Source organism: Sphaerodactylus townsendi, linkage group LG02 (assembly GCF_021028975.2).
Source record: "Sphaerodactylus townsendi isolate TG3544 linkage group LG02, MPM_Stown_v2.3, whole genome shotgun sequence".
Lineage (NCBI taxonomy): Eukaryota > Metazoa > Chordata > Lepidosauria > Squamata > Sphaerodactylidae > Sphaerodactylus > Sphaerodactylus townsendi.
The window spans coordinates 72,892,409-73,420,497 of NC_059426.1; the positions used below are offsets into that span (position 1 = coordinate 72,892,409).

The 528,089-nt window shown below is 43.9% G+C and overlaps 3 protein-coding genes across 14 annotated transcripts in view; 2 read left to right on the top strand and 1 right to left on the bottom strand.

The window, feature by feature from the left end:
- The window catches only part of PPP1R32 (protein phosphatase 1 regulatory subunit 32), a 32,233-nt gene extending 14,646 nt beyond the window's left edge, over window positions 1–17,587 (top strand). For both annotated transcript variants that reach the window (XM_048485694.1, XM_048485693.1), the window contains 9 exons: window positions 675–738; window positions 10,298–10,392; window positions 13,405–13,464; window positions 13,646–13,726; window positions 14,115–14,231; window positions 14,343–14,437; window positions 15,919–16,083; window positions 16,235–16,322; window positions 17,346–17,587. In XM_048485694.1, coding sequence (XP_048341651.1) covers window positions 675–738; window positions 10,298–10,392; window positions 13,405–13,464; window positions 13,646–13,726; window positions 14,115–14,231; window positions 14,343–14,437; window positions 15,919–16,083; window positions 16,235–16,322 — 765 coding nt within the window. In that variant the 3' untranslated portion in view covers window positions 17,346–17,587. The remainder of the gene's footprint in view (window positions 1–674; window positions 739–10,297; window positions 10,393–13,404; window positions 13,465–13,645; window positions 13,727–14,114; window positions 14,232–14,342; window positions 14,438–15,918; window positions 16,084–16,234; window positions 16,323–17,345) is intronic.
- Window positions 17,588–22,916: 5,329 nt separating this feature from the next.
- LRRC10B (leucine rich repeat containing 10B) lies at window positions 22,917–25,282 on the top strand. The gene has a single exon (XM_048485618.1). It carries the CDS (start codon window positions 23,233–23,235, stop codon window positions 24,118–24,120), a length of 888 nt encoding a protein of 295 aa, XP_048341575.1. The 5' UTR covers window positions 22,917–23,232; the 3' UTR covers window positions 24,121–25,282.
- A 19,814-nt stretch (window positions 25,283–45,096) lies between these two features.
- On the bottom strand, window positions 45,097–332,242 carry SYT7 (synaptotagmin 7). 11 transcript variants are annotated; one of them, XM_048484268.1, is made up of 13 exons: window positions 331,813–332,242; window positions 179,555–179,658; window positions 133,253–133,332; window positions 128,453–128,584; window positions 127,164–127,379; window positions 120,624–120,989; window positions 102,765–102,887; window positions 91,728–91,863; window positions 63,108–63,378; window positions 60,337–60,506; window positions 59,682–59,796; window positions 57,194–57,393; window positions 45,097–45,792 (listed from the first exon to the last, which is right to left on the bottom strand). In XM_048484268.1, exons 1-13 carry the CDS (start codon window positions 331,838–331,840, stop codon window positions 45,688–45,690), a joined length of 2,046 nt encoding a protein of 681 aa, XP_048340225.1. In that variant the 5' UTR covers window positions 331,841–332,242; the 3' UTR covers window positions 45,097–45,687. The 11 variants fall into 11 exon arrangements, with proteins under 11 accessions (XP_048340225.1, XP_048340227.1, XP_048340228.1 ...); XM_048484270.1 differs by lacking the exon at window positions 128,453–128,584 and adding an exon at window positions 128,861–128,869; XM_048484271.1 differs by lacking the exon at window positions 128,453–128,584.
- Between the last annotated feature and the right edge of the window lie 195,847 nt (window positions 332,243–528,089).

A 528,089-nucleotide genomic window follows, 5' to 3' on the forward strand; every position in this document is an offset into this window, starting at 1 on the left:
TGAACAAGGGATTCATTTTTTCCCAGACTGCTTTGTGGCATCTACTTTTTTTGTTTTTTTAACTTGCTCCTCCATCTTTATCTAGTTGCCTTTTCCATTTACATGCAACCCAGCCAGGAATTATACCTCAACAAAAGCCAATAAAACTCCTCCAAACAATTTTTTTATGGCCTCCCTCCCTTTCACCATTGCTTATTTCCTAATAATCTGTTTTTTAAAAAGGACAAAAATTGTGCACAGGGGCCTACGGCACTGGTGCAACCAAGTGTAGCTTAGACCACATTCTACCATTTGCAGGTTAATTTTGAAACCCACCCTGCCTCCCACGGTAGAGGTGATCTCTTTGATCTTCAGCCTTCTATTTTCTGAGATGTTGTAAGGGCCTAAATGAGGTATTTGGATAGAGGAAAGTACTGGTTTCCTAAGATTGCAAAAAAAAGTATTGCTCAAAATAGGACCCAACATATTATGGTCAATACTTACCCCCAATACTCCTGATATACAAGCAGATCTCATCCTAAGAGATTGGGATGGAACAGATATGCGAAGTATCGAAGCATAGCATATTCTCTTAGGAATAACTGACCTGCCCCTATGCAGAGAACTGGGTGAGATGTGGGGTGGTGGTAGGCTGCTTCTACCACAATTGGTCTAACTCTCTGTCATATTTACAGGGACCTCGCTACATGTCCACAGAGTGCAACTCTAAGTTCCTCTTCAACATTCCCAGACAGCCAGGTATAACTCTTTCCCCTTGTCTAATACAGTTTTTAATTTTTTATCCCCTGGCATGATACTGATTCACTAGTCATAAAAAGGACCCCCCTCCCCTTCTCTGTTTATGTTTCTTGGAGGTGTTTGGAATTTCTGTTCACAGGACAATGTATTATGCATAATAGAGTTTATTGTGGCTTATATCATCTTCTGCTATGCATAGTAGATTTTAGTGATTATTTTTATTTTAAGTCACTCTGAATTATCGAATTGTGGGGTAGATGTACACATCCACACATATCTCAGCAAAAGAACACCTCCCGCAATGGACAAAGTGTGCTCTACTCCACAAGAAAAACCAGCTCTTGGCAGGTGTGTACTCTTACTTGCTTCATCTGTCTATATCCTATAGAGAAATCTTTGGGTAGTCAGTTATGCCCTGTACTTATTGGATAGAAAACAATACTTTGAGGTTGCTTCTTTTTTCAGGTATGTGTTGATTCTGATTATTCCTACCTGCCTCTCAGCACAAATATAGTCTGATGACCAAATATATGATTGGTTCCTGATGGGCTGGTGAACTGTAAAGCTTCTCAGGAGTTAGTTTGGAAACTACTTGTATCTATTATTCATTCACGTTTGGTGTTTAATGATCTAAATAATTATAACTTGCCTTTCTATTAAAACCTCTAAGGTGGTTTACATCCATCAAACAAATAATACACTATCACAAAAATGGAAAATCCTGGCTATGTTCTGAACTGCTGTGTTCTGAACAAACTGGAATTTCCAAATAGTCTTCAAAGGCAGCCCTGGGTTGAGTGCATTGCAGTCATCTAACCTGGATGTTATGAGAACATTGACAACTGTGGCAAGGCTATGTTAGAAAATGGTATAATTGGGGTCCCAAATGAAACTTGTGAGAAGTGTTTTGTGCCTTGGATGTAAGGGCTTGATCTAGTAATACCCCCATCTAAACATAACCTTTAAGTTACAATACACATAAACAGATGAAAGACCACCTCCTTGGTAGGATTGTCTACAGATCTAGAGGAAAAAGTCCTGTCCCTTTAATAGCGAGCCAGCCAAGCTAAGCTGTGGGAAAGATTTTCAGAAAATCCCGAAAGTGAGTAAAAGACTCTTTTATCACCTCAGTTTTTCCAGCTTTAAAATAAACATGCAGGTCAATTCATGTCTTTTAAAGCATGTTTTGGATTACATTTGAATGGGGCACTGCTAAAAATTGGCATTGCTGAAAAATTGACCAAAGATTATATTCTTCTTGTTCTTATACTGTGTTTATGTAATGCTGCAGTATTCCATTATTTCCCTTCTGAATCTCATCCTCTGTTTTCCCCTGCTAAATTTAAAGTTTTCTTAAACCCATATTGAGAAAACTAAAGTGGCAGTATGGACCAAATGTAGATCACAAGTAACTTCTGGCTGAATTCATTTTAAAAATCCATTTTTATCAGTGTTGCTTCCTACAAGCATTCAAAAATAATGAAATGCTTTTAGAAATCTTGAGATGAAAATATAAATTGGAATTTGTGTTCTATTTTTCGATGGGGTTTTTCTAGGTGGATTTTTAGTTTTTTAATATTAACTTTTAATTGTTTGTAGATAGAAATTAACAGAATAGAAAAAGAAAATAGGATCTAATCATAGTTATAGTTAGTTTTACAGACTAAGAGAGGAAACAAAATTGTACATGTAATATTATATAAAAAAACAAACAAAACCAATTTCCAATAATAGTCTAATAATCCAAAAAAGTAAAATGATGAATGATTACTGTTATAAATTAATAGAATTTTTCTCACAGAATAAAAGTTATATTGGCATATTATTGTCATATTTTATGATATCTTTAATCTTTTGTCTATATTCCTTTAAGCCCCTGGGGTCATGATATTTAAACCTTCCTTTATGACTTGCAGGGGCGAACCTAGGCAAACTGGAGCCCGGGGACAAAACCTGAGTTTGGTGCCGCCCCCCCCCCCCGGCGAATGGGCGGCCACCCTCCCCCACCATGAACAAACAATGATTTTTTGCACCAGCTCACAAAACACCTCCCACTCCCAGCATAACATACATGGCTCACTCCCCACCAACTCTTTTCCTAATTTCCTAATCACAACAACCCTATGAGGTAGGTTGTTAGCCTGAGAAACAACTCCAAGCCAGTGCAAGTGGGTATTAAGCATGTAAACCTCTCACAAACCACCCCCCAGCAAAACATTTACCAAACAAATGTCAGCATCATCTCTCACAAAACACCTCCAGTGGAATCCACCCCCAAACAGCATCACTTTCAATGGTGCTTAAACTAGGGAGCTCAGATTCTTCTTTTAAATCCACCTTAAAGGGAGAATCTGGGGTCTCCGGTTAAAACAAAATTGAAAGTGATGCTGTTTGGGGGTGGATTCTCCCCCACCCTGAAACAACATCACTTTTGAGGGTTGGATATTTAGATGAAACAAATACCAGATTCAGCCAGAATCTGGGCAAAATTTAGGCACATTTGGACAAAAGTGTCCAATTATGTCCTGCCCAAATATGAACAAATGTGAATGCAAGGTATTTGGGCTTTTTTTGGGGGGGGTATTTTGGGGGTTTTCAGCCTGCAGGGAGGGCCTTTTGAAAGCTAACAGCACCATGTTTTAAGGGCATCATCCAGAGACTGCCCTGATGGTACCACCCAAGTTTGGTGATGTTTGGTTCAGGGGAAGCAAAGTTATGGATGCCCAAATGGAATGCCCCCATCCCCATTGTTTTCAATGGGAGCTAACAGTAGATGGGGGCTACCCATTTGAGGGACCATAACTTTGCTCCCGCTGAACCTAACTTCACCAAACTTGGGTGGCATCATAAGAATAGTTACCAGATGATACCGTGAAATTTTGGTGTCACTAGCTTTAAAAATACACCCCTTACAGGCACCCCAAGAAAGTTGCCCAAGATTCTTTGTTTTGCAGTGACTTTGCTCCATTGTAGCCAATGGGGAATTTCTGAGGCAGGCTGCACATTTCTGAAGATAGAGGCACCAGACTTTCAAGGTGGCTCAGGAGGCCCTCCTGGTAAAAGCATCCAGGCATAGAGACCTTTGCTTCTGAGGGTTCAATTTTATGGGCCCCCAAAAGGCTTATTTTGTTTCCCTGCCCCTGCCCATGAAGCCTGCGGGCTGAGTTCTCTCAGAACTCTCTCAACTCACCCCACCCCCCACTCCAGAAGCAAAGCTCACCAAGCTTGGATGCTATTACCCAAGGCCTCTTGGAGCCACCTTGAAAGTCTGGCACCTCTATCTTAAAAAATGTGTGGTCAGTGCTTACACACTCAGAAATTCCCCAGAATCTTCCAGGCTCTTCAGCAAGTTCTATGGTGGGAAACATTATTTTTCCCACCATAGACTTCAATGGGGCTTTCTGTTATGCCCAGCTGGCACTGTGGTAGAGGTTTCAACAGAAGGCAATGTGGTAGTGGTCTTGCTCTGGGTGGGGGCACTAAAGTTTGCCTGGGATGGCCGAATGCTGTGGGCATCAGGTTCACCTTCAACTTGGTGCCCACAGCATTTTAGCAAATTTGGTTGGTTCCTTTCAGGAGACTCACACCAGCAGCCCTGCAGGAAATGCCCCCACCCAGAGCAAGACCCCTACCACAGTGCCTCTCATTGAAACCTCTTCCACAGAGCCATCTGGAGCATGGAAACAAAATAAGCCTTTTGGGGGCCCATAAAATTGAACCCCCAGAAGCAAAGGTCTCTATGCCTGGATGCTATTACCAGGAGGGCCTCCTGAGCCACCTTGAAAGTCTGGTGCCTCTGTCTTCAAAAATGTGCAGCCTGCTTACACACTCAGAAATTCCCCATTGGCTACAATAGAGCAAAGTCACTGCAAAACAAAGAATCTTGGGCAACTTTCTTGGGGTGCCTGTAAGGGGTGTATTTTTAAAGCTAGTGACACCAAAATTTCACGGTATCATCTGGTAACTATTCTTATGATACCACCCAAGTTTGGTGAAGTTAGGTTCAGCGGGAGCAAAGTTATGGTCCCTCAAATGGCTAACCCCAATCTCCTGTTAGCTCCCATTGAAAACAATGGGGATGGGGGCACCCTCTTTGGGGGTCCATAACTTTGCTTCCCCTGAACCAAACATCACCAAACTTGAGTGGTATCATCAGGACAGTCTCTGGATGGTACCCTGAAAATTTGGTGTTGCTAGCCTTAGAAATGCGCCACCTGCAGGCCAAAACGTAAAAAACACTAAAAAAATTTAAACATCACACGAAAGATCCTGAAATAGTGGCGCCCCCCCACGTGACCAAATGGGGGGCGCCCGGGGACATAGGGTACCCCCTGTCCCTAGGCAGAAACGCCACTGATGACTTGGAAGGTTATTTATTTAATGTATAGGCCACCCTCCACCGAAGGGCTCAGGTATAGAAGTATTTTATAGTAGAAACTGATTTTCTCATCTAACTTGGAGCTGGAGTATAAAATAATCTAAAGAAGTGCAGCATTTTTATAACATTGCAACAGTTGTTAACTACTGTGAAAGTTCTCTCTTTGCTTGGATGTCTTGCGACAGCCTGTCACATTAATTCTTACAGCTCTGGATGCACAAGTCATTCTTCTATCAGAAAATCTGTGGACATTTAAAGTGACAGTGTAAATCCACACATCGTTCTCAACAATGACATTTGTAAATCCTGGAATCGTGCAGTTCCCCAACCTACTTTCCAAGCCAGTTGGATGGATTTATCATTCTCACATTATAGTTGTATGCGTTTTATGGAAGTGGGCAGTGAAAATGTATCTGTGTTTTTCATTTCTGCCGTCCTTGGGTGGTCTGCTGTCCTCACAAATTATAATGTTTTGTTCAGAATGTGTTTGGCCATTCTCAAGACGTTTTTCAGGCTTCACACCGCAAGAATTCTGCCGGGCGTAGCGGAGGCAGTTCGGCGACGAGCAAGGCGGGTGGCCTCAGGAGAGGCCGGCAGACGACAGGCGGCTCCGCATGGAGCCGCCTCTGCCCCCTCTTACCTTGTCCCGTCAGCAGTTCACTGGCCTCGCTGACGCGCCCTCCTCACCTCCAGGCCGGAGGACAGTGAGGAGGGCTTCGAGGCCAGCAGGCCGATGACGCGGGACAAGGTGAAGTGGAAAGGGAAGCGGAAACAGCGTACCCCGTGGTGCCACCGCGACCGGCTGAAGGCATTGTTCCTCAAAACAACCCTTTAAAGGTTGTTTTTAGGGCGCCTGACGCCATTCTTGAGGGAGGGCAGGCCAGGTCGGCGCTGTTGCTGCTTTTCAGCAAGCGCCGCCTGTCTAACGTGACCTGGGGGGCGGCGTTTTTACCGCCCCCAGGCCGCCGTTTTTGGCCCATGTGGAAACGGCCTTAGAGTTTTACTGAGAGGGATATGCAATGGCTCCCAGGCAAAAAGCCAGGAAGGGATGTAGATTAACTCAGTGGGGCAGCCCACTCTTAGACTGATTATTCACTGTTGCTCAGTCCACAGAGAGGGTAAGTTTCCTCCAGGGCAGATATTGCATTACTGAAGTGATCCCACTTGCGGCGCTGAAGATCTCGGAAGCCCCATGGTTTGTGTGAGTGGAGAAACCCTGATGTTTCCCTCTTGCTTCTGGGTTTCACTTCTTCTGGGTTTCTCCCCTGTCCAATGCAAGAGTGAAGATTGCTGGCTTTTTTTTGGAGCCCTTTAAATATAATATCAATATTCCAGGTGTTCTCTAATCTGGAGGAACCAGGTTTGATTCCCCGCTCTGCCGCCTGAGCTGTGGAGGCTTATCTGGGGAATTCAGATTAACCTGTGCACTCCCACAAACACCAGCTGGGTGATCTTGGGCTAGTCACAGTTCTTATGAGCTCTCTCAGCCCCACCTACCTCACAGGGTGTTTGTTGTGAGGGGGGAAGGGAAGCCCCCTATAGGAGAGAAAGGGGGATATAAATCCAACCCTCCTCCTCCTCCTCCTCCTCCTCCTCCTCCTCCTCCTCTTCCTCCTCCTCCTCCTCCTTCTTCTTCTTCTTCTTCTTCTTCCTCTTCTTCTTCCTCCTCGTCCTCCTCCTCCTCCTCCTCCTTGTATTGATATTGTGTGGGCTGCTATCATTGTTTTAATTTTTTACGGAAATGCCAGTCATCAAGGGGGGGGGACTGTATCCCCTCCCACTCCTTGAAGGGATTGATGGCTGGCATTTCCCTAAAAAAACAAAAACAGTGATAACAGCCCATACAATATCAATATCAGGAATATCAATATTACATTTAAAGGACTAAACAAAAGCCGGCAATCTTCTTTCTTGCATTGGAAAGGGAAGCAACTTGGAAGTGGGGGCAGGCAAGCCCCACAAGTCACGTAGCGCCTAGCAGGCAGTGGGACACCGTCTCATGTGTGAACAAGGGAATGCAAAGGAGACCCCACTGTGAAGGCATTTCAGGGTGAGGAGTGTCGCAGGAAGCATTCCATGCATAATGGGCCTTATAGTGTATGAGAAGTTGCAAACTCAATCTCTGATGATGGTTCCCCAGGAGAACAAGAAAGTGCCCATCAACTATCCAGGATAAAAGCAGAGATAATATTTATGATGAAACAGACATACTTACATCTTTTGTTGTGGACTGTTTCCCTGTTTTGGGGCTTCCTAGAGATAGCTGGTTAGCTATTGTGTGAAAAGAAGGCTAGACTTGATGGACTTTTGACCTGATCCATCATGACTCTTCCTATGCATCATCTTATAAAAAGTATCATAGCATCAAGAGCAACTTTTTTTGCCCTTAGTTTTGTGTGACAATAAAAGTGCTATCTCTTTAGCCAAGGTATATTTACATTTATCTGTCATATGCTTGTGGAATCAGGAGTCCTGTGGGTAATGGGCTGGAAAAGTCCAACATAGAAACAGTTGGCTCCACACTTGACATTGCTGCTGTGCAGGTCTCATAATCTGCATGGCACTGGATAGGAAAAAATGTTTTGTTTCTGTGAACTGTTGTCAGTAGAGAGACAAGAGAACCATGGGTAAACTGATGTGTGATGGACTGCGGATGCAACACATATTACTTATGTTTGCTGACTGGAAATTAACACAAGGTGCCATCAGCTATGCATTTTTGTTTCGCTTTGCATTCCTCAGGCAGTTTCCCAGCTCTCTCAGTTGTGGTAGTTCCTCTGCTATCTACGGCTACCTGGATGAGGGAGTGTGTGTGTGTGTGTGTGTGTGTGTGTGTGTGAGGATAATAGCATTAAGATAATACTCATAATTCATTCTAAGGAGGTTCACTGGAACTTTGTTTTATCCATTATTGATATCTTGATTCTGATGTTTTATTATTTAAATGATATTTATTTGCAAATTGGAGGAAACACTTAAACCCAAGGTAAGTAAACATCAAAACCAAATTAGAAAATACGATTGGAACAGAAGATCAAAAAACTAAGATCAGATGCCAGTAACCTGAAAAATAGGAATGAAGATTAAAGAATGGCAAAATCTTGAAATAAGTAATTGGAAGGTACTGGCTAGACATTAGAACATTTGAAAGTGCTGAAGATCACCAAATAACAGCCACAGCAAGGAAAACTGAAAGATATGAAGCAAAAAACATCCAGTACAGACAAAACCAGCAATTTTGATCAGACTAAAGGTGTTTTTACCAAAGCCTCAACACAAAGATCAATGTTGAAAGTAAAAAACCAGAGAAAAATGCAACACTTAAGTTTTGGAAAGATCTGTGGGAAAACGAGAAGGATTACAACAAGAAGGCACAGTGGATAAAAGAATTTGAGGAAAGTAACAAAAAACAAATGTAAGAGCTGGAAATAATAAATGATATGATAAAACATCGAATCAAGAAAGTGAAAAACTGGATGGCACCAGTTTTTCCTCATGGACATGATCAACTGCATGGCTTCTGGCTCAAATACCTAACCATTTTGCACCTGACAATGGCCAAGCAGTTCAGTGAAACCATGCAAAATGGTGAAATCGATGAATGGCTAACAACTGGGAAGACCTACTTGATTCAGAAAGATCCAGTCAAAGGAACAACACCTGGAAACTACAGGTCAACAACACATTTGCCAACAATGGTCAAACTGCTCACTGGCATAATAGCAGATAATGTCATGAACTACTTGGAAGCGAATAACATCCTGCCAGTGGAGCAAAAAAGGAACAAAAAGAGGAGCTGGGGTACAAAAGATCAACTTCCGGTAGACAAAATGATAACGGAGATCTGTAAGAATAGAAGAATGAATTAGTATATGGTCCGGATCGATTATAAGAAGACATTTGACTCACTGCCCCATAGCAGGATCATGAAATGCTTGGAAACAATTGGTGTCAGCGAAATTCAAGTATTCACTGAAAAAGTGATGAGACAGTAAAAAACTGAACTGACAGAAATGAAAACTATGGAACAGTCAACATCAATTGAGGAATTTTCCAAAGTGACTCACTATTGCCCTTCCTGTTTACCATCGTCATGATCCCACTAACAGTAATTTTAAAGAAAACAAAGTTTGGATATCAACTGACCAAAGAGTTGGAAAAAATCTCACTTTGCTGTACATGGATGATTTGATGCTCAACAGAAAATCAGACACAGAAATCCAGTTACTAGTGACCACCATCCAAATATTCAGCACAGACATTTCAATGGAATTTGGCCTGGAAAAGTGCGCCATTGTGGTGATAAAGAGATGCAAGATCACTGAGAGTGATGACATAGAAATGCCTGACGGCCAACTAATCAAATGCAACCAAAAGGAAGCCTGTAAATACCTTGACATTTTGCAGCTGGTTAACATCAAGCACAGGCAAGTGAAAACTGTGCTCAGCAGAGAATACAGCCAGAGGGACAGGAAAATATTGAAATCTAAATTAAATGGTGGTAATACCACCAAGGTCAAAAATACCTGGGCCATATCCGTCATCAGGTACCCTGCCGGAATCATAAACTGGTCACAGGCTCATTTTGATGCATTGGATAGAAAAACTCAGAAGCTTATGACAATGCACTGCACCTTACACCAGTGTTTCCCAGCCTTTTCGATGTCACGGCACCCTTGACCTCGCTCTTCATATCTCAGGGCACCCTTGAGGAAAACACCTATTTTTAAAATTGATTTACTTTAATTAATTTGTTTAATTATTAGAGAGACACAATAGTTTATTTCCATTAAGCGTCTGTTTATTAATTAATGATGTGAAAATGAACGTAATTTAAACTGATCAAATTAAGACAATAAGATGAGCAGCAATCCTATCACTACCTCCACTTTTCAAAGCTTGCCTTTTTACAACTCCTGTAACTTTACATGCTTAAAGCTTGAATACTGAAATAAAGAAAACACCGTGAATACTTTGCCTTATGTACCAGTGCCCGGGGCATTCCTTAACAGCAGCTAAGGGGATGACAACTGTGCAGCAAGCCACCAAATCATTGGCTGACCAGGCTGGCTTGTTCTTGTACTGTGCTATTTAGCTGATGGCCTTAATGGAAATCTGATTTCTTTTCTGTGTGTGTCCTTTCAGTTTTCATGTTCTGTCATCATTTCTCTGCCTTTTCAGATCTCCTGCAGAAGAAAACTATTGGAGCCAAGGAAGAGACTGGATTCACTGAAGGCTGTCTCAGTAACCCAGTTATTGACAAATCACTTTCTCAGGTGTCTATGCTGAATAATTTAGATAGTTTATCACACATTCACTTATCATATGACTGGAACAGAAAGAGCAGTTGACAAACATTTTTTGTGTATGTGTGCTGTCAAGACAGCCAAGATGACACCGTAGGGTTTTCAAGGCAGGAGATGTTCAGAGGTGGTTTGCTGTTGCCTGCCTCTGCATTGCAATCCTGTAGGAAACTCAAAGGAGCTTACAATCTCCTTGCCCTTCCCCTCACAACAAACACCCTGTGAGGTGGATGGGACTGAGAGAGCTCCGAAAAAGACTATCCCAAGGTCACCCAGCTGGCATGTGTGGGAGTGCACAGGCTAATCTGAATTCCCCAGATAAGCCTCCACAGCTCAAGTGGCAGAGTGGGGAATCAAACCCGGTTCCTCCAGATTAGAATGCACCTGCTCTTAACCAATATGCCACTGCTGCTCCTGGAATTAGAGACTGGAATTCCAGGCTCTCAGAGGCTATCAAGGTGATTGCTCTCTGGTGCCCTCTGTGGCCCTGTTCATGATTGGCCCCTTGGTATACTGAGGAGCTACGCCGTATGGAAAGGGAACTCAGATGGCTAGAGTGAGTGTGGAGGAAGTCTCGTGACGAAGCTACGTGATAATCTTATAGGAGGTTTATGAAGGCCTATGAGATGGCGACGAAGGGGGTGAAAAGAGATTACTTTTCATCCTGTCTCGCGTCCATAAGCTCTCGCCGATCACAATTGTTTCAGATTTTTCGGTCTTTGTCCTCATTGCCTGAGGTTTCTAAAAATTCCCAATTGGTTCATAGCTGTGAGGCTTTTATGAGCTTTTTTGCGGATAAAGTCAGGTCACTCCGCCACAACCTTCCTGCTACCTTTGAGACAATTAGCAAACTGGAGGCGCTGTTGCTGTCTTCAGGTCTTGTATTAGACCAGTTTTCCCTGCTTGCCGAGTCTGATGTGGACAGGTCCTAGCTGCTGTTAGACCTACTATATGTCCTCTGGATCTGTGCCCCTCCTGGCTTATTAAAGCTTGCCAAAGGGGACTATGGTCCCAACTGTTGAATATCATCAATCACTCCCTTGAGAAAGTGGTTTTCCAGATTGGCTGAAGGAAGCAGTGGTCTGCCCACTCTTTAAATGACCATTGTTAGATCTGGCCAATTACTGACCCATTTCGAACTAATCGTTCTTAGGGAAGGTAATTGAAAGAGTGCTGTTGGAGCAGCTTCAGGGCTTTCTGAATAACACATCAGTATTCGATCCCTTCTAGTCCGGCTTCCATGCTGGGCATGGGACTGTCCTTACCGCCATAACAGATACATGTCCAGCTCAACTGAGGCAAATTGGCACTATTGGTATTATTAGATCTTACTGCAGCGTTTGATATGGTTGATCACGATCTTTTGACCCACTGCCTGGCTGCCTCAGGTGTTCACCTCGTTTCTCAGGGGTTGGAGTCAGCAAGTGAGGTGTAGGGACAGGGTCTCCCAGCGCTGCCTGCTTCAATGCAGTGTGCTGCAGGGGGCTCTCCTGTCCCCAGTGTTATTTTAAATCTACATGTGACCCCTTCCTCAGCTGGTGTGGAGTTTTGGGCTGATTTGTCATTAGTATGCGGATGACACTCAGCTAATTCTGTTGATGTAGGGCGGGCTGGCCTCTTCCCCTGCGGCTCTCCAGCACTGTTTGGAGATAGTAGCTGGTTGGTTGACGCTAAGCAGGTTAAAATAAAATCTATCGAAGACGGAGGTCCTTTGGATGGGTCGCGAAGGGGGAGCTGCGGGATTTCAGGCGCCGTCGCTGGAGGGCGTCTCCCTTTCAGTGACCTCCTCTGTTCAAACCCTGGGGGGGGGGGGTGTCTACCTAGATTCATCTCTATCTATGGAGACCCAGGTGGCCCACACGGCTCGGGTGGCATTTTACCATCTATGCCAAGCATGGCGACTGGCCCCTTATCTCTCTCAGACTGACCTAGCTTCAGTGATCCATGCCATGGTCACCTCCATACTAGACTGATCTGGAAATTGAAATTGGACCAGCATGTGGCAGCATGGCTACTTGTGGGGGGCTCTATGCGGGACCATATATCCCCCCTTCTGCGCCATTTGCACTGGCTCCCAATTGAATACCGGGTCACCTTAAGGCTCTCTGCGGACCAGGGCCTTCATACCTCAAGGACCATCTTTTCCCCTATGTCCCCACACGGCCTCTGTGTTCTGAAGAGGCCAATTTACTGGTGGTCCCTGGCCCCTCTATGATTCGACTGGCCTCCCCCCAGCCCAGGGCCTTTAGTGCCTTGACCCCAGCCTGGTGGAACATTCTGTCCTCTACCATCAGGGCTGTGCAGGTAACTTGGGCAGTTCTGCAGGGCCTGTAAAACAAAGTTGTTCCACTGGGCCTTTGGGGAAGACAGCCGCTGATGTGTGTGTGTCATTCCCTATATGAAGGTAGAATGAGGCCGCCCCCGGGAAGTCCAAGTAGAGCTCGTCATCTGATTTGTTTTAGCTTTCAGATCTGTGTTGCTTTTAAAGTTTTATGCTGAATTGTACACCGCTCAGAGCCCTCTGGGGGTGGGTGGTTTATTAAATCTAATATATAAATAAATATAAAATAAATAAATTGGTGCAAAATTTTCCACATTTGCCCAGAAATGCCTCTCTATATGGATCTTCATAGGTTTGCATACTCTGCCATATAACTTTGTTCAGGCTACTTTGTTTTTATTTCTAAACGGCGTCAAAGTGAAGAGCCAAGTTCTAGTCTTTTTTTGTGGATTTAGCCATCCATTTCAAAACATAGCACATGAAGTTGTGCAGCTTTCCCATAGCAGTGATGGGATTCGATAGGATTCAGGACCACATACTGCCAGTTGCTTAGTAAGACCAGTGAGTACAACTTGCCTGGTGCCATAGGTTTGGCTCTCTGTCTCTTGCTTTTCTCCCGCACCCTTCCATAACTTTTCAGCAGAAGCTCTAATGTTGCCTCTGTGCATCTCTCTCACTCTCAGTATTTGTTTTCTGCTTTTCAGAACAGTAGTCCAGGAGTCAGCATTATGAAAACAGATTATCAGCCATCTTCCTTTCCACACGTAAGAAGGGCTCACAAGTCAGGAGATTGTTTGTGATGGTTTGATTGTGGGCATTGGAAGAACTGATGAAGGGGTGTGCATTGCCTCACCTGGATCATTCTTCCTTTTTGGCATTCCCTACCTGAAACTGTTTGTGCACACTGTACCCCACCTGTATTATGTTGTGATATTCTCCTGACAGGGTGATGAATTCCTGCCAGTTCTTTCCAAAGGCTCTGAGCGGGGGTCTGGATTCAGTCGGCAGAAGGGTCTTTTCCTTCCAGTAAGTGGCACTCCCCCACCAGTAGAACGCTTCTGCCCTGTTTCCCTCAGTGCATTCCTACTGCTTTTCTTACACCAGCTTCACTTGCTGCAGCAGCTCCCTTTCTTCTGTGTCTCCTTTTCCAAGTCTCTCTGCTGCTGTGACCTGCTTTTTCCATCCTGTTCTCTTACACCTGTCTCCAAGACATGCTTTACCCAAGTGAATAGAATTTGCAGACAAAAGCTTTCCTTGTCTCTGCTCCTCTTCCTAATATCCATTTACTTTAATCCCTCCCCTTTTCCTAACCCTCGCCCATTTCTCCCCACCTTCCTCACTGCATTTCTGCCTTCTGTTTTTTGCTGTTTCCCAAAATTGCTTGCTTGCTCATCAGCCCCTTTATTTTTCACAGCCCCAAGAACATCCACCTGGTGGAGAGGGACCTCTGAGCCATACTCAGTTTCAAGGGCTTCAACGGCTACCTCAGACACAGAACAATCTTTTAGGAAGGGAAAATGTGGGCAATAAGGTAAGCCTGAAGTACAACCTGGTTGCTTTATCTATTCTTAATCCATGGGGCTATATGTGCTGCTCCTGTGATGCTAGGTTCATAGCTGTTTCCTTGACTCTTTTCATACAGGAGCTATCAGGATTCAGCATCAATAACCCCAGTCATGTGACACCTCCCTATGATCCAGAATTGCCCAACAGGTTCCTGACCAGCTATAATTCCAAGTGAGTTTGGTACTAATAACCATCATATTAGATAAGTATGTTTCTATCAGGCCTTGTCTTGTTAAGGCATCTGTCTCCTATCCACCCGGGAAAGTGTGTTTCCCTTATCTGTGTGGGCTAAACTGTTCCATGCAGGTTCTTCAAAGGGTGTAGGTAGTGAGAACACTGAGGCAGCAACACCTAGCTGTGAGCCTATGAAGTGTGAGTAGTATATATAGCAAAGGATGTGCACATTTTATTGTAAACAACAAAACTGTAGTGTCTTCATGATTTTGGGTATATAGTAATTGGTAGGAACTATATACACCTGATTCATGGGAGAGTGGTCAGGCTCACTCCGGTTCACTCCGCATAAGCCAATAAACACAGGTTTAGAATGGGAAAAACCCATCGGGGGGGGGGCACTTTGCACAGATCCCGCCCCTAAAGAGAGTCTGATTCATGTTATTTTCCCCAACCAGTTTTTGTAAGAATTGCACTAATTGCGAGTCTTTTGAAAAATCCAGGGTTGCAGCCGCTTGCAAGCGAATGGCCAGGCAGGAGGTGGTTTATTCCAGTGGCGTAGCTGGCCCATTCGAAGCCCAGGGCAAATTCCGAATTTTCCACACACACCCACAGCCCGCCACCCTCTGCGGCCTGCCTCCCCACGGCCTGACCCCCTGTTGCCCCAGATGGCCCGCCCCCAGTGCCATGCCCCCTGTGCGCCCCACTTACCTAGGAGCTGGCCGACAGGTGCAGGCCTCCCTTGTCTCAGGCTTGGCTTCAGCGGGATATGCGCACGTCATACCAAGGCCCAGCCACTTCTGGGAAGGAGAAGGGGCATGGCTGGGCCTTGGCACAATGTGCACGCACCGCCCCTGCACCCATTGGCCAGTCTCCAGCCATGGCTGTCCTCTCCTGGCTGATGGGCACAGGCCTCATTCCAGGCTGGGCCTCAGTGCGATGCACGCACGTCATGCTGAGGCCCAGCCACTTCTGGGAAAGAGCAGGGGCATGACTGGGTCTTGGCACGACATGCACACATCATACCAAGGCCCAGCCATGCCCCTCCTCTTTTTTCCGGGGGGGGGACATGTCTCCCATGGGGGCACCCGGCGTGTTTGTCCCCAGATGTCCTCATGGCAGCTACACCACTGCTTTATTTGCCTCCCTTTTCCTTAAAAAAAATTTTTTTGCATAGCCACACAGGTGCAGATGGTTGTATCATGGTATTGTGAGACGTCAGCTTGGCTGTGGGGATTCATTTGTGCATGCCTATATAGCTATGCATCAGTGGGAAGTAAATAAAAAAATTATAGACATGCGTCCATGTGAAGACAGCAACCCACATTGTTTCGGTGGGCTCCAACTGCAGCCTGCATGGTTGCATGTGAATGGGAAAACGGAAAAACAGATTACTTTATCCTGACTGCAACCCGTTATACATTTGCTGTGCGGAGTGTGTCTCAGGCATCCCATAATATTTCCTTTCCCTCTTTCAGGTTTTATGAGAATGTTCCAAAAGGAATAGACAGGGAAGGCTGGACACGAGGAGGAATTCAACCTCAGCAAGCAGGTGGCTTTACTACCAACAACCACGCCACAGACTTAGGCACTGATCCCAATGCTACAGAAACGTTGAGGAGTGTTCATCCTCATGTCGGAAGGTAAGGCTCTCTGGTAGGGTTGTACCATAGGTGTTCTTCTCTGTCCTTCACGTTCTCTGCCCCTATGGGCATCAGGGGCTCATCCTTCACTTTTCACATCTCTCCAGCTGCCGCTGCTCTCTTTGTAATGCTTTCCTCTCTTCCACTGCAGAACAATCACAACAGTTGATCCATTCTACTGTGACTCTCCCCATGACCGTCGCTTCACTGCTCTCCACCAGACGACTGTCCCCAATTAAGTAAGCGGCCTGGCCCACTGCAACTTAATCTGGAAGGGTGGCAGTTCTCAACTTGTCCATGGAACGGTCTGAGAGAGATAATGCAGAAAAGGGGTGGGGTGCTTTTGAGTTATGCTGTCTTTGGCCATTGCTTGAGTGGTGAGATCTGGAACTAAGTAAGAGATCCTATTCCTAGGCAGACAGTTCCTGTGCTTTTCTTCTTTTTTTGGCCTGTGAAACAAAACGTCACAAACCCTTTACAGATCTAGGGCACAGCATCATTTGGAAAACTGTCCAGTTCTGGTCCTGGCACCTCAAAAAGAATATTGTAGGGAAAGAGAAAGGCAGAAGGGGTGACCAAAATGATTGTGGGAAGAAAGGTGAAGATTGTTCAGTTTGGAAAAAAGAGATGACTAAGAGAAGGTGTGACAGAGGTTTATACAAGTATGCAGGGGTGGAGAAAGTGGATAGAGAGATTTTATTTCTCCCTCTCTCATAACACTAGAACTCAGAGGCACCTAATGAAGTTGATGGACAATAGATTAATGAGTAATTAAATTGTGAACTTCACTGCCAGTAGACAAAGTGATGGGCAACTACACATAAAAGAAAATTTAAAAGGGATTAGTTAGCTTAATGGAGAATGGATTCATCAGCGGCTACTCGTTAGGGTGACTAAAGGGAAGAATCTCCTTATACAGAGGCCGTAAACCTCTGAACACAAGTACTATGAGGCAACATCAGGCAATGGCTTAACCTCTATATTCTGTTTGGGGCAACTGGTTGGCCACTGTGTGAAACAGAATGCTGGACTAGATCGATCACTGGTTAGTACATGAAGGGTCTTATATTCTTACGTTCTCCCAAAACCCTTCCTTACCTCAGGAAGAGTTCTGGGAATCAGCCTTTTGCCATTTTAGGATAAGGGAAGTCACAGGCCATTGAGAAAGACCTTTTTCACCCCTTCTCACTGACTTTCAGAAGTCAAACAGCTGTTCCTTTTCTAATGCTGCTCCCTGATTGACTCTCTCTGGCTCTTTGCAGTCTCTTCTCTGAACAGGATACTGCTGTGATGTCTTCAGGCTTCAGGTCCACATTCCCCTGTTAAGGAAAGATGACCAATGCAAGTGTTGCTACCAATCATACTTGATTTCAAAAGCTGTAGAGTTTTAAAGGGTATACATCCAAACTCTTGTTCTTCTCTTCTAAAAAAACTGAATAGTAGTTCTTGCTGATGTGTATACTAGCTTAAACCAATAAACCTGGAAAGATTTCTGTGGAAGAAAGATGATGGCTTCTATGAAGCATCCAGGGAAACTTAAAAGATACCCAGAAATAGAAGTAGGAGGGGTGGGATAGAGTGATTGAAAGGGGGCCTGTTGTGACCATCTGGCTGGCACTGTCTACAGAGCTTGGCAAGGCAGGACCTAGCCTGGGCCAAGGGCTGTATTTGCTCCCCACTCTTATCCTGTCTTGCCTGATATCACCAAATAAGGCCACTATCTAAGATAAATATCCTATTTCTCTATGCCTGTGATCTGGCCATATGATAAGCAGGTTGCAGAATCCTCATATTTGTTCCGCATCCTTTCAGGACACTGCCACTTCCTGTCTGCCACGGATGTACTCAGCTCCTAATAACTGTAAAAATTGCTTGATACTGTATCAGCCTTTGGTGGAGAGTGAGAGCACACTCATTGAGTGTCAGACCTGGGACAATGTCCCCTTCTCGTTATTATGTCATAATTTTTCTTCTCAACTACTAGTATTTGCCTTGTGGTAGCAGTGACAAATTCTTTCCTTGACCTCAGCATGAATGAAAATGCACAACACAGAGACAGTAGGATCCCTTGTATCCCCACTGGGTATGATAAAACATCATTCAGCAAGGGTTCCACATGGTTCTTTGTGCTTTGATACACAAATCCACCCACCTACGCTGTCAGTAGGATGCTGCTGCTTTCTTGCTTTGTGTGCTAAACCTTCACACATTTGGAGGTATCGTGTGTGGTAGGAAGTGGTAGGTGCGTGCAGAATTGGCATTCCCAGTGTCCTTTCATGATGTAACACATTTGAAAACAGATTTCCACTGTAACCTCAAATAGTCCAGGCCTATTCATGTACATGTTACCCTCCTCACCGTCATGTGAGATGATTCATGGATTTTTTCAGCACCCCTGTATCTTTTCTCCTGCAGGCATAATGCACACCATCCAGCTCTTGTTCTCTGACCAGCCACAATAGGTGCCACAGTTATACAGCCTTCTGTTTTCCATTTCTCACATTTCTCTCGGTGGATAAGTTTTCATTCCTAGTGAATATTTCATGATCAGGCTGCTTTGATACTAAAAGATGCTTGCATAAAAACTTCTCCATATCACACAAAGCAGCTTCAATTCTAGTGTAATGCAATCTGGCATGCGATCAGCTTTCCACTGAGCTAAGAGTGTGATAATGTACTTGATGCCTTACTGAAATTGTGAAGAGAAGGATGACTTGAGAGGAGCCTGCCCACCAAGTCCCCTTGTCATTGTCCTAGAACAGTGGTTCTCAACCTTCCTAATGCTGCGACCCTTTAATACAGTTCCTCATGTTGTGGTGACTCCCAACCCTAACATTTATCCATTTTACAGATGGCGAACACTGATGCAGAGAGTCTTAGGCGACTCCTGTGAAAGGGTCATTCGACCCCCAAAGGGGTCGCAACCCACAGGTTGAGAACCACTGTCCTAGAACTTCTCTTGATCATAGCTGTTGCGTGGAATGCATGTTTGAGCTGGCACTGAAAGATGGGCATAAGCAGTAAGTGGTGGGCACTGGGCAAATTGCTGGTTTTTTCCTTATGTGTATATGTGGATTAAAAGAATTAGCTTGACTGAAAACTGCAACACAACTTTTTTTTTAAAGAAAGGGAAAAAGAAGCACTTTGAGGTGCCATCTAATATCCTTTCCTCCATTCAAGGTACTGTTTGGCTATCTCTGCAGCCTCAAAGTATGATTTTAATATGACAGGAAAGTCCTTTCATTATCTTAGTGGGTGGATACCACAGAAATGCTCCCTTATTACCAATGCTTTGCTTTACTTCTTTCTTTTGCTCCCTCCAAAGATTTTCCCCACATTTCTGAGATTTTCAAATCGCTATTAAGATGTATTGTCGAAGGCTTTCACAGCCAGATCCAACTGGTTTTGGTGGGTTTTCCGGGCTGTGTGGCCGTGGTCTGGTAGATCTTGTTCCTAACATTTTGCCTGCATCTGTGGCTGGCATCTTCTGAGGTGTATCACAGAGAAAAGTCAGTTACAGTTATTAAGATGATGCCATCTCTGTCCTTTCTCAGAGAAACAGTGAAGCTTCTCATCCTTCTGAGTTTCACCTTGTAAGCCATTTCCTCCTATCATTGGACTGATCCTTGGCTCTTGAGATCTTCTTGTGTGCACCTGATGACCTATTTGAAGCAGGCTCTTCCATAATCCTGACATTTCCATCTTTGCATACACCCTGCAGAATCACATTCTCTGCCATCCTGTTCTCTTACATATCTAATTTGCTGTCTGAGTCTTTCTCTCTGCCTTCTCCCTCCCACTGAATATCTGTGTTTGTATTTCCCCAGATGGATTAGCTGCATTTTCTGATCAGAAGCATTCCATGCTGTTACCGGGGGTGTGGGGTGTGTGTGTGTGTGTGTGTGTGGGGGGGGGGGTGTATTCCAAAATGGGTTTCTTGCTATACACTTGTGAGTGGAGATGGAGGGTTGTTCTTTTTTTTTGCAAGTTTGCAAAAATTGAGGGTTTTTTGCAAGCTTTTTGCAAGTTTGTATATATTGGCTAACAGATATGGTTCCTGAGCAACTGATCCTTGTTTCATGGTTATCTGTCCCAGAGGAAGTGCTAGAGTTTGGAAAGAACACCTGGCTATGGATCAGATCTAAAGCATCAGCTGGTGACTGACTTCATGCAAAACAGAAAAACCAACATCTCATTCTGGAAGAAGAATCCCCATCAACCTTTACAACCATCTGCAGTGAAACTAATTCAGAGCGAGTGTCACTCATGATGCTATATATATATGGGGGGGACTGAGGGGGAGTTGGTACCAAAATAACTAGGCTCCCAGTGGGGCTACATTGAGAGAGTTACACAAGATCAGGAAAGTGCAGAGCTGATATTGGCTCACTATATATCTGTGGAAGATCAGATTTACTTACTGGGGAAGCCAGTGCAGAGACAATTTTTCATCCCCACAAAGCTAGCTGAAGAAGCATTTGCCTGATTTAGAGACTTCACATAACCATAAATGTTAATTTATATACCACGTATGTTAGGTAGGTACAGGAGCTCTTTTATTTATTGTTTTCCTGTAACTGAAAGGATACTTTTTATGTCACAAAGGTCCTCTGGCCAAGAAGCATTTCTGGCATATCTGATTTTTGTTTGCAGTAAGAGGATGGGAGATAGGAATTTGATGTAAACCTGTTTCCTCATCTGCTATGGTCATCCTCAATATGATGTCCACACACCTGCCATTGTGTTTCCAGGTGCTCACTTGCTTCTTCCTCAAAGGAAAGAACCAGTCCTGACCTTCCTCCACCTCACTGGAGCAGGTGGCGTTTCAGAAGAGCCCAGGAGGCATCACCATTGCATCTGCAGGGAGTGCCTATTTGGAACCAGTTGCCTCCATCACAGGCAGATGCTTGGCTTACAGTCTCATGCTTTGTTGAACTTCCAACATTGTGTGACTGGACCCAGTCCCTGTAGCAGCCATTTTGTGGCAGGACCCCCTGATCGACTGTGTAAGAGTGTCTTTAATTAGCATTACTGATACAGCATGTCATGCCACTCATATGGCAGTTCTGGATGTGAAGGCAGCTTCAATGCTGCATATCCCACCAGTTCACATCCTCTTCAGCCTAATGTCAGATGATATCCCTTGGGTTACTTGTGCTGAAACAGTGCATGTGACGCCAGTCCTTGCAGCATTCTTAAGATGGCTCTGGCTTTAATGTACTCACCTCTGCACATGACATTGCTGTTGGATGTCAGGGCAGGCAAGTGGCGTCAACCTCATAAGCAGTTATGAGAAAGGCCCATAGTTCCCCTGGTGCAAAACAGAGAATGATCCCTATTTACTGTTGCTGCAGGGCTTCAGTACTCAAGGAACACCACACAGGTCTGAATGAGCAATTCTTTCCAGGCTTCTAGCTGTTTTCTGTCTGCTAACAATACTGGACATTTGGGATTCTCATAATTAGCCAGGATCGGAATCTTACAGCTCAATCCTTTGTATTTATTCAGAAATAACACCCACTAATACAGATTACTCTCATGTAATTGGATATAGAATTGGGTGTCTTGGGAGTAAGGGCCACTCAGATGCCTACAGACTCTGTAGCACAAGTAACAGCAGCACAGATTGCTCTTATCCTGCCCCGAATGGAATGATGCAGTTTTCACTACAACTGTAGACTCTTCGTCTTCTCCAGTGTGGAGACTCAAATGTACAAGCACAGTAGTGGCAGCATCAAATTGGCCCTTTCTGCACATGCATAATAATACACTTTCAATCCACTTTCACAACTGTTTGCAAGTGGATTTTGCTATTCCGCACACCTGCAAAGTGGATTGAAAGTGCATTATTCTGCATGTGTGGAAGGGGCCAAAGTAAAGCATGTACTGGACTATATACAAGTGCAGTATACTGAATGTTTTCCCCACAATGGTGTAGTTGCCTGCTCACAGAGAATTAGCATGCATGAGGCTTTCTGCCCAACCGTACTTTTGACCTCCTGTTTTTCTATGTGTCTGCGCTGGGAGCATGTGGGATATGTTGCGTCCCTCTGGCTCTTTCTTGATCTTATTACAACCATCTTCCACCCCTCACAGCTTACCACTTTCTTGACTTTAACTCAGGCAATTCCCCCCCCCCACCACCACACACACACACACCTTGTCGCTGTTTCTCCATGCTAAGGGGAAAGCTATACCTGTTGAAGTGCTTCCTGTTAACACAACTGTTAAGGCACAAGAACCACGCGTGTGAGTAGAAGAGGCTGCTCTCTGCCTTTTGCCCGGAAAAAGCAGCCCGAAATTCAGATGGACGGAGCGTCAGCGGTACCGGCCGCGTGGGCTCTGTGGCAAAGGGGCATGTGGGCGTGGCTAAGAGGAACGGAGGGCGACTCCCTCGCTTCTTCTTTGCGGGTCGAGCGACGGGCTGGGCTCGCTCCCTTTCCGTGAGGGGGGCGTGTCCAAGGGGGGCGTGGGAAGCACGCGCGGGCACAGGGAGAAGTCCGAACGAAGGAACGCGTCGCCCCGCCCGTGCCCACCCCGTCCGAATCCATTCGCCTCTGCTATAGGCGGGTCGTCCCGCGTGGGGGTTGCCATGGAAACGAGTCGCTAGGCTGCGGGCGCGCGTGTGGGAGCCGAGCTCAGATCCAGGCAGGAGCCCCGGAGCAAAAGCCGGGAGGAGACTGAGTAGTGCAGCGCCGGAGCCCCCGAGACTGCGCGGGGGCCACCAGAGGGGGGTCCTGCTGGGGAAGGGGGTGGCGGCAGCAGCAGCAGCCTGCAGCACCCAGTCGAGGAGAAGAAGGTGGGTGGGGTGAGAAGCAGGCGGGCGGCACCAGTCCTGGGGATCGGGAGCGTCCCCTGCTGCCGAGGAGCTCCGGGCCACCGGGGACCAGGGAGCACCTGTCCCGTCCATTCGACTCGAGGTTGCTCCCGGGCGAGGACTGCTCTGAGGGCACGGGGCCCCCAGCCAGGGAGGCTAGTCGAGGTAAGAAGAGGAGGCATCAGCTCCAGCCCTGGCAGGGGAAATCTTCGTCCTGGTCCTAACCCCACGAGGCCGGTCGGTTGGGCAGGGGCCTAGGTGGTTGCCATGTCTCCCCCGAGCCCGCCAGGCAGAGGTGGTGGCCTTCGTCCTGCCAGCCGCCTTCCTTGGCTATGAGCATGGGCAGTGGGGGGTCGTCAGGCAGGGAGGAGCGACTGCCGTCGGTTTTGGAGGAGCAGCTGAGCGGTGGCGACCGGATGCTGGAGCTGACTGGACGTCACTTGAAACACCTGCCAGGACCAGTGTGTGCCCTCAGCAGCCTCCAGAAGCTCTACATCAGTGGCACAGGGATAAAGGAGTTGCCTGAAGAGATAGAGGGGCTCCAGGAGCTGCGCATCCTGGCCCTGGACTTCAACAAACTCGAGGAGATACCTGAGGCACTGTGCCGCCTGCCCCATCTGACCCGCCTCTACTTGGGCAGCAATCGCCTCTTTGGCCTCCCAGCAGAGTTCTCGCAGCTCCAGACTCTTCGCTGCTTGTGGATCGAGAGCAACTACCTGTACCACTTCCCCCGGGCTCTGCTCCAGATGCCTTGGCTGCAGTCTCTGCAGATGGGGGACAACCGACTCAAAACCCTGCCCAACAGCCTACCACGCATGAGGGGACTGCGGGGGCTCTGGCTCTATGGGAACCGCTTTGATGAATTTCCTGAGCCTTTGCTTCGCATGACCCAACTGCACATCCTTGACCTTGACCGCAACAAGCTTACTGAATTCCCAGACTTGACTCACCTGCGGAGGCTTCGAGTCTTCTCCTATGACCACAACCCAGTGCAAGCCCCGCCCAGCGTGGCTGACACAGTCATGGTGGTGGGGGAAGGGGCCCAGGAGTTTCTGGAGGCCAGGGAGGAACGTCTCCAGAAACTTCGCGACCAGGAAGCGGAAGAGCAGGAGGAGAATGAGTCTGAAGCTCTGCAGGCCAATATGAAAAATGACTCTTCTGTCCTGGATGATGGTGAGGGCAGGTACTCTGCCCTGGAATGCTCGCCAGAAGAGACATGAAATGGAGATGATGGTGGTGATGATGATGATGATATGGTTGCTGCTCAAAAGATTGGGGGATCTTAGTTGGCTGAATCGGTTTCTGCCCCACTGGCAGTTGGGAGCTAGGCACATGCTGTCATTGATCTAAAGAACCATGGGCAACTATTCACCATGGCAGTTACCAGCCTTTTGTAAAGGACACAGGACAGCTACTCATTAGAAGGTTTGCTGTCGTTTTTCTGGAATTGTGGGCAGTCCCAGCTAACAGAATTGCTGTGTATCAGTAAGAACCCTGGGTAATCTTTATGTTTTGCACACCTTCTACCTAATCCCAGGGGATGGGGGTGGGGTCGGCTAAATAATGAATAATTCCATTGTGCCCACACACTGAAATGATTGTCCTTTGTCCTCAAGGCATGGATAATAGTCGCATCATGGTGAAAGCCAAGTATCACATAGACCTTAATGTGATGCGGTGACAGTGTTGTACCTGTGGGTGATCTCCATCCTGATTGTCTGGCATGCTACAATCAAATGCAAGAAAAAGGCAGGATAAAGCCATCTTGTTTATTTATTTTCTCCCTTGAACTCTGAGCCCTGGAGAGCTGCAGAGTTGTGAGTGTGAATGTAAAACCTTAAAAAAAAAAAACAACCCAGGAATTTTTATCCTACCACTGGAATTAGACACGGGGAGAAGCCTTCCTTGGGCTGTTCCCTCCAGCTGTCAGGTTTGAAAAGAAGCTCCTGTGAAAACCTTGTTTGTGTAGATCTATCCGTCCCGGAAAGAGCTTTGCTGCCGCTCTTTGTATGGTGGGAAAGGAGCTTTGTGCATTACCCTGCTGCTTTCCTGGACTTTTTATTCCCTTAAAAGGACACAGAAGGAAAAGCTGGTATGACCTGGGCCACTGCAGGCATGTGTGGATCTAGGTTAGAGGGGTGGCAGCTACAGGAACTGTTCCTGTCTGCAGGGGTGGCAGGTTCATTCTTGTGGGGACTCTTGGGCTAGATTTGTACTAAATCTAAGCAATAAAAGCACATCAAGGGAATGTAAAGAGTTGCGTGAGGGACACACATTCTCAGGGAGATTGCTCACAAAGCAGGAGACCAAAGCTATTGGGCAGACTGGAGGCTATTTTTAAAGAGTGCTGTAAACTAAATTATAACACCTGGAGAAAGGAAACAAGTTTCTCAGGTATTAGTGTTATTTATTTATTTTGTTATTCTTCCTTTCCTCTCCCTGACCAGAGCTTTGTTGTCTTCCTTGCCTTTCTCTTAGGTCTCTTCTCACCTCCCCCCTTCCACTGCTTTTCTTCCTCTCGTCCAGTGCACACCTTTTTGTCAGCTGTGTTCAGTCTCCCACTGGACTGATTCCACAGCATTCAGTCTGAGCCTCAGCAGCGATATTGGCATGCTTGCTGCCTCAGCACTGCCAAAGTTAACACACTTGATCAAGTGTCTTTCTCTCGGATGCTTTCAGAGCATAATGGACTTTGATGTTATGTATTCCCATTTTTATTACAGTTTATTTATGGTTTACTGGCTAGTTGCCATTATAAGTGAAACCATTTCTTTTCTTTCTCTGTGTACAGCGTCCCCCCTCCCTCCCTCCCTCCCCCCGCCCTACACCCACATCAGCTATACAGTTTCTGAGTGTGTGAGGAAGCATCTCGCTTCTTATGAAAGTCATGCAACAGAATGTGAAGTATCAGCTTCACTCATCCCTCTTGGACTGGTTACAAAAGGCTGATTCATACAAAATGTTTTCTCACTCTTATTTAGTCCAGCCATATGATCCCCATGATTTTGAGAAGTCTGTTATCATAGATCTGGGCTCACACACCTCTCTATGCTGTGTGCAGCCTCTACCTGGTAATCACATGGTGCTATACACAACTGAACACTACTGAACTACTGACACCTTTTTCAGCACCATTGATTTTACTGCAGCAGGTGATGCTAATTTTATGCACAAGTCCATCGATTCTCCACAGGCAGCTGCTGGGACTTTTGACATAGCTGGCTCTAAGCTTAGCAACAGCCAGGCTGAGATTTATATATCCCAGGGGTAGGGAACCTGCGGCTCTCCAGATGTTCAGGAACTACAATTCCCATCAGCCCCTACCAGCGTGGCCAATTGGCCATGCTGACAGAGGCTGATGGGAATTGTAGTTCCTGAACATCTGGAGAGCCGCAGGTTCCCTACCCCTGATATATCCCGTCCCCACAAGGTCAGTGTTTACTCAAGTTTTTTTCCCATTTAGAATTCACCAGTGGAGTTCCTTTATGTTGGGTGGCCACCACTGGTTCCAGTGTCTGACCTGGAAGTGAATTCTCACAACCCCCTGTTCTGCACTGTCCCCAGCATTGACAGTGTGAAGAGTCTGGAAACTGCCAGGCATCTCCCACAGCATACCAGTCGGTCCCATTTCAACTTGTGGGAGGCATTGAGAATGAAAAGCCTTGTTGGTAACTTGATTTTAATCTTTTACAAAGCCTATCTTTTCAGGATCTGACATAGATTCTAAAGAATTTAGAAACAGTTCTGTCTATATAAGAGAGACATATCTCACAATATTTTATACTGGCTCATATATTTGCTATTTGTTAAGAGGAATGGGCAAGTCAGAATTGGAAAATTCAATGGAAAACACTTTTAACAAGGAAAGCCATTGAGGGATAGCCATTACAATGGAAAATGACTGAATACATGAGGGGGGTGAAATGTGATAGCAAGGGAAAAGGAAACTCCTGCCAACAACTGTAAAATCAGCACATTTTAAACTGTCCTTCTCCTGAATACCACTGGGTTTTATTTATTTGATTATGCTCCGCCTTGTCCCAAAGACCCATTATTTTATTTGTGGTATTTATAGTCAGCCTTTCTCATGGGGACTTAAGGTGAATTATATATAGTGAGTCAGTACAGTCAACAAAATGGGACATTCAGTAAACAATAGGATTTTAGAGGTCTGGAATCAACCAGAAAGAACCAAGCATAGCATAAGTATTAATATGACTAGTTAAGCTGTGCAAAATTTACATAATAGAATCCTACTTAAAATAAGATATGTCCAGCAGCATAGATCACAGTCCCTGATCATTTAACCATTACAGAATTTCTTTTAATTTTGCCCTGAATTTCTTTTAATTTTAATTTTTCCAAAAACAAGTGAAGTAAAAAGAAGTTGCTTTGCTTTTGGACCTGCTGTCAAAGCGCAGCCACCAAGAATGTGTCTGTGTGTGAACTTGTAATCCCAGCTTGATGCGTGAATAGCAGCCTTCAGAGAATCTTCTGTGAAAAACCGTGGAGGTCATGATTAAACAGAAGGATGGGTCAGTGAGTTACATTGCTCAGTTTGGGTCCTTACACATTTTAACTAACACTTTATGTTAAGCCTGGAAGGCATTAGGAAGCCATAACCAAGACTAAGGCACAAGTATCCTGTGTTTTTACTGGCCTGTCCCCATCAGAAGGTGGGTTATGTTTTTTTTATGCAGTGTGAACTTTCCAAACTGCCATCATGGGTGATACCACACTTTAGCATCCTCATCTGGAAATTAGAATGGGATGGTCACAAACTGAGCCAAGAGAAAATGCTAAAATGAAGTTGGTGGGAAGCATTGGTGGTCACTGTGACAACCTGAGTTCCAAGGATCAGAGACACGTTATGGGAGCCTGCATGTCCAGCAGGACCAGAACGTGGTCTGTGATAAGTGCTCCAGTCCCCGCCCCATGCCAGGTCACAAGGCCTGCTGACCTTCATCTTTCCCTCTTGTCAGGATTTAATTTCAGTCACTCTCATCAAGTACAAACAAGTACATGTGTTTGTACATGTTCCCTTTGTCATGTGACTAAAGCTTGTGTTCCATTTTTTCCAAGAAAGACTCTAGTCCAGGGACTGTGTGGTCACTGTTGAACCCCTTTAAGTTTCAGCAGTATTTTTATCTAGTGTTGTGAATGCAGGGATGAAATATTCTAGAATTTTCTATTCCTGAGAACATGTGTGGTGTTAGTGAGCTATAGCTCAGGAAATCCCTCCTTCAAATATCATCTGTACTGTGAACTCTTTGGCAGCCATAAACAAGCCATGTCAGCCTATCTATCTCCCCTGCACAATAGTGATAATAATGGCAGCCTTCTTTTCAAGGTTGCAGCAAAAGTTAGATAATGCATGTTAACAATTTTCAACATTTGACAATGTTATATGAATGCCAAGTCATATTATTACTTCAAGATGAAGGCCTTCAAGGAATTACTGGCTGATAAATGGTTGGGAAACTTCCCCTTGACCCAGCTCTCCCCTTTCAGGGTGCTAGAAGGGTTTGAGCCAGCCAACCTCCGTCTGTTCACTTCCTCCCCCCCCACCCCACATCTACTGCAACTGACAACTGCATTCTGTGCTTCCCAGAGGCCATCCTCATGGGGGATCTTTTTTTTCTTTTAGTGTTCAGAGTAATCTTTCCCTGCATATCAGGGAGGTCATCATAGTTAGCAGAATCCCTGCTGGCCCCCTTTTGCAGCTCTGCTATAGAGGGAACAATTCTCTCTCTGAGTTGATCCTTTCCCAACCTGCAGATCTGATCGTTCACCTAAGTACCTGTTGGCAATTCTAGTTCACAAGTAGGACATGCACAGTGGCATTGTTTGGTTGCAAACAAAACTGACAGGGATTGAAGTTCTGAGAAATAGTGTGTGAGAAGTTGCTGCTGCCAGGTGATACTTTAGAAATAAACAATGAGAAGTTTCTTCTGTTATTAAAGGTGCACATGTTGCTGGTTGGCAAAGCCTGCTCAAAGTATTCACCCAACAGATACTGGGGGGAGCTGAGCCCTAGTGGTGCTAGCAGGACCACAGGGATTTGGTTCTGACCTGGGCTGCGGCAGCACAGTGCTGAGAGGCAACAGTCCTGCCCTTGGTCCCCTGCCGATGTTGCTGCCAGCACATCTGGAGTTTTCTTTGATGCATGCAGCATTAGCACGGGAATGGCAGGCAACAATGGACTGGGATTCCTTTCTGTTTGTGGCACCACAAGCGGTTGCTTGTGTCTTGTAGGTGCTAAACTTGTCCTGTTGACAGGATGGGAAGCTTATCTGCAAGATACTTTTCTGGGCATGTTCATAGTGGCACTTATTGGACTCCAAAAATGTGGAGTTTCTGGATCCATGTGCATACCTCATCCTTTTTGCTGAATGTTGATGCTCATTCTTGATGCCTGATGCTCTGTGGCCATGGTAGCTGCCTTCATTCTATAGGAATCTGTGGAACTGCAGGATTTGCTGGGCCTTATTTGCTGTTAGAGATGTTAGTGTTAGTGTAGATGTCCTGATCACATGGACCCTCACTTTGCAGGGAGAGACAGCAGGCATGAACATGCTGGACCCACCCCCTGCCACCACACGGTCACTAAGTGGTCTGCATGGGGCAAATACGTAAAGGAAGTGGCTGCATAGAAACCACCTCCCCATGAGCTGCAATGCTGGTTTTGGAACATTGCTGATCCTGGTGAAAGTAGAGTGTGCTCATGGGCACTACCCCAGCATGTTCTTTTCATGCAAGCCACATGGTGATTAGGTAGAGGCAGGCAGTGGGGAGAGCACCCTTGTCCTTCCTGCAGGGTGAGTGCCCACTTGATCAGGATGTCTGTACAAAGCTTCTGTGTCTTGCTCTCAGGAGTATAACTCAGGTGTGGACCATTTAGACAGGTACTCATTTTAAGATGATTTTAAGATGTTAAAGAAGTGGGGACTGATAAAATAACAGGACCTGTTACAAGCCTTCAGATTTCCATTTTCAGTTTTTCCTGTTTTAAAGATGATTTCATGGTTGTTTCGTGGGGTGGTGGTACTTTCTTTCATAAACTGGCCACTGGTGCATTTGGAATTTAAAACAAATCTGGGAAGTTTATGATTGTAGTTGAAGTCAGCAGCAGCATCCCCCCCTTTTTTTTGGGGGGGGGTGTGTGTTTCTGTTTTGTGTCACTCTGGAGGGCTCTGATTATCCTCATATGTGTTTTCGCAGCATGGCATTTTGGTTGGCAGCAGAACTAGTCTTGTCTCATGAGATGTATGCACCATTGGAATCCAGAGTCAGGTACAGTCATGGCTAAGGACTGGTTCACACAGAGATAGGTATGGGTGCAAGCTCCAGAGGTGGCAAAATGCTCTGCACCGCTTCAGAGTGCCAGGACTGGGTTCCAGGGCTGTTCCATCTATGTGTTACAGAGATTGTTCTCAGATGAAGTCTGTTGTCTATCTAGGCAAATCCAAAGGAGGCAATTGTTATACTGCACCAGGGGTGCAATGTCTAGCTATGTGAGGATGTAGCCCTTTGAATGTTTCTTTGCATCAGAAAGCTCAATGGGAAGCTGAAAATCAGAACAGCAGGGAGAATGGCTGCACCTTTTCTCTTTGCTTATTGTGATGGTTTTCTATTTTTAGAGAGTTTTTTCACACAGGAGAACATTCCAAAATGTGATTTGCCATCATCCACCACCTGCGTTCTGTTGTGGGTTCTTTCCATTCCCTCAAGTCTCTCCACCCCATCATTCCCCTGCATGTGTGAACCCGGCCTCCTCAGAAGCTGATGCAGCAGGCCAATAAGCTAGAGTCTCAGAGTGGCAGCTCATTCCGGTGTGACTCATTTTTGCTCTCAACATATTTATCCTTTTCTCTATTTCTCTTTCCTTGAGCATTTGCTGTCCTTTTTTTTGTATCCTCTGTTTTGAGCCTCTTGCAAGGGAAGCCACCAATATGTGGGCCCTTGTCTCACATGCCAAGGAGTGCCTTGAAGCAGAGTCTGCCGAAATGACTGACCCTGCACTCTTCTCCACATGAAATCCTCCTACAGGTGCTTTTCCACTGAAAGCTGGGTGTTAGGGGGGGTGAGAGAAAGAATCATGGTAAACTTGAAAAACTTGTCCTGTTGCTTCACCAGGATTACTACTGTGCAAAGTACCTTCTCCAGCACGTTCTTTGTCTCAGTGCTGAGCCACCTAGCCACGAGACCATTTTATCTCTCATTTTCACATTCACTCTTCTGTCCCTATTCTGAGCTGTATCTCACTGAGGTGTGTGTGGTATGATAGTGGACTAGACTGGTGTAGGCCTGGGCTCAAATCCCTACTTCGCCATGACATTCACTGGGTGGCTTTTGGCCAGCCATGCTCTCCCAGCCTAACCTACTTCACTGGGTCCTCATGAGAATAAAAGGGAGGGGAGAGCCTTTTGTGGGACCTTGAGCTCTCTGGGAGGAAGGGCAGGATAACATGATGCAGGTTCTCCTTGTCTGGGCTGATGTACCTTCACAGGAGCTCAGACTCCCTAAGAAAGTCAGCATCTGTTAGCAGCGAGTCATAATTACTCAATACAGGTGCTCAGGCATCGTTGGGGCATTACATAGAAAACACAAAATCTAATGTTAAATATTTTAATATAACTTGTGAAACCCATAACCTTTTCACCTCCCCTTGATTAAAAATCAAGAGGAATTTCAGGTGCTCCATAACACTATTTTAGGAATCAAATCTGACTTGCAGGCTGTTCTGGGTGTCCTTGACCACTTATTCTGGGACAAAAGAATTCCTGATTTTGCCTGGAGATTGGTAATGCTCTTTCAACTTCTTTTTCATCAAGTTCTTTTGTACACACGCGTGCGCGCGCACATGCACACTAATAGGAAGCTGTATATCCTGTAAGGGATTGATTCCAGAATGAGTGATGGCGGTCACAAATCTTGAAAAAACTCTGCATCTCAGCTTGCTTGTTGCATTGGGACATCTGGGATGGGTCAACTTATCAACACCTTTCTTGCACAATTGAGCAGAAAAGTGAAACCTTTTTTGGCTGGAATACCTTATTGTAGTTGTACCACTTGCATTCCCATCTGCTATTTCTGATTGTGGTCCCAAGGCTGCCTAACAGAAAGGAAGCCTCTCTGTGAGAAAAGCATCATTTGGAAGGACTCTGTGTAAACATCTTTACCAGTGTGACTGAGAGAGAGGGGAAAAAATCACACCGTTTGTTACATCTCCTTTCAGGAGAATCCTTCAAAGCTGTACAATTTCTGTGAGAAGAAGGGAGAAAAGTCACTGGCAACATAAGGAGAGTTGAGTCATGCTGGCTATGTTCAGTGTGGTATATTGATATGAAATGACCATGGCAATTCTTTGTTGGGAAAGAATACAAACAGGAGTGTTTTTCATGTGGTATCAACTGGTGCAGCTCTGTTGGAAGTCAATGAACCATCTGCACCCAGTTTTCCGAGAAACGGAACATAAGCCTCGTACAGTTCTGCATTTCAAAGGCTAGATTTGATAATGGAACATGGAGGTTAAAAACAGAGGTGGCTTCCCCCTGCAGACGACCTTGGGCTAGAGTGTGTTGCTGTAGTGATCTGCGAATTTTTGGAAATAGCATAATGGATGGAGGCTGACATAACTGATGAGACTTGCATGTGAGTGTTTGAATGACTGCTGAGAATAGTGTACTTGTCCACCCACCCTCCCCTTAATTCCATTGTCATCTCTGGCTACCAAGGCCGTGGAAGGATTATCTCAAAAGGCTTACTTCCTCTGTAGAAAAGTCTGGTTCCTCTGTAGAGAAAGCAAGCGCTGCCTGCCCAAGAGCCTCAAAAGATGTGAGTAAATCAGCTGTTTGCCCCTCAGAGTCCATCAGTAAGTTGCTGAAGCATAAGCAAAGTCCTCCATTAGTCCTTTTTCATTCTCCCACAATAAGCCAAAGCCAAAGAGGTTAATTCTAAGTCAAATCCAATCTTGTATCTCCCCATATAGGCCCATGCGAGCTCATTTTCTTTGCAGACTTTATTCAGGAAATGGTGAGGTGGCTTCCCTGCTGGCACAGATTAAGTGCGGAAATTGAGCAAATCTTTATAAAATATGAGATTATTAAACAGGAAGCTCCTATTTTAGATAGTTGTTCATAGGTATGTCAGCTGTTACTACCTGGAGATATTTGAGGGAGCTTGTACAGCAAGAAGGGGAAAGTATTGGCTCCTCAGAAGCACAGTGGCAAGGACTACACTTCAAAGGGAGAGTGCTAAAATGTGTATAGATCCTAGGCTCACCAGAGTTATATGACTACATTTGTGGTTCTTCTAAGCCTTTATATGCCTCAATCTTGTTCCAGCAAACCATCTCTTCCACTGGTGCCAAAGAGTGGGTAAAGGAATCTGTTCTAGAGACTGCAGTCTGGATCAAGAGTAAATTGCGATGATTCCCTCAGAGGCTGGAGTGTTACTGTGGATCCATAGCAGACAGTGCGATAGAACTTATTTGAAGAATATTTTATGAGTCAGACTATGAGCCTAGCATTGTATGCTGTGGGGGTCAAGGTTCTTTTAGTTATTAGGCAGACGGTTGTCTCAGCTAGCTGTGCCACTCAAGAATATTTTAACTGGAAATGTCAAGGATTGGACCTGGCTGCTGAGAAAGCTTGAGTTGACCCACTGAATTACTATTCTTCTCCCAGGTAGTTGCTTGTATTAATCACTGGCTATTTCCACATGGCTAGGGTTCTCCACTTTCCTTTCATTGCCTCTGCAAATTCAGACACACATGTGTTGGCAGAAGATTTTCCTGGAGTTTTTTTTTTTTTTGCTCATTTTCCTATAACCCCCCCCCCCCTTTCCTTTATGTTATTAGAGGTGCAGATCTGCCAGTCCTTCTACGTGACAAATTAACGTGCTTGGGCTGCATCCATTCCTTTCCCTTACAAACTGGAGTGAAGCAGGTTTGGGAAAGCATTATTGAAGATGGGGGAAACTGGGAAAAGATGACTGGAGCATGGTGTTGTGCAGATGTTTTTTTTTTTTTAAAAGCCCACTCCAGTTGGGAAACCAAGGTGGAGAAAAACCATGTGGAAGCAGCCATATTCTGCTTTTGTTCTTTGCAACTAACATGCATAGCTAAATACTAACTTTAAAAAGGGCTTGGACAGATTTTTGGAGGAGAAGTCGATCTACGGCTACCAATCTGGATCCTCCTTGATCTGAGATTGCAAATGCCTTAGCAGACCAGGTGCTCGGGGGCAGCAGCAGCAGAAGGCCATTGCTTTCACCTCCAGCATGTGAGCTCCCAAAGGCACCTAGTGGGCCACTGCGAGTAGCAGAGTGCTGGACTAGATGGACTCTGGTCTGATCCAGCAGGCTAGTTCTTATGTTCTTAACTGTACAACCAAGGCAGGACCTGGCTGCTTCCAGTGAATATAAACGGGCCAGCAGCAAAAGCAGTGGCACTCATTCCGTCCCGTGTGTGTGTGTGTGTGTTTTGTGGGAAGCTCAGCTGGTTTTCTAGAAAGGAAAACTTGTGATGGCACTGAGAGACCCACATTTCTGCTGGGAATAATCAGGACTAAAACTTTAAAAGTCCCCCTTCTCTCTCTCTTTCTCCCTCCCCTCCCTCTCTGTGTGTATGTGTATATATATATATCCAGAAGCCACTGCAGACTAGAGGGATGTGGTTATTTTGTTATTGGGCTTAGGCTGTCAGATTCACACCCATTATCTTCTGTTTGTATCTACAAGGCTTCCTGAATTTAACATTTAAAAACAGAATGAAAATATCTAACCATTTGAAATCTGAGCTTAATAAGACCTCTGGAGAGACTGCGAACTGTCGGTCGCTTGTTCTTGAGCCTCCTTAATGTCAGTGCTAAATCCAAACTTGATGCCGTCAGGATGCTGTTTCCTGCCACTTTTAACCAGTTCTGCTCAGCCTTGCCTGTGGAGAGCATTCCTGAAGCTGCCTGCTTTCCACGCACTGGCCACTCTTACTGTTGATCTTTGCGCAGCTTCTGTGTCAATGAAGCTGCAACCCTTGCTGATGCCAGATCCTTTCCATATCTCCCAAATGAACCTTGCTGAGAGATACTGTCTCTTTATTATGTAGACAATGATTTGCCTCCCTTGGTTGCTGCCAGTTCTTATACCACAGGACAAGAATTCTGCTGCAAAATATTTTCAGATTCTGAAATCAGAAAAATCAAGATCCTGCATATAAAGATAAATTAGGAGTGGCATATTTGCATGAAGTAACTTACAATTACACAGTCCTACATATGTTTATTGAACCAAGTTCTGCTGAATTCAGTGGGACTTCTTGGAAAAAGTCTTATTTTACAAATAAACATATTTTTGTTTGCTTTTTTCTTCTGTCACCAATTGAGCACTTTGCAATGTCAGTAAAGGGGTCAGTGGACAGGGAGGCATTTCAAGGAAAGGAAATTCTGTTACATAGCAGATAATTTTCTTTGTACAACCCCCCCCCCCCCAAGATTTAACAAATCTTATGTTAATCTTAAAATTCCATAAAGGTATCCAGTTTGGCATTAGAATTTGTATTTTGAACCTGGAACTGTTATATCTATTTTTTCTTTGTTTCTTTTCACAACCTTCTAGCACTTGGACAACATGCAAGTGAATTCATATGGTCACTAATCCAGGGGCGGAGTGAGGGGAAACTGTGCCCGGGGCACGTGTGTGCCCTGCGCCCCTGGTGTGGCACTGCCCGCCCCACCCCCACCTGCTACACCCCCTCCACGCCTGGCCACCCCCGCCGCAGCTCCACCCTGGGTGTCACCCCCCCATCCCATTGGTGCTACGCTGCTGCATTAATCTATTGGCATAATTAATAAACCTTGGCCAACACGAACCAAGCTATCCTTTTTTCACTTTCATTTGCTGATGCTAGTCATTTTTCTGGATGTTTGGCAACTCCAGGGGTTTATCTAGGAGCACAGCTATACCCTTTGCTACTCTCTTCCCATAGCCCATGGAGGCACAGCAGGTGACAGTTTTCACTCACCTGCGCTTTGCTCTGAAGCCTCCTCTGATGTTTTACCACTTCTCGTGGAATCTGTCAGAGCAGATTAATTTTGGCTTCATGCCTACTTTGCAGATGTCACAATAAACCATAATTATCTTGTCATGCTCTTTGTGGCTTTTCATCTATCAACAATAGATGCACCTCTTTTCTTCTTAACATATTGTTCTATAAGTTCTATTTTTGTTATATAAGAAAGAAAGGGCCACATTTCTGAGTAGTTCACCAGATTTCCTGTCTCTTGCAGACATGGAAAACCACTGAGTCCCATCTCATTAAAGACAACAGGGAAATCAGCTGTTCTTGACACTGCATGACATATCCTGGTGTTTTGTAGTCATGATGCTGGACGGGGACATTGCTGTTTGGAACCTCCTATCATTTAAATCTGCCCTGCTCTTCCGGCCAGCAGCCTCTCCATTCCAATGAAAGTATGAAACCAGCAATGACCAAAAATGTGAGAGAGCAACGTGACCAATAACCTTTGAGATCTATGCTTGTGAGTGTATAAGGATCATAGGGTCGGCAGTTTAGGGTTCCCAGTTCTGCGTTGGGAAATTCCTGGAGATTTGGGAGTGGAGGCTGCAGAGGTTAGGGTTTGTGGAGGCAATCTGGAAGTGGGGCCTGGGGAGATCAGCATTTGGGGAACGGTAGACTTCAATGAGGTAAAATGCCATACAGTCCACCCTCCAAAGCAGCCTGGAGATCAGCTGTAATTATGTGAGATTCCAGGCCCCACTTGGAAGTTGACAACCCTGGTGGGAGTTGCATTATAAATGACCAAAAATTAACCCCCGCCCCCTGGAGAGTGAATGGGCAGTTTGGGCTCCTATTTCCCTTCTCCAATAGCTCTTCTCTTTTACAAGTAGAATTACTTTGCTTTTGTTCTACCACATTTTTTTCTGGAAACCTTGTGCTGCAGGAGCAGGTGACTCTTAATGCCACCTGCTGCCAAGGTGTTGTTTTAGGGCAACCATTATGAACGAGACCTGTGCTTGTAAATCTTCTGCTTGTAGCCATAACAGCGGTGAAGTTTAGATTTCTATAAACTAGACACAAGCTAAGAGATGTGAGAACCTAAATCAACACTGACTGGGTGTCTCAGAAGGCAATTAATCCCCACCTAAGATGAATCTAGTGAGGGACTGAATGTTGGTGTGAAGTGTTAGATTTCCCCCACACACATATCACGTAATTCCAGCTGACTAAAATACCTGCACTGGGATGTGTTAATGAAGGATCCCCCTCACCCACCCCAAACACGTTGGTGCGGAATATTTAAGAAAGATCTTCTGCTTGTGAATTTCAGATGTATTGACCCATTACCCAGAAAATGATTCCCATTAGTGTTTGAGCCATAGAAGTCATTCCAGGCACACAAACTCAGCACTCTACCCCACCTTTGGTAAGTTAATTCTACAGGAGCAGGAAATGCTTCACACAACTGCCACTCTGGCAAGGATGTTACTACAATTATACTGAAGTGAGAGTGAACAAGGACCACCCCTTCTCTCCTGGTAGCACTCACCCTCCATCTTAAATTTACTTTTGAGATAGGTCTCAGTTCTGATTATTTACAGAACCCTCCAAGTTACAGATGCCAAGGGAAGAACCAGGTCATTGATTGTTCTCTATATACCAAGGTGCATGCCATCTATGCAGATGCAGATCTTTAGTTCGCACCTGTGAGGAGTGACACAGGTCTTTGGGCATGTTTTGTAGCTTTTTAAGGGTTTTTCCTTCTTTCAAAACAAGATGCTCCTTGATGAATGTTCCAGCAGCAGCAGGGGAGGAAAGCAGAAGAGCATACAACCAGAGAAGATTTTTTAAAATGCAAAGGCAGTTGCATTTTAAATGGGGAAATTCGTGTTTCATTTGTTCCTAACGACTTTACTGAGAATTCCCCCTCCAAGGACATTCCTCTCTAGTGAGTGCAGGACCATAGAGTCTGCTTCTGCTTTCCTTGCCTTTCCGAAACTGCTGGGATGGCCAGTCCTTCTCCCGCTCTTTGTTGCCCCTCTGCTTTTGATGACACACAGAGAGACAGAGAGTCAAGTGTTGAGTTATTTTACTGTCCTTTATTATTTAGACTGGGGCCTCCTCTCCAAAACAAAAGGCCCGGTTCTCCAAAAATATGATTCTGCAAAGAAAACACCCCTATTGGTAGACATCAGTGCTGATCTCATCACACTGGGTAATAGTAACAGAAGTAGTCGAAGTAATGTTGTTTCCATCATTTTTTGTGTTTTATAAAGTTTTATTATAAAATATGGTTGCTCCATGAGTTTCAACATCTCCAAACACAATAGAAAGAAGGTGGCTGAGGAGTCTAGCTGGACTGCCACCTTCACTGCTAGTAAAGAAGTTGTCTACAGTGTAGTCATATTTTTCTGGTTTTTTGTCACCTTTTCAGTTTGTACACACTAAGTTAGATGGTTAGCATCACATGAAGAAGAGATACCTGAACAAGAAGCAACTAAGAGCTCTAGAGTTTAAAAATAAACATACAACTCTCAGTATTCCAGTTGTACAAAAGAAACCACTTCTGGTTTGTGGTGTGGTGGTGGTGGTGGTGGGTGAAGACAGTTCAAAGGAAAACTGGCTGGAGCAACTGCTCAGTTTGTCACCAGTAATAATAATACTTGGTATGTCAGTAGTAGCACCTTTCATCAAAGGATTTCCTAGCATTTTGGGATGTATTTGGAATACTTCTTACATAGAAAAAAGAACCTCCTGTCCCATGAAGCTCCACTGAGATGTCATATGTGTGCGCCTCTTGTGCATTGAGGTCTTGTTTAACTTAACGATCCTGATTATGAAAGCCTCATAATATCCCCTGAGAGATAGGGAAGCATTATTATCTCCATTGTATAGGTTGGCAAACTGAGACAACAAGAAATTCAAGGATCGGGCCCAAAAAAGTTACAGCAGAAACAGAAAGGACCCTGGTTCCCTGTCCAGTCTTTAGTAACCTCATGCTGCCTCCCACAAAGTCACGTGATTCCAATACCCTTCCAATGCCACCTACCAGGCCACCTTGTCGTTAGCCAGTCAGTGCTACGATTGTCATTTGCTGACAATGCGAAGGAGGTTCCATTCTGTTGCGTTTCCACTGCCAGGTTCTTATTTTAAAGTAAGACTGAAAATAAGAATAGATGTTTTATGATGAAGTTTGATTGAAAAGCTGGTTAATGTGGCAGGAAGATGTGGTAGCCTTGGTACAGCCTTTCTTGAGCGACAGTCTACCACATATTCCCGCCACATTAGCCAGCATGATCAGCCTCAAACTACACATGATTTGTGAGATGGGCAAGCCACTCAAAAAGGCTCCCCAGTGTCGAGTTCTTTATCTCTTCTGCAGGATCTCAGCTCACTTAACCCTGTGCTATGTCACTATGGACTGTTTCTATGCTGCCATTAGCCAAGGATGTGCAATGTCTGTGCAAGTGCTGGGAGAGGGGGGATGGGGTCAGATACACAACTTGCTGACATCACTGCATGGCAAAGAAGGGAAGAAATCAACAGAATGATGCCCTTTGTCACATGCAGTGACATCCAAATAGATGATGTATTGGGAATCAACCTTATAGATGATGTATCGGGAATGAGTGGTTGCCAGCATGGTTTCAAGGTTCTGGAGATATATAGATGTTGAATCAAAGGGCCTCCCACTGCTTCCTGATCATTGATGAAAAAGGAAAAAAGACCCTCATATATGGATATGATTGTTCCTGTTTTGGGCAGGAAGGCTTCTGAGCACACCGAGTCCTTCAGTGTAGGAAGGGTCCCCAGCATAGTCTCCATGGTAGTCAAAGGGTAGTCCAGAAGCAGAAAAGTTGCTTATCCAACCCATTATTTCAATATGAGTGGTAATTTTTGTGGAGCTGCTAGGGGGTATTACCTGGCACATTATGTGGCTTCTCCCTCCACTAAAGCTGTTACCTCCATAGTAGCTACAGTTCTTGAGTGATAATCACAACACAGCATCTGTAATATGGGCTAAGGAACTGAAACGTCCTGATGGGCTGCTGGATCATTATGCATGGGAGCTTATGGTGGCCTGAAAGTTCTCAGTTAGCCAGGACTTTTATAAGCCTGTAATTTGTGGCTACTTGAGCACCAGTCAAGTCTGCAGAAAAAGGTTTGCAACTTCCAAATGCATTTTGAGTGCTAATATAGTTTGTTTTGCAAATACACACCAAAATATAGGAAGGGTTTGTTTCCTAATAGAAAAAAATTAGCAATCAGTCAAGGAGGTGGAATCATGGCCCATGATTTGGATGACTTTTGCTCATGCTAAATAATATTTCAGGGACCACAAAAGATGCAGTTTTGTGAATCACCCAGTAGAGCTGTAGCAAAAAGAAGGATGCCAGGCAGCCTCCTAGTAGGCACAAGTCACTCTCCTTAGAAGAAGACAGTAATGAAGAATGAATGGTGTTCAAAACAAATCACATTGTTAGGATGTTATGAGTCTTTTAACTATGTGCTTAGGAAGCCACTAAGAAAAAGAACCACAGACTGTATAAAGTACTGAAAGTTGTGTATTTCCCTATTTGATTTGGCAAGACAGTTTACTGTTTTGATATACAACCTCACATGTTGCATCTGATTGGCTGACAGCTGTACAGGTAGGGCACAGGAATGAAAAGTGGTCCCCCCGATTTCATTACAATTTAGTTTTATTTCTCCAATAAGATATCAGCTATTAAAGAAGCATCTGTTGCTCAGTCGTGCCTTGCTGTCTCTGTTCTTTTCCAGCCTCCCCAACAATGGAGTAATAAAGAAGTGTATTAAAAAACACTTTTTTTAAAGCCTGTCCAGCTGAGGTGATACTTCAAAATGCCATGGGGGGGGGGGGCAAAATCCCATTCCATCTGTCCTTCAAGATCCCTGACGTCTGCCAAAAAATTGCCCAACTATTCTGCTAGTCCCAAAAGCTTCCCTTGTCTTTGTTATATATTGATATGTGTATAAAAATGTGCCTGTCAGAAAAATGATTTAGGTACCTGTACACTGTATAAAAATACTGTAAAACACTGACTAAATCAACAAGGAAAAACACTCTTACTCTCTCACTCCTAAAACTATTATACATGGCCTGCCAATCTCCCAGAGGACAGTTTGAGAAAACAGGCCAATGAGTTTGCTTGGAAGAAGAAACTAAATGCCCTGTATTAAGTGCTGAAAGTTGACCCCTAGTCCATGGGATTAAAAGTCCAGGACTGCCAGAAAGTATTGAATGCATGGAAAGCACGCAATAATTTCCTGTGTACAATGTCCTTGCTGGACTTCTGAAACAGTGGAGATTCCTTTGACAGGTAATTAGGACTACATTTATATTGTAAAGATCTGAAGAAAGAAGGAAATTGCATAATCCTGTTATGTGTAGCTGGAAGAATCCCTCCCATTCAACCCAAGCAGTACTCAGTGGCAATGTGCTGTTTAAAGAGATGGCTGCAAGAAAGGCCAGAACTTCAACCAAGGAGGGTATTTTAACTGTGAACTTAGTTATCTGGATGGCTTGCTCAGTCTATTGGAAAGAGCGACTGGATACTTGTGTGGTTGAAGACACTTGATCCTAGATTTGAGAAGGAAGCCAGAAGATGAAGGGATGGGATTTGCCAATCAAGTTTGAGGAATAGTGCACATAGAACTGTGTTCAAAGAGGGCTGGAAAACGACATTGTCAAGATGTGTGAGTGGGGGGGGGGGGGAAGGAGGGGAGCTGCAAGGAGACAGCAATAGGGTGACCAGGCAGCAGGTGGAATAAACTGTGCTCACGCTGGGACTGTTGAGGTGGACTTGGCTGGAAAGAAGTTGTCAAAGGGGACAGCTCCATTATCCCATGTTGCAAGAAAAAAAAATTGTGACCCAGCTACTAATGTCATGGCAGTCTGAATGCATCCACCATTAACCTTGCCCAACAACCCTCCTTTTTGGGTCTGGCTCCACCACCACCACTAACTCATAGATTTGAAGCTCCAAGAACCTTCCTATCTATTTATACAGATGCTTCAGCACTCTCTGCAGGTACACCTGCCTATATTAAATGACTTCATTATGTTCTCACTCTGCTACCATCCAATCATTCGTTCTCTTGGAAAATGCCTCATTTCCACACAGACAGGGAGTTCTGGCAAAATCTTTGTGTCAAACAGTCTTGCGCTCTGCTCGTCATTCCTAAATGATCCTATTCTTTTTGGAGAAAGGGGAATCTAAAAGTATGGCATTAACTATCAAACCCATGAGTAAACATCTCAGTATCAATTAGACCAGTGGTTCCCAACCTGAGGTACATGTACCCCCAAGGGTATGCACCAGGCTGTTTGGGGGGTATGCAAAAAAAATTATATAATGGAGGAAAATGATACATTAATGTCAACTGTGTAATATAACATACAAGACAAAAAGTTTGAAAATAATTCAATGTTATGACAAGTGGAGGTGCAGTGAAAAAAGACTAGGGAACCACTGAACTACATTGTCATATGCAGGGTGTTCAATACAATGGCTCAGCAATCCTGTGCCAATGGAACACTGCTGCCACCTAGCGGATATGTTGCATCTCTGCATCCTATTTTATTTATATCTTATCAGCAGCACCAAAGGCCTTACATTACAGATAATTATTCTTCCCTTTCCCTGTCACGGGTGCTCAGTCCATACACCTTGGAGTTCATCAGATAAGCAATTTCACAGGTAAAACAAATTCAGTCCTTCAGTGGGAACGAAGCTATTAGCTATGTTTTGAAGCAGGCCCCAAGAGACTCTTTACTTGAACCTGGGGCTTCATGGAGGCTGCAAGACCAATATTAAAATATGTTCTCTTTATCTCAATCACGTGTGGGACTCAAGCTTCAAGTCTGTACCAGGCCCAGAGGAACTAAGCCTGGGCACTGTGGAAGTAAAAGGTCTCGGGCATGGGCATTAGGAGCAGAAGACATGAAGAGAAAGTGATAAAAGGACCCTGGCTGGACCTGGCCTTCACAGTATAAAAGTAATTACAGTTGTGGGCCACTGTGATGTACCAAAGGTGCTTGAGACATTTTCATGCCAGAGGAAGAAAATTCAAGTGCTGTTTTCCACCATGGTGGAATAAAACACTTTTAATTAATAATAGACAGCTTGCAGACCTTTTAATGGCATTCCTCGCCCCCCCCCCCCACAACCCCACTGTACCCAGAGGCAGCCTGCCTTTCCCTACCTAATTGCTGAATGGCCTGCCTGTATGCCAGGACTACACATCTCAGGAGAAGCAGGGCAATGGAGCAGCCTTCAGGGAAATGAGGCAGCTGCCAGATAGGTGACTGGATGGCGTCATCTGGCAGTGAAGGAGGATGGAAGCTACCACAGCCTTCTTGAGCCAGGTAGACAGGGACTTGGAAGTAGCTGGGCTGCAGCTAATTGCAACCTAGGAATGCCACGTCAGGGCCGATTCAAAAAATGATGATGATGACAACATGAAGTAACGTGAAGGTTGTTGTCTAGATTGAGGAATGTTCCATACATGTAGCCACACACCATTTTTTTCACTCCAGAGTGTGCCATGAACATGGCCATGGAGTCTTTCCAAACATGCTATTGTCCACTACATGTTAGGAAAGCTTGCGACTTTGCACAACATTGAAGTGTATGCTCTTAAGTCAGATGATCCTCTTCAGTGATACAAGACAAGCTAAGGTGCTAGGAGTAGGGTGGGGTGGATACTGATAGTCACAGCCAGAGTGATCTTGTGGTATTGGCTCATAGGGGTACTATGTCGTGGCCTAACTCAGTTTGGATTTTTTTTTTTGCCAAAGAGATGGTAATCTGTGAACTGGACACTTGTCAAAATATTCACAAGACTTAACACCAGCATGCATCCCAAATAATTGACAAAATCAAGTCATGCAGATTTTAAAATATCACAAGTTGTATGGATTGATCTCTGTTCTCTGATTGCAGGAAAAATATGGTAAGGCTCCGTCAAAAGCCCAGAGCAGAACTGAACTCACATGGAACGATTTCTTTCTAGTCCTTGCTTTCACCACCCTGCCTGCCTATCAAGACTTGAGAGGTTTTTGGGTTTATGCCATGGGGAGTCAATGCCCTCTGATATTGTGGAAGACCACCAGGCAACGAGGAAGAAAAAGCAGGGGAAAGTTATAACATTCCACCGAGGGCCAAGAAGGGATTACTGAACAGACATCCTGCACCCAAAGACTGCACCCAAAGACAGCCATCTTGGCAATGCAAGACAAATGGCTCATTCCTGGGGAAGCTTTGGTTCCTTTGAACATTCAGGTCCTTGTTTATCACCTATGTTACTCTAGAGAGATCAACTCCCAGGCAATTCTGGGAATTAGCAATTATACAGGATAAATTCAGGGCTAGCAGAGAACAAGAGTATGAATTTAGAGCTTAGCTAGGTAAATGTCAGGGCTCAAATGGAAGAACAAATTAGTCTAGAAGAGAAAAAATCCCTCATTTTAAGTCAAGATGAGAGAAGAATCTAAAGTTGCCACCCCAAGAGACATATTGGATGTTAGGGAGTAGGTAATATATAATCGAGTCTTTTAGTTAGCAGAGTTAAAAAAATTAGAGGCCAGTTAGTTAAGGATGGTATGAAGTTGTTTGACACCATCTGTGACAAGGTTGTTGGTGTGCTGAGGAGGGTCAGTTTGAGTTGCTTACCCTAGCAAATTCAGGAGTGCCCCTCGTGTCTACTTCCCCTCTGCTAAGAAGCAAGAGAGAGAAAGGTTGGCACCCACCGACATTATGATCACACCCTTCTGTTTGTGATACACATTCCATGGTTGCCAGTTTTATATGCCACAGAGTGGCTAAGAGAAATTACTTCCTCACTGTTCCCTTCCCCTTCCAATCCAAAGCTCCAACACTCCTCCTTTTCCACATGGCATAAGCTCTCCACTGCTCCCTGCGGGGCTGTCAATCAAACCCTCTCAGGCAGGGAAACAACTCTAGGGCTGAGAGAAAGAGAACACAAGTGACACATGAATGTCCTGCACACATAGTTACAACACACACACACACACACATACACAACAAACACACAAGGAGCTGTAAGGAGCATCATGGCTCCTTTCCCTCCCTCCTAGCTGAGAGGCCTGACCATGACAACGGTCTAGCCAGCACTGTTGTTTATATTATTCTTATTACTCTTACCAGTTTTATTGAATTATAAAGAAACAACCTCATTGAAACAGCATGTGTGATCTCCTTGCCCTTCCCCCTCTTCGGGCTGGGCAGCCGCCAGTAGAGGCTGGCTTCCTCCTGGTGGAACAGGGTGTCACCCCAAAGGGTTTTTGGCTGGAAGAACTCATAGGAAGTCTTGTATGGCGGTAGTAGACCCCTCTCCTCACATCACGCCAGTGCCAGTGCCACACTGGGAGCCCAAAGAAAATCAGTGCTGGGGCCACTTTCAACTGGAGGGCTGGTCTCTCTCTCTCTCTCTCTCTTTCATTCTTTCTACAGAAGGAGTCTGAAGGAAACGCTAAAGCAGGAGGCTGGGTAATAACGATGCTCCTGATGGTGCTGTGTGCTGAACCGGCACACTGGGCACCAGCGCCACTTTCCCAGAGTTTGGTATATATATCAAGTTTACTCCCTTAGCCTCTGGTGATTCCCGAGCTTTTCCCCCTGGGGGAGACTTGGGTGCAGCTGTTGTGCATAAAGTAGTGAGAAGGTGGCCAATAAACGTTGACTGGGTGCACTGAAATTCAGAGCGACTTATTGGCCTCTGCCTCTCAGGCCTTCAGCTGGTGCCACTGTGCCACAGCCTGCCGGGGATGCGCAATCATATCCTTCCAGTGCTTCACCTCGCCCGGGCCGCTTTTCCATGATAGGTAGATCTGGCAGAGATGGGGGAAACAAATCACAAACAGGTCAGAATGCAGGAGGGTGTCTCCCCTGGTCTTCCATTTACAGACAGCCTCCCAGGAAGAGCCTCAGTTTCTCTCTCTTCCAACAATAAGAGCTCACTGTCCTGTCATGTATTCTCTCCCTGCTTTTCCCTTTAAAAGATTTCTTTATACAAACACCCACCCACCCCAATTTCTCTCTTTGGCTCCACAACCACTCTTGGTATGCCAAGTCTTTCTTCAGCACACACTTTATTCCAAGCTGCTCATCTCAGAAAATAGCTGGCCAGCCCCAACTCCTAGCAGGACAAGAATTAGATAGGACTTAAAGGCTACCCCATTGCGATGTTTATTCAAGGGTTTGCCCCATCTGTATTTAGCGCTTCCCCAGGTGCCCTCTTTACTATTATGCGTGACCACCCCCACCCCGGTCTGTCTTTATGCTGATATGCCAAATAAAGGTTGTCTTGATTTTTTTTTTTACAGCAGTAGGGATGTCTCAACTTCACCCATGGCTAGAGGGCTGGAGTACTGGCACAGAGGACACTTGCTTTAGGAATTAGAGGCAGGGAGAGATGGGCAAAATCCTAGAGTATTAGTAATGTCACTTTGGGGTTTAAGCTAGGAGTGCATTGATATATGGATGACCCCCCCCTTTTCCACCACTCAGTTGTGCACTGGCAGGGAATGGGGATGCTTCAGCAGAGATCTGCCTCCTGAAAGTGGGGAAATGGCACCCCAATTTAGGGCAATGGTCCAACCTTTCCACAACTAGGACCCACCTTTAACACCAAGGTGGCACCTTTAACACCAAGCATGGGAACTATTGAGTGACATGCACAGCACAGAAGATCACATGATAGGAAGAGGAGGATCTAGAGTTGTGACCTCACTGTTGTGGCAAACTCTACTGCACATGAGCACCGCATGAACAATTGCTGGGGGAGGGCTGGCTAGACCAGACTGGAGGAAAACAAAGAAGGCAAGGGGGAGCTTTTGTGGGGAGAGCCCTCTGATTCTGCCTGTGCTCCAAAGAATCCTGCCTGCTTCTGGGTCACTTCCCTGTGCTCTCCTCACTCTGGTCATCTCAGGGTTTGCGCAAGTAGAGGCAGGAGGTAGAACCACCGTGCTCTGTAGGCCTATCAGAATGTCCTTCCACAAAGCTGCAAAAATAGTTGAAGCTCTACACAGCAAGTCACAACACAGAGGGCAGGGTTCCATGACCCACCTGGGGTCTGACCCGGGGGTTAGGAGAAGCAGGTCTGCAGACAGAGTCACAGGGAACAGATAGGAAACAGGGAACCCCCACAGATAAAGAAAGAAAGATATCTATGAGGTTTGATGGTCTAATTAGATGTCCTGCAAGCACTAAACAGTAGTGACGTATTTCAGAGACAGCATAATCCATCTGACTACGTAGTTACGCAACAGAGGAGAAAGGCCTCGCACCAACATGTACACCCGATTTCTTGTGGAGAGACATCTTCAGCTACTGACTCTCACTAAACTGCCTTGGGCCTCACATTTGCCAGTGGAAAACTAATGATGTAGCCCTGTTTGATGGAGCTTTTCACCCACACCAGCTGCCACCCTTCATTCTTCTTCTGTTGAACAAATGTATTTGGAATTATCCAAAATTGAAAACTGCCTTGCTTGATACAAACCTGAGTTGTTAATCCTCCCTAATGCAGCTCTGGTTATTTTTATCTCCTGGCTTTCTCTATTGCAGCATAGCGGGTGCATGTGTCAGCTTCTCCCCCGCAATGACAGCCAAAACTTGTCTTCCAGATTAGCTAATGGAGCTTCATGACTCTCACAAAGACATATGACTTCATAATTTGATTGGAGGTTGCACAATAGTGGCAATTATGGAGTCACTCCTTTTTATCACGCTGCTGTGGCAGAGGTTAAGGAAGGGGAGCCATTCTAACCCTTGGGTTACAGTCTCTTGGAACTTTTCTTGCCAGTTCTCTTCCACTTGGCGCCTGAATCACTTGGTACTTTTACCCCTTTTGTGGACGTTGAACCAAACAGGCCATGTGAATGTGGAGAGAGACTTGGATTCTGCTGTACAGTTAATAGAATCTGAGCTAAGATCCTACATCCTCTCCTCTCTCCTGAAGAGCTATATTTGAAGACTTTTAAAAATGGGCAAAGGCTTGGAGCCTCCAAGAACCATTCAGGAGTCTTTGAAAGGAAGTATGTTGGGTATGCCATAGTGGCACAGAGAAGAAGAAGAGTTGGATTTATATCCCCCCTTTCTCTCACTTAAGGGAGGCTCAAAGGGAACAGAGCAGAAACTCCTTGCCCTTCCCACCTCACTTAAAATGCACCCTGTGAGGTGGGTGGGGCATTCAGAGAGCTGTGGCTAAGCTGACTTTCTGACTATCCATTAGAGGCAGGGGGTGGGGCATGCAGAGTTGTGGCCAGGCCGAGGAGGGGGCGGGGCACGCTGTAGCAGGGGAGCAATGCGCGCATGCGCCCCTGGTGAACTTTCTCCTCGCTCCGCCTCCGGACTAGCCCAAGGTCACCCAGGTGGCATGTGTGAGTACACAAGCTAATCTAATTCACCAGATAAGCCCCCACAACTCAAGTGGCAGAGCGGGGAATCAAACCCAGTTCTCCGGATTAGAGTGCACCTGCTCTTAACCACTACACCACATTGGCTCTCTTTGACGTTTTGTTTCTTTGGAGAATCAACATGACAATCTGAATAGAAGCCAGACTCAGTACATGAATAGCTTCCTAATTACTGTGGACAAAACTCCCAAAATATGAACTATTAAAAAATGAAGGAGCATCAAACATCTCTTGTGCAGTATATGCCTTAGCAGAGAGGCAATCATTTTCATTCCACTGGAAACAGAAGCACAGAGACCCTCTTCTGCAGTCACCTAGACTCCAATCAGAATGAGCAAGCCAGTGGCATAGCTGATCATTAGAGCGGAAGACCCTGAATTCCTAGCGCTGGGGCAAACCTTGGTTTTTATACGCAGTTTTACTGTGCTTTAAGTTCTCATCTTCTCAACACTGAATTCATTTTATGTTTATTTTAATTTTAATGTACATATTGCTTGTTTTAATACAATGCTACATTAGGGAATAACTGAATCTCTACAGTGCACAGCAATAATAACGAGTTTACCACACCAATTTTTCATCGTTACATTAATGGGAGTAGAATTATATATTTTTAGTGTAAATCAGATTTGAAGCTGATTACTTTCTCATAAAGCATTGCTTATAATCTTTCACTTTTAAACAACAGGCCAGGTCTCCAGCTGGTCTGAATTTGCATTCCTTAATCCCGACATTTAACTTTCCTTTAGTGCACGCTCTCCGTGGGTGCCTAGGGGAATGGGCCAGTGCTTGCCTAACAACATCTGATGAAGGAGAACAACAGGTTAGCCCCACAGCAGATCCTTAAACTTGGGCATCAAGCAGCCCAAATCCCTAATACAAAGCTCCTAAAATTAGCATGAGCCAATAATGGAGTTACAATCTAGGAGCACAGCAAAGGTATTATATGGGCTCTCTCCTAAGAGGAGAGACCATTCAATAACTTTGTTGTGCACCTAAATCAAAGTTCATTGGTAGAGCACACACTTTACATGTATAAGGTCCCAGGTTCTAATCTAGCACTGTCCTTTTTTAAAAAGTACAGACCTATAAAAATGATTCCCGAACACTACTGCTTGTCACAGTAGGAAGTACTGGATTAGAGAGACTGAGGGTCTTACAATCAGTGCAAACATGCCAGTGGAACAGTAATGTGGTCAGAATTGCCCCTCCCCTCCATTTTACTCTTTCATTCGAGAGTAGTTTTACTACAGCCTGGAAATTACAGTACACTGCAGTTATCCAGGAGTTTCATTTTATGCCATACTATAAATAGAATTTCATTAGATTCAATGTAATCCTAAGCAAGTTTCTGCCCTCCAGTGGGATGAAGGTTGCAGATGTGTTCAGGAGCAAAGAAAGATTGTATACATCATTCCAAACATGCTAATCCATCATAGGATTATAGGAACAAATGTATGAATACAACACATACACATGTCTTAAATGAGAAAAGGATGAACAATCCATTTCATTTATCCTAACACCTAAGAATGGCCAAGAGTACTAGAGTGCCAGATGTTTCTGGTTTCAGAGCCTGAAATGGAGCCTGATCAACAATTTTTTAAAAAGAAACAACAACATACACACAATGACTCATCAACAGGACTCTTTAAAGATCAGAAAGGGAGAAATATCATGACTGGTTTGCTAGTAGCTGTTAATTTAGGAATATTTCAGATCTTCTGGAATCTACAACTAGATGAGACTGATTCACTCAGGAACAACATACCTGTACAGAGTTGGCAGTACAAGAGTCAGAGAACATGCATATGATGGTTGCAGTGCATTTGACATGTTCATACTCTGAGATTTCACCGAGGGTCTAAGAATCTACATCATTGGTTCTCAACCTTCCTAATACCGCAACCCTTTAATACAGTTCCTCATGTTGTGGTGACCCCCAACCCTAACATTTATCCATTTTACAGATGGAGAACACTGATGCAGACAGTCTTAGGCGACCCCTGTGAAAGGATCGTTTGACTCCCAAAGGGTCCCGACCCCCAGGTTGAGAACCACTGATCTACATGATAGGATCAGGCTTCCTAATAAAGAATCAGGTGGGTGTTTACAAAAATGTCAGAATTGTATCTTGACTTTTTAATGAAACCAAGTTTCTAGATCTCCTTATCTTATATTCTAGTTGCCCAAATCTCCTTTATCTTATATTCTAGTTGCCCAAATCCAAATCTTTGGATACTGAAATCCAGTGTCTGCAGCTGTGAATGAGCAAGACAAATCTTTCTACAAACCTGAAAAGGCCCCAGATTTGCAGAAAAAACTGAAATCTTAAAGAAAAAAAGACAGAGGGTTTAAAAAATGAAACTAATAAAAAGATGCCTGCAGTTTTAAAAAACCACTTTCCCCCCAGGGGGCTGTTGCTAGACAATCAGACCATTCCAGTCTTCAGTTTCTGTGGCCAATCCTGGAAGTTGAGGCTGCGCTGGCATCCTGCTCGGGTGCCAGTGTGTAGGGGTGGGGCAGACTGAGGTGTTCCTGGGGTGGAGCTGACATTGGTTGGCTCCCTTCCAAGTACTGTACATAATTTCTATTCATACAATTGTGCTATTTGCTATAATTAAGGTATAATATTTTTGTGCCTACACAAACTTTCATGTATTGTTATGATTGTACCCCTTTGTCTTTATTATTATTTAAGAACATAAGAACAAGCCAGCTGGATCAGACCAGAGTCCATCTAGTCCAGCATTCTGCTACTCGCAGCGGCCCACCAGGTGCCTTTGGGAGCTCACATGCAGGATGTGAAAGCAATGGCCTTTTGCTGCTGCTGCTCCCCCCGAGCACCTGGCCTGCTAAGGCATTTGCAATCTGAGATCAAGGAGGATCAAGATCGACTTCTCCTCCATAAATCTGCCCAAGCCCCTCCTAAAGCTATCCAGGTTAGTGGCCATTACCACCTCCTGTGGCAGCATATTCCAAACACCAATCACATGTTGCGTGAAAGTTTCCTTTTATTAGTCCTAATATTTATTATTTTAAACGTGCCCTACAGGTCTAGGTGCTATACAACAACGTAAAAATAATACCCCCCCCCCCACGTGGCGGGATTCAGCAGGTTTGCACCACTTCGGCAGAACTGGTTGTTAAAATGGTGCTTGTAAATAACCAGTTGTTAAATTATTTGAATCTCACCACTGCCCCCCCGCCCTCCCCCCGCAAGTTATCTTTAATGCCAGTGAAGAAGCAGAAATGAAACCAGGTGGTGCTTCCACTGACTCGAAGGCCAGAATTCCTCACTGCACAGCTTTGCATTGCCCCCCTTGTGATTCTCAGTCATTACTTCATCCCATTGTTAAACGACTCCCTCACCCCTTCCACTTTACCATATTTTGACAAGGAAAAAATCCACCTAAAGCCCACAAAATTTGCCACCAGATTCAGCAGTGTAAGGTCAGAACATATATTATGATTTCCTCTATTCGCATAATTTCTCATGAACACAGCATCTGGTTCTGATTGAACAATCTACTGCGGACAGAGGAATTCAAACGCATATGAGGAGTTCCCCTGTCTAGGCAAGAAAACCCCCAAAGCACAATCTTCCCAAAATGTCAAAGACAAAGACTGATGCTAAATTTATGCTGGTGCTAAAACAAGCCCTTTATTCTGAAGCTATTGATGTTGATAAGAAAAGCCAAACAAATTCCTAAGTGAATCCTGATCAGAGTGTGTTCTTTTTTTTTCTAGTAGAGCTGTGTCTCACAGCTGCTTTCCTACAAAGGTGTGTTCTATAAACAGACCTCTGTCCAGAACTGTTTTCCCATTCATTCTAGCAGAAGGATCCAATCTACACACTCATTCATTTATGAAGTGCTGAATCTAGTAAAAAATGGTGCACCTTGCATGTGGAAGAAATTAGCATCTGAGTACTTATCAGGATCAATATCTGGGTCAAGGAACTTGAGTTTCTGTCCGATTTGAGGCTTGAGTACAGATCTTTAGATCCTGTTGTGCTTTATATTTAAGTATTTCTATATATTTATCTATTTCCTGAGGAAAATGATATTCTGAGGCTATACTCAGCTGAAATCTTTGACAAAAGGCAACTAGTTGAAAAATGAAATCCTAATGCAGCTCAAACAATGATGCTTACATCAGCCTAGAACAGTCAAGCTTTAATCTCAAACAAAAAAGATGCCTTCAACTAAAATAAAGCATCCTGAGGACATCTTAGGAAGAAAACTGTGCAGAGTGCCTTCCCAGGATGCCTTTTTAGCACCCCCAGGACATCTTATTTAGGTTGTGTGGATCGGATCTAAGAGGATAAAAATGCTCTTGAACTTGTTAATGGAGAAGGAGGTTGGTGAAATGTGCCTTTTCCGCTCTCATCTTTACTTGATCTGGCGACATTGACCTACTCTTCAATATCCATTAGAACAGGTCACAGTGAAAAATGCACTTTACATGGGCTGCCCTTAAAGACCACTTCAAGCTTCTATTCCTATAACACATGGCTGCTCCTTGGTTGATTGGGATCAGTTGGTGTATCTCTCTCATACCAATTCCAAAACATCTCCACTGGTTGCCTGGCTGTCCAGGTTCACTGGAAGGTGCTGCTTCTTATCTTTTAAATCCTGCACGGCCCACACTTCCGAAGGCCTGCTTCACCCTAGATGACGTTGTGCTTTAAGGGCATTTGGCCTGTGCAGCAGGTCATGTTTCTGTTCGGGCGGGCAGCAGTTGCATTGCCTGGTCCTCTGCCTTTTTGTTCACTGCTCCAATTGTGCAGAATGGGCTCCTGGAGGCAGAGAACAAAGAAAGCACTTTCTCTCCCAGCCTGCTAAAGGGCCACGAAGGCTGTATAATCTCAACAAAGCCTCCTCTTGAAATATCGGTGAACACCGCACCGCTTGCTGTCGCTAAGCGGTAAGTTAGCGACATTTAGTTGTTGTAGCCTGTGGCAATGTCGCTTGAGCGATGCCGTGTTTTTATTGTATTGGGGGTTCTGTTTTTGTATCTTAAGGTATCTAGATTTTAACAGGATTACGTAATAATCCTGGAAAGGCAGAGTAATTTTTTAAAACATACAAAAATTGCAACATGGGTCCCACATTTTAAGTTTATGATCTCAAAAGTTATTATCCCAAAGACTTTCTCCTCTCTATAGCATGGCTGGGATGTACAGAGAATTTTAGGATTATAACCGGAACCACCGTGGGTTGGCCGAAATACCCTGGAGATTTTACACGCAGTCGCTGACAACTCACTGACCCTCCTAGAAGAAGTAATAGCCACCAAAAAGCACACCTTTATTGATAAATAACTCAAAGGTTTGGTCGCCATTGGCTCAAATAGTTTATTCAGCAATGAGGGACAATGACCACTGAGGGACAATAGCCACCCTAGGGGGAATAAACCCGGGCCTTTCAGAAGTCGCTTTGACATCTTTCGTATGCAGCTCAGGAATTTCCTACTATACCCACTTATGAAATCCAGACAATGCGCATCCGAAGATGAACTCTGAGTGACGACACTGACAGCCGGAAATCAAGAACTATTGGCCGGGTGGAAGTCAATTACCGCTCCGGTACTTTGTAATATCCAAAGTAAAAAAAAGTTAGAAACTAACTACAAGATTTGGCAGCGTTATGTCAATGTCCTGTTAACTTTGGCTATCACAGGAAAAAAAAAATCTATGGGCATACAATCTCAAGTTCTCTGATGCAGCAAGCTCAGACTCCTCCACTACTTTCTCATCAAGCAAGATCTCATTGGTCAATTCCGACACCGCATTCAAAATCCATACACTACTCTCCCTATCTGAATCAATATGGCCATTGCTCCAGCAGGAAAGCTGACCCTATTTCTAAAGTGATGCCAGATCCATAAAAGTCGAGTCAGCATACGGATTCACAGCACCAGAACCAGAGAAGAAAACTTTTCAAAACTTGGATGAAAAGATGGCATGAACATCAACAAAATTCCAATGGAGTCTTTTGCCGAATTCCATCAGAATGATAAGAGGCCATTTGGCTACCGGATATGCTGGAACTGACTACTGCCGTCAAAGGCCCGTTGCTCCTCTGCTTGCTCTCACTTCCTCTGCGGGCTTCTGGAAGTTCTCCCGCAGGACTTTCAAGGGTCAATACCAATATTGCCCTTCGGTTGCCTTCTTTGATTTTTTCTTTTTACAGGGAGGCTCTGATACACTTCTCGGAACGGGTGATGAAGATGCATGATTCCTGAACCACGTTCTGAGGACTGGGCACTTCACTGGAACCAAACCATCACTGAAGATAACGCAGTATGATGACCCCGCGCTTTTTCTCTGATGAGGAATTATATTCAGACATAGGTGCGTCCACAGCCACGTTAGGGCTTTCTAACAAAGCTACCTTCAACTTTACCACTCTATCATGGTGAGTTTTCTGGGTGAACTGTTGGCATAATCGACAACCAGTCACATTATGACCTCCTCGAGGCAAACTACACAATGGGTACTTTAGACCCACACTCTTCACGTTTTTTAAGCAATGCCATTTTCAGCTCGCTTCTGAACAGCACACAAGTGAAGCAGAGGAGCCGACAAGTTTAATCAAGATGGAAATGATCCCAAACTCACAGATGGACAAGACTCCAACCTTGCAGGGCAAAAAGAGATGAAGGGAAGGTGCTCTGCCCTTAGGCATGTGACCATTGGGAGGGAAGGTCATGAGGAGGCCTAAAGGCAAGAGGATAGGAAGCTCGAGATCTTTCTGTGACTGGCTCTGCACATGTGCAGCCCCAATGTGGGTCTGCACAGAAGCCTTGATGATGAACAACTGTAACAGCAGGAGATCTCCAGGTTCCACATGGAGGTCAGCAACCTTAAAAGGATGAGATGCCTCCTCTGCTTTCAAGAGTGATGTAGAAGAGGATATTTTGGCACATGCAGCTTTTTTTAAACACTTGCCTCAATACCTATGAGCTATTCAAGGTATAGGAGCTTCCTCATACTTTGCATCTGTTCTCCTCCTGCCTTTTTAGCTTCCTTTAAAAAAAAAGAAATGATGGCAATACCACTCATGAATCCTGACTCACCTTTTAAATACCAATGATTGATTCACATCCAACTTCTCAAAAGTGAAAGCAACAAAACAGATTAGACAAACATCCAAGTTGGTCTTTTCTACAGAATAGATGCTCTTACATGCAAAGTAGCCATTGGTTTTCTAACTTTTTTTTAAAGTAAGGAGGAGGAAGCCCATGAAACCCTCTGGAGGCTACGGGACAAGATACCAAAGTGGAAGAAGGCGTAAGAAATGGGGTGATTAATGTTTTTCCTGATGGATCCTTTTCTGTTCAGAATTACCCCTTCCAAAACTGATTTTCCCATTGAGGAGATCTAGGTGCTATGGGAAACAAGGAAAGCTAATTTCAGCTAATTTCGGGCTCGAAAAATGGCCAGCAAAGAAGTGATCTAGAATGGTTTCCCACCGGCCCCTACTCCTCTCAAATTTGCAGCTACCTGTTTCTCCTGGGAAAAAAAACTTTGGCCTTCACAATGAGTTTCTGTTTCTCAACATACTTGGCTGGTATGAAATATCCAACATTTACTTCAAGGAACAAGAAGCATCCTTCTCTTCTTGCCCTCCACCCCATCATTACTATTCTTATTTCAGCTATGATCTTCTCTCTGCCAACTGTTCTGCCCTCAGCCTCAACCCAGAAACTCCCACCCAGAATGTAGTGCCTCCCTCCCTCCCTCCCCCCTTTTGAGGTACTAGTATTCCAAGAATCGTTTATATGTATCCCCTCGATCTCTCCGCATCCCTTCTCTCCTTTTGCTAATGTCCACAGTATGTATATGCGTAACTGTATTTAATTCGGCTATCTAATTAATAGTATTGCTAACAGAGCATGGTGGGTATTGTTGCACAAGAACAGAGAAGAACATTAAACCCAAGTCTAGATGCGCAAGCAGGTTTATTTTCCTCCTACTTTGTGTTGATCTCTCTAACCTTAAAAGCTTTACAAAATGGTATGAGAATATGTTAGATTTCCATGAAAAACTGCAGCAATTCCTGACAGGTTCCTCACAATGTGTGACAGGAGGAGGCAGTATTGGCTTCCTGTGAAGATGGCACTGAAGGAACAGAAGCAGATCCCTGCCACTCCTTCTTAACTAGGTCAGGAAGAGCCTGCTTGTGCAAACAACTGCACAAAATCCCCACTGAGGCCTCAGATATCTCCTCCCCTCCCCAATCCTTAATTCACTGTCCCTTTCATCTTGGGATCAAATCCCAGGATCAAACGACTCCACTTTTAAGAGTAATAAAATGCATCCTAGTTGACTGCAATATTTAATGTGCTCTTATTCTGCTGAATGGCATGTGTTTATTTTTGACAATTGCTTGGGGCAGCTCTGACCACCACTGTTGTTGTTGCTACCTGAGCGCCTGTTCAAACATCACAACTGAAATGGGGCAGCAGAAGTATTTTTACATACTTGGCTGTATTATATGCACCTGATAACTTGCTTCCCCCTGCACTGTCATGAATTCATCTCTGCTGACAGAGTTCACTCACCTTCTGCTCATTCACCTGCTGCAGTGATCAATTTAACCCAGGGGTGTCCAACTCTGGCGCTTCAGATGTTCATGGACTACAATTCCCATAATCCCCTGTTGGCATGACAAATTTGCCATGCTTGCAGGGGCTGATGGGAATTGTAGTCCATGAACATCTGAAGCGCCAGAGTTGGACACCTCTGATTTAACCTCTATGGCTTGGACAAGGTCATGCAAGCTCCTTGGATGGGATAACTCACCTTTCCAATGACATCATTCCGGCTGAGCTTGTCCTTATCCATGACAGTGATAATAATGGTTGTCTCCCTCAGCTTCTCTGTGGGGATGTCAAAGAGGAAGGACTCATTGAAAACAGGGTTCAGGCACCGCTTCATCACAACAGTCTTCTTCTTTTCTACCCTCTTGTCTTTGTACATCAGCCATACCTTCACATAGGGATCTGGAAAAGGAAAAGAGGAAATGAGTAACCGTGGGAGGGTTAAGAAGAGTGCTAGAAATTAATGCAGCTCCAGTATGCAGCTGTATTGAACTCACGAACTACAGGTAATTTGATTGCCTGAAAGATTGCCTGAAGATTGATCTCACTTTTTCCAGCCTAATACAGCCACAAAACTTTGGCTAGCAGTAAAAGTAAAAACATGACTCAACACTAACACAGAGTAATAAGCAGTAAACACTTCTCCCCAGCCACTGAGCAGTCCCTTTACATTGATGAGGATTTATATGAATTAAAAATTACAGTGAGGTTTGGTTTTATGTACATAGAAAGTTGAAGCTGTTGCCTTCCTTATGGAAAAATGGGGAGGTTTATTTTAGATTAATCTCATACTCCAATCTGGCCCACCTTGGGAGATCTGTCCCATTTCCAGAGATTCATCCTATCACAGTTTCTTTTAAAACTAAATACCTTTGCATAATTTACAAATAATTACCCCACTGCTTTTGTCAACACCCAATGATCAATTACTCAGTATGGATACAGGACAAGCTAAATGGTGCTGACTTTCAAATACACGTTTCTCTCAAAACATCATGCTACATTAGGGGTTGGATTTGTTTTGTGTTTTTGCTTTCACTTGAACCAGCTAGAGACAGGCTGACACAGCTAGCAGCTGAATGGCTAATAGCAACACTCCGGAGTTTGCTTGCTTGTTTCACCAGCAGCCCAAGCTGACCACTTCAAGGGAAGAAGGATTTTAACTCTTCTGATCTGCCCAGTTTTGAAAATCAAGCCTAACCCCCTGACCCCCCCCGCACTGTTACTTGTCCTAGAAAGGAAAATGTTCCTTGTCTTCTTTTCTGTCAGTTTCATAACCTGGCTGTGGGATGGAAGTCTTCTTTTGATTGGGAACCAAATGGATAGAAATGTTTCCTTTCTCAGCGCACTGTGGCTAATGAATCACAGTAACCTGGCAAGAGGGAAGATCCATGATTAGCCTTTAAACATTTGACAGATTTCCCAGCATCTTATCTATTTTGGGCCAAAGAACTTGTTCTTTAACCAGGGTTTCCAGCACTTTGGAACCATCATATTCCAAGGAGGAGCTGCTTAAGAGGTAGCATCCTACTAAAATCTTCCTAACCAACAGATTTACTCTTTCTCCTACAATAGACTTTTATAAGGAAGGTAGCTTACCTCTTCAGTAAATACTCCACAGATTTCATTTTACTTGATACAGAAGAGTGAGTGAGAGAAATATATGGCTATCTTCCTGCAAGCTGCATACATTATTTGATGTTATTGCCCTTTTAATACGGAGCAAGAAATGAGGGAAATTCCTCTCCTACAACTGAACAAAGAATCTTCTAAAATGTGTAGGTTTTGAATTTTATGATACTGAAGACTACTATTCAGTTTTGCCTAGAAACGTACTTAAAAAAATGAAATCCAATAACTTTTATGTTATTGTAATAGATTATTCTATTACAGTATTCTGTGAGGAAAAAGTGGCCAAAGCAAGGAAAATAGTACCAGTGTGGGAGGGACCTGCAAAAATTCAAATTTTTCTGTTCATAGTGTCCAAATGCACTTTGACTGCAATCTTTTCCAAATGATTGTATGAAATCAGATTTGGGAATGAATCATAGAATTGGAAGGGGCCATACAAGTCATCTAGTCCAGCTCCCTGCAAAGCAAAGGAAAACTTAGAAGAAATATGTACAGAGGATGATGTCATATGGATGCTTCTGAAAATAGTGCTGCTGCATATTACTCTTGGCCCATCTACACTGGATCCCAATGTGTTTCCGAGCACAATGCAAAGTACTGATATTGACCTTTAATGCCCTATAAGGCTTGGGATTAGCAAACTTGAAGGACCACCTACTCCCATACAAATGTATACAACTGCTACGGTCATCTTTGAAGTCCCTGCTTCAGGAGCCCCTGCCTTCTGTTTTTGCATGTATTTGAACATAGTTGTAATTGTTTTAATGATTTGTTTGGTTTGGTTTTAATGGTTTTTCAGATGTGTTTTTATTATGTACGTTTTTAGCTGCCTTGAGAGTCCCAATGAGCAGAAATGTTGTGAATAAACAAAACAAAACAAAACGTGGAATAAAATCCATGTGGGAACAATCCTAGTCACCACAGGGATAGTGCTTATGCACAGATCCTAGCCAAGTTTACTGGAAATTGATAAATGCCAGAAAGGATCAATTGTGGCTCACTTAGATGAGAGGCACAAATTGCCATTTTATAGAGAAGGCTGCCCTGATATGGAATACCTGATGTTCCCCCAATGTCCATGGCTTTAAGATTCCGAGCTTTTATAATATTCACTACAATAGAGTTAGCAGAAGGGTTGTAGCAAAGGGACAGAAGCAGCTCTCCTCGGCTTCCCTGTACGGAAAAAAGGAACAAAGATGAAGGAATTCCTAAGACCTTTAACATTGTGCACTACTAATACACATTGCAGTCAATGCAAATAACGTTTACAATATGGACTGAAATCATCTGAAAACAATTCAGGGCTAGTCTGCTTCCCTCATTCTACATCGAACTTTACTGCAAATACGTTTTCGCTGCGTGATCAGCTACTAAATTTGGGAGATAATTACCCAGCCCTAGTTGACATTTGGAGTTAAAACAGACTTGTCTTGACACTAACTTTTTGTGCCTGGGGGTAATCTATATTACAAGGCTTTTATGGACTGAAAACTCTCCTCATTCAAAATAGGTACTATTTCAGTCCATACCAGGACTGAAATAGTCCCCCTTTCTTTCCTGAAGACAGCTGTGGCAGAAGGCTTGGGATCTTCTGGCTAGACTAGACATAAACTAGTATTGTCACAGGATCATCCCGTAACACATGTACCATGCTAGGCTGGTCTTTGATGACCTGAGGAACAGCCCTCTGTTTTAAAAGAACATGTATCTTACACTTCCATCACTGCAGGGCTTTAGCTCTTTCCAGAAGGTCTGCATCTGGGTCAAGTCCAGCTTGTTGAGGGGAAGAGATACTTCCCCGATGGGATCATTACGACTGAATCGATCATAATCCAGGACCTGTAGATAGAGTACCCGCTGTACCACTTTCTCATAAGGGAAACCTGTAAAAACAAGGGAAACAAGGAAAAGCTGAGAACTACATGTCACTAACTGCAGTCTAGATGAATGTGTACCTCAAGCCTGAATTTAGTCCAGTTTAGATGAATGTGTACCTCAAGCCTGAATTTAGTCTGGTCTAGATGAATGTGTACCTCAAGCCTGAATTTAGTCCAGTTTAGATGAATATGTACCTCAAGCCTGAATTTAGTCAAGTCTAGATGAATGTGTACCTCAAGCCTGAATTTAGTCCGGTCTAGATGAATGTGTACCTCAAGCCTGAATTTAGTCCAGTTTGGATGTGTACCTCAAGCCTGAATTTAGTCCGGTCTAGATGAATGTGTACCTCAAGCCTGAATTTAGTCCAGTTTGGATGTGTACCTCAAGCCTGAATTTAGTCCAGTCTAGATGAATGTGTACCTCAAGCCTGAATTTAGTCCAGTTTGGATGTGTACCTCAAGCCTGAATTTAGTCCAGTCTAGATGAATGTGTACCTCAAGCCTGATTTTTAAAAAAATCTATTAGATATACTGATTAATTTCATCTCTGGATATAATATATTGCTTTATTCAGGCTGACAATGAAGAAGGGGCAATAATTGGTCTAGGCCACACATGTCTGGCCAACATGCTTCTGGGTAACCTTGAATAATATTTGTAGGTATTTCTTATGAATGAATAGTAATCTATTTCCATCTATCACACTTGATGCTTCAGAGAACTGGCTAGCTGCTTTGAGGCCCAGGAAGGAATCTTATACCCTATCCATCATTGCACTTAGATCACTGGTGAAGGCTTTTGGCCTTTCTCTGGTAGCATAAGACACTGGCCATTCATCTGAGTTTGAGCACTAAATGTGATGGACTTGTGGCATGATCTGATTTGACAGGAGGCAAGACAGGAAATAAAGTGAAGGGAAGATATGAATCACAAACAGTAAATGGTGAAGCTGAACTGTATGGAGAAAATATTTAGGATACTTCAGATTCCTCTTGTTTTTCTATGATTCAGAAAAGAGTGGAATGGGCGGTCATGGTCTGCATTTCATGATAGTGCTGGTTTTTCTAATGAGTGCTCCTCTTACTGGCCTCTGCACATGGAAGTGGACACCCCATTCAAGAGTCAAGGAACTTTTCATTATTAGCTTAAACTTTTTGCCAGGCTGTTGCCATCAGGCATGAATCCACCCTTCTTCCTTCACTATCAGTCTTTCTCTTTTTGTTAGTATTTCTCCACAATTAGCAAGCAGAAAGTATAGAAATAACCAGAGGTGGGATCCAACCAGTTCTCACCACTTCTCTAGAAGTGGTTACTAATTTTTTTCTGAGTGCTGAGAAGGGGTTACTAAAGCAACCTCCCTGCCCAATAGGGACTAGAGGTGCGTGTGCGTGGCGGCACCATTGTTTGAATCCCACCACCATCGGAACCTGTTATTAAATTTTTTGGATCCCACCACTGGAAATAACCCTATTTCTGCAGCCATTTATTCACAGGTGAATTCCCTTCTGATCATTTCTTTTGAAAGGGGTTGCCTATGACGTTCCACAATCTTGACCTCTTCCTCTCCCCATGGAGAAATCTTAAACTCTCCCTTCAACACATTTGCACCCTCCATCAACATTTGTGGTGTGTGGGTGGCTGCAGAGATGTACAATATCTTGAGAAGGAAAAAAGTATGGAAATATGGAAAATGCATTAAGATCAGATGCATATTTTTTGGGGGGACAGAGGGGGTCAATGCCCCACGTGCCACTTGAATGTGTCACATGGGGAGTAAGGAGCTGCACTGGGCTGCCTGCTGCCTCTTCCTCCTGCCACCTGGAGCTCTACCAGCCTCACCACCTGCCACCTTGAGCTGCTGCTGCCCATCTACTCTGCTGGTCACCCACTGGCAAAACTCTTTTCCAGGCTCAAAGGCATTTTATGCCCCTGCCTGGCTATGATCATCTGCAGCAACAGCAACAGCAACAGCAACAGCAACAGCAACAGCAGCAGCAGCAGCAGCAGCAGCAGCAGCAGCAGCAGCAGCAGCAGCAGCAGCAGCAGCAGCAGCAGCCCAGCTCATTGCTGTGCCCCACCCTCACTGAAACCGAGGGAGAATAAGCAGGCAAGCAGCAGAAGTCCAAGCGGAGGAAGGGATGGTGAATGGCAGGCTCAGCGGTACCCCTGGCCCAGCTGCGTGCATGCTGCTGTGCCCTGCTGCTGTCTGTGCACCGAGCCCCAAGCTCGACACTTCTAAGCTCGGGGAAGGGGCAGGTGGCACCAGTGCTTGGAGACAAAATCAAGATCTAAACTATGTCTATTTTGCTCTCTTTAATGGTCAAGCTAGCTTTGAATTTAATCACTATAGCTATGTTAACAGGTTTGGAAAATGCCTTCCTCAGCCATGAAGTGCACTGGGAGGCCTAGGATTAGTCTCTGTCTTTTGGTTTAGTGTGCCTCATAGGACTGTTGTAAAGGTAACGTGGAGAAGGGAACCATGTACACTGCCCTGAACTCCAAGTAGAGAACTGAAGCACAAAGCAGATATATTAAGTGACTTGTCTAAAGCCACAGTAAAGCCACAATCTACATAACCACTGTACTAAACCCTCTAGACCATCTTACCTTCAAAGAGAAAGGTCTCATTCCAGTGTGGGTTTAAGTTCTTCCTTTTCACTTTGGTCTCTAACTTATGTTTTTTATCTGGTAGGAGGTAAATTTTGACAAAAGGATCACTGGTGCCACTGAAATCCTTGGCTGGCAGCTCCTGAGCTTTCAATATTTTGACTGTCAGAGTAGATTCCTGGAAACTGTAACCAACGCTAAACTGGATTCGGCCGAGGTTCTCCCGGCTGGAGCTGTCATGTCCCTCATCATCCTCAGACCCTGGAGAGAGCTGTGGGTAAACAAAAAAAAGGAAAGGAAATAAGCATACACGAGAGTCTAAGGAGGAGGTTCATCTTCTGCAGGTAAGCATTTTCAAGCACCAACTATAACACAGTTGCCTACCTTGGTTTAAAGTGGAATAATCATATTTCTCATGGTTTATTACCTACTAATGCTTTATGTTCAATTACCCCAAGAGAACATTTTCCTTTACGATCCACTTCATCCTATCTAGTCAGTGACTCTGACAGTGAAAGAAACCCGTGGTTCTTCCTTCTAAGACCTGGGGCCTCTTCAAACTGTTTACTGTCCTTAGGTGACAAACAGTACTTTAAAAAACATTTTTTTTTGCCATGTAAGTAAGTACCTGAAGAGGAATGGGCTTTGGGAAATTGCTGCGGAGAGAGGATATGGTTAGCACAAAGTCTGTTTAATCAGAGGTCTAACTGGGTGTGAGCCTGAGGGACAGGAAATATGTATTCTACTGAGAACAGTATTTCTCTGCTGCTCATTACTGGAATGTGGAGCTGCTCATTTCATGAATGCTTTACCTCACTGTCATCACTCACTGCTCCAGCTTGCCAGTTTACTCTCTCTCTCATCAAGCTTCTACACAGTTCATGACTTCACAATAACTTCCAAAATGTTGGGTTAGAAAATGAGCTCCTTTGACTATGTGAGAGAAGCCTCTATAGTCTCCTGTGGTCTTCCACAGGCACTGTTGATATCCTTGAACTACTGCCTCTCATAAAACATGAATCACTATGTCTTGGTGGGTAGAAGAAAAAAGTAAGCATAAGCATAAGCATAAGCATTTTATTGTCATTGTGCACGCACAACGAAATTTACAGCAGCATTCCTCGATGCACACAATTTCAGACTCATACATCATCCTCACTTCCCCTTCCTCCACCCATCCCTACACAGCCCCAAATACATCAATATGAAGCAGCGGAGTTTAGCATAGCCACAGCTCTAGAGTAGAAGCTGTCTCTAAGCCTCTTTGTCCCTAGTTCTGAGAGAGCCCTGTATAGGTCTGCCGCGGATGGTAACAGTTTGAAGAGAGAGTGTGCTGGATGGAGGCTTGGGTCCCTCATAGAATATGTTTGGGCTTTATTTTGGAATTTCGGGAATTATAAGATTTCTTCCAAGGAGGGGAAGAGGGCAGCCGATAATCCCTTTGTGCAGTAGTGATCACTTGCCTTTGGAAGCGCCTTCCTATTAGCCACTGTGCAACTGGAGGGGAACCATACACAGATGCAGTAGGGTTAAGAATATTACTCCTCTACTAGCACAGCGGTAAAAGGACACCAGAAGTTTTCCATCTAGTTGTTGCTTCCTGTAAAGAGTCTCAGGAAAGTACAGTGCTTTTGCTGGGCTTTCTTAACCACTGTGACAGTCTATGCGCCCCAGGTCAAGTCCTCTTTAATCATAGCAGCCCAGAAATTTAAAACCTAGCCACCCGCTCCCACTTGATCTCCATTTCATAGTCAAAGGGGCTGAATTTCTGAGCTATTCGCTTCTATAGTCCACTATGAGCTCCTTTGTCTTGTTAGTGTTAAGAACCAGGTTATTTTCCCTGCACCATGAGAGCAATTCGGGTTCCCACTTCATTCCGATAAGAGCAGAACTCATCCCCTCCAGAGATTGAGGCCCCCACCACACCGTTGTTGTCATCAGCCAAATTTGATAATGAATTGTTACTATGATAAGACAGGAGTACAGTCATATGTATAAAGGATTGAACAGTAAAGGGACTCAACACACAGCCCTGTGAAGGCGTTCCCCATGTTATTTAGAGTAAGAACTGAGGAAACCCGATTTTCCCAGTCTAACCCTCTGGGAGCGTCCAGACAAAGAAGGAATCCCTAATCCACAAACCAGATTGAATGTGAGAGTCCAAGATCCACGGAAGTTTCGGTCCACCAGTCTTTGTGGCTGAAGATTGTATTAAATCGCGGAACTAAAGTCATAAAAAGCATTCGCACATAATTCCCCTGATGTTCCAGGAATGCGTCAAAGCAGTGTGGAGGCTAATGGCAATGCAAAGCGTCCTCCGTGAGATCTATTAGTCCGATATCGCGAGACTGATGTTTTGATCAAATGTATCTGGAAGGCAAGAACTAATATGCTGCCCTGGATGGACCAGTTTTTTCAAAAGCACTTCATGATGATGGGGGTGGAGAGTGCCACTGGTCTATAATCCCACCTGAAAGATTGTCAGCAAGGAAATCTCTTTGGTAGTGGAACAATGGTGGAAGCTTTCAAACAAAGATGGGGATGGTGTGGACTGGGATAGAGATCGATTAAAGATCCCGAAGTAAAAACACCAATAGCCAGTTGGTTAAGCGCGCATGTTCCTTTAACACCCGACCCGGGGAATACCATCGGATCCAGCAGCCTTTCAACGCTTGGATTCACAGCCCACTCAAAACTTGCCTCACCTCCATGTTCCTCCCACAGTGAGGTGTGAGCTGCAATCCACCTAGTGGCTGTGTGTCATCTCCTTCTGATAAACCTGTTTCAAAGCGGGCAAAAGTGATTTAGCTGCTCTGCCAGAGAGAAGAAGAATCCCCATCTACAGAGATGTCATTGGTTGGTTTATGATTGGTGATTTGTTTGAATCCCCTGCCACACCTGCCGCATGTTGTTATTATTAAGATAAGCCTCAATTTTTCTCTCATGACTCATCTTTGCTTGCCGAATACCTCGCTTGAGACTGGCTCGCGCCGCGCTGTATTTTGCCTCATCACCAGATCTGAAAGCAATATTCCTGTCATGCAAAAGTCGGCTGAACCTCCGTTGTCATCCAGGGTTTATGGTTGGAGTAAATCGGATCGCGCTTATCCCACAGTAAGAGTGTCTGTGCAGTAGGTGATATAACTCAAGAGACAGCAGTGGTATACTCTTCCAGATCTAGGTGGTAGAAAGCATCCCAATTTGTTGTCTACAAAACAATCTTGAAGTAGTTCGGAGGCATCCATCAGGCCAGGATTTCACAGTCTTTTATTACAGGCAACACCCGCCTCCCCAAAGTGGAATATATGCTGGTGCTAGAAACAGTGACAAATGGTCTGACTGACCCATTTAAAGTGTGTGTAATTATGTATATCACCTTGTAGGCATCCTTAATGTTGGTATACACTTTATCCAATGTATTGGATCACTCTAGCATTAGGGCACCTAACATGCTGAGGTAGAGTTTAGGGAGCACTGTTTTTTTAAATTAGTATGATTAAAGTCTCCTCCTGCATAATGAGCACAGCATCAGGATGCTTTTCTGCTGGTTGTCCAACAATGTTGTACAGAGAGCTCAAAGCCATGAGAGTAGCGATATTAGCATCAGGTGGAATGTCATATGCAATGATGATAACCACACTGAACTCCGTGGCAGATATATGGGTCTACATCCTAACAGTCATACTTTCCAAATCCTTTGAGCAGTGACCCCCCCATTGATGCTTGCATTAGTGCACCAGGCTTTTGTTCACATAGAGATTTAACCCCCCCCCCTTATCTCAGCTTGCCAGAATCTTTACTGCTTCTGTCCTGCGGAAAGAAGTGAAGCCAAGATATGGATTCAACTGCAGCATCAGGAATGTGTGATTGAAGCCAGGTTTCTGTAATTAATAAAACACAGCTGTTCTTGCCAAACCTGCTCTTCACAGTCTGTAGCCTTAGTTCATCCATTTTGTTGTTAAAGAGATCGTGCATTAGTAAGAAAAAATGCTTGGAAGTGCAGACTTGAGATTGACACTGCTTCCCAGCTTGAAAGAAAGTAAAAAACACACCAGCCCGGCACCCTCTCTTTCTCCTTCTGTCCCGCCTAGCCGTCTCAGCCTCCTACCAGGAATTGTAATCCAGAAAGGGTTCCCCAGGGTCCCTAGCTGCCTCTGCCGGTATATATTGTGAAGGCGTATGGAAATGCGTCTGTAATAGCCATTTCACATTTCAGCCCAATTTGCATTAAGACTTGCCGACCTATAAAAAACTCCCCTTGCTCCGCGTATAGCATGTTTAAAGAAGCAGGAAAACAGCAAGGCACACAAAAACATAAAATACAAAACATCCACACCACATCGAGGAAAAAGCAGCCAGCCGCAGCAGTTTTTTGCGCAGCCTTCCTTGCCTGGGGATGGGGAACCGGGAAGCTAAGCCCTAATCCTGCTTGGAGTTGAGAGTGTCGAGGTAGAAGCGTTGGTAAGTAGCCGTAGTTGGGGAGGGTTGAGGCCGTTACCCGAGCTTGCCGGCTCTTCAAAGTTTCAAAGCTCCGCGCGCCTCCTGGGCTGCGGCTCTCGCGATGACTCCGCGCAGACTTTGGCTGCAGCGCGCAGCCTTGGCCTTTCTCTACTAAGCTTGGAGAATGGAGAATGGAGAAGGCTCTCTCTCACCGTCTCTCTCTCTCACCGTCTCTGTCTCTCCCAAGCCCGCAGCCACCGTCTCTTCTAAGCCCGCGAACTTGAACTTAGAAGCCCTCCAATTTTGAGCCCAGTTTCGAGGAATTGAAAGGAAATTGAAAGTAGCGTTGTCTGTTCCATTTGCTTAGACTGTCACCAGAATTAAACTGGTGCAAATTAATAGAGATGTTGGCTCAAAGGAGTCTTCCATCATTTCTTCACTGCAAAGGAGGCAACTTCATGAATCAAGAGATATCCAGGATACAAATGTGGATGTATCCATAATTTGCTCTAGAGTAAGCTTAAGTCCTAGTGAAAAATACACTACTAGTTCCTTTATCCAAAAGATAAAACACAGACATTTACAGTTTTCATAATGAAGAAATATACTCACAATGAAGGTATTTTATTTACACCGGGATACCCAGAATGTGAGCTTGCGCACCACTGCAACTTTTATGTCCATCCTAAGTGCACTGACCGAGGCCTAGATTCTTAAATAATCTTATGCCAAATAGTTGTAAACAGGAACAAGTAAGTTTGGACAAATAATGTGATTCTTCCCTATTGCAGAGCTATCAGCCCCCCCCCCCCCCCCCCAGCCACTGCGAAAACATGGAGAATTATGTGGGGAGAAACTACCATCACTATCTGACCCTCTGCATCATCTGTAAAGGCATTCTTCATGCAGCGTGGGAACAGACATTGTGTAAGTGGCTCCTATCACTACAATAATGGAACAAATCAGTGGGAAATCTGAAATCTCGGGGATTTAGCAATCCTAAGCAGGTCTGCTCAGAATCCTGAAACAGTCTGTTCAATGGAACTTACTCCCAGGGCAGTGTTGTTAGGATTGCAATGTAAACTTCAAAAAAAGTGTCTGGGATGGCAGTTTCTGTAGCATTCCTTTTTTAACAGATGGAATCAGTCACCATGCCTAGGGTTGCCGACTTACAGGTGGTGGCTGGAGATCTCCTGGAATTACATCTGATCTCCAGGCTACAGAGATTAGTGCCTGTGGAGAAAGGGTGGACTCTGGTATTATAACCAGCTGAGGTTCCTCTCCCTTGGCTCCATGCTCACATCTCCAGGAATTTCCCAACCCAGAGCTGGCAAACCTGTGTTATGCTAGAGGTAGGTTACAGTTTCAAACTATCTCTAAGGGCAAGTGGACTTACAGGCAAATGCATTGGATACATTTTGTTCCTACTAGAGTGCAAACAGTGTATTTATGAAAGCCAATGGTAGCTACTACTAATAGTAACCTTCTATTAGTAATGTGTAACCTACTACTACTAGTGTCACGTCATGTTGTCGAGGAAGCAAGCTTGGTTTCTGCTGCTCCAGAGACTAGGACCAGGAGTAAAGGGTTCGAGGTGAAGAAAAGAGATTCCACCTAAACATCAGGGAAAACTTCCTGACAGTAAGGGCTGTTCAACAGTGGAATGCACTACCTCGGAGGGTGGTAGAGTCTCCTTTGGAGGTTTTTAAAGAGAGGCTGGATGGCCATCTAACAGGAGTGCTCCTGCATTGCAGGAGGTGTGTTCCTGCATTGCAAGGGGTTGGACTGGATGGCCTTTGGGGATCTCTTCCAACTCTATGATTCCATGATTGTAACCAATAGGAGGAGCTAGCAGGAGTGGAAGTTGGGAAACCTCTTGATAGCAGCAGCTGAATAGGATGTGTGCTGAGCTTGCGATGAAGGGCGAGATCCAGAAGTCTTTCCTTGCCTGCCTCAGTTCTTAGACTGTGGCTTTTTTGCAGCCTGAGACCTTGTAGTGAGCTTGGCCAGTGGGTCCAGAACCTGCCTAAGATTTGGAATATTCTCGTTTAGTTCTATTTGTTCATTTAAACTATATTCTATATGTTGCTTTAAGTCTTCATTGAAGATACCAGTTGGATAAAAGTACTTAAGTATATCAGAAGTATTTATCAAAAATAAGTATATCTGATTGACAAAGGGCACTGCAGTCTTGATTGCATCCCTCTCTACAGCAGCCCTATACAGTTGGCTCCTGTTTTGCAGATGAGGAAGCGACTGTCCCAGAAGACCAGACAGAAAGTCAGGATTGGCACCTCCTTGGCATTGCAACTGATATCCAGTCTACAGAAATCAGTTCCCCTCGAGAAAATGGTGGCTTTGGAGGGTGGGCTGTATGGCATTATATCTCCACTCTCCAAACATCGCTCTTCCCATCTGTCAAGAACGTGGACCTTGATACAATTTCTTGTTCTATCAAAGACTGGTTCAGGTTTTAGGCCTAGTAAAGAATGGGAAAGTTTCCAACTGAAAATATTCAGAGCTGTAATGTGAAACGCAGAAATCTGTGACCTTTAGAAACACAAATAACAACCCAGGTGCAAGGAGTGAAGTAGTCTCCTAGTTTCCTCAAAGCCCAGAGACACATTCCACCCAGTTAGCAGGATAAAATGATGGTGGGAACAGAAGGTAAGGCTTTGACTTAGCTGCAGATGGGTCTAATAGTCGTTCCATGAAAACTCCTGACCCACCTTGGTCACATTGATTAGTGGTCAATTGATACCATTGACCATGCATCTGATTGGTTAAAGAAAATCAGGCCAACTAAGACCCCTGGGGATATAGATCAGAGGTTTCATTTTAATTCTGATTCCTTTTTAATCTTTGAACCTGTCTTGTGGGCAAGGTTTGCTGACTGATCCTGGAGAGGAGTGGACTCTGAAAGCTGAAGTGCTTCAGCCTTTGTGGTAACATCTGGTATTTAAACTACTTCTATCATTGTGTAGTTAGCCTTTTAAATTCGAGTTTTTATGTTCTGTCCTCACTGTTTACCAGTACCGTAGGAAGGAAAAATGGCACCCGGGGCAAAATGGCACCTGCGCCTCCCCATACACCTCACTTACCTTTAAAAGCCTTAAACCTTTTAAAGAGCAGTCTGCTCTGGTCTGGGGGGCTGCTCTGGACTGCGGAGATGGCCTGAGGGGAGCGGTGGGGGAAGCGATTCTCCTCCCCCCGTGCCTGCACCCGGGGCATTTGTCCCCCTTCCCGTGGTAGCTCCACCTATGCTGTTTACTGCTCTTTTATTGGTGTTCCTTGCACAATTTTAATAAATCAAATTGATTATATTTTTGTTGGGTCTTTCACCTTAGGAGGCTTCAATTGAATTCCAGTATTTTGGCCTGGATTGGCTCTGGTTGCCAAATTAACTTTTCTTCTGGAACTCATTTCACAATTGGTCTACTTTGCAGGGGTGACTTTCTTAACTTTAATCCTAGGAAGGCTAGAAGCTAGTCTCTTGACTTCTGGTGTTTGGATAGTTCAAAGGGACTAGTGGCAGTTACCTAGTCTTAAACGTGGGAATTCACATCTCAGGAATTTGAAATTTGTTAACTGCCCATCCTGTGAACTCTCTTGGGCTAGGAGTTCTTGACACCAGGGTCCACCCCCAAATATCCAGACATTTCCAAATCTGGAGTTGGGAAGCCTGTAGTAAGTCCATGAGAAAAAAATGGACCTTGGAGATAAATTTATACCCAGTCCAAGTGTAGTCCTGCTTTATAGTTACATGATTGCCCAAGGCTGGTGACTTATCTTAAAGAACCACTTACCCTTTCTTGAGTACAGAATTTAATACATTATATGCTGTTATGCTTATGATACATTTTATTTACTCTATTTATTTATATTCTGCCTTTCACTCCAATGGGGACTCCAGGTGGCTTACATCTTCTCCTCTTCTCTGTTTTATCCTCACAACAACCCCGTGACGTGAGTCAGACTGAGAGCGTGTGACTGTCCCAAGGTCACCCAATAAACAAGTGGGGCTTCGAACCTGGATTTCCCAAATCCGACTGTGACACTTTAACTACTACACCATGCTGGCTCTCAAGAGAATGCTAGAGGCATTAGTTATTTCAGCTCAGCTCCACAGTGCCCCCATACAGCAGGCCTGGGATTCAACAGTTCATGATAAGAGATCGGAATAGGAGAGGTAGAGAAATTGATTCTCTGCTGATTCAATGCTGTCTGTTTGCCGAGCTTAACTAAGGGCACATTGAAAATTAAAGTGCCTAGTGGAGCTTGGAATCCATGGTACACAAGGAAACTAAATGTCTGTGTTGACTCCCACAATAAGGTCAACAATTTCCAATTTTTAAATCTCATCCTCCTTGGCAGCATGCCCTGAATCTTTTCTCATCTCTGAAAGACCTTAAGAAACCCTCAGCTGCTACTGTTTTTAAAGACACTTCAATAGATGTCTGCTATCCACATGCAAGCAAAATAGTTCAAGGAAATGGAGATAGTAGATCCTCAAAGTTGCGGGGTAAATTTTTCAATCGATGGTGAAACATCATAAAGGCATTTGAGGGTTATGGTGCAAGCATTGTAGACAGCTGGAAGCTACGATGTACAAATATTAGCACACTTGGGATCCGCACACTTGTGTTCTGTGCTTTATATCAATTTCCAAAAAGATGTGCTAGAAGATCAAAGGTTAGATCCTCCCTGCATTTTTTTAAAAATGTCAGTTCTAGTCACATAGGGCACCAGCTTCAGACTGGATCCTGAGAGTTGGAGAAGAAGAGGTTTAATTCTCCTGTCCTACACAGGTTCACATGTATTATTCTAAAAACAGATGTGGAAAAGAGAGATCGTTTTCTCTTTCATGGCAAATTCGGGATGGGGTCTCAAGTCTCAGTTGACAAGACAGGATGGGGGGGGGGATTAAATCCACACTTCCTACCACATACCCCAATTTGAGATGGGCCTTTGACAAATATTAACAAATGACCAATATTAACAATTTTAAAATGTTAAGAGGATCCAGTCATCTTGTTTAGTGTTAGCATTAAAAGAGCAAATGTGAATCTAAGCCCTGCCCAGACTTAACTGAGGCTGTGAATTGTGGCATGGGGCAAGCGGAGGACATGGAGAGAACTCTTTTTGGAGCTCAGGACGGCAGTAGGGAGTCTGGGAGTGGGACATCTTGAACAATGGGGGCTGATGACCTACCATACAGTGTTATTGGGAGGGCTCTTTGATAGATGCTTCCTACATGCAGAAAAATGTCTATTAAAAGAGAAGTGTTGTAATAAAAGAAGAGGGGCATGATCAAGGATTTGCATGGAAGGTGAGATCCCATTCTCCCTGGCACTTACTGCCCCCTGTGATCCTGGATCTAGGTTTTCTTCCCTCCCATCCTCCCTTTCTTATCAGTCCATTCCACCTTCCCTTTCCCTTCTTACTGTTTCCACTGGCCTCTTCATTCCTGCCAGGGCAGCAAATTGAAGGGCGGGGGGTGGGGGTGGAAGAGAGAGAGAGGAAGCAAGCTGCAGCTGGCTCAAACAAGCAAACCTAAATTTGTTTTTGTTCTTTCTAAGCAAGGCAAAAAGTGTTGTCTGGACTTTTAAAAGCTCAAATTTTGCTTCCCTAGAATTCTAACAACCCAGTATTTCACCAATTTCAGCAGTGTGATGTCTGCAGGCCCAGTACAAATATTTGTGGCTTTTTAATGTAAGGCTCTGAACCCTGGATTTTTATGTATTTTTGTTTTTTTGCTCTATTTAAATTGTAAGGCCACTTGAGTTCCATAAAGTAGACAGGTGTAAAGATGTTGCTTTTTCCTTTCCCAGCTCTTGCGACCTTGGCAACTCGAGCATTCCTCGAGTTGGGCTGTGTGCCCGGTGAGGCAAGCTAACCTTGCTACTCCTTATCTATGTGTGTGAAGCTAGTTTTGAGTCTTTCATGGGAACCTGTCTGGGGCTCGAAGGAAGGGGGATTCGGACTCGTAAAAGCAGTCTGTTTGTTTGGGAAAAGTCAGATTCAGCATCTCGTGTGTGTGTATCATGGAAGCTTAAGAATAAAGATCCTTCAATGGTTACTCTATTCTGGTCCTTTCTGGTTCTCTACATTATGCTGAATCTCATACAACTTTCCTCCCGCGTTGCTTGAACCCCTGATGTGGGCGATCCAACATGCAGAGGTTGGGGAATTTCGTGAATCACGAGGGAGGGCCGGTAACCCCCCCAAAGAGGGTTTTGGTTCCCCTCTCTCCAGTCTCCACTGAACCACGAGGAACCTGCGCGAGTCTATCTCCCTGGTCACCCTCTCCAAGCCTGCGGCTTAGCCCGTGAAGTATGGCCTTCTTACACCTCGAAGAGCAAGGTGACTCGCAAGGCTGCCCGGATGGCTAGGCGCCGCGGTGTCCGCCAAACACCTAGAGGTCGCAAAGGAATATTCACGGTGATCCAGGCGGAGGGGTGTCGAATGGATCGAGCCCCTCGTGAACAGCATGTCTGCACGCGCCAACATATGGATTACAAACCCGATCATGAAAGCAGCTTCCTGAGGAGATGGGATTGTCCACCATTCATGTGGGAGATACCCAAGAGTCCTTGGAGAAGTTCCTGGTGATACTATCTGGAGAGACCCACACCGCCCGACCCGAACACTGGCAAAAGAATTACGCAGCGCATCGAAGAGCCGCGGCCCCTGGCACCTCGAGACTTCGTGAGAGTGGCTCTACCGTCGGCGGAGAGTGTTTCGACAAGCCCGATACCTGCAGCGGCTCGAGTCCAACTGACCTTCCCAGATGACAGCCGAATCCAGGAACTAACAGAAGAGGATGAGGAACTCCACCGGGAGCTACTGCCTTACCGACCAGCAACCCAGTGCCAACCGCTGCCCAGAAAGAGCGCAACAATGGGAAGCCCAGATGGAAGGACTGAAGAGAACCCAACGTTGATTGCCAGAATTGGAAGCCTTGAAGAATTGGAGAAGGAACGGGAAGCCTTCCAGGAAGAGTCGCGACCAACAAGCGCCCGGTTGTGCCAGGCGGAGATGGACAAGGAACGAGAGACGCTTCGGCGGCAGTAGTTACAAGAGCTCACAGGCCATGAGAAAGTTATGGAACAATCCCGGATCGACCTTCAACATCAGCGTGAATGTGTGAAGGCGTTACAAACACAGAGCCGAAGCAACGGCAGCAGCACAACGGGCGCGGGAGGCGCCTCCAAAGGGGAACGAGATGCCCTAGAGCTGAGAAGGGTTACCATGGCGGCGTCGTGAGCAAGAGCTCCTTGAGCGAGCGAGCCCTCCAACTACAACGTGAGGCAGATAGGGCCGCGCTTGCCCAGCCCCCAGCCGCACCAGTGCCAGTAGTTCCTGCGGCTAGGGATCGTATTCCGGTCGCTCAACCACCACCAAGGAGAATTCAACAGTTGCCGCCACCGCTGCCCGCACAGGCCCCGATGCAAGCTCCTCAGCAACCCGTGCCGATAATTCAAGCTCCTCTGCCCGCACCGAGAGCGGCGCAGGCTCCAGCCTGAGGTTACCTTCGCCCGCCTATTCTGGCCCGTTACGACGGAACAGCATCGAAACTGCCTTACTTCATTTTGCAACTTGATGCTCATATGCTGGAATTTGATGACATGTATAGATCCGAGGCCGAAAAAGTACGTGATATCGGATCAGTCCTAGATGGTGAAGCGGCCCAATGGTTCGTAGAGCTATATGAAATTGGGGCAGATGAAACCCACTCTGTAACTGAGCTGCTGCAGGGTCTCCGTCTTCGCTTCCAGGATCTGGATGCGGAAAATAAAGCGATTCATACGGTCAAGACCATCAAACAGGGCAACCGACCCTTTGCTGAATTTGCCCGCGAATTCCGAGCAGCAGCCAGTAAACTCCCTGATTGGCCGGAACGTATGAAATCACGAGTATTTCTTTGGAGCTGTAAACGATTATATTCGAGAAAAGGCGGTGTTATATCGTGAGCCTCAAACAATCGCATAATGGATTACAGTCGGAACGTTGATTTCCACCCGTCTCACCCGTGCCAGATCCGGAAAACAACCCCTCCCAAAACCACCAGCGAAACAACCGGCCTCTGCGCTTGCCAAAAAGTCCGGCGGCACGACTCCTGCTGAGACTACATCGGAACGCCGTCGCCGGTTGGGTCTGTGTCTTTATTGCGGAGGTCCGGGTCACCTGGCTGCCAACTGCCCAAAGAAACAAAAAACTCCTACTCCAGCTCCTCGCACCCAAACTGCAAAGGCTCCACGTCGGTCCGGACCGAAAATACAGCAGGGCACTGCAAAAACAGCGTTTGAAGACGAGGAAGATGATGATTTCGTTGATCCTGATGGGGGGGGGGTGAGCCTATCGTCGGCCCCGACGGATGGAGACCTTGCGCCAGATGCGGTAAGTGACAGTGGTGCCCCCATCACTTTAATGACTTCTCTTGCCAACCCCGCAAAAAATACGCGTATTTTGGCTCGCGCCCTAGTTGACTCTGGTTGCTCTCATTGCTTGATGAGACCTCAGGTGGCAGAGCAACTTGGTCTGGAGCGCATAGCATTGGTCAAGCCCATTACCTTCACCCAAATGGATGGCAGTCCATTAGGGACTGAAGGGCCCGCTCGTTTTAGAACCCAACCGGTGCTTCTACGATGTGCAGAACATTGGGAGCGACGCAGTTTCATTTTGGCGCCAGTTGCCAAACACCCCATAGTTCTGGGAATGCCTTGGTTGTTATCTCATGAACCCACGATACTATGGAAGCAGCGCATTGTCCGGTTTACCGAACCCCCGTGTGGGGATCACATGCATGAAGGGGAACCACCTGAGAACCCCTCAGAAAATCCTACCGATTCTGAATCCATCGTAAACGAAGTGTCACCCGGTTCCGATTTAGCTGGAGTTCCCCAGGTTTATTGGGATCTTTCCAAAGTCTTTGAGGAACAGGAGTGTGACCAGCTACCCCCCCCATAGAGACACTGATTGCAAGATTCTCCTGGTACCTGGTGCGCAGCTTCCCAAGGGTAGGATTTATAGAATGAGCCCGGTAGAGGAACGGGAGCTACGAACCTTCTTGGATAAAAATTTAAAACGTGGATTCATCCGGTGGGCCACTAAAAGCACCCACGCCGCGCCGGTTCTTTTTGTTAAGAAGAAGGATGGCACACTTAGGTTGTGCACCGATTATAGAGGGCTCAATGCAGTTTTGATGTCAAATAAATATCCATTGCCCCTGATCAAGGATCTGCTTGATGCCCTCGGTAAAGGACGCATTTTTACTAAACTCGATCTACGTGAAGCATATTATCGAGTACGCATCGCCGAAGGCTATGAGCATTTGACAGCTTTTAATACCAAATTTGGCCAATATGAATATCTCGTAATGCCTTTCGGATTATCTGGAGCGCCCGGAGCCTTCATGTCTCTCATTAACGAAGTGCTACAGGATTTTTTGTATAAAGGGGTGGTGGTGTATTTAGACGACGTTCTGATATACTCGCAAAACCTAGAGGAACACGAACAGTTGGTCCGTTCAGTGTTGCAACGGCTCCTCGATCACTCCCTCTATGCAAAATTATCCAAATGTTGCTTCCATCAGTCATCCATAGATTATTTGGGTTATCGAATTTCACCCGAAGGTCTGGAAATGGATCCGGCTAAAGTTAGCGACGTGGTGGATTGGCCGCCCCAACGACCATAAGGAACTTCAGTCGTTTCTAGGGTTCACTAATTTTTATCGTGACTTTATTCCCCAGTTTGCTAAGCTTGCCCTACCTCTGACTGATTTATTACGCACCAAGGGTAAAGAGCCTTCGGCTGCAAAACCGGGGGCGCCCCTTCAATGGTCCTCTGCCTGTCAGGAATCATTTCACCTGCTTAAGACCATCGTTCACCACTGAACCTGTGCTGAAACACCCTGATCCGAATGTACCGTTTGTGGTGCATGTAGATGCCTCGGACAAAGCTTTAGGAGCCGCCCTCTTGCAGAAAAATAAAGATGACAAACTTGTGCCGTGTGCTTACTTATCGAAAAAATTTTCAGGTCCTGAACTCAATTGGACTGTGGGTGATAAAGAGACAGCGGCCATTAAAGAGGCGCTCAGCACCTGGCGCCACTGGTTGGAAGGGTCGAAAGCGCCCTTCCAAGTCTGGTCTGATCACAAGAACTTGGCAGCCCTCTCCACCCCCCTGAAAATGTCTGCCAAGCAATTGCGGTGGGCGGATTTCTTCTCCAGGTTCCAGTTTACAGTTCACTTTTTTCCGGGGAAAAACAACAAATTGGCCGATGCCTTGTCCCGCCTACCCAAGGGGACGGACTCTTCGCTACGAGCCATCCCTCGCACCATCCTTTCCCCTGTTCAGCTTGGGTTAGCGGTTACACGTTCTCAGGCTTCCAGTCAACAAACCCCTCCCTCTCCAGACATTCTGGACTTCGTTTCCCCTTTTCTTCATCAACTGATGGAGGCGGGTCGGGGAGACGTTCCCACGGCAGAATCCGACCCTCTCTTACGTTTGGAAGGGGGTGTATGGAGGAGAGCCGAGTGCTGGTACGTCCCGCCTTCTCTTCGTAAGTCAGTCCTCCTAGCTGGCCACGATGCCAGGCAAGCGGGACATTTCGGATTTTTAAAAACATTGCACCTGCTGCGCCGTCAGTTTTGGTGGCGCTCCATGCGTAAAGACATTGAATCTTACATTAAGGGGTGCCCAGTATGTGCAGAAGCCAAATCCATCCCAGGCAAACCCCACGGATTGTTGCACCCTATCCCGGCGGCTGCCCAACCCTGGCAGGTTATATCCATGGATTTTATTACGGATCTCCCGGAAAGTCACAGAAACACGGTGTTGTGGGTGGTGGTCGACCTTTTTTCCAAGCAGGCGCATTTTATACCATGCTCCACCATTCGTTCAGCTCCCAAACTGGCCAAATTGTTTATACAACATGTCTACCGTTTACATTCCTCTCCTGATAAGGTGATTTCAGACCGCGGGCCCCAATTCATTTCCAAATTTTGGAAGGCGTTTTTGGGGTTGCTGGGGACCACCTCAGCTGTCGCCGCCCCCTACCATGTGCAAAGCGACGGTCAGTCGGAACGGACCAACAGAACTTTGGAGCAGTACCTACGTTGCTACACTAATTATCACCAGGATAATTGGTGTGACCTACTACCATTTGCGGAATATGCTTACAATAATGCCTTTCATAGCAGTACCTCCAAAACCCCTTTTGAAGTGGTGTCGGGACGCTCCTTCCCTCCTCTGCCTCAACTCCCATCCCAGGCGTTGCAACCCCCTGAGTTTGATCAATGGATTCAATCCTTGGCAGAGGGATGGAAGTCGGTCTCAACTTCCCTCCAGCAAACCCAGGAGTCGCAGAAAACCCAGGCTGACAAGCATCGTTCAGAGTTTCCGTTACAAGTTGGGTCGTGGGTTTACTTATCTACAAAAAACCTCAGGGATGTGCACAAATACTCCAAGCTGGGCAAGAAATTCATAGGCCCATTTCGGATGACAAAAGTGATTAATGATGTGACTGCTCGTTTGGAACTTCCTAACTCCCTTAGTAACATTCATCCTGTTTTTCATTCCAGCTTACTCAAACGGGCTCCAGATTCCGATGCCTGGCACGACCCTCCGGAGACACCCCCGCCAGTGATTATTGACGGGCACAAGCATTATGAAATTGACGCCATTCTAGACTCCCGTTTCTTACGCAAACGCTTGCAGTATTTAGTTTCTTGGGTGGGCTATCCTTCCGGGCATAACCAATGGGTATATGTGGAGGATATTAATGCACCCCCGTTAATTTCTGCTTTTCATAAGTCCTTTCCCGACAAGCCTGGGGGAAGTGTGGGGGAGACATCTTAAGGGAGGCGGAGTGTAAAGATGTTGCTTTTTCCTTTCCCAGCTCTTGCGACCTTGGCAACTCGAGCATTCCTCGAGTTGGGCTGTGTGCCCGGTGAGGCAAGCTAACCTTGCTACTCCTTATCTATGTGTGTGAAGCTAGTTTTGAGTCTTTCATGGGAACCTGTCTGGGGCTCGAAGGAGGGGGGATTCGGACTCGTAAAAGCAGTCTGTTTGTTTGGGAAAAGTCAGATTCAGCATCTCGTGTGTGTGTATCATGGAAGCTTAAGAATAAAGATCCTTCAATGGTTACTCTATTCTGGTCCTTTCTGGTTCTCTACAACAGGTGACTAATAAATGTTTTAAGGACATAAATAAATAAACATTCAAAGCATCAATTTATATGACTATTTGGTACATGATAGTTTCAAGGGGATTTTAGAATGATGAAAATAGTGTTACAAAGTCTGTAGTATGCATAATGTGCCTAGACTTTGAAAAATAATCTGAGTAGTCAAGTTATGCTGTAAATGTGGAATGTGGTAGAGAGAGTTGATAGGAGCAGTCAGAGGTGTACCAGCCCAAAATGGCGCCCGGGGCATAATTGGGCCCCCCACACTCCACTTACGGCAGCTCGATGGCGGGCTCGGAAGTGGGTGGCTCAGGCAAGTGCTGCAGCTGCCAGATAGGGCAGGAACCAGCATCAGGTGCCCACCTGAGCCACTTGCTGCCTCCTGGCCAGGCTCAGCAGCAGGTGGCTCAGGTGGGCGCCGAGGCTGAAGAGGGCAGGAGCCGACGTCAGGTGCCTGCCTGAGTTGCTTGCTGCCTCTTAGCCCAGCTGGACTCTGCGTCAGGTGCCTCAGGTGGGTGCTGCGGCTGGCCTCCCTGCTAGCAGGGTGGCCGGAGAAGGCAGGAGCCAGCATCAGGCGCCCACCTGAGCCACTCACCTCCACCCAGCCAGGCAGCAGGCAGCTCAGGTGGGTGCCATGACCACAGCCAGCTGCCTGTCAGCAGGGAGGCCGGGGAGTGCAGGAGCTGGCCTGCAGCCACGACACCCACCTGAGCAACACAGAGGGAGCCGCTGGGCGCCAGACTGACTTGGTGGAATATATAAGCCTGGGCATGGAAGGCTGACTTAATGGAATCCTTACGAGAACTTCCTAGGCAGGTTGGGTGATCTGATGCACCAAACCCTGACTTCCAGTGGCAATTTGTAATCCTCTTCTAATTTTTTAAAATGTTCACCAGATACCTTCCAGTTTTGAATACTTTTCCTGCACATACGCTTTCAATTTTACATGGTCAATTTACAAACACATAGAATACAAATTGTTCTAATTCTAGCATGTGTTTTTTTAATAAATATGAGAAGTAGAGATATAACTTCAAGTCACAACCAGTTATTAATATAGGCCAGTTGTAAACATGGGTAGGTAATATATAAGCCTGCTTCTGGTATTCTGGTATCATGGTATCATTCACAATTTCTTTACATTCCCTCCACCAAATGAATGGAGCATTCTGAAATATCTGCATCACGGTACTTTCATGTGAATGGTGCCCCTCCTGGGCTGCTGAGACTTGTCACACCATGCTTTTCTTGGATGCTCCAGGGAGGAAAATCCTCCAAGCTGAGGATTCAGGGGTACTGTCAATTGTAACACTGTATGGACATGGAAACCAGATTAGTAAAGTCAGCTCCTTGAGAAAAATTACAAGCTTTGTTTAAAAAATGTGAAGCCTGCAAATGTAAGTAACATCACTATCTTCTCATCATGAAACCATTCACTGCCCAGTGATCTGGATATGCAGCGTATGGTGCTAGAAGAGGCCTGAAGAAGCCCAAAGGCTCCAGGATGAGCAGCATGTTAGGGTGAGATGGCCATGTGCGAGTGGGGAAAGAGTCATGTTATCATGTTAGCATTTTTCTACCTCCCATTCCACTTTATTAGATGTCACTTGTGGGGGAAACACTAATGTGCAATGATATTATGGAGCATTCTACCCCTCCCCCCCCCACCCTCCACTACCTTGACATGTTCTTTGGGCTACAGAGAAAGGGTGTGGTGAAGATGTGAGGCTATCCAACTCCAGTGCAAGTTTTCATGGAACTACATTACACATGAAGTAGACTACCTGTACTTGCAGCTTGCAGTGACCACTATTACTGGCCTCCATACCTTTCACACTTTTCCTAAGGCAATAGCTCTTTTATCCCTGGACTGGTCCCAACCAGAGGATAACTTGCACAATCACTTGTCACTCCGTTGGAGGTCTGAGTTTCTCAGAATTGTCCTCCTTTACTCTCCATTGATGCTCCTTTCTTCAATGCACTTCACCCTGTCTGAGCTATTCCATTCAAACCATTGTTTTCTCTATAGATAAGATTTCTTGGTGGGATAAAAGGAATAACTCTCTTAGTTTTGATGAACCCTTGAATTTCTTGCCTGTGGCTTTGGTAAAATTCAGGGAGCAGTCAGAACACTGTTTGGTGCTTCCTCAGATAGCTTCTGACTCCAATCGATGTGCTTGCTTCAACAGAGTTGGAAGGACCAAATAGATAAATACGGGGCCTTTCCCCACTTACCTTAAGCCCCGCGCTACTCTCCTCAAGTAGCGCGAGGTCCCGGGGCACTCCCCACAACAGGGGCGGCAACAGCGCAGCTGCCCCGACGCTGACACTGTCGCGCCCCCTCAGTGCGCAGCATCCCTGGCGCTCTTGTAAAGGCCGCCTTTTGATGACCCTGCGCAGAGGGTGGGGTCGTGGGGATACCCGGGCGCACGCCAGGGATGCCGCGCGCTGAGAGCAGCGTGCAGCATGGGGGGGATCAGGGTGAGTGGGGAAACGCCCACCGTCAGCCTACCTGCCATGTTACCAAAGCCAAATAGATAAATGCTGTCACACTACCTGCCATGTTACCAAAGCCATTTGGTAGCACAGACTTCCTCTCTCCAGCACAACATGTCTTAGGGTTGAGAGTATTTGCAACAGTCAAATAAGAGCATGGATGGGATTTGCAGAAGAATGGGGTTAAATCACTCAAAGCTTTCTAATGTTGGGACACAGTCTCAGAGTATATCAGGGAAAAGATGGAAGGTATTTAGCTGGATACGGAAAGCTTACAAATGAGACAGTAGGTGGGAAATGATAAACCAAAGGCATAATCGTGGAGGAGATGCTTCTTCTAGCCATTCCACCTTACCAATCAATTTAGTATGCACCACACAGAGTAAATAATTCAAGACCTGGACCTCTTTCTTATGAGTCATTCAGATTAACAAACTTCATCTGAAGGCCCTTGCTTAATGTTAATTTCATGCTGAAGAAAGGACACCTGATGTTTCAGAACGAATTAACTTTTGTAAACAGCCCCATCCTCTGTTTTTGATGTGCTGAACCATTTTCAAACAGGATGTCCTAGGGAAAAGATTCTGCTAAATTTATGCCTTCAGAAAGTCTTTATGCTCTGCTTCATAATGCAACTCCCCCCCCCAGCTGTTATTTCTCTTCCACCATCCCTATCACTTAAAATCAGATTGTCATGTCCCACCCCAGAGTAAAGACTGGTTATGAGGTACAGGAACCTTCCATCCCAGTGATTATCTGCTCCTCATCATGTGGAGAAAGACTAGCACTCAGGTTCTATAACAGGCAGGAAAGAGACAGAGACAGATATGGATGACTAAGTGGGTAATTTGAAGGGAGGTAGTTAAACTGCACAAAGTATTGTAGCTCTGGAACCACATTAGCAGGTATAAATTGGTTTGGGAAATGTTTTTAACCCCATGGTAATATTTAAAAAACCCTTCTTTCACTTTCCATTGCAATATACATTAATAAATATCTGTTCAGATGAATTTCCTTACGCAAGTAAGTAATACCTAATTAGCTAAACACTGCTTGCACTATGAGGCAACTTGGGGGCATGAGTTTCCATCTTAGTCTGGGATGGACTAGTGAGACGCATGGCCCTGGAAAAGGTCCTGCCCCCTCAAAGGAGGGAGTGAGGGAGCAAGAGTCTTTCCATGACAGACTTAATACGCAATCCTCCCCTGCTTCTGGCTGTAAAAAGAAAGAATACTGGTTCTTACAAGGTACTGGGTTGGGGCATCTCATTGGTTTTCTTGACTGGAACTTTCTGAAATCAGACTGTATTGTACTAAAGAACCTTCATGGCCTGCTATGTAGACCAAAGAATGTAGTTTGACTTATTCATTATACCCTCATGACATCCACCCTTCCTCATCTTCCTATTGTGTCCAAAATATTCTGGACTTAGTTGGTAGGGTCCTGTTTCAGTTTTTTTGTATGTTGTAGGATCCAAAACACGTTGCTGTTACACCACCAGAATCCCATTAGAAAACATAATTGCTAATGTTGAATCAGAACTTATCTCCCTGAGGAAGAAGCGGAGGAAGTAAGAGGGGAAACAGCAAGGATTCTGAGAAAGGCAAAACTTCCCTCCAGTAACACAACATATTGGATTTTAAATGGTATTTAAATGGATGGTATTCTGTAATTGATGGGTTTTGATTGTACGCCGCCCTGAGCCCTTTGGGGAATGGGTGGCCTAGAAATAAAATAAATAAATAACGAGGAAAGAAAGAAAACCCATCAAAGACCTCAATTCCGATTCAGAAATCATCATTCTCCCAGCAGATAAAAGTAATGCCACAGTAATCTTGAAAACAGAACAATACAAAGAAAAAACCAGACAACTTTTGGATCCAACAACATACAAAAAACTGAAACAGGACCCTACCAACAAAATCACCAGAAAAACCAACACTTTGATTAAGAACTCCTCAATTAATCCTAACATACGCCAACAAATAAACTGGGGAAAATAGTAAAGTTGAATGGGTTAAATAAGGACCTGCCCTCCTCCCAACCTTTACTATAGGAAGGAATTCCTGTAGACAAAGCTGTTACTTGTCCTGAAGTTAATTAAAGCAGATGGTGTGTGTTCTGCCCTTACTGACCCAGGAAATCTCTTGTTTGGACGCCACATGTTCTTAAATTGCTAAAGCAATGTTGTCATTTGAGATGCCTTTTAATATGTCTTCTTGGTGTGCACACATGGGCCCTGACAGTTACATACTGACCTATCCAAATGTTGCCATCTGAACTGCAGATGTTCTGCTAAACAGAAGGTGTTCTTAAACTTTTTTAAGGCATTTGTTTTTTTTTTAACGTGAAACCCTAGAAAGCTGAAAAGCAATGATAAATTTCAAAGCAAACCCAGCCTGTGACTTTCAGCTTCTTAACACAGGATAGATTATTTCAGTGTAAATAAATACACTGAGCTAGGATTTTCCTCAGTCTGGCTAAGCCTGTGGGCACTTTGAGAATATTGAGAAAGGATAGCAGGCACTGTCACAAAATGGCTGCTATGGAAGCATTTACAAAATCTTTAGAGATTTCAAGCTAACCTAGAGGTTTAGGCCCCTTCCGCACATGCAAAATAATGCGTTTTCAAACCACTTTTACATCTGTTTGCAAGTGGATTTTGCCATTCCGCACAGCTTTAAAGAGCACTGAAAGCAGTTTGAAAGTGCATTATTCTGCATGTGCGGAATAAGCCTTAGAGATTTCAAGATTTTCTATTCTACTGTTACACTGATTTCTATCAAGTTGTTTGAGAAATGCTGATGTTTTATGACCAAAAGTCACTTTGTGGAACGTGTGATAGAAATAAGTATTATTATGTATTATCCTCTCATCATGGGGGCAGCTGTTTCTGAATAGACACTCCCTGAAGACACCGATACACAATTACTTCTTACCAGTGGTGGGATCCAAAAATTTTAATAACAGGTTCCGATGGTGGTGGGATTCAAACAGTGGTGCCGCCGCACACACGCACCTCCAGTCTCTATTGGGCAGGGAGGTTGCTTTAGTAACCCCTTCTCGGCACTCAGAAAAAGATCAGTAACCACTTCTAGAGAAGTGGTGAGAACTGGTTGGATCCCACCTCTGCTTCTTACCATATATAGGGAAAGAACTTCCCAACTCATGGTGCAGGAGTGGAGTAGGTAGGAATATGGGGTAGGTAGGAACACTGAAATTTAGAAGAAGATTTGTGTGAAGGTCAGGATGTTTCAAGTTCACAGCAGTGCAGCTATTTTATATGTGAAAACTGGAGAGCAGGGGAAGAGACATCGACCAGAAGAAAGTGGTCAGTACTTCCCTTTCCCCAGGAACTGATTGTGAATACTTCGTATATGCAAACATTTATAATGTATTCAAGTTACCTGAAGATGAGCTCTCTGTTCACAGAATCTCTGGGCCAAAGTAGATACGATGACATCACTGGGTTGGCCTGGGGGCCACTGCCACTATTTTAAAGCCTAACTCAGGCGTTTTAAAAATCTTAAGGGACTGATCCAGATTGGGCGCCTGGTAAAGAATGGCTCATCTGGCCTTGGTGCATTGCAGGCCCGCTCTGGATTGGCATTTTTGAATAATCAATGTTAAGCTTTAAAATGGTAGAACTGGTCGCCCTGGCTATGATTTGGGGGATACTGTCACATTTAGTTTGCCTCTAGGAATCCATAGAGCAGAATTCTATTTTCTTCTGGGTAAATTATTGCTTCTGTCCTGGAGACAATACTGGGAACGTGTTAGTAGATGATCAAATGCATAGCATTCTTCCATGCCCTTACTACAGCTAAAAGATTTATATAACAACATGGGAAAGATAAAAGCTTACCTCCAGTAAATCAATGCATTGAGGACCTTAAAACTCTATCAGTATTAGAATACTTGGCATATTGATTCAATGAGCTTGTAGCAAAATGGAAATGAAGCAGCACAACAGTTTTTCCTGTTCATCTGCTGGTTTCTACCATCAGTTATGTTGTCGAGCTCAATAATATGTTTAGGGAGTAACACTGTGTGTATGACATATTGCAAAATTGTATTGCAATGTTTAGTGCAGGCACACTGGTCACACTACAGCCTGCGTAATTGCATTTTGTCACACAATAACAATCCCGCACGACACACAACTTCTCTTCTTCATGTTCCATTAACGTAATGCGGCCAGGGTATTACCACTGGCAAGGGCTTGGAAATTGTGAAGCACAAAGAAAGGAAAAAAGAAGCAGAGGGCACAGAGATGAGAATTATTTACTGGAACAGATTGTAGGATGCTATTCCCAAGGATAGGGTTGAAAACCTTACACACAAAGTCAGTTAAAACAAGAAGAGTCAAAGCTCCCAGAAGCAGGCTGACTCCAGAACTACACTTGGGAACCGAGTCCCTGAAAATGAGTATCAGAACATCTCTGCTGCAATGAAGTTTAAAGCTACATCAACAAGCTTTGTCACAGAAGAACCCCTGCTTTTGTGAAGGTACTTTGGAACTTTTAATGGGTCCAAAATGCAGCAGCACTGTTATTAACTGCTGTCAGCTAGAAGGACTATATTGTGGTACCACTAATGGAATTTTACTGACTGCCAATTTTCACTATGTAAAATAGAAGTTGCTGATGGAAGTCCTACATGGTTATTGTTCAGGTTATCTGAGACAGGTATCCAGTACACATGAACACATGAAGCTGCCTTATACTGAAATCAGGCCCTTGGTCCATCAAGGCCAATATTGTCTACTCAGACTGGCAGCTGCTCTCCAAAGTCTCAGGCAGAGGTCTTTCACATCCTGCTGCTTTTAATTGGAGAAGCTGGAGATGAACCTAAGCCTTCTGCATGCCAAACATATGCTTTACCACTGAGCAGTAGCCCCTGCCCAGTATGAACCTTCCGTATGAATCTTTCCATGCATTAATAGTTTCAATTAACTACTTTGCATGCATGAGATGATCCCACAACAGCTGTTCTTCAGATGTCTTACTTATTGGAAATGAGGTTAGCATTTCATTGAAAGCAGGTTTTTTTTGTCTTTTGGTAATGCCATTTCATCTGTGGAATGCTGTCCCCCTCGTAACACTTGTAGTGATAGTTTCCTTCTGGTCTTTATAGTCTGAGTTCAGACCTTATTATTTCATCAGGCTTAGGGGGGAGGGATTTATTTATTTAGGTAATTTCTATGCTGCTTCTATAGAGATGCTCAAAAAGGCTAAACAACTTCCTCTGTTTAAAAAATGGCTTGAATTAGCACTTAGATTTTCTATTATACTGTTACACTGATTTCTATCAAGTTGTTTGAGAAATGCTGATGTTTTATGACCAAAATGTTTTATGACAATATGGACCGTGTGATAGAAATAAGTATAAATTAAATTCCAAAGAGACTCCAGCAGTACAGTAAAGATCCTCTCTGCTATGTGCATACAACACCTGTCTAAATATATTTTATCCCACTCTTGCTCACCTTCTCACTCCCCAGACAGCCATTTCCTCCTAACAGTTCCCCTGCCTCTCCCCTTAATGGCTACAAGCTTCACTTTTGCCTAGCTGAGAACGGACTCTCGCACAGCAGTCTTCTTAAGACCAGCATCTCGACTAGTCTCTCAAAAGCTGCGATCTTTTCCACAGCAATATCACATTTCCCTGACTGCCAAGAAAGACTGCAGAAGATAGCAGTTGGTGCTGCACTGTTCCATAAGGACATTTGCTAGGCTTCAGGCTCTATATCTCGGAACAGCTTTTCTACTTACTTAAGATTATTTCAAAAATTAAAATTTCCACAGGGCAGGAAATTGCATAAATCTGGTTTGAAGGGCATCACATGTGATTATTCATATCATGTGCATATTAAACATGTTCATTTGGAGAAATCAAGCAAGAATATTAATATTCAGTTAAACATGACCAGGCCGCTCTTCCTGCTCTCCCCCTTCACATCAAGCCCACTTTGCTTCTGATGCTGCCTGTCCCAGTTCCACCACAAGAGGGAAGCACATGACACCCTATTGAGTCTAGTATGAACAGTGCCTGGTTTTTTTTCAGCCTGATTATAAATTTTCAGGATCAGAGAGGTGATAATGCTCTGGAACATGACAGCGTCACAAAAGCAAGCCCCAAGTGAGGTAAAAGTAGGATGCATGCAGGGAAAATGATAGCCTGTGACTGTGCATTGGAGACCAAGAGCTATTTAGAACTCTTGTGATCTTGGTTATTTCTCATGTGTGAGAATGTGTTGATTACTCAGCAGATGATTGAGAGCTGGATATGTGCTCAAATTTTATTGAAAAGCATTTCATAGAAGGAAATGTGAGACAACGTAACAGTTTTTTTCCACAGTGATTGATCTGTGATGTCACCACCTGATTCTGAAATCAAGAGATGAGTTATGACTTTTGAATCAGTCATGTCAGACACTAGCAGTAATAGAAATTGGCTGTCATACCAGTGTACATCCACACATACCATATATATGGATTCTGATCCACAGGTCATGCCTATTCACACAGCTTACTTCTCCCAGTAAAAAAGAATACATACAATTGTGATTCCTTCTATAGCAGGGGTCTGCAACCTGCGACTCTCCAGATGTTCATGGACTACAATTCTCATCAGCCCCTGCCAGAATGGCCAATCGGCCATGCTGGCATGAACTGATGGGAACTGTAGTCCATGAACATCTGGAGAGTCGCAGGTTGTAGATCCCTGTTCTATGGGAACGGCACAGAGAAGGGAATGGCATACCAATTTCTAAAGAAGTACTTAAGTTCTTATATTTGTACCAATTTTATAACATGGGATTTCCTTTGTGGGGTTGCATCTAGAATCTTCTACAGAATATATTTTAGTAGATGTTAACATTGGAGTGCAAATGAGAAAAGTTCATTTGAACAAAATTTCATACATGTACAGAACAGCCAAGTGTTAGAGCTTTTGGGCAGCATCTGAAAATTGCAAGATGTCTGGCTGTGAAATTTGTCAAGGGATTAAAACTTAGGGTTGGCTAATATAGTGAGATTATGTCTTAATGAGACAAAAGCTTCCTGACACAGCAACTAAGCTTGATTTAGTACAGGAGAACTTCACAAGTTAATTTTTGATGTGTATCATGGGACTCTCTATCAGAGTTCCTTCTGTCAGGTCCACCTAATTTCCAGATACGCCCACATTACAGGGATAAACTGTGTCTGTAGTTCAAAGGGTCCAGTAACCAGTTCTGCATTTGCTGTATTCTCTAGGACTGGCAGTGCAATTCTGAACAGAATTATACTTTTCTAAGCTCACTGACTTCAATGGAGTTAGACGGTATAATTCTGTTTAGGATGGCATTGTTTATCTCAACCAGCAAAAGAGAATAAGCTATTGAAAACATGATGAGGACAAGAAGGGGGGGGGTATCAGAAATTGGGAGGCCCATTATGGAGATGTGGAAAAGATAGTTTGTCTTATTGACACCCCATGTTTCCATCCTGTGGGGATCTAAAGTAGCTTACAATGTTATCACTGCATTGAAGAATGAGTATTATTTTCACTGGATTTTGATTATTATCTCACTGCATGGCTCTAGCAGAGATATCAAACAGTTTTCTTTCTCTTTCATTTAAGCAATCTGCAACCAGGAGTGTTCCATGACAGTTCAGTTGTCTTCCTCTCTGCATGCATGCTTCCCAATGAGCTATGGCATAGATGCTGTGGTGTCCTGACAATATATAAAACAATTTCATCCCAGTGTTTGTTCCAGAGATCCAGTTCATACAGTTTCACTCCTCTTAATAGCGTGCTCAAAGGGAGGCCAGAATCACTAAAATCCCTTTGATGGGCCCTTTCCGCACGTGCCAATAACGACGCCCTGGGGACGGCAAAAATGCCGTCCCCAGGGAGTCGTTCGCACAGGCGGCACTGCTAAATTGCAGCAGCGTCGACCTGGCTCCCTTCCTCCTCCCCCAGGGCGGCCTCAGGCCGCCTCCAAAAACCTCCCTCCTGGAGGGAGGCTTTTGGAATACAGCGCATTCCTGGCGGCGCGGTGCGAACGGCACTGCTGGGAATGCGCTGTTGTCCCTGTCCCTCTCCCACTCACCTCGTTGCCGTCGTCGCCCTGCTGGCCTCCGAAGGCCCTCCCTCGCTGTCCTCCGACCCCTGGAGGTCGGAGGGCAGCATGGGCGGGTCTACGGAGGCCAGCAGGGCGACGATGGCGACGAGGAGAGTGGGAGAGGGACGGGGAAGAGTCGAGTCAGCCGGGCGAAGGCGCCGCGGAGCGCCGTCGTCCCAGCCGTCGGATCGGTGTTCATTATGCCGACCCAAGCCCTTCCGCCTCCGTGCGGAAAGGGCCATAGTGAAACCAGGTGGACTTAGGATGGGAGTCAAAGGGAAATTCAAAATGTAACTGTAGCTTTCAGTTTATAACACACTTAAATGAAATTGAAAACATGGACTGGTTTATCATAGATGGTTGCTTCTTCTGTTAGGCAACCATCTATAAATGAAAAACAAGTTGTTTTTGACTCCTTAAAATCAATACGTGAACTGCCCTTCAACCCTTAGTATTTTTAAACCCCATGCTTAAGATCAATACTCAATGGTATTTAGTAACTTAAAATATACCGGTACTTTAGAATTTCAGTATTAATCCAGTGTGCACCGAGCTTGCAATTTTCAAAATAGATTTGAATTTAAATTTCTGCTTCACCACTTTTAACCAATTTGAAAACAGGGCTGTATGAATGTTGTATCAGCCTAGAAATACATCCTTCCCAATTCTCATTCTCAACAAGTTGATACAGACACAGTGGAGAGAGGAAGTTCTAATTGTGTTGCTCTGAACAGGGCAAATGTCAGAAGCTGCTAAGCTCTGTTAGCTTCTGTTGATGCAAAGTGGAGTGACTCCCAAGGCCTAGAGGCTGATGTTTCAGGTTCCTAGTCCTGAATCAAAACAGAACGGCTGGGGCTGGCATGATTTAATCACAGTGCTGGAAGATCCTGCTCACAGGTATGCATACATTTCAATAAGGTTTCCTCTTGCATGATTCATGGTTGACATTTATCCAATATAGTCTTGTGCAGCTGCGTACCAGGAGGAGGCCGGGAAATTTCCAGTTATGAAGTTCACCTTTCCTACTAACACAAATTACATAAAAAAACCTATATTCCATGAAACCTTTGAGAACCTAATGTTTAATCAATTTATTAATGAACAAGACAATGAAGGGATGGGTGGTTTAAGAAAATCTGTTTTTCACTTAATCTGAATCTGAAATAGTTATGGATGTAGAAAAACACCTTGGCCTCATTTACTGCCTTAGGATTGGAGACCAAACTTTTTGTTCTGAAACATGCAGCTTCGTTCTTTTTTTACTCAGTTCATACCAACCCTGCTTTTACCAGGAGAAGGAAACATGGGAAGTTCAGAGCAGAGTTCTCTCCAGCTAGTATAGGAACACATGACATGACAACTGGGCAAACCTGACTGCACTCACCATAAGCATCTCACTGGTCAGGGAGTTTACGAGGTCTGTGACGGATGAGCGAGGCTCTGTTTTGTGGTCAGTCTCCTCATGCTGCATCTGTCCTGGCACAGGTGCTGTGTTCACTGCCTTGCCACCAGAGGGCAACCTGGGGAAGAGAGGGAAAAGATACGCATTTGCACTGGGTATAACAGAGGCACAATGTTCAAGAAAGGGAAAAACACATACAAGGGAATAGAAGACCAGAATCCTAGTTCAAGACATGTTTATAAACAGCAACCTCCTTTGATAGCACATTTATGTGTTCATCTGCAACCAGTTCTTTTGAATGCAGGTTCCCTCCTAACATGGCTGATTCTTACCTCTTCAGCATTTGTTTTCTTTTGGATTTAGGAACCCTCCTTTCTTTGCTGCTTACAATTTAGACTGTAAACGTCTCAGAGGAGGAACTTATTTTCCCCTTGTAAAGTGCCATGCACATTGATTTCATTGCTGTATAGTAATAATTATAACTATCAATCCATGTCACTTCATTCTTGCTCAGCATCTCCCACTGTTCTGGTTTGAGATTATTATGTTCCTTTCCATCTGGATGGAGAGGCAAGTATCTGCTGGTTTTGACTCAAAATATATAGGAGATTTAGCGAGACAGGGACTGCCATGGGTTGGGTCTGTGCTGGTGCTTCCTGTAAACTCCCTTCCAGCTTCTCCAGTCCATTAACCTTCTCCAAAAACAAACATTTCCTCTCACAAAGAGGCAACTGCCTTTGTTTGCTTTCCCTGACAGGCAATTGCTGAGATGACGTATGGCCAGATGTTTTCTTTGCCAGCCTTGGTGTATGCAGAGCACCTGGGAAAATTGAGTGCAGGACACTAAAGCAATGCCTCATGGTATCCTAGCCAAAGGACTAGCATCAAATATGTGGGGCATGATTGTCTGCATCAGGTCTATAGTCCAAACCTGACACTTGTTGATTTTAGAGACTTGGGAGTGCTTTATCTTTCACCAGGTGGGCCTGGCAATGCTGTATTGGTTTACCACCAACTAATTATGCATCACCTCACTAATAATGTAAGGCAGACCTGCTTTCTGGGCTAACTCTGTTTACCCTGCAGAGGGAAATAGCCAGTACCTCAGGAAACCCCCTTCATTCACAGTCATTCTTTGTGCCCCCACAATAACATGGCTATGAATGGCCAATCCAATAAAGAAAGCAGAGTTCTTTCTCTTCATCAAAGGGCCTATCACCAGAGAACTCCATTCACATTCCCATGGCTACATCTCTCCTATATGTCAAACATACTTAATTTTAATAGGCCTCAAGTGAGCTCAGATCTGACTAGTCTATTCCTCTGCCAGCTACCAGATTATCCCAGCATGATATGAATTTATTTCAGAGCTCTATGTAATATATCAATGATATTGCTTTTGATAATGTTGGGAGAATTCATAACAATATGGAATTTCAATAGTTTTAACAAGTGTATTGCCTCATCTGGAAATAAGTTTGGAACTTTCAGGAAGTCAGGAGGAAGAAGGGAGTCAGGAGAAAGAGCTGGCAGGAAGCACAATGCCAGAAAGGCAATTACAGAAGTGACATAAACTTGTTCATTGCCAACGGAAATACAATGGCAATGGATTTACAAGGTGACAACTGGTCACAATTAGAAACAGACTGACATACAGGCATATAAAGATCAAGACACTAATATAAAATTGTAAGTAGGGGACCATAAGGACTTGTAGGGGGCATATCCTTTCCCCTCCCCCACCATTCCCCTTTCCCTTCCATGAAAGTCCCCACAGACTCTCCTTTTCCTGCTTCTGGTTCTCTTTCCAACCCACCGACAAGGTTACCTATATTTGCCCCCATCTTCAGTTTTTCTTCCTTCCCACCTCTGGTAGCTTCTGCCCAGGAAAACTAAGGCCCAATTGGGTGGTAGGGAACTGCGGAGGGTACTTCATTGCCCCTGAAGTCCCTTCCCCACATTATTTCCTCTTTCCCTCCATCTGACAACTCCCATATCTCCAACTTTTCATGCTTCCTTTTCTTCTCCCTTCCCACCAGAGGTATATCGGGGGGGCGGGGAGAGCGGCACCCGGGTGCAACACCTGCTCCAGGTGCCCCCCTCCCCGTGACCCACTAACCTTTGCAAGCCTGCAGGAAGGCCAGGGGGTGAGATGGGCTCAGGAGGGGGCGAACAGCTCAGCGGGTGCCTGATGCTGGCTCCTGCACTCCCCGGCCTCCCTGCTGACAGGCTGGTCTCCAATAGAGGTGGGGAAGCCGGCAGAAGTTGGCTCTGGGCAGGCAGCCTGCTGTGAACCTGCCAAAGGGCCCCTAGAGTCGAGGGGCACTGGTGGGCCCATGGCAGGCTTCAGTGTGTGGGGGGTGATTTTGTACCCCTTACATGACCTGATAGGCAGTGCCCAGCAGGTACATCCCTGCAGGTACACTCCTGCTTCCCACCCACCTACAACCTAACTTTTATTGCCCCCAATCTTCAGTTGTATTAATTATTTATTTACTTCATTTATACTCCATCTTTCTCTACAGTGTGGACTCAAAACAGTTCGCATCATTCTCCTCTCCTCCATTTTATCCTCATAACAATCCTGTGAGGTGTTAGGCTGAGAATGTGAAACTGGCTCAATGTCACCCAGTAAACTTCTACAGCCGAGGTAAGATTCGAATGTGGGTCCCCCAAATCCTAGTCTGAATATCTAACCACCACACTACACTGACTTTTGTGGAATGGCTGCTGCTGAATAGTAGTTAGGAGCCAGTCCTGACTGAGGTGGATTCTGCATGAGCCAAAATCACCAGCATCAGCCTGGGGGGGGACCTTGCATGGCTGCCACCTCCAAATTGAGGCAGCACCACTCTTTCCTCCCACAACCAGTGTTTACTTGACTCACTAAATGAGCAAGTCTTTTGGAAAACAGTGCCTTCCACCTAGTGCCGAGCGAATGGCACCGGGTGGAAGGTGCCGTTTTTCGGCGTGCTACTTTAAAAAAAAATCTATCTCATCTTCCTATGTAGCTCCATTGAGATGAGGGGAAACTCCTCCTGCCCTCCAACCCCAGGGCGTTGCCAGGGCCATGGAGGGGGGTGGGGGGTGGGATTGTCCTGACAGAGCTACGTAGGAAGAGGAGGTAGGATTTTTTAAAAAGCAGTGCACCTCGTGCAGAGGCTCCACCACGGGCTGCAGCAGCTTACACACATGTATGCAAAATATCTTGGGGCTGCACTGGTGTCATGTACACCTGTGCTCCACCGCTCCCTGGGCCTATGCAGAATCCACCTGAGTCATGCAAGTTAGGTGATACCAAGTTGGCTGGTTGTCGCTAGAAGTTTGGACCCAATGAATCTTCCTTCAAAGGCCAAAATAGCCCTAAAAAGGGCCCTGCCTTTCCCCTTGTCTTTTACTGACAGAAACTATGGCTTGAAAGCTGGCAATACTGTTGTGGTTGCCTAGCAAAGGCCACTCGGGGCATTGATTTGTAAAGCTCTGGTGCTACTTCTATTGGCTTTTAATTTTTTAAATTACATTTTTCAGCTTGCCTGGGACTATTTTAGTTTTACAGAAAGAGCTCACTTGTCTGTTCATGGCTCCTGCTTCCAATTTTAAATATCCTCAGATACTTGAACATTAAAGAATTATATAGATTGATACTCAGGGTCTACATATGACCTCTCTCAGGGTTCAAGAGAAATATGGACAAACTGATAAGCCAGTCCCACCTCCATGTTACATAGATTAGGGTACAAATATGACAAGCTAGAAACTGTGCTCCCTTTTAGTCCCAATCAAGTTCAATCTCAACTCAGATGCATGAATAAAATGTACTTTATTTTCAGTGTGAAATTCAGCAGAGGGGGTGGACAGCTTGTTTTGTTAGTGGGTTGCTTTTTTCAAATATCTGCAACCTGCTCTGTTAAGGCAGCTTCATAACTTGACGTAGTCCACCATCTTCTTACTAAAAAAGGTAGGCTGAACAAGGCTTGGGGGATAGTGAAAAGTGCAGCATGGGAGGAGGTGGAAACATCATTTCCCCAACTCCCAACAAGAACTATGTTAAGGACAGACCTCTGTTGCAGGTTGTTGGAGATGTATGTATACCATATCTATACTATACTGAGTATGAATCTGGAAGAATCAGGCTTTATGGTGCCCAAAAAACTCATTGGGTGGCCCTGGACCAATCACTGTCTAATCTATCTCACAGGTTATTGTAAAGATTGAATAGCAATTTGTATATTACCAAATGCTGTAGAGATAACAGGTAATAAAGACAGTACTGCCCACACAGGGATGGATTCACAGATAAACGTGGAGACACACACAAAAGTTTTCATACGTCCCCGGAGAAAACTCATCATTCTATGCTGAGGCTTGCCACTGGACTATCATTTTTAAATAGCCAGTGGTGGGCAGTGTCAAGCTTAGAATGAATTACCTGGACTTCACACTGAAGTTTTCTACAGGACGTATGGAAGAGAAATAAAATTGTTTAAAGGCCTGAAAATAATGCCAAAGAGATGCTGATCAAGGAAAAGAAAAACACATTGATCTGATACAGCTACCTCTTTGATGTTTCACAAAATGTCAGTGGTTGTGATAACTAGAAAGAGATGGACCAGCACACACCAGTGAACCTATCACAAGCACAGGGCAGGCACAGCACACTGTTATGCATATACACCATCCACATTGCTAAGCACACTGAAACAGATCCGGAAAAATGCTCATAGACACCAAGCAGCACACACAGAGATCAAGCACACCCTTAAGTGTGTGGGAAACAATGGACTCAAAGATTACAAAGTGAGGCAGGCAGACACATGCAGAGTTCCAGACATGGTGGTGTGCACTGGCATACAAAATGGCACATGCATGCACAGAAGGAGGGGACTGAAATAGCTATAGATGAAAAACCAGGTTATAAATACACACACACACACAGAGAGAGAGAGAGAGAGAGAGAGAGAGAGAGAGAGAGATTGACTGTCAGAAGGTATGACAAATTCAGAGTTATTTTTGCAACTCCAGAATACTGGATCAGCTGCAAAACTGTCTGGAGGTTGGTTAGTGCAGTCACAAGAGAGAGACACAGGCATACACACACAAAGAGAGAGAAAGAGAGAGGGAGAGGAATATCTTCTGCCTCATGGACTGCAGGCTGCCTCCTGATAGAAGAAAAAAGCGGTGGACAAAAAAAAGAAAGGAAGAAAGAAACACACACACATGTATTAGTAAGGTAGAAGCTGCCACCACGCATACAAAACAAGGCACTGGATTGGAGCTGCCAAGACTGACAATGGGAAAAGGCTGGGTGCAACAGTAGCAGCAGGGCTAGAAGGAAGAAGAGGAAAAAGTGCAAGGTGGTTGGAAGAGATATTACATTGGGGTACAAGACAGGAGAACACCAGGTGACTACTGCAAACAAGAGTGTTGGGAGGGCAGAGACTGAAGTAAGAGGGATTTGAATGCACCTGCCCCACAAGCTCCAGCTAATGACACCACCAGTCCCCTGGACAACCTCTTCACAACTATCAACATTCCATAGGCCAGGCAGGCAGGCAGGGAAGGCAGGGAAGTGTGTGGGAAGGAAGGAAGGATCTGAAAGGGACACAAAAAAGACAGAAGCGGCATAGTAGGTGAGTAGAGGAAGCAGAGAAGGTCACACACATGTGGAGTGCAAGCAGGTGAAGAAATGCTCCTGCTAGAAAGAAAAGAACGGAAATAGATTGAGAAAGTGGGGCTCTGTTCATATCTGACAGAGTTGGAAGTAGCTGCTAAAACCCCATGGGTTCCATCCAGGTTGCTTCACTAATCTACTAAACTCTGATCGTTTCGGGTTATGCTGATCACATTATTTCTTCCAATATCATAATGGCGGCTGGGTTAAAACTGATGTGGAAAGGAATGATGATATCAGTACAGTCACATGAGCAAAGTGAAATAATCATTCAGACAGGGAACAAAACCATGGGGTTTTTCTGCATCTACTAGGGCTCCTTAGGAATGTACAATATAGGGAAGCCAAAAAGCAGGAAGGCAAATGGCAACTGGGCTTTTCTGGTTCATTTAGCTTCTGGTGTCAAATGTAGGAGACACGGAGCTCATGGAGCAGTGAGGGAAGCTGGCCATCTGTGGCACTGACTGATGAATAGATCATATCTCCATGAATTATGCTGCACCAAGACTATCTGGTGTTTGCACAGCATTTTAGGTCAGGAGAACCTTGTTCTGTATGCCCAGGCGCATGGCATTAGAATTTCTCCTTTGAGTCATCTGCTTTTAATACTGTGTTTTTATGTTTTTAGCAGGACAGGAAGACATAACCCCATTTAAACTGATGTATCTGCTATTCTCTCCTATTCAAGTAGGGGATGCTAGGAGAAGGCTTCCTACCTGGCTTGTTCCTGGTGCTAAAAAAACAGGTCCATTGACATGACAAACAAACATGCAGAGCATTGACAGAGTTTGGTACATTCAGCATGTGTCCAGCCCTCAGCCTTCATTATAGTTCAGAGTTTTGCAACTTTGTGATCATGTGTTAAACATGATTTAGTAGAAATCTTAGTGCATGATAAAGAACCACCAGTACAGTTCACCATTTGTTCAAATCTAGCCAGATCCAACTCAACCCAAATACTGTAAGCTTAACAGCTGTTTAAAATTACAGTTGCTGTTAACATGCTATTCTGCTACCTGCAGCAAAGCAAACAGCCATCTGACTCAGGGGTGGATTCCACTTAAAAGCTTATCATGCACTAATTCCAGATTTATCCCTTTATTTTTCCAAATTTCTTAGTGACTTCAACCCGTTGGTGGTAGATGTGGAAGCTACTGATAGGCATCTCTTGTTTCCTAGAGTGTGAATCCTCGACCTAACAGTTTATGAAACAGGACAAACTTTGTTACTCTCTCCATGTGTTCACAGCAGAAGTTTTCAAGTGGCTATTACATTGCTCCTATGTCTGAATGCAGCCAAATGAAAGGGCAAAAAGGCACCAATATATTTGTGCCCTTATCAAATAAGCTGAATCACTTTCTACATTTCTGGAAATGGCGTTATGAAAGTTACTCAAATGGAGAGTTCAAGTGATGAAAAATCAAAGATATGCAGCCTAGACATTCTGAATGAATATTATGTTTTATGCAGTGATTTTTTTTGCATATATCTGAACAACTCATGCATATCAAAGCTTAACAAGCTCAAAAATATATTAATATGGCTATTAGAAAGACTCTTGACAAATTTATGAATATTGATGTAGAAAAATAACATTAAGAATAAGCCCCAAATTTCTGCTCTGTAAAGCTGCCTTCCCAAAGAAAACTGCATAATATGTTGCAAGATGCATTATACCTTCATATAGTATGTCCTAAGCATGCTGCATATCTAGGTACACAGTGAAGGCCAGAGCCATAGGCAGTGAAGTTCTGTGTCCCATACTTATCCTCACTGTTGCTTTACACAGATCTCTCTTTCCTTCCATACCTCTGATATGGTAAAACACGAGCGGGGTGGGGGTGGGGGGAGTTTTTAAAGAGGCAACAATATTAAAGAAGCCATCTTGGGATCCCAATGATCCACCCAATTACTGCACAGAATTAAATCTTTCATTCCTGGGTAAAGTAATTGAAAGGGTGGCAATGGACAAGCTTCAGGTATGCCTGGAGAACACATTGGCATTGGACCAATTTCAATCAGGCTTCTGGCCTGGCCATGAAATGAAGATGGCATTTGTCACCCTAACAGTCGATCTCTATAGACAGCTGATCAAAGTGGGTCAGCACTGCTGTTACTACTCGATCTGATGGAAATTTTGATATGGTTGATTGAGATTTATTGGCCCACCACCTTGCTGACATTGGTATCCGTGGAACAGCCTTGTTAGCTAATCTTATTTCTCCTATGTTGGGGACAGAGTGTAACACAAGGAGAGAGGATATCATCATGGCACCCTTTGGTGTGTGGCGTTTCTCTCCAATTATATTTAGTATTTATATGTGCCCCCTCACCCAGTTAGTCTGGAGTTTCAGGTTGGGCAGTCATCAGTACACAGATGACACCCAGCAATATTCATTGATGGCCGGCTGGCTGAATACCACCCTGAAGATACTGGCCTAATGTCTGGAGGCTGCGGTGAATTGATTGAGAAAGAGTCAACTGAAATTAAATCTAGTCTAGTCAGCCCAAAGCCCTGTAGAATTTGTTACAGTTCCTCAGGGCTTTTAAGGCCTTTGCCGCATGGACCAATAAACCCGGGACAACAATGGGTCAAACCTGGTGTGTGTATGGGAACTTCGCACATTTCCTGCCCCTCAAGTGACTCTGCCTTGTGTTTCCCTCCCAACACGGATTTTTCAAGAATCACGATTTTTGCTATTCTTTTGTTTTATGTGCCTCGCAGCTGCGGCCGAGCAAATGGCCACAGCTGCGAGGTGTGTTAAACAAGAAAATCGAAAAAATCGCAATTCTCGAAAAACCCTTCCCCAGCTCCCATGGAGCCATGCAGGAGAAATGAGCCATATCATGGCCTGAAGCAGGGGGTTAGCAGTGCTTCACAGGCAGGCAGGGAAGAAAAAAAAGATATGCCTTTGTGTGAAGGTGGGCACCTGACAGGACAGCCAGCTGTGTGAACGGGCCAGGACGAGTTCACATAACCTGCCTTTCCCCCACTTTTACTGGTCTGTGCGGAAAAAGCCTCAGTTGTTCTACCAGGCCTATGGTTGAGGCTAGCAACAATGTCCATCTCACTGGTCTCCCCCTCCCTCTTTCCCTTCCACCCTCCTTGTTTCCTTATCTAAGTATTATGAATTTAGTATATTTTCCCTTTCTTGTATTGAGTTCTGGTGTTTGTTCTCCCTTTGATATCCCCACTATGTAATATACTTGTCATCATTAGAGTTGTTAAAGTTTTGGTATTAAGCAATATTTAAGTTTTAATTGTAAATATGTAATCTTAATTAAGGTTTAAACCACCCTGAACTGACTTGGTCAGGAAAAGGTGGGCGACTCAGTCTTCTCAAATGCCTGTTAGACCCGCATTTCCTACTTGCCCACCTTCTTCTGTCCTTGAGTTGCTGAAATTATGCAAGGCACGACGTAAACACATTCAGGTTTTCTTATTATTGAAGTTGAGCCCATAATCTATGAGGGCTGCAATTAGGGAGACCAGATGTTGCAGAGGAATTTCTCAGATTGATAAGGTTGCCAACCTGCAGGTGGGACCTGGAGATGTCCTGCTATGACAACTGATCTCCAAATATTGCTGATCAGTTCTCAGGGAGAAAGTGGCTGCTTTCAAGGGTGGATTCTATGGCACTGTTCTCTGCTGAGGTCCCTCACCAAGTTTCACCCCCCCCCCTGTCAAATCTCCAGGCATTTCCCATCCCAGAGTTGACAACCCAAAGATTGACAGCACGTAGAATGGACATGTGCCAACATCATACCCCCACTGGTTTCAGCAGCCCGAAGGGTCTCTTCATCCACCCCCTATGACTTAAAACTGCAGTCTGAAAAGCAGAGGTGGAGTAGCTGGACAATCGAATGGCAAGTGCTAAGATAATGAAGAGGAGTATAGCCACAGCAAGTTAAAAAATAGTCAGCAAGTGAGAACGATGCTATTTAATTAATGCACTGATCATGTGAAATCTGCTCCTTCACACCTCCTCTCCTCTCAAGGTGGAATTGAACACACATGTGAAACTGTTTGAAGCCTCTGCCTTTACCCAGGAAGTTCCCCTCCCATTGCCTATATTCTGAATCACACAACATGACCCTGTTAGATCCTATTCGCTAAGTAAGGGAGGATACAGGATGGAGAAAGCTGCGAGTGAGACACTGTCATTGCTCCACAGAAAGCATTCTGCATTTAATGAAAATGTACTCTATGTATCTCACAATAGACAGAAATAGAATTGCTATTTGCATTTTCAGTAGAAGAATGTGCCATACACACTTGGCTTGAGACACCCATGATCTTTCTGTGATTATGCATAATTTTAATGCTAAATTCCAGACTATGGTGTAGGATCTTAGTTAGCATGGCATACTTCAGCACAGAGAAGATATTGATGGAAATGAGGTTAGGGTCAATGCTTGTTGGGCTTGCTAGTCCTGACACATTCAGAGTATACTTTCTTACTGCTCCATAGTTTATATTACCTGCCTCTGGGGCAATCTGGAAGTCCCCAGTTTCTATCATATCCATGTAAAAGACATGGTAAAGTGAGGCGTTCGTCTTAATAGAACTGCTGTGACGCTTTCTCCTCACCACAATGATTGAAAGTGCCCTGTTCCAGTGAAATTTAATCTCATTTGCAAGATCAGGAAATTCCAATCTGATATTGTATGTGTGACTATAAGAGACTATGTTTGCTAAAAGGCAACTAGAAAGACAATTCTTAGTTGAATTCATGCCCTTTTCCAGGACCATGGAGAGTGCCCAGAGATCAAAGTTGATGCTGATTGTATGGTACCTTATTTTGAAAAACCACCATGTATATTGACTCAGGTTTCCTGAAACATTGTAGAACATTTCCAAAGACCACAATATTGTCCTTTTTTGGATGTCCCATTTACTCCTTATAGATTGCATTGCCAATAGTGGATCAGGTCAGGGAGACCATCCTTAGGCCCCCAAATCGACCCCCCTCAGTCCCTACAGAAAATGCCTAAGGCATTCCCACTCCACATGCACCTATTATTGTGACTGGGAAGGCTCGTGGAACAGGATGGCTCTGAACAGAGATACAGAGGGAAGGATTTGTAGAAGCTCGTGTTCCCAGCATAGTAGGTACAGGTAAGAAACCCCAGCACCTCTCTCCAAGAGGGATCTGGCAGAGATGGAATGAGGTTCTAAGCAGGAGGGGAAAATGTCACTAGACCTGCTTAGATGTGTCACCAGGACCAAAGTGAGGCTTCTCTTGCACAAGCCTTCCATGCTTAAGGGCCATGATGTAAGCCTCCTGATGAGGCTTTCTTTCCTGTTGCTGTTTGCTGCCACTGAAACCCCGGTCTCCTACTCATACCTCTTGTCCCCCTGAGAGTTCTGGTTCTGCTGGTTGCCGGTAGCTTGTAGATCAGGTATATTGGCAAAGTCGTCCTGTTCTGAGAGCCCCAGTACAAGGGACAACACCACCATACGGCCTTCCCTGTCCATAGGTGATCCAACCAGGGGAGCGATGAGGCCCCAAATTCAGTGAGCAGGTTGCGGATAAAGAAGACAGACAGACAGGAAAGAGAAAGAAAACAAAGCTTAAGAAATGAAACTGGCAAGAAAACATACTGCACAGCTATAATGCACAGAGATTTGAATATATTATCAACCACACAAAACACACATTGAATGCTTAGGCTTCCTGGGCAAGATTTAGAGGCCAAGGAGAAAAAAGAATAGATAATTCAGTGTTGGAAAGCTGCATAAGAATAGATGATTTACAAGGATTCAGAGTTGGACAGCTGCAAAAGGCTATGCTCATGGAATGTTTAAACGGGCAACCGTCCTGCAGAAGAAATAAGATTGCCATTGTGAACTTTTTTAGTATGAGATAAAACCTGATCAGTCTCAAGAGGCAGCTGTTTCTCATGACCCACAGGTATCTGAAGTTCAAAACACACTATCATTATTGGCTAATTTAATCCTGACACTATGGATGTCTTACATGTATACCTCTTCTCACTAATTGGTGATATCAAGGACTACAGCCAACCAGTAATCCTAATACGCAAGGAACAAGGGTGGGCAAAGTTACTGCTGAACATAGAAGGTGCTGGATTGTTGGTTATTGACAACAACTGATTAGGAATAATTGATACTGACAAATGTGGCCCTAGAAAACAATGCAAAACAATACAAGCACTAGGGCAAGGGTCCCCAGCGTGGCACGCGTGAGAGCCATGATGCCCATCAATAGTTTTCCTGGCATCTGCCAAGTGTTTTTAGAAAGTGTGTGGGGACGGGCAGGGCTTTTGCCCAGCAAGCCTTCTGACTGGCCACTGGAGATCAGCAGTGCAGATTTTTAAGAAGCTGCCACCAAAGCACAAGGTTCTTCACTAGGGCTGCCAACTAATGGTGGTATCTGGAGATCTTTCACAATTACAATTGATCTCCAGATGACCCAGATCAGTTCCTCTGGACAAAATGGCAGCTTTGTATGGGGGAATCTACGTTCCTTCCCAAACTCTGCCCATTACAAGTTCCACCCCCAAAATCTCCAGGTATTTCCCAAATCAGAGCTGGCAACCCTAATCTTCACTGTGTGACTGAAGGTAAGTTCTGTATGTGCAATTTTTCTAAAAAATAATATGTTCATTTTCTTTCTGCCTGAAATGTTGAAGAGTTTCCATTAGAGTTATTCTATTAGAGTTTGACCGCACTCCCAGATCTTTCGTGGTTGGCTTCCATCTTCTCTGGCAGCCCTTTTGTGGCCACACCTGCCACTCTGAGTCAGAATTCAAAAGTGGGTTAGACTTGAGTATGGAAACTTGTACTATTGGTTTATTTATGAATCAGTTCAGAGCTCATTTGATAGATTTCAATATTGTCCTGTTAATTCTGATACCTAGTGGGCAAAATAAATGAAGCACTAGGATGAAGTTAATCAGTTATTCAGTAATATTATGGCACCGTGAAATCCAACCCATTAAGCACAGGTGGTCACTTTGAGGAGCCAGTTTTATAAACTTGTGTCAGCTCTTTCAAGGCTCACCTCTTCTGAGGACTCTAGTGCTTTTTAGTACTGAGTAAGAAAGTTTCGTGGCCTTTGCAAGCAGACAGCTGTGCTTCATGCCCCAGGCCGCTGAGTGTAGTGCAAAGGAGAAACAGTGCCGTGACCCCGGTTCAAGTGTGGTGCCTCTCCCAGTGAGATGTGATGTGCACACTCTCTGACATCCATGCACTGCTACTCATTGCACCTTGTAAAACCTCTTGCATCGTTGAATTTAGAATGGGTCAGTGCAGTCATTTGTCTGGAAAAGGTGTTTGAGAAGCTCTGCAATTAGATTTGAAGCTGTTGAGCTGGATATATGGGAGATCAGATAAGCACACAACTGTGAGGGAGCTAGAACTGACAAGAACTGAGGCAGTCCAAACAGCAGACTGCAACCAAATGGATCTGGCTAGGAATATTACTATCTACTCTTTTTTCTTCCCTTTGTGGGATTGAAGTAGGTCCAATAAATAGAACATAATACAACTTTGATCTCTATGGGGTAGGGAGCAATGACTTCATTATTAAAATACAAAACTAGCTAAAGCTTGTGGTGTTCTGGCTCAAAAGTTGCTGCTGGCTTACAATTTGACCTTAAACAAATAGTAAACTTATCTGTGACCCTCAGGGGCGTACCTAGGCAAACTGTAGCCCGGGGACAAAACTTGAGTTTGGCGCCCCCCCATGACCCCCCCCCATGACCAAACAATGATTCTTTTGCACCAGGTCATTTCTAATCACCATCACATTATAGAACATGCCTCAATGCAGCAATAGTCCATACCACTCAGCAGAAATCAAACCTTTAGCCAATTTTTTCAAAATGCTTTCAAAATGTTTTATCACTGCTGTGAAAACGTTTACGGTGTTCTATCCAGCACCCCCAATTGACCCCAGCATTGGAAACACAGCACAGTGCTGGGAGGGAGGGAGAGAGGGAGAGGACAGGGACAAATTTCAAGTCATGTTTTCCACAGTAGTTGCACACATTGAATTTTAATACTGACAAAGGCACTAACTGACATGAACTCAGTCTTCTGAAAATAACTTAACTTAGAAAACATAGTCTTAGAATAACCCTGAATAACTGCTTTTTCATCTGAAATATGTTTAAAGCCTATAAGGTAAGAAACTCATCTATGACACTAAGAAGGCACCCCAGATTATCTAAGAAGCCCAGTTCAGAACTATTCCATTGTAGAGATAGAACCAGCCAGCTTTGCTGAAGTTTGGATGTCTGGGCACTCATTCTGTGGGCAGCAGCTTCACCTTCAACTGGGTGCCCCATAGCATTTGCCCCCCAAAGCAAACTTCAGCAAAGTTGACTGGTTCCTGTCAGGACACTCAGCAGCAGCCCTGAGGTAAATTTGGTGCCCCTACCCAGAGCAAGACCCCAGCAGAGCACCGCCATTGAAATCTCTACCACAGGGACAGCTTGGCATAACAGCAAGCCTCACCCAATCCCACACCTCTCACTGCTTCAAATAGAGAATAGCAGCATTTTTCCCTCCAGAAGAACAGAGGCACACACACCCTTCCCTACTGCCTTCCACACACCTCCCTTTTAAAATGAAGCCACTCTACAACACCTAATGAACTATGGACATCAAGGGGGGGGGGCACATTTGCAAGCCCTGAATCTCCTACCAAATCCACACAGCACTACACGACAGCAGAAACACAAGCCCCCCCCCCCCAAAAAAAAAAAAAAAAAAAACTGAAGTGGGGAGACCCACAGGTTTGCCCAGGGCACAGCAAGAACTACAGGGAAAAAAACCACTTCTAAAGAAAAGGTTGTTTTCTTTTTTTAAAAAGCTAAGACAACAAACTTAAAAGTAGAACCAAAGCAAGTTAGCAAGTAACAGCCTAGCCACAAAGCAGGGGTGGGGGGACAAACTGGGAGAAATTTCAAACCCAAACTAACAGTAGAACAAGGTAAAATCATGAAATCACAATACTGGGCGCAGTGTGTAACACACTTCTCTCTCTGAAGATGCCAGCCACAGATGCTGGTGAAACGTTAGGAACAAGATCTACCAGACCACAGCCACACAGCCTGGAAACCCCACAACAACCAGTTGAATCCAGCCAGGAAGCCTTTGACAATACAAAAGAAATTTTGTATTGTAAAATAAGATGTCAATGGTAAATTTTCCTTGCAATAAGAAAAGTTCTGAAGTTATGTGAACACATCAGTTAAGAAATTAGTTTTAAGTCTACTTATACCTTGAAGCTAAGATTTTACATCCCTCTTTACACGGAATTTAGTTTTAAGAATAATTGAATAATATAAAGAGATCCCACCCCACCCCCGTTGGCCTTCGCTGCAAAGGCAGGAATGCCTCTTTTCCGTTCTCATATGCTTAAAAGGAACAAACCTCTCTGGAAAGATGCAATTTACCAAATCTCCCTGAATAAGAATGACTTTTTCCCTTTCACATTGCAGGAGTCTTGAAGCGCTTGGAATAAATCAACCTGAATCTTTCTCCAAAGAACTACATTATGTTTAGTTACTACATTATGTTTTAGTTACACTAAACTAGTGTTATCTAAACAGCAGTCCCCTCATGAGCATACATCTTATTTCAACAGCAAAGGATTAAATCCAGCAAGGTCTTGGAGCACTTATCTAGACTTTTTGTCTGACAGCCTTTAGTCTCAAATACAAGGATCTCAGGCAAGTTTATGCTGGACTTCAGCATCTATTCAAGGAACATGAACTATTTGGCAGATCCCTGACACACATACCCAAAATCAAATCCTGTACTCTGCCATCCTATAGCAATTCATACACCTGTTTCCAGTGGTGGTAGTGGAAAGTGCCACTAAGTCATGGCCAATTTATGGTGACACTGTTGGGTTTCAAAACAAGAGATGTTCAAAGGTGGTTTGCCATTGCCTGCCTCTGCCCAATGACCCTGGATTTCTTTAACAGAGTTCCATCCAAGTACCAATGAGAGCTAACCCTGCTTAGCTTCTGAGATCTAACTAGAGAGGACCAGTCTGAGCAATCTTGTTTCCAGACACAGTCATTCATGCAGATTAGAATCCACACTGACATGCCCAGAAAGTGGGGGGGGGGGGGGGGGCTTTCCCCTTTCCTTAACCATGGCATTGGCTACATCAGGGTGATGAATAGGGCAACTAATACAGAGGGAACAATCTTGAGTATCACAGGTGTACAGACAAAATGATGGTGTCTGCAGAACAGAGTAAGGGGTTCAGAATGAGCAAGGGGGAATGAAGCTATATGTGGTGTTGAAAAGCAGTAACATATCTACCACAAGCCCTGGGAACACTAAAAGAGGGGGCAGGGATATTTAGTCATTGTTAAAACACAGGACTGGGAGGTGGAAAAAAAAGTAGCTACGGAATAATGTGCACTCGAGGAGGAGTTGAGGGGATTGTGCCAGACTATTCAGGCGTGGGGAGAGGGAGGCCAGGGGATTTCTGCCTCGTGGGTTATAAGGGTGGGGGTGTCAGGACTGCTTGAGACGTGGGCAGGGCTGCAGGGGGGGGTAAGAAGGGAAGTGCTTTTACCTCTCCAGTTGGCTGCGTGTTAATTTGAATTGAGGCCGGGGGTGGGGGGGAAGTCCAGCAGAGGCTGAGGGGCTGGGGAGTTCCTCTTCCCGGGTGATGGGTGCTACTCAGGGAGAGGCAGCAAGCGGCACGCAAAGCCCTTCCGAGGAAACCTGAGAAGCAACGTTTCAAGATTGGGAGGGACAGTTTAGCTTCCCTGGCTCTAAAACGAGGGGATTTTCCTCCCTCTTTGCAAAGGCGAGCTGCAAACAGAAGCCTGGGGTTGGAGGAGCAAGCCGGTGTTCAAGCCCATCGTTCCCCCTCACGGCTTGCTCCTCCAACCCCAGGCTTCTGTTTGCAGCTCGCCTTTGCAAAGAGGGAGGAAAATCCCCTCGTTTTAGAGCCAGCAAAGCGAAACCGTCTCTCCCAATCTTGAAACGTTGCTTCTCAGGTTTCCTCGTTTTTTTTCCTGTGCACTCAGCTAAACTGCGTTTCTTGCTTACCTCGGACCTGGGAGGTGCTGGGAAATCTCACTCCGTGGTTGCCTCCGTTGCCCACAGCACCTCCCAGGTCCGAGGTAAGCAAGAAACGCAGTTTAGCTGAAGATGCCTGGAAAAAAAACGAGGGAAACCTGGAGAAGCAACGTTTCAAGATTGGGAGAGACGGTGGCTCCTAAAACGACGGGATTTTCTTCCCCCTTTGCAAAGGCGAGCTGCAAACTCTGCCCTTTCGTTTCGCCCACACTAGTCGACGGGAAGCGCCTCGGGCGCCCGTGGGCCACTTGCTGCCTGTTTCCTGCACACCTGGTGAGGCTGCCTCTCCTGCACGCCTCTTGCTGCCTCTCCATGAGTGCGCCCATGGCAGGCCAGCAGCGGAGGCGACCATAGAAAGGAACCGGGTGAAACCACTTGTTGGGGGGAGGGGGAACGATGGGCTGGGGAGGAAAACCAAATCCTCCTGGGCGGTGTGTGTGGGGGTGGGGGGGTAGTGATGGACTGGCAACAAACCTCTCTGTCCTCTGACGGGGCGCCATGGCTGCTGCGAGGGGGACGAGCTGTTAGTGGGCGTCAGGGGCAGGCAGAACTCAGAGCCAAAAGACAGGGCCCGCCTCTTTCCCCCTGTGCCCGTGCTACTGCTGCTTGCTTCCTCCCGGGCTGCGTTCCTTCCCTTCTGAGCAGGGGAGGAGGTTTGTTTGCATGACCACACCCTGAGAGGCAAGGCACGCTGGTTCCAAGGAGGGCGGAGCTCACTAATGCTAAATAGACTGAGGTGGAACTGGCCCAGTGGGGCCACCGTCCAGAGTGGGCGAGGCTAAGGCAGCCTGAGCTGCCTGATAGTAATGGCTGCTGTGTAAAGCAGGCTGCCGGTGCAATGATGATGGTGAAGTCTGTGGGGGGGAGGAAATTTTGCCTGGCGCCCCCACGTGACCAAAATTGTTGCGCCCGGGGACAAAGGGGACCCCTTGTCCCCTAGGTCGGTACGCCAGTGGTGACCCTTTGTGCCCTTACTGTTTGCAGCACAGGTGCAGTTCTCCCCACATTTCTTTGCTTACGCACAAGAAGGTGCGCAGCTGCTTCCCCCGAGCCTAGCCGCCATTTTGCCTGACCCCCTGCTTCCAGATGGGAAGGTTGGTTATCACCTTTTTTCTTTTTTTAAAAGTCATTTTCATGATCTATTGCTCCCACAATAGAGTAAAAGTAACAAAAACATTAATTCCCCAGAAATGCCAGTGCGAAAGTGGGAGGAACTGCTCTTGCTGGGCAGGGAAAGTGGGGGGAGGAGCAGAAAACTCAAAGGAAGAAAATGCACACTGGTCCGCTTTGCTTTCTCCGTGCAGCCATGGGGAAAAAAATTGCACGTTCCTTGCTCTCACAAACCACAGGGCTTCTCTGATCTATGATGCTGTGAATTCTGAAGAGGGAGGAAACATGTGCGTAACTGAAAATCAAACCCAAAGGGAACGCATGTGCCATGTAAAGGAGACCACAAGTTTGTAAATAGCCTGTGCCTCATTTGGTATGCCTAATCTGCAAGCAGAGGGATTCTGTGGGAGCTCCAATATTCAGAGCTTAATTCATGACTGTCATTTTTTAAAAGTTGGAAAACAGATGCTGTTCAGCTACTTAGGCTCAGATAGCTTGGATTGAAAGATTGAAGGAAGTGCAGGGGTGGGGTGGGTGTATCTTGTACCTGTAAATTTTACTTGCATGGTTCTTCTTGCTGGTTCGTTTCACATCATCTTATTTTTCTTTTCATTGCAATATTTGCATCCAGGTACAATTCAGTGTTGACCCTCATATTTAAGGCTCTAAAAGCTTGGATTCAAGGTCCTTGAAGGACTGCCTCCTCCAAAATTGCCCAGCCCACCAGTTAAGACCTTCTTTTCAAGCCCTGGTCTCTGTGCCCCAACCTGCAGAGGTAACGTGGGTGGCAACTAGAGTCAGGGCTTTTTCAGTGGTGTTTTTGTTGTAAACCATTTGAGCAGATCTCTGGAGAGATGGTATATGAACTTTCCAGATGAATGGATGAATGTTACTGTATTGTTCATTTACTTATGTATGGTACACTGTTTTATTGTACTGCATTTTTAATGTTAATTATATACAAGTGGGGACTCAAAAGAAACTTGCAAGACCAGCTATCTCATTCTCCACATCTTTGCTTCCTCACCTCTCCCCTACTTCTCTCAGCCTCTCACTCTTTCTCTCCCTGCTCAGTAAGGTAACGAGGGAGCCACACAAGGGGGCTGGAGCTCTGGATGCTTGTTGTGCAGGTTACATGGGGGGCACATTGCTGAGCCACTCCTCTCACAACTGTGCCCCCACCCAAACTCCATATGGAGTTTGGGGACAGGGGCGCAGTCTAGCACTGAGCTGGCCAGCACGGGTTTGCTCCACCTCGAACTCCATGTGGAATTTGGAATGGGGCAAAGCTGCTTGATGCTGGGCTTGGCTGGGTCTATCTTTAAGCTGCAAACTTCCAGCCTGCAGTTTAAAGCTTGACTGAGCCCAGCATCAAACCGAGCAGTTGGGCTGACTGGCTCCAGCTTTATACTGTTGGCTGTGTCCCCCAAGTTCTCTCATTCTTCCTTCTGCCCCCCCCCCCCCCCAATCACCATAACTAGCCTGCCCTCTTCTCCAGTCTGTTACTGGCATAACCAAGCCTGGAATCTGGGGTTGCGTAGCAAAGGTCACTGAAGAAATCTGTTGCTTAAAGCTACAAGTACTCCTTTTATCATTTTTGGAGTTTTAAAAACTGACCAATGTATTTTTTTATTTCTGTTTTCTCTGTAAGCCTAGGGCTTTTTTCAAGCTTGTAGAAAGATTTGTCTTATTCATTCACAGTTCCAGTCACTGGATCCACAGATTTGCTGACTTTGATATTGGAATATAAGATTTCTTCTTAGGGAAAAGCTGTTCAGCTGAGCCAGTGTGCTAAAGCAATACACATTTAGGCTTCTAACTATATATCTGTTATTATCATTCCCTTATCTCTTTTCTTTATTCTGTTTTCAAAACCAGCAATCAATAAACTGAAAAAAAATGGACAAACTAAATTAACATTCCACAATCCACAGGTTTATTTGGAAGCAAATGTTATGCATTTCATTGGGGCTTTCTTCCATATAAGAGCCCATAGGTAATAACATTTTATTGTTCAGATTAAGCTACTTGTTCATAAAACCATAGAAATAGGGCTATTAGTAGCACAGCACACATTATATGCTCTTTGGGGGTTGTTAACAAAACCCGTGCTCTTATGGCAAATTCTCTGTTAACTGTGTGGATCAGAACCCTCAACAGTATTTCTGTGGTAGTAGAAATTGGTGTGCTCAAGCTTTTAGAATAGGCTATTCTGAATTATTATGATCAATAACTGTCCACCAGGCACCAATTCTTAGCTGTGACTTGGTCTCACCTCCTCCTTATGATTAATATTCTGATTCAGTCTTCTTTCTTTACTCTGTAAAGATAGCTTTCTCATAAAGGCCATACCGATAGCAGTCATAAGAGAAGAAATCTTCTTCCTTCATATTTTCAACCCGATTCTTTTGCAGTTTATCCTAAGAACATTATTCTATGGGTAAGCCCCAAGGAATACAACTGAGCAGGATTTTGAATTGACCTACTTCGGATGGCGCTGTTGTAATGCTGCAAAACATATTTCTAACACCTCTGAATGATCTGTTAGGGCCCAGTATTGCATTGGGTTTTGCTATACTGAAAAACCAGGCCAAAATCCATGCTCAATCATGGAACTTATTGCATGCTGAGGATCACTCACTAATTCCAGAGATGTTGTATAGATAAAATGAAAATTTTGCCATGATGTGTTATGATGGAGGGAGGGTGACAGTAACACAAATATTACTATTCTCTATATTATTCTATTGTTTGTTAAAACAAGTACAATCCCCTGCATGGATTATGAACTGGGAACAGGATGAAACAGTCAAGAGTGTCCATTTGGTTTTTCAAATCATGACCAGGACAACGGAGTCAGTTTTTTCAACACCTAGCGTATTCCTTTGACATTTCCAGATAGATCAAGTACAACTATGCTACAGTAAGCAGGAAGGAGGTGAATATATGCAAATGAAACTCTTTGGATTACTTTAGCTTAGGTACAAAATTTGTCCTAATTTTTCAGACGGGCTGAGCATGCAGTTTCACACTGGGAATGGAAGTCTGCTACTCTCTTTCAAATGAACATGTGGCTTTAAAAAAGTTAATATGCTACAACCTGGTTTATAATCTTTGTGTTTCATGTATTGCAGTCTGAACAAAGCATTGTTGAAGTTCACAGGACCCTTTTCCAGTACAGGGCCTAGGCTAGGTTGTCCAATTGTAGTTGCAAATCATGATATGGCTACAGTGGCATAGCTATAATGGGGACATCCAGGGACAATTACCCTGGGTGCCCCCCATTGAGTCACGTGGGGGATGGAAAATCACGGGGCCCCAGTAGAGGCCTTCCTTCCCCTGACACCCCAAAATGCCTCCCCTGGGTCCATGTGGGTGCAACAGAAGCCTTCCCTCCTCCTGCCACCCCTTGCCACCCTCCCGCCATCCCTTGCCACCTTCCCCCACCCCCAGCCACCCCTTGCCACCCTCCCCCACCACTTGCCAAGGGCTTGGGCTATGATTTGATGCTGATTTGAGAAGGGGCACTTAGTACAAAAATCAGGAGGATCTGTGTTTTCCATGCAGGTTTTTGCACCACTGCAGCACACCAGACAGTGGGATGCGTAACTGTTGTGTTCAGACATGTGGCCAGGGGCTTCAGCTGTGATGTGCTGGTGATTTTGGGGTGACTCATGGGGTGACTTTGGGGTGATCCATGATGATCTGTGTGTGTTAACCACATTTTTGTGCCACTGTGGTACCATGGAGCATGGGATGCAGGATTATTGTGTTCAGACATGTGTCTACGGGTATGAGCTGTGATGTGACCAAGTGGGTGACCAAGTGGAAAATTTATGAGGATCCATGTTTTTCAAGCAGGATTTTGCTCCACTGCAGCACCACAATGCGTGGGTTGTGTGATTGTTGTATTCAGACATGTGACTAATGGCTGGAGTTGTGATGTGCTGCTGATGACTTAGTGCAAAAATAACGAGGATCTGTGTTTTTCAAGCAGATATTTGCACCGTAGTGGCACCACAGAGCGTGGGATGCATGACTGATTTGGTGCTGCCTGCAGACAAAGACAGATTTGTGAGTTGGGGCATGTTCTATAATGTGATGGTGACTTGGAAATGACAAGGTGCAAAAAAACCTGTGTTTGGTCATGGTGGGGGAGGGCGGCTGCCCATACAAAGGGTGGGGTAGGGGACTCAGATTTTGCCCCAGGCTCCGTTTTCTCTAGCTATGCCTCTGGATGGCTATCATGAATTGAGCCAACATATCTCTTGATTCAAAACTAGTTCTGTGGTGCACAAGGCTAATCAGCTTCCACATTAGTTATCATCATCCTCCCACATGTGTTCACCCAGGTAGATAGTTAAGTTAAAGAGAAGCACCTCCAATAAAGTATGTCCAAATAGGTTTCATGAATACTCCATTGCTGCAGAATAAGTGAAAACAGCCTTAAGAAAAAAAAGATGCTTCTCCTAGTGGCGAGGCTTTCCTGTTGATGCTTGGACCACTTTTACGTACTGTAAACTTCAACAGAATTCCCCCCCCAGAGTTTTACAAAATGCAGATCTGTAGTTTGTGAAGCCTGAAAGGGAATGCATAATGGAATGCATAATGGAATGCATAAGGATCAAAGTGAGGAGAGCATCAAAGTGAGGAGCACAATGGGATGCATAAGCATCAAAGTGAGGAGAACCTCAATAGATGTTCATTATGTTCAATTTCAGTTGAAATTGTTTTACAGCTATGTGTGATAACATTCTGCTTCCCAGCCTTTTTTTGTGCTGTCAAGTCACAGCTGACTTATGGAGACCCTGTAGGGTTTTCAAGACAAGAGATATTCAGAGGTGGTTTGCCTTTGCTTGCCTCTGTGTCATGACCCTGGTGTTCCTTGGAAATTGTCTATCCAAGTACTAACCAGGGCCGAGCCTGCTTAGCTTCTGAGATCTGGTGAGAACAGGCTAGCCTGAGGCTATCCAGGTTACGGGTTCAAAGCCATCACACATACACCGCAGCCAAGAGATCTCGTCTTGAATAAGTTCACATTTAGAAATACCACATGGATTTGAATCACTTCAGCTTGTGCGTGTGGGTTGTCTCATAGTGCAGTTCTCATGACAATGGGATGGGTGCGATGCATTCAAAACATTGGGCTTGAGCTGAACTGATCAGTGACCCACTTGCACAGAATAATACCAACATCTGCCCTACTCAGCCTCAATACATCTTCAGCGCAAGAACTATGACATTCAGAGACAAAGTAGACAGAATATGGGGAATTCATGTTGGAGCTAATTTCAGCTTCAGGGTGGTGGTGGTAAGATTTAAATTGGGGGAAGGATAAAGGAGTAGTTAAACACCTCATTCCTTAGAAAGGAACAAACAAGGAGAGAGAAAGAGGCAGTCCCCCCCTCACCCTCTGCATCATGTCTAGCTTGACCCTTGTGCTACTTGTTGTTTAAAAACGGATGGCCTGATGTTATTAAAAACCTCTAAACTGCATCACATCTCTGGTTATTTGCTGGAAAGAGTGCAGCCAAAAAAGTACATGCTTTTACATTTGGCCGTTACCTTTCCAGCTACTAATATTATTTTAGATTTGGGATAGTACAGGAGTTGAGGTACCACATGAACACAGAATAATTATATTAAGTTATTATAAAGGTTATATTATTTTGGTTTCTTCCAGTGGTCTTGTGTATTTTTTTATTCATTAGAATGAAGGCAAGCATTGCAACTTACTGGCAGGCTTAAGATACCAACATGGAATCCATTTGGTGTGAAAAAATCCTAAGAGTCCTCTTGTGAAACCAGAACCCTTTTTGGTTCTTGTCTGTGACATTTATGGATTCCAAAATATTCATATTTGTAAACCCATCAGGATCTGTTCCTACTCTTTACATAGAAAAAACTGATGGTTACATGTAATTGGTTTTGTAGCTGGCACACCACTTCTAGAACTGAAGTTGTATAATGGTTGCCAGCTCTGGGTTGGGAAATTCCTGGAGATTTGAGGGTGGAAGTATGGGGAGGGGAGTGACCACAGCAGGGCATAATGCTGTAGTGTCCACCCTCTAAAGCAGCTGTTTTCTTCAGGGAAACTGATCTCTGTAGTCTGGAAATTAACTGACATTCTGGAAGATTGGCAACCTTAAATAGATCCTACGAATTAGTTGTTTGCCTTTATTCCACATACCTCTCCCCTCTCTTTACTTTTTCTTGTAATGTTTAAAAGTTTTAAGTAAAGTGGGAGTATCTTCCTTGCCTCTGAGGGTGGATATTTTCTTCAGAGTTTTCTACCGTACACTAAAAGGATGACACAGCCTTGTTGCCATTTCCCACAAGCCCTGGGAGGCTAATAAATGCATTTGCATTAAAATGGAAGGAGAAGAGCTTGATGTAAACAAGATTTTAAAAATTCAAAGTTAATGGGATCTTTTTTTTTTGAGGTTGAGGGAGTGATGGTACTAAAAGGCAGTAACTTCTAAAAAAGGAAGAACAATTGAGCTGATCAGTTTGTTCTCTTTTTGTGGCTACTTTTTCAGCCAATTAAGGCAAGAACAAGCAAATGATGCTGTGCAAAAGGAGAGGCCCATAATACTCTAGAGATCAAACGAAATTAATCTATAAATCAGAAAATGTGCAAATGAAGAGAGAGGTCTATGAAGATAAACATGAACATCCTTCTGTTTTAGACCAGAGTGTATACTGTGGTGCTGATATAGCTGGACAGGAAGGAAGATGTGTGCTCAGAATAACAGAAAAGTAGTAGAACAGGATTTTTTTAATTCTGACCCAAACTGGAAAGAACTAAACAATCAGTTAGTCTAACACTTTACCGAAAAGGCAGCACTATCTATATATCAGTCTCTTCTCAGATCAACCCACATATTCCAGACCATGAAAGGCACACTCCATATTGGTGCAAATGAAGCAAAGAAGTCCAGATGACCTAAGCAAGTGATCTTGCCAGAGAGCATATGTTATCAAGATTGGGGAGTGGGGGGAGCACCTTCATTAACTAGCCTGGCTGAACATTTCTTTTTTGTCTCCAAATACAGTGATAAGTTGGAATCTGAAAATAAGCAAAAGCCACCCAGAGGGAAATTTTATTGCCGAGCCTGCAGCACAATTACAAGATCACCACATCACTGATAAATAATTGCCATTTGTATCTTTCGGCTAAAGATCTCAGAACACTTTGCAAAACCACACATTAATAAATTTTACAACCCATTTTTTGAAGCTCAATCAGCAATCAAAAGTAGACTTTCTATTTCCAGGTCAAGCTGGGAAGCAGGCCTGACTCTCAATCTTCTCCATTTACTATCCCCTGACACAAAGAAAAATCTGGCCTAGAAAGGAAAGGTAGGGAGGGAGAGAAACCTTCTAGGACCAACCTGTTCTCAAAAAGATGTTTTCTAGAGGCCAGAGACAGAGCTCACCCAGAGCATGGGCCACTGCCCAGGAAAAGGAAGGGAAAAAAATGTATCTGTTACACGACTGCACTGATGGATACGTTAGATGCAGTTATAGAGACCGAGTTGGAAAGGAATACCTCGGTCCTACTGTTCCCTAAAACCTTTATGAAGCAAAATTCTACAAGCTATTTAAACAGCTTGTGTTTTGTTATTCAGCTTCTGCTGCAACAGTTTCCACCAATATTTTTCATAGGTCTTTCCTACAACAAAGACTTAGCTGCTCTCTCTCTCACTTGCCTTTTCACTAGGATAAATACTTCTAGTGCTCCCAGCTTTTCCTTGTACGATATTCAAAATGCATACCGTCCTTACCACCCCAATTTTATTTTGAATTGTTTCTTCATTTTTACATCACACAGATGATGCTTTCCACTAGACAAGCTCATTCTGCTCATTTTGTACAAGTTGTAGAGCCACCTGCTATAAGGGAGTTGTCACAGATTTTCCTTCGTTCATTAAATTAATATTCTGATTTTATGCAGCTATGATTTTATGCAACTCAAAATGCATCTTTGCTTCATTGTCCTCAGTTTTAGCAGAGATAGTTGTTTTGGCTACATCATTAAGTCTCTTTGAGATATGGAGTTTTCTAATGTCAGCCATTAATGACAATGCATCTCATAAATCCTGCAATACTTTTTTCTTGGGTCAGGCAAACTTCTACTGACTCTTAAACAGTAACCCATTCATCTGATTTCCCATCATATAAAACCTCACAAGTCATGAGTAAGACTGTTGTAGCGGTTAACAGTGGCAGGCTCTAATCTGGAGAACTAGATTCGATTTCCCATTCCTCCACATGAAGTCTGCTGGGTGACCTTGGGCTAGTCACAGTTCTCTCAGAACTCTGTCAGCCTCACCTACCTCACAAGGTGCCTGTTTTGGGGAGATGAAGGAGTTTTTAAGCCACTTTGAGACTCCTTTCGGCAATGAAAAATTGGGTATAAAAACCAACTCTTCTTCTTTTACAACTGCAAAGGCACTTAGGTTTTGTTTCAGATGATAATTTGGGATTAAAGTCTTCCGTTGAAAGGTCATTAGAAAACATTAAAAAGGTCTGTCATTTATGCACTTAAGGGAGCGAGTTCAGATTTCTTTTTGCAGATTTGACTCTTTTAGCCAACCAAACGAGAGCCTAGTTTGGCACCAGGGAGTTCCTAGGGAGGTAGAATTTCTTTGCTCTTGTCTTATTTCTAATTTTTTCCCTTAGCTGCTTCTTGTATTTCAGCTGGATGCTCTATACTTGGTCATAATAAAGGACTCTTGAAACTACTATCTAAGCCTTTTACCTTTTTAAAAGTATATATGACCTTTAGGAAATTGAACTAATTATGCTGCCTTATACGGAGTCAGATAATTTGTTCATTCAGTCAGTTAGGGGTGAAAGTAAGCTGCTATGAATTGGTATAGAGTATTGATTTAAAAAATGGCCAAAGTTGTATTTCCCATTTTGAGCACCGTAACAGAGACTGCATGCCAGTAACAGAATCACAGAATCACAGAGTTGGAAGAGACCACAAGGGCCATCAAGTCCAACCCCCTGCAAATGTACTTTATGTCAACCCCTGAGCCGAGTACTGCTTACTCATATTAGCAACAGCTTCCCAGGGTCCCAGGTTGAGAAAAGAGTTTTACAACATCTGCTGAACTGGAGGTGATTTTGGGAACCTGGGACCTTCTATACACAGAGCACATGCAATAACTCTTGAGTCACAGTGGGTCTATGTTAGGTATGTATCATCTAGTTATGACCTTCATTTTAGCTGTGCTCATGCTCACATGAGTCATCACAAGAAAGTTACTACTTCTCTATGAAATAGTTTGTGACAGGAGCAGGATACAAATCTTGGATTAGTGCTGGTGGAATACCACTGATGGCAAAGTGTGTAACAGTAACATTTTTTTTAACATCCAGCCCGATGAAAAGTTATTGGGAATACCAGAGCTTGCCCACTATATTGTGTTGTTTTGGTTTATTTAATAAAAGGAATTACATAGTTTTACTTTGAATTTGGCTATTCAGCAATGTAGCTCCTAAATCTCTTATGTAATAAACAGATACACTTGAAGAAAAAACATTTACCACCCGTGCTATTCTTTTACCACTGAGCTAGGAATTTTCCTCTCTAACCCAATATTGAGTCCTATGGCAGATATCTAGCCCAGTAAAACTGTTCTTCCCAACTCTGAACATGGTCTCCCTCAGCATACTGGGGGGAAAATAGTATTTAAGGCAAAAGAAGGCATAGTGTGCCCCCTCCCATTGCAGAAAATAAGTAAAAGTGACATTCCTAGATAAGATGACAGCAAAGGCTTCAGATTAGCCCCTGGTGCTTGAAATTTAGAAGCTGTCACCAACAGGCAAAGTACTTAAGACAGATTAAAAATCATGCATTTCAAACAGCTCTGACAAAGCTGCCTTTCCAGATCACAGCAAGATGGATCTGAAGGGCTGATAGGCATGGATTTCATGGATAAGAAGACCAAACACCTGCTTGTGAAGGGGCATGGAAGAATCACCTCTTTCTAGGAGGGCTTGTCAGATTTGCAGTGATGTAAAGAAACCTCACTGTAAACCAAAAAGAAGGGAAGAGAAATCTTTCCCTAAATCCGTAGGCTGCTTTTTATGCCAAAGAGGCAAAATTAGGGCTTGACTGCTAGGTTAGAAGAAGGATTTGAATCAGGTGCAAATCCCTCCAAAGTTCTCACCCTTTCCAAAAAGCCATGGGTCTCTTATTTGCAGTTTCCACCAACATATAATTTTGATGTGATCTCACATTACCCGCTATTGCTTGTCTAATACAGAAGTCTATGCTCCTTAGCTACAAGAATCCACCCATATATCATGGCGAGTAAGAATAAATTGGAAGGTCAATATGTCCAGCCTTTAAATGGGAGATTGGATCTATCATAATCCAACCCTTCAAATAATACCATTTAGATTACAGTGTGCCCCAATTTAAGAGGGCAGGGTGCCAAGGTGGAACAGACCTTAAAATTAGGAGAAAGCATATGTTCAATAAAAGTTTTTTTAATAGGGTAACAAGGGGGGGGGTAAATACATGAGAAAACAAATCCTATATTTGGAGACTCTACTAAATGTTATTATGAAATAAAGACATGATCAGCATAATTCCAAGCAAGGAAGGAAAGAGAGCAAAAGTCCGATCAAAACAAAGACAGCAAGAGACTCCCCTCTTCTCCTCAAAACTGAAAGTTAGAAGAGTTGAGTATGGGTCTGAGACTAGCCATTTGTGGTGCCTAAGATCTCTTCCAGGCCAAGAAACATGGAGCATGTAGGCAAAATGCCGATTTTTAAGCTTAGTTGGGTCTTGTGCCATGAAAACCCTGTGGGGTCATCTTAAGTCAGCTTCAACTTGATGGCACAAAAAGAAGTTAGCTGTTCTGCAACAGGAGCTTACAACATTGCTACCTTTAGTGCCAACTACTGGGAATTCACCGGAACCAAATAAGGAGTAAGTGAATCATAAGCAAGTTTGAGACACACACAGAAAAAAAGAGAAAAGATCACAAAAACTTACAAGAAAGACTTCATATCCATGCCTCGGTTCCGTATCTGCCCCACCACATGGTCCCAGCTCCCGGGGTTGGAACGGCTGCGTCCACCAGCTGTCCTGTTCTTGGCACCAGCAGAGATCCCTTGCCGTGACTGCCCACTCCGACAGCCCCGAGGGTTGCCACCGGTGGAGGAGCCGGTGTGGGATTGCAGCTGACCCAGACTCTGGCTGGTGGTGGGTTGGCTGTGGTTAGGTTTCTGATGCTGGCTGAGTGGCTGCTGGAGACTCTGCTGGCGCATAAGGGTGTGCGGGCGCTGACATTTCGGGTCTCCTGCTGAGGTGGGGATATACTCAAGGGTAGTGGCTGTGGACATGGTAGAATCCTCAAAACTTAGGGAGGTAAAGGACGAGGGGAAGGAGAAAAAGGAGAAGAAGGTGAGGGGGCAAAATTGGAGGAAGGAAAAGCAGAGAATTAGAGAGAAGATGCCCCAGCACAGCACTCTCTCTGCCAGACACCTTGGGAAACAGCACATTGTCCTTTGTGGCCCCTCACCTACTTCTCTCGCAGAATAGGGCCCCTGCCCTGTAGCCATCTTGCTGGCCTTTCTTTTCCCAGAGATAAACTCCAAGCCTTGGAGATCAGTGTGTGATTGCCTGTGAAATGAATTCTTCTCTTTCTTGCCCTTAACTTGTAAGGATGTTCAGCACGATAGTCCTAATTTAAGAACTAATTAGGCTGCTTTACACAGAGAAATCCCTTGGTGCCTGTGCTGCTGCCAGTGACAAGCAGAATGTCCAACAAACACTTTCCTCATTGGCTGGTTCAACACACCTCCCAGAAGTGGTTGTGAGATTAGGGGCTCTTATGTGCCCAGGGAATGATTTCAGAGAGACCAATGGCCAAGATGAAGGCATGCTTCAGAGCTCAATTGGTTTTTCAGAACCTTCCTTCTTTCATTGGGAATTCAGGTAGCATTGTCCTTCAAAGGCACACAACTATTCCAAATATTTTTCCCCATATTAAGTGTCCTTTTAACAGCCAGACCACAACAGAAATGCTGCTGCATGCCAGTTGATGTATCTTCACCCTGCATGCATCCATTAAAGATGAAGAAACCTGCTCATAAAAGGGGACAATCACACTATTGAGGTCATTTAATAGATTATGGCAACAGTTTCTGGCCTGCAGATTGCTAGGGCAAAAAGGGATGGCTTCTCAATAAAATTCCCAGAAGCTGCCGTGGTTGTTATTCACACAAAGAAATCCTCAGTGGAAGTTCAACAAATACGGTGTGAAGATGGAAAATATGGCAGTTACTCCCAAAGATATGTAACTAAATGGTTAATTCCTCACACAAAAAAAAGTAGACAGAGTGGACGGGTGCTGATCCTCCACTCACTGCTTGCAACCGATCTCCCTGGGCCATTTTTCTCCTACCTGGGCTTAATTCCAGTCTTGGCTCACAACCAGAGCCTGCATACACACATCATTTGGTACTGTATCTTAATATACTATAGCAATCATTTGCATCTGGATTGCCTTGTCCACACAGTAAAATCTGGCTGCAGATGACTGCTACAGTGTAAAGAGAATGCAATATCCAAAGATGTGTTGGTGCAGCTTAGGAACTAGAGGCTGGGGAAAGGGTTCTCTGTGTACATGAAAGTGTGCATGTGAAATGTCAGGCAGAGGAGAGATTCCCCAACCACTCTTAGCATTCACATTTCTGCTTCAAATTATTTCTCTGCTCTCTCTACTTTATGACTGCTGTCACATCCAGTTCTGCGTGCTGCCATGACATCTAGTTCTGCTTTCAGAAACAGCATCACAGCCCATAAGAATAAGGAAAGGCTGGACTCAAGATGTCCTCCACCCTCCCAAGACGGATGGAATTTATAGAAGCTCTTGAGTCAAGATTTGATATTTTAGGTGTGCCTGAGTCTTAGTAGGTGGCATCCTCACCGTTTGCTACCACTGTCTCGAGGATTTCAAAGAGATGAAACTCTTTGTCGCTAACAAACTTATAAAACTAAATTCTTTGAGTCATTTCATACGTTACACAGAGAAATGTTTATCAACATCTTAGATGTATAACTAAAATTGTAAGGAAGTAACTAATACATGTGCCCCTACCTCAGTGTCGTTTGCTTTGTTCAGAAAAGCCACTTTGTAATGGCTCAGAAGTGACAAGGGAAGGGGAAGTTTCACAGGTATGGGGGAAAGACTTTTGAAAAGGCAATCTGGAGCAGGGAAATGGCAAACACCTGAACAGCTAAATACCCCTTTCTCCTGACACTGTTCTGTAGTCAGTCACTCCTTCTGAAGTGACTTTTCCAAAACAGAAAAGCTCCAAACCACCACCCAGTATTGGAGTTCTAGTATATGCATTTGAATATAGTGAGTAGGTAGCTTCTTGGCTGAATGTTGGGCGGGGGGAAGTAAGGTGACCACAAAGTCATACACATGAGAGACTTCCTTGTTAGGTAAGACCTGTCACCTGTGAATAAGTACAGGACAGGACATGTGCAGTGCAGAGATACGGAGAGCTGTCAAAAGACACGACAGAGCCCCATGGCTAACTATACAGAACAGATGGGTTAACACCCATTCAGAAAGACAATGCCAAACATGAAAAGCCATTCAGCCAAAGACATGAGAGGACCGGTCACGGCCATGAACACACATGGAAGCATGCAGGTAGTTCCGAAAAAGGTCCCCCATAGCCAGGCCGGTTCATCTTCTTCTAGTCAGCGCTTGTAAAACTCCAGGTGACGTGTGGCACAGGATTTAGATACCTGAAAATATCAGCCTTTATTCAGTTAGAAATGGGCAGTTAGCTCATATATTTGTGCAGTAATATTTAAAACCTCACAGGCATTACTAGCTACTGTCCCATGCACAGCCATCTGTTCCCCCTTATGATCTCCAGCTACCTTTCCATACCCCTCAAATCCTATTGCCTCTTACTGGTGTTATTCTCAATTCTTGTCCTAATTTTTTTTAATTTTGCAGAAACACAGGTGTCAGGTTTAAACTTTGAGTACAAATTTGCAGACTTTTATTGATTTGCATAACTTGTTTGGAGCACAGAATTTGTTTCTTCTATGCCATGGAATTTGGTTTCTTTCATCTTCCTCCCTTTATGAACAACCCAGCCTGCAGTTAAAGCTAAATTTAGGGAAGTAGGGGCCATGGTGGTAAATCCATGACAAAGCATATACTTTGTCATGGATAGATATATGAGAGGCACTGCAGTCATACAGTGATTGATATATACCCCTGAGGGACATGGTGGGGTATCACACAGAGATGGGCAATCACTGATTGGACAAATGGACATGTGACAGGACAGAGGTGCACAGTCAGGTCATCACCCGCAAGTCTTATTGTTCACCATCTCTGCTTGTATCCAAACTCCGCTGCTCTTTCAGGCTTGAGCTTTTGATAGCAGCAGTCACTCTAGAGCAGCCATATGGGGCTGGTAGTCACAAAATGCTCACAGGCAGTTCTGTCATCATTTTTTAAAAAAATAACCAGATCTGGTTACCCAACAGATCTAAGAAAGCATGGAAACAAGTAGCTCTTGACAGAAGATTCTAGCATCTCTCATTTGCTGCAGCTCTAAACTGAGTCAGAGTGAGCACCTGCCTCCACCAAAAGCAGCATAAAATATTGATGCCAGGGATGGAATGGCAAAGTTCTATCTTTGTATATTATGGTGAAAAAATTGGGAGGGGGGAGAGAGAGAGGAAGAAAAAGTGAAAGAGACAAGGACGATGAAAACCTGTGTAAGCAAAGAGATCCATCCCCTTTTCCTGCCTTAGAAAATTATTTTTGTACTTCTGTGTACATCTAAAATCAATGAGTCTGCTTAGATATGTACCGAGTTTCTAAGTGCAACCCTCTGGCTATCAGGCCTGAAACAGAAATGGGTCTTTCCCAGCCACTGCCTCCTCTACCTGAACTGACCTCATTTTAGTTTTCTATCAAATACTAAATTAGTCCAATTTTCAGCCTCTCAGTCACAGGAAACTAAAATTGGCTCCTGTAGGCCTGAAACCAGCAGAATTTAAAAATTTCTATCAAGGATAATTGCTGTGTGGGAAGTTGTCCCAGTGTTGAAAGGACTATACCAGCCACACCTGGCTGTCTGGGATCTGCAGTTCCCTTATTTTACCTGTAATTTCTATCACAATGGGATTGGGCAAACAAACAGAAGAGCTGTCTCAGACAGACAGACAAAGCAAAGTAGCTCTCCACAAAAGAAACACACATGCCAAATACAGGAACAACTACGTCACAATAATTTCCATTATGAGGGATGCATTACAGATCAATTTACTAAACACAAAGCTTTATTAAATCAGTAAATGCTTCAAAGTGTAGGGTTAGTCTAGGGTTGATTTCATAGCCAGAAATAATGTGGATATTCTTAACAGATGTTGTCACTCCCAACTGTCTTACACATTCTCTGGGATAATCATTTGTATATGCTTGATGAGAAAGCGGAGTGGCAGTGGTGGAAGATTTTAGACTGAATGTTAGCTAGGTCATTTTAGAGTTTGGGAGAAATCTCTGGTTAGCACCTGTTAGATGGCAAAACATAATGCTGTAATACACAAGTTACTCTAAAGAGTATATTTAAAGACATTGTGTTGGATCCCACAGAGGATTTCTGCTAACTGAATGGACGGCGGGGGTGCGGGTGGGGAGATATTTTTTGCAAACCTACCATTCCCATGGCTAACCTGTGCTCCCCAGAAGCAGCACTTCAGGGAACATTTGGGGTGCATCAGGAAGGAGGAGGTGAGGAAATTGAATTTCATGTATGTTTTCTTGTATCATAGCCACATTTTCTGTTATTTCACTTATGTTTTAAAAAGCCGTTGCTAGCTAAAAAATAGAACAATAATTATTATTCACTAACAAGATAATATAGCAGTTTGAAAGGATTAATGCACAAGTATATTGCTTTTAAAAATCCTTACAGAAAATTTTAGAAGTGGTGTTTTGAAAAGTTCGGTACTATGAGACTACAGATTAAAGGGATTTAATCTGTTTACCTGAGCTGCAAGTGTGCCACTTATGAGAGACTTATACAGGGCATGTGATCAATATTTTCCCCAAGGTTTGTATATGCCCAGGTCACAAGGACTCTATTTGTTCCTATTTTAGTTGCTAAAGGTGAGATTGTCATTAAACAGGGTTTTAAATGAGAGCCACATTGTAGGTCATCAGACTTTGGGCATATATCCAAAAATGTGACACAGGATGGCTTCCAGGCTTCAAGAAGAGGGCAAACAGTAGAAGGAAGACTATCATTTGCTAAATCCAGTGCCGTTTTTAAAAGCTACATTAGAATCCTTGCAGAGTCAAAAGTGAGAGTTGGACTCAAAATGGAGTTAGAAAGCCTAACGGGAGATGTCAATGAACAGCCATCCTAAAAAGCGATCATTGAATCATACTGCTCAGGACATTGCAAGCTGCTGCGACTACCAAAAAAGCAGGGCTGGGGGAATGGAATGAATCACATTCCAGACTCACACTTCTAAAGGAATCCAGCATCTCCCTGGAGCATGTGTACTCTGAAGCATGGTTACTCAGTATGTCTGCTGCGTAGCATCTACTTTTGTGTTCACTGCTGAAGATGGAATACTCAGTGGGGCATCCCAACTAGATCCAGTCCAGAGGCCGGCTCTGATGTGCCTATAAACAATGTACTTAAAAGTTACCAGAGAATCTGAGTCAGAACCTTTCTTCTCTGCTCTTTCTCTCTTTCCCCTTCTTTATGTGCTTATTTCCCCCAAATTTTTATACATTAAAATACAGGCAAGGCTTATTCTGTCTCAATTTCGTACATGTCTTATAACCAATAAATATTATTCTGCAGAAACAGTAGCAAAATGGCTTTTTGTTAGAAGCCGTTTACTATTTTATCATTATCATTATTATCAGTTGTCCTCCTTTTTTCGTTGCACAAATCCATAGCAGAAACAGAAGAATCACACCTAGCCCTCCCCTCAAAATATCTGGGATGCATAAACTTGGGACCAATCTTTGAGGAGGTTGTTTCTGTTACAACTCCGAAGGATATCACTGGGGGGGGGGGGGGGAAGTATTTTGCTGGGGAATATTTACTACTGCTGGCTGGGAAGAGGAGTGGAAAGGCTAGCCGAGCAGCCCCAGGAACATGGTCATTTGGAGACTAAGCCATGACACTGAATGAAGCTTTAACCTTTTACACTGAGGAATAATTTCAAATAGTGTAAACCTATTTTATTTATTTACTTGCACACTCTCAGGACTGTTCCCAGGAAAAATTATGGATGTGGTGGAACAGGAGTGGGAAATGCAGCTCTGTGTTTTTGCAGTTGCACAACTGAACTGTTCTTGTTGATCACAGCTGTCCTCTCCATGAGGGTGTCACATCCAGGGCCTTTGCATTCCTGCTTTTGTCTGACTCAGCACAAAGATCGTAGCAGGGCTATTATTTTTCTTACACACTCCTAGCTGCAATTCCGGGCCATGAGACAGGACCAGGCCCGTGATGTACTCTCACTCACTTGGATAGGCTGAGTTTCCCTGATGCTAGGTGGCTCTGCAACGTTTGCCATCGGCCTCTCCCCGCCTTCCCAATGCTGGGTTCGCTCTGGGCAGACACGCTGCTCTTCATGCCGTCCTCTCGGAGCTGCTGCCTCTCCCCATGTCGTCCTTCTCGCTCCCCTGCCAACCCTGACGTGGCTGAGGCAGCCAGCTTTGTACCTGATAGCAATGAGCCACTAGGGCATGGCAGAAAAGGAAGGTGGAGGCAGATTGCAGCGAGAAGGAGGTTGCACAAAGGGGAGGAAAAGAGAAGAAAGAGAGAAAGAGAGAGACGGACAGACAAGGGACAGACAGACAGACAGAGAGAAAGAGAGACATCAGCACTGCAAAAGAAAGGGCCATGGATAGCCTTTGTCCCAGGCAAAGATAGCAGGCAGCACTGGCTTGGTTGTGCAGTTATGATGGCAGCCAAAGTTATTTTATTCCATAGACAACACAGGGTTGAACAATGGATAAGACCGTTAGGAGAGGCACTGTGCAGATGAAGGGAGAAAAAAAAGCCATGTTAGTGAGAGAGCTTACCACCACCATCACCACACAGTACAGATGCAGAAAACACGCTGAGAGGGTGACCAAAACGGGCAACCCCATCCTGTGCTGCAGAAAAGGGGGTGAGGGGTAGGAGAGCCAAAAGGACCAAGGGAGAAAGGAGAAGGGTGCTGGCCTCTCTCAGTAAGCTGCTTAAGGCAGTGGTTCTCAACTTATTGGGAACATCACACAAGCCTAGCAGGTTGAAAGCTTGAGTCAAGGCCTCTCTGAGGAAAGAGCACTGCAGTGGCTTATGACATGCCTCCCGGTATTCCTCTTTCAGTTGGCTGAATACACCAGGTACTTACTGGGATCAACCCAACTATGCAAGGCAGCCATTTTGTTTTTGAGGCCTAGCCCAAAGCCTGAGCCACTACCAGTGAATCCACCTCAGAACACTCACTGTTTCCTTAGAAACAAGATTGTAGTCAAAAGGAGAAAGGGGGAGGGGAAGCCAGTCAGAAAAATCTTCATGTACCAGTACCAGAACACTGGCTGGTAGTTGGGAACCACTGAATTAAAAAGTGGGGAGGGAGGAAGGGAAGGCAGGAGGGGTTGCTCGTCTCCATGGCCATCTGTCCATGGGGGAAGTGGGGTGCGTGAGGAGGAGGTGGAATAGGGAGAAAGAGGAATGTGAAAGGGAGAGCAGGAGGAGGAAGGTGGGAGGCAGGATGCGCATATACTCACTATATATGATCAAATCAGGTAAAGAGAGACTCACTTGAGGGAAAGTCGTGGATCACCATATGGGGCGTAAGGTGATATGTTTAGTATAAACTCCTTGGGAGGGTAGGAGCTCCATTTCTGCTGTACTGTGTTGTCATTGTTATTCCAAAAGTCTCTGTCTAGATCACTAGATCAGCCGGTGATGAGGGGAGGAAAAAAAAGGGGGAAATACAAGAAAGAGAATCTAAATTCCTGCAAGGGGAGGAAGGAAAAAAAACTAACCCAAATGAGAGGCAGCGAGGTTAGAGCGGTGATTTCTTCTCCTGTGGAAGGTAAGCTCTGTGCCTCACATCCACATGCACACGCACGCACGCACGCACGCGCACACACACACACACGCATGCACACACAGAGGGACAGGTGAAAACAGGAGGTAGAGCTGGAGAAAGACAGGAGCAGGCACCTCCAGAAGCTGGCAGAGAGAGAGAGAGAAAGAGAGAGAGAGAGATGGAGTGCAGGTTAAAGATGTTTCTATCAAATGATGCTACACTTTGCTTTCTTGTGTCCAATTATCCTCTTGGGAAAGTTAACTGCGGTTTTGCAAGCACTATTCATTATTCACCTCCCTTCATTCCTGCCTTCTTCCCATGAAGAAGGGGTGTGCAACATCAACTGCAATGTTAGCACAGTTTCTAAAACAAATTGAAATCTTTGCCTGGGGTCTTCAACACTAGCTGGATCCACTACTTAGGGAAGTGGAATATCTTCAACATTCTCTGCAGATTATACTACAGAGTCATGCAAACAGAGCAATAGCAATATCCTAAGAAACAACCAAAAATATATATCCTGAGACAGTTCTTTTGAGACACTGGACACTGGTGTTACTCAGATTTTTCCCACCAAGCCTGCAAGGTACCAGAAATGGTGCTGAAGAACTTGTAAGAACTTTAGTATTAGCACTTGTAAAAAAAGCTCATGTTTTCTTATACTGAATCTAAATTTAAGAAAATCATTCTGAGACATATTGAATTGGAGCAAAATTTCACCAAGGTTCAGATTCTAAGCCATCATCCTATACCAGGGTGTTCATGCCTTAATGATAAAGAAAGCTCTTGCTGCTTGCTCAAAGGAAGACCAAGGGATGTGGCTTGTCCTTGTGTAGATCTTCTGCTCACTTATGCAAAAGGAGCTCGGGAGGATGATCTGCCTCTGGCAGGAGGCCATCCGCTGATGAGAAGCTCTAAGGAGCTCACAATGCCTCTTTGTGATCATCTACGGCCTCACTAAACCTACGCAGTGGCGTAGGAGGTTAAGAGCTCGTGTATCTAATCTGGAGGAACCGGGTTTGATTCCCTGCTCTGCCGCCTGAGCTGGGGAATTCAGATTAGCCTGTACACTCCCACACATGCCAGCTGGGTGACCTTGGGCTAGTCACAGCTTCTCAGAGCTCTCTCAGCCCCACCTACCTCACAGGGTGTTTGTTGTGAGGGGGGAAGGGCAAGGAGTTTGTAAGCCCCTTTGAGTCTCCTACAGGAGAGAAAGGGGGGATATAAATCCAAACTCTTCTTCTTCTTCCTTTTAGAGGGCTTCCAATGTCTCCTCAGTACTTGATTCACAGCTCATGAGATCTGACAACAGTGGCCTTTGAAGTCAAGTGGTTCTATGGCACATTTATTAGAGACATCAAAGGTTTTTTCCCAGGCTACGTCCACTCAGTCCCTTTTCTTCTAATTAACTATCCTTGGCCTTCTCCAGCTTGGGGATGAAATGCCTTCCCACCTGCCTCTTGAGACCTATAAAGAGGGGAGATGAAAAGCCTGGACTAAAGCGCTGCTACATTTCACCAGGGAGCAAAAACCTAATTCATAGAGGCTAGATAATGGACATGGGGAGGAAAATGTTGCAAGGAGGTAGAAAAGTAGAGAAGTAAAAGCAAGAGACAAAGACTCTTGCTTGTATATACTGCTGGTCTTTTTCCTGTTATGTCACCTGCCTTTGGCTCAGAGGCACTATAGAGCTCTCTCTCAATGTAATTAGGGGCACTGAGGACAGGAACATTTTTTAGATACAGTGAAGAGAAGAGGATTTCAGATTTTCCATACGCATGTTGGCTACAGTCTCAGTGCCTACCAACACTTCTTCATGAGAAGAAAGACCTCAAAGCTGTTGTTTTCTGGCGGTCTTGGCGGACACTTAGGCATTCTCATTCATGGTCTCTTCTGACAGCAGAGTATACATTACCTGCCTGGTCTGAAGGACAGCAGGGAGACAACAGTCAGCATTAAATACTTTTGATCAAAGAACATGACCTTTGAACTCTGCAGCCAATATTTTTGGCTCCCAAAAAGTTCAGCTAAGTGAAGGCAGGATTTCCAAGAGATTCAAATTAGTGATAGGCCCAGGTATTTAGAGACAATCATTGTATATATACACAAGCAATCATTTTTTCACACCTGCTCACATGCACATGTATACGTAGAAGTGCACATATGACAGTACACAAATATGTACACACTAGCACCCATTTGTACATTATGAACATATATAGGCAAATCACATAGATGCATGCACAAGCAAGCACACGCATGTTCACAGACATAAACAAATGTCACCAATCCATTAACTTAAGTATCACCACCACATGGGCTTCCTTGTACCCAGAAGGAGGAGATACACTTTTGAGTGAACTTCCCTTGTACCAGATTGCCACAGCTTCCTAGGGCAAACTCAGTGTCCCTCATTTCAAAATACCCTGAGCCTCAAGAATGGACTCCAATGAATTCCATGGAACAAATATCCACAGAGCCCTTTTTAAAAATTAGATATGGCAATGCATAGCCAGATGGCAGAGGGAACCAAATATGAGTTGTATGAGTATGAGGTTGGATTCAGCACAAGGACCTTGAGAGAATTGGGCAAGGCTGGCTAACTGTGCCTGCTTCCCCCTCTCTCCAGCAGCCGTTTCTGATCCTGGGAAAATTTATTCCTGGCTTTGTGGGAGACATGTGGAATAGCAATCGCACCAGTTAGAAAGCTGAAGTTGGGAGAGGGAAGGGTTAGAATTGCACCCTTCTCTTTTGGCAGAGCTCAACTCCCACAAGGGACAGGAAGTAGTGATTTCACCCCCTTTCCCTTACACCAGTACAGCCTCCCAAAGAAATATGACTACTACTGTATGTGGATTCTATGACCCCAGGAATAAACAGTCTCATGGTTGAGAATGATTGTGGGGAGATGGGGGGGATGGCAAGAGGTTTGGCAACCCACAGCATGTTCTGCTCGCAGTAAGCAAAACACCAGCTGTGAAACTGGTATTGAATTCTGGTTTTTGGAAGCAAGAATCATTCCTGAGGTTAAATTTCATTCATAAATGCAAGTTAATTTATAAAAAATGATAACCATGAAAGGACAATAGGAAAAAATATGTCATGTTGCCATATTCATATAGAAAGGGATCATATAATCTCACACTAAGAAATTAATGTAATAGGAAAGAAAGGATGAGACTGAATGAAGATTCATTTTCAACTCAAATCCTGGTCAGGCCAGTTCCATGGTCAAACAGGCAATTTAACTACAGGCAATTTAACTCCTGCTCTCTGCCCCGCCCCCCCCCCCCTCCCTTGATAAGGCCCAAGAGAAAGCTTTGAGTCTGTCACGGGACAACTAAGAGCGTTCTGTTACATGGAATACCATAATAGGCCTGGGCCCATACCCCTCAGGGAGAAAATAGGGTTTTACTAAAACCTTTTTTGTATGTATAATAGCAAAAGAACCTGGAATCATCCCACAGACTTGTCTCAACATGTGATTTCTTTTTTTAAAAATAGATCAAAAGTGGATGATGTGGCTGAACATTATGCCTGGAACAGACAAAACTGATTTTTCTTGAAGATGTACAAAGGCATGGTCTTGATTGTCAGGAATCTGAGTACCAGAGAAAAGCTGTGGGGTAGTTAATTAGGGTTTGCAATCACCTATAAATTGCCAGGAGAAAAAAATTGTTCCTGTTCAATCCAGGGGATTTACCATTTGCTCAGAGACAAGCAAAAGGTTGTGGCTTTGTTCTGACTAGAATTATGAAGTATGCATGGCTATACACAAGACAGCAGTGCAATTTTTGATCAATTTCTTGGGCAGTTGGTTTCTGTTGATGTCACGCTTGTTGGGATGGGAAGAGGTTCTGAAATGTTCTGAAGTTCAGGGATGGGCCCAAGGAGATGTCAATAGACAGATGTGTAGCAAGGTGGATGGGAGGAAGGGGGACAACAGAAATGTAACAAGGATAGAAATGTTTTTGAGGTATTGAATTTGTGGGTCTGTGACTTCATGGGAAACAATGATACACCTGAAGGGTCAACTGTGGGATACTGGGGGTGGGGATGTGGGAGAGGTATGAATAATAGGAATAATATTGTTTATGAAAGACAAAAATTTTATGATTATTTAGGATAGCAAAGAAAGCTGAATGTTGGAATAAGAAATATCAAGGCACCAGGAAGTGAGAACATTCTAGAAAATGTCCAGGTTGGAAATACCATGGCATGTCTAAGGTATATTTGAAGATATATGAAAGACTGCAAATAACTGCACTATTATGTGTTGAGATGCACAAGGTGGTATGGGAATGTGTGGCCCTTTAGGTATGACAGAGCAGAAAAATGTGACAGAAAGAGAAAGGAAGAGATAAGCATATGTGTTTCGGGCCACTCAGATAAACAGATGCAGAAGTTTTGTAGGCACAGAGTTGCTTGGAGGCACAATGACCAGTGCATTTCAGAGGTGTTTCTTCCAAGTGGTTATTGTGATCTGAGGCAGCACCTCCAGATCAGTTGCTCTTCCTGAGACTTACTTGATGGCTTTCTTTTCACTGCGGCCTCGGCTGGAATCTGGTGTCCCCACTGTCTCCAGGGAGTTTTTATAGCGTTTGCCCTATAATTAGAGAAAAAGAGAGAGAAAAAAGGATTACCCAAAAGGATGAAACATTTCCTCTGCAAAATGGGGCTGGCAAGAGATTCAGGTAGATCCTAATCCTTTTTTTTTCCATTATAGCAGTCACTGTTTGTAATAATTCAGCCCAGCTTTCTCCTGTGGACTATACCACAAGTAGAATATTTTCAGAAACAGATGATCTTGGTAATTTGTGGGGTGATCTCCATAGATCTTCTTAGAAAGAAAAAAACACACTCCCCTTTGCATATATGCTAATTACAGCTGAGTAATATGAGACACTCTTCCTTAGTGCTGTAATTCCACAGACATTCCTTCTGAAGATAAATCCTGCTAAGCAGTTGAGGAAGCATTTGCCAACTCAAAGCAAGAACAGCAAAATGATGAATCCAGAACTGGGTTGTGTAATTACCTGCAGTTCTTTGTGTTGTTTTCATATTTTTTGCAGCATTTATTGCTATGGTCTTGTTTAAATTCATTTAAAAATAATGACATTTGAATAGTTTTGATCAGACGCTTCCATAAATATCCACCAAGCTAGATTTAATTCTATGTCAACAAGAGAGACCAATGTGTGTAGCACACTATATCTGCTATTTCACTGCGTTCTATTAAAGTTTTCCATGAACACATAAGGCTAGTCCCTTACTTGTGCATTGAGCATCAAGACCACAATGGCAACAAGCATGCCTCTGTGGTTAGTTAATGTAAAATTTAAATCATATTGGAGGATCAAAGTTAGGAGGAGGCTGGATTTCAATGGAGATGACTAATCATGGTTCACAATAAAGTCAGTCAGAACTGCTGAGTGCCTTTGACTTCTGAAAATCAGGCTGGTACAGTTTAATTATCTGCCCCCAGAAAGAACATGTTCTCAGTAGTTTTTTATTATTGCAACTTCCTTCAAACTCTGTTGTGTTTTTCTAGTTATATACTTTGCTTGAACGTGGGATTCCTATAAAGTAATATTTATTAGCTAAGAAACATAATGCTTGTTAAAGAACACACTGTTCTTTTTAAACAGAGCTTTGCAAAACAAAACAAAAAAATACATAGATAACTCTAGTTGTTAGTTATTTGGAATCAACATATACAGCATTATTTGGAAAGCAATAGATCAGGGATAGTGAACCTTTTCGAGACTGAGTGCCCAAATTGCAACCCAAAACCCACTTATTTATCGCAAAGTGCCAACACCGCAATTTATTTTAGTTTTAGTTTAGAAAAAACGGTTGGCTCCGAGGCATGTGTTACTCGGGAGTAAGCTTGGTGGTAGTCAGTGGCTTTGCTTTGAAGCAACCATGCAACTCTTCCAACGGGTGAATCATAACCCTAGGAGGGTTTACTCAGAAGCAAACCCCATTGCCAGCAATTGAGCTTATTCCCAGGTAAAGGATCACGCTTTAGTTCTTCGCATGAAAATCAGTGAGTTTAATCAGTGGGTTCAATAGCGCTTAACAGGGTTACCTACACTGCTTCCCCAAAACCAGGTCTTAGGTTTAATGCTAATAATTGAGCCCAGCGGCCCAGGCCAGCCTAGATGTGTGGGGGTGGGGTGACACCCATGCCATAGGTTCGCCACCACTGCAATAGATGGTCATTAAGCAGTTGTGAACATTTTCCAAACACCAAAAAGTTGCTGATTTCTGGTAACTGAATTACAGGAATGGGAACAAACAAAATTTAATCACATGCTCTGTTTCCTATAGGGAGTCCAGGGCCAAGCTGAAACTTGAAGGCCTTAAGTCCTAGCTCTGCTTGATAAGTGATTTCCCATTTGCTAATTCCAGTTCAAGTTAATTAATCATACATATGTAATGATGAATATTGTGGATGACTAATTCTTCAACCAGCCAATATGCTATACATAGAAATATTTTATGCCAGTTATAGTGGGGCATTTACCTTTAGGAGAAAGGTCTAATTAATTGAACAGGGCAGCAGGAGCAGCTTCAGATTTGTACAAGCCTACAGTTCAACTGCTGAGTTATTAATTCCAAAATGTGCCTTTTCTCGTTTTAATTTAGTTATTTTGGCAGGATGGTTTATCTTTTTTCCTCCAGGTAAATCAGGAACTGATTCCTTTTATCTGTTTTAAGGTTTGCAGGGTTGCAAGCCAGAGATTTCCCTTGCATACTCAAATTAGTGGTTGACATAGGAGATGAAGTAGTGAACACTTCTTTCATCTATGCATCCTTATTCCTTTTATCTGCCCTGCCTCTCATAAGCAGGGAACAGGGATAGACTGGCCATTTAACATACAGGGAAATTTCCTGGTGGACTGTTGCCCTTATGGGTCATTGGTGGCCAGGAGCAAGATGAGTCAAGCCCCACTAACTTGCTAACATCTCAGGGTCTACTTTGCTCAGTGCCTTCAGAAGCAATGATAATCAGAGTCAGCTCACCAGTTGCCTCCTCCTGCACTACTGGCGGTTTGTGAAAGAAAGAAATGGGTGAGCCACTTTTGGTACTGCTAAGATGAGGGTCCTGCAGTACTAGCACAGCAAATGTCATGAGGCAGCCTCCAGGGAATGCTGAACCAGACACAGAGCCACCTTTGAATGTCACATGGGGGTGCATTCATTTGCCCCTTCCCCCCTGTGCCCCCACCCACCAGCCTCCGCCAGCTGCTTGCCTGCCCACTACTTGCCTGCCCACCACTCACTGCCTTGCTGCCTGTCTGCTCACCCCCCACCGAGGTAGGCAAGAGGTTAAGGACACCCTTTCCTTCTGCCCTCTCCAAGGATGAAATTTTGGGAGGAGGGTGCTGTTGGGGAGCACAATTTCAGTACTTGCCCCAGATGTCATGTTCTGCAGGTACGCCACTTGTTCTCAGCCTGCCTGCCTGTCTGAACTCCCAAACTGCTTTGACTTCTGGACTGCCTAACCATACCTTTGCCTGCCTCGACCTTGGACTGTCTGACCACACCTCTGCCTACTGTGCCCCCTGGATTGCCTGACCATGCTGCAGCTGACACTTGCCAGCAGCACAGCAAAGCCATTTCAACTTCCCAGTTTGCTCCTGGAAGGCAAGCTTGAAAGGATGCAAAGGAGGAAGGAAGAAACAAGAGGGAAAATCTACTGCTGTCTCATTTCCTAATTGTGTATTGGAGCTTATAAACAGTAAACTCTAGACGTTTATAATATTTTCCTTTTTTTCACATTTCCCAAAGACAGAGGCCACGAGGTCCAAAGACAGAGGCCGCAAAAATTCACTGGGCAGCATTCCCTCTGCTATGCCATCACAGCATAGATGTATTGAAATAGCAGGCCAACTTTATGCTCCATGCCTTCAAAATATTGGGATACACAAAACCCCTGCAAATCAGTGTAGAAGGCTTTTGTTGAATCCCCATCACAGCATGAGAGAAACAGGGCATTTTAGGATTATCTGAACTCTAATTAAGTTCACAGTAACAAAAAAAAAGTCACAAGATAATGAAGCATGCATTTTGTTCCTAATTGGGTCTTGATAATAAGGCCACTTGGTTGTGATTTCCAATGGCAGGTTTAATGTGCTTCATGATGCCAGGGCAGACAAGAGACAATTAATGTTAATTAGTGAACATTTAGCAGGTGAAGCACAGGTGTAAAGGAAAGTTTCTCATGGTTTATCACTCTTAGGGAAGTACACTAGAACACAGTGAACACCTCAGTAGAACCTGAAGTACTCAGGTATGTGCACAGGCCAGGAACTCCACCAAGGCCATCCGTCTTAGTTGGGCTGAGGATTAGATCAGAAATGCAGCAGGATCCCACAAGGATCAGTGTAGAGCCCAATGCTGTCTGATACGTTCATAAATGATTTGGGATTAGGGGTGATCAGTGCAGTAGACAAGTTTGCAGATAACACAAAACTGTTCAGGTTAGTGAAGACCAAGGATGACTGTGAAGATCTCCAGAAGGATTTCCAAAAATCATGTGAATGGGTGAAAATGTGGCAAATGCTTAGCGGAAGGGAAGAGAAACCTTCAAGAACATTTCAGATTCTGAGTGGGAGAGCCAAGAAAAAACATTTTCCACTTGTATTGTCATAATGTAGTAATAGTGCTATTGCCCTGACCCCCTCTACATTTTGTTGGTGTCAGGAACAACCTGAAGGCTGTGAAAATGCAGAGGAAATTGGCAAAGGAGAATTATCTTTAATTTAAACACAAGGTCTGCAGGCACAGCTCAACAGGTGCCCTGAGCAAGAGATACAGTACTAGAAAACATCTAGAGCAACTAGATACAAAACAGCAATCAAAAACAACCATATACAGTGAAACGAGTAGTAATCCAACCAGTACAGCAATGAAATATTCAATAAGAATATTTAAGTGGAAACAGCTTGAATGGGTTCAAAAGCAACTAATAATCCAACTGGTACAACAATTAAATATCCAGTAAGAACATTCAAGTAGAAACAGCTCAAATGAATACAAAAGGACAGGCTTTCTGGATAACAATAATTCCTGTTTCATATGGAAATAAAAACCCTTTTCTCCTTCAGCCAAGAAGCTGTATATATAATGTCCCTTTCAAGGAACTACTTAGCATTGTTTTTTTGCCCACAACTGCTGTCTCTGTTGAGTACCGCGCTGTCCAACAGGATGCTCCAAAGGAGTTGGGTTTCCATTCAACATTCTGCAATAATCCCCCCCCCCCCCCCAAAAAAAAAAAACTCTAGATAAACACTGGCAGGTCCCAAGTCACAGTGAATGCATTTTATTTCCTCCTTGTATCTGTCTTCCTCACATAATTTATTTTTCCTTTCCACTGGCAGTTCCTGCAGCCTCTTCTCTTTTCTTACTTCTTTCTCCCCCTGCCATCTTTTATCTTTTTCAGTTGTTCCCTTGACTGACAGAAACTAAACTTTGGTAGGCTTGATGTACAGCACCTGCCAAAATCATCACTGATGTCTCAGAATACAGTGGCATATTATCTCAATGAGTATTTCTCTCTTAAAGCTGCAGATGTTCCTTCTATTATTTGGGTTTTCATACCCCCAGTGTATTCTTTTATGACCTCCTAGGTTATGGAGCTGCGTGATCTGATTCCAGATTTTGCCCTGTCTCTCCTTGGCCCAATTGTGGGGATTTTTAAAATCCATATTCTATAGCCCAGTTCAGAATTAGGTACAATGATAAAGGAATTACAAGGGACATCCCTATTTAGGTTGGCTTTAAAAAAAGGAAGAACGACAGGGCGGGTGACTTGCCCGTTAATGAAGTTGGCAGGGTTTTGAACCAGTTTGCTATGCAAAACAGTTCTCAATATTAGCACATTTTGCTGGCCTAGCTCAAATATAACACACTGAATTATTGCTCATCTAAACATTACAATAGATGTTAGAAAAAAATGTCACAGAATCTTGACAAATGACTACTGAACACACAGCATGTTTGACCCATTCAGATGACCCAGAATGCATCATACGGACTCATCACAAAATGGTTTCCTGAATCTATGCACAGCATGGCAGAATTTATCAAAGCACAAGATCCATTTGAGGTTCTCAGAAGTCAGACATTCTGACAATAGACCTGAAGGCCTTCTTGTGCCAGTTTCATTAATATGATCTTGAGTGCATGAGCTAGCCATGCTCAGTAAGGCTTTATAGAATGACATACTGTGAAGCATTGTATGTATGCAAGCCCACAAACATACCACAGTCATTATGGCCAGCTGCACTTCAGATCATCTTGATCTGAGAAGGAATGATTTTTATTAAAGGTATATGAAATATAAGCTTCAGTAGGAAAAGAAAGACATGGTATAATGTGAATGAACAAATGAAATGTCCTTAGGTTAAAGAAAGTGCTGCTGGATATTAACATCCCTCAAACACCTACTGTGGCCAAGATGGTTGGATGCTTCAATTACACAATAAGTAAGTATATTTTTTTCTTTTTGTCCTGTTGTTCAACGTGGTTACATTGATAGAAGCAGCCATCATTGAGCACAGGAAGCCTATGGAGTACATACACTCTATTCTTTGGATCCATTGGCTCAGATACAACAAATATCAGATATCTCAGATGTTAGGCTACGGGATAAGTAGAAGAAAGACATCATCTGCAATAAATGCAGACATGTCAGAAAAGTCAGTGCTCTGTAACTTCAAACCAGAGTGCCACAAAGATTTTTGTAATATGGAAATTAAACCGGTGAGGAAACATAAGCAACTTTCACTATGGACTCCATTTACATTTTTATTTTTATTCATACAATGATGTGAGTGTGACCAGTGAGCATTCTTGCCTCCATCTGAAGAAAGCCCAATAATTCTAAGGGAAGGTAATGGCAGGAGATACAGACAAATTTAACAAAAGTATAAGTTCCAAAGTTTAAATAATCTTGGCATTAGCATCATCTTAAAAGGGGTGATCAAATGCATGACCATGAATAAAAGCAGTTAGTAAAAGAGGATGGAACAAGCAAATAGGAAGGGATATATGCATGGATGGTTACCTACAGGTAACACAAATATGAGTAAATTAAAAAAATGAATTTTAGATGCAGGACAAAAACTAGGAGAGGATAAGTCATAAAGCACATTGTAGAAGGTTGAAAAGAGGACAAGAAGAGTGAAGGTTAAAAAGATGACTTTTGCCACTGGGAGACATTTCATGGTAATGCAGTTGAAGAATAAGATTGGAGAAGATCAAAAGATGTAAGTGATTAAAAGCAAAAGAGGACCTCATTAGGAGTTGTCAAAGTTGAAAATAGAAGACCATTATGATGATGGAGGGAATCAAGAGTATTGATGTGGATGTAGCATACCTTGATTTCAGTAATGCCCCTTGATATTCTTGCAAACTAGTAAAATGTGGGGTAGACAATGCTGTTAAATGGATTTATAATGGTTGACTGACGGGTGCTCACCAGTGGCTCATCTTCATGCTGGAAAGAAGTAACTAGTGGGGTGCTACAGGGTTCTGTCCTGGGACAAGTGCTAATTAATATGTTTATCAGTGACTTGGATGATGGAATAGAGGGCATGCTAATCTAATTTGCAGTTGATACCAAATTAGGAGGGGTAGCTAATACTCCAGAGGACAGGGACAGAATTCAAAATGACCTGGACAGATTAGAGAGCTGAGGGAGAGGGAGTCCCACTCTGCTGACTATGAAGATGTCAAGTCAGTCCACTGCATGGCCTCACCCTTAACAGATGATCCCAGGGACTCCCTCTGCCCAGTGTCTACAAGACAACTGGTTTGGCCACCACAGCTCCTCTTGTGGAGGTCAGGGTGTGGAGGTGATCCATAACATCAGGTGCAAGTGTCAGGAGAAAGGGTTCCAGGGTGGGGGGACAGAGAATCAGCCCACATAGGTACAAGTTACATTCTGCTCAGGGGCCACCACCCAGCCTCACAGTTGCCTCACCTCTCTCCCCCCCCCACCTCAGCAGCATGGCTGAACTCCATCTCCTCTATCTCCTTCTGGCTCAGTACAAGGGGACTATGACCTCCTAGGTTATGGAGCTGCGTGATCTGAGATGAGCACCCCAACTAGGGAGATGGAGCAGTCACATTGGCAGTGGACCCCTCCTTTCTGGGCCCCATGGCTGGTTCCTGGCTGCCCTGAGGTGCTGGCCATTCAACCACCTCCCTTCTTGGAGTAACTCCATTGATGGTCCCATGACAGCATCCCGGCAAGGGATAGGGATTTGGGGGAAGCAGAGGGAGTGTCTTCCACAGGGATGGGGGGGATGATATTCACTGCATTTACTGCATACCTCGATGCTTCAGTCACCCACTACCACAAGGGGCTTGATTGCTAGTATGATGTCCTCAGCTTCAGGAAGGCCCTTCATCATTGCCCATTTCTAAGGACCACTCCTGGGCCATGAGGGCACACTTACATTTCCGAGCAGGGGCCAGAAGCATTGTTCCAGCACTTCAGGGTTGAGAACTCTACCCAGATGCATGTCCCATGACAGAGACTGATTCTGCTGCCAAGTTCCAGAAGGCATAGCAGTGTGCAGTGGCTGAGCTGGGCCTGGCAATCACTAGGGGAGTTCTCACATGTTCTACCACCAACCTATCCAGCAGCACCTTCTCAGCCTTGGTCTAGTTAGTCTGGCAGTGGCCATTGCACCTGCAAGATGTTGCAGAAGCCTTTTCATCCAAACACAGGAGAATGTGGAGGTGGTGCAAAACACTGTGAGAAGCCAAAGGACTCCTGGTCTCATCCTGCCTCTCCCTGTTTCCACAAGGGATGTCAAGCATCAAGAGCAGTATGCGGGGATATGGGGTAGGTAAATGGGGGAGACCATAAGAGAGGCTGGGTTGCAGGGGCCCCCAGTCCACCATGTTTAATATACCAGTAGGCCCCTCTCTCTGTAGGCCACAGTGAGGCAGCCCTGGAATGGTGCTTCCCTCTGCCTCCCCTGCCTCTGCCAGTGGTGGGACTCATCCACCTACTGTCAGTGCTACATGTTTGTGAAACTGAAGTGGTGGTGAAAGCAGCATGCTTAGAAATACCAGGCATACATCAGGATGCTCCAACTGATAGACAGCACCTGGATTGTCTCTGCATGGACAGGATGGCCATCCAAGCCCATTGTGAGAACTCCTACAAGCTCTCCAGGGCCAAGCTCCCATCTCCTGTGCCAGCCCTGCCTCTCATATTCTTGGCCACTGTCTCCTTTAAAGGGGTCATGGCTGAGAGCTGGAAGTGTCCCAGTCCTCAGTGAGCTTCCACAGTCTCTTGAATGCCATACTGAGCATCCGTATGTACACACACACACACCAGTATCCAGTTGAAAACTCTCAGTAGTCATATAATGAAGTGCAAAGAACCAAAAGAAAAAAATGGAATTGAAAGCTGGCTGGAATATGTGCTGATTCATATTACTACTACCCAGGCTAATCTGATCTTGTTAGAACTCAGAAGCTAATCAGGGTTGGTCCTTGGATGGGAGACCCTCAAGGAATACCTTGCAGAGGCAGGCAACAGCAAACCATCTGTGCCTTTTGCCTTGAAAACCCTACTGGGTCGCCATAAGGCCACTGTGGCTTGACAGCACTTCACACTCACTTCACACTCACTCACTCACTCACTCACTCACTCACTCACTCACTCACTCACTCACTCACTCACTCACTCACTCACTCACTCACTCACTCACTCACTCACTCACTCACTCACTCACTCACTCACTCACAGAGAATAGTGCTGAATTGATGTCATTGTGCATGACACAATAATACCAGTAATCTTGTATTTTCCTGTAGGCTGAGAATGCATTTGCTGAGGAAATGTGTGTTTCTGTTGTAGGCTACCTTCTTGCAATGTTCAGTCCCGTTGTCAGTGAGCACAGTACCTAAAGCCTTAGCCAGTCTCGATCAAGGGGAAATAGATACCAGTACAAAGAAGATTCAGTTTCTTTTTCTTCCTAAATTAGGCTACTAATTACATCCTCACTCCAACAGCCCCTATCTTCTTTTCCATGTCTTGCTGCCTGCTCTGTAGACATTAATCTATCCAGTCACAGAGAGAGTAAATTTTTCCAACTTTGTTCATTTGCTGTCCTCCTGTTATTCAACCACGTGACACTTCTGTTATTTCCAGGCCTGGGAGTCTTTATTTTGTTTCCCTTTCTTCCCTCCTCACCTTATTTGACTCCTTACTATTTCTTGAGTCATTTTGCTCCTCTCTTCTGGATTCTTCAAATTTGTTTCAGTTCAGCTTTGCCCCACTTTAAAATATTCAGCATCTTCTTCGCTTATTTCTGTGTTCAGTATGTTGAACATCCAAACTGGAAGATTACTGTGATGTGACATCATGGCTGCATTCTCCTATCAGTGGAAATTTTGTTACCATCAAATTATAGCAGTTGTTCTCAATTAGATTTCCCTGTGTGGACAAGCTGATCCATTTGTGAATGTCTGCATTTTAAACAATAGCACAACATATAATAATGTGTGGATGCAGTCCACGTAACATGTTACTCTCTTTGCACCCAGCACTAATACTGCACACGGCACCTCTCTAGAGGTGGGTACAACTGTCATGTAGATTTTGCTCATCTAAACATTTACACATGTTCTGACAGTCTATTACAAGTGTACTTTTGTATTCTCCCCTCCTTAAGTTCTAGTCTGTTGCTTATCATAGAGTCATAGAGTTGGAAAAGACCACAAGGTCCATTGAGTCCAACCCCCTGCCATGCAGGAATACACAATCAAAGCAATCCTGACAGATGGCCATCCAGCCTCTGTTAAAAAACATCCAAAGAAAGAGACTCTACCACCCTCTGAGGCAATGTATTCCACGGATGAACAGCCCTTACCATCAGGAAATTCTTCCTAATGTTTTGGTGGAATCTCTTTTCCTGTACCTTGAATCCATTACTCCTTGTCTGGAGCAGCAGAAAACAAGCTTGCTCCCTCTTCATCATGACATCCCTTCAAATTCTTTTCTCCAGACTAAACATACCTAGTTTCCTAATCTGGTCCTTGTAGGGCATGGATTCCAGATCTTTAACCATTTTGGTTGCCCTCCTCTGGACCCGTTCCAGTTTGTCAATATCCTTCTTGTCTGGAGCAACAGTGGTGTAATGGTTAAGAGCAGGTGCACTCTGATCTTGAGGAACCTGGTTTGATTCCCCGCTCTGCCGCCTGAGCTGTGGAGGCTTATCTGGGGAATTCAGATTAGCCTGTACACTCCAACACATGCCAGCTGGGTGACCTTGGGCTAGTCACAGTTCTTTTGAGCTCTCTCAGCCCCACCTACTTCACAGCGTGTTTGTTGTGATGGGGGAAGGGAAAGGAATTTGTAAGCCCCTTTGAGTCTCCTATAGGAGAGAAAGGGGGATATAAATCCAACTCTTCTTGTTGAATTGTGATGCCCAGAACTGGAGACAGTATTCCAGGTGAGGTCTGACTAATTCAGAATACAGTGGTGCTATTAGATCCCTAGATCTAGATGTTATACTCCTATTGATGCAGCCCAGAATCGCATTGGCTTTCTTGGCTGCTGCATCAAACTGCTGACTGTCAGGGGGATGCTATCTAGGTGACTGAGATACATTCCTAACTCAATGTAACTGCTTGCAACTATACATCAACACTGCTACAAGATATATGTAACCAGCCTGCTTTATGTTACCACTGCCATCTGGGGCATTCTTTCCTTTATCTTTACTTTATGGCTTCACATGCTCTGTAGATAACTAGGCTTCCCCCTGATACCTTGGTCTCATGAGATACAGTGTTGTTTCCATTGTGGCATGGGGGCAGGATGCCAGGTGGCTGTCTATCACTATCTTTTGCCAGCCTTGGGGCACCTCAGCTCCGCAGACTCTTCCTTTCAAACTCCTTGGGAAAACAGGAGGGGGACTAACAATGGGGATAAAAAGGATGGCAAAGACCAGATTTGCCAGAACTGACTTTGCCAAGCTTTGGTGCTCTCCGCTTATCAATAAACGCTGCTGATCAACAACACACAGTCCGTTTATTGGGTTAAGATTCAAGACCTAACACAGACTCATATTCAGCTTGTGGTCTACTAAGACTCCCAGATCCTTTTTGCATGAACTGTTGCTAAGCCAAGTGTCACCCATCTTATACCTATGCATTTCTTTTAAGTGTAGTCCCTTACATTTATCTGTGTTGAAATTCATTTTGTTAACTGGGCCTTAAGAACAGGGCCTGTGGCTAGCTCAGTCCACACCCCACCCCAAGTGGGAAGTGATCAAGTGGGGTCATCTGGAGACCTTCTGCAAGTGGCAGGATGTTTTCTCCAGGGGTCAACAATGCATGGAAGGGCTCGCAGTTTTTGTGATGGTGGCTGCCAGGCACCTGCAGGGGGTACTTTTTACCAAGAGGGATGTAGGGCAGGGGCAGGTACACATTGAAGGGCTGCTGGGGGACATGTTGGAGAGGCTTCAGGCCCCTGTACAATGCCTCACTCTGGTGGCCCCCCTCCTGTTCCATCACCAGCCAAGGTGGAGCAAGGATCGGCCTGGGGGTACCCCTGGCAGCATGGCTGGTTTGATGGGAGGTGCAACTGCTGGCAAATTGAGGACACCTGTGCCTGCACTGACTGCCCATGACATGCCCCTTTGGCGGTGAGGGCACCCATTGCTCCATGTGGGCTGGGTATCGGCTAGGGATGTCCGCGAGACAGGAATTGCAGGGGCCCTTCCCAACTCCGTCAGCTGCCCTACCACCTCACCACAACATCTGCATGGGATGCTATAGTGCAGTTGCTGGGGACACTGGCTCAGTTGCATCCACTGAAATCCAGCTAATAACTCTTTCCCCTGACAGATGCCGCCTAAACAAACCCTTTAGGGACAAAGCTAGCAGGGGCCACAGTTACACCAGCGGGTGGCTGCTGAAGCACAGGCAACTTTCAGGATTGCTCTGTAACTGAGGAAACCTAGAATCAAATCTATCCTCTGTCACAAAACTTATTGGGTGATCCTGAGCCAGTCAGCCTCTCTCAATTTAATCTACTTCTCAGAATCTTTAGAAGGGTAAAATTCAGCTGTCCAGAAGGGAATAGAATTTAAATGCACTCAGAAAGAAGTGCCGGTAAGTCTGCTAGTGGAACTATTCCTCCCCTGGATGTCCCAGTTGCTTTAGTAAGCGCAGGGGTGGGGGTGCTGACTCCAGGCAGCACCCTTTGATATTAATGACATTCAGTCATTCCCCATCAGCAAGCAAACCTGCAGCTTCCATCGCATGGCCGGGATATTACTAGGGAAGGACAGTGCCAATAAAATAAGTAAAGGACTTTATTCCTCCAAAAAAAAAAAAAGGATTTCATCTGGAAAGGCTCTGAAAAAGATTCCATGGGCTCATTATGCTGCCCTGCCCCTGAAGGGAAAATCACCCACTCAGGTGAGTCCATGGGAGGGCTGTTTCAGCATCCAATCACCTTCAAGAAGGGGAACAAAATGTGGGAGGGAATACAGGAGAAGGGAGAGAGCAGTGACTTCTCAGGTCTGGCTCAGGAAAGAGAGCAGATAGCTCTGCTTGGCAGTGTGGCACTTTAGCTCTTTCTCTCTCTGGGAGAGAAGAGAGTGTTTGATTGTTAGGTCTGTCTCTGGTGATGAGCAGACCTTGGACAATTTAGTCTGACTCTGGGAAATGGCAGGCTGGTGTGGGTGTAACCTTTTGTGTGAGAGAGGATCCAACCTAGTGGCTAGTAAAGTCTGTTTGCACCTGAAAACACTGTAAAAAAGACTGGCTACTCTCTAAAGTCATAACATGCTAAACTTTTGGTGCCTTAGCCAGGTTTCTACTTTGTCTATCAGAAGACCTGTTTGTTCCTTTAAAACCAACTTGTAAATAAATAAAATTTCTTAATTGTTTATATATTAATCCAGCCTCAGTTATCTCAATAATCTCCTTGTGTACCACCAAACTGATGGTACATCAGTTTGGTAAAGGATTCAATGGTGTTGATGGTCAGGGCAGCCGCCTGGCCTTGACTGAATTCCATAACCCGGGCGATGGGCCAGCATCTGCGGCGGAGACTCTGGCGGAGACCTTATCTCTGCGAGAGAGATGAGAACTCCGTTCCCATGGGAATCCGGGAGGAGGGATGGGATGGACAGAGTTATAACCTGTGCTTCTGGCGGGAGACTTTATTCCTGCCACGTCGTGTACGTGAGCTTTCTAGGATGTCTGAATAAACGGTCTTTTACACCAAAAAGCCTTTTATTTCTGCTTCTATGGAATTCCTTACACTTGTGTACCACCAAACTGATTTTGCAGTGATGAACCCAAAGTTATACACTCAATACCAGTAGAACACCTGGAAACTGAGTTCATAGTTCAAAATGAACCTAGATAACAAAAGTCTTTGGCGGCTGTGTGTGTCCCCTCAGTAGGAAAAAAACCAGCCTGTTACAATAAACATGCAGCCTCCTAAATAAAACCAAGACAGGGAAAAATAAAAATCAAGGGGAAAGCAGTTGGTAATGGCAGGGAAGCTAACTGAGTTATGAAGGGAGCACTCAAGAGGCTTGTATTACTAACGTGACTCCTGTCTCCACAGCAAAAAATGTGATAGCTGTGCCTGCTGGGGCAAATACAAGTGGTGTTTGCCAAGGTTTTCCTGAGTTTAGTGTCAACACTAACAAACAGTGATTTGCTCCCAAATGATGCAATGGCTGGAGGAACATTATTCTGGCCATTCTGTGATTGCTGTTTAGCTTCCCCAAGTAAGTCACAACATTTGGAAAGAAAATCCACATTCCCATCCCAGAGCTATTCCAGTCTCTGGCTTCATCACTAGGATGACTGCATGACACTTTTGTGAGTCTGCCTCGTCTTTCACTGGCACTCTTTGCTCCTAGGCTTTCTGCTGTGCTTTAGAGGTTACCTTGCAGAAACTGTGACAGAAGGCACTTGCCTGCCTCTTGTAATTCTCCAGCCTCAGAAGGGCATGTGGCACAGATGGTGAGAAATGAGAAGCAGGTGGGTGGCAGGGCGTGGCCAGGCATCACAAGCCCCATCCAGGAGGGCTGCAAAAGGAGAGGGTAATGTGCAAAGTAGACTGCTTTGACTCTCAGGCAGAGGGATTGACAGAGAAGCAGAACCCATTCAGCTGCTTCTGAAATTCCTCAGCTTCGTAGTAAATCCCGTTCTTTCAGCTATAATAAATTGGTTTTTACATATTTTGGCCAATCCAAAAGAGGATGTTAATTTATGCGTTGTGTGCAGCTGGGAGGAGCAGAAGCAGCATTCAGTCACGCCTGCTAGGCATCTCATCCACAGGACACATATTCCAGATTATTCATAAGGGTTCGTTCCCACACAGCATTTATTATTTATTCACACAATCACAGTAGACAGAACATTATTTCACTCTGTCCCTGTCAGTGCACAGCATGGTAATGCTAACCCACTAACATGATTCTGACTCAAAACCAGATGAGTGTAGTTTCCAGATTCACTGTTTGCAGCCAAAAAAAAGTGATTGTATGTATTCACAAATGTTTTTGTACATGCATGGATTTTCACCAGTGGCGGCATGGATGTACACTGGGCAGGGATTTAGGCAGAATTCAAAATGGTTTATTTCTTTAAAAAATACTAATAAATTCTGGCAGCACTGAAAAGCAGACTAAGAAATGTACACGTGCTTTTGATGATTTTTAGGGTAATCTTTCGGGGGGGGGGGATTGTTGTTCAAAAAGAAATATCCTTACTGTCAATTAACTGTTTACTCACAACTCTGTCAGCATAATGCTAATGTGGAGAAAGAAACATTCAGCAGGAAAAATGGTACTAAAGCAACTCCAGCGCTAGAATGGTGTAGTAATTAAAAGCAGGTGGACTCTAATCTGAAGAATTGTGTTTGATTCCCCACTCCTCTACATGAGATGCAGACTCTTATCTGGTGAAACAGATTTTCTTCCACATTCCTACATTCCTGCTGATGGCTTTGGGGTAGTCACAGTTCTCTCAGAACTCTCTCAGCCCTACAAACCTCACAAGGTACCTGTTGTGGGAAGAGGAAGGGAAAGGAGTTTGTAAGCCTCTCTGAGTCTCCTTATAGGAGAGAAAGGGGTGTATAAATCCAAACTCCACTTCTTCTTCAGAGAAGTGAAACAATGGTACCAAAATGGCTGGAAAAAGGTGAATATCCACCCATTTCAAGCACTTTGAGAACAATTTCTATCCTCCCCCCATAGCTAATTTCTGCTTGAAAAACAAAATGGGATATTTTTTGGTACAGCCTTATTTATTTTAATACCCCACATCCACTCTGGTATATATAAGCATGGCTTCTTTAAAATCGTAAGAAGCCATAGGCCTCTGAGAATATGGCTTAGGCAAAATTCTGTATATCCAGGAAAACAATGAGAAAAAGGGGGGGGGGTTCCCCTTGAGCAAATGTGAAAGTGGCTTTTCTCCTTAGACATACTTCACACTTTATATGACAGTTGAAATAAAGTAGGATTACACAAACTTTTTTGTTGCAGAAAACACGTGCTGGGTGAGGGAAATATGTGTATTTCAAAAAACCAGTTAACACATGAGAGAAAGTCTCCATAAACTGCAATACCTCAGGTCCACTCCTAAGTGTTTGAGGATGTTGTCTCTGCTTCACACTTCATATACACAGTTGGTATATCCTGTCTATCCTGTAAATTGTGAGAGTACTCTGTTCACATGAGTCACTATGAGGTGAGGGATTAAGAACGGAGACACTGGAAAGGCTAAAAAATAGCATGCTAGTGTAGCTGCAGCACTGTAATTTCCCAGTCTCCTGTTGATAGTACAAAACAGAATAACGAAAATTCTCTTTCTGAAGGAGAAATATCTGCCTAGTTACAGAGAGGACATGTAAAACCAGCCTAAGCATGCCTATTCAGAAGCAAGTCCCATGGCATTCATTGCAGGTGGATAGAACTGCACCCTTTTTCCGAGCAGAACAAACATTCTTCTGCCACTGAGAGTCATTATTAATTCATTCTGTCACTTGACTCCTGTTTTATTAAGAACACAAAAATGAGTGTCTTCTTGCTAACTAGAGGTAAAAATATGCAACTGTAAAACCATAAATCTAGTTTTATTACAATTATTTTCAAAGAACTCAATAAAATAAAAGCAAGATTAATGAAGTGGTTGTGAATGATGCAGTAGGACAGAATCTTATGGCAAAAATGGGATGAGCTATTTTATGCTACAGTGGTGCAGCAGAGAAATAACACATTCAGATTTTACATCACCACCACCAAACCACAATAAAATTATAGAATAGCAGTGACGGGCATCTTCCCCATCCCAGACTGTGACCACGACTGCCTCAAGGGTGTACAGGCTCATCTGACCCCAAAACTGGAGCCCCACACATGGTGACAACCTACTGAAGGGGGCAGGGAAGGAGGTCCTCACAACCAAAGTGGATCGTTCCGCCCATGCCTGCCACCACAAAGAAACAGTGAAAAACCCACCATTGCTCAATCCCTTGCACGAATGGGAAGATCGGAGGCATACAATGGCCCTTTGAGCATCCAGAGGACCGTGGCTGCAACACAAGAGCAGTCCCAGCTTCTGGGCAGGGACTCGGGCCAAATCCAACCCTTAAACACGGAGGCAGGCCAATCAACCGGGCGGGCCAATCAACCGGGCACTCAGTCAGTGGGCTGGGAGAACTCGATAGATGCCCCATGGCCAAATGGGAGATTGGAAGGCAGGGATGGGGGGCGGGGAAGGGGGGAGATAAGAAAGGAAGGGACCAGACAGAGAAGGAGAGGAGTTTGGAAGCAGGAGATTGGAGACTGAGAGGAAGCCTCAGTGAGAGAGAGAAAAATGAGGAGAGCGGAGGGCCCCAAGGTTGCAAATTGGGAGAAGACCAAGGCAGGGAAAGGGAAAGGGACATGCAGAAGAATGGGCAAGGAGGGACTCAGGGCCAGAGTTAGCTCTCTCCCCAGCGGCCAACCTGTGTCTGCTTCAGGCTGCTAGCTAGCCTTGACAGTATCCCCGCCCTAGTAGGAAGATGCTGATTCATCCTATGGCTTCGGAGGCTCTCCAATACGAGCCACTCCAAGCAAAGCAGGGGTGAGGACGAGAAGAACAGCAATCGTGGAAGGGTAGGAGGGATGGCACAAGCACCCCCTGGAGAGGGGGTGGAAGAGGCACAGTGCCGCAATAGCATAGCCAGAGAATAGTTGTGTGTGTTGGGTAATGGTAGTTAATTTTTCACTCTTCATGCAGTATCAAGTATGTGGCCGTAATGCAGTGAATCTGCAGTAGAAAGTACAGCACTGCAAATGTTGGGCAAATTTGCAACAGAAGTGCAACTTCAGAGAAAATTACCTAGACTATATGCAACAAATGAAAAAAAAAGTTGCACTTACAAAATGACTGCATTTAAACCTTTGTTAGGTAAGAAAAGAAAAGAAATACGATATGAGACAGGAAAAGGCAGGCAAGCTAAAGACCAGTGAAAGAAGTTTTGGTTAAGAGTTTCAAAAGCAAGTCACACTTTGCCTAATTAATAACAACGACATGCCTTCTGCAATCTAGTCAGCAACAAAAGAGGCCTTGGTGATTCTAGGAGGTGTCTTACATTTTTTTCTGATTGGATCAGTAACACAGCTAGGTGCAAGTTCTGGTGATATCAGGACACTATGAAGCAAGAATCAAGCAAGCACATCAGCTATCGCAGGCTATGCAGTTCCCTGATCAAACAAACCTATATTAGTCATGGACGTATATAGATAAGAACATAATCAACTGGGAACATTTCCAGCCTACAACTGTTTGAAACAAATGGGATATGCAAGAGTCCCCAGAGTGTGTGTATGAGAATCCCCTAATTTTAAACATGCTCTCCAGGAAGGACAGAAACTATATCTACTAGGACTAGGGTTATGGTCAGTTTCAGATTTCGGTTTAGTGATAGTGTCTCAATGTATAACGGGATGATTTTTTAAAAAACAAAGTTAGGGATAGGGTTAAGTCTAGGGCAGGGGAGCATATTCAGGTTAGGGTTACATTGCGTTCTAGGGAATGGACTAGGACTAGGGCTATGGTCCATGTCAGGTTTTGGGTCAAGTGTTACAGTTTGGGTGACAATATATGACTGAATATTTTTTCCCAAAAACATAAGGTAGGGCTAGGGTTAAGGGGAGGGCAGGAACGCGGATTCCTGTCCAGGTTAGGTTGAGCTCTGGGGCAAATACTAGGACTAGAGCTATGGTCAGTTTCAGATTTCTGTTTAGTGTTAGTGTCATAATTTATTGTGGAATGATTTTTTAAAAACAAAGTTAGGGTTAGGGTTCAGTCTAGGGCAGGGGAGTGGATTCAGGTTACAGTTACGTTGCATTCTAGGGGACGAACTAAAAGTAGGGCTATGGTCCATGTCAGGTTTTGGGTCAGGTGTTTTGGCTCAGATGACAATTTATGACTTAATATTTTTTTCCAAAAACAAAAGTTAGGGTTAGGGTTCAGGCTAGAGCAGGGAATCGGATTCAGGCAAGGGTTACATTACATTCTAGGGGACAAACTAGGACTAGGGCTATGGTCCGTGTCATGTTTTGGGTCAGGTATTACGGTTTGGGTGACAATTCATGACTGAATCTTTTTTTCCAAAAACATAAGTTAGGGTTAGGGTTCAGGCTAGGGCAGGGGATCAGATTCAGGTTAGGTTTACATTGTGTTCTAGGGGACGAACTAGGACTAGTTCTATGGTCCGTGTCAGGTTTTGGGTCAGGTGTTACGGTTTGGGTGACAATTTATGACTGAATATTTTTTCCCATACACATAAGTTAGGGTTAGCATTAAGGCTAGGGGAGGAACTTGGGTTCCGGTTCGGTTTAGGTTGAGCTCTGGGGCAAATACTAGGACTAGGGCTATGGTCAGTTTCAGATTTCAGTTTCGTTTTAGTGGCACAATTTATGATGGAATTATTTTTTAAAAATCAATGTTAGGGTTAGCATTTAGTCTAGGGCAGGGGGTTGGATTCAGGTTAGGGTTACATTGCGTTCTAGGGGACGAGTTAGGACTAAGCCCAAAAGACATCCAGCTAGCCTCAACGAGAGCCAGGTTTTTTCAGCCCTGGCTCGGGCTTGGTGGGACACTGTATCAGCTGGCAACAGGGCCCTGCAGGATCTCAGTTAGTTCCGCAAAGCCAGCAGGATGGTGATGTTCCACCAGGCCTTTGCTGTAGGCAGCTATGGTTCTCTTTCCAACTTGCTGGCCACTCAATCTGCCACTCTTCTCCTCCCCTAATTGTTTAAATTGTATTGTAATGGAGTATGAGAAAGAATATTAGGCTATATTGGGAACTGAAATAGTACCCTGAAATGAGGTAATTTGTTAACCCCCATTTTTAGAAACTGTATCAGTTCTTGGGTGCTGTGTGTAAGATTTAAACATTTTTAGTATTTATTCTTGTTATGTTTGATATTATGTGTGTTAGCCTCCGTGAGCCCAGTTTTGGCTGGGAAATGGTGGGATAGCTAGCACAATAAAATAAATAACTAAATAATCCCCAGGGCTTCCTAGGCTATCGTCCTTTTTTGGATTGACTGTGACCACCTTAGCCATCCTCACCATCACACAACACTCAGAAAGGTCTTGCATCTAACAGGAACTCCAAATGAATATTGGCAGCTCATAAGAATTACACCTGCCAGGCTTCTTTAGAAGCATTTGACGATGGGCATTGGCAAGCACTTCCTGAAAATCCAACTGTCTGCCAGATCACTGTGCTCAACATGTTTATTAACACATACAATATAAAGATATGGCAATATTCTTGGCTCTTATGGGTAGAGAAAGTGCAGCAGAGTGGTGCAACTTCAATCTATTTTATTTGCTTAAAAGAACATCCTACACTGTGTGTGTGTGTGCGCGCACAAGGGGGTGGGAACTTGTTATATGCTATTAGTTGCTGCTTCTTATTTTCCACCTCTAAACAGCAGAATGAGAAGAAATATTCATGCACAAAAAGCATTTCTTAAATGTCTCTGGTACATATGGCAAAGAATGTTGTGTTAAATAGGAGTACGAGTGATCTTAGGTCATGCCCTGTATTGAAACCTGATCTGTAAGGAAAGAGCCCTCAATCGTGCACCAAAAAAGCAGCACTGACTGCTCTGGCATAAAAACAGCAATAGATGGAAACATACTGTTGAAAGCTCAGGTTTCCTCTGATCCCAGCCTGCTTAGGAACTCTGTGATAGAGTAGGAGCAAGATGGAGGGTGACTGAGGCCAGGTTGCTCATGCCTCATCTACGTTTTGGTAGAAGGTGAGAGAGTTTCACCTTCTTGGTTTTGCTTCTAATTTTAGCTTGATAAAAGAACATCATCATTCATTAAAATTCTGTGCTGTCTGCACTCTATACTGCATGCATACCAATAAGCTATCGTGTCTGCAACCTTTCTTCTGGTTCAGCTGCTTTTCCTGACCATACCAAGAGGCTCCAAACAGGTGACCCTGCTCCTGGATGTAACTCTCTTATTCTCCATTGGACATCATGGGACTCTGTGTTTTTAAACAGATTTAATCTGGAACATGAAAAGGCAGGGAATAGGAATGTATGGATTGGAGGTAGGGGCTCATCTATACAAATATCTTGGGAATTCGCTAGCCAAAGTTAAATATCATTACACAACACACTTTTCAATGGCTCAGTTGTGCATCTGCTTAGATCTCTCTCCGTAAACTCAGTGGGATTTAGAACTGCTTTAGTTTGACCTGACTGTGCTGCTTATAAATTGTCAAGGCCACTCCTGCCTTTCAAATGGATAAAAATGGGCAACTGGGCCCTGGACAACATTTTTGAAGTAAGCATAGAAGACAAATTGGTCAAAAACACCTAGGCAATGAGACAACATATGCTGCAGCCAGTGTGGTGTAGTGGTTAAGAGCAGCAGACTCTAATCTGGAGAACTGGGTTTGATGAGACTTTTAATGAACTATAATGATCCATTATTCACACGATGATGTTAACACTAGAATAACTGCCACTTACAAACAGTAATACTTATGATAGTCGTATCTGCTTGGGCATGAATTGCAATTTATCAATTTGTGCTAATTATTTCTGCAATCCCCCCCCCCCCCCCCTCACCCTACTGGAAATACTAGCTGGAGCATCATCTGGGAAACTCCATGATGCCTATGCATTCCCCACATGGAAACTATAATATCTGGAAAGGCGTTCGAGATCACAGTTCTATGCTGTAGTGTTGCAGATACTATGCTTTCAGATGTATGAACTGGAAGCAGAGGCGTATTGGGGGAAATGGTGCCCAAGGGCAACACCTACTCCAGGCACCCCCACTGGCCCCTCCCCCGTGCCCCTCCCCCTCACACCCCATTTACCTTAGCCGGTGGCTGCTCTGGCAGCAGGAGCGGTCCTGGGCAGCCTGGCAGGGCTGGACCCGTGGGGTGCCCAGCGGCAGCCCAGCCAAATTGCTCCTTCAGCCAGTGGAGCCCCCCATGAGCCATTTCCTGGTGAGCTGCGGCCACAGGCCGGCTCCTGCCTGAGAGCTGGCGTTAGCCACAGCTCACAGCTGAGGCAGGCACCTGAGGCCGGCTCCTGCCTGAGAGCCAGCCTCCCTGCTGACAGGGAGGCTGGCTCTTGGGCAGGAGCTGGCCTGTGGCCGCGGCTCAACAGTGGGTGGCTCAGGCAATCGCCACAGCAGCAGTCGGCCTCCCTGTCAGCAGAGAGGCCAGGAAGTGCAAGAGTCAGCCTGCTGCTGCAGCACCCACCTGAACAGCATGGAGGGTCCCACAAGGACCCGCCTGGTGCCCATTGCCCCACCACATGATCAAATGGCATGCGCCCGGTACGCCATTAACGGTATGCCACTGATTGGAAGAATGTTGGAAAATACCAAAGACTTCAGGGATGGGGGAACTGCTTGGGTAGTCTTAAGATCTTGTTACCGCCAGGAAAATAAACAAAATATGTTCCTGAAGTCAGGTAGCCTGGCTACACTGGCTCCATGCCCAGACACAGAGACTTGTGTGGTTCAGAAGCCTCCATAAGGTTCACAGAGAACGCATATGTATGTTTGTGCCAATGCTATATGGTTTCCCTCTTGTTTATGCCTTTCTGGGATGTAATAAAAGCCCCTTTTAAGTTGAATTTATGATGTGCCTGCAGTTTAGGATGTTAGTTTAGTTAGGTTCTTCAGTTAGTTTAAGGTTTTGTTATTGTTAGATTTAAGAAAGCCATGCCAATAAGTATCTGTAAAGTCTTGCCCATAAGTATAAGTACATGTGTTTATCCTTTAAGGTTTCCCTAACGTTTAAGTTTAGAAATGATATTTTTGAAATTTGTATCTGATGGCCAAAGCAGTGGCCAGAAAGGTTGATATTAAGGGACAAGGAAGTTAGTCCTGGAATTCAGTTTGGACCAATACCCAGGTAATCCCATCTTCACCAACAAAAGGTCCTTTTGACTAACAAAGGATGGACTCAGCGTGTGGACTGGCTGTTGGAAGATGTCACCCTGTTTTGCTATTGGACTGTTTGAAGTTTTACTCTCAGGATCCAGAAGCTCATTGGACTGTTCATATCCTTACTTTCAGGATCCAAGAATTCATTGGATCATTTAAACTTGTCTCTGTCTAACACTCCCAAGGAACCACCTCAGGCAAGAAGGTGCAAGCTTTTCTTCTGGGATTTGATCTCATCAGCATGTGCAAAGGGATTTTTTTCTCCCTTTGGTGTTCTAGGATATTTTCTCTGTATTAGATGGAAGGAGACCACCCCCTTCCTGGTTTTTGCACTATGGGGGTGGGACTGCCCTACACTCCCTTTCTGGGTTACTGGGGAAATGTATAAAAGGGGCTTAATCACAGCCATGTAAGGGTCCTTTTTGCTGAGCTGTGTATATTAGTCTTCTGGAAAAGTGGGTATGGAAATGGTTTAGTTGGCAACTGCTTGCCTTGCCCATAGAATTGATCAGATCAGATCAAGCTTATTGCATTGGCCACTGACCTTCACAATCATTACACAAGACATTAAAACTATAACTCAATGGTTACACATACATAAAAAGAGGGATAAAGTAAAATTAGACTCTTATTGTGTTGCTTGGTCGCTGATCTGCCAGTGCAAATAGCACTACTCTTTCAGAAACATAGTGATCGGTATCAGACAACAACAACCCCAACAAAAATCAATTTAACATGATTAGACAAGTTTGGCCTGTTGGGCAACAATCTTTTGATGTATTTACTCCTTGGACAGATGTAAAGAGGGCAAACAAGCACATAGTGCAATAAATCTGTAGAAGTACAATGAAAGGTAATATAGGGCACCTGTCTGATGGTGGTTACAAACGCCAAGCATTGTTTGCTGCATTTATGTTGTCTACCTTCTGGATGAAGGTTATGGTAGCTGTGCTGGTGCTATTTATATTGGATCAATGGCCATTAAGTATTCTCTGCCACCTATACAAGGGTGATGGAGTACACCTTTCCAATCAGGATTATGGTATTTTCCTAGGTGATCTGCATTGGGGCCTAAGGGAGAGCAGGCAGGAACAAGCAATGAGCTTGATCCCACCCTGTGGTAAGAGAAGTGCTAGTAAGGTTGGTATGTATAAAGCAGAGATGAGCTTAGATGGGCACCCTAACACAAAAACGAAAAACTCAGACCAGAAACCTGAGGCTACAGTGCCTTCATGAAGCTGCTGCAGGAACCTCTTGAGAGGTTTCATTATCCTGAACCTGAAGACCATGGATCTTGGGGAAAAGGAGAAGGCACACCTCCCATGAGCACTACCTACCCATTCTTCCTCTTCCTTCTCCTCCTTTGAATGCATGTAAGAGGAAGAAAAAAGCCCACAAAGGACTTCTAGATACACCTTCTAATGGGGGCAGAGATTCAGCCAAGCAAATTCTTATACTTAAGCATGTGAACATACAGGCCTCACACAAACATTTGCCAACACTGATTTTCACAAGGAAATTCTTTTTATAGTATCACAAATCCTGCCCAACTACACCAAAAGCCTTCTCTAAGTCAAAAGATGGGAGTCATATGGTTATCCCCACAAATCAGCTACCAACTCACTCAGTATACCAAAATGTTAAAATTATATTAGAGAAGTAATGACAGGCAAAAGCTCTCTTTTAGTAAATATAAAAACATCAGAATGAATTCTGGGGGAAGATGGCTGCCTTACATCTCCCCTACCTGGCAGGCAAGTCATTCAGCCAGACAGCATCTATTTTTTCCACAGCTACTTATTGCTGTCTGCTCCATCTGGCGGTAAGCAAGGGAACAGGTTGTCTCCCCTGTCAGTGTGAGGATTGTTTGTTTGTTTATTTATCTGATGCCATTCAAATGGATGAAACTAAACTAGACAAAGCTCAAGTCCAGTTATCTCGGACCAATGCGATCTCCAATTCATCTCCTTGACTCCATGGCTGCCACATTTATTAATTTGGTCCCAGATGAGAGAGTCTTTACTTATTAATGTGACAACATTGCAGCTTAACTCATGGATGCATTCCACACACAAAATCCTCTCTTGTTTAAGTCGCCGGCAAACTGAATCCAGGAAGCTGAGCCTTGCATCTCCTGAAGGAGAAACAGTTGCCGGCTGTAACTGGCTGGCAGTCCTGATGTAGAATGAAGCCAGGGAAGCAAAGCTGCCGGTGCGCGTGGCGGGGCTCCAAGCAGGGCAGCTCCAATGCCTATCATCATTTGCTTCAAGATGGAAATAGTGTTGCAAATTAATGCCAGATTTTCGGAGGGGGTCTTTAATTATTACTGATGCTAGTTCAACGCGTCTCGTTCCTCTGCTCAGGGGAGATGAAGCCTTTTGAAAAGAGACACATTTTTATTTTTATCGATGTGTTTTCAGCGTTGATAAAGGGGAAAAAATATAGCTGCCTTTGCAGCACTTGACCCAGTTATGAATCCCTAGATGAGCCAAGTGAGGTTTCTTTTCGAGAGAAACAAGACACAGAATGATGCTATACGCCCAGGCATGTACAGCGCAAGGCAGAATGGGGGTGGTTGGAATAGCTGAAGTCCTTTCGGCCTGGATTTTATTCTTAGCATTACAATAGTTGTGTCAAATTTCTGCTCTGCTGCCAGTAGCTTGATAGCCAACCTTATGTCACGAACAGGATAGACCCGTTTTGTGTGTGAGGGGGGGTGGGGGGTGGGATAGCTTTGCTGTGAGAATTTCACATAGGAAAGGCAGCTGTGTGTTGGAGGGGAGGTACTCATAGCTTTCACAGATTCAATAAAAGAACTAAATAATTGATGAAATGGCGTAGCGTTGTACAGCAGAAGGGACTACAAAAAGAAGCAGTACAGTTCATGTAAGATTGCATGGTATCTGTGTTACCGTAATTATTTTATGATGTATGGCAATATGTGAAGCAGAGGATCACATGCAAAAAATGGATTTCATTAATCCCATTTAATACACATGTGAAATCTCTGGATGGAGATTGTTGAGGTACATGAGGATGGCACACAGGCAGATAAGCTGATTTTCCTAAAGATTAAAAGCAACCCCATTGACATATACAGTTCATTGAAATATATGCAGTTTCGGGTTGCTTATCACCTAACTTTGTTACTGGCAAATAAATGAACTAATTCCGGACAGCAAAAGAAAATAAAAGAATGGATACAGAATGAATTATAGAAGAATTTCTCCCCCCCCCCCCCCCCCATGAACAATTATATCCTTGTGTGTGTGTGTGCATGTGTGAAGGAGCTATAAAAGCAACTGGAACCATTGCACACAAAAAAGTTGAATAAAAGTGAAAACAAAAGAAATCTAGTGAATTACTTTTTCAAAAGGTGGTATTTTCTTTTGCTAAAATGTACCTTTAAAATTCATATATTATGTGTAACAAAAGGCATTTTAACTATATGAAAATGATTGAAAAGAGTAGCCAATACTATTAACAGCTGAAAAGCAGAAGGTATACAGTTGATGACAAAAGAAAATGGATGTAGAACATAAACAAAAAAGAAAAGGATAGAAGGAAAAATACATAAGCCATGGTTTCCCCCACACAGATTTCTACTTGTATACATATTATTTGAAAACTTTCCTTCAAGCTGCTCCAAAGCATTCAATTATAACATCTTCTAACAAGCTGAATAATAAAAGCTGCAATAACTGTGTCAAAGACATGTCAACGAGATTTTTTTCACCGGCTTCATATCTTCATTCACTGATAGGATTTCACATCAATACATTCTCACTCTACCACAAAACAAAGATCATCTTCTCCATCACAAATCTGGATCTTAGGATCTTCTTTTTGCCTCTGAACACAATCCCTATGTTACTCTCTAGGCTTCTATCTATAATCAAAACAATTCCACTTTATTACTTCTGTTCCTGTGTAGAGAAAAGTAATTATTTTGAAAATGCTGCAACGTGCAGTTAATAACAACAATAAAAGGAGTTTTACTCTCAGCATATCCAAGATGATTTGGAGTTGTCCTCTCAAGGCATGCAATAGGACCACCACATTTATTAAAAGCAGCTCTGATTTTTTTTGGGGGGGGGTAATTCTTGTTTTTTCCCCCCTTCTTCAGGGAGAAAAAGCTCTGAGATAGTTTCCAGGCAGGCATTGGCATTTAGGGGTCTTGGGTATGTATGTATATTTAATAGCAAGTAGCAAATTCTCTGTCCACATGTCAAAAACAAGGAATCCCAGACTGCACACAAACAGTATAGATTAGGAGACAAAACCATGGATATGAAAAAACACCCTTCAAGCCACTCTAGGCATTGTTCTGTAAGTACAACTTCTCTTGCTTCCAGTAGTGAACCAATGGCTGAACTAGATGTTCAGCAGCAGTCCCAAGGCTATAGGTTGGTTCTGAACTCTTGAACAGAAGCGGTGGATGATGGTAAGATTTTGAGAGGAGAAAAGCAGATAGAGGAAGGGGAATACTTTGCCCTTTCCCATCTCATTGCTTCCCTTCTATGCCCTCTCCCTCAGCCAGTGCTTCCAGATGCATGTTTACTGCAGTTGGAGGAAGGGGTGGAATGAAAAAGTATTGTGATGGGTTAATCACTCCCTGCCCTGCCCATAATTTCTCTCAGGCAAATGGTACCCTCCTAGCATCGTTCAGCAATTTGAACCCAGGTCTACATATGCTAAAACACAAATGAGCAGGAAAATTACCAATTTACACCTAAAACTTGATCTGTTATTATTTGGACAGGACAAGTGAGAGGCAACCTCTCACCCATACATTAATGTAACTGAGAAAGACATGGGTACAGTAAGGCTTTGGATGTCTCTGGACAGTCCATTTGAAGGTTAACTCAGCAAACATTCTACATTAAGTTTCAAATAAATTAAAGATACGGGAAAGAGAAGTGGGGATACCTGCAAGGCCATTCTTAAGCATGATTGAGTGGATGTAAGCTCCAAAGGGAAGTGTTGCATCTTTTTATAGCCCAGTTCCATGCAACTTACCTTGGAAGTAAGTCTCACTGAATAAATGGTTCCTACTTCCTGTTTCTCCGAAAATAAGACATTCCCTGAGAATAAGACGTAGTAGAGGTTTTGCTGAAGTGCTAAATGTAAAACATCACCCGAAAGTAAGACGTAGCAAAGTTTTTGTTTGGAAGCATGCCCGTCGAACAGAACACCAGAGCATGCAGCTGTGGAGTGGAAAAATAAGGCATTCCCTGAAAATAAGACATAGCACATCTTTGGGAGTAAAAATTAATATAAGACACTGTCTTATTTTTGGAGAAACTTGGTATATAAAATGGCCTCTCTAGATCGTCTCTGAATGATAGCCTCAATTTTGGCATCAACTGTAGCAACATCATACAAGGAGAAGCTGTACTTGTTGAAATTAGTTTCAGAAAGTAGTTGTGTTGGTCTGTAGTAGAACACCTAGATCTGAGTTTAAAGTCACAAGTCCCTTGCCTGTACGGAATCTGGCAGAACCTGGGCTCATAGTCACTTTTCTTCTTTCCCCTCATGGAGATAAAATTTAGGGCTTCTTAACATATTATGCAGTCATTCTAACTAGTTTCTTCAGTAAGTAGAAGATGCCTCATGTTTTACAGCTATGTTAACATAGTATTCATATTCAGATAAGCATAAAAGCTGCAATTCTTGGCTTAGTAGCATCGAAATATTTTCCACATAACTTTGCATCAATCAAAATTTTGTGGAACTAAATTACACCAATGCCCAGTATTATTAACACAAAAGTCATTCTGCAAAGGGTATTAATGCCACCACTGCTATTTAACATTTAAATAATGTCAGACATGCCAACAGAACAAGCTCATGATGGTTTTTTTTTTTTTATTCTGTGTGGCTGGCTGGCACGCTTTTTATATAGCATTTTATAGATACATTCCTAACAGTGAGGTTCCTTTTTTCACCTTTTGAAAGGAAGTGCCATTATATTTAGATATATGTTTCTTAAATGAAAATAATTAGACAGGAGGGCAAAGTAGATTTGACAGTGACTGATGTGAGTGACCAAAACTGAATTTGCCTTATTCAAGTAAAAAATGGGAAGTCTGATTTAAAGACCAAAGGGGATGTGAGGGAGGACAGCGGAACTCTCCCTGTACCACTGATCATCTGAGGTGCTTTTCCACAGTTCTACTCACCTCAAGTGCAGCCTACCTGTAAAAGTGGGTCCCAGGGCAGAGGTGGACGATGCCTTGGTGAAGCTAAGAATGTCTAGGTATGATCAGTGTCTGGATGGGTGCCTGCTGGGAACCCCATGCATACAGCCTTGTTCCATCACAAAAGAAAGGTAGGATTCAAGTGTTATAAATGACATCAGGATTGAGATAATAAACCAAGATGGAGGGAGAATTTTGAATCCTTCATCCAAACTTTCTTCTTGTTCTAAATCAGGCATACTCCAGTCTTAGTTTAAACACATGGAGTGCTGCCATCATATCTCTTTTAGCGAAGATCCAGAGCAATGAATTTGGCCACAGGATATATGTGTAAGTTATGTTGTTTCTCTGAGAATAAGCACATCTCTGCCACAACAATGGTAAGAAACTGCATTTGTAGTCCAGGGCTACATGCTCTCCACTATGTAATACCACAAATACTGACAAAATGCAAAAATAAATGCCTCATCCCTTAACATTAATTTAAACAAATGGAATTAAGGCTGAGGATAAACAAATAATAAAGAAAACAGCTTATCCCAGATCATGAAAATCATATACTCCTAATGTACTAGAATTTTAGTTAATTGCCTGGGTGTTGGGGAAACTTTGTATATTTTTAAAACTTTTATGTTATGACAATGTCGCCTTGGGCGAGGTCGCGCCCCCAGGTTTCGCGTGCCTCCACCGGTCATGAACCCGGGGCCGGGGGGGTGGGGTGGCAATGTTCATCCGTGATTCTATCCCCTTCAGGGCTGCCCCAATTCCGGAGATCTCTGGCATGGAATGTGATGGTTTTGAGTGGTTGGCCTTGGAGAGGTTGGCTGGTCTCCTGGTGTACTGGTCGCCTAGTGCTCCGGGAGACAGCCTGCCGCGGCTGCTGGAGGTGGTGGCAGACTGGGCATTGCGGTACCCTAGACCAGGGGTAGGGAACCTGCGGCTCTCCAGATGTTCAGGAACTACAATTCCCATCAGCCTCTGTCAGCATGGCCAATTGGCCATGCTGGTAGGGGCTGATGGGAATTGTAGTTCCTGAACATCTGGAGAGCCGCAGGTTCCCTACCCCTGCCCTAGACTTATTGTCTTGGGCGACTTCAATGTCCATGTCGACACCGCCTCGTGTGCGGCTGCTGCGGACCTAGTGTCATCCATGGCGACACTGGGCCTCTCCTTAGTAGATTCTGGCCCCACCCATAAAGCCAGTCACAGGCTAGATCTGGTCTTCGGGCTGGGGATTGACATGGTCGTATCCTCTGTTGACAGAGTGCCATGGTCCGACCATTACGCCCTGAGGGTTCGGGTGGACTTGCCACAACACTCCCGTCTAGGCGACGGGCTGATTTATGCCCGCCCGCGGAGACTTATGGATCCACTTGGTTTCCTGAATGCTCTGCGGGATCCTGCCCCTGCCGGCACACTCGATGAGCAGGTGGATGACTGGCACTCCCGGCTTTCCGATGCCATCGAGGTTGTTGCCCCCCGGCGCCCTCTGCGTCCCCGTGCTTGGCGGGCTCCGTGGTATACAGAGGAGCTCTGCCACATGAAACGGGCACTCAGACGGCTTGAGCGAGTGTGGAGGAAATCTCGTGACGGAGCCGCGCGAACATCTTAAAGGACGCTTATGAAAGCCTATGAGATGGCGACGAAGGAGGCGAAGAGAGCTTTCTTCTCCTCCTCTCTCGCATCTGCTAGCTCACGCCCAGCACAATTGTTCCGGATAATTCGGTCCCTGACCTCCTTATCAGAAGGTTCTGTAAATCATCAATTAGCTATTAGCTGTGAGGCATTTATGAGCTTTTTTGCAGACAAAATCTCGTCGCTCCGCCAGGATCTTCCCTCCACTTTGACTACAATGAGTGAACTGGAGGCTCCCTTGCCGTCTTCCGGCCCTTGTTTCGCCCAGTTCTCCCTGCTCTCTGAGGCCGCTGTTGACAGGGCCCTGGCTGCTGTTCGACCTACTACCTGTCCTCTGGATCCGTGCCCCTCCTGGCTTATTAAAACCTGCCGGGCGGAGCTACGACCCCATCTGTTGAACATCATCAATAGCTCCCTTGAGCAAGGAGTTTTTCCGGATGGGTTGAAGGAGGCAGTGGTCCACCCACTCTTGAAAAGACCATCGTTAGATCCAGGGGATCTGGCCACTTACCGCCCCATCTCGAATCTTTCGTTTCTGGGGAAGGTAATTGAGAGAGTGGTGTTGGAGCAGCTTCAGGGCTTCCTGGATGACGCATCGGCCTTTGACCCCTTCCAGTCCGGCTTCCGTGCTGGGCACGGGACAGAGACGGTTCTCGTCACCGTCACAGATACGCTCCGTATGCAGCTTGACCAAGGCGGATCGGCGCTGCTGGTTTTGTTAGATCTTACCGCAGCGTTTGATATGGTCGATCACGACCTTTTGACCCACCGCCTGGCCGTTTCCGGGATACAGGGCACTGTCCTCCAATGGATTGCCTCGTTTCTCCAGGACCGTTGCCAGCAAGTGTGGTGCAGGGATCAAGCCTCCCGGAGGTGCCCACTTCAATGTGGGGTACCCCAGGGAGCGCTGCTGTCCCCGCTATTATTTAACATCTATATGCGACCACTTGCTCAGCTGGTACGGAGCTTTGGTCTGATTTGTCACCAGTACGCTGATGACACTCAGCTCATTCTGTTGATGGAGGGGGGAGCTGTCACGGCCCCTGCAGCTCTACAGCATTGTTTGGAGGCGGTCGCTGGTTGGTTACAGCAGAGCAGGCTGAAACTGAATCCATCGAAGATGGAGATCCTTTGGCTTGGCCGCAGGGGAGAGGCGGGGGATTTCCAGCCGCCGGAGTGGGAGGGGACCATTTTGGCGCCGGCCCCCTCTGTCCGCAGTCTGGGGGTCCACCTGGATTCGTCTCTTTCAATGGAGACCCAGGTGGCCCTTGTAACCCGGACTGCGTTTTTCCATCTCGGGCAGGCCCGGCGGCTGGCCCCCTTCCTCTCTCAGGCAGACCTGGCCACTGTGATACATGCAACGGTCACCTCCAGGTTTGACTATTGTAACTCGCTCTACGCGGGCCTTCCCTTGCGCCTGATTCGGAAACTGAAACTGGTCCAACATGCAGCGGCGCGTCTGCTCACAGGGGGCGCCTTCTGTGATCATATTCAACCTGTGTTGCGCCAGCTGCATTGGCTCCCAGTGGAATTTCGAATCATCTTCAAGGTGTGGGTTTTAACCTTTAAGGCCTTACGCGGCCTGGGACCCTCGTATCTGAGAGACCGCATTACCCCGCATTACCCGCGATCAGCAGAGGCCAATTTGCTGGTGGTTCCTGGCCCCTCGATGATGCGGCTGGCCTCCACGCGGGCCAGGACCTTTACGGCCCTGGCCCCAGCCTGGTGGAACACTCTTCCTCCAGCTGTCCGGGCCCTGCGGGACCTTGGTGAATTCCGCAGGGCCTGTAAGACTGAGTTGTTCCGCCGGGCCTTTGGAGTGCCCAGTCGCTGAGTGGCGCCCCCTTCCCCTCCCCCTCTCCTTCCTCCCCTGCTTTTTTGCACATACCATCTGATGCACTTTACCACCTTATTATCCTCCCAGAGAGGAACCTGGCCCCTCCCTTTTCTTTTTACTGGGGTGATCTTAACTGAATTGGTGTTCCAATATAGGACACCTACTATGATATTAACCGCTGGTTTTTAAGTAGCTTTTAATGGATTTTAGTATTATATTGTTGTTATCTATTTAATCAATTGTATATGTGAATGTTGTACACCGCCCAGAGCCCCCAGGGGATAGGGCGGTTTATAAATCGAAACAATAAATAAAAAAATAAAAAAATAAATGTAGAGGCCACTGAAACAGACAGGCTAGCAAGACAAACTGAATCTGAACATTAAAGGGACCAGATTTGTATAACCTAAATAATAACAAGCCAAACCACTAGCTTTACTTCTCAGAAGCTAATATGACCTGTTGTGTGCTTTGTGAAGGGACAGGAATGGAGATCAGACTTGGATAAATATATGTGGCTGCTGTGAACTAGAGGGCACGTAGCCTCCAGTTGTGAAGGTATGCATGTATTACTTCTCTGGATTATTAGAACCAAAAATTATTCTGATCACTGTTAGGTCAGTTAAGCCAACAAATGAACTCAGAAGAATTGATCAGTAGCATTTATTGAGTAGGCATCAAAGCACCACACTGGTAAAGCCAGTTCGGGCACAGCTGGCATTCACAGTCCCTCTTTATCCCCGAGTGAGTCCCTCTCCCATTTTCCCAAGAATTTGTGAAAAAACAGCCTTTGGAGCTAAGGCGCCCCAAGCAGTTAGCAAGAGAAATCCACCTGGCTTCCTGCCCCATGAGATAAGGAAAGCAACATTGTTCCCATGGGACCAGAGGAAGCCTAATTGTCTATGCGTGTGAAGCCATAAAGAAAAGAAAGAATGTGCAGATGACAGTGGTTACATATAGCAGGCTGGATACATATATCTTAATAGCAGCAGCAATGTGTTATTTTAAGCAGGTACATGGTTCCGGAAATGCACCTCACTCAACTGCATCTCACTCAAATGCATTTCCTCTCATCCCACTGACATAGATAGCATCCCCCTGACAATCACAAGTATGGGCAAAGTTTTGAAAGCAGAAAAAATCTGGCTCTCAAAACACTGCAGGCCTCTCGTTTTGCATGGCTACAATCTTCCTTCTCCAACTTGCACATGCCGCAGTGACTCTAAAACTTGCATATATTTGATTCTTGCAAAGCACTGCGTGCATGTGGGAGTCTGGGCTTCTCTTTTCGTTGCTTATCTTGCCTACTGCTTTCCTGCCTTCGCTGGGGCTGATGTGGCTTTTCTGTCAGGCCTAAAGAGATGTCAAGCTGCTGCTAGAGATGGATTGTATTAAGTTCTCATTTAGGAGCTGAGTGAATGCTTGCCATAATTAGGGAGTCATTTTGGTGTAATGGACAAAGGGGTGAACGACTGAACAGGCCAGGGTTCATAGAGACATTCAGCCGTGAAGCTCATTAGGAGTCTTAACCTGCTTCCTGAATTATGTGTTGCCCTAAGCACTTGGGAGAAAAGACTTGATACAGATATGATGAGCGGACTACATTTTTGCACAAGTCCCCAGTAAAATGAAACAAAAAGGCAGCATATATACAAAGTGGACAGGTGGGGTTGCTGGAAATCCGAGGGCAGCACCCGGCAAGGGCACAGTTTGGGGTGGGAGCTCAGCAAGGATGTGATATCACTGTAGGACATTTTCTTCTATGGTATAACCCCCTCCCTTTAAAAAATCCCACTACCATTTTCTCCAGGGGAACTGATCTCTGTATTCTGGAAACAGATTAAGACCTTTAGAGGCCCTACATCCTGAAAAGATTATGATACCCCCACTCACTGTATATGTAACTAAAATAAAAACAACAGTAAACTGCAAATATACATATATATTGTAATGAATATTATCATTTGCATGAAACAAATTATTCCATGAAACTACTATTCCATTGCCTTGAAGATACATAGCATTTTAACTTACATGAATCAAAGATCCAAAATGTTTACTGTTGCTTCTTATAACTTTATTTATACTACAAAGAGTTTTCTCCTGCATTTTTTAATTGCAGAGTTTTTGATTCATATCCTCAAAATCAATCTGACATAACAAATCTTCAATACTTAGCAGAGATAAGGCATCCAGCCTGTCTTGTCGCATGTTTGTCTTGTGGGGATTTTTTAAAATACTTCAACCAATTTGTGACCATTAATATTAAAAATATATGGAAGCAAATGTCTAGTTTTGGAAAGGCATACTCAATATTGTCTTCTACAATTATTGTATAAAGTTCAGCATGACTGAATTTTGTTCATACAATTTTTGGTGTACTGAATTTATGGCACACATGTCTGACAATGGCCACATGGTCCACAGAGATACTCTTAAATTTCGTACACTCTGGGCATTTTAAAATATTAAACTGTGCGTATAAAAAAAGCTGCAACCGAATAACTGGGGGCAGCCATTGCTGCCGGGGTGAGCCAAGGAGCAAAAATAACGTGCATGCATGGCTTGGTGGCATTCTGCAAAGCGGGTGCAATGATTGGCTCCCAGCCGGTAAAGGCGGGAGGAGCTCAAGGTATATAAGAACGCCTCTCCCAGTCTGCGCCCTTCCCGGCGGCGAGACTCAGCAAGGCGTGGTGGTGTGGTCTGAGTCTTGCATAAGGCCAGGAGGGAGACTGGGCGCAGCCATTCTTCCACTTGCTTTTCACTTCTCTTCTTGTTATCACTTCACTTCTACACTTCTCTCGTTCTATCCTTTCTACCTTCCCTTCTTTTCTCTTGGTCGCCGGCCAGGTCTTGTCTTTGGCGATGGGGCCAAAGTGGGCGAAGAGCAGGGAGCTCCCCTCGGAGGGGTTGCCACCTTCGGGCAGAGCCCGAGCCCTCGTCAACAGGGTCCGGGCCCAGACCGGCCCCGGGGCGTCGGACGAGGGCCCCGTGGTTGGTCGGATTGGCGCGGCTGCGCAGGCGGCTGCCGCTGCGGCCTTGGGCTTATCCCCTATCGGCAGGGGCAGGCCAGTGGGCCCGGTGGAGCAGTCCTCCTTGGCTGGGGAGGCTCTCCTCACGGCACCTGCAGGCTCCGGGCCAGTTTCCGCCCGGCCCAGGCTTGCCAGCGATCCGGCTCCCGACCCCACCTTGGTTTGAAATTTGGCAGACACGCTGCTGCATCTCTCCCAGGCCCTCGGCGGAGCGTCTGTGGATTCCGGGACCCCCTGCAGTGCAGAAGGGTCCAAGCCCCCCGCGTCGGCGGCTGCCGGCGCGGTGCGGGCGGGCACGGCAGTCGGACCGGCGGAGGACATCCAGCTATCACCCCCGGTGAGCGCGTCCACGTCGGTGGACGCGTCCATTGGCCCTTCCGAGCGTGAGGGCAGGAGGAAGAAGCGGTCGTCGCGGCGTTCCAGTTCCTCCAGACGGTCTCCCAGCTCTTCGTCATCGGGTGAGTCCACCGAGGACGACGATATGCAGGCTAGCGGGGAGTTCTGGTTCCAGGGCGAGAAGGTGCCCGCCCTCCCCCCCTTGGCTCGCAAAGCGCAGGTGCCTTGGGGGTTCGGAGGCGCCACCTACTGGCTTGGCTTCCGACGACAATGGCAACCCTCCCGGGTCCCATCTCCCCAGGAAGCTCCGAGAGCGGGCGCTCGATGGGTATTATGTGGACATATTCAGATGTCTGAGGCGGGAGGGGGAACATGGCTTGTCCAGTGGGAGGGCTGACAAGAAACGGAAGGACCCTGTGGCGGCCGAGAGGACTTTTAATAACTGGTTGCTGGGTTTTACCGAATACCTGGCCCTCATTTCGGCCGCTTACCCCCTGCGGGCCTGGCACTTGGCGGCCCATATTGCGCATGTGCTGCGGGCCCTGGCCCTGGCTGGGGAACCCGCGGCCATAGGCCCACTGACGAGGCGAACCGATTCGCGAGGTAACGGCTTCCCACAAAGAGCCTCTTCCGCTGGGGATCTCATACCGACCAGAAGCGTGGGATGGTTGCTGGTCCAGCAGAGCCACGCAAAGCGGGCTCGCGGAACCCCCCTCCTCTCAGAGAGGCCCACCAGGACCTACTTCAAGGGCGGCCGGTGGCCAAAGCGGACCTGTTGGGACTTCAATAGAGGCGCTTTGCCAGCTGCCTAAGATGCAAGTAATGGTTACACATCTGCACTCCAACTGCTATGTGGAGACCACAGCAGAGTGGGGCTGCCCAAATCCAGCCGGCCGCGCCCCCTTCCTGCCGGCCCGCCCCCCTGGCCCCGGGTCCTCCCATAAGGAATGCTGGCAGCCAGGGCAGCGCTGCCGCCCTCGGAAGGCAATGAACCCCTTCCCAGCTGCAGTCCCTTGGCCCCCACTACCCGTCCAAGGTGGGGGGTGCTTGCTGGATATGGCTGCTAGCCAGCAGCGCCTGCTGGGAGATGGCTTCTCAACAGGTTTCAGAATTCCCTATCGAGGAGCCCCAGGAAGGCCTACCAGGCAAGCAACTTGCAATCAGTTCGCGATCACCCTGGCGTGGTGGCTGATAAAGCTAGAAAAGAAGTTAGAACCGGGTCGAATTGCTGGCCCTTACAGCCACTAAGCTCGCTTCTTTCCCAACCTCAGTGGTCTTCCCCATCCGGGTGTGTGGTGCCCAAGAAGACCCTGGGGAGTTCCGGTTAATACAACAACCTCTACACCCACCCCTGGGGGCGGCTCCAGTGAAGCGCATTTCATAGACCCTGAGCTTTGTAGCCCGCCAGTCCGGGTATGCCCACCCTGGGCCGAGGGGCCATCGAGTTTCATTAGGCAGGCCCAGCCCAGGTGCCCTCTCCTAGCAAAATGCGACATTCAGTCTGCCTTCCGGCTCTTGCCCATTTCCCTCGGGCTAGATTTCTCGAGGCTGCTGCAGGCATCCATTTTCAGGGCAGGGTGGTATGTGGACAAGCGAAACGCCAGCATGCACCAATGGAGTTTGCTCCATTGCCTGGCGCTGCCTTCCGGCGGGGCCCTGCAGCACCTTCCTTGAATGGGCCTTCAGGCAGAGAGTGCCCTCTCGGGCTGGAAGTGACCCACTACTTTCAGATGACTTCCTGTTCATTGGCAGGCAGGGCACCAGGGAATGTGAGGAGTCAGCTACTCTGCAGGCTTTCCAGACCCACTGGCTGCTGAGCTGGGGGGTTCCTCCTGGCTCCCAACAAGACGTGCGGAGGGCCCTACACCTGCGCCCTCCCAGCTACCTGGGCATCCACCTGGACATGGTCCGGAGCACGTCTTCACTCCCCAGAGACAAGCTTGTTGCTTGCCCGACCAACCTGCTCCAATCCGTTTTTCCCCTCACCGAAAATGCAGGAGTCTGCGCCCTAGATGCAGTCCTTACTGGGCCACCTCGGAATTTCCGGGCCTGCAGGCAGTGGTGCTTCACCAGGCAGGAATGGCCGTTCTGCTCCTCGGGCTGGCCGAGGTCATTGTCCGGCTTCAGGTCCCCTGAGCCACCACATCAGGGTCACCCGGGGCCTGGAAAGAACGCACCTTCCGCAGGTCTGCCGAAGCCTGTCCTTCCTCCAAGGCTTCAATGGCATCTCCTTGTGGCAGACATCTTTGGAACCTGTCCTGGAGCTGCAGGTGCACTCTGGCAGCCTCCGGGGCCTTTGGCTTTGGTGTGCCCACTTCCAGGGTCAGTGGGCGCAGGGCCTCTGGCCTCCAGCCTGGCTTGCGCCCGGGGGGTATCACCAGGGACCTCACTTTTCTGGAACTGTTTCCCGGCATCTTGGTGGCGGTGCATCATCTGCACGCGATTGCTGGCTTAACAAAAGGTGCTGCTGCTCTTTGGTCGCGAAGCAATCCAGGCCGTGGTGGCAGCGTGGTGAACAGGCGAAGTTGAGCAAATCCGCGACGGGTCATGTCGCGCGATTGGATTCGCAATCTTGTCCTTACCTGCCTTACCTATAACATTTCTTTTAAAGCTGCTTCGTTCCAGGTTTTACAAAATGAGAATCAGCCTGGACAGCCTTTATCCTCACCAGCAGGAATTGGATCGATTCCGGCGCCTGGCCCCCGGGGCGGAGCTGTTCCCGGAGACAGTGCGAAGCGTCCTGGAGACCTTGGCAGCGAACCGTCATCACAAGGTGTTTTGAATTACGTCATGGCACCCGACCCACGTGTAGGCGATGTCACGACAAGAGCCGCACTTACTGCGACTTCCTGAGCCCTACATGGCGACCGTTGGGGCGCTCTGTCCGCGGCGGAGGGTGGACACAGGCCTCCTACGGCCAGGTATTTTGGTTGCGACTCCATGGCCCGCGGGGGGATGCACCCACGCATACTCATGGGGGTGCAACTGGCGAGCATTGCATTTTTATTGTAGGATTTTGAACTCGGGCTTCCCGAACGTGGAACCAAAGTATTTGTAAGTTATTCGCCGGCTGGTGGCCGAGGGTTGGCGCGGCAGGTGGGCCCCAGGCAGAGGGACCTCAGGCCCCAGTCACCCAGGGGAGGGTGTTACAAAGGCAGTCACCCGGGGGGGAGCTGCGGCAGGTGATGGCGCTTCACGCCACGAGCGCTTCGCTTGCTCTTTGCAGCCGCGCCCTTCCACCTGGCTCCATCACGCGGGGCTTTCAGTGCCCGGGGAGCTAGTCGCCTGCACCAGGGACCCGGCCGCGTCCAGCACCTGCGCCACAAAAGAGCACCACCTTGTCCTGTCTGGGGACATGGTCTGCTGGCGTGGCATATTTGCCCATTCCAAAACCGACTCAGGAAGACCGCGGTGCCTGGGTCACTATGCTGGTCCTGCTGGGCGACGCCACCTGCCCCCTCGCTTCCCTCCCCACCTGGCTCCGGCGCAGGCCCAGGCAGGGCAGCATGCTCTTGGTGCATGAGGAGAGGTCCCCCTCACCAGGTTCCAGATGCTAAGGCGGTGTTCCAGGGGCATGCTTGGCCCGAGGCGGGAGTTGCTGAAGCGCACGAGTTCGGCCTTGCACTCAGAATATCAGGGGCTGCCACAACCGCTGGCACAGGGAAGGGCAGGGCCCAGGAGGACATCTGCACCTTAGGAGGAAGGTGGCCGGTCGGGTGCATTTCGGGCTTATATTCGCCCCTATTTGACTTGTTGATTCCCTTTCACAGTGCCTCCCTGGGACGCCGCAGACTGTTTCTCGACAGGTTGCTGGAGTGCGTGGGAGGCACAAAAGCGTTGTCAACAGAGACTAGGGAGGACTACGCCTGCTCATCCTGACCTGGGGTTGGCATCATCTCGGTTCGTGGCTCACGTGAGGATTACTTGGCTGGGGCAGGGGCACATGCTGGCATGAGCTGGAGGCCAAGCTCATCGGTGCGGTACTTTTTCCAATTGGCCACCCCGGATATTTTAGTTGTCCACCTGGGGTAGTGAGGATCTCGGCCAGGTTGGGCCTTGAACTTCGTTGGGCGGTGGCCACCAGCAGCTTCGGAGCCTGTAGCCAGGCACCGGCCCAGTATGACCTTGGTTTGGTCTGAGCTCCTGCAGCGGGTGCACTGGAGGGGAGCGGTGGACCCCACAGCCGTGGACAGGGCTTGCAGGAAAGTCAACAAGGTGGCTGCCAAGGTGGTGCTCTCTCTTGGGGGAAGCGGATGGCCCGGACCAACTTGCATAGAAATCACCTCGGGACAATGCAAGAACTGTTTGGAGCCGTGGATGCGGCGTCCGCCTGTCCCGGGTGGGGCATGGACCTGTGGTTGCAATCGGTCCTGGTACACCCTTCCTCCCGGTTTGGAGTACAGGACCAGACAGGCTCAGGCTTGAGAAGCTTGGGCGGGGAGCTGCAAAGGGAGGGGCAGCTTCGGTAGGCCCCGGGTTTGACAACGGAGTATCGCACATCTGGGGAGAAAGCGAGCCTTCCGGCGTACGGTTCTCCCAGCGCTTGTGCCCTAATGGAAGGGGCCGGGGGGGTGGGGTGGGCAGGCTACAGCGAGGCTACGGCAGGCCGGGCCGCTGCCTCGACACCCCAGGGAGTGGGGTTGGGCTAGATGGCCGATAGGGCTGGCCGAGGGCTTAGCAACCGGTGCCCGACACCCCAGCAAGCCGCCGCGGAGGAGTTGGCGGGCCGACAGGCTGACCCACGGAAGCTTAGCCGGTGCCCGTCCTCCTCAACGCATAGGCGGAAAGGGGTGGAAGCCGGTGATATCTCTGGGGCTTCCTTCCCGTCAGTCCCAATGGAGATTGGGATGGTGATGTGCGTCCCGTTTGCTGCCCAGCTTCAATTGTACATAGTTTAAGTTTATCATGTTATTGATAATATTTAATAAACTGGGCTGCGGCCCATTCCTTTTCCAGCCTGTCGTTGTTGTGTGTGTTTACATTGGAGGCGGAGAAGAAGGGTGCTCGACCATCTGCAGCAATTCATCTTTGATCCCAGAGCGTCATATTGTAAACAGAAACTGACACAGATTCTGGTATATCTTACTTTCAGGTAATCATTGGATTGAATGTTTATTTATTTAAAATAAACCACCCTAACTGTGTGCATCACGTACTGCATGTATTCGAGTGAATGTTAAATAACAGCTGACAAACATTTTGTTTATATCTGGCAAAGTGGTAGCAAAACACAGACAAGTGTGACACAAAATACGCTCCATTTTGCTGCTTGCTGGGAGATTCTGGCTGCTCAGATTTGGCTCAGTGAGAGCCCACCTTTATTTACAATGCTAGCACATGCACTGTGGCATGCTGAGCGATTGAGCACTGCTTGCCCCTACTTCACTCAGAAGCAATGTCATGCTTGACAAGTACTGTCGTCCTGAACATGTTCTAAACCAAGCTGAGGTTGCTCTGCCCCTGCCGACCATGTGGCAGTTGCTAGATTCCAATTTTGTTGTATTTCCAAGATTACAATATATTATTAACTTTTCAATACTATCATTTTATTAATATTAACATTTTTTCAGTTATTGTGGGATCCCCTTTTTATGGACCCTGGTTCTGCTGCAACAATGAACCATTGTAAATCTGGTGCTGGAAAAAAAACCCTATGGGTCCCTATTTACTTGAGGCCCTAAGCACATCCTTACTTTTGCTTAGTGGTTAACCAAGGGTGTCTAGAGATCAATGGGAATTCTGGGAGAACTCTGGGCCCCATCTTGAGGTTGATAAGTCTATGCATTGCAGAAGAAGAACCATCTTAATTGAGATCCTGCTGCTTCCCCTTCTTGCTTAATAATTAATTATGCCAGCGTGGTGTAGTGGTTCAGAGCAGGTGGCATCTAATCTGAAGAACTGGGCTTGATTTCCCACTCTACACATGAAGCCTGCTTGGTGTCCCTGGACTAGTAACAGTTCTCTCAGAACTCTCTCAGTCCCACCTACCTCACAAGGTGTGTGTTGTGGGGAGAAGAAGGGACTCAAAGGAGCTAACAAACTCCTTTCCCCACAACTGACACCTTGTGAGGTTGGTGGGGCTGAAAGAATTCTGAGACAACTGTGACTAGCCCAAGGACACCTAGCAGGCTTCATGTGGAGGAGTGGGAAATTGAACCTGATTCTCCATATTAGAGCCCACCGCTCTTAACCACTATATCATGCTCGTACTCACATTTCAAACATAGCTCAATTGTTATTGACAATGTTACACACATAAATTAATGAACATAAAATAAAATGAAAAGTTTATGAAATGTTGGAGCTAGCTAGGCAAGTACTTCCACACTATAGTGCAGTGGTTCTCAACCTGGGGGTCGAACAACCCCTTCACAGGGGTCGCCTAAGACTCTCTGCATCAGTGTTCTCCATCTGTAAAATTGATAAATGTTAGGGTTGGGGGTCACCACAACATGAGGAACTGTATTAAAGGGTCGCAGCATTAGGAAGGTTGAGAACCACTGCTATAGTGGGAAAGCCAGAAAAGGCTACAAAATGCATAAGCCTGGAGTGGCAGAAAATGTGTCCCTTTCCCCTCTCCATGTTATAGGAAGAAGCTTTCAGTTATAGTCTAGGTTAGTGCTTCATACTACAGCAGTTCAGCAAAGTAGTGTTTATTCGTTAAAATTGTACCACCCCCCACATAAAATTAATTAAAAGGCACAATATGTTAAAGGCATGAAGTGTGTCACCTGTCACTAATCATATCACAAGCAATATCCCATTAAGACACTTGTGCATTCCAAACAACATTTGCAATTGAAATCAGTGTGCCAGCTGAGAAGAAAATCACATTTTCTCAAGTATGAAATATGGTGTTTTGAGTACATGGAAACTGAAAAATGCACAGAAATGCAGCCTTGAGAGAATAATGCCTTGATTTCTTCCATGTTTGAATGCCACCACGCAAAAAGGTAATAAATGAAATAGCAGGAGAAGGCACTGACACAGCAGGATCCTTTGGTGGCATTAACACAAGCAAAATCCATTTTGGTTTTGACAGCTGTAAGTTTGAAATGAGAATACCACATATGCCTCCACCTAGCCAAGAATCTGAAACAACCTGGGAAGCAAACTCAGCAAGATAAGACAACCTGCCTCTCCCACCAAGACATGCCAGGCAATTATGTACTTGAGAAGAATCTTCCCCAGCTGAACCATTACTAATCCTGGATGGCAGCCAACAAAGGTACATCAGCTTCGCATGTTAGCTTTGTGTGTGCACAGTATAAACAGTACACAATTAATCAGATTTTTGGAAAAGATCCTACAGGTTGAAGCTCAGGTACTGGCTGTGCCAATTTCCCCTTGCATGTGAGAAAATCAGCTACCTGAATCAGAAGCAAGATCTCTGAAGACTACTGGCAAATCTGATGTTCATTTATGGAATTTAAAGTCACTTCTCAAGAGACCTGCTCAGTCTCAAATGATAACTACATGAAATGCTTCGCTTTAGTAATATCAAGAGTAAGAGGACTAATTAATATGTTTGGGTAGTGAGTTTGCTTTGTGTAATAATTTCAACATAAAGAACCAAGGATCCTGGATCTTCCTTATGTTGAATGCTCTGTCTGGCCCCAGTGCTTGCTGTCCCTCTCAGCCCCGGCTCTGGTTCTCTGTTCGCATCAGAGAACTGTATTTAAGTGCCGCTTGTGTCAAAACCATTATTGTCTGCACTGGTAAACATCGATCTTTGTAAAAAGATCATTTGTATTGCTCTGCATGGCTATTAGCCTTTTTGTAAAAGTGGCCTGCCATTTTGTTTGATACAAGTGGTACTTACAAGCGATTCTCTGACGCAAACAGAGAATCAGCACTATTTGCAGCAGAAGAAACACACTGCTCCACTTCCATCTAAGAACACAGGACTGCACTTCATTCTTTATGTTGAACGGAGTATATTAGCAAACTAATCAATCAACAATCTTCTGTCTACAGACAATTAGAAATCGGACTGGTGTGAATGTGAATTTGGTTGTGAAATACTGGATAAGGGATTGACCCTCATTCCAAAGTACTTAATTTTTTTTGCCTGAACAGCAACAGAAAGATATCTAGGTAGACTGCACAAAAACAGGTAGTTGGTGATGATGGTGGAAAGTGCCATCAAGTTGCGGCTGACTAATAGTGAAGCCAGAGGGTCTTCAAGACAGGAGACCAGCATAGATGGTTTCCTATCTCCTGCCGATGCTTAGCAAGCCTGGACTTCCTTGTAGTCTCCCATCCAAATTCTGACTAGGGCCAACCCTGCTTAGCTTCCAAGATCTGATCAGGCAAACCTGGGCAATCTAAGGTCAGGACAAGGTTAACTATTTGATTGCCTGGAAAACCCTTCATGTTGCAGAGATTCGACTCCCTGGAAAATCTTTATCAATAAATAACCATGACAAAATGGTGAAGAGCAGGGTCTTGATTCAATGCAGCTTTTCTATAATTATTCCAGAATACTTCCCGTATTATCATGATAGCAGATAAAACAGTCACTAGCTCCTCTGCAGAGAAATTACAAATACTGGTAGCACAGCTAACCACCCAGTTTGTCAGAATACATGAGCAGAATGCAAACAGATAGCTTCAGCAGTGGGATAAGCAAGATAAAAGTATTTCTGCTTTCATGGATCAGTGCAGAGGATGGGAGAGAGACGAGGCCTCAAAATGTAGTTCAGCAAAAAAGACCTTTTAACGCAGCATTTTGCAGGTGGTGCAAAACCTTACCTGCAGCAGTCCCCTCTGCAGAGTATGTGCATTTGGCAATGCTCTCATATCCCTGGGTGTGTGTCTATGCCAGTGCAGTCTGGTAATCAAATCATCATGCCTCAGAGCACAACTGATGGCTACATGGGCTACAAAACAACCTTCTTACTCCAATAAAGTCAGGCATGTATTCTGAGGAAAACTGCTTCCCTCGAAACACTTGGCTATAGCTGACATCAGGCTTTCACTATTTTTTCTCTGATTACTTGAATCAGGAGAGGGAAAGGTCAAGGAAATAGACAAATAATGGCTAGAAATCATGTTATACATTATACAGAAATGGCCTCTTCCCCTTCAATTATTTCAATTGCGGCAAAGCTTCCTTTCTCTCCATTTGCTTGTAGTGAGACAAGTGTGTAGAAAGCAAGCCAACTTTCTTTTCAAAGAACTGAAGGGAGAAAGAAAATGGCCTCAAGGAAGAACTCTATAATTAAAAATCTGTCAGTCTTTTAATAATAAAAGCAATTCATATAGCACCATTGAGCATAATTGTTTTGGTTTTAGCATAGGATTGGTGTAACCCCCTTACCTATGGATTATTCTCCAAGTCAGAATAAAAATGGTGTGGGGTTAGGCGTTTATTTGTAGGAAGCAACAGGGGAAGAAGCAGTTTAAAAAACCCTTCACCTGCTTAGCCCCACCCCACCCCATGCCATTCCTCCCCTGTGAAACTTACAGACCTAAAACCTCCACTCTGATCAGGCTCAAATTACACTGAATTCTGTGTTTCTTTCTCTGCATTAAAAAAAATGAGTATTAGCCTACATACCTGGAGAGTTTAAGTGAACAGAAAGGGAACAGACAAATAGGCTGCTTAATGATTTCCCCTACCATCCCTTACCAGCATGAAACCATCTCCCGCAAGCTACCTTCACAGCTTTTAGGTGTAGGGTGTGTGTGTGTGTGTGTGTGTGTGTGTGTGTCCTCCAAAACGTCCTATTGTTAACAGCCTTGTTCAGGTCTTGCAAACTGAGGGCCATGGCTTCCTTTATAGAGCTGGTTTAATATAAACCTTGTGTATTACGAAGAAATTTAATCTACCTTTTTCTTTAGGTAGATCTGAACGGCAGGTGAGCAGCTGTCGAGTTTCTGTGTTTATCTCCACCTGCTTTCCCCTCTCTCAGCCCTTTCCCTTTTCCAGTCCCTTCATCTGCTTGGTTTGGTCTCTTGCTTTATAACTCCTGATCCTTTAATTACTGTTGTTGGAATACAGCTATAGTCCCACTTTAATTGCTGGTGTTATGCCCCAAGCATTTAGAAGGGACTAGGGGGTACCATATAAACACCGTTATTATTATCAACCAGCATTGTAATTAAACTCCTGCCTGACTCGCCTCAGAAGCATGCTCCATTGCAGCCTATTCTGTTCTATTCCAACACAGAGGATTTAGACGTTTCCAAGTTTTTAAACAGCTAGTTTGCCCAGGAAAAGCTTTTTTCCCACTGGTTCTGAATTTCCCCTCTCAGCATTTCTGGCTTCACTCAGTTAAAACTTACCAACTTACGCTGGCACCATTGGCAGATCCCACACAGAACAATGGTGACACTAAGGCTGATGGTGATGATGGCTGAGACCAAAAGGACATCACGGGACGGCAACCCTGAGGAGAGAAAGTCACAAATTAGCTGTGTCAATGTCAGCAATAGCTCCTTAGCCCCACCTCAGAACACTAGTTAGCCTAAGGCCCCTTGAGCTTCTCTGCTTTCTATACTTCCTGTCTCTTAGTAGCCTCTATAAAAGAAAGCAGATACAGGCTACCAGCAGGCTGGTTAATGGATGGGATGAAGACAGAAGCCTGCTATTCATCTGAACAACACTTATTGATTAAAACCTTTAATTGCTCTGAATCCAAGATAAATAATTTCTGACACCTAGAAGCAATTAGAAAACATCTGACAGTTATTCTGGTCCTTCACTGTCTGTTTTAGTTTTTCAAGACAGTGTGAGGACCAGTGAAGGAAATAATAATTCAGGAGATGTCTGCCTGATAGGGATGTTGTCCACCCGAATAGTTAGCTGATCTTTTCACCAAACAGGGCCATTTTTCAACTGATTTTTTTGCACAGCATTGCATCTTCTGCCAGTCAGTTCCTAGCTTAATTGCCTCTGGAAGAGTTTTCTGATTCAGTGTTTGTATGGATATTGATGGCATGAGGTATTTTGTTCTTTGGGGGTGCACATACTGATTAACCTTGCAGTCTCGTTGAAGCATTTAGAGAAAGGAGCGAGTATTTGGGATGTGCTTTGGATTGCTTTAAATCACTCCTTATGGAACAAATTCAAATAGTTGCAGTTGCCGACCAGTTGCCATTAGAGTGAGATTTGTCTTGTAGGGATCCTCAGGATACAGCCATGCCCCACCTTCTGGCTCTATGTAAAACTCTTAGGAGAAATCATTCATAGCTTTGGAATTGGATGCCATCAATATGCTGAAGACACCCAACACTATCTCTATTTTCAGAGACATCTCAGTGATGCCACAGAGGTCTTGAACCACTGCCTGACTTTAAAATAAATTGAAACTGAACCCTGAGAAGATGAATGCTGGTTGGTAAGGCAGAGATTTTGAAGGACACTGTTTCCTATTTCTGATGGGATTAAGCTGATCCTTGCTGACACAATTTAAGGACCTGGAGATTATATTGGTTCACTGTATAGGAAGCAAGTTAATGCAGCTGTGAAATATGCTTTCTTCTGACTTAGTACACCATGGTAACATCAAGACTAGACTTGTTCTTCACAGTGTTCTTCACAAAGGCCTGCTCTTGAAGTCAACTCAAAGACTCTCTAGATCAGGGGTCTGCAACCTGCGGCTCTTCAGATGTTCATGGACTACAGTTCCCATGCTGGCAGCAGGGGCTGATGGGAATTGTAGTCCATGAACATCTGGAGAGCTGCAGGTTGCAGACCCCTGCTCTAGATGGTACAGAATGCCTCGATTTGACTACTATTGTGAACTAGCTGGAGCATGCATATTACACTCATTCTGCAGACACTCAATTTTCTACACATCAGTTACCAGCTTCAATTCAAGGAACTGCTATTACATACAAATTCTCTTCATGGCCTTGGGCCCTCATATCTACAAGATCAGCTCTCCTGCTATGATCTGGCACAATGGATTTGTTCACCTGAACAAAGACTTCTGCAGGTGCCACCCTACAAATGTGGAAGAACAGCAGTGGCCTGTACACATCCATTCTCCATCTTTATCGAATGACCTGCCTGGGAAGGTAAGGAAGGCTCTAACACTTTTGTCATTCCAGAGTAAAGCAGACTTGTTCCAGAGGGCCCTTGTATAAAGGTAATAGGGATATATTAGAAGAAAATAGTTCAGGAGGGCACTTTTATAAAAGGAATGGGGCCTGTAACTGTGTCACTGTGTGTAATATGTATTATCTGTTTGCTGTGTGCATTATCCTACTCTCACTGCTTTCTTTTTATATTTATACTATTTTCTCAATTATTTAACATTTTTCTCAATTATTTAACATTTTCTCAATTATTTAACATTATTTTCTCAATTATTTAACATTATTTTTCTCAATTATTTTCTCAATTATTTAACATTATTTAACATGCTGTGTGAATTCCACACAGCATAAATATAATGTCTATAGGACATTATGAAAAGATCTATTTTGGGATTCTGTGTTCCCACAGCATGGGAGAATGCAAGCATTGTCAGCCAAAACGGATCTTTTCTCCTGCCTGCCGCACAGAGCTGCTGTCAATTTCACGAAGTGCCCGCCATTGTGTGTGCAACAGGAGATTCTCCATGGAGATTCCCCACAGAGGTTTCCTCTGCTTTCAGCTCACCTGTTTGCTATTTCACTGTACAAAGTAAATGAATAAAGTTTGTTTAGCCTGGTGATCCCGAACACGTGTCATTTTTCCTTTTTTTTGTTTGGAGGGGACTGCCTGTGAAGCTACGGCAATGCAAATATGTGCATATTGCAGCTTCTCTAGTCATGTTGCTGTAGCTTCGCAATGTGTAACACACAGTGTTTAACACACTTCTCTGTATGATATACCTCTGAAGTTGCCAGCCGTAGATTCAGGTGAAACATTAGGAACACGGTCTACCAGACCACGGCTACACAGCCCGGAAAGCCCACAACAACCAGTTGAGTATGGCCATGAAAGTCTTTGACAATACAATACAAAGCATTTCCTGTTTGCTGGAGTTTGCTCAGCAGGCAGGAATTGTCCTCAACCTAGGTTGGGGAAAAAAGATTGCTGTTTTAGCAATCTTTGAAAAACCTGGGTTGAGAGAAGTATAATGGGCCTACGTTGTTTTGGAGGAGAGAGCTGTGTGAAGTTCTTCTCCAAAACTATATATAAAGCATCCTATATATAAAGCATCCTAGAGACGTTATATTTGTGCTGTGCACCACAGCATGTCTTTTGTATGTTATGGTTTCAGACTGCTGTAATTCTAGTTCTATTACACCACCTATTATGATTCTCATCCTGTTGATTTCATTGCACTACATTGTGTAATCCCCCTTAATTCTCAGTAAGAAAAGCAGACTATAAATAGAGATAGATACATGATAGATACCCTACAAGTATAAGGTGGGGAAGGCAAGGGTATGCTAGGATACATGTCGCCTCAATGCCTCCTTTTGATGGTCTCATGCTTAACCTTGTGAGGGAGGTGGGGCTGAGAGTGTTCTGAAAGAACTGTGACTAGCCCAAGGTCACCCAGCGGCTTCATGTGTAGCAGAGAGAAAACCAATCCAGATCACCAGATAAGAGTCCACTGCTTGTTTGAAGGAGCGGGTTCTCCAGATTAAAGTCCACCTGCTCTTAACCACTACACTATATTGGTTTAACCCAGGGGTAGGGAACCTGCGGCTCTCCAGATGTTCAGGAACTACAATTCCCATCAGCCCCTACCAGCATGGCCAATTGGCATCCTCTGTTCTATAAACTTTTAGTGGTATAGGAGGTCTCATTTGAACCTAAGTTACTATAGCTCATATCTGTTTCTGTCTAGGGTTGCCAACTGACCTGGAGAAAAAAGTCCTATTCCTTTTAGAGATTTAATTAAATGTTATTTATCATGCAGTGTTGTTTATCAGCATGCAATAAACAGATTCAACTGCCTGTTTCCAGACATTAAGTCTTTATTATTAAAGGGCAGGACCCCCCCCCCCCCTCCCCGGGCTGGTTGTCAATCCTGTGACTTACATTTCTGGTCTCAAGAGGCAAAAGGAATAGAAAACAAATTGCCAGAATGAATTAAATAAGACCCATTTGTGTCAATAGAAAACTGTTTTATGGCCACTTTCTAAGAATTTAGGGGAGTCACCCACACAAAAAGATGAGGTCTACCACTGAAAGTAGACAAAGAGTCAAGAAACCAGGATATTAAAACCATAAATAATAATAGAAAGGTTCTACTCTGCCGTACAGGTTCGAGCATGAGCATGGAATGAGGTAATATTTTTGATGCTTTGTTAGGGCCAGAGGGCAAAAAGACTGAAATGGCAAAAGTGGCAGGCGACATAGCACTTGTTTAGTTAACACACTAGTAGTACAGGCTGCTAAGGAAGATTTAAGACACTGAGTTAATGAAGCAGGGCTATGAAATCCCATAGATATAAATTAATATCCAGTGAAAGGAATGTTTGAACCACAGCAATGTGTTCTAAATTAACTGTAACCTATCATAGAAAAGGGTGAAACTTGGAATATGTAGTATACTTTAAAAAAATTAAAGCACAATGTAACAAGTAAATAGAAGAGCGAACAAAGAGCAACAATAAGTGTTACAGTGCTATAGTAAACATGCTTCTCACTCCAAATCCCATGTTTGCTTCTCTAAATTCAGTTTAATATTTTCTGCTAATCTGTAGAATATCTAAATATCCTGAGCTCGTGGCAAACTCTGTCAAGGAAAACAGTATCAAAGGTATTCATCAGACTGACAAAATGAACAATGATTTATCAGTTATTTCTAGTATGAATAAGTGAAATAGAAGCCTTGGCAATTCTGCTTTAACAATACACTTTTAAATTCATTTAAATATTAGATGGGAGGGGTTAGAGAAGGTGGTTCCCATAAGGTTTCATATAGGCTCAGATAATGTGGAACAGTGTGATTCAGTATTTCACTATGCTGTTTTCTGCTAAACTCCAACAGTCACCCTATAAAGTGGATAAAGTGATTGAAAAGGGAAAATATTTGAAATTTCTCAAATATGTATGTTTCAGATTGTGCTAAGAGAGCCTGCAATATTTTCTTGTCCTACATAATGTTGCCAACCTCCAGGTGGCAGCTGGAGGTTTCCCAGAATTACAACTGATCTCCAAATTACATAAATAACCTCATTCATTTGTTATTGAAAACATTTCTCCCACTTCTCCTGGAAAAAGGGCCTCTAATAAGAACATAAGAACAAGCCAGCTGGATCAGACTCTGGTCCATCTAGTCCAGCTCTCTGCTACTCGCAGTGGCCCACCAGGTGCCTTTGGGATCTCACATGCAAGATGTGAAAGCAACGGCCTTCTGCGTCTGTTGCTCCTGAGCACCTGGTCTGCTAAGGCATTTGCAATCTCAGATCAAGGAGGAACAAGATTGGTAGCCATAGATCGACTTCTCCTCCATAAATCTGTCCAAGCCCTTTTTAAAGCTATCCAGGTTAGTGGCCATCACCACCTCCTGTGGCAGCATATTCCAAACACCAATCACACGTTGCGTGAATAAGTGTTTCCTTTTATTAGTCCTGATTCTTCCTCCCAGCATTTTCAATGTATTCCCCCTGGTTCTAGTACTGTGAGAAAGACAGAAAAATTTTCTCTCTGTCAACATTTTCTACCGCATGAATAATTTTATAGACTTCAATTATATCCCCCCTCAGACGTCTCCTCTCCAAACTAAAGAGTCCCAAATGCTGCAGCCTCTCCTCATAAGGAAGGTGCTCCAATCCCTCAATCATCCTCATTGCCCTTCTCTGCACTTTTTCTATTTCTTCGATATCCTTTTTGAGATGTGGCGACCAGAACTGAACACAGTACTCCAAGTGTGGTCTCACCACTGCTTTATATAAGGGGATGACAATCTTTGCAGTTTTATTCTCAATTCCTTTCCTAATTATCCCCAGCATAGAGTTTGCCTTTTTCACAGCTGCCATGCATTGAGTTGACATTCCCATGGAACTATCAACTAAGACGCCCAAATTCCTTTCCTGGTCTGTGACTGATAGCACTGACCCCTGTAGCGTGTATGTGAAGTTTGGATTTTTTGCCCCTATGTGCATCACTTTACATTTTGCTACATTGAACTGCATTTGCCATTTCTTAGCCCACTCACCTAATTTATCAAGGTCTGCTTGGAGCTCTTCGCAATCCTTTGCGGTTCTCTCCCTATGTTTCCAGACTACATTATCTCAGCAACATATACAGCCTGAGATTTCAGGAGTAATTCTGACCTCGTTGCTACCTCCCGTAACACAGCTACTTTGCCACCACTCTGCTGATTCTGATATAGGAAATAATTACAACAATTCAGTGCAGAGGCATACCGGGTGAAAATGGCACCCGGGGCATGACCGGCTCCCTGTGTCCCCCTGCCTGGTTCCCCATGCCCCCCCCGAGTACCACACTTACAGCAGTCAGCAGGGAGGGCAGAGAGGTTGGGGCTTGGTGGCAGGTGGCTTGGACGGGCGGCTTGGGTAGGTGCTGCAGTGGCAGGCCAGCTCTTGCCCTCCGGGGGTCGGTCTGCTGCCGTGGTGCCCGCCTGGGCTGGCCACTGCCGGGCCGGAGCCGGTCTGCAGGGAGGCCAGGGGGCAGGACTCAGCAAGTTCAGGCAGGCACCATGGTAGCGGGCCAGCTCTTGCCTTTCCTGCCCTACCTGGGTGTAGGGAGGCAGCAGCCGGCCTGCTGGTGCAGTGACCAGCTCAGCTGTTGAGCGGCGGCCCAGCATGGGGGGGGTGTCACTGGGCGCTGGCTGGGTCACCAAGCTGCAAGAGAGGCGGGGTGTGGGGACCTGGCCAGCACCCGGCGTCCCTCCCCACATGATGAAGTGGCATGCGCCCGGGGACTTGGGATACCCGATGTCCCCTTGGGCAGTACACTCCTGATTCCGTGCCCATACATTTCTGTGTCAAGAGACTGCCATAGTGTCTATCACACTGATGTGGGTTGGGTTGCCTTTGTGCAAGTCTCTGCAGGTAAATACCACAGAGAAACAACATCAGACAAGGAAAAATATAGAGAGAAGTCCACCAGAAGCAACTAGATACTAATCCGTTTATACGAGCAGGAATTGAAGGATTGTGACTCTTTAGTTTAGAAAAAAAGATGAGTTAAAGGAACAGAACAGAATATTGTCGAAGACTTTCATGGCCAGATTCAACTGGTTCTGGTGAGTTTTCCAGGCTGTGTGGCCATGGTCTGGTGGATTTTGTTCCTAACATTTTGTTTTGTTCCTAACGCCCGGAAAACCCACCAGAACAGAACAGAGGTTTGAAAAATAATGAAAAGCACAGCCACAGAAAACTGAGCATTCCAACAGATTTTGCTGATACAAGTAAGAAGATGCCCAATTAAATATAACAGCAACAAATTTGCAACTAATGAGAGAAAATACTTTTCTCCTCATATGTCATTAACCTGTGCAGGAATGCTTGGTAATTAGAAAATACTGAAGATAGGGGTCCATGAACATCCAAACTAGCTTATACATTTACACAAATAATCCATCAAAATCTGCAAATAAAGCAATTATGAAACGAAGAGTCACAAAGATTATTTGTCACAAAGAGTCACAAAGTCATTTTTCAAATTTCTAACCTGTCTGTGTTCAATCCGTTGGCCACCTACTAGAGCATAGGTGTCAAACCCGCAGCCCTCCAGATGTTATGGACTACAGTTCCCATCATCCCCTGCCAGATGCTGGCAGGAGATGATGGGAACTATAGTCCATAACATCTGGAGGGCTGCGAGTTTGACACCTATCATCCCCAGTGTCATGGACTGGCATCCTGATTAGAACTGGTTCACTTATTCGATTACAAAAAATGTTTGTTTTCTGTTGAGTGTGGTATATTATGGAAGAATCTTACTTGCTGCATCTCTGCAAAAGTACCTTCACTATTGCCTCATTCTAAATGCAACTGAGTCAGAAATGTCATGTTACTTTTTCAGATACCACCCACACACTTTTAAAAACATTGTACATATTATAATCCCAATGCAGCACGCTTCTGGGTATCTCTGCAAAGGACTGCAGGAAAAATAATTTTCCTGTGGAGGAATAAGTGTTTCCTGCAAATTATGCAGGGGAAAATGGATGTTGTAGGGATGGAGAACCCTCACCTGGATGAGCTAGGCTAGCCAGGTCTCATCCAATCTGAGAAGCTAAGCGGGGTCAGCCCTGGTTAGTATTTGAATGGGAGACCACCAAGGAATACCAGGGTGGCTTTGTAGAGGAAGACAATGGCAAACCACCTCCAAACATCTTGTGCCTTGAAAATCCTACTGGGTTGCCATATGCCAACTCTATTTGACGGCACTTTACACACATGCACAGGGATGGAGGGACAAACCATGTGAGATATTTAAAAACTAAAAAAAGAGAGGAGGAAGCAGATCATAAAGTAACAGGCATGGGTACTAGGAGGAGACAGATATGCAGATGTTCCCTTTTTCCTTCTTTTTGTTTAAAAGGACTGCTAAATGTTAGCATGGTTGAATACAACAGCAGGGAAGCTCTTAGTATGTAAAGAATGGCAAAGCCTATATATAACAAAACAAGACACTTTAAAAGTTCCTCAATTGGTACAGGCCTGGGAGTTACGTCCTTGTCAATGACTTCATCGAACACTATCCAACTGTACTTACTAATGCAACTGATATAACAACAACTTGGGCAGAAGAGGAGACCCACATTTCCTAAGCAACAAAATAGTCTGGCTTTAACTTTGGGAAAATATGTCTTCCCCTCTCAGTCTCTGAAACTATTGTACATTTCTTGTACAACAAAACAACCATCTAGAGAGGCACTTGGATCCCCCTGTTTGAAGGCTTTTGGAATGAATCATCTTTGTTTACTCAAGAGCCTAGGTTTCCCAAAGGATTTTATTAGCTGGCAGACTGCACATCTTTAAAATTATCTGATATATTCAGCAAGCAATAGAAATGCAAAATAAAAGTGTTTACAGTCATTCAATTGTTCTTCAGATTAAAGCAATCACAATGTTAATACAATGCTATTTTGAACAAAGAATGGTTAGGTTAGCCACCATAAAAGATACTAAACCAATAGAAATTTGTTTGAAATAACAATGGCTGATAAAGCAACTGGGAGTAACAGTCTGGGTTGTTTTGAAAATTATATTTTTGGGAACATGATGAGAGTTAATGAGAGTTAATTTAGTTGTCAGGTGTACTGCTTGAGAAGTCAGCACAAAGACAATCTCCGTTTAGAGTAACTAAGGAGCACAGGATCTAGTTTGTAAGAAGAAAATGAGTGTTATATAGCCCTTCCTAATGGCAAGGGTACTCTCTCACACTTTCTCACAACCAGCTGGGTGCCACATTGTGAGAGAGGCAGGGTTATCAGCAGCTGTGAAACCAATAATAATAATAATAATAATAATAATAATAATAATAATAATAATAATAATAATAATAATAATAATAATAATAATAATAATAATAATAATAATAATAATACCATGCTTTACACCCATGCAGTGATACTGATAGATTATACCTTCCCTGGAGATCTGGTGGCAGAGGTTTACTGCAAGTACAGCAAACAGTGGAAGAAAAGAAGCATGCACTGGCCGATTATGTGAAGGAAAGTCAAGAACAGGCATTGATTGAAGTGATGAACAGACATTTGCTGAAGACCCAGAAAACCAAACAAGAATACAGAAAAAAATGTGATTAAAATGAGAACTGAAAGCTGGCACAACAAAGCACTGCATGGCCAATTTCTGGAGAAAATCAAGGACAAGGTGGACAACAAAAAGACCTGGCTGTGGTTAACAACTGGTACTCTAAAAAAGGAAACTGAATCCCTGATTTTAGCTGCTCAAGAGCAAGCCATTAGAACAAATTCGATCAAGGCCAAAATCGAAAAATCCTCACACGATGCAAAAAACACAATACACCAGACATCACCATGATCGAGGACAAGAAAGTGAGCATCATCGACATAGCAGTCCCCAGTGACAGCAGGGTGTAAGGAACCTCAAAGGACTCGAAACAAGTAACTTAGAATAGTTCTTTATTTCATAAACTTCAATGATCACACTACACGGAATGCAGATTCTGACCTTCCCGGGAATAGGCGGCCTCTTTTACGGACAATGGAGCTCCTCCCAGGCCTCCCCAACCCAATTCCCACGATGCAAGAAAAAGCAAGCTTCACACACATATATGATAAGCGCAAAAGCAAGGTTAACTTCGCAGCCACTCTGGGCACACAGCCCAGATCCTGGAATGTTCCAAGGCCAGAATGCCTGAACAGAAACACACATCAACCCCCTACCTTACACAGGGTCATTGAAAAAGAACACGAGAAGGTCACTAGATACCATGATTTGAAAATTGAGCTTCAGCGTCTATGGCACAAACCAGCTGAGGTCATCCCAGTGGTAATCGGCATGCTGGGTTCTGAAAACACTAGGGCAGCACTTGAAACATCTTCGAATTGACAAAATTAACATTGGTCAAATTCAGAAGGCAGCCCTGCTGGGATCTGCATGAATACTATGCCAATACATTACAATTTCCTAGGCCTCTGGGTGAGGCTCGAATTGTAATGAAGGCCAACAACCAGCTAAAGATATGGCAGCTGTGAAATCTACAACAACAACAACAACAACAACAACAACAACAACAAGCACTGCACAGCCAATTTCTGGAGAAAATCAGACAAGGTGGATAATGAAAAGACCTGGCTGTGGTTAACAACTGGAACTCTGAAAAAGGAAACTGAATCCCTGATTTTAGCCGCCCAAGAGCAAGCCATCAGAACAAATTCGATCGAGGCCAAAATTGAAAAATCCTCAGATGATGCAAAATGCAGATTGTGCAAAGAAGCTGATGAAACTGTAGATCATGTCCTCAGCTGCTGCAAAAAGATTGCCCAGACTGAGTACAGAGACACAACTCAGTGGCCAAGATGATCCACTTGAATTTATGCAAGAATTACAACATAAGAACAGCTAAGAACTGGTGCGAACATTATCTAGAGAAAGTAATGGAAAATGAGAAGGTCAAGATCCTGTGGGACTTTCGAATCCCAATGGACAAAGTGTTGAAACACAATACACCAGGCATCAGCAGGGTAGGGCAGCACTTGAAACATCTTCAAATTGACAAAATTAACATCTGTCAAATTCAGAAGGCAGCCCTCCTGGGATCCGCGCAAATACTACGCTGATACATTACAACTTCCTAGGCTTCTGGGTGAGGCTCGAATTGTAATGAAGGCCAACAACCAGCTATGATCTGGCAGCTGTGAAATCTACAACAACAACAACAACAACAACAACAACAACAACATTTAAATTTTGTTAAATACCACAGCTGCCAGTTCTTTAACTGGTTGTTGGCCTTTCATTACAATTCGAGCCTCACCCAGAGGCCTAGGAAGTTGTAATGTATCGGTGTAGTATTTGTGCAGATCCAGGCAAAGCTGCCTTTTGAATCTGACTGGTGTGTTGATTTTGTCGATTTGAAGATGTTTAAAGTGCTGCCCTAGCATTTTTGGAATGGCCTCCAGAGTGCCAATTACCACTGGGACAACCTCAGCTGGTTTGTGTCATAGTTGCTGAATCTCGATCTTCAAATCGTGGTATTTAGTGACCTTCTCATGTTCCTTTTAATCAACCCTGTTGTTACCAGGTATTGCTATGTTGTTGTTGTTGTTGTTGTCCTCCCCCTCCCCAGGGCATTTTCATCATAAAACAATTCAATAGAATAAAAACAATATCCAAAAATCTAACAAGTCTTTGCTGAAAATATAATCTTGATGGCTGAAAAATTCAAAATTAAGACATTAAAATCCCAATGGCCTACACAGAAAGGTAAGGAAAGAAAGAGATGGGAAGGAGGGAGGCCACTAGGTAGTAAAATCATTACTACCTTAACCATGTGCCTGGTGGAAAAGCTACGTCTTACAGGCCCTGTGGAATTGCACTAATTCCCACAGGGCCCAGGTCTCATTTGATGGCGTGTTCCACAAGGCTGGGGCCAGGGTTGAAAGCACCCTGGCCCTGATTGAGGCCAGCTGGGTAGCTTTAGGAATAAGGATAACCAGCTAGCTTTTATCTAATGAGCATAATGCTCTTCAGGAAACAGACTGGGAGAGGCAGTCCTGAAGATATTTCTTAGGGTGTTGGAATGTCAGCTTTTATTCTAAATCTCTAAGGAAGAAACATGTACATGCTAGAGCAGGGGTCTGCAACCTGCGGCTCTCCAGATGTTCATGGACTAAAATTCCCATCAGCCCCTGCCATGCTGGCAGGAGCTGATGGGAATTGTAGTCCATGAACATCTGGAGAGCTGCAGGTTGCAGACCCCTGTGCTAGAGAATGAGAGAAAGAGAGCATACACTGACAGATGCCATCCTAAAGTTCAGTAATATTCAGTTATGAGACTAGATAAATAACATTCAATATGCATGAATAATTAATCTTTGAAATAATCATATATTAATTATTAATATCTCCATATTTTACTCTGAGCTGTTATGTCCTCACCACAGCTTCATAACTTTATTGTGTAATTTTCCACTCACAACCATTTTACAAGAAGAGACGGTAGATTCCATTTAAAGCTATCAGTGGAATCAAGAATTGTCTAAAGGAGTCATGCCTTTAGCATTACAGAGACACTGAAGCTTGTGCTAAATGTTACTGGAATGGGTGGCTGTTACTAAAGGGAGAACTATATTTGCTATTCCAGTCTCTGTTAAAAACCTCCAAAGAAAAAGACTCAACCACACCCTCTGAAACAGCGTATTCCACTGGCAAAAAGGACTTACCGTCAGGAAGTTCTTCCCTTACTTCAGGAAATTCTTCCTAATGTTTAGTAGGAATATCTTTTCTTGTAGTTTGAATCCATTACTGCTTGTTCTAGTCTCTGGAGAAGCAGAAAACAAGCTTGCTCCCTCTTCAACATGACATCCCTTCAAATACTTAAACATGGCTATCATGACGAGAAGCAGAGTGAGGGGAAACTGCGCCCAGGGCGTGCATGCGCCCTGCACCCTTGCCACAGCACCACTCATCCCTGCTCCGCCCCACTCCCACCATGCCCTCTCCACAGCCAGGCCACATCTCCGCCACGGCTCCACCCAGGGCATTGTGCCCCCTGTCCCGTGGGCACTATGCCGCTGATCATGTCACTTCTTAATTTTCTCTTCTCCAGACTAAACATACCCAGCTCCCTAAGTCTCTCCTCATAGGGCATGGATTCCAGACCTTTTACCATTTTGGACATCCTTCTCTGATTGCCAGAACTGGACACAGTATTCCAGGTGAGGTCTGACCAGTGGCATAATGCCAACGGGGCGGAGGGGACACGGGTGCACACCAGTGCATGGGCATGGCAGGGGCATTCTGGTGTGTGGCGGAGGCATTCCAAGGCATTCCAGGGACGAGGGGGCGCACACACGCCCCAGGCGCCATTCACCCTTGCTCTGCCTTTGGGTCTGACCAATGCAGAATAGAGTGGTACTATTACTTATCTTAAATGAGACAATATACTCCTATTGACGCAGCCCAAAATTGCACTGGCTTTCTTAGTTGCCACATTACACTGTTGCCTAATGTACAGCTTGTGGTCTATTGAAACTAGATTCCTTTCACGTGTACTCTTGTCAAGCCTGGTGTCGACCATCTTATATCTGTGCATTTCATTTTTTCTGCCTAAATGTAATACCTTATATTTCTCCCTGTTGAAATTCATTTTGTTTGTTTCGGCCCAACTCTCTAATCTGTCCAGGTCATTTTGAATTCTAACCCTGTTCTCTGGAATATCAGCTACCCCTCCTAATTTGGTGTCATTTGCAGATTTGATTAGCATGCTCTCTATTTTATCATCCCAAATCACTGATCAAAATATTGAATAGCACTGGGCCCAGGGCAGAACCCTGTGGCACCCCACTAGTCATTTCTCTCCAGGATGAAGATGAGCCATTGGGGAGTACATTTGGGTTTTGTTGGTCAACCATTTACAAATCCATCTAACAGCTGCACTGTCTAGCCCACATTTTACTAGCTTGCTTGCAAGAATATCATGGGGCACCTTGTCAAAGGCCTTACTGAAATCAAGGTATGCTATATCAACAGTATTCCCTTCATCTACCACCTTGTCACTCTAACAAAAAGACTGATAAAATTAGTCTGGCATAATTTGTTTTTGAGAAACCCACGATGACTTTTAGTGATTATGGCATTTCCTTCTAAATACTTACAGACTGTTTAATGATCTACTCAAGCATCTTTCTTGGTATTGATGTCAGGCTGACTGGGTGGTAATTGTTTGGGATGGGACATATTACCCAGGGGGACATATGGGGTGAAATGTGGCACCCATTTAGTCAGGGGGGAGAAGCAGAAAATCTGTATATCTATTTACTGTATATCTATTTAGGATTGCTCTCAAAGCGTCTTTCCCAACGCATGCTTACACAGTGCATTCCTCAGAAGAGTCCCTCCAATGGGCTTAGACTGACACCCCTCTCCTTAGCTCTGCTGCCAAAGAAGCCCAAGTCTGCATCCTGCTGAGCCTGCAATCGTGCCAAAAACAGCCTGTGCAGTGCGGTTCAATACAATACAACAACCTTTATTAGGCATATTAAAATAGGCTCCAGAGCGTTACAGACATTCAGTGTGGCTCTTTTAAGAGTGGCCACTGCTCTCCCTTTCACCCTTCTCTGGCTAGAGGGTGGCGCTAATCGTAGAGAGTTCCGGCTCCCAATCGAAGCGTGACTGGAGCAGCACAGAACGTGGAGCTCAAATCCCGCATATAGCAGCCATCCAGGGAGCAACTGGATATGGCAATCTAGTCCACCTGCTGGGGCCTTCTCCTCCCTGACTGACAAGATGGCAGCAGTGATGGTGGTAGCAGGGGTCTTGGGCTTGAGTCTGATGGGTGCCCCCGAGAACTGTGTCTTGGCCTATGCCTTGTACCACTAGAGCAGCTTCTCCTCCACCTATCTGACCAAGTGAGTCCCTTCCCCACCGCCCATCACCCACCTCCACGCAGGCAGAAGGAGGTCCTGGGCCCACCTGCTGCCCCCTCCTCAAATGGCCTGGGGGTGGAGGAAGGGTGAGGGGCAGGTGGGGAGGCGCCCTCAGGAGCCCCCTCCACCTGCCAAGGAGCGGCTTCTCACCAGTTGTCTTGCCTCAGCCCAGCCTACCCTGCGGGGTTGTTGTGGTGGCATTGGGGGGGGGGAAGGGGGGACCCACAGAAACAGCCCCTAATTGTCATTTGGGTTTTCTTTTTCTTTTTTTATTTTTCATAAAGAATTACCAAAGAGGGAAAAGGATATTTGGGAGTTACAAAAGAAAGAGAAAAGGGGGACTGAGGGAAGCTAGAAAATATAAACTATAATAGGGTTTCGTGGATCTGCTTGACAAGTAATACACGGAAGGGAAATAATCAATGATCATATAATCTAATTAGGCTGTAACATTGTTGTAACTAATATTTTAATTATTATAATTAAAATTTCAATAAATATAATCAGTTATAACTAATCATTATAATTAACTATAACTAATATTTTAAACAATTATTATAAGTGTTGTTTTAAACACAGTTTGACAGAATACATGTAATTTTATATAGAGAAAGAAATTCTGCTGAATGCAGTCTGATTCTTCCTTCCCCACACGCCTGCACACCCCTCCTCCTTCCCCCCAGATCCATATACTGACTTCAAGACCAAATGTTGTTTGGTTATGGTGAGAGAGGGCAGCCGCCGAGAGCAGGGGTGGGGAGGGGAAGAAAACTCAGATTTTGCACCAGGCAACGTTTTTCCTAGATATGCCTTTGGTTTGGGACTTCTTTTTTCCCCTTTTTGAAGATGAGGACAATATTTGCCCTCCTTTAGTCTGCTGGTACTTATCCTGTTCTACAGGAATTCTCACATATTATTGCCAGTGGTTCTGAGATTACTTCTGCCAGTTCTTTTAATATCCTTGGATATAGTTCATCAGGCCCTGGAAACTGGAATTCATTTACAGCAATCAAGCATTGCACTACTACCTCTTTATTTATTCTATGCTGGATTTCTCATACTGAATCATCTGCTCCATTTCCTCCCAGGTGACCACTGTTTTTCTTTTGGGAGAAGATTGGAACAAAGAAGGAGTTGAGTAGTTCTGCCCTTTCTCTGTTCCCTCTTAGCATTTTGCCATCTTCTTCACAAAGTGATCCTACTATCTCCATGTTCTTCCTTTTGCTACGGACATAATTTTAAAAGCCCTTTTATTGTTTTCAACTTCTCTAGCAAGCCTGAGCTCATTCTGAGCTTGAGCTTTTCAGACTTTCTCCCTACACATACTGGCTATTTGTTGGAATTCCTCTTTAGTGATTCACCTCTTTTTTCCATTTCATGTACATATCCCTTTTAAATCCAGATCAGTTGAAAGTTCTTTAGACATCCATCCTCGTTTCTTTGGATGTTGCCCATTTTTTCTCCTAATTGGAACTGCTTGAAATTGTGCCTTCAATATCTCACTTTCAAGAAACTCCCATTCATCATGTGCTCCCTTCTCTTTTAGTGTTCTTAACCACAGAATCACACCCTGTAGTTCCCTAAGCTTACTAAAAATCAGCTTTCTTAAAGCCTAGAATACATGTCTGACTATGCTTGGCTTCCCCTTTCTACTGTATAACAAAGTCCAGGAGAGCATGGTCACTCCCACCTAAGGATCCCACCCCTTCCACCCATTAATCATGTTGTCAGCGTTGGTTAAATCAGATCTAAAATAGCTGATCCCCTTTTTGCCTCTTCCACTTTCAGGACAATTACATTGTCAGCAAGAGAAGTAATTTTTTGGACCTTATTCTCTTGTCAGATTTTGAATTCCAACCAATATCAGGATAATTGAAATATCACATTATGACTGCATCTTTCCTTTCTAAAAGTTTGGTCATCTGTTCCAGGACGGTATCAAGCATTGTGAGGAAGGAAAGAAAAAGAGTCCAGGGCAGCTGCTGAATGCAACAGGAACCAGCAGGAGGAGCATCTGGTGTGATCTTATGCCTCACTGGCTGTTTCTGCATAGTCAAAATATCCTAGGTTGTGCTTGAAAAATGTCCCCGTGCAGCCAAGAATTCCAAACAGTTCCCAGAGCTAAAGTGGGCCTGCTCCAGTGTTGCCCCATGATATTTCCCTTACCCCAGGATTTTCAAAAACTGCCAGTTTGGAGGTTCTTTTAAAAAATCCCAGTGTGACCCTGCTTGGTCCTGCTACCATACAAAAACCAATTGGGAGCAGGATCGGTTTATTTTTCCCGCTCAGCCACCATATCTCCCCACCTGAAGTTCATTCAAGCTGCTGCTCAAAAACAACAGCCAATCAGAATGCAGGACACTGGGCACACTCAGAGATGTTTGCAGCTGCCATTCAAAAAACAACAGCCAGTCAGAATGCTGGACACCAGAAATGCTCAGATATGCTTCCGAAGTAAATACAGAAATCCCAGGCTCGTGTGGAAGAAACTGAAGTACCCCCCCCGTTTTCAATGGATTCCTTCAAAAAGTGGTCAACTGTGAGGACAGACATCCTGGGATAAAATAGACCCAGGTGCGCAATTTTGCCATGTGGAAATGACCCAGGAAGGTTAATTATTCCCCATGCCCATGAATCCAGAGTGTATCCAAATTGTGGCTGGCTCAAATAGAGTGAATATAACTCATATGTTGAATGCAAAGTCTACTGTGTTGAATTTTAACCTTGGAACTGTTCTGTTTTTTTTTATTCAAGCATAAATAGCTTCGAGGGATAGTACACAATATGGCCATATTGCTGACAAGGATGACAAAGAACCAAGTACGCTTCCTCATGACTTCCACAAAGTGTAGCTACGCACTGTGGGGAAAGCTGGGCCTCAGAGAAGGGAGATTTTATTTCACTAGGCATGAATGCCTGTCAGGGGCTAGGTTCTTATACTTCTCTAAGATTTGTGCTCCTGTCCGTATAGTTGCCCTGCTTGTTGTTCCTACCTATGTCGGTAGGAAGTGCAAAGTGTGTTTGTCTCTATGTCACAAATTACAGGTTTTAGCTTAGAGAGGGAGTAGAATTAGTACCAATGCTGGAGATTGCTGTGTAATTTAACTGCCAGAAAGACAGTAGGGCTGGAAAGCCCTTGCTTATTACTCTCTGCAGGGATGGGGGGAAATGGGGAGTCACTTCCATCTCCCCAGGTTGAACTTAAGGCAGCAAAAAGCAACAAGAAACAACACTAGCGCACAACACTGCTCCTCTGTGTTATTAAATGTAATTTAGTTTATCTTAAACATGTACCTCTCTTTAACATCTTTTGGATTAGCAAGGATTTTAAAACAAAAAAATAAAACGGATACAGGAAAATGACTGTCCAGTTCAATGCCAGCATACTAAATCAGCCGAAGAGTGAGGACCATATGGATGCAACACTTAACATGCTATCATCATCATCCTTTACATGCCACAAATTCATGTGGCACAAAACAAACAGGCTTTGGGATCCTAATTTCACTGCGCAGGCATCTAGTCGCCTTGTCCTGTGTGTTTAAGAGTACATTCTCAGAGAACATCCATATGTTCAGGCTGCACAGGCTTATTTGCATGACTCTTCCACATGCTCCCTAGTTCTGGATGTGCTGTTTAAAGTCCATATTTCCTCCAAGGGCATGTGACAAACCTTTGTTCACATCTGTACTGTGCTACATCATTTCCAGCGAATTGTGTTATGAAAGCAGCTATTTTTGTTCTGCACTAACAAAAGCTAACCATTCGAATTAGTAGAAGGTAGCAAGGGGCACATGTACTATGGTCTTTGCAAATGATTAAAAATTGAATGATAAAATGACTATCTTTTTGGATATATCTATGACAAGTGGCAAGTCCAGCTGCTAATTTCTATGATGGGTTAGCTGCACTTTCACAGAAACTTATATTTCCATCAGAGATCTCCAAGCACTTCATTGATCAGCAAGCCTGGCACTAGAATTCTCCTGACAATACTTTGTCTTAAGATTACCTTAATCAAGGACACCTTCGCTTCACTATAAGCTGCACAGAGGGTTGCTTACCCAGCTTACTTTCCTCATTTCAGTCACTTTATTATACTCTACCCTCAGTGTAAGGCAGTAAGCAATTTCACAATGTATACAAACAAGCAATTGAGGAGATGGTTCCTCCAGAGAGAAAGAGGAAATAAAACACAGTGGCACATTTTATGCTGCTGTGACCAGTGTCATACACCCACCCGATTCTCCATTTCAAACCTCCCCTTTTCTAACCAAATTGGCTTGCTCAACATCGGCAACAGGAAGAAGAAATGGCATCTATTCTGGGTCAAACAAAACCACAACAGCTTCTGACAGAAAACAGTAATAGCTTGTTTGCCAGTTTCCCGGGCTACTCTTTTAGACTGTGTGACCTGATTTCATTCAAAGAAGCCAAATACCTGCTGCTCTTAATGCCTTCAGCTTGAGCATTCATAAAAAGCCAGCCATAACTAGCTTGCCTCCTGCTAAGTGGGAAGTTATAAATAAAAGTCAGGTCTGAATGATCTGAACCCAGCAAAATGATCTGTAGGAAAATGTGTCTCCTTTCCCCCTTCAGTTGCATGTTTTAAAAGAGCCAAAAGGAATTTTATCAAGCTGTGTGTACGTGCACACGAACACACATATTTCTAAAGTAGCTGCTGAACTCAGGGGGAAAAAACAGAAGAAGAAACTTCTGCCCAAACAGTCTCATTCTTCTTAGTGACCATGAAGGAAACTGCCTTCTCAGCCATAAGCTTGGTGTCCCTCATAAATCACCAAGCCAAATGGTATTTATTGCAGAGTTCAGAAGGCATTCATTCAAGAGCAAAGTAATGGGACCACCTACAAAAAGGTGTAATTCATCATTAAAAGCAGCAATTTTACCAGTGCACTGGAGCGTGGCCAGTGCCATGTTCCTTTTATAACAAAGATGCTGCGGGTGATGCTGGCAATTATAGATTGGAGATTTTTTCATCAGTGCTCGAAGAGACCAGAAAGAACCCATTACAGAGGGAGCTGGGACTAAATCTTAGTCTCACAGCAGATTATTTAGAGCAATGCTAGAAACAGAATTCTGACCTTCAAATGCCTGTTTTTAGGTATCAGAATTCCTTATTAAGGAACACATGTTGAAAGTGTTCCTTCTACACACATACACACACATACAAACAAATTTAAGTTATACTTTCATAAAGAAAGAATATGTAAAACGTTGGTAGTCCTCTCTTTCAGAGATAACGTTTACACTCTATGGCAAATCTTTGCAACCATCAGCTGGACAGAGTGCAAAGAACAATGCTCATTTTGCATAATCTCATCTCTAATAGACATAATAAAGCAGCCAAATGATCAAATGGTACATTATACATTGTTTAATTTCCTTCAGTATTCTGTTTGAATATAGCTGAATATAATTTTTAATTATTCAGGTAGGTACTGTGGTATAGGAGAATAGGCCTAAAAATTGTATTTGATATTTAAAATGTATAATGGATCTATACAGCCAATGTGACCAAAGATTCAGGAAGGTTTTTCTCTCTCTAGGCCAAGTGCTTAGCAGTTAGATGCTGGCAAAAGCTCATCACTAAAGAATGTGAGGGACAGCGTGGTACATGGTTCAGAGGTCAGAAGTCAAAGGAGACATAAAACTTGTAGGAACAGTGAAATTATATTTTTCTATATTTTAATGAACACTGAAATAATAGTGAGATATATGAAAGGTATGCATAGATGTAATCTAATACTATCACAAATTATAGATATTGTTATAATCATTTTTAACCTTTTAAATGAATAAGTTATATAATTGTTAAATCTTTTTACACTGGAGAAGCCTCCCTCTTGATATGCTCATCCCCCAGGAATTCAGGGGTGTGTCTTGAGAAAAGCCAGACACCCTTTAGCTCACTGCGAAGGGAGGGAGCTGTCTTTGTTCAAGGAAAGCAGACCAGTCATTTTGATTTTAGTTTACCTCATGAGGGCTGGATCTTGGAGAAATATAATACTGGGTATGTATGTATGTAAAGAGGAAGGATTTGAATTGTGATGTATATATTCTTTGTATCTGTAAAAGATAAAGGTCTTTGTCTAGCTGGGTGTGACTCTTTTACAGACACCCTGTGAATAATACATTAAAAATTAATTTTTCTTTCTTAAAGCCTGAGTCTTTGGTATTTTTACTTCATCAGTCTTTCAAAAGGTAACCGAGCGGGGCTAAATATAGAGTTTATTGCCCCAGAGTACCTCAAATGGACCAATTTCCTCCCACAACCTTCGCCAGTGACAATATTGTTAGTGTAGAGAGCAGTGACTGCAATGGCGGCGCCCGGGGCAAGCCGCCCCAGATGTCCCCATTGCAGCTAAGCCTCTGGTACAAAGTGTCCTCCCCCACCCCATCTTGGTGGATGGAGGTGAGCTCTGAATATATTTCATGTTCTTCCTACATTCAGAGTTGGGAATGCAGAGAGGAGAAGAAGGGATGTATAATGATTAAACAATCAATCCCTAGATCTAGATACTAAAGGAAGCATAATTCTGGTCAGCACCAAGTCAGAGAAATGTGCAGCCATACACACATCTGGAGTCAGATGGTATTTCCATCACGTCAGGGTCTCTGAACTCAATAACTTGAGTTGGAGCTTGCACGTAGAGGCTATTGCTCTCTAGGCCCCATAGAAATGGAAAGCTGGGTTCCTGGTATTTATATCAAGCCTGACCAATCTTGAGGCTTTGTCCTGCTTTATGATGTCATATATCATTATTCTTTTCTGTTTGGAAAGAACACAGAAGTTAAAGCACACAAATGGAAATTCCCAAGGCTAGATCCTAGCATCAGCTTGTTTCAAACTCCAGAATTCCAGAAAATTGTCTAGAACAAAATGCAGAGTCATATTCTTATTCCAGAAACAGTTCTTAATCTAACAAAGGAAGCAAGGTCTATCCAGTTGGAATATCAATATATAAAAGGTGAGAACAAACAAGAGTCCAGAACTTTGTCTTATTGTGCTGTGGATAAACCCAGAAAAACACAAGACTTTTCTGTGCTTAAACTATAAGCTACTTATTGAAAAAAAGCTCAAATTTAGAAAACAAACATATATTTACATTCATCTTGGTTTGGAGGTGGAGAAAGGGCCTAATTCCTCCTGAGTTCCTTCAGAATACTGAAGCAAACTGGCTAAATCTGAAAATAACCTATCTCTGCTGATTTGGAAAGAATGCACATATGATCCCTTCATAAATTCAGACAGTATATATAGGGGCAGTGGGATCAAGCATGCTGGCCTCACCCCCTACCTCTACATGATCACTGGGTCATAAGACCATATATATGTGTGTAGGTTCTCTTCCTTTGATTAGGAACACTTGGAAAGCAGCAACAATCACACATAAGTGAGGGGTAGAATCACCACACTTATACGTGTCTTGCCTGTATACAATAATTGATCACATAAGTATTGTAGATTCCAAGTACGGTCTCTGCTGGCCAAGTCAGGATTATCCAAAGATTATTTAAGGAGTTTTGATAATGTAGCTGCTAGATGCTTAAACAAAGATTATTGGACATAGCTAGACAAGCAGATAATGGGTTACTTAGTACCATGAGTTCAGCTACTCTTTATAAGCATCTTATTTCTGTCCCTATAGTTTGTGTGTCTTATCTTGATGACAGATTATAGAAAGGAATTTACTAGGGCTAGGATGGATAATCTACAATTAGCAGGAGTGAAGGGCCACTACAATAAGATCCCATTTGAGAATTGAATGTGCTCCTGTGATCACAAATCCTCTGAAGACTTGGCTCATATTACATTTCACTGTCAGAGATTTATCACTTTTCAGGAGAAGTTTCTTAGAAATATTTTACAGTGTTTGCCAGGAAGATCAGAGCAAAATAAGTTAGTTGTGTTATTGGCAGATAAAGACAGATGGATTACAATGCAAATATTAAACCTCGTAGCACCAGTCATTAAGACTCAGTTAAGATTACTGAAGTAAATTAATTTAATAAGATCTTAGATATGATTAATTAGATTTCATATGATTTTATAGATTTCATGAATTTAGATTTATTTTCAGGAGTGTGGTAATTTGTATTGTTCAAACTGGTCAAATTATGTAATAGTTTATGACAATACTGCTATTGTAATTTATTGTATTTTCTTTTGTGTTGTAGTGTTTGCTATGGCTATGCTGAAGCAATAAAGCTATTGATTGATTGACTGACTGAACGTGTGATGAGAACATGTGCACACGGCTATAGTGTTGCATCCTCTACAAAGCTTGTATGGAGAAAACTGCTGATGTGTGGTAAAATATATATGCCTGTGTTTTGCTTAAGAAATCTTCTGCAATCCCAAGCAGCCTGTTACTGCTAAAGTCTTGGGGCAGAAAGGATTGGGGTCACTCCCAGAGCCACTAGTGGCACTGGTTCAAGATCCAGTTTAGCTTCCAGGTTTCACAGTGGCTTCCAGAGGAGAAGGCTGGAATGGTTTTCTAACCATCCTGCTGCATCTAACTTTGTGAAATTCTTTGATGAAAAGGAGAGACATAGACAGACAGAAAGACAGGCAGACGTCTTTCCTTGACTTTCTAGCACAGAATGCTGCTTGGAATAATTCTGATGAAACATTCAAGAGTTTAACCTAGAAGAGGTTCAGAGATCTGTTAGTTTATGTGATGTACACCTTAGAATAAGGCAAATCTGTTTTGATTATTAAAAGCAGTGGTTCTCAACCTGGAATATGCATAGCCCCAGGGACACATGCCAGAGCACAAAAGGGTATGTGAAAAAAGTTACGTCATGGGTTTGCTAATATGGAGGTACAATTTCAGGGAAATGGGTTGCCAAGGGGTACACGAGTGAAGAAGACTAGGAACCACTGATCTAAAGAAAGTAAAAAAAACTGGTGTGATTAAAACACACTGGACTCTGAATAGTAAAAATGTTCTGGTTGGTAAAGGCTTGCCTGTTTATCAAAAATGGATACATGAAAAGTTTCCTCTAGAAAATAAAATTGGAGTAATTCATGTTAAAAACAATCCTTAAGCAACAAGGAAGATAAATAATAGATTAGACTCCTGAAGACAGCAGTGAGGTATTTATGTCAAGAGAAGATATGTTCCGAACACCCTCTAGTCAGTTAACCTTGATATGTTGATGATGAGAAAACTTTAAGCACATGTCCCAACATCCAGGCCCAGTTTCTTTGGTTTCCACCCACTGCCCCAAGTGTATTGCACAATAATCCTACACAGCCTTACACTAAACGCAGGGATATAGAGGGTATCCTTTGTTCAGGATAGTATCATTGGTTTTGCTCTGCACATTAAATTAGCAGGCTGTTCTAAAATGAGATCGGAATAGGTTGTACCCTGTTTCTGCACCTTGCCAAAAACACTTGGGATGATAAATTATTAACAAGAAGGCCAAGGGATGCAGACTTTTGTGAGAATCTATAGTTACTAATTCCACAGGCGTAGCTGTCTGTTACAAAAGAAATTGTCTGGTACTTCAAAAAGCAATAAGTTTTTAATACAGAATAAGCTTTCATGGACTAACATTTGCTTCATCAGATGAATGAGGTAGATCCTCATTTGATGAAGATCTGAATGCGGTTATGAAGAGAAAAAATGTCAACAGCAGAGTTAAAGGGTCATAAAATGCAAGAAGTCTACAGAGTGGTGTAATTATAAAAAGTTCAAATATAATCAAGCACAGAGAACATTCACAACAGCCATTACGAGTGGTCACAATCTCCCTAGCTTGTAGCAGGCTCAGCAGTGCTTGATTTCACTTGAGATCCTCCTAATATGAAAAATGAATAATACAGCAGGCCTCTCTTAGGACCAATTACATGGGGGTACTTGGCACTCTAACACTTAATCTTTGAAAAAAGTGAACATATGGGGCCCCAATTTGGATCAGGATTATGGTCTGTGGGGAGAAAAAGCTTAAGCCTTTCCCCTTGTGCAGTATTCCTTAGTCTTAGTCTGTTTCTCCACCCACCCACCCACCCCCACCCCCGGAAGAATGCTTGTATAATGTGACCTTTTATTATCTTGTTTTATATAATGTGACCCTTTATTGTTATTGAACAGGAGCAAGATTGATTTTCCTTGTTGGTTCCTAGTAGCTTCCTTCAAAGCTTATCAAGGGTTCTTCAATGAGAAGATTATTAATGTCTGTAGGAACTCCCTGAAATAAAGTGCCAGGTACCAGGTGGGCTCAAAAAAACACACACCTGTGGGCTTGTGTGCCAGTTGATTTACCTTTCTTTGGAGGATGTTACTAGACCACTCTACAAGCCACCACAACCCTCTCCTCACCTTAGCCAGCTGAGGAACCACACCTCCACTGGAGGGATTTGGTGAAAGCTACTGGAATCAGTTGACTGAGGGGTCAGCTGAACCCAGACATAATCTAGAAGTATAAAGCTGCTGCCTCAGTGCTAGGCTGTTCAATCTGAACAATTCACCTGTGGTAGGATTCTGTTAACTCTCGTGGTATTGACTTTTGACTGCTGCCTGCTTGACCTTGCTTTTGCACTGACTTGCAAATTCTGACTTCTTCTTGTATTTCTGCCACACTTCTGCCTAATCTTAGACTAGTTCTGTGGATTCTGATTTCCAGTCTGACTCTGACTTTGATTCCGCTGTGCCATAAACATTGATTGCCTATCTCTGACCTTTCAGCTATCTGACCCCTGGCTTGGCTTGGGATTCTTCTCTCTTGCCCTATGAGCTGCATGCTTCAGCATTTGAGAATCAGATTGTAATCCTCTTTTGACCTTTCTCTACAGTGTGCATCCAAATAAGAATGTTAGGTATGTCCAAGTCTCAGTTCAGGAGGGGCTCAGGAGGTTTGGTCCATGTTCCATTTGAACTGGGCACATCCCAGAACACACCCCAGAGTTCTTTGCAATGCAGAGCTGTGCAGTGGTTTCTCAGGGGTTGAAAAGTGTTTCATGAAGGTAAACTAAAAACCACTGAAGTGTTAGAATATGTCACAAATAATTATCTTATAAGTCAATATGTATGGAAATAGCTATCCATTCCTGTTCAGTAAAAGCAATAATCTATAGCATATATATAGCACATGGTTAGCACAGAATGCTTCTTTGTAACAACAATCAGAATACCCATCAGTTTGTATTGTGAGCTTTGAGTGTGCATATGCATGGCTTGCATAAAGCCAGAAGCAATGATGAAGATGTTTATTAATAGTCTAGGGGAGGAAAGAGCAATGAGGTGGCAAATGCTGCTACTGACCCAGTGATTCAGGTTAGCAGAAGCAAGAAAAAGATCGACAGAATGGACCTAAAATAGAACAAAATTGGAGAAGGCCAACCACAAGTGACACTTTGGACTGGCCAAAACAAAAAAGATACACACTGTTAAATACAGTTTAGATTACTCACATCCAAATAGGCTTTGAGATATCTCTAACCTTCCAAGGAATAATTGTAGGCATCACAGCAGACAGCTGAGGACTCTTGCGTAATGCCCCAAGGAGTTAACACAAATAAGCATTGGGTCTAGTGCACCATGGGCTAATGTAAAAATGATAAAAAGCAGTGACATGGAACTGTGGTCATATCTCTTAGCTATCTTTTAGGCTTCTGATTAGAGGGCAGGGACAGAGTATGGCAATGGCATCCTTATGTGAGACCTGAAAAGTTATGGATAAGAGAAGAGGAGGGAGGTTGTCAGTTTGAATCATAGCGGTGGTGTCCTTGGAAAGGCAGAGCACAAACTACCTCAATTTTTGCCTTGGTTTTTGTCTTACGTACAGCAAGGATGTCCAAAGTGATTAAGAATACAAAAGATGGCAAGAATGTCTGCTGGGGAGGGGCAATTCCTTTCCAAGTTCCTGTTTAACCCAGGAACAGCCAGCACTTCTTCAAGTCAGACCCTTTGCTTGATAAGTGAGGTCCAACCTGCACAAATTCCTCTTTCACTATTAAAGTGGCATCGAGGAAAGTGGTTTGTAAATAGGTTTGCCAGTGTCGAGTGTCACATCTGAAGTCAATCACCATGAAGTTCTGGGTATTGGCTCTTGGACTTTAATGAATGCTGAAACTAATCAATTGATTTGCCCAGCCTGTAACAAGCCACCCAACATGACCACCCTCCCTTGCAGACCCTGAGAACGACCACAGTATAAATATTAAATAAATGAGAGTTAATATTTAATTCACTCACAGACCTTCTTATGGAGACAAAACAGTTTAATGAAATTCATAGAAGGGTCAGACATTTATGTGACTCTGCACAACATTAGCAATGACAGCTGCTACCTCTGAATAAAAATTATTAGTTAAAGGCGAGGAATCTCCCAAAAGGATAGTATAGTTAATGGGCAAGCAATGCATTATAAAATTCCATGCACTTTTCCCTGGTCCTTACTGGACAAAACAGCAACAAATACACAAACCCTGCACATCATATGATTATAAAAATATGACCATTTATTTTTAAAGGATTCTGTGATTCCTGCCTGTCCTCACTTTTTAAAATGTAAGTCTTTGAACTCTGACTTCCTGTTTCTTCCCTCTGAAGTTAATTTACATACCAGCTTCCTTACATTAATGTCTAATCTACTGTTCCTGCCTCAGGAAACCGTGAATTCTGTAATTAGCAAAATGACAGGCTGACAGGTGGCCATTAAACAGCTTGTGGAATGTTCAGCCCTACCCCTTTGCTCATTATTTGTTCAGTACCTGGCTCAGGTGTTATCAACCAGTGTAGCAAGACAATAAAACCAGTGTAACTGAAAGCCAGGGGTGTGTGTGTGTGTGGGGGGGGGAGTGGACAATCTTACATTTTGGTAATAGTACTTGCATCAGACACAGTTGCCCTAGACTCATGTAACCATTTCCAGTGCCGATTTCTTTTACGCATTTATCCCACAGACTTAGCCTCTCTCCTGGAATACCAGAAACACCACTGTCAGAAATGTGAGCATAGGGAAATGGATGGCTGTTTAAATATTGTCCACAAAGGACAAAACCAGCATGGTATGAGCTTTCTGTTCTATGAGAAGCAAGCACAGCAGAATTTTCCCACACAGAGGAGGATCAAAGAGGGAAGTCTGGCATAAAATGGTTCAGTCTTAACCTGACTGATGCAAATGCAGGAATCTTTAAACTTAGCTGTCTATGACTGTTCCTATAGACCCCACTTTCCTATAAGCTTCTAATTAGAAACAGAGGGGACAGCTACTTCGACAGCACTTGAGTCTTGCTTCCAAGCTTGAGGTTCCCTGATCACTTTCCTCTTGCTCACATTTCTAAGAGCCCCTGCACTTGGCAGGCAAATGGTATACTGCCTTGTCTTGCTTGGGAATTTGGCTCTCTCTTTGCTGGCTGGATTATAACATTGGTATTGTCTCACCCCTTTGTGGAAGAGCCCATTCCAGCTCAGTTTGGGCTACACCTGTTGAATATTTGTCTGCCATGTTGCTGATTAAAAGCCCTTTTCAGAAAAAAATGATGACTCTTACAGCAGAAGGGGCCATGAAATAAAAGGGGGTTGGAAGGACTGTGCTGCTGACATGGTTGCATGGAAAGGGAAGTGGAGGGTACAGAAAGAGAAATGTGCTACTAGTCTGAAAGGAGGAAATGTCAACAGAAAACTCCTTTCCTCTCTGCTTTCCTCCATCTGCACCAAGATGTAAGTTCAAGGAAAAGCACAAGGAGAACTTGAAATATATTTAAAAGGACTCAGACAGGAAATAATCAACACTGAATAAAGATGCACCACTTGACCTCTGCTAAGGCTGTCAACAACAAATTAAAATACACAGATCAGACGCATACCTGCCAGAGGGACATATGGGGACAAATGTCCCCGAGCGCAGGCAATTTAATCATGTGGGGGGTGGAAAATTGCCCCCCAGCCCCTAGAGACACTGGCTGGGGTGTGATTCTTTGCACCCACACAATCTCTTTTGGGCTTTCCTGGCTCCTTTGCTGTAGTCGCCACTAAAAAAATAACTCCCAAGACAGGCAGCCTCCCACCCCCCACCCCTGCCAGCCTTCTGTCATTGCTGCTGGACAGCCTTTCGCTCCCCCCAGCACCGCTCTTCTGCACATACCCTCTGCCTGCCTAGCTCTGGCCTGCCTGGCCTTGCAAATGACCTGGGGGCAGCAGAGGGGGGAACTTGCTCTGGATCAGCTGGGCCCATGAGTGGGGAGGGCGGCGAGACACCCATTCTGGGGGAAAAGCCGCAGGGTGGGGCCTCCAGTGCCAAGTGTGGCCTGACAATCCCGGTAAGCGGGCCAGGGTGTGACGAGCTGCAAGTGAAGCCAAGGGGCTCCTGTCCAATCGGGCGCCTGTGCATGAACCTGTAGGCAACCCCTGCTTTGCTGTGAGCATCGACGGGGCCGAAAAGGTGCCTGACAGGACTGAAGTTGCCAGCAGCTCTCAGACCTGCCAGGGGGTGGCTGAGGGATTAGCAGATGCCGGTCTCCTTGCTGAATTAGTAGATGCCGGACTCCATTCTCCCTGGTTCCCATTGAGGAGGAGTCCAGCTGTGCCTGGTGGCCTCCACCCTCATCTTTGCAAGTGCCAGGAAGTTCTCCTGGGCAGCTGTGAGTACCTTCCACGGGGGAAGGGGAGGTGTCCCACCCAGTGCCCCCTTTCCTCCTCCCCCTGGCTGGGACTGGCCTTCTCACTGTGGCTGCAAATACCGGCCCACTGTCACAGCCCTGGACTGCCTGCAGCTGCAAAAACCATCGTGCCTCCAGAGGCCTATCTAGGGAAAATGGAGCAGGGGGCGCATGGAAAACTAAGATTTTTGCCCTGGGCTCCATTTTTTCTAAGTATGCCTCTGACACAAATGCTTGTAAATCTCAGCACTGCATGAGTCATGGCCATTCCAAAGAGCAACCCAGTGAAAGATAATCACTTGATCAGCAGGAATCCTCTATGAACTTACAGAAGTCCAATGAAATTTGCCTGATACTAGCTGACTGCATTTTACTTCTGCAACCTCCTTGATTAACTTGTTGGGAGCTTCACAGATCCCTTTCTAACCATTGTACTGCAATTGCACATGCACAGTCTGATCCCATGGAACTACCAGCTGCTCTAGTACAGGCACAATAGTTTATACTGGGAAATAAATTCCCAGACGAACCCATGTAAAGGGATTGAGTATTAACACTGACACACAGAATGAGTTGTTGTCCCATCAGGATAGCTTTTGAGATCTTACCTTAAATCCTATGCAGCATTTGTTAACTGCAGTAGCTCATAGGATTTAGCTGAGAATCAAGATTTAGCTATTGCAGGAAAATGAATGGGTTCATCTGTGTGAACCTGTGAATTTTCCCACAAGAACAATTGGCAGCTGCAAGGAGTCATTGTATAAATAATGGAAGAATCATGGGATGAAACTGTTAAACACATTCTCTCCCAGTGACTTCTTTATGATTCAGGCTCCGAGCAATCTTTCCTGAAAGGCCAAAATAGGCCTGGAAAGGGCTCTACCTTCTTACCTTGTCTTTCTACTTATAGAAATTTCAAATCTTGAAATGGTTGCCTAGGAACAGCCACTGAGAGAATCCATTGCTTAAAACTACTGGCTCTCCTTTTATCATTTTGGGGTATTTAAAACCCCCAATATATTGTCTTTAAGATATCACCCACCCCCACAAAAATGATGCCCTTTTCAGATTTGTAGAAAGATCTCTCCTGCACATTCACAGCTCCAGTCACTGGATTTAAGTATCCTTAGAATCGGCCTACTTAGCTCCTTGTGGAGGAGGGAGGAATCCCCCAATTGAGCATGGCACTCTGCAGTGGGGATGGCTGCAACTGCAGAGAGCTGTGCCCAGCCATCTCTGGAGTTGCTTGCTGCATCTCCCATAGTGGTGGCATGGCTGGTTCTGTCTCTTTGTGGCAACCATCCCCAGAGCGGCCCAAGTCATCTGCCTAATCAGTAGTGCAGCCCAGGAGCCACTCAGAGTGTACGGCTGCTTCCTAGCTTCTCAGCCAATGCCAGCTCTCAGTGGCAGCACAGACAATGCTCTTTCAAGAATGGGGGGGGGGGGCGGCAGGGGTTCAACCCATTAATTTTTAAAATTTCAGATTTTTATTCAGACCTAGGGTATTTTCTAAGTCTGCAGAAACACCTGCTGGGGGAGAACGTGCCCCCCCTATTTGTGGATTTAAATATCTGCAGACAATGCCGCACTTCGGAATTAGATATATAGATGTTGATGATGATATTATATATCACCAACTAAGTGAGGTTATTACTTTTATTGGGCTAAACCAAGTTCATAGCATTGCACTGGGAGCTATCTGTTGGGCTACTTAGAACTCAGCTCATTCTGTGTAGCCCAATAGCTGGCTCCTAGTACAATGTTCTGAACATGGCTTTGTTCAATAAAAGTAATGACCTCACTTGGTTGGTCTCACTTACAGGATTAACATAGCTTGTAGAAAGCAAGAGAAATCTGCAGTGCTGGATTTGTCTTGTAGTCACAAGTGAGCTCCCAGACCTTTCGAAATATAATACTGCATAGAGAAGGCATGCTTTGCTTCTGTTGTCCAATCCACTACAGAATAAAAATGTTCAGGTTGAAACCAGCTCATTTTGCTTCTAGGACAATTACATGGTTACAATTCCTAGCTAAAGAAGAAGTAACTGAATAAAAATGAACTTTTAATTTTTTTAATGCTAGGGCATTGCTAGAAAGGAGCTGCTAACCCATTAACGAAACAATCGGGCATCCTTCCATCTTGAAAGATGTCATGGTTTGCTCTGAAAATATTTTGCTGCTCAGAGCGGATTGTTACCTTCTGAACATTAGCTCATTCCAAAACCCTTCAGGGATATTTGGAGCAAAGGGGCTGACTGGCCATGACATATGGAGCGCTGTCCACAGCTGTTGGCCTCTTCCCCGGAGATTTTTTAGGCCCCATTCATCTTTAACATTAAATGATATGTCAACACGTCTCTGACCAGCGTCCTGAGGGATCAGGCCTCCAAGGGCCCTTTGAGTCACACTAATGAACTCAGCAGCCATGTTCCCCCAAACAGAGAAGAACTGTCTGGGCTGCAAATGCAGCAGCCTTTGACACTGGATTTCAAAGAAAAATAGATCTCCTCATTTTTGCATCACTTCTGCGTGACTCTTTCCTTTACTCTCTTGAAAAGAAACAGAAGATGCAAGTATCTATAATAGAAGTGTTGGAGAGAACCACTGCTTCTTAGCTATGGGGTTATAATAACCATACAGAAATCAAAGCTCACTCTAATTCTGCTCACATTTCTAATGATTTTAGAGGTTCGTTGGCAATATTTTTCTATTTATGTACTTCATGTATACTCTGCCTTTCTCCCCAGTGGGGAACCAAACCAGCTTATAACATTTTCCCTTTCTCCATTTTTTCCTCACAACAACCCCATGAGGTATGTTAGACTGAGAAAGAGTAACTGGCCCAAGGTAATCAAGGGAACTTTCAGTGGAGAGTGGGATCTCCTCCAGGTCTTAGTCTGACACTCTAATAACTGTATCACGCTGACTCTCTGTGAGCTCCCTCTCTGCCAGCCACCCTTGGTAAGCAACCTTGGCCTTGTAGTGGCTCAGATGCCCTCTTGGGTCGAATAAGACACGACTCTGCCTTCTATTCATAGGCTGTTAACAGCACTACTGCAAGCTTGAGCCCCTGCATCACACTAGCCAACCTCCCTCTTATCCTGCTTCCCTTTTATCTCTCTCAGGAGGTTCCTTCCCTCTTAGCGGCTGGCGAGCTGTCTGTCTTGCCCTGCCTGCTTGGTACTAGCTCTTCAGCCTTCCTGGCCCTCCTCCTTGATTTCAGCCTGGCTAGAGTTGTGCTGACCCTGCCATATTCTCTAAGGCTACTGTGGGCTGCTGGTTGTAACTTGGTCAGGGCTGTGTTGACTCTACCCTTTCCCCTGTAACTGATGAAACTTGAAAATGAGGCTCTCCTGTCATTTCTTGATGATGAGGCTCTCCTGTCATTTCTCTGCTATCTCTTCTGGCCCCTGGCTTCCTGGAGGGCATCTGCAACAAGGAGAGGTGTGAAACAGCCTGTTTGGTGGTGGGACCCAGCCCCATCTCTGGACGCTCTCAGAAAGATCTAGTCTTAATAGTATATACAAACTAATCTCATAAAGCCCTGAATTCAAGGGTGGAGTGAGGGGGAACTGCACCTGGGGCACGCATGTGCCCTGTGCCCCTGCCATGGTGCCACCTGCCTGCCCTGGAATGCCCCCGCCACTCCACAGTCATGCCCCTGCTACACCACACACTCAGGGCATCACACACCCCTTCCCATTGGTGCTACGCCACTGCCTGAATTAGATTCTTCTTGAGGAAATAAGACAGAAAATTATGGAAACCAGAGTCAAATCTTTTATAAACATCTGTGACCTGACTCTGTATTGTGCCATTGCTGTTCATTAGCACATATCCCACACTCTGTTAGTGTTCAACTGATTGTGCTGATTTCCATCATAGTGATCTTTGTGCTCAAGATTACATTGGCAGAAAAAAAGCATGTAGCTACCTGGTTGTCTAGGTAGGTGGGTGGTTGGGAGGAGGGAGAGGGAGAGAGAGTTCTCTTTGTCTTTGTGTGCAAATTGTTGGCATAGTGCATTTAGATTTCTGATTCTGTTTCCATCATATTTTATGTTTGCTTCTTAGGTATTGTTAGCCATTTTAAAAGTTTCCTCAGTTATCCATTGAGGATTTTCATTTCTTTTGGCTACAGGAATAGTCTTTGTGCAGTCTTCTTGGATGATATCTCTGGTTTCAATCCATAGTTCTTCTGGTTCATGTCCACCTGAACTTAGTAATGCAAATCTGTTCTTTACATTGTCTTTAAACTCTCCAGGAATGTTGCTTAGATTGTATTTTAGTACTATGAATGTTTCCCCTCCCCCAGCTTTATTCTAATTTTCAATATTAACAATTCATGATCTGTACCACAGACAGCTTCTGGTCTTGTCTAAGCAGACAGAATAGAGTTTCTCCATCTTCTGCTTCTGATTATGTAATTATTTGATTTCTCTATTGGTTGTCTGGTGATGTCCATGTATACTATTGTCTGTTAGGTTGGCTGAAACATGAGTTTGAATTGAACAAATTGTTGTCTTCTGTGAGTCGCTCTGCTGCTTCATTTCATGCTTCTAGCCTAAATCTTCTGACAGTAATTTCTGCTTGCGACACTATTTGATTCTGCTTTGTTTCCTACTTTTTCCTTCTAGTCACATATGGTTATCAGCAGATCTTATTTAAGTGTGTGATGAATTTCATCCTGGACACTTGCAGAAGAGCTTTCAATTTCTTCCTTATTAGCATCTGTAGTTGGGGTGTAAATCTGAATGATGTTTATATTGATAGACTTTCCCTGAAGTCTGTCAGATTTTGCATTATATATCCTGGCTACATTTTGCCTTGCTATTAGAGCAACTCCATTTCTTCTACGTTTGCCATTACTTGAGTAATATACTCTGTAATTTTATGACTGAAAATATCCTAATCAATCCACTTTAGTTCACTCACTATCCAGGACTGCAATGTTTAAATGTTCCAATTCTCATTTTGTTAGTTCAAGTTTACCTTGATTCATACTTCTCACTTTCCATGTACTTACTTTCCACACTACAATCTCCTATGGTTGCAGTGAGTATTTAAAACTATGCTGAATTTGATCCCTAGGATAGCATTTACGCTGGATTAATTTAAACAGGCGTGATAAACAATCGCCATAGGAAGGAGGACTTTTTTTTTTTGCATGGCTCAGTACATTTTATACATACCCACCTTAATTCTTCTGTTCTGAAGGGAAGTCAGTATTCTTCTCTGCTCCTCCTTAGGCTTGTGTATGTTTCAGATTCATATTCCTTACTGGTCAGTTTCTTGCTGAGCTATTTAGCCACAAGGCACAAAGATGCTCCTGGGCCGTGAAAGAGGAATGAGTCCTTGCCTCTGCTCCATGCATATGGAGAAGAAATACACATATTGCCTCATGGGATAAAGGAGAGGTAAAAGAGTTTCTTTGATACAAGGCTACAGAATTATAAAAAGTAATTTCACGATCTACATATTCCCCCAGAAGAGAATTTTAACTATGCATGTCAAAAAGGCTGCTAATAAAACCTCCCAGGGACTCCTCTGCCTTGCAGGCTTGATATCTCGGTATCCTGCAGAAGTGTGACCCCTACTGGCATCAGTGAAGCAACTGTATGTTTTTGACAGCATAAGCTTTTTCTGTCCAAGTCTCAGGTATCACTCCTGTTATAAGATACTAGAGATAATTTAAGTAAGAGCTAGGATGCTGTAATACACTTTGTATACTGACAGTTAGTGAAGAACAGTAATACAATGGAGGTTTTTTTTCAGTCTTTTGCACGTTTCAGTAAGGAACTGAATCCTTTTTTGTTATTCTGAGGCCCCTTCCGCACAGCAAATATTTAACGGGTTGCAGTCACGATAAAGGAATCCATTTTCCTGTTTTCCCATTCACATGCATTCTGTAAAGGCAGCGATTGGAGGCCATGGAAACAATCTGGGTTGCTGTTGTGCCTTCGCATGGAGATACTTTAAAAAAATAGTCCTATAACACATGTTTAGCTACTCAGACATGCTGAAATGAACCCCCACCATCATACCGATGTCCAATGATATGACCGGCTGCACCTGCATAGCTACGCAGCTGCAAGTCACAAAAGGAAAAAGGGCCTCCCTGCAACAGCCGGGCAATGGTGGGCGGCTTCTCCCTGACTGTGGAGGATGAGGTGGAAGGGAGGGAAATAAACCACCTCCTGCCTGGCTGTTCGCTCAGGAGCGGCTCCAACCCAGAATTTTTTCAAAAGGATTGTTTGTTTAGCAATTTTCAAAAAACCTGGGTTGGGGGAAATAAAATGGGGCAGACTTGTTTTGGGGGCATAACCTGTGTGAAGTCCCCCTGCCCGAACTGATTATATAGCCTCCAACATCTGTGTTTCTTGGCCTGTGCAGAATGGACCTGAACTGGAACTGGTGGTCACAGTTATTCCAGATTAATTTTTAGCCCCAAAATGTGTCATCCTGTGAGTGAAAGCTGTGTCACCAAGAGGACACTGACAAGATTAATCTATTCCACTTAGCAGGATTTAACCACTCTTATGCTTACATAGGCTTGGTGGTTAAAAAGTCAAGGAAAATCTCATTGTCATAAGTGGCACTAATATGTAGATTACTAGATACAGGATTTTTTTTCAAACTAAATTGTCCAAGGTTTGCTCATCAGCAGAGACAGGCCTAACAATCAAGCACTCTCTTCTCTCCCAAAGAGAGCCTGAGCCACTCTGTCATACTGTCAGGCAGAGATACCCTTCACTCTGTCTGGTCTTTTTCCTGAGCTAGGCCTGAGCTGTCACTGCTCTCTCATTAAGGCAGAACAAAACTTCTGGTTCTCCTGTGTTCCCTTTAACACCTCATCCCCCTTCTTGAAGGTGATTGGATGCTGGAGCAGCACTTCCATGGACTCTTCCTTCAAGGACTGGACAGCCCCCTGTCCATCACAGAGACCACCAAGGAATGTGCAAAGGAAGGCAATGGCAAATCAATTCTGCTAGTTTCTTGCCTTGAAAACCCTGTCAGGTTGCCATATATCAGCAGTGACTTGACAGCACTTACACAGTTCTGTTTTTAATGTACTTGGCACATTAGAGTAAGTTCTCTCAGAAATGTTTAAAAGTTGGAATGATGTCCCTAGTCTATATACCCAGATACAAGATGTCCAGATACAATACTATTTTTAAAAATAAGTATTAATGTAGGATTGTGATAACATTGTTAAAAAGGGACAAAAGCCGCTGTTTCACCATTCTGTTGTTTCACCATTGGCCTAAACTCATGTAGTCTCTGGACTGACAATAACTCTTGTAACATAACAAGGGTGGTGCTAGCTCTGATAAAGCATGACTTGCTTTATCATTTTATAAGCATTGTGGAGTAAGAGGAGCTATAGGGCACCTGGGTGGGTGATAGGCCTTGCTCTGTTTTTCCATTTCTGCGATTCTAATTGCAGCCATACAAGTTAATGGACTGGCGAAATGGACTACATCAGCTCAAATGTTATTTCTGATGTTCAGTCAGAAGGATGCTGTCAAACATAAAAGGACATGTTCTGGAATGTACTCTAAGGAGAGGGAGCACATGCTAATAAAAGAGAAATGGATTTTAACATATTGTTCATGAAAATGGCAGGTCATTGTGTGAGTGCAGGTAACCCAGCATTATTATTTTTTTCTGTTTATAGAGATTATACCTGATGTTGATAACTAGATATGCACACATCTTTCACTGTACAACAACAAAATGCACAGTCACTATTGAATGGCAAATATATTCTATGGTAAAAAATTTATGAACAGTAATATGTGTGCTGTTCATTATGGATTAATCCCAAATGATTTTCATAAAGATCCCACCAACAGGAAATATAAATGGTTTTCTGTTGTTTTTAAAGAGATATTTATGCTTCTAAAGCACATTGCTTGAAGAACTGCTGCTTTTGTACATTCCAGTTCCAACCACACAGAAAATACTTCCATTTTTTCCTCACTTTGGGATAGCCACACTGTCCAGAAACGTTATCTCATCACGTTTTGCAGAATCACCAGCAACCCCTCCTCATGTACAATCAGGTTTCCAGCGCCCTCTGCTGGCACCAACCTTGTTCTAGCTAGTTCGCTCTCTCACTTGCTCTCTTGATGCTAGGGCATGGAACAAAATTTTGTTTGGCTGCTATTTGGCTGCTATTAATGGATGTAATGGCTTGGGAATTCTGGAAATGGAACCTTCAGTCTAAGTGACAGATGTCAGAGCCTGCTCTTGCTCTTGTTCCATACTGCAGGAAGTAGAGCGAACAATGGCTGTACAAGCCAGTATTCTTTGCCGGGAGCAACTTTGGAGTGGGTTTGTGTGTACATGTGAGAAAGTGCTGTTCACCAAAAGCAAAGTGTTCCCAAATTGATTTTTAATTTTTTTGTGTGTTTCTGTTTCTAAGGGCAGGAGCAAAGGAAAGAAAAGAAAGTGAGAAAATGGCAAGCCTGTCTGACATGTTTGAAATACAGCTCAAATTATGGAAACCAAATGGAGACAATGACTCCCATCTGTTCCCCTGGTGCTGTTGGCTCCATCCCAGTGGCAGCCTCACTGCCGCTTCCCTACCTAATCTTTAGCACAAAGACCTTGCTGACAGTTTAAGAGATAAAAATTAAAAGGGGGTTGGGAAAGGGGAGAACTCAGAGATCTGTATTTGGGAAGCTGTGAGGGTTGTGGGTTTTTGGAGGAGCAGTCTGAAGCCAGTGCTTTCTGCAGTTCAGCACATTTATTTTTAAGAGGAAGGGATGTGCAGTTAATGGTAGCAAAAATGATTCAATACAATGAAAAGAGAATACCAAGCAGGAGGTATTAAGAAGACCATATGTCTCACCTGCTCTTGCCCCAATACTTTATGTTAGGAGAATGTGGTCCCATTCTTCTGGAACTGCTGTGTACAATTGGCCAAAGATTACAACAGCTAGGACTGATAAATGAGAAAGAAGTTCCCTGGACAATAGAACAACATTCATTCATTCATTCATTCATTCATTCATTCATTCATTCATTCATTCATTCATTCATTCATTCATTCATTCATTCATTCATTTATTTATTTATTTATGGAACTTTTATACCGCCCCATCCCCGAAGGGCTCTATTGTCAAAGGACAATAGAATTTGAAGCTAGTAGGGGAACTTACAGCTAGGCTTCTGTAGAGTCTGGTGACCTTTCTTACCATGCTGCAATTAACTGATATAATATCAGCAGAATAGTACACACACACACACACACACAGAGACAGAGAGAGAGAGACACACACACACAGGATTCAGATCTGGTTTCCCACCAGAAAAAGTGGGGAAATCCTTACAACATTGAATCTGTCCAGTTTTTGCCCTCAGTGAAAATATGAAAATGCTGAATGGTCTGTAGATGTGGGACAGCAAATAATTAGTTTGGCAGGAAGCAGAAAAATCTTAAAGGTTTTGGTGGAAATTCCATAGGTCTACTCAAATTTTGCTTCATTCTGTTTACTTTCCATTCCTTCAATATTGTAAATGGCTCATTTTAAATTAAAAATCACAAAATGTAATGTGTTACTTAGGTCTTCAGTATCATGGATGTTGTAAAGTAATGGTGGCATAAGAATCATCACACTATATGCATGACTAAGAACAAAGATGTGAAGATTGACAGTTGACTACTGGAAGATGAAATAAGGTAAAGTGGCAGGGCAGTATGTATAATACACAGCTGCTCTTAACCACTGCACCACCACAAACTGTGGACACTAGAGAAGAAAAGAAGAAGAGTTTGGATTTGTATCCCCCCTTTCTCCCCTGTAGGAGACTCAAAGAGGCTTACAATCTCCTTGCCCTACCCCCCTCACAACAAACACCCTGTGAGGTAGGTGGGGTTGAGAGAGCTCAGCAGAATGTGACTAGCCCAAGGTCACCCAGTTGGTGTGTGTTGGAATGCACAGGCTAATCTGAATTCCCCAGATAAGCCTCCACAGCTCAGGTGGCAGAGCGGGGAATCAAACCCGGTTCCCCCATATTAGGGTACACCTGCTCTTAACCACTACCCCACCACAATCCCCATCCAGTCAAATTCTATTCCTAGTAAGGCTGTGACAAATGCTCTCCTATTTTGATTTTCAGTTTCAATATACATTGTCCAAAAGCAGAAATATTTCATGAAAATTCTGTTACTTTTTCAGAATATTCATATTTGCCCATGTTTCCCTTTTCAACGTTAGCTTCAGTGTCATTTTACATTTAACAACCACTACTTGTCCCTGGATTAATCACATAATGATCCCTGTCAACTGAGGATACACAGTGAATAGGATTACACCATGATATTATATAGTCAATCTGGCATGGTTATAAGAAATCACTGAAGGAAAACAGAAGTCAGTTCACAGTGAGAGCAATGCTTCCTGAATTGGCAAAACCTATCAAAGCAGTCACCAAAAAGGGAGGAGTGCTCTTCAACACTGCCCAAAAATATTCATGAAAAACAGTGAGTACATTTGGCTCAGCTTTAAACAGATGTTTCCAACAGGCATCCCTTCCAAAACTTGTGGGCTAACAATATGTTCATTGAAAACGAAAAAGAAAATACACAGGGCCAGCCTAAGCAGGTCAACTCAGAAATCTATTTCAGTCAGTTCAAGGGAGCTTTGTGGGGCAGCCCCCACTTCAGGCCCACCTGCTGGCTTTCAGCCCTCCTGCTAACCAATGGCACAGGACACCCCTGGCCTCAGAATAGGAAGACAAGTGAGCTGCACCATCTGTTCCTCACTCTTCCCCCAAACTGGTGCTCTCCTAGACCTCAGAGCAAGGCCCTCTCATTCCTCCCTGTCCTGGTGTGGGCTTGGCTTTATATAGGTTGCTTGTGGTCCCACCTCATTTCTAATGCCCCGCCCTCTGGTGGTCTAAGTCTATCAGAGAAGGATAAGGTTCTCAAGTATCTGCTTATGGTGGGCAGCCTCCTAGCAATTTTGGCCTGAGCCAGCTGACATTCAGTGGTCAGTGAGCAAAAGCATGCCAGCCAACTATGTGTGTGTGTGGAGGGGGAGCATCACCCCCATATGTCATCACTTTCAGCAGAACTTGGAAGTGCCTTGATTACATAAGGGTGAAAATCTAGTTCTCATCCCAAAAAGGGGGCTTGGGGCAATTGCTAGAGAGTCACCCTGGTATCATGCTGGCACTTCCTGGTTGTGCTGGAAGTGACGCCATTGCAAGGGGATGATGATTATGCCTTAAGAACTACAGGGTGAGTCAGTGTCTTCCTGCCAGGGCTGGGAAGCTGACAAGGCTGGCTAGCAGCATAAAGTAGACACAGGTTGGCCACTGGGGAGACTAACCCTAGCCCTGGGTCCCTCCTCATCCATTCTTCTGCATATCCCTTGCCTCTGCCTTTCCCTGCCTTGGTCTCCTCCCCCTTTGGAGCCTCGTGCTCCTCCATTCTCTTTGTTTGTCTCTCTCTTACTGAGGCTCACTCTCCATCTCCATTCTCCTGCTTCCAAACTCCATCTGGTTTCTCCCCTTCTTACCTTCCTACCCTTCTCCTTCCCCGCCCCTCATCCCTGCCTTCCAATCTCTCATTTGGCCACGGGGCATCCATTGGGCTCCCCCAGCCTGCTGACTGGCTGCCCAACTGATTGGTCCATCTCTGTGTTAAAGGGTTGGGTGTGGCCTGAATCCCTGCCCAGAAGTTGGGCCTGCTCTCATGTCACGGCCATGGTCCTCTGCCCATTTGTGTGATGGACCTAGCAACGGTGGGGCTTCATCAGTTTCTTTGTGGCAGGAGGCATGGGAGGGACAATCCACTTTGATGGTGACTGTGAAGACCGTCTCCTCCTCCTCCCCGCCCCCTTCGGTAGGTTGTCGCCATGTGGTAGGAGGCTCCGGGTTTGGGAATGTGGGGGCCATACACTGTTGTTGGCTGCTGTTCGGGATAGGTAAGATGCCTGTCCCTGGACAATTATATATACGTACACTTCCACATGAATCAGAAATAGACGTCTTTGCAAAGCACAGTATCAGCACTTCACTTCTGAAAAGAGAGGCACCAGGGCTCCCTCCAGAAAGTGATTCATGCACTCTATCCTGGAAATGTTACCCTTAATCTACAATGCCTGCGAACTGGCACTGGTTACTCTGCAGAAAAGGCATTGCTTTCCAGGTTGAGACCTGAGCAGCAGGGGAGAAGAATTTGTCTTGCTAGAAAAGGACTCTGTGTAGGCTGATACTGAGGCACTTATGTTCAGCTGCCCTAGAATAAACTGGCCATGCTTTGTGCTCATTGGCAGGGCTTTATGAGTCACAAGCTGTAGGGTGCAGTGCTTTCATTATCAATCTTCTAATCTCCCACGTCACATTCATATTTCAAGGTTTCCAGAGTTCCAAGGCTCTTCTTTTAATTAGCATGTCCATAGAGCTATATTAGGCCATACTGATAATACCCCACACCCCTTTCTTCTCACTGTCACTTTCTCAAGGCGCACTTACTGATATCAGTCTCTAATCCCCACAGCTGCCTTTCTCCTGACTCTTTCAGCCTACATATCTCCCACAATTCATCTCCACATCACTACCTTCTCAATGGACAGGAAAATGATCACCTTTGTGAACCTGGCATAAATCAGAGGCAAAAACATACTGCATGTAATTGAAAAAGAAAAAGTATTTTAAAGGTACTAAATAGAGGCCATAAATGGATCTGTCAATTCCATCAGTGCTGGAAGGGAGACATGGAGAAAAAAAGAGTAATCACTAACAGAAAAGCAATATTAAGATTCATCTCTGGAGGGGAGCGGAAGCGATGTGCAACCCGCAACAAGCAGCAAAAGGCAGCAATCGTAGCAAGGGTCTGTCTTCCTGGCTGAAACCTAATTCTTTTTTTAGAGTACAAACAGCTGTGCAAGTCAAGTGCACACCTAACAGAAACCAACCCCAATGATTCCAAGGGGACAAGGCAAAATGTGAGAAGGATGCTAGGAAGAATCAGCCATGTTATTCCCATGCCTCTGTTCAGGAGAATGTCATAGGCTTGCAGAATGATGGGAGAATTAGTAATTGGAGTACAGTGTCATGTGTCAGGGTGGTGGTGGTGGTGGTGGGGGGAATACACGATTTGTCAGAAAGGATAATGATGCAGGGGAGAGAGGAGGCAGACAAATGCCTTATTATCAAACAGCCCAATGTCATTGTTGACGGGCTGAAAGATGAGTCTCAACAGATGTTTCAGCATTTTTTTAAAGTGATGGAAATAACAGCCTGACAAAAGGAACAAAGTGAACTACCCTTAGTAATAATTGTATCGTAGGCTGTTGTGATGACTGATGCCCAAGACTCAGGTATCACCCTTATATTTTCCAACGCCTCAGCAAACGGGGAGAAAAGAGCCACTTTAAAAAAATCTACCACAAAATCCTTGATTAGATCAGTGCAATGAGGCTTTGTATAAAAAACACTTAGCAACTGTTGCCTGGAGGGGAAGTGGGACCATCCCTTAATTTTAAACATTTATAACGTGAGAGCAGACAAGCCACTGTGAGGCTGTTCACTTAAGCCCTGCTTTCCTGTGCCTAACTAATGAAAACTCTGAGGAGAATGGCTAGTTCAGCTGTAGGAAAACTGCCTCCCCCCGCCCCCTCTCTCTGTGTTGGGCCATCAAATCACTTTTGACTCATGGTGACCCTATGAGCTAATGTCCTCCCAAATGTCCTATTGTTAACAGCCTTGCTTAGTTCTTGCAAAGTGAAGGGTGTGGCTTCCTTTGTAGGGTCAATCCATCTTCTGTTGGGTCTTCTTCTTTTCCTGCTGCCTTCAACTTTTCATAGCATTGTTGTCTTTTCCAGTGAATCTTGTCTTCTCATAACATGACCAAAAGTATAATCTCGACAAAATGACAACACAGGACTCTTCAATTTTTTCAGTGTTCAGGATTCTAAATAAGACCTACTGATCGAGGCAAGATGGGCTGCTTTGGCCCATCTTCTCTGCTTCTGGATTGCAGACAGACTTGGACCGCGAGGTTTTAAACAGTTCGACATACTAATTTAAGATACAGAAGCAGATGTATTTATTTTATTTTTGGTATTGGTCTTATACGCCACTCTACCCCATTAGGCTCAGAATGGCTCCCAACATTTTCATAATATATGAACAAAATCATTTAAAGCCTAACCAATATAAATACATTTTAAAACATTGAGATCAATTAAAACATTATAAAACATTCAACTTTATGGCACCAAGAATGTAGTATTGGGGAGGGGGAGGAGCAGGGAAGGGATGCCAGGCTGATAGAAAACCATAGTCACCTCAACCATATACCTGGTGGAATAGCTCTTATAGACCCTGTGGAACTGCATCAGGTCCTGAAGGGCCCTGGTTTCACTGTACAGAATGTTCTATCAGGTTGGAGCGAGAGCTCAAAAAGCTCTGGTTGAGGCTAGCCAGACATCTTTCAAGTCAGGGATCAGGAGGTTTTGTTTTGCAGAGCCTACTGCTCGTTGGGGAATGTATGGGGGGAGACCCCCCCCCTTCTAGCAGGTGCAATGTCAGAGGACAAAATACAGAACCTATCCTTACAACGATTCAGAAAGCCTCCTAAAGTCAGAATTGAGTAATAATAGGTAGAAAATGAAAATGCAGTCATGTCAACTGGGAAAGAAGTGCTAGATAGGAAGATCAGGTTGGATGATGCCCCTGTCAGGGATATATCACTGGGCTACCCTCTTCCTTCACATCTTTCAGTTCCTGCTGCCTGGGAGAATGGAACCAAACACCAAAGACACCACACATCTGCCAGAGTAGAAAGATTCTGCCACTTCTAAACATAAATTTTGTTCCAGTCTTGAGCATTTACCATATTTAAACTGGCTATGATTGGAGTCAGATCTTTATTAGCAAATTTCCAGTTGCACAACCTGAGTAAATGGCCCCAACTGCAGTAGGACTGATAGCCAGTAGACCTTTTACTCCTCCAGCCTTCAATATACTAGTTTGTGGTAGATCAGATTTTACACCGCAATTTTAGTTTATCTAACCTGATAAAATAAAATCTAAAATAGCATTTGCTTCAGTTATAATGCCAGGGCCATGCTATTTTTGAAACCAAAATTAGTTTTAATGCTTTGTTGAAGCATAGCAGTTTCTGGTATGTGTTTAAAAGGGAATGGATGTATTATTAGAGCTTCAAGAATCAAGGTGGATTTTTTTCAGTATATTTTTGGCAGTAGAGCAGGGGGAATCTCCTCTGGCTAGAGAGCAAGAAGTGGAAACGTCATCCTCGAGAATTAATTGTTTGGGAAACTTGTCAGTTAATAAGAGTAGGAAGCTTTAAAAGGAAGTGCAGTATCAGTCTACAGCTGTGAAGGTTTGTGGGGGGTTTTCCCCCCAAAAACCAATTAGCTAATAAAGGTGAAGTTGACTTGAGAGCATCAATCTCTTAAGTACATTTTGGCATATATGAGCGTTGAGTGAGAAAGACAGAAATAAATCTTTGCAAGATCCATTGACTGGTAAAAGGGTAGTCTAAGAAGGAAACCTATCCTTGCTTATGAGGAAAGTGTTCCAGAATTATAGCAAGCCAAAGGCCTTTACTTCCTAAATCACAAGGACTATAAGTCCATTTACCATAACTGTGGCTATATGATTGTTAATGAGCAGTTCCAACATGCCTGATATGATCATGTTTAAATGATCTAACCACTGGGTGGGAGGTCCACAGGGGAACTGCACTGAGGGAGTGTTCTAATTCCTTGCAAAAGACCAGTAGTCAGTCTTGATGCACATAGTTGGTTCATTCAAATGCTATCGTAGTTATGACATAACAAAAAGCCATCCCATCTTGTTTGAGCTCAGCATCTGTTAGACAGGTGTACTGACTCTGAATATAGAGGATCAATTTCTGTTCTCATGGCCAGTAGTCACAGGTGAATATTAATTTATTATTTATTTAAAGCATTTCCATGGTGCCTTTCCACCCAATTCAGGGCTGCCAAGATGTTGACTGTTAAAACATTAAAACATTTGAGACTTTCAAAAGCATTGTACATGCACACAATATTAGAATAATTAAATAAAACTTACTATAAACATATAAAAATGTAAACATAACACAAACCGTCTTACCCCATATGTCCTTGCATGACCTGTGTTCGGCAGAGGCCAATCTACTGGTGGTCCCCGGCCCCTCGATGATGCGGCTGGCCTCCACTTGGGCCAGGGCCTTTACGGCCCTGGCCCATGCCTGGTGGAACACTTTTCCTCCGTCTGTCCGGGCCCTGCGGGATCTTGGTGAGTTCCGCAGGGCCTGTAAGATTGAGGTATTCCACCGGGCCTTTGGAGGGACTGGCCGCTGATTGGTGCACCCCCTCCTTTTGTTCTCCCTTACATCTTGGGTCCCTTAAACATCAATGGGACCCAACGTTCCCCCCCTTTTGGGAGGGTTTTAATGATGGTTTTAATGTTGGACACTGATAATTCTGTATTGAATGCTGTATTTTAATGGGGTTTAGTATTTTATGGTTAATGGAGCCTATATTATTTATTTTATAATTTGCATTGGTTTATGTGCTCCATTTGTTCCATTGTTGTATCCTAAGTTGTGCACCACCCAGAGCCCTTCGAGGGAAGGGCAGTATATAAAATTAATAATAAATAATAATAATAAATAATAATAACTAAATAGCTAAATAACTAAATAAACACAAATAAGGAAGAAAGCAAGTAAGAAGTGAGAAAATGACAACGCAAACAAAAAAAAGTCTTCATCTGCTGGTGGAACACAACAATAGAGGGATCCAGATGGTTCTCCTTGGGGAAGGAGCTCCAAAGTTCCAGTATCATGACAAAGAAAATAATTTCTTGGGTTGCCATTCATTTAGACTCTGATGACAGGGGCATTTGAAGCAGGGCCTCCACATATGACCACTAACTATGAAAATAAATATGAATAGTTAATCCTGTTTAAGGCCATATTTAGTTGAGGTCTTGTGTACAAATTCATTCATTAATGATGCAACATCAAATGATTACTTAATGTGTATAAAGACATCACCACAATCAAGCAGCACATATAGAACTTTCATATCAACCCCCATCACCTAAAGCTATGTTTAAACCCGTACCCATCACATGCTATCAAGGAGTCTCTGCCGTATTGTCTTACTAGCTCCTGTTTTCTCTCCTTCATTGATCATTCCCATCATAGTTCATCATAGTGAAACTATTCAGAATTGAATTACAGCAGCCAGGAAATGCAAATCTGAGATTCCTTGTCAGGAAATGTATTTATATTTTTGTAGACATACCTACATCTTGTTTATTTCTTGGGGAGGTGCTACTGAGGATTGCTTCCATTGTCATAGTATATTCTGGGGATTTATGCTTATACAACTCATGAGATAGTGCGTGTAAATTCAAATAGAATGGACAAACCAAGTTATGACCTGTCATATGCTGAGAATCATTTCCAACTGCTCCCTCGTTGAGGAAGTATTAATGCTAAAGCCTCCAGTACAGGAAGAAAGAATCAAATGACTGGAGGCCCTATGAAAATATGCCCAAATGGGCATTGCTATGGAGAATGGTGATGCCAAAGATGCCGTTTTCCAAGGGCAACACAACTATAGTATCAAACCTCAACAGCAGCCCTTTGTTTAAGCAGCAGTGTTTCAACACAGGTTTAAGTGATATGCTCAAGGTGTCAACCTTCAAGTGCAGTATTATTATCCTGGGGGGAGCCAGATAATAGGCTTGTTTCCCACCCTGGGCTTCTTCATGACAATTTTTTTTCAGTGCTGGGATAGAATAATGATTTCCAAAGCAAAGGCAACTGTGCTGCTTGTGTCTGCTGCACTTCAACTCATGCTTAACACAGCAAGAAGGGTAATAAATGTGCATTCTTTTAACACGTTGTTCAAACAATTCAGGGCTTGATTTAAAAGGCAAATATTTTCATAAATGGTAAAGAACATCTTGGATGACAGAAATGCCACGCTTGATGCTTGAAATCTGAACTAGTTTATTTATAGGAATGAAGGGGGGGAGGGGAAGTCCCTCCCCCTCCTCCCATCGAATACTTGAGAAGAATTTGTTTTAATATCCAGGCTTGCCCCAAAAGCTTTCCTTAAAACAACCTACATTTATTCATCTGCAGGCAACATCGTGACATGAAGCTTTTCAGCTTCAAGGCGAACCATTCGGAAGAGCAATGGTTCTAATTCTGCGACCCTTACTGGCATGGATAATCCTTAGTCAGATAAGCAGCTCATCAGTTAATTGAGATGACATGCATAAATATTAGCCAGAACTCATCGGATCTAAATGTTAGGGTACTTCTGAAGTGGCCTGCATATTTATTTAGCACTCTGTGATCTGTCCCAATGTAAAGAGTCAAGAGTAGCAAAAGAACCTTTCCTTATGTTTTGGGGAGAACATTATAAACCTGGATGAAAACCTGAGTATTGTGTTAAGAAGCAAATGAGCAAAGGGGCATCAAGCATGTCAGCTTCAGGATGCAGCTAAACAGTCTTTGCAATTCAGTGCAGCATCCCCAAGTCAAACTCTCCTTTTGCGCCCTGTAATGGGTAAGATCACTTACCTAGAGTCATAATCCTATTGTCTTGCACATTCCTCTACATCTGCCCTCAGATGATACAGAATGGAGATGAGTGATAATGTGGTATTACATGTTATGCAGGAGAGTAGGAGACCATGACAATAAAGGATGCCATTTTCAGTAGCAGTCCTGTGTTATAACATATAATGAGGTCTGACTCACAAAAACTTATGCTTGCATAAACTTTGTTAATCTTTCAGGTGCTATTTTATTTCCATTTCACTTTAACCCCCTCAAATATATTTAGTTAAACATACATAATGATCACCTCCAGTAAATTGGGGCAAGTATCTACTGTTGCTAACCACTAGGGGGAGAAATGGGGATACACATACACGCTCTCTCACACTCCTTCTGATGAATATTCAAAGAATTATAGCAATTCAAATTTCTTACAGTGATGCACACAGCCAGACAAAGGGGACAAAAAAAGAATCGGACCCTCTAAAAATACCTGAATATAACTTGGGAGCAAAACAAAACAGAATACCCATACTGTATTAAAAACAACTCGTATAAAATACACATAAACACACATCATGATGCCTTATACTAAGTTAGACCATTGGTTTTTCAAGGTCATTATTGTCTACTGTGACTGGCACAGACTCTCCAGGGTCTCATTAGAGGTCATACATAACTGCAACCTATTTAACTGGAGATGTCCTGGACCGGACCTGGAATCTTCTGCATGCAAAGCAAATTCTCTACCACGAAGCCATGGCCCCTTCCCAGGAATAATAGTTTATATTAACACATATACATAATAATTGGAGTTATAAATGGAAACAGAAATAGTAACAGAATAATACTGAGAAATCATATGACAAAATGAAAAAGCCCCATCCAAGGCTTCAGGCAGCTGGCTGCAGTGCCACGGCCGTGCCACCCCACTGCTCCCAAAGGAGCTTCCCAGTGGCTTGGGGAGGCTTTGCAAGCATGAAAACCTCCCTAACACCAAGAACTGTTAAACTCACTGGGTTTAACAGACTTATGCCACCCCAAAGGGTTATGTATTCCTGGCCGCCAAGCATAATGCACCGAACGGCCAGTGGGAAGCTGGCAAATGTCAGTTACTTCCTCAGCCATCCCCCGGACCTGCCCCTGCTATGCTGGTGATGAGATGCTGGCATCATGTCTCAGTGTTTGGAGGGCAGCAGCATCTGCATGCCAACGATATTGCCCTTCCACTGGGGTAAGTGTCCCAGGGAGGGCAAATCCACTGGTGTTGGCCATGCACTGCTCTCACATGTGCATTCCCCACCCCCCTTAAATGGGTTTCAAAGTGCCTAAAATACATGGATATACACAATATCTGCAATGTCACAATTAAACAATGGAAAATCAGTCTACTGATCCATGGTAGATTGCCTTTATTCACAGGAAACACCCCAAATTGGATAAGCAGTATCTATTTGATCCAAATCATGATAGATGAATACAAACTATATATGTTGACTAAGTAAAAGGACTAGCATACTTCCTGTTACAGAAAGAAAGTTAAAAATGTACTGTTTTTACATTCTAATTAGTAAGTACCCTGTTGTTTCACAGTAGCCCACAAAGCTTCAGAAATCCGCAGATAGCAAAATCCTGATATAGCTTCTTTGCTGTGAGGAAAATCTATTCAGAATCCACGTGGACACCATGGGGTTCCTTTTAAAAATAGTAATCACATGGATTTGGCATGAGTTTAAATTACACATGCAACAACTGAATAAATAAAATTGGGGTACTCTGATTGCTCTTTTCAGAAGAATCACTAAGTTCAGCAAGCATAAACAGATTCATTAAGCCCATGGAACTCAGTGAAACTTGTTTCTGAATAAACTGTGAGCTTTGAGTCCAATGAGAATTTCAGGGCATAAGCTTTTGACAGTCAAAGCTCCCTTCCTCAGGCACAGCAAAACAGAAAAATGAGTTAAGCAGAAGCTGGAATGGGTTGCCTGCCGGACAGACAGTGCCCACACACAGACTGCACCAGCACCCCCTCGCCTGAAAAAGTCCTTTGGATTTCTTTCCCATTCCACAGCAGTATTCTTTGTCTAATGTGCGCTCTCCATGGTCCTGACAATTACTTGCACTAGGGTTTTATAAAGGGTGTTTAGAAATTTGCAACAGTGTTGGAATTTGAGCTTCCTGGCCTGAGCGATGCACAGCAAGCCAGCACATGCAAATCTGAACAATGTATTATAGGTGGTATCTAATAACACAAAGTATATGGCATTTCAATCTTGCCTGCTATTATGGTTGAGAAATAAAACACCAGGGGCCGCTACCCCAGTGTAAACTGGACAGCAAGGAGATGACTGAAGCACTTCATGGGCGGCGAGAACAAATACACTACCTACATCTGACGTGATAAAGTGGGGAGCAAAGCACATGTGAATAAAGGCTGCCTGACAGACTGGTGAGAGATGGCTCTGTAATATTTGCAACTCACAATACTGACTGAAGATCAGTGCAACCTGGATGAAAACCTGAGTATTGTGTTAAGAAGCAAATGAGCAAAGTGGTTTTTTCACACCTGTTCCTTGCTATCTTTGGAATGGAGCTCTCACAACATCACTTTCAAATGGGTTATTCTATCTCTACTGAAAATCTGGAATGGGATGAAGAGAGATTATTATGCCTTTTAAGAGAACCAGAATCAATCTGTAACAGGGGCCTCTGCATGGGGGAGGATAGTTGATTTAAAGTCACTTCTGAAAGCATACTCTCTCTTCAGGTGATGTCTAATGTTTAAGATCAGCAGGGAGGAATGCGTTTTCCAGGAAACAGAGGTTAGTACTTGCTAATATCAGGGCTTTAATGGCCAGTGGCTGGGACATCTGAGGCGATACTATATTTTTAGTCTCTTTCTCATTTTCTTTCAGCAGCACGTGGATGCCCAGTTTCCTCCATGCACACACATTCTCTCAAGCTCACATATATTGCACCCACACACAATCACTCATACTGTAAGAAATACAAACATATACTCCCACACCACAGATTTACAAGCAGTGGATGACATTCCCTGTGCCTGGCTCCACCCTCCTCCAGACACTTGAATGGAGAACATGTTCCTTGTGCTCCACTGTGTGTATGTGAGTTGTGGCAGGGAGGGTGATGATTTGTGTTAGGCTTGGACACTAGGCTTGATCTGTATAAGAAGTGTGACTCATGAAGCCCAACTCCGAAAGTTGGAAAAAGGGTAAGATGCTAAGGTATCTTGATGGCAAACAAGCAAGTTCAATAATGCTGCCCTCCAGTGCATTGTCAAACAGGTATTTGCCTCTAGCCACATTCTCCTTTGCATCATGTTCCTAGATGCCTTTGCAACTTCTGTCTTTCAATCCAGCTATGATTTCAGCGCAAAAGTGACATGTCATTTTCCTATTATACGATTTCTTTCTAATTGGTGTGGGCTTGGTTTATGCTGTGCTTCTAGGAGTATGCAGCTACACCACCCAAACTGCACCCTGAGTTACAGTTGGGTATTAATGGGGCCAAGGCCAGGATGTTCATTAGCAGGAAAATCAATTACATGGAACTACAAGGTTCTAATGCAGCCCCTGGCTAGAAGAAGAGGTGAAACAAAGAACAGAGGTCAGTGCAGACTGGAAAGAGTGGTGCCTAAGCCAGGTGGGAACACTGCATATTTTCCAGGCATCTGCTAAGTGAGATAGCAGTCTCTCTTTTCATTAAGAACTGCGTGGCATGTTACATGATGGTGGAGCCAGGTTTGACCCTAAGTATATTTTTGACAATGAGTCAGGGTCAATCAGAACTCAGTGACAAATATGGCCACAACTTGGGTTCCTTGCAGTAACTCACTAGTTGCAAGGAATGACTTAAAAAAACACAGAGAGTCCAAAGGAACTCAATGAACAGCTGAGGGGGGGAGGAGGGTTCCTGTCTACCCCTAAAGTTGTTTTTCTAGGCAGAAAGTGCTACTTCCCCATTTTTGCTGCTCCACATGGAATATTCTATGGCCATGCAGCAGCAAAAATGGGAAAATAATTTCCCAATGTTGTTTGGTATGGGGGGCACTTTTGGTATTGGGGGCAGGAGCCCTTACTCCCCATGTGGCAGCATTCCAAGCCAATTTGGACTCTTTTATATATTTAAAAAAGCCATTTCCCACAGCTGCTATGGGGCTGTGAGAATCCAAGTTGGGTCCTGAACCAACTCATTAAAAACATGAACATGCAATTTGGACCACAGAAAAGAGATTGAAAGAGAAAAAGATTACAAAAACGTAAAACTAAAGCATATTGCAATAATTTAATCTAGAGGTGACCAGAGCATGGGCAACTGTGACAAAGGGGTTTTTTTTCAGTGAAGTATCATAGCTGGTAAACCAGCCAAAGCTGGCTAAAGGCACAATTTCCTACAGATGAAAACTGAATAGTATTTAATAGCACCCATGCCTTTAGTGGAACTGTAGCCTTCTCCACAGTCTCAGCCTGGTGTGAGATATACATATAGTTTCTGAACAGTTGCATCTTTAAATGTTATATGTAAAGTGGCCCTAGAACACATATATTTGGGCATCTCCTATCTATTAGAGCAAGAATTTCTAGTTGTTATATACATGCTTGCTCCTAAATAAGAAGGCCACAGTAATTATATGCTACTGTTGGATTCTTGTTGCAGCTCCAAACTGGGGAAACCATAAGTCAAGATCCCCTGGCTGAAGTATTTGATGCTGCAATGTATATTAAGTCATATTAAGTGCTTTATCAACATCTGCTTATGAGGAAGGCAGATGGCAGGTTAGCTGGCAGAATTATGTGTCCCAGCTGGTTTAAATACTTTCAAGACTGCCTTGTACTGAATCACACCATTTGTCCAATAGCCTTCAAAGGTTTTAAAGCAGATGTATTTCCCAGCCTTTCTATTTTTACACTGGAGGTGTGGGATGGAATGTGAGATCTGCAACATGCCACACTTCTTGATCTGGTATTTTGGTGTTGATGTGTTATTTACTGTTTTAAATTTTTATTGTTTTAAAATCTGTTGTATGCCGCCACAAGTCTGAAAGGGGAGGGGCAGGATATCAAAACAAATAAATAATAACTACAACAACACCTTGTATTCACCCACTTTGCTATGAAACTTCTTAGAAAAGGAATTCTTCAAATTATACCTTAACCTGTTGACATCTAGGGACACTTTTACAATTCTCAACATGGTTAATGACTAAGTCCAATTAATATATGCAAAGGATGTGTTACAAGTTACTCAGCCTGCAAAAGCCCTTCAGAACAATTACTTGACACACAAAGAAACTGTTGTACTTACTACCATGCGCTCTTCCACTGCATTTATTGGATTGGATTACAATCTAAAAAAAGTGAAACTGTCTATACATGTGCATGAAGGTGAGGATGTAGTAGATTTTCACCCACTTTTATCCTGTATACTTCACACCATCTTGCCACCCCTTTTATGAAAAAGACAGAACCCAGCATCAAAAGAGGAGGACATAGAAAACCAACTTGCTTTTAGATCGCCTCATGCAAAAGCCCTTCCAGGACCACTGACTCTTCTGTTTCTGTATCCTTTACCCTAGCTAGTGTAAAACATCAAAATGCTTTCCTTAGGGGGAGAAAAACATTATCCAGTTGGTTGTGATAATACCTGCCCACAATATAATAGTGGAAAGGGCAGAATAAAAAAGAAAACAGAACACTATGACGTGAATAATTTAATATGGTGAAGACAAAGACCGTTTTCCTGTTTTTTACCCAAACAGACATGCGAGAGAGAATTGTGTCAGGAAAGCAAAGGCATTGAAGAACCGAAACCAGATCTTTTGGACCTGCTGATTATTTTGAACACAGAGATTTCCAACCATTTTTTGTTCTTTGATAGTCTAGAATGTTCCCTGCTCTACCATAAGATTCATGTTTGCTTAACCATTGCTCTTGGACACACCTTCCTCCAACTGTTCCCTTACCCATGGCAGAAGTTTATTATTCCCTTCATTCTCCTTTTTCTCTCATCTTGTTAATCCTTTGACACATCTACAATCCTCCCTCCCTCCCTTCTCCCGTCCATTACTGAGCAGTCTCAGCAGCAGGAAACAAGTAATGCAGTAGGACATCAGCCTCAAACAACTGACCGTATTATGGTAGTTTTCTCCCGGCTTTTGAGCACTGGACAAACATGCTTTTTTGAACCAACCTCCCAAGAAAAGCTATGAAGCACAGGTCTATAATAAAGCTGCTCCTGCATCATCCTATGACTGAGATAATCTGTATTATGTTCAAGGCTAACGTAACCTTTGCTGTTCATGGATAGATTTTTGAAATAGCCCCATTTTTGTTAAAATGTTGAAAAAATCAGTCATAAATAGTTAGGCATATAAACTTTCTGGAGATGGTCCCATAAATAGGAAGTTCAATTCTTGGAGGAACCTGTGCACATATTTCACTGCAATTCTAAGAACATTTCCTTGGGAGTAAGAACCACTGAATAGACATGAACAGGATCTGGAGCACAACTTCTTAGGATTTTGCTCTCAACTCTGAAAATTAACACAACTAGTCAATTCCATCTTAACTTTTACACAAATGGGTTCCCATAGGATCATTTCAAAAACACATCCAGGAGTACCTGCCATTACGTAGGAATCACCTCTGTGGTGCAGCAGTTAATGTTCTTGTCCCAGAGAGACCTTGGTAAGAGGAGCAGGCCAATTTAAAGTGTCAAAATATGCTAATCTTCCTTCCATACAAAATACTGTAGCTCTACAGAGTCTGTCCCCATTAGGTTTTGCCCTACTTTCTCACCTCAATAGGATTAAATAGCAGAACCATGTAGTAGTGAAGTCTTCACTCTCACCCTAAATTATTTTTTTCAAGTCAATTAGACTAGTTAATTAGGTGGAGAGGACATTGGTCCCCAGCATCTGTCACTGACCCCCATTTCAGTTCAGGAAGAAGCTAGGATCAAGATTTTTGTTCAGAAGTGCCCTGTTAGGTTGTTTTGTTGGGTCAAACATGTGATCTCATGTTCCACAGTATGAATCTGGTATGCAAAGATAAAAGTTTTGCGTAGTGGGCAGAGCCCACTAACAGCAACAGGGGATGCTGTCAGTGTGGCACTGAAGAGAGACTTTCAGTGAGGATGGCATACTGGCAACTTGGGAAATAAGTGTTTGTAACAGAGTGGGCATGCAAGTGCCAAAGCAGAGTGGATCACAGGGGAAGAGAGGGATGGGAAGAGAAAGGAAACCAGAAAATCATGCTTGCCAAAGGTCAGTGAAATGTAATAAAGAGAATATTGACACTGGACAAGGGATCTGAGTAGTTAATTTGAGCTGGACACTACTTTCTGTGCACTGTTTCTGTGAAGACAGTATACACTTTTTGTACAGTACAGAAAACCAGTACAGTGGGAGCCATTCTGCCTGATATGAACTCTGATGACAAAATTTACACTGGTTAGCCATCCTGTACCACTGAAACCAGGAAAAGATGTATATGAATGGAAAATATGCATATGAATGGAAAAGCCAGTGCTTCCACTGACAAAGGAAGCAGAGTAGATACTGGCTGGATACGCAGAACTTATTACCAGTTATGCACTCAGTGGGCTTCATGCTGTACCATTTTAAAGCAACAGGGGAGGTATGCATTCCCTATCCCCGACCACTGTGTAGCACACAAAGAAGAAGGCACCATCATGAGCTACATGTGCCATTTGGGAGCCTCTGTAGAGGTACAATGGGCAGAGGCCAGACTCTGACTTTTCTACCTTGCAACAGTGGATAGTGGATGCTCAGGCCTTTCCTCCTCCTCCTCCTCAGCTACTGTTTAGCAGAGTGGTGCTCCCCATTTCCAGAGTAGCAGTTCGCTGATATGTTAGTCTTATATACTAAGAAAGAAGATTTATATTACAGTGATTCTCCTTAAGAACCTCCTTAAGAAATCAACCATTTCAGCTGCCTTTAAGTATAATGAAGTATATTAAATCAAGGCAATTTAAATCACTGATTTTAATTAAGTTTTCCATGTTGAAATTCATATTTTTCCTAAACTGACTTGGATATTAACTGGTTGCTGTAACAATTAAAAAGCACAGTGGTTTGCAACTAAATAGTACCTATATGTAACATGGGCTGTAATCCTATGTATATTTACTTCTGAGTAAATCACATTGAATTTTGTAGAACCTGAATACACATGGGTAAGATTGGAGAGCACATAACACAATTTAATGCAACTCTTCGGTTGCATAGATGCTGTGTCTTTTGCACTGTAGACATATCTACTTAGAGGTAAGAGAAGGAATTTTTTTTGCATTTTTCTTCACACATACAAGGATATTAAGCAAGATAAGTAGCTTGGATCCACATTAGCATTTCCATGGGTGCAAGTCCTTGAACCTTTGCAGCATGATTTTCCTGCCTTCTCTTCTCACAGCAGCCTGAAAGGCCCCCAAATCCTATTCATATTCACTAGGAACAGGATTTTGGAGAATGTATCAGACTGCCAAAGGAGTGAATATCAGCAAAATAGCAGGCACGGACATGTATCCCTGGAAATGCCAGTGTGGATTCAAGCCAGTTTACTACTACACACATAATGCTACACATAATGTTTGAGGTCCATAATTAGAACTAAAGATACACAATTTGGCTTTAAAACAGCTGCAAAGAGTTACCAGTTTGGGGACAGAGTACTGGGGAAAGGGAGGTTAATTCTTTCCTCTACACTGTTTCCACGGGTAGACCTAAGTACAGGCATAGGCTGGTTCCACCTATTGTGCGTGCCTGCCTGCCTCCCCCGCCCCCCCAGGGGCTGAGAGATCAAAAGCAGCCTAGGGAGATCATTTCCAGTAGGGGACAATGATGTTTGTTATGTAGAGTGGGGAACAGTAAGTTCTTTCCCACAACTAAGCTCTGATCTAAACACTGATTTTAGGCAAAATTAAATGTCTAAAACTCCAATAACTAGAACAGTGTGATTGGAATTTCAAACATTTAATTTGGCCTGATAATTCAGGAAAATAGAAATTCTCCATGAGATTAAAAATAAACGTCCACACTGTTTGGCTCCTAGAGTCATAAATATTAATGTATTGAACACATTGCACAATCCTGATAGCCAAATGAGAGAATTAAATCATCCATATGAGCTTAGGTGATGATCCTGATGAAAAATAGGATGGCATTTCCTGAGTTGTGCATCTTTGATGAGTTGTTAGTTCCAGGGTCCATTTGCCAAGGGGAGCCTGTCTGGGGGGGGGGGGATCTGAGAAAGGAGAGCCCATTCACAACATTATGGGAGCCCCTCTCTCTCTTTCTCTCTCTCTGTTGGATCTGTAAGTTATCTTTTTAAAAATTGAATAATTAAGCTAAGTTTTTGCTATCTGTGGTAAACTGTGGGGGCCAACAGAGAGGAAAGGAAGGACGGGTTGGTTCCCTCAGTGGTCACCGTTAATCCACCAACAGTTTTCTAGGAGTCATTGTATTTGTTCATACAATGAGCTTTACTGCTAGTTTATAATATACAACCCCAAGAATTCAAGCATTTAAATAACTGACCCCCCCTCCCCACTTACTTAAAAGAAATAAATTCATTGTTTAAAATCATTGATTGCTATCCAGGCTGTTGCTCACTCTTGTTCTTAGTTGGAGAATGAGAAAAATCAAAGAAAAAGGGGACCTCCTGTAGTCCAATAAATATGTTCAGAACTGGGGTCAGAACCCCTGTCTGGAAAAAAAACCCTACAAGGTAATCCACAGAGTGAGGACACAAGGCCTCATTCTTTTATCCCTGGCAATAGTGCCAACTCTCTCATGAACGTGCCTTATATTAAATCAGACCATTGGTCCATCAAGGTCAGTATTGCCTACTCAGACTGGAAGTGACTGTCCATGGCAGAGGTCTTCCACATCACCTAGTATCTGATCCTTTTAACTGGAGATGTTGGGGATTGAAACTATGGCTTTCTGGGGTTCTACCATACAGTGGAAGAAGGTGGTCATTCATGTACTTTATGTACCCAAGTCATTCAGGGCTTTGAAGGGTAAAACCCATTGCATTTTAACTATGCGCCTAATATTTTTAAAGTTACATCTAAACATGTAAAGTGTGAGTGAGGGAAATACATATTTGCAGACATGCATACCAAATAATAACACATGCATGGGAGAGACTTACTTGGCTGTAACTGCCTGGTGAATATATACTTTGGTAAAACTGGGTTTGCTTTCATGTATGAACTGACTCTTAAGAGTTCCAGCAACCATAATATGTATTGTAACACATTACACCAGAAGGCATGTGAGAATCTGTGATTCCTACTCTAGCTGGTCTCCAGGTCCCAGTCCCTCTTTCCTTCCAGGGTGAATTCACAGGCATTCATAAGTTATTGCTTGCCACTTCAATTATTAGTATTTATACCACATATAGAATTTTCATAAACGTTGATGTTCCCTCAACCATAATTCTTCCCTCAACCATAATTCTTCCCAATGAAAGCAATTTGCATGACTAAACATATATAAGTCAGCTCTTATACAAGTTTTTGACCATTTAAGGTGTTTTTTTTGGACACCATAGACATGAGCATAAGTGTCCTGAACTATGTCTTGAACCACAGGGATGTCAGCCTATTATCTTGCTACGAGAATTGCTAATGATTTTTTTTCTGAGTATGCAATAATGTCTATGATCTCAGAAGCTAAACAAGGCTAGCTCTGGTTAGGAAGCTGGATGGGGACCACTAAGGAATCAAGGGTTGCTATCTATGCAGAGACAGGCATTGGCAAACCACCTCTATTTGTGTCTTGCCTTAAAATCCCTATGTGGTTATCATAAAATTGGCTGCGACTTGATAATACTTTTCACCACCACATGTCTTTTTAAACATACATATCCACTAACAGCAGCTGATTTTCTATTCTTGGAAGACACAAAGAACAACTAATGTGAAATCTTTTATTCAGTGAGCCATTGGTCATAAAAGTGAGCACATCTCTGAGTTACAGCTCTGATTTCTGTGAACACAGCAACAGCTCTTTATGCCAGACTTTCTTTCTTGGAATTGCTGGCAGCTATTCCAATCCTGATATATGAAAGCGCCAGTATGAATTACCATAACTAAAACTAAAGCACATCTATACGATAGAATAAAAAAAATTAGAAGTGTTCTCTACTGTCACGCTATCTCTAGAATATCATCGTGTTGAGGATTTGCACATTGTTGTTCTCAGCATTTCAAGAGCAAAGGGAGCCATAGCAGTTGCAACCCCCTAGATTTGTTGTGTAGATTGGGGCAAGTTTTTCAGTATGATTAAAAATAGCCATTCTCCCATATTGTCTAGCATATTGTCTACCTCACAAACTCTGCTCTCTGTGCCCCCAACTTCAGAGGTGATGCAGGTTGCAACCAGAGGCAGGGCTTTTATCTGTAAGTGACACCTTGTTCAAGGAATGCCCTTTTCCCTGAGGCTTGTCTGGCACCTATGTAGCTTTCTTTTGGGTTACCATTCATTTGTTGGTGACTCCCTAAAGCTGTAACGGCTGGACAGATCGCCCCCAAATTTTCACATGATGTCCCTTCCTGTTGCGGGCAGGTAATCAGACCTTCAAATCGCCAAAAGTCCCTACCTGAGCCAGGTAAAATGTCTTTTTCCTGGCGCACCAGGACTGTGCGTGTCAACCAGCCTCATGGACAGCGGGATTTGCACTCTGGACAGTTCCATTGTGGAATGGAAAGGGCTACCTTATACTAAAAACCAAGACAGCACCATATAATAATGTGAATTGAAAAGGGAAAGAGGGATTCCATTTGACCACCCCAAAAGAAGAAGAAGAAGAAGAAGAGGAAGAGGGAGAGGAAGAGGGAGAGGAAGAGGAAAAGGAGGAGGAGAGTTTGGATTTATATCCCCCCTTTCTCTCCTGTAGGAGACTCAAAGGGGCTTACAACCTCCTTGTCCTTCACCCCTCACAACAAACACCCTGTGAGGTGGGTGGGGCTGAGAGAGCTCCGAAAATCTGTGACTATCCCAAGGTCACACAGCTGGTGTGTGTGGGAGTGCATAGGCTAATCTGAATTCCCCAGATAAGCCTCCACAACTCAAGCTGCAGAGCTGGAAATCAAACCCAGTTCCTCCAGATCAGAGTGCACCTGCTCTTAGCCACTATGCCACTGCTGCTCCCAAAAGGCTATGCTGGGGATCATTGGACCTGCGTGGACATCTGTGTGGGTTGTGGACTGTGATGAGAAGGACAATTGCCACAGCAACACATGGCTGGGTCCCGCTAGTTGATACTATTTTAGTCTAGAAACTGTTATTTTAACCCTGTCAATGGTCTGTCTGCACAGTCTACGTTTTTATTTTGGTTTGGGTTTTTACTGCTGGATTTTAATTAACACCTTTTGATGTTTTGTTTTTATTATCTTTTATTTTGTAAGCCACCTTGGGCAGTTTGCTCGGAGGGTGGCTCACATTTTTTTCTAAATAATAACAGTCCACAAACTCTGGGATAAACAGAAAAGTTGGGGATTGAACGGAAGGATATCCTAGATCAGCATATAGCAGGTATGTAGGATAACTAACAGAATGGATAGCAGAGAAGGAGAACAGCATACCAGAAAGGAGGAAGTTATGTGATTCTCAAAAGTGTGGGCATGATTAGCAGCAGAAGCTAATTGGTAGAATCTTGCCATTTTCTTCACAGGACTTCTGAAATTCCAGCCCCAGTCTTCTTGGCCAGCAAATAATGTAGTTTGCAACACCATGCCATGATTCATTAACCAAGCCTATTTTCTCATCAGTTTGGGCTTTTCACCTTAGATGGTAATTGCTTCTGGCGGAAACACTGGGCACATTGAGAGAAGCGCACATGATAAATAAGGCGCTCGTTTATTCTCTCTTCCCTTCCTTCTCCAACTCTCTCAATAAATTTCGTTTATCTGCTGGAGCAGACAGAATCAGAGTGTGAGTGTGGGAGACAGCAGGCTGTGGGAGCCCTCAGAGGCCATCGTGTGCCTGGGCACCAGATTTAGTGGCAGTCTGGTGATATGATTTAGGTTAGTTGGCTGTGACACAGCCCCGCTCCAATTCAGTCAAGGAGAAATTAATCGTATTAACAGACCCTTAGCGGTTCCTCGGCTATCTGACAGATGAAAAGGCCTGGGTGGTGTTGTGGTGGGGGGGTGGGGGTGGGGGGGTGCACCCATTATCTCTTTGACACCATTATCCTTTAATGGGTGGCCCCCAAGCCCTCTTTTTCAAGTTTTCCTCCTTCTGAGGTTGCCAAATATTGAGCACAAAATGCCAACACCATGGCAGTGATCAGAGCCAACTATATGAAGGTCCAGTGCTGTGGGATCTAAAAGGTATGCAATTGATCCCCCTCCCATTTACAATGGTTAAAAATTAGATCCCTGACATACTTTGCTACATAATTTCCCAAGATTCCAAGGTACTTATGGGTCAGATCCTACTACAGCAGGATAAAAGCTGGATGTTACTTCTGGCCCTACATTCCTCACACAAAGCTTTTGAATCCTTTGCCATACACAGCATATCCCTGGTTCTGATTCATGGGCAGTGTCCTTGAGTGACCCAAATGGGTGCCATTTTCATCCAGAGATGCATAGAGAGTTGAATAGAGCTAAAGAGAAAATGAGTGAAAAGGCTGGAGGAGGAACTGGGAGGGGAGCAGCAGCGAAACTGAAAAGCATGAAGGCACAGCTATTCTTTTCCAGTAGCACTTTCATCAGCATTCAAAGCTATTTGATCTTTTAAAGGAATATAGTTCCATTTTTACTGCCTGTTATTGATGATTGGATTACCTGCTTCATTAGCTCTGCAAGAGCTTAGTGCTGGATTTGTTAGTCACTGCCACAATGCACAACTCACATTCAACTATCTGTCATTTCAAAGCAGCTTTTATTCTCTGATGCTTTTTAAAACAGTGTCCTACTTACCCGGATTCAGACGCACAAATCTTGAAAACAGGTGGCTGGGATGGTAGTGAGGAAGAAATGATAAAACTATTCATTTAAATCTGTGCTTTTGGGTTTTCCCAGACATATTAATTCTTGTGTTGCAGCATATGCAGTTACTTTGTGATAGGTATGACATGCATACAGAGTTACTCTTCAGGTACCAATGCTACCTCATATCTGGTATCCTCCCAATCAAAACTCTGCATCAGATTTTGTAGAAAGACAAACTGAATGTTATCACCTGTATAAATAAAATCAGTTAAGAAAATCTGCATGCTTTGCCTAATTTATTGTACATCTACTAGCTGTGGGATATGAAAAGCTCTTGACCAGTGTGTCCTTGCCACTCAAAATCTTATTCAGCTTCACTCTGGCTAATCTGGTTTCACCAAGCATAATCCACATGCTTTTATATTTTCAGAGATGTAACAGCTAAACACATATTTTTAAAGGGAATGCTCAGATTTTTAGGATGACGAGATTGATTCTAGTACCAAATTCTGCACTTTTGCTGCATCTGTGCTAAATCACAGTTTAGATCTGTGCAGCTAGTACTGGCAGATCATAGCTAGAGACTTGAAGGTGTGGGGGAAATGCCCCTACCAAGGGCTTTCTTCACTTTTCCAATGCAAAAATTCATGGCCAATTGGAAGGTTGTGTGACAATATGAAGGTACATTACTAAGTAAAATAACTACGAAAGCTGATTCTTCTGTTCTTTTAGTTGTAAAAGTGGCCTGAGCAGGCAAAAAAGTTAGCTGAACGATATAATATAACATTACATATTACATATAGCATTACATATTACATTACATATGAATGCATAAATGAACAATTTATGTGATATTTTCCTAATATCAAACCCCATTGTAGGTGGGTCCCATTAAACATTTTATCCTTTGCACCCTATCAGAATGAGAAGCACAGAAGTGGCTTGGATGAGTCCTAATGCACTAGCACAGCGGTCTGCAACCTGTGGCTCTCCAGATGTTCATGGACTACAATTCCCATCAGCCCCTGCCACAGGTTGCAGACCCCTGCTCTAGCAGATTACAGGGCCAATCCGGCAAACAGGTACATTTAGAAGTAAATCCTGCTTTATTCAATGGGACTCAGTCCAGGAAAGTGTTCATGGGACCGTAGCCTATCTTTTATTTAAATAGGGAGAACCAATGCAAAAGGAGCCATATTTTGTTTTACACACCCTTGCAAAGCTGTGTTGATTTAGTTTATTTAGTTTGCGTGACCCTTACCCTGCTTTGATCCTTCCCTTGCTTTGAGAATGATACACAGCTGCTGTGCAGCACAATAGCACGGTTGCGTATACAGGACTGCAAAAGAAACATTTCCAGTTGAAGGTGTGTCATTGCCACGCAAGCGTGGCTTTAATAATACTTCTGTTGTGTATGAGTAAGCTATATTCTCAAGCTCCCCTTGGTATCACATAGAAGAGCTCCAATATAGAAAAGTCATGCTATCTACCAAAATTATCAGATTAAAATGAAAACTTGCACCAATTCCCTTTGGCAAGCCTTCCTCCCCGGGGGAAGAAATACACCTTAACAACAGAGGCGGGTCAGATCTGAAGAGACATACAGATGAATACACCCCCACAAACTGACTCAAGAACTTCGCAACAACATGATTAAAGAAAAACAATTCCACTAGCGAAATAATTAAAACCCCCAGAGAATCCATATAATTACTGGGGCCTTCAGATACACATGAGGAAAACACAATGAGGTGAAGAGGAATGAGATAATGCATTCAATGTGAGTTGGACCCTTTTTTGCTATTTTGCAAACTGCTCCATCGTGATGCTTTCTGCTGGCCTGGTGAAAAGGAAGAATGTCCAGGTTATAGGAGCAGTCAAGACTGGAATCCTGCTCCGTTCACACTGTTATCCTTATGCCCTCACTTACCCCTTACTCTGCTTTACTTTTTATACCTGATGAGGTTTTATTTCTAATATTTATTTATTTCTATCAAACTTCTTCCCATGCAAAATCTCAATGAGATCCACAGTAGATGGCTGTGAACCCAAAAGTCCTGTCTGGTCGATGCACCTGCATTTTGTCTGAAACCTGGTTTAGATATGACACTTCATGATCTTATTTGAAACATTTTATACCACCTTTCCACCCAGCTGAGGTTCTACAAGGTGCCAAATAGTCAAAAGCATTAAGAGCGTTAATCTGAACATACTCAGCATCGTGTATAAACCAGATAGCTAGAAACCGCATGTGCAACATTAGTAGGCCAAAAAACTATAGCTCAGGAATAGCAGTGAGCCAATGCTATACCAGTGACTTGATTTCTGTGCAACATTTAAATGCCACTAAATCTGGGGAGACTGTTGTTCAAATCTTCACCCAGAGAAGTAGCCTTTTAGTCTGTTGTAATCAGAACAGCAAAGCATCTTCTAGTACTTCAAACATTGAACGTTGAATAAGGTTTCATGAGCCAGAGCTTACTTCATCAGGAGCAAGGTGAAAGGCATGTTCATTGCTCTGAACAATTTGGGGGAGAGGCAAGAGAGAACCCCCTCCCCCAATAAAAATTAAAAATGCCATTCTGTTGTATCAGATATCACGGCCTTAACGCATAAAACTGCCTGCATACTTGTAATGCCTGCATGCACCCAACATGAAAGTTGTACTTATGTATGAGAAAATTAGTTAGTATTCTGTGTATTTCAGATACAGTTCAGCTGCATTCTTGAACTGTATTCTTGCATTCTTTCGAATGTGCGGACAGGGTGATCAGCATCATGCCTACTGTCTCCACTCCCAGTTTTTCCACACGTTTAAGGCTTACACTACACAGTATGGTATATTCAAATGTTGTGATCCATTATCTAGGGGGAAAGGTCATAGTTGGATGCACAAGGAGCCACTGCATATTTCAAGGGACATTTGCAGTGGCGGGATTCAGCAGGTTCGCACCACTTTGGCAGAACTGGTTGTAAAAAATGGTGCTTGTAAACAACCAGTTGTTAAATTATTTGAATCCCACCCCCAGAACCGGTTGTTAAATTATTTGAATCCCACCACTGGCCATTTTTAGTCTGATCAAATACGACCCCTAAATTTATTGAAGGCAAGGCAACAGGACCATGACCTTGATTATCCCCACCTAGGGTTTTCAACTCTGGCCTGGGAAATTCCTGGAGATTTGGGAGTGGTCTCTGTGGAGAGGGAGATTTGGGGAGGGATTTCACTTAGAATATACCATAGAGTTTGCCCTCTGCCATTTTCTCCAAGGAAGCTGACCTCTGAAATATGGAGATTACTGGAAATTCTAGGAGAATTCCAGATCCCACTGGAAGCTGGCAATCCTATCCCCTCCTCCATGCGTTCAAAAGAATCAGGGACGTAGGTAAGGGGGTGGGTTCTTGGGTTCAAACCTCCCCCATTGCACGTCTGAAGCTCTGGCCCCCCGTTTGTGGGTTTTTGCATTTTAAAGTGGTTTTTTGTTTTTGACCTGCAGGGGGCGCAGTTTTAGGCTAATGGCACCAAAATTTCAGGCTATTGTCAGGTGACACTCCTGATGATACCAGCCAACTTTGGTGAAGTTTTGTTCAGGGGGTCCATAAGTTTGGGTGCCCCATCCCCCATTGTTTCCAATGGGAGATAATAGTAGATGGGGCTACCCATTTGAGGGTCCATATCTTTGGACCTCCTACATCAAACTTCACTAAACCTAGGTGATTTCATCAGGATAGTCTGCTGCTGATGCCACCCAGGTTTGGTGAAGGTTGGTTCAGGGGGTCCAAAGTTACAGACTCCCAAAGGGTGTGCCTCCATCCTCCATTGTTTCCAATGGGAGCTAATAGGAGATGGGGCTACACCTTTGAGAGTCCATAACTTTGGACCCCCTGAAACAAACTTCATCAACCTGGGTGGTATCATCAGGAGAGTCTCCTAAAGATACCCTGAAAGTTTGGTGCTGCTAGCTTAACAATTGTACCCCTGACAGCAGGCACCCCCCAAATTTCCCCAGATTCTCTTTTTAAATCCACCCCCTTCGGCATGGATTTAAAGTGAGAATCTGAGGTCCCCAGTTCAAACGTTGAAAGTGATGCTGTTTCAGGGTGGGGGAGAATCCACCCCAAAACACCATCACTTTCAATGTTATTTTTACTGGGGACCCCAGATTTTCCCTTTAAAATGGATTTAAAAGGAGAATCTGGGCTCCCTAATTTAAACACCATTGAAAATTATGCTGTTCGGGGGTGGATTCCAGGGTCACAGCAGCTGCCCATAGTGGTGTGTGTGTGTGTGTGTGTGTGTGTGTGTGTGTGTGTGTGTGTGTGTGTGTGTACAAACCTCAGATTTTGCACTGGGCAAGTCACAGGAGTCTGCCATCCCTTGCCTGGGAGAGCTGCTTTTTATAAACACTGAGGCCATGGGCGTGGCTTGGGGAGGCGTGGCCACACACCTCGCCCCCGAACCCCCCCATAAAAAATCTATACCTACGTCACTGAAAAGAATGCATGAATATCGACCTAGATTTTCTCTTTTAGGTTAATATTGCTGCTGTTTGGCAGTATTTTGAGCTTCCATGCTTAATAAATCAGCATGTTCCTGCTATAAGCAGTAAATAGTACAAGTATCTTTTAAAAAATCTTCAGTAAACTTTCAAATATACTGAGTGAAACTGACACTCAGAGAAGCTGAGGGAAATTACTCTGAAGGATTGTTAAGGATTTCAGTTTTGAACTATGTAATGCACCATTACGAACGCTGAATGTGAACATTAAACAGGAAGGGTTAAGAAGCACTTTGAAGATAATTATACCTACCACAAATATGAATGTGTGAACAAGCAATTCCTAGATTATTAGTCAAGATACTTGGTCAGAGCCTTCCAGCTGCAAATTCACATGGGACTGGGGGTGCAATAAGGAAAGGAATGGGTGGGATTAAGTAGAAAGCTGGCAGGATCCAATTCACAGTTTATGTGCAATACTCCAGGACAGCTTGGCGTTGATCTCAGATGTGCTCATATAATATGAAATAATATCTGTTGCTGAAAGGCACACATATTGCTGTTGTATCTGGCCAACCTGCAGCATTCACTCCAGGAAAGAATAATAGAGTTTCTGACCAATAATGGCATAACACACGAGAACCTAATTGGGTTCCTCTCTGAAGGATGAAATTCCTTGCACATGCTTGCTATACAAATGCTTATTAGCGAAATACACATGGGAAGAAATTTGTCTGTGCTTGAGAAACATTTGATACAAAATTGCCACAAGGTGGAATTAGTGGGCGAGGTTTGCCCTAGTTAAATATTACTGCAGCATTCTAGCATTTGAAAGATAAAAATAAAACACCCTGTCACAATTTAGTGGTGATCTTTACATCCACATTGCTTTCATTTTGTCCCAGTCTGCCCGGCAGTTAAATTTTTAGAAGACAGAGAATCAATATTACTCCCAGAGACAGAGGCCAAGTGACACAAGGAAGGAAATGCAGCCATTCGGTTCTCAAAAATGTGCATCGAGCCCTACCTACCCAAGAGGGGTAGTTTACACTACCTGCTACAGATACTTTGGAGCAATTTACACAGCATAAAGAGCAGTGGTGGGATTCAGCAGGTTCGCACCCCTTTGGCAGAACCAGTTGTTAAAATGGTGCTTGTAAACAACCAGTTGTTAAATTATTTGAATCCCACCACCAGAACCGGTTGTAAAACTATTTGAATCCTACCACTGATAAAGAGTTTCCCATTATGCATCCCAACACTTTCCAGGGTAGATTCAGCCAGAGGTCTTTAGTGTGTGAAGACAGGCTTCTGTGAATGTAGCCATCTTGTCCTCTTAGGAATGCTTTAGGTAAAGTGGCAGAAAAAAGTGTTGCCATAATTGTGGGATATGCCAGTGGGAAGCTTAGCTGTTTATCGTTGTTTTATTGCTGTATATGATGTGAGTTGTGCTGGGCAGGTCTGGGGACGGGGTGTATAATATTTCTGAATAAAGAAAGAAATATTCATGGATATTCACATACTAAGATTTTCCATTGGATCAATTATTTGGAAACCTTGTGCAACATGTACAAATTCCTTAAGCAGCATTTTCAGTTCCGCATGTATGATGTTCACACAGATTGGCTTCAGGGTATGAGCCACGGTGAATGTCCTTTGAGTTACACCACACTACATATTAGGACTTTGCTCCTGATATTTTTTTTTGGCTTCCAATTTAATCAATGCAAGGTCATTTGTGATGGATGAAGATTCACACATCAAAACAGGAACTTAGATGAACATCCTGTCTGTTGTGTGTTCTTTTCCAGCTCGTTAATATTTTTATAGAATTGTGCAATCCTCCAAGTTTGCAGGAAAATCTATAGGCAGCCCAATCCATTGGAAGTGGGCAGGGGGGGAGGTAGTTTCATGGCAGCCAGGGATGGTGTAGCCATGCCACCTCCAAAGAGGGATGGGGAGGCATAGCAAGGAAAGAGAAAACCAAAACCCTCAGCAAAGTTCTGAAACTCACCACTCCATTCCAATGAGCTATGCATGTGGTTTTGCTGGTGTGAATTGCCGGCAGCAAAAGGGGGTGTTCCTGGCCAGAAAGTTGTCTAAAGCTGGCTCAACCCCCAGGAACGCCCCCATTGGTGCCAGTGTGGGTTCCTGTGGTGGAGGAGTGCCAACACAGCAGAAGTCTTTGCAACTGAGCACCACAAAGCCGTGCAGTGCCCTCCACTGGCATCAGCATCCTTCTTGCCAGCATTAGTACTACTTGTGCCCTGTGGACTGGCACTGAAGCCAGTGGCAGGGTCACAGAACAGCCCTTTCCCATACACTGCCCCCCCCCCCCAAGCAGGTTGCACTGTTAGTGTCAGTGTGGCCCTGATTTGAAGATTTAGATATATGCAGATGGGGGGGGGGGCATATGTTGCTGCTAGATATGTAGATCTTTTGGTTTACCTTCTGAGAACTGATGAGGCTGGGCTAGCCTGGGCTATCCAGGTCAGGGCACTGTTCTATTTGAGGGCTGTTCTAAAATTGGTAGTTGCTGTAGGTATAGACTTTATAAATTACCAATTTTTAAGCCCTCAAAAACCCTCCTCTGGTGTGGTAGGGAATATGGCAGTTGTGAAGGACTGAAAGAAAGAAAATGGTGCTGATGTGGGAGGGACCTCAGAAAATGGGCACCTGTCTAGAAAACATGTGCCTGGACTGCACTCTTCCCAAAAGGATCATGGCTAAGCAGGTTTAGGGACAACTGGAGCACAATTAGAGCAAACAGTCATGTGGATGCTTTAAAAAAAATCACTCCTATTTTTGTTTGAATGCCAAAGTCAAGAAAAGCCTCTGTCTGGAAGCAGCCTTTAAAAGACCTTAGAAAAACTACAGTTATAATGGCAAGACAGAGAAATCTAAAAAGGGTCTTTATTTTTTTTGACTAAGCACTACATCTGGTTCCCTGCCTATAAAAAGGTTGTGTGCCTCCTTTGACATAAAGAGACAACTAGACGTAGTAGTGTGAACTACTTGGCAGGCACCAGTTAACCCCCAGAGGCAAAAGCTGGCTTCCAGTTTGCTGCTGTGAAAGCCAAAATCAGAGGGGAGACTCCAGATAATCATTTCTGCAAACAAGTATTAAGCAGACATAGGAAATATTTCTGCCAGAATCAGCTGCAGAGCTGAACTAGGGCAATTCTCACTGCTCATCTTTATGCTGCTGTCACACCAAAGAATCTGGACTCCCACCATCACAAAGCACTCAAAGACCAAACTCAGTGCTCTGGGAACAATATAACACATTCTGTTCCTTTGCTGCCTCAGAAGCCTTAGAATCATCACCATTATAGATTATCCAAGCCATAAAACAAAGTCAGAAAAATGGATGCAATTTGTACTGACCCATATCCTGGTGTCCACACAACTCAAAAGTTTCCACTACCACTCACGTAGGTTATAATGATTGAAAATCTATTGATTGCTTTAAAAATACTCAAGTCAAATGTGTATATGTTTTAACTGTCTATGTGGTTTAATTGCTGTTTTAATTTTTTTTATTGTCAGTTTTAAAAGCTTGTTTTAATGTTTTGGGTTGTGGACCACCTTGGGAGCCTAAGCTGGGTGGAAAGGTGGCATAAAGATGTTTAATTAATTAAAATACATACACACACATATATGTATGGCTCCAATAGCATAGAAAGAACAGCAGCAGCAATACTTTTGGTTTAAAACTGTTTTATTTCTATATGTAAAAACAGGGCAATGTAATCACCCTCTGTATGTTTTCCACAGAAAACTGCATACTTCTTTTATTTTTATTTTTTCCCTGAAAATAGTAATAAAGTAGGTTCAAAATAAATCATAAATGTGTAACTAACAAAAGAAGCAAAACGTACAATAAACATATAACTAAAGAATATAAAGATAGATAGATAGATAGATAGATAGATAGATAGATAGATAGATAGATAGATAGATAGATAGATAGATAGATAGATAGATAGATAGATAGATAGATAGATAGATAGATAGATAGATAGATAGATAGATAGATAGATAGATAGATAGATAGATAGATAGATAGATAGATAGATAGATAGATAGATAGATAGATAGATAGATAGATAGATAGATAGATAGATAGATAGATAGATAGATAGATAGATAGATGATAGATAGATAGATAGATAGATAGATAGATAGATAGATAGATAGATAGATAGATAGATAGATAGATAGATAGATAGATAGATAGCGATCAAGTTACCCAAAGCTCCTCAGCGACGCTAAGTGACCTTGTGCTCTAAAGCTAATTTCCCCAACCAAAGAGGGTCATTGTGTCCCACCATTTTGGGTAACAACCTGTGCAGTGTGTCTGCGCTGACTATGCTTTGACTACATTTCTTCTGTCACCAGCAACAAAGAAGGGTGATGCACCCCTAGAAATTGGCAATTATTCTGGTGCACCTTATAAAATGAGTGAAATATGCTCCCAGTGTAGGGTAGGTGGAGTGGGGTAGGAATTGGGTAGGTGGAGTAGGTGGGTAGGTAGGGTGGGTAGGTAGGTAGAGTAGGTAGGTAGGTGGGTGGGTAGGTAGGTAGGTAGGTAGGTAGGTAGGTAGGTAGGTAGGTAGGTAGGTAGGTAGGTAGGTAGGTAGATAGATAGATAGATAGATAGATAGATAGATAGATAGATAGATAGATAGATAGATAGATAGATAGATAGATAGATAGATAGATAGATATAGTAACAAAAAGGTACAAAAACTTTGCTATAACACTGTCTCCAAAACCTGTCTAAACAAAACAGTTTTTACAATCTGCCCCCAGTGTGTTATGAAAGGTCTTGTGCGCTCCCCACTTTAGAGATTTTCCCAGAAAGATGTCCCAAAAATGCACTGTGGGCACTACTGAGAAAACCCTACCTTAAAGAATAAGAACATAAGAACTAGCCTGCTGGATCAGACCAGAGCCCATCTAGTCCAGCACTCTGCTACTCGCAGTGGCCCACCAGGAGTGCAACTGCACAGGAGCTCCACATGCACAGAGATGTAGAAAGCAATGGCCTTCTGCTGCTGCTGCTCCTGGAGCTACCCTGGTCTGCTAAGGCATTTTGCAATCTCTCAGATCAAGAGAGGGATCAAGGTGATTGGTAGCCATGTAGAATCAACTTCTCCCTCCATATAAATCTGTCCAAGCCCTTTTTGGGAGGAGCTATCCAGGTTAGCTGTGCCATCACCACCTCCCTGCGGCAGCATATTTCCAAACACCAATCACACATTGCATTGAAGAAGTGTTTTTTCCTTTTATTGAGTCCTTAATTCTTCCTTCCAGCACATTTTCAATGGAGATGCCCCCTGGTTCTAGTATTGTGAGGAAAGAGAAAAAATTTCTCTCTGTCAACATTTTCTACCCCAATGCATAGATTTTATAGACTTCTAATCCCATTATCCCCCCCCTCAGACGTCTCCTCTCCAAACTAAAGAGTCCCAAACGCTGCAGCCTCTCCTCATAAGGAAGGTGCTCCAATCCCTCAATCATCCTCGTTGCCCTTCTCTGCACTTTTTCTATCTCTTCGATATCCTTTTTGAGATGTGGCAACCAGAACTGAACACTACTGTACTCCAAGTGCGGTCTCACCACTGCTTTATATAAGGGCATGACAATCTTTGCAGTTTTATTATCAATTCCTTTCCTAATTATCCCCAGCATAGAGTTTGCCTTTTTTACAGCTGCCATGCACTGAGTTGACATTCCCATGGAACTATCAATGAAGATCTAACTCCCTGAAAGACAGAACTATCTGAAGATCTTGGTATATCATATGGGAGAGACACACCAACATATATGCAGACCATCAGTGGCTGATTCTCATCACCTTTTGTAATAGCTCCCCAAGTCAGCTTCCTCCATGACAAACTGCTCATTTGTAGCCACCAGCCAGCTCCATGCATGAATCTTTCCTTTTGCATGCTGCTTGCAACTGACATACGAAAGGCCTGACCATGCCCCTGGCAGTATACACATATGCCTGGGCTCCAACAAACAGAAACAAAATGTACCCTACAAGTCTAGGAATCCTTTCCCCTTACTCACTCTACAAAGTGATAGGAAAGAGTCTCCCCTTCTTTTTCTCAGTCAGCTTTTTCCTACAAATCCAGCTTAGGGTGTTGACATTGACATAATCCTTGCTTTTACACCAGTGTAGTGTGAAGAATCTGCAGATTTAAGGGAAATTTTAAAGACCACTGCAAAAAAAACCCCCCAAGAAATTTGCAGGACTTGCAAAGAACACTTGCACAGAGCCACAAGGTTAACGTCCCAAATTTGCCAGGAGCTTCATTATTTAGTTTTATTTTAAGCAATGCTGATGTGTGATGGAAATATGATCTACTATGCAAAGAAACAGAAAAAGATGAGGAAAATGGTTAGTTACTTTTCCACGTATCTGCGATGACATGTCACTGCTTAAAAGAAGAAAACTATTTTCTACACAGTCCTTTTTAATTATTAAATTTATTATTTTAAATGAGGAGAATATAGTGCACATGGTCCCCTTGATATACATGATCATTATTTAGTCTAAAAGGGACAATTCACATTTTTTTTCAGCTAAGACTGAAAATATCTCTGAGGTTGAAAATATACATGTTGTCCCTTTCAGATAAAATCACTGTTCACATACCTGGAGGATCACATGTAGCATTCTCTCATTGCCAACATTCCAGTATATGGGAACATAATGACTAAAAAGGCTTGGGGCTAGTGAATATGTGCAAAGAAAGCTGGAAAGATTATATTGTTGGGGTTTTGGATACTGGATAAGTGCTGCTGTAAGTGTGACATGCTCTGTGAGCTCAGTTCTGCACCTTGTACTACAGTACATAATATACATTTGTAAATAATCAAATAGATTACAAAAATTCTGTAAGTCTTTACTGTTCCATTCTCCAAATAAAATTGGCACCTAAAGTTTGCCGTGAATTTCACATCATCTGGCAAATGGCAAGGAAAGTCTACATAGCTTAATCCAGCCTTAAATGGCAAGAATCCCATACTGAATCTAAGTACACAGAATGTTTGCAGGAAGTGGTTAAGAATGACTCTTGATGAAGGAGTGATCAAGAGTATCCACAAAAACTGCATTTAACATACTTCTTTTTTTTTACAATAGGTGCATTCAATAAAAACAAGTCAACATTGTGGTGAGACATCCAGGAAAGCCAATGCAATTCTGGGTTGCATCAATAGGAATACAGTGCTTAGATCAAGAGAAGTAATAGTACCATTCTGTGTTGGTCAGACCTCACCTGGAATATTGTGTCTAGTTCTGGGTACCACAGTTCAAGAAAGATATTGACATGCTGAAGTGTGTCCAGAGAAGGGCCATCAAAAATGGTAAAAGGTCTGGAACCCATGCCCTATGAGGAGAGACTTAGGCAGCTGGGTATGCTTAGTCTGGAGAAAAGAAGGTTAAGGAGTGTCATGACAGCCACGTTTAAATATTTGAAGGGATGTCATGTTGAAGAGGTAGCAAGCTTGTTTTCTGCTCCTCAAGAGACTAGGACAAGGAGTAATGGATGCAAAGTACAGGAAAAGAGATTCCACCTAAACATTAGGAAGAACTTCCTGATGGTTTGACAGTGGAATACTGCTTTGAAGGATAGTGGAGTCTCCTTCTTTGGAGGTTTTCACAGTGGCTGGATAGTCATCTGTTCGGAGAGCTTTAATTATGTGTTCCTGCATGGCGGGGAGTTGGACTGGATGGTCTCTTCCAACTCCATGATTCTAAGTCCTCAACAGTGACAGACTGAAGGGTGACAAACTAGGAAACAGAAACGGGGGAAGAGTCGAACATACAACTCAATGGAAACCAATTGAAGGACAGTTCTGTAATTTTTGTGACAGGGAAGAGATTAAACTCAGGGGCACTTTCCTCTCCACTTTTCAAAATGTCAAGAGATACAAGAATGATTATTGGACAAAGTGAGCAACCTTCCCTTAGGCAGGAAGGAAGAAGGAAGAAAAAAATTGACCTGAATTCTGGGAGAAGTAACAGAGATGTCACCAATAACCTGACAATATGCAACAACCTGCTGCTGGCTTAGAAACAGGCAATCTTAATAAATGCATCAGCACAGAAGCTTTGGACATCCTTAACCCATGCAAGGACTGCAACGGTTAAGGTCATGTTTTATTTTACAGCAATGATTGCTCTCACAAAGCCAACAAAGCTGATGCAACCCAACAAAAGTCCTCCTTTTACTTTACCCTTTTCAAGTTCCCTTTTTCTCTTCATCCTCCTTCATCCTTCTCATTTCTCTTGCTCTCTTGAGTATCTCTGTTCTTCACCCCATACCATGTTCTTCTTCTACCTAGGAATGTCAACTCTGTGTATGGCAGCAACAAAAAAAAGGCAAACTTCATACTGGAGATTATAGGGAAAGGATTGAAAATAGATCGGCCAATACTGCAATGCCCTCCTATATGGTATACTTTAATTTGAAACACCATGTACAGTTCAGGGCACTGTATCTCAGAAAGGATATTGCAGAGCTGGAAAAAGTACAGAAAAGGGCTGCAAATATGATTAAGGAGTTGCAGCTTCTTTCCTATGAGAAAAGGCTGAAGAGTCGGTGACTTTTCAGTCAAAAAATGCTATTTATTTATTTATTAAATGTGTAGGCCGCCTCATCCCCGAAGGGCTTGAGGCGGCTCCCAACACAGCTGTTCCCAACAGCAAATAATACAACATAAAAGTTAAACCATTAAAACTCAGCAGCAATCAATAAATACATTAAAAACATGCCGGAAGTTCTATGCCGGAAGTCCTAAACATGGTGCCGTTGGATACCATGGCATCCACAGATACCTTTACTGATGTTTGCCAAATGTTTTTAGAAAGTGGGAGGGTGCAGATGTGGGTTTTGCCCGGCAGGGCTTCTGACTGGCCATTAGAGATCAGATTGGCTGTACAGATGTTAAGGAACATTGTGGCACAAGGGTCACTTTATGACTGAAGGTAAGCTGTCTAAATACAAGAAAATATTTTAAAACTATGTATTCATTTTAAAAAGTCATCCTATTCAACAGAGCCTCTGCCTGAACTGCTGAAGAGTTACACATAACCTAACTCCCTGACCTTTTGCAGTTCAAGTTTCTATAAAAGTCATTTTGTGGCTATGCCCACCCCCTAGTGTGAGAATTTCAAAGCTGTATGCAGACTCAAAACGTTTGGGAAGCCCTGTTCTATGCTCACTGGTTGGCCCTGCTGGGCAACTACCCTGTTTCGCTGAATATAAGACATCTCCTGAAAATTAGACGTAGTAGAGGTTTCGCTGACATGCGAAATATAAGGCATCCCCTGAAAGTAAGACGTGGCAAAGTTTTTGTTTGGAAGCATGCCCGACGAACAGAACACAGAAAAATAAGACATCCGCTGAAAATAAGACATAGCGCATCTTTAGGAGCAAAAATTAATACAAGACACTGTCTTATTTTCGTGGAAACACGGTAGTAGGTCACTGTGTGAAACAAGATGCTGGACTACAGATAAGGTCCAGTAGGGCTGCTATGTCCTTATTGAATCTTGCTAATCATAGTTCCAATCCAGGAAAGACTTTTATAGAAATATTTTTATCACAAGTAAAACAAATAAATAATAATTTATCTGGTGATATTATTAAACCCTGAGTCATGCAGGTGAATTTGCACTCACAAAATGTCATTGTGAGGTATCTCGGACTAAAGCAGACATATTGGGGATTTCAAGTTAGGCGGAAGAAACAGAGGGAAAGAGTTGACTGGCTGCAGTGTACTGAAAGTATAGTGTCTTATTCCTCATACATTAGTAGCAATTACACAAATTGTGTATCTTGGCATAAATTGTATAATGCATCCAGGTCTCAGGATTATTAATTTTGTGCGCAGATTGGTACAGCTGTGACCAGAAGGTACATTATAATGGCAGGAGTAAACATAAGCCAGTGCAATCCAGCCACGAGTACCAGCAAGGAAGTTGATACAGTGGTAGCATGTCTTCTGCTTTTGCAGTCTCTTGTCCAGTCAATCAATGGTTCAGGCAGAAGTCTAAAAAATATCACGGAAGCTTCTCTTTCTTAGAACTAAGGGGCTTATTGCTTCAGAGTAAAATATGGGAGGCAGCACAGGTGCTGGTCAGACCATTAAGCATGGCAATTTCAGCACCAAAAAACCTGAGAGGACACATTCCCTCTCAGTAGCATAGAGACAAATTGGCCAGGGGAAGATGTTTGCTTAGTTGGATCTGAGGCAGCCGCTGAGTACCCATCTCATTAGGGCAACCCACCTGACTAGTTATCTGGTTAGCAACACAACTGATTGGTCAAGTTCAGTGGTGGGATTTAACATATAATTTAACAACCGGTTCTGGTGGTGGAATTCAAATAATTTAACAACCGGTTGTTTACAAGCACCATTTTAACAACCAGTTCTGTCGAAGTGGTGCGAACTTGCTGAATCCCATCACTGGCCAAGTTACATAATTGGCTACACATCTGATTGGTTGATAAGAATCATGCCAACACAGGCCATTAGCCATAAAGGAAGATTCTTCAATTTAATTTCTGAACTTTGTCTGGATTACATCCAGCTATGGGACACTTTTTGAATGAGCCACGCCAGCTGGAGTTCTTTTCTTGGACTTTGAAACCCTATGGCACGTAACATCCAGATCTTGACCCAATGCTTATAAATGTGCTCAGCTTAGATATTTAGCTAAACTATTTTATTTTCACTGCTTACTCTTTTATTGTATATGTCTGCACAATCTTTTAACAAGTTACTTTATGTTTTGTGGTGTTCTTCGGTTTGGGGGCTTCAATCTGAATCCAGTACTTTAGACAACTTTGGCTCCAGTTACCAGCATAACTGTTTTCTGGAACTCACCTTCTAACCATCCTTTTTTTTTTCAAGCATGCCTTTATTGGCATAGAGCCATCCTATCTTGCAGGGTTGACGTCTTCATCTTAGACCCTGGAGGGCTAGAGTCTCAGTCCCTGGTCTCTAGCTGATGGGATAGTCGATGGGAATGGAAGTTCCATACCCTAGGAAGTCACGCTCCAGCCTTTTGTGGTTTTACTTTTTCCCAACCTGCCCCCTTTAAAGAAGATTTTGGCTTTAAACTCTTTTGACATCACCCGAGAGAGACAATCCCAGAAAGAAATTTAAGTTACTTTCATCCTTTTATAATGCAAGTGCATATATTTTTTCATTATCTCGTGGGCCTGCTGGAGACAATGAAACTGTGCTGTATGTCATGCTGTTTTCAATGTGTCTTCAGTGAGCGTAATTGAACAAAATGCTGTCTTGGTACAGAAAGCAAAAATGAAGGGCCCATTTTTCAGCACTGACCTGAACTTAAAGCCTGTCTAAGAGCTACAAGTCTGGCTCTGGGCCTCTATTTCCCTCCCCCACATTTGCCCAGCATGTCCCAATAAATCTGTGTATTTTTAGACTGCAGCTGGCATGCTATGAATGTGCATCTTTCACACCTGTGCTAGCTCAGGAGCAACAAAGCACAGCAGCCAAACTCCTCTGTATAATGTGAAGCCAAACAATTTTTTTCCTTGGAGGCTTCTGACAGTACCAGAAAGCACTCAGAGTGGGGATACGAGCAAAGGAGAAGTTGTTGGGGGTAGGGGCTGGGGCAGAAATTGCTCAGCATCTGGAGTACTTGTCTGCACTTACTTATTTAGCGTACTTTCCACCTTTCACAAGAAATTCAAGGCGGGTTACAGTGATGAGCTAAAATGTATCTATGAGGCGTACATAATACAATAAACACCAACAATAACTGAACTACAAACACACAGTATTCTGCCACCTGTACATTTTCCAACACCTTCTGCCATCATCTGCCCGGGCACTTTCAAACAGATCAGGAGAGCTCACAAAAGCAGAGACGCTGCTTTCCCAAGGTATTCAAAAAGATCATTCCATAAAGTAGGGGTTACAACAGAATGGACCGTGGCTCCTTTTATTTGTTTGTAACATAAAATGACTAATAGCAGAGTTGCCCCATAACAGGGAAAGGGAAGTCCTGCAATGAAGACAAAACATCTCTTCTGCACTTGTGCTTATTTTATAAGCTATTTATCAACACACCTAAATAATTTAAAGCAATGCCTAGCTTTTGGTAAGAGCTCCTGCACCATTGCCATCTCAAGCAGCTATTCTCAGGGCTATGAGAAGGAGCTACAAGTCTCTGTATCCTGTGTAAGCGCTCCCTCCCCATCATCAACTGCTCTCATCACATAACTACTTTTTGCCTTTGGGTAAATGGAGGGAAGACAGCATTGTGTAGCCTGTTCTTATCAGATCTTGGAAGCTAAGCAGAGTCAGTGCTTAGAATGGAGGCCTCCAAGGAAGGCCCTGCAGAAGAAGGCAATGGCTCATTCCGCACATGCAGAATAATGCACTTTCAAACTGCTTTCAGTGCTCTTTGAAGCTGTGCGGAATAGCAAAATCCACTCGCAAACAGTTGTGAAAGTGGTTTGAAAATGCATTATTTTGCATGTGCGGAAGGGGCCAATGACAAACCACTTTTGCTTAATCACTTGCCTTGGAAATCCCTTATTGGGATTGTCATAAGTTGGCTGTTGCTTAAAAGCACTTTACACACACACAACTGGCTACATACCCCCAGAGGTATGTAATGGGGTGAGGGCTTAAACTGGAAACTAGTGAGGGACCATCAACCTTGGGTGGTAAAGAAACAGTTCTATTTGTGAAATATGTGCTAGAAAATAACTTATGTCTTTCTCGTAGTTTAACCTATGGTCATTATGTTACAACATGTTTGGCTTAGATGTGACAGATCTAGATTTGGGTTCTAGTTCTGAAGTTCATAGGATGACCCTGGTTAACTCCACTCAGTGTAGCTATTGGGATAAAATAATTATTAGCATCATTAGCTAGGTTCATAAGCAGAACAGACATTGATACATACTGACAGAACAGTCAGTTACACCTTTCCATGCTCAGTGAATTCAGTGGGTTTATAAGGGTTTAGCTGCTTAGGATTGCACGATGAGACATCTAAATAGCAAGTCTCAACTCAAAAATCTAATTAAGACCCAGAGTAGAGCTTTCTGCCAGGAAGAGAAGGCCATTAGGTATTAGGGCAACCTTGAGGCTAGCCCTACCAGCAAGATCTTCCATCCCATCAGTTCTCCCAGGTTCCCTTCAGAAAGGTTCTCTCCAGTGGAAGTGTTCTATACAACCTAAAATAATCATTGTTCTTATTAAAAGTGCAGTTTGTCTCTGAGGAAGGTTCTAACAAGTAATCTTTCAATTTTTGACATCTCTAGGCATTTGATAAAGGCAGGAAGCAATGAAAAAAGGGAGGAAACTTAGATGTTCCCTGCTCAGGTCCAAGTACTGACACAAGAGATCCATAATAAGATTTCCCACAATTTATCTTTTTCTTTATAATCAGACTTTGGAGGTTTTGAATTTAATAGAAGAAGCAAGGCTGGAGAAGGGGAGAGGTTTAATTCTTCCCCTGGCACCATTCCCAGATCTAAATTGTACCTTTGAATCTCCTGTTTGCCTCTCCATGGGGGAAAAATAGATACCTGCATATTTCAGTCTGAAACAGGGCTGCCAACTTCCAGGTGAGGACTGGAGTTCTCTTGGAATTACAGCTGAACTCCAGACTACAGAGATCAATTCCTGAGAGAAAATGGCTGCTTTGGAGGGTGGGGTCTATGGCATTATACCACTCTGAAGTCTCTGCCTTACCCAGGTTCCACCCCCAAAGCACCCCTATTCTAAAAAGCAGAAATACAGTTTATTTGATCTACTGGGTTTCCAAGTACCTTTGGGGACTGGAGGAGGATGCTAGTGATGGAGCCTATCAAAGTATCATAACATATGTAGTAAAAGGCCATGAGAGAGCATCACACAGGGAATCCACCCAGTCACACAAACTAAGGACTAGTTCCAAGCAAGGAAGGTAGCTACAGTCACTTGGCTCATTCATACACTTGTCTCCTCAACCATGCTGCAGTGGAATGAGGTTTGAAAACACAGAGTATTAAAAAGGTCATGACATGAACCCAGACAAACAACAGAGGACCAAGTCCCTCACCCTTTCCCTCCCTCTCATGTGAAAAAAACCCTGAAGGAGGCCACATATGACAGCCGCTCTTTTTTTCTTGGCTAATATGTTTTTTGCCAGAGGGATAATGAGAACAAATTCATTTGTGTTCTCTTTTCCATTGGGAACCAGAGGGCAGGTGGCTTCTACAGCAGTTAACTCTTTGGGCACACTAGTCTCTCTTTACTGTCCCTGCTCATCCAAATTGCCCATTCACTAGCAATGGTGTTTTCATCAGCCCCATTCCTTATTCTGTGCCACGGCATTCAGGCAGTTACATTCATTCTGTTCCTAATACCTTTGTTCATTCATATATACAGCTTTGTCACAGGACCAAGGTACACCAATCTCCCTGGGAGATTAGGAGTTACCCATTCTTAGTTATAGCATACCTAAGAAAAAAATCTCATCTGTATTTCTTACCTTCTCAGTTGTAAGTGGATATTTCCTTTCCTTACAATCCCATATAGAAAGCTTCCCTGCATTGTTTCTTATTTTCAGCCACTTCAAAATCTAATAGCTCCTCTTCCACTGTGAAAAAAGACCTTGTTCCATCCTAGTAGGTGCAAAGAAGTCTGTTGGTTACACTGGTAATCTCTGGTTTAATAGATTCTTTCTTCTACGCTTGCATTGGACACTAGATTCCAGTTTCCATCCCTATCGGGAGAACCTGTTGTCCAGAGATTTTGCTTAGTGCCTAAATCTTTCCATAGAAGTCAGAGTATCTTGGCCATAGCTATGGCGGTTAAGCTGTTAGGTAACTGGGCTTTCCTCTACCAGTACAGTACAGTTGCCAACCTCCAGGTGTTGGCTGGAGATCTTCTGCTATTACAACTGATCACCAGGCAACACACATCAGTTCACCTGGAGTAAATGGGCACTTTAGAAGGTGGCCTCTTTGATGTCATATCCCATAGAAGACCCTTCCCTCCTCAAGCCCTTCCCTCCTCAGGCTCTACCTCCAAAGTGTCTAGGTATTTCCCGACTCAGCCCCATGTACCTTACAAGGTGTCTGTTGTGGGGAGGGGAGGATGACTGTAAACCACTTTGAGACTGCTTAAAGGTAGAGAAAAGCAAGGTATAAAAACCAATTCTTCTGCTCGCAGAGTCAAGTTTCCACATTTGGGGAGCATTTGGGGCTTCCGTGAGAGGGGGAGATGAGAAAGTTTTACTCTGCTTGCAGAAATCATTGAGCCTCTGGAAAAATTAGTCTGGATCCCAGTCCTCAGCTATATAAGGGGAATCACAGTATCTTGCACCACAGGGCAAGACAAATTAAAAATACTTCATTTTTGCATATCATGAAGGGAGCTTTAACTCTCAAAAGCTTATACCCAGAATACCTTGTGGTCTTTAAAGTGGTACTGAAATTGAATCTAGCTATTTTATTATATGTATCTTTTACATATTTTGTGAGCTAGTGCTCTAAAAGAACATCATTTTTTTGCTTCTTGGTTTTTCTGCTCAGTAAATGACACCTGTATTATATTTATATGCCACCTTTCTGCCCTTACAAGGACTGCCAAGGCAGCTAACCACTTAAAGCATACATGATACAATTACATTATAATATGATTAAAATAACTCCCCTCCCATACCTCATTAAAACAACTTAGTAAAGAAATTTATAAATCCCTCCAACATTCCTCCATTTTCATACAAAGAATCCCGGGGTTACCTGAAATGGTGGGAATCTATTCCTTTTAGATTGGGGAAATTAGCAAAAGCAGACTCCTTGGCTTAGCACAAGATCGGGCAAGATTGAGATCTTTGTTGCCTAGGTATACCAAGGTCAGCTTTTGCAAGGAGAGCAAATAAAGTTTTTAAAAATCCTTTAGGGATAATAGGGGTACACAAGCACACAACAATCAAAGCAGCAGAACTCACATACAGCCCTACAATATAAGCAGTGTTTAGATGATAGGTTTGGAATGGATTTGGGGAATAAGGGTTATACTCACTTGATCAGAGCGGAAAGGTCTAATGAACAGTGCTGGGCGAACCGCACTTAACTCTGGTAGAAGAAAGAACAATGCATTTGGAACAATATCAATGGACAGAGAGCAGTCCAGAAATATGGAACACTGGCTACTGGAAGAGGGGGGCTTCTTATATGGAAAAAGGGACCCTCAGGGTTATGCAGAGTGGCACTTAACTTCCCAGGACAAAGGGGAATCCTGCCTTTCTGGGGAAAGACAAGAGGCAGACAACAGCCTTAAGTGTTGAGTAATTAAACTAGTGGCTTGAGTGCTTAGCCTGATAGGCTAAGATGGGAGTGTCTGAAAGTGGGCAGAGTGTTGGGTCACTCATAGTCATGAAACGATGGCAATGTACAATGCAAATAAGGTGTAAATAATGTAAATAAGGTGGTCAGAGAGAGATTAGTCAGAGGAAGAAGTATTGGGTTAATACAATACTGGCAAGAACACTTGGGGCAAATATATTACAAGTTCTTTGTCTTCGCAGGGCAGATAGTCCTAGGCTGGAGATGGGAACACTTTCCAACGCAGGGGCACCGCGTTCTCTTAATCTCTTTAGGAAGGGTGTGAGATAGGTACTTTGCAAGACAGATATGGGCGAGGGCCAGTCCAGAAAAGTCCTTGAGGGTACACTAGCCAAAGCAGAGAATGGACTCCCCATTTTGGCACAGCACTGCTAGGTACCCCAAAGGTTGGCAAGATGGGTAGAGACACTGTTGTACTAGTACAGTGCCTACCCCTCCCACTATGGGTTGGTCAGGTTTCATCTGAGTCCTCCATTCCTCAAACACAATCTCACAATGCTGAAGACTCCTCTCTACCTGCTGCATACCATATTTGATAACTCAGCACAGCCCACTTGCACTAATTTAAAAGCCAAGTGTGTGTTTATTTGTTCAGCTAAAGAAAATAGCAATTGTGCTACAATTAGAGTTACCCACTTCATGGTGGAGATCTTCTGCAATTACAGCTGATATCCAACCTACATTATTCAGTTGCCTTGGATAAAATGGCTGCTTTGGTAGGTAGACTGTATGGCATTGTATCTGCTGAAGTCCCTCCTCTCCCCAAACCCCACCCAGTTAACAACCCTACCTATATTCAACAGTCTATACTATACTCTGCAGTAGGAGTGAATAAGATAGCAGGCTTATGTACTACATAGATGGGGGCATAGTATTCATGCACATACATTTATCTATGTGTATGATAAATAAGAGACAAGGCCTTCTACTACATTACTTCAGGAGAAAAGTGAGCTAAATAAATAGATACATTTAACTTTTAAAGGCTTTAGAGAGAGAGCTGAACTCTTAAGAATAGCAACTCAAAACAACTCATGCTTACATTCTTTTCATTTAAAAAAATGGATCCCCAAAATCAAAAATAGATATGTGGGGGGAAAGGTGCGGTCTTGATAAACAGGGACATCTGCAGTTTAAAGAGATGCTGCTTTGTTACTTAACTGAGTGTCTGCAGAGTCAAGCTATTAGAATTCTACTGGCTAGTTTCTAAATTACAGTTTCTGCATATGACACTCAAAATATTTAGAAGGAAAAAACTTTCTGTCCTTCAGCCCTCTACACACCAGAAGCAGCCTTTCTCTTTTTTAGCACGACATAGCTCACTGCTACATAAACACAAGGTTCACCTCTAATTCTGTAAGTTAAAGAGAATGGATTGCAGATACAATGAAGGTGTACACCTGGCACAAATGAATATCATGCATATTTGTGCTGTGCTAGATTACAATGTAGGCAACATTTTAATTTCCTGCGGAGCACACTAAGTGCAATATAAATTGTCACATATACCTCTGCTTTTCCATTTACTTAGCTGCCAATGAGAGAAATCCTCATCTCAAACAAGCCCAGAACATTACAAACATGATTGGGAAGTATAATGCTGCCAACTTCATGCAGAGCATAGAAAAAACAGGCCCTTGTAACAATTTTCTAAGTGACTGGAAGCAAAAGAATGTGTAGTATCTGAGAATGTCAAAAGAACGTTGCATTGGCCAAGAAACCCACATAGTTCTCCTAGAGTCTGTAATGGAATCTACAGTGACCACAAGCATTCTCCTCATGTCTGTGTTCACTTCTGAAGGATGTGGTAACATCCTAAAGCACCTGCTCATGCAAAAGATAGCATGTTGATGGCATGGGACAGATGCTATTGGTTGAGCCACCAGTACTATTTCTTGAAGCACTCAAGATCTCCCTGGATCATCCATCCAAGTGCTGACTAGAATTAACCCTGTCTTGTAAATGAAAAATGACAAAATCGAGGCCTCCAAGTGACAAAGCTTCAGGCATGAGATAGTATCTGGCAAGCTGAAATGGAGGTCACACTTGAAACTCTTGGTTTCTGCTGGGCAGTTCTGCAAAATGGCTGACCCCTGCATTCTTCTGCCTAATAACTGCTATGCAAAATGAAAACAAAACAAAAACCCACAGCTAGGAGCAAGTTTTTAGCAACAATGCAGAATTTCAGTCCTGAAATCAGGGTTGAGGCATGTCTACTTGTAAAAAGCTATAGCAGATAAATATCAAAGTATATTACAATTAAGAGACAATTGGATTCATACAATTAAGAGACAATTCATCAGAAAGATCTCATTTTTTTGTTGAGTAACAACACAAGGATTTTGAACCAGATGTTCAATAGAACTTTTGTACCTGGCAGACTAGCATGTGTCCTTTTCTTCTTGCAAGAAGAATGCATATGCAGAAGCAGCTGCAGTCTTCCTTGCAATGCAACCTCCTCCTTAAACTTGCCAACCTCCAGGTTCTTTCAGAATTGCAACTAATATCTAGAGTACTTAGATCAATCCTCCAAAGAAAAAAATGGCTGCCTTTGAGGGTTTTTTATATGTGGAATTACACAACTGATGCCCCTTCCATCCTCAAACCCTACTTTCCTCAAATTTCACTCTCAAATCTCGAGGAATTTCCCAGCCCAGAGTTGGAAACCCTTCTGGTGGAGCTGCTATTGGTTCAATTTACAAAATCATGTTCCTTGCATGGAACAAATAATGGAGGAGACCAGGGGCAGCAGCCCCACCTCTACTGGTGTGATATCCAGAATTCCCTTGAGGAATCCATTTTCATTCATGTGTGAACACATCAAGGCTAACTTTATCATTTGGATGAGATATATAGGTCTTGATTGTTTCATACATGGATTCCTGCAGCACGTTTCACCTGCCTTTTGTGGACTCAGTGTTCGTTTATGCATCTTGTCTGTTTCTCTGGCCCTTTCCGCACAGGCCATGAACAGCACCCTGGGGACGGCAAAAACACCGTCCCCAGGGAGCTGTTCGCACGGGGGGTGCAGCTGTGGTGCGAAGCCGCCGTTTTCCGACCTCGCTTCCCCAGCGAGGTTTATGGAAAATGGTGGCTTCCAGCCGCTGCCGTGCGAATGGCAGCGGCTGGAAGGCGCCATCCCTCCCCCCTGTGACTGGTGGACCTACCCTCTCTGCGGCCATCCGGTGCATCACCGAGGCCTGGGGACATGCCCCCCTGCCCTGCAACACCAGAGTGGTCGCGCAGGGCAGGGGAGGCGTTTCCCCTGGCCTCAGAGACAGTAGGTCGACCGGGTGACGGTGCAGCGCGGCGCCATCGTCCCGGTAGTTTCTGGAACCATTCGTGCGAACGGTCCCAGAGGGGTTGGGTCGGCATCATGTACGCCGACCCAACCCCCAACGTGGCCATGCAGAAACGGCCCCTGTCTTGTTATGTATGATTTTATGTTTACTTTCTGTCACTATAGTCATTATAGTATATAGCACACACATTAAATTTACACCCCAAATTTAGTTGGTCCTAGTCTTGGTATTTTACCCATGTGCAGTAGGTTTTTTTCTAGCTTGGAGTTCACTGTTATGCTGTTCTTGTAGATACATGTTTTCAGGATAACAAGCCACCTAGTACCAGGTCTTTTGTGGCCACTCTACAACTTCCACACTTACTACAGAGGCTGGAATTGGTTTCCACACTTACTACAGGGCCCAGCAGCCCAGGCCCCAAAAGGATCAAATATATGCACCAGTGACACCTTGACATGGTCCTGCCTTACTCAGCCCAGGAGTAGATGGTCCATCCAAGCTGGTGGGATAGGGGGCCTCACCCTCCCTGGAGCCAATGCTGCCTAGAAGGCTAGCCTGTGAGACACAGGGAAAAGACAGGGGAAAGGGAGAGAAAACCCTGCCAACCTGCAGGATCCCATCCCATCCGGAAGGACATTAAGGGAGGCTGTGCCCTGGCCTGCCGGGCTCACAGGGAGTCAGGTTACAGCTGCTAGCAAAGACAGAGACAAGGCAAGAGAAGCTATCTTACATCATGTTCAATGGAGTAAGGTAAACAGGGCTGACTGAGGTTTAGTCAGCAAGAGTCAAGGCTGGGTCAAGTCAGGTACTCCGGTCCAAGTCTCAATCCTAATTTATCCATCTGCAGATGCAGCAGAAAGCTTTCAACAACGTTTCTCCTGCAACATCCTCTTTCCAGAGGATGTCTCTTATATACCTGTGCTGTTGCCTAGTCCTTATTCTGAGCAGACTCACAGTATTTCCTGGGGTGCCTTTGGGCCTCCAAGCACGCTCTGTGCCTTGCAGAGTGCAGTTCCTGCCAGGTATGGATTCTCAGCTGCCTAAGAAACTCAGATGAGCTGGGTGGATTGCTAATTTGAGCTTCAGTGGCAAGAGATGCCTCTGCAAGCACTCCGATGTCAAACTCTTGGCTTGGGCCAGGTCTGTCTGCAATCTGTGAGGCTTCTGGTTGTGCTTGAGGCCCAGTTGACTGGGGCTTCAACACAGCGGGGTTATCCTGCTAGTATTGCTCATTGGAGGATTCCTAGCCAGCTGACTCCGAGCCCAAGACAGGCTGGGTTAAGTCCACCCCCAGAAAGCCATTTATTAGATAAGCTAAGGAAGGGTAGCATCAGAACCCAGGGATTTGGAAGGCTACAGATGAGGAGCCAGATGGTGGCATGGTGGAGTCACAGGTTGAGACGTCCACTGTAGGGTCAGACCCAAGGCCACAACAGGAAACCAACACAGAGATTGTGGACTCAGACCCACAACCAGGGACCAGCTCAAAAGCTCCTCAGACTTCTGGCACCAGGCTAGCTGCAGGGAGCCCAGCTTGCTCTCCCCCTGCATTCCCCATGCCCCATATGCGATGAGGAAGAAAGCAGCACAGCAACCTGCAGGGCAGGAGACATGGTACGCGCTTACCGGCCCTGCACTACACTGCCCCAACCTCAATGGCAATAAGGAGGGTCTACAGGAGCAGGGCTAATGCAACAGCCTGGTGCAAGTCATCTCCATGTGTTCGGGCAGCAACTGGTAAATAGGAGGCTGTGTGGAAGCAATGAGTCTTCCTGCTACTGCCCGTGCTGTTTGGATTTGATGCTTGTGAGAGAGGACTATCTATGCTAACCATGGACTGGATTTCGTGTGTGTGTGTGTGTGTGTGTGTGTGTGTGTGTGTGTGTGTGTGTGTGTGTGTGTGTGTGTGTGTGTGTGTGTGTGTGTGTGTGTGTGTGTGTGTACACACAGGTTAAGGAAGAAGAATTAGGCATCTTGCACACACTGTCAGGGGAGAGGATGGTGGCTGGAGAGAGTGTCTGGGGGTGCTCATCTCCACACTCTGAAACCCGCACCAAATCCTGCTGAAGGAAGGGGTTCTGGAGAGGGTGTCAGGTCCAGACCCAAATCTGGGGGTGGAAGAACTATACGGGAGGAGGCACATTGTAACATGTAAACAGACCCTTATATGACAAAGGAATTACTGTAAAGTAAAGGAATCACTGATACACAGTAAAGAACCAAAACAATCGTTGAGTAAAGTTATAATTGCATATAAACAACTTGTTTTGAAAAAATGAGCGATAAGAATTGGTCCAAAAATTACTTCTACCGCTTATATGTTCAAATACATGAAATAAAGATGATATTCCTGGATAATAATATGATACTGGTTGTGGTGGGTTTTCATTCGACAATACAATAATATGATAGAATATATATTTAAACTACTCTGAAGTCATATTTTAAAAATACCTTGTGCCTCTAATTTTACCAACAACGTCAACAAAAACAGCTAACTTGAATGAATTAGAAAAATATGTTAACATTTTAAATTAATAAAACATCGTTATCATGATGGAGATTTCACTCAAAAATGATCCCATTAATGGGGAATTTAGGGAAAATATCTCAGTCCTTTTACAACTTCAAAGATCCAAACATCATGTTTGGATTCAAGTTATTTAACTGAATTGACTTCACATTGGAAAAGTCCTTGAAACAGATTGTATCATTATTAGAGACTCTGGAAAAGGTATTTTTGGATTGTTACAGTTTCCCTGATGTCAGAGCTGGCATAATGGAGAAACTCGGGTCAGGTGGATTATTTTTATCATCATTTCCTAATTTAGCAATAGATTTTTTAAAAAGTCTATTTTGTGCTCATCATGATTGCCAGTTTTTTAAAAAGAAGGCATAGGTAGCATTGCATTGCACTGATAAGGATGAAGGCCCAATTTCAGTTGGAAGGCTTTCAGTAAAAATATTTCATAGACTAAAAAACACCAATAGGTAGAAAAATGACTTTCGTACTGTTGGTATTACATTTTACAGCAGTGGCAAATTGCTTTTTAAAATAATCTGCAGAGATTATTTTTTGTAAAATAGTTTTTTTTTAAAGGAAAGAAATAATGAAGATCTGATGTCTGAAACTAAGATGGTTAGATAGATTCTTCAGACCCTTTTACTTCTGGGTCAATTTGGAGGTGACGTGCTAAGAGGCATAATATTGAGACTACAGACTGAATAGTTTGCTTGACCTCAACAGCACAGTATTCTGAGGTCACAATTTTGAAGGATAACAGAATTAGACACATCTGAGTCTGGATTTTGTGAACTTAACAACTCATCTTTGTTCTGCTTTGAAGACAAAATAACCAGGAAGACAAGTTAGCTTTACAGTTATAGGGCTGTCACTAAATTACCTATAAAGAACTGGTGTCTGGGAATTGAGGAGAATATTAACATCGTGATATATCCTTACCCTGATCCAGAAAGTGCCATATTCCTGCTAAAACTACTTAAAATCTGTTAATTTTTTTCTATTTACCAGCTCTTGGGAAAATGTCTCTAATTGGCTCATCAGTAAAAATGTTTCCAAAATACATCAGAATGCCAGAAGCATGAGAAAGGGGGTAAAATTGTTTTCAGTTTCACAGTCTTCAGCCAATGACAGCATCATCCTCTTTATGTTTAACTAAGGAACCATTTTATTTTCATTTTACAGAACAGGTGGTCCTTTACTTGGCCTGTTATAAAGTTTATTGGTGCTTGCAATTCTCAAGAGTGGTCACAGGACTTATCAGGGAATCAGTTTGAAATTCTTGGCATAAACGAAGATATGACACTGCCATGATGTTTAGAGGTTACAGCTATCTCCTGTTACAAATGACAAGATTACTAACCAGATTCTGTCATTTGAGCTATAACATCCACAGTGGGCTATTAAAAGAAAACTCCAGCAAGAGACACTTTAAATTCTATCAACGTAATAAGTAAAAAATAAAACAGATGGCTCCTAACAAGAAACTATGGATAATCAAAGAGAAAACAATAAGTAATTTATCAAAGCAACTCAGACAGTCCACTTGGGCATGGGACCACAAAAGCTAAGTTAACATACAGAAAGTTACTGTGAATTACTGTTGTTTGTTTGTGGCAATAGCTTCATTTTTTGCAACAGCAACATTTTTTGCAACAGCTAATCTTGTTTAAGGAAGGAGAAGATACAAAGATTCAAAATGTTGCTCTTCTCTTCAATATGATTTGGCTACTTATGGCGTAGACCATGAAAGGAGCAATGGCTACTGAAAGGGAATCTTAAATGGATGTTCTGAGGAAGTTTTCAGGCTACAGGAACAAATTTATTTGTTTTTATTGTGGGTTTCTTTGCCCAGTGAGTTGATTATCAGCATGGGGACTGATAGTTTTCAAAGGACAGAAAAGCATTCTTAATATCATTCTGGTCAACTGAAACTAGAATTGTTCTATTTTTTTCCCAATGAGATATAGATGGAATCACCAAACAATCATAAATCACTTGGGTGCTGTGTGGTTTCCGGGCTCGTAAGTGGTATCGTTCTAGCAGAGCAGTTCTCTCTCCTGATCGCTTTCGCTTCTCAGTATCTGTGGCTGGCATCTTCAGAGGATCTGATGTTGGGAAAGCAAGTGGAGTATATATCTGTTGGAGTGTCCAGGGTGGGTGGGGAAACCTTTGTCTGTGAGTAACAAAGGCGGCAATCCAGGTCAATAGGTTGAGGGGTATCTAGAATAGAAGTATGAGTAATCAATGAAAGACTGAAGTAGCCTGGGAGTAACTCCCAGATAGGCAAGGTCACTGAGTGGGGAAAGCATCTGGAATAGAAGTATCCTGGCCTTTGTTTCTTTGTAAACATATGGTCATCCTGTGTTTGTGTGGAGCTGGTTTGACACAGTCTCGACCCTAGTATTTTTCAACACTGGCAGCCAAGTTCTGTTCATTTTCAGTTTCTTCCTTCCTGTTAAAATTGTCCATGTGCTTATGGATTTCAATTGCTTCTCTGTGTAGTCTGATGTAGTGGCTTTCAGAGTGGTCCAGAATTTCTGTTTTTTCAAATAATATTCTATGTCCAGGTTGCTTTATCATGTGTTCTGCTATTGCTGATTTTTCTGGCTGAAATAGTCTGCAATAGGCACTGCAGACTATCAGGGGCGAATCTAGGCAAACTGGAGCCCGGGGACAAAATCTGAGTTTGGTGCCCCCCCACCCCCACCCCAGGTATGGACGACCACCCTCCCCCACAACGACCAAACAATGATTTTTTGCACCAGCTCACAAAACACCTCCCACCACCAGCAAAACATACATGGCTTTCTCCCCACCAACTCTCTTTCCTAATTGTGTCCTCACACCAACCCTAAGTGAGGTAGGTTGTTAGCCTGGAGAGAAACAGCTCCCAAGCCAGTGCAAGGGGAATTCAACTTTTAAGCACATGTAAATCTCTCACAAGTCACTCCCCCCCCATCTGGAAGGTTTACTAAGCAAACATCAGCATCATCTCTCACAAATCACCCTCCTACTCCCCCAGCAAACACATGCATGGCTCCCCCCCTCTCCCCACCACTTTCCTCTCTAATTGTAGTCCCTCACACCAACTCCTGTGAGGTAGGCTGCTAGCCTGAGAAACAGCTCCAAGCCAGTGCAAGGGGAATGGAATCTTGGCTGTAAATCTCTCACAAGTCACCCCCCATCTGGAAGGTTTACCAAACAAACATCAGCATCATCTCTCTACAAATCACCTCCTTCTACCCCAGCAAACAGGCATGGCTCCTCCCCACCACTTCCTGCACTGTGTCTCACACCACCCTGTGTGAGGTAGGCTGCTAGTCTGAGAAACCGGCCCAAGCCAGTGCAAGGAATTAACTTTAAGCATGTCAATCTCTCACAAGTCACCCCCCATCTGAAGGTTTACCAAACAAACATCAGCATCATCTCTCACAAATCACCTCCTACTCCCGGCAAAACAGGCATGGCTCCCTCTCCCCACCACTTTCCTAATTGTGTCCTCACACCAACCCTCAGTGAGGTAGCCTGCTAGCCTGAGAAAACCGCCTCCAAGCCAGTGCAAGGGGAATTAACTTTTACATGTAAATCTCACAAGTCAAATTTCTATCTAAAGGTTTACCATTTAAGCAAACGCCAGCATCATCTTCAGTTCTTGCTGCTGCTTCTGGGCTCCCCTGCTCAGCTTTGCCTTCTTTTCTTGTGCCTCACGGGCTACCGCTGCCAGGGAGAAGGCTTCTGAGTAATGCCACACTTAATTTAAGGCAAATAAGGCATGCTGGGTTAGAGGGAGGGGAGGCGGAGCTCCCCAGTCCTGCTCCTGGGAACCCAGTGGGACTTCTCCCCCACCCCCTGGACACTCCAGGCCACCGTACAGGGTAAGCGGGGCTACGACAGGCACTGGGAGCAGTGGGCTGCTTCAGTGCCTGCTTTCTAGGGCTTGCTCAATCCCTCCCTGTGTAGGAGGATGTTTTGGCGCCCCCCACGTGACCTCAATCGATGCACCCGGGGACAAGGGGTACCCCATGTCCCTAGGCAGGAACGCCAGTGCAGACTATTTCAGCCAGAAAAATCAGCAATAGCAGAACACATGATAAACCAACCTGGACATAGAATATTATTTGAAAAAACAGAAATTCTGGACCACTCTGAAAGCCACTACGTCAGACTACACAGAGAAGCAATTGAAATCCATAAGCACATGGACAATTTTAACAGGAAGGAAGAAACTATGAAAATGAACAGAACTTGGCTGCCAGTGTTGAAAAATACTAGGGTCAAGACTGTGTCAAACCAGCTCCACACAAACACAGGATGACCCATAGACAAAAGAAACAAAGGCCAGGATACTTCTATTCAGATGCTCCCACCAGTGACCTTGCTATCTACAGGGTTACTCCCAGGCTATAGTCTTCATTGTTACTCATACTTCTATTCAGATGCCCTCAACTATTGACCTGGTTGCCGCCTTTGTTACTCACAGACAAGGTTTCCCCACCCACCCTGGACACTCCAACAGATATATACTCCACTTGCTTTCCCAACATCAGATCCTCTGAAGATGCCAGCCACAGATACAGGCGAAACGTCAGGAGAGAATGCTGCTAGAACACGGCCATACAGCCCAGAAACCACACAGCACCCAAGTGATTCCGGCCGTGAAAGCCTTCGACAATCATAAATCACATATTATCACCACAGGTTCCTGTTCTTGTGCTTTAAAAATAACACCATGACTGGGTCTTCATTTGAGAAGCATTTTGACTCAAAACAGATAGCATCCTCTAGCCTCTGACGGATAACTTAGACATCATAACTTAAATGGGAATACTGGTAAATGATATTGTAAAGCAATGTTTTCCTCTGCTCTTTTGAACTAAAGAATCCTTTTGTACACATTCAGATCAGTCTAGACATTATGGTGTACATTTTCAGATCAGCCTGTATGTGACCCCTGGCACCACTAGTGCAGAGCTTTGGGCTAGGTTTCCATTAAGATGCGCATGACATTCAGCTTTGACTGTTGATGGAGCTGACCACCTCCCCTGATGTTCTGGCCCAGTGCTTGGAGACCGTGGCAAGATGGTTAGCCCAGAGCAGGCTGAAACTAAACCCAGTGGAGGTCCTGTGGCTAGGTTTGGGTGTGTCACAGCAGGAGTTCCAGCTACCAACCTTGGACAGTGAGGTTTTAACATCTGCTTCTTCTGCTAAAAGCCTGGGTGTGATCCTGGAGTCCTCCCTATCTATGGAGGCCCAGGTCACACATACTGCCAAATTGGCTTTTTTCCACCTTCGCCAGACTACGCAGTTGACTCCCATCTGTTCTGTGCCAACCTTCCTACAGTGATCCATGCAATGGTCACCTCCAGGCTAGATTACTGTTACTCGCTTTATGCTGGCCTACCCTTGAGACTGTTCCAGAAACTGCTACTGGTACAGAAAGCAGCAACAAAAGTACTCACTAAAACCGGTGGGGGAACTTATAAGACCTGTTATTTACCAACATCACTGGTTACTGGTTGAATTCCATATCATTTTCAAGATTTCGGAAGTGATCTTTAAGGACCATAGAATCTAAGGGACCACACACAATAACACGCGATAATAATACACGACGACGCTATCGCCATCTATCGACGCTACGTTATCAATAATAATGCACACATAATACACACACACACACATATTGCCCATGGAGGACCCTTCGGTTCTCTGGGAGTCATCTCCTAGTGATCCCTTGCCCCAAAAATATAGGGCTGGCTTCCACCAGAGCCAGGGCCTTTACAGTCCTGGTTCTATTTGGTGGAATGCAGTGCCCACAGATATCAGAGCACTGCAAGAGCTTAACAGCTTCTACAGAGCTTGTAAAACTAAATTATTCCATTTGGCAAATAACTGTGAAATCTGTTTGCCCCAGAACTATCTGTCTCCTCCTGTCGGTTCAAAAAGGTTACTGGGGGGAAAAAGGTTACTCAAAAAACCATAATCAATATAACAAGATAGCATTATGACATTACATAGCAGCAATATAACAACAATATAACAACATCAGCCCAGCAAATTCACAAAATACATGGCTACAATAAACATAATACCATAGCATCATAATCACAAAAACCATGAGTAGAAAATCATAACAGCACCATAACAGTATACAACAATATTAGCATAGCAAAAAAGACACATAACATTATAAACTTCAATGAACACATTATACGTAGCAAATTCACAATACAGCATCAACAACTCTAATCAAACTACATATGTCATTGATGATAAACATTAATGACCAAGATGGCAACTTCCTTCCAAATAGAATAACTACAAAAACACTATAGCCTAAAAACTAAGGCCCTTTCCGCACGGCCAGCTTGTGGGGGTGAAGCAGCATAATTTATGCCGCTGCACCCCCGTGGGACCATTTGCATGGACGGTCCCGCTGGGCGCGCCTCCTGCGGCGCAGCCTTTGCACAGGCTGCGCCGCTCCCAAATGCTGCTTACCTCCCATCTCCTTCCATCACATTGTGGAGGCCAGGGGACACGCCCCCCCTGGCCAGAGCGACAACCCTGGAGTTGGAGGCCAGGAGGCGTATCTCCTGGCCTCCACAATGCAATAGAAGGAGACCGGAGGTAAGCAGCATTTGGGAGGGCCGGGGGAGAAACGCTGGCTTCCACCAGTGCCGTTCGCATAGCCGGCATTTGCAAAAAAACCTTGCTCAGACCGGTAAAACACCGTTTTGGCGGGAACTGAGCGCCACTGCAGCGATTCGGTAGTGGCACCTGTGCGAAGGGTCCCTGCCAAAACGGTGTTTTACCGGCCCGACAGCATCACTTTTGGCCCGTGCGGAAAGGGTCTAAGGTTAACAATCCAAAACTGCGCTAGCATAAGAAGCTTAACCTAATGAATACTCTAAGACTCTAAAAATAGTAGAATACAATATCCTATCACCAGTTAAGCCTAACAATCTATCTAATCTAACACAACTCACTAAATTAGTAGTACCCTAGCTCACTACCTAAGACTGCCTAAAGCTAATAAATGCTCGGTATAGAAAGCTTACATATAGTCCAACATCATGTTAGATAGTCTATGCATGAGGTAGGCAGTCCAGGGGACAATAGATCTCCCTGTGATGTTCTGATTCACTCCCTCCATTATCCATGTGCTGTCTGTTCGCTGATGCATTCCAAATGTGGGCTGCCACTACCGCAGTGATCTTCCTAGGGCATGCCAGGACCTGGTCATCAAGGGAGGAAATTCCTCCATGCTCTCTGTTCTATTCGTGCCATCTGCAGTGTTTGTCTCCATGAGGACCTCTGCCACCTGTTCCCAATGCCATCCGGGAAACTTCAGCGACAAACAGGGGCACTCCTCTCTGGCTCTCCCACTGCCAGTGGTTGTTTAAGTCTCAGCTGTCTTCTCTGCCTCTTTGCTGCCGCCACCAGGGCTGTCTATGGGGAACCTTCCAGAACTCCGACTTCAGTCCTGGGCAGTCGATGGTTGACTGGAGGTCTCATGATGTCACATCATCACTCTGTGATTTTCTTGCCCCTCGTGCCTAATGATCTTAACTGGTTGTTGTAGGTTTTCTGGGCTGTGTGGCCGTGGTTTGGTAGATCTTGTTCCTAATGTTTTGCCTGCATCTGTGGCCAACATCTTCAGACATGTATCACAGAAAGAAGCGTGTTTCTACCTTTAGTCTCCAGTTCCTCCTTCAGCCTGTAAATTTTAGTTACTTGTAGCTGAGATTGGATGCGTGTTTTAATTATACATTTATTTTAACTATGTATGTTAGCCACCCTGAGCCAAGCTTTGGCTGGGGACAGCAGGACATTAAATCAAACCAAATTTAAAAAATAATAAAAAATGATAGGCAACAAAGTGGAGCTGCCAGGGTCAGAAGCAGCGCTAAGTAAACAGAATATACCCTGAGAAATAGCGTGCAACAGATGAGCATCACAACCAGAGGGCTCTAGTTGCAATTGATAAAGCACAATCAATCAGATGGTAGGAAGATGGAAAAAATTTTCTTCTGTCAACCATTTGTGAGTGGAAGCTAACATGATAGGACTGATACAGCTCCAGGCCTTTCCACCTGTAATCTTTAATCCACCTGAGCCAACAGCAGCAATTCAATTTCACTGACATGAATTTTATGCTGGTTTCAGAAGAGAGTCTTAACCCATGACAATAACATTCTGTTCATCCATGACTCTAAGAATGTAGTCCTGGCAGTACATATCTGGAGAACCAATTGAATGGTGCAGCTGCTACACACCCACTGTGGAACTTTCTGTCCTCTTAGCCTACAATCTATATCTATAAACGTGAAATACCACTGACTGACTGACTCACTGACTCATCAAAAGAACTCAAAAACCACCAAACCTACAAAGTTGAAATTTGGCACACCGGTTCATTACGTACTCCAGGTGCTCACTAAGAAAGGATTGTTCAAAATATTCAGTTTTACTCGAGTTATTACACATTTACTGTTTTCACTGCTCATCTCTGGCCATCTGCACAAACATTCTAAGGGCAAACCAACAACTCAGTCCACAGACGTGCTGCACGAACATTCTAAGGGTGACAGTTAAACACTGCCAGCTTCATGTCTTTCACCAAGGTGCGCCAAATGCACTCTAACACTGCCCTCCGCAATGCATGCGAACCTATCCCTTCTGCTGAAACTGCTACAGGGAGAAGAGGAATTAAACACAGAAAGTGCTTTACACACTGCATTATAAAAAGACAACTACAGGAAGCTGCTGCAAAATATGTGAAAACAAACCCATCAGTCCACAGACAGGCTGTGAGAAAATATGCTGCATGTCACCCCAAAGTTCATGAACAGGTTGTAAAGAAGTATGTTGAATGTCACCCCAAAATTCATAGAGATTTTCCATCTCGGTTGGGCCTGATTTTCGGATACCACCACAGGCCCTCCCGCTTCTCTCCCTTTCTTTTTAGCCTTTGGATCAGGCGTCGATTTTATGAAACTGCTTAAATTTTAAATGTTAAATTTAATTTCTGATTTTAAACTGCTAATAGGTTAAGGGCTATGTTATATGATTGCTGAATAACAGCCATGTTGTGAGCCGCCTCGAGCCCTTCGGGGATGAGTTGGCCTATAAATCAAATAATAATAAAAATAAATAAATAAATGTGCAGCGAAGCACAGGTGCCCTGCTAGTCAGTCATATATTTACCCCCTTGCACGCCTTCTCTCTCATCAGGAGTGCTCATCTATGCATGTGGGTGGTGGATTCCAGCCACTTTACATGAACCCTTTCCCTCCCAGATCACTTCCTGTGATTAGACAGTTCTTCTTTTGTAAATCTGCCACCAGTCAGGGTCCTAATCCTTCCCATAGCTGCCTGCCCATTGCCCTGATTCACTAGTTGGTACGACATGTATGTGGATGAAAATTAACCTCTTTCTGTAATTTTTCCTGAGTTATTCCTCTAGTTTGGTTGGATTTGGATATTTCTGAATGAATGAGAGTTCAGGTACATAGGTGAGAGTTAGAAGCACAGCAACAACCTTTAAGGAAAATGTCTTTAATAACTAAGCATAAATCTTACATAAACCAAAACATGGGAATTAATCAGAGCATAGCTATAGATGTTGTAGACAATGCCAGATTTAGATGAACAGAGGCCCTAGGATATTCCATTCATGAGGCCCCTCCCAACTCTCACCCTTATGACTAGACTCTGGAGGAAGATGGAAGAGTGTTTTATAGTGCAATCCAGAACAGAGTTACTCCAGTCTTAGCCCATTGAAGTGAACCGACTTAGACTGGAGCAACTCTGTTCTGGATTGCACTGTTAAAACAAAATTGAGTAAAGCCAAGGATGATGACAGAAGTTTAAAATTCTGCAATTCACAATTCCTTCTCGAAAGGAGATAAGATGTTATTGTTAAATATTATAGTAATTGAAGAAAAGGCATAAATGTTAAAATTAACACTGTGAAAACCTTTTGCCGTTACCAAACTTTGTAAGCATTTTGTGGAATAAGCAGTTTTACAGAAGTACTCTGAAATGGAGTGTAAGGAGAATTACTGAAGGATTGTTTAGAGACTACAGTGCATTATGAAAGCTTGTGTAAAAAAGGTCTATGATAGCAACAAAAATATTATATACATTGGCCAGAGGCCTCCTAGATTTTGAAACCCTAGGCTTCAGCCTGCTAAATTTACCAATAGATAAATTCGGCACTGGTTGTAGATGACTATATGGAAAGGAACCTAACAAAGGAAATTTGCTAATCCTAAACTGACTGGTGTTGACCTCGGCATTTGCCTCCTGCAAATGGGCCTAAGTGAAATAGAAACTGAATAAACTCTGTTCTCCATCCTTACCAAAGGCACACATTTCAAACTTTCTTCTTCCAGTTCCTCTTCCTTAAAAAGTTGCCAAACCAAGATGACCGTTTTATTGCTTCCCAGTTTGGGAGTGTCTTTGTGTACTCAAATGAAACTCTACAGTTTGGCTACAATATTCCTACCAAGATCCTACAGACCAATGACCTCCCCGGTCTGTTGTGATAAGGAATTGTTAAGATACCTGAGTTGGAAATTAAAAACCATCTATCTTGCAACATAGACATTCCTGACCAATGGGCAGTTTGGGGCTTCTTGGCTCACTCTGCATCTCAGCCCATCTGTCATCCTAAACCTGTCTTTCTGGAGTAACTTGAGAAAATACCTTAAATTGCCCCTCATCCCATTCAACAAGATAATATGATACTGCCAGGTATCATTGTTCTTATTCCTTTACTGATGTACCTTGAGTTCAGCCTGGGATCGAATTTTCTTTTCAGTGTAAATGCAGGTAACAAATGACTAATGAAATAAGGTTTCTGCACTTCCTAGATTTTTGCTAAGAGCCACTGTAGACTGTGTCACCATGGCAGTACTGCACACTGGACAAAAGAATAAGTGGAGGGCAAAAAATGGGATAAAGGGAACACCAATGGGGTCAGGTGCCCCTTACATATATCCTGTTTAATGTGTATCTTTGTGTCTATTATTGAAGCCTTGCACTTGCACAGTTGCTATGAACAGATTTCTTGTCTCACTTTTCTCTCTCTCTCTCTCTCTCTCTCTCTCTCACACACACACACACACACACACACACACACACACACACACACCTCTACAATCTCACCTGGGAAATAGAACCACTAGGCTCCGTGTTACTTGGTGTTGACTTTCAGAGACACCCAAAAATAAACACACTAATTGGAGCATGGTGTTTACCGAATGCTAGCAGGTTTGCAGCCAGGTGGGGTTTACTTACTGCAACCTCAAACACACACACCTAACATAACAATAGACACTGTGACACACCCAGTATGTACTATTGGCACATGCTAAATTGTGTACAATTCAATGCAAACTATACATTCTTGGGCCAAATTACATGCTAGATTTCAGTGTCGACTGTCATAATAATTTAATTTGTCTTCCTGCAATGATCTGTGCATTATATTAAACAAGCAGGAATCCACAAGGACTTGGCAGGGGACATATTCCCTTCACTATTTTCCCCTGCTCTTTCTTAAAAGTCAACCCACTTTTACTAGCACCCTGCCTTCAGCCCTTCCCCCAGCAGCCTCTAACTCTTAATAGCCAGCAGCCTCTATGGCACAGTTGAATGGTGTTAGCTATTGGGCCAGACCAGCTTTCACAGTAGGGAACTTTCAAGGATTAGTAGGGCGTATATCACTTTCCTTGTCTCTCACTCACCACATTAGTTCATCTTTCCCTCCTCTTGGGAACCTCCATATCCTCTCTGATTTCGTTGCCTCATTTTCTCTCTCTCTTAGCAATTCACCAACCTATCTTTTATCTGCCTTCCATCTTCAGCTACACTTATTAATTTTTTTACTTCATTTATACCCCACCTTTCTCCTTTTACCTACCCCACAATAGTAGCCAAATCAGCTTACACAATTCTCTTTTTATCTTCACAACAACCCTGTGGGGTAGGTTAGGCTGAAAGCATATGACCGGCTCACCTTCAACTAGTAAGATTCCCGGTCAAATTGGTGATTTAAACCTGGGTCTCCCAGACCCTACTCTGAAGCTCTAACCACTTCAAGAAAGCTACCCACTTTCACAGGGTAGCTACTGTTGATAAGCAGCAAGCAGCTAGCTAGTTGAGTCATGTAGATTGAGTTGCATCAATTTATCCAGTGGTTGCTGTGAGGTCCAGAATTTCCAACCTCTAGAGGCCACCTGGAGATCTGCAATTATCACTGATCTCCACACGATATAGACCTCTCCCCTTGGAGGGTGGCATTCTATCCAGTTGAGGACTGCGCCCTCCCCAACTCCTGCCCTCTCAGACTCCACACCAAAATCTCCAGGAACTTCCAAACCTGGAGTTGGCAACCCTAGCCAGTCTGTCCCCAATTATTATTCCATCAAAAACCAAAACAGGCTTGGAAAGGACTTTGTCTTTTAGTCAAAGAAACCTAATTTGGAAAGCTGTGGTTGCCTAGCAACAATTACTGAGGGAATCCACTTCTTAAAGCTACAGGTGCTTCTTTTATCATTTTTGGATTTTTACTCCCCTCTCCAATGTAGTTTTTTCGTAGATTTCACATTTTTCTGCAAATGTGGTGCATTTTCCAGGTTTGCAGACAGCTGTATCTTGCCCTTTTACAACTCCAATCACCAGATCCTCAGATATGGCCAGCTTCACTATTAAACCTGCAAGGACTTAATTTCCTTTGTCTTGCCTGAAAGTCCCCATAGCCCAAGGGGACCAAAGCAGCATACATTATTCTCCTCTCATTTTTATTCACACAACAACCATGCGAGGTTTGGCTGAAAAGATGTGACTTGTCCAAAACTCCCAGTGAGCTTCCACAGCAAGATGGGGATTCCAGCCTCCCAAACCCAATACAGAAGCTGTAATGAATGTATTACATTAATGCTCGTTTTCATAGGGTGGCTGCTGTTGGAGAATAAACTCTATGGCATTATATTCAGATGAGGCCTCTTTCTTCTCCAACCCCTGCCCTCCTTACACTCCAGGACAAAATCTCCAGGAATTTCCCAAGCTGGAGCTGGCAGCCCCAGACAGACCTGGCAACAATTAGTCCTCCCTCAAGCATCAAAATAGGCCTGGAAAGGGCCCTGCCTTTATCTGAGAGCACCAAGACTGGAGTGCTGTAGTTGCCTAGCAATGGCCACTAAAGGAATTTACTGCTTAAAGCTACTGATGCTCCTTTTATCATTTTGGGGTTTTTTTAAAAAAAATCCGCAATGTATTTCATATTATTCTGCAAACCTGGAGCTGTTTTCAGGTTTGTAGAAAGCTCTGTCTTGTCCGTTCACCGCTCCAGTCACTGGATTTAAGTGTCCTTAGATCTGGCCAACTTTGCCATTAGTATATAGGTGATGATATCTGCACATTGATTCCTATATCTAGGCACTGGTATAAAAGAAAGGCCTCACCCTAGGAATATATACTCATGCCTAAAACAAGCGTCCACACCTCTATATGCAATACACTTTTCACTAATGATTGCACACACAGAGAAAGAGAGAAAATACACAATTGTATAGACCAGCACAGGTAAAATTAACATTTTAAAAGAACACAAATACCTCTCTCTCATACACACACATACAACAAATAGTATATTCACTTTTTGCCATTTGATTTATGGCAGCTTCAGTGGGGTTTTCAAGACAGGATGTTCAGAGGTGGTTTGCCATTGCCTGACTCCATGAAACAGCCCTGGTATTCCTTGGAGGCCTCCTATCCAAATACTTGCCTGGGTCAACCTGGCTTAGTATCTGAAATCTGATGAGATCAGGCTAGCTTGTACTATCCAGGTCTGGGCACACTCATATACGTGTAAAGGTACTACAAGTGAAGTATGCCTGCTTTAAGGTTTGGATGTACAACCCGTGGTGAACAGTGTGATGAAGGAGCTAATTTCCAATCATTCCTCAAAGGAATGCTTTCTCTGAGATCTGTATGGTCACGCTTTCATCATAGCAGGGTATTCACACGTTGAACACTCCACCAGAAAAAATTGCTCCATCAACTACTACACATGCGAGAACTCTGGCTGTTCTACAGGACTGAAAAAATAACTTGTCCCAAACGACTGCAAATAAGGAACAAGCCCTGTCCAGTGGGCACTGGCACGGCCCCAGCCTCCTTTCTATGCAGTAGAGCCCTCATGCAGTGCTGTCCATTTGAATGTCTGTTTGAAGAGAAACACATTCAAGCCCCAGGGGACTCTGCCTGTTGAGCAAGCAACAGGATGACAAGGATGACTTCACAGAGAGCTCTTGCTTGTCCACTTGGGTCAGTTTCAAATACCTGTCACTAAAGTTCAGGCTATTTCAAACACATCTCCAAAGCTGAGGGGACATTCAAAAGAAAGAGCTTAGTTCTACTGCACTGAGAATCCCATATGTTTACAGAAGGGCATTGTTGTGAACGTTCTCTCAGTAATGCTGTAGGCCTCTAATAGGATCCTTGTTTATTTCCCATGCAGCTGAGACTTGGCTGTAGCAAATTCAGGGAGTGATCTCAGATTCAATATTAATTTGAGAAATATTAATTGAGTGTATACATTTAACAGTGGAATTAAACACCAATCATGCAGGCACCTAAGCAGGTAAGACTGAGGGAGGCAAATAATAGGACTGGCAAATGGCAGGTGCTAAAAAGATCCTTGACTGCACCAGTCTCCCCAGAAGAGGCACAAGATCTGAGGATAGAAAGGGAAACACATAGGAGCTTGAAGCTGCATTTATTTAATAATGAGAATTGAATTGCATTCTCAGAGAATGGAACGGAAGGCCATGGAACATCTGCAAATTTTAGGATTATATAAGTAACATAACCTGCATATCCTTTTCATGAGTGTAGCAGGTATAAAGTACATTTGATAGACATGCTACATTCATGCTGTAAAATTGATACTTATATGGTTTAAAAATTGCTGGCTGTTGTTTTCTGGCACTTAGCTGATTTTTAAAGCTTAAATCCAACATTAGTCAATAAGAAAATTTAACATTTATGTAAAACAGATGAATTGACATACGCAAATGAGGAAAGAAAAGGAATTCCTATTATTATCAACCTGCCTCCACCTTCTTCTAAATCCTAACTATACAAAGCTGAACTGTAATGCTCTTATTCTGAAATCTCAAAAATGGAAAATGTGAGTCAGCCCCTTAAAACTCTTGCAAAACTGATTAAAAATAATAAGAATTCACATAGCTCATGAACTTTTAACAGCAATAACAACAAACTTCCTTCTGATCTTTTAGCATTTTTCTATCACACCGGGGACAGGGATAAGGAATTTACCGATTTCCTGGTGGCCCATCCCTGAAAGGCCACTCGTGTGCAATTGTAACATCTCCCAGCAGGCCTGGACCTTCATTACTTCCCTGAGCCGACCTGACCTCTCTAGGCCTGTCTATTCCATCTCCTCACCAATAGCTTAAAATAAGCTGGATCCAAGTAGCAAAGCAGACCTTGTAAGAGGAGATCTTTGATGTCTGGTAGCCTCCAAAAGGGAGAATGGGATAGAGTTATCAAGTCACAGAACCACATACTCTTTGGCCAGAGCAATGCAATGAGAATCACCATCTCTTCATCACTGACTTTTCCTATCAGGGGAAGTGGGGAGAAGGCATAAAGAAGACCCCTTAGCCACCTCATCTTGAGTGCATCCTTCCCCCTCCACCGGGTCTTTGTGGAACCAGGGGGAAACTCTTATCACTTGTTGGTTCTTGGGTGCAGCGAATGGATCCATAAGTGGTTCTCTACTCACCTGATTAGGTTCTGAAACACAGTCCAATTGAGGGATCACTCCCTGGGGACCAGTTTTGACCAACTCAGTCAGTCCCCTTGAATCTTTTCCACTTCTTGAACGTGACTGGCCTGCACACTGACCACATTCCACTCCACCCAGCACATGATGAGGCACGCCTCCCTATCCAGAGGGATCGCCTGTGGGATGCCCTGATGGTTTTGTGTGCCTTGGTGGTGATACACTAAAACATGGCAACCTCTGATAAGGTCCATACAAGTCAGCAGGACCAGACAGATTGCCAGTTCCAGAAGGCTGATGCTGTGGGTCATCTGATCTTTGGATGAGCCTCCCATCCTGTGTTCGGCAGTCCCAAGGCCTCCATTTTGGGCTGGCCTGCCAGAGTCAGTCCACAAGAACCCCCACACTCCCTCCTTGGGTTTGCATACCTGGCAATGGAGGTGGTTAATATCCAACTGCCAAATCTTGCTGTGGCGGGGGGGGGGGGGGGGCAAGCTGCCCCAAAGCTGCTGCTTTCTTATCCAAGAAAGCAGCTTTTCGCAGCACCCAGAAGGTCTGCTGACACTCCCTGAAGGCCCTCGATTAAGTCATTGGAGCTAGGGGATCCAGAGCCTCTGGGTGCTCAGTTGTAGCCAGCTCTTGCTAGTTCCTTGAAGTTCCCTCCCCTGGATCCTTGAAGGGAGAGGATCTATCTTTATGGCTCTTTCTTCTTTTTTAGGCTCTGAGCTATTGAAGCCTTCTTTACAGACTCATCATCTTCCATCATAAAATGTAGGTAAATGTTTTGGAATTTTGCTCCTAATGGTTGTCTTTGGGAGCTAAGATAACAGCATGTGGCTGAACTGGCAGGGCTATCCAAACTGGAAAGGCCAGCTCTCTATCTTACAGGAGAGCCTGCAAAAATTTAGCCCTGCCTGAGATACTGGGGGCATGACCTAACCAACTTGGTTGATTGAAGCCCCGCTGAAGGAGAATGCTCTTTTTTCCCAGAATAGGTGGCCTGATTTTTCTCTCTTTGAAAACTTTGTCAAGTTTTTTTCTCCAGTACTTTAAGATCTGCCAACACATTAATTTACAGTCTGCACATAAAAAATACACAGGCATAAATAGGCACGTCCCCTTTCCCAAGTCTAATAAGGAGTCCATTTCAGACTAGCATTCCAATGGATCTTGTCTGTGAACTTTCTTTCTTGACTGGCTTCATGCCTAGACTTCCAGAGCTACACTGCTGCGCAGGGCAGAGAGAGTAACTGCACTAGCTATGGGCCATGTTCCTTTATTGCTTGAGGGCACAGAGAAAGGAAACTCATTAGAATTGAGAATATCTCGTATCTTGCATACATTACTGTCAGGAGGAGGCTTGACATCACAGTTACCAGCCTACACTGCAACTCCCTTAAGCGCACAAACAGGCAGGCCATCATTTTGTGGTGCCTTAAGAAAACTACAAAGAGGGTTTTCAAAGTGATGTTCAGGGTCAGGGATCACTGTGAAGCCTCTCATCAGTGATCTCACATGCTGACAAATGGCAAGGGGTGAAGGAGAAAAGGGAGTCTGGGATGAATCACAGACATAAGCCTGTTCTTCTTCACTTGGAGGCTCCAGCTGAGGCTTTGAAGTCACTATGGTCAACCATTCTGGGTTGGAACAGCCACAAATAGAACAGTACACAGCATTATTATCACAATCCTGGCCAGTCTATAACTGCACAGTGAACTCTTTTCCTCTAGTTGCTCCTGAGGAAGTAGCATACAGAGGAATCGTCCATATTCCTAGCATAGTACTTGCACCTTAATGCTGTCATTGCTTCCAAAGGACCACCTCAGTGAAATATCTCATCTTCAATCAAGATTCAGATTATTTTGGGGGGAAATCCAGAAACAAAAAAGAAAAAAAAACCCATATTAGTATCCTACAATAAACTCATAAGGTGAGCCAATTTTGTTACTGGGTAAATAAGAAATAGGACAAGGTTGCTAACCTTCAGATGAGGTTTGGAGATCTCATGGAATTACAGTTGATCCCCACACTATATAGAATGGTTCACAGGAGAAAATGGCAATTTCTATGGCATTATACTCTGCTTAGATCTGTTGCTTTCCAAACCTCGCCTTTCCCAGGCTCCACCCTCAGATCTCCTGGAATTTGGGGTTGACTATGGATGGCTGTGAACTTTGGGCATTTTAAAAGTGCATTCCCCTTTCTTTAAACAAAGCCATTTCCAGGTAAGGATCATACAGCGCTTACTAGACCCCACCTCAATAAAGTGGTTAGTGATTTCTTTTGTCTGCCACTGGCAAATCATGCAACATACCGTAATCCTTGTAGACATGCTAGACAAAGTTAGGATGTGGTCCAGCAATAAAATAACAGGTTTTGAGGGCTCAGATCTGTTTTGGACTTGGATTCCCAGGAAGAGGAAGAGGAGGACGGGCTTCTCATTTTAGTACCTGCGGTTTGTTAGAGCACAAGCGTTGGTGTATTACAGGGGATTAATGTATTGATTGTAAATTTATTTATGGTTTTAATTGCAATACTTGTATACTGTTAAGCATCCTGAGCTTGGCTTTAGTCAGGAAAGGTGGAATATAAATAAATAAATAATTTCTGATATGACTTAGAGGATAGAACTGAGAATTGGTTCCACAGGATCTTTGGGCTGATCACAACACAATTCATTTCCCTTTTCTACCTTAGGGACAAACTAGATGTGATGGCATCCTTATGTTCTTCACTGGGTGACAGAGAGAGCTTCCTTGTTGGGTGCTGCAGAACCACACAGAACTCAGCCACCCAGGTAAATTGCCCCTCTACCGGTGTATTTGTCCCTTGTGCTGACAGAATGGGCACTCAAGTCGGTGCAGGGGTACACCAGCACCAGAGGGGAATTTGCCCCCCTCCCAAATTGGGCTGAAAGCCTTTTAAGCAATAGGCAGGTCACAAATGTTTCTGTAAACAAATGGAATATACTTTTTGAACATCTTGTGGGAGTCTGTAGTAAGCGCTTGTCTGTTCCATTGATTTTAATGGAAATACAAATACATTTGCAAATATTGATTTATACATGAATGAAATTAAAATTGCTCTAGCAAAGTCAGTTGGCTGTTGTCTAGACTGCTGAAGGAGCACACGCATAAAAGCTGTGGCTTGGAGGAAAAGGCGTGACGTTGAGTTGAGAAAAAGACCCTAATCCTTTGCAAATGTTATAAAATAAGTTGAGTTGAGAAAAAGACCCTAATCCTTTGCAAATGTAGGTACACTGAATCACACTGAATCTACCCCTTACCTCTTAAGTGCTAAATTTCAAGAAGTTAAATGAATACAGGATTGTCTGGAGTTGAACACATTTGTACAAGGAACCAAGTGTGAGGAGGAAGAGGCAAGCAGTAAAAATGAAAGTGAAAGCAGAATCCCCCACAAATCTTGGGATCTTAGCTTGTAAAGCCTGAGGTTTATCATATTATCCTCTCCCTGGAATAGAAAATCTAGAATGGCAGCAGGCCATAAATGTCCCAGTTTGGGAATATTTTAATGTTTTAATTAAATATGTCAACCAGAGAAGCCTTGATTCAAAGATAGGGTTGCCAGGTCCACCCTGGTAATCTGCTGGAGGTTTATGTAGACAGGTTTGGGGGTCCTATGTGTTGATGTCATTTCCAGTTTATGTGGAAGTGCTGTCATTGCACTGGGGGGACGCTCTGGCATCCACAAAAAAACCCTCCATGGTTTCCAGAGTAACAAAGCTATGATCTGTTTTACAAAATCACCAGATTCATCTCTTGACAGAGTTCTGTTACAAGATCTTTTAACCCACCGATAGAAAATCTTTCCTATGCTTCTGTACAGATGTTAAAATATCTGACATGATACTTAAACACATACCTGAAGCTTTGAAGTTTCCCTATGTCTTACAGGACGGGGCCAAATGAGGGTTTGGCTCCATCTCCACCCTAGGTCTCTTGCTGGCACCTCTAGTAAGAAGTGTTGACTCCCTGTCCCTTTAGGTCTAAGACAAAATACAGCTGTCAGATATCAATTCAAAAAACATCCACCAAGTCATCAGTCATGCAGACATCCGGGTTTCTGCTCTTCCTCTCCCATGGCAAAGCTCTTTTTACACACACACACACACACACACACACACACACACACACACACACACACACACACACACACACACACACACACACACACACACACACACACACACTCTCTCTCTCTCTCTCTCTCTCTCTCTCTCTCTCTAGTAGAACCTTTATTAAAATCTGTCAAGAGCTATGTCATTGGATAGATTACAGTGTCACCAAGGGGCGTAATGATACAGACTCAGCACATTCGCACAAACAGCAGAGAATGCTGCAACCAAACTGAGCTTAGCTGACACACTAGCTCTCTCCCTTCCTCCTTTTCATTGTGCTATGTGCAATATGATGAAAAACATAAAATAAAGATCCCCCATTCCCCCCCCATTTCAGTAAAGAAGAAAAATCCACATATTTATAAGCAATATATGATGATTCAACACAGTGCTAAATCTGTCCTGAAGCAAGAACAGTGATGCATACACATGTTCAAGAATGGGCATTGGGCCAGAAGGGGAGGGAGAGACAGCCTTTCCTCATAAATTAATAAACAGGCCCTTGTTTGTCAGCTCTCGGTCTCCAAAGAGACTGCCCAAGAATTTATTTGGAGAAGAGCAGCATAAATGATAAAGTATTTGGAAATACAAACCATGATTCTAAGCAGGAAGAAGGAAAGAAGAAAAGAAAAAGAACCCATAAACAAGCAAACTAGGTTTATTTGGCAATAAAAGTGTGTGGAAGAGACCTGACAGCCATCTTCAAGTATATAAAAGAATATTGTAAATATGGGGAGGTGGGGGAGAGAGACAGCATGAATATGGATGAAGAAGCAATAGGCTGAAACATTTGAAAGTCAGACAGTAGTGATTACAAGAAAATGTTCAGCTCTAATAATACAGCTGCCAACCTCCGGAAGGCACCTAGATTTTCTGTTATTCCCCTGGCAGGGTCTGGCAATTCTATGTGCCCAACACATGAAGAGATTACACCTTGTGTTTAACCTTCTGCATGAAGCCTTTGAAGGAAGGTTTGGTTTTAGGGTTGGAGATTTGGGCAGAACTAATGTGGTCCTAACACCCCACAGGAAATGGGGCTGGTTAAAATGACCTACTCATGGAGGCCCATAAATCCTACTGGATTCAAGAGTAGGGGATTTCTGGATTCTAAATATATATTCTGTTGAGGTTGCTGTGGGAGCATATAATATGAATCTTCTTTAAGCTATCAATAAAATTGCCCCTTGTCAATCTCTTCTGACATTCAGCAAAAACTGGCTTTCTGGTTTACTACAGAGCTAGGTGATCTGAAGAGAGCTTGGAGATACCTAGAATAACACTGGTGGAAAACTTGTACTAAATCTGACACATCTTGCTATAGAGCCCATTGGAAGGCATATGAAATTGGGGGACAGAAGTAAAGAAACATTACTTCTGTGCTACCATTGCACTGTTCACAGCCACCAGGTCTGTGACAGAGATGGCTCTGATGGATTCAGTCGATATTTAAAGTAACTCAACATCTGCTTCCTTCTAAACCCAAGCCTTTGTTGTCTCAGGAACAAACAATCACTCACTCATGCAGGGCACCTTCCCCCAGCAGCTCAACAAGGCAGTTATGCCCCCATTACTTAAATAATCTCCACAGAAAAATGTGGCCAATTATCATCCAGGTTCCATTCTGCCCTTTATTGGCAAAGTGATTGAGAATATAGAAGGGGACTGATCAACTCTATGTCTTCTTGGTTCTTCATTTTCTCTGGAGCCTTTTCAGTCTTGTTTCAGACCAGGCTATGAAATGGAGATGGCTCTAGTGGATTTAGTTGTTCATCTGCCTAAAGGAAGACAAAGGCTATGCCTTTTTGTTTATCCTACTAGATTTGATGCAGTAGACCATGCCATTTTGTTGACACATTTACAGGAGGAGGTGGGCATTAGAGGATATGTGTTGGATTTGTTCAAATCATTCTTCACAGACAGGACTCAAAGCAGATTGCCAGCTCTGAGTTGGAAAAATTCCTGAAGATTTTGGGAGTGGAGCTTAAGGAGGGTGGAGTCTGGGAAGGGGAGGGATCCCAGTAGGGTATAACGCCCTAGAGTTGTTGTCTCTAAGGGAGCTGATTTCTGTCAACTGGAGATCAATTCTAATAGTGGGAGATATCAAGGTCCCACCTGGAGGCTGGCAATCCTAACTTAAAGGGTTGTTGTTTGTTTGTTGTTGTTAACCAGTTTTCATCAATGTGGGACCTATTCTGTGGGGTTCCCTTAGGAAAAAACATTCACAGCCTGGATGCTGGCTGTTATCAATATGACACCCAGATCTATATTTCCTTCTCCAAATATCCTAATGATATAGTAGTGGTCCTGAATCATTGCCTGTCTGCTGTAGTTAAGCGGCTAACCTAACAGTGAAAAATGTTGAAATTGAATCTGGATGAGATACAGCTAATGCTACTTGGGAAGGTGGAGATCTTGATGGACATTGTGCTTTGATGTGGTTAAGCTGAACCTTGGTGACTTGGTTAAGAACTTAGGAGTTATACTAAATCCCCCATTACTGCTGGAAATGCAAGTTAAAACAGCAGCAGCCAAAAAAGAAATGCCTCCCTTGAACTCAGTTTTATGAATTGTGATAAAACCATAGAGTTTCTAGTGATTCCTACAACAGGCTGATGTCACTTCTGGATTTTCCTCAGGAGTAGCATTGTGCTATTGCTGATGGGTATTTTTCACATTATTTTTCTCCTGCTGGCCACAGGAGCTGTACAAGGAAACAGGAGCTGGGGAGGAGGATCCCTCACCCCAGCAGGAAACTAAGGTCATTTCCCCACTTAAAAAAATAACGTGGAGCCAAACTGTGCTTCTTTGAATCAGTGCTTTTGAGCACGAGGTCTGACTCCCCACCACAGCTTGTCCCTGTTGTAAACCTCGCGGCAGCCGCGAGCTTCATGACATGCAGCATTCCCCACAACCGCGCGTTCAGTGGTCATCGGCAGGGCGCTTCTCTGTTCCGATTGGCTGGAGCACTGGCTTATGGGCGGAACTTGCTTAAAAAAAACCCTGAGCTCGTCGACGAAACGTCGACACGCACAGTCATCATCGCAAACTGAACCTTTTTTCCAATTAAAAAAAATGGTTTCTGATTGGCTGTCGTGCTGCTGCGCGAAAATTTGCGGAACAGAAACGCCCGCTTTCCTTTCTCCTCCATTTCATGAGATGAATGTTCTGAATGAATAATGAATGTTTTGAATGAACAATAAAAATAAGCTGTGTCCGCGTGCGCTCGAAGCGACGTGCAGACGAGTGATTTCATGGTAAAAAAAGGCGGAAGGAAATGCTGCGTGCGCATTACGCACACCCCGCAGAGCCCTGATTCATCCACATCACCATGTGCGGCGGGAAATTCAAACCCGCAGTGACCCCCGGCTTTCCCACTGCCTTGCTCTCCCCCATGGTCACTGCGGGGTTTTCAGAACTGTTGTTCGACCATCCAGGGGTAGAAATGCTGAGCGCTGAGGAGGACGGCGAATAGTAGAGTCGAGGTCGCTGCGTTGCTGCCGCTTATGTAGTGGGGAATGCACCATGCCCCTGGTTTATTTGCCGCAACTACCGCGCAACAAAAAGTGAGTGGGGAAAAGACCTAAGAACCCTAAGTCATGGATAGCATATGAGTACGTTCAGTCATGGAAACACTAATCAAGCAGTAATATCACTGCTACTAACTACTATCTTACTTGGTCATATAAAATATTCTTTATCAGCACTGATGAAATAAAATAACTCTACAGCTACAAATGGCACCCTCCTATATGGCGACTTTTTCTGATGATGTCTGAGATAGGAAATGAAGAATGTCTTTCTTTTGTTTGCAGCTACCCACAGTTCCTCTGTTTATCTCTGTTTATACTCTGAAAGGATTTTTTAGAGTCCATCTAAGACTCCAAAGGACATAAATAGAACTGAAGGCCTCAATGTGTCTCATTAGCTGTATGGCAGCAGTGAGTCCTGGCTGGGTCGCTGATATCCGAAGGAAATGTTACATCTAGACAACTGCTTATCTCTCCCTTGGAACTCTGCTGCTGCTGCTGCCTGGCAATCTCCTACAGACCCAAGGGCACTTACATCTTTCTCTGCCCACAGTATTCAGCCACTGCAGCAGCACCCATCACTAGTGCCATGGTGCTGTCAAGGGGTAGGAGAGGGACAAAGCTGAGGATATTTTTGCAATTCTGTATCAAATACATATTCTGGTCTTGAAACTAACCATGCCCTTAAAGCTAAAAATACAAGTTAATTTTAAACTGATGCTTTGCTCTGGTTGCCCTAGCTGGCCTTCTCTGCTAACCAACCATTCTTGCCACATTTTTATGCAGGCAAGCCATTGATCTCTAAGATTACATAGTTTTATCTATTTGTCATACAGATTATCTGCAAGTCAACATATTGGCCTAAGGAGTGTCTGTTATTGCATTCCTGTGGCAGAGAGCACGTCAGATTACTACCTCAGGTTACAGTGGTGATTGCCAACATAATATTTGAGAAGTAAAGTGGCCTGCCCAACTTATTCTGTGACACAGGCCATCCTTACTTTTCTGTAGTCCAGAAGATGTACATTGTTCACCCTCCCCACCAATTCCAACAATGAAGTAAAACAACATAATGGGCAGCTGACCTCCAGGTAGGGCCTGGAGTTCTCCTGGAGTTGTCCCTGGAGTTACAATTTATCTCCAGGCTTAGAGTTGCCAGGAGGCCTAGTATGGTAACCAGTGGAAGACTGGGGGTAGGAGGTGGGGAGCGGTTGTTGTTGATGGCATCGCATCACTTCCTGGAAAAACCTAAGAGTGGTATCATTCCACTCTCATAGTTACTGGAAACTCTGTAATTTTCCACAGAGTTTTCAGCACTTTCTAAAGAAGCATGATGCCACTTCTGTGTTTTTCCTAGGAATTATGTCATACTATCAACCCCATGGCCATTTTTCAATTTTTCTCCCACTGCCCCTCTAAAAGGCAAAAAGGAAACAAGAGGCAGGGAAGGGGATCTCTTTGCCCTTCACCAGCATACTGACAACCCTATCCAGACTACAAAGATCAGTTCACCTTGAAAAATTGACAGCTTTGGAGGAATAGAATCCCCACTGAGCTCCCCCCACCTTTAAAACTCTGACCTCTGCAACTGCCCCTCACAAATGGCCAGGAATTTCCCAAGCCAGAGCTGGCAACCCTAATTGATATTCTGGGTTCTGCAAAATAATCTCTGGCTAAAATTCCATGCACTGACTGTCCGCATGGTATATAGTTACAGTGCCATACTGGGGAGGCCTAGATTTAAATAATCAAACCACCATGAAATGAAGCCCAATGGGTGACCCTGGGCCAGTTCCTCAGCCCAACTTATCTCACAGAGTTGTTGCAAGGCTTAAATGGAAAGAACCATGGTTGCCCCCAGGCTCCTTGGAGAAGGCTCAAGCTGAAAATCTAATCAATAAGGCAAAAAGATTTTTGTTCATGTATATGTCGTTCATGTAAACATCAGTAAGTGTACACAAACAAATGCAACCGCAAATGCATGTGCACAGTATTTAAACTGGGGAAAAATCATGAGCATTAAGGTCTCTGCTGAAGCTGTTCCAAAACCTCTCCCATCTGTGTTCTGCTAAATTAATTTTCGTTGGACAAGGCCTTTGTCCTATTAAAACAATATTTTACTGGTCAAACTTGATGGCTTCCTTAGGAAAGACTCTAGCAAGACAGAAGAAGCAAAATATTTTGTCATTTCATGGCTACTGCTGTTGCCAGTATCATTTCATTTCTGATTCTAAAAAACAGTTCCTGCCACAGTGAGAGAAAAAAGGAGAGTTAACAGTTTCTTTTATGGCAGCATCTAAAGCTGCTACTTGTATTTGGGAACTTACTATACCTATGCTGCTCAAATATTGAATGAAAGTTTATCAGTGTTCCCTACAGAGCTGGCAGTCTGAAATAACAAAACAAAGCCTGGTATTGTCATGATGAGTTTTATTCATGCACATGTATTTACTTTTATTTATTTGTTTGCTTTAATTGTATCCTGTCTTGCTTCCCAGTGGGGACACAAAGCAGCTTATATGATTTTCCTCTCCTCTGTTTTTATCTTTACAACCACACTGTGAAGTACACTAGGCTGAGAATGTGTGACTGGCACAAGGTCACCCAGCAAGCTTCTGTGGATTCGAGATTTGAACCTGGGTCTCTCAGATCCTAGCCCAACATGTGCCATTCATATAACTTCTACAACTCAGCATGTTGCTTGAAACATCAGAATGAATACTTACTCTAAGTGCTTCTGTTATGCTCCAGATGAAATTGTGAAACAGCAGCATCAATTGTCTCACAGCCCTAGTCTTCACTTGCAGAAGAATAAAGTAGTTATGATTACTATCTATTACATTTTTATTCCACCTTTCTCAACTAAAGACAGGCTCAGGACAGCTAACAGCACAGGATTACAATTCAAATAATAAATATCATATAAAACATTAGATGATCAACATCTTGAAATCAGAGAACCAGTTGTATGACTTCAGTTGGTAGGAAGTTTTCACATTCCCCCAGAATCCAGCCACTCAAAATGTAATGCCATCCACAACCTCAGAAACAATCCTGAAGTCATAGTCAGACAATGACTAAGTAGTGGTTGTGAACAAGTCACATTACAAATAGGAGGCTGGAGGGAAATCCCATCACCACGTTCTACCAGTTGGGCTTCGTTGAACAGAACCATGAGGAATAATGCAGCCTGCTGAAAAAACTTCCCATATAGGTGCAGGAGAAAGTATACACAAACCTGAGGAACTGTGACTATTTCTTATTCAAAAAGAATTATCCTTTCCAACAAATCCTGGCACTGACTCTGTCCTCATATAGGGAATGACCTTCTGACCTTTATGTTGACCAAACTGAACTATCGCTACACAAGGGAGTAGACAAACAAAAATCAGACATTAAAAATGGGAACATGAGTAGCACTGTAGCATTTTAACTTCCACAGATAGTCATTAAAATGTTAAGAGTTACTGTACATTCGGCAGAAAGTTTCAAAGGGAAGTTCCAATAGAAGCCACAGAGTTGGAATTTATATGCAGATTTAACATTTTGTAGCTTGGCCTCAAAAAGAACCACAAGTGCCTAGCATACTGCATACAATGATTGCCTCTTTTCATGAATTTATATTCACTTTTAATCTTACTTTACCAGCTCATCAGTGATTGGGAATGGTTGGATAATTTACACTTTTGACTGGAATCTTATGTTCATCAGTGCTCTGCAATATTAATATTTTGGTATATTAAGCCTTCTGGCTTATGTGAGTACAACCTCCCTGCCACCTGGAAGTTGCTTGTTGCTGCCCTCCTGGGAGGGTGAAGGGGGAACCCCGAGGCACCTTGGCTGGCAGGGAGGCACCCTGGGAGGCAGAGGGAGCTCCTTATTTGGGCAGTGACATTAGGGGGGAGTCACTGCCCAAATAAGGAACTCCCTCTGCCTGCTGGCTGGGTTTGACAAAGCACAGCTAGCCAGGCAGAGGAAGCTCCTTATTTGGGCAGTGACTCCTCCTGATGTCACTGCCCAAATAAGGAGCTCCCTCTGACTGCTGGCTGGCTGGGTTTGACCAAGCCCAGCCAGCAGGCAGAGAGAGCTCCTTATTTGATCAGTGACATCAGAGGGAATCACTGCCCAAATAAGGAGCTCCCTCTGCCTCCCAGCTTCCCACCCTCGGCTTATACTCCAGTCAATAAGTTTTCCCAGATTTGGGCAGTAAAATTAGGTGCCTCAGCTTATACACGGGTCGGCTTATACACAAGTATATACGGTAGATGTATTACTTTGTGCATATGATGGTAAGCTCAGTTGCAACTGCAAAAAATGTGCCAGTCTTTAAGAAGATAAAAGACTCTTGCGGTTTTGGCTGTAATGGACTAAGATAACTTCCCCACCTAAAATAATCAGCCTCTAGTCTCCTGTTTCCTGTCTTCTTTCTTTTCTAGCTCCTATTATTTGCCTTCTGCCTGTCTTTTTGCCTTTGGTCCAATAAGTGTGGCTTAGCTGCAGCTGCCTCAACAAACTTCCCATTTCAGTACTGCTGAGACCAAAAGACAACTGGAAAATGATGCTTTCATTTGACCTTGCTGAAGCTTCTCATGGCTTATGGCTGCTGAGGTAGCGTGCAGCACATGCTTTGCCAGGGTTTTTTCATTGCAAGCATTAAAGACAGAAGCAGCCTCTTGTTATCATGACTGTTCTTTCCTTTTTCTCTGCATGTGACTTTGTTTGGTCTTTAAAAAGCTTCAACAACAACAGCTATTTCCTCAAAGTGACTCTGTGTTCCCAATAAGGGATTTTTAACACCCTCTAAAGAACTGTTGATTAACTTGAAATGGAAATAGAAAGTGGTACATTCAAACCTGATAAAAGAGAATACTTCTTCACACAACCTATAATTAGCTTCCAGAATTGATTGCTTTATTTCTGAAGCCAGAGATTAACAGGATTAAATAAAGGGATTAGACATTCACTTGGGCAAATTTGCCTCGCCAGAGCAGTAAACACCAAATAAATAAATAAATAATCCAGCATCAAAGTGGGAATATGAACCAGAGCCGATTCACACGTAACATTGACCCATGAATAATTCAGTTGGGAGATAGTATCCAAATGTATTTGACCTCTGAATGTTCACAGGTGTAAGTTTGAGCAGAATCTGTTATTTCAGATTTGAAATTTATTCCTTGCTGAAAGTAGCACTGTTCACTACTAAATTCCTGGAATTTGCTCCAAAGTGAACAGAAATATTGAGTGAATTTTATGAAACATATTGTTCAGGAAAAGAATTCTTCAGGGAAACTATCTTGTGTCAAAGTGGCCCATGATTGGGCCCAGAAACATCAATTAGAAGCCAAACATCGCCAGAAACTACACTATGACCTCAAAACACCCATAGCTGTCAGACTGCTTTCTAGATTTCAGTTAGGCTAACAGTTAGTTTCAAAGGAAGGGTCTCACTCCCAGGTACTGCCACAACCTGCCATAGGTAACTCAGGCAAGGGGCTGATTGTATCTGTTAAGTCATTTCTTTCATCCAGACCTCAAATTCCCTCTACTTCTCTTCCACTTTCCCCTTCTGTCTCAAGTTCTTCTACTCTTCTTCCTCTTTCTCTCTTGGCACACAGTCTTCTCATCTTTTTCTTCCGCTCTCTTTCCCATCTGGACATCTGCCTCCTTCTGTCTGCTCCTCCTTCTCCATCTTCCCCTCTTTCTCTTCCAGCCACACTGCCGCAGGATTCCCAGCTCCGAATGAGTTGGTCGAGGCTGGCTCTTCCTATTCTGGCCACTTGGGCATTCCCACTTTCCCTCACAGTGTTATTTTAGACAAAGGAAAACTCATCTTGGTTAAAGACATTTAGGTTTCTCCTCATTTCATATAAGGGATTTAGGATTTGCAAGAGCTATGAAATGGCATGAAGGGAAAGGTAGCCCAACACCATCAGATCTTGGAAGCTAAGCAGAGTCAGTATTTGGAAAGGAGACCAGCAGGGAAAACTCTGCAGAGGAAGGAAATGGCAAACCCCTCTCTGATAAATTACTTGCCTTGAGAACCCCTTGTTGCGGTTGCCATAAGTTGGCTATGACTTAATGGCATTTTAGAAACACACATGAAACTGCATACACCCATGACTAGTTAGTGGTTTTTTTTTTGGTGAGAGATCAGTGGTTTTCTTTCCTTCTTTACTGGGTCATTATTTGTATATTCATATCTACAGCATGTCCGATTTCAGCCACAGCTCATATATGCTAAAGATAGCAGGATTCTCTTGGTTAAAATAGAGCCATAATGGGTTCATTCAAATTTACCCTAGCACAGCCTCATTAAATTGCTCTAGAGAATCGCGTGCCCCCCCCCTTTAGCTATTTTTACCATATGGGGGACTACAGAGATAAGGACAGACTCACACAGACATGCTCTGACTTTTGTCTCTGCTGATTTCTGCCTCTCATCCAACTGACTAAGGAAGATGCAGCCGGGATTCCTTGCATCTTTAGTCAGACAGAAGATCCTGTCAGAGTGGGAAGGTTATAGGCAGATCCAAGTATTAAAAGTAGAAGGTCAGATCCCATGGAGGATTTCCACATACTGAATGGATTTCCATCCATGGAACATCACCTCCATCTCTTGCTGCAACCCAAAATGATTCCCTAACGCTGCTCTTGGGGGACAGGGGAATCAAATCATACCTCTTCCACTCACATAATTTTTGGTAGGATGCAACCCAAAGTGAATTAGCTAAACATGCATGTTTCTTCCTAAGATTTTGTAAGGTAATAACCATCAATTTTTTAAAAAAATCTTTCAAGTATAGAGTTACTGACCGTATATTCTGAATTTGGCGGTTCGGTAACATAACCGCCTGCCTTTCTCTACCAGAGGCAGAGCGAGGGGAAACTGTGCCCAGGGCGCACGCGTGCCCTGCGCCCCTGCTGCAGTGTCACCAGTCCCTGCCCCCCTGAAATGCCCTGCCATGCCCCCACCATGCCCCCTCAATGACCTGGCAATGCCTCCGCCGCTGCTCCACTCGGGGCATTGCACCCCCCGCCCTGTGGGCGCTATGCTACTGCTCTTTACAATCAACAGAACCTCAACTTTCTGTGCAGTAAATCAGGATGGGGAGGTCACTCAGGAGTAAGCTGAACAGTCACTTTCAAATCTATTTGACCCTCCTCCATTGCCACTGAAACTACTTCCTTGGCCATTCCTTGAAAGTTTCCACAGTAGTTTCTCTCATATTTCTCTTAACTGTGAAGGAGAAGGAAGCATACATGAACATGCACCTCTTGGATCTTATTGGAAATACGACAGCACCAGCACCCTTTCTACACCTCTCTCCTCGTCGTCATTTATGGGAACACACATTCACCCTTACTCTGGATGGGAAAGGAGCAGGCTATTAATTCTTTCCCCCCTCACCTAAGCTGCCATTTGCCACTTTCAGAAAAAGCAGAGCAGTAACTATATATATTTTCCCCTGCAAGGAATTGTGGTTTGCTTTGAAGAAACATTTCCCCTAGGGTTGTGCAACTGGACATTGCTGACCCAATAAAATACTTAATATTTCTGGCTCTGAATGTCTGATAGTCCCAAAGACTCCTCCAATATTTTCTGATTCTGATATTTCATTCCCAATAAATATCAGAATTGGAAATTGTGTCCAGAGGGCAGTAGCAGTAGCAAGGAAGGAGAGAATGCATCACAATTCGGCTGTGGTGCATCATCAGCCTTTTACATTTTCAATGAACAAGCTGTTGTTTTATGAGTGTACCTCCCAAGGCTCTTTTTACAGTAGTTCTCAAAATAAAGTTTGCCTTCCCCTGCAGAAAACAACAGGAGGAAAAAAGATTGACCATATAATAAATCAGATGGAAATGTTCCTAGGGGCCCACCAATGTTGAGGAAGAGAAGAACAGGGCAGGAAGAGCTGCTGGTCTGTCTTTCACTTGTTGCAGTGCAGTCTAGGCAGCTCATAATTGGTTTCGGCCTAGCAGCACTACAGGAAAGAGGCACCCATCCAACATTTCCTTCTAGAGTGACCAAAGCTGAAGGGTCAGCCCATCAGGGCAGAACAGAGGTGGTGGGGTGCTTCACTGAAACAGCCTGAGACCACTTGGCTTTTGTGTGCATGTGTTTTGCCTTCTAAAAGCTGAGACTATTGTTGGCCTTTATATACAGATATAAACCACTTGGGGAACTCTGGGGTTTAAACAGTAGAACTGTATGATCAAAGTGAGAACAGGCAGGGTTATCCTTCTCCCTTTATGTGCCTTTCCCACCCTTCAAGTTTAAAGTTAGCTCAGGTTAGCAAGCAACCCCCAAAAGCCTCGTTCCATTCCAACAGTGTTATCTACCCTGCAACAACAAATCCCAAGTAATTTTAGAAACAATGCATGGGAAGGGTGTAGTTTTAAGAAAAGACCAAAGAGGTTGGGGAAATGCCCAGCAAGTTATGGAGGATGCAACAACATTTCCATTCTAGGTAGGAAACTCTCCATGAACATAAAGATTGAGGAAATTCCTGGACTACCACCCTTGACACCATTTCCCTCCCACATTTTTCATACTCCTCAAATCATCAAGACTGGGGTATTGAGGGCAGGGGCGCGGGGAGGGATTCTGTCAGTCAGTGGGTAAATGGCAAGCCTTCACAACTCTATGACAATTTCCTACTTCTTTTGCACTTAATTGGGAGTCTCCTTTTTCTTCTTTGTTTCTCTGTCTGTTCCACCTTGGTGTTAAAATGTAGATACATTCCGACCCAATCTAGGAAGCTGAGGAACTGAAAAAAATCATTGTTGGTATTTGTTTGAAAATGGCACACGAGAGGCTGATATTAATTCACACATATAAACAGTTTTATTTTACTCTTATGGAGAAATTGTAAAGTTTTAGTTTTAAACTTGGCAGGTGAAAAGGCAACAGGAAGAGGAAAACTCTTACAACTACATTCAATAAATAGTTTGTCACAAGCATGTAGCTTTTTGTTCTACAGACTGGTGTTTATAATTTAGGATTGCCAACCTCCAAGTAGTAGCTGGAGATCTCCAGCTATTACAATTGATCTCAGGGCGACAGAGATCAACTCACCTGGATAAAATAGACACTTTGAAAGGTAGGCTCTATGGCACTATAACACACTGAAGTCGTCACCCCCCCTCCCCTCCCCCCGCTCCCAAAATTCCATCCTTCATAAGCTTCACCCCCAACATCTCCAGGTATTTCCCAAGAGAGAGCAGGCAACTCTAATGGCTTGTTAATAGAGACGAGCGGTTTGAAGCCTCGCCCAATTCTGACATGCATAAGCTTGTTTGACACAAAAATTCTAAAATCTGTAGAGGCAGGAACAAACACAGATTCCGATTTACCTTCTGCTATGCTTGATAGTTATTTCCCTTCCCTCCTTCAGGTTCCACCTTGATCTTCTCCTGTACTTCTTCCCTACTTCTCCCACCTTCCTTCCTCACTGCTACTCACAACTGTCCCACCCTCAGGTCAACAACAGAATTCCTTTTGAACTCCTTATCAATTAGGGTTCTAAGACCAGTATTAAACATCCAAAGTTAACTGTCTGTCACACTCTCCCTCCCCCTCAGATACAAGGTAGACTGCAAAGGTGGTACCTCTATTTACAGCCACTTTAGATGAACACAAGGTATCAAGACAGGCATTGACACTTGGGTTGCTAGCACTCCAGGAGGATCCAAGTGGAGCTTTAGAGAATGTACCTCTGCAGCTCACTTTAGACCACATACAGCAGCAGCCCTACCACACAAAGTAATGACAGTGTGTGTCACATCTTTTAACTCTTCCCTCATTGCTACCCCCTACCAGTAAGGCATCCCAAATAGCTGTCCGGGTGTTAAAGCAGCCCTTCATTGACTACTGTATGGAGGTGATACTGCCGTATCTCCCAAGGCTGCTCTAAGTACAAGTGACAATATACTAACTGAACACTTGGAATGTATAGTATATAAATGCCAAGTGTAATTATTCTTATTCCCATTCTTTTTCTTCAAGGAATGTTGGAAAACATTGATTAAACATTTGACTTGGTTACACAATCTACTGTCTGAAGTGTAGCCAATTTTATCAAAATTCAGGCAAGATGGAAATTTTATTTAATAACTGATGGCATTGAATATACAGAATGGATTGCGTTTGAGAACAGGAAATCCAATGTTACAGGTTTATACTATCCTTTTTTTCACATAAAGATTTAGTAGAATCTATATTTCTCTGCCATAGGAAAAAGCATGCCGGACCTTCATTGTTGTAGAATGCTCTGCCTGGGTCCTAGTGCCTACCTAGCCTGGGTCCTAGTGCCTACCTAGCCCTGCTCTCCCCATCAGTTTGAAAGTGAAAATACATATTGGCATAAATGTTCTTGCATCAAAGTACCATGTTCAATAATGCACAAAATAATAGTTTTGACAAAGGCAGTGTGTAAAAATGAATAATAAATTTCATATTTGTTTGGGATGATATTCTAATATGGAAGCATGCAATTTTCTCAATCACTGCATCTCAACTGACCAAACTAACATGTCTATATGAAACAGAGTATAGGACCAGAGATTATGTGCTTGGATCCTGAGTGCTTGGATTTATTATAACTGCTATGATTGTGATGCTCACACAGGCTGCCTTCCTTAGAGGCTAGCCGTGGGATGTGCCTTCCCAGGCACTTCCTGCCTATCTCAATGGATATTACACTAGTTAAGAATGAAGAGAACCTGGGTACTTAAAAACAGCTAACATAATCTATAGCACACAAGCAAGGAAAACAGAAAACAAAATGCTTGGACAGGATCTGGTACAGTGCCTTACAGTTCTGTGCTGTCCGGGTGTTAAAGCAGGTGTTACATTCTAGGCTCTTAATCTGGAGTGCATGGGCCTAGTCTGATTCTTGTTCCCCTAGACCAGGGGTCTGCAACCCGCAGCTCCAGAGTCACATGTGGCTCTTTCAGTTTTACACTGTGGCTCCGCATGGCCTGGAGGTCGGAGGGTAGCGTGGGCATGTCCCTCCAGGAAAGGTAAGTGGAGGGGCCAAACTCTCCGGCTCGGTAGATCTTCAGGGCCGTGGAATACTGGTCCAAATGGCTCTTTGGGTGGTAAAGGTTGCTGACCCCTGCCCTAGACCATTTTATCCTGCCATTCTGCTCCTGAATAATGGGGGCTGGGTTTTCCCATTTTCAGGATTAAGTTCCACTTCAAGGATGAAGATTCAGTTTCCTATGTGATGTAAATGGTCACATATCTGAATCGATAGTGAACAAATAGGAGACTCTACAGAAGCAACCTGGCCTTTTCACACAACAGCTGCCTGAATACTTAAAAGTGCTAACACAAATTTACATCCTCACTTAGTATATAACTCCATGATTATATGATATAAACATGTACTGAGGAATGGCAAAAGTTCCACATGACTGCACATGTGGAAAGATGTTTATTACCAGTCCACACTAAATGATCAGTGACCCTTAGTTCCACACACACACACAAGCAAGTTGTATGCAGAAATAAGTATAACATTAACCATTCAGATTGTTAGCACTGCATGCTCTATTTACTTACGTTCCATAAAAAATTATGAAGCTTGACGTAGTGTGTATGGAACATTTACATTTATGCAACTCTGAGTAAATGTCACTGTTTACATGAACAGAAGAAGCATCTTAAGTGCAAAAGAAGTAGCAAGTTTTAGTTCCTGCCTCCCTGAGAAAGGGTTGGGAAATCACCCATCCAAGATACCCTCAGTCGCCTCCAGGAGAACTCAGCTTCACAATGACCAAACTACATGTTACATCTACCATGTGATTGCCATGGGGGCTTGCAGCAGGAAGAAACAAGCTGCAAGTTCCCCATGAGGTCTTAATTTAGAAGTGCCACAGACTCAGCTATGGCACATGGGGAGAAAGGATTCCTGCCCTACCCCGTATTATTTCCCCAGTTCAGAACAGCTCTAGGGGAGCCTTATTTACCCCATTATATGGCTGAACAGGCAAGCAGCAATGCATACATACCCCCCCCCCCAATGGGGCAAATCCTATTCACTGGGGCTATTTCAGCCTAGAAAAATGGGACTGGGGGAGGCAGGAGCCCTGTCTCCCCCATCTGCCACAATCCCAATCTGAATAGGGCTATTGCAGAGTTTCTGAACTGAGTTTTGACTAGGAACTCCCTATCATATGGCTGCAAATTCCTTTGAAGAGCATGTGGTAGATGCATCATCTTGGGCTCACCCCAACAAGGTGTCAGGCCTCAGAACCACCTGCAATGACCTACTAGACTAGGTGCTGAAACTCACTCTTACATTTCTTCCTAGTCTGAGCTATGCAGAGGATGCCTAGGGGGGAAGAATTAGGACTAATAAAAGGAAACACTTCTTCATGCAACGTGTGATTGGTGTTTGGAATATGCTGCCACAGGAGGTGGTGATGGCCACTAACCTGGATAGCTTTAAAAGGGGCTTGGACAGATTTATGGAGGAGAAGTCGATCTCTAGCTACCACTCTTGATCCTTCTTGATCTGAGGTTGTAAATGCCTTAGCAGACCAGGTGCTCGGGAGCAACAGCCCAGAAGGCCATTGCTTTCACATCCTGCAGGTGAGCTCCCAAAGGCACCTGGTGGGCCACTGCGAGTAGCAGAGAGCTGGACTAGATGGACTCTGGTCTGATCCAGCTGGCTTGTTCTTACATTCTTATGATGTTCATTCAGCACAATTATGTGCAACAGACTGTCTATACGTGCCCCTGAATACTCTTTGATGATGGTGATGCAGGGGTAGTTCAAGGTTTTCAAGGGCCCAGGGCAAAGAGTGTTCAAGCCCCAAGTTCCTCTGCTACCACCAGGAGCTACACTCACCCCTCCCTTTCTGATCCCACTCACATAACCCACATCTGCCTCTACATCCTTCCACTGCCTGTTCACGATTTCTCACACCACCCACTCTAACAGCCATCTGTGTGCAGCTGAAAGTACTATTGCTGTGACCATAAGCATTGCTTGCATTACCCATACACTTCCTGGGCAGTGCTGGGCAGCCCAGGTAGCCAGGAGCACAAGAAGTACGATGCTTGCAAGAGAGTGGGTAAGGGAATTCAAGCAGGTGGCAGAGGTGTGTAGATAGGGTCAACTGTCAGTGGGTCCTGCCGAAAGTCGTGGGCTCTGACAGATGCACCTTCTCAAGGCATGATGCCCCCAACTCTGTTATAATGACATCTGCTGCAGGGCTCAACCAAAGTGTGTGTGTGTGTGGGGGGGGGACAGATTTGGCTTCACCCCTGATGGTCTGATTCTTACTAAAACATGCTAATCACAAAGGTTTTTTTCCCCACACGGGAACAAGCATTTGTCATTCCCACACTGCTGCTGTGGCTGCTGATGCAGTTCAGTGGCTTCTACAAGGTAAGTTTCTCCATAGTTTCCTACAACCATTCCTGCTGCCCCACTCTGGGTGCCCCCAAGGTTTTTTCAGTTTTTTAAAAAAGAAAATCAGCAATCAGATATTGTATTAGTCAATGTTAACAGGTTCTCTAAATTCCCATGTTCTAAATTCCCATCTTCTCATTTTTTAAGTCAGTCTATAGCCACTTTCATTGTGGGAATATACCTTTCCCTAAATCCATATTTGGGGGGGGGGGGAGGACACAGAGAGCCAATGCCCCAGGTGCCATTTGGGGGGTGCAAGGCAGCCCAGAGCCCCCATCTCACATCCCTCCCCAGTCTCTCCACCTGCCTGCCACAGCTCACTGCACCTGGCTGGGTGCAAGGCTGTGGTGGAGAAGAGGTGAAGGAGAAATCACAAAGGGCCTTTACGGCCCTGGCCCCGGCCTGGTGGAACACCCTCCCTCCGGCGGTTCGGGCCCTGCGGGACCTTAATGAGTTCCGCAGGGCCTGTAAAACGGAGTTGTTCCGCCGGGCCTTTGGAGGGACCAGCCGCTGAAATGGTGCCCCAGCCGGCCGGTCATCTAGGCTACCATCTGACATAGCTCGCCGCCTTCCCCCCCCCCTGCTTTCCCCTGGGAGAATTTTAATGAAAAATGGGGCTGGTCGGACGCCTTCCTATTACTACCATTGTTAGTATTGTGTTACCGCTGTTTTAAAGATTTTAATAACTTATTTATTGTGTTTTAAGTTGTTGTACACCGCCCAGAGCCCCTAGGGGATGGGGCGGTATAGAAGTGTGAACAATAAATAAATAAATATATAATAAATAAAAGCCCCACCACCACAGCCTTGCACAGAAAAGGTGCGTGCAGTTAGCTGCCCTCCCCTTGCAAAGCTCCTTTCCTGTCCTCGCTTGAGTGCCGGATAAGTGTGTTGGAGACGTCCCAGTCCCTGGGCAGAGGTTGGCTAGCTTGGGCAGAGGGGAGTGGGGCTGTGCCCAGTTGCCAGGCAGCCTCTCCTGTACTTCTACTGCTGCTCTGGTCAGGGATGACTCTGTCTGGCAAGGCAGGGGGCACCATCAGAGTTGCAGATGTGAGTACAGTTCGCAGACTGGGATCTTGCCTGGCCTTGCAGCCAACACCAGCCACGCCACCTTTTCCTCTTCCATCTGACTTATGGTGGCCCCAAAGGATCAAGCAGAGCAAGAGAGGTGCTTTGCCATTGTCTGTGTCCAGATCCAAAAGTTGGGGGGAGGAGGGAGAGGCAGATCCAATAAGAAGTTTGGGCGGGGGGTGGGTGGGATGAGAGGCAGAAGTGTGGGTGGGTGGGAGATCACACTGCAGGGAAAGGAGAGGCAGATTCAGAAGTTAAGGGTGTGAGAGGCAGATCAGTCAGAATCTAAGGGGTAAGAGGCAGATCCATCAGAAGTTGGGAGGGGGAGAGGTTAAACCACAGAAATTTTGACAAATCCTAGATCATTGCCCCCAATACCATGATATCACTTCTGGGTTTTGCCAAAAGGAATGCCGTATGCCAGGACAATGCTGCCCCAATACCATGATATCACTATTTGTTTCCACCCAGCCCCCACCTTAGCCTTTGAGGTGCTGGCAGATAACACTGGAGATTGCTGGGAGATCTCCAGCCACACCAGGAGAACTGACACTACTATTCCCCACCTATCCAAAGGCATCCAGACTCTGCTGTAACCTTTCCTCAAACTTCACAGCAAAGCAATTTTGGCAAAGATCAGAGAAAACCAGAGAATCTCCCTGGAGGTGCATGACTGCATCACAATGCTATAAGGAAGAAAGTCCCCCTCCCCCAAACAACTATCCAGCAGTATTGACCTTGGGATAAATAGCCCATGTGGAAACTGCTTAAATCACAGTTTAGTTACTCGTTACTCCAAGATAACAAGCAATACAATCTTAGGTAGAGTTGCTTCAGTCTGAACTCATGGATCTGAATAGGCTTAGACTGGAGTATTCTGCATACATTTGCACTGTACGTTCACTGGTCTCACCTGGTGCAAGGGGGAAATTAAGTTAATCCATAATTGCATGGAGAATGGTGTTGTACATAATGGTAGTGGCACAGCAGGAGCTGTTTCAAGCAGCTTTTGCTTGATAAAAATAACAAATCAATTATTCATACTTAGTCATAGTGAAAAAAATCCTTGAGTCTTGGGGCAGAGCCAGTAACCATTATTTCCACAGCAAGTATATCTCACCGTGAAGATGCATATGGAACTCTTATGGATATAATTGTTGGGCAGTGAGGGTGTATGTAAAACCGTATGGGCTAATACAGTGTGCTGGTAAGAAAGTGGCTGATGTGTTATTTCCCATCTTCTGTTTCAAACCATCTGAGGGAGATAGTGCTGGCAAGAAATTTAAGTTACTTTAACCTCTGGGTAAAAGCAACTATTGGCTGCTCAACTTATTTTTCAACCTGCCAGTAGCACCCTATGGGAGCAGATGAACACCATATCTTGAGACCATGGGGTCACAAATCCAGTCACTGTTTCCTTAAGACGGGTTCTTTATTCAGAAACACAAACCCCTGTAGATATGGTTCATCTCATCTACCTCAGGATTGCACTGTTAAATAGAAGAGCCATGTTGCAGCAACCTGCTTTCTTCTTCTCCTGCCAGAAGAAGAAGGAGAAGAAGAGTTGGATTTATATCCCCCTTTCTCTCCTGTAGGAGACTCAAAGGGGCTAACAAACGCCTTTCCCTTCCCCCCTCACAACAAACACCCTGTGAGGTAGGTGGGGCTGAGAGAGCTCCGAGAAGCTGTGACTAGCCCAAGGTCACCCAGCTGGCATGTGTTGGAGTGTACAGGCTAATATGAATTCCCCAGATAAGCCTCCACAGCTCAGGCGGCAGAGCAGGGAATCAAACCCAGTTCCTCCAGATTAGAGTACATCTGCTCTTAACCATTATGCCATTGCTGCTCCTCCTAATTTTCTTTCCTTCTCTTTTATAGCCCCAGCTTCACACCTTGAGTTAAGCCTTACCCTCTTCTCCTTTGTTCCTTGCTTTGTCTCAAAACACCTGGGCCCAGACTCAGAGAGAATTGTTCTTCAAGGCTTGCTTTGCCTGCCACACCTCAAACCCTGGGCTAGACAGGGGAGTAGCTTAAAAATGGTGCTGGGGCTAATCCTGGGCAACCCCCCCCCCCCAGCTCCATGTGGTGTTTGGGAATGGGGCCAGCTGGTTACCCTCACCCCCAATCTCCATGTGGAGATCATGGGGCTAATCCTGGGCACTGTCCCCCCCCCCGAGTTCCACATGGAGCTCCAGAGTGGCTCACCCCACCCCCAATCTCCATGTGGAGATCAGGGGCCGAGTGGGCCAGTTTGATGCTGGCCTCAGCTGGCCCAGCTTTCAGCCTGCAATTTAAAGCTCGATCCAAGCATTTCTGAGGCCAGAATGAAACTGAGCATCAGAGGTTGACCAACTCTAGCTTTATATTGTTGGCTCTGCCCCCACCAAGCTCAACTTCCAACCTGAAATGTGCTCTGAAAGAAGTGGTGCTTAGGGCTCCATCCCCCTCCCATGTCCCCTCACTATGCCACTGGGGCCGAATGGCAAAGGTTGCCCTTGATTCCAGCCTGCTCCTCCCAGGTGAGTCTTGCTGCTAGGCCCAAGGGCCTGTGCAGCCTTTTCAGGCAGTTTGTTTCTGAGTAACATGGACAGAATGGCCAAATACATGTATAGCCCATGCATAGTACTAGGTTCCAATATGGCTTCCTGCTCCAAAATACCATAGAAAGTCAGCTCATATTGATTGGGATGATAGAAATATGCTCTTTATTCTCTCTGTTGAAAGATGTTGGATACAACACTCAGATCTCTTCAACTTGGAGCTCAAAGTGCCATCGGGAAATGTTCACATATGTTGTGTGTTCTGGAAGTGCACCTTGATGCAGCATGGAGAGTTCTATCATCAAGATGGAGTGTCCCATAAAAAATGTTGGAACAAATCTTCAGCCCTGGAAATGACTAGAATGGCGGTGGTGACAGCAGACTCCATACTGTTGAAACCCCATGGCAGGTTTGTGTGCAGTTGGGTCAGCTTGCTTGCTTTGTGAATATTAATATTCATGTTTCCTGCTGGCCTTATGTGTTCATTCCTGGGGGGCGGGGGACGACTCTTGATGCTGCCATAGCGCGAGTTATGTGTAAAATCAGTGACCCATGAGGAGAGAACAGTTCCTCTGATTGTGTCTTTTCCAGCTTTGCTCAGCCAGGCCCTCATTAAACATTTAATGCAGTTCCCAAACCCTCTGTATGTCTCACAGCAGGAGGGGGGAAGCAAGCTACACCACTTCAACCGCTTCCTATATTAGCATCATCCTTTCAAGCAAATTCAGCTGAAATCCTTCCCCTTCTGCAACAACAATCCCCAAAATAGTTTCTGTGTCTTGGGCTGTGAGATAAGAAGTGCCTGAGACTGCCAGATGCCTTGGACCAGCTCTCACACCTCAGTGGCATTCAAAATCACTTTCCCACTCTGCTTCCAAGGGCTTTAATTATTTATAGACATTTAGGATGACACAGGAAAAGAAAGAATCACAAGCAGTAAGGTCCTTCCTGATTTAGAACCTGTTCTGAATGCATGGATCCATCTCTAGAACACACGGACCAATGGATGTGGAAAAAAAAATCTGGCAAAGTATGTGCAACTTCTCTTTAATTTGCTCTACTACAGTTTTGTTGGTTGTGCTATATTTTTAGAAATGTTACTGCTGCTGTTCCAATTATTTCACTGCTTCTTCTTTTGACCAGTTTTACTGATCAGGTGTTTTGAAGCATATCTTGACTTGCATAGCTACAGCAGGGAAGTGATCGAAATATGTAAAATAACTTATTTTTTATTTAATAAGCAAGATATCTCTGAGCGTATACCAACTGCATTTCTTTCATTCCTCAGCAGCTCCAATCAGTTCCCATAGATCCTGCATTAGAAGGCAAGGATTCTAAGCCAGAAATGGTTGAGGAACAACACACCCCCTTTTAAAAAAAATCAACAACTACAGGAAATTGGAATGAAGTTGAAAATGGGGTTGCAGGAAATTGAAATGAGAAAGTGTTCCCTGGTTCTCTGTTTCCAGTTTATCACTTCTGTCATCACCCTAGAATGACACAGTGATGCTAAAGGAAAGTAATGGACGAAAAAGTACTGGATATAAGAGAAGCACAGATTCCACTTAGTCACATAGTTGCTTTTTCCTCCATGCAATATATCCCCGGTAAGGCCATATAAACTAGTCTGTGCACATCTACACTCAAAGTGGCCATCAGTCATTTCTGTTATCATAGCACCCTAAATTCAGCAAATCATGCTTGAGGAAATGGCTGCTGGTCACTGTGAACTGAAGCTTTGTACAGCCTGCTTCATGTAAGTATTTCTCTACATAATTGCATACCAAGGGTAATATCTACACGGTGAAAGGGGGATTTTCTTCTTTTAAAAAGTGCTAAACTGGTTTCATTGCCTTGCTTGTCTCAGGAGATTCATCATAGGAGATTAACTAGGTGAGCACATGTGTTTCCTGGTCTCACTTCCTCTCTGCCTTGCTTGTTTTCCTGTACCATCACTTACTTCTGCTTTGCCACTTGGAATGAGAAGTGTTGTTAACTGCCAACATGGCTGGACTCTGCTCAAACAGTGACTGATGGTATGGCGACGAAAATATCCAGAGGAAACTGGCCAGCAAACAAATCTTCACTTTGTACGTGGCTTGTCTGACTGGAACTTCACATCCACCATGGTAAAGTACACATCCAGCAGATTCACCAATATACACAACAGAGACATAGTATCTTAGTCCAACAGTTTCAAAGGACAGATGGCCCCAGCCCAATTTACAAATTTTACTGATTTGAAACTCACTTTATGACCAAAAGAACAGCTTCATAGAGGCACTAAAGCCACCATATATATACAATACAGTTTGATAAAACACATCAAACTAATGTGACCAGACCTAAGGCATTCTTCAGTGGTCTCAGAAATGTATACATACGTACAAGCATAAATCTACAGTCATTTTTCAAGTGAGAGCAGGTTGCGTGTAAAACTTTATATTTTAATCGTAAGCATTCCAAAATAATTTTTTATCAGGCATGAGCTTGTCGAAGAGCCCCCAACCATCTATTCTGTAAGTGCCACAACTGCACTGCTCAAGGCTGTATCTTGCCCTTTTGCAAGGAGGTACTTGCAGAAGCCCCTTCTGAGATGAACAAAGTAGTCATAAGTGGAGAGGTGATGCTAAACAAATGAAAGTCCAGTGCCATGAGAAGCGTTGTATGCAGTGGTGGGATTCAGCAGGTTCGCACCACTTCGGCAGAACCAGTTGTTAAAATGGTGCTTGTATGCAACCACTTGTTAAATGATTTGAATCCCACCACCGGAACCGGTTGTTAAATGATTTGAATCCCACCACTGGTTGTATGTGCTAGCCAATACCTTGAATATAACTTGGTAACTGATGAGCAGCCAATGGAGTGACTGTAAAATGTGTATAATATGCTTGCTCTGCATAGTTCCCAATAATAACTGAGCAAAGCCTGACATTATGCACCTACTGGAGATTTGGAACTAATGGATTCAGGTGGTCAAACTGCATGAGCTAAGGTCATCTTCTGGACTAAGTTGGAAAAAAGTGGTTTTTAAAAAATGTGCTGCTGCTGCTGCATTAACTTGCTTCTCCAGTAATAAGAACATAAGAACAAGCCAGCTGGAGAATAATGCTAGGTCCAGCATAACACACAGACCCTTAACCAAATCATCTGAATCCTATCATGAATATGACTGAAAGAGAAGCAGTGGACCAAATCTTCTTGGAGAACTTATCTGCTCCAGACCCTTTTCACAGTCTGGTTTCAGACTGGACTCTAGGATAGAAACAGCCCTGGTGGCTTTAGATTATGACCTCTATCTGAAAGTAGAAAGGTCATGCTACTTTATTTTCAGCCTTTGATACAGTAGATCAGGGGTGGGCAATTATTTTTTCCGTGGGGCCGCATAAGAAACAGAAAATATTGTGGAGGGCCGGGCCAAAAGGCTGAACTCAATTCTGCATAATGAAATGAACTACCATATATTGTATTTTACATGCCAGGCAAAGTTTGCCATTGCCTGCCTCGGAGTAGCAATCCTTGAATTTTCTTCTACGGGAAGGCCTTCCGCTTCTGCATGCATAGATAGGTGTAATAAGGCTGGATTACTATCGGCTCGTTGGTCTAGGGCAGGGGTGGGCCAGTCAGGGTCATCTGGCAGGCTGGATGTGGCCCGCAGGCCGTATAATGCCCAGGTCTGCAGTCGATCATGCCATACTGTTGAGGTGCTGGAAAGCAGAAGTATGTATCAAGGGATGTGTCTTGGACCGGTTTAAATTACTTCTCACTGATCGGACTCTACGGGTTGCCATTTTTGTACATTTTTTAACATCTGTGTAAAAATGTATGGTGGGGTTCCACAGGGCACCATCTTATCCCCCATGTGATTAACCTTTATGTCAATCAATCAATCAAGTCTTTATTGGCATAAAAACCTTTATGTAAAGCCTTTAGGGGAAATCAATCCTAACTTTGGAACTGAATGTCATCAATATGCTGAAGACAACCAGCCCTACATCTCTCTATATCTTCTGGCAGTGTGGTAGAGGTCTCGAGACACTACCTTACTGCTGTGGTTAATTGGCTGAAAATAAAGAAATGGAAATTAAATCCAGGAGAGATGGAGGTAATGTTGGTTGGGAAGCCTGAGGTATCGAATGACATTATGCTTCCAAAGTTTCATTGTACTACTGCTCACCACTACAGACATTATGCCTATCCACAGACTGAGGTGTGATGGTACAGATAGTCAAACTGTGCATCTCGTAGACCCTGCACCAGTAAGACTGAGGAAGAGGAGGCTGTGAATTGTAGCCAGGCTCAGAAACCCCTAGAGTTTAATTCATTAAATGCAATCAATTCAGCATTTTCTACTCAGTCTGTGTCAAGAACTTGTGATATATGATCACAGTACCTCAGTCTATTGAGCTGAGAGCTTTCTGCAAGCTGCTGGGATCACTGCTAAAAGTTCTGTTGAAAAGAAGACTGAAGTAACCGAGGGCATGAATCAACTACAGCAAGGACACAGTTGGAACAAGTCAAGATATACACTTAAAGTGAATCCCCCCCCCCATTCTGTGGTAATGATTTTAATTTGTGCATGTTCATTTACATATTTTACATTAGTAGCCTATCACAGACCCAAAGGTTTAGGCTTATTTAATTAATGAAGGGTGCCGGGAAATACTGCAAAACTATTAACAATGTTGAAATTCAGTTCACAGAAATAAGATTAAAGGTAGTCCAATCCAATCCCACAATCAATACATCTTATCTGGTACCATTTCACAGAAAGACTTACTCTATTCTTCACACGTGTCCTCAGCAAAATCCTGAAATAATCTAGCCTCCAGCTCTCAAACTGCTGATCTTTACGTGCAGGGTTATCTGAGGCCATTCCCATATGACGCCAACACAAAGTTAAGGTTCTATGCTGTTCAGATACAGCATCAAGAGTACAACTTCAAAATTATCAAATACCTGTGACTATGGATCTCATCAAAGCTAAAAAATTTTTTAAATTTATAGCTTCTAGCACTGTATCACTGCAATATGCTTTACATGGAGCAGCAAAAGAACATAATAAGAACATAAGAACAAGCCAGCTGGTTCAGACCAAAGTCCATCTAGTCCAGCTCTCTGCTACCCGCAGTGGCCCACCAGGTGCCTTTGGGAGCTCACATGTAGGATGTGAACGCAATGGCCTTCTGCGGCTGTTGCTCCCGATCACCTGGTCTGTTAAGGCATTTGCAATCTCAGATCAAAGAGGATCAAGATTGCAGCCATAAATCGACTTCTCCTCCATAAATCTGTCCAAGCCCCTTTTAAAGCTATCCAGGTTAGTGGCCATCACCACCTCCTGTGGTAGCATATTCCTTAAACACCAATCACTAATGCTGCGTGAAGAAGTGTTTCCTTTTATTAGTCCTAATTCTTCCCCCCAGCATTTTCAATGAATGCCCCCTGGTTCTAGGTAGACAGTGAGAAAGAGAGAAAAATTTCTCTCTGTCAACATTTTCTACCCCATGCATAATTTTATAGACTTCAATCATATCCCCCCCCTCAGTCAGCCTCCTCTCCAAACTAAAGAGTCCCAAACGCTGCAGCCTCTCCTCATAGGGAAGGTGCTCCAGTCCCTCAATCATCCTTGTTGCCCTTCTCTGCACTTTTTCTATCTCCTCAATATCCTTTTTGAGATGCGGTGACCAGAACTGGACACAGTACTCCAACTGCGGTCGCACCACTGCTTTATATAAGGGCATGACAAAGGCTGTGGAGCAGCCTTTGAAGATTGTTCAGAAGTTCCAACTGGGGCAAAACTCCACAGCAAGATTGCTGATGGGTGTTACCTACAGGAAATACATCTCAAAAATAATTTAGTTTTCTGTGTCATTTAGCTTAGCACAGCAGCTTCCTTGCTTCACTCCAAAAGCAGAGATGAAGTTTGTGACAACTGCAGTATTGCTCTAAGACTTTTGCCCCAGGAGCAGAGGCGTCGCTCTGAGGGGGAAGGGAGGAGCACAACACACCGGGTGCACACCCTGTGGGGATGTGGCAAGGGTTTTCCTGGGGGTGGAGGACGCACCTGTGCACAGGGTGCTATCCCCCCTTGTTACGCCTCTGACCAGGAGTGACACTTCTTCTGGTTGCCCCTACACCAAAGTGGCTGAAGCTCCATGCCAACAGTTGGTAATATACTGTTGCGGGTGTACAGCATTGCTGTTCAGTGCCTCAAGCTGTGAGGTAAGCACAAGAGGTTTCCAAATGAATGCACGGTAACACTGTCGCTGTGAGAAGCAAAAGCCATCACTGCTGCTGCTCTCTCAAGGGGAAGCTACCAGGGACGTGGGTATAGATTTTTTATGGGGGGGTTCGGGGGGCCACACCCCCACCCGCCCCTAGGGCATGGCCACGCCTCCCCAAGCCCCACCCCTGGCCTAGCACTTATAAAAGCAACTCTCCGAGGTTGGGGCAGACTCCCCTGCCCTGCCCCTCCCCTCTGGGCAGAGGCATAGAGGAAAAATGGAGCCTAGTGCAAAATCTGGGTTTTGCAACCCTCCCCCCCCCGGCAGCCGCTGTGATGCTGGAATCCACCCCCAAACAGCATCACTTTCAATGGTGTTTAAACTAGAGAGCCTAAATTCTCCTTTTAAATCCACCTTGAAGGGAGAATCTGGGGTCCCTAGTTAAACAACATTGAAAGTGATGCTGTTTTGGGATGGATTATCCCCCACCATGAAACAGCATCACTTTCAATGTGGCGTAGTGGTTAAGAGCAGGTGCATTCTAATCTGGAGGAACCGGGTTTGATTCCCTGCTCTGCCACCTGAGCTGTGGAGGCTTATCTGGGGAATTCAGATTAGCCTGTGTACTCCCACACACACCAACTGGGTGACCTTGGGCTAGTCACAGCTTTTCGGAGCTCTCTCAGCCCCACCCACCTCACAGGGTGTTTCTTGTGAGGGAGCAAGGGCAAGGAGATTGTAAGCCCCTTTGAGTCTCCTACAAGAGAGAAAGGGGGGATATAAATCCAAACTCTTCTTCCTCTTCTAAACTGAGGACCTCAGATTCTCCCTTCAAATCCATGTCGAAGGGGGTGAATTTAAAAGGATAATCTGGGGAAATTTGGGGGGTGCCTGCTGTCAGGGGTGCAATGGTTAAGCTAGAAGCACCAAACTTTCAGGATATCTTTAGGAGTCTCTCCTAATGATACCACCCAGGTTTGGTGAAGTTTGGTTCAGGGGATCCAAAGTTATGGACCCTCAAAGGTATAGCCCCCATCTTCTATTAGCTCCCATTGGAAACAATGGAGGATGGGGGCACCCCCTTTGGGAGTCCATGGCTTTGGACTCCCTGGACCAAACTTCACAAAACCTGGGTGGTATCAATAAGAGACTCTCCTGATAGTACATCCCAGGTTTGGTGAAGTTTGGTTCGGGAGTCCGAAGTTATGGACCCTCAAAGGTGTAGCCCCCATCTTCTATTAGCTCCCATTGGAAACAATGGAGGATGGGGGAACCCCATTTGGGAGTCCATAACTTTGGACCCCCTGAACCAAACCTCACCAAACCCGGGTTGTATCATCAGGAGAGTCCCCCAAACAATCCCTGAAAGTTTGGCGCTGCTAGCCCAAACAATGTGCCCCCTGCAGGCCAATAACCAAAAATGGACTAAAAGGTTTAAAAAACCCACAAAAGGGTGGGCGGAGCTTCGGACATGAACCCCCCCTTACCTACGTCCATGGAAGCTACCCCTGTATTCAGTGGGGACTGGGGTCTCTGGGAGGCAGAATATCATACTTAAAGACAGCAGGATTCTGACAAATGTACTCTCCTGTACAAAAGCAACTGTTTAAAATTAGAATCTGGAGTCTACTAGTTCTCAGAGTTCCAGTCTAACTGTAATCATGCACCATTTCAGGAGCAGGAGTAGTTGCAATCCTAGAGGTGTGTCATATTGATACTTTACAGCTATCTTCTTTTAATCCCTTACTCCTGAGAAAAAAACAAAACTCAGATCTATGTACAATGCATGCTTAGTATCTGGCCTAGTACAACCTTTAGCTTTCGCTCCCGCATATTATCCTATTTGCTGGCATACCTAAAGCCTCAACAGTTTTTAAAAGTTACATCTGGCACTCATGCCAAAAAAGGTTTCCTACCTCTAACCTTCTTTCAAAAACATTGGTGAATACCGTTAAAGCACTAAATGGACCAAAGTACCACATGCCTCATGTGAGTGTCTATAATTTAAGATCTTCTACCAATGTTCTTCTGTGTGTTCCACCCTTCAGAGGTGAGGTAGGTGACTACCAGAAATAGGCTTTTGTTTTAGTAGCAGTGGATTGTGGAACACCCTCCCACCACTAGGCTTGGGCTTTAGTCTCCTGATTGTCAGATGCCAAGTTAAAAAATTTTTTTTTACTTTGGGCGTGTTCACTTCTTTATAGATTTGGTCTGATTTTAAGTGTTTGGTTATAAGGGGTTGTTTTTTTCTTTCTGAATTATCTTGATTCTGAATATAGTTTGTTGTTTAGACCAATGTTTTATTGATCTACAAGTTGTATTGGAAGATATTTTAATTGTGTGTTTTTAGCTTTTAAAACTACTGCAACAAACTTTTGAAAAAATTTTGGGCACTTTCCTCCAGTCTGGTTTTAACAATAAATTGATATAATTTTCATAATCTGATATCATTAATTCAAGGTGCCAGGAGAGATAGTCAAATCATTTATGCAAGAAGGAAGGCCAGATCTTCCCTTCATCTGTCTTTGTAAAGTCTAGTTCATGATAACAATCCCCACTACCAGTTTTAAAGAAAGATTTCTATTCTCTGGAAATCAGTAGTGTATCATATGCATCATAAAAATATGTGTGTTTATTGCTTGACATTAGGGTTATAATCAGTGGTGGGATTCAAATAATTTAACAACTGGTTGTTTACAAGCACCATTTTAACAACCAGTTCTGCCAAAGTGGTGCGAACCGGCTGAATCCCACCACTCGTTATAATCCTCCAGGTGTGGCATCTGTTCCTCTGGGGGGAATGGCTGCTTTGGAGAATGGTCTGTATAGCATTATATCATGTTGTCCCTTCCCAAACCCCACCTTCATCAGTCTCTACTCCAAATCACCAGGAATTTCCCATTCCAGAGATGGCAACTCTATATAACTTCTAAATGTATCTGACTGAAGACCCATATGGATGAAATATATATGACTCTCTGTGACTTGGAAGGAGCTGGGGTGGGCTGTTAAAACCTTTAGACTACAGCCCCCCACTCAGCACCATCCCATTCCACTAATTTTAATCGACAGTATGTACGGATATGTGAAGGGTGATAGCCTCACAGTTATTTTCTGCTTTTATGTGTGAACTAAAGAAGTTTAAAAATACATAACTAGCAGAATAACACCCATGATAATTAAACTCCATTAAACGTGTAAATATTTATTGCCACTGGAAAGTGAGCACCTTCCATTTCTTAAACACTCTTCCCATGCAACTGAGTCATTATTATAATCACTGCTGTTAACTGCTGTTGTGCTCAGTCATGTAAATAATTCTAACATATAGTAATAAAACCCATAATTCTTCAACACAGATATAGCTACTGTCAAAAAACAAAGTATCTAAAGCCTCAAATAACATCCTCATGTCTCTTCAGTATCTTCTCAGCCTCCTACAGTAGCCCTGCTTTATCTGCTCTCATGTGATTGGCCACTTGCAGCTCAGATTTAATTAACTTATCACAAGGTCACCTCTTTCTCCTGTCTGGCGTTCTTTTCTGCACTATCAGTGGAAATCTCACCTTGGTCCCCTTCTGTCCTGCTCCCTGCAAACCTAAAGAAGTGATCACACAAAGAACTCACAGGAAGGCATCGAATGAAAAAAGGAAGAATAAAAGGGCGGAGGGACAGGTGGAATGGGAAGGGAGGTGTTCAGACACCACCACAATATGTGGCAGCATAAGACTTTTCACCACCAAGGTTAAGATCGTAAATATTTAATGTTAGGACAATGCAACTGTTAAGAGAAAAGTGTAAGCAAAGTCATAACTGTACTGGATAGAGTGATAGACTTGAAGTGGACAGATGAAGCTCAGCAGTTAAGTTTACCATACAACCTTTGGCTAGTTCCTATCTCCCAGCTCAAACCACATCACAGGTTTGTTGTGAGGATCAAACAGAGATGCGTGAGTCATATACTGTTTGAAGGGAGGGTGTGACACTAATGCATTACATAAATTTCAGCATGCCAGAAATCCAGCTGTTTTCTTTCTACAAAAGTGACCCTGGCTTAAGTACGTCCCAAATAATGTTTTTCTTCTAGACGACAGTATTTCTTATTTTCGTTACTTTAAAATCTTCCTAGATTATCAAACTGAAGGATGAGGTTCTTGCATTTTTAAAAGGAAAAAATGCCACTTTTTGTACTAGCAAAGAGAACATGCCTGAAGCGTGTGCCTGGGCCACAGAGCAGGGGAATAAAAGAAACTCATTTATCATTATTATTTTAAATGATGTGTCTTAAATCTTATGATGTGAAGGGTTCTGACTCATGGTGCTTTCAGTTGGCAGTTTAACATGAGCCAGATGCAAACTCTCTCTCCCCACCCCCCACCCCCCACACACTGTAGGAAGACAAACAGGACTTCCACTGTGTGTATCACCTGAATGATCTAAATACACATAGCCAGGAGATAAAAGCGCTTTTCATATAACAAGGGACAGCCAACTGACAATCCATAGGCTGTAGCTCCCCCTCCTAATGTATACAGGCTGGGTCTTCCCCACCCCCTTAACCATTAACTGATGTAAAGCTACTGTCTGCATTCCATATCTTGCGTCTTTGGGGGTTGGAGGTATTCCTTTGGTTAATTTACCACTTACATTCTTCTACATAACTGGGGAGTTCCCCAGTACCTTCTATCACTGCTCAAATGTCCCCCTTATATGATTCCCTAAGATCTCAGACTGAGTTAATTTCTCCTCTTCTCCCTTTTCCCTTTAACTGATACTCAGCTGCACATTCGTGCCTTTCGCCTTTACCAGGCAACCTTTTCCTTTGACCAATTTACAAAGAAATATTTTTCACATGCCCATGAAGTCTGTCTCCTGAATATATGCAGACTCCTACCTGGGCTGAAGTTGGCCCACTTGAGCAACTGTCATTTTCCACACAGATACTGGCCAGTTTACTATCAGACACAGTGGGGTTGAAGTAAAAGTTGCCACTAATGCTCCACTGAGCATTTTTTTAAAAACACCCTCCTCCCATTTGTATTGCTATCAACCAACAGTAACCCTAGAAGATGGAAAGACTGAGAGGAAGACTGGAAAGAGCAGAGAGGTATGACATAACTCTACCCCTTCAAACTGTTTTGCAGCTCAAAATGGCACACCCACAGAGCTTGTAAGAAAAGAAATAAACAAGTTACATCTTCCCAAAAACACTGATTTGAATTACCTTAAAAGAGCATAACTGCTTACTACTGCAATCTTAATGTCTGCTTTTGTCTACAATTATATTGCCTACTTGTTGTGTATGGAAGGAGAACTGTGTGGGAAAACAACATTAAAAGTGTCATTGACTACAACTCTGAGCTGTAAAATGAGATGTTGGTACAGAACCAAGGCTTAAGTGGTCCTTTCTGCAGGGCAAGATGCAAAAATTCAACACCATACCAGATAAAAAAGGAAGTGTGAGACAAGCTTACAAGCTTTTTATACCAAACTGCATTATCTCCAGACAGAAGTAGGGCTATACTTCCTTAGGACAAATCTGAATTAATCATCTTCTCCACCTTTAACTGGGAAATGTATGGGAGTACTTTAAATCCTGCTTTTTTGTAAAAAAAAAATAACACATAAAATTAAGATCACACAAAGCTGGGCATTACTTTCCTGCTCTTGGGTCTAAGCCTTCCTGTGCCCCCTCTTTTCTCAGCTCTTTGAACACAGTCCCTTAGTCACAGCCCCTTTCTTGCCTTTCAGGAAGCCCTTCCCCTACTGAATCCTCAGTAGATATTGTAAGGGGGAGGGGGAGAGGTGGTAGCAATATTATCTGCATCAGTCTTCGTTTCTTGGTGACTTCATTTCCTTCTACACGGGATCAGCTCCCCAGAACTACAGCCTTCAGCTCCTTCCTGGGTTTTTTCTCCCCTCTTTTTCCTGGATGGAGAGGGAGCCATCTTCTGAACCCTCATTCCCACCTCGCTCCATGTCTCCAGCAGATCGAAGCCTCTATCTGGCAAGCCGCTCCTATCTTTCCTAGCCGTATCAGGATTAATTTTAGCAGCCTGACCTCACCTGCCACTGGACTAGAGAGGGGGCGGATGGGCGGGGAAACAAAGCATGGGCGCTATTCCGGGGACAGTTAGCACCTGACCGAATCAGGGGAATTTTTCAGCGAGTGGGCGGGATCTAGCCAAGAGAGAAGGGAAAGGTGGCGGCTACTGTGATGCAACAGCATCGCTCAGTTTTCTTCACCCAGCAAAATCTGGATGCAGAAAAGCGACTCTCGCTGAGCTAGAGACAAAAAGCACCTGGTGGCTTCAGAGCGAGAGCGCCCCATTGCGTAGCGACGACAGAAAGTGGAGCAGAAGCGAGAAGGCTGCTGAGCACAGAACGGCCGAGGTAATGAGCCTCAGAGGGACGAGCTCCTTCAACGAGTGAGCTTAGCAGGACGTAGGAAGGAAGGCGCAATTAGTAAAGGGTCGTTGCCGAACAGGATCGAGGGACACCATCAGCATCTTAGGATGACAGCAGGCAAGATGCTCACATTTAAATAGAAAAGGCGTGGGGACTGAGCAACAGAACCAGAAAGCCTCTAACCCCCCCCCCCCCCCGCTTGCAGCAGGCCAACTTTAAGACAAATGCGAAACAACCCCTGCCCCCCAGGCGGCGCGTCGGCCACAGCTCCCGAAGGAGGGCGGCAGAGGGCGTGCCGCTTGCGGAGGCAGGAAGGGGTGGGGGCTGCTGCTCGTCAGGCGCCTGCATCGCGGGCCACTCCCCGCCGGCTGATTTTGCCCACGCTCCAAGAAGCGCTTAATGCACCGCGGGGAGCAAAGGGAGCGCGCAGGCGGCGCAGGCACTGAAGAAGGGTCCCTCCTCCCCTCCGTCTTGGTCTGATTGGACGGCTTTCTCTCTGAGTTCCGAGTCCAACTCTGGGTACAAACGCCCGAGGCTGCAACCTTTTTGATGGTGCTTCATCTTATTTCTATCCAGCCTAGCATCGAGCCTCTGGCGTCCCCTTCCTTTCCATACTCCCGCGTTGACATCCCCTGACACCTGCTCTTCAAACATTCCGGCCTTTTCAACCTGTGACGAACCCCCTCCCGGCAGGCGGCGGGTGCACCAACTCAAGATGCACCGTCGAATTTTTTAAAAATCTTCCTTTGGATCAGTGCTGACATTGGAGGAGTTCATACAGCTGCGACAGTACAGCAGCGGAGAACGAGCAAAGCCCAGAGGTCTTAAAGAAGATACCAGCGAACGGGGTGGGGAACACATGGTTTTGCCATGAGGGAAGAAGGGCGTGATTCCTTTTGGTCCTGGAGCCTACTGACCCTTCTTTCAGTGGCTGAAAAAAATGATGAGCTGAACAACATGCTCTGATAGTAAAAAGGGAGTTCCATTGAACTGGGTGCAAAAGGGGAAAGGGAGCAGAGCCGGAAAAAGGGAAAGATGGAGGTACCATGCTCCCTTGTCTGCCTCTTTAGACAGGGGCAAGCGTACCTTAAAGACACTATCTTGCCTACTTGGTGGGATTTTCGGGAGCCAGCACAGCAACAAATTTCAGCACACTGTGTCCTCCAAATTTGCTAACCTCCTTAGTCTACCAAATATGTGGTAGATTACCTAATGTGACACCTTTGTGTCTTCCACGGGGTCAGGCAGCATCTTTGTTGGTGCTACAGCTGTCCATATAGCACAACTGCAACAGGGGTTTCACAGGACAAGAATTCCCAGTTTCCCTGCCCCGCCCCCCTAGCAGCAGCCACGCCCCCTCCCTTGTGCACCTCTCGGAGTTTATCAGATTTTTAAAATTGACAACTGAATACCATTATAGCAGTTTAATAATCTGTGCATTAAGTATTCTGAATCCCAGAATTCATTTTTAAGTTAAATTTCTAGCCCCTTTTGTTGAAGATATATGCCTTTCCCTTTTTACCTCTACATTATTTTTAGAGAAAATCTGGGAATTCAGAGACCTTGATGCACATATTGTTTTATCATTATAAAGATGTAACTATATTCAATTACATTTTAAAAAACACACAAAAAACCAACCTCCCAGTAGTTGAAGGAGGAAATGGCAACTGTGGGCACAGGGGCAGAGAAATGGCTGCTATGTGGGCGGGCCCAAAAACCACAACTTTCCTGAAGACATGGTAGCCATCCAAGCTTTGCTGCAATATTTCTTTAACTCTGCAGAAAAGCAAGTTTGGGAAATCTTGGGAGGTACATGAATGCACCATGATGCTGTAGATAGGTAGGGGGGAAACCCACTCACCAAGAGCATCAAATCCAGGGCAAAATAACCAGTGTGTGGACATGGCCAAGATGTGAGTCTATCATTGTTATGCCTTTTTGTAAGAAAGTGAACATTCCAACATCTCAATATCCTGGGAGACATTCATGGCTCTTCAATCCCTTTATCTACACTATCAGGGCAGGAGTAAATATAGAAGGTCATTTACCAGGTTGGTAAATTTGTCATCAGCAAAATACAGTGACCCTACTTGGTAGCAAATAATTATAAGCATAGCTGGGTGATCTCAATACAAGGGACTGAGTTCACCCAAATGGATTTTTAAAAAAATTATTTCAGTATATGAGCTGTGTTTTTTAAACCCCACATCAAAAATGCTTATTCTGTATTAATCTATAATAATCCAGAAATGCTCCTTTATGGGACTATAACATCTGATTTAAATGGAGACTTGAGGGAAATGTATCTGGAACAATTCTTTGTTCAAACCAGACTGGTCCTTCTTTGGATCTGTGTCACGTGCCCTTTTGCAATGTGGCACAATTCTGTTAAATCGCTTTAGGAAATGCCTAGTGGTTATTTGTTATCAGTGCCAGGATGCCAAATTTTAAACTGGCCACAATAGCTAGTAAATGTTATTTCATGTCATGAAAAGCTTCAACTGCCCATTTCCACTTGCTAAACCTGTATTCAAGGGCGAAGATGCCCCCCCCCCCGCCCAGTTAGCTCACTGTTCAACTGCCCATTGCCATTTTTCTCAGCATGTTTTGTCTGAAATGGCCATTTGGACCCAACCCTCATTGATTCAATTACACATCAAGTTTCACCTGAATGGTTTCTTTACAGCCAAATATTCACCTAGCTTTATTTTGCTCCTGGGTATTTTTCATGTTTATCTTTTTAATCATAACTAATACACCACACAGTAAAGCACCGTTTATCTAGAGGGCCTTAATCAGTTTGTAAACCACCAAGGTGCCAGAACCGCACAGTTTAAAGTAGGAAGTCTCATGAACAGGTTTCAACAGACGTTCCCAGCATCTTCTTTTTCTGTTTCTTATTATGTTTTTTCCCACCCTGCATGCTCTCTCATTCCTTAGGTTTTTCTAAAATGGGTATCTGAACCAAAAGGGTGGCTGCTTCAAGTTCCTTCCGTTCTCCATATTTAAGATTAACAGTCTGCCCCAACTACCTCTTTACCTTCTATCCCCCTTCTTGTTCTTTTTACTCCTTGCAAGATAATCAGCCCTCTTTTCCCTGCCATCCCTTCAGTGAGTAACCCTGGGTCAGCTGCCCCCTTTAGAAATAATTTCTAAACCTTTTCCCATGCCTTTTTTAAATGAGCTCTCCCAATCAATTTATATGCATTGTCTCCAAGTGTGTTAACTTCCCTCCTACCTTCATTATTGCCACTGCTTCATTCAAACACAGCCTGCTCTGTCATTCCTCCCATGCACATTGAGAACGGACTGTGTGCTGCACTCAGCACAATTCTAGCAGCAATGCTCTGTATATAGTTAGACACATATTCCACTGAAATCAGTGGAACTTAAGCATTTTAGCTGGGCACAGGATTCCTACCTGAATACTGATATCCACTATTTACCAAAATGTGAAGCCACTCTGTAGCAACAGTTCCTAGGTGGTTCAAACTACCCTATTCATTTCAGTCATGGCCACAGAATCTGTGTAATTTTAGACAGCCTATAGCAATTTTTTGCAGTTAACATGTTAACAGTTTGCAGGGAGGTTTGTATTCAACAGAATGAGCAGAGAATATTTGTGCGTTGCATAATAGAAGAGTGAAATGCTTTCTCATTCTCCTTTATACACCAGTTGAATCAATTTGTACCATGGGGACCTCCCACTGCCTAGAACAGGTCATATGGAGTCCCAGGAGCTTCTAATTTCACAATTTTATTGGAGGATCAAAACAGACTTCTAGGTTTCCTTGTATTTGGGTCAGCTGTGTCACATGAGAGATGAGTGTATGGTGAAAGTTCTATCCCAATTCCCACTTGCTCTTATGAGATTTGAGGTTACAGAGGGAGAGTTATAGAGGGAATGAAGTATAAGGTACATTGTATCATGAGAGAAATAATTTAATGTCTTTCTTCCCATATATTTGTGCTAAAAACTGCTATACTATGCAAACTGCAATCCTAATGCAAATTCCTGGAATGCAGCCCCACTGAATCAGTTCAGATGCTTATAAGTAAATACAGTGGAACCTCGGTTTTCGTTGGTAATCCATCCGAAAAGAATCAATGAAAACCGAAACCGATTAAAACCGAGGCAAACTTTTCCATAGGAATCAATGTAAATCCAATTAATCCATTCTAGGCACTCCAAAAAACATACCAAAAACACATTTTTTTGGTGATTAAACATAGTGTTTAATGCTGAAAACAGTAACAAACAACAACACTAGGACCAACTTCAGAGCCAGTGGACCAATGTTGCATCAGAAAGCTGTGCAAAGAGGTCTGTTTCTGACACCTCTTTAAGATTTGTCTGAAATGGGGCAAGACATTGTCATTAAACAAGTTGCTGACACGGCCTGCAACAGCTTTGTCCAGGTGATTTTTCTCCACAAACCCCTGCACCTTACTGCAAATCGATGAAAACCGAGGCAAATAAATGAAAACCAAGACAAATTTTTCACTGAAAAAATCGATGAAAACCGAAACCAATGAAAACCGAGGTTCCACTGTATACTTAGACAAAGATAGCAGTCTCTGTGGACTGAGCTCTCTGGAACTTAGTAATCAACCTCTCTCCTGAGCAACAAAAGGCTGTAGACATTGTGAATGTTTGCACCACACAGTGTTCAAACTTACTAGATATAGAAACCTTTAGGATACTGATAGCTGCATCAATAAAAGATGCACAATAGCTTTTGGATTCCAGAAGACTCCTGGAAACAGCCTGTATTGTAAGAAAGGCTGAATGCATATACTTCTGCCTTTCTAGAAGGCTGGTTGTAGAACAAAATATCAGATATGGGTCAGTGAGATATGGGGAAGTTCTGGATACCACCAACGTAAAGCCATTTAAACAAGATTAGATAATAATCTATGTTTTCAAACATACATTCTTTGTTATCTGATACTGAAGGATGAACAGACATCACTGTAGCAAGCTTGTGAACCTTCCTGGAGATATTTGGCTGGCCATGTGCAGCAGGAAGAATGCTGAGAACTGAATTACAGGCTTGACCCTACATGGCAATTCCTTTGTCTCAGAATTTAGCTTGGCATATATGTTCTCCATATTCATCTTTGTGAGTATTCTGTGCAGCCCCACATTGAGACTGCACTTGCATAGGCCTGCCACAAAAAGATTTTCAAGCTTTCTGTCTGCTCTGCAGCTCTGAACAGCACTCGCTCCCCTGCTTCCCACCCAGATGGTCATATGATGGGAGGGGGAGTAGTGCTATTCCCTCAGTTTTTCTTTCGCAGCCACAGAAGAAAGAAGTTCTTGCTTCAGCGTTGCTGATTCTTCCCCCTACACCAGGCCTGAGATCCTGTGAGGCAGTTTTTCATCAAAATTATTAGATTTTTCTCTTCTATCGTGGCAGTAGGAAAGGGCTCTGCCTTTTACCAGCAATTTTTGCTTCAGTTCTGATGTTTTGTTTCCTCACACCAGGCCTCAGGCTGAGTGAGACAGTTTTGTTGTTGAAATTGTGAGCTTTTTCTCTTTTACCATGGATGTCGAGAACTTTTTCAGAAAGTTTTTCCTTCAGCTCTGCTGATTCTTTGCCTCACATCAGGCCTCTGAATCTGTGAGGTGGCTTTCTTAGTCAAAATTGTGAGGTTTTTTGTTTCTACCATGGAAGTTGGGAAGGGCTCTGCCCTTCTTTCAATAAGTTCTTCCTTCAGCACTGCTAATGTTTCTCCCCCTCACATCAGGCCTCAGGCCCTGTTGGGTATTTTCATTAACATTTTTTATGAGCCATGTGACTTATACTTTCAATATGGCTAACAATGTTAGTCATAAGAGTTGCCTCTTTTGGTTTCAACTTCATCTTCTTTCCACCATTCCCCCTGCTCTACTGTGGTAGACAAATCCAAGCCAACAAAGCATGAGGTATTCTCATCAACTGTCATGGGAGCAGGCATCTTTGGCTCCCATCCTAAAATCCTTGGCCCAGGGTGTGACCTCCAGGTTCACCTCTGCTCTGCCTACTCAGGGCAGGTCCTCTGCTGGGCCATGATGTGCGGGCACTCTGCCTAACAGCTTGACAGCTTCAGCCTTAGAAAAGCAGCCTGTTAGGATGAGGGCGATCCTCTTGCTGTCCACCACAACGTCCTAGGACAACAGTTGGGTCCATTTTGTTCTATGGCTACAAGGATAAAAAGTTGTATCTGAATTGTGTGACTTACCTGTGTTTGATTACTTAGTCCACCTGAAAGGTTCCGGTCTTTCTACATCCTCAATTAAAGTGCACGGTTCTGCTATTCTCAGCTATTCATCTTGGGGTGGATTCATTCTCCTCTTTGCCTGCCCACCCTGCAAATGTTGCCTCAGCTGTTTACAGAGCATTCACTTGCCTATTAAGAGGCCTGTGCCACAGTGGGATTTGACTTTGATCTTCACTGGGTTAATGGGATGCCCCTTTGAACCTTTGACATCCAGTGACCTATTACTCCTGTCCTATAAGACTGGCCTCCTTGTCGCCATCACCTCTGCTAGGAAGGTGGGAGACCTGTGGGCTCTCAGGTGTGATCCACTATCAATGAATTCCATCATGAAAACCTTCTGTGGTGCCTTGGGCTAAAGCATTCCTAAGCTGGTTTCAGGACATGGTGTGGTCAATGTTCTTCCCCAGACCATCTCCCCCGGGGGAACAGTCTCTGCATACACTACACATACACAGGGCATTGCTTTTCGACTTGCACTGCACTGCAGACATGATGGAGGGCAATAATCTTTTCATTCTGGTAGGGGACCATATAGAGAATTCACAGTAGCTATGTCTGTCCACTTGAGCGTGCAAACTCATGAAGTTAGCCTACTGCTCATCAGGGGTGGTTTGGCTATTGGAAGTTCAGGATCGCTTCACAAGAGCGCAGGTAGCATCAGCACATCAAATGCACAAAGTCAGGATATTTACAGGGCTGTCACATGGCCCTCCCTGATATCCGTTCTTTACACTACTCAGTGGACATTAACTCCTACAGGGAGGCTGCAGTGGGCTAAGCAGTCTGCAGGTGTTAGTCAAACAGACAGCCTCATATCCACTGCCAAACTATTTCAGTTTGCTGGTCTCCCAATGTGGGACTCCACAAATACCCACAAAGATGAAATACAGAGTTGCACTTACCTGTAATTGTTGTTCATCAAGTGGTTTCTGTGCAGACACAAATTCCTCCCTCCTACCCCCACCATGAGCTGCTACCTTTTGCCACGCTGCAACTAGCTTTCCAGGTCTTCCTTGTCTAGCCATGGTGGCAGTAAGAGAAGTGAGGGAATAGCACTCCTCCTATGATGTGACCATTTGGGTAGGAATCTTTCCTGCCAAGGGGAGGGGAGTGAGTGCTCTTCAAAGCTGCAGAGCAGACAAAAAAGCTTGAAAAGCTTTTCATGGAAGGCCTGCGTAAGCAGAGTGCCAATGTGTGTCTGCACAGAAACCCACTTGATCAACTACAGTTACAGGCAAGTGCAACTGTTGATTAAAAGGTAACTGTCCATACATTATGCCAATATCATAGATGCAGAAATGAAAGGCCACATGCAGATGCTTAGTGGAAAACAGATCATGGGGAATGGAGAAGGGCAGTTCAAATTAATTAATTTGATTTCATAAAAGAGACAATGGTGGCGAGACAAAACCGTCACAGTCAGGGAGTGGGACTATCAGCGCACAAACCATTCACTAGATAGATTATGATGTACTGGGCATCAGTTTCCACAGCAAGAAGTTTTCATAGTACAGAAGGTCCAGTTCTCACGGTTTGGAAGGAACTGAAGTGCTACTATCTGCAGTAATGAGAATAGCTTAGAAAAGAAACTCAGACAGCAACAGGCAGCTTCATATACTTTTCTGCTCAGTGTGTTGCACTGTGAAAAATAAACTAGTGTGAATAAGGAGAATGTAAAAAATATTACAGAGCTATTCCACTCTTCAGTGGACTCCGTCTCTCTTGTCTGGAGCTGTCTATGCAGTTTTGACTTTCCTGTTTCTAGTACACCAAGAAAAATGGTTTAATAGAGGAGTACTGAAAATTGGCTAAGACCTACAAAAGCTGAGTTGAGACTGAGAAGCAAAACACAGCTGTTCTAAATGAAGGCTTATATACATAAAACACATTAATAGTGAGCACTATAGAGGGTGGATGCTGAGTTCCTTTTATACCTGCACTTGAGCAAAATCTGCAAACTTCAAAATGTGAAACAGGACAAAATTACTATACAAATTCAGTGTAATTAGGCTAAGGCAAGTACTGCCAAAAGATATCATTTAGGCCAATTGTTGGACACAATTTTAAAAACAGGACCATAAGAAAAGTCTGGCAGCATCAGACCAATAGGTCACTTAGCCTAACACCTCCCCACACTCCCACACACAGCCAGATGTTTCTAAGAAGTTTTCAGGTAAGCTATGAAAATAACAGGCTATGGCTCAGTGGCAACTTCACATGTAGAAGATACAGATTCAATCTCCAGCATCTGCAGTTAAAAGGATAAGATGTGAAAAGCTGAGACCCTAAAGAACCAGGTAATAGTGGTAACAATCCCCCATAGTCTGAGACAGTATAAATTAGTTTCATGTATTCAACAGCTGTCCCTGGTTCTTTGCCCCAAGCTTCTGACATTCAGAGGTATACTGCCACAGAACACTGAGGTTCCATCTAGTTACCATTGATTAACCGCCATCAGTAACCACTAAAATGAATGGAGCAGGCATAGCTCCATGCAGTGAAAACCAGGAAGAAACTTTTGCAGTTCAATAATGCCTTACTTACACTGAAGTAACACAGCAAGCACTGTCCACTGTGGATGATTTACTGTGTTGTGCTAAGCAGAGCTAAATTCTTAGTAAACTGACTTCAGTGAAGGTAGGCAAGTATGACTGCTTAAGAGTGCTCTGTATGAAACTGAATGGACACTCAAAGCCTAATTTCTAAAAGGCAGTCCTTGTAGTGGCTTATCGATCACTCACCCATCTTACTGATTCCTATAGTACTGATGATAAGTTACCAGCCACTTGGAAGTCAGACCCATGCAATACCAAGAATATATAAAAGGGAATGGGAACCTTCATTCCAGCTCCAACATTTGAATTGCATCTCAAATCATCCTTATTCCAACAGGATTGTGAAAACCAAAGACTTATTTAAGGACTTATTCAAGACACTTAAGGCAGAGTAGCTAATCCTCCTGGAGTACACCTGAGCCACCCTTTTCGTAGGAACAGGCAGCAGGCAGAATATGCTTTCTCGTATTAAGGGTGCTGCACCTGTAGTGAACCCCAAGTACTGGGAATGCAAGACCAGATTAGATTTATTTCCTATTCCACAATGAAAGCATCATGCAGTTATGCCTGAGGTGCCTAGGAAAGCTGCCGTTTGCTGCGTTATACCACCACACAGTCCCTTTCGAAGAAGTCCGAGAGCGTTCTCGGACAGCAGCAAATGCGTGACTCGAAGAGAGGAGCTGTGGCCACCAGTCAGAGTCTGACCCCGGCTAAAGACAGCATGAAAGCCGGGCAAGGAAACTTCTTTCCCTCCCCAGCCGATGTTTTGCTTCTCCAGGGCGAAGGCGCGGGGAAGCTGGCCGGCCACGGTTTCGCGCGGCTCGCTTTCTTCCAGGAACAGCAGGTGCCTTCCCGCCGCCGTGGCTGAGGGGCAGCGCCGAGTGACTCATTCGAAGGGAAAGGAGCGGCAGCCGGCAACGGACTCTCTCGGCCCAAACTACAGGCAACTGGGAAACTCCGTCAACTCCAGAGAGAGGGAGAGAGGCAACCGAAAGCCGCGGGGATGAGCAGGGCGGAACAGAAGGCAGTCAGCCAAGGAGAAGGAAGGCGGCGGGGGAGAAAAGGAGAGGGCGCTTCTGCGGGCCACTCCCCTCACTCGCCCCCTGCTGCAACCTCGCCGGGCGAGAGTCCCTAGTCGACCGCCCCTTCCTCAGGTGCTGCCAATCGCACTCGCTGCTCCTTAGAAGAGGGGATCCGCAAGACAGGAGGTAGTTGGCGGGTTTCCCCAAAAAGTTCCCGCCAAGGCTCCTCACATCGCCCTGTAGTTTCCTCGTGCGCAGGCCCCCCTCCGCCTGTGGCGGCTTCCAGCCACCGCCCTCCATTCCTCGCAGCAGCTGCCTCTCGCACGTCCCCGACCCCCTTTTCGCCTCCCAGCTAAGCGCCGACCCCCTCCCTTTCCCCCGCCCAATCAGCCGCGGGCATCGCCCCTCCTCCTCCTCCAGGTGCGCGGAGCGGCGCCTCGACCCCCGCCTCTCTCTCACGCACACACTGCACACCCGCAAGACAAAGGCGCCGGTCCTGCCCACTTGCGCCCGGACCGAGCGCTCAGCTTCGCGTGAGGGGCCGGTCCCTGCCCCGACAGGCATGCAGCAGCTGAGCAGGGCGGGAAGGGGGTGTAGCTCTTACCTTTGGCGGATTCTGGATCTAGGTACATTCTCCTTTCCACGCGTGCCGGCCCGTGGGCTTCTGAAGTCAAAGTAAATTCCTCCGGGGATGTACACAATAGGGCTGGGAGGGACAGGCTGTCCCAGAGTGCGCTGGGGCGTCCGGGCTGCTTCTCAGTCAGTATCCAGCTCCCACTCGTCTTCTTAGAGAAGCGACCACCAGGCGCTGCAAGGTGGCGGCGAAGGAAGAAAGAAGCCACAGGCTGCTGGCGGCCCAAGAGTGACCTCCACAAACAGGTTGGAGTCCCCGGCGAAGGGCTGCGAGAGCCGGCATGAGGAGGGAGGCGAGTGAATGAATGAGGCGCCTACTGGCGAAGGCTCACCCTCTGGCTCCTGGGCTTGCTCACTGATTCACGTCCACACAGGAACATGCCAAGCCTCTGGAGCCCTTCCCCTCGATAGGAGTGTGTGTATGTGTGCGCGCGCGCGCGCACTGCGAGCCTGTGTGGCTGACGGTGCGCGCTTCTCGCACACGTCCACTTGCTGCTCGCTGCTGGTGAGAGAAGTAATTGCAAGGCAGACAGATGGAAAGACACAGCCCAAAGCAGCAGCTGGGGAGATTGATGCTGCTTTTGATGGCCTGCAATCAGTCCCTCAAGGGACGCAGTTTTGCTCACTGCTGGCCATGGCTCGCAAAGACGCTTGGATGTTCAAATAAAAGAAAGATACCCCCCCACACACACACACACACAAATAAAAGAAAGTACACCCACCCACACACAAATAAAAGAATGACAACGCCCCCACAAACACACATTGTTGTCCTGGGTATATATGTGGTTCCCACTGAAACTGGAAGTACCAGCTAAACTATGCTCTGCTTGTACGCTCAAAAAAGGCATGCTGACATGCCCAAGCAATAGCTTAGCAGGATGTAATGAAGACAGCTCAGGGAGAGACCAGTCCACAGTGCCATCTGCTTCTGAACGTTTTGCTATGGGACATGCCTAAGGCCACTTCAGTAATCTGTACAAAACTTATAGTGGCTGGATATTAAAGATGTGTGCTTTTATTCTACCAATAGGCTGCTAATTCTCTTGGAGTGCTGATTCACAACCAAACTGTTCCAACTCTTGTAGATACAGATGTTTAATCCAGAGCCTTTCCCCACAGCATATGAGCTGCTGAGTCCATTTGAAACACCAGATCTTTTTGTGCTTAAGGTCTCCTCCAGACAGTAAAAGAATAGTTCCACTTCAGGGTTTGTTTTTTGTTTGTTTTTCTTCTAGTAAAGATAAAATATCATCTCCCAGCTTTAAAGCTGAGCATGATTTTCTTCACTGATATGATCTTAGCTAAAACCAGGACTGGATTTTTTGTGCTAGGTGAATTAATTCTCATGCTCTCTGTGTGAGAAAACAGAGAACACACACACAGCTTCCTTTAATTTAGTGCCGATTTGTCATTTTCTGGGGTTGGGGGAACACTGCCACTAAATTAAAGGAACCCCAGCCTGCAGGTTATATCCTCTGCAAGGATGCATGAGATATTGATGTATAATATCAGAGGGAGGCCTGAGCAGAGAGGGAGACCCTTATAGATGAAAATGGTTCCCCACAAATTCCCTTGGCATTTTAGTTTCAACCTGATACTCAATGTTAAACTTGGAAATCAGGCCCTGTGTTTATTTCATCCTTGTGCAGGTGAGACAGAGGATGTCCTGAACTGGTGGCTGGAGGCAGTAGTGGAAGCTCAGTCAAGAAAACAACAGAAGTACTGTTGGATGCTGGTCCTGATCATGGAATTGAGTGGTGGCTTACTCAGTACAGAACAGCACTCCCTGGAGCAACAGGTTTTCAGCTTGGGAATGCTGTCTAATCTGGATCTGTATTGGATGCACAGATTTCAGGTGGAGATCTGACTACAGTGATTCATGCTCCCGACACCATTAGGTTAGGTTACTGTAGGGCACTCAGTGTATGACTGCCAATGAAGATGGTTCAGAAACTTCAACTATGACAGTGATTGCAGTATAGTGGTTAGCATGCTGAACTAGAACCTGGGAGACCCAGTTTGAAGTCCCTGTGGAAAGCTTTCTAGGTGACCTTGGGCCAATCACACATTTGGAGCCTTGTTGTGAGGATAAAAGGGAGGAGGGTGGTATAAACAGCTTTCGGTCCCCACTGGAGAGAAAGATGGGATTTAAATGAAGAAAAAAGTATTCCAAATTCAGTAACAAAACAGCTATTAGACATGGACTATATGCAGCATATTAAGTTCTGGAAGATAGTTGCCACTTAATTTCCTCGCTCAATTCAAAAGGCTGTTTTTAACTTACTAGGTCCTATACAGCCTGAGATTAGAGTAGTTGAAGGAATGTCTCTTTCCATATGTTCCTTGAGATTCTGATCTTCTACTGAAGCCCTGCTTCATATTCCCTACCTTCACAGGTACGGTGGGTAGCCACAAAGAACAGGGCATCCTCAGTGGTGATTTCCAGCCTTTGGTATATGCTTAGAATGTAATAAGCATTTCTGAAAGAACTAGCAGCAGGCAAATACAGGCATGCTAGAATAGAAAGCATTAAGCCCTCACAGAGCACAAGAGTGTGAGTGATGGTCTGGGAGTAAGCAAAGTTTTAGGAGCACTCAGAACCGCAGACAGGATTTGAAATGAGTTCAGCCCTGAGTTCCAGAGACATCAAATGTATTTTAGTGTCTGGGAGGGACCTGTGGCTTTAGTGGAGAGGTTGGGGCGGGGAGGGGGGGAGTAGAGTCCCTATCTCCAGCCAGGAAGGGAGTTTACTTCATGTAGAGAAGAATTCCTAGACCAGGTTCTTGGAACAGCACTAATCAGTCTTCTGGACAGAGTGGGTAGAACTGAGGGAACTGACAGGGATAATGATTATTAGAGAGGGACCGATTCTCTTGTTAGAAGAAGAATCAGACTGCATGTATGTGAAAGACTTCCCATTCCTAGTTCCATTTCTAGTTCTGTAGCAGGATTTACTTCAAACACTGTGAGGTAATCCTAAGGTTTGAAAAGTCTGAAAAGGAAAGTGAGTTGGGAAATACTCTTTTCCATATAGAAAACACAGCTCCAGAGTTACTACACGAACCTCTGGGTGCTAGCTTGAATGTATTCTGTTAAACGTCTTGAAAGACTATCATTTTCACAGGCATTAAAAACTCTGTGACAAACTGACATCTTTTCTGAAAGTCAAATACCATCTGTGCTGATCTTTGAAAGCACCTTAACATCTGTAAATAAAAACTTCCTTTTTCTATGCTGACAATTCCTACCTAAACCCCTGAGTTGTTAATAAAATTCTATAATTTATTTGTTAAACTTTAAAAAAAAGCCTTCTTGCCTGAGGTAAAACAGAGAGTGAAATGAGGGGGAATCACCTCAGTTTCCAAAGCTGGTTCAATAAAACATTTACTTTGAAGTGGGACAACTAAACAGAACCCCCATGCAAACACACACAGAGAAAGGCTGACCAGCAGCAAGGAAAAGAAGATCATAGAAGATTTAGGGAACATTCATTGCCTTTGGGTATTGGGAATAGGGTGGGATAATTTTCTTTTCATGATCCCACACCTTCACAGCACTCTATTGGAGAACAGCTGTGTTCCATCTAGCCAAGCATCTTGTTGCCTTGGAGAGCTGTAGAGGACAATGTTTTCCTCTGATGTTGCTTCCTAGAACTGTTGTTTCACAGGTTTATGGCCTCTGGATGTGGAGATTTGTTTTTGTAAAAAATGACCTTTAGACATTGATGGATCTATCCTCCATGAATCTAATAGCTTTTGAAAGCTACCTATGCTTGTGGCTATAACTACATCCATGAACAGTAAATTGCTGAGTAAAAATGGACTTCCTTTTGTTTGTCCTCAAACTATTGCTCCTCAGCTCTGAGTTCTAGTGTTATGAGAGAGGAAGAAAAACTGTTCTTTGTCCATTTTCTCCACACAATAAACTTCTATCATGATCCCACTTACAGCTCAATTCTGACTGCTTGCGTAGCTGGGCCGGCTCCAATGAGCCGGCCCAGCGGCGGCTGGGAGAAGTCTGGTCAGATTTCGCATAATGTAAGGAATCAGTATAGTCCAGGCCAATAGTAACCGTAACAGTTCATTTATTGGTAGGCAATCATGATCTTCTACAGACAATGCGAAATCTGACCAGACTTCCCCCAGCCGCCGCTTTTACGGGCAAAACCTTTCCCGCGAAAATCCAAAACCAAAACAACCCAGCTTTCCCATCCCACCGTTCCCACCAAGATAGAGATTCATACAGAACAGAAGCCAAAGATGGCAAGCACGCAGCTATGTTGAGACAGAGATAAAGACTGACCTGGGCACAACGCCCGGAGGAAGGAATATAGACTCAAGGTTAGCTTCAGGCTTGTCAAGAAACCGAAGCAACCTTACACTTTCCTTGTGGGGCAGGGATGGGAGAAAGCTAGAACTCCCCAATGGAGCCTTAGGGGCTTACACCACCCCAAAAGATGGTGTAAGTGTAGGCCCAGGGCCAGGGCACAACTGGCAACAAAGCCAGGGTGGAAGCCAGCTAAGGTCGGCTCATCCCAGGAACACACCCACCACTCCAATGCAGCTGGTGGCGGTATGGGTGTGCCGATGCAAGGCTGGAAGCTACAGTCAGCTGTCTCAGGATGTTGCAGTGGCTGTGTGCCAGCAGATTTGCCCCTCCACCGAGGTCAATGCCCTGGCGAGGGCATTTCCATTGGCGTAGGTCTGCACCACCTCCAGAGGTGGATCCCCCCCCCCCCCGACGATTAGGCTATTAGTAATCTACTTTTGTATATAAATTGAAAAGCTGCATGCTCTAGCATTGCCTTGTAAGGAACATCCTCCAATCTCTTTATAATATTGGTTGCTCTTTTGGGGGCATTTTTAAAATATCCTTTTTGAGACATGTAGTCTGGAACTATATATACAGTATTTCAAATGTAGTCGTACCATAATGCCTCTACGAGGCATTACAAGAGTGGCTGGTTCAGTTCCTTTCCTAATAATCTCCAGCATAAAGTTTACCATTTTTCATTGCTACTACATATTGGGTTGACATTATCTAATTATCAGTCAGTCTGTTCTGGTTTTGACAGTTATTGCTACTATTAATTTTTATGGAAGATGGTTTTATATTAAGTAATTTATGAATTTTTGTTTACTTTCATATGTTGTGAACATCCTCAGACATGAATAAAGACAAGCAGTATATAAAAATTTTGAATAAAGAAAATTAAAATAATAAATTCCTAATATAGAGGCTTTTCTGTAGTGGTATCCCTCTTGTAGAACTTCTTTGTTGTAGCTATCTGGCACCTACATTAAAGGCTTTTGGGTATCAGGTAAAGACAATTTTATTTGCCTAGGCCAGGGGTAGGGAACCTGCGGCTCTCCAGATGTTCAGGAACTACAATTCCCATCAGCCCCTACCAGCATGGCCAATTGGCCATGCTGACAGAGGCTGATGGGAATTGTAGTTCCTGAACATCTGGAGAGCCGCAGGTTCCCTACCCCTGGCCTAGGCATATATTAGTTCAATGTTTAGTTTCCCATAATCTGTATATTCTTCCACCAGTCTTCCTGCACTACTGAAGTAAAACAAAACAAAAAAGCCTTTTCAACAGCTAACCAAATGTATTTGTGCCACTGTGTCCATGTACCTGTTCAGCACAGTTATTATGCTGCTTTTCTATTTTTTAAAAATCACCTGACTGCTTCATGTTTTTAGAATTCAGTTATTTTCCAATCCTTCTGCTTTTTTCTAGCCACACTGCATAAATGTATTGTGTCATGTGTAAGTTCACAAGCACACTTGTACAAATTGCACAGTATTTTATGGGGAAACTCTGAGCCCTGTGACTTTATGAGCAGGAAGTACTGTGTACAGGTCAGAAAAGGGCACACAACAGAAATGAATTGTGACAAAAATGCTGTTCTGAACGCATCCTTGGGTTGCTACTTGTCAAAGTCAAGCTGCTTAAATCCCACAGAAATGCATACAAATGTAGGAACACATCAATCTTACCCATGTTTGCTGAGAAACATCACCAATTTTAATGGGACATTACCAATGTCATGCATGTTTACTCATCAGTAACTCCCACTAAATTCAATGGGATTTACTTCCAACTATCTATGCATATTTCTGCTGCTACAATTTAAGCCTAGCTAGTTTCCAGGAATTTTCATAAGTGTGTATGAGTACTTTTGTATGTGTTTAGTGCCATTCAGTAACTTCCAACTCATGGCAACCCTATGAACCAATGTCCCCCAAAACGTCCTACCATGCTCAGGTTTTGAAAACTGAGGGCTATGGCTTCCTTTATATAGTCTATCCATCTCATGTTGGGTCTTCCTTTCTCATGTTGCCTCCAGCCTTTCCTAGCATTATTGCCTTTTCCAGTGACTCTTTATATTACATTGCCAAAGTTCAGCAGCCTCAGTTTAGTCATTTTAGCTTCTAGGGACATTTCAGGCTTGATTTGATCTAGGGCTCACTTATTTGTTTGATTTGTGATCCACAGTATCTCTTCCCACCACTTTTCAAAGGAATCTACTTTTTCCCTGCCAGTTTTATTCATTGTCCAACTTTCACACCCATTCGTAGTAACAGGGAATATTGTAGCATGAATTAACTTGATGGTTGGCAGAGACACATCCTTATACTTAAGAATTTTTTTTAGTTCCTTCATTGCTGCCGTCCCCAGTCTCAGCCTCCTTCTGATCTCTTGGTTGCAGTGTCCCTTTTGGTTGATGATGGAGCAAAGAAATAGAAAGCCTTCAACCATTTTTACTTTTACCCATGAAATATTTTATCAAACCCACCCAGAAAAATTAACGTTTCAAAGAAGCCCTTTTCCCCATCTCCTCCTTGCTGGCGGGAGGGAAATAGACCACTGACTATGTTGCCTTAGATCAGACCCTGCTTTTGATTCTCAATCTGTTCAGTTAAAATAGTAATTTTAATATTGGCTGACGACATGCTTTACAGATAAGAGTTCCTTTAGTTCTAAACTTATGCATAGGTACTCCCATGTAACTCAATTTATGTCAATGAGCTTAGACTGGAATAACTCTGTATAGGACTGCACTGTTTGTCTGATACTTGGCTTCTCCAGTCAAAGCATCTAAGGGAGAAAGTCTCAGCAAACTCTGAAGAATCAGTTACCACCAGTGGGGTTTCACATTAAAATGTCCATGGATCATATGATTCACTACAATGTATATCCTTCCACTTTTTTTTGTTTCTGCTTAATATAAATGAATTTCTGTGCACAGTTGTATACATGTATATTGTGGGAGATGGTCAGATCCCTAAAAGGTATCACTTATTGATTCAGATCTTTTAGAACCCTTTACCATAAAAGAAGACAACTCTCCCTTGAATGTTGGAAGCTGATGTCCAAAGGAATTTCTTAGGAGCCTACAGGAAATACCACTGCCCTTCTTTTTTCAAGGAGCAGACAGAATTTTGGGTTTCATTATGGAAAAATTACTCATAGAGTTTGCTCTTATAAAGGCTGTTGTGAGGTTAAAGTGCAAAAGTGACAAGTGGGGCAACTATAAGGATTGGGGGAGGGCGTATCCTGAATTCCCACCCTCATTATTTCCAATTTCCTTCTTCCTGGCAGCTTCCATACCCTAACATTTCCCTGCTTCCTTCTCTCATTCCCACACACCAATCAAATTATATCTACCCCCTATTTTTGTCTATATTTATTATTCATTTACTTCATTTATACCCTCATTTCTCTCCAATGGCCTCCTATTATTCTCCTTTCCTCCACTTTATTTATTTATTTGTTTGTTTGTTTGTTTATTTATTTGATTAACCGCCCTACCCCCAAAGGGCTTAGGGCGGTGTACAGCAAAACAACAACAAACACAGTAAAAACAAATTGAATAATCCCAGTTAATACAAAACCTTAAAACTATTGAAGCAGTAACCTTCAATAAATAGTTAATAGCAAGAGACGTCTGGCATCACACCCCAGTGCTCAAACCCTGGGAGGGGGCTGGCAGATGGTCAAATACACAGCTAGTGCACAGGGCAATGAGAGGGTCGGGCTGAGCAGCCAGCCCCCCCAAAAGCCCGGTGGAACAGCACAGTTTTACAGGCCCTGTAATCCTGTGATGTTGGTTGGGTTTAGGATTGCCAACTAGGCTTGGAGATTAGGGTGCACCGAATCCCAGATTCAGCCTGAATCTGGGCACATTCAGGCATATTCAGGCTGAAATAGGCTGAATATGTCCTGCCGAATATGAATGAATCCGAATGCAAGGCATTCAGGCTTTTGGGGGTAATTTTTGGTGGTTTTTTCATGTTTTGGCTTGCAGGGGGCACATTTTTAAAGCTAACAGCACAAAAAACTCAGGGTATCATCCAGAGACTCTCCGGATGATACCAACCAGGTTTGGTGAGGTTTGGTTCAGGGGGTCCAAAGTTATGGACCCCCCAAGTGGGTGCCCCATCCCCCATTGTTTCCAATGGGAACTAACAGGAGATGGGAACTACCCCTTTGATGGTCCATAACTTTGGACCTCCAGAACCAAACTTCACCAAACTCAGGTGGTAACATCAAGACAGTCTCCGGGTGAGACTCTGAAATTTTGGTGCCACTAGCTTTAAAATGCGCCCCTGACAGGCACCCCGAGGAGTTGCCCAAGATTCTCTGCTCTGCAGTGGCTTAGCACCAGATAGAGGCACCAGACTTTCAAAGTGGCTCCAGGAGGCCCTCCTGGTAATAGCATGCAGGCTTGGTGAACTTTGCTTCTGGGGGTTCAATTTTATGGCCCTCCAAAAGGCTTATTTTGTTTCCCTGTGCCTACACATGGACCTTTCAGAACTCTCTCAATCCTAACCCCCCCCCACCGCCCCCAGAAGCAAAGTGTACAGAGGCCCCTCTGGGAGCCACCACTGGGCCCACCAAGTCCACCACTGAGCCCAGCATGGCTCCTGGGCAGAACCATTTGCTGGCAGTCTGAAGGCAATTTTTTAAAAACCACATGAATTTTTTAAACTTTTCACATTTTTTTTGCAAATTTGGGGAGTGCCCCAAGTGTGAAGAAACATTTGTTTGGGGTAAGTATGTTCCCTATTTGTAGATTTAAATATCTCCAGTTAAGGGGCACAGCTAGCAGTTAGGTATCTAGATTGATGGGTAATAATAAAATTGTCTTAAAGGGCACAACAGGATAGAATGTGATCTGCTCTTTTCTTAGAAGTAAAAATGCACAATTAAGGACCTTCATTTCTTCATCTTGTGTGATGCCAGCCAGGTTTGGAATAAGCATTTGGTGGCCTTTCTACAGAGAGTTTATTTTTGTGCTGGCTTGAAACCAAACAAGACAAATCCTTTCCCCAAAGAGGTTTGCCATATGCTGATAAAGAGGTGGTTGGAAGGAAGGACTGTGAGACACTTGGGTTCTGCTACACACAGCAGGTGCTCACAAACATACACATACAGCATTTAATATAACACGAGTTGTTAAACACTAGGCCAGAATTTCAGCAAACTCAGCCTATTTTTCAGAAACAACATACAAACATTTCCAGCAAATGCACTTAATAGAAATTTGTTTGCCAGTGGAGATTGCTTGCTTCCCTGGGGCTATGAGAAAATAGTTTTGCTTAAATGGAGAAGGCAAATGAACAGTTTGCCCAGTCTTTACACTCCATGTAGTGAGTATTTATACACCTGATATATGGGACATTTTGCAGGGCAAGAAGAAACCTTTGTGTGTGTGTGAACCTGCCATTTAAGCTTCCCTTTCAGGGAAATCATGGTTCTGTTTTACTCCACCGTGTTTCATGAACTTGCTTTTCTCTCCCTCTCCAGCTAAATCTATTGTCCCTCATCCAAGACTGGATGCACATAATTCTCCACTGCTCAGCAACCTCCTTAACCATGTTTACCAGGGCAAAGTGTTCATCAGGTTAGATATCGGGTTATGCCCCAGAAACCATTCTCTGTGAGGTATTAAGCTTCCATTGTTCTGGATGCCCAGGTTCTTCAGAACCTGGATGCACAAAACAAATGTCAGAATTGTTAGTGTAAGGATACTGAATGAACCAAGGATACAGCTAAAACCTTAGTTCAATTTCTGTTGTGGTTGCAAGCTTAGAAAACTGTGTTGAAGGTTGATTTTACTATAAAAGCTGTGCATAAATCTTCTAAATAAATGTAATTTTAAAAACTGAACCTGGGTCAAAGTCCTATACTCTGCAAATTGTGTCAAGAAATTCTGCAGGATGAACCAGATGGCTTAATGAAGAACAAAAGTGATAGAAACAGGCCAAAATTCAGTAGAACAAATGTTTGAAGGTCATGCATTCAGGGACTGATAAACATCTTTTTAAAAAATCAGCTAGGAACAGAAGAGAACAGAGCTGAGGATCATAGTTGGTCATTAGATGATGTGAGGGTCGTTAGCAAGACACAATTTCACAAAGATGTGTCTCACAAATATGTTAAATCTAAGAAACATTAGAAGAATCCATATTGCCATATAATAATTCATATTGCCATATATTAGAAAGAAGATTTAATAACATCAACTCCTAATCTGACAGAGAAACAATCTAGTCCTGATAGTACAGAGCTTATTATCTAAACTGAATTGGCAATAGCCTGTTAGAAATAGTTCATTTTGTGTATATCCTGCTCTCTTGCAGGTGACAGCCAAGTAATCAAGTGTACAATAACCAGTGGAAAGGGCTTTCATGACTGAGCTCCTGGTCATAAAATTAGTGGTGAATTGTTACTTCACACTCTGAGATGCTTATAGAGTCTCCAGGAAAATCAGTTATGGACATTTCCTCTCTTGCATATCCTGTGTTCCGGGGCTTACAGTCCTGAGGCAAAGAGATATCAACCAGGTGGGAACATTTTATGTAGTTTGGATTAAGAAAGGCAAAAGCTAGAGGTTCTATAGGACTGCCTGAAACCCTATTAGCTTCTTGATTCATCTAGCTTCTGCTGAATTGATAGCCATAATCTGCAGCTGAAACACACAAAGCAAGCCAGCAGCTCCCCCCTCACTATGGTGATGTGATGCAGGGACTGCCAGCCAAATTCCCTTGTATGTGAAATCACCAGTGTGAAAAAAAAAGTGCAGGATCTGAGTAAAAAAGAAGGGGAAATCTCTAACCTTTATTGCAACAAGTATGCATAGGATTACTGTCTACCTTTTCCAATGGATATGATATCAGTCTGAATAAAACTCCACATGCAAGTACATACTGGTCTTAGCAAAATTTGGTTTCTGAATGATGTACAGCCCCTTCCAGTTAACATATGCAATTCCTCTATGTGTTATGCTTTTCTGAAGCAGCTTGCAAACAATGCATAAATATTTGTAATAGGATCTTCAGAATGGAGAGGTGACATTGAAATGCCTACCTTTGTTTAATCAAAGTGTTCAGGGACCTTGCCCCTGGATTTCCACCTTGACCAGAAGAGGGCCTGGAAGCAGTGACGTAGGTATAGATTTTTATGGGGGGGTTCGGGGGCAAGGCCACACCCCCACCCTGCCCTGGGGGCATGGCCACAACTCCCCAAGCCCCGCCCCTGGCCTCAGTGTTTATAAAAGCAGCTCTCCGAGGCCAGAGATGGCAGACTCCCCTGCCCTACCTGCCCTGCCCTGCCCTGCCCCGCCCTGCCCCGCCCCGCCCCGCCCCACCCCACCCTGCACCCCACACCCCCACTAGCTGGGCTCCCTGCTGGTAGCCAGCAGTCCCTTCTCCCTCCCCTCCAGGCACATGGGGAGCTAGGGAAAATGGAGCCTGGTGTAAAACCTGAGGTTTGTGCCCTCCCCCATGGGTGGCTGCTGTGATGCTGAAATCCACCCCCAAACACCATCACTTTCAATGGTGGTTAAATTAGGGAGCCCAGATTCTCCTTTTAAATCCATCTTAAAGGGAGAATCTGGGGTCCCCAGTTAAAACAACATTGAAAGTGATGCTGTTTTGGGGTGGATTATCCCCCATCCTGAAACAGCATCACTTTCAAGGTTTATTCTGGGGACCTCAGATTCTCCTTTTAAATCCATGCCAAAGGGGTTGGATTCAAACGGAGAATCTGGGGAAATCTGGGGGTCAATTTTCCTGCTGTCAGGGGTGCAATTGTTAAGCTAGCAGCACCAAACTTGCAGGGTATCTTTAGGAGATTCTCCTGATGATACCACCCAGGTTTGGTGAGGTTTGGTTCAGGGGGTCCAAAGTTATGGACCTTCAAAGGTGTAGCCCCCATCTTCTATTAGCTCCCATTGGAAACAGTGGGGGATGAGGCACCCCTTTTGGGAGTCCATAACTTTGGACCCCCATGAGGCAACCTTCATCAAACCTGGGTGGTGGCAGCAGGAGACTCTCCTGATGATACCATCTAGGTTTGGTGAAGTTTGGTTCAGGGGGTCCAAAGATATGGACCAATCTACTATTAGCTCCCATTGGAAACAATGGGGGATGGGGCACCCCCTTTGGAGGCCCATAACTTTGGACCCCCTGAACCAAACTTCACCAAACTTGGCTGGTATCATCAGGAGTGTCACTTGACGATAGCCTGAAATTTTGGTGCCACTATCCTAAAACTGCGTCCCCTGCAGGCCAAAAACCGAAAAAATCACTTTAAAATACAAAAACCCCACAAACGGCGGGCGGAGCTTCAGACATCCAATGGGGGGGTTGAACCCGAGACGTATCTTTTGAACCCTTACGTACATCCTTGCCCAGAAGGCCTGTGAGAACCCCCAAGAGAAAGATTTACCCAGGCTCTAGAGACTCACAGGGCATCAGACGGCAGACAGACCCTGCAGGACAAGGCAGCTTGCAGGAAAGAGCCCTTCCCTGAGCCAGAGGTTGTCTGGGCTCCAAAGGCCTCACAGCAACAGAAAAAGTCTAGAAGGCAGGCTGAGCTACACCCAGGCATGGCCAACATCAGAAGCCCAGGCCCTCAGTTAGCCCAACTAAGGTCACTGCCCTCTTGAAACAGTAACAGGGAAGAGGTGGGGCCAGCTTGGCTGGCAGGGAAGGGAAAGAGCAAGTGGGCTGCATTAGGGCCCTTAAAGGCTCAGAGGGAAGAACCCAGATTGGGGGAATAAAAAGGGTTAGAGCCATGTAGCTATGGCCCAATTTAGGACCTGTTAGCCTTGCAAAAGATCCACTGAAGTGCAGCTGCACCCAGATACCCTGCCTGAGGCCAGAGGAAGGGCTCCTCAGACCATGGGGGAGGGGCACCTTGGGCAGCACTGAGGCTCAGAGACTCGACACGGAGACCTTTCTACCACCTCCTGCTCCCTCCCCCCCCATGCTCTACTTATTCCTGATTTTCTGAAGCATCTATCTACAGGCATTGGAATTGGTTGGGACAAGGTTCTTTCACGTGTCTGCCCTCCCTGGGCACGTGTGGAGTAAGTTATGGAGTCAGTTTATTTTCTTCTACACATGGCTTAAATAGTGAGGATTTTCAAGAGAATGTGCTTTCTTTAGTGTTGTTATTGATTGCCTCAGAGCACCTCCTTCTTTTTAAAAAAATGACCTAAAATATCAATATATTGCTGTGGTGTTTAAGCAGTTTCCCTGAATTTCTGGCTTTCATTTTTTAAAAAGTAAGTACCGGTATCTAATCCTTTTCCCTGTGGAGAAATAAGGAGAAAAGCATATCTGAGTGAAGGAAGGGAATACAGATTTCCTTTTTTAAAAATGAAAGCTGAGAATTCAAACTGCTTAAACTAGTCTATCATTGCAACACTATGGTGAATATTTTAGGGCCTTTAAAAATAGATCATTTGTCTGGGTGTGGGGGGGGGGGAGGGGTGGTTGAATTATGATGACAGTCCAATAATTTAAAAGTGGGCTGGAGATGGATGGTGTTGGAAATAATGTCCTGCATGCAAAGAAACAAACTAAAAAGTAGACTAAGCAGGGGGCAGGCAAGTGGTCAGCTAGTTAAGGCTGTGAGGTTAGAGACCCTTCGATCCTTCTGTGTCACCTCTTGTTAGCCCTTTAGCCTGATATTCTCTGTTCTAATTTCTCCCTCATTCTCTAGCTAGTGATTAGCTGAAGGCCATCCCTGACTGTCAGCTTTCCTATCTAAAATGTAGTTCCCTAATAAACATTTAATTTTGCCATTAATCAGTGAGTCTGACACTTCTCTGCATAACTAGCAATCTCCCAAAAGGTGAGATAAAGAAAATTGACAAACATTGCACACTAGCAAAAAGCCCACTCAAAATCAGCTTCCAGAAGAAGATGGGGGTAAAAGTGGTCTCAAAAGAGCCAGAACCACACCCCATACGGGGGATACAAAAAAGAAGAAGTGAAAACTAAAGACACATAAATGCTTGTGAAAATCAGTGGGTAAACTGAAGCCATATGGGGCCAGACAGCAGTGCATCTAGGGTGCAGAAGCCAGGTTAGAGCAGCCTAGGCACCACTTGATAACGGGTTTCCTGGGCCATCTGGCCCCTCCCCACCAACAGTTCCCCTCCAAATGTGTCAAGCTTTAAACTGTGGGCTCTGTCAAGGTGGAACCCACAGTTCCATCCTGGGCTCAGCTTGGTGGGTTCCATCTTTAAAATGCACGCTCTTTCTCTAAAGTCCACATTTACTTCTGAGGCAGAGCCAGATGTATAATGCTGAACCTGGCCAGGCCAAGCCCACAGTTTGACACAGAGACAGAGGCTCCAGTTTAAAGCTGGACCCAGCCAGGCTGAGCCCAGCATCAAACGGCCAGCTTGGCCTGTCTGGGTCCAGCATTATACGGCTGACTTTACCCCTAGAACTCCACCTCCCAAGTCAGGTGGACTTCAGAGGTGGAGTTGGCAGTATAAAGCTGGACATAGCCAGGCCAAACCTGCAATTGGATGCCAGGTTCATTGCTGAACTGCTGGTGCTGCCTCTGAAATCCATGTGTACTTTGGAAGTGGAACCCACAATTGAACAGTGGACCTAGTCAGGCTACAGAGAAAGGAAGGAGGGAGGGTTTTTCAGTGCTTGCCTTGGATGTTGTTTTCCATAGATATGCTTCTGGGGCCAGAACTGACTAAAGCCCAGATGGAAAACAGCACAGTCAAAGTGAACAATAATCTACATAAATCTACAATTAGTCATGCTGGCAGGGGCTGATGGGAACTGTAGTCCATGAACATCTGGAGCACCATAGGTTGGCCACCCCTACTCTAACTGCTAGAAAAAATACATTGGTCTCTAACAGAACCTTTGGTGTGATCCAACAGAACTCTTCTTATGTTGTTTGTTATATTATGTTGTTATGTTAAGCAGGCATCGGACTGCTTCCTTCTTACTTACTTCTGTAACATTCCATTTATACCAGACTGAATGCAAATAATAATTCAAAGAATTAGCAGAAGAAAATGTACCACTTGCTAATTAACCTCTATAGGTGAACTGCAAATACACCAACAATTTCAGTGTATTTGAATCCAATTGTTGTTGCATCTCATGTCACAGAACAGATATACTGGCAGTTCTCAGGGATAATATTATCTGAGCGATACATTCTACTTTGGAGTTTTATGTCACTGAATTATGAATCAGGCCAGTCCTAAATAAATGACGTAAAAACAAGTTCCATTGATTGACAACATCCACTGGAACAATTTACATACAGCAGCTACTGCCGCATAAGACAGTTTTGAATGTGCAAATAAGGAGCTTCCATTGCTGGGTATTCAGGGCATGGGGAAATGTCTCTGCAAGGTTTTTCTGGTAATGAAGGTTGGCTTTTAAAATCATGATGTTTCAACAAAAAAAGGGGCTTCTCTTTTTTTGCATAAAACATTCCCTGCTTGTGGAATGTTGTGGCAAAATTGCTCCTGAGTTCAATGAACTGGGATTTTATTCTTTAGATGTTATGTGACATACACACAAAGAAAATGAGAGAGATTAAGAAGAACAAGCTGAATTTTTCAGATGTGTTCAATAAGTCATGCTCTTTGCTTTAGTCTTTTTTTTCACAGAAAAGAGTTTGAGTGGTTTTACAGATAAATCCTCCAGAGGATGAAAGGAAAGAAGGGTTGTCATGCCTCTTTTTTACCAGTGGGAATCAGCAGCAAAGATAGGGAAGAGGGTCTGTTTCCAAGTCAGCTCAGCAGTCCAGGAAAAATCAAAATGAGCTACATTTTTTAAAAATGTCATATTGGATTTTCAGCCGTCTTCAGAAACGATTCTGCAGTTTGATACATGAAATTTGAATGCAGCCATATAGATTGAGCAGAGACATGTGATACAGTGGATTATCATTTCTATATACCCTTCAGTGCCTCATCATTAATTCTTCTCAATTTGTCTAATTTTTTTCCATGATAGATGATTCAGCTTTGCTGCAGTGCTTGGAAAGGGAAGGGCAAGGCTCTCAGGGCTGGTCCTCTAGTGGTTTCAGCCATTTCTGTCAAGAGAGCACACGAGGAGTCACCATCAGGAAGGCTGAGTCATGCATAGAAGTTTTGAATTGGGGAGTCACCAGGGGTCAACACTCTCACCAAAAGCTTTCAGCTTTTATTTCCAGTCACTCAATAAGGTAATTGAGAACTTTGGAGTTGGGTGCTAATCAACATGCTGCATATGCTCAGCTGTGCATGTTCGTTATTAAGCAGTTGTTATTAAGAAGTTGACAAATTTGTACTAAACAAGTGCCTTGAAACTGTGGGCAAGTGGAAGAAGGGAAACTTTATGAAACTGAATCCAGGTTGTTTCTTTACTTCATTTATAGTCTGCTTTTCCACTGAGACTCAGGGAGAATTACAACATTTTAAAAACAATGCAATAAAACAGTGCAATCTATATATATATAAATCTGTCAGTGCGTTTTTCTGCTGACAGGTAATCTCCCAAACTACTGGACTGATTGCTTTGAAATTTTCACACAACGTCGCATTTGCGTGCGGCCAGGTTTCCATACTGTTTCCACACCTCCTGTTGTGTACATATTACAACTGTGCCAGTTATTGTGTACATGCCACACTTGTGACAGTTGGAACCACAGTTCTGTTCTGCAACATCGCCATCTTCTGGCCGTCAAAGCAACACCCTCTGATACAAGGGAACCAACCATGCCTTCCTTGAAAACCACTGCCTTTTGGAGTGAAAGGGATGGGGCGGGCCATCTTCACATGGCCCACCCACCCTAGCGGAGGAAGGGGAAGGTGAGGGAGGGTCCAGGGGTTTGCTGGACCAAACGCTCTGAAATTTGAACACAACATAGCTCATGCCTCCCAGCGTGTTTTACACTAGATAATTTGCCTGCAAGGGAAGGGAGTGAAAGGGACAGGATCAGCCACCTGGACATGGCCCACCCACCCTAGCAGAGGAAGGGGAACGTTAGGGAGGGACGGGGAGGGGTGCCATGCAAGGAAACGGGAGTGAGGGAGGGGAGCGAGGGGCTCCTTGCCCCTCCCCTCCCTTGCAATCATTGTGCAATGACACATGTTCGAACTATTCGCTTCCCCTTTTCTTTCTTTTACACTTCACCAGACTCAGCCACAGCAACGCGTGGCCGGGCCAGCTAGTACATATACAAAAAACCCAACCCTGCCTAAGAATTTTCACCTATGTTAAAACTACAACTCTATTTCCTTTATTAAAAAAGCTCTCTTGAATACATTCAGTGGAATGATAAAAGAGTTGGAGCCTTCCTACCTGAACAGGCAAGCCATTCTACTAGGTGGCAAGAACTCTTGGGTACACACAGCTTTTGATCTTACCGATTTTCTGGGTGTCACCTTCAAAAGAGCTTGCTCAGATGAACAAAGTTGTTGCAATGGAGCATAGTGGGAAAGGCAATCTTACAGATAGTTAATAACCAGTACCTTGAAATGAACCTGGAAACTAATCTGTAAACATCGAAGAGACTGTAGAATAGGACTGCAAAATGTATACTCTGCATAGTTCCTGACAGCAATCACACTGTGACATTCTGAAGTTTCTAATGTCTTCAAGGACAGCCTGATGTACAGTGTATTACAATAGTCTAGTTGCAAGGTTACTGTGCTATGCATCCATATGGCCAGATCAGCTGACTAAACACAGAAGTGGTGCATATTGGCTGGGAAATAAGTGGACTGATTTACCAACTTTGAAGTGGACTTTTGAAGTGGACTGATTTACCAACTTTGGATAATGTGACATTATAACTAGCAAGTTAAAAATGAAAGAGTGATCCTGGATCTAGTCTTATTAATAAACATTAAAAATTAATAAATATTATTATCTATATATATAAAAAGCTAACCGTGTGTTTGTTCCTCACGCTCTAACGCCGAAATGGCTGGACTGATTGCTCTCAAATTTTGACACAACATGGCTTCCCATTGCAGGCAGGTTTTGCAACCTTCACCGGGCCCACAGGTCACACCAGAGCCCGGTATAATGCATGTTTCCCTAACCCCGCAGTGGACCAACGAGGGGCTGCCGTACCGGGGAGGGGGTGTGGCTTGGCCACAATTGTCGCAGCATGTGTGCTCATGCCACGCAAACCCACCTGCTGCTGGAAGCACCCACAACACACAGGGACAGGAAGGAGGAGCATTCCAAGCCACGCCGTGGGAACAAGCTGGTATGCCTCTCCCTCCTCCCTTCCGTGCGTGGCTCCACACAGTAAGCCACAGCGAAGCGTGACCAGTTCCGCTAGTTAATAATAAAATATTAATAATAAAATATTAATTAAAAAGTTCGGTTGGAGCTGTTGCTAAGAATACTTTGTTTTGTCTGCACCTGATTCAGAAACTGTCCCCCTCATACCCCCAGCAGACTGACAACTCTTATCCATGCTCTTATAATTCCCAGACTGAATTACTGTACTACAATACACTGGGCCTGAAGACATCCTGGAAATATCATTTAATACAGAATGAGGCTGCCCACTTGCATGCAAGATTTAGCCTCTGTGTACATATAACACTAATCTTGAAGCTATCGCACTGCCATCCCATTGGCTTCCAAGTTCTTTTCAAGGTCTCTGCCTCTTCTGTTTAAAGCCTTTCATTACCCAGGACCTACATCTCTGAAATACTCCCTCCCCACCATCAACTTCTGCTCCAACTGTGCTCTTTAAAGTAGTTTCTTCTTTTGGTCTCTTCCTGTGGCACATTCTGCCTCTGTCTGTTCCCCTGGCGTTTTGGCTTGCTGACTTCATATTATAAACTGCCTTATCAGAGACAATTTGGAAACCACCAACAGTGATGGAAACCATTTAAATTATGTTAGCATTTTCTGGCAAGAGTTTAATTTGATGTTGCTTTCACACTTTTACCATTCTGCAGAATATACAAATGAAAAATGTTCAGAAGGGCATTTTTGTATTGGAATTAGAACAGTGGCAGAATGGATAGTGCCGGAGATCAGGGAGAAGGTCATAGTCTATTGCAATATTGCAAAACTTTCTTTTTACTATATTGTCCTCAACCGTTGTTACCGATTTTCTATATTATGATTACGGAGACCTCTCTTCCTTACTCCTCTGTTGTTGCCTAGTGCAGCAGAGGGAGAATTTTGGGTGAAACCTTAGAGGGGGGGCATTGCTAGAATATCCCAACAATGCATGAAGTCACTTCTGGTTACTTGACCAGAAGTGACATTGTGATATAATGGGACACTGTGCAATATTTACCCCCTGAAGCTCCCCGTGATTGCCAGGTCTCACTTGGTAACCCTAATTATTATATTTTATGCCTCAAAAATATTTTTTTTCCTTTTTGCTTTCAATGTTATCCAGCTCCATAATCCTAGACAGCCCTATTAGAATCCTCTGCTGCCTGACTGTATTATATTTTGTAATCTGCCTCTAGTCACAGCAAGAAAGATAGACTATAAATGAAGAAAATAAATAAACATTGAAAGCTTTATGATTTTGTAGTATGGACATATTTTTTAAACTGTGCTAACTGAACTGTGGTCATATATATAAGTGGCTGTGGTTAATGTGATTTTTTTTCCAAATAAATACATAAATAAACAAACACTACCTAGCATTTCCTTTCCTTAGAAACTGTCAATACTTCCCACAACAGCTTTACACCTTCGTGTTCTCTTTCCTTTCTCTTTCACCTTATTTATAGATAAGATCTGTTCTCCTCATATAAGGTCTTTTCCTTCTGAAAAATCCTGCTGGTCAAGCAAATGATGCTCTTTGCTTAACATTTACTATCTGGAATGTGATACAGGGATTTCTGTAGTGCAGACATGGGGAAAGTGCAGACATGGGAGTGGGAGTGAGATGAACAAGGGTTGGATGACTTATGAGGAAACACTGAAGTGTCTGTGACTTTTCAGTTTAGAAAAAAGATAACGGGGGGCGGGATAAGATAGATCTTTATAAAATTATGCATAGGCTGAAGAAGATGAAGTACTTTTTAACCCTCTGCCATAATATTAGAACCTGGGGGTACCAAATGAAGTTGAGGGTCAATAGATGTAAGGAGAAATCCAAATAAATACTTATTTACTGGACAGCTAGGTGTTGTGATGACCGTTATCATAGCTAGTTTAAAAAGAGAACTAGACGAATTCATGGAGAAGATGTCTGTCAGTGGCTACATTAAGCATAAGCCAGAATAGTGGTGCTAGGCATCAACTTCACAGTGGGTCAGCTTTAGAAAGTCTGCAAAAGTCCAGGATGTGATAGCAGATTCTTGGACCACTCCAAAGGGGTTAGGGGAACATGTCTGTGACATAGCTGCCAAGCTTACCAACTGCTGCCTGACATGAGGCAGCTGAGCCAGTCAGGTACTTCTTGACCCCTGAACAAGGCAGTTTGGCTGCTTCATTCTCCCTCCTTGGGAGAGCAGCAGGGCCATGAGTGGTCAGAGGCAGAGGCGGAGATGCAATGGGGACATCTGGGGCGGCTCGCCCTGGGCACCGCCATTGCAGTCACGTGTTGGGGTGAGGGTGTCAGGGGTGGGGTGGGCCATGTCGGGGGCATTTTGGGGTGTTTCAGGGGTGGGGCGGGGGTGCACGAGCAGTTCATGTCCCAGGTACAATTTCCCCTCACTTTATCACTGGTCAGAGGCCACTGTACCAGGTGCCCCATGGCTAAAACCACCCCTGCATCCGAGAAAGATCTTAGACTCTATTCCCTGTTGGTTGGTCTTCCAGATCAATAGTTGGCCACTGCATGAAATAGGATGCTGGACTACATGGACAATTGATCTGATCCAGTAGGCTCTGCTTGTGTTCTTATGTAGGACAGGTATGTGAAGTATCAGCACTCTTCCTCAGAAAAAATTCACAAAAATATGCCTGCCTGCCACATGGAACCGTCACTCCCTGGACAGATTTTACCATGCCACCACAAAAATACCAAAATGTGGTATGCAGTGTGTAGGCATGAACCACTTGTCAAAAGCACCAGCTTCTCTACGGAGTTCAATCTGAATATTACATATAGGGTTGCCAGATTCGCCCTGGCCAACAGAGCCATATGCAGCTTGATTAAAGTCCAGTAGCACCTTAGAGACCAACCTGAATATAGCTGTTCTACTTGCAAACCAACATGGCTACAATCTGAAACTAAATGCTGTAGTGTGACACAGTAGCTAAGCATGACACTATGATGTTGTCTTCAGGGCATAGGTGTGGAACAGGAAAGCAGAAGACCCAGAATCCCAGTGTCTCAGTCTGCTTGTGGTTAAGTGCATACTATTAAAGGAATTAAATTAATTGTATTTAAGAAGGTGTTTGATGAACTTGAGCAGCAAAGTGTTTGTGTGTTAACATACAACATAATTGTTTTCTCAAATAAAATTATCAAATGGAGCAGGCTTCCTATGCATGCTGATATCTTGTAATATAGCTTGTTCTACAGACTAGTTTTTTTTTAGTGTGTAAGATTTTTCTCCAAGCAAAATGTTATCATCTCTTACTCTTGGCAATAAAACTGCTTTGATGGCATTTTTGTTTCGCTCCACCACTGTCACTACTGGACTGACACTCCCTATCTTCCAGAGAAGCTTTGAAATGAGAGTTGAGCACACCTAGTTCTTAACGGATTTCAATAAAATCTTTTCAAAGCTGCAATTATACAAACAGTTACCAGGAAGCAAACCCTTTTGAACATAGCTAGGTTTACTTTTGACTAAACATACTTAGAATTGTATTGCAAACTGCAAATTCTAAGAAGTTAATTCCACCAAACGCAGGTGAACTTACATCAGAGTAAATACGTTAAAAGTCAGTGGTAATGTGAAAGAGCTACTTTTGTTTTTGGACAGGGAGCTACAGGCAAGCTGTGTACAGTTGATTTGCATGTTAACCAAGTGCAAGCAAGGAAGGGAGATTGGGAAGAGGAAGGAAGCATCTGATGATTTTTAATGAGCGATAATTGCTGAGGGGAGAGAGGGTCACACGATCAGATGACTCAAAATCAGTATCTGGCCAAGTTTCTTTCAAACTCTCTCTCTCTGTGTGTGTGTTGTTCCAGTTTGAGGACAAGAATAGAAAAGTAGATATTTCAAAGCATAAGGGGATGGGGAGTTGTCTGAGCATCATTTTGTGAACACATTTTGAATCTTGAAATAATTTAGGTGCTCTAAACCCCCTACATATACAAACCTAAGATTTTATTTTTAAAATTCATATTTACATAGGAGAAAATGTGCTTCATAAGAACTACAAATTATCTCAGTACACCAGAATTTCCAGTTATGTTCATGAGTTGTTCTGTTTTTAAGCATTTGTTACTTGTAGTTCAGAAATGTGTTTCAATAGCTTTTGATTCATCAAGAAAAGGTTGTAACCACAGTAAAGCATCAAGCAGTTGTAGCAATTGTCCCTTTTCTACAGTACATTAGTATTATTTCAATAGACAAGAGATCTTGAAAATGTAAAGGCACACTATATAGGAACACAAGGAATTTTTATATTATAGCAGATGGAGGAACCATACCTTCTGGATACCTCTCAGTTCAAAGGCTTGTTCCTTGTTTGTGAACAGAACTGCCTCTGAACAGAAACATAGATCTTCATTTTAGAACACCATAAAACATAATGCATATCACTTAAATTCAGACATTACAGCTGCAGAGTATCTGGTATTTTAAAAGTGCTTAGATCTGGAAGCAATATACCAGGAACAGATGTTGTAAAATTTTGCTTGTGTACTGTTTGATATAGCAGGGTTCTAGTTCATACGCAAGAATCGGATTTCATGGGGCACGTGGGAAAAGAACTATGCCTTTTCTAGCAGTATCTGATATGCTCCCAGCCCAAAGTTTTACATGATGCAACACACACACACACACACACACACACACACACACACACACACACACACATCTGAATTGGCCTGCTCTCTTCTTTTAGCTGGAAACAGACCTCCAGTTCAAGATGCACATAGGGGGATCTCCACCTGTTTATACAAAGGTCCATTCTCCATGAAATCCATTCAGAACCAAGACTGAAGTGAAGAGGGTTACAATTTTATTAAGGGATTAAAATAATCAAAATACACTCAGAAGCTCACAAACATAGAATTATAAGGAACCTAGGAAATAAAGAGATGAGCAATAGCAAGAATAGAAAAGGGTGATGGGAAGGGTGATATTTACGATTCCAGAAGTGAAGAGGTCCAAGGAGAGTGGGGAAAATAGTGAGCACTTCTTGTGGAAACAAGGAGGAAATCCAAGTGCAATTTGCCATGTTTTTTTTTGGGGGGGGGAGGGGTCTAGATATAGGAAAAATTGATCCTCTAGCAATAAGAACAGTAATCTTCCTGAAACAAAGCAAAGTTCCATCCCCAGGCATGGATAATGTTGTGGGAAATGACTTGATGGGATTAAGGCCTGGGGATGCCCAAGATTTGATGAGTCTTGATTGTTAAAACAAAGAAACTCTGGAGGTTTGATGACCCTTAATAGTTTGACAGGTAGTTTGAGATTAAGTTAACATTTTTTGGGGAAAGGGTGCATGAATATCCAGCCCATTTACTGATGAAATCAGGGTGTGGACATTTGCAAGTTCTTTGTGAAGCTGGAACCGCGTTTCAAGGATGGGCTGTTGTTAATCAGATTTGAGTGACAGTGCCTTTAGGAAGGGCATTGTCCGAAGCTATTTATTCTTATTACAGGAGGGGAAAGACTGCTGTCATGTGTCAGGCAGACCCTCTTGATATCAAGCCCTTGAATTAAGATTGGCATCCATTTTACCCTTCCTATGCTCTATAAGGCTGGGCTATGTATAATATCAAGATTATGACTGAAAAGGCACTCAGGTGATCCCAGCAAAAATGCTTCCCTCACTGACTATGGCTTGCCTGGATATTAATACAGCCACAAGCTTCCCTTTGCCATCCATAGTTGGCAGAAGTTCCCCATGGAAATTACATGTCCACAACCCCATGTAGTTGCATCCTTATTACTGTAATACGTTGTACAGTTAATGACACAAGGTCCATTCCCAATCAGAACACTGAACATCTGGGTTTCTTGTGTTATTCTTAGACATGCCTGGGGACATGATGCAATTTGCTTTGTAACTATGAAATACCATTATGGGGTTTTTAGAATTCCTGGGTGACCAGAAAACAAGGACTGCCCCAAATAAATAGGGACAGTTGCAGCTCATGATTTTTCAGGCGATGTATGCTCTATTTGTTCGTCACACTTGGATTCAACATGTACATATGGCAGGGTATCAGAGCAAACCTATGCACCCCTATAGATCTTTCATTGTGAATTCAAGCACATGCATGTAGATGCCTGTGTGTCTTCAACCAGTATAAAATTTTATTTCCAATTATCTGTTGAGCATTCTTTTCTATTTGGTGTTTCTTCCTTTGTAATTTTGCACAAACCTCCTTTTTTCTCCAGTTCTGTTAATGGAGGCCTATCCCATCAACAACACTTTTTTCAATTCCTCACAATTTTAGCAATGATTGAAAGGGGTGGACTTTCAGCAAGTCACACATTTGGCATTTAATTTTTAAAAATAACCAAAATAAAGAACTGTCCAGTTATTATAGGAAAGCAAAGTCTGTCTGAACTGGGCACTAGACTCTGTGAAGAGAGATTAGAAAGCATGCTGCAAAAGGGAAAGGAACAACAAATGCGGTAAGAAATATGCCATCCACACAGCTGATGCTTCTCTTCTAGGGTTGCCAACCTCCAGTTAGAACTCAGAGATCTCCCCAAATTACAGCTGATCTCCAGACTACAGATTTCTTTCCCTGGAGGATGTGGTCACATTAGAAGGTAGATTCTGTGGTGTTATACCCTGCTGAGGTTCCTCCTTCCCCCAGGTTTCACCCCTCAAATCTTCAGGAATTTCCCAACCTAGAATTGGTAGCTCTATTTTCTGATAGGTCTTAATCTAGTCAGAAGACATGACTGAAATTGCAAAATGTGCTTAGCAAATGTGGTTGATATGGCCCCTCTTCTTTTGCTGACAGTTCAGTGACCTGGGAGACAAAGGGCAGTCCTCTATAAGGCTGGGTAGGCCATCAAACTTCCTCAGTATAATGAATGTGGGTTGAACATTCCTGTGCCATTAGTTAATACAGTAGCTACCTACTACTTATAGACATATAGCTCCTAGCTCATAAAAACTTTGCACGTTTTGAGAAGGCAAGTACTGTTACTTATAATTACTAAGTATATTAAAAGGAAGAGAAAGAAAGAGAAAAGAGAGAACAAAACAGGAAGGAGCCAAGAAACAAATAGGGCATTTCCTCTAATTATTTTTTATTTTTTATTTATTATTAAACTTGTATACCACCTTCCCCCAAAGAAGAGATGAAAAGAAGATGTGTTCATTCTGTGATCAACCAGAGCCACTTATCCATTGTACAGACTTGGTAGTCCCTTTCCTTCCCCCACTTTTCGTTATGTTCTTCAATAACACTCAAGGTAATATTTAGCTTAATTAATCGATGTTTGCTCAGTACTTTTGACATATTCACACAGAAGCATCTGTTGATTTTCTCTGTGTATCAGTTTTATGTGTTTCACATATATCATTTTTCTTCTGATTAAGTCATCATAACAAAAGTAAATAATCATAAACAGCTAAATTTCCAGACTGCTCATTACATGAAAAGGCAGATAGAGTTCTTGCTAGAATTAGGCTTTGAACAGCCGAAACAGTTACAGTAAGATCAGTCGCAGCTGGACTCAGACATAGATAAGGGCTTGTGTGTACATATTTTTGAGGAATTTGCCCTTTGATGGTTGTCATTTGTATATCAAGCTATATCCGGTGTTGGGAAAGCTTTCTGATGAGATGGGAACTTATCCCGATGGATCAGACCCATCACCCTTCTAGCCCAGCCATCCTGTCTTATACTTCAAAGACCAGAACTGGCAATCCTAGCCAACCAACTGCCCTTAAATGTAACCGGGTATAGAGGTCAAGGCCTTTCCCTGATGTTGCTCCCAGGCACTGGTATTTAGAGGTTCATTATCTGTAAATGTGGAGGTTTCCTTTAGTCACAGTGGCTAGTAGGTGCTGATAAACTTATCCTTCATGAATCTGTCTAATCCCCTTCTCAGCTGTCTCTGCCTGTGGCCATCACTGCATCCTGTGGCAGTGAATGCCACATTTTAATTAATTCTTGTGTAAATAATTGTTTCCTTTTTTCAGGGAATATACTGCCTATCTACTTCATTGGATGCCCTGGCGTTCTAGTATTTTGGGAGAGCATGAAAAATTTATCTCTGCCTATTCTTTTCATTCTGTGCATAACTATATAATCATCTAATGCCACCCTTTAGTTATTTCTTTTCTAAACTAAGAAGTCCCAGATTCTTCAGCCTTTCCTCATAGGAAAGGTGCTCCAGCCCCGAAATCATCTTGCTTGCTCTCTTCTGTACATTTTGCAATGTCGTTTCTGAGATATGATGACCATAACTGCCACAGTCCCAGACCACACCATATATCTATACAAGAGGCATTATAATATTGGATGTTTTATTTTCAGTCTCTTTTCTAATAATCCCTAGCCAAGAGAACTCAAAATGTAAGGCCTTCTGTAATTGGAGAACTGGGTCAAATGGCTCCATGATAGACCCTGCACAGCTCACCTTTTTCCAGATCATCCTAAACAATAAAATGCTAAGGAACTGAATGTTGGGGTGATGAACCCTCCACCAATGAGAGAGCAGAGCTCATGAAGTGAGTCCCAACATTCATCATCTCAACATTTGATTCCCCCTGCCTGCAGAGCAGTGGCACCTTGGCACCGCTGCTCTGCAGACCCCAGAAGCCTCCCCGCCTCCCCAAACTGCCAGGTAGGGTGGTGGATGGGAGTTCATCACCCTGACATTTGATTTCCCCTGCAGGCCCCCAGAAACCTTCCTGCCTCCCCAAACAGCCAGGCTGGGTGGCAGAGCAGGTGGAAGCTCCAGAAATTCAAACGTGGCCCCAGGCACAAGGCCCATTGTTGGCACCGGGAGCAGGACAAGATGCACTGGGGGTGGGACGAGCTCTGTCAAGAGATGCGGGTCCTCCAACGCCAGATGGCCAGGCTACTAGTGGCCCCTCCAACAAGAGTACCAGCCCCAGTGCAACCAGCCGCCGGCCAGGCCAGAGCAGTTCCCACCAGAGGCGATGGTGTGGGGCTTGGCGCTGCCACTTCGCTGCAGGGACCAGCACCTCCAGCCCTGAGACTGAGGAAGAGGAGGAAGGAGATCAAAGATACGTTTGACAGAGGCCCCCAAAAGCTCCCATACTTTCTCATGCAAGGCGGGACCTACATGAGAATGTTGAAGGATGAGCATGAGAATGACGCAGATCGGGTGAATGAGATCAGAACGCTCCTGGAGGGAGAGGCAACAGGTACTCAGTTTCAAAAAGCCAGCTCTTATAACCCTCCCTCAACTCCTGCCCAACTACCGTCCAACTATGACTCCCTTGATTCTGCTGCCCGCCATCTTCTTTTTTGAATGTGCGTGTGTTTGGTTCAATGTTGCCTTGTTGCATCACTGACATGTTGAATCAATAGAATGCTGGTGTTCAAACAAAAAAAAAGGTGTCCTTTGATTGTTGATGGGGAAGGTGGGAAAGCAGCAAGGAACAAGAAAAGCTTGTAATGGTGTAATGCAGCAACATTTCCTCCCCCTTCCCTTCAGAGCAAGGGCAAAATTCGAGCTTTCCCTGCTTTTCAGAAACACAGGGCTTTTGGGATCTGTGGTGCCCGGACTGCGAGGGCAGGGAAAAGTTGCATGCAATTCCAAATCAGCCCCAAAGGAAATGTTCACTCATTGTGGGGCAGACCACACATGAATAACAGGCCTTAGGGTCTAACTATTTTCTGATGTTAAGCTCAGGGCTTTTTGAGGGGGATGGGAGTAGTCAATTGTACTGACTACCAGCACCTTTTTCTGGGGCTCTCCTAAGACCTGAAGAGGGAATTGGTAGAAATTGTCCACCGCACTTGGTAACTTCTTGCTTATTTTTTGTTAATATCTATTTTTTAACAGTAGACTTGTGATTATTTAAGGGCATTTGTCACAGTTCAGCATTATTCAGAACAACTGAGTCCTTTCCCTACTTTTTATTCTTCACACAAATGTATGCATGAATATAGGAGGGAACTTTTTTTTTTAATGAAATGCATTTCCTAGTCAACACTGGTTTTACTTTTAAATTACACATGCAGGAAATTAAAATAAGTATACATGAATCTTATATCCCCATGCTGTATATGCCTAATAAAGGTCTCTGAATCTATGAATCTTACATGCATATTGTTTTCTATTTATAGTGCACTGTCAGTTTTATAATATTTTTGTTAATTACACCATTTCCCATGTTCCACTGTATAAAAAATTTATGATTATTTCAGTCCTATCTTTCAGTTAGCTATTACTCAAAAGGTAATGCATAATCTTCCCCTTTATGAATATTATTTATTGTGCTTGTTTCTTCTGCTGAGCAAACTTCTCTTTTGTGTTCTGTTCTGATCCCCTGATTCAAATTATGATAAAGTGAAGGTGGAGGGAAGTTAAATAAATCCAGAAAGACCCTGTCCCATAACTAGTTACTGCAGTGTTAGTTGCTACAAAGGGATTTGGCTGCAACCACCCAGGCAGGCTGTTTGGAATTATTTAGTCCATGTTTCTTTATTCCCACTACAATCTCTGGATCCTGTGATACTGGCAGAGAACTGTTTGGGTGACATAGACCAAATATTTGTTGGAGTTGGACAGCTTCTAGCTTCTTTCCTGCCTCCCATCTTTTTAAGGACGCTATTAACAATGCAGCCACACACGGCTTCACATGCAGCCCTCATAATATTAAGCTTATTTTGCTTGTAATGCCAGCACAGCGATGCCGCAGATGAGCATAAAGCTGAGTCTGGGTCATTCTCCTCAGTTAATTGGAAGTGGAACTATACTTTGGCCACAAAGCATCCTGTTTGTCTTTCTGTGTAAACACTGTGTGCAGGGGCAGAACCGGTCAGGCAGCTAAATGGAATTATTTAACTTGTATGAGCAGCTGTGTATGTGTGTGCAAGTAGTTTGAAGGCTGTCTGGAATACTGTCTGTGTTATTGGGATTCATGGATTCGCTATCAATAGCTTAATCCAACTCCCAATAGCACTTTTGCTAGGAGATGAGGAGCAAATGGGAGCGTTCTGACCCCTGGGAACAGACTCATCTGTTCCATTTGTTATTTCAGTTTACAAAATTCTCTGATCAGCAATTTCCTTCGTGCTCATGAACAACTGAAACGGCAGCACTGAAGTAACATATATGTGCTGTCACAAGCATAATTAACAATGAATAACTCTCCATATACAGAAAGCAAGTTCAAATATAATTTGCATGCTACAACTTGTATACAGCCTCTAGGCAGGCCCTGAAGGTCCCTGAATCTTGGTTTGGATGGAGAGAGAGGGAGAGGGAGGGAGGGAGATGTAGCTTACAGCACTGCCCCAACAAGCCTTTTTTTGCCTTTCTCCATTTAGATTCAAGACCGCTGCAAGATGAATAGCTTAATTTTAGATACCAAGCTGCATCACTTGAAGGGGAAGGGAAATCTAAATCAAAAGCTATTGGCATTCATTGCATAACACGCACTGAAACAGACATGCTCCCTGTCTGCTCATACAAACCCATGCCAAATTACCTATGCATCCATATGGAGACACACACACCAAATATGAAAGAGTGTGATGCAAAACTTACTGAAAGAACGGAAAGATTGATATAGACTGTAGAAGGAATTTATGTAGACACTTGTGCTCATCTGTCCCAGTGGCCTTTGAAATCAGATATTCCAAGTTCCTCTTCATTGTGGTCATTTATAGAATTCTGTCCTCAGTGAAAAACAAATACAATAAATAAAATTGGCCCTTTTACTACCCAACAGAAGGTGTTGGCTCTCCTTATTCCGGGTCTGCATTCAAAAAATGTCAGTGTGAACTGAGTATGAGAATATAGTGAGCACTGCAATCATGATTCTAATGGCTGGGGGAAAAACACACAATCCAGGGAAATGTGAATGATTATCCATTAATGATTAACAATCATAACAGGCTACTGTGTACATGAGTTATAATGTCATAGTCAAACAAGGTTCAAAAATCAAGCAGCAGGGTACAATTTCCTCACAAATATCAAAGAAGCAAATGAAGCTGCTTGGACTTCAGGGATAGATAAAATCTTTTTTCCCCCTTCTAAGGTAATGGGCTCTCATGATCAAAAACGAACATTCTGACAGGATATGGAAATCCTCTGATGAAGTTTGTTTGATGTGAGGTGAGAACTGTCTTCAAGAAACACTAATGACCTTAGTTCCCTTCGTATATGGATATCCTGACTGCAGATCAAAAGGGCAGCAAGAAATCCATTGATTGTGAAATAAAACTCAGTTGTCTGGAAGCAAGTTTAATTAGGCTTTTGATAGTCACAACTTCAGGAGGAGATAGTTTTCAGAACTGAGAAGCCTCTCAATTGGTGGTCACCAGCCTTTTCAATTTTGAGATCATCTATACATGTCTGAAAGTGTTAGCATGTACTTATATGTAGTCTCAACGGAGTGTAGTGGAAACCAAAATATAAACTTGCAAGTAGAACTAAAGAACAACAATTACTTACAAAAAGGGAGGCTTGAAGCTAACTGAAGACATCAAAACTGGTACCATGGCATAAGAACAGACAGTATCCTTAAAACCACAGTAACATCAGAAAAGAACACATCTGAGATCCTGATGTGTTGCACTTCCAGGGCTTAAAAGTGTGGTGTTGTGAGAAGAGGAGGAGAGAAGACTTGCAAGTAGAGGCAGGTTCACTTATACCAAGCCCAGGGCCAAAAGGCCTCCAGACAAAAGCATTGAAAGACAGACCACTGGTTTTCCCATAGCTTCTTCCTCCCTTGAAAGGGCACAGGAGGGTGGGAGAAAGTTGTGAATTCCTCAGCATACAATAGACATGTACAAGGTACTGACTCCCCAGAGTGGTTAAGAATGTGTGCCTATCTGTTGCTCTTGGAAATTCCTTGGAACCTGGTATAACTCAAGTGCTGTGTGAAGCGTGAAAGGACTCTTCTTTGGTCCTTTCTGCACAGCACAAATATAGTATCTTGAGGACATTATAAAAAAGCATTTTCTGGACGAACTCTGCACAGCTTTCTCCACCAAGACGTCTTCAGGTTGGGTTTTTCTTCCAATCCAGATTTTTCAAAAATCACGAAACTAGCAATCTTTTTTCTCCAGGATGGGTTGAAGATGCTTTCCCCAATACTGTGCAGAGAGCAGTCAAGTTCATTTTCCCCACCCAGCTTAATTCTTTTTTACTTTCAATTCCCCTCTCCAGCAATTTGCCATTTGTCTGATCCATTGTACCGGTCATTTTGTGAAGATCCCCTGGGACGTTATATATACATACACATACACATATATACACACATACACATACATGTACACATATGCACACATACATACACATATACATACACATATACATACATACATACATACATATACACACATACATATCATATATATGTATATGTATATATATATATGTATATATGTGTATATATATGTGTATGTGTATGTGTGTATATGTATATGTATATATGTACATGTATATAGTTTTGCTCTTTTTTAAATTTTAGAGAACATGTATTGGAATCTGGATTCTCACATCAAGTCTGTGAAGCTTCGAAGACACATCCTCTAAAATAAAAAAGCAAAACTATATGTTGTCAAAATTGGCAATAAGAGCTGAGTTCAATCATGCACTTTATTCAGTAAAAAGACAGGCAGCAATTAAGCCCACAGAGCAAATTTCCCAGATCTTCACAAAATGGCGAGTGCAACGGAGCAGGCAAGCTGCAAATCACCCGCAGGGAAAATGAAAGTAAAAGGGCAGAAAAAAACAACACATGGGGGGCTGTCTCCTCAAACATGTTATTTTTGTCTGTGCTGTGTGGACAAAAAAAGGAAGAGATGGGTTTATTTAAGATGTTCTCAGGAGGCCTTATTTTGGTTATGCAGCAAGGATAAGAACATAAGAACGTAAGAACAAGCCAGCTGGATCAGACCAAAGTCCATCTAGTCCAGCTCTCTGCTACTTGCAGTGGCCCACCAGGTGCCTTTGGGAGCTCACATGTAGGATGTGAACGCAATGGCCTTCTGCGGCTGTTGCTCCCAATCACCTGGTCTGTTAAGGCATTTGCAATCTCAGATCAAGGAGGATTGAAAATTGATGAACATTGGCATACTTCTAGATTTGTGACTGTGCATGGAATTTTAGGTTGTAATTTGTAACTGCTATTTATACCTTTGCAGCTTCAAATGCAGAAAATTGTAATGCACTCATTAGGGCATCCAACCATTTTCAGGTGTTAGTATGAACAATACATTCAAAGCCTTCATTCACTAAACATACATGTAAAATTGACATCTATTAAAAGAGTCTGCTGGTGGTGCTTTCTGACCGTTAAATTAAGACAATGAAAATACAATGAATAGAGCCTTCTTGGTTGTTCTGCCTACTCCATGTAACAACTTCCCTGAGGACATAAAAAAAGCAAAGACTCTTTGGAGCTTTCATGGAAATTGTAAGACCTTCCGTTTTCAATTAGCATTTAATCAATTATCTGAATGGAGAGCTATTTCATGTCAGGTGTCTGAAAGGATTTGATTAATGAGATTCTTTATTGGGCTCTTTTTAAACTGTGCTTTGAATTATGAGTGGTTTTATATACAATTACCACTGTTTTATTGGGCTTCGTAGCTACTGAATAATGTTTGTTGACTATTTTTAACATAGAATGTAAATATTTTACAAGCTCTAGGTAGGATTAGCCATGAAAATTGTCTGGAACCTGTCCACCTAGTGAAGGTGGGGTGATTTTACTTTTGTATGGTATACTTTTTTAGTCATTTTAGTAGAATCTGTATGGTCCACCAATGACTTCCAGTTTTCCAATACAAGATTATGTACTCAAAGGTCTATTATGTACTTGTGCATACATTCTCGTCTAGACCAGGGGTAGGGAACCTGCCGCTCTCCAGATGTTCAGGAACTACAATTCCCATCAGCCCCTACCAGCATGGCCAATTGGCCATGTTGACCCAGAAAACTGATGGGAATTATGGTCCCTGGGCTATCTGGAGCTGCAGGTTCCCTACCTAGACTGGAAAACATTTCTGATTCTTGTGATTTGTGCACACATTCCCCCCCCTCCCCCGCAGAACTCACTGCAATGTAATGGAGAGTAGTAAAATAGTAGTTTAAAAAGTTCTTCAACCCTCACACGTCCTAAGTCAGTGGTGGTGAACCTTTGGCACTCCAGATGTTATGGACTACAATTCCCATCAGCCCCTGCCAGAATGGCCAATTGGCCGTGCTAGCAGGGGCTGTTGGGAATTGTAGCCCATAACATCTGGAGTGCCAAAGGTTCGCCATCACGGTCCTAAGTGCTAAAAACATCCTTCATGCTAACGTGTCTGCAGAGAATAATAGTTACTAAGAACATTATTATAACTGTGCTTATACAGTTCCTTGTCTCAGGAAGCATATTTTTGTATCCTGTGAGGCTCCCCCATCCTGCTACCAATGAAGGCAACTAGCCCACCAATCTGAGATTGGGAAAGAAAGAGGGTTCCAGCACCCATGTCTTCTTCTTTCTGCTTGCTGGCCAGTCATGTATTTCACTCAAGCTTTCACTTCCTCCCTGGCCATTAGAAGCTGGCAAACTGAGAAAAGACCTTCTCAGTCGTAGTGCCAAAACTCTGGAATACAGAGTGATTCAGCTTTATCTCTATGTTTGCTTTGTACCAGCGGGTAGAGAATTTTTTGTTTTGTTGGGTATTCAGTAACTTAAAGTAATCTTTGTATTTATATATTTGTTTTTAATGTTTGCAGTGTTCACTGCCTTGGGAACTCTGACTAGTTTTGAAATGCTGCATAAAAATGTTTTTTTTTTTAAAAAATAAACATATAATTAAATATTCAGTGGATGGGGAGGCAGAATAAAGGTAATTTAGATCTGTAAAGCCCTTATTTACTACTAATATTATTTCGTGGGCTTAATAAATTCCCCATTTCCAGACACTAAAGACACACAGGTAGGTGACTGCCCCAGAACTGTGGGACTCTCTCCATAGAGGCTGGCAAATTCAAGTTCAGGCTTAGGTTACATAATGCAGACTGGCTTTCAGCTCCTCAAGTTAAAATAACTAAAGTTTAGCCCTTATTGATTCTTCTAGATGTTTATTTGTTCATAACTAGATTTTCTGTATACATGTTCTTTAACCTTGTTACTGGCTTTGGGCCCTTGGAACAGAGTAATCCAGAATTTTTTTAATCTGGATCATTTGAAGCAAACATGAACATTCTAGTTTGTGTTCTGTGATAAAGATCAAATCTTTTCCAACCAAAATTAAGCTTTTGTATTCAACAATAGTTTACAATAGATTACTAAAGAAACTTTCCCCATAACATAGTGCTTGTCACGTGCTAGGTTGAGGTTTACTGTGGTCTCTGCTTCCATGGATTTCTGAGCACTTGCTTGAATGTGGTAAGTGGTCATCTAATAAAAAGGCCTGCCTTTGATAGATCTTTCTACAGTTGAGAAATTATGTTGGTGATGATTGAATGCTCAGCATGTATTTTAATTACAAGAGGGAGCATCAATCACACTTGCCATTCTACTGTTCCAGTGGCACAGCTGGTCTGTCACTATATTTGCCTGAACATGTTTGCATATTTATAAAGATTTAGCTTGGGTTCAGATTGCAGTTCTTCATTCCAGCCCTGAATGTTTACACTAGCTATGGGCTGATTATTTGCTTCGCATGGCATATTATAGCAGTAGCCTTTTTACATTCAAGTCAAATTCTTTTTGTACATAAGGAGTATGAAGATGAATATCTCAGTAGTCACATCTGTACAATATGAACCTACCTTGGTAAAGAAGACTTTATTTCTAGGGCTGTTTTACTATTTCACATGACAGCTCATGACATATGTCCCCCAGAGGGTGTTGCACTCTGCTGGTAATAACTTGCTGGTAATCCCTGGCCTGAAAAGTGTCCAGCTGTCCTCAATTAGAGCCAAGACTTTTTCAGCCCTGCCCCCAGCCTGATGGAAAGCTCCTTCCAATGAGACCAGGACACTACAGGATTTGTCTCAATTCTGCAGGGGCTGAAAGGTGGAGCTTTTCTACCAGGCTTACACTTGAGGCCAACAATGGGTTACAGTTCCATCACTGCTGGCCTCTCTTTCCCCATTCCCTTTCCTCCTTTTTGTCCCTTCTTGCTGATGTTCTGTGGGTTTTAGAATATGGTTGAGACATCCAGAAGTTCCATCAGGATTCAATTATGTGCCATATATGCAGTCCTTCCATTCAGATGTCATACATAACACCACTCACCACTAATGGCTCTGATTCAAAAGTACTTGCTTTCACAGGACAACATCCTAAATGTATAATCTCACTAATTGAAAAAAAGACCACAATAAAATGGTTCCTCTATAAAATGCTGACCACAGTTGTCATCCTGAAATTTGCTGCAATGAGCTCCTGGCACTCAGGGAATGTGTGCGTTCTCTTGAAGCCAAGGTGACAGACTTGGAGAAGCTGAGAGAGGCAGAGAGGGTGACAGATGAGGCTTTCAGGGATCTAACAGCCGGGTCCCACTCCCCAGGTGACATCTCTTCAGATGTCATAAAGAGGAGAATATGAAGCTTTATCTGAGGGAGCTTGGAGGATGCAGCGAGTCCTGAGAGTCAGGAGTGGAAGATCTGCTCCCCTAAGATGGGTCCCCTTCCTTAGCTGGTGATCAGCTAACCTCTTGCACCAAGCATACCCCTTGGGGAGATGGGGGGCTCTTCATAGTAGGCAATTTGATCATTAGGAATGTGGAGAGTTAGGTTTGTGAGAGGCGTGTACCTCCCAACTATCTCTATTTTGTTGATGCTTGAGTAGGCCTGGCTAGGTATTAACTAACCTGAGAAAAATAATTTAGAGACATTATAATATAAGTCTCTAATTGAACCAACTGAACTGTAAGCAGGAATGGAATCATACTCATGGAGAACAGAAGAACAATATAAGCTGCTTTGGGTTCCCATTGGGGAGAAAGATAAGACATAAATGAAATTAACTAATTAATTAAATGCAAGAAGGGAAAATGAACTACTGCTACCTCTGTAATTCCTCAGTTTTTCCAAGGGAAAGGAAAATAGTGTACATTTTGAGACAGCTGTTTTAGGGGACAAGTGGAGAAACAGGCAACATGAGGGATGTGTTAGTCAGCGTTTCCCCCACTTTAAAAAAACTGAGGCAAACCGGTCTCGTTTGAATCGGTGTTTTTGAGCACGAGGTTGTACTCCCCACCGTGGCTTCTGCCCCTCAAATGATCCTCAGGCAGCAGCCACCAGGATTCCCCACTTTGAAGCTGTGGAACGTGCATTGAGCTCAGGGGCTATCCTGATTGGCTGCTGCTGCTGGGTGGAACTTTTTAAAAACTTTTATCCATGTCTGTGCGAGCATGCGCACAACCATACCTGGAAACGGGGAAACAGGTGATTAAGGGCAACCTGCATGCCTTCGTGTTTTCATATCTATCCCACCTGAAGCATTCACATGAAACACTCTCCCATTACTAGCACTTCCTGTTGGGGTGAAAATACATAGCACTTAGACATGCCACGAGCTGCTTAGTTCTATGAAACACACACAAAAAATCATCCCAGGGCGGGCTCAAACCAGCAAGCTCTTACACACCAGCATAAACACTTAACAAACTGAGCCACAACTCCCCTTCTAAATGAAGGTGGGGAAAAAGGTATGTCAAGGCAGAACTGACTAACACAGTAAAACGGGAAAATGAACCTCCATTTCCATGTCCTGTCGTATTTAATGCTACCTCAGTAATCCATTCACTGCTGCCTCTTCATTAACAAATTCATTCATTCACCAGCCAAACGTTGCTTTGAATAGTGGATCTCAGCTCCACGTTTTTTAAAAAATAGTGACTGGAAGGTGTTTAAACTGTGCTGGGGACAGAAACTGTGGGGATTCATGGTGGTGTTTTGAGTAAACCCGAATGACAGTGGGACCAGTTGCTTTCACGCTGCTTTCAACCCAAACAGAAGAAACTTGTCCTGTTCAAAAATAAGCCCCAATTCCTTCATACACATTAAAAAAAGACTCATCCCTGATGGGACTAGAACTAGCAAGCTTTCACATTGCAGCACAAGCAGACAGAAGGCTGCATTAACTAGTTAAGCCACAGAAACTAATAGGAAATAGGGGGAAATACTAGGCTTTCAGTGAGTGCTCCCTGGCATTGCTGTATAAATGACCCTATATTGCAACGTGGGGTCAAATACACATCGATCTCTGTTCCCCAAAATAAAAAAGGGTGCGCGCTTGCGCACAGCCCACTGCTTCCTTATTGGACAAAAGGCTCCACGTCACTGCCAGGGGCAGGAAACTCAAACCCGCAGTCACCCCCCTGGGCTTCCCCACTGCCCCGCGCTCCCTGCGCGTTTTTCCAAAAGGCTCTGTTCAAACAGTGCCAAAATTGACGTGCGCTGAGGGAGTGCGAAAGCGGCGGAATCGGGGCTGCTGCATTGTCGCCACCCCTGTAGGGGGGAGTGCTGTTGGACCCTGCGTTACTTGGCGAGAGTAGCGCGCACCAAAAGGTTAGTGGGGAAACGACCAGTGAGGGGGAAGGAATTCAGTCTTATTTTTACTTAGCTCTAATTTTGTTCTCCAAGTCATTCACCCCCTTTATTGACACTGAGAACCTTTGGAAACCATTGATGTATAAGGCCCAATAAAATGTGGCCCAGATTTGTTAAGACTCTCATGAAGCAGAAAGTAGATCTATCTCAAAGACTCTCTTTCAATCTCCTGGAGTTGGGTACCAAAGAGTATGCAGGTTCACTTGTGGCCTGTGAATAGCTTACTGGTTTATCATCTGTACTGCAGATATTCTATGTGTTATGTACAGTTTTGTTATTTTTGTCATTCTACCTATCAGAGAATGTACTAGACTTGCTTGCAGAATGTACTAGAATTTTAACCATTTTGTTTTCTTTAATTTTTAGAAATAAGACATATTTATATTATATCTAGTTTGGTTACTGTACAAGCAGGAATCACTTTAGAACACACAATAAAGAACACACTTGCTGCTTTCCCTCAGCTGGGAGGAATCACATCCTCCAAGCTTTGATTTTGCCTTGCACAGAATCATCAGGGGCCATGTAACAGTTAGCACTCCATGAGGAAATATCAGCTGACCATTCTGGGTCATTGATTTAACAAAGGAATGGCCATCCAGCAGCTGCAACAATACAATGTCATGAGTTATTAAAGGAAAAAAATATATTGTATTTCTGGAACTATGTAAATGGATCATATCCTGTTAATGGACTCATAGCCTGAACCAGGTCTCCTTCCTTGATCCCTGAAAAATGAACTTGTCCTTTCTCCAGTGCTTAACTTTTAGATGAGAGGAAGCGCTATGACAGAAACTAGCATTCTAGTTTTCAGATGACATTCAAAGAGACCATTTCTGTCAAATACCCTACTCAAATATTCCTTCTTTGAACAGGCACATTATTTTCATTTGGTGGGCAAGGACATAAATAAAGTTAGGACTGCTGAGGCTGACAACCCTGTATCCTGGTGTGTTTAAACAGTGGTGATCAGGGTTAGGCTATTAGCCCAGGCAGGCCTTGTCCTCCACAACCATTGGCTATAGGTAAGGGGGATTTTGATTGCTGGGAAGGGAGAGATGTCTATTAATGCAATCTTCTGACCTTGGAGAAATCTGAGTGCTAGAAAATCCTTAAAGCTCCAAAATTTCACGGCCATTTAGTGGCTGAAGAACAAAGCTGGGGAGGCTGCCTTCTGAGGCAAAGCTGCTAGCTGCCTGACACACAAAATGCCAGGCTGCTATTAAAGGCACAGAAGCAGAGTCAATAACAAAGATAGCAGCTCCCCTCAGAGGTAGTTTTGACCAGGGCATCATTTTCACAAGGAAAAACCATGTAAGGACAACTTTAAATAAGTCTGAAGCCAAGGCTATGTGACTACCCCATCCATAACATGGATACATTTGAATCAGTTCTAAGATGACATTGGGCAGGTTGTGGGTGAGAAAGTATCATTCTTTGGGAAAATGGCTCTTTGCCCATAATGGGCCTCTCTAATTCCGTTTTCCAATGCTGTTCCTGTTCTCATGTTAATTATCTCTTTATGTTTCTGGTTGGCTTTCTTTTGTTCATTTAATAACATTTGCTGCCTGGGAGAGGAGAAATAATGATTCTTTTATGAAATAGAGAACAAGAGCTGAGCAGAATTCTGCACAAACCCCCTGGAGCTCTTCTGCTACTTTAAGGCTCCACTCAAACCTGGCTGAGCAGAGCATCCAACTAGCTGAACAGCTCCTGGGCCTTTTCACTAGGCTGCCTGGGAAATGGGGGAGGCGAGTTGTTTCCATGAGAGGAATACTGAAACCTCTCTTCTCCATTCAAGTCATGTTTGATTTCACAGATGTTTGTTAAAATGCTACTTTTCCTGAAAAAGAATTGTGAAGAAATCCAGTAAAAAAAATAAACAAAACTGCATAGCCTTGTACTTGAGTACATGTTAGATGTCCACTGACAGACAAAAATTGAATAATTCTTGAAGTCTTGTGGAACAAGAGCCTTTAGGCATAACAAGGAATGAACCAGAGCCCCTTCCAGTCCCATTTTTAAGTAGCAGAAGGTTTTGCAACTTACTGACAAGCAGCACATTACCAATACCATTTTCTTTCCCCTCTTTCTTCCTGCTTTCCCACCTGGCCAGTTCTACACTCAGGATATTCTCCACAAAATGAAACAGGTCCAGTGGCACTTTAAAGAGTAACAATGTTTATTTCAGTATGAGCTGTTGTGAGTCACAACTCCCTTATGAAAGTTTTTGTTGAAATAAAAGTTAGTCTTCACTGGACTTCTCTTTTATTTTGCCGTGATAGACCATCATGGCTACTGCTTTGTGTTTAGAGAGGCTTAGTGCTTGACACTTGAGACAGGGGGGTGCTATGCAGAGGAAGGCAATGGCAAACTACCTCTGCTTATCTCTCACCTTGAAAACCCATGGCCCTGGAGTCCCCATGAGTTCTTTGCAACTTGACAGCTTACAGCTCTGACTGACTACCCTCAGTCTCCATTGTCAGTAATGATGTTTGTGCATGTGACAGAAACATTCCTTCTCTGACCTAGAACGACCTGGGCTAGTCCCTTGTCTCCAACTTCACACCTGCCTCTCCCCTGACTTTTGTTATATATGAAGCAGTATGGCCTGAGCAGCTCATCCATGGGGGGAAGAAAACTAAGGAAGTCTTTCAGGGCAAGGATCCAGTTTTGAAACATGTTAATTCACAGAGAGTTAGATGAATGAGGGGAATTGAGAAAGGAAAATATAGACGTTAAAAAACAACTACAGTTTCAAAACTCAAAGGCCGTTTCCGCACGAAGGCGGAAACGGCCGGGTCGGTGTTTCCGACGCCGACCCGACGACACTGGGACCGTCCGTATGGACGGTCCTGGGAACAGCCGGGCAGCCGGCGCCACGGAGCGCCGGCGCCCGGCCAACCCGGTATGTCCCCGGGCCTCTGGCGCGTCGCCGAGGCCTGGGGACACGCCCCCCCTGGCCCTGCACGCCTGCTCCAGCGGCGCAGGGCAGGGGGGCGTGTCCCCAGGCCTCGGCGACGTGCCGGAGGCCCGGGGGTCAAGGTAAGTGCCTGGTGGGGGAGGCGCCGTGAAGCTGCTGCCGTTCGCTCGGCAGCGGCTTCACTGCTGCGTTTCCCCAAAAAGAGCGCTGGGAAGCGCTCTGGGGAAACGCTGGCTTCAGGCCGGGCGGGCGGCGCGAGGGCGGCGCTGCTGCGTTGCAGCTGCGCCCCCCGTGCGAATGGCTGCCTGGAGACGGTGTTTTTACCGTCTCCAGGCCGCCATTTAATGCCCGTGTGGAAACGGCCAAAGAGATTTTCTTCACACCCCACTTTTGAGGAAAGTAATGCATTCCAAAAGTCATAACTAAAAGTTGACAAAAGGTGACAACACCTTTCTGGTTCTTATTTTAGAAATTCTATAGAAGGAGGGGGGTTGCTTTTAACAAATCAGAATGTGGAGGGCTGAATGAAAATATTCCCTCCAAAAAAATCCAGACCAACAAATCCCCCCCCCCCCAATGCACTTTTGAGGTTTGGATGCAGAACTTGGAGCAAAGTGGAGAAAACAGTGGACATGCTGCAAAGGTTTCTCAACAGTGTGCACCAGAGGTTCAGATGTTTGGTTATGGGGAGGAATATCTTTGAAATGGAAAACCACATTTGGAAGGATTTTCTATTGTCCTCTGGGTATCATGAACTAGACATACTATTTGACATCCATCTAGGTGTCAAATTTTTAAGGCTTTCATGAACAGCATTTCACAACATTGTGAAATGTTGATTAGCAAAGACCATTGCAAAACGGACCCCTTTTTTACAGCAAAAGTGATGTTCATTGATTAGATGATTCATATGTCATTGAATATTGTACTATTTTCACCATGCCCCTTCCAGGTTTTGCTGTCTGTGCTGATGTAGATATTCAGTCATTGTTCCCTGACTGTACCTTCTGCTTGTCTCACTGACATCAGAGATTGTTTATTCCTCCAATACATTAATAAATAAATGTACCAATTTTCACTATTGCTTTATTACACAATATTTTTCACCCCACCTTTGGTTTGTGCTCAGTAACTCTGCACTACAGTGATAGAGAACACTGAGTTTTTACAGCTTTTGCTTACAGTCCCTAGATGGAACTTTAGAATACCCTTATATCTAACCACATTAAGAAAACTTAAGCACATAAGATTTTGTAAGAGGTGGCGATAATTCTGTCATTTCCCCTTATTTACTGTCATTTTCCCCTTTGCTGTTCTGAGGGTCTTCTGATCCCTAAGGATAATATTTTAGGAGATTTGATGGGCTACAGCAGAAGGGGGGAAATCAGCACCATTTCTATTAACTGTGTGAGTAGATACAGGGCAAGATGATCCCTACTGACTCTGTGACTGTGGAGGCTTTTCATTCAATGGTTCTGACAATAGACTCATTATTGTGGAAAAACAAACAGCTATCACTTTCTGGCACCTTTCAAATATCTGCTATTTCACAGTTTCCCAGCAGTTTGACAGTTCACTGCTGGTGAAACAATGACTAATATGGAAAATTTAATTCCCAGCTTATAGGACTGTGGTCCTCCTTTGTGCTTGTCCCAATTTCAAATAAGGCACAAGAGCACTGCAGGCTCTTGGTGAACCATTTGCTGACATGTATGAAGCCCATAAGAACATTTTGCTGATTACCTTTTTAGGATCCAAGGAGGAATCTTCTGGACCTCTGGAGTCTTCATGAGCCAACCACCAGCAGGAAGAATTGGACTTGGCATTATCAAACCATAAATAGAAGGACTTGGAATGAAACTTGAACAGGACCTTGAAGTGTTATGTTAAATGTTTGATAAGTGTCATATGTTAATGTTTGATAAGTGTCATATGTTAAGGAAAAGTAAATCATTTTTTTAAAAATTAGTTGTTGCAAACTTCTTTCAAGTTCTACCCCACAGAACCCACAAGCAGAGGTTACACAGCTATGGAAGAAGAGTTAGGCCCATTCTCTGGCAGGTGGAAATAGATAATTGGCAGAGCAGAGTGCAAACATTGGGTCAAGAGTAATGACATAGGTATAGATTTTTATGGGGGGTTCGGGGGTGGGGCCACACCTCTCCAAGCCCCACCCCCAGCCTCAGTGCTTATAAAAGCAGCTCTCCGAGGCCAGGGACGGTGTCACGGGTTGACTGTCAAGGACGGACAGAAGACAGGGAGCAGCTGATAGATATTTATTGCTGGTTAAACACAGATCAGAAATGTCTCTTAAGGCACCTGACAAGGCACTGGTTAGAGTTCAGTCTGAGAAGCAGTAAGCAAGCTCACCTGTCCACCAGGTCGTCACAATCCAAAACACAAATCCAAAAAGCAGGTCCAGGGGGCAAAGTCCAAGGGTCATTACTGGAAAGCAGGCTTTTCTGAGCAATCCACAGAACGGAAGCAAGTAGCCCTCGAGGTGACGAATTGCCTTCTCCAATTGGCCATGCTGGCAGGGGCTGATGGGAATTGTAGTCCATGAACATCTGGCGAGCTGCAGGTTGCAGACCCCTGTGCTAGCCTAAAACCTGTACCCCTGCAGGCCAAAAACTGAAAAAAACATTAAAAATACAAAAAAAAAACCACAAACGGGGGGGAGGGGCGCGGAGCCAGAGCTTCTGAAATGTAATGGGGGGGGGGGTTGAAACCAAGAACCCCCCCTTACCTATGTCCTTGGTCAAGAGAAACCCTTCCTTTTGGTCTGTTCTGAGGTTCTGTCCTGCGACACTTGCCCAACTAAAGCAATCTTGAGAGGTGAGATACCCTCAGACTCAGCCACCCCAGTAGTGGCTGACACTGATGTAGGCCAGCTTTTAATAAACTAGTTAACCTATATACTGGTGCCTTGAGCCCTTATTTGGGGGTACTGGTACCATATTCTTCTTCTAAGAAGTGTTCTTTAGAGATCTCTATGAGGTAATTTAACTGTTGTGTTATTCGGTAATGCAAAGAAGGTGGCTTTATGTATGATGCCTTACATTTAATGGCATGTAGATCTTTAGGTTGTCAGTACTGCCATTTTGTTTGGAGTGGCAATGTAGGGGATATTGTTTTGTATTTGGTGTTCTTTTGTAGTACTTGGGAATCCAGGTTGCCATATTTCAGATAGCTTTCAGAGTCTATCTTCTATTGTTTACACTACTGATGTGGTATGATCAATATGTACAAAAAATACTTCTGTCATGTTTCCATTACTGCAGATAATGGATGGCTGGAGTTCCCTCACTGCCCTGGTGCTTGGGATGAATGCCATATGCTGGAAATTGCCTTCATGCAGCTGGAAGAGGAGTACATTAACAGGAAGAAATACTGCAGCACCATCCTTCTTCGGGGGACCTGTGACCACAAGGGCAGATTTATAGATATTGGGGTCTGACAGAGTGGAAATGTCGTATTTAGACAGTCTACTTTTTGTCAAGCCATTGGCACCAGCCTTTGTTTTGATACTGTTGCATCGAGCCCGGCTTCAAGAAAGGATGTGTTTTTATACGTGTGTGAAATCCTCCTGTTCTTTCTGTGGTACTTCAGTTCTCTCAGACTCATCAATTTGGCACCTGATATTAAAGTTTTAATTTTCATTACCTGTAGTACCTATTCACCACAATTTTTTTCTTGACCTGACTTATCCTATGTGTGTTACATTTTTTTATCTCATCACAAAGTTGTATGACAGTTATATCCTCCCTCCAAAGTCTCTCATAGTATATGAACTGCCAGTTGCTACCTTGCAGCCTGAAGTCGTGCCCAGAATCCTCAGGGGGCACAACTAATAATTGTTGTGCTTCCTTAACCAGTAGTCTTTTCCTGCAATTTTGAGAGCACACTTTCTGCAGCTGTAGCCTTGCAAAATGGGTCCCAGCTAGATAGTGCAATCTACTGGGAGGGGGCAGTTTTGTGGCAGCTGGGGTGACATAGTTATGCCACCACCAAAGATGATTGGGGAGGCACAGAGAAGTCATATAAATGAGAACATCAGCAAAACCCTGAAACTCACTATTGGTTTCCAATGTCTTACACCTACTCTTTGAATGGCATAAGTCACCAGCAGCCTTAGGGGTGTTCCTGGGCTGAAACCCTCTGGAAGCTGTCTAAAGTAGACTCCCCACCCAGGACCACACCAGAATGCCCCACCAGCACTGGCAAAGGCTTCTACAGCAAAAGAATGCTGAAATGGCAGCAGCTTCTGCAATTGGGCATCACAGAGTCGTGTGGCACTCTGCCATATTTGCTGCTGCCACTGGTAGTATATTTGCCCTTTGCCCCAGGATATGGGGCACTTACATCAGTACACTCTCCCCTCCCGTGGATTGCATTCTAAGGGTGACACATACATACAACTTTATGCATACATAGTAAGTAAATTGAGCTTTATCCATACATAATATGTAAATTGAGCTTTAAACATTTGCAGAAGCTCTTTTTAAACAAGTCACTTTAGAATTTCTGAGTAAATTGGAAGGATACCCCTTCACCACCTTTGCACTTTGCAGGAAGTTGATTGTCTATTTCCTCTCAATTTGGATACCATAATATTTAGTTCAGCTCAAACAATTGCAGCATTTGCAGGCCTTTTATATTGTATATATCCCAATTGTCCATAACAGCCATGTGCGTCTTTTAAAAAACCCTCACACTTCTTTGACTTCCCTTGCACAATATCAAATAACAGGAGGGACACACAAAAGAGGACATGGACACACTCACACTTACCTGTTTGTCTCCCCCAGCCCATGAATCACCTAGCATTATGTACATGTTTCCTGATATTTCCATGTACATTATACAACATAGAAGGCTGGCAAGCATTAGTCCTGCTGAAGAGTGGAGCACCTATTAGAAGAAGAAAAGAAGGATCAGCAGCAGTAAGTTTTGAATGATCCAGGTTGGTATACCTGTGTGAGGAGCAGTTCAAGTCTGCAGTGTCATAAACCAGAGAATCCCATCTGATACATCATCAGTTCCTTTAAAAGTCCTCTGTGTGACAAAACATTGTCCGGACCAAAAGCATCTTAAAGTAGCATTATTTCTGTGCCAGCTAAAGACTCCCTTATACACAGATTCTTTTCTTGTTGATTAAACTGATCCTAATTGATCAGGAAAATCCACCCTAGTAGCACAGTACAGATTCTGATTGCACGCAGACTTTCTTTTTAGAATTGGGATGGCTGATTTGCTCGCTACCAGCCAGGGTTCACAAAAGAGACAACGCTTTGACAATGCAACACAAATAGAGGCTTCCTCCACTGGCATAAGTGAAACTGTAATCAGGGTTGAGACCTCTGTAGATTGGATCAGTAAGTACTGAACATATTGATCACTACAGTACATTCTTGTATACTGAAATGTATTGATGCTCTAGATAAAAGCATAACTGGGGGTGGGGAGGAGTGTGATATAGCTAGTGTGGCTATTCAAGGTGCAGATAGCCAAGCTTATAAAGCAAATAGAAGATCTTTGTAAATAGTGTCTTATTTTGAGCTGCCTTGAGAATGTCTCTGGAGGAGTAGCATATAAATTTTCTTAATAAATAAATACGTACATTCATAAATGGAAAAATCAAATATAAACCTGAAGATGGTGCTGGGAAAGAGATGAAAGAAAGACTTGCCACAGTGAAAGAGGAGCCAGACGAACGAATCCTTTACTTCAACCACATTAAAATTTCAACATGTTATATAAAATATCTCAATCCTACTGTGAGTACCAGAAAATTTTGTTGTGTGCTTGTGGGGGAAAGTGCTAGAACTGCTAGATTTGAGTCCAGTAGTACCTTGGAGAACAACAAGATTGTTGGTATATAAGCTTTCAAGAGTCAAAACTGCCTTTGTTAGATACAGTTTTTAACAGAAACTTCTAGAACTGTTTGTGATTTCCAAAGGAAATCTGTGTACTTTGGTTTAAACTGCAGGCAAAATTACAAACAGGTAGTTAATTCTTTCAAAAAAAATTAAGACAGTACATTTCAACTTGGGAGGGAACTCCCCTCCCTGAACTACTGTGCATTATACAAAGAAACATGTCACACTTTTTATGTATACTCTTATGAAAACATTTGGTGACAGCAGTACAAGTGATGAATCATAAGATTTCTGCAGATCTCACTGCTGGTTTCCTGTCACACCCACAGGATTGCTGGCTTGCACCAGTGTTGCATCCCTCCGTCAGGCACGAAGGGGTCACATTTTCTTTATTTTCTGCCACGCTGTATTGCTACTGTGGCCTAATGCTGCTTTGAGCAAGCACTGCCTTTATGAGCCTAGCAAAAGGCCCTCAAGCCTTCTGTGGGATTAAATCATTGTGCTGCATTGCACACATATTCCCTATGATCCTTTTTTGGCTGTCATTTGCATCATCAGTCATGCACATCACAAAGTCACCAAAGAGCTGGCTGTCCCTCTGCATCAATGTGAACAGCTAGGTGTGTGGCTGTAGTTGCTGAGCTCCTCGTGCTCATCTGAGGACCACAGATGTATGTCTTACATAAATGCTTCACCTGTCCTTCTCCTTTACTGGCACCCATCATGGCCAAGTGAGCAGAAGGTAAGTATGCTGGTGTTGGGTTGTTCAGGGCCGGGTCTGAGAAACAAGGAGGGGGAAACAGCCACATTTTAGTGCAGAATTACTTGGTGTGGCATAGATATTATTTGACTCTATTCATACATCAAAACACAATAATCAGCTGGTAGGATATACAGCTGCATCCCCTGACATTCCCATATCAGTCAATTATGGTACAATCACCATCACAAAGCACAGAGCATGCATTACTAATTGACACTCAGCAAAACTGAACAATGGTATTTTGAAATAAGCAGTGCACTGCATAATAATACACTTAAATAGAATTTCATTGCTGACCCTTGTTTGATATCCTTGGTTCCTATGGAACATACACCTGACTAAAGGATGCCAAAGGAGATGACAACTGACAGCCAATCTGCAGAGGAAGTCACATGGACAGATAGTTCTCTCAACCCCCCCCTCCCCCCAGAGCAATGGCTATACAACAGAATAGTTCTTATGCAAAACATGTGCACATGGCATACATGGAAAATCACCCCAACAGCTGCAAATTCTCTGTGGCCAGCTAAACGGGGATGTGCATTGTGAATTAACATGGTCCTCTGTGTACATCAGCAGCATTAATGCATAATGCTGAGCTTGATTTCACTGGGACAGGCAGTAATTGACCAGCTACATCAAATAAGAGGCAAAACATCACAGCAGTGAACTCAGCACCACATAACAAGGTGCATGCACAGATTGTTTGGAATCCTTTGCAGCTGTACAGCAGGAAGTGGTCAACCAACCGCTTGAGTATCTGTAGCAATACTGCAGCATCACCACTCCCATCTTCCATGTCATTTTCATGGCAAAACCATTTTTAAAAATGGGATACCATAAATAATCACATACAAACTCAATAAGATCCATAATAAGGATATTTTATAGGAATAATAGAATCATAGAGTTGGAAGAGACCACAGAGACCATTGAGTCCAACCTCCTGCCATGCAGGAATAGACAATCAAAGCACCCTTGACAGGTGGCCATCCAGCCTCTGTTTAAAAACTTTCCAAAGAAGGAGACCCCACCACGCTCTGAGGCAGGGTATTCCACTGTTGAACAGCCCATCCTGTCTTGAGGTGCTTTCTAATGTTTGGGTGGAATATCTTTTCCTGCACCTTGAATCCTTGTTGCAGTCTCTGGAGCAGTAGAAAACAAGCTTGCTCCATCTTCAGCATGACATCCCTTCAAATATTTAATGTCTATCATGTCACCCTTTAACCTTCTCTTCTTCAGACTAAACATACCCATCTCCCTAGGATGCTCCTCATAGGACATGGAATCCAAAGACCTTTCACCATTTTGGTTGCCCTCCCCTATACCTGTCCCAACTTGTCAATATCCTTGTCAATAAACCTCTGAGGCCAATTATCCACTGCTGGCTGTTCTTGCCTTCACCCTGCTCTGGCATGAAAAGTCATGCCACAAGTGATCATGCATTCCCTGTGGAAAGCAAGAAGCATGCGTGGGACAAGAAGAAGTGCATTGGGATGAGAAATCTTGCCCTGACATGCCTCCTTTCTCAGTGCACTGCAAAGAGGAAACGCATCAGGAAAAGATTTCTTGCCTTGACGTGCTTCCAGTCCCACTGCGTGCCCCAGCTCCAGTGGGTAAACGGCTGGACATATTCTATGAAGCTGCTCATAACAAGGCCAAACTATATTGTTGTTGTTGGATTGTACCACACACTTGTCCACCTAATGTAATACGTTGGCACCACCTCACCAAGAAATAAATGATCCCTGACAGTCATTCCTTCAGGACTCTATTCAAGAGTAGCCTTGTTACAGTGATTTCTTCAGAGCTGCTTTTCCAAGATACCAAGGAGATCCAAAGGCTACTTTTGCCCACAAGATATACCACATCCTTGTGGTATTATGTTATATACATGATGGGAAATCCTCTTGTGGATCATTTTATGAGACATCGGAATAAAAAATTGGATTATCAGAAAAACACCAAATTATTATGTTATTGTGACAAACTTTTAAAATTAAAAATAGCAACCTATGTAGTTATTGCTACAAAATGTGTATGTTGCGCTTAACAGGAAGTAACAATGAAAAGGAAGGGAAATGACAACAGACAAAAGGAAAGACTTCTTCACTCAAGGAGTGATTGGAATGTGAAATTTACTGCTGCAGGATGTAGTGGTGACTATTCATTTCATTGACTTTAAAAATGGATTAGAAAACTTCTTACAGGACAGCTTCATCAAAGGCTATTAGCCACTATGACTAAATGCATTCTTTGTGTGTTCTGAATAATGGTGCTAAGTGAAATCAACAGCTGGATACTTCAGTGTTCATGCACTGGGAGTATCTGGCTGGTCACTGCGTAAAGCAATGCCAGACTAGGTATTGATCTGATCCAGAAGGGCTGCTGTTATGTGAATGTCTGTTTATTTGTTCATTGCACTTGTATGGTGCTTTTCTCCCTGAAGGGATCCAAAAGTGCTCACAGAAAAATACAAATTTCTAAATAATACCATTAAACAAATAAACAAATCCTTGACTGATCCTGACTGGTGAGAAACACAGGGCCAGGCTGCCAGTCACAGGCTAACAGCCAAAGGCCGACAGTCCTTTGGCTTGTGTCCAAGGGCTCATACCTCTGACCATGACCAAGACTTAAATACCTGTAAGGAGAGGAAAGACAAACACCCCTGATAGAATTCAGCTGCTGCTAGATTGCTGCTAGCATGATTTTCCTCACCTCTCCTCTGCCGGTTCATTCTTGTATCATGAACTGGAACATGATGCCACAAGCTGCTGCTAACTGCTACAGATAGCTGGGATGCATGAACAGTACGATCCTTTGCATGGCAAGCAACCCCTGGAAGGGACAATAATAGCATTAAAGCGGCGGGGGTGGGGGGAGGATTCCTTATGCTACATGCTTTTCAGTTTGTGCTTTTGCTTGTGACTCACCAGACGCGATAGCAACCACTACTGAAGTGCCCTTTAGACATTTTCATCTGCTCTTGCTTATCTGTCAATGACTGCTACACACCATGACCCAACGACCTCAACTTCCACCTACAAGACAGGCAGAGCAATCCTGACGCCTGGGCTGGCCACTGCGGCTTGCCACAGCTCAGCTAAAGCGTTGCTGGTCTGCTCCCTGAGGGGACACTTTTGTGGTAGTCAGGGGAAAAGGAAAGTTTTAAATTCTTTTTAGTTTTTGCTGTCCGAGAAGGGAAGAAAGTGGCCTAAGGGTGCAGAAGGAGACACAGAAACCTCATTGTGTAGGTAACATTTGGCTACAGTCATTTTTGTTGGTGTGCTGGCAAAAGTAAGCAGAGGTGCACCATAGGTGATGGATCCAGCATTGGGCAGCATGTCTGCTGCCCCCCAGTGACCACTGGGTGGCACATCTGTTGTCCCCCAGTAATAACTTTTCCCCAGACCAATGAATGGGGGAAAACACCAACGCCCGGAGCAGCAAGATAGTGGGAATTATCTGGGCGCTGGCCTCTGAATGAACTCCCCTTGCTGCCAGGGGGTGCGAGCCACCAGCAGCCCCCACCTGGGCGTTTGGTTCACTGGCTCACTCCACCCGCAGGCCTCTTATGGAGACCCCCACCAAATGGGGAAGGCTGGCACGCAGGCTCTCCTCCCAACCCGCAACCCACCAGACTGTGACAGATGAAATGCAAATAACAACAACAATCACTGTAACCAGAATGCAGCAACAAAAACCTCAGACCCATGAGGGGGAGAGGGCAGGAGAAGGCATTGGTGCTCGGGTGAGAAGGGGCACCGGATGGCCCGGCCTGCCATATAAGGCTGTGGCTCTGCCTCCTCCAGGCATGTCACTCACTTGCGCCAACAGCTGGGCAGCCCAGCCCCCTGCTGGGCTAGATGCCGGTGCTGAGTCTGCCCCTCTCCCTACCCCACCCCGGGCAGCAATGGCGGCCAAGGTAAATCTCAGCTGCGCTTTACCGATGCTGCCACACTGGCATGCAGCAGCAGCAGCAGCAGCAGCAGCAGCAGCAGCAGCAGAGTGCTGCGGCATGGAGTGGGAGTGCCATTGGCTCTCCACTTTCCCACCCATCACCCAACACCCAAAGAGGCCATTCCCAACGTGCGCCCAATCTGTCTGCCCACCCGTGACTTGAGCCTTCCCATTCGTCTGCACTGCGGTTCAGCCCCTATACCACTGTCTTGTCTGCCCTGATTATACCTCATACCCTTCAGTAGCTCCAGGCACTGTTTGCACTGTCGGCTGAGGTCCATCAGTTCTGGGGCAGTCGGGCACCCCAAGGTCTGTCCACATAGAAGGACTACCATCATTTGGAAGAAGAGCTCAATCAGCTCCCCGGGCGGTTTTCAGCATCTGCAGGGCCAGGGAAGTTCATTATCTCCCCTCAATCCCCCCCCCCCCACAAGTCTGAGTAAATAAACACAGTTGTTCCCTTTACTTTGTTTCCCACTTTGGCCAACTATAAACTGGTGCTGTGCCCTGCGCTGAAGGGAGATTCTCTTCGGGGCAGAGCTTCTGTTTCAAATGCCTCCCCCACCCCCACTCACTGCATGGCAAATCCCATAATCTCCGCTATTCATGAGAGTGAGTAAAGGGTGATCTTTTCTCCTGCTGTTCAGGGAAGATGAAACAAATGGTCCTGCATTATTTTTTGCTTTGGACTTTTTTTTTGCTCTACTCCACTTCCCCCTCTCTACTTCTAGCCTCCCTGATGATAGAGAAGACTTTGGAAAACTTGATTTCAACCAAGCATTTCTACCATACCAGATCTATCAAAACAATACTAGTGCTAATACAGGAATATTGAAATAACAAACCTCTCTCTCGTCCCACGGCAGCAACAGTGACAGAAAGTGTGTGTTGGGGGGGGGGGGATGGGAGGGGGGATGGAGAGAAAATATCAGTTCTAGGACATGGTCCCCTTCAACAGCAGAATGTGTTGATTTACCACTTTCATTTGAGGGGGGGGGTGAAATTATTTTTGGGAAAGGGCTATGATATCAATATAACAGCAACAACAGCAATTTTGGTATAACAGCAATTTAAAGGACTTTAACAAAGCCAGCAATCTCGCAACTACCAGGCATGATGAGATGTGTCTTTAAGAGTGAACTGATGGGTGCAGTTAAGACAACCAGGAAAAGCAGTTAGAACTGAAACCTGAGAGAGTTCAGCAGGCAAGCTGCACAGCAGGCAGTGGGGTGCCTCCTCATGTGTAAACAGAAAAACACAAGGATATCCCCAGTGGTGGGATCCAAAAAATTTAGTAACAGGTTCCCATGGTGGTGGCATTCAAACTGTGGCGTAGCACCAATGGGGCTGGGCGGGGCACGACGGGGGCGTGATTGGGCATCCCGGGCGGGGCGTTCCTGGGTGGGGCTGTGGCAAGGACGCAGCCGCTGCGCCGGTCCTTGGGTGGGAAACGAATGCACGCAGGCGCAGGCTGCCACGCACGCCGGTGCACCTCCTGCTAGACTGCTTCAAGTTCTGTGCGCTACTGCTGAGAGGAGGGGTGTAACTAAGGCAAAAATCACGTGGCAAAATCACCAATTAGTAACCCCCTCTTGGCACACACAAATAATTAGTAACCTACTCTCGAGAACCTGTGAGAACCTGCTGGATCCCACCTCTGGATATCCCACTACAACCCCACTGTACAACAAAGAGTCCTAAGGAAAGCATTCTATGGTCTTTATTGGCCTGCAGGGTCAATAGAACTTGGAACATCTGCTGTGCCTCTGCTTCCTTTTGCCAGCACCTCTGCACCTCCTGAGCGAAAACAAGCATGACTCTCCTGGTGCTGCTTTCCATAAAGGTGGATGACCAAACACATTCCAAAGACAGCTCTGGCTGAAATGGTGGGTCAGTGGCTGGAGGCAGAGCTTTCCTTGTTGGGTCATGATCTGCAGCAGACATAAACACATATAAGCACAATCACAATAATGGGCTGAGGAATATAGAGCGGAGGTTGGGGAGCAGTCCCCAGCTTACTGCCAGTGCCCAACCACCCCATAATATCCTGACTGAGAAGCTGCAATACCTGCACAATTCTGACCTTCAGAAGTATGGGCCATGCTGTCTGGGTTTTTTAAAGGGCAGAGGTAGTGCCATGTGTTCCTAGTGAGGGGACTTGGCTGGCATCAGGGAGCCATCCCATTGAATCCTCCCTTATTTGACATTTTTGAATCATATGGACACTGCTGTACCCTGGGGGCATTAGGAAAACTCACTTAATGGAGGGAATGATGGGCTGTGCCACCATTTTTGATGGCACAACTTTGTACTGGCAAAAGGGGGCATTCCCAGTCGCAAAGGGCACAGGGAACCAACTAAGGTTTATCCTGCTCCCCTAACCTCCCCCTTTTACTCTGGTGCAGCACCCTGCACTGAAGATGTGCCCGCACACAATAAGAATTCTTGCACATCATGGAGACTGTGGTGAAGCTGGCAGGGAACAATAGTCAACTTGCTTCATGAAGCAATGGGCAAAATGAGGCTTTCCCTGGGCTAACACCCCCCCCCACACACACACACACCTGCTTTTTTTTGTGAGCATCCCTAATGAGTTCTCAGAGGTTTCAGTGTTTTTGTAAGCAAATAAGTCACAACTATAGTTTACTTCCTAGTTAATTGTAGACTATCAATATTATTATGATATAAAACAAATATTGTTTTTTTAATTCAAGGTAATTTTGATCTAATTACTTTTATGTTATAGTCAGTTTTGATAGAGACAACATAAACTCATCTGCAAACCCATCATTTTTATACAAAGCACTTCACTTTCTGCTGACATCTCTTGCTTTTCCTGAAGTCAGCACTCTCTACAGAAGAAAAGAATGAAAATAAACTGAAGCTATGATTTGTCTGTTTCCTAATTCATTCAGATGTATCTTTACACCAAAAACTGATTCACACACTCATTTAGGGGAGTAGTTTAAATGAGATAAGAGGTAGCTTTTGTTCATGAAGATATTACTGTATATATTACACAAACTCCAATGTCTCCACTTCCACAGTTCCACAGTCATAGGGTCACATGACACAAGTGTACAGATTGATGACTTAACCTTTGACTTACACCTAAATGTGTGTTCTGACTCCACTCAAAATATTGCATTGGAGTAATATTATGTAATATGAATATTCTTTCTATTATGGCTTCTGTATGTATGCATGCAAGTCACTACTTGATGCTGTAGCCGTCAAGTGAACAATATAGATTTGTGAAACAGCTATTTGTGAGTGAAGAATTTGCTGTGATGTGACAAATGGGCACATGGAAGGCCTCTCAGAAAATGTCATGATTATGCTCACATTTAACCCAAACTGACCCCCAAAAGTCCCATAAGCAAGTTTCCAACATATTTGGGCCCGATCTGTGTATCCTTACATTGTATCCCGAATTTTGACTGTGTTTTTTATTGCTTCCTTCAGTAACTATTTAGTTTTATCTCACAGAAAGAAAAATGAAATGACAGATGTTGTTTCATACACAAGAAAACTGAGTCATGGGAGGATCTGGGGAAAAAATATGGATGCCTCTGGTAAGGTTTTGCTTTAAAATGACCTGACATTCAGAGATGCTGGGTGCCAGAACAGGAACTGCCTGAAGAAAGAAAAAGCTGTTTGGCTTCATGGATGCATCAAGTCACAATGAATTTGTGGGGGATATTTTGTTTATTGTATGGGTTGGTTGGGCTTTGTGGGGATGTACATTTATTTAAGCTTAGATGTAAGAGAATTGGGTTCATGGGTACATCCTCATTCTAAAGCTAGACTTACTGGTTAGACTTGAGCAAGTCACTTAATTCTGACCTAATACTTCAATGCATTGTGGTAAAAATAAAACTGCGCCTGGAAGACAGCAAAGTGAATACATTCAGAGCAATTTAAGAGTTAGGTCTCTCTCTCTCTCTCTCTTGGAAAATTACTGTTCTCTGGCTTCCCCGTGTGCCGTATGTTTAAGTCTTCATGGAGTGTTACTATCAGAGCGAGGGGAAACTACGCCCAGGGTGTACGCACACCCTGAGCCCCTGCTGCGGTGTTGCCCACCCCTGCCCCATCCCAGAAAACCCCCGCCATGCCCCTGCCATGCCCCCTCGATGACCCAGTCATGCCTCCACCGCTGCTCCGCCCAGGGCATTGCCCTCCACCCCACCCCGTGGGCGCTACACCACTGGCTACTATGGAGGTGTTTTTAATGTAACTGCATTGGAACACCCTTACAGTACACCCATGCAAGCTGCACCTCTTGCATAGACAGCTGTAATTTTGAACATTCATTTAGTAGCAACAATATGTTAGATATTGTTCTAAACATACTGGTGATGATGCTAGATATGGAAAACATAAACCTAGGGAGGAGACAGCATTTGATGAAAGAAAAATCTGGGATGTGCAAAGATCAGATATAACACAGATCAGGGAAATCTATGGTGATCATGGAAAGATCATTTCAGAATCTCTCTCTTCATCATTATCATCAGTATCATCAACATCATCTGCATGACTTGAAACACCACTTTATTCTTATAATATCACCAGTCTTTTGCTATGGGATGGGAATTCGTTTTGGGTTTTTTTAAGGAGCACATTGACAAAATACTGATTGATAGATGGTTGTTGTTGGTGTTCTTCAGCTTTAGAGATGGCTGGAATGAGCCTGTAAGATTACATAAAAAGCAAATCAAATTACGCTTATGTGCTTCAACTCTTCTAGAGCAGAGCAGATCCAAATGTATCCCGAGAGGGCTACAAATTAACAGGAAACTGGGGATGTTTCAAAACAATGAGGAATTTACGAACAGATGGTGTGTGATACTCAATAAGTGTTCCTTAGATTTAATTATTTTCATTATTGATATAACTCATAAGAAAATTCAAGATGTGAAAGTAACAACTGACAAGAAAATGGTCAGTGGTAGGGGTACTTGAGATGAATTTGATCAGAAATTATCTGTAGAGGAAACTGAATTACAGACATTTAATACAATTGTAAAGAAACAGAACATATTATGACAATTTGTCTATACAAGGAACATTCTTTGTGTAAAAAGATGTGGGGGTGCTCGGGCAATTCATGTTTAATTGGGATACATCAAGGAATTGGATATGTGTGTTGCTGTAAAATGTTGTCAAGTCACAGTCAACTTTTGGCAATTCCAAAAAGAGGCTTTCAAGGCGCGTGAGACTTCTGAAATCTTCCTTAGAGGTCTCCCTTCCAATAACTGAAACAGCTTAGCTTCTGATAGTTGACTATACCATACTGCCTTCCCTCCCAGAAATTAGGCTTAATACTAATTTTCTGTTACTTTTGAAGAAATGGATCAGATGCCTGTATCTTCATAAAAGATTCTGGCATCCGTGAACAGGAAAAGACCTAAGGAAAGGATGCCAAATCAACAGAAACCACAAAGTATGCAAAGTATGACTTTGGTCAATAAGATTTTGCCAATAAGATTTTGCAAATCTTCAGCAGTTTCAGAAAACCTATTCCAATAAATCCAGGCATGCCTGCACATAGAATCTGTAATGAAAAAACATCTGGACCAATGCCTCAATCAGGTGTATAGAGCCTGGCTAAAATCTACAGTTAGATGGAGTTTTTCTGTACCTTCCTGACAGGAGCACAGATGGTATCACATTAAATCTAGCCCATGTAAATGTATGGCAGTATCTTGGAATTGTTAATATAGACAGGTAACATACACTGGTGTGGGATTATTGGAGCTAAATGAAATAGTAGGGGAGAGCACACACTGTATACTTTACCCACTATTTATTGTGAATCAATGACCCTTTCCACATAAGTCCCCCCGTTTATCTGCACTCACCCCCTTGAAACAATTGTCCTAGTCTGTATCTTCCACATGACATCCCTTCAAATATTTAAACATGGCTATCATGTCATCCCTTAACCTTTTTCTCATTGGGCGGTAGACCTGTCCTCCACGTTCCCAATGCTTTTTCAGTGGGAGTCCTTTGAGCAACTGATTCTCTTACTTGTGTCTGTATATCTTCGAAGATAGCTTCTCAAAAATTAAAAAAAGGAAAACTATATATTGCTGGAATTGGCATGACCAGCTGAATACAACTATATACTTTTTGGGTTGGAGCCCAGGATCGGAGCCTGTAGAGCAAATGTTCTGGGGCAACCTTCAGCAAATGGCGACAGGGAGAATCTATTCAACAGCACACAAAATGTCAGGTGCAAGCTGAGGAGGAAATTGACCAGAGAGCTTAACGGTCATGTGAGAAACATAAGACACCTCCTGACCTCTGCATAGCCAGGCAGGGGACATAGCCAGGCAGGGGACATCTTGAAGTGCATAGCCAGGCAGGGGACATCTTGAAGTGCCTTAAGAAAAAAAAGGGGCACTTCAAAGGTGCACTTCAAAGTGCACTTTTCAAAAATAGACACCTTGAACTGAAATAAGGTGTCTAGAGGACATCTTGGGGAAAAAGCTGCGCAGAGCGCCTTCCCAGGATGCCTTTTTAAAGCATTCCTAGGATGTCTTATTTAGACTATGGGGAAAGGACCAATGAAAGGACCAAAGAATTGGCTGCTTGATGGTTAGCTGGAATTCCTGCTCTTTGAAGCAATGTGTGGGAGGAAGACTTTAAAAACCATTAACAGTTCAGCCTCTTGGCTCTTTGTTAATTTTTAGCTTAGTAATTAATTTTCTTATATGAGATGCTAAGGCTGGAGGCCACTCTGGTAGCCTTACTGCAGTCGTCGATCTAACTTCTTGCATAGCAGTTGAAAATAAAGGAGCAAAGTGTTGTTCCCTCTCTAAAGATGTAATATGATAATTTAATGGGAAGTAAGATGTAGCATATCCCTCACAAATAACCTCCCCAAAGAGGCACAAATAATTTTGTCTGGCAGTATACAATAGTTTATCTAGTCTTGCTCTCAGATCTGTATTCTTACGACTTTTAGTTTCTGCCTTCAATTTATGTTAATATTCCTTGAGGATTTCTTTCAACCCGTTGGCTCTGTAATCTGGATAGATTATAACTAACATTTTATAGTCTAACAATTAACACAAAGCCAATTTTGTTTTGTTTTGATATTTATTGTTTGTTGTTGATTCTGTTTTTTTATCATTACCTGACAGAATCTTTTTGGAAGACCATAATATTGTACACTTCCTGTATGATCTTCTATATCCAGTATCTAATTCTTAAGGTTAATTAAAACTTCTGAAGCATGAAGAATACTAAATTTGATTTTTAAAATCCTCAGTCCATCTAATTGTTCAAATGTACTCAGAGTAGTTGTAGTATAAATCCTTCAATATTTGAACTTTTGGATAGTTTACAATAACTTCAGAGAAATAATCTGAGAGGTCTAACCAAATTTGCTTTGACTCTCATCTTGTTTTAGCTGGAGGATTATAAACATTTATTATCAAATAAATGTTAGATGTGGACTTAAATTATAAGAAAAGTCTTTGTCTTCTATGTTTTGTTGGCAGTGGGCACAGACAATAGCCAGTTGAGATGTTGTTTAATTATTCTGAATGTTTGCCAATTTATCATTCTATTCTGGAATGGCAGTACAGTTAAAGTAAGCTGAAATTACTGCAGGGTCATAGCAACATCATTACAAACTGCCCAGTGTTGTCCTTACAGATTGAGTTGAATAAATCATGTAATTTGGTGTCCATGAAATTTAATTTTTGAAGTAATATCTCTATCATCTTGTTAGATATTTTTAGATATATTTGTTCTGAAAGAATCATTAACGATAGTATTTCTGTTTTTTTTTTCAATCAGCTCTTTGTTAGTACTGAATCAGTGATCACTTCAGAGTCTAATCCATTTAAAACTGAATATATGTGCTCTTTTTAAAAATAATCATTTTTATTTTCTTTTAATTTTTAATTATTTGTTTATCACAACAATTATCAAAATTTGGTCTAGTTTTTTTGCACTCCATTGCCTAAAATTAAAATATATTACGCAACAGTACAAATATTACATAATCAACAACTAAACTTAGAATTTTAAAAATTAAAACATTCAAAACTCAATCCTAACACTGAGCTCTTTACCATATAGCAATATTAAAACAATACTACCCTAACACAAACATTCTAAATCTTGAGCAGTCACCAAATTATAAATTAAATAAGCAGTAAGATATATGTGATATCGTAAGAGAGAAGGCAAAAAGAAAAAAATAGAGGAAAAATGCTTGGTCAGCAGCAGATGTTACAGCAGCATTTAATAATCTAATTTCCAGAGTCTAGAGTTGTTTTATGATACTTCTTTCACATTCCTTCACAAATCCTATTTCCTTCTTTCCCAGTCCCTCAGTTTTACTTTCATGGGTCTCTCGCCTCCACCATAGAAATTTCATCTTCTCAAACACAGACTCAAACCAGGGCCCTGATGTAAGATTTCCAGGCCTCTGCTGGGGGCATGGGATTTCCCTCTCTGGGGTCCCTCCTATTAGCATGATTACCTGGCTAGCAGGGGACTTACTAGCAGCAGAAGAAAGCCTAGATGTGCTTTGTCAACCAACAACATGGTGCTAACAACAAGGTCACTTCTGGCTGTCATCAATCGCTAGCAATGGAAGTATGCTCTGGTATTTAGGCAAAAACTCTATGGTAAAAATGACTTCTACCACAGTCCTATGTGGCCATCATGACATCATTTTCAGGGCATGTCAGAAATGATATTGTTCCTCACTGGCAATGCTGGTACAGGCCTATCTTTGCTTTTGGCAAGTCCCCCATCCCTCCTCAACTCCTACCAGTTTCCAGGGAATAGCTGGCAACCCTGTTCTGATGCAATCACTTCAGCTGCACACTGGGGCAATTAGCCTGAAATTCTTGCCTCACACTTTTCTTGCCTCATACTTTTCTGTTTCTGGGCAACCCAATCCAAAGCAGGTGGTGGTAGAGCAGCATCTGGAGAGGGTGCTACTGCATTGCCTGCAAAAAGGCAATCAGTGATATGGGTGCCAGGGGAGAAGGTGAAAACCTTTACTCCCCCAGGAAAGCCCATAGTGCAAAATGACTTACTCCACCTTTTTTTGGTGGTGTAAGTTTGAGCTGCTGGGAGAGGCCGTTCTGGACTGAAAGTGTATTGGGAGCCAATTACATGTGCCCAACCCTGCTAGCACAGACATTTGCAGTGATGGACACTGCCCCAGAGCTGACTTTTTAGGTTGGGCGGTGCGGCGACTGACCACTGGGGTAAATCCCTTGGTTGGTTCTGGTGTCCATGCGATTTTATGCAGTGCTGGTGACACAGACACTGGGGCAACCCTTCCACTGCTTCCAATGAGGCTCCAGCCCCCAGCCCCTTTAAATTGCTCTCTAATCTCTGTTGATGTTCACGCCAAAGTAAATATCTCATAAGAATAACTGTTTAAGATCGTCTGTCTCTTCTAAGACCAGTAGAAAGGCCATATTTCACAATTCAGAGACCAAAAAATTAATCAGCACAATAGGAGGTGAACCTCACTTGACCATGTAAAGCTGACCATATAAATGTAAAAATGCAAAAAAACTGCCATAACCCCCACCCCACCCCCGCAAAGAAGGACACCCCGTCCACCAATGCTAGCACCTCAGCTTGCATCTCAGAAAAGGAAAGTTTCCTCACCACAGAGGCCAGGCAATTATCTTGAGCTGGAGACTCCCGGGCCTTAAAACACTCAATAAACATTCGACTATAGCTCCAGAGATAACAACAAGTAATAAACAATTGTAATGGAGATCCAAAGCATGGTTCCAAATGCTGTCCAACCATATGGCTTCCAGAAAAAGGAAGAATTCTTCCCTATTGTCTGTAAGAACTGCAGAAGTCTCAGAGAACAGCTATGGCTTTCAGCAATGATAGTCAACTAGCTCATTTTCCCCTAAAGCCAAATCTGTTTCCTGGTGGATTTAAAATGTATAGTTAGGACTGGCTGGAAAGCATTCCTCTTAAGCAAAGAGAGAGAAAGTTAAGGCAGTCAGACGCAAAGAATAATACCAGGGAAGGAAATTTGAATGAAGCGCCTGTGAACAATTATAACCATGAATGTGGTGGAGATTGTTAGAATTTTTGGCATCCTTTGTGTAAGTTGTTGCAGGAGCAAGATAGTTGCACCATTTGGTTGCTGTATGTTAATGCAGGGCAGTAGGGCAGTTAAATTGGTTGACTGAGGGTGACTTTCAATAGTGCATATTATGGTGTAGCTTTTCCATACTCCTTACCAATCTTCCCTTTTTCCTCTACCTTTTGCTCCTTGTCCTTATACTGCATGATTGTGTGCTGTGTTGCTGTATATTTTTCCTTGTTTGCTTACCTGTGTAAGTTTGTTTGTTTGCCAGTGATTTTTGGCGCATGACTATTTTGTCTTCCTCTTTTTGGTAATATAGTAAAAAGCCTGGCTTTTTATATTTAGAACTTTGTTAAATTCCTCTTTTATAACTCTGCTGTGTTTTCTGCTAAAGAACTGGGTAGTTTCAGTTCTTCTATCAGAGATAGGGTAATGAGTTTCATGTTCCCCTTGCTGGACCAGAAAGATAAAGGTGTACCAGCAAAAGAACTGAGGAATGCAAAACAAACATTAAATATCTATTTGCCTCGTACTTCGTTAATTTTACCTCAGGCTCATTCCGCACATGCAGAATAATGCACTTTCAAACTGCTTTCAGTGCTCTGTGAAGCTGTGCGGAATGGCAAAATCCACTTGCAAACAGTTGTGAAAGTGGTTTGAAAACGCATTATTTTGCGTGTGTGGAAGGGGCCTCAGATTCTTAGGATAGTTCTTTCTCACCAGGAAGACAAATTGCTTATGAGCTATGAACAAGGAAACTTAATTTTGAGGAATGTGTTTTTATTCAATCCTATCAATTTCTATTTGCTATAGTTATATTGGCCATATCTTTATAAATCAAAGTGGTATTCTGGTAGAAATTGATTTTTTAAAGCATGGATAAACTTTAAACATGTCAATACTACATTTGAAGTGACATTTGTTCCAGGAACATTCATTCTCTGTGTTTTTAATAAAAATAATTTCGATTAATGTCATATGTGTGCAGAAAACCCATGGATAAGAACACAATCCTCAAGAGATAATGTACCAAACAGACAGTTTATGCCTATCAGGAGTATCTGTATCTCATGTTTGAATTCTGAATTAGAGATAAGTAACAACTTGCTCAGCAGGGGTTATTTGAAAAATATAGAATGGACAGTCAGGAAACAACAGACCTCAGCAGGAAGAATTTACTAAGCGCACGGGACACCAAAACGCTTTAAACCACTCTCTTTCCCCCATGTGACGCATCGACGGGCGCACTCGTGGGCGAACAGCCGCCACCGGAGCCGGCCCTCAACGCTTCAAGCCAAACGATCTCCGTAGCAGCGCGCCATTTTGGGAGGGATGAACTGCTCCAGCCGCCATGATGGTGAGGTCAGCAGCCGCCGCAGCGCCCGCTGCGGCGTAACCGACATTTATCTGCGGGGCTGCGGACGCCCGCAGTTCCGCCTGTCTGTGCGAACGCTTTTTTTCGGAGGCGTCGCAATTTGCGACGTCATCGCGTCGCTGCTTTTGGCCGTGCGGAAACGGCCTAAGAGAGAACAAAAACTCAGATTCGTTAGTGGGTGTGGACCATGCCTTTTGATAATACTAATGCAGCTTTGAAAAGAAAAACGTACATCGATTCTGGCATATATTAGAAAGCATTCTCTTCTGTGATAAGTGATCCATGATGATCTGTGAGAGGAGCAGAATCTGTAGTTAGAGTAGTGTGTTCTTAAATGCCTTAGAACAGATAGTAAACTTTAACTACTTAGAACTAATTGTAACTCTTCCCAAAGCCACTTCCCTTGTGTTTGTGTCTATTGCCAATTATTCTGAGGAGTAAAATCCATAATCCCATAGGTTTTAACTCCATACAAGTTTTCACTTTTCCACACCTGCCACTCAACTTGCACAATCAAATTTATGCTCATATGACTGACAAACTGCATGTTTAGGAAGCAAAGAGACTCTTAAGAAAAGGAAGGAAAAATTATAAGAATGACATTCAAAAACAAGAACAGGAACTCTGAAGGTTAAGACACTTTTAGAATTTTTGAGCACCACCAAGAAGCCACTGATTTTACTTGGAAAGCAATATGAAAATTCAATAACAAGAATGTGCAATGGCTACAGAAGAAAATTATGATAGATTAGGATGAATTTTTTTAAAAAAGTATAATGTATTCACAGAGCAACTCGAAGCAGGCCTATCTGTAATCATACTCAGGTCTATTCAATAGGAAAATGTAGAGAAACAGTAACTGAAGGTGAAAAAAATACTATAAGACAATTAAATGTAAAAAAATAGCTAACTGGTTACAAACTCAAGTGTTTTTCAAACAAGTGTCGCATCCAAATAAGAATCTAACCATAAATCTGAACAAGTGCCGCATCCAAATAAGAATCTGAACATAAGGTTTATTAAATGCAACGTTTAATAAAAAATAAAACCCATTAACATTCAAATCATTCTGAAGTCAAACCAACAGGTCATCTTCTAGTATAACAGTATGTAGCAAAAATGTATAAACAGAGCATTAACAACATCTATATTCAATACTTTAAATAGCAAATATCATGGTGCAAATGAATAGAGGCTCTTATAAAGAAGACAAATGGTCCATACCTAGGAAAATATTCCCAGGAAGCTGACAGGATTTTTTTTTTTTGCTGTCAACTCTCGGCTGCTGTAAGGTGACCCCTCATGGGGTTTTCAAGGCAAGAGATGTTCAGAGGTGGTTTGCCATTGTCTGCATTTGTATTCTTTGCAGTCTCCCACCCAAATACTGACCAGGGCAAATGCTGCTCAGCTTGTGAGATCTGACAAGGTCAGGCTAGCTTGGGCTATCCAAGTCGGGGCAAGATATTACCACTAAACACTACCATAGATGTTTTTTAAAAATCCCATCTGGCAAAGGCTGCACTGAGGGGAAAAAAATAAACCACTGCAGAGATCTTGCAGCCAGAAAAAAGGGAGTAAACTCTATACTGGGATGAGTCTGAGAAAAATAAAACCCTGAAACTTTTTGCTGTTGTGCCTCTTTTCACTGCAACCTCCTTTCCAACAACTCACAGTGCACAAGGAGCCCACAACCCCAAAGAATCTACTTTCCAGGAATTGCAGGAGACTGCTGGAGGAAGGGGAATGTGGTGGTACTCAGGATCCAGCCTGACGAATTGCTGAATGACGCTGTGTGTATACATCATGACTTCTTGTCTTGTGATTCTAAGTATGTGCCAACATCAGCTACCAGCCAGGTGCCTGGCGTGATGATGAATGCTACCAACTGTGCACATGCAAAAGCAGTACATACACTTAAAATACTGCTCATTTGAAATTATGATCAGCACTTTCAGCTATAAAAGAGTACAGGATGCTTGGCTCAGGGCAAAATGGACATTGCAAGCACAATAAATTCAATGTTCAAGCAGCTTATTTGTGCAACTTGAAGAATTAAAATGATCCAAATAGCAAGAGACCTCTGTGACAAACTTCAAACATCTCACACTCTAGCTACTCCCAAATCCAATGGGTAAGGAGCATCAGCCATTGCTTTAAAGTAAAGATTTGTTTCTCCCCCTTTTGTCCTAAAAATGCAGATAGAAGCCAAGCAAATCTTATTAAATTTACTTTTCCTTCTTTCAGATCCCAGCCTGCTTGAGGCTGGAGACAGATAATAGTTCTAAAAAGTGCTGGATGTTGTGTCAGTGAAGCATTGAATCCAGGGGCATATCTACAGAAACAGGCAAACTCTTAAGCTGTGTCCCCCTAACCTCTTGCAATCTGGATACTATGCCCCTATTGATACACGCCAAGATCACATGATCCTTTTTTGTTGCTGCATCAAGCTGACTGCTCATATTTAACTTGCTGTCCACCTGTACCCCAAGATCTTGTTCTCACACACCACTACTCAGTAGTGTATCCTCCATCCAGAGAGAAATAAGAAGGGAAAGAGAGAGAAAAGGGGTGGGGGATAGGGAGAGAAGAGAAGAGTGGGGAAAGAAAGAGAAAGGAGGTTAGGGAAAGAGAGGCCCTTTCCACACATGCAGAATAATTCACTTTCAATCCACATACAATGCACTTTGCAGCTGTGTGGAATAGTAAAATCCACTTTCAAGCAATTGTGAAAGTGGATTGAAAGTGCATTATTCTGCATATGCGGAAGGGGCCAGAGAGAAATCCTGTACTACAGGGGTATAAATTATTTTGCCCATGTCATGGAAGAAGGTGGATCCAAGCCAGAGTTTCTCTTTTTCTGTTCCATTTCTTTTCAACTGTGCAAAGGATCAGAGATTTTGAAAAGAAGACTCCTTTTAAATCCCTTTGGAATGTTTCTATTTATGTATTTATTTATTGGTTGGATTTATAGGCCGCCTCATCCCCGAAGGGCTTGAGGCGGCTCACAACATGCTATACACCAACAATCCATAAAATACATAATAACAATCTCATTAAAACAAATCATTAAAATAATCAGTTAATTTAAGAGCAGCAACAATTTTCTTTAAAACTAAATAATGAAGTTAAGGCAAGCAAATTAACAACAACAACAACCACAACAGGCACCTGATCTAAAGGCCGGGAGGGGAAAATGTCAGGGCCCAAGATGGGACCAAGGCCCTGGCAGATAGAGATAGGTAGCTTCAGCAGGGAACGGCAAATCCACGGCCAGCCTCCCCAAAAGCCCGGCAGAACAGCTACGTCTTACAGGCCCTGCGGAATTCTCCAAAGTCCCGCAGGGTCCGGACAGCTGGAGGGAGAGAGTTCCATCAGGCAGGGGCCAGGGCCATAAAGGCCCTGGCCCGGGTTGAGGTCAGCCGCATCATTGCTGGGCCAGGGGTCTCCAGCAGATCAGCCGCTGCCGAGCGCAGCGGTCTGTTTGGGACATAAGGGGTGATGCAGTCGCGCAGGTATGAGGGCCCCATGCCGCGGAAGGCCTTAAAGGTCAATACCAACACCTTGAAAATGATCCAGAACTCCACTGGTAACCAGTGCAGGCGGCGCACCATGGGGGTGATGTGATCTGAGTAACCACCACCCGTCAAGAGCCGAGCCGCCGCATTCTGCACCAGCTTCAGCTTCCGGATTAATCGCAAGGGAAGGCCCGCGTAGAGCGAGTTACAGTAATCCAACCTCGAGGTGACCGTCGCATGGATCACAGTGGCCAGGTCAGACTGGGAGAGATAGGGAGCCAGCCGCCAAGCCTGATGAAGGTGGAAAAACGCCACCCGGGTAACATGGGCCACCTGGCCCTCCATTGAAAGCGAAGAGTCTAGGCGGACCCCCAGGCTGCAAGCCAGGGACGCCGGGGTCAGCATGACCCCTTCCAAAACAGGCAGCTGAAAATCCCGTGGTCTCTCCCTCCGACCCAGCCAGAGGACCTCCGTCTTCGTCGGATTAAGTTTCAACCTGCTTTGCCTCAACCAACCAGCAACCGCCTCCAAACAATGCTGCAGAGCTGCAGGGGCAGAGGCCGCCCTCCCCTCCATCAACAGAATGAGCTGGGTGTCATCCGCATATTGGTGACAGACCAGCCCAAAACTCCGCACCAGATCAGTTCCCAGGTGGAAGTTTCTTCCTGGAACAGCCTGAGTTGGGAGAACACCCAAGACATATGCATACACAACAGGACTCGCTGGAGAGCTGGGATGGCAGGGCCAATTGATGCCCTTGGCATACATTATGCTATGATTCAGCAAGCAGTAAAGTGCGGGTTCAAGGAAAACTTCACTATCACCCCTGGTGTCAGAACAAGCTCCCTCCTGCCTTGCATCTCATTTCACATGCAGCCAACTCAACTTCAGTGCTGATGGAGAACAGTGCTCAGGCATTAGAGGACAGAGGATCGGGACACTTGTGTGCATTGGGGGAAGAAAGCAAGAAAGTGAGCAACTCCTCTCCTTTTGTAATGCTAGAACTCACAGCACCCAATGTGAACAATGGGCAACAGATTTAGGGGGGGAAGAGACAACTTTGGTGGTGGCGGGGGGCGGGGTTGTAATCCATGTTCACACACAACCTGCTGCAGCAGCAAAAGTCTATGGTTGCTTTAAATTAATCTTAATTTACTTCTAGGCAAGTGGCACTGTGGCTGGAAAGGAACTGGTAGCAAGGAGACTCCTTCCCTGGCCTTGGCCCTGCCCCCAGTCTCCTCTCAGCCATGGAGCCACTTGCCTGGAAGAAAATTAAGATTAATTTAAAGCAACCATAGGCCTTTGTGGCAGTGGCAACGGTGGGGGTGGGGTAGATGGGAGAAAAGTGTTGTGGTGAGGGGGCAGCAGCCAGGGCTCAGAAGTAGTGCCGTGACCCACCCTCCCACATCTTGGGAAATGTCTCTGTTGCCCCCCCCCCCTCCAGGAGCTTACCAGGGGGAAATGCTTAGATTGTATCCCACTATGTTTACGGAACTCCTGGGAAGCAAAGGAGAATTTTCCCATGCCAGATGGGCAGAATCTGAGCCCAGAAAACAACAGAGAGTTATGTGTTCTACCTGTCTCTCTTTCCCAACTTCTGATCACATCGCTGCCACTGGACACAGCAAAATGTTTCTCCACAGGAAGGATTCCCAGCATCCTGGTAGAGCCTGGAGATCTTCCAGAATTTACAGATTATCTCCAGCCTTAGTAGGAATTCCCACTGATCACAAAGGAATTTACTTCTGAGTAAATGTGTGCCATGTTGGACTAATATATGCTATCTGAGGAGCTATTCTGCTTATTTTCTCTTGAGCTGTTAATTTCTCAGTCACAAACATTTAATGGATCCATCATTGCCTTTTCTGTAGCTTGGGCTTTGTCTGAAATAGGTACAAAGGTGAGCATTACTGAGCACTCAGTAGCTGCTAAATGAATGTCTTTTTTGTTTGTTGCTCTCTGCGAAGTGGGGTATAGAGGAAAGGAGGAGGTTATGCAAAGGCCAAGGCTTTCTCTGGCATTGTAGTAAAGCAGACAGGAGATACAAAGTGTTTCAATGGTTTGCTTGTTCAGAATGGCTAAACAGAACAGCAGGAGTGGATCCTCTCAAATAGCAGGACTCTGGGAGCAGCAAACCAGCTGTGCCAGCAGATTTGCCCTCCCTGGGCACTTTCCCCAGCAAAGGGGCGATTGTGCCAGTGTGCAGCAGCCCCCCCCCCCCAGCACTGGAATATGGTGCTGGATGCCACGCCAGTGTCCCAAAGCCACTGCTGGCAGTGTAGCAGGAGTTGGGCCAGGGACTGTTGGCTTGCTTCCGGCCTTTGACAGTATTATGCCAGTGGGCTGCAGTCTGCACTTAACCCAGCCTTTTGCTGGCATAAGTGCTTTGTGGCCTATTGAGGCTTCTTTGTGGTGAAGAGGCTTTTTGACTTTCCCATGCCACTGGGAAGCCACTTTGGTGCGGCAGCTAGGTGCTGAGCTTATGGATGGGTCTCTCCATCAGACATAGGGTGTAGTGTGATGGCTCCATCCAATTTGGACATTTTGTGGGGGGAAGGTAGCATACACACCTATACAGCAAATGGGGCTCTCCAAAATGTTTCCAGATGTCTGGAAGTTGTCAGGAGAGCATGTTTAGGGCTATGTTTCACTGTGCTAAAAATATCAATGCTATGGACCAAGGTAACTCAAATTTGGTATGAAGAAAATTTGGGTTTTGTGATCAATATGCAAATATACATGAGTGGTGAAGGTCACTGAAGCCTCACTCACTGATCAGCTGCTCCTTTGACATTTGAAATAGCTCCAGGCATTGCTCACCCAGTCCAAAGCTTTCCTTTGCAAACACAAAAGGCAAAATGAACCTATTTTAAATGAGATCAGAGACTCTCAAGAAGCTGAATAACCACATCTTGTCCCTTTCTTTCATTTGCCCATCATCTTGGCATGTGCATAGCCCCAAGCATTCTCACAATGGTTCATGGAAAATTACATGCATCTGATCACAGAACAGAGCAACACTGGCCAACTTCCTAGATGGAAAAAATGTAAAATGTCAGCCAAACCATTTGGAGCCCAATGGCTATGCTGTCTGTACTGTGTCAGTTTTCAAGGATGGAGCCGTGGATAGATGGGGCTTGGCATGGTGACATAGTAGGTAGAATGGCATATTATAATGAAGCTCACTTTTGGCCTAATCCCGTGGTGGCGAACCTATGACACTCCAGATGTTCAAGGACTACAATTCCCATCAGCCAATTGGCCATGCTGGCAGGGGCTGATGGGAATTGTAGTCCTTGAACATCTGGAGTGTCATAGGTTCGCCACCACTGGCCTAATCCAATGTTCTGAGAGGTAAGTAAGGTGAGCATATGATACCATGACCTTTCCTAAGGCCTTTGAAATTAAAGAAAACAGCTAATAGGTATTGGGAGAAAGGTGATTCCCCAGACCATGATTAAAGAGCACATTCTTTAATCTTGTCCGGCATAATCATCTCATAAAACTGGTTCGTGAATTCTTTCGGAAAGGTCAATACATGCCAATGAAGCAGAAGCATCTGTTTTCCTGGATACCCATCACTGAGGTGATCACAGAAAAACTGGAAAAGCTGTTGCTGTTAAACTTGGCGACAGCAGGGTTGCTGTTAAAGAAGGTTAGCACTGAGATTTCAAGCTGCCCTCTTATTTAGACAATCCCAGTTAAAATGAAGAAAGAAGAAAGGATGTGAATCTGTATAAGGTTGTCATGCAGCTGATGCTAGGAATCAAGGGGTGTAAATGGGAATAACAGGAGTTCTTCATGCATGAGCACAGTTGCGATTTACTTGGTATTAAGGAGACCTGCTGGGATCAGACATCTGACTGGAATGCCAAGAGAGGATAGAGATGACTGCAAATGAGTAAAATCAGCTTATTGGATTCAGTTTCAGTATGCCCATGCAAATGCTCAAGGCCATAGAATACCAGGGATCAACAAAAGTGTGCTGGACTACAACAAACGAAAAGGTCTCAGAAAATGAGATGTATGTCCAAGCAATGCTGGAGCAATTTAATTCTCCCTGGAACTGCAAATTTCAAATTGCACTGAGGCCAAGGACAGGCAGTGAGATAAGTTACAAAGAGATTGCAGGATCCCAGGCAATTCCAAAGATTGCAACCTGCTTCAAAGAGTTCTAGCACTTGACTGAGTCCATATACTGCTGTGTTTTGCTATCTTCTCTGAGCTTGGCTGACTGTTTATAGTGAGGTCTGTGAAAGGGCGGCCTCTTTGCATAGAGCCTTATAATTGCTCACCTGTTATTTCCTGATGGGTTTGCTAAATGTCTCAATGGGAGCAACATGAGAGATCACAAGACTTTCTGTGAATGGGGAAGTAGATTCTTGGCATGGGAATATGGATGGTAAATGTCCTGACCCAGGGCGTTGCAGCATCGATGGTTCTGGATGCGTTCCTGCACGCAGGGCCCCAGCCACTGGTTTCTTTAATGTAGGGGCACATTATAACCAGCTCCTCGCAGCTCAAGCTGCAGAACTAGACCTCCATTCCCTGAGCTCTCTAGCACTTGTTCTTACAAGATTTGAGACCAAAGCACCTTAAAGTCCAACAAGATTTCCAGGGTATAAGCTTGTGAGGGCCAAACTCCTTCCATCAGATACAGGTTGGAGTCCTGCTCTCTGCTTGAAGCCCAGGTCATGACAAAAGCATCATATGGATGACAGAATGATGTAGAAAATTGGAGACGGTCTACCTCCACATTCTGCAAGGCAAGCCCTATTTGCCAGGCAAATGTCATACAAATTCCTATATTAAATTAGAAAAAACAAGAAGACAAGTTTGGATTGATACCTTCTCTCCTTCTCTCCTGTAAGGAGACTCAAAGGGGCTTACAAACTTCTTTCCCTTCCTCTCCCCACAGCAGATACCTTTTGAAGTAGGTGGGGTTGAGAGTTCCAAAGAACTGTGACTAGCCCAAGGTCACCCAGCAGGACTGTGTAGGAGTAGGAAACAAACCTGGTTCACCAGATAAGAGTCTGCCAGTCACGTAGAGGTATGTGGAATCAAACCTGATTCTCCAAATTAGAGTCCACCTATTCTTAACCACTACACCATCCTGGCTCTCCATCAGTGTCCATCAAACTGCATGAAGCCTGGGATTTCCATAGAGTTTAAGGCTTGATTTTTGGAAAAAAATGTCCTTATTATGAGAACAATTTGACTGATTTTTTTTTTGGAAAATTGTGCAACCCTTCCCCGTAATTGTAAAGAAGAGCCAGGATGAACATCCATCAAGGATCATTCAAATCTGGGGTCTTATCCAGTTGTAGGCCTTTTCCACACAAGTTTCTTAAAACATTTCAAGAATGATTTCAAAACTCCTCTTTGCCACAATGCTTCTTTGTTCCTACCTTTAAAACAAACAAACAAAAAGGAAATGAGATGAGATGAGGGGGAAGTTGGATTGTGAGTTTCTGTCTTAGCTTCTGTTCAGAGTTTTAGCTTTCGCTGGCTCCTCTTCACCCCTGCTGGTAAAAGGCAGAATGCGGACAAAACCCATGAAAATTATACTTTTCAAAATGATTAAAAAAACATCCTGCAGATGTTTTAAATGTTTTAAATGCTTCATGTGGAAATGGCCATGGTGATACAAATAAAGAAGGCAGTATCACAATACCTAATGAAACCGAAGATGATATGGAAATCTGTAGCAAGTAAATATTTTCAAATGGACCCTTTGTAGGAGACCAGTTGAGAGTTACTGCTTTTGAAGTAAGAGAAAGCACACTCACAAAATGTTCCCCAATGCTCAAAAGGCAAATGTACTTCACTGAAATTAGATGATCTGCAGCTCTGCACTTATTCTCTCCAGCTCTGTGTAGCTTGCAACAAAGAATACATTTAAAAGATAAGCAAATATTGGGAGGCCTACAGAATTGCCCAGTTAAAACCTTAATGAACCAAAAAGGACACTATATTCCTTCATTCTTGGTTTCCTTGTTCTTGTGTTGGATTCCACAGACTCAAGGAAGGCTTACGGAATCAAATGTTTGCATTATAAAGTGTGTTATTTTTGGATCAAAGGCTTGCCTTGAGAGATGTAAGTTCATAGAAGCTCTGTAGCTGGGGGCATTAAAAGTTTGCAAGTGTCACCAGATGTGCTTACCAACTATTATACCTTCCAGTCTTGAGCTTCAATTTGTGCATTATCCAAAGGTCATTAAAGTCAATAGGAGATTTTCCATTGATTTCAAATGGATTTGGATCCAGTCCTAAGTCATTTTAACAAAAAAACAACACTATACTAATTATTTCCCTTTGGCCTGCTGCCAGCGGCTTATAGAAAGTACTGTATCTGCAGAGGCACTTCTCTATGTAATAAAAACCCTAAGGATAACACTTTGTCACCACCTTTCTCTTTCCTTTCTTCTCTTCCCAGAGAGGGTGTCATTTCATGCTCTTGGTCATAATTGCCTTGCTTGCTTTGAGACACCAGCTCAGTGCTTTTTCCAAGCCTGTATAATTTGTAGATTATTGTACATGTGGTGGGCGGGTGGGGGAGTGGAAGGACTTGCGAATGCTACAGGTTTCCTCAGACATTTTCAGGCAGCATGTATGTGTGTTTGTTCATGCAGGGTGTGTGGGGAGAAGAGCAGCCAGTTTTGGCAGAACAAATGTACAATTAGTGCCAGTGTTGGCAAATTAGTAGAAGCAGTTTGTGCAGATGGGTGAGGTAAATTATGAAAAGCAACGATGGAAGGAGAGGGAAGGGAACCATGAAGGTAATGTCACAGGGCCTTAATACCAGATGCCAGGGAGATGAGAAGAACAGAGCAGTGTAGGAAGAGGCTGACTTAAACATAGCCCTTGGTGAGTTTGGTCTAAAATCAAGCCTGACAAAACTCTCCAATCAGTCCATTGACCTTCTGTTTCTCTCCTTTCCACTACCTGCCTCTACACTTCTGTCTGCTGCTTTTGGGGACTGTAGTCACCCTAGTATCCCCTAATGTAGGCTTCTGTAGCATGCTAAAGGAGTGACTGGGACAGGGACACTGGTATCAATCATGAGCATTGAGTGGGCTGGAAAAGGTGACAGCTCTGGAACTCATCAAGAAATGGGACTGTCCTGCCTAGCAGTTTCTCTTTGAATCACATCTGTGCAGTTGGTCCTGTAATGGCTGGGTACTGGTTATTGTACATCTTTTCTTCTATTTACACTGGGTCATTTTTAAGCATGGCAAAAAAGAATATTCAGTGGCGGCAGAATTAGAGCACGGGTACTTTTGGGGATTGCTCCTAACAAGAAGGCTTTATCAGAGATATGAAGACATTTGAACAAGCAGCACTCCTTAAGATCCAGCCTCCAGGGAAAACAGTCTGATTTTGTGTGTTTCTATGTGTCAAACCAATCTGAAAACCACATAAAAGCTCTGACCTATCTTCCAACTACCGTTTCATTTGCCAGTTTTAGTTCTGATGTAATTTCTTTAATCATCTTTCCTGACTATTTGTCCATTAGGGTATACATGCAAATATCCACCCATCTTTTAAAGAGCATTTGAAAAATCCTTCCTTATTTTGACCTCAGATGTCCACATACTGGTTTATCGGGGGGCTTTTCTGCATGGGCTTTTTTTAGTTCTAGCCCCATACTGCTTTGCTTTATCCGCTAATTTCCTCACACAATTTGGTGCTTTTAGTTTTCACGTCATCCCCCCTCCTCCTGGTTGTTTCCCACTTTTTTAGACCACTTTTACTCCAATCTTTTCTGGAAGTGGATTTTGAAATGCTTTTTTTCTTCATATGTAATGTTTCTGTCAATTTTCCTTCTCCTGCCCACCTCTAGCCCAATTTTTGATAACTGGACTTTCATCATTGGCAAACCACTTCATCCCCCTTCCCTCCATCCACCTAAAGACAGGCTTTTTTAATGCACTAAAATATCAATATATTAATGTATCACTGTAGTGATAGGATAAGCAGGTTACCTAATTCCCAGCTTTCTTTCTTTTTTAAAAAGCAAGTTTCTATCCTCTTTTCTTGTGAAAATATAATGGAAAAGGTGTATCTCTGCAAGGGAAAGGGTTAGAGACTTGCGGGGGTTTTTTGAGTTGGGAATTAGGAGAATCTACTTAATCTATCATTATAGCAGTGTATTTCAAGAATAATTTCAAAACCCATCTTTTAGTGGCTTTTTAAAAATGCAACCATGATATCAACGTAAGTATGGACAAAAAAATTAAAAGTAATATAGAAAAATACATTTCTTAAGTGTGAAGGTCACAGTTGTTTATAGCTATGAAAATTGAGACAGATGAGAAAAAACCTAAGCCGTTGGTAGTCATAAACATGGGATATTTTATTTATTTATTTATTTATTTATTTATTTATTTATTTATTTATTTATTTATACATACTTTCAGCTTTTATACCGCCCTGCCCCCGAGGGGCTATTGACACAGAACTGCACCACATATAAAAATTGCTGAAATCTTGACTAATTCCTGCTGTACCAGCTTAACTAATTAATACTCCTGGAAAAAACATATATAAGAAATGTGCTAATTTACAAAATGTTAAGATTGTAAGCCTGCATGAACAGCCAGGATTGGCCAGGGGGACAGTTCAAGGATATCTTAAAATGAGCTATGCTGCAACACAGACCCCAGAGATGGTACCCTGGTGCTATCTCTCCATGACTGCAGATATGCTAATAAACCTAGCTTGCTACTAGCCATCCTTGTGTTAGATTCTCTGATTGGTAAACATTTCCATAACAAAAGGGTGTATACAGTGGTGGGATTCAAATAATTTAACAACCAGTTCCAGTGGTGGGATTCAAATAATTTAACAACCGGTTCCAGTGGTGAGATTCAAATAATTTAACAACCGGTTATTTACAAGCACCATTTTAACAACCAGTTCTACCGAAGTGGTGTGAACCTGCTGAATCCCACCACTGGGTGTATGTTATGATACTACCAGTGATGCCACCAATGATGACAGTACCCTCCCTTGAAAATCCTGGTTATTTAAGGAACATGCAGAAGAAAATAAATTGACTCTACAATTGTAAAAATACAGAAAGAGGCACTTAGATAGGGTGAGGCAAACAGTGCTCACAGTATATACTGGCGTATAAGACTACTTTTGAACCCTGGGAAATCATCTGTAAAGTCTGGGGTCGTCTTATATGCCAGGTACTGAGTGGGTGGTACTGAGCAGGTGGTACTCTATATTTTAACTGGAAAAGTGGGGGGGGGGTCATCTTATACCCCCAGTCGTCTTATACGCCGGTATATACGGTACTTATTTTGTGTGTTTGTGTACACACACACACACACACACACACACACACACACACACACACACACACACACACACACACACACACACACACACACACACACACACACACACACACACACCTCAAAGAAAACAAAGCACCAAAACAGCATACCACAACATTCTTCCCACCTCACAAAATTGTGACACAGGTGAATTTGGCCCAAGCTGAGCTATTTTGGTAGAGTGGGATTTGACCTTCCAGATTGGTAGAGTGGGCCTTCCAGATCCTAATCCATTACTAAGGTGGGACCTAGAGATTCCTCAGAATTACAGTTTATCTCCAGACTACAGAGTAGTTCCCCTCAAGAAAATGGATGCTTTGGAGGGTGGGCTGTTTAACATTATATCCAAGTAAGGTCCCTCTCTTCCCCGGACTCTGACCTCAATTCTGCAGGAGCTTCCCATCTTGGATCTGGAAACCCTACTACCCAAGCTCCCACCAGTGGCCAGGGCGGACCTGGCAACCCTATCCAAAACTCATAACATGCTGGCTGTTTTGTATGCTCAAGACAAAAGTGTCCCAAGGCAAACTACTCAGCTGAAGAACATGTGAAAGTAGACAGATGCTCTCTGCACTTGTTCTACATTATGAGGCTGAAGGGGGACGGTTTGATAGAAGCAGGCAAAATCAGAACTATGGCTCCTTCCGCGCATGCAGAATAATGCACTTTCAAACTGCTTTCAATGCTCTTTGAAGCTGTGTGGAATAGCAAAATCCACTTGCAAACAGTTGTGAAAGTGGTTTGAAAACGCATTATTCTGCGTGTGTGGAAGGGCCCTATGAGCCAATGGGGTTTTTAAACAGAGTTCTCTTGCCTCCTTGGCTAATGCAAGTGGTTTTCATATCTATGTGCTGTACAGGATGGTAGACATTGCTCAATCTCCTTCCCAAGGAGTAAGAAGAGGTGTAGACTCTATTGGGTTTCAGTTGTTCATGTGGTCCTACAAATTGTTAGCTGCAGTGGGGCTGCATGTGACCTCTTGTAGGCAGCCTCACACACTCATACATAATTCTATTTCTCCTCCTCTTCCAGCCTCAGGAATGCATTGCATCTTTAAATTCTTAGGCTTTCAAATTTACAGCTGTACCCAAAAGGCAGTGACTCCTGAGAGGTCTAAAATGATGCTGAATTATCACACAAAAGGCTAAAGACAAGGCTGAAATGCCAGCAGGAGAGAGAAAAACTCCCTATTATGCATTTTTTCCTCCAAGTCATTTTCATGCACTTAAGCTTCACACAAAGCAGAAGGAATGACACTTTACAGTTCTGCAAATGAACAAATGAGTTTCAGGCGATTGAAATCTAGGAGTACTGGAATCCACGATTGCTGCTTCTGCTAGCACGAAATCTAGCATGGCTTGGGAAATGTCCTCTGCCAGATCTGGACTAGCTCCATGGGTCAGCCACAGTTATTGGCATTTTCTTTTCGTGATGCCATTTTGATTGCTTATTTGCTTCGTCTCTTGCCAGGGTGCAGAAGGCTAACAGCTTTAATATCTAATGTGCAATCCAGCTCCATTAAAAACAGTGGGAGATCTGCCATTGATTAAATGGGTAGTGCCTGGCACACTCCATATTTACATGTTTAGTCAGTTGGACGTATAATGTAAGCGATAGAGAATTAAGCAGCTATATGTGAAGTCAAACAAAGTTTTTATTTTTATTGTCTGAAAAAATTAGCCTAATAGAAATACAGGATTACAAACTCTCTGTCAGCTCAGGTTACCAACTGGCCTACAGCAAAATATCCTGTCCCATTAAGAGAGACTTTGGCGGATTCCGCGTGGTCCAAAAACAGTGGTGTGAAAATGGTGTAAAATGGTTTAAAAGGGTGTAAAAGGGTTTACACCATTTTAACACCGCTGTTTTTGGCCCATGCGGAATCCGCCTTAGTGTGTAGGACTGGGCAGCTGAATCTCTTCATGTCATGGGATAATATAACCTCATACATAATATTCTACAAAGTCTCTCTTTAAAAGGACAGGACATCTTTTCTCCAGACTGTTAGCACACCTTTGGTGTTAGCTGCCTGATTAAATGCAGGAGAAGGGAGAATTTGCAGGCAAGACATACAGAAGGCAGGTGATTAACCCTAGCCCATGCATTGCTTTTGTTTCTCCCCTTTGGTTCCCTTATAGGTATCTGAGATTGGAAGGAAAGCCTACTGGAAGAAAAGGAATCGTGGGAGAAAGTGGTAAACAAGAAGCATTTAAGTTGTACCTTGCTGTTCACCACTTCTCTGCTACAAATCTCCGTCTTCCCTTTGATCTTCTCACTGTTGGAGTAAGGTGACTCAATGTGCCTGGACATTGGGGTGGTTGCTACATGGCTGTAGATGAGCTTGTCTATTATTTTCTCAATGAGTGAGATGACTATCTGTGTTAACCTGGGAACTTCTTTCTGACTCCTCGTTGTCTTGCTGTGTTCTTTCTCTCTCTCTCCTCTTGGTACTGCAAGGACCATGACATATCTACAGTTGGGTGCTGTGTGGTTTCCGGGCTGTATGGCCGTGTTCTAGCAGCATTCTCTCCTGACGTTTCGCCTGCATCTGTGGCTGGCATCTTCAGAGGATCTGATGTTGGGAAAGCAAGTGGAGTATATATCTACTGTTGGAGTGTCAGGGTGGGTGGGGGAAACCTTGACTGTGTGAGTAACATAGAGCGGCAAACCAGGTCAATAGTTGAGGGAGCATCTGAATAGAAGCATGGAGTAACAATGAAGACTATAGCCTGGGAGTAACCCTGTAGATAGTAAGGGTCACTGGTGGGAGCATCTGAATAGAAGTATCTTGGCCTTTGTTTCTTTTGTCTATGTGGGTCATCCTGTGTTTGTGTGTGGAGCTGGTTTGACACAGTCTTGAGCCCTGAAGTCATTTTTTCAACACTGGCAGCCAAGTTCTGTTCATTTTCAGAGTTTCTTCCTTCCTGTTAAAATTGTCCATGTGCTTATGCGATTTCAAGGTTCGCTGTCTGTGTAGTCTGACGTGGTAATTGGCTTTCAAGAGTGGTCCAGAATTTCTGTTTTTTTCAAATAATATTCCTATGTCCAGAGTTGGTTTATCATGTGTTCTTGCTATTGCTTTGATTTTTCTCTGGCTGAAATAGTCTGCGAGTTAGCAGCTTCGTGGTTCTTTGGATCCGTGTCTGTGCACCGCGCTTCGACAGTAGTTCCTATGTAGACTTGTCCACAGCTGCATGGTATGCGATAGACTCCTGCAGTAGCTAAAGGACCTCCCCTCTTATCCTTTGCTGAACGTAGCATCTGTTATGAATTTTCTTGAGTAGGTAACTGTAGATGGTTTTGTAGGTTGTTAGCTTCTTCATCAGTTTTCCTATGCTGCATCAGTGGTTCCCTTTGATGTATGGGTAAGAACACCTTCCCTCTAGATGGCTCTTTATCTTTGTTTATGTGGCGTTGTCTTGGTCTTGCAGCCCTTTCTGATTTCTGTATTAGAGGAAGTAACCATTAGCCTGTAGAGCCCTGTTTAGGTGATTCAATTCTCATCTTGTAGGAGGGTGAGGTTCACAGATTCTGTTTTGTAGCGATGTACCAAAGTTTTATGGAAAATGCTCCTTTTTTGCCCTGGATGGTGATTGGAGTTTTTTGTGTAGATATCTGTCTGTGTGAGTAGGTTTTCTGTATAACCCGTGTGTCCCAATCTGCTTTGGTTTGGTTTGGCGGATGACTAAAAACATCTAAAAATGGCAGTTTCCTTCATTTTCTTTCTCCATAGTAGAATTGGATGTTTGGGTGGATCTTGTTGATATGGTCCAGGAACTTGTTTGAAGTTCTTTTTCTTCTCCGTGGCTCCAAATGAGGTGAATGTGTCATCCACATAACTTGGAACCATATGGTGGGCTTTTTTGGTGCTTAGCTGCTTTCAGGGCTTGTTTCTCAAAATGTTCCATATAAAATTAGCTATTATACAGGGCTAAGAGGGCTACTCCATGGCAACCCCATCTTTCTGTTCATAGTATTCATTATCCCACTGGAAGTAGCTGAGTAGTGAGACAATGTTGGGGAAACAGGGCTGTGATGCTCTTTTGGGAATTTCTGGTTAATGAGTGTCATGGTGTGTCAAAAAAAAAGGGAGGCACCATAAAAAACTTTGGTACATCCCAGCGCAAGAAACAGAAGTCTGCTAGAACTCTCACCTCCTACAAGATGAATTGAATCACCTAAACAGGGCTCTACAGGCTAATGGTTACTCTAATACAGAAATCAGAAGGGCTGCAAGACCAAGAACAAGCCACATGCTGAACAAAGATAAAAGAGCCATCTAGAGGGAAGAATTGTTCTTACCATACATCAAGGGAACCACTGATCAGCATAGGAAAACTGGATGAAGAAGCACAACCTACAAACCATCTACAAGCGGACCCACTAAGAAAATTCAACAGATGACTACGATTCAGCGAAAGGATAAGAGGGATCCTTTAGCTACTGCAGGAGTCTATCGCATACCATGCAGCTGTGGACAAGTCTACATAGGAACCACCAAACGCAGTGCACAGAACCACGTATCAAAGAACAAGAAAGGCACTGCAAGACTATTTCCAGCCAGAAAAAATCTGAAGCAATAGCAGAGACACATGATAAACCAACCTGGACATAGAATATTATTTTGAAAAAAAACGAAATTCTGGACCACTCTGAAAGCCACTACGTCCAGACTACACAGAGAAGCAATTGAAAAAAAAATCGCATAAGCACACATGGACAATTTTTTAACAGGAAGGAAGAAACTATGAAAATGAACAGAACTTGGCTGCTAGTAAGTTGAAAAAATACTAGAGGTCGAAGACTGTGTCCAAAACCAGCTCCACACAAACACAGTGATGAGACCATAGACAAAAAGAAACAAAGGCCAAGATACTTCTATTCAGATGCTCCCACCAGTGACCTTGCTATCTACAGGGTTACTCCCAGGCTATAGTCTTCATTGTTACTCATACTTCTATTCAGATGCCCTCAACTATTGACCTGGTTTGCCTTCTATGTTACTCACAGTCCAAGGTTTCCCCACCCACCCTGGACACTCCAACAGATATATACTCCACTTGCTTTCCCAACATCAGATCCTCTGAAGATGCCAGCCACAGATGCAGGCGAAACGTCAGGAGAGAATGCTGCTAGAACACGGCCATACAGCCCGGAAACCACACAGCACCCAAGTGATTCCGGCCGTGAAAGCCTTTGACAATACATATCTACAGTTCTTTCCTGTAGAAGCCATGCAATCCTACTTACCCACACATGATGCTGGAACAGCTTGCCACTTGTGGTAAGGGGCAGTATACTTTAGATTAGGCTTCTCTTGGTATAGTGGTTTAGAGCAGTGGACTCTAAACTGGAGAACTGGGTTTGATTCCCCAGTCCCCAACATGAATGGCAGACTCTAATCTGGTGAACTGGATTTGTTTCCCTGCTCCTACACGGGGGGGGGGGGGGGCTGTGCAGTCACAGTTCTCTCAGAACTCTCTCAGCCTCACCTACTTCACAAGATGCCAGTTGTGGGGAAGGGAAGTAGTTGTAAGCTGCTTTGAGACTCCTTGCAGCAAAGAAAAGCAAGGTATAAATCCAACTCTTCTTTAAATTGCGACATGGATGTGAATTGAATCTACCAAATTAAATATAAGGTCTATTTTCCTGCAGTATATTTCTTTGGACTTTACTTACTACACACAATTCCACACTTCCATGACTGTCTAACTCAGCAATATTGTCTAATATATCCCTGACACTCATTAGATTGCAAACACAGGAATAAGAATCTCATGTATGTTAAGCAACACCTACATGCCAGATTTGTGCTGCAGTAGTAAGGACAGTAGGTTTAGAATGTGCTGTGTGTTCATTCCAAAGGTTTAAATTTCTTGAGTTTAATTTAAATTATACCAGAGCATGATTTGCTAAGAGGCTCTGTTATCTGCCAGACCTCATAGTGAAAGGTGAGGTGAGGATGCTTTCAAGTGGAAGCACAGCAGGTGCACAACAGATGTAATATTTGAAATATGGCTCAGAATGGGGCAATTTGAATTTGACTATATTTATGAGTTTCAGTCATTTCCACAAAAGTAACTTTGGCTGATTGGATGAGTTTCAGATAAAGTGGTTTCTAATGGACCTAAATTTTATATTGGCTCATTTGTAATAAGACCAATAATAATTTATCATCACCTCCAGCCCGCAAACTTTATGTACTCCTGAGAACAGATGAAAGCTGAGCAAAACAGAAATTAGGTTAGATTTTATAATATTGTCTTCTATATATCTGTTTCATCTCAGATCTTTCATGACTCATTCCTGTTGTTCCCCCAAGTATTTTTGTATGAACTAATTTCTGATTTTTTTGTTTTATTTCTGGTTCAAATTCTTGATCTTGATATAGTCCACCTTATAAGACACTTGCGGAATATGTTGGTTCTAACCCAGAGGCATAATTAAAAGATCAAATGTAAAAATAGAGAAACTGAGGAATGAATTTTTTTTGTATGAGCTAGTGGCTAACTTTAGTTCAGCATAACTCATGCTAACAGGAGGTCTCTGGAGAGGTGCCATATTGGTTTCCTACATAAATAGACAACCACAGATTTCAGTGAAAGATGGGCAGCCCAATCCACAGCCATGGGAGGCCATGAACAGTGCTGCTGCCATGCAGTCATAGCTCACTGCCACCAGAGGGTTTCCCAGTGGAATGGGGAGGAAGAAAAACCAACACCCTGCTTCCCCACTACTGGAAAACCCTCCATAGAACTTAATGAAATTACAGCATAAGCCCAAGCCCCAGTTTAACTGACTGCAAAGCCAGGGTAGAAGTCACCTAATCAGAGGTGGGATCCAGCAGGTTCTCACAGGTTCCCGAGAGTAGGTTACTAATTATTTGTGTGTGCCGAGAGGGGGTTACTAATTGGTGATTTTGCCACGTGATTTTTGCCTTAGTTACACCCCTCCTCTCAGCAGTAGCGCACAGAACTTGAAGCAGTCTAGCAGGAGGTGCACCAGCGTGCATGCAGTCTGCGCCTGTGTGCATTCAAGCTTCCCGCCTCTGCTGACTCGCATGAAAGCAGCTGTGTCCTTGCCACAGTCCCGCCCAGGAATGCCCCACCCCCAGAATGCCCAGCCACGCCCCCATCGTGCCCTTCCCAGCCCCATTGGCACGACGCCACAGTTTGAATCCCACCACCATGGGAACCTGTTACTAAAATTTTTGGATCCCACCACTGCACCTAATGCCTCCTGCATGCCTCTGCTACATCCTGGTGGGCCATGGCATCTGCCTGCAACCTGTTTGCCCCTCCATCTGGGTAAGTGCCCCAGGGAGGGTAAATCTGCCAATGTGGCCCCACACCACCTCCACAAGACACAGACAGTCTCTCTACTTACCATGTATGTGTTTCTTGGATATATTTGAACCTAAGCTGATTTCAGGAAGGCCCTGTTCTCTTTCCCTTTGCTAGCATCAGGGAGAAAGTATGTCATGTTGGGAAATGTAATGATAACATTCCTGAGGATTATACTGCCAGCAGTCCTTAAATTTGGCAAGGGACTCTCACTGGATGTTTGCAATGAACAAGCAACCCAGAAAGGTAATCTTCTCATCGGCAAAGTTTTGGAATGTAATATAAAGTATGCTGTGAAACAAATAGGTCTGTTCCACACAGTCCAAATAAGACATCCTGAGTGTAGTCGACCCACGTGGTCAGCGCAAGAACGAGACGAGACGCGGAGATAACATCTGGTGGAGATCGCCAGCAGCGGGAGCGCGGAGGTCCGTGTTCCTAGCGAATCTCCCGCGTGCTGGTTCCTGGCACCTTTTATTGTGATTCTATCGGGGGCGTGTAGAAGGGAGGAACGGAGGGAGTTCCGGGAGAGCGGGAGGTCGGGTGATCATCATGTGATGCATGATCTCACCTGGCTACGTGCAGAGAGGAGCGTAAGCGTCTGAGCCTAATCCTCACCTGGGGGCAAGACCATTGTCCCTGCGCCCGGTGACTGAGCCAGACAGTTCACGACCCGTGACTCATAGGGGGATGAGGAGTGGGGGTGCGGTGCGACCAGAAGGCCGTAGGAGCGTAGGTGTTCCAGCGCTCGACCACGGTGCTGCTGGGTCAGCGGTGCATTACTACACTGAGGGTGCAAAAAAGTGCGTTGGGAAGGCACTTGGCACAGCCTTTTTTCCAAGACACCCTCAGGACACCTTATTTCTGCTCAACACATCCACCCCCACCCTGCTTTATCTCTAAATTACCACTCTGGTGCTGGTAATCCTAGCATGTGGACACTATGGGGGATATGTGGATCTGGACCCACCCCAAACTGCACCTTCTCCCCATGAGTTTCTCACCATGTTGTCAGTAACCACAGCTCATGCTGCATCTCTGCTGAAATTTTTTTAACACATTAGGAGCTTGATATCGGGGGCTGTGAGCAGCACCCTTTCCCCCCATCCACCTATGGGTGGTGGTGGTGGTTGAGGAGGAGGAGGAGGAGGAGAAGGAGGAGGAGAAGATTTATTTCATCCAATGAGATCACAGGCAACGTTAACATCCAATCAAAGACAGCCCTGAGAATGGGAAAATCACCATGGCTGTGGAGATTCATGTCTCCATATCTTTGTATCTGACTACACATTTTTAAAAAGCCAGCAAAAGGATGCGTTAATGGTCACAAATGCAAAAGCAAACCAGAAGGTGCCTCTTTTTAACACGTCTCCCGGAGGTCTTATTTAGAGGGTATGGAATGAAGAAGTCACCTCTTTTTAAGATGTCCCAGATGTCTTTTTTGTGTGGTGCCGACCAGGCCATAGTTCTCTTTCCTGTGAGAGATTTACATAAGGGAGGAAAGGAATAAAACCCAGGTGTTTTTAATGACTTGCTTAGGAAAAAAGTTGTATAAAGACTACTTTACCGCATTGGTAATGCAATAAGTGTGGAGTTCAAAGCTCACTGAATACTCAGTGTGTAATGGCATTAATTGGTCCCCAGATTAAAAAGTCCCATTCTTGAAGAGGTGGTTGGTGAATGATCCAAACTCTTGAGATGGTGAATTGAATAAGAAATTAGCGATGGAGGGAGGGGGGAAATGTAGCAGCTGCTATCCTACAGAAAAACTATGAAGGGGAAGCAAATGTAGAGGTGGGTGCAGAGAAAAGCACAGCAAGACAACAAATACTAAATGACAAGGTGTAAAGAAAGAGATAGTTAGATCATAATGAGAGCATTGAAAGGTAGTTATACCGAAACAACCAGTCAGGTGGTATAAACAGACCAATAACGTTCTTATGGTAATTTGCTGAGTCAGCTTGGCAAAAAGTCATAGTTGCTAACAGGTGTAAATGCTTAATGAGATGGTTCGAGTCCTAATTAGAAAGAACATAGTCTACAGCTGGGCATGACTTTTAGCTGACACAGCTACAGGTTGGAGAAATTAAAGTGGTGTAACCAATTTCTCCACACAAGGGAATTCAGAGGAACTTATTCAGAAGTCACAATAGCACACAGAAGGGAATACACAGTGTTGCAGAGATGAGAATGACAGTGATGATGGGTAACAAGGTTGAAGATAGACAATGAAGATACTTAAAATTTGCATAGAAAGGGCATCCTTTCCTGTGACATAAATGCCCATTTCATTTGTCACAATGTTATCTCTGGGCAAACCATTTTTGCAGGGGTTTTTTGAAGCACTGAAGCCTACAAAACCTTTGAACATGAATGATAGTGGGATAAGGGCATGCATACCCCAAGATCAATAAGGACTCCTAGCAGGCCACCTTCATCTCCCTCCAGCCTAATATATGTGGGGCTTTCTATAATGAGCTGTAGTCTGGGGTCATACAGCTAAAAATATGCTTCTCTCTTAATGCCTTGCATTGTCAGATATTTGGATTTTGGCTAAGTTGGCTTGCTTTCCAGATAGGGAAAAGGCTAGAGATTTGAAATGGGTGGCCATAAAAGGATCAATGAAGCTTAGTCTGAAAGCTTTCAAGAATCCATCTCACTCAGTATTATCCAGTCCAGCACATTGTTCTGTGAGCTGAAAAAAAATCCAACGTCTCTTGGTAAAGATGCTGGTGTGCCAGCAAATAAATGGAGGTGAGAGACGAGGACTCTAATTGGCCAAACACAGTGGGAGCAAGCTGAGCCCTCGGTGCCTCAAGCATGTCACTTTGAAAGTGGCTGGTGGCTGAACAGTTCTAGAAAGTGAAGACGGGCATAAGCCAAACCTATTGCTTCCTCTATGTTGCTGGTTCCAGCTGACTTGCCAGCATGTCAAAGGCTGACATCAGTTGTGTGGGTAGAGAACTGGTCTGGCTGGCAGTGGTGCTCCAAATAATCTGGCAGAAAAGGATCTTTCCTCATATTGACTGCCTGATTTTATCCAGATCTGCTCAGGATTTTTTAAAAAAACTTTTGCAAACTGCATTTCAACACTGGGTTTCCAGATCTTCTAGGCTAGGGATTCTGGCTTAAGACATTCTGTATGCAAAGCACATGCTATACCACTGAGTTAGCAGACAGTATGGGAAACGGAAGAGGCTTCCATTTCACTATAAGATGGACAAATCAGTAGAAAAGCATATTCATCCACATTTTTTTCTGGTCCTCTATTCTAGAATACCTATTCTAATATTCCATCTAGGTATAGTAACTATTAAACCACACTCCACACTCCCCCCTCCCCCCAATAGTATCTCAGTGAGTCTCCTTAGGCGGAGCAAATTATTCAAGCCTCAAGGCAAAACAAAACAAAGACAGACTGCTCAGTTTCTGCTTAGTGACTTATTTATGCTGTTGCTCACTACAGCTGAAATGTATATGATGTTGGGATGTTGGACTTGTGCAGCCTTTTTACTGACTGCATATTCCTTTGCAACAGAGAAGTGTTCACACAGTGGTTGTCTCATGAGAATTAAAAATTTGTCTCCACATTTGGTCAGTGTGATTTTTCTGCCTTACTCCATTAGCACTCAATTGTTCTCCCTGCCACAAACAAACATGGCCGTCCCTCTGGCACCCTAGTACACTGAAGGCTTTTTGCCTGTCATCTTCATAGAAAAAAAAAACTAACAGAAATGCACAGTTGCACAAATACTACCAATTTGTGCATCTGCCAAACGCAAATGCCAGATTCCTGTCTACTGTTCCTGCAGGAGTACTGCATCATCCCTTTCTCCAGGATCCTCACACAACAAACACAAAGCATGAACAGTACACTGGCAAGGAGACTTCAGAAGCCTGCAATGTATCAAACACAAGGAAGACACGGGAAAGGGCCTTTTCACACCTCCTTTTATCACGCAGTTCACAGCTGATAAGACAACTGCAATGGAAGATGTGGCTCCTTCATGCTATGCTCCTGAAGGCAATGATGGTGCTGCCCCCATGCGAAATGAGAGACTTCTCTGCTCTGAGGTGGTGGCAGAACCACAGCTGTTGCCACTCTGATACCTGACGCTGTAGCAGTGAGATACTTTCTGTAGACTCGTTTAGTAATTATATTGTTGGTCAGTGTGGCTTGGAATGATCTGGGCCAAATAGGGCTGGTTTCCCATGGAAGCTGAGAGCATGCCTTCAACTGTATACACGCACTGAAGAAGATTTGCGGCTCGAAAACGCACTCTCAGCGCGCAGGCGTTCTGCTGGTTTCGTGCTGCCGTGGCGGTTACGGTGAGCGGACCGTATCTTGTCCGCTTTCATCTTTTTTTCCATCTGACTTACCTGTTTGACAATGAAAGGATAGTAGTCCCATGACGTCTTGTATGAAACTGTTATCATTGGATACTCTAGGGACTTATGAATGGACTCTATCCATGAATGAATATGCGACATTCTGCTTAATTTGTTTATATGTAATATTATAGGTATTCTTAGAAATAATAATTCATAATAGTACGCATTTTCCTTGTCATGTGGCGAGTTTTTGAGTGTGGCCAATCCCTGCTGTTTTTGTCAGGAATGATCCTCACCTATAGCCCAGCAGTTGCTACTTTACATATATAAACTTCTTGCTGGAGAGTCCTCAAGGCTGTATTAAAGCATTTATGGAAGCATGATAGGACCTTCTTGTTTCAGTTGGTATTGAGCTGGTACTGGTAGCCAATGTGAGATGATGAAATTCACCCTCTGAATGAAATCTGCTGTCCCATCTTGTTTCCTTTAGGCTTTACAATCTTCTGTCAGCTTCCTTTTCTTTCACCAGGCATCTGGGTTATTGGTGGCCAGAAGCTGTACCTCTGTTGCCATGTCAGCATGATTGTGGTTTCCCAGGGGTCTCTTGGCTTAGCAATGCCAACAGTGGGGATTGGCTCACCATGGTGCTTCCTACTGCAAACTGACAGCAGTGTAGGACAAGGCAGTTGGTGAGCTGACACTGATTGTCATTGCTGCTGAAGGGTCTGAGCTGAGTGGCTCCTGAGGAACTGGAAGAATTGCTGGGGCTAGTCTCTGCTTGTCCCTTGCTGCTAGTGGCCCACTATAGTGGCAGCAAATCTGGAGATCCCACTGTAAGTTAAATAGCCAGTTGTGTTCTATTGGTCCTTGGAAACAGGGTCCATTATGGGCAATCACAAGGTGGGGGAGGGGACAAGCAACAGAAATTATGTCCCCTTATGTTGTTGCGTCAATGAATACCTCATAGGAGCAGTGAATCATAGGCATCACTGCCCTTCTTGTCACCATTCCAGGAATCTACATAAACCACTTCTCAATCTGTTTGAGCTCACAAACCACTGCCTTGAAAAAACAAAACGAAACAAGAAAAGCACCAAGAATAATGAAAACACTGAGCTTGATGTAAATTTGAAGGCTTGACTGGAATGTATTCAGGAGGAATTTTTTTCCAGCAGAATCCTTTATGAATAAAAATCATCTATCTTTAGTAAGTCACGGGACTGAGCAGAAAGTTATACAACAGAAAGGGGACAGGGAAGTAAATGTAATATTCTTGTGCTATGGTCAAAACAGGAAATTAGCCAAACCAATTAACCTATGCAAAAAATAGCTGTCCATGGAAAAACCAAAGTCAATAATGTAAATGTTCAGGAGAGTTTTTGCATCGCCAATGAGCAACATGGGCTTTTTTAAACAAACAATTAAGATTGTGCCAAAGCCTCCTAATAGCCTTCTCAAAATAATCACTGATCTAACTGATAAAGAGAATCCAGTCCAAACAGCATATGTGGGTTTCATTCCAGCAGTCATTCTACTGCCACATTAGAGACATTAAGGAGTTGGAAAAATATCAAGAAAAGCTGAGCTACGGCCCCATGAATCCCTAGCAAACGGGCTGATGAGCAGAAGAAGAATGTGGATGGCGTAGCCTCATGATCAGGAAGTCAGAGACTGCACACTAGCCCTCAGCCTAGCCAAACTAGTCTATGTCTCACAGCCTGGGATTTGCTACATACACTGGCCACACCCCCATTTTTCTTATCCAGGTATGCTAAAAAAACTGGAGATCAGGCTGCCATCCATGGTGGCCTTCATTTGGATTTTTGAAGCTACAAGATCTATGAAGACCTACTCTCGTCAATGGAGATCTAAGGAAAATGATGCAAAAATGCATATCAGTAACATCTTTGTTTCCAATGAAGGCCCAACTAGCTGGTGACACCTCTATCCAGTCTACCAAATATGACAGCCCAAAAGCAACTTTCCTTGTTGCCCCCTTAACATAGGATAATACGGGAATGTGCATATCGAGCGTCAATAAGTAGCTGGTGAGATGCATCCCACTTACTGGGTCACAAGGTCTGTTCTACTCAGGCTCACAACTAGCAAAATGATGGAAGATTATAAAACAAGTGCCCCATATTTAATGACTACCGTATATACCGGCGTATAAGACGACTGGGGGTATAAGATGAAACCCCCCCCCCACTTTTCCAGTTAAAATATAAAGTACCACCTGCTCAGTACCACCCACTCAGTACCTGGCGTATAAGACGACCCCAGACTTTACAGATGATTTCCCAGGGTTCAAAAGTAGTCTTATACGCCAGTATATACAGTACCTACCTGAGCTCATGGCTCTTCTGAGCTGCTTCGTGAATAATGAAAACAAGTCAGGGGGGTTTGTATTGATAAGAACCATTCAGGCTGTTAAAGACACAGGGCTGCGACTCAGTGGTAGAGCAAATGCTTGGCATGCAGAAGGTCCCAGGTTCAAGCCCTGGTATCTCCAGCTAAAAGAATCAGGTGGTAGGTGATGTAAAAGATCTCTCCCTGAGACTCTGGAGAGCTGCTGCCAGTAGGAGGAGACAGTACTGACCTTGACAGACAAGGGTCCATGTTCTGTTCCAAAAGCAAACTAAAATTCAGGCGTCTTGCACTTGGCCAGAACAGGGTGTAAGACCCACAGACAAATAAGTAGCAGTTCAAAAACAATGTAATAAAATTGAAAGTTTAGGGCTCTGACTCCTCCCATGGAGACTAACTAAATATAGAATACTTGCAATGCTAGAAAGTTTGGAGATGGTTTGAAGAATTTGCAGTCATCAAATCTTTCCTTAACTGCTTCTAAGGAAATCTGTGCTGCTGGCTTCTTCTTCTGAGTTCTGGTGTCCTCTACTTAAACTCTGTTTCCTTGCAATTCTGTTGGAACTGTGTAACACCTTAAACGAAACACCTTATACATCTGAGATATTGCTGTCTCCAGCCTTCTCCAGACACCCGAACTAAACTGTAAAGACTGACTGTAAAGCAGGAACTGTTAATCGCTAAGTAAGCTATAATGCTTTGCCTCTAGAGGGCTTCTTAAATGTGGACGGAAGGGTGGGGGTAGTACAGTTTCAAAAAAACCACTCTGGAATCACAGGGCAGGGGGGCATGTCCCCAGGCCTGGGCGATGCGCCGGAAGGTCACAGGGAAGATAAGTCGTTTGGGAAAGGGGGAATGGCACCTTCCAGCCGCTGCTGTTCGCACGGCAGCAGCTGGAAGCTGCTGTTTCCAGAAAACCTCGCTCGGGGAGCGAGGTTGGGAAACAGCGGCTTTGCGCCGCTGGGGGGAAGCAAGAGCGGCGCTGCTGCGATGCAGCTGCGCTCCCCATGTGAACAGCTCCCTAGGGATGGCATTTTTGCCGCCCCCAGGACGCTGTTATTGGCCCATGTGGAAAGGACCATAGAGTTGGAAGAGACCACAAAGGCCATTGAGTCCAACCCCATGCTACGCAGGAAGACATAATCAGAGAACTCCTAACAGATTGCCGTCCAGCCTCTATTTAAAAACCTTCAAAGAAGGAGACTCCACAACCCTCCAAGGCAGCACATTTCACTGTCAAACAGACCTTGCTGTCAGGAAGTTCTTCCTAATGTTTTGGTGAAATTTCTTTTCCTGCAGGAACCCATTATTCCTTGTTCTCATCTCTGGAGCAGCAGAAAACAAGCGTGTTCCATCTTTCTGAGATTCTTTTTCAGACACTTGCATTGTATATGACATACATATATATTGTACATCTTTTGCCTATAGTTTTTGTCACATGGAGATAATACATTCTAAAGGGAACCTGCCATGCATGAAGGGCTTGAGTGAAAGATAGCCAGTAGCAGTTTCTGTGGTTGCAGCTGGCTGTTGGCTGATGTTGGAACATCAGCTGACAGACCTAAACAGAGGGAATGGAGATATGGCTCAAAAAGACAGATGAAGCAAAACCAAACAGCCATTCCCATGAGCATACTTTTGTGTCCTAGAATTCTTATTCCACGAACATTTGATGACAACTGTACAAATCTGAATTGCCATGCTTCGTATCTGCAAAGAAGAAAGAAAATGCAGAGCTTTCTTAGATATTTCTGATGAAGAAGCCTGTTGCTCTTAAAATCACATAGTAAAACCATTGAAATCACACACACACTACAGACATTATTTTTTTTTAATTAAAACCATGTTAGTATACATACAGAACATAAAAGCAGCAATTCAAACTAGGAAGGAGGGATAACTGAGGAAATAGCAAAAAGTCTCCAGCCACTGATGGAAAATGGCAACAGAAGGGAACAGACAAATCTCACTGGGGAGAATTCCAGAGTTTTGTGCCATGACCAAGAAGAACCTCTTGTAGGTTGCTGCCTGCCTAATGTCAGAAGGTGGGCGCATGTGAAGCAGGCCCTCCAAAGATGACCGTACTGGTGAGGCAGGTTCATAAGGAAGTAGGCAGAAGGGTGAGATAAAAATAAAAATGAGTCAATAATTAAGTAAATACCCAGCTGGCAAAGACCACTGACATGGACTTGTCTAGTCCTTATCACAGTCGATCGGTTGTCAACATACTGTTTTGCAAATCACTTCTCATTTAATTGGAGGTAAAGTGTCATCAGATTTGAAAGATGCTAGTCCAGTTCGGATTAGGCCACATCGAGCCTGCAACCCCTACCCTAGAGAATTAGCACAGATATGCTTTATTTTATCAAACCATATCTCCAAATTTCTCTCCAGAAATGCACCAGACTGATGTTCTTTTCCAGAGAGCACAGTGCTATTCTACATCCTTATCCAACACAGGGAGACAGATAGTTCCACCCCTGCCTCCATATCATCAATCAAAGATTGCTCCTCCACTGACTCCCATCTCCTTCCTGCTGGTTAATGCTCATCTCCCCTCCTCCAAGAGTGGGATGAGGGAATTTGCTCTCTCTGCTGCTGGAGCATAGATAGGATTAGTAGAGTGAGACAGCAGCCCGTCTCCCAGCATCTGGGAGCACCCAGTTCTTCTCTGTCACTGTCAATAATAGGCTTCTAAATTTGTCTCTCAAATTTGGGGGGGATTGAGTGGGAGTATATACGTCAGTGGGTGACTTTTAAAGCTGAAAGAGAAGGAAGGGGGACTTCTACAATGTGAAACATGTTATTTGAGTCTCAGATAAAGAAAATTTCCTTTCTGGCAAATCGGGGGGGGGGGGGGTTGCATGAACAGGGGAGACATGGGGGAAAAACTCCACCCAGGTATTCTGCTTGCTTGTTAGTTCCTTTGGGTTCTCTGTAAGAGTTAATGAGTCTTTGCTAAACTCAAAGCTGTTGAGGAAGTACACTTTGGTTCTTTGGCCCATTCCTCACAAATCACTGAAAATGTTTTGAAAATGTTTTCAATCCTTCACCCTTTACCATGATGTATGTCTGCACTGACCTCCTCCAAATGATTCCTGGCCACCATTTTGTGATGATGTATCCTTTTTTCCTCCATTTTTGTTTGAGAACGTTACTTTTATGCTTCATGGAGGAGTGCTGCAGTTCTCTGCACCTTCTGAAGCCCATCCTGCAGTGATTACCAACCCCACCCCCTAAATAAAGAAGCCTGAAGGAAATGCAGGAAAAACGTGCAGGAAAAAAAGGCAAGGGGCAAGGAGTGAGCTGAGAAAATGCTCTCAATGAGGAAGTGCAAGGAAGGCAGAGAGGCTTGGGAAACATCCTAAAGGGACTGCACATGCAAAGGAAGCCGAAACATTTCAACAAAATAATTGTTTAAAAAGGGCATTCATTTTAAATGTTTTGATGCTGCAGATAAAACATTTTGGGGCAAACCAGTGTTTAGTTCCACAGAGGAAACATTTTATTTTCTGCCTCAAAATATTTTAAAGGGTCTTGTGCAGATAGGACCTTCCACAATCTTCACCTCTATCATCACCCATTTCCTTGTGCCATTGTTTCATTCCTTTCTCTATTTTTTGGTACCTTCCCCTTACATCTTCTCTCTTGTATTATATTGGAGAGGCCCCAGGGTTAGTGAGAAGGAAGAGTATGGATCATTAACTTAACCACATGAGGTCAAATTCATGAGACCCATGAAATGGAACTCACCTCATCTTGCCTCCTTGTTACAGGCATGCCAAGGAGCTGCAGGCAGAGAGAAGCTCAGACAAGTTTAACAAGCAAGAGAAGGGACATCCTGCCAGCTTAATATGTCAGCTTGTCCCTGGCAGTCAGAAATAAACAAAATGCAGGATTATGACTCAAAAACAGGTTTCGTTGAATTCTTCACACATGGATTTTCATTAGACTTCTGTATTATTGGAAGTCACAAACAGGGCCTTTGATTTCCTGGGGATCCTGTTCACTATTTCCTTCCTTTACACATTACAAAATGCTTGGATTAAATTCCCTGCCTTAATAAAAGCCTTAAGGGTATCATTTTGCCTTGTGTCCTGCTGAATCCCATGAGAGATTTTTTCAGTTCATATGGGATAAAACAACTGGGAGAGTATTACTATGGAAAAGATAAATGCACATTAGCCTATCGGAATATTGTTCCCAGAAAGAATGGTTTCTGTTTGCAATCACAGCGTCTAGTTAAACTTTTGTTTACACATCTCTTTGGAGAAAATGTCAATGTCTGACCTGTTACTTTCATTTCTGGAAAAGATACTCCCACTGTGTATTTAAAAGGGATAGTCTAGAAAAACTTTAGATGATATAGGGAAACATTTTAGTGTTTCTCTGATAATCAATGTAATCGGAACTCCTCTGATTCCCTTTCCCATCTTCTCTCTCTCTTTCTGTTTTTGTTCATTTATCTATTAATATATTCCATCAGCTACAACCAGTGCGTTCAGTTATTGGATGGGAGGGACTGTTGTGAAGGTCTAACTACAGACTTAATATTATCATATTTGTTGTTCCCAATGTTATCACCTTCACATGATGCCCCAGTTCAGCAGCCATCTCAAAAAGCCCACCATCAGGAAATTCAACTGATTGTCATATAGGCAATGCAGTATGTCACCAGGAAGCTGTGCACATGGACAAGAAAAATCTTTTGTTCCCTTTTCAAGCATTTCCTTCAAACCTCCTAGGTCGAATCCCCACTACTGTCTTAGCCAGGTTTCAGAACACAAACTAACCAGGTTTGAGGGACAACCTCCCCATTGCTTGCGTGGCAGATTCCGTTTCTGGTGCTCATTCTCCCCATTAATCTGCGTTCCGGCAGGACCTGGTTGCAAGTGGCATAGACCCCATTAACATGGTTCAGAGCTGATCCGAGGGGAGGGATGAGGGTTGAAACCCTGACTTGTTTCCCGCCCTGTAGTGTGACGCAGAATTTGGGCAACCACGCAGCCTTTCCTTGGTTTCATTTCCGCTTTTACAATCGGCCAGCTGAAGGGGATGCAAACATTAAACAGTCAAACGCGTAACTTTGAATCGTTCATGGTTTACACAGGTAACAATTAACTGTTTGCACAGTTAAACAGTTAAACGTTAAACTTTTACATGCTGGTTTTTTTGATCACACCCCTACAATGTACATTTCCGCAGTGGGAAAAGGTCCCGCCCCATCAAGGCATGCCAGCCAATCAGGGGAGACTGGCGAAGCGAGCTAGCCTGGTAGTGGGGATTGCTAAGAGTTCTGCAACTGGGTGTGTCTGCTGTGTGCTCGCTGCGGTGGGGAGGGAGAAACTTCGATGAAGAGGACACAGTTTCACAATGAACAGGTTTGAATCTGCATGCAAATTTCAAGTGGGGATTCGACCCTTGTGGGCCCCCATACAGAATGTAAGCTCTGTGACATCAAGGAGGAAAGAGATCCAAGTGAAGGAATGTGGGAAGCTGATGCTCATGCAAAACATAGAAGAGGCTTGTAAGTGATGGTGAAAGTTTATGTGAACCCAGAATAAGGGTGTGTACCATTTTTTAATGATTTTTCTGATTTGAATTTATTGGACACCCCCCTCCCCCGCTGCCCCCCCAAAATCAGAAAAGCTGAAAGAAACTGAATACCCAATACAGGTAAATGGTTTTTTCAGCTTTTTTTCTGGACATCCTAAAAAATTTGGGTCCTTTAAAGTCTGAGGAATTTTTGAGGCTCAAGAGTGGGGTAAAGGCTGTTTTTCAATGACCAAATTTACAATGTAGTTGCAGGTGATTCTTCTTAGATGAAACACACACACACACACACCCCAGTTTGGTGAAGTTTGGGTCAGGAGGAGTCCAATTTTATTGGCCCCTAAAGGGGATGCTCCATCTTCCATTGAAATTTTCAAACATCTATAACAAAAGGGGCCAAACTATATTGTCAAAAACTTTATCTGCAAAGAAAAAACTAGACATTGCTTTCTTCTTTTTCATGTATTCTATTGCATTGATTACAAAGTGAATGTTATTTTTCAGATATGTCTCCCTGCTTTGCAAGATCCTCACTCTGCTCCTCGGACCTCCACTTCTTCTACCCCTGGACCTCTCCAGACCTCAAGCCCTGGATTTAAGGTTCTTTCCCTAAACTCACCAATTTCCCCTTTTCTCCACTATTCATATGCACTGTCTTGCTGGTGAGTGTGTGAATGAGTGCTTAGGGAATCAGTTCTCAAATGCTTTGTGTAGGTTCTTTGCATATTTTTTAAAAAAAACTGTATACATCAAAGTCGTTTACAATTTCTCTCTCTCTGATTTAATAATTTTGTTTTGGGGTATTCCATCTGGGTATACATCCATCTGGGTATCCATACATCCATCTGAGATCCATCTGGGTATACATAGATTACAAGATTTCATGTTATTCCTTTCTGGAACTCTTTTTAAAGCTAATTTTGGTTTCTATGGGTCCAGTTTGGGTGGAACATCTGCACGTCCTAACTCCCACTGCTCCATATGGGAGAATCCAACCTCCAGCATTTAAACAAAGACTAACATATGTTTAAATCTTTTAATCCTTCCTGCTTTTGTTGGAGAGAAGCCTCTCCTAATCCCGATTTGGGAAACTCACTCATACAGAGGGAGGTGAACACCAATCAACCTAGGCTGCATGTCCCACATATCTCAATACCCCAATCATGTTTTACAACAGCTAACCATCTTGCCCGCCCACCCCCAGCAGATAGGCAAATATTGTCCAGAGTTGATGCCTCCATCCCCACAACTTATCCCAGGGGACTGCAATCCTCAGTAAAGGCACACTGGGCCAGCAAGACCCAAGGTTGGGGTAGTCACCTGTCAGGTTGCAGACAGTGGGCAAGGGAGTCAGCCAGGTTGGAGGAATCAGCCAGTTTGAAAGAGCCCAGCTGGCTCTCAGCAGAATGCTTAGCAGCAGAAGCTTTCATTTGGCCAAGTGTTTAAAGGGTACCCCCAAGAGTAGCCAGGGAGTCATTCTCTGGCAGTTGGGAATAGGCAAATAGCAGAACGGAGTGGGAAACTGGGTGAAGTGAAACCTCCTCTTCTTGCTATATTCTGAGGATCTATCCTAGGGTTGCCCAACTAAAAGCAACCCTGGAGTTGAAGACAGCCTAGAACTCAGACCTGACCCCAGTGGAACCTGACAAACGGTTATCTCTGGGTGGAAATACATCTCTTATCTATCTGATCTCTCTGCCTTCTTGGTGCATTTTATGGCTCTCTTCCCTGGAAAAACTAGCAACGGTTAGGATCCCAGGAACATCCTTATGTGCTTCAAATCCTCTGAATCACAATGAACACTAGTAGCCAAGAAGAAAATGATGATTCCGTATTGTAGATTCTGTTATCAAAAATGCCACTGATGACTTTTTTTGCCATCAGCAAAGATATTTGCTTCTTCCATTTATTCAGTTTGTTGCCTCCTTTTTCATTATGTGTATAAGGTCCTACTTTTCCAATTTAAATAATAATTTCCCATGTGACAACTGCATCCATTTTTTTGCCAAAACCTAAATAGATTAAATCGACCACATTTCCCCTGAACAAAAAAAAAAAATCATACTCCCAGAAAAGGATAACAGATTAGTTGGCAAGCTTTGCTTTTGGTGATCATGTGTTACGTTACATTCAATTTGCCATTCCTTTAATAAATTTAATTATTCTTTCTTTTAATATCCATACTACTTCTGAGACATCATAGTTTAAAATTGAAATCATGGCCCTGAAGTAGGCTACCTCAGTTCAATTTCGGAAATATAGGGATAAGAAGGACATCTGGTTCCATGCTTGAGTCAATCGATTTGTTGCAATATGTGCACGCTGATCTTTTTTCCATGTGAATATCTACTGTTCACACCTGGAGAACATCTGACCCTTGACTGCCAATTTTTATAAAGTTATAACAAAACCTTTATTTTATTAAGGTTGCAACAGCTTTTACATAATGATTTGGGAGCAAGACGTCCACGGTTAAATGCTAACGATTGGACTACAAGTTTTGTGAGAGGTTTGCAGTCTCAGGTACATTAACTTACGCATCCTTTACCCTTCTTTACATCAATTATTCTTTCAGTGTGACCAATGTCAATACCTTTACAAAAAACTGAGGCCAAAGTATGCATTAGGTATTTGTGATGCTATTGAAACCTCAATATGCAGCTATCTCACTTATTCTGTTTAATGCTTTCTATTTATTGATGGAACTTAAAAACTGCTTGCTGTCAGTAATAGCTGTCTGGCCTGTATCCAGGTCCTTTTATCCTTTAGCAATTCTTACTTTATTCCTATATTATTTGACCTCCTCACTGTAGCTTTCCTTAATGAGCAACTCATTTTTCTGTTCCTTATTAGCTTTGCTTCTTGGGGAGGAAGTCTTTATGTATACATTAATTTAAGGTCAGAATGTTTTCATTGAAATTCTTTTGTCACAAGTTGGTGTTCTGATATGTGCACCAGAGTTTTATTGGTAAACGCTTAGGTAAGGGTGCAGTTTAAAAAGCGTGCAGATCGTGTACCTATATATCTAAGTGCCTTATCGTCAGAAAAAATAAAATAAAATCACCTCAACCCACAAATTAGTTCTATGTTCTTATACAATAATAGCCATGTTTGACTCCATACATCTACCACAAAAACTGACACATCATGGCCCCCCAGAGCTAGGATACAGAGAGATTTTGTTTTGTTTTTGCAATCTTAGAAACCCCCCCCCTATTTTTTTTTACAAAAAATCTAATTGTATAGAAGAAAATATGGAGGCAGAAGATTTTAAAAAATCTAAACACAATATCAAAGACATGTGCCCATGTGTGGATATTTCAAAAAGAAACCTAGAGTTCCTTACTGTACATGATCTCATGAGAATACTTTGTGGAATCTCAGTTATCACATCAAGGCCTCCACTTTGAACTGTGTTTTCAGGAATCCACTGACCAGCTTAGTGCCATTCCCAAGTATCAGACAACTCGTCTGGCAGCCAGCGCTTGAGAGAGCAATAAAACCCACAACCAGTTCCCTGAAGCACAATGTCAAGGCAGAGTCCTTGGAATTGTGAGAGGTTGCCTCTGTCATCGATGAGAATAGAATAAACAGTTTCATCTTAGGAAGGGCTAATATTTATGGAGGTGAATCAATGTTTGAAGATAGTCAGGCTAGGAAACCTCATCACTCCTGGACTATGCATTTTCTCATCCTGTGGAAAAACAATGAATCCCTCTGATGTAAATAGCACCTGGGCTACTGCTGTCATGCCCCCACAGAGGCTTTTGTTATTTCCCCATTAAGAGTCAGTTTCCCCATAGCATGGTTTCAGTTCATTGTTCAGTCTTCTAAGGGAGGGTTTTTCCAGTTATCCCCTGTCCCTTTAAGACATTTCCCAATAGGCAGTTTCCTTTCTTTACCCAGCAATCCCCTGTTTTCATTCAAGCCAGTCAGTCAGAGTGAGGTGTTAAGGGTAGTTGGAAACCGGAATTTTCCTGACGTCCATATTAATATATGGTGGTCTATAGAGTACAAATCAAGTTTAATAGCAGTTAGAACTAAAAAAAGACTGAAAGAGCTGAAAGGAAGCAACACACAGTGGACTTTCCTAAAGCAACCAAGAGAAGACACAGTCTACAGCTTCAAACCTGCTCAAGACAAGCAAGTACTCTGACTTAAATAGAACCAAGGGAGGAGCTAGGGTCTTGTTTCTCTCAAGTAATAAACCCATTGTAAGAACTGTTGAACCTGGCTTGTGTCTCCCCCATTCTGTCCTAGCCAAGTACAGGGCACCTCAAACAGATTCACTTGTGGGGCAGGACAACTGCATTCTGGCAGAATCCAGAATTCAAGTTGGCCAGGACCTTTTATGCATGTGTATGTGTGGGAGAACTGAAAAGGAGATGCTTTTTCTCTCTGTCTCACTCTCTTTGTCTGTGTACATGTGCGCACACTTGACAGACAAAGTATCTGACAGACAAAGTATCCATACACCCATTTGTGCCCACCAGAGGGAGAAGGAGTAAAAGCCAAGTAAGTTTTTAAGTTTGGCTAGAAATCTTTCTCTGTTTCTATCTTCTTTCTTAGCATCGGCACCAGGATTTCTGTAGATGTATATGCTCTAAACATGTTATTTAAGATATCAAGCATGTTTTTTAAAATTCCTACCTGTGAGCCTGGCCATGTTCCACATTACTAATAGCCACATTTGAGAGTGATCCTGACATCAAACTGGTGAGAGGGATGAATTCTTGGACATGTTGGTGGTTGTTGACCCCCCCCCCCCCATATTAAGAAAGTCAGAGACCTGTGAGGGATCCCTAGAAGGAAGATTAGGTTTTTCTTGGGCAAAACAAATTCCCCCTGGCTTCTGGACAGTGTTCTATCATGCTTACTTGCTTGCAGGCTGGCTTGCAGGCAAGGAGAGAGTAACCTTACCTGACAGACCTGACAGAGTGGGAAACATTGCATAGTCACCAACTCAGAATGCCATAATAGCAGTGGCCATGAGATAAGCGGGGAAGCAGACGCTGAGTCAATGGAAGGTATGGGGACCAGGGAAGCAGGGTAGAAAGTAGAGAAAGTTCCAACAAAGGGAAGACAGGGGTGTGTGTGTGTGTGTGTGTGTGTGTGTGAATGCAATTTCTGTTTTCATATATGTCCATGCATACAAGTCCATCATATCCAATTTCTAACAATATCTCACCAGAACCAATGTTGTCATTTTCACCTACATTTAATCAATGCTGATGCTGTTTTACATATTGTAATATTCTTTACTACATCATCAGTTGCATTGCTGATGTATAATATTTTCCAACCTTCCTTCATATCAGTACTATAGAATTTTTCTAAGACACTGGTAAGCTCCTGTAATTTTAGACAGTTAGGTTGTGTTATCAGAGAGCGAGACAGCTATACTTTAATTCGGTCTGTCTCCACAAAACACCTAATCTTTCTGATACCCTGTTTCAGGAAATCCTATCAAAAGTATCCTTGACTAGTTTTCCTTTGTAATAAGCCCAAAGGCTTTGCCAGGAGTTGTAAAAGAGACAGAATGAGATGGGAAAAGAAATGGAGGTAAAATAGTTTCTTCTCATGGGTCAGTTCTGAAGGTAGGTCTCTACATTTTCCAACAAGAACTTGCTTAAGAAAATGCATGTGGTATCATTTCACATTTCTTGTACATCCACTACAAGTTAATCAAACTGGGATTTCCTTGCCAGTGGGTCACTTATTTCTAATTCTTTGCTGATAATAAATATAATGCCTTCCTTGTTGTCTTGCTAATGCTGCAGTCCCTCAGATCACAGTAAGGGAAGCACACAAAATTGCATTCCTCCACCTCTGTATCTTCCTGATTTTCTTTAATATGTCTTATTCCCCATTTCCCAGAAGCACAGATTGCCAGAAATGGAGGAGAATATCTGATGGAATCATTTTTCATACTAAACTGCATTTTAGAACCATCTGTTCATATTTAGTTCCATGTGATCTAAAGGTTATTACTGAACAAGGAGCAACTCCATCAGAACACTTGTAGGCATTCACTGAACACAGCCCAACCTGCAAATACACACATGTGCATGTGTATTTAGAAAAACATCAAGATGTTGTCCAGAAATGCCTCAGGGCAGAATGTATACACAGGGATGGATGAGGCTTCTGCTCCAAAATCCAGAACTTGAGCATGTTGGTCTTCCTTCTTTCAGAGACTGCTTTCCACATTGGTTCATCCAGGCATTATACCTCTGATCATCTGAGGACTTGCTTTAAAAAAAGCTCCTGAACATGGTGTTGAGGAAGGAGGGGCTTCAGTCTTCCCATCTCAGTTCTAATTACTGTTAAAGGAGGAGGACTATTTCTGTTGGAGTGAGAATCACTGAGCAAACGTCTTTGGTTTAGTGTTGCCTCTCATTAAAGAAGGCTAGATTCAAATGATCACACTGACAGTGTTTCCTCTTGTATATCAAATCTATAAATACAGAGGAGATGATTCATAACATGATTGAAGAAATGATAGGAAGACCACAAGTAAAACTAAGTCTTTTCCTGCATATTCGTTCTTCTTAAGGCTAGAATACTAAGGCTTTATACTACAGATTACCTTCAGACATGCAGTGAACAGCCTTGTGCAACTGCTGCTGAAAGCAATGTGCTTTGAGATCTGCTCAGCCAATCAGAACTCCACCGACATCCCTGCTAGGCAAAAGCTTTGCCTGATCTCACCCACATTCTATAGTCACTTGGAGGACACCAGGAAAGGTGTCCCTAGGTGCCTTGGTGTCCATGGGCTCCATGTTGGGGACCTCTGGCTAATATACATGCAGACATACACACAAGCAGTGGTGCAAAAGGGAGAACCTACATCGAATTAATCTAGTATACAGAAGAGAACTGTCATACTATGGAAGGAGGAAGGAAAGGTCATTCATATATTTTATTGGTGATGTCATGTTAAGGAGCTCCTTTTCAAATGTTTTCACTTTTCCTAGAACAACCAATCTTAGCGCAGAACACTAAAGGTGGCCCTTATTACAAAATTCTTGTAGAATATTATGGGTAGCTTTTTCACATCCCTCAAGCCTGAAACATACCTCAGTTTTGAAATTTTAAGCAAGTATGAATGGGAAATGCCATATGGCTTTCTCCATACCTTCATTTTCTTAAGCATACGGATATCCAAAAGGAAATTAATCACACTGATGATGGCTGGCTGATGTAAATAATCTATTTACTTTCACCTTCTTTCTAGACACTCCTTATACAATTTTATTTAAACAGCCATCTATGCTGTTTGGCTTTGTACATGTGATTAAAAACCTTGTATAGCACCTGATGAAAGACCTCTTTTCTTCGGTTTCTGCCTATGAAGGCTTAACGCCCACAAAAGCATTCCACTAGTTTAAGCTGATCACCCTCTAAAACTTTGGCACCTCTTTCCCACTTCTGTTTTTACACAGATTGTCTCCTCCACACAGAAGGTCCAGATGGATGCAAGCTGCTCAGATGAGATGTGTGACCATGACTTTTTTTAAAGGCACCAACTTCCTTCTGCTGAGATCTACTACTCAGTGATGAACTAGTCAATCAAGCTCAATCAAGTAATTTGGTGTTCAAACTCTAAGCCAAAGAAGAATGGCTGGTTTCAATGCTTCTGCTGTTCTTTATCTGCATCGTGCTATGGCACAGGCAAGTCCGTCACACTACAACCGCGCTCCTCCCCTATCACTCCAGCCCCTCCTTGTCATTTGAAGTTAGAATCTGCATTACAGCATAGTTTATACCCACCATATAAAACAGGCCCTCTTTTTCTGCTATGCTTAAAAAAACCCTATGCAGTATATAGATAAGAGATGTCAGGTATGGAATGAGTTCTCTGAACAATTGGGCTGATACGCAATACAACTAATGCATCACCAAATGTTCTTGAGATTCCATTTTCCATGTGAAAACAGCAATTCCCTGGTTCCATTCTTCTGCACATTTCTTGGGTTAGTTCACACATCCCCTCATCAACTGAATCTTCTATACTGTCTTAGAAGGGATTCTGCACCATGTGGTCCCAAGCAATTAATGATCGTGTAAGGAACACAGTTAAATCACAGCCCCACATCAGATCTGGCTAGGTGATGGTTTCACTGAAGGCAAACAAATTATTTCTGTTACCCTCACTCTGAATGGAATGGGCAGACAGCTTTTGTCATGTGTGGTTGTGCATGATTAATTGAGGAGAGCATGTGGATGGAATGTGCAATTGGATATACACCTACATACACATTCTATTCACATTCTGACATACTCAGCTATTTCAGTTGGATCATGGCAGTGGAGTGTTGGCCCAGTTTTATTTGCAATGAGAACAGGTTTCCTCTTCCTACCAGTTTAAGCTGACTGCCCTGTAAATAACTAAGCACAGAAGAGCTGGATCAGATCAGTATCTTGTTTCACAGTTCCCAACCAGTTGTACTCAAAGACACAGAGGCTCTGATAGAACTTCCTTGCAAATAGTGTCATGTTCTTTTGTAAAGAATTGTCTGAAAAAACATGAGAGAAGTCCTTGAAAACCAATGACATTTATTCCAGTGTGAACTTTCGTGAGTCAGAGCCAGTGGTGGGATTCAGCCAGTTGGCACCGGTTCAGGAGAACCGGTTGCTAAAAGCAGCGGGCTGCTCTGAGGTGCTAAAAGTCTCATCCTTCCATCTCCCAGGGGACAAGGAGCAAGGGGGCTTTCAGAATCCTGGAGCAGCTGGCTGCTCTGAGGCGCTAAACCCCCCCCCCGGTCCTTCCCTCTCCCAGGAAAGGGGGAGCAAGGGGTCATTGAAATCTGGCTGTTCTGAGGGGGCTTTGAAAGCCGGCTGCTCTGAGGCCCGTCCTTCCCTCTCCCAGGGGAGGGGGAGCAAGGGGTCTTTGAAAACTCTCTCAGAGCAACCAGCTGCTGTGGGCCTTAGAGCTCTGAGGTCTCAGAGCTTTGAAAGTTGACTGCTCTGAGCCCCGTTCTTCCCTTTCCCAGGGGAGGGAGAGCAAGGGGTCTTTGAAAGCTGGCTGCTCTAAAGCCCGGAGCAGCCGACGACTCTGAGTGGCCCTTGAAAGCTGGCTACTCTGAGGCCCATGAAGGGGATCCCCCAAAGGCAGCATGCCTCAGGCCTCCCCACCAATGTCAGAGAAAACCCACCCAGGCCACGCAGCCAGCCCCCAGGCATGCGGCCCACTCCGAGGCCGGCCAGTGAAAGAACCCATCCCCTTTGGTGGCTGGACAGCCGACCTGGTGGCACGTGGGCCAAGCCAAAGCTGCAATCATCCCTTGCCTCCCCTGGGCACAACATCGAAAAGGGGGGTGCAGCAGCCGGACAAGTGGGCAGCAGGGGGGCCGTGGGGAAGGGGCGCACAGCGGGGGGGCACATGGTGGGGGGAATTGGTAGTTAAATCGTTAGAATCCCATCACTGGTCCGAGCTCATCTCCTTGGATACAATCGGAAGAAGGAAAATAATTTTCCTCATTCCATTTTCTGTATAGCTGCTGAATTCCAGTCTTGAGGGTCACTTTATTCATTTATTTGGACATTTATATCCTGCTCTTCTCTTCAGCAGGGACCCAAAGCAACTTTACAACATCATTCTCTTTTCCTCCCTTTCATACCAGCAATGACATCAACCCTGTGAGATAGGTTAGCCTGGGTAAGTGTGATTGGCCACCATGTTTAGGGTGATGGGTGGTAGATCTTGGAACTGTATGAACCGGCTTCAATTCATGCAGCTCCATAATTCAAAGATGAGATTACTTCCTCTTGAGTATTCTGTCCAGCAATAGCCAGATAAGGCAGCATTTCATAGGTGCTAGCAGGGATGTGTAGTAAGGACTGGAAGAAATGCTACCTCTTTCAATGCAATTCTTTACCTGGTTCAATTAGGAATCCTGCCATACTTGACACAGCCCGCCCTCACCCCCACCCCTATTTGTCTTAGCAGAACTGGGAGTAAGGGTAAATCTATGCAGGTTTACAGATCAGCAAGGACTAATTATAGGAGATTAATTAAGGACTAATTATAGGATTCATGGCCAAAACTAAAAGTTATAGCAAAACAAAAAGAAGTGAAGATTGTCAGACACAATTCAGGAAGGTAACGGATGCAAGATTCAAAAAGCTAGGATTGGTGGAGCAGAGAAAGGAAGCATAAAGCAAAATATGATGAGCAGAAAAAAAGAGAGGTTTGGTATATAACTAGGCACATGTTGCCACTATATGTAGACCCACCCATATGTGGAGAAAAGCTCAGATTGTGGGCAGTCTGAAGGAGTACCTCTATTTAATCAGTTTCTGAGATCCGACTTCCATTTTCAAGGCTGTTGTTCCAGTTTCTAAGCCTTTCTCCTCAGCTTGGTTGTGGCCAATGGCTGCTAGCTTCAATGAAGGGAGCCCATTCTGACTGGTTTTCTGGTGTTGATCACATGGAATGATGACTGTTTGGTGTCCCTAATTCTCTACAGCCAAAAATTCAATCTTTCAAAAAGCACAGAAAAAGCCAAAATATGCATACCTTCCCTTGTGGTCTTCCATCAGCTACAACAACAGATGTACAAGACAGATTGGAGAAAGGATGAAGAGCTTCCTGAGAAAACTTGTGGAAAAGGACAAGTTATTAATTCCTCTTGATGCTGACGAACTATAACCCAGAACTCTATTTAAGTACCCTAAGCTTAAAATACATGTGTATTTGAATAGAGAAGCATATGAAAGTAATTGCTGTTGATGCATTACAAATTCAGTTGTGCTTCAAACCCTCAAAATCTGTTAGACCAGGGGTAATAGTAGGACAAAAGGAATGGGTGTGAATTCCTTGGGCAACAACACTTCAATCACATTTTTTTAAAGGGCAAATTCCATGTAATGTAAGAGATCTGTGATGCAATCCCGTGACATTTCTGTTTTTAAATGAAATGTAGTTGTGGGGTGAGGTCACAGTTGTGGAAGACGGAGTGTTTACCCCTTTCTCCTGAGCCATTTTCTCAGCTGCCATTTTTTTCTTCTTAAAACTTTATATGAGGTTCGTATTGAATACATAAATTTTACTAAATAGTGGATATTAAGAACAGACAGCAAATGCCAAAAAATACTTAATTATTTGTATCCATTAAAAAATTCTAAACCTGGAAATGAAACCCCATAATAACGGATATAACTTAATACATAAAACTGCTGATCACCAATTCTTTAGAACTAAAAAAAATCTAATATTAATTTAGTCAAAATATCTGTATTTTAACCCATGGGGTTAACACACATCTGGTAACAATTTTGATCAGTAAAATTGTACAACAGGGAAGGGTTTAACAACCTTTCTTCCTCTGTGCCACTGCTGTGCACAAATTAGCAGCCCCCTGTAGGTACATTTCATTAAACATTGAAAAATCCAATTATGGATCTCCCATATAATATCTATTGAACTTTACTGCCGCCCCCCCAAAAAAACCCCTACTGTCACCAGCCTCATGTAAAAAATTATTTTAGGTACCAAAATGTTGTCAATCTTGCCTTTCCCCCCCTATTTTGTTCTCTATTTGTGCCCCACTTACTGTCTTTCTCTGTTTAGCAGATTTCTAAATGGCCAGATGCCAAGAGCAAAGATAATGTAAGGAAACCAAATCTGTCTGCAGATCGTACTTATATGTATGTGCACTATTGTCTTCCCTCATGCACAGGCTTTAGATGAGACCTACTGGAAGGGAGAGAAAGCTACCTGAGGCTGACAGTGCAAGGCAAGAGATTCTTTTATGTTTGTGCCAATTCTCTATGCTAGATAAATATCATAGTTTTGCTACAATACTGAATCAAGACAATATTCACTAAAAATTAGTGAGGGGGATAAGGATGTGATGGGTGCTGAGAAAAGGCACGATGGTTTAGAACAGTTCAGATGAAACTTTTGGGAGAAAATAAACAAAGTACAACATGCCGACAAGCAGTCAGTTAGGCTTTCTCAAGGACAAAGATGGTCAGTTGGACTAAGGGTCAAACTGCATATCTGGGTTTTTAGAGATCTGGGTCTGCATTTCTTGGACTGACAATGCATAGTAGCTGCATTGAATGGCTTTTTAAAAATAGATGACAGGATCCACGGGCAGAGCCAGGTTTCCTATCCCCCCTCCCCTCATTCCCTTTGAAATGACCTGGTGCAAAAAATCATTGTTTGGTCATGGTGAGGGTGGTCACCTACTGGGGGGAGAGGGGGCGCGTCAGCTCCATTTTGCCCCGGGCTCCATTTTTCTTAGCTACGCCTCTGCCGGTCAGCCTATGAACTGCTGTATTCCGCACCAACTCAAACTTTTGAAGAGTCCTCAAAGGCAGCCCACATAGAGCGTATTGTAATAATCCAATCTGGTGGTTACCAGAGCATGAATAATCGAGGCCAAGTCATCCTGGTCTAGAGAAAAGCAGAACTGGTTGCCAGGAGGCCTGTTATTATAGGTTTTGCTTTTGTTGCTTTCTAAATGCACAGAGGGGGGTGGAGGAATGGGTTAAATGCATTTCTAATTGTCTTTCCACTGTTTCTGTAGGATGTTATGGTTGCCACTGCCACCTGGGTTTCTAGAGACAGCGCTTCATCCAAGATAACCCCAGTATCCTGTACTTGGTCTTTCTGGGGTAGAACCAGTGGTGGGATTCAAATAATTTAACAACTGGTCGTTTACAAGCACCATTTTAACAACTAGTTCTACTGAAGTGGTGCAAACCTGCTGAATCCCACCACTGGGTAGAACCACCACTTTTAGTACCACCACCAGACACGGGAGTTCGGCACACAGAGCACCTCCATCTTATTGGGATTCAATTTCAATTCTTATTTTAACAATTCTTAACCTTCAAAGCCACTAATCGTCATTTTCCCCTTTTATTCAAATACTCTATCAAGAGTTTCCAGCTGTCCAAAAACTTAATTTATTTTCTTTAAGTAACAAAATTTGCTTGGCCATCTCTGCCAACTCCAATATTTTCACCCACTGTTCTTAGCTATAGCTGGAGTTTTCCATTTCTGTGCATAAAATATTCTTGTATTTATTTCTTTAAACTTTTTTGGATTTTTTCTGCAAACCCAGGGGATTTACTGAGTCTGCAGACAAACTTGTGGGGAAGTGGGCATTTAAGTATCTGCAGACAGTGAGCACATATGGGAAGTAAATATATAGATGGTCAACGAGAACCTCCATGTTAAGGCACTGTATACTCCTGAATGGATTTTGGGAGACAACTATGTTGTGTAGCAGTTTCCTTAATTCCCTACTAGTGGGATTCCCAGAAGCACCAGCTGACCTGAGTGAGAAATCAGACACTGGACTAGAGAGGCCTCTGGTGTGATCAAGCAAGCCGATCTCTAAAGAGATCTCTAAAGAACACTTCTTAGAAGAAGAATATGGAACCAGTACCCCCAAATAAGGGCACAGGACACCAGTATATAGGTTAACTAGTTTATTAAAAGCTGGCCTACATCAATGTCAGCCACTACTGAGGTCAGGTCTGAGTCTGAGGGTGTCTCACCTCTCAAGATTGCTTTAGTTGGGCAAGTGCCCCAGGACAGAACCTCAGAACAGACCAAGAGGAAGGGTTTTTCTTGACCAAGGACATTGGTAAGGGGGGGGGGTTCTCGAGTTCAAACCCACCCATTGCATGTCAGAAGTTCTCTATCACAGTCACTTATTTTCACTGCTATATTATATTCACTCCTAGAAATCCATCCCCTCACCACTAGAAACCCCTGTTTTGACTTCTCACTTTCTTGGAGATGCAAGATATTGCTGATAAATGTTGTAAACTTATTGAGCAGGTGTAGATATATATATTTTGCCAGAAAGCCAAATTCCAGGTTCCTGGATATAGGAATACACACAGCTGCTAGCATGAGGCAGTAGGAGCAGCACTGTAGTCTAGTCTTCTGACTTGAGGTTGTGGGTAGAGTTAGCAAAGGCTTCTGCATGTGTTCTAAAGAGAAAGTCCGTTTGTCTGCTTTCAACTGAGGTGAAAGGCATCCATTGACATCTAAGGAAGATTCAAATGTTTCCCTGTACTAATTCAAATGTTACCCAGTTTACTTTCATGTCCCTTTCTGTGAAACTTAGGGCATATACTGAAGGAAACCAGTTATACAAGAAAAGTTAGTAATTGGTAGATTTCCCAAAGGACTTTTTTACAGTCAGAGGAATTCCTTAAGACATGCGCAAAACATCAAAATGACTTGGGATATATACACATGAAAGCTTTCTGAATTCTTGCTGAAATGACATCTGGAAGATCAGGGTGATGCGCTAGCTAAGGGAACATTGATGCACTAGCTAAGGGAATATCGTAAGCAACCCACCGAGGTGAATTCCAGTAAAGGGTCTTCTTCCAAATCCAGAAGAGGTTGGTGGACCCACCACCCATGCTTTCATTATTGTCACAGCTAAATGGATTATAAATACTCTCCCTCCCAAATTTGCAGCCTACCAGTGAAGAGGACTTCTTAGCCCATGACTCAAGCACCAGCTGTTCTGCATTCCAGGATTCCCCACCCCCACCCCTTCTCATCTCAGCTATAAAAGTCACCCACTGACGCAAATCCTCCCACCCCACAAAACTCTGAGACAGATTTAGACTCTTGTTATTGACAATGGCAGAGAGGACTTGGACACCCCCAGAAGCTAAGAGATGGATAGCTGTCTTATTCCAGTACCCCCTTCTTTTTTCATTACATAGCTCTGGTGTAGGATGACTGTTCTAGGCACAGATCAATTTCATCTTCTTGAAAATGTCAATGAACAATAGATTAACTAAGTTAGATTTTTTTGGGTGGGTAGCTTTGGACAAGTAATTTTATAAAGTATGGATGTTGCCTTAGAAGCCTCAGAAGGCAGGAAACAAACGTGAAAAGTAAGATGGTGGATTAAATGCTGACTTGTTACTTTTTGGCATGATAAAGTACCAGGAGTTGATTGTATCACATCAATTCCACCTGGTATCTGGTTGTACCTTTACCTTTGTACCTTTACATGCATTTGGGCATCACACAGGACTACTGGCTATGAAATCCATATGGACAATGCATTCACTCTCCATGTGAAGCTGACATAGTAATTTTACACTGGAATAATCAAGAAAATGGAATTGTGCTACTCCCAAAACAACCATCTACCACTAAAGTTCTGAAATAAAGGACCTCCTGGTCTTGGGACATAACACTTGCAGCCAAAGGGCGACCATGCAAGTGTGGCATTCCACAATTTGTTGCCTTGCTGAATCACATGTCTTCTCTGCCCTTTAATGGGGTCATCTGCTTGAAAGGATGCTGAGAATAAGCACTATTTTAATTGTGTTCAGATGATACCAAAATCAAAAACAGACAACATAAAAAAATGGTCATCTAATGCAAAAAAAGAGCCAACATTTGTACTTCCTGAGGCCACTCCATCTTCTGTACAATAGGCCCATGAATCAGAACAATCCTTTACCTACCTCCATAAATGGCCAGGCTCTATGACACAGTTGGCATCACATAGCACTATTTGCCGCATGGCTAAGGAGAACATGTGCTTTTATGGCATAGTCTTCCAGTATGGCATTAGGTTTGAGGGGGCCCTTGGGGACAACAGGCTCAATGGACCTCATCAGAATGAGGTTGAACCACCTCCCATAGTCCCACACTGCTGCTGCTGCTGCTCAAATGGCTGCGTGCTCCCGCTCTAGCTGTGCGATTCCATGCAGCATGTTTATAAGGGGTTGCAATTGTTATAAACAAATTTGTTTCCCATTTATAAAAAGGGGAAATGAGTTCATTTATAACGACTGCAACTCATTATAAATATGTGGTGTGGAATCCACCTCTTTCTCTCTGAGGGATAGTGGCAGCTGTACCTCCTCCTTCTGACTATCATTGCCTTGCTTGGTTAGAGTGGCAGCAAAAAACAAAGAGGGGAATGCTTGCTGCCGCCTCCTCATTTTTCTGCCCACTGCCTTATCAAAGGATGGCCAGCATTTGTAGATGTGGCTCCTCCACAGGTAGTAGCCAGTATCGAATATTGGGAAAGTTGGGAAATCAAGAAAGCAGTTGCAATGGAGGAGGAGGAGGAGGAGGAGAGGCAGCAGCCTTTGGAAAGGTGGCAGTTCTTCCTCCTTGCAATCAGACCAGCAGAAGTCACCACCACCTGTTCACGTGCCTGTCTTTTTCTTTTGGAGGCTGTGAGGACCGGGTTCACAAGCAGAGGGTGGGTGAGCAAGGGCAAGCCTCTGGTTTGGTGATTGTTGGGTCTGTTGCCTGGCATGGGCCCCACCAAATGGCTAATTGTAGTCGACCCACGTGGTCAGCGTAAGAACGAGACGAGACGTGGAGATAACATCTGGTGGAGATCGCCAGCAGCGGGAGCCCGGAGGTCCGTGTTCCTAGCGAGTCTCCCGCGTGCTGGTTCCTGGCACCTTTTATTGTTATTCTATCGGGGGCGTGTAGGAGGGAGGACCGGGGGGAGTTCCAGGAGAGCGGGAGGCGGGAGGTCGGGAGATCATCATGTGATGTATGATCTCACCTGGCTACGTGCGGAGAGGAGCGTAAGCGTCTGAGCCTAATCCTCACCTGGGGGCAAGACCATTGTCCCTGCGCCCGGTGACTGAGCCAGACAGTTCATGACCCGTGACTCATAGGGGGATGAGGAGTGGGGGTGCGGTGCGACCAGAAGGCCGTAGGTCCGTTGGCGTCCCAACGTTCTACCACGGTGCTGCTGGGTCAGCAGTGCATTACTACAGCTAATCATTACAATTCTGGATGCCATCCTTCTCCCCTTCCCCTTCCTCTTGCTTACGGTATTGATATTTGTTTAAGTATGGGGATATGAGGAGAACATTCTAATCCTAATTGTTTCCCCTTCATAGGATACTGTATTTTAAGGTGCCAGATTTTTATTGTTATGTTGTTTCATCATCACACTTTATATGTTGTTGTATATTATTTTATTGATATGCATAATTCTGATGCTAGCTGCTCTGAGCCTGTCATGACAGTGGCTTAGAAATCCAGTATTTATTTATTTATTTATTTATGTGCATATCTGTTTGTTTATTGAAGAAATAAATAGGACCGAGAGATGAGAAATGAAAGTGCTTTCTGAAAGATCCCTTTCAGATTGACAGGAATCCTTTCTTCTTCAGAATCAGCACGAGATAGCAATAAAATATGAAATAAACAGAAAGACTCATCAGTCTTTTCCTGTATAAATGAAATATATTTTGGAGGCTTGAACCTGTTAAATCAGTGAGTGAACCAGAGGCCCCTTCATCATCTTTGGCTCCAGTAGTAGATAAATTCAGATGGCTTTCACACTGGTATAGACGGGTCCTGTCTGCTGTTAAACCAGCCACCTGCTTCCTTGATCCATGCCCATCCTGGTTGGTTAAAGCCAGTGGCAGAGAAGGAGAGGGGAACGTGCTTCCTTGGAAGATGTTATCAATCATTTCCTGGAATATTGAAGAAGGCAGTGGTGAGGCTGCTACTAAAGGAACCCACACTAGATCCTTTTGGTCTAGCCAATTACTGTCCAGTCTCAGTCTATCATTTCTGGGTAGAACAGACCCAGTCTTTCCTGGAGTACGCATCTGTCTTAAATCCAGTCCAGTTTTTTACCTGGCCATGTGATGGAGTCTGTTCTGGTCGCCCTTGCAGACAGTCTCCACAGACATCTGGATGAGGCAAGTCTGCACTGCTGGTGGTTATTAGATCTCTTAGCAGCATTTGACATGGTCAGTCATGATCTGTTGACCCACTCCCTTGCCAGCATTGCAGTATGAGGGACAGTCTTGCAACAGCTGAATTAATTTCTCCAGGGTCAGGAACAGAGGGTGGCATGGGGAAGAGGGTCTCAACATGACGACCCTTAATGTGTGGGGTCCCAGAGGGGTCCCATACTTTCCCCAATGCTTTTAAACATCTATACGTGCCCTCCTTGGCCAGATAGTCAGGAGTTTCAGACTGAGTTGCCATCAATATGCAGATGACACCCAGCTGTTTCTGCTGATGGATGGCTAGCCAAACCCTGTCTTGGAAGTTCTGGCATGGCTATGATGGTATGGTTGAAGCAGGGTGGCCTGACTGAACCCTGCTGTTCAGATCCTGTCTGAGGAGTGGGGTGGCCTGGATCAGCTCTTCACTCTTGATGGAACACAGCTAATACCAGCTCCTACCATCAAGAGGCGGCGGCGGCGGCGGTGATAAAAAATGTGGCTAAGATGGCATTTTTCCATCTCCATCAAGTCCAGCTGCTGGTCTATACTGCACTGACCTGGCCACAGTGATCCATACAGTGGTTATCTCTAGGTTGCACTACTGTAACTTGCTTTACACTGGACTGCCCTTGAAGTTGCTCTAGAAATTGCAGCTTCTCCACAATGCAGTGGTGTGGGTCCTTACAGGGACCACATGGACAGCACATATAAACATGCATTGTACCAGCTGCTCTGGCTCCAGATTGAGTACTGAATTAAGTTGAAGGTTTTGGTATTAACTTTTGAAGCCCTAAATGGTCTGGGGCAGGGACGTAGGTATAGATTTTTTTAGGGGAGGGTTGGGGTTGGGGCCACACCCCCACCTGCCCCTAGAGCATGACCACGCCTCCCCAAGCCCTGCCCCTGGCTTAGCGGTTACAAAAGCAGCTCTCTGAGGTCGGGGATGGCAGACTGCCCTGCCCTGCCCTGCCCTGCCCTGCCCTGCCCTGCCCTGCCCTGCCCTGCCCAGCCCCTCCTCTCTGGGCAGAGGCATAGATGGAAAATGGAGCCTGGTGCAAAATCTGAGTTTTGCGCCCCCCCCCCCCCCGGGGCAGCCGCTGTGATGCTGGAATTCACCCCCAAACAGCATCACTTTCAATGGTGTATAAACTAGAGATCCCAAATTCTCCTTTTAAATCCACCTTAAAGGGAGAATCTGGGGTCCCTAGTTAAACAACATTGAAAGTGATGCTGTTTTGGGGTGGATTATTCCCCCCCCCCAAAACAGCATCACTTTCAATGTGGCGTAGTGGTTAAGAGCAGGTGCATTCTAATCTGGAGGAACCGGATTTAATTCCCTGCTCTGCCACTTGAGCTGTGGAGGCTTATCTGGGGAATTCAGATTAGCCTGTGCACTCCCACACATGCCAGCTGGGTGAACTTGGGCTAGTCACAGCTTTTCGGACCTCACAGGGTGTTTGTTGTGAGGGAGCAAGGACAGGGAGATTGTAAGCCCCTTTGAGTCTCCTACAGGAGAGAAAGGGGGGATATAAATCCAAACTCTTCTTCTTCTTCTAAACTGAGGACCTCAGATTCTCCCTTTAAATCCATGCTGAAGGGGGTGGATTTAAAAGGAGAATCAGGAGAAATATTGTGGGGGGGCTGCTGTCAGGGGTGCAATTGTTAAGCTAGCAGCACCAAATTTTCAGGGTATCTTTAGGAGACTCTCCTGATGATACCACCCAGGTTTGGTGAAGTTTGGTTCAGGGGGTCCAAAGTTATGGACCCTCAAAGGTGTAGCCCCCATCTTCTATTAGCTCCCATTGGAAACAATGGAGGATGGGGGCACCCCTTTTGGGAGTCCATAACTCTGGACCCCCTGAACCAAACCTCACCAAACCTGGGTAGTATCATCAGAAGAGTCCCCCAAACAATCCCTGAAAGTTTGGTGCTGCTAGCCCAAACAATGCCCCCCCACAGGCCAAAATCCCAAAAAGCACTAAAATGTTTTAAAAACCCACAAACGGAGGGGCGGAGCTTTGGACATGAATGGGGGGGGTTCAAACCCGAGAACCCCCACTTACCTACGTCCATGGTCTGAGGCCTTTGAATCTGTGGGACTCCTTCTCATGGTATATAACTTGGGTGGTCCCTAGCCTCACAACCATGTGGTTGTCCTTGGCCAAGCCCTCTCAGCTCTGGCCTCTGCCTGGTGGAATTCTGCAGGATTTAACCCAATTCTGCAAGGCCCGCAAGATAGAGATGTTCCACCCTTTCCTTCCCACTCCCCCTGCTTTTTACCCTTTCCCCCCTTTGTTCTCTGCCCTCCCTGTCTCTACCCTTTGGATGATCCGGTTGCCCAGAGTGGCCATTGTTTACCATCCCTGCGAACCAACTTACTGAAATTATATTATACAGTATGTATGTAATCTGAATGCCATTTATTGAAATGAAATTAAGATTTGTGGTTTTAAATTGTATGGTTTAATTTATTTTATACTGTAATGTATCTTGGAAGCCACCTTAAGCCAGGTGCTAGGGAAGGGTGGGGTATGAATTTAATAAAATAAATGAAATTGTGGGCTGTCGGTTTGCCGAATCCCACATAATTTCCTCTGTACACCAACAAATCAGCTCACACCATCCATATAATACTGCACCATAAGCATAAAGTGTACACAAGAGGATTTAAAGGGCAGGTTCCCATGCAATGTGACTTTGGGGGCGAATTCTTACCCAGTACTTAAATTAGTCACTGCATGTGAAATCAAATCAACTAAGGAGCAAGGTACTTTTGACCAGCTAGCACTAACCTATCTCATTTGACAGCTCTGTTTTTGGTGACTTTGAGCTAGTATGTAGAGGAAGAGGAAACAGAATAGAAGATGAAAAACTCTTCCTGACTATGATGTGCTTAAAATAACAAACTGTCCTTCATAAACATATCCAGCTTCTGTTTTCAAACCAGTGACGACATTTGGTCTGACAACTGCTGTAATCTGTTACAAAACTGTACACTCCTATTAGGCAGAAATCTTCGGATTTCCAACTTAGATCTATTAATAACCATTAGTACTTCATGTATACAGTTTTCCTTAATCTAAATAATGCACTCCTCTCCTTTCACCCTTCTTCCTGAATTACATTACCCCTCTGTAGTTTCTAGAATATTGGCTCGGATATGACAACTCTCTTCCACTAGGTAAGGAATTTCTCCTCCAGTGGAGCACATAGTCAAAGTGAATCAAAGGGTTGGATCCTACTGGGTTTCCTTCTATCAAAAGCGGGAGATGGAGTCCTCTTGGACCCCCCCAAAGGCTACAGCATAAATCCATGGGTGCTACATGAATGGGAAGAATTGGGTGAGGCAGAGTAGAAAAACTGATAGGATCAAACCTATAGGATTATTATTATGTGTAAAGCATCTTAGAAAGAATCTGGGATACAAAATGAGATAAGTCATCCCACAAACTTGCAATCTTACTTACACCCCATCTACCCTCTAAGGAACTAACAGTTCAATCTGGTGGGGGTGGGGGGAGCACTCAGGGAGTGAGGCTCAGTTACGCCAGCACAGTCCCCTCACGTCACTCTGCTGCTCTTGGGCACTACTGCAGCCCTGTCCATCAGTGCAACAGAGGCACAGGCCCCTGCACTGGTATTGTTGTGGGTGGACCAGGGGGTGTGGCTGCATTTAGTCGGCTTCCAAAGCCCTTTTGATATTGGAGTGCTCCCTGCCAGAAGTCACCAAAAACATGGTATAGCCAATAGGAATCCATGGAAGTGAAAAACCAAGTGACATCCCCCCACCGCCACCCCGTCCCCACACAAACACACTGGTGCAGATAGGCTCAGAAGGCTCAGAGCTGTTCAGGATGCTGACTATGGGAGTGACCAATTGCTTTAATCTCCTGTGGTGGCCAGCCTGCCTCCTCAGCGCTGAGTTGTGCTCCCCAGCCCGCCCACCCCCAGCTAGGATGCAGCAGAAATCACAAGACAGAGCACGAAATCACAGCACTCTGTATCAGAGCTTCCTGCAATACAGATTTAGAGAAAGCAGCAGGCCATTTTGATGATGGGGAAAGCACAGAAAAGGCACTTAGGTTTACTGGGTGATCAACAGCCAGAGGGGAGAGCAAAGTCTATACATCTCTGGAGGATCGAAAGGGGTGGCTGCCCATGGACAGGTAAGCAAGGTGCCTGGTTTTCAAACATTGCCTCTCCATTGCCTTGCTAGTGGCCAGGAGTCACTCTGGCGATACTGCCTCCCACATCCGAACCCAGTGGCATTGCAGTTGAGTGGGGGCAACATAGCCTCTGGTATCAAGGGTTATTGATGCATAGGGTGCTCCAGGAGAGCTGCTGAAAGAGGGGCCAATGTTTTCAGCTCTGTACTGGGCTGTAAGTTCATTCTTTGACAGGCAACCCCCAGACAGGACACTTACTGTGTGTCCCCTCCATTCTAAGTAGAATGGGTTGCCACACAACCTTAAACTCATTCTCTTGCGGGAACAGAGCCTTCTGCAGCAGCTGTCACAATGAATGCATCATTAGCAATTGCTGAACACTTCAGTGAAGGAGAGATCAGCATGGTTTGGATGGTGATAACTTGTGACTTGGGGGGCGGGGATTGAAGAGGAGTTCTGCCCCATGAGCCACAAAGAGAAGTCCCTGGCAGACTGCAAGGGACATGACTGCACACAGCAAGGCTCATGTGGCTGCTTGTTGGCATGGTATGTCTTTCTTTTCTTCAGGTGAAAGTCTAACAGGGCAAAAACTGGCTCAGGCCAGTATCCCTCCCCCTCCACACACACGCACTGCTCAGGCCACGGATCCAGCCTGCTTTCTGAAGTCAACTGTTGTTCTCAGCCTGCTGTTCTATGGGCAGCTCTGCCACACTTGGACACATACCAACCCAGGAGAAGAACAGTCCATTTCCTTGTGGGTCATTGGTGGCACTCTCTGGAGTCCTCGGGCCCTTCTTCCATGTGCAGTCCAATAACATTTTGTTCTGCACCACAACTCTTTCTCTGATTGACTGAAGCATATGTGTTTTGTTCGTAACACTCCAGAACTGTTTGGGGGAAACACCTGGGAGTTGTTCTCCACATAATTGCAGTGTATATCTGGCAGTTCTATGGAGAGTGCTAATGAGGTCCCTGAAGACAGTCAGTAATTTTGGGGTTTATCAGGACGCCTTGGCAGCCAGTGCTTAAAGTCTCCCTTGAAATGGCTAGTCTCATTTCACCTTCCCCTGAGTTCCTAAGTTTCCTGAGGCAGAGGCTGATGCATGGTTCCACAGTTGCTTGCAACTGAAAAATGTCAGTTTCAAATTTCCCCATCCCCCCTTCCCTCAGGTCAGTGCCTGAGGCCTAACTAACTGGTTGCCTAGTTAATGAATGATCACTGGGGAAGGAGTTCAAGAAGGAACTCTCCTAGCAACCTGGGTCTCTGATTTGCATTCTGCAAGAGGTTCTGATATGCTAGTGGTCGATGGGGATGGAAAAATCACTCAGTACCACAGTCAAAGGAGGACATCAATCATGAAAATGAAAGCAGCACGTAAATGTGTACATTTTGCAACTCCTAGCTGCAGTATTTGCAATGTGAGCTTTTAGGTTCCAGCAACCACCAAGAAGATTAACTCTGCATAGCCAGGGCGTTTAGGGTTCCTTGTCATAACTCTACTGCATCAAACTTCCACATGGGAGTTTAATGGTGTTTTGATCACCAGGGCCTATTATCGCACAGTGTTAGTGATTAATCCCCTTAGTAAGCCCTGCTGGACAGGGCTAGTGGGGGACAGGAGGAATAGGGGATTGCCATTCCATTCCCCTGGGAGGAGTGGCCTGCCACCATCCACTCCTCCCTCATAGTACTTGTAAAAAGTAGGGGAGAAACTCCTAAACAAAAACTGGATGTAATTCTAAAAGCAGGCAGCTACAGCTTCCAAGCAATCACAGTGCTTGCACTGTCTGTTCCCCTCCCACCCACATACACATCCTAAGCATTCAGATGGGGGTTTGAGCCTGGGGCATTTGAACAGGTTGAAGCCAGCGGCGTAGCTCCAAGGGGGCCAGGAGGTGCACAACGCACCGGGCGCATGCCCCTGTGAGGGCATTCTGGGGTGTGTGGCGGGGCATTCTGGAGGCATGGCGGGGGTGTTCTGGGATGGGACAGGGTGGAGGACACACCAGTGCACCAGGCGCTTCCCCCCCTTGCTACATGTCTGGTTGAAGCCCATGGCCATATTGGTTCCTCACCCAGAAACCAGAAGCTATCAATATTGGTGGGCTGCAATGTTGCTGCATTTGGGCCTGGCAGGCTTCTTTCACTACTGTTTACCTCTAATTTTAGTGGTGCTTTCTGCATGATAGAAGCTTCACTCCCTACCCCACCTCACTCACATCACTGTGAGTGGACTCCTTGGACCTCTGGTTCTGGTGAGGACCTTAAAAGCCAAGGGCCTCCCAGGGGCTCCTAAGGAGATATTGAACCACTCTCACATTGCAAAGGAAATCCACAGCGGCATCAGGGTGTGACTCCCTGTCCAAAGGTCTCCTAAGAGGTCAGCTAGAGTGAATTGAGGGCCCAGGAACCATCTGAAAGCATGAGAGATTTCTGACAATACAGTTGCTGGACAGTCAACCCTCTCTGAGGCCGAAAAATTGGCAGTTGTCCCTATGACACATTTTGGAGCCTGTGGCATATTGCCACAAAATGACACCCAACTCCTTGGCCAAACTCTCCCCCTGCCATTCCTGAAAAAAAATCCCTACAAACCTTTTCCTCCATCCCAGTAGCACCAGCTGGTAACACACTGGGGGCAGGGTCAACACCATGGATCCCTGCCCCCAGTGTGTTGACAGCCAGTGCTGCTCAGGTGGAGGAAAAGGTTTGTTGAGGGTTTTTTGCAGGGGTGATGGCACAATGGCTAGGGGAGCGGTTGGGGGAGTTTGGTGGGAGAATTCACCAGGAGGCAGGGCATGGGGAGTTCAGCTGGGGGCTGGACGTGGGGGGAGAGGGGCAGACAGCCAAAATGCACCCCCTATGTGACCCAGGAGAATGGCAAATTACAAATTACACCCCTGCCCTTTAGATCCTCCAGTGTTGGGGGCCAGGGCCCTCTTGCATCATATGTATCCCTGTGCCCCTTTCAAGGTGATAGTACCCTTTGCACCATAAAGGCCTGCAGGGGTTTACAGAGGAGGGGATTGCTGGAACTCTTGCCAACTCTGTCAGTCCATTTCCGCAAGGTCAAAATATCCTGGGTTAAGCAAAAAAAAAAATTCCTCTGCAGCTGAGATGTTTGCATGGTTTCCGATCCTAAAATGGGTTTGCCCCATGATACTTCTCTCATCCCAGGGTATTCAAAAACCGCCAGATTGTTGGTTGTTTTTGAAAATCCCAGGGTGAGCCTGCTAGAGCCTGCTACCATGTGAATACCAATTGGGAGCAGAACCAGTTCATTTTTCCCACCCAGCCGCCTGATCTCTCCCTGACGTTTATTCAAGCTGCCACTAAAAAACCACAGCCAATCAGAACCTAGGACATCAAGCATGTTCAGATACACTTGCAGCTGCCACTCAAAAACCACAGCCAATCAGATAGGCTTGCAATGTAAATACAAAAGTCCCAGGCTCATGTGAAACACACTGGAGCATTTCCTCCCGGTCTTCACTGGATTCCTTCACAAAATGGGAAGCCATGCAAATGGAAAAACCAGGATTAAACAGACCAGGATTGTAAGGAACTGGTTCTACACAGGTATAATTCTGCCATGTGGAAACGGCCTCATTTGCTCTGGGACTTATGGCATGGCTCAGTTCCTTTAAGGAGGAAGATGTGTGTGCCGCAGGCATAGAGTCTTAATCCCTGGTGACACACCTTCTTATTCCTTGGTTGTGATTTCTATGAAGCATACCTGATTGGTTGTGCCTGCCCTGTCCATCACAGCCCAACTGTTGCAACAAGACAACTGCTTGAGATTCCATGACTCCTTTGCTGGGGTTTCTAGTGCTGTGGAAACTTCAGAAACTCAGTGTCATGCTCATTTCCCCACTGCCTGGCCACTAACAAAGCCCTTCAGGGAGAAGACTCACAGCACTATAGTTGCACTGGCAGCTAGCCAGGGCCACACTGGGAGCCCTTAGAATTGCACAACCTGGGCAGCATATAACCACTTTATCTTCTCAATAACCCTGAGAGATAGCCGAGGCTGCAGAAATAACCTCTGCATCATTACCAAGATTATACTACATTAGCTGTCTGATGAAGAGGGTTATCATTGTCTTAGACAGCCCCCTTTCCTTCAGTTAAAAACATCTCAGTCTTTCAATCTTGTCTCATAATGCATGTGCTTCATTCCTTCAGTCATTCTAATAACTATTCTTTGCAACTTTTTGTCAGGTCTGACAGTGGACATAGTGAGATTTTCCAGAGATAGAACACCTGAGATGAATTTCAGCTTGTGGTATATACCCTCATCCCAAAAGAAATGGGAAACGATGCCTCTCTTTCAAACCTCTCAACAACTATTGCATCACTCCAGCCTTAGATTTTTGTTTCTATGTCGGAGAACCAAAAATGCTGCACATGGCATTTCAGATGAGAAATTGCTGCTTGGCACCTCATTAATACTAATGGAAACGCCATACCCAGTAACATCCAAGAATTGCACTGCCTTCTGTGCAGCTCAATCAGATTGACAGATGACAATAATATTATGATTGATCCAGATACCCATACACCATCAGCTCTGAAATGAAACATTCACTTTGGAATTGTTTATCTGCAATTTTCTTTTCTTTTTCCTACCACAGTGAAGTTTCAGTGCAGCCACCTGGAAGTAGAAATACGGGTGTTCTCAGTAGAGCTCCATATGTGTCTCTTGCCACTGTCAGCTTTTTCACAACATTGACTTTTATGATGCTGACCTATGTAGGCTTTTGACAAATGCCGGTAAAGCCTGAAATGGACATCTGCAGCCTTACACTGAGATTATTTTACTTGTAAATTCAGGTCACAGCATTTGAGCTGTTGGTCCAAAAGTGGAAGAGGCTTTCATCTTCTCTGTCTGACTGACCATTTTTTTCAAGGTGAGGTCAGTGTTCTCCCATCAAAGCAATTGATTTTTACTAAGATATTTTCCTGACACATTTATCTCATTTGCTTCTAAATAAATGGAATGACAAGAGCTCCAAGAAATGCTGGCTTGAGACATAAAGAATTTCCTTGTAAGATGAAGGACAGCCTGTAGTGAATCCTGGTGCTCTGACCATGTAACAGATCCCAAGTCTTTGGCATTTCAGTGTGCATCAATGCAACAGCTCTGCTCTCCAGAGATCCTTATTTTTCTCTAAACTCAGATATAGGAACATAAGAAGAACCCTGATGAATCAGATAAGTGGTCCATTTAGTTCAACATCCTGTCTCACTCAGTGGTCAACCAGGTCCTCTGGAATGCCATCAATGGGGTTTGGAGACCAAGGTTTTCCCCTGATGTTGCATCCTGGCCAGGGGCGAACCTAGGCAAACTGGAGCCCGGGGACAAAGGCACAGGTTTGGTGCCGCCCCAGCCGAATGGGGCTGACCACTGCCTCCCACCATGAACAAACGTGATTTTTGCAACAAGAAACACCTCCCACTCCCAGCATAACATACATGGCTCACTCCCCACCAACTCTTTTCCTAATTTCCTAATCACAACAACCCTATGAGGTAGGTTGTTAGCCACAAGAAACAACTCCAAGCCAGTGCAAATTGGGTATTAAGCATGTAAAACCTCTCTAGAAGCCACCCCCAGCAAAGGCTTATTTACAAAACAAATTCATCTCTCCACAAAGAAACACCTCCAATTGGAATCCACTAAACAGCATCACTTTCAATGGTGCTTAAATCAGGAGCTCAGATTCTTCTTTAAATCCACCTTAAAGGGAGGTCTGGGGTCTCCCAGTTAAAACAAAATTAAGAAAGTGATGCTGTTTGGAAGATGAATCTCCCTAAAACAACATCACTTTTGAGGGGTTGAATCTTTAGATGAAACAAATGCCAGATTCAGCCAGAGTCTGGGCAAATTCAGGTACATTTGGACCAAAGAAGTGTCCCAATTATGTCCTGTAAATATGAACAAATGTGAATGCAGAATTATTTGGAGGGCTTTTTTGGGGGGGGGGGTATTTTGGTGTTTTCAGCCCATGCAGGGAGGGCATTTTAAAGCTAACAGCACCATGATTTCGAATGTCATCAGGGCTGCCTAGTGGTACCACTAGAGTTTGGTGATGTTTGGACAGGAAACAAAGTTATGGATGCCCAAATGGAATGCCCCATCCCCATTGTTTCAGTAGAGACTAACAGTAGATGGGGGCTACCCATTTGAGGGACATAACTTTGCTCCCCGCTGAACCTAACCCTGGAAACTTGGGTGGCATAGAATAGTTACCAGATGATACCGTGAGGAATTTTGGTGTCACTAGCTTTAAAATACACCTACAGGCACCCAAAGAAAGTTACTTAAGATTCTTTGTTTTGCAGTGACTTTTGCTCCATTGTAGCCAATGGGGGGGGAGTCTACAGAGGCAGGCTGCACATTTCTGAGATAGAGGCACCAGACTTTCAAGGGTGGCTCAGGAAGCCCTCCTAATTAAAAGCATCAGGCATAGAGACCTTTGCTTCTGAGGGTTCAATTTTATGGGCCCCAAAGGGCTTATTTTGTTTCCATGCTCCCTGCCCATGGAAGCCTGCGGGCTGAGGTTCTCTCAGAACTCTCTCAACTCACCCACACCCCCACTCCAGAAACAAAGCTCACCCAAGCTTGGATGCTGTACAAGGCCTCTTGGAGCCACCTTGAGAAGTCTGGCACCTCTATCTTAAAAAATGTGTGGTCAGTGCCACACACTCAGAATTCCCCAGAATCTTCCAGGCTCTTCCAGCAAGTTCTATGAACATTATTTTCCCACCAGACTTCAGTAGAGACTTTCTGTTATACCCAGCTGGCATGGTAGAGGTTTCAACAGAGAAGGCAATGTGGTAGTGGTCTTGCTCTGGGTGGGGGGGCACTAAAGTTTACCTGAGATGGCCTGATGCGGTGGGCATCAGCTTCACATTCAACTTAGTTACCCACAGCATTTAGCAAATTTGGTTGGTTCCTTTCGGAGACTCACACCCAGCAGCAGCCCTGCAAATGCCTACCAGGAGCAAGACCCTACCACAGTGCCTCTCATTTGAAACCTCTTCCCACAGGAGCCATCCTGGAGCATGGAAACAAATAAGCCTTTTGGGGGCCCATAAAATTGAACCCCCAGAGCAAAAGGTCTCTATGCCTGGATGCTTTATTACCAGGAGGCCTCCTGAGCCGCCTTGAAAGTCTGGTGCCTCTATCTTCAAAAATGTGCAGCCTGCTTACACACTCAGAGAATTCCCCATTGCAACACAATGAGGCAAAGTCACTGCAAAGACAAAGAATCTTGGGCAACTTTCTTGGGGTGCCTGTAAAGGTGTATTTTTTAAAACTAGTGACGCAAAATTTCACAGTATCATCTAATGTCTTATTCTCCTGAGAGACTGGTGAGAGTTAGGTTCAGCAGAACAAGATATAATAGTCCCTCAAATGCTAACTAATCTCCTGTGCTCCCGGCCCAGAAAACAATGGGGATGGGGGCACCCTCTTTGGGGGGGGTCCCATAGCACAGCTTCCCTAGACCAAACATCACCAAACTTGAGGTGGTATCATCAGGACAGTCTCTGGATGGGTACCACAAGAAATTTGGTGTTGCTAGCCTTAAATGCGCCACCTGCAGGCAAGCTGTAAAACACTAAAAAATTTAAGCATGCCCTTGAGCGATCCTGAAATAGTGGCGCCCCCCCACGTGACCAAATGGGGGGCGCCCGGGGACATAGGGTACCCCCTGTCCCTAGGCAGAAACGCCACTGATCCTGGCACTGGGATTCAGAGGTTGATTGCTTTTGAACAGGGATGTTCCCTTCAGTCACCATGGCTGGTAGCCGTTGACAGACTTACCCTCCATGAATCTGTTCAATTCTGATCCCTTTTAAAAGCCATCTGTATTTATATCCATCACTACATCCTCTGCCAGTGAATTCTACATTTTAATCACTCAGTGAGTAAAGAAATATTTCCTTTTGTCAGTCCTGAATCTACTGCCAGTTAACTTCTTTGGATGCCCATGAGTTCTAAAATTTTGGGAAAGGGAGAGAAAATGCTCTCTGTCCACTCTTTTAACTCCATTCATAATTTTCTGCCAAATGGACAAGTCCTAGACTCTTTGGCCTTTCCTCATAGGAAAGGTACTTCAACTCCTTAATCATGTTGGTGCCCTCTTCTATACTTTTCCCAGCTCTGTAGTGTCCTTTTTCAGATACAAAACTGCACACAGAACTGCACAAAGTATTCCAAATGAGGCCGTAGTATGGAACTACACTGGAGCATCATAAAATTGGCTGTTTTCCTAATAAAAACCCCAGTAGTTCACTTCCCATCACGTGAAAGTTGTCAGAGCCAAATTACTCATAGGCATCCTGCAGATCAATCCCTGAAATCACTGGTTATGCACAAGGTGTCTGGTGCATAATGTTGGAGTAGAATGTCTGTTGTGACAAGATTTCTTGTATGGACTTATTTCTTGGAGCATTGCTTTCACTTTCTGTTCTCTCTGGGGCAAGCAAGACTACTTCTAGCATGACTTTCAATTTACTGTACTCACAGAGCAGGTGGATTTGCCAGTGAGCCCATCATATCTTCCCTCTGCCCACAGCCAGCCTTCCCACTCCCTCACGCTGCCATCCACACCTTCTCCCTTGCCTCCTTGTTCCTCACCCACACTCTTCCATGTAGCCAGCTCCCTCCTACTTTCCTAAATGCTCCCATCAATATATTGATATAATAATAACAGTTTACTTTTGCAAAGAATGGTACAAGCAGGGGTTCTTTTTGGCTCTACCCCACTTCCCCACTCAACTTTTACCCTGCCCAATGAGCAGGAGGACTTTTTAAAACTTTATTTTCAACAAGCCTCTATTTTAAAACAAGCCTCTCTCTTCTCTTTTGCTGCAGCTGTGGCAGCAAGTAGTCTTGGGACTACTGAATATGACGAGATCTGTGCCTTTACAGCTGTTGATGGGCGGAGGTAAGAGAAACAAGGCCCAGAAGAGTTCTGCAGACAGACAGAACTGCAGGCTGTGGGCTGCCTCCTTACATGTAAACAGAGAAATGAAAGCCCACTGCGCAGTGAAGAGCCCTGAGGTAAATATTCCATGCCTGTATACAAGAGAAAAGGCTAGGTTCCTCATTTCTCGTTCCTCTATCAATTTACTAGCACTAGCTTACAGAGTCTGTTAGGCACATGGGAAAGTTAGATCTAGAAAGTCTCTCCCAGCCAAAGTATTTTTTCAAAACTTTATTGCTAAACACACACAAATTAGATGGTTGGGACAAATCTACAAAGTGATAACTGATCAAAAACTATGATGCAAGTTCAAAACTCTCACTTATGAAGGATATAGCCAACCAATCTTACGAGCTTAGATTTTTGCACAGCTCTTAAAGTAGATGTGTGCAAACAGCATATGGAATACAGAGAAGGGATAGGTATCAGATTATGGAAATCTTCATCAACATTTCATTGGTCTAATAAGAGATCTGTGAAAGATGGCTAAAGATGTGATACCTACTTACTGATCTCTGTCTCCTCCCCCCTCCAATATGTGCATATGTTGTGTCCATGTCAATGAAACAGTATTTTGTGCCATACAGCAAAGACATGCTTGTGCCATACAGCAAAGACATGCTTGTTTATCAAATTTCACATTGATAAAATAAGTGAATCTGTCCGTAGCAGCCCCCATTGCAAACAAGGGTCAGGAGGACTCAACGCCTCTGGTGGAGGTTCCAGTGTAGTAGCTGAACAAAACTCTCCAAACTGGGATCATACCAGACTCAAAGTGGTCAGAGTGAGACCTCTGACAGCCACTTATTATAATGGACGGGTCTCCACATTCAGGCAACTTGAATTGCTCACTGGGAAGTCTCCTCTGGCATCAGGTCTGCAAATGCTGAAGCCACCTTTGCAACTAAACCTCTGTTTAATAAATTAGTCTAAAAACAACATGATCCTTCTGAAGAATTTCAAGTGAATAATTACAGCCAAGAAATGTGTGGATACTAGCTGAGCAACCCTTTTGATCTCTCCCACTCCTTGGAAACCTTTTTCTTTTCAAGAAACAAGTGCTAAACAATTTGGTAAGAAAATTCAAGTGGGTGATGTTTGCAGCAACGAAATCTAACAAAAAATGAGAGGCTGTTGAAGTGTTGAGCAATATTCTCTCCTTCCTAGGGGAGGGAAGTTGTGTTACTATAGTAGTATTGCCTGCTTCTTACACTTTATAGTTGGAAGGGTGCAGGCCTGATCAGGAAGCCCATGGGAAGTGATGATGGGAAAAGTAAATACAACTGCTATGTTGGAGAATGGCTTGCAGAAATAGTACTAACAAGGAGACATTTTGTAAGGAATAAAATTTTAAATGTTGTGGCAGCAAAATGTCATTCCCCTAGTGACGCTACTTATGTAGCACTGGGAAACTTACTGTAGGGGGCACTATTGTGTAATAGTAGCGTATTTCCATGTAGGTTGTGCAGTACAGACATAGGAACTGTATAACAGAGTACATCTTTTCCACTTTTTTCTGGGAATGATAAATGCACAGCAGTTACACGGCAACAGCTGTTTTAATTACTCCCCCTTCGTTGATGAATTTCATATTGTTAATGCTTTGTGGTATGTGACTGAAAGCACCCTAGTAAGATGTGGAGAGAGCCCTGTTCTGATCAGATTAACACAGGAATAAGTGCTCTCCCCCACACATTTAAATTTCTCTAGCCCATCCTGCACAGCACAAATAAGATGTCCTGCACAGATTTTCCTCCAAACGTCCTTAGAACACCTTGTTTCTACTCAAGGTATCTTTTTTTGAAGTTGCTAAAAGGTGGACCTGAAGTCATCTACAAATTGTCTCCTGCTTGCTATGTGGAGCTCAGGAGCTGAAGAGATGTCTTATTTTTCCTGTCCAACCGTTCAAGCTCTCTTGTCAGTTTCCTCCACTTTTGACATCTGACGTTTTATGGTGCTGCAGTGATTCTCTGTGTCTGCAGCCATTTGCTGAAGGTTTCCCTAGGACATTTGCTCTTCAGGCCCCACCACTGGGCACCTTTTTACCTGAAAAAAATACCTGGTTATACTCAGCTTGTCCTGCCAATTCCAGCAATATATAGTTTTCATTTTTTTATTTTCGATGAGATACCTTTGAATACATGAAGACACAATATAAAAATCAGCCTAGATTCTGAAATCATGTCTGCATGTCTTCAAAGACAGCTGATTGAAAAAAAAATTAAAGGAAAACTATATATTGCTGGAGTTGGCAGGATGAGGTGAGTACAACCATGTACTTTTGGGACTGAAAAGGCACCCAGCAGTGGAACCTGCAGAGCAAACATCCCTTCAGCAAATTAGTGCAAGCACAGAGAGTCACTGCAGCACCATAAAATGTCAGGCGCAAGAGCTTGAAACTCAGGTGGGAGGAAATGGCAGGCAGAGGGAAAAGGCCTCTTTTTCCTCTGATGACTTTTTTGTCTGTGCTGACTGGACAAAAAATGAGGAGGCAGCTTTTTTTCTAAAAATGTCTTGATGACATCTTATTTGTGCTGTGCATAATTGATCTCTTTTAGTAAGATCAGGAGTTAAAGAATGATAAAGATTTGCTAGATTAGAGTTCCTTCCTTGCCGAATTGGCCTATGGCCTTTGCTCATGAAAACTGTAATAACCTAATCTTATGTATTCTGATTCTACCACTGTGTCTGAGGACAGAAACTCAGTGGAGGTGCATACAGAATGGATGGATGAACTGTTACAACCAATGGGATGTAATCTACTTCAAGGAAGGGCCTCAGGCTAAATGTTTGTCCCAATCAGACTGGGGTACCCAGTGTGGTGCCCACGGGCATCCTGACACTTTTCCTGATATCCACCAAATGTTTTCAGAAAATGGATGGGGCCAGGTGGGTTTTCTGCTCATCAAGGCTTCAGATTGGCCACTGGAAATCTGATTGGCTGTAAAGATTAAAATCATATTGCTTCAGATGCCATCCTAGTGTTAGTTTTATTCTCATACTGCTCTTTCCAAGGGTATTTTTTAAAAATTGCTTCTCATGGCCCCTCTGCTTGGGCTTCCTTTGTGTATGTGTGGGGGTGGGGCAACTGTACTTCCCGCGGCAGCCATTTTGTGGTTGGCTCTGCCTCCCGTGGGTGCCATCTTGTGGTTGCGCCCACCACCCCGTACCAAAATTCCAAAGGTGCTCACAGACTACAAAAGATCAGTTTATAAGTTTTCTGGGGCAATCCTAAGAAAGTCTACTCAGAACTATTTTATTTTATGGGCTATATGTTCTTAGGATTGCAGTCTCTGTTAACATAAATAAAAGTTCATAGTGAGAATTTAAAAGGTGGTTTTGTTGTTGGATGTAGTGTTGATGCTGAATCTCTAGAAACATTCCCAGATATACCACGGACATTGCCACAAATTTGGGTGCTGTGTGGTTTCCGGGCTGTATGGCCGTGTTCTAGCAGCATTCTCTCCTGACGTTTTGCCTGCATCTGTGGCTGGCATCTTCAGAGGAGATGCCAGCCACAGATGCAGGCGAAACGTCCGGAGAGAATGCTGCTAGAACACAGCCATACAGCCCGGAAACCACACAGCACCCAAGTGATTCCGGCCGTGAAAGCCTTCGACAATACATTGCCACAAATAATAAGCAGAGCTAAAATGAAAGCATGCCCATTTGGATTGTGATGAACTTTCATAATTCAGAATTTTAAAACACCAATGTCATTACTTTAATAAGTAGATACAGATAACCTTTAATGGCATAGATTTAAAATAAAATACAAAACATTAAAGACAAAATACAAAGCACAATTAAGATTGTTTGTTTATGACTGTGCATAAAAACCTGGCCTTTTGCCCTAGATGAGCATTGCTGGATTCATTGTTTAACAGATAAACTGTCCTCTACTGGTCTGTCCAGCACTCTAAGCCCCATCAATACGGTTGAGAGGAACTTTGTTCTGGCCTGATTATGAAGGGGGCAATAATACAGAACATGGTATACGGTTTCTGCCATTTTCAGTGTGCAGATGCAAAAATGCTCACTATGGGGTGCTTTGGAGCCTCTTCCATCCCTCAAAGCAGAAGGAAGCACATTGCATCTGGCCAAAGTGATGGCACGTCTGTGCTCCAGATCAGAAAGAGTGAACAAATATCTGGCCATGCCTAGGCAGCCATATGGGATGCCAAGGGAGAGGGGACAGCAGAACTTTTTTTTGCATGAGCCATCAATTCCTGATGTTCTAATTCAAAAAGTCTAGATAAACTCAATGTTCAGTTCTTTATAAGCATTAGAAGCAGCAGTGATATTACATTGTTAAATTCAATCTTTAAATAAAACAAAGTTCATCATTATGAGTTAGAAGAATTTCCTCCAAAATTTCCCTTCGAAATGTATTTCAAATATAATAACTGTGGGGAAGAATTATGGGACAAAATAACCGGAGCAGGTATTAGTAGCCGTAGTAGTCCACTATGAGTTCTGCAGTTGCAGAAAGCAATGAAGGGGTTATAGTGACTGTCACTCATGAGTATAAATAAGAATGCTCATAAGAAGGAGAGGTCAGTCCCACTTTTAAAAAAGAAAGCCAGAAGGGAGAAGACAGCAGTAACAGATACTAGCACTCTTTTTGTTGTTGTTTACATTGCCTTCCCTTTTTCCACTGAGCTTAGGGTAGCGTATATTATTATCCCTTTTTAGTCTCCCAAAGCCCCGTGAAATAGGTTAGGCTGAGAGAAAACAACTGGCATGAGGTCATTCAGTGAGTTTCATATCTATATGAGACTTTAAGCAGGGGTCAATTCTCCACTTCTAAAAAGAAAGGAGATATGCACCGGTTTGGTTTTCTTTGACACCTTTTGAGCGAGATTTCATGGTCCACACTGCAGCTTCTGTCGCCTTGGTCCAATAAACGTGGCAGCCACACAGCAGCCACGCAGGACTCCCCACTGTCAGATCCGCTCAGGGTCTGTCCTGCTGATTGGCTGCTGCATTGTGCTGGGGCAGGGTTTTTTTTTTAATTTCCAAAGCCAGCACCAACAGAGGACAAATGGCACCGGGGGGGGGGGGGATACCTAGAAATTTATGAATGGAAACGTGCGTCTCAAAGAGCGTGTCAAAAAACGGACCGAAAAAATTATACAAGACACACGTATGCTGCTAAAGTGGCATTCAATGTATTACCCTCTTATATTTCTAATCATACATAAAATACAAGTGCAACAATGCTTATTTGTATTTCTATTCCAAGTGGACTTCCTTGGAAGGAGCGCAGGGATTTTCTCACGCGTGCTGAAACAGTTCACTCTCAGTTTAGTGCACACTCAAAACAGTCCAACGTATTAGTCCTGCTCTTCATATATTTGTATCCAAAACCATAGTCATAGGATATTATCCTGACATTTACAAAGTTCTTATTCTTCAAGAGTATGTTGTTATTCTGGATATGTGGCTGAAATCTTACGTGAGCTCCTGCTGGAGTCCATTTAAAGGAGCCTTGTTGCAATGCGGAGAAAAAATTCAGCAAGCAAAAGTTCAGCAAGCAGAAGCTAGTCGCGTAACTAAAAGCTTTTCGATGCCTTCTTCAGTGCTCCGTCTTCAATAAGCAATACAATAGATTAAAATTCTATAAATATATATACATTCTCATAAATCTATATGTGTCTATTTTTAAACAGATTTAATAAATACGTGTTAATAAATATTTACCCAAACGGTGATATGTTAAATATATGTGTGCACATTCATTTCATTCTATTCTATAATAAATAATTAAATACTAATAAATACCATGCACTTACATTTGGCATTATCCTTGTCATTCCAAATCTTGTTACTCTCTTAATGGATGTCATTCAAGTATTGCATGTGGTTCTATATATCTATTTCCTATGTGATTCGCTGCAGCTGCAGCTGCTTTTTCTATCTTAGTGTTTTAAAGAGACCACATCCAGCTAGCATTTCATCAAAGTCCATTATAGGTAACAAGAAAAATCTAATTCTCTATTTAGACCTGTTTGATATGATTTTAGAATATAAGACCATTTTGTTTCTTGTTGGAGGAGCACTCTCTTTGTATCTATACTGCTCTCAGATCGTTGATGATGGTACAAAACTACAAATTGGAAATCCTGGGCTGTATGTTTCTTCAAAGTAAAATGCTCCACTAGTGGCTCATCTTCTTTTTTTGTTCTTATATTACTTGCGTGTTCTTGCATTCTAACTCTCAAGACACGTGTTGTCATTCCGACGTACACTAAGTCACAAGGGCAAATAATCATATAGACACATTCTTTTGTTCCACATGTTGAGAAATGATTTATTTGCCATGTTCTGTTTGTGCGAGGATCCTTAATTTCTTTCGTGTTTAGTGATTGTGGACACATGACACAGTGTCCACAGCGATGGTGTCCTTTAATTCTAGGTCTGGTGTACTGTCTATTTTTAATATCTGCTCTTATTAGTTGTTGTCTTAAGCTAGTTGCATGTCTAAACCCAATTAAGGGAGGCAGTGAGCATCCTGGAATTTCGGCCAGTATGTGCCAATGCTTTTCCACTATGCTTTTTATACTGGTGGCTTTAAAGTCATAACTTAATGCCCATGTTATTCTAGACTGTATATTCTTACTTTTATATTGGAGCAATTGTTGGTGTGGGACTCCTTTGATCCTATTAAGGGCTCTACTTAGAACAGATTTTGGATAACCCCTCGAAGAGTATTTTTGCATTATTCTTTTTGTTTCTTCCCTAAATGTTATTTCACTGGTTGAGTTCCGTTTTGCCCTAACTAATTGGCTGTATGGCAAGTTATTTTTGAGGTGTATTGGATGGCAAGAAGAGTATTTTAATATCTTATTTCTTTCAATGGACTTATGAAATGGAGCAAAGGTGATTTTTTGACTGTCATCTATAGTTATCCAGGTGTCCAAAAAACTAATAGTCCGAGAATTTTGTTCTCCTGTAAACTTAATTGAAGGATGTAGGTCATTGAGCCAGTGCAATAATTCCCTCACATCACAATTGGGCTGCATGATAAATAGCAAGTCATCTATATATCTGCAGTAATATAGAATTTTAGAAAAAAATGGATTAGATTCTTGCATAATATATTGGTTCTCAAAATTGGACATGAACAAATTTGCGACACTTGGACCTAGGGGTGACCCCATGCTCAGGCCGGATTTTTGAATATAATAATTGTCTTTGAATCTGAAATATGTGTATTCAAATATTATTTCAAATTAGGAGATCAAAAAATGTGTGGGGGGGTGTTTGGATTCTCTAGTGTCTAATTTGTTTAGAAGTATCAATCTAGCTTCTTCATTGGGTACATTGGTGTACAATGATACTACATCTATAGTCACTAGAGTAGACCCTTTTGGATATTTCCTGCCCTCCAATTTGTTAATCAAGTGTGTTGTGTCCTTAGTATAGGAAGGCATATTTTTTACAAATGGTTGTAAAAATTGATCTAGATAAGTGGCCATAGGCTCTAGTATAGAGGCAGATGCCGAAACAATGGGTCTGCCCGGTGGTGGAAAGCTTTGTTTATGAATTTTGGGTAATGTGTAGAATATTGGTACTCTTGGAAATTTATTGATGAGAAATTCTGAAGTGTTTTTGTTAATCCACCCCATACTCCATGCCTCTTGTACTGTAATTCTAATTATAGAGGCAATATGATCGGTGGGGTTATGTTGAATTTTTTGGTAATATTTCGTATCTGATAATTGTCGTTCTATTTCTTTAATGTAATCTTCTGTATCTTGTATAACTATTGCTCCTCCTTTGTCAGCCTCTTTTATAACTATTGTATTGTCATTTTTGAGTATCCAGGGGGTGCGGATCGGCCCCAGTTCCTTCATATAAAAATAAATAAAAAATTACTTTTACCTGGTTGGAGTAGAACCACCAACCTTTTACATACCAGTGCAATACTTAACCATTTGAGCCAGAGCTTGCTTACTGGCTGAAGGGGTACTTTAAGGGCTTTAAGTGAAGGCAAGGTTTACTGCATTGCCTCAGATAGACATCACCTCAGATAGACGTCAAACTCAGCTCCATGAAATTTTTAAAAAGGGCTGCGTGCACATTGCACACAGCCCATTGCTTCCTTATTGAGCAAAAGGCTCCATGTCACAACTAGGGGCGGGAAACTCAAACCCAGAGTCACCTCCCAGACTTCCCCACTTCCCCCTCTCTTGGTGCATGGTTTTCAAAAAGGTGCTCTTCCGACCAGGATCAGAAATGACGTGCGCTGAGGGGGCAGGAGAGCGGCAGAATCGGGGTGGCTGTGTTGTCTCCACTGATGTAGTGGGAGTGCTGCTGGACCCCGGGTTACTTGCTGCAAGTAGCCCGCATCAATCGATGAGTGGGAAATTGACCAGGGTCTTCCCATCCCAAGTCCAACAGTCTATATGACTATGTACTATGCCATCTGGCTCTTTGCCAGGTGTATGAAAAACATATAGTACTGCCAGGTTCCCAGATATACCACTGGCAAATTCAGAGCATTCATCTATAATGCTTAGTGTTTACCCTAACTGGCTGAAGCTTTCTGGAGACTCAGGCACAGAAAGGTCTTTCCTGATATCAGCTAGCTAAGATCCTTTTACTAAAGAACCTGGGATCTTTTGTCTGCAAAGCACGTGTTCTGTCCCTGAGCTGCAGCCTCTCCCCAAGGGTCACTTTCTTTAATTAAAATCACTGCCCTGAATGGCAAGTGAGATCTCTTTACTACACACAGGGGATCTTATACATGTAGGACCTTGGGTGATCTGTAGCTGCTGCTGTATGGCAGCTGCTCTTTTTCAGTTTAGAATCGATACTGCCAGTTAATCCCATGAACCACATTGCCCATCCCACCTTAATGAGCTTTCCCCTTCTTTGTCTGGTAAAAATATTTGTTGTGAGTCAGCAGCATTTGCCAATAAAAGCCCTTTGATTAAAGGCATGTGGGCTCGCAGGAGGCTGGGGGTGGGTGGAGGCAGGTCTTTTGCCCTCCACAGTGCCCTCTCTGACAGGCCAGATTATATGCTTCCTGCTCACTTTAGGAAGAAAAGAAGCTGGTGACAGAAGTAATTAGCCCCATTCCCTGTGTCTGCCAAACTGCTTTTAAATAGTTGAAAAACCATTTCACAATGAACATTGACCAGGATGTACAGAAAATTCCACAAGCTGGGAGCCTAACAATCCCTGGGCCATCCCACCAACTCTATTCCCCTGTATGACTTTAATTTATTTTATATTTATTTTAAATCAATATAGTAGTAATAAATATCCTGACTTTCTCCTAAAAAAGATTCAAAGCAGCTTGCACCAAGGAAGTTAAACTTTGGTCCATTCCGCCCAGCACAAAAAAGATCTGTGGAATGACTTTAAAAGAAGCAACTGCTTCTTTTCACTCAACACACCCAAAATAAGATGTCTGGGGAACATCTTAAAAAGAGGTTGCTGATAGTTTGGTTCCAGACAGCAAAAGCATCAGAAAAGAAGCTTTTTCCTGTCAAACCATTTCACTCTCTGGGCAGTTTCACCCTCAGCTTGCACCCGACATTTTGTGTACTGCTGAAGGGATTCTCCCTGCCTCCATTTGCTGAAGGTTGCCCCAGGATATTCGCTTTGCAGGCACATTTTTATTTTTGAAGAGCTTACTGCACAGAAAAACTGGTGGTCCATGGAGGGCAGGTCTACCCAATGCTTCTCAATGGGAGGTAAAGCAGCCCTCTGAGTGGCTAAAATTCTCTTATGCGTGCTTGCATAGCTATAAAGAAAGCTCACTCAATTTTTTTTAAAAAATAGAAAAACTATATATTGCTGGAATTGGCAGGACAAGTTGAATACAACTGTGTATTTTGGGGGCTGAAAATGTGCCCAGGACACATTGTGGGGCAACCTTCAGCAACTCACAAAATGTTGGGTGCCAGCTGACGGTGAAACTGATCAGAGAGCAAAATGGTCAGGCAGGAAAAATAAGATGCCTCTTGTGCTCTGTGGAACAGATCAGTAATTCAGAAAAAAAAATCACAACAACAATTAAAAACAGTCAAAGAGGATTGAAGGCCAACCTGTTGATCAGCTGACCAGTTAAATAAGCTATATCACAGATTTCCAGGGTGGCAACCAAGGCTGCCATGGCCCCTTCTGATACCTTTCCTCACACCCACCAACTGCTTTTAGAAAGTGGGTGGGCCAGGTTTTCTCCAGAAGGCTTCTACTAGCTGTGCAATTTTAAAAAGTTGCCTCAGCAGCAGCTGTCAGCACAACACAAGGATCTTCACTGCATGACTAAAGGTGAGGTGTATATGGAGGAAGATATTTTTCAACAATATGTTCATTTTAAAAGATGTCCTGTTAAACAGAACTTCTGCCTAAAAAGTTGAAGTGTTACTATTAGTGGTATGCATTACTTCATGCCCCTGCATTTTATGGTCAGCTGTACCTCTTGTGGCAGCCATTTTGTGATTTGCTCTGCCTTCTGCAGCAGGTATTTTGTAGTTGTGCTCACTAACCTGGGATGGAATTCCAAAGGTGTCCACAGCTCCTGAACAGTGCTCTCTATTACTAGCGTATACTGCTTCCTTAAATATCAAAAGGTAGGTACATTGTGGCAGATTGTTCTACGACACAGAGCCAACAATAGTGAAAGTACATAATTGGGCAGAAATAGTTTTATCCACTCTGAAAGTACGGATGGATTTTTTAAAAACCCTGCTGAAATGAGTGAAGTTACTGTTCAGGTTCACAACAAGCATCTGAACTCAAAAACAAATAGATAACTAATGTAAAGATTTCCAAAAGAGATGAACAATACACGTAACATGAACAATTTTAGACCAATTGTATTTTCTGTTTTGAAGAGCAGTCACAACATAAAGTATATTACAGTAGTCTAGTCTTGTCGCTGCCCTGATTTGGATGGCCCAGGCTAGCTTGATCTTGTTAATTCTCAGAACCTAAAGAGGGTCAGCCATGGCTAGTACTTTAATCAGAGACCACCAAGCAATACTAGGGTCGTTATGCAGAGGAAAACAATGGCAAATCACCTCTGCTAGTCTCTTGCCTTGAAAACTTTACTGGAATGCCGGTTGTCAGCTGTAACTTGATGACACAGTCCTGATGACACACAGTCACACAGTCCTGATGACATGGTAGCATGGCTAGATATGCTGAGCCCAAAAAGGGAGAAAATTTCTGAACTATATTTAACTTTAAACTGTTCTTTTAGACACCATATTCACTTTTCCCAATAATGAAGGAAAGTCAGGTTCAACATAACTCCTAAGTTCTTAAACAACTTTGTTAAAGAGTTGAAGTAGAAAAGTAAAGAGTAAAAATATTAACATAGGGGGTGCAATTCTCCTCTAAACACCATTTGTCCCAACTCAGCATCGCCTTCTTCTTAACCATGGCATGCAGGCCCTACTCCAGCACTGAGACAGCAGCTTCCAAGGGACTTATTTAAAGAAATGCGAAATGAGTATTACCAGCATACTAATAATGCTCAACTCCAAAACTTTGAACAAATTCGTTCAATAGTCTTACATAAATATTGAATAATAGCTGGTTCCTTGCCAAGGACAGCACACCAGGGAACAACTTTGTCTGTGGAGCGTGATATTCTTGACCCCACCAAAATCCCCATAGAATCTCTGTTAAGATTTCAAATCCTCCCAGAGGATTCTGATTAAAAACTGAATGTATCTGTTTCCAACAGTGGACAATCCTACCAGTGCTCACCCCTCCTCTTCCCACACTGGAAATGAGAACCTTTAACCATTTATTCATTCAGCAGTAAATGATCAGGGCACAATTTGTATATCCAACATACTCCAACCCAACAGAAACCTGGGTGATAGAAAAATGCAATCCACCATGTAATCCCTGGTGACAATAGTGGCCAAAGGAATCAACACCAACCTGGAACAAATGGTTACTGGACCAATCTGGAGCTGCCACTCCTAACATCCATTCTGTGTGGTTGCAGGACTTGCCTCTTCTCCAACAACTGCTGTTTCAGTCCGTTTCCCTGGGATTGTTGCAGGTGAGATTAAAGAGCCCACTTTCTTCCTACAACCTTCTGAAATCCACATTCATCAACTGGAACAAATTTAGATGTGGTAGCTTTGGGATCTTTTTATAATGCTATTTATTCTAGACTTAGAAGTCCCTGCCTTAACACCTTAATTCAAAATCTTGACCTGCGTTGGAAGAAGAAATGTTCTTATTTATTTCAAATTAATTCCTAAATCTTTGGGGGGAAATGAAGGAATCCTACTTTTCAGCAGCTCGGTCAAACAAGACCACAGTGTGGAGGGGAGGACACACAGTACCTACATGACTCTCTGCCCTTACTCCATGAATCTCAGGGCAAATGGTTCCACTTTTTTCTCCTACAACCTGGAGAGATAAATAAAAGTGAGAGCTGGTGGTGCCTGGGGCAAGGCCATTGACCTACGTCCACCATCTAAGTCAAGCAATTTAACCACCACACTGCAGTGACTTTCATGTGGAAAGGCAAATTCATGGAGAAAGCATCCTGAGCCCCAGGCCCCTTGTCTACAGTGTCACAGTGAAAGAGGCTGATGGCATCTTCTACCTGCTTCTTCATGTCAGGGCACATGGACATCAAAATAGAAAAATTAAGTATGACTGTAGTAAAATGTATACCGTAGTAAAGATAGAATCAAGTAAAAAAGTATGTCATTGTAGTTCGTAGGAAAAAAGTCCATTAAATTATAAGTAGTGATATCAAAAAAGGGGAACACAAACTCTGGCAGACAAACTTCAGCGGACAATAAGGCAACCACCCAAAATTGAAGGGTATATTTTTGAAAGGTAGTAAACCGCAAACGTTCTTGAAAAACTTAAGAAGTGGGAAATCATCCAGAAAAGTTTTGGATAGTTAGAAAATATATATTCTGGAGTTAAATTAGGAGACTGCAGAGAAGATGAGTGAATTTTTGCATTGTTTTTCACTGTTCAAGATGTCGGACCTACACCTGAATTAATTTTCCGAGAAGACAGAATCTCAAGAGTGAAATAAAATGGAGCTGACAAGACATGAAGCTCTATGGCTAATTGAGAAATTGCAAATTAACCATTCACCAGACCTAGACAGCAGACACCTGAGAAAGAACTTAATATGACTTTGTTGTTCTTGTGAACCCAGCACTGAAAAGGGAGGGGAGAGATCAAGGTGAAAGACTAAACAGACTGTACCACAAATACATTGTTGGAGTTAAAATATTGGAATTAAAATGGCCACAACTTTATTGGTTACAACTGACAGATATATGTACTTATTAATGATGTGTGGCCCCTATCTGTGAATATCTAAATCTGTGGATTGAGGGGTCACATAAATGCTAAACAGATTTTCCTGCAAACTTGGGGGACTTCTACTCCCCACCAGGTTTGCAGAAAAACTGAAAACACAAATAAAACACATGGGAGGTTTAAATTCCCCCAACAATAAAAACAAGATTGTCCTTACATGAGCAAATAACAACATGTACCTACAGAGCTGGTGGTGGCAGAGGCTGTGAGCAGCTTGTGTCCTGTCCACAGCTTTGGCAAAGGCTGGAAGTGGCTGAGGGCTTGTCTGTGGCAGAGCCACTCAGTAACTGTCTGTTGTGGAGGCCAAGAGTGACTCAGGACTAATCTGTTGCATTGGTGGAGGCTGGGAGTAGCTCAGGGAATGTTGGTGGAAGCTGTGAATGGCTTCAGACTTAGAGTCAGCAGAAGAGGCTGCAAGCAGTTATGGAGCCATCCATGGTGACAAAGGATGTTGGGATTTGCTCTTGGCCTGGCTGTGGCAATGGAAGACTTCAGGAGGAGCTCCCGGACTGGATGCGGCAGATGCTGGGAGCCACCACTGACACTGCAGTCAGTCACAAAGGTGGATGGTGGAGCTGCCAAGTATTGGCAATGATTGTGGGGTGGGGGGTGGGGATTGGGATTCCCCTCTGTGAGACTCATGGGTTCTTCTCATGTGTGTGCAGATGAATGGATGGATAAATAGATAAATGAAAGGGCCTGTGAGGAGGACTTCTGGAGGGCATCTCATCCCCCCACTATTTTTTTCACCTTCCATTGACACTCCTATTCTCCTGCTCTCCTTCTTACTCACCCAACAATCTACCTTTATCTGCCTTCCATTTTCAGGTATATTTATTATTTCATTTAATCCCCTCCCTTCTCCACAATGGGGACTCAATGTAGTTTGCATAATTTTCATCTCTTCTTTTTTATCCTTACAGCAACTCTGTGAGGTAGGTTAGGATGACAGTTGTTACAAGGTCACTCAGCAAACTTCCATAAGACTGTGGGGATTAAAAACCAGGGTCTCCCAAATCCTAGTCCTACCATCACTCCATCTCTCTCTCGTCTTTCTTTCTGAATATGGAAGAGTGTTCCATTTTTAATCTGAAAATGGTGAAGTCCAGACCTAGGTTTACCATTTCTGTGAGAACTAGGTTGGAGAGAGAGGACCAAATCTGTTGTATTTACACATTTCTACATTTTAAAAAATCTTATATTTCTAGCATCATGATTATATCTACCACAATATACAGTGCAATCCTGTGGAGTTACTGCAGTCTAAATGTATTGAAATCAATGAAATAATGAGAAAGCAGCACTTCTGCTTAAGATTACCCAGCTAGTCTAGCAAATGACATTTTTAAAGTATTAAAAGGGCATAATAAGAGGCACAATCAATCCAAAACCAAGCATTTAAAAACCCCTTTCTCCTGAAATGGAAGCAGCATGTGCTTAACTCTCTCAATACACAGAATCCTAACCATGTTCACTCAGAAGTAAGCCTCAATGAGTAAAATGGTGCTTATTTGTGAGTACATGGGCATAGTTTGGAAAGCTTTGACATACCTTATAACAATATACTGCCCACAGTCACCAGGACTGTACAAAATATGAAGACTGTTTACATATTGCTCTCTGAGGGACTCACTACCTTGAACTCGAGTCTAGACATTTCCGCCACCATAGCCCCTCAGGATTCCTTCCCCACTTTTCTTTAGAAGATTCAATCCTGCCCAGAGGTGGGATCCAGCAGGTTCTCACAGGTTCCCGAGAGCAGGTTACTAATTATTTGTGTGTGCCGAGAGGGGATTACTAATTGGTGATTTTGCCATGTGATTTTTGCCTTACTTGCGCCCCTCCTCTTCAGCAGTAGCGCGCAGAACTTGAAGCAGTCTAGCAGGAGGTGCACCAGCGTGCGTGGCAGCCTGTGCCTGCGTGCATTCATTTCCCGCTCATTTCCGGCACAGCAGCTGCATCCTTGCCACAGCCCCGCCCAGGAATGCCCCGCCCCCAGAATGCCCAACCACGCCCCATCGTGCCCTGCCCAGCCCCATTGGTGCTATGCCACAATTTGAATCCCACCACCATGGGAACCTGTTACTAAAATTTTTGGATCCCACCACTGATCCTGCCACTATCTACCTGTCAGTTTCCCCCAATCAGGCAATACATCACTTACTGGTTTCAAGGATTTTATTGAAGACATGAAAGGAACATAGGCAGACAGTTCTGGCGAAAAAAGGCGCCAAGTAGTTGATAATATGGTGTAGCAGATCCCCACCCCCACATGTGAAACAAGACAGTCAGAAGTGTCCAGCCTGGAGGCCCATCCCAGCCGCAGACCTTCAAGGCCAGAACAAGAAGATAAAGCTGCACCTGCAAAAAGCAAAAGCAACCCCCAGTAATTCCCCCCTCCCAACAATGGCATCCTGACACTACCCCACAGTCAGCTGGAACCAACACTGGAGACCAATTGGTGCCACCGAAGTCCTTCCCTTTCCAGTTTTATTCAGACAAACTAATAGGATTTCTCTGGAAGCATACGCCTTGGCCACAGAATGGTGGATTCATTTCTCTTCAAATCTTGCTGGCTGCAATAAAGAATGCCCAGATGGCGATGTTGCCACTTCATCAAGCATCAGGCAAAAAAAAAATGCATGCATGGAACTTAGCCACCATGGTCATAGGCATACTTAATTAGAAAATACTGGATATTTATATGTCCAATATTTTCTTGGTTTATTTACTGGACAGAAAGAATTGTCTAGTTTAAAACTAGAGCCCTTCGGGGGTTGGACGGTCTATAAGACTAATAAATAAACAAACAAACAAACAAACAAACAAACAAACAAACTGAGTACACAGTAACCCTACTGACAGAGCCTTGGCACAGCATAAGGTTCGGCTGACCCTTTGCCAGTTGATAGACATACTACACCCCGGCCCACCTGCTAGAGGATACTATGAGATGGCAGGATGTGGGATTTTACATGGATACACACCAGTGTGTGGTATCCCATGCCCAACTGGGATGACCATTTGAGAGCATACTGAAAACAAACTCCTAGGTAATGAAATTGTTCTATGCTGTTCCCATTAATTCTCCATTTTAGAGGTTTCCAGGATTTGGAGAACACCAATATCTTAGATTTATCAAAGTTGATATTAAGGATGTTTCACTCATAATAGTTGGCAAATGCCTGGAGAAGGCAACTAAGGCCTTATTCAGTGCAGGGAAAGCAGCGCAGCAGCATCAGTGTAAAAAAGTACAGGCACAGCCTGAAGTCCCAGTTTGGGGAAGCGACCTTCAACTTGCAGAAGTCTTAAAACAAGGTAGTTTAGAAAGAGATTAAAAAGTTAGAGAGCTAATATGCAACCCTGTTTAATACTTTTGTTAGAGGGGATTTCAGGTGTTAGTCAGCCGAAGTTGTTGCAGCAAACACGGCATCTGATGGTGGTATATAGTTTACAGATGAAAAAAAAAGTAAAAGTGGATCCATTCCCATGATGGCCAGTTTGTGCCATAGGTGCTTCCTGGAAACTGAGCCAGATGTGCTCCTCAGATTGAGGAAAGACATAGTTTATTTCCCCTTGGGCCACTGTGTTTTTCTGCCAGGTGGCTCAGCACAGCACAGTGGTTGATGTTAGACCGACCTCTCAAAAAAACCTATTTGTTCAGGACTTGTAATTGTAATGATTAATGCCAAGAAAGGTTGTTGTTGTTGATGATGATGGCAGGGAAAGGGATAGTTTGATGGAGCTGGTAGAAGACAGCTGCAGGTGTGATGAAGCCAGAACTGTTTTACTCCAGAACAAGGTTTGGAACCCCAGCATTGTCCAGCTTAATTCATAGCATCCTGCTGAGTGTGAACAGCTCCAGCTGCTCCAGTCCAACATTCTTGTTATTGATAGTGTGTGAACAGTTGAGTGTATTTTGCTTTCCTTGAACTAGGCAAACAAGGAAATAGAAAGCATACTTTTACCTGAGTATGTAAACAGTCCTTCTTTCATAAGAGGCATATCATGCTTTATAATAGGTTTTTCTCATGTTAAACTGTGGAAGTACTGCTATTTGTTGTATTGTCGAAGGCTTTCACGGCCGGAATCACTTGGGTGCTGTGTGGTTTCCGGGCTGTATGGCCGTGTTCTAGCAGCATTCTCTCCTGACGTTTCGCATGATCCTCTGAAGATGCCAGCCACAGATGCAAACGAAACGTCAGGAGAGAATGCTGCTAGAACACGGCCATACAGCCCGGAAACCACACAGCACCCAACTGCTATTTGTGTTTGGTTTGCAATATATCTATTGCTTGAAAGGCACTTCACGTAAAATTGCAGAATGACAGGGCCAGAGAGGGGCTTAAAAAAACCCAATTAACAGTTGGCACATCTTGGCCAACTTCATGATGTTTCTGTCATGGGCCATCCCCTGGAGAGCGATGAGTCTTCAGGGGATGAGCAGAGCCCAGAACAGGTTGGGAACCAACAAGGGCTGGGCTTGGAGCAGCCAGGGCCCCAGCAAGCTTTACAGCATGAATAACAGTCAGGTCAAAACTCAGAGCCAGAAGTGCCTGCAGAAGCAGGCCGTGCATCCAACCCTGATCCAGCTGCAGAGACACAAGCACCTAGCTCACCTGAGCCCACATGTCAGCAAAGGCAGAGACAGAGGGAGTTGTTGCATGTTAAATGGAGAAGTGCACACCTGCTAGCTCAGAGAAGGCACCTTCTGCAGCAGGGGGAGGCAGAGTCTTCACAGGATGAAGCCCAACATGCTGGAAGAACTTATATCAAGCAGGTTCACAGAATAGCCCTGGCTGGATGCAACAAAGCACATGACTGCTACAACGCTTCCTCTGACTTGTGGATTCTGTTTATTCTGACCCTCAGACCGGACTTCTGACACTGAAACCTCACTCTTGGACTGGACTCAGCTCCCTGCTCTAACCTGATATCTCTGCCTGGCAACTCAAGCTGGGACAGTCTCTTCCATACTGACTAGATCTTTGCTATACACATATTAAGTGTGTGCACACGCATGGGACACTTCACTGGGAAGCTCCATGTGCTTGGTTCCCTGCTCAGCTCTTTTGGACCTCTGCTCTTAGCCTGCCTGCTGGAACTCCCAAACTGCTTTGACCTTGAACTGCCTGTGCCCAACTTGACCATGGAGTCTGTCTGACCATGCCTCTGCCTGCTCTGACTCCTGGGCTGCCTGACTATGCTGTGGCTTGGCACAAACCACTGTTGCCACCAGAAACCAGCTGCTTGAGTTTTTGACACAGCAGGTGCAAGTGGCAGCAGGAGCCATCGCTACTTTTTTCCATACTTGAGAGGGGGGATTCAGGGTCAAATGGGGCCAAGTGTGAAACCCAGTCAACTCCCTCTGTTGCCAATTGGCTAATATTGCCCCTGTAGACAACTATGGCCGAACTACCTCACACATTGGATCAAGTGTGCTCTAGACAGAAAACTAATGTAAGATTTTTAAAGTGCCAGAACATACCTGTTGTGCAATTGCTAATGTGTACATATTCATATATTTGAAATACTGCAGACTAAAAGTGGTGTTCTCTTCTTTCGCTGATGTTTGTCTACAAATTGATACACTTATCTGCCAAAACAAATATTGCATACAATATAGTCATAAGAACTGGAGTTTAAATGGGAATTAAATCAAGGGTGAACTGGGAAAACCATTCCTTTTGGCCTACAAATTCAGAGAGAATAGATTCTCCATATACGTTTCCAAAAAAATCTGGGATTTTGCATTCAAAATCATGCTTCAAAATCCTGTACAGCTATTCCATTATGGCACAGCTGATTAAACTGATTAAACTGTGGGGCCCATTTTAATTTAATCAATTGGGATGTGAATTAAGGGCAGACTTATTTCTATTTGATATGGCTTTTGGTCTGACATAACAGGAATGAAAAGAGAAGATTAACAATGGCCTTTCCTTCTGTGTCTATTGGTATAAGTTAATCTGCATTTCCTTTAGTATCTCAAAAATGTACCTATTTTGATGTTTCAGCAATTCACACATTATTGAAATTTAATTGCTTAATCACTTAATTTACTAAAATGTGGATGATTAATACATTATTATTTTTTCACTAGCTCACTGCCCTGATACAGGTAAACCTAACATTTGGCCTTTTTCATACAATTTTTTTCCAGTGTATCTTGCTGCCAAATGCTACACTCTTTTCTTTTAATTCTGCACATTTTTTCCTCCATTTGGTTCCAGAAACATTTCCCCTTCATTTCTCCACCATTGTTTTCCTGAGCACTTTTACCATGATATTTTTTGTATCCATTTTGAAGCTAACTTCCTTTGAGTGTACAATTATGTCAAATAGTCTTTATTCCTCCACAAAACACCTGGGCTTTATTCATGCCTTCATATTGTCATCTTCTCCTCCCCTTTGTCCTCCATTTTCAAAAGTAGAGGTTTTTTTTAAAAAAATCTTTGTCATATTGCATTAGCAATTTAAGGTTAGGGCACAGACTCAAGCCACATTGATTGGATCAGCTTTGTCAATTTCATATTGAACAAATGATGTAACCTTAAGTTACACTGTATCTGAGGTCAGGAGCAAGTGAAATTGACATGGGAAATTGCTTGTGCAGGACAAATTTGACAAGGAATTTCTGCAGTAATGAACATGCATTACTGCAGCTCTAAGTTGGTTTTGTGGGGTGTGGGGGGCTCCATGTTTCTATTCCTCCAGGTAATGATGCCTGCTGCAGTAGTCGTTGTATGAGGGTGGGGGGTTGGCTTCCATTTTGTGTGGGTAGTTTTCAATGGTAGAAATGAAGGCTGAGACTTTTTTAATAGTCACTTCAACATAACTGTGCAGTAACATTAGAGCACCTGCACAAAAGAAAAAAGGGAGAGGGTTGTTCTTTCGCATCATGGATGACATCCCACCACCATTAGGAATAATATATTTTCAGCAGTAGCATGTGGAATGAATGCAACTGAAGAAACAAGGGGAAAAACAAACAGCATCACCCCTACTCCCCACCCCAAACACACATTTGTACAGCATTAAGAATAAGCACATTTTATTCTTTCTAGAATGAGTTGGTCTGTAATGCTGGTCTTCAGTCTTTCCAGATCTGGGACCCACAATATTGCAAGCATGTGACAAAAAGTCCTGTGTCATCAGAATCACATGGAAAAAAGATAGATTTTTGAACTCACTGATGTCAAGGTCAGAACTTGGACAGCAGATCAAGAGAGGCAAGCATCAAAAGGTATATTGTGGAGAAGCACAAGTCAAGGGTTAGGACTGTGGAGAAATCCTCTCTACTACTGGTAGACTTTATTTCACTGTCCTGATGCTCCTCTCAGTAAGCATGCAATAGATGCAGGGGGTATGATACAATTGCTGTCTATGTATGTGCAGTATGTCCATTCAAAAAGCTTTAAGGGTATCATCCAATGGGTTACTCTATAGTACAAGTACACACTATATCATCTTAAAAACAACAGCCTGATACCAAGAGGTAAAAAAAAGGGTACTTGTCCCAGTCTACCCCCTATGTTCTCACTATCTTTAATGGTTTCAGGTGGGTATCCATGTTGGCTTGCAGTAGAAGACTGGGATTCACACCCAATAGCATTTTAAAAACCAGCAAGATTTCCAGGGTATAAGCTTTTAAGAGTCAAAGCTTATATCTGCTTATATCTTCGTCCTGCTTATATCTTAGAAATCTGGTTGATCTATAATGTACTGGACTGAAATCTTGTCCTGTCTTCAATAATGCATGCAGATGCTTCAAAGGTAGCTTATGGTTCAGCAGGAGTATATTGTTTCAAGCAAGGGAAGTAATGGTACCACTCTATTCTGCATTGGTCAGGTCTCACCTGGAATACTGTGTCTAGTTCTGGGCACCACAATTCAAGAAGGATATTGGCAAGCTAGAATGGGTCCAGAGGAAGGCAACCAAAATGTTAAAAGGTCTGGAATTCATGCTTTAGAAGGTGGAGATGGAATCCAAGTCTCATTAACAGAGCTTTGATAATTTTGTGCTGAAATCACAACCATGTGTGATGTGAAAGAAGTGGAGGGGATACCCAAGCCACTGCCTTTCTACACAGACCTTGCCAACTTCTCTGAACATTATATTCCTTTATGGAAAAGTTGTATGAAGCAAAGAAGCTTGATAGCCCTCAAGGGGTTAACAGCATGGTGGAGATGTGCTAACATCACTGTGTAAAGGGGTTTTACAGAGTCTTCTCCAGACTTTAAAGTCTCTTTCCACTGAGAACTTGGAGAATTGAAGTTCAATTCCTATCTCTTCTCAAAACTTAACAATTTTTAATGGCAAGGTTCTTAGAGCTTCACAGGAAAAAGACAAGATGCAATAATCCAAGCTCAATTAGATCTCAGGCACTTTTTCTAATCTTGATAATACTGCTGACCAGAAGCATCTTCTTGGAAATGCTTCCCTTTTACTGGCAGCACCCTGAGAAACTAGCGTTTAGGACTTCTGGGTTGGCATCTGTTGGCAAGAGATTGTCCAAAATTTGTCATGTAAGGTAGTGTTTTTAGCCTTGATTAATCTGCTCGTTTGGTTATTCAATCTGTCCCTCAGGAGCTAGAATACCTTTGTTTCCCATTAATGTACTAGCAGAAACCACAAATAAACCGGAGAAAAGAAAAACAAGCAGGTTAGGAATGGGTGAATTATGTACACAGAGCAAAGGGTGGAGAGCAGCGGTGTAGTTGACTCTGCTAAAGATAACAGTTATAGTCATTGATTCCTTGGCTTTCTGACCACATAGAGCTTTGTTGTGTGGCACGTTGAGATAGGGAATTATGCATTGCTTAGACCAGTACAGTTCTCAGCTCAGTTAACACTAATCCTGATCTGATCCTCTGATGCTTTAGATGCAGCCAAGGAAGGTCAAACTGCTGTTAGTGACACTTCAGATCAACTGCTGAAAGGTGCACAATCCAGGCAATACAGTGATACAACACATGTATTGACTCCTACTAGCTCTGTGCTAGCCTCCCTGGTAGACAAGAATCGTGAAGCAAATGCAAGTGTCAGAATTGTCATTGTGTGACACACCCACCCACAATATGGTTCCTTCATTAATACAGCCATTCTCCCTCCACTTTCCCTTTAGCGTGAATGCTGGTGACTCAGTGTGGGCCATATCTAGGCAGGCGTGTCCCTCGATTCCAGAGGAAACAATTGCTGCTGCTTTCTCCTCTGCTGCTTCCTGGGAAATCTTCCTGTCCTTCTCTGGCCTCTTAAGCAATAAGTTGACTTCAAGAGTCCACTTAAGAAATGGCTTGTATAATGTCCTCCAAACACTCCTACATCGAGGGAAGGAGAAGAATACTAGAGGAAAAGAAAGTAGCAGGAAAACCTGCTGCTTACAGAACTGGTGGCTGATCAACCCGCTAGACACAGTCTACAAGCGCCTCCTGCTGGATGCATTGGGGTACTTCTTAAGGAGTCACTGGCTTGTTTTCTGAGATTTCTTGGATCTTCAGGCAATAGCTGCATACCTGACAATAAAAAAAAACTGTGGAAGCTTTGCAGTGACTAAATAGATTTGGATTCATTTATTACAGCTGGCACTAATGTGATTCTCACAGCCATAGTAACTCATAGTTTACAAGTCTCTGTGTTTGGTGCCATTCCATGAACACATATACTGGGCACAGTCTTCCTCAATTTTCAGCATGCCATCTTTCATTGTTTTAGTTATTCAAGATCCCAGCACATATGAGGGCAACACTTGAGAAGCCTTGGGAATTCAGGGGGTGGGTGGGTGGCTGCTGCTAGGCTGGTGAAAAGCCTAGCAATATTTATTTGTTACATGTATATCCTGCTTTCTTTCCATTATGGAAGTGGAGGTGATGCATAGAGGGTTCCCAGGCAATCTGCTATCCAGGCACTGCTGATACCCAGACCTGCTTAGTTTAAATAAGGTTGTTTAAACAAGGTTGCATCATATATCCTTTGGCAGAATTCATGCAACCTGGTCCTCTGCTGTGTCAATTGCTACTATGCCAGGGCTGACACTAGAGCCATACAAAGTCATAGTTCAGAGAATTACCTGTAGCAATACACAAAGCAAATTTTTTTCTTAAGTTTGCACTAAGGATGATTTTTGGTATCTGCATGCACTGGTAAGAACCAGGCTTTTCTCCCCGTTCTTAAATCTGTCTTCCCTTCCTCTGGACACTTCCTGCCTGCCCAGAATATCGTCATCCTTCCATCACTGCGACCATGCTGTGGGCTGTGGCTCATTGGTAGCTCATTGGTAGAGTGGAGTTCGGCTGGTTCTGGTGGGTTTTGTTCCTAACGTTTCGCCTGCATCTTCAGAGATGCCAGCCACAGATGCAGGCGAAACGTTAGGAACAAAATCCACCAGACCACGGCCACACAGCCCGGAAAACCCACCAGTACCAGTTGAATCCGACCGTGAAAGCCTTTGACAATACAGAATAGAGTTCATTTGCAGTTGCATTTGTATGTGTCCTGGTGCAAGTGTCTGGGTGGGAATGGGACTCACCCACCAGGACTCATGCAAACACAATTGCAAATGAGCTCCACCAACACTTGCAAATGCACCTCTCCTCCTTCCCCCTGAGAGATACAAATGCATACCCGCCACAGAAACCACTTTACACTGTGCCACAGAAAGAAACACATCTTACCATGACATTCCTATACCAGTCACAGATATAGGCAAAACATTATGCACTAAAACCAGCAGATCATGGTCACAAAGTCTGGAAAACCCACAATAGCCAGACGATTCTGTCCATTAAAGCAGTGGCTCTCAACCTGGGGGTTGAATGACCCTTTCACAGGGGTCGCCTAAGACTCTCTGCATCAGTGTTCTCCATCTGTAAAATTGATAAATTTTAGGGTTGGGGGTCACCACAACATGAAGAACTGTATTAAAGGGTTGCGGCATTAGGAAGGTTGAGAACCACTGCATTAAAGCCTTCAGCTATACAATAAATAAGTAATTGATGCAGTCTGGAGATCAGATGTAACTCCAGAAGATCTCCAGTCCCCACCTGGGAATTGGTAACCCTAACCAATTCCCAGGCATATGTTGGTCTAGTTTGGATTGGGATCATTGTGCAACAGGAGGGTGTGAGGCTTAAGCTCAAATTAGTTCCTTTGGGAAAATGTGTGTCTTCCCAGGAAAGCAAACAGTGGCTCATAGGTGCACTTGGGAGTTGGGAAAATGGCACAGGGGAAATGCTTTATTCCTTGGTAGGGTTGGCAGGCACAGCCTGGCAACTGGTGAGAATCCAGGAATCAGGGGGACAGCGTGACATCTGAAAAAAACATGGAACTGACATCAGTCTCCTCTAGGATTTGTTGGAAACTCTATGGTACACTCTATGGTAAAGCCACTGAGTTTCAGCTGATTCCTAGAGCAGTCTGAAATCATGTCCAGGTTTTCCTCAGAAGTGACATCATGCCATCACCTTTTGGTTAACATCAAATGTACTACCTGTTCTTTTTATCAATTTTTTAAAATTTTCTCACACATAAAGTACACACATATGCAAAAATAAAAAACAAAGAAAAAAGATCAAAACAAAATGCAACCATTACACACCATATGATGACTTCTAGCTATCTCATCTTTGAAAACTAACTTTAGATCATACATATTGTTAAAAATATTTATATTTTTGAAATCAGTTATATTTTTGAAATAATTTAAAATAGTGGAATACAGAAGGAAATTAATTCTTCCATTCTGATGAAGAATCTTTTCTAAAACATTGTTTAACCACAGAAGACATTCTAGTTGCCAGCATTTCAGGAGTTTCTACATTGAACTGAGCCTTTTTCTTTTACCTGGATGCTGTGATGTCTTTGAAAAAGAACTCCACACATTTTAAAGCTGAAGATAAGGGAACATTTATAACTCATTTGCTTTGAGTGGTATTTACATTGGTCCACAGATTGGAGGTCTACTAGGTTCCAGCACAACAGGAAACTTGTTGGTTTATAGCTTGGAACCTTACAGGTTTACATGCTGAGATTCTTGGATGTGATTATAATGCTTAATTGTGGCTTTATGTTTTATCATTGACACTGTTTATCATTGACACCTTTTGTTTGCATTAGATCACTTTGCACATACATTAAGTTGTTGATTATATTTAGCAGTCTGAGTACAGTACATTTCTTTCTGTACATGAGGGGTTTTTTACCATAGAGTATCTGGTGATTCCTAGGGCGGTGTTATGATACATTATGTCATTGCCAATGGCAATTTTTAAAATGGTCTCTCTCCCATTTGCTGTTGGAGTGCAGGTAATCAACAGGAATAAGAGAACCCTAAGAAAATGGTAGCTTCAGAGAACAGACTCTGTGTCATCATATCTTTGCTGAGCTCCCTCCTTTCCCCAAACTCATGCATTCCCAGGTCGTGTTATGAAACCTTCAGAATTTTTCCTGCCCACAGTTGGCAACCCTCTGTGAGGAAAATAAGGACACTGTAACATGTGATTAGGATGTATTAGCATGACAGACTGCCCTGTCCAGCACTGCCCATTGAACAGAAGACAGGATTTGGTTCCGGCACACTTTCTCCTTGCACTAGCTGACTTCTAGGCCTACAGGAACCCCATCCTTAAGCATCTGCTCCATATTCATGTTCATGTACTCCCTCAAGTATGAATCTTCTATACTGAGTTAAAGAGAACAGATATTTAGTGGATGATTTGAATATCCTGTGACATCTAATGCAATAGACATAACTAGCTTAATCCATTTCCATAATGGGCGTTTCTCTCTGTATTGCCCTTGCTTTGAGAAAAGTAAATCTGATATGAGAAATTATGTGTCTTGAATGTGAATGGTCATATCCAGGGGACATGCTTGGAATCCTGGCCTCATTATTATTCACTGTGTGAGATAATCTTGTGTGACATGACACACATGGAACTCTCTGGAATGAGCTCAACTTCCTGCAGTGCTCAAAATTGCTCACAGCCAACTCTTCCTCAGATCCACATAAAAGATACTCCTCTGCTTAAATTGCTTGTAGCCTACATGGAGTGGTTCTGACTTTCAAATGCATAGTCTCAGAAAGGAAGAGAATGCATATATTTAAGCATACACATCCAGAAGCTTCCTGAAACTCCCCAAAATTCTCATTTTTAAAAAACAATTGCATCCCGCTTAGTGGGGCGAGAACAATAGATTCCTCAGATATGCTCAGAAGCACATTTCCCAAGTTGTCAAGAATGTTTTAAAATAAGAGGAAAATAAAAGGCTTTCAGATCTGAGAGAGAGAGAGAGAGAGAGAGAGAGAGGTCCTAACATGCTAATATACAAACATTAAGATCTGAACAAGATTTCCGATGGAATGCAGAAGACCTGACTCCTGCCCACATATTGAATGAGTGTCACTGGTCTCCTAGTAACGGTTATTAGATTTTGTAAGAACACAGTCATCAAATTTACTTCTTTAGTGACATAATAGTAACCAGATGAATATTGTGTGACATAATGGCAGTTCTCTTCCTGCAGTCAAGACTCAAACACATTGCAAGGAGTGAAGCTACACTGAGGGCGAGAGAGGTTGAAAATTGAAGGGGGCAGACTGAGCATGCCTGGATTTGTCAGAATAGATTCTTCTATCCAAACTTAGCCCTGGGAGCTACTTTTGTGCCATGCCTCAGTTCTGTGGAATGTGTGAACATTAACCCAGAGTAAGAGCATATGTCAGCATGCACACAATTCCTTTCAGACTGTCAAATAGCCATAGCCAGCCTCACTTCTCTAGCATTGGATGGCAAGCTTGTAATGGGAAGTAGTGCTAAAAAACTTAGAGGTCATATGAATACCTCAAGGTGAGCCTTGCCATGAAGTTGTCATTTTGGGCAACATATTCAAGAGAAGACCCTGTCTCTATGCTGAATCTTAAACAAAGTCCACTGAAGGAATATCAGCATGACTTCTGTAAAGGGAAGTTCTGCCTCAGCAACCTCTTGGAGATCTTTGAACAGGTTGCAAACACGTGGGAAAGGGTGATCTGGTAGCCATTATATACTTAGACTTCCAAAAGGCTTTTCACTGTACTTCACCAAACAATTGGAGTTAGCTTAGAAGTCATGAAATAAGAGGTTGGGGACTTCTTATGTATTTAAAAACAAAGGAACGAAGGTGGAAGCCATCTGGGCACTGGCCTCTGGATGAACTCCCCTTGCTGCCAGGGGGCACAAGCCATCAGCAGCCCCCACCTGGGCATGTGGTACACATGCTCGCCACCACCCCCCAGGCCTCTTTTGGAGGTCCCCACCAAAAGAGGAGGCCCAGCATGCAGGCTCTTCCTCCCCTGAATGGATCAGTCCCCATGTGCTGTGTCAGATGAATGCAAACAACAACAAAGCCTGACAAACAATAGGGCAATACTACAAGGTTGGAAAATGAGGGAGGCTGGGTGAGAGAAGCCGTCGTAGTCAGAGCAGAAGAGAGGCACGGGAAGACCCAGCCTGCCCATATAAGGCTGCGGCCCCGCCCCTCCACCTACATCATGTGGTCACACTGGCAGCAGAATGGCCCGCCTGCTGGGCTAGATGCTGGTGCCGAGGCCGCCCCTCTCCCTGCCTGCTCCCAGGCAGCATTGGCAGCCAAGGTAATTCTCAGCCATGCTTTCTGCTAACAATTTCCCAGCTGCTTTTGCCTTAGAGGACTCCATGTAAAGGATTCAATGGTGTTGATGGTGAAGTAAATCCTTTGGAGTGCAATTCTACATGCCCGGGGCGATCGGGCCAGCTTCTTCTGGCGTGGAGACCTTATCTCCGCTGGAGATGAGGACTCTGTTCCCATGGGAAGCAGGACGGGGGGATGGGGTGAATGGTATTATAGCCTGTGCTTCTGGCGGGAAGTGTCATTCCTGCCACTGCAAGTGGTATTTTGAGCTTTCTAAGATGCTCCTTAATAAAATGGATCCTCTTACTACCCAAAAAAAGCCTTTTATTTCTGCTTCTATGGAATTCCTCTTACATTGTGGCAGGAATCTAATACATCCTATATTCCTAGTGCAGTGGACCTCTGGTGTCTTGACATGGGAGAGGTTGGAATGTTTCTCTCATGACAAATGCAGCGTGTAGCTCCCCAAAGAGGGTTCGACCTTTCCCTTTTCTGGATCTGGAGGCACCGCAGGAGAACGTGGGCTCGCTGGTGGCTCTCTCGGCCCCTCGTGATCAGCACGAAGTCTTCCTTTTTTACTCCGCTGGAACGAGGGATCGGACGACCTACCATGGGGACTTCCCATGAGCCGCTTAAAGCGGGGCTTGTCTATGGATCGAAAGCGCCTGTGGATCGGATCTCTACCCGCCTTCGTGGTGGATTACAAACCCTCAGATGCAACCTGTCATGGAAGAGACGCCCTGACCACTCTTTCATGTAGCGCGCAAACTCCAGGAATCCATTGAACGCTTCCTGGACTCGTGATTTGGCGATGCTCCCAAAGAACCACCGCGGGTACAGCACTGGGGCCTGGCCCAAAAGCGACACCGGACTAAACCTGAAATTGGGAGGGTATCCGCATTCCGCCTTCCCAATCGACCCCCCCCCTGATCCTGGCTAGCGAATCGCGACTCTGAGGTGCCTCGGGAGCCACCGGGTGGCATACGGGCGGGCTACGGGTAAGTGTCTCCGGCGTCTCGCTTCCAGATGAAGAAGAGTCCGAAGAAAGCCCTGCACTCCCAGCCGGATTCTGTTCCTCTCCCTTCGGAAGGAGACCTGGGATGAGGAAGTAGGGCGACTGGCGTAGATGCCCAAGAAGCTATGGACCTTGAACGCCAGCTGCTAAGAGGAGAGAACGGGCACAGTTGCAGCAAGAGCTGGGGAACCTGCAGAGGGGACCGAACGCAACGCGAAAGAAGTTCCAACTCGAAAGTTGGACCGTACAAAAGATAAAGCGCCTCCGAATCATTAATATGCCCAGAATCTGTCAGTCCATGATAAAGTCCTGGAACACTCCAGACTGGATTTTATAACGGCAACGCCAAAGCGTTCAGCCTGTTCAGGCCCCGCGCGCATCGCCAAGTGAGCTTCCACTGGAAGCCCTTAAACGGGACGAATCCGGCTAAATTGGAACGAGAAAGCTGCTTTCGGCATGCGCATCTCCAGGATGCATTGGACCCGCTAAGCGAGAGGGGAGCTGGCTGCATTGGAGAGGGGAGCTAAGGGAGGCAGCAGACCAGGAACCCCCAAGTTGGAGTCTATGCTGTTACTGATCACGCCGGGTGCCAGGGGGTCATACGATTCGGGTCCCAAGCCACCCAAAACGCCTTCAGCTGGGTAACGCCAGCACCCTCCCGATTCCGCCCCCCCGGCATAACAACAGCTGCCTGCCCAACCCGCAACCACCACCCCAGCAGGCAGGCACTAAGAGTTGCTTGAACGGGCTACCTATCGGCCCCCGGCGATACCAGCCCGCTTTTGATGGGGACCGCTTCCAAACTTCCCTTACTTCATCTTGGCAACTCTAAATGCCCACTTGGAAGATCTTTATGATGATTTATACCGGTCTGAGCGAAAAAACATATCGGGACATCGCCCGCTCCGATGGGCAGCAGCCGCAACTGGTTCCGTGGACTCTTCTAGGATTTGCAGGATGAAGACTCTCGCACGGGTGCCCGTGATTCCTCTTAAGCCTTTGGGGCCGACAGCTTCCAAGATCCAGGCGGCCGAGAATGGAATGGCTATCATCGGCACTATCAAAATCTATCCAGCAAGGCAACTGCCCGCTTGCAGAATTCCTTTACCTGCGACCCCATTTGCGGCGAAGCTGCTCGACTTCCTCCCCGGAGTGGCCTGAACGCATGAAATGCTAATACTTCCTCGGATGCTGTGGACGGCAAGCTGGCGCGGGGAAAACGTAAGCTTTAATCTCGGGTCCGTCGTACTCATTGCAGAGATTGATCCAGTTGGGGATCCCAGGCAGGGCATCTCGCTTGGACATCGCCGCGGCCGGGTACGGGTCAGCCCACGCCTGGAAACTCCACTACTGTGTCCACTCAAGTCAAGCTTCCAGCTGCCCCCCTACCGAAACTACTCTCGGAACAGCCACGCCGACTGGGATTAGTGTCTTTACTCGCAGGGGCCAGGCCCATTCTAGTCAGCCTAACTGTCCTGCAAGAAAACAGCAGAAACTAACCGGCTTCCAGCTCGCGCGACCCCATCTCGCCGGGTTACCCACGCACGGTCAGGGGCCGCCACGCATCCGGTTCGCCTCTTAAAGCTGTCATCGAAGGCTACACCCAGAGGAGGGGAAGCAGCTGTTTGCCTTTTTCTTCCGCCCTCCCCCCCCTGGACATGCGGGCCCGACTCTCTGACGCTGCGTGAGTGGGAGGAAGGCAGCTTCCCATTACTGTCCAAGCATTTCTGGCCAACTCCCCGCTAAACACATCTCCTCGCGATCATAGCCTCCTCGCCTTGTGGATTCTGGCTGTCTCGCACTGGCTTAATGCGCGCCCCAGGTGGTGGTGAGGAGCCGGTAGGTCTGGACTCAAATTCCCCGGCTCAAGCCCATACCATTCACTCCAAAATGGACGGCAGCTCCCTTTGGGGAACGGCTAAGGACCTGCCCAGTACAAAACACAGCCGTTCCCTCCTCTCCGCTAAGTACCACCACATTGGGAGAAAATTAGTTTTATCTTTGGCAAATTCAGTGGCCAAAACACTCCATAGTTTTGGGCATGCCTTTGGTTACTGTTAAGCATGAACCAAAGTTCATTTGGAAAGAACGGATCTAGAATTAACGATTTACTCGACCCTTCCCTATGGGAACACATGAACTGGGGAAAACCTAACTTCTTCCTGACACACCCTCCCCTGGCTTCTTCTTCTTTGTACATTGTCTCCATCTTATTGGCATCCCACCTGCATATCATGATCTAGCCAGAGTTTTTTTCAGGGAGCAAGAATGCCATCAGTTGCCACACCCCACAGAGACACTGGACTGCAAAAAATTTGTTATACAACCAGGGGGCTTGAATCACCAAAGGTAGAATCTATCGCATGAGTCCCAATGAGGAGAAAGAACTCCGCGGCCTTCTTGGACAAGAACCTTGCTCGCTGGTTCATAATGGGCGTATTACCAACACACATGAAGCCACACGCTGCTCAGCTTTGTTTTGTAAAAAGAAAGATGGGTCCCACGGCTTTCGGTAATATGATTATCGAGGTCTCTCAACGGGTCTCCTCCTTGTCCAACAAATATCCTTTGCTCTTTGATCAAGGACCTTTAGATGCACTCGGCAAAGGGCGACATTTTTACTAAAATTGGACTTGAGAGAAGCTTACTACTACAGAGTCAGAAATTGCTGAAGGCTATGAACACTTTGACTACGCTTTTAACACAAAGTTTGGACAGTTTGAATACTTAATAATGCCATTCGGGTTAAGTGGGGCCCCCCGGGCTTTTATGGCCCTTTTATCAACTAAGTTCTTCATGATTTATTGTACAAAGGAGTTGTGTGCATACTTAGGATGACGCTTTAATTTACTCACAAAACCATGGAAGAGCATGAGACATTGGTTCGAGGTATTGGAAACGCTTTGCTCGACAACTCTCTCTTTGCCAAACTCTCCAAATGCAGTTTCTCTACTCGTGACCTCCATTGACTATTTGGTTAATGGATCCTTCGCGAGGGCTTCTGAAAATGGATCCTGCTAAAATGCTGACGCAACCTCCTCCAATGGCTCTGCCCCCCACCAACCGCAGAAGAACTCCAATCTTTCTTTGGTTTCCTTTGCTAATTTCTATCGCGTGGACTTTATAATTCCCCACTCCGCTGAACTGACTCCTCCCTCTCACAGACCTCTTACGCACTAAGGGAAAGATCCACTGTCCGCCAAGCCCGGGCCCCCTTTTCCTGGTCTGAGGGAGGCCGTACCAGCCTTTCAGCTCTTAAAGTCTGCTTTACCACCTAACCTATCCTAAAACACCCCTGACCCAGATCTCCCCTTTGTGGTTCACGTGGATGCCTCGGACAAAGCACTTGGGGCAAGCCCTGTTGCAGAAAAAAAAAATAAAGATGGTAGGCTGGTCTGCAAGGTGCTTATTTGTCTAAGAAATTCTCTGGTGCTGAACTCAACTGGACTGTGGGAGATAAAGAGATCTCAGCGGCCATCAAAGTGGCACTCTCCACTTTTGGCCACTGGCTGGAGGGAGCCAAACACCCCTTTCAGGTTTGGTCGGATCATAAAACTTGGCAGCTCTTTCCACCCCCCCCCCTCAAGATGTTCGCAAAACAACTTCATAGCAATGCATTTCTTTTCTCAAGCTTTCTTTACAGTCCATTTTTCCCTGAAAACCAATAAACTGGCGCTGGATTTCCGCTACCTCGCTTCTACCCGAGGGGGGTGGAGCTGCACTTTAACTTAGACATTCTACGCGACTGTTCTTCCTCCCAGTTGGGTTGGCCGGTTCCCGCATCCGACCAAACGTGCTTCGGCCCTCCTCCTCCACCCCCCCATTCCTAGCCTCGGGTTTCTCCTTTCCCTGCGGAACTCGAAGAGGCGGGCTGCACGAGCCTCTCAGCGGAAGAAAGTGACTCCCCACCGGCGCTTTGGAGAATGGGAGATTCATGGCGGAGGGGGACTGTTGGCACGTGCTCTCCGGCCTCCCGCAAGCAGGTTCTTGAAGCTTGCCACGATGCCCGTCACCGGGCTGGACATTTTGGCTTTTGCAACTCCTGCATTTCTATCTCACGTAAGAAGTCTTCTGGTGGCTTAATGCTAAAGACATTGAGGCATTACATTAAGGGCTGCTCAGTTTGTGCAGAAGCCTTTCAAACCATCCTCGGGAAAGCCCCATGGGCTGTTGCAACCTCTCTCCTGGTGGCCTCCCGCCCCTTGGGAAGTCATCTCCATGGATTTTATGGCTACAGATTTGCCCGAAAGTCGCTTTTGGCAACACGTTTTCATGGGTGGTGGTAGACTTTATTTCTCTAAACAAGCCCATTTTTATTCCATGTGCGCCTACATCCCTCCGCCTCCTAAGCTTTTTTGGCACGGGCTGTTCATTCAACATATTTATCAGCTTCCATTCCGCCACTCTTATTAAGGTGGTCTCCATCAGCGCCCCCCAATTCATCTCTGTAAAGTTCTGGAAAGCGCTTTTGGGGTTGTTGGGGTCGCCTGTAGTCGCCGGCCATTTCTACCACGCCTTCAAAGTGACGGGCGAGACGGGAGAGAACCTAACAGAACCTCTGGAGCAGTATTTACGGCTTGTTACACCAACTACCACCAAGACAATTGGTGCGAAGCTTATTCCGCTTGCAGAGTACGCCACAACAATGCAGTCTTTTCATAGTAGTACAAAACCCCTTGAAATCATTCATTGTGTCTGGTCAGCTTCCTTTTCCACCGGCTGCTACGTAATCTACCCGCAGCAGCTTTGGGACTCCCCAGAGTTTCACTAGCAGGATTTCATCCCTAGCCGAGGGATGGAAAAACGGTCCAGACCGGGGCTTTTACAACAAGCAAAGTTGACTCCTAAAAAAAATGCAAGCCGGGATAAACACCGCCGGATTTTCCCTCTGCATGCGTGTGGGCCTTCCTGGGTGTATTTATCTACAAAAAAACCTCCTCAGAGACGCGGTGCATAAATACTCCAAACTTGGCAAAAGATTTTAGGGGACCTTTTCAGATTACTAAAGTGGATTAATGATGTCACTGCTCGCTTAGATTTGCCTTAACTCTCTTTAGTGTACATATCTTTATCCTGTCTTCCATTCCAGCTTTCCGCTTCAAGGAGGCTCCTCTGCCCGGATGCTCTTTTGCACGACTCACCGAGAGGCCTTCCCATCGACTATTATTGGATATCGGTCACAAGCACTACCGAAATTGGGACGCTTATTCCCTGACTCTCGCTTTAATCGCAAACGCTCGCAATATTTAGCCTCTTGGGTGGGATATTCCTCTGGGTATAATCAATGGGTTTATTCCGGAAAATATTGAAGCCCCCACTCCTTATTTCTGCTTTCCCACCCCAATTCCTCGCCAAGATAAACCTGGGGAGGGGTCTTCTTTAAGGGAGTAGAGTGTAAAGGATTCAATGGTGTTGATGGTGAAGTAACCTTGAGTGCATTCCACACAGCCCGGGAAGGACAATAGTTTCTTCTCGGCTGCGGAGACCTTATCTCCTCAAGGGCTGAGTGAGTGTAGGACCCGGCTCCCATGGGAAGCAGGGAAGGGGACAAGGGGTGAATGGTATTATAACCTGTGCTTCTGGCGGGAAGTGTCATTCCTGCCACTGCGTGTACTTGAGCTTTCTAAGATGTCTTAATAAATGGACTTTTACTCCCAAAAAGCCTTTTATTTCTGCTTCTATGGAATTCCTTACACTCCAAATATGTCTGTATGAGGGTAAAGTAGGTGGGGACAGGCTTCTGCACACCTTTTCCCTCCATCTTAAAATCGCTGCTTACTGAGACTGCTGTTCATTCAAAAAGAATAAAACAAGTCAGGACTTCATTGTATGCATGTAAAGTACCGTCATGTCACTTGTGACAACCCAATAGGGGTTTCTAGGCAAGAGACTAACAGAGGTGATTTGCCATCACCGTCCTTTGCATAGTGACCTGGTATTCCTTGGTGGACCCCAATTAAAATACTAGCCAGGACCGACCCTGCTTAGCCTCTGAGATCTGATGAGATCAGGCATGCCTGGGCTCCATTACACATACACACACTTGCCTGCAATCTGCAATCTCCCCCTAACTGTTGTATAAGGAGAGCCAGGCCCTGCTAATTCTAGAGGAAAGTGCTGGAAAAGAAGGCTGTCCTGTTTAGGGAAATGCCTGTCTGCGGGGTTGACGGATGATGTTGGTCGGCAGTTAAATTCATTTTAGAATAAATCAAGTGAAAAATGAGCCGTTAGGAGGGCATAGTGGTGGCTTCAAAATGCCAAAGTTGGGGGGGAGAGTTGGACTCAAGGTGGCGAACTCATGTTGCGCTGGCAGCACACAACGGAGGCAATAGGAAACCATGCCTGACAATTCAAAGATGGTTTTCCTCTGCAGCAGTGTTTGCAGATTATTCAGTTGGAGTCTTTGTAGCAGAGCCTCAAAAGTATTGTTTTTCTGCTCAAAGCTGTCATGGGGGAGATGCACTAGACTCCTACACACAAACACACACACACACATAGCCTCTCACAGCAGAACTATAAACACTTCACCTCAAGAAAGCACATGGGAGGAACACAGCTGCTACATTCCTCAGCAATTTCTCACCTCAGGCAGCAGAAAGCCAGGCATATCTGCCACCTGGCCCTAACACATACAGGTACCGGATTCTGTTTTTTCTGGCTGTTCTGCAAAATCTCAGCCTTCCCCTTTGCACTTCCACTTCACCTTCCCAGAAACACCACCAAAGGGGACCAACCCACAATTCATTAAGCCAAGCATGAGGAAAGGAAGTTCTTCTCCCGGTTTGTTATGGGTGCTGCTGCTGGAGCAGGGACACTCTGCAAGTTACCCGGTGGTTCAAGCATCAGTTTCACTCAGAGAAAAATCCCAACCCACTCACATTCTTACTTGAGTGACACTGGCAGCCACAATGCTGCAGAAGTTAAGCAACCTTGAATTTTTGTGTATTTGCATTTGAAAGTGCAAAAAGATCTTGTATTCCCTATATGAGCCAAACATTAGTTCTCCTGGTTCTGGTGGGTTTTCTGGGCTGTATGGCCGTGGTCTGGTGGATCTTGTTCCTAACATTTTGCCTGCATCTGTGGCTGGCATCTTCAGAGGTGTATCACAGCGGGAAGTCTATTACACAAGTGTTAGGAACAAGATCTACCAGACCACGGCCACTCAGCCCGGAAAACCCACCAGAACCAGTTGAATCCAGCTGTGAAAGTCTTCGACAATACATTAGTTCTTCTCTTTCCCAACAGTTCTTGCTTTCTGAGCAATTCTTTTGAAAAGTTTAGTCTTCACCAGCCCAGTCAGAGATTTATTGATTGACAAATGTTTATCCCTTCCTTCTTCCAAGGAGCTCAGGACAGTGTACATTATCCCCCTTCTCCCATCTTCACAACAACCTTGTGAAATAGCTTAGGCTAAGAGAGCACAAGGTCACACACCCAGGAAAGTACAAAGCAGAGTGGAGATTTGAATCCATAGACTCCTAGATCCTTGTATAACATCCTAACCACTACACACCACTCTGGCTCAGTCATTATCTCAAACTGGAAGAGATTAGAAGAAAATCCTTGCTGCTGGACTTCAGAAAATCCTGTAATGCAATTTTATTTCAAAGGGCTGTTCACTGAACTGCATGTGAATGCAGCATCCCTTTGCTTACTGCCGGTTGTTTTGGAGTGTGTTTGTAATTTCCAGATTTTAAAAAATGTTGCCATTATTTTAAATGATTTATTGCATGCCTTGATAGAAGATCTGCATGCAAGCAGCTGCACCACTTTGGATCAAGCAGCAATAGAAATATTGTCCTTAATTCATTATGCCTGTGCATATGGCAACATTTGTCTTTGGAAATAGACTTTCTCTAGCTCTTGGGACTGTGCCTTCCAAGACAAAAGCATGTTTGGCAAGTCTACAATAGGAAGACCCTTTAGAGCTGATCTGTCCAGTAAAGGCCACTGAAGAAAGTTGCATAGGGGCGTCAAGTCTAATTATATTACATTATTCATATAATGTGGCTCCCAGCCTTGGGCCACTGAATGACCTGACCACAGAATTCAAATCCTGTGCAGGATGTGGTTTTGTATGTTTAGTTTTATTGTCTTCATTGTCTCTATTTTACTTATTAAAATTGTCACTTGTTTAAATGATAGCCTTCGATAAACCTCTTTGTATCTCTACTGAGAAGAAAAGTGAGGCAATGAGTCACCTAAATAGATAAATAGTACTCTCTTACACATATTCCCTTCCTTTAATGGCAAAGTCCATTGTTATCATTTTGAGGAATACAGGCTTATTACTAGAAAATGCAGCTGTTGCAGCTAGGTAAATTCTTGCCTGGTTGCTACCATTGTACTGCATGCTGACCACTGCATTCAAGATTCCCCCTCCAAGTCTGAGAATACAGCTACCAATCAGCAAGTGGAGATAATAACTAAGGTAGAGACTGTGAGACAAGGTTTGCCTCTTGCTGTTCCAATTGCCTTGCTGAGTGTAATCTGATAAGGGACCTAGAAGGGAGAGCTACAAGTTCTTCAGCTGAGGCAAGGATCTTTATAAACAGCTTATGTCTCTGCCCCAGAATAACCCCATGTGAACTGCATCACAAGCTAAGGTTTCTTTCTGGCTGCTTCCAGGGAGACATTAAGTCAATGCATGAAGTATGATGTTCAGCTGGACGAAGAGGGAGAGGAGGTTGGAATTCTGAGTAGAAAATCACTTCTACTGGTAGCAGCTGTTCCCCCCCCCCCTTCTTGCTGACGAAAGCTTATTAAAAACTCAAAAATCAGAAAGCTGAACAATTAGTCCCACCAGGGCTGAGCTCAGTTACATTTCAGAATGTGGCTGCAGAATGCCAGGGAAATGAAAGGCCTTTCCCCACTTACCGTAAGCCCCGCGCTACTTGAGGAGAGTAGTGCGGGGCTCCTCCTCCCTCCCCACGGCAGGCGCGGCCACAGCGCAGCCGCCCCGATGCTGCCGCTGTCGCATCCCCTTAGCGCGCGGCATCCCAGGCGCTCTTCCGAACGGCGCCTTTTGACGACCCCGCACAGAGCGCGGGGTCGTGGGGACGCCTGGACGCGCGCAAGGGTTGATAGCTGCTGAAAGCAGCGCACGGCATAGGGGGGATGGAAGGGAGTGGGGAAAGGCCCAAAGCTTTCCAGTGAACAAAGACATTCAGGTGGCTGTGGAGTGGCCTTCATTCTGGGGCACCGCCTGCTCTACTTTGGTTTATCACCTTTTAAATAACCCCCCACAATGATGTTCAGCTGGCCCTTTGAGAGAATGTGTGGAAAAACAAAACACTTGGTTATACAAGGGTACCCAATTACATTACTTGTTCTTGTGCATAACTTTTCTTTTTCAAAACTCTCAACCTAAATAGTGGAAAACAGATTAACCTAGTGATACAGTTGATCTATGGCTACTAATCTTGATCCTCCTTGATCTCAGATTGCAAATGCCTTAACAGACCAGGTGCTCGGGAGCAGCAGCAGCAGCAGCAGGCCATTGTTTTCACATCCTGCATGTGAGGTCCCAAAGGCACCTGGTGGGCCACTGCGAGTAGCAGAGAGCTGGACTAGATGGACTCTAGTCTGATCCAGCTGGCTTGTTCTTATGTTTTTATGATAGCTGGTGCTTGAATGCTACAATTCCCCCAACTACCAAATTGCTACAATTAAATCCAAGAGCAGTTGTCTAGCAGGCAGGGTTGCCAGCTCCATGTTAGGAGAGAGCAGGAGAAGGGTGGAGTTTGGGAAAGGGAGGCAGTTCAGTAGGGTATGATGCTGTACAGCCCATTTTCCAAACTGGCTATTTTCCCCAGGGGCACAGATCTCTCTTGTTTGGAGACCAGTTATAATCCCAGATCTCCTGGCTTGGCAGTCCTATTAGTAGGACCTAGTCATTTGGAGTAAAAAATCTAGCAGACCAGAAGCTGAAAGCTGGGACATAGTGCAGGCAACAACCCCACACATTTACTGAACGCACAGGGAGGGAGAACAGGAAATAGAGCACTGGCTCTCCCTCCATGCCCACATGATCACTTGGTCATCTCTAGGGGTGACATAATAGATGAAGTGGCCATGTGAACACTCCCTCTTCATAAGCGATGTTAAGAAAGCAGAATAACCAGGAGCGTATCTGTGGAAAATGGAGCCTAGAGCAAGGACTACTGGATCACCCCACCTCCCACTCCCCAACTCCACATGAAGTGGATGGCTTGGGCAGCAATGATGGGCTCACCTTGGCTAGGTCCAGCTTTAAAGTACAGGCTTCAATCTAGCTATGTTGAGCTCAGCTTCAGCCTGAGCAATCACCTTGTCTGGCTCCAGCTTTATACTGCTGGCTCCTCCCCCAAGTTTCAGCTCCAGAACCAGCCAGGCTGAACTCAGCATTGAACAAGCAGAAATTGCTGCCCCCCACCCCCCGAACTCCATGCTGAGCTTGATCTTGCCAGGTTCAGTGTTCAACTGTGCACCTCATCCTCTGAACTCCACATGGAGCTCAGGGTGGGACGCAGTTCAATGGCAAATGCTCAGAGACTGTGGAGAGTGGGCTGGTGCCCCTTTTAAGGGTTGGCATCCAGGGCACATGCCCTGCCTTGCACCACCCTAGATACACCTCTGAGAGTAACTAATCAGGAGAGGAAAAGTATGTAGAGCCACTCAGTGTGGTTGCACCCTGCAAAAAACTAGTAGATTACTCAGAGGTGGGAGACCCAGTTAATGTGATTGTGCCTGCTCTTCCTCCCTACGTGTTAGCACACACATGAAGCTGTCACTGGGATTCAACTGTTAGTACTGTCTATTTCAGCTGTCAGCTGCTTTTTTTTTTTGCTTTAGCTCACTTTGCTACCATTTTTTTTAGGAGAGGTACTAGGGATTGAACTGTAAACCTCCTGCATGCAAACTGTATGTTCTTCAACTGCTCTACGGCCCCTTCCCACATCACCTCAATGATGGTCCTCAAAAAGGGAGAAAGCTGGAAGTAGATCAGTATCTGGCAGACAGATGTCCATCTACCGAGACAGATTCTAAGCATTCTCTCTGCTCTCTCTCTCCTGTCTCTTGCAGGCACTGTTGCTTGCATGCCGGAGCAGGCCCATAGCCATGGTGGGGCAAAAGGGGGCGGTTCTTCATCAGTCATTAGCCATGCCCCTCCAATCAGCCACTATGGGTTGGTGTGAAATCTGTCACAAGTTTTTTTAAGTGTAAATTCTCTATATAAAGGGAAAAAGAAAGAGTTGAGGCAAAAGGAGGGAATCCTGTCATAAATCTTTCCAAGTGCAAATTCTCTATGCAGTTGGGTAAAACAGAATGAATGGTTACCAAGGCTGAAGAGTCCTGATTTTAAAAGCCTGCAAGTGATAGAGCAGTGATGGCGAACCTTTTTGAGACCGAGTGCCCAAACTGCAACCCAAAACCCACTTATTTATCACAAAGTGCCAACACGGCAATTTAACCTGAATGCTGAGGTTTCAGTTTAGAAAAAATGGTTGGCTCTGAGGTGTGCATTACTCGGGAGTAAGGTTGGTGGTAGTCAGTGGCTTTGCTTTGAAGCAACCATGCAACTCTTCGAATGGGTGAATCACGACCCTAGTGGGGTTTATTCAGAAGCAAGCCACATTGCCAGCAACTGAGCTTACTCCCAGGTAAAGGATCGCACTTTAGTTCTTTGCATGAAAATCAGTGGAGTTTAACAGCACTTAACAGGGTTACCTATACTGCTTCCCCAAAACTAGGTCTTAGGTTTAATGCTAAGAATCGAGCCCAGCAGCCCAGGCCAGCCTAGATGTGTGTGGGGAGGTGTGTGATTTCCTCCCCACATGATGAACTCTGTTTGTGCGTGCCCACAGAGAGGTTCGCCATTACTGCGATAGAGTATGTTGGAGTAAAGAGAGGGAGATTAACCTTGAGCTAACGATTTAGTTTTGTGTTCAATTTGTAAGGCTCATTCCGCACATGCAAAATAATGCACTTTCAAACTGCTTTCAGTGCTCTTTGAAGCTGTGAGGAAAGGCAAAATCCACTTGCAAACAGTTGTGAAAGTGGTTTGAAAACGCATTATTTTGCATGTGCGGAAGGGGCCTAAATCATTTAAAAAAGCTTTTTATAACCATGACTTGAATATTGAGGGTCTCACTTGGCATCAGTTTAATAACTAAATCCTGTAAGAAAATGGACAGGCCCCAACTATAACCCAACAGTAGCTCTGTTTCAAGCACAGAACTACAGCAGAGACCAAGGGTTTTTTAGAGAACTGAATTAATTTGTACAGAAAATCACAACCTCAGCTTGTTTACGCCAAAATAAAATAAGAATGCTGCACAGTTATCTACAGATGGTACCATAGGCATTCTTGGTTTGAAAACTCTGTTTTGATTGACAGAGCTTTCTGTTTCCTTTGCAGAAAATTTATGAAGAAAAGAAGGTTCTAATTGCAGTTTCAGGTGTCAAGAACTGGAAGAAAGGCTCCCCCATTTCTTTAATTCTGCAAACTATGTAAATTAGTTGGTTGGGAGAACATTTTTATAGAGCTAATAGAGAACAGGACTGAAGTCTACGCAACAGCGTATGTTATCCCACCATGCTCTTACAGCATTGTTATCATTTTTCTGATTCCATTTTCCGCATTGTTTGACATAGCATGTCTGATACTTTTTTTTGCACTTTTTGAATTTTTCAAACCTGTTGCATTGCTTTAGAGATCTCATTCTATTTGATTACATTGCTTTCTACCATTCACCTTGAGTCTCAAGTAGAAAATGAATCTATAAATATAGTAAATAGTGAAGGATACTCCCCAATATACTCATTTGCCCCCTCACATAAAATTTTTCTGGCTAAGGACCTGTACTGCAGTAATGCAATTTTCTTCCAAACCTCCACGGAAGCTACGAAAAGCAGAATCTTGATGCCAAATGTGACTTCTTGAACATCTTCAATTATTGTAAAAGACAAGTTTCTGTAAGTGTTAGTCATTTATAAATGACTTCAAAACTCATGCATGGTCACCAGGACTTCTCTCCATCACCCCCACCTCCACCCCATATAGCCAAAATTCAATTCATCTTGCTGCCTTGCTCTGCAGGTTACTTTTGGAACTCTCCCAGGTATTTAGAGGAGGAAAACAGCTTGAATGTGGTGCAGGCTTTAGTGGAAAGAGCAGCAGAGGAACTCAGACTGTTGAAAGAGGGGGAAAAACCAAGGGAGATCAAGAGAGGTGTTTTCTTAATTCACAAATGCATGTGGGCCTCTTGGCTTTCTATGCAGCAATTTGTAGTTCTCTGATGTTCTCTCTCCCTGATTCTCTAGCTCATGGCTTCTTGTTTTCTTGCCAGGTTTTCTGAATGCCACGAAAACTTAAACACAGCCGTCAGGATAAATTATGCAAATATGGCACATTTAAGTGCATTCTATCATACTGTGGTTTGGTCTCATTAGTAAGATCAATTGGAGCATGCATTCTTTGACTTAATTCCCTCCAAATTCCTTTCTCCTGGGACAACCACTACCCTGAGCTCACATAGACACACAAGGGATTCAGTTATTAACAGTAGCTTGCAAAGGAGCCATTGACTGCTTTGTGCTGGAAGGTTGTGGTAGACACATTGTCATTATTGATTAGGTCCCATTTGCCTTATGGACTTTGCCACACCTCTCCCTTGATATTTCTCTTTGTTCACAGTATTCACACAGTCTATTAATCTCTTTTTTATTATTTATTTAGTTAGACATTTATTATGTATTCACATAAACAAACACACCTCCACATTCGGTGGCAAATGGTCCTTAGTACTGCATAAACTGAGAGTAAGTCCAGTATGTGGTGTGTAAAGAACAGCTGTCCAAAATGAAATTAGCTGTATACCTTCTGCAGTAGCATAAGCTCACAATGGTCCGGCCTGTTTTTCCCCTCGCCAATGCAGCCAAAAAGCTGTAGATATCAAATATTTACTACCTCTGTAAAATTCTACAAACCACAATATAGGAGTAACCTAAGAGTGAGCAGGGAAGGCAAACTCTCACTCAGAGAGACCTTGAAGACTGGTTTTATTCAGGTCTGGCTGAGGAAACAATGGCCCTTTCCTCACAAAACAAATAAAATGTATTCAGGATGTTAAAGAAGTGTTTTGGGGTGGAATCCCAAACAGTTCCCCTTTCCTCTAAGCATTTTGTTTTGAAAATGCTTAAAAAGCCATTTTTCCCCTGAAGTCACTTTGAAAACATTTCCTTCTCCTGTGTGGAGAGCAGGAAATGTTTTATTCTCCACCCTGCTTTAGGAGTTCTTGCTTTCATTTTTGTCACAGCTCACACCTGCCATTTTTTGCTGCTGCAAGATTCTCTGTGCTGCCAGTAATTCATGGAAGGTCCCCATGGAGGTTTCCTCTGCTTGCAGCTCATCCACCTGCAATTTCTGTCTGAAAAATACATGAATACAATTAGTTTTCACTGCTGATTCAGTGCATGTGTCGTTTGTGTGTGTGTGTGTGTGTTGAGGGAGGTGTCTTCGAAGATACAATGACTCAAAATATGCACAGTAATGAAAGTAAGAGTTCTAACCGGGGTGGGTGGGGTGAGTAAAATAACCATTTTGAGCTGAAATACTTTATTTTCCCCCTTTGAGTGGAAGGAAAAAAAAAACCCAAATGGCTCTTTTTAGAATGTCTGCAAGTTGCTTTATTTGAGTTGTGCAGAATGTGCTAATGTCAGTTTTAGGGGCTTGAGAATCACCAAGACAGAACAAATGTATATAAAATACCATCCTGTGTAAGCTGCTTAGAGACACTAGTATGAGACAAAGTATAACTATTTATAAACAAACAAACAAATAAATAAATAAAATAAGTCACGGCTAACTTCCAGCTATTCCATAGGGTTTCAAGGTGGGAAATGAACAGAGGTGAATTGCCTTTGCCTGCCACTACACAGCAACCCTAGACTTCCTTGGTGGTCTCCTATCCATATATTAACCAGTGTCGACCCTGCGTAGCTGCAAACATCTGATGAGTTCAGGTTAGCCAGGACCATCCAAGAGATCGGAATCAAGGGAACCAAGTATGCATAAAGAACATACAAGTAAAAGACTACATAGCTAGTTATTAGATTGTCCTCTTGTTAGATTTTGAACAGGAACCGAAAGCTGTTAAACCCCAAGAGAACAGGGGGAGTCAGCAGTAGCCCTCCGAGGATATTTCATAGTTAAAACCAAACAGATCAGCTACAAGAATTCGGATCCATGGAAGAATGAGCATTTTCCCCTGAATTTATCTCGCAGCACTGCTTCTGAATAGTCCCTTCTTGTTCTTGCAGGATGTGCTAGACTTGCACAGCTTTCCCTGCCAAGAACAAGTTTTGAGAACAAAAGGATGAGGTTTGAATATAACCGTATCGCTGACTCAGGCTTAACAGAATACCCAATAGCATACAAAGCAAAATTGATCTATATCATATCCAATACATCAGATAAACCAGGTAAAAATGAGTGGATGTGTCAACTCAGGGCACTGATGAAAATAGGGGGATATTGACCTGATGTTAACAGAGCAATATTGACCTATCCCTGCCAATGCCCCCGGTTAACGCATCCAGTCATCTTTATCTGGCTTAATGAATTGCAAACCAGGCTGTGTAGCAAGGAGCAATATTGGAGAACTCTTCCTGTCTTGCCATGCACTGTACATAATAACCGCTACAGATACACAAGGAAAAATCAATGCTGAATGTTAAAAACAGCAGCAGTATTCCTTTTTATAGAACACTACCCCACTTGCATCTGTCTTTAAGCCCAGCTTGAAACTACTGACCTTTGGTTAAATTAACTGTGTGATTTCTCAAGGGAGGCCGACTGGGTAGGGCTTTTAAAAGGAGACAGGCAGAATGGCGGAACAGTGAATGCAGAAGTTGTTGTGAGCAAGAGCAGGTTGTAAGTGCTAGAATGCTTTGCAGAGGATTGTTTCCCCACCACTCCTTCTCATCAACTCCTTGTCTGCTATCTTTCTCACATGTCCTCAGTTCCACTAATAGGTGCCAGCGGGGCACCAAACTGCTTCCCCAGTATTCAGCAGCACAAAAACTGGGTTCTGTTCACCTGAACCCCCACCCCTCTTATCTCAGCATTACCCACTGTGTGAAAACTATGAACTTGGAGTAATTCTCCAGGTGGATGTTCAAAGCAAAGAGGAAGCTTGGGGTCAAGATGAATTGGACTCAATACATTCTGTTGTGAGAAGATACTGAGAGGTTATGTCTTCATAATTATTATTCCTGTTTAATATTTATTTCATGACTCTTATGGTGTGCGTGGGGGCAGGGAAGGTCTGGTTATGAAACAGTCATCAATATGCAGCTGTTCTCTAAAGGATACTGAAAAGAATTAGCAGCTACTAGACATGGAGTACACATTATATTCACCACCTTAGGACTGTCCCATCAGTGAGAGCTGTGTCTGCTGAGATAGCTGAAGAATTTGTCTCCATTAGACAGAGAAAGCTGCAGGCTGGAAATCAGCCCAAAAAACATTGATTTTCCCCTTTTCCCTCTTTAGCTACAGATTTCTTTCTTTCTATTGGTTAATTTTCATAGTAGTTGGTAGGTGGAGCAGTAGGACATCTTAGCTACTGAAAGGAGTGTTATCTTAATATATCATCAAGAAGTAGAGTTCTGTGATAGTGCAGTGGATTATATTCACTTCAGATTGTAGGTGGAAGATCACATTTTTAAACATTTCCCCATCATAAAAGACTCCCTGAAAGTTAAAAAAAATAGCACAGCAGGGAAAGGATCAGAGAAGAGAGGACCAGCGAAGAGGACCTGTAGTGGGGAGTGGGTATACAGAAAATGTGAAGGGGTATTTAAAAACTCGTGTGCCCTATGTGAAGCTAGATGCTACAGAATTCCTGTGCCAGGATTCAGCCTTACCTGGTAAGCATACTAAATGCTGTCACCTCTCAGAGAACTGAAGGATTTGTGTAATGAGTGAGGGCTGTGCTTGCACAACGGCATCTTTGGAAGAGCTGGATTCAGTGTCAGTTCAGGACACTTCCGCAATTCATTGTAAGATCCTCTGTAACACTGTGCAGATTTTTCTTTCTAATAAGAAATGAAAAGGGGCCAGTTTCCCAATCAAATATTCAGTCTATCTGTTAGAATTATTAATGCAGGAAAATCAAAAACCGATTCAGACGTCATTTGGGAAGTCAGTCGTGAATTGAGCAGGCAGCTCTTCACGGAGTAGAAAAGCAAATAGCAGCCACATGGGGGTGCATCAGCAGAGATACTGGTAAAGTCTAGTGGCAGTCCATGGATTTTATGAAAGAAGCAAGGCGGGGAAGTAATCTCAAACCTCCAGACACACCATTGAGGAATATATTAGTGGAAGAAAGTAGAAAAAGCTAAAGTCTTTGCATCTTCTTTGTTGGGAGCTCATGGAGCATCACAGTGAAAGTAATGAGTGAAAGTAAGTTTAAAATACAAAAGAGATTAGATTGTTCATGGACCAGGGAAGCATTGGTAAAGAGTTTTTTCCTGTCACAAAGCTTTTTCAAAAAAACACAACCAAGACCAACAATTTTGAGAGGTTAACTAACTTGAACATTTCTGACAGAAGTGCACATATTTCCCTTTTGAATCAAAAAAATCAAAATTGCCGCCTTCGGTTTTCGCTGGTTTTGGAGTTCATTGGTTGCGCCCGGCCATTTTTCTTCCTCGGCTGTTGCTGGGCACCTCGGTGTTCACCTACACCATTTGTGCAAATTTATACTTTTTACATAAATTTGCTACGCCATTTGCGTAGCACAAGCACAAATGGTGTAGCCTCGGTTTCTGCTGGTTTCAGAGTTTGCCGAGCGCCGCCAGACTGATTACCGGTGATTACCAAGGTTCCACTGTACATCCACTTTGTGTGAAGATTCCACATTGAATACCTGACATGTCACAGATGAAAACATTTGAAGCTGCCTTATTCTGAGTTACACCATCAGGGTGAATTGGCCATTGCTTTAACCAGGAAATCTCCCAGCTAGCCTCTGTCCTTATGGCTGTGGAAAGGCAAGCTTTATTGTTTCATGTGTCTGTCCCTCAAGTGGCTACATTGGAAGTTTTGAAAGCAAATTAAAAAAAAATTACACAAAGAATCACAACAGAAAATTCACACCAAGCTTTTCTGTGTTTCTAGCTCATGTTCTCCCCCTCCCTTCTGTAATTTTCCTCTGTAGCATCTGTAGAACTGAGCTCTGAATCACAAAAGCTCATGCTAGAATAAATGTTGGTCTTTAGGGTGCCACTGGACTTTTGTTTTATTTTGCTACAATAGACCAACAGAGCTACCTCTCCGGAAGTAGTCCTGGCCAGCTCCTAGGCCCCTGAGAGAGGTGAAACCAGCAAGCCAGATTCAGAGCAGCCACCCTGGCCCAGAAGCTAAGAGCAGGATAGGTCTCCCAACCTCACCCTCATTACTTTTTGAAATGTCTACAGATAAAGAAACAGTTCAACCTTCCATTCTGATTTCTGCTTGCTTCTGTTTTGTCGCCTCCATCTCCTGTTCATTCCAGTTCTTATATCCCCTTCTCTGTGTCCCAGGATGGTTTATTTATTCTTATTTTTGTTGAATTAATTGTATTTATTTTGATTTATTTTTTATTTTATCCCTAAATGGAGATTCAAAGCTGCCTGCATTATTGTCCTCCCCTCTGTTTTACCTTCATAACAATCCTGTAAAATAGATTAGGCTGAAAGTGTGTAACTAGACCAAGATCACACAGCAAGCTTCCATGGCAGAGTGAGGGTTTGAACCTGGGCATCTTAGATTCTAGTCTAGCACTTTCTCCACTATACCACACTGGCAACCCCCCTCAGTTCCTGTCAGTGCTGGGCTCCATACATTTCTGTGCCCTTTGAACGTGCTGTACCCTTTGTCCTGTGACCTGCTAGGGTAGGTTCTGTTCCTTGTCCTGGCGCCACTGAGAAGGATTTTTTTATTCCCTAACCACCCCAACTCCATTGATTTATTAAGGTCAGTACTGGCAGAGGCCTTCCATGATCTCAAGCAAAGGCCTTTGACCTCACCTACTACCTGGTCCCTTTAGCTGGAGATGCCTTTTGCATGCAAAGTAGACTGGTCATGGCTGCTGCCTTTTCTGTCTAGGTAAAGCATCTGAGAGAAAGGGGATGGGAAAGACTTCCTTATGCCTAAAACCATGGAGAGCTCCTTTCAATCGCAGTATACAAAAATGAGCTACAGGGACCATCCATGTGACTTCCTGTGTTCACATGGCATTTTGCTATAGAGAAGCTAGTTGCTAGAGCTGGAGGGATTATTTTTGCAGGAAAAGTGTTAGTGGGAGTGTAATGCTGAGCCCTTTCCTTGAAATCATCTGTTTATTTCTGGTAAGAAGAAAATGTGATTTAATCCACTGATGCTGGAATCCTGGTCTTACTAACAGTGGATATGCAAAAGGCCGACAAGGAGAGGAGCCTGTGACAGCGGGAAAGAAGGCAGGTGGAGATATGATGATCAAATTACTGGCAGATATGATTGGAAGTAAAACTGGCAGTCGGAGTCTATTAGAGAATGAGTCAGTGTCACTGGCGACACAGTGCAATGGCCAGGCAAGAGCTATTTCAAGGAGATTCTGCTGCAGCTCCAGTTTCTGCTTAATAATGCAAGATACTCCCATCTGTTTGAGCTGCGCTGTGAGAAGTGAGATTTGAGGTTTCAGACTCACGTGCTCTCCCTTGTGATTCATGACTACATGTACCTGGGAGGACATCAGGCAGGCTCCTCCTTAAGTGAAGGTCAGTCCAGGCTAAAGAATGCTTTGGGGAATGATCCCAGAGCAGCTGGCATTTGCCCTGCCAGTCACTGAAATCTCAACATCCTGTCACACTGCGTTACAGTATGGCCTTGCTTGTCTGGACAGACAAGAGGTATTTGCACAAGTGACGTGAAGAAAACAAAAAGGAATTTTGAGAAAATCTGAAACATTTATTGGTGCATAGACTTTTATGGAGTAGAGCAATCTTCATCAGATGTATGATCTCATACATACATTCATAGGCAGAGAGGGAAAAAGTCATCACAAGTGGGATTAAAAGCAATTAAAGGTGAAAAGTACAGTCTAGGACATTTCTAAACAACACTCAGTTATACAAAAGGAAAGCACAGTAACCACTGAAGCAATACTAAATCATGGCATAGCCATCTTAGACATCTTGATGGTAGTCCACTGTCCTCATTGAATTCTAATGCTATTATTATTATTATTATTATTATTATTATTATTATTATTATTATTATTATTATTATTATTATTATTATTATTATTTATTTATTTATTTATTTATTTATTTATTTATTTATTTATTTATTTGATATACCGCCCTATCCCCGGAGGGCTCTGGGCGGTGTACAACATAAAATCACATTAAAACATCATAAGCGTCCATAAATTATAATAAAACCGGCAGTTATAATAACCCAAGATGGCGTCCCACCTGAACCTAATCCTCTTAGAAGGAGGGGGGTAATGGGTCCCGATGGTATGAAGGACTCATAGATCTTAATAATGGATCCCATTAATATTGGAATCTCCAACCTGGGGGGGGGGGCACACTCAGCGGCTGGTTTCTCCAAAAGCCCGGTGGAACAACTCGGTCTTACAGGCCCTGAGGAAATCCCCAAGATCCCGCAGGGCCCAGACAGTTGGAGGGAGAGTGTTCCACCAGGCCCTGGCCTGTAAAGGCCCTGGCCCGAGTGGAGGCCAGCCGCATCATTGAGGGGCCAGGGATCTCCAGTAAATTGGGCCCGCCTCTCGCCGAAGTGCAGAGTGTCGAAGCTGGGGACATATGGGGTAATCGCGGTCCCGAAGGTACAAGCGGTCCCAGGCCGCATAAGGCCTTGAAGGTCAAAGTCCACACCTTGAAGATGATTTGGAATTCAACTGGGAGCCAGTGCAGACGGCGCAACACAGGTTGTATGTGGTCTCAGAAGGCTTGCCCCCTGTGAGGCAATCGAGTCAGCTGCATGCTGGACCAGTTTCAGTTTCCAGATCAAAAGCAAGGGAAGGCCCCCGTAGAGCAAGTTCCAATAGTCCAACCTGGAGGCGACCGTTGCATGGATCACAGTGGCCAGGTCCGCGTTGGAGAGGAAGGGAGCCAGCCATTGGGCCTGACGGAGATGGAAAAACGCAACCCAGGTTATATGGGCCACCTGGGTCTCCATTGAAAGAGACAAATCCAGGTGCTAATTCAGTACTCCAACTGGAATCTCCCTTTGAGGTAAATATTACTCTAAAGTGTACCCATCTATATGTCTCATATGTAGCTATTACTCTGGGAGTAAAAAGGCCATGGACAACCATCATATGTATGCATGCATGCATGCATGCATGCATGCATGTATGTATGTATGTATGTATGTATGTATGTATGTATGTATGTATGTATGTATGTATGTATGTATGTATGTATGTATGTATGTATGTATGTATGTATGTGGTTTTTATGACCTAGTCCTAGGTAATCAGAATTTAGAATAAGGATGTTATGGGTATACTTTAGAGTAATTTTACAGCCCAATCCCTATTTAGAAATTACATTGAGGAAGTTGTTGGACATACCTTAGGATAAAGTTTATCACCTAGTCCCTGATAAAGAGCCACTGTGTTGACACTGATGACAAGGTTTCTTAGAGCATTATTCATAACCCAATATAAATTAAAGAAACTACATTAAGGACTCCAGAGTCTTGTTTTTAAAAAAGAAGTAATACTTTTTGACCCATTTAATGTGAGACTCTAAGGGTTAACCACACTGATAATGTTTATATCCGAGAACACACTCAATCATAAGTTATTTGTTTTCACAGGTTAAGTAGTCCATGGCACACACCTGTGGAATTTCCTGTGTTATATTGATCAGGTTAGCTAGGCTTCTAGGATGCCATTTTAAGCACACTGGTGTATAGTGTGTTCCTGGAAGCCAGTTCTACAAATGAAAAGTGAAAAGAAGGCTGATTTTTGGACTCCTTCAGCATGCAAGCTCTTGAGGTACACTTTTTATGTGATCTGGTATAATAGGTTGTGAATTGTTGTATAATACACTTTATTGTGAGTTATGAAATTTTTGTAGATCAAGACACTGAGGATTTTTTGAAGAGAAACACAGGAACTGAAAAATTCACCTCTATGCAACTATTGCTACAATAGGTTTTTAAATATTGCATATTGTTAATAAGCACGAAGACTTTGTACTATAGGCTTAAAAATATTGTACATTGTTAACAAACAAGAAGATTTTGATATTTTGGCAGTTACTGTGAACTTATTTTGGAAGTTGTCTCATTGTGGTTGGATCTCTAAAAGCTGCTTTACTCTTGGTCTGATTTTATCACATTTATGCTTATGATCATTTCTGTTTATTGACTAATTTTGAAAAAAAATATATAATATGTGTAGCTTTAGCTGTACAGTCAAATGGTATAATTAAAATGCTTATTTGATTAGTGAGGAAGCATTTTCCATCTGATTTTCTCAACATGTTATTTTTGATATTTCTAGATTTCACATGCTGCCCTTCATTTTGGTATGCTATCAGAGGGCTGTGAAGATATGGTTGGCATCTGGATATTTTACAGTGTCTGGTCTCTGGGCTAACACCTTGACAGAAGTCTGCGATTATCATCTAGCTCATTTGTTATGAGGGCTGGATATGACATAATTTGAGACTTGGTCAGGCCAGGACCTGGGGGAGAGGGAGTGGCTGCCTCAGTTGACAAGTCACCAGCAGACTTGCTAGCCCCAGTTGGCACTGGTGGGGTGGCCACCACCAGTGTGGTGGCTTGAGAGGGCTTGTTAGACCCATGAGCCAGTTGAGGTGGATACCCTCACTTCCGGTCTGGCCTCTCAAGAGGCTGCATTCAGCTCTCAGGCTGCATGTTTGATACCCCTAATCTAATTTATTCTGGCCCTTTGAATTAAAGACGCTTCCTTGCAAGCTTGGCTGGCAGTTTCTTCCTTTAGCCAGAAGCAGACTGTGGTGTCCAAGCAGAGTCTTTGTCTGATATCCCAGAGGTCATCAAATCCCTTTCTAGGGGGATTTCTTTCAAGAATGAAATATTTGATATAATATTGTCCTTTATTATAAATGTCTAATAAATTCAATAAAGATACTTCCTAATCAATGTTTTTCAGTACAAACCTGAGAAAAGAAAGAAACCTATTATGCAACTTGTGAAAGTGATCTCAGTGGATGACACAGAAGATCTATTACTGAATCTCCTGATGATTCTATTTTTATTTAAAAGGAGTTACAGAGACTCAAAACTAGATCAGGACAGCAGCACTAATTGAGAGGGGATTTATTCCTCTCCCCAATGAAATTTCCCTGATCTAGCTCACATGCCCCCAGTGAAAAAGAATAAGTATCAACAAGCACCATGCCAATCTTACAATGACCTTGCATTCCATTATAACTGTCCAACAGGTCTAAAAGGAATTTTGCAAGCTCCAGATCAAACAAATGCATAATCACTTCAGTTTCCATATTTATTAGTGGGGTCATCATAATGTGTGATTAGCCAGGTGATCATATATAGTTGAGTACAAATTAATAATAGTATATGTATTTATATGCCAGGAGGAAAGAAAAAGAGCTGCTTGCTCAGAAAGAGGCATGCTGGAAGAATTTAGGATGCAGAGTGATTTGTACCATACTCCTGTGCAGCTGCTCAGAAGTCAGCCCAAATTATATCAGTAGGATTTACTAACAGCTAAACGCACTTACTGCCACTTTAGTGTTAACTGTTTGTGGTACTTAGTTTCTGTTAATGTTTGAATGCCTTAGAAGGCAAAAGAGTGTCAGGGTATATTTGTGGTTGTGCACATTGGCTACCCACTGTGTGTGTGTGTGTGTGTGTGCGCGTGTGTGCGCGCGCTTGTGTGTGTGCGTGCTCCACAGTTTCTCTATTATGAAATCTGAATGCAGATCACAGAAATCCCCTTCACATTTGATTGGTTAGGAATGGTCTGTTCACAATTTCTCACCAATGGCTCTCCACAAACATCTCAACAAGAATGTGAACTACTACTGACTTTCCACTGAGGGGGGCAGGCAAAAGATGGTACTTTACAAGTTGCCCTGAGGATTTCAAGAGTTGTATCAGTTGGGAGACTTATATGTCCATACCATTCTTGATTCAGATTGCAGAACTGCAACCATAATGAAGAAAGCATTTGATACTCAGTCCACTGCACTTTGAGATAAGAACAGACTTTATCTTATAACTGTCATCATTTTACCTGATCCCTATACTAGCACCCTAACCCCTTAGCCCTCTTCTGCAGCAGCTCATAATGACATCTTCTCACTCCTTTCTGGTATAATAGGTAAATTCAGGAAAAAATGCAAATAAGATTGGGAAATAAATGCATTGTAAGTAACTCCCTCATGCATCTGTGCATACATACGGAACTATGCAGTCAGACACAAATAAAGACACTAACTAGTATTTTTCTGTCTGTGTTTCTCTACTCCAGCTCGACCATGTAAACAAGGCCTAAAACAGTGGTTCTCAACCTGTGGGTCGCGACCCCTTTGCGGGTCAAACGACCCTTTCACAGGGGTCGCCTAAGACCATCGGAAAATGGTCTTTTTATATTTTATATATACCAATTTTATGGTTGGGGGTCACCACAACATGAGGAACTGTATTAAAGGGTCACAGCATTAGGAAGGTTGAGAACTACTGGCCTAAACTAATGATATCTGAGAGCCTATAAAGAGAACAAGGACACACATGCCTAGAAAATTACCTTGCTTATATTTTGTGCTCTTTGGATGTTTGTTGCCTACAGCATGTTTGTCGTAGACACATTAGAAGAGATAGTGAACAGTTGGGCCTGTGGGATACATTTGCACTGCGAAACAATTTTACTTGGCTCCTGGTGATCCTACTATATTTTAAGGTTTGGCAAAATGTGCCCATAAGGAAAGAAAAATATTCTGGAATGAAAAAACAAAGATACACCTGCTACAATTTAATGTAATTAATAGTGCCCAAGGCAGCTCCTACCTATTTCAATAAGTCTTGTATATTGGGAAAGCTTTCCCAGTAGATTATGTCCAGCACTAAAATCTGTCTGTCAATCTCCCACTCTGCCATCCTCAGAGGCACCGCAAATCCACTGCCAGGGGCAGGCACTTCTTGTTGCTTCAAAGTAAAGCCACCATTAGTGATAAGGATACAACAGGTCCTACACAAGCCAACATTTACAGTATCTTGATTTCAATCCATAAACATTTTTGTTGGAATTAAGTTTTAATGGGGCAACTAGCATCCTATTTAGCACTATAATATAGTTTATCTATGAGTTCCCAGGCATCATCACTGTGGACAACCCCATAGCAGTTGCATACTTTATATGCCTCAAAGAAATATTTACAGTGCATCAGTACTAAGTACAGTTATACTCTTCTAAATCCCCCGAATCAATAAGCTTAGAAGGGTGTAAGTCTGCTTGTGACTGCTAAGTTATTGTGGTTGAAACATTACCTGCATTAAATAACCTGTAGTTTGTTTTTCCTGTTAGTTCACTCATCCCAGCTTTGGAAAACTGACATAAATATCAGTTCTTCTAGCTGCCCTTTTTATTCTTCATTTTAGGAAAGAAAAAGACTTATATTTGTGTGTCCATCTATCACTGAAGTGTTTGCATCAACAATCTGTTATGGAGAGATGACTCTGTGAGCTTTTAAAATATTTTTTTTTCTTTTTAAAGTCAATTTACTATTGGTGCAAAGATGCTGGCATTGCCTCCCTGGAAACTGAAGTCTGCTCTTTAGCTGTATTTATGGAATTGATGTGAGTACCGCCAGTTCCTATTTCTGTATAATTTATCAACGATGCATCTCAACTCTCAACCTCAGCCTGGGAGAGTACCTCAAAGACCAGGAATGGAATAACCCTGCCAATTTTGATTTTACGTCTAAGAAAACTGTGAACAAATCTTCTGTCACAGGGTTGATGAGGGATAGATGGTAACATTGTGGATCAAGTGTCTAACTATGACAAAGTAGACCTGAGTTCTAGTCCCTGCTCATTAGGTTGCCTTAATCCAGACATTATCTCTTAATATAACCTGCTTAACTGAATTGTTATGAGGATAAAATGAGGAAAAGATATCCTGAACTTCACTAGAAAGGCAGAATATAGATAAGAAACAATGGATAAGGCCAGTGGTGGGATCCAAAAATTTTAGTAACAGGTTCCCATGGTGGTGGGATTCAAACTGTGACGTAGCGCCAATGGGGCAGGGTGGGGCACGACGGGGGCATGGCCGGGCATTCCGTGGGCGGGGCTGTGGCAAGGATGCAGTCGCTGCGCCGGTCCTTGGGCGGGAAACGAATGCACGCAGGCCCAGGCTGCCACGCACGCCGGTGCACCTCCTGCTAGACTGCTTCAAGTTCTGCGTGCTACTGCTGAGAGGAGGGGGATAACTAAGGCAAAAATCATGTGGCAAAATCACCAATTAGTAACCCCCTCTCAGCACACACAAATAATTAGTAACCTACTCTCGGGAACCTGTGAGAACCTGCTGGATTCCACCTCTGGATAAGGCTAAATTAGTTTCATGGACGACCAGCTGACCTTCTCTATATTATATTGATCAAGGCAAACAGTATAACAATTAGATCAAGGCTGTGTCACTGTGTCACAGGGAACAAAACAGTGTCACAGGGAACAACTCACTGGGGTCTCAGTCAAATAATCTGTCTTGGTTGAAAGGTAAAACATGAAGGAGGAAGCCATGTTGTTCTGTATTTTTACATCAGACGAGAGGCTTGTTCATGGAAATGTCTTAAGGCTGTTCCAGCAAAAACTAGAAACAAGGCCTACAAGAACGAGGCATTTTGTGTTGGGCGAACAAGGATGTCTTTTCAGTTCATAGGCAATACAGGGCATCTGTAAAATCCAACAAAGGGATGGAGAGATCAGTTTCTAGTCTTGTGGTTTCAGAGCAAGAGAACAGCCCGTCGCCTGTATGGCAAATTGCCACAATCTTTGGGAAGGCATGTTCCTCTGTGTTTCATACTGTGCACCTCTCTCAAAATAGTTTCAAATAAGGGGCCTTGTTCTGTAGCTAAACTGCACAGCTCCTTGTAACAGCCTCTTGTGCTCTAAAGGCATCCGGGATTCCTTGGCAACTGAGTGGCCCCTTGCCAGGCACCCATTGTTAGTCACTCGGTGGGTTTGAATAAGCTGCATTGTGAAAAATGCCACATTTATTATGCTGCAAGGAAGGACCAAAGACTGACTGAATGTCGTCAACAAAAATGTATGCCTCCGCCAGATATTCTGCATAAACTGCATTAAGCAGCCTCTAAAATTAACTTGCTGGTTCATCTGGTTCAGCACTCTGATCTATCAGTGGCTACAGCCAGATGCCCTCATCCGAACAAGAACAATGATAGCCACCATGACTTGTTGCTGTAATTTGAACACAACACATGAGTACATGAAATTGCCTTCTACTGTAGGTCAGCGTTGTCTACTCAGAATGGCAGCAGCTCTCTAGGGTCTCAGGTAAAGTTATCTCTTACCACATACAAAATTATCTTTTTATCTGGAGATACCTGGAACTGAACCTGAGAACTTCTGAATAACCAAGCAAATGTTCTACCATTTCTTCAGTCCCGTTCACCATTGAATCTGTTTTTGAAAATTCATGTGACGTTGGCTTTTGCCTTCCAATCATTTGGCAAGGAAGTTAATTATACTAGAGATGCCAACAAATAAAAGGTTAGGCTAAGCTGAGGCTAGTGAAAATGCAGGATAATGTCCCTTTCTCCGGGTATTTTCAAGTTTTCTCTGAGTTTAGAGGGTTAAGATAAGGACAGCTATTCCAAATTCTAGACTGGGAGAGGGGGTTGTCTAGCCAAGATTATCCCATATCAAGAAGAGCTGGGGTGGGGATATTGGCACCTCAAGTATACTAGGCTGAAGGTGGCATGTTTTCCCTCACAGTTGAATAAACTGGAGGCAATCTTTATTTTTAAACTGGTTGTATTACAAGTGTGAAATTACAACTTGATCAAAACTAGGACTGAAAAACACTATTTTTACTAACATTCTGGGCATTGTTGAGAAGCACATATACCCTTTGCTGATTTTTAATAATAGTTTGAAAATATTACTATTCAGGAAATATTGTCCTCACTCTGAATTGACTTCATTTGTTTTCAGATTTTAAAATTTTTGCTGCTTACATCTGCATAGCTACGCAAGTGCAGATAGTTGTATCATGAGACATCAGCAGGGCTGTGGGGGTTCATTTGTGCATGCTTGCATAGCTATGCATTGGTAGGAAGTAATTTTTTTAAAAAGAGATGCATCTGTGTGCAAAGGCGCAACAGCAACCTGACTGTTTCCATGGGCTCCAATCACTGCCTGCACGGATGCATGTGAATGCAAAAACAGGAAAATGGGTTCCTGTATTCTGACTGCAACCTGTTATACTGTGAGAAAGGGGCCAAAGTGTTGGATTCTCAGTTATGCATACATTTCCCCCTCTTTGGCGGTATCCGTGCTCTCAGATTAGAGGAGCTCCACAGTTTCCAAAAGCTCTGCAAGCGCAGCTTTTCCTCTCCCTTCGCAGGAAGATGTAAGGAAAACAGCATGAATTTTGCTTTCTTTGGGTTCTCTCACTTGTCCCTGCCTCTCTCTACCCACACAACAGCAGTTTCTCCCTCTCTTCCAGCCTCCGCTTCTGAAGGATCAAAAGGGCTGTTTGCTTGGAGATATTTTCACACTGAGGTGTCTATCACTGGAGTAATAGACCTTAAAACTAACATAAGACTTAAACGGTCTAGCAAATTAACTTTGGAGCTAGATCACAGATGGCCCCAAAAATAAACAAACAAAAAAGGCAGCAGGCCTCTCCAGACGGAGGTTACATGGCAAGAACAAGGAAGCAGGGGGGTGGGCAAAATGGTTGACTGGCTTAGCTAGGGATACTTTGCAGCAGGAGAATCCATGGGGGAAAACCACTGTGAAGCAAACAGTTATGGGGTAAGCAGTGCATGCATAAAGAGTCTATATGTTTAGGAGGACCCTGAAGGCATTGGTAGAGCTGAAGTGGTCACTGCTTGTAGACTTAATAAAACACCTTTATAGGGTTTGCAAATTTACAGCATTTTTTGTTGCTACTTCAGTAATTTGTAGCTTGCTACTTCCGTAATTTTGGCATTCCAAACTTACACAGTTTTTGTCCTCTTTGTTTTGGATATCTGCTGTCTGGGTCGAATCTTGCTAATTGTACATGAATAACTTATTCTGATGCTTTAGTGCAAAACTGGAGGCCAGTAAGCAGTGTTCTGAAAATAGATACCCATTGTGTCATGTTGATTTTGTGCATTAATAATTCTCCTTTCTCTAAATAAGCACATTTTGTCAGAAATACTGGATGGCTTGCAGACACTGGGTATGTTAAACAAGCACATAAACCATGACAATGCCCAGATGAACATGCTTCAAATGTAGAACTAGAATCAGATGGTGAGAATAAAGCAACATTTTAAAAAGATATTTGGGGCAAAATATAAGAGCTGCTATATTAGATCATTCCTGGAGCCACTCTGTTCTAGTAATCTGTCTTCAGTAGCGGTCACTGTTAAATGTTTCAACTAAATTACAAAGAAGAAATGGAGTGCATTTATAGAACACACATATTTTATTAACTGCGGTTAAATATAATTACCACAACCACTGCAGATTTCAGGCATATATTTTAGGTCCCTTTTGGTATTTTTATTTTCAACAACTTTGACTAATTATTGGCTATGATCCGATCCACCCCCAATACAAATGACACAGGTAGTTTCTCCCAGCTCCCACCCCGCTATGGTTTAGCTTGAAGTGAAAGCTTTATGGTCATGTTGACAATTCTTAATCACAAAAGCTTCATCCAAGTCAGAGGCTTGTAAGCCAGGCAGCACCTAGCACAACACTGATAAAGGCAGAAACCCAAAGGATCAGATGGCTTTAAATGTCATGATGAAGTGCAAAATGCAATCCCTAGGAGACAATATGTCCTAGGGCCATGACATTACAAGCAGATGATCTGAATGCTTGAGCCGTCAGTCCACATAGCTGCCCTTGGGTACCCTGGAATCATGATATTAACCTTGTCACTCTGAAGTCCAGGGTCACAAATTACCTCCATGCCTTGGGCACAATAATAGTGAGAATGATGAAGAGTATAACTGAAATGCCACACAAACAACCACTAGCAAGAACAAACTGGCTGTGTTTAAATACAGTGCCATTTGTGGCGATTAGTGAGGCAGAAGAGAAGGCATGATGGATGTAGAACCTGAGAAAATGCAGGAAAAAAGGGAAAGAAAAGGTAGGAGGTTTCATAAAGTGTTGAGCAGAGCAAAAGCAACATCTCTCTCTATTATCTATTCATTTGGATCACTAGTAATTCTTGTTGAAAACATAGGTTGGGAAAGCTTTCATTTTCTTTTTGCTAAGCCACTTAATTTTTCCCTTCTCTCCCAACAGGATCTGGAGACTTTTGAGGCCTGAAGAGTCAGCAAGTTGTTTGTTCCAACCATCTGTCACATTTCCCCTAGCAACAACTGGTCCTTCTCTTCTCCTTGGTGAGGCATCTCAAGCAAAGTCTGACTGACACTTTTGTTTCTTCTTTTTCTTGTTTGCTACTGCCATCAACATTCCATACGTAGGCATGTGACATGTCTTCTCCATTGGGTCCTTTGTTATGATGTACATGCTAACATTCGTGTGTGTGTGTGTGTGTGTGTGATTTTGAGAGAGACAGCATGTCAAGCTTCTGACATTGCTGTTTAGAGGCTCCACCTAGTTGGCATGCACTTTGCTCCTATAAACTGGCTTGGATCTATTGCAAGGTATGTACTTTCACTCTAGGGATGATGAGCTTACCCACTGCCCCGTTCCCATTACTGCACTTCAGAAAGCAGGACCAAATAGGCATAATGTGTTTCCAGAGATCAGACTTAGAAATATAAGGAAGTTTAATAAATGAATAAAACTATATATGATTTGTTCAAGCTTTCAGGTAAAGTTTTAGTCCTTCATGGATGGGGCCCATCCATGGAAAAAAGCCTGATGGAAGACAGTTTCTTCTCTGTATGCAGATAATGTATAATCACTCCTTGAGAGAGTCCTCCCCACCCACCAGGTCATTCAGAGTAGGGTTGCAAGGTCCCTCCTGGTCACTGGCAGGGAATGTGGGATAGTGTCGGGGCATAGGTGAGTAAAATGGCACTGGGGAATCACCCTGGGCACCAGAGGCGTAGCAAGGGGGGAAAGCACCCGGTGCACCAGTGCATCCTCTGCCTCCATCCCAGAACGCCCCTGTCACACCCCTGGAACACCCTCGCTACGCTCCCACAGGGGCGCGTACCCAGTGCGTTGCGCACCCCCTTCTCCCTTGGAGCTATGCCTCTGTTGGGCACTGTATGCCACAGCTGCCGCTGCCTCCTTGCAACTGTCCCCCCGCCCTGAACTCCCCATGTAGTTCGAGGCAGGGGTACAGTTGGATGCTTTCCAGCTGGACTGGCCCTGTCCTGAAACTCCCTGTGGAGTTCGGGAGTGGCATGGGCCTGTTTGATGCTGGCCTCAGCTTGCCCGAGTTTTAAATTGCAGGCTTCAAGTCTACAACAGCCAGCATAAAGTTCATTTCTCTTATGGGGGACTTTTGAAATTGATAGTAGTTGGGGATGGCTTGTGGGGGGGGGGGGGGGGGCCCTACAACATACCTCAATGTGACCATAGAGATTGGCACTCGGGGCTGCAGCCTCCCCATATTCCCCCAGCTATGCCACTGGGTAGCATTGTTAGATCCATGGTTGGGAAACTCCTGAAGATTTGGTGTTGGAGCCTAGGGAGGAAAAGCACCTCCATGGGGTACAATGTCATAGAGTCCACCCTTCAGAACATTTATTTTCTCCAAGGCAACTGATCTCTTTAGCTGTAATTCCAGGGGATCCGCAGTTCCCACCTGGATGCTGGCATCCCTATTCAAGAGGAAGAGTTTTCATTATTGCCATTTAGCTTTTAGCAGTCCCTGCCCTTTATAGTATGAGATTCTAGCAAGGTTTGCGATGGTGGACCATTGTCTTACTTCATCCAGAGCCATTAACATGCATATGCTCCCAAGTACCCTGCGCTTGGATCTTGATGGCTTATTCCCCCAGCCCACTCTTTTCTGCCTGCTTCTAGTCTTCCTGCTTCAATTTTAGGCGAGGTCTCGCCCCCAGGTTTCGCGTGCCTGCACCAGTCACGAACACGGGGCCGGGGGGGGGGGTGGCGTGGCAATGTTCATCTGTGATGCCATCCCTTTTAGGGCAGCCCCTGTCCCGGAGATCGATGGTCTAGATCAGGGGTAGGGAACCTGCGGCTCGAGAGCCGCATGCGGCTCTTCTGCCCTTGCACTGCGGCTCCACGAGCCGAGTCGCTGGCCCCATCCTTGCCCGTGGGCTTCCCCTCTCGCCTGTCCCGTTGGAGCGGGGCAGGCGCTTTCCCGGCAGCCGGCAAGGCCGAACCGCTGGCCCCATCCTTGCCCGCCCTGCAGGCAGCAGGGCAGACGCATCCATGCGCTTCTCAGAATGAGCGGAGTAAAAGGTAAAAAAACCCCCAATATATACAGTGTTATCTTTATTTTAAATGTCAAAAATTATTTGCGGCTCCAAGTGTTTTCTTTTCCTGTGGAAAATGGGTCCAAATGGCTCTTTGAGTGTTAAAGGTTCCCTACCCCTGGTCTAGATTGTGTCGGCCTGGAGTGGTTGGCCCAGGAGAGGTTGGCTGTTCTCCTGGTGTACCGGTCGCCTAGCGCACCGGGAGATAGCCTGCCATGGCTGCTGGAGGTGGTGGCGGACTGGGCGTTGCAGTTCCCCAGGCTTATTGTCTTGGGGGACTTCAATGTCCATGTCGATACTGCCTCATGTACAGTGGCTGCGGACCTGGTGTAATCCATGGCGGCACTGGGCTTCTCCTTGGTAAATTCTGGCCCCACTCATGAGGCCGGGCACACATTGGACTTGGTCTTCGGGTCGGGGTTTAATATGGTCATATCCTCTATTGATAGAGTGCCATGGTCTGACCATTATGCCCTGAAGGTTCGGATGGACGTGCCACAAAACCCCTGTCTAGGCAACGGGCGTATTTTTGTCCGCCCACGGAGACTTATGGATCCTATTGGTTTCCTGAATGCTCTGCGGGACTCTGAACCCACTGGCACCCTCGATGAGCTAGTGGAGGACTGGAACTCCCGTCTCTCCGATGCCATCGAGGTGATTGCTCCCCGGCGTCCTCTACGTCCCCGCTCGCGGCTGGCTCCTTGGTATACCGAGGAGCTACGCCATATGAAGCGGGAACTTAGACGACTAGAGCGAGTGTGGAGGAAAGCTCGTGACGAGGCGGCACGAACATCTTATAGGACATTTATGAAGGCCTATGAGATGGCGACGAAGGAAGCAAAGAGGGTTTTCTTCTCCTCCTCCCTCGCGTCTGCTAGCCCCCGCCCAGCACAATTGTTTCGTATTATTCGGTCCTTGACCTCATTGTCCAAGGGGTCTACAAATTGTCAATTGGCTATTAGCTGTGAGGCATTTATGAGCTTTTTCGCAGACAAAGTCATGTCGCTCCGCCAAGATCTACCTGCCACCTTAGAGACAATGAGCGAACTGGAGGCTCCCTTGCCGTCTTCTGGCCCTTGTTTGGCCCAGTTCTCCCTGCTCTCGGAAGCCGCTGTTGACAGGGCCCTGGCTGCTGTTAGATCTACTACCTGTCCTCTGGATCCGTGCCCCTCCTGGCTTGTAAAAGCGTGCCAGGCGGAGTTACGACCCCACCTGTTGAGTATCATCAATAGCTCCCTTGAGCAAGGAGTTTTTCCGAATGGGTTGAAGGAGGCAGTGGTCCGCCCACTCTTAAAAAGACCATCGTTAGATCCTAGGGATCTGGCCAATTACCGCCCCGTTTCGAATCTTTTGTTTCTGGGGAAGGTAATTGAGAGAGTGGTGTTGGAGCAGCTTCGGGGTTTCCTGGAGGATACATCGGCTTTTGATCCCTTCCAGTCTGGTTTCCGTGCTGGGCATGGGACGGAGACTGTTCTCGTCGCCGTCACAGATCAGCTCCGCTTACAACTAGACCGAGGCGGATCGGCGCTGCTGGTTTTGTTAGATCTAACCGCAGCGTTTGATGTGGTCGATCATGACCTTTTGACCCACCGCCTGGCCGCTTCCGGGGTGCGAGGCACTGTCCTTAAATGGATTGCCTCGTTTCTCCGGGACCGGACGCTTAGCAAGTGTGGTGTGGGGACCAAGCGTCCCGGAGGTGCTCACTTTACTGTGGGGTGCCTCAGGGAGCGCTGCTGTCCCCGCTATTATTTAACATCTATATGCGACCCCTTGCTCAGTTGGTGCGGAGCTTTGGGCTGACGTGTCACCAATAGGCTGATGACACTCAGCTCATTCTGTTGATGGAGGGGGGAGTGGCCGCTGCCCCTGCGGCTCTCCAGCATTGTTTGGTGGCCGTGGCTGGTTGGTTGAAACAGAGAAGGTTGAAACTGAATCCAGCAAAGACGGAGATCCTCTGGCTGGGGCGGGAGGGGGAGGTTGGGGATTTTCAGCCGCCGGTGTGGGAGGGGGCTATATTGGCACTAGCCCCCTCTGTCTGTGACCTGGGGGTCCACCTGGATTTGTCTCTTTCTATGGAGACCCAGGTGGCCCATATAACCCGGGTCGCGTTTTACCATCTACGCCAGGCCCGACGGCTGGCCCCCTTCCTTTCCCAAGCTGACCTGGCCACTGTGGTCCATGCAACGGTCACCTCCAGGTTAGACTATTGCAACTCGCTCTATGCGGGCCTTCCCTTGCGTCTGATTCGGAGATTGAAGATGGTCCAGAATGCAGCGGCCCGTATGCTCACAGGGGGTGCCATGGGAGAACATATTACCCCTGTGCTTCGCCGCTTGCACTGGTTACCAATCGAATTCCAAATCATTTTCAAGGTGTTGGTGTTAACCTTTAAGGCCTTGCGCGGCCTGGGACCTCCATACCTGCGGGACCGTCTTACCCCATATGTCCCAAATAGGTCCCTGCGTTCAGCAGAGGCCAATTTACTGGTGATCCCTAGCCCCTCGATGATACGGCTGGCCTCCACCCGGGCCAGAGCCTTTACAGCTCTGGCCCCTGCCTGATGGAACGCTCTTCCATCAGCTGTCCGGGCCCTGCGGGATCTTGCTGAGTTCCGCAGGGCCTGTAAGACTGAGCTGTTCCACCGGGCCTTTGGGGAGACCAGCCGTTGATAAGGGGCCCTCCTTTTTCTTCTCCCTCCTCTATGACATCGGAGATCCTGCCACCCCTTTCTTTTTGGGGTTTATGGGAATTGATAGCAGGTGCCATCTTTAGTTAATAAATGCTGCATTTTAAATGGGGTAGGGTTTATTTTTAGTAGAGCTGTTTTAATCTATATTTATTGTATTTAACTTGATGCTGTGCTCTATTTATGTTGTACACCGCCCTGAGCCCTTCGGGGGAGGGCGGTTTATAAACCCAAATAATAAATAAATCAATCAATCAATCAATCAATCAATCAATCAATCAATCAATCAATCAATCAATCAATCAATCAATCAATCAATCAATCAATCAATCAATTAATTAATTTTGCCAGGTTCTAAGTCTGACACAGAATGCAGTCACAAGGGGTGTGAATTCTTGGGTGGAAGGTATTTCTCCACAACCAGCATAGTCTTTTAGTCCTTACTCCCTCTGACAGGTCTTTTCACTCAACTGAGGGGACCCACACAACCTCTTATGATTGAATACAAAGGTGATTGAATATTGGAGCAGCAATCCCATAGCTGTTTTTATCTACGGGGGAAAGACAGCCTCCTGCATTCCCCTTGTAATCGATGAAAATGCTGTTTTGATCCAAGCTGTGAAACACCTTCATGTAAATGAGATTCACACACACAAAAAGTTGCGTCTGATTTCTAGTGAAATATATATAGCCCTATACATTTTTGACACAATATATTCTGACTGCAGAATATATGTGATGGTCCCTGTGAAAAGAAGCAAGTTAGCATTTACAAACTGTTAGCATTTTACTACAGGGCAAGAATGGGTTTGCCAACTTACCCACCATGGCAGGTGTCCTCCTGCTGCTGCCTCCCAGCCCCCATTGCTGTTCAAGTGACTGGAAGAGAGAAATCTCTCTCTCTCTCTCTCTCTCTCTCTCTCTCTCTCTCTCTCTCTCTCTCTCTCTCTCTGTGTGTGTGTGTGTGTGTGTGTGTGTGTGTGTGTGTGTGTGTGTGTGTGTGTGTGTGTGTTGTATATGTGCTAACATCACTTCAGGCTACAACCAATCTCTATGGTTTTATCTACGAGATGGGTGCTATCCTAGATTTGAGTCCAGTAGCACCTTATCTATCTATCTATCTATCTATCTATCTATCTATCTATCTATCTATCTATCTATCTATCTATCTATCTATCTATCTATCTGTCTGTCTGTCTGTCTGTCTGTCTGTCTGTCTGTCTGTCTGTCTGTCTGTCTGTCTGTCTGTCTGTCTGTCTGTCTGTCTGTCTGTCTGTCTGTCTGTCTGTCTGTCTCCCATCTTATCTCTAGCGACTCAAGGCGGCTTACAATAAAAACATACACAATGGATACAATGAATAGAAACATTAAAACACCATAAAATCTAAATTTAAAACAAACACAACAGATGGCGTTAAAATCCAACATGGGAGCATAAAAGGAGCAAGTGCAAAAGAAGCAAGTCAGTTGAGGACCAGAGGTAATTTTAAGGGGGGGGGGGGAGATTTATAAACCTTAGAGATTTGTAACATTTTGGGGGTATGAGCTTTCAAGAGTCAACATTCACTTTGACAGATTCAGCAAAATCCTAGAGCATCAGTGGCATCACTTTCAAGTTGTAGCTGGAAATGATGCCAACATGAAGACATCATTTGTTCACCATGCCCACCCCAATATTACCTGGATGTTGCAGACATGTGCCTGGCAACCCTATGGAAGAATAATTAAATTACTACTTTGTCTGTGTGAGTATAAACTGGCAAGAGAAATTGACTTATTGGAGATCATGCATAATTTGGTAATTTGTTTTTAAAAGCCAGAAAAATAAAACGTTAAAAATGTTTTTGTCAATTTATAAAATGTTGCAGACATACTGGAACATTAGAATAAGAATCATCAACAGAATACATTAGGTTTCTTCTCAGAGATCTCTCAGACCAACTCATTTAATAAGTTTGTTTTAAGGGTACAGCAAGAAGGGGAGACCTAGATACTCTGCAGCTGTTTCTGGTATATGTTATAAAATGCACCAGAAAGAATTTTGTGCACTTGTACATCACCTACTAACTGATTATTCTGCAGTTTTGCTCTTTTGCACTATAGAATCACACATTTATTGTATATTAAAACTTGTGCACATTATTTCATTTCTTAAAAGTCCATCTGATGATAGACATCAAACCTTCCTCCCATGCATCCCAAGAGACAGCCCAGTTTCACTCACTCACACACACACACACACACACACACACACACAGAGAGAGAGAGAGAGAGAGAGAGAGAGAGAGAGAGAGAGAGAGAGAGAAACCATTACCCAATACTTGAAGACATAAAGAGATGTGTATTATCTGCAAAGGGCAGAGGAAGGATAAATTACTGAGGCAAATATTCTTAGTAGCATAGATCCGAACTTCCACTTCCTAAGAATTAATTTCCAACAGTGCTTACATTATAAAAAACAGATCTAAAGGGGACTTTGGGACACTGAGAGAAGCAGTTGTCTTACATTCTCATTAAACCAGGTTAATCATCTGTGGAAAACGTTTTAGCTGAAAAGTTACAGATTCACTGATGGTGGACAACACCATGGGGAAAATGGAGTCTAAATTTATACCAAAATCTCTGTGGCTTACCATGTTTAGCCTGAATAAGAATGAGGAACTGCAAATGGATCAATTTGTATCTGCAATGATTAGAAATTGATGCGTACTGAATTACCAAATGCAGGCAATGGAGAACGCTGGTTATGGGCAAAAGGTCTGCAAATATAGTTTATAATGCTGAAAATAGCAAAGTTGACACACAAATAATAGAGTGCTCTTTCCCTCTTAAGGTATCCAACAGGGGAAATCCAAAAATATTGTTAGAAAGATGAATAACACCCCACTGCCTTAGCATCATAGAACCAGCTAGACTGTTGTGTGTGAGGGTGGGGGGATGGATGGGAACTTAGAATCTGCCTATTTAGAGCTATGCAATTTAAGGAGCAGGCTCAGACCACAAGTGGGCCAGAATGAGAACAGGATGATTAAGCTTCATACTTGCAAAATGTTAGAAACACCATATATGTCACAACAGTATAACCTGAATGGAAGAAGGTGAAATCCATATTTATATGGATTAACAAAAAATAATGTTTTCTGCTCTAAATCCTTTGGGGAAAGTGTGGGATAAAAATGTAATAGGCTGATAACAGAAGACCCTGCTCCACAACTTGTAAAGTAATACTTAATTGCTAGGAGAAAATGGCAAATAGAAATGCCAAATCCATGCATAAATGACACTGAGACATTGAGAGAAGTCAGTGGTTATCAGGTTGGGTAAAAATGTCGTCATTGCACCTATCCACATGGACAAGGCAGGATTGGCACTGTCCTTACAGGTCTTCCTTTCAGAACAACCTGAAGACCTGCACTGTCAAAGCCCTTAATAGCCTGAATCAACTGGCTGTTGTGGGTTTTCTAGTTTTTGCTCCTACTGTTTCACCCCTGTCTATGGCCAGCATCTTCAGAGGCATGTCATGGTGAGATATGTCTGACTGTGCCATGAAGAGAAACATATCTCATTGTGACATGCCTCTGAAGATGCCAGCCTCCCAGTCCCTACTGTCAAGCTCTCACGACTACACCACATTGTCTTTCATAGGCTTTCTGTTGAACAGTAGCAAGCATCCAGGTCTATCTGAGTCATGCAAGTTGGGTGATGTCAAGTCACACAGAAGTTGCTTCCAGGACCAGGGTTGCTTCCAGGACCAGGTATAGATGACAGAGATTTGTCCCCTTTAGAAAATGATTGCTTTAGGGAATGGACTCTTTTGGCATTACATCCAGCTGAGGCCTCTCCTCTCCCCTCTTGCCCTCCTCAGACTCTACCACGAAATCTTCAGGAATTTCCCAGTCTGGAACTGGCTCAGGTCTGGCCACAGTGAGTCCTCCTCCCTCAAAGGCTAAAATAGGCCTGGAAAGGCTAAAATAGGCCTTTCACTGGCAAAATCAAGCCTGGCTGCCCAGCAGTGGCCATTGAGGAAATCCATTGCTTATTGCTACAGGTGCTCATTTTGTTTTGTTCTAACTGCCTAACCTTTTTTTTTAAGATTTCAATTTTTTTTCTGCAAACTAAAAACTTGGTGCCCTTTTCTGGTTTGTAGAAAGATTTGTCTTGCCCAGTCACGGGGTTTAAGTATCCTCAGTTCTTGGCTATTAATATATAGAAAAGTGGTAGACCCACAGAACTCAAAATAGGGATTCCATCTCTCTTCCACCTCCACCCCCATCATGGTTCCAGGTCTACCACCCACTTTAAGCCCAATTATGATGGTGCTTAGGAGCTGCTCTGAGCCCAGAACAGCTCCTGGCTTCCTTCACCATTGTAGCTGAGACTGTAGCAGATCCCAGAGTGCTCTGCCAGGGCAACTAGGCCCAGAACCCCTTTTGGTGTCCACTGCTGCTGAGGCAGATCTGCTCCCAGCATCTGCTGCTAAAGCAGCCAGGCCCAAAGTGGTTCCCAGCATCCTCTACCATGGCAGCTAGGCAGAGAGTGGATCCCTGCAGTGGCAGTCACCAGTTCAACTGGTAACTGTATTGCCTGGAGGAAAATTTAACCCCCCCTTTTTTAACTTTTCAGATTTTCTGCAAATATGGGGAGTATCCCAAGTTTGCAGAAAAAGTATTTAATGGCATTTGTGGTTCCAATCAGCAAATTTAGGTACCCACAAATGGGGATCACACATTGCTATCAGATGTATAGATTTTCAATCAGTCTGAACATAGGAAAGACTTATTTCAAGACTGTTATAGAATTACATTTTACACCAGGATGTTGTCCGTTTCATTAAAAGCAGTAATGGAAGATAATTGATTTTGTACTAATTGGAAGGCAAGTTTATTCCTCCATAGTATTTAGTGACAGAACAAATGCATTCTGGAAAATTCTGAAGGAAAGAAGTAGGGAAATAATGAACATTCATACACATTTAGACTCTTTGTTATTTGTTATCATATTAAAAATGATATTCCTCACAGGGTTACAGTAGTTGCCAGTTTACGCTATAATTGTGTCAATATTAACTTTCACCAAATACTGGGGGGGAATGAAAAAGTGAACTAAGTACAACTGAGCAGCTAAGAAACTTACAAGACTAATTTACCGTACTCTGGTTAAACTCATGGCTTGTTAAAAGTCACCATTATTTTACCAAACTGTAACAGATGAGGACATACATTAAATTATGTGTTTTAAATAAGTTTCAAATATTTTCTTACTAGTTTTGTACCTCATTTATTATAAGAATAATTGTATTTATCTTTTATATGTTTTCAGTAAATAAAAAATAACATCCTTGACAGCAGGAAAATGGTCAAAGGATAAAGTATTTTCTGTTAGTTCCTCAAGGTAACACAGTGCTTGACATTACTTGATAT

Coding starts and splice junctions, on each gene's coding strand:
- LRRC10B (XM_048485618.1), top strand. CDS start 23,233: ATGAGCATGGGCAGTGGGGGGTCGTCAGGCAGGGAGGAGCGACTGCCG.
- SYT7 (XM_048484268.1), bottom strand. CDS start 331,840: ATGTACCTAGATCCAGAATCCGCCAAAG. Junction 128,585..133,252: donor AGTGAAAAGAAAGCCATCAA/GTAAGTCTCAGG, acceptor CGGCTGATCTAG/TGATCTAGACAGAGACTTTT. Junction 102,888..120,623: donor ATGGATATGAAGTCTTTCTT/GTAAGTTTTTGT, acceptor ACCTATGGACAG/GGAAGGCCGTATGGTGGTGT.